This window comes from Mirounga angustirostris, unplaced genomic scaffold (genome assembly GCF_029215605.1).
Source record: "Mirounga angustirostris isolate CCGP_5_RB_7025 unplaced genomic scaffold, mMirAng1.0.hap1 SCAF_10, whole genome shotgun sequence".
Lineage (NCBI taxonomy): Eukaryota > Metazoa > Chordata > Mammalia > Carnivora > Phocidae > Mirounga > Mirounga angustirostris.
Window position 1 is genome coordinate 126354846 of NW_026991718.1, and position 553366 is coordinate 126908211.

Consider the following 553366-nt stretch of genomic DNA (forward strand, 5'->3'; position numbering starts at 1 on the left):
AGATGTACGTTCTAGGTTCAGATTGCAATTAATAGGTTTTTCACCTCCAAGAATGTCTACTCCAGCCACATGAGACGACATAGGATTGTCCAGCTCTCTAGAGGATGTTGTCAAGCAATCCTACTCCCCTCTCATGACAATAAAATTTCAAAAGGTCCCTCGGGTTGGTACTGGCTTCACTGAGAAGCACTGACTGGGAGGCGCATAAGCCAAGCTCTTAATGGGAACAAAAAGGAATCCAGAGTGGTGGGAGAGTCCCGAGGAGGAAGAAGGGAAAAGAGAGATGAGGGCAGAGAAGTCAGGCATAGTGAGATACTTAGAGTCAATTCCAAGGGCAACTGAGAGGAACTGTGGGTTTTTCAGCAGGGTAGTGACATGACCTGACCTCAGTGTGGAGGATGACACAAAACACATCATTCTGTGGATTATACTGCATTTTTTGAGAGTTTCACACATCCATTCATTCACTCATTCATTCAACACATAAGGATTGAGAGGTGTCTCAGTGGGATGCATTGCTGTGTAACAAACAACCCCCAAATATAGTGGGTTAACCTAGCAATAATGTGTTGCTTTCTGCTATTCTGTGGGTTGGCTGCACACTTCTGCTGCCTCACAAGGGTTATTCAAGGTGCTGTAATCAGCTGGTGAGTTGGCTGGGGGCTGGGCTCAGCTGGGAGCTCTGGGACGACTGGAATGACTGGGCCTCTTTTTCCATGTGCTCCTTCTTCAGTATGCTCCTGAGCATCTGAGGCCTCTTGATGCACAGGCTCACTTTCACCACATTCCATTAGTCAAGGCAAGTCACAAAACTAGTCCAAGGGGGTGGAGAAACAAACTTCAGTTCCTGATGAGAAGAGCTGCAAAATTGCATTATAGCAATGGAATTTATGGCCATGAAACCTTCTACCTGGCTCTGGACCAGGCCCTGGGGAGACTGCTGCCCCTTTGTGGCCTATATCCTAGTCTGACAGCATGTAAGTCAATAAGTGCAAAAGGCCAGAAAGTGTTGTAAAAAACATCAAATAGAGAGAGGGGGGCTCCTGTACACCAGGCGGTCAGGAAGGGCCTCCTGAGATGTTTGAGCTGAGACCAGAGCATTTGAGCATGCTGCCTGGGGAATTTCTGGGGTTTTCAAGAAAGACACTGTCCTTGCAGGAGCCCTGCTCAGCACCACGGCTCCCGGGGGGGGGGGGGGGGGGGGGGGGGGCGGAGGGAATGATGCAGGCTCCCTGGGGCGGTTGCAGGCCGTGTGAAAGGAAGGGCTCCAGGGGGCATCACCAATGGTATTGGGACAGCATGGCGGTGGGATAGAAGGCAAGGGGCCCTCGGGCCAGACTTCTGTCTTCTCAGGCTCTCTTGTAGGCTGTGTGACACTGGTGATCTCCGGTTCTTCCTGTCAGACACCCCAAACACCCTGCCCCGTGCACAGCACCGAGGAGAACCACAGATTTATGAACGTGGACGGACACACTCCAAAGGGAGGTGCAGGGAGGTGCAGGGAGGTGCAGGGAGGCGGCACGAGACACACAGTTCCCTGAACTGGACGGCCGGGCGTGGGCTCTACTGCAGCCACGGGAAGGTGGGGCGGAAGGCGTGTGCCTCGCCAACAGGCAATGCGAAGTCCTGTGTTTGGAGAGCGTCCATGAATACCCTTCTCTCTCTGCCTTCCCTTCACCTCCCCTTTCCCTCCACCCCTTCCTTTCCTTTCCTTTCTCCTTCTCTCTCCGTGTTTTCCGGCCGTTCTGTCACACCTCCCTCCCACACCACTTCCTCTTCCATTTCATTCTTCCCTTCTCCCAACTCCTCCTCCTCCCTGTATCTTCTCTCCTTCTCCTCTTTTCCCCACTTCTCCTCTCCTGAACTCTCCTCTTCCTACCTCCTCTCTCCTCTCACCCCTTCACCTCCAATCGCTCCCTTCCCCACCTGTTCTCCCTCTCCCCTTTCTCCGGTCCTGCCCGTCCCCTCCTGCCTTCATCCACCTCCACTCGCCTCCCCCACCTTCTTTTTCCCTACCTTGCGCTTTCGCCCCGCCCCTCCTTGCCATCGGGCCCCGCCCCAGCTCCGGGCCCCGCCCCCAGCTCCGGGCCCCGCCCCGCCGGAGGTCACGGGGTCGACGGACGCGCGGCGGCCGTAGCGGCCCCGCCAGTCACGTGGTCACGTGACGCGCTCCAACATGGCGGCGCCGTGGGGCCGCGGCGTCGCTTCCTGACGGGGCGGCGGGGACGGACGCGGCCGGTGCTGGCCGGGACGCCGGGCCCGCAGCCTCTCTCGCCCGCTTGCTCGCGCCGCCCGCCCGCGGGGCTGCCAGCCCCCGCCGGGCCGGGGCCATGCAGGAGAGCCAGACCAAGAGCATGTTCGTGTCCCGGGCCCTGGAGAAGATCCTGGCCGACAAGGAGGTGAAGCGGCCCCAGCACTCCCAGCTGCGCAGGGCCTGCCAGGTGGCGCTCGGTGGGTGAGCCGCTCCGGCCCGGCCCCGCGCCGGCCTCCCCACGCCGGCCGTTATCCCGCCGGCCTCCTGGCCTCCACCTCCCCCGACCTCGAATCCCACCTTCCCGGCCCCCTCATGATACCCCGGGGAAACTGATGCCCTGGGAGCTCGGCACTGGCCCAAGGTCACCTAGCAAGTTAGTGACAAGCTGGTGCTAGCTCTCCAGCCTCCCAGCCCAGGGCTCTTGCCACGACTCCTTGCCGTCCTGTTTCCTGGTTCCTCCCCTCACCAGCCTCAGAAGCAGTAGCCCTTGCCCCAAGTTTTTTCTTTACTTGGTTCTTCTAGTTAGGGTTCCCCACGTGAGCAGAACAGGTGGGAAGAGCTGCTCAACTGGTTTAGGGAAATCCCTGAGGCTTGCTTTCGAAGTCCCGGATTGGAGAATGTTTTCCTTTAATTTGGGGCTCTCCCATAATTCCGTCATATCCTACACTTCCTAGGTAGGTGCAAGAGATCTGCTTATTGCGGGCAGTTCACTAAAGTAGAGGGTGTATGGAGGCAAAGAGACTCGTCTGTTTTATTCACTGCTGGACCCCCTGCACTCGCAGGAGTGCCTGGCACATAGTAGGTGTTGACTGAATGGACCCACAGATTATGGAAAGAGGGAGAGAACTCTAACTCATAGCTAGTTAAACCCTTGGTAGTTGATTACAACATCAACATGTTGTCTTTTACTTTTAAGCATTGAAATATTTATCAAATGCCCACTGTCTGCTAGGCGCTGTTGATGGGCACTGAGGGTACGGTGGGGAATAAGGCAGACAAGGTATTTGCCCTTGTGGCACTTGTACTCTAAAAGGAGGAGCAAAAAAATATATAAGAAAATTATGAGACATTTTTGAATACTGATAAATACTTCTGTGAAAGTAAAACAGCAAGATGTGATAAAGAGGGCCTGAGGACTGCTTTTGATAGGTTGTCAAGAAAGTAATCCTTTCTGAGGTGACATTTGAGCTGAGTCCTGAAAGGCAAGAAGTATCCACCAAGTGGAGTTTCAGGAGAAGAGAGTTCTGGGCAGTTACATTTGCCCACGGCTAGCTTCAAGCTAATTCACCACCCTGATGCCTTTGGTTTGGAATCTGTAAAAAGACCTGTTTTTTCCTAACAAATTGACTGAGTCAATAGAAAATGTGATTTTTCTGTCAAAGAGTTTGAAGTTGCCATCACTTTTCTCGCTACAATTGGTATAAGGTATAGTGCTGGCATTCTTTTCTTGGGGCCTAGGGATGAGCTTGTGAACTCTGCACTGCTGGGGAAGAGGGTCCATGGCTTTCATCCGATTCTCAGAAGGGTCTGAGGCTCCCTCAAGGGTCAAGAACTATTGATGGAGAGGTTGTTGTTGCTTAGATAATCTGGAAACAGATGTTAGTCCTGTGAAATCCAGGATCAATTGGAGGAATTTACTGAGATTTAGATTTGTAAAGCTTTTCTATTCAGAAAACCAAGGCTAACTGTTGGATACTGTTTTATCAGGAATGCAGGATAAGCACTACAAAGCAGTTTGTTAGGCAAAAGCCCAATACTTAGAACTCTATTTTGAAACCTGCCTGGATTCTGTCCTCTCAGTATTACTTTAAGAGTATTGTTGCAGAAATTTAAAAATAGTAATCTGGCAGAAAAGTTTTCATTCCTCCTTGTCAGAAGACTTGACATAAAATTTTCATCAAACTATGTATCACATTGTTGAAACCTACTTAAAAATTACTTTATGGGTCATAAAGGGTCAAAACATTGAGAGCTTGTTAGATATTTTTTGCATCATATCTTTGTTCAGAAGTTCAGATTTTTCCAACGCAAATTGTAGAATGCATGTTCAATGTTTTAGTAGTGAATTGTAAGAAATAGCTGATATATTGGGCGCCTGGGTGGCTCAGTTGGTTAAGCGGCTGCCTTCGGCTCAGGTCATGATCCCAGGGTTCTGGGATAGAGCCCTGCGTCAGGCTCCCTGCTCAGCGGGGAGTCTGCTTCTCCCTCTCCCTCTGACACCGCCCCCATGCTCTCACTGTCTCTCAAATAAATAAATAAAATCTTTAAAAAAAAAAAAAAAAGAGAGCTGATATAAGAAGTAATTTAGCCATAGGTTAAATGAGTAGCCAGAGGTCATGGTGGCTCATCATTGTCATCAAATTGGGTAATATTATAAGGGAACCTATGCACAGTGTTAGTTAAACTGGCCATCTTTTTTAAGAGAGTAATTGTGTCATTGCTTTTAAATAGAAATGGCTGCTTTTATTTATAAGCAATAGAAAACCTATAGCAAAGTACACAGTGATAGTTCATTCTGCATCTCTTGTGCCCAGAATAGCTGAAACAAGCCTATGTATAAGCTTGTGTATAAGAAGTGTTGCAATGTGGCTGGCATTTTAGAGATTACCACGTGTAGATTATCATGAATTTTGATAAGAGGAACCATAAATGACCACTCAAGGTTGAAATGCTTAGATGATAGAGAGCACTTACAGGAAACAGCTGTGATATGATTCTGTCGTCAGTTATAATATTGGGGGAAGGGGTCAGGGATACAGGGACTGCATAGTACAGAGATTAGGAGTGTGTTCTCTGGACTCAAGATTGCCTGGGTCCAAATTGCTTGCCTTCCGCTTCTTATCTTTGTGATCTTGGAGAGGTATTAATACCTTCCTCATTGAGTTATAAAGGTGAAATTAGTTGACATTTCTAAAGAACTTGGCATGTACTAGGTGCTCTGTAAAGGCTTGCTATGGTATTTTATTATTAGTTTAAGCTGTGACAAACCACAGAAACTGAGCTCTCTAATTTGATGTTCTTAACCTGCATTGGTTCCTCGGTCAGGAAGGACTTATTGCTCTGTTTGGTTTGTAGATGCAATAAATAAGAATGTAATTACACAACAGGAGGCTATGTTTATTGGAGCATTAACTTGCTTAAGCTCAACGAAGACAGGGCTTGTCCCTTGTAAAAGCAGTGATGACTGGGATGGACAGGTTTAGAGTAATCTCAGTGGTTTATCTGCACTAAATGCCAAATGCACAGATATGGACTGCCCAATCAGGAGATTGTGTCCTTCCAACCTTTATCTGGAGATATCAGAATAGCCTGTAAGAGGATTCATCACCCAAGGATGTTGTTGCTCTTTACCTTAACGAAGCTTTGATGTATATTAATAATCTTGAGCCTTTCGGCCCTCCATTGGGGCACATACATACATTCTTAAACATCCCTTTCATAACTGTCTTCAGGGCCATTTTCTCTCATGATCCCTCTTTAAATGATAGTACTGTTCTTAAATTCTATGGAGTTTGGAGACTTGACAAGATAATCTGAAGGTTTTTAAATTGAGTATGGAAAAATTTGTCTGGAAATCTGGAAAATGTTAATAACTGAATTGTTCTAATGGTACTCTTCATGTATATATGATAAGAGATTTGATATCTTACTTAATAACAATCTGCACGGAGTGCTAAGCAAGGGCTGAGTGCTCTAATTAGTAGGCATCATTCTTAGTCATTATCAAGAAAATATAAAAATAGTAAACATTTGTTTTCATATGAAATAGAGTGATTTTTTAAAAAAAACAGATTTTCTTAGAGCAGTTTTAGGTTCACAGCAAAGTTGCACAGAAGGTACAGAGAATTCCCATGTACCCCCTGCCCCCACACATGCACAGCCTGTCCCATTCGGTATCCCTCATCAGAGTGGAACACTTATTATCATGATGAAGCTACACTGACACATCATTTATCAACCAATTGAGTCACTTTTTAAAATCACATGTTATGTAATAAGTATTGCTATCTACCATGTACTAAGCTTTCCTATGTTCTAGGCACAATGCCATGTGCTTTACATGCAGTTTAGTTCTTACTATTATTATCCTCATTGAGGCCCAGAGAAGTTGGCCAGCGTAACTCAACCAGTAAGCCATGGATCCAGTAGGGAAAACTGGCAGTCTGACTCCAGAGCCAGATCTTAACCATTTACTCTAGTGCTGTACTGCTTCTCCATACGAAAGTTAGTGTATATAAAATACTCGATGGAGTCTTTAAACAATTGCACTGCATGAAAGTTTTGAAGTTTCATGAAGTAAAGCATTTGGTAAGTAGAGAGACCATATTTTCTGTAGTTGAATTTTGCGGTGTATTTGAAAGCCTCTAGTCAAGAAGATGACAGTTTTTTTTTCTGCAGCTTTTTGCTGCATATGCCTTTGTTTTACTTTACCTTAGGGACTAATGGGGAGAAAGAAATGAGGGTAAAGAGCTTATGTCCCATAAGCTTCATTTGAGTTATGAAGTGCTCTGATTTATGACATCTCTCTTCACCAGCAGTAAACTGCCTTTGATTAATTCTGGAGTTGTGATGTGGAATTGGTGTCTGTTTTTAGGTACCACAGGCAAAGGGAGACCAAGGCTCAGAGAGCATCTTGCCCACATCTGCACAGCCAGGTGGGAAAGAACTATAACACATGCTCTGTCCTGACATAGAGATCATAAAATCCAGGGGCGCCTGGGTGGCTGAGTCGTTAAGCATCTGCCTTTGGCTCAGGTTATGATCCACGGGGTCCTGGGATCGAGCCCCGCTTTGGGCTCCCTGCTCGGCAGGAAGCCTCCTTCTCCCTCTCCCACTCCCTCTGCTTGTGTTCCCTCTCGTCCCTCTGTCGGATAAATAAATAAAATCTTAAAAAAAAAAAAAATCATAAAATCCAGTTTTAGATTTGCCAATCTTGTATATGGGATTTAGAGGCATGGGGGTCATTGGTGATGTTAGCTTGAGCTCTTGTCGTGGCACAGTGAAGGTGCAAACCAGCATGGAATGGTTGAAACCTGTGTGAGAGGTGAGGAAAGAGACAGTGAGCACAGATAGTTGTTTCCCAGAGGTTGGCCGAGGTGTGAAGGGGAGGCAGGAGATGTGGATCCTGGGAGGTTTTTTTCCTTCTTTTTCTTTTAAAGTAGAAAAAAACTTGAACTAGTTTAAATGTCATTGGGAAGGAGCCAATTAAGAGAGTACATTCATAAATCTTAGTTATATATTAATATGCAAAAAAATTTAACATTTACACGTCCATATGATAAACAGTAAATCGCTTTGTCTTCCATATGAGGTTGGTTTTTTCCTAATGTGTTCAAAGTAACTATTCTCACCATTAGGAAGAACCTAAGTACAAAATTTGAAAAATAGTAAAAAATCCCTAAATTGTCATAGCAAATAAAGTAAGGCCTTCTGTTGAAATACAGAATAAAGCCTTTAATTTTAGTAAATTCTGGTGTTTTGATTAGACATTTTGTTTACATGTGCTGCATATTAATGTTTTGAGAAATACCAGGACTCAGGACCTTGACAGATTACTTTTTGTTGAAAAGCTTTATGACGATTCTTCAGGAGGGGGTCATCTGCCTAGAAGCAGCATCTAAAAGTTGGATTTTGATTATTGAAAAGTATTTATTTATTAGTTTGGCAGAAAATTCACTGAGCGCTGAGTTGGAAACTTTGCTTCTTGATTAGTCGTGTGATCCTGGGCTGACAATTTAGCTTCTTTGAGCCTCGGTTTCCTGAAATGATAAAAGGTGGTAATACCTATGTCCCAGGATTATGGTGAAGGATAAGTGAACCAATGCAAGCATGTCACAGACACCTGGCGCCTGACAGCTGACCTGCTAAAATTCAAAGGCACTGGCGTTACCATATTTAAAGGAGAAGGAACTGAATGCTTGCTCTTCTCTGCCTCCCGTATTAGTTGGTTTATGGACATTCTTGCAAGTCTCTGACATTTCGACGCCAGTGAAGCAAGCGGTTGGTTGGATGAATTTAGAGCTCGTCCTGTGCTTGTAAGTCTCAGGGGAGACTCTGTAAGCGGTGCTGGGGAAAACAGTAAGACTATTCTTTATGGAAAAGAGCAGACTTGTGAAAACGTGTACTTAATCAGCAAGTACATGGAGTCTCCTATATAAATAGCTTAGAACTGTACTTAGTTCTCACCAATTTCACCAGGCTTCGGGAGCCTGCCAGGAAAATACTTGACTGTCTTTCCAGCAAGGTTATCTTAGAAAACCTTGACTCATTCCTGGAGTCCTCCTTTAAGAAGCTTCTTTCAGTTTACTGTTTTGGTTGTAAATAAGTCTTTTAGCTTTTTTATTAGGTACTTTATTAAGTTTTATAGATTTGTGGGGAGAATGGCCTTCTTGTGCTATTAAATTTCTTAAATTTTTCCTTGGTCCCAGGGAGTGGTCAGTGCATATTTGTTATTTATATGTTCCTTTTGTCTGTTGACTAAACAAGGGTGGGGTGACATTCATTGAGAAGATATTTATTTGGGTGTCACATTTGGTGTCATGATGTAAGGGAAACAAACAAGGACCCTGTTCTAATGGAGTTTGCAATTAATGGGGAAGAAGTGCATTATTCAAATGATCACATCCTTTGGATCATACTAACAATCTAAAAAGTCCTGTGAAGGAGAGAAACCTGGTCCTGCAGGGGAGTGAACAAAGGGGTGAGGGAAAATTTCCCTGAGGAAGTCTTGAGATCTGAATGATAAATAAGAAATAGATTGGGGTGAGAGGCATTTTAGCAGCATGTGGGAACAGCATGTACGAAGGCCCTGTGGCAGGGAAGAGTATAACTGTTAAGGAAACTAAAATGTCAATTGACAGTTATCTCAAAATAGAAAAAAATGATTAAAAAAAAAAAACGACAAGAGAACCTGAAAGAGGCCACTGTGTGGTCGGAGCATGGTAAATGAGAGGGGAGAGTGTTTGAGAACAAGGTGGGAGGGGTAAACCAGGGCCCACCCCAAGGTTGTCATGGTGAGGAGTTTGATTTTCAGACCAAAAGCAGCGAGACAGCACTGAAGAGTTCCAAACAAGGGAGAAGGCGACAGGATGGCCAGGTTTGTATTTTGGAACAATCACTTGGGCCATTGTGTTCAGAACATTTCAGAGAAAGACCAGAGGGATGGCCCAGGGGCAATGAGGAGGCAGTTACCATATTCCAGGTGAGAGATGTTGGTGTCTGGACTTCAGTGGTGATGACAGAAGCCGGACAAAGAGAATGTATTCCTTACTTGCTCAGAAGGTGAAGCTGACAAAACCTGTTGATGGGTGGGATAAGAACATTGGATAAAGAAGAAGACTGGTACTCACCCAGCTGGATGGATGGTGGTGCCATTCTGTAAGGTGGGAGTGTGGGAAGACCATTTGGGGAGAGGTAGGGGGCAGGAGGTTGATCTGAGTTGGGACTTGATGTGCTGAGGCTCCCCTGCCTTTGAGCATCCAGTCGGACAAGTGGAGTCGTCAGTGGATGGAGGTACAACCTGCTGTTCATGAGGCAGGCCTGGGCTGGAAATCGTGATTTGGGAGTCAGGAGAGCCTCAGTGGCAACTGAGGATGAGGTGGCTTAGGGAGAGAGTGGACAGAGGAGAGGCAGAGGAGGTCTGCCTGGGCTGGAGGAACCCCTGCCTGCCTGTCTGGGCGGGAGGTGGAGTCTGCAAGGGCAGTAGGGAGGACTTGGGGCAAGAAACCGAGGACCTGTGAGAATGCGTGCCTGTGGTGGCAGAAGTAGGGACCATCTCAAGGTCAGAGAGGCCAGTAAGGTCAAATGCTGCAGGGAGGTCAAGTTAGATGGAGAGTAGCAAAATGTCCATCCGATTGAGAGACATGGGGGTCATTGGTGACCTTAACTTGAGCTGTTTTGGGGGTGTGGTGAAGGTGAAAACCAGACCAGAGTGGGCTAAGGCCTGCGTGGGAGGTGAAGAAATAGGCAGTGAGCATGGACAGCTCTTTGCCAAAGTTTGGCTCTAGTGTAAAGGGAAGGAGGAGGAGATGGGGATCACAGAAGGTTTTTTGTCTTACCTTTTCTTTCTTTAAAGGTTGAAACTTGGGAAGGGAGCCAAGTGAGTGAGAGGTTAAATAATGCAGGAAAGAGAAAGGACAGCTTATTCATTCAACAAATATTGAGTGCCTGCTCTCCGCCTAGGAATTCCTAGGTGCTGGAAATTCAGCAATGAACAGAACAGACAGAAGTCTCTGCTGTCATAGTTTATATTCCCTTGGGGAAGACAGATAACAAATGAACTGATAAATAATATGTCAAGGGCAGTAAATACTGTGAAGAGAGATTGGAAAAATAAACCAGAGGAAAGTGAAAAAGTAAAGCAGGTGAGGAGATACAGAATTACAAGGGTGGGGGGGGCGGGGCGCCTGGGTGGCTCAGTTGGTTAAGCGACTGCCTTTGGCTCAGGTCATGATCGCAGAGTCCTGGGATCGAGTCCCACATCGGGCTCCCGGCTCAGCGGGGAGCCTGCTTCTCCCTCTGACCCTATCCCCTCTCATGCTGTTTCTCTCTCTCTCTCTCTCTCTCTCTCTCAAATAAATAAATAATAATAAAAAAAAGAATTACAAGGGGGGGAGGCAGAGATGGCAGTTTTGGGTGGTGAGGGAAGGTGACATTTGAACAGTGCACTGAAGGAAGGGAGGGAGGGCATTCCAGGCAGCAGGAATAGCAATTGCAAAGTCCCTGAAACTGGAACATGCAACAAGCAGGCTGGGGGGCAGGGTGGTAGAAGGTGAGATCAGAGGGATGGCCCAGGGCCAGATCTTACAGAGGCTTGGAGGCCAGGGTCAAGGTTTTGGATTTTATTCAGTGTGAGATGGGAAGCCAGTGGAAAGTTTTGAGCAAAGGAGCAGATGTAATCTGATTTATATTATAAGGGTTATGGATAATCTGTTTTGAGCAGATGTAATCTCATTTACATTTGAAGGGAGTCCTTCTGGCTGCTGTGTGAAGAAAGATATGGGGTGGGAGGAAGGATGAGAGCTGGAGCATCGTGGATGGTGGTGCTGGTGGCCCAGCATGGTGAAAAGTGATCAGATTCTAGATGGAACGGAGAGCATGAAATTCCCAAGAGGCAGATAGGGATGGGAGACTACAGAGGTGGAGGGATTGGACCCTGTCTTCTGGCAGGAGAGAGTGGAGGCTGAGTCCAGAAGTGGGTCAGTTTGTAGGTTCTCTAATGGTAAGTTGCCGAAGTCTTCTTGTGGCAGTTTCTAATCTCTAAATGAGAGAAGAGATGCCAGGAGCATGGGTTGTGAGTAAAGAGGAGGGGTGCTGGGTGCCTGGGTGGCTTGGTTGGTTGGGCGACTGCCTTCGGCTCAGGTCATGATCCTGGAGTCCCTGGATCAAGTCCCACATCGGGCTCCCTGCTCGGCGGGGAGCCTGCTTCTCCCTCTGACCCTCCCCCCTCTCATGTGCTCTCTCTCTCTCATTCTCTCTGTCTCAAATAAATAAATAAGATCTTAAAAAAAAAAAAAGAGGAGGGGTGCTGGTTAGGAGGGGAGGTGGGGTATTTGAGGAGAGCAGAGAAACATGCAGTCGTCTGGACAATAGAGGAGTGGGCTCACCTGGCGAGATTTAGGGTTCCATTTGTGGTTGGTGATTATGGCTCTGTAGCCCTACCAATTTGCCCTGTTGTCAGAGGTCTGGTTGTTAGGTGGAGACAGGTCAAAAGGAGATGGTAGTGTAATCCAAGTTTGGAATTCTGCCAGAAATTAAAGACTGAAGGTCAGAGAGAGTCATGGCTATTGATTGCCTATCATTCTGATAATAGTCCTGCTAATGGGACCCATCCTGGAAACTGAAGAATGGGGAGAGCTGACATGTTGGACTCATCAAGATCTGACAGGCCAAAGAAGGGCCCTTCTGAGAGCAGTTGAGTAGGACATCTGGAAGGAAAGGAGATTGAGGGGATGAAACAGGAAGGAGCTGGAAGTGCCACACTTCTACATAGGGACAAGATTCCAAGTGTGACCAGCCACGGAGCCTGGCTTGGAGCAGGGCGGGGGGAGGCGGGGAGGAGGTCCTCGGAGGGGAAGTTGAAGGAATTGAGGGCAGCCTTGGTTTGTATAGGGGGCAGGTGTGTGGCAGGTCACATGTGGGGGGGAGAGTTGAGGGTTTGCAGGGACGTTGGGGGACTTTGGGCCAATTGACCAGTGATGGCATATTGAGGTTGGTGAAAGTGGCTGTTGGACTCAGCTTGGGAGTAGAGCAGCGGTCAATGCCAAAGTCACTGATGAATGGGGGAATCTGACCCTTGGGGTTCATAGATAGCAGCGATGCCCAGAAAGGACTTCCTAGGAAGATAGTGCTGCTTTTCAACTGAAGCCGCCTCACCTCAGGTCTCCCAGCTTTCCAGCCTGCTCCTTTATGACTGCTAATTGCCCAAGTGGCTGTTGGGAAAGCAATGCCTATTAAAATGTGAAGCAATAAACCAGAGCAGGCATGCCCTTCCATATGCTCCTCTTCCTTCACCCATCTTCCTCCTCTGTCTCATCGTTGAGGGGTTCTGGAGTATCGCTCTGGAGCAGACAGCCTGAGTTATGAATCCTGACTACCCAGTAGCACCTGGTGGCTGTGATGGTGGGCACGTGGCTTCACATGTGTGCCAGATTCCTCAGCTGTGTAACAGTTATGGGAGAAGAGTGCTCTGGCCTTCCTGGGTTGTGGTGAGGACTGAATGGGCACCTACCCTTCGTTTTCTTTTTCCCCTTGGCTCTGCTTGGTTCCACCCATGGCACTAGAGATTTTGCACTATTGCTGGCTCTTGTTTTAAGAAAAGAGCAAGAGGGGCGCCTGGGTGGCTCAGTTGGTTAAGCGACTGCCTTCGGCTCAGGTCATGATCCTGGAGTCCCGGGATTGAGTCCTGCATTGGGCTCCCTGCTCGGCGGGGAGTCTGCTTCTCCCTCCGACCCTCCTCCCTCTCCTGCTCTCTGTCTCTCATTCTCTCTCTCTCAAAAAATAAATAAATAAAATCTTAAGAAAATAATAATAATTAATAAATAAATAAATAAATAAGAAAAGAGCAAGAGAACTGTCACTTGTTGGCCACCTGCTGTAGGTCAGACCCTGCCTTAGCCATTGGTGAGTTAGCACCGGTGACATTCCAAAACAGATAATTTTGGAGCTCAGAGGCCAGCACAGACTCTAGTGAAGGCCTAATTGCTTCAGGTACATTGAACATCTAAACTCTAACAAAGTAACCATGGTTGGAAGGAAACGTTACTTTCTTTCAAGTTTGAACAGCAGTGCCCCTTTGGAGGGGCACAGAGTGCCATGATCTTTTTTTTTTTTTTAAAGATTTTATTTATTTGAGAGAGAGAATGAGATAGCGCATGAGAGGGGGGAGGGTCAGAGGGAGAAGCAGACTCCCTGCTGAGCAGAAAGCCCGATCCGGGACTCGATCCCGGGACTCCAGGATCACGACCCGAGCCAAAGGCAGTCGCTCAACCAACTGAGCCACCCAGGCGCCCCAGAGTGGCATGATCTTAAGCACTGAGCAGAGCCTTGATATTCTGGATATAGATTTCTGCAAGCTTGGCTCCCAGCCTCCTGGGCCATTCCCACAGCCTGGGGGCCTCTACTAGAGGAAGCCACAGCTACTTCCATAGTGGATTCTTGTCCCTAAAGGGAAGGAACCATGCCACAGAGCTCTCTTTAACAGACCCTGTGTGTCACAGCCCTTATGGTCTGTGAGCAAAATACTTGATATTAATCATCTGGGTGTTTCTCACCCATTTTCTTATTTGTGTAGTAAGAGGACATTGGAAGGTTGGCTTGAAGGTTAGAAATTGCCACCTCTAGTGAGTCTAGTTGTTCAGTTTTCACTTCCTAGCTCAGTCTAGAAGGAGTTCTCCAAGCAAAGGAAATTTGTAATTACCAGAACTGTGTTGCTGGGGTAACTAATGCCATATCCAAACCACTGGTTCTCAACAGATTGTAAAAAGGCTGCCCTTTTGGAGATTATCTAAATACATGGCATTCGGTGCAGACTTATTTCAGTGGCCTGCTTTGATAATATGTTGAGCCTGCGGAGCGTAGCATGCAAGAATACATCTGACTGAGGGGCTGGGGGAGAATTCTCTCCATGTCTAGGTGGAGTGTTCTGTTGTTTCAAGGGCACAGAAGCTGTTCTCCTGGAAATAAGATTATCTCTTTGAGGTTGTGATTTGTGAATAATGACACCTTATTTCTGTAAACTTCACTGGGTAGTTGTTATAACCTCCATGGTAAAAATTTTTATTCATAAAAATTATATATGCCTTAGCACAACAATATGAGTGTAGTCAATATACTGAGCTGTACATTTTAAAATGGTTAAGATGGTAAATTTTTAGGTGTGTTTACCACAATTAAAAAAAATTGTAAAAATATATATGCTTATCATAGAAAATGTGAAAAAAAAGAAAAAATAGTCATTCTACTAACACAGCTTTTTGTTCTATTTGTTGCCAGTCTTCTATACGTATTTTTAGACAGTTGAAATATTATTACATGACCATAATATTGTGGTAGCTGTCATTAACATACATTTTGCAGAATGGGGAAATAGCTAGAACATTGGACTATGGGGCCAAAATGCCTAGATTCAAATTCTGGTTCCCCAGTTCCTGATACGTCACAGGAGGCAAGTTACCTAACCTTTCTGTGCCGTGGCTTCTCATCTAAATCAGTGATTCTCAACTGGGGCAGTTTTGCCCCAGGGGACACTCGGCAATGTCTGGAGACATTTTTGGTTCTCCAGAGTGCAGGAGGTTGCTCCTAGCATCCAGTTGGTAGAAGCCAGGGATGTTGCTAAACATTCTACAGTGCACAGGACAGCCCCATGGATTACCTGTTCCCCGGTGTCACATTGTCAGTAGTGTCTTGGTTGAGAAGTCCTGCTCTAAATAAGATGGAGATAAATACCACCTACCTCATAGGATTGTTTTGAGGATTAAGTAAATGAAAGTATGTGAAGTACTTAGAGCATTGCCTAGCACAAAATAACCTCCATGTCTGTGTTAGCTATTATTGTTATTATAGTCACTTTTAATAATTTCATGTCAGCATTTCGTTCTTTAAAAGCTCATAAACATTCTTTTTAATATTTTCCAAATATCTTTTAGTAAAGTTTCCTTTTATATAAATATTGCATGCTCCTAACATGGCTTTCTTTCTTCCCCACCAGATGAAATTAAAACAGAGATAGAAAAGCAGAGGTAAGCTCTTCTCTTTGCTGGAATACAGTATTAAGGGAGAGGTAGTAGCCATGGGAACCCCCTCCTGTGCGTGTTTTCTCGTATTCCTTAGCTCCCAGGTGGCACACACTCTCCTAGCAGTGTCGGACACATGGCAGGACTCCGTATGTGTTTGAACAGATGCTAGGTTAACAGGTTACCAACTCAATAACTGCACATTTGCAGGAAAGGGTAGAGTAGATCAAGTTAATGCTGCTGTACCTTTTCTTGACAGATGAGGCAAAGCCCTTGGCCTGTATGTCGTGCTTCCTTGGGCAGGAGGACAGCTTGCCCCAGAAGTGGCTGCTCCTCGTCTTCATAGTTAAAAAGCCAGTTGGTCACATTTCAGAACATGGCTGATGCCAGGACGCTGTCAACATAGCTCCCTAATCAGAGAACTTCCCTTCTGCCTGTGGCACTTTGGTCTTTTGTCCTAATGCATGTGTTTCCGTTTTTAATTGTCTCGCCCTGCAGATGCAGTTTGCAGGCACTTCGAATTAAATGATTGCAAGTGGGATGGGAAGTTAGAGTGATGCGTAGGAAAAGCAAACTTTCTGTGTTTTCACCTCCCCTCTCTGGCCCTCTCCTGCTTTTTCTCTAGGCTTGGCGCTGCCGCACCACCAAAGGCAAACTTCATTGAAGCTGACAAGTATTTCCTTCCGTTTGAGCTAGCTTGCCAGTCCAAGTCCCCCCGGGTGGTCAGCACATCCCTCGACTGCTTGCAGGTACCACGCTGAAACTTGCTGGGGTAAAGAGGGTTTCCTCCAAGCCATCGCTGGTCCTTTTAGGGGAACTGTGCTTCCAGGGTGATGGAGGAAGGAGCAATCCAGCATGTTCTTGGAGGGAGGGAAGGGTAAGGGGTCTGACCTCCTTAGCCAGAACAAGAATGTGTTTGCCTGGAAATACTTTGTTGTACTCCCTTAACGTATGTTTTTCTAAGTGAAACCTTTAGGATTAGTTGGAAATGTGGGTACACGTGGGCACATGCAGTATTTTTATGCCACCTCTTTCTTGATGGCATTAAAATTCAGAATATCAAGTAGAGAAATAGATATCACTATTCATCATTTGTGGTAATATTCTATAAAGACACTGTGAATGTGGAATAAGCAAATCCTGAATCATTGTTCCCATAAGAAATACAGGATAAGGTGCCTGTGAGCCTCTGGTGTAAACACGTTCATCAACTGGTCAATACATAAAGCAATATGTAACTTTGTTCTTTGTGTTTTTCTGTTTAAAGACGCCTTATTTAATATATCTTATTGATTCATTAACATTGCACTCATGGTCACAGCACTGTAACACATGCCTGAACAAAGCTCACCTAACAAGTAATTTCTCCGTAAGGCACATCATTGCCTTCTTGCTCTACTAGCAACAGTAGACAGCACTTCAGCACGGTGCTTAGGGACCATTTTAAATGGCAAAAACAACAAAATGGACAAAAAAAAGCAAAAAATGTGGCATGAAATAGGCCACAGAAAAGATAATGCTTACAGTGTAAGAGCTGAAATGAGAAGACAGAGCGTCTCCTTGTTTGACCTCAGCTGAGAACGTATGCATCAAGTGATTTGATTTTTTTCACTGCTCTGCGTGTGTCCACACATGACTGCAAAAGTGCCACAAGTATTGATTTGGGGCTTACAGATAAATTGTAGTTGAGTTGGGTACATTTGCAAATATAGGATCTGGGAATGATAAGGATTGACTATATGAGAGCCACAGTGACCTTGTTATAAATCACCTTTGATTGATGAGGAAACAGGAATAAAGAAGTTAAGATAACTTGTCCAGTAATATGCAAGTATGAAAGACAGAAACAGGGCTACAATATGGGTCTCTTAAATTCCTGGTCCAGCATTCTTGGTTTTTTTTTTTTTTTTTTTAAGATCTACTCCTGAGGTTTCTGGTTACCTCACTTTTATCCTTAACCCCAGCAGGCAACCTGCACATCAATGGAAAAAGCTTGATAAATTAAAAAATTATATTCAGAGGTCCACAATTTATCAGTACTTTCTAGAACAGGCATAGTGAATAGGTTTTATATTATGATTGCTCAGAAGCTGTGTTGAAAAGCTATCTGAAGCTTCATCTGGATTTCTTGAGAAAGTACAGTGATCAGTTGGTGATGTCTGCTGAGGCACGGGCTGCCAAGTGGCAGTGGGCATGCCACGTTTTTGGCATCTCCAGTCTAATATTTACTCTATTAATCTCGCTTCTTTGATATATCTGTACTTGAAAGTTGATGACAGTTTCTTCGCAGAAGCAGTTCTTCCAAATGAAAAGCTATTTTCTCATTCAATATAATTCTGTACAGATTGTCCTATGTGAAACATATAATGAGCCAAGAATTCTTAAATGGCAGGCCCAAGTCCTCCTTCCATCCTAAAATATTTGTTGCTGTGAAATTTTCTGAGGAAATTTGGCATAAGTTAATTTTAGTTGTTTTCTTCTCATGTTACGGTCTAGTTCTGAAGCTGGTGCTGATAGTTAACATTACCGATGTACTAAGAACAGTGGCTATTGAGTACTTGGCCTGTGCTGGGCCCTGTGCTCAGTGCTCTGTCTGCAGCATTGTGTTTAATCTTCCCAGCAACACTCTGGTTACTTAACTCTCATCCTCATTTTGGAATTGAGGAAATGGAGGTTGAGAGAATAAAGTGACCAGCCCTGCAGAGCTCCCCCTGCCCAGGAAGTGGTGGAATGGGGTATCTAGACCTCTCCCCACCCCGTCTGAATTCTTAACCAGGGGTCGTTAAACTAAAATTGTAAGCCAGATCTGGCCTGCCACCTGCTTTTATAAATAAAGTTTTATTGGAACATAGCTGTCTTAATCTAGTCAGGCTCATACAACAGAATACCACAGACTGGGTGGCTTAAGCAAGAGATATTTATTTCCCTCAGTTCTGGAGGCTGGGGAGGGCAAGATCAGGGTGCCAGCTGATTCAGTTCCTGGTAAGAGCCCTCTTCCTGGTTTGTAGATGGCTGAGTTGTCAGCTGTGTCCTCACATGGCAGAGAGAGCACACTAGATCGCTGGTCTCTTCTTCTAGGGCACTGATCCCATCATGAGGACCCCACCTTCATGATCTTATCTAAACCTAATCACCTCCCAAAGGCCCTACCTCCTAATACCATCTCACTGGGAGTAGGGCTTCAACATAGGAACAGGGGGACACAAACATTTAGTCCATAGCAACAGCTATGCCCAACAGCTGTGCCCATTGTTTCTGATCTCTAGCTGCTTTCCCACTACTACAGCTGAGTTGATGGAACAGAGACCATAAAGCCTAAAAATTTGGTTCTTTACAGAAAAAGGATGCTGCTGACCACCACTCTTAACTGTTACCCTGTGGTTCTGGCCCTTTGATTAAAAATAATGCAGTTTGTATTTTATGTTCTATATTTTCCTGGAAATAATCTGTTTCTGGAACTCTGGAACGGAAACATTGACATCCTGCTCTGCTTCAGCCCACTGTCCTGACTTGAACTATAAATGTAAAAGTGTCTTCAGGCCTACGACATATGGTTAGCTCTTTTTTTTTTTAAGACTGGAAGTTCTCTGTGATTTAGTAGGTATACTCGAATTTCTTTGGTCATTTTACAAAATGCAAGCTGTGTCGTCCTTTTTACGACATTAGAAAGTGACCCAGTGCTCCCTGGAATACTGAATGAAAAATTTCATTCACTCTTCGGGGTTGTCCTTGCAAAGCCTGCTAGACTGGCTTTTCCCAGCGTGGGAGATGACTTCCGTCTTGGAAATGGAAGGCCAGTGTCTAAGGGCAAAGGTTGGTTTGAGCAGAATTGAAGCCAGCTGCAGACATACCCACATTCTGCCCTGGGCATTTAAAGGCATCCTTCTCTGAGCTTAGAGAGGTGATGGGATGGCAAAGGTGCTTATGGGTTTGGTTTGTCCTGAGCACAGTTAGCTTAGAGTTCCCTCTGTCCACTGACAGAAATCTAGAGAGTTCTGCTGCTGCTGCTCACTTCTACCAAAAGGTAATTTATTCCTTTATTTTATTCCTTATTCCTTCCCTTTATTCCTTCCCTTCAGCACCTGGTCTGCTGCACACTTCCCCTCCCTGCCAGGGGAGGGGCATTAGGCTCAGTCTTGCCTTACTCAGTGCGTGATTTCCAAGGTTCCCTGGGCATATGTCAGCAACCAGATTTTTTTTTTTTTTAAATATCCTTCTAATATATTCCTATTTCTTTAATGGCAAGATTATGCACATGTACTACTGTTACTCCATTACACATATTATAAAACATACACAAATAGAACTTTCAAAAAGATAAAAAAAAAATAGGAATAGAGTTGTAATATTTTCTTTCTATGTCCCAGTGAGGGCTGTAGGAAACCACTGGTCTCAGCTGTCCTTCGTTCATACCACAAGCATTATGTTTTAGTTCTCATTTCTAGAAAACTTCGGATTTTTAAAGCACATTTTAACATCCATTCGTAATTATAAAAGTTGTACATGACTACATTCTCTGTTAAAATTTTTTTTTTTTTTTAGAACTTTACAGATAAGGCTGAAGTCCCTTAGACCACTAGCCCCAACCCTGTACAGGTCGTGTACTTTTTTCCTTTCTTGTTCATTTTTTTTCTTGCCTATGGGTGGTAGATTTTTATTTTATGAATTTGACAAGTTTCCCTAATTTATTTGCATCTTTAGAATGTTAGTTGGATATGTGGAGTTTCTCATTTTAATAATGTTTCAGGTTGAACCACATGAAATTGTCATTCTCATGGAGTGAAAAACAGGTTTCAGGAACTTCATATGACCCAACTTAATAAAACTTTTTGTCCGTAAATAAGGAAAATAAGTCAAGGCTAGAAAGCACAGACTTGGGTCACAGATAGCTTAGCATTTATATACTGGCTTAACATGTCACTAAGACACCTGGAACAGGTTCTTTAACCTTTCCAGAGTCCGGGATCCTCAGACATAGAAAAACAATAGTGTCATTTGCCTTTGTAGGTGATGATGAGGACCAGATATGATGAGGACTCAGTGTTTTTCAAACACAAGTCAATCCTGTTTCACCCTCACAATTTCTTCCATATCTGCACTCTTCTTTATCGTTATGTATTTAATACTTTTCTTTAAAATAATTTTTAAAAAGTTTTTATTATTGAAGTATTGTTGACATATAATGTTATGTAAGTTTTAGGTATTCTCCAGCTTGCTTTTTACTTTCCACAGTGTTTTTAAGATCTAGCTATGTGGCTATGTGCATCCTTTTGACTGATGTATGATATTTTATGCCATCATTTATCTCTTCTCCTATAGAGGGGCATTGACAAATAGAGTAACAGTGAACATCCCTGTGCAGGCAGCCTCCTTGGACACAAGGGTCAATGAGTCAGCTGCCCAAAGGCCTCCCTCCTCTGCCCTCTTCCCATCTCATTGCATCAACAAGAAATAAAGCAGGAATTTCTACCCTCCATCTGTGTCACCCTCCCAGAGTCCAAGCCACCAGCATCTCCCTCCTGGACAGCTGCGGTAGCCTCCTCACTGGTCCCCTGCTTCTACTCCTGTGGCCCTCCAGCCTGTTCGCCATGCAGGAACTGGAGGGAGCCTTTAGAAATGTACCACATCATGTTAATCCAGTAACTTTCCACCCCACTCATTGTGCAAAGCACTTTCCTTAAGTGAGGTTGCCAAGCTCACTCATGCTGCTGGACCTCTGCTATGTTTCCGGGCTTTTTTCTGTGCATTTACAAAAATACACACATAGTCACATAGTTTTTATTTTCCAAAAATGAGATAATGCTATGCATTATCACTGCAACTTGTTCTTTTTAAGATGTCTACAAATCAGACAGGGCCCTGGAGATCCTAGCCAGGACTTTTGGCTTTGGTCTGCCCCTGCCCTGGAGAATATAAACTCCAGGGGAAGAAGGACCGTCTTACTCCCTGTTGTGCCTCCAGTGCCCAGGACAATATCTGGCCCAAGGAGGGGTAAGAGGGCAAAACTAGAAATCCCCAAGGATGCAGGAACTCTGCTTTCTTCTGGCCCTGTGTCACTGCACAGACACGGGAGTGAAGCCATACTTTAAAACCCTGTTCAACTTGGGGCGCCTGGGTGGCTCAGTCAGTTAAGCGTCTGCCTTTGGCTCAGGTCATGATCCCAGGGTCCTGGGATCGAGCCCCGCGTCGGGCTCCCTGCTCCATGGGAAGCCTGCTTCTCCCTCTCCCACTCCCCCTGCTTGTGTTCCCTCTCTCGCTGTGTCTCTCTGTCAAATAAATAAATCTTTAAAAAATAATAATAAATTAAATAAATAAAACCCTGTTCAACTTGAAGGGGAATGTGCTCTCTCAGGAGCCTGTAGAGGAGAGAGGATCCTTCCAATCCTTTTCCATATTTGAATTCAGCAGTGGTTCACCTCCATCCTTGCTTTGTTGCATCATTGCTGGGTTCTATGGGGCCTACTTCTCAGCATTCACATTTTAAGAGTTCAGAACCATCCCACTCATAATCTGGTGCTCCAGATGGGCTTAGGCATCCATTAGGGGTAAGGCATAAGCAATGTCAAAAACCAAAGTTCACTTACCAGGCAGCCAGTGCTGCCCACTTCGGAAGCCTGCGTGTCTAGCAGCAGGGAGGGGTTTGAGGTAAAGGGCATCTTGAGCTGTTTTTCAGAAACACATTTCAGCGCCGCCCCCACCCTCTGCACCTTCCCCACTCCTGCTCCCACCCCCTGCCCCTGTCTGGTGACTTCTGTGGTTGGACTTGATCAGCAGAGGGTGTGCAGGCCTCTCCTACTCATTCAGTCACACGATCTGGCAGGATCATGTTCTACTCTCAGCCACTCTCTCTTCACCCGTTTTGTTCAGCTTACCGGATGGCAGTGCTTCCACGGCTAATGATGGGGGAAAAGCTGTTGAGAAATGGAGTCGGGCCTCTGCAAAGTGGCAGGTTTTCCTAGCACAGTGGTGGCGGCACAGTAGATAACCTCAGGTCCTTGTGTCACTCTGTGCATGTAGAGGCAAGGAAATGACAAATTAGGAACCAAAAAGGACAGCATTTTAAGAAGTCTTTTAAGTCAGTGGAAGCAGAGTATGCCTTAGAATTCACATATCCTAGAGGGAGGGGTTGTGTCAGATGAGTGATTCTTTTATCTGGTCAACCTTCAAAATAACCTGGACAGCTTGGAGAAAAACACTGGTTACCAGGTTCTCCCCCAGAAGTTCTGATTCACTAGGTCTGCGTTGAGGACTGGGAATCTGCATTTGTAATGGGCCCCCTCAGGTGATTCTGAGTCTCAGCCAGGCTTGGAAATCATCCTGCCCCTGGCCTTTGCCTTCCTTTCCAGCTTTCAGATTCTCTGCAGTGAAATCCAGGTCCTAAGTGAGGGGGCACAGGCCTCTCAAAGGCAGCCCGTGTCCAAGCCAGTCAGTAGCCTGACCGAGAGGCCGTGGTCCAGGCAGCCCCCCACTTCTTCGGCCACTGGGTTGACACACGTTAGGTAATGTAGGTGTGGACTTGAGTTCCCCCTCCAGCCAAACACATTATCGGTTGTTTCTTATGTATCTTGCCTTTTAAAAAGAAAAACATATATATGGTTTTTAACAGCTCGTGAAATAATTCACATGCATACAAGTCACCCATTGAAAGTGTGCAATTCAGTGATTTTTGTACATTGGCAGAGCTGTGCAACCATCCCCACAATCTAATTGTAGACCATCTTTATCTGGGTTCATCAGCAGTCATTCCCCGTTTCCCTCTAACGGCCCCCCCCCCCCCCCCGCCCCCAGCTCTGGGCAACCCCTGACTCCATTGTGTGTAGCTTTTGGTCCATCAGCTTTTCACACTAGTGGTTGTGTACCGGCGACCGTTCTACACCTCGCCTATTCCCTTGGACAGCTTTCACCATCCTGGGGCTTTTCTGCCATGGGAGACAGGGTGAACACTGCACCCATAGGGCGGCTGTGCCTGCCATGCCCCAGGGGAGCAGAGGGATCTGTGGGAGCCGGAAGTTAAGGTCAAGCTTACTGCCTGTCTTTTGCCGCCGTGGGCAGCCTCAGCCCTGGCCAGGCAGAAACTTGTCATCTCTGTTCTTTCTGTGTTTAGAAACTCATCGCATATGGGCACATCACCGGCAACGCCCCCGACAGCGGAGCCCCGGGGAAGCGGCTCATCGACCGCATTGTTGAAACCATTTGCAACTGTTTTCAGGGCCCTCAGACGGATGAAGGAGTTCAGTTACAAATAATTAAGGTAGTTCTGTTTGTTTGCCTGGTCTGGATTTTTAAATAAGCAAGCTAGTCTCCCCTGGGAATTTGGATTTCTAATTCGCCATGTGTTAGTTGTCTCAGGTGGTGCTGAGCTGGAACAGAAGAGTGTAAGCATCGCTTAGATCTTCTGTTAAGTGTCAGAATTTATTAGCACAGACTCAGACAGGAAAAGTGGAACCAGGTGTGTTTTCAAAGTAAACAGTTCCACTAATAACAGTGTAAATTGCTTGTCAGTTGACTCAGCTTGAAATCCTCTGGCCTTCCTCCTTGAAATTCTGGATTTCCAGTCTGCCATTTCTCAGTGGGTCCCGGATAATCTTACACCAATCTGCCCCTGTCCTGTTGTCCTGCCCCGCCCTCCACCTCCCATTCCATTGCCCTTTCCCTGTTCCATTTCTGCTGCCAGAAGTGGTTTGGCGTGTGGTAGTACCGTCTGCTTGTCGAGAGGACAGGATCAGGATGGGTGTAGCCAGCGTTCCAGATCATAAGTCCTGACTGTGTTAGCTTTGTGCGGATGACTCCATGTTAGCTGCTCCTGAAGCTCTCTTGAAAACCCTCCAGGGAACTGGAACACTGACTGCCTATCAAAACCTGTGTACTTTGTGACTAATATAGGTGAGATCGAGTTGGAGCGGTTTCCCTCCTGAGAGAACTGCCTGTGTTTTGGCTTTTAAAAAAGTATACTGATAGCCCTCTTCACCACAACTTAATTACAGCAAATAATTTGGATTTTATAGAGTTAATAATTATCTTTAAGCTCAGAGCAGTAGGGAGTTTTGGTTTGCAGAGCCATCTTCTTAAAATTGACAAAACCAAACCAAAACAAAGCCAAACCCTGTAGAAGAGTTTGGCTGTGGGAGGATGGGAGGCAGGTGGATGTTTGTGAAGGTGAAGGTTGTGGATTTTTGTTTTAGGCTCTTCTGACGGCGGTGACATCCCCACACATTGAAATTCATGAGGGCACTATCCTGCAGACAGTCAGGACATGTTACAATATCTATTTGGCCAGCAAAAATCTCATCAATCAAACCACTGCCAAGGCTACCCTCACTCAGATGCTGAACGTCATTTTCACGCGCATGGAAAACCAAGTGGTGAGTGGTGACAGTCATCAGCTGCTGGGGGCGCGGCACATCCGATGTGTGAACGGTTTCATTTTAAAGTGCATCCCTTCTTCCTCTGAATTCTGTTTTTGTTCTTGCTTTAAAAAGCAGAGAGAGAGTCTAGCTTGGGTTTTGGAATCAGCATTTGGAATTTGCTTTGAGTTTGTCAAGAGAATTTATCTCCTTTTTAAAATGTTATTCTTCTGTTTAAAATGTTATCCTTCAGGCTGGTGTATTTTCTGGTCCTTCTCAAAATGCTGGGACCAGGTTTTTTTGTGTGTTTCTTTTTTAAGGTTTTATTATTTTTAAGTTATCTCTACACCCAACATGGGACTTGAACCCACAACCCTGACATCAAGATTCACAGGCTCCACCGACTGAGCTAGCCAAGCACCCCAGTGCTGGGAGCATTTAGATTAAATCCCTTTTTTGTTGCCTTATAGTTGCAGGAGGCCAGAGAATTGGAAAGACCAATCCCGTCAAAACCCCAGTCCCCTGTGATCCAAGCTGCAACAGTGTCCCCAAAGTTCAGTCATTTGAAGCAGAGCCAGGCACAGAGCAAACCAACGACTCCTGAAAAGACAGATTTAACCAACGGTGAACATGCCAGGAGTGGTTCCGGAAAAATGAGCTCAGAGAATGGAGATGCACCCAGAGAAAGAGGCCCATCGCTGTCAGGTACACCCTGGGCACTGTTCCTTTCCCGCCGTGCGAGGGACCCATCTATGGCTGAGGGGCAGTTGAAGGGGTCTGGTAACATCTGCAGGAAACCTCTGATAGCAGCTTGTATTTCTGGGCCTTCCCCTTCCCTGTTGCTCATCTCTTGAGGAGCACAGCCACCGAAGCGTGATGTCTGTTGTCCGGTGTCAGCTGTGTGGTTTTCTCTCAGTAGTCCCTGGAATGCAGCAAGCTACTGCTTCTTGATGTCAGCTTCAGTGCAGTGGCTTCAGTTTGGGGGTTTATCGCTCAGTAGTTAATTGTTTGGATAGTTAGTCACTCAGTGTCTGTCTTCTCTTCCCTGAGGAGGACAAGGGGACCCCCTCTGTCACGTATACACGGGATCTCTGCACCTTGCTCAGAGCCTGGCAGCTAGTGGCTACTCAGAGACATCTCTGGAAGGAGCAAAGAAGGTGGGAGGGTGGGCGGACATACAGATAGACAGACAGACAGCTTTGTTTTCTTCTCCGGTGATGCAGTACATTACATGTTTTTACTTGATTTTTTAAATGAAAGAGACATCCTACACCTGATTATAGTCTTAAATTAACATTAGGTAAGAAATGGTGGATTGGGTTATCGTAAGATTATTTCAGAATGTTTGCATGTTTCCCTGGGCAGGTTGTATGAATCAGTTCTCAAATTCATATTTTTTTCAGGAGTGTACCTTCCCAAGTGATTTTTGTGCAGTTCTTCACTCTAGCTGCTTGGTCTGTATGAAATACCTGACCCCTCTTTATACTTCATCTCATCTCTTCTGTCCCCCCCCTTTTTTTTTTTTTAAAGATTTTATTTATTTGATAGAAAGAGACACAGCGAGAGAGGGAACACAAGCAGGGGGAGTGGGAGAGGGAGAAGCAGGCTTCCCGCCGAGCAGGGAGCCCGATGCGGGGCTCGATCCCAGGACCCTGGGATCATGACCTGAGCCGAAGGCAGACGCTTAACGACTGAGCCACCCAGGCGCCCCGTCCCCTTATTGACAACAGTTGGCGTTGGTAGTATGTTCTGTGAGAGGACACGTGTGTGAGCAGCTTTTGTTCTTCTATTATTTATCAGCGTGCGTGGCATACACAGGAACAGACCAAGTGCTGTTGCTGGAAGGTTTTTCTGTATCCGTTTACTCAAGGAAAGGACAAAAGAGAAAGTTGCCACCAAGAATGGTACGGGTCTCCGGGTGAGCACAGAGTTGCTGTCTCAGTCCTGCGGTCCTGTGTCTCAGGGGAGGTGCTCAGAAACTCCTGGCCCACCCTCTAGATCTTTCGCCATCTTTGCTTTCCTAAACTCTCAGGGCCAGGTTTTTACTGTAACCCTTAATCAGGCCGTGGTCAGTCAATAAATATTAATATTTAAACACTTGGTATGTAGTAAGCATAACTGTACAGATAAAAACGCAGATCTCTATAGCTGCATCAGAGTGTTTCCCCTACAGCCCATTTCCTACGTGGCAGCCAAAGTGATCTCTTAAAAGCATGAATTAGATCACAGCCCCCCTCTGCTTAAACCCCTTTTGTAATTTCCCGTGGGATCCCATTCAGAGTGAAATCTGTGCCCGCCCTGCCCCACAGCTTCCGAGGCAGTGTGTGACCTGGCCCCTGCCCGCCTCTCCATCCCCTCTTACACCTCTTTCCCCCGTATTGACTGCACAGTGTGCCTTGGGAGTGCCATGCTTGCTGTTGGTGCCTTTGCACTTCCTGTCCCCCCAATTTATCTTCAGGTCTCTCAGTTCATACTGATCACCCTCTCTGCAGCTCCCACATTTCTGCCCTATCAGCCTCTTTTATTTTTTTCATAGCGCTTATCACTACCTGAGATCACTGAAGAGTTTATGTTTACTTATTACCAGGCTGAGATCTGGACCACTCTGTTCACCACTATATCCCCAACACTGGCATGGTGCCCAGCATTCATGGCAGACACTCAGTAAATACATTTTTTTTGAATGAATGGGGGAAAAAAAGCTTGACTTCTAAAAGATGGTTTTGCAAAAACACAGTAACTTAAAATTCTGCTGTAAAACAAAGAGTGATTTGCACTTAGTATATTGCTGTGGGTTTTGTTGCCAGTACTTGGTGCCCCCCACCCCCTGCCGCACGGCTTCTCCCAGGAATATGGGAATCAGACTGCCTATAACAATCAAATAGCAAACCCGCAAATAGTGGGTTGGAACGGAAGTGTGCTGTTACCCTTAAAAAGAGTGAGTGGCTTCAGGTTCTCAAGATGTGGCTCTAAAGAAAGGACGGTTCTTCAGAAGAAGGGATTGAGCAGCCTTGGAAGCCAAGGAGAAAGGATAACCCAAGAGACAGGTGGCGGAGATGTCCACGCAGGGAGACGGTGCCCTGGGCTGGAATCCAGGCTGTCGAGACCCACTGAGAGGCCTGGGCTCCAGTGCCTCTGTGACGGAGGGGACACACCCTGCCCTTCTGTGGGGTCCGTCCTGTAGTCATCACGTCCTGAAGCCACCCCTCACTGGCCAGTCACTGTGCCGGGCACCGTGCTCGCTAACTGGGCACTCGACATACATTTTCCTATTTATTTACTTTTATTTTTATTTTTTTAAGAGGTATTCATCTATTTTAGAGACAGTGCAAGAGTGGGAGGGGCAGAGGGAGAGAGTCCCAAGCAGACTCTGCGCTGAGTACAGAACCCTAGATGGGGTTTGATCCCAGGACCCTGAGGTCATGACCTCAGCCAAAATCAAGAGGCAGACACTTAACCGACTGCACCACCCAGGCACCCCTACGTTTTCCTATTTAATTTACTGAGAACCCTCCCCACGGCCTTCCTGGGATCATTTGCCTCCCAGTGAAATTTGCGTAGATGGAGACGGTTCACCAACAGACTTGAGCATCTCTTTTCCCTTTACTAGTTTTTCATCCTAAGTTGATAAATCAACAGTCAGTTCATAAGTCTTATCAAGCCTGTCCAAGACATGGATTAAATTGCTCTGTGTAAACTTACAAAATAGATTTTTGAGCCTGAAACATTCTAGCTTATATGAGTTTGGGGGCACAGCCAGCAGTCTTCCCTAGAGGACCCCACCCCATTTGTCCATTCACACTCCTCCTCATTGCCTGGCTATTCTTGTCAGTTTTTTAAAAAAAACAGCTTTATTGAGATAAAATTTGTGTACCATAAATTCAGCTTTTTTAAAATGTACAATTCAATTATTTTTAGTACATTCACAGAGTTGTGCAGTCATCACCATAGTCAATTTTAGAACATTTTAATTACACCCAAAAGAAATCCTGTGCCCAGAAACTGTCACTTCCATTTTCTTTTTTTTTTTTAAGATCATTTTTAAGATTTTGACTCCCAACATGCATGAGACATTAGCGTTTTTACATTCATATAGATAATGAGTATTGTAGGTACACAAATACCTGTGTGTTTAAGGATTTCTTAGCTCATTTTTTCTTCTTGGATCTCATTCTTTAAGAGAAAAAAAACGCAATTCTTAAGTATTCTAAAATAGAGCAAAGTCATCCTCCTTCAGCCAATATGGAGATTCTTTCTTTTTTTATTCTTTTTTTTTTTTTTTAAGATTTTATTTATCTATTTGACAGAGAGAGACACAGCGAGAGAGGGAACACAAGCAGGGGGAGTGGGAGAGGGAGAAGCAGGCCTCCCGCAGAGCAGGGAGCCCGATGCGGGGCTCGATCCCAGGACCCTGGGATCATGACCTGAGCCGAAGGCAGACGCTTAACGACTGAGCCACTCAGGTGCCCCCAATATGGAGATTCTGATTGGACAGCCTGGTTTCAGATCATGACTCTACGGTGTAGTAGCTCTGTGACCTTGAGTGAAATCTTTAACCCCTCTGAGCCTCAGAGTCCTCATCTGTAAAATGAGGCCACAGCTAGTACTTATCCTACAGGTTTGTAAGAATTACATGAGAGCAGTGTCTGGCACTTGGACCTGTGTGTTTGCTTTTGTGTTACTAGCTTTCAAATAAGTTTCCGCTTAAAAAAATGAGTTAAAGAGAAAGAGCGAATAGTTAAGATGGTAATCAGATGTGAAGGTGGTGGGAACAGTGCGAACAGTGCATAGAATAAAGGGAGCCTGTTTTCCATGTTAGCAATCCAAGATCCTCTGCTTTAGGAATTTCAGTATTTTTTATGGACAAAACAAAAATTGTCTCAGACAACACTTCATAAAAATAACAAAATGTACCCCCAGGACTCCCTCCTTTCTGACACAGCCTGCCTTGCTGGACGGCTCCAGCTCAGGGTTTTACGACCTCTGTGTTAGCTGCTTGTTGGACATTTACTTTGCAACAGTAGGTTGCCTAAGTGTTTCTTCCGTCGAGGAACCGTTTTGGCGTGTGGCTGGAATGTGACAGCAAACAGCTCTGTTCCCTGATTTTTTTTCCCTTTAGTACTCTTGCATATTACCAAGTGCTTGGACATTGGACACAACCAAACCCAGTTTCTAGGAAACAGGCATGCCACATTTTATTGTCACCGTGTGTTCACATTTGTTCCCCCCAGTTCCACATCTGCCTCCTCCTGCTGTTTTTTCCCTAGTTCTGTAGTGTGCAGCATAACACAGTTATTATCCCAGCTAGAATGTAAGCACTGTGAGGATAAGGATCTTTGTTTTAAACAGTGATGTAGGGACGCCTGGGTGGCTCAGTCAGTTAAGCGTCTGCCTTCAGCTCAGGTCATGATCCCAGGGTCCTGGGATCGAGTCCCGCATCGGGCTCCCTGCTCCGCGGGGAGCCTGCTTCTCCCTCTGCCTCTGCCTCTCTCTCTCTCTAGCTCTCATGAATAAATAAATAAAATCTTTAAAAAAAAAAAAAAAAAAACAGTGGTGTAGTCCACATGCCTGGAACAGTGCCAAACATGCAGGCACTCAATTTGTTGATGGAATGAATGAGTGAATGCATCTTACTCCATCTACCCCATCCCCCATGGTCCCCGCTTCACTGGACAGAAAACAGGGTTGTGGGAGGGTGTGTCTCAGATTCCTTAAATTTTTTCCCCATTATTCTTAGCATGTAACTTGCATCCTCCAGGTTACCTCATGGTTCCAGATGCTATCATGTCCTTCTGCAGGAAGGAGGGAGAGGTTGGGACTCACGGACTCCCAGCTGAGTCATGCCCCTTCCTAAGGAGCCTTCCCGGAAGCCCATGTAATCCCCAGTAATTTATGCTTTACCCCTCATTGGCTAGAACTTGGTCACCTGGCCACCCTTTTTGCTGGGATGGCCAGGAAATACAGGAACAGCCCCTTCCCAAACAAAATTAGAGCTCTGTAAGGACTCAGGGTATGAGTCAGTAATTGGCAATACCCACCACAGGGGTGGTTCTCCTGCTGGCTAGGAAGGGAATGGCAGCAGGGGTTTCTTTTATCTGAACATATGCAAGGTGACCCTCTTATTTTGCTTAGGGACAGAGTTTGTGACATAGCCAATCAGTAATGGCCAGGTGGTGACTGCTGGACATCCTAGGGAATCAGCATATTCTGAACCTTGCAAGGATTTGGTTTGGTTTGGTTTTCTAACATTTTGACAGCATGCTTGAAACTTAAATATAGCAGACTTCTTAGTGGTTATTATATCATTCAGGAAGACCTCTTCTGAGACCTACCCCAGGCTGACATGTCAACAAGGGAAGCAGGGCAGGGGTACTGTGGGGAGTCATGCTTCATCTGGGCCTCTTTAGGGGCTCTTCAGCCGCAGCTCCCTCTTCTTTTGGAATTAGGGCTTCCTCACTCTCCCACCCCTTCCTGGCCTGAGAATATTTTGATTTTGCACAGGTGCTATTATGGATCCAGCCTGTCAAGGAACATGAGTTAAACACTGTTACTCCTCCAAAAAATGATGGTCCTGGTGCTGTTGAAATGCGAAAACTCCAGAGAGGGAAAAGGAAGATCCCTGGAGAAATGGACATTTTTTTTTCTCTTTAGAATGAAAAATAGTGATGGCTTTAAATAACTGAAACTGCCTTCTGTGTGGTTAGTGGGCAATTTCTTGTCTGGTTTTTTGTTATTTTTTTTGACAGAGTGAGTGGGGGGTGTGGTGGGCAGAGGGAGAGAGAGAATCTCAAGCAGACTTCATGTCCAGCGTGGAGTCCAACGTGGGGCTCAGTCTCACGACCTGAGCCGAAATCAAGAGATGCTTAACTGACTGAACCACCCAGGTGCCCCTAGTTGGGAAACTTCAATATGGACTTAGTCTCCAGAGCCAGGCAAGTGGCAGAAATGAGAAGGCCTTGGGGTGCCTGGGTGGCTAAGTTGGATAAGGGGCCAACTCTTGATTTCGGCTCAGCTCATGACCTCGGAGTCCTGGGATCAAGCCCTACGTCAGGCTCTGCGCTCGTTGGGGAGTTTGCTTCTCTCTCTCTCCTCTCCCTCTGGCCCTCCCCACCCCCCCACTCATGCATGTGCTCTATCTCTCTCTCTAAAATAAATCTTTTAAAAAGGCATGTGATGTGATGAGCACTGGGTGTTATATGCAACTAACGAATCATTGAACATTATGTCAAAAACTAATGATGTACTATATGTTGGCTAATTGAATTTAACTTAAAAAAAAAAAGACATAAGAGGGCCTCTCTCATGAGGGCATCATGAATGTCTTAGCACAATCATACTCTACGGGCCAAAGAAAAATTAACACTTGAGTCCTCACTCTTCAAGCACCATTTTAAATGCTCTCTGGGTATTATTTTATTGAATTCTCACAAAGCCCCATGACGTAAGTGCTGTTGAAATCATCCTTGTTCACTACGGAGGGAACTGAGGCTTGGAGAGGTGACGTGACGTAAGTCCCCACATTGAGAAGTGGCAGAGCAGGGACCTGAACCAGACACACTGGCTCCGGAGCCTTCACTCTTCCTCACTGTGTTGAAGTCACTTCCACAAGGGAGTATTTTCTCTCTGATGTCTTTCAGACACCCAACCCTGTCAGTGTCCTATTTTCCCCACTCTTGACAGACCTTTGTCGCTTTTGTGCTCACTGTAATGACACCTGTCCTCAGTGGCAAGGACCGAGGCACCAGGACATCTGTAGAGTTCACGCCCTGGCTAAAGGGGGCAGCTGCTCCTGGTTCCAGCCACTGTGGCCTGGTGTAGCCGGATAATCTTTTTCTTGATAGAAACTAGATCTGAATTTTTATGACACATCTCCCAATTTTTTAAGTGTTCGCAGCTAATTCAAATTAAAAAAAAAACCAGTCTATAAGCACAACCAGTGAAACAATCAACAGAGTTTAAATGCATCCCGTGGAATGGGAGAAAATATTTGCAAACCATATATTTGATAAGGGGTAAGTATCCAAAATATACAAGTAACTTCTACAAATCAGTAGGAAAAAACAAATAACCCATTAAAAAATGGACAAAGGACCTGAATAGACAATTCTCAAAAGAAGACATACAAATGGCCAACAAATACTTAAAAAGGTTTCACTAATCATCAGGGGAATGCAAATCAAAACCACAATGAGATATCCCCTCACCCCTGTCAAAATGACTGTTATCGGAAAGATGAAAGACAAGCGCTAGGGAGCATGTGGAGAGAAGGGAGCCCTTGTGCCCTGTTCCAGGAATGTAAATTGGTACAGCCGATAGGGAAATCAGTATGGAGGTTCCTCAGAAAATTAAAAATAGAACTACTTTATGATCGAGTAGTCTTATTTCTAAGAGAATGTAATCAGGATCTTGACGAGATCGTCTGCACTCCCCTGTTCAGCATTATTCACAGTGGCTAAGATGTGGAAATAATGTGAATGTCAAAAGATGAATGGATAACGCACACACTGAAATATTATTCGGCCTTAAAAAAAAAAAAAAGAAGGAAATCCTGCCATTTGTAACAACATGGATGGACCTGGAGGGCCTTATGCTAAGTGAAAGAAGCCAGTCCTAAAAGGACAAATACTGCATGATTCCATGTATATGAGGTGTCTAGAGGAGTCAGATTTGTTGACACAATGTAGAAGGGTGGTTAGAGAAATGGGGAGATACCGGTCGGGGGTACAGAGTGTGGAGTTCTAGGGATGCAATGTGTAGCAGTGTGACCGTACTTAACAGTCCTGTGCTGTATGCTTGAAATTTGCCAAGTGTAGATCTTACGTGTTCTCACCACACGCAAGAAAGGAAGATAAACGGTAACCGTGTAAGGTGACAGAGTGTTAATTAGCTTGATTGCAGTGACCGTTTCACAGTGTATACATACATCAAATCATCGAGTTGTGCCCAAGTATATACAAGTCTTAATTGTCGATTATACCTCAGTAAAACTGGGGGGGGGGGGGGTGGAAGCAGTGCACAGGCTAAAGAGCGCCTACCTGCAGATCAGGTATACTCGGCAGCCTCCACCTCCAACCTCTGATCCATCTCCCGCAGCTCACCCTATGACACGCATTCAGCATGCTGGTATTTCTCAGGGGTTGGAATGTACGGTAGAGACTAGCCGGTGTCGTCATCATTGTATTAAATTGTGGCATTGGAGAATGTTGGACCTGGAAAGGAACTTGGAAATACCTTGTCACATGTAGATGAGATGGGTTTAGGCGGCTCGTTGGTAAACGGTGTTTAATAGTTACACATTGATTTTAACATACATTCGGAAAATTGGCGCATGAAGCCTGCGGTCTTGGGAATGTTCTTGCCTGAGGTGAGGCCGCGTGAAGAGCACTGGTAACTGTGCATGTGTGACGTACTGATACTCATGATGGTGAGAACGGCAAACGTGACAAAGGTGGCCTGAGAGCACCTGAAGTGTGCTCACACACCCATCTAGTCTAAACCACGTTGTTCAGACAAAGACATGGGTGCAAGGAGATTGTAACCGTGGCCGCCGGCTTTCCTAACTTCCGTTCGAGTTCTTTTTCGCCCTCTAAGAAAAGCATGCAACATCCACGTTTTCCACAGAGATTGACTTACCCATCTAAATAGTTATTGTGGTTTTACTTGTCAGTCGTACTTCAGAAGCTTGGGGGGCAAATAAATAGTTTGGGTGGGTCAGCTGCTCAGTGGAAATGAAAATACTTTGTACTGCTCTCCAGGACCTTGTGGATTAAACACAGAACTCATAAAAATAGGGGCTTGATTGAAAGGCCTCATTTGGGAAGAATTTGAAGGCTTATTTTGGTTCTGTTTAATGTGGTGGCCTTTTTGGTCAATGTGATGTTTGAGAAATCACGCATGTTTACTCCTTAAAGTCTAGTCCAGGACTGTTGACTCGTTCTCCCGAAACAACTGGTGCCGAAGCTCTTCCACTTAAGCAGTTAACAGTTGACAGAACAATTCGATTTAAAATGCAGTAAATCCTCAGCTACCGCATTAGAAGTGTCATGCTGAGCTCTGGGTTGTTCTGAGTGTGGAGGAAGCGAAGCAGCAGGAGGTGTGTCACTTCCCAAGGCTCTGGGGTGCCTGAGGTGAAGGCACAAGAGAAAGCCTCATCTTTTGTTCTGCTGAGAAGCGTAGCTGAGTAAAATCCAGCTCCTGCCTCCACCTCGGGGGTGGTGGAGAGGGCTTTAGGAAGGAAGAGGGATCCACAGAGGGAAACTCAAAGTCCTAGCAGATGCTGCCTCAGAGTTTCCAGATTGCACAGGACTCGTTTTCTTTTGGCATTATCAGATTTGGCTTTGGAGAGGACTTGTTTGCCCTGTTTGCCTCCTGGATGTGACCTCCTTCTCCCCCTTCCTTTGCTTTCCTGGGAAATACCCACATGTTCGTGTTTGTGTCTTTGGGTGTGTGTAGGGACTGATGACGGAGCCCAGGAGGTGGTGAAGGAGATCTTAGAAGATGTGGTCACATGTGCTGTTAAAGGTAAGACCTCCTCGCTGCTCTAAAAAAGTCCTTGGCCAGATAATTTTAGTGGTGGAGTGCCCACCCCCAGTGAAGTCATGGAAACTGAGTCTGCTTGTATCTGCCCGTCTTTCATGTGGAATTCAGAAATATCCAAAAAAGATATTTCTAAATATCTAAAAAAGAAGTATCTTTTTAGTGATTAATTTTATTCTCATTGGGGCTGGGTTCAAGCACAGTCTGACGATGCTACAATGGGGTGCTCCACGTGGAAGACAGAGGCAACTCCCAGATAGATCCAGCTTTTTGCAGGAGTGGCCGTGTGTCCTGAGGTGGTGCCTGGTGCTGCTGCGTGTCGGTGGCCAGCCACTGATGGGTCACGGCGACAGTCCTCACGTTAGCGGGTTCAGAGGCGCAGGGAAGATTGGCTCGTTTTGTTAGACTTCATTCATAGTTCCCTCTGTTTTATGGTGTCGTTTCAGTGGAATTAAACTTGTAGAGCTCAGAATGACCATTGGAGAGAGTTTTTTCTTTGTTTTTGCCCCAAATCTTAGGTAAACGGCTGTGTGTTGTACACTTGACTCCAGTGTCAGTAAACCATTAATGGGTCAAGAAATCATTAATTTAGCAGGGGGTTACAATCAGCATTTCTTTTTTTTTTAAGATTTTATTTATTTATTTATTTGAGAGAGAGAGAGAGAGAGCACAAGCAAGGGTAGGGGCAGAGGGAGAAGGAGAAGCAAACTCCCTGCTGAGCAGGGAGCCCAATGTGAGTATTCGATCCCAGGACCCTGGGATCATGACCTGAGCCAAAGGCAGACACTTAACCAACTGAGCCACCAAGGCGCCCCAGGGGTCATGATTTTTAAAATGTTTATTTTTTTTTTTAAAGATTTTATTTATTTATTTGACAGAGAGAGACAGCGCGAGAGAGAACACAAGCAGGGGGAGTGGGAGAGGGAGAAGCAGGCTTCCCGCGGAGCAGGGATCCTGATGCGGGGCTCGATCCCAGGACCCTGGGATCATGACCCGAGCCGAAGGCAGACGCTTAACGACTGAGCCACCCAGGCACCCCTTAAAATGTATTTCTTAGGATGGGTCACAAAGAAGTTTTTGACCCGCTGACCCACTGTGAAGTTGATTTAGGTTACTGCCAATCTGTATTCATAGATTTCATTATTTATTTAATGTGGAATTAAATAAAATTACTTAATAAAATGTAGAAATATACGTTCTGGTAGCAATGTCTTTAAAATAGAATAATTTTAATTCTTTGTCTTTCCCTTTTTTATGTGGCTGCCAGGAAGCTCAGGTCTACTTTGTTTTTTTTCCCGTGTGACTGAGGTCTTCTGTCGTAACTGCCAACTCTTTTCATTTACATGGCTCTTCTCTAACCCCTATATTAGTGGAGCTTTTTAAAAATTGGTGCTTTTCATGTTTAGCTGCTTCTAGCCTTTTCCCGAAGTGGACAGGGGTGAGCAGGGCTGCTGTATTGCTCAGTTCTAGAGGCACCACTGACATGGACTGCAGTATGAATGAAACCTCTGGGGATTGGGGCTGTGGATAATAGACACATGAAAAGCCTGAGCACCACTTTGGTCAAGCCTTTTTCAATATTATGTCAGTCTCCTAGGGTGGTGGCAAAGGGCGAGCGGGAAAAAGCATGAGCTAGAAGATGATGTGAATAACTTCTCCCTGGTGTCAGACCTTTTGGGATGAGTACTAATTTCATGATGATTTTTGCACTCGTGTTTTAAGAAGCAGCACAAAAGCACGGCCTGACAGAACCCGAGCAGGTCCTGGGTGAACTGGAGTGCCAGGAATGTGCTGTTCCTCCAGCAGCTGACGAAAACTCACAGACCAATGGGATAGCAGACGACAGGCAGTCCTTGTCGTCGGCGGATAATCTGGTATGTTGGTCATCCTCCTCCTATACAGACCCGTTTGGATTTTTACTTTCATAGAAGATGCAGAATGAAATCTCTAGCAGAAGAAGTGAGTGAAAACTAGCAGACCCTATTCAGTTAGTCACACAGTCCTGGCCTTATGTGCTTTGTATTAGTAGGTTCCATTCTTGGAATGTGCTACTGTTGGTTGTATATAGCATTGTTATTAAACCTTATTTATTCAGGCTTTTAAAAACTTCGGTTTCCTGGCCTTTCTTTTCTCTCAATCTACATTCATTATAGAAGAATAAGAAAATACAGAGAAGGAAAAATAGGGAAATAAAACTCATCCATAATCCCCTAATCTAGAGATAACCCTTGTTAACATTTTACTTATATCCTTCTAGATTTTTCTCTCCCTCTCATATTTTTTTCCACTTAAATGTAATCACATGACATACTGCTGCTTTGTAACCTGCTTTTGAAACTTAGTGTATATTACAAACATCCTTTCAGACCCATAGATCTGTCTGCCACATTATTTTTTTTTAAAATAGCTTTGTCGTTTTCTTGAAAATGCTGTATATAAACACTCAAAACAGGGAGAAATACGATGTTAACATCCCACCTGAACCCACTCTCTTCACCTTTTCACTGGTGTTTCTCAACCTTTTGCATTATCAGCGCCCATCCTCCCAGCCTTTTTATATATTTCTTTTTCTAACGCACCACCCCCTTTCATGAACTTTAAAGCCACTGATAAACCGGATATCTGTTTATAATTATACATGTACCTGTGCTTTATACATACAAAGAATAAGATTTTTCCCACCCCCTACCCCTCTGCCCCTCCACTAAGAACCAGTACCTGTCCCTGTCTTAGTCTGTTTGGGCTGCCATAACAGGATACCATAGATTGGGTGGCTTATAAACAATAGAAATGTATCCGTCACAGTTCTGGAGACGGGGGAGTCCAAGATCAAGGTATCGGCAGTTTTGGTGTCTGGTGAGGACCTGTTTCCTGATTCATAAATGGCTGTCTTCTTAAGGACATTAATACTGTTCACGAGGACTCCTCCCTCTTGGTGTAATCACCTCCCAAATGCCCCACTTCCAAATACCATCACTTTGGGGATTAGATGTCAACCTCTGAGTGGGGGTGGAGGGGGCACAGGCATTCAGTCTGTAGCAGTCCCCGTGGGATTATGTCATCCCTATTAAGAATGCACTTACAGGGATGTACTCAAATCTGCACGAAGGACTCTTGCCTTATATACTAGGCTGTGACTTCTTTGTTTACTCAACACCGTTTTATGGACATCTTTTTTTTTTTTTTTTAAAGATTTTCTTTATTTATTTGACAAAGAAAGAGGGAAAGCACAAGTAGGCAGAGAGGCAAGCAGAGGGTGAGGGAGAAGCAGGCTCCCCGCAGAGCAGGGAGCCCGATGCGGGGCTCGATCCCAGAACCCTGGGATCATGACCTGAGCGGAAGGCAGACGCTTAACGACTGAGCCACCCAGGCGCCCCTGGACATCTTTTCACATCAGTACCTACAGACCTAATTGTTTCAGTGGTCATGTAAAATTCTGTCCTGTGGATTGCCATAATCTATTTTACCAGTTCCCTGTTAGGTTTTTATGTTACTTCCAGTTTTTTATCACAGGAAATAGTTCTGTAATGAGCATCCTTATAGATAAATCTTGTGCACATCCTTAATTCTTTCTTTAGGATAAATTCCTACAAGTGATATTGCTGGGTCACGAGTTGGAAGCTTTAAGGCTTTTGTTCCTTAACATCACATTAGCCTGCTAGGAAGGTAATGCTTGAATCTCTGCCCACCTGTAGGCTATCAGTGCTCATTTCCCCATTCCCTCATTAAAACTGGGCAATAGCCTTCATTCCAAATTTTGCTGGTCTGTTGGGAGAAAGATCCCGCCTTAATAATTAGTAGTAAGACTATTTAGGTTAATCTGTCATTTGCATTTCTTGGTGAATTGCTTATTCATGTTTTTTTTTTGCCTGTTTTTCATTTGGGTGGAAGGTTTCCGTGTTTTTCCTCAATGAATTATAAGGACTTTTTGTATGTCGAGCATATTAGTCTTTGTCATGTTACAAATATTTTTTAATGTAGCTTATTTTTAGTTAAAGAAGTATATTTTAAAATGCCTTATCATTTTCCCCCATCTATCCTGCAGTAGTGTTCTTAGAAATACTGTTATCCAAGCTAATATAATTACTTATACATGTGACCCTTAAATAATGCGGGGGCTAGGGGCACTGACCGCTGCCCCCCCATGCAGCCGAAAATCTGCATTTAACTTTTCACTCCCCCAGAACTTAATAACTACTGATAGCCTACTGTTGACCAGAAGCCTTACTAATAGGATAAACAATTGATTAACACATATTTCATATATGCATTACATATTGTATTCTTCCAATAAAGTAGACTAGAGAAAAAAATCTTAAGAGAAAATACATTTACAGTACTGTATTTATTGAAAAAAATCCGCATATAAGTGGCCCCATGCGGTTCAAACCCGTGTTGTTCAAGGGTCAACTGTATTTGTCTTAGAGTTTTAACGGTTTAACGTTTGCTCATTTATCATTTTAAGCCACCCATACCCACTTTTTGAAGGACAAGGAACAAGGTTTTAGAATTGCTAAAATGACTCCCCCATAGCTCCTATTTTGGCATATTGTCCTCTCCCCCACATTCCTCACTTCCCCATTGAATAAATAACAGAATTTTAAATTTCCATGAGATAATTCCATTCCTTATTTTTGAAAACGAGTTCTTCTTTTGTTTTGACTCCTTGATTTTTCTCTTACTTGTTTCTAATCTCAGGAATCAGATGCACAGGCCCATCAAGTGGCCACTAGGTTCTCTCACATTCTGCAGAAGGACGCCTTCCTGGTGTTTCGCTCCCTTTGCAAGCTGTCCATGAAACCCCTTGCTGAAGGCCCCCCAGATCCAAAGTAAGTGGACATCAGTTCTTGGCCATGTATGACCCAGATGACCCAGGAGGGTGTTGGGGATTCCAGGAAACCCCAGTGCCCTGTCCCCTGGTTGGTGTGAATGCAGGAATTTACAGCTTTTCAGACTCCTGCTGTCTCTACAGCCCTTTCATAATGGATTGTCTCTGTGTCCACACCAAGATTTTGCCCAGTGTTGCTTTCCTTGGTTTATATGCAAAAAAGAGTTATTATGTTGAATGTGCACCCTCTTTTTTCTGACTAATGAATTTACTCTGATGCAGGGTGGGCAGAGGCAGGATGTGTACAAACCTTACTTCCCTGCCTTTGTGGGAAACCTCTGCTCCATGGGTACAGATTTAAGCCCCAGATGCATCCTAGAGAAGCCAAACCTTTCTTTGTAGTGAACCAGTTACTGCAGAGATGATAGCGCTTTGGACCTAGGGAGCTGCATTCACTCCTGGCTCGCTTGAAAGCACCTCCACAGCCATATGCATTACTGAACCTCAGCTGAAAAATGTGACTGTGGGAAAGTGCCTTACAGGATCAATGACATGAGATGATATCATTGCATCCTGAGTGGGGGACCCTGCACTTTATGCGTTTGATTGTCACTGTTATTGTTAGTCGCTAACAATAATCCTCGACTCTTCTGTTGAGATATGATGACCGTTAAGGACTTGATTCAGGAAAGTTTTCTTCTTTCTGGCCCTGTGGGTGAGGGTGGAGAGCATGAGGCAGGTGGATAAAGAGCACTGTTTCCATTTCTCCGTAAAGACAGAGCAGGACACAGGGTTTAGTCTCACAGGTATGATGTAAAGTAACTGTTGTTGCAGAACCAGCATTCTGGAGTCAGTTTATACTTACTTTGCTCCTGCTAAATATCCTATTTTATGGCAAGGAGAAGAAAAGGATAGTAGGAGTTGGCAATTCTTGTCCTCATGGGCCTGCAGGTCCCAGGAGGACCCACCTGATGCCATCTGCCCTCACGCTCTGGGCATCTAGGTGCCGGTGCCAACTCTTAACTCGTTGGCTCTCAGAAAATTCTGCTTGCTGCTAGAGGAGCGAGTCCTTCTCAAGAAACCTGCTCTTTAAAATTGAATCTTTTAGCATTGTCACCATCTTTCCCTTCCTGTGCCAGATCCCACGAGCTGCGTTCCAAGGTGGTTTCCCTGCAGCTGCTCCTGTCTGTGCTGCAGAACGCCGGCCAGGTCTTCAGGACTCACGAGATGTTCATCAACGCAATCAAGCAGTATCTCTGTGTGGCGTTGTCCAAAAATGGCGTCTCCTCAGTGCCTGATGTCTTTGAGCTCTCTCTTGCCATTTTTCTTACTCTTCTTTCAAACTTCAAAATGCACTTGAAAATGCAAATAGAGGTATGGCCTCCAAAATGATTTTTTGGGTTTTGTTTGTTTCTTTTTTTGTATAATGGTTATACACGAAGAGTTGACTCCCGGTGACATAGTCACCAGGAACTAGACTTACACAGTCTACTTGCTGGCACCCCAACGAAGAACTTTTTGAATAAGTGAGAGAATACCTTTTCCTAAAAGTTTCTGCCCCCAAATCTTGCATGCTTTTCTAACCAAAAGTGTAAGTCGAGTGGCCCATGTGCTGGATTCAGTCCCCTGAACATCTTTGTTTAGCCTATAAATTGTTTGAAATGACCTGAACTAGTTGGCAAATTGAGAAGTCATTTTCATTTCATTTTACATAAAAATCCAGATTTCTGGTTTCTCTCAGAATTGTAACGCTAGTCCTCATCTTTGCCTGACAGCTCTTGGTGGTTGCTGAGGAGCAGCTGCTCCACCGGTGGGGGCTCCGTCCTCCGGGTCGCTGTGGTCCTGCCCCGCTAGCTGTTCCCACGGGAGGCCAGGGTTCCGCCACGCCTCAGCAGTGCGTGTGCGTGCACACGCTGCTCTTTTACTTCTCCCCAGGCTACCTCACTCGGAGCTGCCTGTTCCCTAAAGCCTTTGGGGGTTTTGAGCCCTAATTTAAATGGTATTAATTGGTGTCCCCCTTTGTCTTCATGTCATGTAGGTCTTTTTCAAAGAGATTTTCCTGAACATTTTAGAAACATCAACAAGTTCTTTTGAGCACAGGTGGATGGTCATTCAGACTCTGACAAGGATCTGTGCAGGTATTTTCACTCTGAGGGTGCTCATCCATTGACTTACCCAGAAATGCTTTTCCAGAATCCAGATTGAGACCTTTACCTCCTGCTGTTAGAGTGTTAATGCAGTGCTGGGAAACCTCACCTTAAAGGCTAATGCTAACCTAACGTCTAGTCCCTCTCCACTTCTTTAGAGGATGACCAGCTCAATTTGGTTTGTCCCGCACTTTGTGGTCTTCGCACAGAAAGTCCCACATCCTGGGAAGCCCCCTAATCCTGCAAAACCAGGATACAGGGTCACTCCACCTACAAACTGAACGCTTTGTTAGTCACAGGGTCCAAGATACTGATGCTGCCAACCCTTGATTGGATGCGAAGGTCAATTCAGATTTACTTTTTCACAGTACGATTATGTGGCTGTCAACCAAGCCTCCGACTTGTCTGTCATCAAACATAATTCCATAAGTCACACAACCTTAAGAGGTGGATCGGGCAGTTTATATCTCTTTCTTATGATGAAAATGAGCTTTGGAGAGGTGGAGTGAGGGGCTCAAGATTCCGGTTAGTGCCGAGGCAGGTGTCAGAAGAGGGCCTCCTGACTTCTAGTACATCTGACACACATTTCCTGAGGGATTCGTGGCTACCTGAGTCAGTGATTCAGTGGGAAGCATTTTTGAAAAAGGAATCTCATTTAATGAGAAAATGTAACTGCTTTGTCTGTTGGATCAGAATTTCTAATATCTCTGTGTTATTTTCCAAGACGCCCAGTGTGTTGTAGATATTTATGTCAACTACGACTGTGATTTAAATGCTGCTAACATTTTTGAGCGCCTCGTGAATGATTTATCCAAAATCGCTCAGGGAAGAAGTGGACACGAGCTGGGGATGACACCTTTGCAGGTAAAAACGCTGAAAACACCCATTTATATTTTTTTTAAAGATTTTTTATTCATTTCAGAGAGTGGGAGCATGAGCAGGGAGGAGAGTCAGAAGGAAAGGAAGGAGCAGACTCCCTGCTGAGCATGGAAGCCTGACACAGGGCTCCATCCCAGGAACCTGGGATCATGACCTGAGCAGAAGGCAGCCACTTAACCGACTGAGCCACCCAGGTGCCCCCCATTTATATTTAAAGTGCATTTGTTTCAGGGTGTCTGGGTGGCTCAGTCGGTTAGGCGTCTGACTCTTGATCTCAGCTCAGGAATTGATCTTAGGGTAGTGAGTTCAACCAGCGTGGATTTTATTTTTAAGGATCCATTTTTATTTGGGAAAAAAAAAAAAAGGTGCATTCATCTCCATGAACCTTTATTGAGTGCCACCATGTGCCAGACCAGCGCTGTCCTTGGTGCTAGGATTCAGCAGTGAACAAAGCACAGTGCACAACTGCTGTGGTCACGACATTTACAAGCAGACAATGGAGAAGCAAGCTGCAGAGAAGAATAAAGCAGGGATAAAGGGGTCCTAGAAATGGAGGTGCTGTCATTTTTAATGGGGTCACAAAGGTAGTCTCTCTGAGAAGGTGACATTTGAGCCAAGATCTGTAGGAAGTCAGTTCACTTACAGTCACCTTTCCAAAGCTTATATGAAAACAGGATCCTAGGCTCCAGTAAGGCAAAGGAAGTTGTCTCTTATCCAATTGCCTCATTAGAGTGCCCACACAGAGGATCTTAAGGTAAGGTCTCTGAAGGAACTGGTCAGAAGGTTTGTGAGCTGCCTGGAATTATGTGTAGAATTTTGGTGTATGGGCATTTTCCCTAGAAGGTCTGTAGGTGTCATTAGATTCACAGAGAGATCTGTGCCACCTTAGATGCTGTTTTGAGTAGAAAATATTTGCATTTCTTCAGGTTATCTGCGATTCACATTCAATTTTTTAAGAAATGCTACTTTTTTAAAAATTAGTATTTTTATTCATTTGTAGAGCAGGCCTTAAGATGGTATGCATTTGTGAGTGTTTGAAGAGTAAGAATGTGTCCAGAATCACTCATTTGTTTCATCATGTAAAATTCTTTTCTCTTTTTTTTTAGGGAGCGGGGGTCACTGGTTAAGACCCTGTTGATTTTTAATTTTTATTTATTTTAAGCAATTTTTTCCCTAAGATTTTATGTATTTATTTGAGAGAGAAAGAATGCACGGGTGCATGTGCGTGAGGGGAGGGAGGGAGGGAGAGAGAATCCCAAGCAGACTCTGTACTGAGTGCCAAGCCTGATGTGGGGCTTGATCTCATGACCCTGAGATCATTGACCTGAGCTGAAACCAAGCATCAGACATTTAACCAGCTAAGCCACCCAGGCGCCACAACCCTGTTGGTTTATTAAAAAGGAAAGTGTCTTAAGTGTTTTTCGAATTACACAAGCAATGAATAACTTCCTTTTAAAAATCCAGATAACACTTGGGGCACCTGGCTGACTCAGTAGGTAGAACATGCAACTCTTGGTCTTGGGGTCATGAATTCAAGCTCCATGTTGAGCATAGAGTTTACTTAAAAAAAAAAAAAAATCCAGCTAACACTGTTCCTTTTAGGAAGGCACACATCTCCTGTTTTTCTACTAGGGTGTTTGTAATAAACAGCTTTAGAGATTTTCAGGGTTTTTGCAGTGAGCCCTTAATACTTTTGCCACCTGTTAACTTTTCCTTGGGTTCTGTGCTTAACAGCACCGAAGGTCAGTGATTATCTCGTATTCTCAGAGAATTCCATAGAGTCCTGTAGATGTCTGCACCCAGTGTATCTGTTAAGTCTCTGTGCCATGTCCCTTCTGTCCTTTAGGAGCTCAGTCTGAGGAAGAAAGGTTTGGAGTGCCTCGTGTCCATTCTCAAGTGTATGGTGGAATGGAGCAAAGACCTGTATGTGAATCCCAACCACCAGACCAGCCTCGGTGAGAGGGCTTGCTTGCCATAGCACCACCTCCATTCACAACATGACTGTTGGGAAAGTCGTCTTTGTGTCACTGTCTTAGAATTAGCAAAACACTTTAGTTTGCTGACTGCCTTAAAGCTTCTGCTTTTTAATCCATCTGGATTTGGAGGGAACAGTGTGAGTTGTGCTCTTGCATCATTTTTCCAAATGGAGAGACAGTTATTCTGATTTTTTGAGTAGTCTCTCCTTCCCTCACCACCTTGAAGCACCACCTTTAGGATATACCAGATTTCCCTGTGGAAGTCCGTTTCTGAATTTTCTGTTCCATTCTGCGGATTTGTCTGTTCTTGCATCATTACCACACTTTTCAGATGCCTTGAATTCTTTAGTGAGTTTGATAACTGTTAGGGCAGGTCTTCTTATTCATTGTTCTTCAAGTGTCTTCAGTTTTGGCACTTCTGTTCTTTCATGTGAATTTTAGAACTAGCTCATCAAGTTGACAAAAAAGTAAATTTTTAAGTGAAGTACCTGAGTGATATCAAGGTTTCATGCTTACAACTCTTACGGTATAAACTTTATTGTTACAGGTCTGGAAAAGGGAACCACAGAGTCAGACCTGAGCTCAGGTATGTCTGTATCCCATCTGTTGATTGAGTTTCCTTTGCTTTATGTCATCGCAGGTCAGGAGAGGCCCACAGATCAGGATCTAGGGGATGGGAAAGGCCTTGACATGGCAAGACGGAGCAGTGTGACGTCCATGGAGTCCACGGTGTCTTCGGGGACCCAGATGGCTGTCCAGGATGATCCAGAGCAGTTTGAGGTCATCAAGCAACAAAAGGACATTATCGAACATGGCATCGAGCTGTGAGTATGGCTGCTACTCCAGCCAAATCTCTTGGGGCCTCTGACAAAGCCATGTCTTCCCCGGGAACCTGGGACTGACTCCCCTAGGGGAATGCCTATTACAAAAGGCCAGTGCTGATGCTCACAGCCAAGCCTGACTGAGCCAGAGTGAGTGAGTGAGAGAGTGGGAGAGGGAGAGGGAGAGGCAGATTGAGATTGAAATTTAATAGCTTTGTGTAGTTGATGCCTGGTCTTTTTATTTTTATTTCACCTAATGCAAAAAATTAAACCAATTTAGAACATAAAAGTATGAAGCAAGAATGTTTAATCACTCATAAAATTATCATCTAAAGGAAATCAGCATTGGTAACTTTTTTCCAACTATATCTTATGAACAGTTCCAACATACAGAAGAATTAAGCTTGTCGTATTAGCATTATTTAGGTATATTTTTTTCTGAACCATTTGAAAGTAATTTGCACCCATCATAATACCTCAGCCGTGTATCTTTGGAAAATGACATCCTCTCATAAGTGCATCATCATTATTACAAGCATTGGTAAATCTTAAGGTGTTTCTTTCCAGTCTCTCACACATAAAAATACGTAAACTCAGTCTCATATTCTGTCCCAACTTTTGAATGATTAGTTAACTTAGTAAATTTGGTTTGTTTTAAAAGCTGATGTTATAATACTTACGAAGTGTTGATCTCGTTTCCACTCTCCCCAGCCCTCTATCGCCCCCAGTCTATTCTCCCCAAAGCAGCTAATCTTTTAAAAACTTAAAACAGGTCTTATCAGTCCCCCACCTAAATCATTCCACATTTCCCTCTCCTCATCACAGCCTGGTCCCACCTCCAACCCCCCACCCCCACTGACCTCATTTGCCAGTATCCGATCACACCGTGTGCTTTAGTCCCTTGAACACCTTGAGCTCTTCTCACCATTGTGCCCTCTGCTGGGAATACTCCTGGGTCTTTTTCCTCTCTCAGGCTTGGCGAAACCTCTCCTCCTCAAGGAGGCCTTCTGTAGCCTCCTGTCTGCAGGCTGCTCCTGCTCGCACCTGATCCATGTCCTTCCTGCGCAGCCCTTGCCCCAGCACAGAGCATTCTCCAGTGCGGGGCCTGGTAAATAGCACATTGAATTTATCCATAGTGAAGTATGCCTACCTTTAACAGGAAATACACACAGTACTTAAGCACTGTTAAAGGAAATCCCAATGTGGACAGTCTAGGGCTGTTATATTGGCTCTCATGGACAGCAAAGATCCAGGCTCTTTTAGTCTTTCTCCTTTACCATCCTTTTTTTTTTTTTTTAGCGGGGGGGTGGTGCAGAGGAAGAGAGAGAATTTTAAGCAGGCTCCACACCCAACACAGAGCCCAACATGTGTCTCGATCTCACAACCCTGAGATTGTGACCTGAGCCGAAATCAAGAGTCAGATGCTTAACCAGTTGAGCCACCCAGGTGCCCCTCTGCTTCACCATCCTTAACACAATTTCCACCTTCAGTGTTGCCTCATGGTTTAAGGTGACTGCTAGAGCACCAGCCATCATACATATACTAGGGAATAAAGGGGAAACTGCAAAAAGAATATACCTCCCAGCCAAGCCAGCTTTGTTTAAGGATCCTTCCTGGAAGTACCCACACCATTTCTGCTCATATATCACAGGCCAGAACTTTATCACGTGGCCATACTTTAAGGGAGGCAGGAAAATGTAATTTTTATTCCAGGTGGTTGTGTGCCTGGCTAAACATCTAGGGCTCTGTTAGTGTTGGAGAAGAGGAGAACAGATGTTGGGTGACAGCCATTGGACCCTGCTATAGCTAGGTCAGAAATTAAAGGTGAAATTCAGAGAAGCCACCAGGACACACAGGACCTTCCTGAGCTGATAGGCGATGACTTGTTCATGCCTCAAATGCCAGCTTTTTCTCTCCTCCAGATTTTGAAATAAGTAACCCATGTCCTCTCTCTTTTTGAAACAGTTTCAACAAGAAACCCAAGAGAGGCATCCAGTTTCTCCAGGAGCAGGGCATGTTGGGAACATCAGTTGAAGACATTGCCCAATTCCTGCACCAGGAGGAGCGCCTTGATTCTGTAAGATTGGGGGTTCGCTTGCGTGTAGGTTTTATCAGGTGCTTCTGAGACCCCGCCTAGCTTTAACCTAGAGCGTGGCTGACCCTCAGCGCAGTGGCTATTGTCCACTCCCTTGTTTATAGCTGTCCTACTTACTCCTTTGGCCAGTGTTGGCAAAAAGCTCCCAAGAGGGGGTTGTGTACTTGGTGGAACAGTGTCAGAACTAGAAGTGTCCTTTGACTGCTAGAAACTTCTTTGGTTACATACTGATGAGCAGGTTACAAAAATGGCTACATAACTAATAAAACCTGCCTAAGTGCATGATATCATCTTAGCAGTCAAAGGACACTGTCTGCAGCCCACCTCCCTCCTGAGTGTGTCCCATCATTCTTTCATCTTTAAGTCTCTTGTGCCTCCTCCTGTTCTGCCTGAGACAGGATAGACTGAGCCTGGAATGGGTGGGTGGGTGGGCAGGCTTGGAGTCGCCCAGCTTTTCTAGCAGGCCAGCCTGTTCTGGGTGTTGAGAGCAGGGTGTTCTGCCTCCCCACCCTGTCTGAAGGGTGTTTTACTGTGGGTTCACATATGACAATTTCTAGATGTGAGTGGATGTGTATGTTTCAGACCCAGGTAGGTGATTTTCTGGGAGACAGCACAAGGTTCAACAAGGAAGTGATGTATGCCTACGTGGACCAACTTGACTTCTGCGAAAAGGAATTTGTCTCAGCCCTACGGACATTTCTAGAAGGTTTCCGTCTACCTGGGGAAGCCCAGAAGATTGATCGACTAATGGAGAAATTTGCTGCAAGATACATAGAGTGCAACCAGGGGTAAGCGCTGTGTTGAAGTCCCTTCCATGTCATCTTTTTGTCTTGCCTCAGAGCACTGATCTTAGTTTGGTTGGGAGTTGAGTTTAATCTTTCTAAATCTGCGCCAAACAACTAACGTTTCTGTTACGATGTGCCAGACACTGCTGAGGGATTATTTCAGGTAAGACCTCACAGCTTCTGTTTGTGTCCCCTTTCTGCACACAGGGAGAGTGAGGACCAGAGAGGCTAAGTAACTTGCCCACATTTACACAGGTAGAGCCCACGCTATCTTGATAAGAGTAATTTTGAGTTGAGAAGGGGCTTAGGCACCTCTTTCCTAATTAAGAACAGCTCCCTGATCTAACATATGGGGTAGATCTCAAGGATTTGGGTTTTTCTTTGGTTACATACTGATGAGCAGGTTACAAAAATGGCTACATAACTAATAAAACCTGCCTAAGTGCATGATTTCATCTTAGGTCCTCTTTTGGTGGGTAGTTCATGTTTTTGTAGGAAGTGGAAATTAAAGAGAGCTAACCTTTATTAAACATCTCCTGAGGCACCTGGATGGCACAGTAGGTTGAGTGTCTGACTCTTGGTTTCAGCTCAGGTTTTGATCTCAGGGTCATGAGATCGACCCCCGTGTCAGGCTCTATACTCAGTGGGAAGTCTGCTTAAGACTCTTTCTCCTGAGGCGCCTGGGTGGCTCAGGTGGTTAAGCATCTACCTTCAGCTCAGGTCGTGATCCCAGGGCCCTGGGATCAAGCCCCATGTCGGGCTCCCAGCTCCGTGGGGAGTCTGCTTCTCCCTCTCCCTCTGCCTCTCCCCTTGTTTGTGTTCTGTCTCTCTCTCAAATAAATAAAACCTTAAAAAAAAAAAAAGACTCTTTCTCCCTCTGGCCCTCCTCCCCTATGTGTACACACGCACATGCTATCTCTCTGTCTCTCTAAAATAAACCTTTTATTTTTTATTTTTTTATTTTTTTTAAGATTTTTTATTTATTTATGTGACAGAGAGAGACACAGCGAGAGAGGGAACACAAGCAGGGGGAGTGGGAGAGGGAGAAGCAGGCCCCCCGCAGAGCAGGGAGCCCGATGCGGGACTCGATCCCAGGACCCCGGGATCATGACCTGAGCCGAAGGCAGTCGCTTAACCGACTGAGCCACCCAGGCGCCCTAAAATAAACCTTTTAAAGACAAGACAAAACCCCAAAAACACATCTCCTATATGTCAGCCATACCATGGGTTTTACATGCATTTCATTTAATTAATGGCAAGCCTGGGAGTAGTGTCTCCATTTTTTAGAGAGGAAACTGAGGCTCTGGGAGAGTGAGTAACCTGTCCAGAGTTAATCAGCTGGTAAGTAGCAGAGCAGGATTGAATACGGATTGTCTAACTCAAAAGCTCACACTCTTTCCCCTGGGCGTGAAGTGAAGAATGTCTGAATATACTATGAACATGATGTAGAAATTGTTCAGTAGAGACATTTTAATAACAGTTTGCCTCTCAGGTCAATTTGGTTTTCATATTAATTGGTTCTAATCCTCCAGGCACACAACGAGCTATTCCCATTAGATGCATGGTCAACAGAGGCAGCATCTGGTCATTTTAACCCAGTGAACACAGAATTTGCCGTGAAGGCAGAGGAGATATTACTTACTTCGAACATATCTCCTGTGTGGACCTGGGGACCTTGGTCTGTTTCTCTTAATGGCTAAACATGTTAGATTGTTTCATGGTAGAATGCAGACCTTTTGGGGCACCGGGGTGGCTCAGTTGTTAAGTGTCTGCCTTCAGCTCAGGCCCTGATCGCAGGGTCCTGGGGTCAAGCCCCGAATCGGGCTCCCTGCTCAGCGGGAAGGCTGCTTCCCCCCTCTCCCACTCCCCCTGCTTGTGTTCCCTCTCTCACTGTGTCTCTTTCTGTTAAATAAATAAATAAATAAATAAATAAATAAATAAATAAATAAATAAATAAATAAATAAAATCTTAAAAAAAAAAAGCAGACCTTTTGTTATGTTCTTCAGAGTTTCTCCCTTTCCTTTTGGGGATGATTTGGACAGACCAGTTTTTGTAGCTTCAGCCTCACATACTTTGAGACTGTGTATCCACACATTTTTGTCTTTTCTTGGCTAAGGCAAAAAAAGCCAGACGTAAGCATATTATGTAGAACAATATAAATTTTTTTTTTCAAATTTCTGCTGTTTAGTATTACAGTGTGTAATGTAAGCTGTAAATAATTAATAATTGAACAGCAGTTTTCTCTTTTTTTTTAAGATTTTTTTAAGTAAAATGCTCCCAGCATGGGGCTTGAACCTACAAACACAAGATGAAGAGTCGCACGCTCTACTGACTGAGCCAGCCAGGCACCTCTGAACAACAGTTTTCTTCCTCTTTCTCCCCAGTGCCCAGCACAAAGTAGATGCTCTCAGGAACAGGACCAGGGTGAGGTAGGTGAAGCACAAGGGTGCAGACTGTAAGGGGTCCTCACTCTCATGGTCGGAGTGAGGGTCTCTGTGCATTTTGTGCTCTGGGTGCCTCACTTGCCACACCCTCATCCAGGGTTCTGGCTGTACCTTGAGAATCTTTAAAACTTGAGTTAAAACTGCTTTATTCAAAGAAACCTAAAACGTGACACAATTTCTTAAATTAGCTTTTTCTACACTTAAGGTCATTAGTTATTATTCGATGGTGATAAAAACATGAACACTCGGGCGCCTGGGTGGCTCAGTTGGTTAAGCGACTGCCTTCGGCTCAGGTCATGATCCTGGAGTCCCGGGATCAAGTCCCGCATTGGGCTCCCTGCTCGGCGGGGAGTCTGCTTCTCCCTCTGACCCTCCTCCCTCTCATGCTCTCTGTATCTCATTCTCTCTGTCTCAAATAAATAAATAAAATCTTTAAAAAAAAAAAACAAAAAAACAAAAAAGCTGTGAACACTCTTGACTACTTTGGCATCATCATGTGGAACAGTTGGCCTGTTTTCAGTGCAGCGTGTCTCCATTAGCCTCTTCTCTGTGCATGTTCTTATATCTGGAACCTTCTTTTCCAGGCAAACCCTGTTTGCTAGTGCTGATACTGCATATGTCCTAGCATACTCCATTATCATGCTAACCACAGACTTGCACAGCCCTCAGGTAATATATTTTAATGATTTATATATTATAGTAGCTAAAGAAGGAGTTTTATTTGGGCCATTGGATGTTTTCTAAATGGCTTTTAATTTTTTTTAATTTCAGGTAAAAAATAAAATGACAAAAGAACAATACATTAAAATGAATCGGGGTATCAACGATAGTAAAGATCTCCCAGAAGAATATCTGTCAAGCATCTATGAAGAAATAGAAGGCAAGAAAATTGCCATGAAAGAAACAAAAGAGCATACGATCGCGACCAAATCTACTAAGCAGAGTAAGGTCTAATGACAGATTATTTCTGTTAATCCTAATTTTCAAGTTTATCAGATTGCATGATTAAGTTCCCTGATAATTTCGTGTATCTAGGTATCTGAATAGTAAGTGTGTTTGTTTATTTTTTTAAAGATTTTATTTATTTTTGACAGACAGCGAGAGAGGGAATACAGCAGGGGGAGTGGGAGAGGGAGAAACAGGCTCCCTGCTGAGCAGGGAGCCCGACACAGGGCTCGATCCCAGGACCCTGGGATCATGACCTGAGCCCAAGGCAGGCGCTTAACGACTAAGCCACCCAGGCGCCCCAGTAAATGTGTTTAAATCAGTTAGGGTGATTATGCTGATTCTCTCATAACCATCTTCTTGCTAGACTTGGGATTAGTTACAAGAAGGAATTTAAAATGAGTAATCTGAGAGCTAAATTATCCCACACAGTGTTCCTTAAAACTGCTTTAATGCCACTGGTGATGGTGCCAACCTTGATGAGAATTGTGTGAGGGAAGGCCCGTGACACTCTCGGCTTCAGCAGAGCGTAGAGATTGAGTGCACAGGCTGCAGAGCCACACTGGCCAGGGTCAAGTCCCACCTCCACTGCTTATTGGCTGTGTGTCCCTGGGCAAGGTGCTGAGCCTGTCTGTGCCTCATTTCCCCCTTCAGTAAAATGGTAATATTTGGAATACACTCACAGAGGTGCTCAGGAGGATTTGTGACTTAATCGTTGTAAATCTTTTAAAACCGTGCCTAGCCCACAGCGAGCGCTCAGTGGGTGTCAGCGGCTGCTATTAGACTCTCATTTCTTTGTAGGCGTAGCTAGTGAAAAACAGAGACGGCTGCTGTACAACCTGGAGATGGAGCAAATGGCTAGAACAGCCAAAGCTCTGATGGAGGCTGTGAGCCATGCCAAGGCCCCGTTCACCAGCGCCACTCACTTGGACCATGTCCGGCCAATGTTCAAAGTGAGTATCCTGAGAAGCTAGAACCTGGCTCGGCCTGATTCTGCAGGTGACCAGCTAGAAGCTAACCAGTGCCTCTGTAATGGTGAAGAGGTGGAGGAGAGGAAAGGTCAGGTCTGGGTGCTTCTGTCTGAACAGTTACTCAAGTGGTTCTTCCCAGAAGCCCTTTGATGATGCAGGGGATGTGCCAGTGCCAGCCATAAGCGTGGGCTCCACAGTCAGAATGGCTAGTTGGAATCCTGCCTTTGCCACTTTGTAGCTCTGTGACCTTGGTCAGCTTACTCAGCCTCTCTCTGTGTTCATCGTCGGTAAAATGGGGACAAACACAGGGATGCTGTTGGGGCTGCTGGGGGACTGAATGAATGAAGAATTATTCAGGCAAAAGAGGTCGTTTTATTTTGACCTCTCACCTCTGTGGCCTCAGGGTTAGTTTACCAGATGAAATTAGTTGGAAATAAAAGTATCCTGAAGTCTCTCTGTTTCTAAAATGTCTAGAAAAGGTACATGCCTTATAGACATGCACATAATTTTTCTCTAAGGTGTTTTTATAGTAGCTGTCAATATCCTGTTAGTTGAGCACTTCTAGATTTTTGTGAACCTTTATTTCCAGGGAATTCACAGGAAAATTGGAGGAAAAGTAAAGTCTAAATATTTTTTTTTTTAATTTTATTTATTTCAGAGAGAGAGAGCACAAGAGGGGGTAGGGTCAGAGGGAGAAGCAGGCTCTCTACTGAGCAGGGAGCCCGATGCGGGACTTGATCCCAGGACTCCGGGATCATGACCTGAGCCCAAGGCAGTCGCTTAACCAGCTGAGCCACCCAGGCGCCCAAGTCTAAATAATTTGAATTAGGAACCTTTCAAGAAATTAAGTTTACAGAGTATGAGTTGTGTGTAGATTTTATTTTGTGTGCCAGCCTCTGATTGGCCCTGCCTGCCTGCACTCTGCAGAGAAGGGTTCTCGTGCCCTGAATAGACTTGGCAAGGAGTAGGCTCTCCAGTTGATGAGTGATGTCTGCCACCAGCGCAGGTCGATCTGGTGATGGCACTCTAGCCACTATTTATCTTTCTTCCTTCCTTTTGAGCTGTACATTTAGTACGGAGCATATCTATAGTGACACCTTTGACCACAGTTGAGGAGGAATCATTTAATATTGTGAATGGAGTAGATTGAAATCAGAATAGCAGTGAACTTGGCATCCTGGCTGTGCTCATAACTAACAGCGTGGCCTCTAAGTGCTCTTTCCATGCTGAAACTCTAGACATGATGGAAACCTCGCTTCCTTTCAGCTGGTGTGGACGCCGCTGTTGGCAGCCTACAGCATCGGACTGCAGAACTGTGACGATACGGAGGTGGCCTCCCTGTGTCTGGAGGGCATCCGATGTGCAATCCGGATTGCCTGTATCTTTGGAATGCAGGTGGGTGGAAGTTAGCAGGGCTCCAGAGATGGTGGTGGGCTGTGTTCTTTCAGATTTGGCAAAATTTAGAAACTATCAGACATTTCCAATTAGCCAAAAAAGTCTCAGCAAACTACCTACTCATGCCTGCTGAGAGGAAGCCCACAGATTTGTGCTGACAACAGCCTCATTAGGGAGAAAATTGGAGATTTGGATTGTAACCTTCTTTAGCGAGTAGGTGGGGTCTAAGCTACTTGATTGGGTTTGACAAAACAGACTTCCTATCCACCTGCCTAATTAGCTGCCCTAGTGCTAAAATATTACTTTTCCTTTTTTTTTTTTTTTTAAGATTTTATTTATTTATTTGACAGAGAGAGACACAGTGAGAGAGGGAACACAAGCAGGGGGAGTGGGAGAGGGAGAAGCAGGCTCCCCTCAGAGCAGGGAGCCCGATGCGGGACTCGATCCCAGGACCCTGGGATCATGACCTGAGCTGAAGGCAGTCGCTCAACCAACTGAGCCACCCAGGCGCCCTACTTTTCCTTTTAAGATCAGTTTTTATCATAATGTCCTTCATTTCCAAGTCTTCTCTGGGGGAAACAGATAGTATACTGCAAAATGAATATGTCTATAAGCCTTTGAATCTTGAAAAATTAAAGCAACTACACAAAATACAATTCTCAAACTCTTAGGAAATTAGGAGGCTGTCGGTCCCATGCATCACTTCCTAAGTAAGAATTTGCACCCGTTTATTTTGAAAAACTCAAATCTTCTATTCCCATGTATTTTACAGTTAGACATTTTCTTCTGTACCAAGACCACAGGCTTTGACACCAGACAGTCTGGGTTGCAGATCCTTTCTCTAGCCACGTGACATTGGCCCAGCTAACTCCTCTCTAAGACATGCTTGGTCTCCTCGGTAGAGTTGAGAAAATAGCCTACCTTGCAAGATTGTTGCAGAAACTGGAGTGTATGTGGCAATCTTAGCATTCAACAGATTCCTCTCCTGCTCCCTCCAGAGGGAAGGGAACGTGGAATTTAAGTTTGAGGTCAGCTGCGAAGGAGAGAGCCGGCTCTCGGCCACATGGCACACAGGGATGTTCAGTAGCAGGAGGACGTCAGCACGGAATAACTGGCGTGTTGATGTGCGTGAAGCCCGTTAGATGGTGTTTGTACAGAAGGTATCAGGAGCCCAGTGCACACACAGGCCTGTGGATGTGCCAGCGGGCACGCTAAGGGTGGAATCTCAGCACGCTTTCTTGCTTGGACTTCCGTTGCAGTTGGAGCGAGATGCCTATGTTCAGGCTCTTGCTCGCTTCTCCCTGCTGACGGCCAGCTCCAGCATCACCGAAATGAAGCAGAAAAACATCGACACCATAAAGACGCTCATAACAGTGGCACACACCGATGGCAACTACCTTGGGAACTCCTGGCACGAGGTGCGTTTCCTTTGAAAGCCTGGCAAATGCCTTTTCTTAGTTAGATGGACTCCCAGCATTTTTCTGATTCAGTGTCCGTCTTCTATCTTTGGTCAATTCCAGTTCTGGAACTAGAGTCAAGCCTCGCTTTAACTCTGGGTTTTCCTTTATCCACATATCCTCACGTCTCTGAAAGTCAGCTTCTGGGGCTGTGGTGGGTGCATTAAGATGCTCCATGTCACGGGGCAGCCCCCTCCCCAGCAGCTCCTGTTTGCACGTGAGCGCACTGCCCCAAGCCCTTGGGCTCCTCCTGGGAGCTCATAACGTCCCTGTGTAGATTTAGAAAAAGCTGGGGGCCTGATCTCTCTCCTAATCGTATCTGAAAAGGATAAAGAAAATTGTTAACATCCTGAGTAATAGAATTATGCAGGCGATTTATTTTCTGCTTTTTTCCCTTAAATTACATTACCTGATTTCTCTGGTGTCTGCACATATTGCTTCTTGCTTTAGGGAGAAAACTGAAAGAGTAGAGGTGAGTGTGCAGAGTGACGGGGACCGTGGGCACCTAGAGGGGACATGGCTGCCTCCTCCCCCGCGGGGTCGGTTCCTAAGGGGGAAGGCCCAGAGCTGGACTGCTGGGGTCCGGTGTGGGTTTGCAGCTCTGCCTGCGTGTGTGGCATGCAGGTCCCTTAGTCCCCGGGCCGTACCTTCGTGGGGTTGCCATGAGGTGAAGGGAGGTCATTTGCAGGGCTCAGAACTGCCTTTGGCAGGTAGTGAGGGCTCAGGAGATGTTAGCCCACCTCTTCCCACTCATCTTGGCAGGTACCTTTGTCCCCTTTCACCCAGCCTTTCCTTTCTCCACCGCAACCCTGGAGTTTTCCATATTAGAAAAGATGAAGTTGTACGGGGTGGGGGTAGGGAGGGCTGGTTGGTTGGGTTTTGGTTTTTGTTTTTGTTCTTTAAGTTATCTCTGTGCCCAGGGTGGGGCTCAAACTCAGGACCCCAAGATCAAGAGTCACATGCTCCACCAACTAAGCCAGCCAGGAGCCATTTTGTTGTTGTTTTTCTTTGTTTTGTTTTTAAGAAGTAATTTCCTGTTTTCTGAGGAGTCACAACACGTAGTGAATCAATAAATAGCTGCTTTCTCTCATAGAACTTTTTTTAATCTGGGAGGCATGATCTCGATGGGGTTCCTGCTGGTTGCCAAGTATATAGCAGCACCTAGAAATGTTAAAATGAATTACCACCTATTTGATGGTCAGAAACCTTGAGAAACCAGGCTGGAGCCAAGAAGTCCTGGCCGCAAGTTGTTGACATACTTGAGACGCTGGCCATCCTCAGCTTCTGGAAAAGGAAGGGAGTTAATAACAGTTTACTGGTAATAATTTAGTGGTATCATTGTATGTGGAGTAATCAGGGCATGGCTCTTTCCAGTAGAAGTAAATACCTTTCGCAGTCAACAGGACGTTTATAAGTAACAATACCAAGCAGTGCTCAGTGCTATAGTGGACTCCCATACTCTGAGATTGGATCGTAACATCAACACAAAAGGCAAAACTCAGCTTTAGTCAGAAGTTCCCATGAAAATCCCTTAGGAAGGGCTTACCTGGAGATCTCCATGCTGTCCCTCGATAAGTTTCTGGCGACCAGTTTTTCCTCCAGTAGAAGTTGAGACCCATTTCTGTTTCTTCAGATAAGCTCCGGTCGAGAAAAGGTTTGTGTGCAGGTATATCTTCTCCACCCCAGAACCACCCCATGGGGCCGGAAGCTACAGTCTTTTTTCCGACTGCACACCCATTCTAGGGCATGTTCTCCATTCAGTTAACCAAACAAAAATCACCAGCTATTTTAAGTGCTGGGGATTCAGCAGTGAACAAGACAGTGTTGATGCCCTGTTGGTACTTAAGGCAGAGAACAAGAGAATATATGGCATAATGCCAAAAAGTGGTGAGGGCTAAGGGGGAAAGTAGTGTGACCAGGAGATGGTGGTAGAGGCGGTGTGCATGCAGTCTCAGGGCAGTCAAGAGAGGTCTCTGAGGGACACGTGTCTGAGCTGGGAATCTAAGCTGGGAGTGAACCGTGGGGAAGAGCATAAGGAACATGTTCTAGGCATAAAGAACAGCAAATACAAAGGCTTTGGGGGTAGGACGAGACATGTCAAGTTAACGGAGCAGCAGGGAGGCTAGCATTTTGTGTCTGAGAGGTAGAATAGAAAGGAGGTGAGGGGGGCTAAGTCAGATCAGATGGCACACTTAATGGGTAGCACAGTGGGTGGGATTCCCTGCCTGCACCAGTCAAACAGCCTTTCTCTCTTTCTGGAGCATTTATCACATTTGCATAATTAAACATCTATATCGCATAACTCCATTGTACCAGCTTTTCTTTTAGTCATTTTCTCTTTTACTTTTTAACAGTTTGGAAAAAAACAATAGTGGAGTCTGTCTTCCAGGCCTGCAGTCAGTGGGTTGCCTCGCGAGGACTAGGAAAACCATCCTGAGACCCTGGGATTTCATTCTCACCTGACGAAGAGCTGTGTGTTTCAAAGAGCTCTCGAATGACTAAGATTGCAGTGACCTTTTCAGGCCAGAAACGGGAACTCATTTCTTCACGCCTTCTTTTCATTAGATCTTGAAATGCATCAGCCAGCTGGAGCTCGCTCAGCTGATAGGAACCGGTGTGAAAACCCGCTACCTGTCTGGATCTGGGCGTGAAAGAGAAGGGAGCCTGAAGGGCCACACGTTGGTGGGAGAAGAGTTCATGGGCCTTGGCCTTGGTAAGACACCAGGCCCCACGGCTGGCCGTCATGGAGTCACAAGTTAACCGGAATGAAACGCTTCTTGTCTCAGCAGGACTGTCCCGTAAACCAGCTCTTCCTTGTGTGCCAGCTGACAGTATGTTTATTAATGGAAGTGGAAGTGCTGCTTTGGCTCTCTTAACTGATTAAACTGTTGAGTAAATGCCTATTTTATCAAATTCAGCAGGGTGCATTACTTTTCTTTCTATGCCTAGAAGTGTATTGGGGGTAGAAGCCATTTGCTTTAGAAGGGCTACAGCTTTAGTACCTAGTATTAGAGGAATGGGTATGTGTATCTCTAGATTTTGAAAAGTACATTACGTCTCTTCCATGTTCATTCTCCTGAAAGTAGAACGATTTCTCATTGAATCGAGAGGCTCCCGTCGGTGATCTAACAGGAAATAAGGCAAACAAAAGTGCCGGACCACATTCTAAGCACTCAGTTTATACATTTTAATTTGTCTAGGGCAGGCTCCTAGGTCCCACGTGCACTGATTGGAATAGGACAGGTTCACGGTTAAAACCACAGACTGTATGAAAGGGGGAAGCTGTAATAGCACCTGCTTCTTAGGGCGCATGCAGGGACGGCTGGAGTGAAGTCCTGGAAAGCACACCACACATTGAGCAGGTATAAGCTGTCCCGTCTTCCAGGAGCTCTAAGTTAGTGCTGCTTAATTTTGTATTTGTTGTCCTAAATGTAGGCATTCAATACTATGAAAATGTGAAAGACTGAAGAAAGGGAGGTGGTTGGTACAAGCAAGGGAGCTTGTATTTTAAGAATAAGAATGTATTTTAAATGCCAAATGCCAAAACCTACATTTAATTTTATTGTCATCAGTTGAGGGTGTTTTTGTTTTGTTTTGCCTGCAAACCATTCTCTTATGTCTCTTGTCTCTGCATATTGATGCCACAGAATACTTTGTTCTAAATACTTGACTGTTTTTGAAGCAATGTTGATTTTGCACATTGTGTTTCAGGTAATTTGGTGAGTGGTGGAGTGGATAAGAGACAGATGGCCAGCTTCCAGGAATCGGTTGGTGAGACCAGCTCGCAGAGTGTGGTTGTAGCTGTAGACAGGTAATGATTTTGTTCTCCAGCGAAGCTGGACTATCCAGTAGCGTGGCACATCCTCTGTGTAGTTAGTGGATTCTTAATCTGTTTGACTCTTGTAAGTGTTGTGAGCTCTAGATCATTCAAACTAGGAAGTAGCACACGTGATCCACAGCTACTAATAACCTTCATGTTCATTTGTATTTGTGACCTTTTTAAAAACAAGCGTTTTTGCGTGTGCTGATATTTTAGATTACCTTGTTCCCTTAACGGAAATTTCTAATTAAAAAAATTCCAAGAAGGGTTTAAGATGTAAAGCCTATCTACGAGTGAGAGGTGGCCACATTGATAGTTTGCATTTCATTTTCCTTAGAACCTTTCCATGATACCTGTTTACTTGAAACTAAACATCCACGAGAAATCTAGGTATTCTTATTCAAAGACATTCATTAGATAGCAGTATTTAAAATATGAATTTTCTAAAATGAATCAACTCCTGAAAAGTACCCTTGAATAATCATGTACACTGCTGTTCATGTGGTTAATGACGGATTCCACAGTATTAAATATAGACAGTGTTGAGGTGGTAGGAGTATAGAATTTGGGGCATAATTTGTATTGTTCTCAGAACAATCCTCTTAGTATTTTAAAATCTTTATTAGTGTATTTTGATTACCTTGTTCCTGTTGCTTCCCTGCTTCTCTCCAACAGAGATACTGTCTGTAACATACTTTTGATGGGTTTTCCTCACATTTTTCAGTTAGGTTTAGGCTAAAAGTACAAAATGTTTATTCTTCCATTAATCACAATTCTTGCTTTTCTGTTTCTCTGCATTAGCCAGATCATGGACAGTAGCAGTCTTGCCCGGCATCATTTTGTGTGCCATTACATTTTTTTAAATTGAGATATAATTCACATAGCACAAGACTTATTCTTTTAAAATGTACAATTTAGGAGGAGCCTGGGTCGCTCAGTTAAGTGTCCAACTCTTGATTTCAGCTCAGGTCATGATCTCAGGTTGAAATCAAAGGAAAGATAATAACTCAAAAGGAGCTGAAGAAGTAAAGAGCACTGGTGAAGATGCCTGGGGAAATAATTCATTTGTAATTCATTTAATCTATCTGATTTGAGGATGGCGAAAGTAATCGTCATCAATCTGTGTTGATGGGCAGGTATGTGTAAACAAAAAACTTACATAGCAACAGCACAAAGGAGAGGGCAGAGAATGGAGCAATATAGGAGCCAGGATGTTTCATACTACTAAAATTAAGTAGACATTAATTCAAAGTCAAATGTTAAAAGTTAAGATGTTATTAATCATTCCCAAGTCAATCAGTAAGAAAAACACTGAAAAAATACAGTAAAAGAAACAAGGAAAGTAGAATGATACACTAGAAAATTTCTTAACACATAAGAAGGCAGTGATAATGAAGGAATGGGGAACAAAAACGACACAACAGATATTTATAAAAAGAGAAAAAGAGCAGATCTAAATTCTACCCATCAACAATTAAATTATAATTAAATGTAAATAGATAAAACACTTTAATCCAAAGGAAGAGATTGGTGGAATGGACTAAAATAAACACGGTCCAACCATCTGCTTTCCAAAGGAACTCACTTTATTTTTTTTTATTATTTTTTTTTAAGTAAGCTATAATGCCCAGTGTGGGGCTTGAACTCATAACTCTGAGATCAAGAGTCACATGCTCTACCAACTGAGCCAGCCAGGCGCCCTCACTTTAGATTCACTTTAGATTCAAAGACACAAACAGGTTGAAAGTAAAAGAATAAAAAAGACATAGCATATCAAAAGGTAGCCAAAAGAGAACTGGGGTGGCTGCACCAATGTAAGACAAGAGATTGAAAAATCATTAGTAGAGACAAAGAACATTTTATAATATAAAAGGTTTAATCTGTCAAGAAAACATACAAACATATATGCATCTAACAACAAAGCCCCAAAGTCACACGGCAGAACAAATAAAACTGAAAGGGAGAAATGGACAATACAGCAATGCCCAGAATCAGCAAATCTATAAAGACAGAATGAAGATTAGCGGCTATAGGGGTTGGCAGGGGAGGAAATGGGGAGTGACTGATAGTAAGTACAGGCTGATGAAAATGCTATGAAATTCGATAATGGAATAGCTTCTCGGCCTTTTGGCTAAGACCAAGTGTGAAATTTGATAGTGGTGATGACCACATGAGTCTGAATATACTAAAACCCACTGAATTGTATACATATATTTTAAAGATTTATTTATTGAGAGAGAGAGAGAGCCCCCACAAGAGAGCACACGTGCGTGAACAGAGGGAGGGGCAGAAGGAGAGGTAGAGGGAAAGAATCTCAAGCAGACTCCCTGCAGAGCGTGATCTCATGACCACTATCTCTGCTCATTTAGCTTTAGTGATCAGCTAAGAATTAGACAAAGAGGGGCACCTGGGTGGCTCAGTCAGTTAAGCATCCGACTCTTGATTTTGGCTCAGGTCATGATCTCAGGGTCCTGGATCAAGTCCTGCATTGGGCTCCCTGCTCAGCAGAGAGTCTGCTTCTCCCTCTCCCTTGCTCTTCTCTGTCTCGCTCTTCTCTCTTTCACTCTTCTCTCTATCAAGTAAATAAATAAAATCTTTAAAAAAAAAAAAAAAGGGCGCCTGGGTGGCTCAGTCGTTAAGCGTCTGCCTTCGGCTCAGGTCATGATCCCAGGGTCCTGGGATCAAGCCCCGCATCGGGCTCCCTGCTCAGCGGAAAGCCTGCTCCTCCCTCTCCCACTCCCCCTGCTTCCCTCTCTCATTGTGTCTCTCTCTGTCAAATAAATAAAATCTTTAAAAAAAATAAAAATAAAGCCTTCTGTGCATGTCTCATTCCCAGCTTTTCCTTTTAAGTTTTTGGCGGGGTCCTTGTTTACCCCGGTTGTGACTGCCACCTCAGCTAGTTACTACAATTTGCTTTTGACAAAAGCCCCAGGGAAAAGACTATTTGCACCAAACGAGGTCTGAGTCAAAGACAGATCCTGGAAAGGGGGGTTTCCAGGGTACTGCCAGGCAGGTCACATAATGTCACTTCTTTGAGACTGGTGTTTTGGGGGAAATTCCAGGATAGTTGTGTTCTCTCCTGTGGAACTAAGTTGCTGGTTTCGCAGTTACCGTGACTTCAGAGCTGTTGGCTTTCAACATTCCTGAGGAATTGAGAAGACAGTAATAGAAATAGGCCAGCCTAAAACACCATAATAGTCTCTATTTATACCAAAGTTGAGCCATTTTTCTTGAATAAACATTTTACCAGCCTTTGGTAATTTCCAGAGTTCAGTCCTCAAAGAGTTGGTTTGGGTAACTTTTTTCTGCTAGTTTTTTTTGTTTGTCTTATGGAGCAGCAGCTTTTTGGAGGTCCTCACTCTCCCACTCCCAGTGTTGTGACATCACATGCTGTTACATTTTACTCTCCCTTCCTCCTTTTGATGTGTCACTTTTTCTTTCTACCATTATAGGTATCTGTGCTCTGGGTTCACTGACCAGTTTTGTACCTCTGATGCCTCAGTCATTTATTTTAGTGGAGGTGCCAGACCTGAAATGCTTCCTTTTTGCCTTTTCTTCAGTGTTTGAAATTGAAACACAGTTTCCGAATCTAACTTTTATTTTATTGTGTCTGGAATTATCTCCCTAGAATTTTTACTGGATCTACTAGACTGGATGGAAATGCCATAGGTATGTATTTGTCACTCACGTGTGACAACTACAGAATCCTCATGTTGTGGCTGTCTGGCCATTACTAATGAAGCCTCGCATGTGTTGTTGGGTCTGGCCTGTAGTTGACTTTGTCCGCTGGCTGTGCGCCGTGTCCATGGACGAGCTGGCTTCCCCACACCACCCCCGCATGTTCAGCTTACAGAAGATTGTGGAGATATCATACTACAACATGAATCGGATCCGGTTGCAGTGGTCGCGAATATGGCATGTGATTGGAGATCACTTCAATAAGGTAACTCTTCAAATTCAAAAACCACTCCATCGGTGTCCAGAAAAAGGCAGGCAACTATACTCAAGGAGGAAGTGAGAGAGAGTTTAGGTAGCTATACAGCTTTCCCTGTTATCCAAAAGTAGAACGTTGCTATGAAACCTTTCATAAGCCGAGATGGTGTAAAGCAGAGAGGCAGTTACCATTAATTTATATGAAAAAATTGTTGAGCATTCCCACACCCCAAAAATAACCTTTCTTAGGCTTTTCTGATGCTTTAGGACACATCTTGCTAACAATGCACAGAACCGAGATAAAGCCCAAATGCTCACTGACACAGTTCAGAGCGCTGGTGGCTTAATGCTGAGATGCTGAGTGGAGTTCGCGGGGAACGGACTTGGCAGCACCCCTCCTGCTGCCGGCCGCGTGCTGCCTCTGTAACAGCTCGCTGCAAAACAAATGCTGAATGTCATTTTCACTTCTCACGTTACTTTTGTAAAAGCAAAAATCCTCTTTGGATTTTTTTTTTGGTTAGTGAAAATAGATACTAAGGTAGGTCTTTCATAAAAGCAAAGTGGTACCTGGGGCACCTGGATGGCACAGTCAGTTAGGCGTCCGACTCTTGATTTCAGCTCAGGTCATGATCTCAGGGTGGTGAGATTGAGCCCCTGCATCAGGCTGTGTGCTCAGTGTGGAATCTGCTTGGGACTCTCTCTCTCCCTTTTCCTCTGCCCCTCTTCCTCCCCCCTCAAGCAAATGAATAAATCTTAAAAAAAAAAAAACAACAACAACAAAGCGGTGCAGTGTGACATTGCATGAAGCAGAGGATACTCATAATTCATTTTACCTGTGGAGCATATTTAGGTATTGCTAGAACTCGTGGAGTATGAAATTAAAATCTTAGTGGTATTGGGGCGCCTGGGTGGCTCAGTCGTTAAGCGTCTGCCTTCGGCTCAGGTCATGATCCCAGGGTCCTGGGATCGAGCCCCGCATCGGGCTCCCTGCTCGGTGGGAAGCCTGCTTATCTCTCTCCCACTCCCCCTGCTTGTGTTCCCTCTCTCACTGTGTCTCTCTCTCTGTTAAATAAATAAAATCTTAAAAAAAAAAAAATCTTAGTGGTATTAAAAATACTTTAACATCCCATATCCAGGATCTAGGCTAACACCACAAAATCATGTAGTCACTGGACAAGCATTGATGTTTGAACACATAGCAAAATCCTCTAGTGTCTTCTGAATGACCAAAGATTAAGTTATGTTCTATATAGTTGCACTGTTAATGTCACTGCTTCTTATATTCTGGCTTTTGTTGCCACCACTCTTCTGAAACCTTTGTTGAGAAAACTAACATTCATTCATTCATTCATTCATTTTAAAGATTTGCTTACTTATTTGAGAGAGAGAGAGCATGCATCCATGCAAGCTAGGGGAAAGGCAGAGAGAGAGAGAATCTCAAGCAGACTCCCCACTGAGCATGGAGCCTGACATGGGGCTCCATCCCACAACCCTGAGATCATGACCTGTCCGAAATCAAGAGTTGGTGCTTAACCAACTAAGCCACCCAGGCATCCCTAAAAAACTAACATTTATTTTTACATCAAACACAGGCTAAAGATTTGTGTGTTCTAAAACTGACAACTACTGAGAGAAAACCAGACTACCCTTGTTCCTCTCCGCTAGAGGTTTTATCACGTACATATAGGCACATGCACACATAAAGACTTTTAAAAGTCAGAATGTATATGTATTGTGTGTGTGTTTATGCATCTGTGATTCCATTAACTTCTTAAAAGAAAAGTGATAGCTTAATAGCACTATTTCCTACCAAAACATACTCCATGATTTCAAAGCAATTTTCTCACTCCTGGAGATGAAGAGTTGTAATACAGATGCTTAAAAGTACTGTGAGTAAAAAACAGTTTATCCAAAAGAGAATTGCACTCTCTCCATTGAATGGAAGAAACTTATAAAAAGAAGCAGGTGACCTTTCATCTGAATCCTCAGGGAGGACACAGCCACGAGAGCCTGCACATGACCCTGAGCAACTGTTTGTCGAGTGAATGGTAGCACTGTCACCTAGAGTAATCAACCAGCTCAGCAACCATCTTTCTCACTGTTCTGAATAAATAACTTCCTAGTGGACCAGTTGACTGAATTGGTGTGAAATTGCTGGAGAAAGGGAATGCGAACCATTACCATTACTGTACCTTAGGTTGTATTCTCATTCAAGCCTGTGACCATTAAGCTGGAGCAGACATTGCTCACTTGTTCCGTGAAATCTTTCCACTAGCAGCCGTGGAATCCTTTTTTCTCTCAGAAGTAATAATCCAAAAGTGTTTTGGTAGCCTTTCCCAGCTTTTTGGAGTCTGGATTTCATGTTCAGTGGGACTTCTTCAGGAGAGAACATCAGTTTGTACAAGTTACTTTTCCCACCTGCAATTCTGTTGTCAAGACTCTTTAGGTGCCAGTCCTTGGTTATCTGTGGGTCACTTACGGGCAGCTCAGGATGTAGGCTGACAGATAGTAATGAGACATTTCATGGTTATCACCTTCATTACCAGTGTCTGTTCCATCTCATCAGAGCCACTAAGCACAAAGTTGTGGAAAACTCAGTTGCTCCCTCTGGGAGTCTTCATTCTTTCTACCACCTCAGGAAGATGTTCTGCTTGTCTATAGTTTACCTACTTTTAGAGACTGGAGTTATGGGTATATATTTGGTTGGCTGGACATATTTCTTTTTAACTGCCAAATGTTACTCCGTGTAATAAGAATCTCGTAGGTTTGAAGAAGCGAATGGCTGAGTACAGCTGTAACTTAGCTCTTGGCATTCTAGCAGAGCCTTGGGAACAGTCCCATGTTTCTCTTCTAAATTAGGACACGTGTGCGTCCTGGGGTGTGCAGAGCTGCACGATAAGCATGGAGTGTATTCCTGCTACAGGATTTCCTGAATCCTGATGTTTAGGAGAGGAATACTCTTTTTATTAGTATTTAATTTAATGAACATGACATAAACATCTTAAAAAAAATGACCGTTAAAGCCGCTTTTGACCATCACCACTCCCCTATTGAACCCTGCCCAAAACTAATTATTACCAGTTTGGTATATACCCTGACATTTTTCTATGCACGTGTATATGTATATACTCACAGAAATACAGATAATACTGTCTTGGTTTCTTTTGCTTTTTTGAAAAAAAACATAATTGGTATTGCACATATCATTTTGTAACTTGCTTCCTCCACTTAGCAAGGAATCTTAAATATTTAACTATGTTATTAGTATGTATGAGTTTATTCTTTTTTAGATTGTGGTAAAATACACATAAAATTTTTCATTTTAACCGTTTATAAGTGTATAGTTTATTAGTGTTAAGTACACTCACATTTTGTGCAACAGATCTGAGGAGCTCTTTTTTCAGAAATCTTGTAAAATGGAAACTCCAAACCCGCGAAATACTAGCTTCCCATTCCTTCCTCTGCCCTGCCCCTTCCCCCAGTCCAGGGTAACCACCATTCTGCTTTCTGTCTCTATGAATTTGACTACTCTCGCTACCTCATATAACTGGAATCATGCAGCATTTGTCCTTTTGTGACTGGTTTCTTTCACTTGGCATGATGTCCTCAAGGTTCATCCATGTTGTAGCATGTGATAGAATTTTCTTCTTCTTTTTTTTTTTTTTTTAAAGGCTGGACGTATTTCTTTTTAACTGCCAAATGTTACTCCGTGTCTGTGAACATACCCTTATGTAACTATTTCCTGTTGATGTTTCCAATTTTTCTTTATTTGAAGTGATATTGCAACATTACTTCTGTTAAAAATAAAACCTTTTCAGGTCAGACCACATGCCAGTGAAATTTCTTGCTTGGAGCAGGCTACTGCAAGATGCCCCAGATCCTTGGCAGGGGTTCTGGTGGGAAACATTCCCTTGCTTTGCTTGAGGGACTCTTCTTGAGGGAAAAGTCTGAGAAGCGCCAACCAAATACATACCCATAACTCCAGTCTCTAAAAGTAGGTAAACTATAGACAAGTACAATTTTAAGGAAATTGAAAAGCCTTAATATTTGTGCTGAATTTTTTGAGGCCAACAATACTCGTTTATAATCAGGCAACAGATATAGGCAAGTATGAAAAGGATTTACAGAGGGGCACCTGGGTGGCTCAGTCGTTGGGCGTCTGCCTTCAGCTCGGGTCATGGTCCCAGGGTCCTGGGATCGAGTCCCACATCGGGCTCCCTGCTTGGCGGAGCCTGCTTCTCCCTCTCCCACTCCCCCTGCTTGTGTTCCTGCTCTCGCTATCTCTCTGTCAAATAAATAAATAAAATCTTTAAAGGAAAAAAAAAAAAGGCTTTACAGAGACTTTAATGTCTTTTGACCTGTCCTATATACTTGGATAAAATTAATTAGCACATGGGGAATTGTTTAGCGGGTATAGAGTTTCAGCTCTGCTGGGGTTCTGGAGATGTGGTGCACAACAGTGTGGATGTCCTGAGCACCACTGAACTAGGTGCTTCAAAATGGTTAAGATGATAACTCTCGTGTCTCACGTGTATTTGCCAGTCTTTAAAAAAGTAAAGCGCACATTTGAAAGCATTTTTAATTAAATGTGCGCACTGATCTTTCATCATTAACCTTAAAACAGAATTGTCCAGGTCATAGCCAAGAAACACCATTTTCTTTTCTCCTTAGGTGTGTTTTTTCAGAGCATTTGTTCGGAAGGCAGGCCGTCCATTCTTGATGTTCAGAAGCCCACACCCACAATCGTTGTACTGTGCCTATCTCACCTCACCTCCCATTTCTGCTCAGGTTGGCTGTAACCCCAATGAAGACGTGGCGATCTTTGCTGTTGACTCCTTAAGGCAGCTCTCTATGAAGTTTCTCGAGAAGGGAGAATTAGCCAACTTTCGTTTCCAGAAAGATTTTCTGAGGCCCTTTGAGCATATCATGAAGAAAAACAGGTATGTGCCTTGTCAAATTCCCCATTGGAGGCCTAAAAAGACCTCCTAACGCTAATCACACAATATTTTCTTCCTTTGTTGATGGAAACAGGTAAAATGAACAGACTGATTCACATGTATTGTTTCTAAGTACGTCACTGAGATCTGCGTGTGACCTTTCCCAGAAGGACAGATGACACCACCGCAACTAGTAGAAATGTGCCATGCATTCTTACTGGGGTGGGTGCTGACGTTGTTCAGAGAAAGAGCCACTGCTGAGGCATCCTAAAACAAGGTCAAGAGGGGCATTTGGGTGGCTCAGTCATTAGGCGTCTGCCTTCGGCTCGGGTCATGATCCCAGGGTCCTAGAATCGAGCCCCTCATCGAGCTCCCTGCTCAGCAGGGAATCTGCTTCTCCCTCTCCCTCTGCCCCTGCTGATGCTTACGCGCACGCACTCTCTCTCTCTCTCTCTGTGAAATACATAAGTAAAATCTAAAAAAAAAAAAAAAATCCTTGTTTATATTCCAGTGAGATAGATAAGTAAATAAATTTTTAAATCAAGGTAAGGGGATAAGACTAGAAGCACTCCTTTATACAGGGCAGTCAGCTGAGATGCATTTGGTAAGTTGACCCTTAAAGTGAGGAATGAGCCAGGAGTGGCTGTATGTGGTTTTGGGAAGAGTGTTGTGAGCAGAGGGAAGAGCAAGAACAAAACCCTGTGGCAGAGTGTCCTTGGCATAACGAGGAGGAGCAAGGAGGCCAGGGTAGCCGGGCAGAGTGAAAAAAGCAGAAAGTCCTGGAGGATGAAGCCCTAGTGGTGGCAGAGAGCCTGGGGCATGGAGGAACTGTCAGCCTTTGTCAGCACTTTGGCTTGTTCTCTGTGAAAGACAGAAGCCGTTGGAGGCTTTTGAGCAGAGAAGTGAAATAGTCGGACATATGTTAAGGGATCATCCTGCGTTTATCCGTGAAAAATGAAAAGCCACTGTCATTGTTCAGATTTGGACCAAGGGGATGAGGCACCATGAGATTGGATTCTGCATACATTTTGAATGGGAAGCCTACAGCTTGTGCTGATGAATTAGCTATGGGGCATAAAAGGAAGAAATGTCAAGGATGACTTTCCGGTGTCTGTCCCGACCACTAAAATGAGTCCATGAGATCTGCTTAGAGTGTTGTTTGTTTGTTTGTTTTTTAAAGAAAATGAAAGCTGGGGCGCCTGGGTGGCTCAGTCGGTTAAGCATCTGCCTTCGGCTCAGGTCATGATCCCAGGGTTCTGGGATCCAGCCCCACATTGGGCTCCTTGCTCAGTGGGAAGCCTGCTCCTCCGTCTCCTACTCTCCCTGCTTGTGTTCCCTTTCTCACTGTGTCTCTCTCTGTCAAATAAATAAATCTTTAAAAAAAAAGAAAGCTTACGAATTCAAAGGCCATAGCCAATGTGGGTCCTTTAGGGTAACAAAAAGGGCAGCAGAAAAGTCTCCCTGATATGTCTGTCTCTTTTCTCTTCATCACCTTACTGCTCATTTTAAGAGAAAATAAAGCCCATTCCAGAATCTGGCATCACCCCTGATTTTTATTTTACTTTATTATTTTTTTTAGAGAGAGAGAGAGAGAGCAGGGGGCAGGGGGAAGAGAGAGCATCCTAAGCAGGCTTCACGCTCAGCAAGGAGCCCGACGGGGGGGTTGATCTCATGACCCTGAGATCATGACCTGAGCTGAAATCAAGCGTCCAGTGCTCCACCGACTGAGCCACCCGGGTGCACTTCCCCTGATTTTAGCGTATGCGCAGAAATACCCTCCTACCTTTGGGGACACTGTTGTGAGTGCTGAGGCAATGGAGGCCTGATGTGGCAGCCAGCCTAGTTGGCTGGTGACACTGATGGCCAGAGTCCCAGGCCCCCCCCCCGCCCATCCCGTGGCTGCTCAGCCAGCATTTGAAAAGGAACAGAGTGAGTTTAGAATCACACATTGCAGCCACTCTCAGACACTGTTGATGGAACTGTAACTTGCTATAACATTTTCAGAAGCATTTGGGCAATGTGCAAGAACCTTAACATTTCTCTGCCTTTTGACTCAGTAATTCTACACTTCTGTAACTCTTCTAAGGAATTAATTTGAAATACAAAACGTTGTAAATCACACAAAATAATTTTTAAAAAACCAGATCCCACCTAAATATAAAAGAGTGTTAAGTCAATGTTGGTACAGCCACAACATGGAATACTCTGCAGCTGTTAAAGATGTTCACAATGTTTATGACACGGGAAATGCTTGACAGTTTAGTCAAAAACGTCGGGTTATGGAATTGGACAGCATAATAAGGACAGTTTTATCAATCTCTCCATGTGAAATATCATACTGTCATATAAAGGAATTTTTTGTTTCATTATGTTTTTCTCTACATTTTCCAAAATGTTTACTGTCCTCACATTACTTTTAATAATCAGGCAAAAAGCATTTTTTTTTAAGATTGTATTTATTTATTTGACAGAGAGACACAGCGAGAGAGAGAACACAAGCAGGGGGAGTGAGAGAGGGAGAAGCAGGCTTCCCGCGGAGCAGAGAACCCAATGCCGGGCTCAATCCCAGGACCCTGGGATCATGACCTGAGCCGAAGGCAGACGCCTAACGACTGAGCCACCCAGGCGCCCCTGGGCAAAAAGCATCTTTTTTTTTTTTTTTTTTTAAGTAAACTTTTTTTTTAAGATTTTATTTATTTGAGAGAAAGCAAGAGTGAGAGAGCACAAGCAGGGGAAGCGGCAGAGGGAGAGGGAGAAGCAGGCTCCCCAGTGAACAGGGAGCCCACTGTGAGGCTCCATCCCAGGATCATGACCTGAGCCGAAGACAGACGCTTAACTGACAGAGCCACCCAGGGGCCCCTTATAATAATATACTTTTTATACAGGGCATGAATTCATGACCCTGAGATCAAGAGTTGGATGCTTAACTGACTGAGCTATCCAAACACCCCGAAACGCATCGCTTTTTTTTTTTTTTTAAGATTTTGAGAGAGAGGGAGAGCGTGTGAGCAGGGAGGGGAACATAGGGAGAGGGACAAACAGACTCCATGCTAAGCATAGAGCCTGACACAGGGCTCAATCTCACGACCCTGAGATCAAGAGTCGGACGCTTAACTGAGCCAACAGGCATCCCCCCCGAAAAACATTTTAAAAAGTACATGTAGGGGCGCCTGGGTAGCTCCGTCAGTTAAGCCTCTGCCTTCGGCTCAGGCTCCCTGCTCAGTGGGGAGTCTGCTTCTCCCTCTGCCTGCCGTTTCCCCTGCTTGTTCTCTCTCCTCTCCCCCCCCCCATCAGATAAATACATAAAATCTTTTAAAAAATAAAGAAATAAAAAGTACATGTAGGAGCGCCTGGGTGGCTCAGTCATTAGTCTGCCTTCAGCTCAGGTCATGATCCCAGGGTCCTGGGATCGAGCCCCACATCAGGCTTCCTGCTCGTCGGGAGGCCTGCTTCTCCCTCTCCCAAACCCCCTGCTTGTTTCTGCTCTCTCTGTCTCTCTCTGTCAAATAAATAAAATCTTTAAAAAAAAAAAAAAATATGTGTAGAGGGGCGCCTGGGTAGCTCAGTCAGTTGAGCATCCGGCTCTTGATATCAGCTCAGGTCATGATCTCGGGATCATGAGATTGAGCCCACCATTGGGCTCCACGCTTAATGTGGAGTCTGCTTGAGAGTCTCTCCCTCTGCCTCTGTCCCCACCCTGCTCATGCTCTTTCTCTCTCTCTCTCTCAAATAAATCTTTAAAAAGTACGTATAATTCTTCCCAATGAGCTACTTTTCTTCCCCATGAGGGGGAGGGAGGCAGTCATGAATTCAGTTGTATTATATATTAAAGTCACATAGGTATGTAGTCAGTCCTTTGTTATCTGTGAGTGACATATTTGCTTTGTGGACTCTTAGCTAAGTTTTAACTCTGTTTTGACTTTCTCCTTGCCTTCTCTAAATGACCTCTTATCAGTTAGTATGGATCCCACAGATGAACATGAATGTTACCGTAAGCCAGATGAAATTTGCAAGTCAAGTCTGCAATCCCAAAGCCACTCTAATGGCTTTCAAAGCTAGTGGTGTGGAAGTGATAGGTTGTGTAGCCTTGCTTCTTGTTGTTTGTATGATAATGGAGCTCACCCCATAACTGCACATGTCTTAATAGGTTGCAAGACATACATGCTAACCTTTTGCAGATACCGAGGTAACACCATGTTGAACCTTGCAGCTGCTTCAGAAAATGGGCCATTTTTTCTTTCTTCAGGTTTTGTTTTGTAATAATTAAATTTAAAATTGTGCATCTTAAATTACATATGTATATTCCCATCCATGTATATGTGTTTACCATACACATATATTCCTGCCTAAAAATCTAAGAGGATATGCACCAAGAATTTAGAAATGGTCATCTCGGCCTGGGAGAATTATGAGTATTATTAATGTGAAGGTTTTCATCCAGAAAAACTGACCAACAATGCCTTAAACCAAAAGGCTGTGTATTGTTACATAACAAGTCAGAGGCAGGCAGACCCAACTTTGGTTCCATAGCCCAAATTGTCATTGAGGACCCAACTTCTTTCTTTTTTGCTATTTTTTTTAAAGATTTTACTTATTTATTTGAGAGAGAGCGCAGGGGAGGAAGGGGTAGAGGGAGAGGGAGAAGCAGACTCCCTGCTGAGTAGGGAGCCCGATGCGGGACTCGATCCCAGCACCTTGGAATCATGACCTGAGCCGAAGGCAGATGCTTAACCGACTGAGCCACCCAGGTGCCCAAGGACCCTGCTTCTTTCTGTCCCTTTGTCCATCCACAGGATCACTTTTTATCTTTGAGCCTATTGTTTTGTGATGCTGAACAGAGGTTCTAGCTCAAGGCATCATGCTGTGTTCAGAATGGGGATACCAGGAAAGGGGCAGAGCCTACCATATGTATTTTTTATAAGACAAAACCAAAACTAGTAGAAACCCCTCCCCTTCCCATTCCCACAGATTTTTCTCTTATGTATAATTAGAACTGGTCATGTAGCTCCCCTGGCTGAAAGGGAGGCTGGGGTATTAAGGGCCTGGCACATGAGACAAAATTGTCATGTTGTCTTGTCCTGTTTATGACTGGCTCCCTGTGGTCAGGCATAATGCTGCCTGCATGAAATCGAAGTTCTGTTATCAAGGAGGTGGGAGGACAGCTGCTGGGAAAGCATCTGACTATCTGCCACAGTGATTGTCTTAATGTTTTTTCTTTTTGTTGTATCTAGTTTTATTTTATTTTTTTTAAATGAATGTGGATTACTGTGTGCTTTTTAAAAATGCAGGTTTTGGGAGGTGCCTGGGTGGCTCAGTCAGTGAAACATCCCACCCTTGATCTCAGCTCAGGTCTTGACCTCAAGGTCGTGACTTCAAGCCCCGTGTTGGGCTCCAAAAATAAAAAATAAAAACGCGGTCTTTTTAATGCACTGCTTCTAAGTGATGCCGTGTTCATTTTTCTTCCCACCATTCAAAGTACAGATGACATGGCTGCCCCATTCTTTCCTTAGGTCTCCAACCATCCGGGACATGGTGATCCGCTGCATCGCGCAGATGGTGAACTCCCAGGCAGCCAACATCCGCTCGGGCTGGAAGAACATCTTTGCAGTGTTCCACCAGGCAGCCTCGGATCATGATGGGAACATTGTGGAGCTGGCCTTCCAGACCACGGGCCACATCGTCAGTAAGTGGCTCTAATGTCCCACCTGCAAGTCTAAAAGGGTGACCACTTTTTCCTGCCTGTTTTACTCTTGTGAAAACACTCCTGGATTGGACATTGGCCTATGAATCATAGGATCTCCCATACCAGGGTTACACCAGTCTACTTTGTCTTGATTGCCACCAATCCCTTCAAAGGACCAGATGCCACTATGCCCTACTGATGTGGATAAATTACTCCCAATAACAGATGGAGCTGAAGTCCCAGTTTGCCTGATACGTGCAGAACGTTCAGTCCCAATAGGGACTGGAACTTTTCTGTCCTGAGAGACATTGCTGGGCTTTTCTGACCCTAAAGGTACTGATGATGGGGCAGGCGAAGGTGCACGAACTCCAGAGGATACTGACTGTGCAGGAGAATCATTTGATGCTGATGAACATGGAGTCAACAAACTAAGTGGGGAAAAATGTTGTCTGTTAAAGTTAGCAGCTGTGGGTGCTCCTCCAAGGGGTGCCCCAGGTCCATACATTTGACCTCCTGAAAGGTTTGAGGCAAAGTTTCTCAAATGTGTAGAAGAAGGTGTTACAGAACCATATGGCGAGTCCATATTGACAATACCTGAGGGACTTGGAGCGGGTCTCTGTAATGGTCTAAAACCTGGAGCTTTAGAAGTATCAGACTGATGTAAAGGATCTGAATTTGGCAAATATGAGGATTTTCCTGATAGCATAGATTCTGGTGTTGACTGAGATGAAACAACAGATCCTCCCCAGAAGGCATGAGCAGAAGTAGGGCTGTTTTCAAACAATGTGCTAAAGGGCCCAAATGGTAAGGGGGCACTGAAATTGGGAGCTGGATGTGCTGAATTTTGACAAGCACTTTGTGTACTTAAGGTTGAAGGTAGCTGGACAGAAGAGGGAACACTGTGAGGTCTTTTCATGTGACTGCAACAGATCATTTTGCACTGGAGCTGGATTCTTGTGAGGGGCAGTTGTGCCGGGAGAGGGTGGTCTAATAGCAGGGGTTTCCATTTTAGGAGCAGGCTGGGAGCATCCCATTTGTGTCTGAGGCATAGGGCAAGTCCCTGGGGCAGTAGAAGGCACCGCCACTGGAGCAGAACTTGTTGCTGCTAAAGGAGGGACGGTCGTTCTAACTTCCGGGGGAGGAACCTGAGACTGCTGAAGAGGTGGTCTTGGCTCCTGAGAAACACATCCCGGAGGTTGTTGCTGAGCAGAATGAACTGATGAACTCCCAGAAGAACTGCTGCTGTTTGAAAGTCTACTGTTTGTTGTTTCTACTACTGGTGGACTACCTGCTTCCTGTTCAGAGGAAATGCCCCTTTATTTGGAGATGCTGTTCCACAATCCAAAGGGCTGTCTTAGGACAGGAACGGCCGGGGAATTCAAGGAGTGTGCTCAGGATCACCGAACCAGGGCTAGAGCTTTGCCCAGTGCTCAGCTTCTATCAGGCAGACCACTGAGGGCCAGCTTCACACAGAGATCATTGTCCTCTCCATTTCCTCAAGCTCCATCCTAAAATAGTTTAAGTTGAAACGGACACCTTGGCATCCTGGTGAAACTTGGTTTTCTCATGGCTTGTCCTCTCTCACTTCCTTAGGGACACTTGTCAGGTAGGGCCTCTTCAGAGAGTCCTTCCCTGACCCCCAGCCTAAGCAACCCCTACTGCCTTCTGTCCCCTCACCCAGCACTCACCCAACCTGAGATTATTTTATATTTTATATTGGTTTAGGCGATTATTGTCTGTTTTGCCCATTGGAGCACGAGTATCGCGAGGCAGGAAATTTAATTGGTCACCTCTGTCCCCAGGGCCCACAACTGTGCTTTGCACATAGTTGGCACTCAGTAAATGATGAATGAATGAGTGAGTGAATGAATATTGGAACTCAGGAACCAGTTTAGCCCAGGCAGTGCCCAATTGATTCATTCCTGAATAATTTAATAAGAAATGCTATCTTCTAGAGATAGTGACATGCTTTTCTTAGATTTTCGCAGAAGTAGTCCCTTCAGGGTGGGGGGTGTTCGATCCCCATTTTTAAATCTCCTGGTCTTATAAAAAACATGGCTTTGTTTCCGCAGCAACTATTTTCCAGCACCATTTCCCTGCAGCCATCGATTCCTTTCAGGACGCTGTGAAGTGCTTGTCAGAGTTTGCCTGCAATGCCGCCTTCCCCGACACGAGCATGGAGGCGATCCGACTCATCCGCTTCTGTGGGAAATATGTCTCCGAGAGGCCTCGGGTACATCATTTCCTCTCCTCCCGCTTGGGCACTGAGGAGAAAAGGAATCGCAAAGAGCGTTCCAGCTACGCTTTTAGAAATGCATGTTTGCCCTAAATGCTGCCCATTGCTGGGGTTCTACCCCTTCTCTCCTTTTGTATGTATGAAATTACTTCTTTTACTCCTACTGAACTTTTACCGGGTATTCTAATTGTTTTTGTAGGAGATGGGTATTTAGCTTTGAATTTTGGCGAAGTTGAAGAAGCTAGACCTTTCTATTTGAAAGAAAACAAACCTCCCTCTTAAGGAAATGACATTTTACCATAGTGACATGGCTGAGAAGTCACATTTTTAAAAATCACCTTTTGTTTTCTCCCAGAAATGTTTGGGGTTTTTCTGTCATGTCTCACCTTTCCAAAGAGGCCCGCTTGGTTTAAAGGACAGTCTCATACTGAAATTGGGTAGAAATAAGCACGTCTAAACTGTGACGGCCGATACAGATCTCTCCTTCAGATCTTTTCTGTGTATTGACTTATTTAGTTTCCACATTAGACCTATGAGATTGGCAATTATGTCCCCATTGTACGGGGGAGTTGACGGAGGTGCAGAGAGAAATGGCCTAGTGTTGGGTAACCAGAGCTGATAAAGAAATTTCATTACAGCGGATAGTACCACGCTTCAAGAGTAGTTACAGATCAAAGGGCTCGAAATCCCAGAGGCAGGGCAGGGAGTGGGGTTTCACATCCAGACTGGAAAGACTTCCAGCTCCTAGCTGCGTGACCTTGAACAGCTGACTTCACGTCCTAGTGCCTAAGTTAACTCAGCAGTGGTCTGCCCACTCAGCTTATTCTAAAACCCACAAAGGTCCGTAGGCATAACTGCTCGCATGCACTTGGGAGAAGCTTGTGTTTGCCTCCTGGAGATTCCCTATCCTGCCCTTGCTGAATGGATGTTGTTAGGAGGGGGAAATGTGTGGGGCCTTAACCTTCGTGTAGTTCCCTTTTAGTTTCTTCCTTTGCTTGCATAGTCTGTATCTGAGAGGTGACTCTCCTGGCAGGTGCTACAAGAATACACAAGCGACGACATGAATGTTGCTCCTGGCGACAGGGTCTGGGTCCGAGGCTGGTTCCCCATCCTGTTTGAGCTCTCCTGCATCATTAACAGATGCAAGCTAGATGTTCGGACAAGGTAACCATGTCCCGGGACGGTGCCCCTTCCGTCACAGAATGAGCCTCGGTCACCTGCTCACCTGACCCCATGCTCTCCCACTCTCCTCTGCTGTTCTTTCCTCCTCACCCCCATCCCCTTCTGCGCCTGTCTTTGTTCCTGCAGAGGACTCACAGTCATGTTCGAGATCATGAAGAGCTATGGCCACACCTTTGAAAAGCACTGGTGGCAGGACCTGTTCAGAATCGTGTTCAGGATTTTTGACAATATGAAACTCCCTGAGCAGCAGTCAGAGGTAGGTGATGACTAACACGGTGCCCTGGATATGGCCGGGGAGGCCTCTCTGCTTTCGTCTCCTGTAGGGTTATGTCATCATCCCCACACAACTCTGACATTTTGAGCCCCTGGAGGTGTGTTTTAAAATGGAAACCCCGGGACAGGGTGCCTGGGTGGCTTAGTCGTTAAGCATCTGCCTTCGGCTCAGGCAGGTCATGATCCCGGGGTCCTGGGATTGAGCCCTGCATCGGACTCCCTGCTCTGCGGGAAGCCTGCTTCTCCCTCTCCTGCTCCCCCTGCTTGTGTTCCCTCTCTCGCTGTGTCTCTCTCTCTCTGTCAAATAAATAAATAAAATCCTTAAAAAAAAAAAAAAAGGAAACCCCGGGGCACCTGGGTGGCTCAGTCGGTTAAGCCTCTGCCTTTGGCTCAGGTCATGATCCCAGGGTTCTAGGATCGGGCCCCGCGTCCCTCTCCCACTCCCCCTGCTTGTGCTCGCTCTCTCTCAAATAAATAAAATCTCTAAAAAAAATTTTTTTAATGGAAACCCCCTTCCAAGCACTCTTATACCAGAATCAACTAGTGCTAAGAAACTGTCCCCATTTGGGGAAGGGCGAGAGGAAATAAGTCACCATGGCCCACCCGCTTTGCCCTCGGGCATTGTACCTGCCAGTTCAACAGGGCACCTGCTCCTCTCAGTTACTTGGTTTATACCAGCTTCTCAGCAGTCAGTAAAAAAATGGAATGTCTCTGGTCCCTAAAAAAAAAACTCATTAAAAGCATTTTTACGGGCACCTGGCTGGCTCAGTTGGTAGAGTGTGTGACTCTTGATGTCGGGGTTGTGAGTTCGAGCTCCATGTTGGGTGTAGAGATTACTTAAAAGTAAAATCTTTAAAAAAAAGTTTTGGGGTGCCTGGATGGCTCAGTTCTTTAAGCATCCGATTCTTGGTTTTGGCCCTGCATCGGGCTCTGCATTCATCAAAGAATCTGCTTGGGATTCTTTCCCCTCTCTCTCCCTCCCCCTTTGCTCCTCCCTGCCCTATGAGCACTGTCTCTCTCAAATAAATAAATAAAATCATAAAAATTTTTAATGAAGTTACAGTTGGAGATGACATTGGCAAATATTAGGCCTTTTTTTTTTCTTAAGGAAGTTTGATGCCTCTGGTTATCTTTGTTATTTCTTCCCTAGGGATAGAGGGAAAGGGAGAGGATATTCTTTATCAAGATTTTTAGAGAGAGTCACTTTTTTACCTACTTTTAGGAATACCATTATCTACCCCCCCGGTATAAAAGCAGTGTAAGTTTAATATGGAATGTTAAGAATATACAGAAAACTCATAATTTTACCATTCAGAAATTAGAGTTAATGTTTTGGCAAATTTCCCTCCGTCTTCTGCCTGGTTAAAATATGGTTGAAGTCACAGTCTTAGATTCAGTCTGCTAATTGTATTTTAAAGTAACTTAAAATTTTCTTCATTATAAAACAAATCAGAGGGGCACCTGGGTGGCTCAGTCAGTTGAGCATCTGACTTTGATTTCGGCTCAGGTCACGATCTCAGGGTCATGAGATGGAGCTGTGAGTCAGACTCCGTGCTCAGCACAGAGTCTGCTTGGGATTCTCTCTCCCTCTCTCTCTCAAAAATAAATAAATAAATCTTTAAAAGAGAAAATCAGAAGACAGAAAAACAAAACATTTGAAAGCCACAGCTTCCACAGGCAACCACTATTAACCCCTTCACATACTGCTTGTGTGTTTTCTTTTTACAAAAATGAAATACCAGGGTCACATGGCTGGCTCAGTCCATAGAGCGTGGGACTCTTTTTGTCATATAGAGGCACTTAATTTAGTTGCCGCCTTGCTGGGTATTTGTATCTGTGTTTTCAGTGTGTAAGTGCCAGTGTGGTGTAAACCTCCTTATTCATAGACCTTCACCCTCAGATCTGTGATTCTTTCCTTAGGGTCCATTCCTGCCAGCCGTGTTCCTGCGTCTGTGGGTGTGAGCATTGAAAAGGCTCTTGACACATACTGCCAGATTTCACACCAGAACAGTTTTGCCCATGATGCAGGAGAGTGCCATCTCCCCACAAGGAGAGTGGCCTCTCAGCATTATCATTTTGTTTTTCCAGAAATCCGAGTGGATGACAACAACTTGCAATCACGCACTCTATGCCATTTGTGATGTGTTCACCCAGTTTTATGAAGCTCTGAATGAAGTGCTTCTGTCTGATGTGTTTGCACAGCTGCAGTGGTGTGTAAAACAAGGTACTCGCTATGCCTCTGGGTGTCATTCTTCTTGACTTAGTTTTTACTGAGAGATTAATTTTTCAATATGTAAAAGCAAGAATGTAATGCGAAGGAGTATGATATATAATTGGTGAAAATGTGTATTTTTACTTAGAGTATCAAAACAATCTCCTCAGGGCGCGTGGGTGGCTCAGTCCTTAAGTCTCTGCCTTTGGCTCAGGTCATGATCCCAGGGTCCTGGGATCAAGCCCCACATTGGGCTCCCTGCTCCACGGGAAGCCTGCTTCTCCCTCTCCCCCTCCCCCTGCTTGTGTTCCCTCTCCCGCTGTGTCTGTCAAATAAACAAAATCTTAAAAAAAAAAAAAAAAACTCCTCAAGCCAGTTTATAAGGCATTTCTTAAAGAAAGGGATGTAATTATTACTATATTTTTAAAGATTTGCCTTTGTATATTATGCTGTTTTTTTCTACTTCTGTCTATATTTGAAGTTTTCTGTAATGTTTTTAAAATGGGGTCAGTATTAACAGCTTCATCAGTGAACATTGTTCATTTGAGTACTTATGTGTAGAGGTAGTGCGTGCTAGGAAAAATGCCCATGTAGCACATTTGACCTGGATTCCATAGATAGTTTTGGCTTAAGACAAAGCTTCAATGTGTTTTTTCAAAAAGTGACTCTGTTTTAGGGCGCCTGGGTGGCTCAGTTGGTTAAGCGACTGCCTTCAGCTCAGGTCATGATCCCAGGGTTCTGGGATCGAGTCCCGCATCGGGCTCCCTGCTCTGCGGGGAGCCTGCTTCTCCCTCCCCCACTCCCCCTGCTTGTGTTCCCTCTCTCGCTGTGTCTCTCTCTGTCAAATAAATAAATAAAATCTTTAAAAAAAAAAAAAGTGACTCTGTTTTAAAATAAATGGTAAAACAGTCAATACTGGTATGGCAGTGTTCAGGGGAGAAACACTGGTCTAATATTTCCATCCTTTACTAATACATCATATAAGAAGTCAGTTAATTAAGTAGCAAACTGACCTCCTTCCATCCCTAGCAATAAAGCTGTGATAAATAATTTTACCTCTTTATAGCCTACTTAAACAATAAAAGTTTTAATACTGGCTGTATCGTTGCTTCCTTCAATAAGAGCCTGCAGAGCCCCCCATCGTGTCGTCTCCACCTTGCAATATGAAGCATCAGTGCCCTGATGGGAATCAAAACAGCAGTGGAAGTTTCATGATATATGTTGCTTTATTTTGCAGACAATGAGCAGTTGGCTCGGTCAGGTACCAATTGCTTAGAAAACTTAGTAATATCCAACGGGGAGAAATTCAGTCCCGACGTCTGGGATGAGACATGCAGTTGTATGCTGGATATCTTCAAAACAACCATCCCACACGTGTGAGTGTGAATGTGCTTATTGCTGTTTATTTCTGTGCTCAGTAGACATATTAAGACTCCAGTTTGCCTTTCACATGGATCATTTTCCTTCTCTTGTATTCCCTTCAGTTTGCTGACTTGGAGACCTGTAGGAATGGAGGAAGATTCGTCAGAAAAACATTTGGTAGGGTTTTTTGTTGATGTCTTTTCTTTGATCTCGTATTATAGTAAAAAATTAAGGAACCCAAACAGTTTGTGCTTTTCTGATGAGAAATGAATAAAAAAGGTTATAAGATTTAAAAACTAGGGGCGCCTGGCTGGCTTAGTCGGTGGAGCATTCAGCTCTTGATCTCAGGGTCATGAGTTCAAGCCCCACGTTGGGTGTAAAGATGTCTTAAAAAAAAAAAAAAAAAGAGGGCGCCTGGGTGGCTCAGTTGGTTGGGCGACTGCCTTCGGCTCAGGTCATGATCCTGGAGTCCCTGGATTGAGTCCCATATCGGGCTCCCTGCTCGGCAGGGAGTCTGCTTCTCCCTCTGCCCCTCCCCCCTCTCATGTGCTCTCTCTCATTCTCTCTCTCTCAAATAAATAAATAAAATCTTAAAAAAAAAAAAAAGAGGGCACCTGGGTGGCTCCGATGGTTAATGCTCAGGTCATGATCCCAGGGTCCTGGGATCGAGTCCCGCATCGGACTCCCTCCTCAGCGGGGAGCCTGCTTCTCCCTCTCCCACTCCCCCTGCTCGTGCTTTCTCTGTTTGTCAAATAAATAAATAAGATCTTGAAAAAGAAAAAAAAAGATTTAAATCTATACATGTTCATTAACATCTTTTTTAGAAAGCACAAAAAATAAGTCACCTCACCCAATAAAAACCATAGTTTACATTTCTAGTTCTTTCTTTGTGTAACGGCACATATCTAACCCACATATGTTTGAAATTCAGGAGCACTTGGCACATAATGTTTTACCTAACAACATGTGAGCATTTTTCAAGATTCTTAAATATTCTCTGAGAGCAGATTTTTTAGTGGCTGTACATTATTGTAATCTATTTAACAAATTCTCCCTTGCTGGACTCTCAGTTCTGGTGTTCTGCTGATAGAAATAATGCCTTGGTATAATTATCCTTATTTATTATCCTCTTAAATAACGAGTGCTTTCCTCTACACCAGTAAGATAGTGGTTCTTATTTTCTGTGTGAGGCCACACAGAGAAGTTCTGATTCAAGTCTCACTTTTAAAACCTTGGTGTACAGGGGCTTTGTATTAACGTCTATTCCCAAATAACCATAAGGCCATTAGATTTTTTTTTTTTTGAAGATTTTATTTATTTCACAGAGAGAGACAGCAAGAGAGGGAATACAAGCAGGGGGAGTGGGAGAGGGAGAAGTAGGCTTCCTGCCAAGCAGGGAGCCCAATGTGGGGCTCGATCCCAGGACCCTGGGATCATGACCCGAGCCGAAGGCAGACGCTTAACGACTGAGCCACCCAGGCGCCCCAAGGCCATTAGATTTTTTTTTTTTTTTTTTTTTTTTGAGACCAGGGAGGCTTGTGCTTTAATGACAGCTGGGGTAAAGGGGAACAAAAATAGTAATTCTGGGGGACACAGGGAGCAGGCGGCCAGGCCCAGCCTGGCCCAGCCCAGGCCAGCTGGGCCAAAGATGCTGGCTTTTTGTCCAGGGGGCTGGTGTGTGTAGGAGGTGGCTGGAGACTGAGGTCTCTTGGAGACAAGGGATGACAGAGGGCTCAGAAGTCCATGGAACTGTGGGCCAGGTAGTCCTTGCGGCCGATGTTGCTAACCTGCTTGGTCTGCATAGCCTCGAGTTTGGGGCAGTCAGTGATTCGATGGCCCAAGCCCCCACAGAATGCACAGCCACGCTCTCCTCCAATGTCCAGCATGGACTCATCCCCACAGTGCAGCACTTGTAGCACAGGGGGCACCTTCTGCTTAGCCTCCAGCAGCAGGGCTTTCAGGTCCATCAGCACCGACTCGTCACAGGCCTTGTTGATGAAAGTGGTGGCGATGCCTGTGTTTCCTGAGCGCCCGGTACGGCCGATACAGTGCACGTAGTTCTCGATCTCCTCAGGCATGTCATAATTTATGACATGCTGGATGGCAGGGAAGTCCAGGCCCTTGGAGGCTACGTCTGTGGCCACCAGGACGTCCTTCTTGCCCTCCCGGAATGCCTCGATGGCCTTGGTCCGTTCCTCCTGGTCTTTGCCCCCATGGATGGCCACCGCCTCGACCCCCTTGAGCAGCAGGTACTCGTGGATGGCATCCACATCTGCCTTCTTCTCCGCAAAGATGAGCACGGGTGGGGGTGTTTTCTGTAGGCACTCAAGCAGGTATACCATCTTGGCCTCCTCCTTGACATATTCCACCTCCTGGATGACATCCAGGCTGGTGGCCCCAGCGCGGCCCACGTTGATCGTGACCGGCTTTACCAGGGCACTCTTGGCAAAGTTCTGAATCTTCTTAGGCATGGTGGCACTGAAAAGTAGGGTCTGCCGCTGGCCCTTGAAGTAGGAGAAGATGGTGCGGATGTCGCCCTCGAAACCCATGTCAATCATGCGGTCAGCCTCGTCCAGAGCCAGGTAGCGGCAGATGTCTAGGCTGACCATCTTCTTCTGCAGCAAATCCATGAGGTGCCCAGGGGTGGCCACCCCAAGGCCATTAGATTTTAAAAGGCATTTGGGGGCGCCTGGCTGACTCAGAGGAGCATGCAACTCTTTCCTTTTTTTTTTTTAAGATTTTGTTTATTTGACAGAGAGAAAGCAGAAGCAAGGAGGAGCAGCAGAGGGAGAGGGAGAAGCAGGCTCCCCGCTGAGCAGGGAGCCCGATGTGGGACTCAATCCCAGGACCCTGGGATCATGACCTGAGCCAAAGGCAGACACTTAACCAACTGAGCCACCCAGGCACCCCGGAGAATGCAACTCTTAAGCTCAGGGTTGTGAGTTCAAGCCCCACATTGGGTGTGGAGCCAACTTAAAAAAAAAAAAAGGCATTTGGTATATAGCAACTTAAAAAATGAAGCACCTTATTTAAACATTTTTTTGTTTGTTAATTGCCTTCTGTCAACATTTTAAAAAGCTAGCTATCACACTAGAATTTTTGAGCTTGTCCTCATTAATTTGCTACACTTATGTTCTCTGGTTGTTTGGTTGTTTTTTTTTCAAGGAGGCTCCACTCCACGCTGGGCTTGGAGTTCAGACCCTGAGTTGGGGTTTGAACTCATGACCCTGAGATCAACTGAGATCAAGAGTCGATGCTCAACTGGCTGAGCCACCCAGGCGCCCCATGTCACATTCATTGTTAAATCATAATATATAAAGAAATACCTTCTAAGTAGGAATAAGAAAATGTGAAATTTTAATGGGAGGGAGAAAATACGTGACCTTAGTAATCTCTCCTATGTAGCCTCATTAAGCAGGCAGTATAATTTTACTTCAAGCTAAGCAAAGCGCTTAAATTCAGGTTGGCCCCCAGTGTCAAAACAGGTGCATATCTGCCCAGGTACTGAATTGTGGATAAAGAAAGTGAACATTGTATTTCTCTGGGTTGCTTGTAGGATGTGGATCTGGACCGCCAGTCTCTAAGCAGCATAGATAAAAACGCCTCTGAGAGAGGCCAGAGCCAACTCTCTAACCCAACCGATGACAGCTGGAAAGGTAGACCATATGCAAGTAAGGCCGCTTTTTTTAGTTGTTTTCATTTATTTATTTTAAATAGGTAACACGCTTACGTATTCAAACATTCAGAAGGTACAAAAGGTGAACATGATAAGCCTTTCTTCCACCCCGTGCCTCAGTCTGCCAGTCCCTTCTTTGTGGCAGCTTGTGTCACCAGTTTCTTGTGTGCATTTCCGACTGTTATCCGTATGCAAGAAAGAGCATAATATCCATAAACACATGTGCGTGTGTGCGCATGAATTCCCCGTCCTTTTTATACAAATTACAGAATACTATGTGTATTCTTTTTTCACTTAGTGTATTTTTGAGACCATTCAAAATCAGTACCTAAAAAGCTTTCACATTCTTTTATACTATTTATTATATGTCATCCCAGGATATAGATGTACTATTATTTGCTTAATTGGGTTCCTACTAATGGACGTTTATATTATTCCCCATCTTTTTCTGTTACAAACAGTACTACATTGAATGACCTAATAATGTGTGTCATTCACGAGTTTATCTATATAATAAATTCCTAGCAGTAGGACTGCTGGGTGAAGTGCACTTGCCATTTTGACAGATAATTACAGATTCCTGTTTACATGATCCTCAGGAACACATAGGTGATACTTCCTATCTTTGGAGTAGTTTTAATTTGCAGTTTTCTAATTATGAGTGAAACTGAGAAGTTTTTCATGTGTTTAAGAACCTTTCTATTTTTTCATCATCTCTTCAAATCGTTCCTCATTTTATATTGGCTGTTAGTCTTTTTATTGGTTTGGAGGAGCTTTTCATGTGTTAGAGATCCCTTTTCTCTTTTATCAGTTGGTCAGCGTTACTTGTGGTCATGTTTTACTGTCACTTTAAAAACCAGGTTTAACAGTCACTATGAGGCAGGCAGTGCACTGTGTGTTTCATGTGTGTGATCTCGTGTAATCATCCCTCTAGTCCTTTGAGGAGGTACTGTTTACATTTGCGTGTCCTGGGACCGAGACGGATAACGTGACTTGCCACTGTGCAGTAGAGTTGGGATTCAGACACACTTTCAGCTGACTGAGAGACTGGAACATTCCTGGTTTTGTGGTCTGGTCTCTTTCCAGCTGTGGCCCTGTTGTTTTTCTTCAGACACGCCAGGCTTTTGGTGTCGACACTGCCGTGTATTAGACACAGCCACGTGTGGCCACCAACTATCTTTGAAGGCACAAAACATAACCACCCTTGGAATCCATTAAAAAGGCACCATGTTGGACACTCACACGCCGTTCCTCAGTATCTGCAGCATAACCAGGGTCTCTCAGGGGCCAGTGAGCAAGGTCTGCTGCCTCATCAGCTCCAGATAAAGGTTTGGCTTGGGTGGGAGTGTACACGTACGGTTCTTTAAATAGAGCCACTCTTGGTGCAGCAAGAGGTTTGTGCTCTGAGAGGGGCCTGGAGCTTGAGACCCCTGCCCTTCCTCCTGGGAGCATGCTCCCACTTGCCCAGAGCAGCCCGCCCTGTGGGCATCAGCTCAGTGAGTGGGCAGTAGGCACATTCGCACACCACTTGGACCGTTTCTTCCCTTGTCATTTGTGGTCCAAGGTGACGTCACTAAATTGGCATAAATTAAATGTACATGTGCTGCAACTCCACCATATTCTTTAATTAAAACATTCTACATGGAGAATTTATATAAATTCACACACACACACAAAATTTCACAGTCACTTTCCAAAACTTGAAGATGATCCATCCTCCTTGTTTGCCATCACTAAACACTCATCTAATGATTTCAACATTCTGATTCTATAACAATAGGTTGAAAAAGGAATCTCTACTTTCGTTATAGTCAAATCAGTCACCAGTGAAGTGCCCAATGCGGGCTGCCGCCCCTGCGCCCAGGGAGTGAGAAGACAAAGATGGAGGGAAGAGATATTAGCCAGAGTCTAGTCAGTAGGCAGAAATCACACCAATAATTTGAACAGAGAAGATTCTTGAGGGAACCAGAAGCAGATACACCTCCAGAGCAGACAGAAAGCGATTGGGAACTAAGAACGGAAAAGAGCCCCATCCCCTCAAGACTGACAGCCAACCACTTTGGAGAGTCTGGCTGCTGCAGGAACCTGGGCCTGGAGTGCTTAGGGCACAGTCCGGAGCTGTCTGTAGGAGTCCCTGCAGGTGGCAGAGAAGCTTGTTGGGAGATAGGGTCCCTGCATAGCTGACTCCTCCCCTCAGGTCTTTGCTCAGGTATCACATTTGCAGAGAGCCCTTTCCTGACCCGCTTGTTTGAACTTGCAACCCCAGCCCGACACCATCTCTACCTCATCCCTATTCTTACCTTTGTCATCGTCATTTGACATATTGTACCTTAGACTTAAATATCCTGTTTATTGTCTGTCTCTGCCGTGGGGTTTTTGTCCAGCTTATTCGCTCTTCTGCCACAGCATCAAGAACCGTGCCTGAAACATAGTAGGAGCTCTGGGAATACTTAATTCAACACTGGCTGGATCATTATTAGGGTTAATCTTTATCATCTAATATAGATCAGAAACTGTTTGCCAGCCTCCTCATCAAGTGTGTGGTCCAGTTGGAATTGATACAGACCATCGACAACATCGTGTTCTACCCTGCAACAAGCAAAAAGGAAGATGCAGAACACATGGTTGCTGCCCAGGTAATAAGACCAGCTTCGAGAAGGACGTCCTTTTGTGCGGGGACGTTGCTCAGATACAGTGCTGTGCTGGAGCCAGCTTGAAGTGGCACGCAGCTCCCCAGCCCTCCCTCCAGTCATGGCATATTGGTGGCTTGAGAAATTGACTGTGATATTTATACCACGGAAATCAGCAAACACTAAAAATCAGGGCTTTTTTTTCTTTTTTCTTTTCTTTAAATTTCCCAGAAAGCCAATTTACCAGCATCCTACTGTTGGCATGCCAGCCCCACCTTGGGTGCTTTGGAAAAAGAGTGTTATTAATCAGGGGGATTATCCCTCATAATTGGTGTACAATTTAACCATAAATAACAGAAAACTATATGGATAAAGATACCAGTTTTTCCTTTAAAGTTTACTTTGTACGTACAGCCTTTTGTATAATATGTTATTCTTGGAGACGGAGGATTGAGTATCCAAAAGTTGGACAGTAACATTACACCATAGGTTGTAAATGTAAGTGCTTCAGGGGCCAGCAGATCCTGTGAATGAGTGTTCAGATTTTTGTATATTCACAAGAGTTGTGCAAACCTCACCCCTGTTTAATTCCAGAATATTTTTATCATTGCCAAAGTGAATGCCCTCATAATTAGCAGTCACTCCCCCTTCCCTCTTCAGCCCAGCCCTTGACAACCACTAATCTACTTTCCGTCTCTATGGATTTGCCTAATCTGGATATTTCATATTTAATAGAATCATATAATATGTGAGCTTTTGTGTCTGGCTTCTTTCACTTAGCATAATGTTTTCCAAGTTCATCCACATTGTAGCCTGTATATGTAGCATGTAAGATCCATGTTGTTACATACGTGTGGATGTGTGTTCATATATAAAGTAATATTCCATTGTAAGGCTGTACCACTATTTTGTTCATCCAGTCATCCATTGACAGACATTTAGGTTGTTCCCATTGTCTGGCTATGGTAAATAACACTGCTGTGAACATTTGTATACAAGTTTTTATGTGGACATGTTTTTAATTCTCTGGAACACGTACATAGGAGTGGAATTGCTGGGTCATATGTTAACTCTGTGCCTTCCTTTTTGAGGAATTGCCAGACTGTCTTCTAGAACAGCTAGCCTATTTTACCTTCCCAGCAACAATGGATGAAGTCTCTAGTTTCTCCACATCTTCATCAATAGTTGTTATTGTCTTTTTTTTCTTTTTTTTTTTTTTAATTGTCACAGTCATCCCAGTGGGTGAGAAGTGGTATCTCACTGTAGTGTTGGTTTCTGTTTCCCTAGTGATGTTGAGCATCTTCTGTATTTATTGGCTATTTGTGTATCTTTGGAGAGATGCTATTCAAATCCTTTGCTCATTTTTAAATTGGATATTTTAACTTTCTAACATTGAATCGTAAGAGTTTTTATATATTCTGGATACTAGTTCCTTATCAGATACATGATTTACAACTATTTTCTTCTATTCTGTGTATTGTCTTTCCAGTTTCTTGATGGTGGCCTGTGAAGCACAAAAGCTTTTAGTTTTAATGAAGTCTGAGTTACTATTTTTAGGAGTTTCATAATTTTAGCTTTTACGTGTAGGTCTGTGATCCATTTTTTAGTTCATTTTGTGTTCATTTTGCTTAGTTCATTTACCTTTATTGTTTTGCCCGTGGATATCCAGTTGTCCCAGCACCATTTATTGTAGAGGCTGTTTTTACCCCAGTGAATTGTTCTGGCACCCATGTTGGAAATCACTTGACCCTAAATATAAGGATTTATCTCTGGGCTCTCAGTTCTGTTCCACTGACCTATATGTCCATCTTTATGCCAGTACCACAGTGTCTTGAATGAAATTGGAAGTATGAGTCTTCTAACTTTGTGCTGCTTTTATCAACATTGTTTTGACTATTCTCTGTTACTTGTGCTTCCATGTGAATTTTAGGACCAACTTGTCAATTTCTGCAAAGTAGTAATCTGGGATTTTGATAAGGATTGCACTGGATCTATAGATCAATTTGGGGAATATTGCAAACTCTACTTTTTTTTGTGATCTCTGGTTTAAAAGAAGGATAGTTCCATTCCTAGAAGGCTCAACAAATAGAAAATCCCTAAGTATGTCTTCCATTTTAGGCAACATGTTCAATAAAAATTTCTAGCATTTTATACCTATTTTTATATTTTTTTCCCTTCACATTTGAAAACACAGTTGTTGAGCTTAACTATGTTCATTCATCACCTGGTGAAGCTAAAGATGCCACTCAGGCTTCACTTGGCAGTTTCTGTCTTTCATAGTATGTTGTGAGACTCACACCTTCTATCACATACAATACAGTTTGACTTTCTCGTTTTCTAATTTCGTTATAAAATATAAAGAGAGGACAGTGCAGTCCTGTAGTGAAATAACTGGAGAAGCACATGCTCATGTTCATGCAACGAAGGCAGTCCTGACAAAACAGAAAAATGGGCCCGCAAAGCCTGATGTCAGGCAGGAGCTGGGCATAATTCTTCCCCTGGCCGGTGAGCAGAGTCTAACGGAGAAATGTTCAGAGTGGTGAGGAATGAAGTGTGTGATTCTCAGACAGAGGATGACTTCTGGCAAGTGAGGACTGCCTCGATGTCCAGAACCAGCCCATCCTCACGTAGCTCTCCCACCCTCCCCTCTCTAGCAAGACACGCTGGATGCAGATATCCACATAGAGACGGAGGATCAGGGCATGTACAAGTGCATGTCTTCCCAGCACCTGTTCAAGCTGCTGGACTGCTTGCAGGAGTCCCACTCATTCTCAAAGGCCTTCAACTCCAATTACGAGCAACGGACTGTCCTGTGGAGAGCAGGTAAGGCTACACAGCAGCTAGGACAGGCAGCCGCACTGGTCACCATCCTAAAATATTAAAGCCTTTGGGAAACTCCTGATATTTTACACTTAGCTGGAATAACTCGCCAGATATTTTCATGCTTGAGGGGAAAAGAAGGACATGCTGGATACATTCCATCCCAGTACCAGGAATATTGCCTGGCACATGGGAGATTTTCAGGAAGTATTTGATGGAAAAATGAATTGATAGATAGAGCCCTGAACTGATCTAGCAAACCAAGACATTTTACATTACGTTACAATTGTGTAGTTGGGGCGCCTGGGTGGCTTAGTTGGGTAGCATCTGCCTTCGGCTCAGGTCATGATCCCAGCATCCTGGGACCCAGCCCTGCATCGGGCTCCCTGCTCAGGCGGAAGCCTGCTTCTCCCTCTCCCACTCCCCCTGCTTGTGTTCCCTCTCATGTTGTCTCTCTCTCTCTCTGTTAAATAATAAAATATTTTAAATAAATAAAATTGTGTAGTTAAATATGATATAAAAATTGTGGTAGTCCTGGAGAAACAGAAAGCATTCATACATTTGCTGAGGCTTTTAGGGGTTCTCTCTCTTTACCACCTCCAAAAATACATACATAAACCCTGGAGGTAAGTGATATATGCAAGGTGACAGTGGGAGTCTCATTTTGTGAACTTTGCACAAAAGTGATACTTTATATAATTTTTGTATTGTTACCATTGCTGGGTAACCATTAATTTTCTTCCCAAATGCTATTTTAATCCACAGTTTCATAATGTCATTTTTCTTTATGGCTTTAACATGTCTAGATGTTTGTTTGTTGTTTTTTTTTTTTTTAAGATTTTATTTATTTATTTGACAGAGAGAGAGACCGTGAGAGAGGGAACACAAGCAGGGGGAGTGGGAGAGGGAGAAGCAGGCTTCCCGCGGAGCAGGGAGCCCGATGCGGAACTCGATCCCAGGACCCTGGGATCATGACCTGAGCCGAAGGCAGACGCTTAACTGACTGAGCCACCCGGGCACCCCATGTCTAGATGTTTTATGCCTTTGCCTGTGATAAGGTTTTGCTTGTGAGAGTGGTTTACACATCTCTGTGGCTGATTAGTACTGCTTTGTTTAAGAAAATGTGATTAAGAGTAATGTTATATGTCAATTATACTTCACTTGAAAAAAAGAATGTGAAATATTTCTTTCAGTGTTCCCTAAAGTAACTAGATTAGGTTCCTGCATGATTTCTCAGCATTATCCTAGAAGTGTGCGTTGTTTACATGACTGTCTAATCTCTAGGTTTTAAGGGCAAATCTAAACCTAATCTTCTAAAACAAGAAACCAGCAGCCTGGCCTGTTGTTTGAGGATCCTGTTTCGGATGTATGTCGACGAGAACCGCAGAGATTCCTGGGAGGAAATACAGCAGCGACTTTTAACGTAAGAAGATTGGTTTCTTTTTTTTTTTTTTTAAGATTTTTTATTTATTCATTTGACAGAGATAGACACAGGGAAAGAGGGAACACAAGCAGGGGGAGTGGGAGAGGGAGAAGCAGGCCTCCCGCAGAGCGAGGAGCGCGATGCGGGGCTCGATCCCAGGACTCTGAGATCATGACCTGAGCCGAAGGCAGATGCTTAACGACTGAGCCACCCAGGCGCCCCAGAAGATTGGTTTCTGATTAAATGTCTTATCCATAAAACACAAAATGCATCACAGTAATACTGTGAATTGAAACGAATAAGAGAAAAATACCTATGTGCTGACACTCTCACAAGCTGCTTTCCTTTTTGCTTCTTCCTTCTATTTGCTGACACTTGTATTTCACTTTTCTTAATGCCCTGAATAGGGCAGGACCTCATTTCTTTCAGAAGTTTCTTAAGGCACAGAAACACGGACAGTAAAAAGTCCTGAGAGCTCAGAATCAGCAGGCCTGGAGTGAAGTCCCTTTAGGGTGATGTCGGCTCTAACCTCCAACCCTCTCTCCTTCCCAAGAGGAATGTATTGGAATCATGTGGATTACCAGGGTGTCCTGACTTGGATTATGCAGAAATGCAGCAATGGGGAGACAGTGGGATGGCATGGAGAGAGCCTCAGACAGAAAAGTGATCTTCGCCACCCAGCTCCCTGTGAGCAAGATGCTATGCCTAAGCTCTTTTCACTCTTTCAAGACTTAAAACCATTAACATGCAGTGTTGACAGCCATGTGATAAGACATTCACTCTCCTGCACTGCTAGTAGGAGTGTACAGGGAGGGGATTTTTCCGGAAAGCAGGTGGCATTAAAATCAGGAGCCTTAAAATGTTCAGTTTCTCTCTTTTGACACAGTAATCCCACTGGTATGGAATCTACTTAAGAAAATGTCTTAAGGGGCACCTGGGTGGCTCAGTTGGTGGAGGATGCAGCTCTCCATCTCAGGGTCGTGAGTTTCAGTCCCTGCGTTTCAGCCCCACGTTGAGGGTGGAGATTACTTTAAAAGAAGAAAAAGTAGCAATCCTATGTGACAGGAGAAGAGAGAGAAAGGCAGTGTGTAGTCAACTCTGGATGATCGGCTCTGTGTTCATTGTGTGGCAAACGCTGACTGGGCCCAAAGCTGTGAGCAGGCCCTGGGCTAAGCAAACATTCAACACGCTGGTTTCATTTAAACTTCACAGCAACGCCCTGGGTTTGGTACAATTATTTATCCCTGTTTTACAGTCGAGGAAACTGAGACTTAGTGATTTGCTCCAGATGGCATAGTACTTATTTACTTGTTGCAAGAACAAAGAGTTCTTCACTGCAGTAGAATGAGAGAGGTTAATGTGTTTGACGTGTCTCCCCCTCTCTTGATTTGTCTAGCGTGTGCAGTGAAGCCCTTGCCTATTTCATCACAGTGAATTCTGAGAGCCATCGGGAGGCCTGGACAAGTCTTCTGTTGTTACTTCTAACAAAAACCCTCAAAATAAACGATGAAAAGGTAAAACCAGGAAACTCTAATGTCCCCACTAGGACCTAGGTTTGGGTTCCTTTTTACTCCATTTAAAGTAACGATTTCCTCATTTCTTCCAAGGATGGTTACATAACTAGCACCATTCTAGATTCATTAGAGGACAGTTCATTCATTACAGACAAGGATGCCGTAGCATACTAGGGCGCTCTCTCTCTCTCTCTCTCTCTCTCTCTAAGAACCCCGGTTGAGAAAGGCTGATGTTGAAACCACGCACGTAGTAGTTAAACTGCTGCAGGGGTTTTGAGGCAGCTGTGTTGGAGAAGAGGGTCCAGATAGTGAAACCCTGGTTCAGAAGGGGAATCTGCTTTGCTAAAATGAACGTTGACTTTGGTAGCAAAGCCGTCCCCAAGGAATTTGTGTTTGGAGTTAAACATAACTAAAAGACATTCTAATTTGCAAATTTTTCCTACCAACTTTTTAAACAGCAAGTAAAAGCACCAATATTGCAAGAAGTTCCAGGGTGAGATGAACTCTTTTGAGAAACTAGTGCCAGAAAAAGTAGCTCCCTGTCTAATTTGATCTCTCCCCTTCTCTCCCACCTCAAGTTTAAAGCACACGCTTCTATGTACTACCCCTACTTGTGTGAGATTATGCAGTTTGACCTGATTCCTGAGCTCCGAGCAGTTCTGCGCAAGTTCTTCCTGCGGATAGGTGTTGTCTATAAGATATGGATTCCAGAAGAGCCATCACAGGTACCAGGGACACTGTCCCCAGCATGGTAGCCCTGGCCCCTGTGGGCCCCTGCTGCAGCTCTGCAGAACGTTCACCACGCCACCTCTGCCTGGCACATCTCGTCGAGGATCAGATCATAGAAACAGGGAGTCGGCATCTGGGAGCTCAGAATGGCCTGGAGGAAGCTGGCCTCGACGAGGGTCCCACAGTCCCTGGCTGAGACGTTGTGCTGTTTCATTAAAGTGTTGCATACCCAGTTAACACAGTAGGTGGGGAGTCTGTTTCATCTCTGTCATTCTGTCTTCCTGACTAAACTGTCAAGCCTGTCGCCACACATGCGCCATTTCCTAGCAGAGTCCCATGATTGGCTGTATGCGTTCTGTCGGAGGAAGTTGCTTTCCTTGCAAATACTGAGCATAGCTGTAGAGGTTCGTGATTATTAGAGAGTATGTTAATAAAATTTCTTGTAACGGCTAAATGCCGCCTAAAATATGCTGGACTTTTTGTTGTCGTTTGAGTGTGTTGGAGAATTTTGAGTGTTTTTGTGAGTCAGCTGTAGTTAGATTAGTTTGGAGAAAGTTAGTGGGGAAAAGCATTGTTTTTGTTTTGTTTTGTTAATGTCTGAGTGATTTTTAAAGTACTTTATGAAAAGCTACTATTGAAGATTTCATTGAAAGCAGAGTTTAGTAATAAGTTAGAATTAAGAGCTTGCAAGGTTAAAAAATAAAAAAAGGTAGTGCTTCCTGGCTCTCCCTGTTTTAGTAACCTGGGGAGAAAAAGTCTATAGGAAAAAGTAAAAAATGTAATGAAGACGGTTAGCCTTCCTTGGAAAGTAAGTATTTGTGGATGGGTATGAAAATTTCCAGAATACGTTGTCCATCTCACACCCTCTGAAATCTAATATATGAAGTAGTAACAAAAATGAAGTAATTTAACAGAGTTAATTTATATTTGAGTAAACCTTTTATTTTTACCTCAGAATAGTGAGTTTAGTGTCCCTGCTTTGCACAGTCTCCGTTCAAGGGCCCTCCAGAGAGGGATGGCGGCTGTGCGGGAGGGAGAAGGGCTGACTGCGAAACTCCTCAGCCACACGTCACGAGTCCTTGATCCAGAGTCGGCCTGTGCTGTGGTGGGGCCAGCACAGCTGAACTGTGACCGTGGCGGGAGATGGCCTGTGCCCAGGTGCTGCCATGAACTCGAGCCTCAGAGCTGCATTCTTTGGAAGGGTTGGATTCTGGGGGCCCTTATTGTGTTAATAAAGGTGCCGTAGTCTTAACTGCAATTAGAACTGAATCCTGATGCAGCGGCTTATGTAAAGGATTGCAACAAACAGGGCCTGACGCCTGCAAGCAGTCTGTTTGGAAGCTTGATTTATTCTGAGTCGGTGAGAGAGAGAACACGAACACACGCTTCACTCCGCCCCCTCACTCAGGGCTCCCCGAGAGCCGCCCTCAGCAGTAAAACCAGTGTTACACGGAGTCATTAACACATTCAGACTTCTGCCTATGCCCTTCAGTCCTGGAAATTGGGTTGCATGGGTGTCAACTCTGGTGCCTTAGAAGTTAGCAAGTTGGGAACCTATCTAAAATCGGGTATTTTTTCTTTATAGAGAAGGATTTCTGGTGCTTTTGTTTCCTAAGAAACCAATTTCTTAAATTTGTTTGTTTTTAACAGCTTTGAGGAATGTTTGGTTTGGGCCAGCGGTACTCTATTTTTTGTTCTTTCCCCCAAAGTATTTTAATTTCTCTACCAAAGAAAAAAAGAGCCGGTTTAGGTTTTTATGTTACTTACATACATATTAGAGAAGAGGAGCTATATAATTTAGGAGGAAGGGACCACGGGCGAGTTATTTTATTGTGAATGGAAAACGTCAGCACCTTTGACTTACCTTGTCCTGGAACGCATTCCGTCTTTGTGCTGCAGCCGAGACTCCTTCCCTGGGACGGTGGTCGGCCACAGCCTCAACAAGTCCGTGCTCTCCATCCACATTTGTCCTGATGGCACGCGCAGGAATGTGCCGCGTGTCCCCGACTGGAGACTTTTCCTTTCCTTCTGAGGCTCTCCTGTGCCGTTGTCTTCAACGGTGACCCCGCCGCCTCTTGCAGAGCGGGAAGTGTGTGCGCGCCTTTTGTTCCGTGCCCAAACGTTCAGCTTTGCCTTTTGCTTTGTTTTGTTTTGTTTTTAACTTTGTCTTCTAAAAGGTTGGATTTTCTGAACGAGGCATTTGAATCGTACCGGCATGGACCTTTTAAAAACCGGGATGTCAAACCATTTGGGGTAAATTTTTCTTGCCGGTGGGGCCCGTGACATACAGAGGAATTCCTTACCTCTACTAATAAGCCATTCAGCCTAAATTCTACTTTGTGAATAAATCTATTCTATCTCATGGTAAACGTGGCTCGTGCCACTCAAAAACTAGTGGGAAGAGTATGTGTGACTGCAGCCCCGGGCCAGGACGCCATTCACGAACAAAGTGAGAGAAGATGGAGCATTTCCAAGGCCTTATTTCTTTGTCAGGATGCTTTAAGTGTGATTATATGTGCTGGGTCTCTAGAGAAGTTTTTGTTTCAACACTGCTACTTTGAGCAATTTTGTTTTTCTGCACTGTCCTTGAGGGAAATCACCAGCTCTGGCATCTTAACAACAAACGGTGGATGGGAAATCTGTTTCTAATATGCATCTTTAGAGTCAAATACACCTTTTTCCTGTTACTCCTCATGTACAACCAAAGAACTACATTATGGAAATTGTATCATAATATCTGGAAACACAGCATTTTCCTCTGACAGGTGACTTTTGTACAAAATGAAAAAAAAAAAAAAAAAGCTAGACCTTTTTGTTGTTCTTTTGCGATTACAGCTCTCCATTTCGTAGTCTTTATAGTTATTGAAGGAACCTGCTGATAGAGGCAAGTGCGACCGTCCTATTCAAATGTTTGTTGTTACGATGCAAATGGATATTGGTTGAGACAGAAGCTAGATCCTTACTACTGCATTCTCTGAATTCTGTTTTAACATTTGTGTTAAAGCAGACATAGCTTGAACTCATGTGAAATCGTGGAGTTTTGCTATCAGCAGCTTTGCAGTCGGAGAAACAAAGAAACCAAAGCTGAATATTTAAAAGAATGAATCTATCTGGAAATCCTTGCTCTCAAAAGAAGACACTCATCAGGTGTAGTTTTTCTCAGTGTTCTAATTTTTTAAAAATTTTATCTTCATATTTGCATCAAATATTTCTTTATGTGCACAATGTATGTTTTACCTCCTTAAAATGCCTAAAAGTTAGTTTAGCTACCTTTGTTTAATCTATACACGATGATTAAGTGCATTTAATATTGGTAATTTAATGAAAAGCATTCCTTGCCCAATGGATGTATACATTTTTGAAAGAATAAGCCGAATTATATAATATGAAATGCTATGTAAAGTTTTCTATGTAAAAATATTATGTATAATACTGTTAAAATCCCATGCTTTAATCAGGTGGTAAAAATCAATAATAAAGTTTTAAAAAGTAAAGCTGTCTTTAATATAGTAATTTATATGTATATATATCAAGCTATAGTTTTGGGTACATTTGTTCTTATGGCAGCTACAAGCTTGTAGCTCTCAATTGGTAGTAAAATTTGGCCTCAATAGTTAAAAATAATTTCTAGGGGCGCGTGGGTGGCTCAGTTGTTGGGCATCTGCCTTCGGCTCAGGTCATGATCCCAGGGTCCTGGGATCGAGCCCCGCATCGGGCTCCCTGCTCGGCGGGAAGCCTGCTTCTCCCTCTCCCCCTCCCCCTGCTTGTGTTCCCTCTCTTGCTGTCTCTCTCTCTCTGTCAAATAAATAAATAAAATCTTAAAAAAAAATAAATAATTTCTAATGGGAGAATATTAATTGTGGGTTTTAATAATTTAAATAAGGTTCCCTTCTTCCCCCTCCCTCCCAATGAAAGGGGGGAGAAAATCCAGTCACGAGAAGATTCTTATTTATCTCTTGAACTCACTTTAACTCATTAATTAGTTTGACCAGTGGGTGAGTTCCCAAAAGAAGACAACAGTCTCCTCTTGCTGGTGTTGAGGTCAGGTTTGCAAAGGAAGACTCATAGGTAGCCAACTTGGACACTGAGTGGAAGGCAATTCTAAGGTTCACAAAGGGTGCCAACCTAGGAAGACGTGGCTTGGCTTTACTGCCTCTGAATTCAGAATCCATTCTTTCTGAAATATCCTAAAATTGTAAATCACCATTGTATTTAAAATACTCCCCTGCTGAAATTTACTCATACTCTTTCATCTTTATTAATTTATTGGAATAAAATGGTGACTCTCTGTGGTCCCACATATCAGGTGCTTCCAGTGAAGAACAAAAGGAGTGCCTGGGTTTTATCTAGCGCAGTGTTTTTCAACCTGCTGCCAACCAGGAGTTTTCCGTCCTGTCCCCAGGGGGCACTTGGGACACTTGGCAATGTCTGAAGACATTTTGGGTTGTCATGGCAGGAGGGGGGTGGGTAGGATGCTGCTAAACAGCCCCCACCAGAGTTACCCAGCCTCAAGGTCTAATTGGTGCTGAGGTTGAAAAACCCTGAACTAAATTGACTCTGAGTCTAACAAGGCTTCTTTAGTGTGGTGTTGTAGGACCCAAGAGTCTGTCTGTGGCAGATACTGTCAGCCTTCTTTGGCCTTCCTGTCTAAAAAAAAAGGTCACTTCTGCTTACCCATTTTAGAAAGGAGGGCATGCTGAGGTTGAGGAAGGACCAACTTCATGTTATTTATTTAAAGTGCCATTAAGCATTTGCAAGGTAATTTCATCATGATGTTGCATCTGTACCCTCCCTGCCCACAGACTGGAACACATTTTAGGCAAAAGTACATTTTCTTTTTCAAAGGACCAGAGTAGTTCCCTGGAATTTTTGCAAAGCTGTGTAACATGCCTGTGCTCCAGTTCAAGAAACCTGCTAAACTGTCCTTGAGTTAGTCATTTGTGTCACATTAGGAGTGGCCAGCTTAATTAATGTAATGATGTACCTGCAGCAAAAGAAGAAGGGGTGAGGGCTCCCCAAGGATTCTGGCAGAAATGACTTTAGTCTAATTTTTACACATGTCTGTTTCCAGACACAAGCCAACCTTATCTGGTGCTCAACTGAAGATTGAGCCTTTGCAGATAATTTTTATATAAGTCAGTTTTCATCTTTCCCAGAGACTCCCCATCTTTGCATAAAGCTTCTATAGTTTCTTCTTCACTGACCTAATTTAGATTTGTTTAAAGAATGTATCTTGATTTATGTTCAGGAAGCACCATGTGTTCTCGTAAACTTCTTAGTTTGAGTGACTTTGAGCTTAAATAATGGCGTATTGATTTTTTTGTCCAGAGTGCTATGGGTTTCTGAGAAGCAAGCAAAAACCAAGCACCATTCTATAGGAGAGGACAGTGGACAGATCACAGAAGCTGGAATGAAGAACGCTTTGTACAGAAGGATTTGTGCTAACTTTCTGCCCCTTTTGGGGCATCAGCAATAAGCAGGCTATTAATGTCACTTTTTAAAGAACTAACATTTACTGATAGTTTACCACACTGCAGACGCCTTACTTTGCATACAGGAAATCCTTTAAACTTCACAGCAACTGTATGAAATAGATAGCATTAGACCTCCATTTTTTTAAGTGTATTTATTTATTTATTCACTTTAATAATCTCTACACCCACCATGGGGCTCCAACCTATGACCCCAAGATCAAGTCGCATGCTCCACCGACTGAGCTACTCAGGCGCCCCAAGTGTCCGACTCTTGATTTCAGCTCAAGTTGTGATCTCCGGGTCATGAGATCAAACCCCACATCGGGCTCCACACTCAGCCATTGAGTCTGCTTGGGATTCTCTCTCCCTCTCCCTTTACCCCTCCCTTTTGTGCTCTCTCTCTCTCTCTCTAAAATAAATAAATATGGGCACCTGCGTGGCTCAGTCGGTTAATGGTCTGCCTTTGGCTCAGGTTATGATCTCAAGGTCCTGGGATTGAGCCCCACATCGGGCTCCCTGCTCAGCGGGGAGTCTGCTTCTCCCTCTCCCTCTGCCCCTCCCCGTGCTCCTGCTCTCTCTCTCTCTCTCTCTCAAATAGATTAATAAAATCTTTTAAAAAACCAAAATAAATCGTTAAAATAAATACATAAATAAAAGTTATATGTCAAAATAGTAAGTGTTTGAAAACATTCCATCCTCCTTCCTTGACAAATAAAACCTTTTGCAATATCTGGAAGTCAAACTGCATTCTCAGGCTCCTCAGAGTTCCAGGCCAGAACACAGCAGCATGGGAAGAAATCAGTCCTTGTCCTGCCCCCTTTCTCTCCTCACCCCAAGCCTCAACCTGTACCACAAGGCTTTGAATGTGTGCGCGTGGATATGCAGCTCTGTCCAAACCCCCTGCAAACACATCTGTCCCCAAGTCACACTGCCTGTGTAGGGGTGCTCACAGCTGCTGAGTATCTGCTCTCAGGAGCGACCCAGCCAAGGGATTTCTACAGACCCTGGAAGAGGGCTTGGGGCTTGTTGGTGAGGAATTCCAGGGTCTTATGCAAACCAGAACGAGGTCCGAAAGGAGGTGATAAGGGTTTGGGGTGAGCACGCCCACTGGGCGTATGGACCCCTCACCTGTGGGCAGCTGGAGCGGGACCAGAGCCACACCCTCTAAAGCATAAGGGCCAAGGCAAGTGTCCAAAGGCCTGTCCAGGTCTACAGCAGTACCACGTAGGAAAATGCAGGACTGGGGACAATGGGACGACATCAAAAATACACTGCCTCCCCGCCTCGAGATGGAGATAAGAGCTAACAGTGTTGGACAGTTACTATTTTTCAGATGCTCTTCCATGGGCCTCATCTTTCCTGGCTCTGTCATCTGCCCAGACCCACTGAGAGGCAAATTACTATTACCATCACTCCTGTAGAGATCAGACAGCTCAATTTTAAGTAACTTGCCCGGTGTCATAGAGATGGCGTGAAGGTCTTAACCTGGGTAGTCATGCTCCTTTTTTATTTTTTTAAGATTGTATTTATTTATTTGACGCACAGCACAAGCATGGGGAGTGTCAGAGGGAGAGGGAGAAGCAGGCTTCCCGCTAAGCAGGGAGCCCAATGCGGGGCTTGATCCCAGGACCCTGGGATCATGACCTGAGCTGAAAGCAGACACACCCAGGCGCCCCCATGCTCTGAACTAGTATGATACAACAGGATCAAAGCAGAGTGACGGTAAAGATCTGGTAAAAGATATGTCAATTCTATCTCAATAAAGCAGGGGGGTTAAAAAGATATGCCAGGAAATTGTTAACCAAAAGAAAGCAGGTCTAACAATATTGATTCAGACAAATAGAATTGGAAGAGGAGAGCTCTGAAAGGACCAAAGAGGAATATTTCACATCGTCAGATGGTAGACAGACTTCCTCGGGAAGAAATGGCATGAACCTAATCTACCTAATAGCTTCAAAACATACAACAAAAGACAACTGAGTACACTTGAACAATGACAAAGCCAGAATCATGGTGGGAGACCAACATGCCTCTCAGAGAACATCTAGTAAAGCACAATTAAAAGTAAGGACATAGAGAACATAATATGTTACCTACAGTGAATGTCCTAATTAGCGAAAGACCAAATCCTCTCATGTTTGTCCCGTGTGAATTTTTCACCATGGGCACATTAGCAGTTGTAGCAAATCTGGGAGTGTGTGGACGGGATGGGCTGGTGGGGGTGGGGTGGACGGGTGGGTAGAGATTCCCAAGGGAGCCTTCAGGTATCACCCATGGAGACTGGAGAAGGAGGCCACACCGACCTTTCTGTGACCCTCACCTGTGTGCTGCTTCTTTCAGCTGCAAAGGGCGAGGGGAGTCGGCACCACTAGAGCTGTGTCCACAGACATGATAACCTTGGCACACTCAGGGCTTCCTGCAGAACCTGGTAGAGATGCTAGACCTACAAGTGTATGCCAGCCAGCCTCCTTCATGATTAGCTCTCAGAGATGGAAAACTGTTAAATCATCAGGGTTGTTCTCACCGGGATTGGAGGAAAAGCTTCGTCTAGGAAAGCAGATTAGTATGATCTTAGTATGATCAAGATTACTTGTGCTATTGCTGCAATGGTAAAAATACATCTTTTCCACCAGTGTCCTTAATAACTTACACCTTTCTCAATGGACTTTATTTATATAGGGAATTTCATTCATCATTCAATACTTATTGAGCAGGTACTGTGTGCTCGGTGCTGGGGGGACAGCTGTAAGTAAGATAAATAAGGTCCTTGTTCTAATAGAGTCCTTAAGCTGCTGGTGGGGAGAGGAATTAACAAAGACAATTGCAAAGAATGATAAATGCTATGAAGAAAACTGATATATTGAGGCTAAGCTTGCCAGATAAAATACAGGACACCTGAGTCAATGCGAATTTCAGATAAACAATGTATGATCTTTTAGAAGTATGTCCCATGCAATATTTATATTAAAAAGTCATGCATTGTTTTTCTGAGGTTCATATTGAACTGGGTGTCCTGTATTTTACTTGCTAAATCTGGCAAACCTGGGTCCGGGGTGGTTCAGTTGGTTAAGCGTCTGCCTTCGGCTCAAGTCATGATCCCAGAGTCCTGGGATCAAGTCCTGCATCGGGCTCTCTGCTCAGTGCGGGGAGTCTACTTTTCCCTTTACCCCTCCCCCCTGCCCATGATCTCTCTCTCTCTCATTCTCCCTCTGTCAAATAAATAAATAAAATCTTAAAAAAAAATAAGTGGCAAACCTAAATGTCGAGTTATCAGGTGTGAAGAGTGGGCAATTTCAGACAGGTTGGAAGGCCTCTCTGAGGAGGTGACATTTGAGTGGGAAGTTGGAGGTACAGAGGGAGCCAGTTATTCGGGGGTCTAGAAGAGCATTCAGGCAGAGGGAAGGGCAAGTACAAACACTGAGGTGGGAATAAGCTTGGAGCTTGGAAGAACAGAAAGGAAGGCAAGGTGGCTAAGTTGAGTGAGGGTGGAGAGGAGGAAGGAAGAAGGTGATGAGGTCAGACAGGTTGACAGGGGCCAGAACTTGCAGGGTTTGTGGACTGTGATAAGAGATGTTGAATAATTTTACAAAATAGTTACATCCATGACCCTTTCACTCAAACAGAGCAATTTTTGCATTTTATCTCAGGAATTGCTTTTACATGTTCATAGCCAGGGTGCTGTCAAAGATAAAGTCAGACATTGTTAAAGCAGTAAAAACAGATTTTATTCAGAAACTACTCACAGTGGGGGAAAGAGTTGATTCTGACTGTGCAGAGGTGATTGGGCATTTTATTTTTTAAGATTTTATTTATTCATTTTGAGAGAGAGAGCATGTGAGCGGCAAAGGGAAAGGGAATCTCAAGCAGACTCCCCACTGAGCATGGAGCCAGGCATGACCCTGAGATCATGATCTAAACTGAAACCAAGAGTCAGAGGCTTAACTGACTGAGCCACCCAGGCACCCCTGATTGGGCATTTTATTTTTTTATTTATTTTTAAAAAGATTTTATTTATTTATTTGTCAGAGAGAGAGAGTGTGCGCTCACACAAGCAGGGGGAGCCACAGACAGAGGCAGAGGGAGAGAAGCGAGAGAGGAACACAAGCAGGGGGAGTGGGAGAGGGAGAAGCAGGCTCCTGGCTGAGCAGGGAGCCAGATGTGGGACCTGATTCCAGGACCCTGGGATCATGACACGAGCTGAAGTCTGCCGCTTAACTGACTGAACCACCCAGGCGTCCCTGATTTGGCATTTTAAAGGTGAATGTGGGAGTTGGAGAGTGAGGGCCCAGGTGAAAACTTAAAGCGTTGGTCGGTGTAAATGTCATCAGGCTCACTATGTCTGCTAGCTAGCAATTATCAGGGTTAGGCTCCCATCTGCGCACAGAGACCGAGAAACAGGCCTCACCTTCTTGATGATTATATTTCAAAGGAATGGCTTTCAGGTCATTGAGAAAGACACTCCTGAACTGCAGGAGATACATATACATCTCAGAGGGACAGAAGAAAGATTCACAGTTGTAAGTCCTTTTTAGTAAATGCTTTAAGGAAGGGAGGTTGGGGCCTATACCCAGGTGTTGGCTAGAACAAACAGTAAATTCTCCTGGCAGCATTGAACTTTCTCAAGCATTGAACTTTCTCAAGCATGTGTGTGTGTGTGTGTGTGTGTGTGTTGGGGTGGGGGACACTGGGGTCATCCTAGGGTCATGGCCTTATGCTGCTGCTAGAAGCCATGTTCAAATTTGGTCATCTCTTACTGCAGAGGTTTGAACAGAGTCATTATATGCTGAGAGTTCTGCAGGTCTCAGTGCCTATATAATTCTGTGTTCTTATATTTGTTTCCTCCAGTGATAACCAAATATATGCCTTTTAGTCCCCAGAGTAGCAAGCTAGCAATTGCAAGGGATGCGCTCTGAAACAGCTGAGCCTCAGCCTGCTGGTGGCTGAAACTGAGAGCTGGGATTTCCCTAAGTCCTCACTGCTTCCTGTCCATTGTCACACTCTATGGATCATAAGATCCTACAGGCTCCACCTCTATAGTGTATCCTGAAGCTGTCCACTTGTCTCCATATGCGCTGCTACTCACCTGAGTTCCGAGCCATCACGTCTCTCTCCTGGATGCCTCCAGGCTGCCTGCTTCAAGTTCTTCGCCCCCACCCCCATACAGTCCATCTCCACACAGCAACTGGTGGGCCTTTTAAAGTGTAGATTTGGTAGCCTTCCCCTAATGGATGCACGTGAGAGTGAGACCTAGTCTAAACAGGGCTTATGACGCCCATATCATCTGGCCCCTGCTGGCCTAACTTCATCTCCTGCCTCTCGGCACTTCATTAAGCCCCAGCCCAGCTCACTCCTGCCTCAGAGCCCAGGCTGTTGGCATCCCCTCCTCCTGGAATGCTCTCCTTGTTGAAATTGAGGTCAAGTGTCACTTGTTCAGAGGTCTTCTCTGACCAATCAATGACCTTCCAAGTCACTGCCGGTCATATCACCCTGTTTTATGTTTTCTCGTCGTAGCGCTTATCAAGATCTGAAATGATTCCGTGTATTCCGCCTCTTCCTCTAAAACCTGCGCTCTGCGAGGGGCGGAAAGTTCTCGGTCTGAGAGGCTATGGACATGACTTTGAGCAGTTCGTTCAACAGTGACAGAAGAACTACTACGTGCCTCACTGCTGCCCTGCATCAGACTACGTCGCACTCCGGCGGCCACTCGCTGAACCCCCTGTCCGTTCTCAGGAAAATGGGGATTGTGGTGCCCCAAGCCGCGGTCTGAGCCAAAGGGCATTGTCGCTTGTGACGTCAGCGCAAACACAGAGCCGGTCGCGATTGGCCATCCGAGCTTGGGTGGGGCCTGAGCGCTCCTGGTCCCGCCCCTCGCCTCTTCCCGGCTCACGCATGCGCCCGGGCCGCAGCCTCGCCGCCGCGCCATTTTGCCGGGGTTTGAATGTGAGGCGGAGCGGCAGCAGGGGTGGGTAGTGCCGGCTACAGTTCGCGGCTGAGATTCCCTTCTCCGTTCCCGTATCCCCAAGAGGTGAGGCGCGGGGCGTGCAGGGCCTGGCAGGGTGGTCTCTTGGGACCCCGCTGGGGGAGGGATGCGACGTTTCTGACACTTCGAGCGCTGGGAAGCAAAGAACGCGCCTCTGGGCGAGAGCGGAATTTGAGCCCGTGCTTCGGGCGGCGCCCTCGGGCGAGGTCTTTGCCTGCACGGACGGGTCGCGCCTCACCTCGCGGCGTGCCGGGCCTCAGGCCCAAGCCCAGCCGCCCCGGGGCCTGTGAGGGGCGAGGGCCCCCGAGGCGCGGCCTAACGCGAGCCGCCCGAGCGCCCGCCCCTTCCCCCCCAGCGCCGCGCGGATTGGCCGCGCCGCCGCCGGGCCGCTCGGGAAGGCCACCTCTCATTGGTCGCGCCCGCGCGTCCGTCCTCGTCGCGCCGGGCCACCCGCAACGTGAGCGGAGTGCAGTGGCGAGGCCTGTCCGGCGGGGCGGCGGGACTGCGGGGCCGGAGCCGGCTGCCGCCCAGACGGCCTCTTCCCCGGGACTCACGCTCTGATTGGAAGGGGGACCTTTAACCTCCCTGTGCTTCAGTCTCCCCGACTGTAAATGGGCATCGTGATCTCACTTCGCTGAGTTGTTTGAGGATTACATTCTAGTCCATGCACCTGCCCAGGAATGTAGGGTCTCGCTCTTGGGGGAGACGCGAGAGTGTGGTAGTTCGGAGCATGAGCTTTGGATTAGAAGGCCTGGGTTCGCTCCAGAGTCGGCCTCCCTGGGAGTGCAGGTTAGGCCTCGTCCCTTCATCCCTCGGAGTCTCCCCCTTTCCTTATCCGCAAAGTGGGGTTGAAAACAATCTGCCTCGCAAAGTGGCTGTGAGGATCCACGGAGTTATTACCGTGGTTTACAAAGTCCTACCCGAAGTGACCATTGTCTGCCTCTTCCACCCGTCTCTTCTCCTTAGCCACTGTAGCCATACTGCTGACTTTGTTTTCTTTAATGTTCCAAGTTCGTGCCCACCATAGAGCGTTTGGACGTGCCTTTCGTTTGCTTGGAAATTATCAACATCAGAACTTTGCAAGGCTGGCTCCCTGTCCTTTAAGTTTCATGTCCCTTACAGCTTTGACCAACTTCTCTGAGGACTTATTTCTTTCAACTTTCTACTTAATAGCATTTACTATTAACTAGAATTAGAGTTGTTCATTGTCTTTCTCAGCTGCTGGGTTGTAAACTTCAAGAGCAAGGACCTTGCCTGTCTTGTTTACTGCTATATTCTGGTGATGAGTGCTTACCACGTGGTAGATGCCCAAGTGTTATTCATTGGAGGCATGGGGGGGGTGCTTTTTACTACTCTTGGATCCCACCTGTGTTCTTTTTTTTTTTTTTAAGATTTTATTTATTTATTTGGCAGAGAGAGACACAGTAAGAGAGGGAACACAAGCAGGGGGAGTGGGAGAGGGAGAAGCAGGCTTCCCGCGGAGCAGGGAGCCCCATGCGGGACTCCATCCCAGGACCCTGGGATCATGACCTGAGCCGAAGGCAGACCCGTAACCACTGAGCCACCCAGGCGCCCCACCTGTGTTCTTTTCTCTTCTCCTGAGCCCCCTCCCCATAGTTGAATTTTTAACCTGTGTGTGTGTCTCCACTTTCTGCACAATTCCTGGGACTCTTGATTGACCTTATCCCTCCAAGACACTTTGACTTCTTTCTATCAGTGCAAGGGAGTTTTCTCTTCTCATCTGGTTACTTTGATTTCTGCTACTTGGGGGCTGGGACAGAAGGTTTCCTATAGAGGATCGGATGTGTTTGAGAGCAGTGCTCTAGCTTTGGAATTAATTTGCTCCTTCATTTAATAACTATAGAGCATCCACTTAATATCTGGGAATACAGTGAAGAAATAAAAATGGACAAGGTCCTTTCCCTTGGGGAGCTTATATGCTAATGGGAGAAAGAAACAGTAATACAAATAAATGAATTAGATAATTTCAGATAGTGACAAGTGACAGAGCCAATGTGACAGATGAAGGCTTCTCTGGGGGCACCTGAGTGGCTCAGTCTGTTAAGGGTCCAACTTGATTTCAGCTCAGGTCATGATCTCAAGGTTGTGAGATGGAGTCCCATATTGGGCTCTGTGCTAGATGTAGAGTTTGGTTAGGATTCTCTCTCTGTCCCTCCCTCTCTCTCCCTCCCCCTCTCAAAAAAAAAAAAAAAAGGCTTCTCTGGAGAGGTGACTTTTGAGCTGAGATCAGCCATGGAAGTTTGGGGGGACAGAGCATTCCAGGCAGAGGGAATAGAAAGTAAGTACAAAGACTTGAGGACAGGAATGGACTTAGAGTATTGGAATATTGGAGGAAAATCCAGCTTGCTACAGTAGTGTATGAAGAAAGGAGAGGTATCCAGGGGCCAGATCGTATAGGGCTTTGTAGATAATGTACAGTTTGGATTTGATATTAAGTGGTCTATTCCTGTGATTAGAAAGCAGGGAGGGGGGCGTCGAGGTGTTGGGGTATGTTCTTGATACGTGTGTGCCAGATAGTTTTCATTCATTGGATCTCTTTCCCTTTCCCCAGATGTAAGGACTCAGGAATGGTTCTCTAATGTGGAGGAAATATCTAAGGAAAAGGCACAGATCTTGGATCAGCTTATGTCACAGATGTCTGTCAGATGGCCTTGGAAAGCAAAGTTTTTATTCCAAAAGTCTTCATCCATAACTGAGGGCCTGTGGGAAGAGGCTAGACTTAGGTCCAGCCATTCATTCAACAAGAAGAACTTGGAATTTAGATAAGTCTCTCATCACTGATTTACTGTGGTACATGTGTTTTCTTTTTTAACTGAATTGGTAGGGATTTCCAAAGATCTGTGGAAAAAGTAATGTATCTCATATAAAAGCAAAATAATGAATTTCACATTTCCAATTTTAATCATTATTTTAAAATCAATAACACTTTCTACATTTACATTTTGCTAATATTTTAGAGTCCTGGTACTTTCACATGTGGCCAAATTAGATAGCTTAATTAGACCTTGATCTTGCCGATATATTGTGAATACCTGTGGAGTATTCTCTAAAGTTACCTGATTTGTCATGCTTTCCCAAATCAGGGCTAAGCTTACAATTTTTTTTAAAGATTTTATTTATTTATTGGAGTGAGAGCACCACACACACGAGTAGGGGGAGGGGGCAGAGGGAGCGGGAGAAGCAGACTCCCTGCTGACCAGGGAGACTGAAGCAGGGCTGGATCCCAGGACCCTGAGATCATGACCTGAACCATAGGCAGACACTTAACTGACTGGTCCACCCACACGCCCCTACCATTTGGTTTTTTAGACATTATCACTAAGGAGATACAAAAAGGGTTTGTTGACAGATATTTAGTTCCTTAATTAGTAGTAAACTCAAGGATCTGTGTAGTATTTTGACTTTCAGGGATTGTTTCATGCATATTTACATATCCCCGTGAGCCCCCATTTTTTTTTTTTTTTTTAACTTACAAATAGTCCTGCTTAGTACCGGAACTTTGTCATTTTAGTGTCATGCTGTCATGTGGTCCTAGAATCAGTTGTCTCCACCTTTTCCTGTAGTCACAGTCAGTTGACCAGAACAAATGTGTAGAATGATGGAAAGTTGTTTTTTTTTTTAAGATTTTATTTATTTATTTGAGAGAGAGAATGAGAGAGAGAGAGAGAGAGCACATGAGAGGGAGGAGGGTTAGAGGGAGAAGCAGACTCCCCACTGAGCAGGGAGCCCGATGCGGGACTCGATCCTGGGACTCCAGGATCATGACCTGAGCTGAAGGCAGTCGCTCAACCAGCTGAGCCACCCAGGCGCCCTGATGGAAAGTTTTTGATGGAAAAAATCAATCAAGGGAGTGCAGCTTTTGAAAATAGTACAAGAAATATATAGTAGGTACCTATCACTATTGTAAAGCTCTAGGGAGATTGAAGTGATCAAAGCCCTTACAAGAAAGCAAAGTAGTATGCCTTATAAAATTTGGAAATTTGGAACTTGGAAAAATAGAGTAAAGGAGTAGAGAGTGACTGAAGGGGGTGCTCTTTTAGATAGGATGGTCCAGGAAGGCATCTCTGAAAAGAGATAACCTTGGAAAGAGACCTGAATGAAGTGGGCAGTGCCAGGCAGCTCTCCAGAGGCAGAGCTGTTCAGGCAGGTGGAACAATAAATGCAAAGCCCTGAAACAAAAGTATAAGCACTGGCATATATGAACAGTAATATAGGACAAATTTCAAATTCACTTCTTTCTTGAAAAACTTTTGAATGAACAGAAATTAATTATGGTGGGTAAGTTATCATTTGTTTATCTTACAGATGTAAGAGTTCCCATGTTAAGTTGGGGCTCCTCATAACTGATCCTCAAAGAATAGTTTCTAATACACACTGGGAATTCCTGTTTTCGCTAGTTGACTGACATATTGACTCATCCTTTAGTTCATTCAACAAATGCTTACTGTGTATCTCCTGTGTGCCAGGCAGTGGTAAAGTCCTGGGCTTACAGAGACAAGACATACAAAGTCCCTGCCATAAGGAGCTTACAGTAAGGATAACAAATATATAACAGATAATTCAGATTGATGGTTACTGCTATTAATAGTGTAATGGGAACAAGGTAGATGATAATGGTGGAAGGCCCTTTTGAGGAGTTGACAGCGGGCTGACAGCTAAATGATACCCAATATCAAATTAGAAGGAAGAGCATTATTACAGCATGGAGAACTGTCTTGGCTGGTTCACGCAACAGAGGGAAGGCTTTTGTGGCTTGAACTTAGAGCCAAAAAGAAGCCAAAAGAAGGTAAATGAAGTTGACAGGTTACAGATTGCATGGGACTCTACCATGGTAAAGAGTAGAATTTTTTTTTTTTTAAGATTTATTTATTTTAAAGAGAGAGAAAGAGTATGCACACTAGAGAGAGTGCACACCTTTGGGGGGAGGGGTAGAGGGAGAAAATCTCAAGCAACTCAAGCAAACTCCCCGCTTTGGAGCCCGACTTGGGGCTCGATCTTATGACCTGTGAGATCGTGACCTGAGCCCGTATCACAAGTCAGTCATTTAACCAACTGAGCCGCCCCAAGGGTTTGGATTTTTAATATAGATAATTATGAGGAATATAAGAGATTTTAGCTGAGACATGTATAGTGCTTTAAGAACATAATGAAGAATGTTAGTTGGGTGCCTGGGTGGCTCAGTCCGTTGAGCCGTTGGTTCTTGATTTCTGCTTGACATGATCTCAGGGTCCTGGGATCAAGCCCTGTGTGGGGCTCCGAGCTCAGTGAGGAATCTGCTTAAGGATTCTTTCTGTTCCTGGGGCGCCTGGGTGGCTCAGTTGGTTAAGCGACTGCCTTCGGCTCAGGTCATGATCCTGGAGTCCCAGGATCGAGTCCCACATCGGGCTCCCTGCTCGGCAGGGAGCCTGCTTCTCCCTCTGACCCTCCCCCCTCTCATGCTCTCTCTCTCTCAAATAAATAAATAAAATCTTTTTTTAAAAAAAAAAGGATTCTTTCTGTTCCTTTCCCTCTGCCCCCTCCCCTGCTCACAAGCGTGCACGCTCTCTTTCTGTCCCTAAAATAAATAAATCTTAAAAAAAAAAAAAAAGTGAAATGCAGAATTACTGAGGAGTGTATTAAATTCAACAGAATAGGGGCTCCTGCATGGCTCAGTCAGTTAAGCGTCGGACTCTTGATCTTGGTTGGCTCAGGTGTTGATCTCAGGGTCATGAGAGCCTGCTTAAAAAATCAGTAAATAAAGGATATTATTAAAAAAAAAAAATCTCAAAATAGATCCAATTAATCTCTGTAATCCTCCCAATACACACAGTTTCTAACATGCTGCCTTGAATAAATGTCAAAAGGTAGAACAAATTTGTGTGGCAAAGAAAGACAAGGGTTTTTTGGTTTTGGGGGGTTTTTTTTTTAGCTTACATACACTGATGTAGATGATTTTGCTTGGCAACAGCAAACTTTCATGATTTCATAACAGATTGAGCATTTCAACACAAAGAATGGGAAAGGAATTGATTAAATCACTACTTTCCAAAGTTTTTTTGTTTTGCTTTGTTTTTTAATATTCATTTGGGGGAGAGAGTGAGCAAGAGAGAAAGAGCGCAGGAGCAGGGGCAGAGGGAGAGGGAGAAGCAGACTCCCCTGCTGAGCAGGGAGCCTGACACAGGGCTTGATCCCAGGCTGGGATCATGACCTGCACCAAAGGCAGACACTTAGCTGACTAAGCCACCCAAGCACCCCTTTCCGAAGTTTTATATAATAAAGTAGTTCTGTGGCCAAGTAATGGGGGGGGGGGGACTCTGGATTAAATAACATTAAACTGATAATTTACTGTTTGAGTTCATGAAACCTTTAAGGGAATATAATGTGTAGCATTTTCCAAACTTTTTTTTTTTTTTTTTTTTTTAGATTTTATATTTAAGGGCTGGCTGGCTGGCTCAGTCAGAGGAGCATGCGACTCTTGATCTTAGGGTTGAGTTTGAGACCCACGCTGGGTGTGGAGATTGCTTAAAAATAAAATTTTTAAAAATCTTAAAAAAAATTTTTTGTTGTTAAGAAATCTTTATATCCACCTCAAAACCACAAGATCAAGAGTCGCCTGCCAGCCAGGCACCCCTGCATTTTCCAAAGTTTTGATATAAAACCCAGAAATGGTAGCCTCTCAATAAATTGTGTGTATGTTTGAGTGGTACTTGATATTCATGCCATAGAGTGGTTTGCACTGGGTCAAAGGAAGTGAATGGATAGGTGGAGGAATCTCCTAAATAAGAATATTGGCTTCCCTTATGATAAAAACATCTTCCAGTTAAAGGAAAAGACTAGTAAGGAGAATACAGATAGTTTCGAACAAATCATTCTCCTTAAAAGTTTGTAGTTCCTGGCTGTGGAGGGATATGCTGCACAAGCATAGTATTAGCTATAGCCCTTATCTATAGCGTTAGCTAACCCCCGCCAAGATGCCCTTTCTATTGCTATCCCCAATGTTTCCACTCTAATTCAGTCCCCTGTCATTATTATTTCCCCCTGAGAGATAGCCTTGGTTAGTAGGAAGAGAGTAGACTTTATAGAGTCAGACTGATCTGTTGAATCTAATTTTTATTAACTATGTGACTTGGGGCAAGTTAGTTAATCTGAGTCTCCTTGTATATAAAATGGTTATTATATGAAATGATATAAATCATACAAAACATCTGTCATTGTGCCCTTCCCCCATTTAAAAAAAAAAAAGTGTCCTAACACATCTTCACTTGTTCTTCTCAACTCCATTCTGGAAACATTGCCAGCCCACAGTTCATCTACTCCACTTTCATTAAGTTTTGACTCATTTCAAAAAACCTTTGGTGACTTCCTATTGTACATTAAATCATGAAACTCTTCAGCTGAATATTGAGGAACCTATATGATCTGATCTTAGCCTCCAATTCCTTTATTCTCCAAAGGAGCTATGTACTCTTCCTGTCTGTTAACTTTGCTCACACTAGTTCTTGTATGAGATGGGTCTTCATTCTACTTTGCCTTTCTGGTTCTATGTATCTTTCCTCTTTTTTATTTTTAGTATTTTATTCATTCATTTTGAGAGTGAGCAAGAAAGAGTGAGGGAAGTGGGAGGGGGACGGGAAGAGGGAGAAGCAGACTCCTTGCTGAGCAGGGAGCCCAACGTGGGGCTCCATCCCAGGACTCCAGGATCATGACCTGAGCTGATGTCAGATGCTTAACTGACTGAGCCAGCCAGGTACCCTTCTGTGTATCTTTCAAGTTTAGCTAAAGACAGCCTCTTGGACATCTTGGCCCACGTGCAAATGTAGGCCAAGTGACCCGCTTATTAACTTCCTAGCTGTTAAGTTACTGTCTGTGATTCATTTGGCACCTCTACTGCAGAGGACAAATGTGTTTCAGGGTTTCTTTTTGGATGCAACATTCCTGAGGGGTGTGGGGTAGCACTCTGCAATCAAACACATTAGTATTTCTTAAATAAAACAAATTTATATACTAAGTGAGATACTTTATTTATAGCCTCAGGCAGTTTGGGCCAGGTTTTGCTGCCGATGAGTTTGTTACAAACTTTAAAAAAACAACAACAAACCTGTCAGGGGCACCTGGGTGGCTCAGTCGACTCTTGATCTCAGCTCAGGGTTGTGAGTTCAAGCCCAGCATTGGGCTCCATGCTGAGCATGGAGACTGCTTAAAAAAAAACACAACAACTTTCAGTTTTAGACTTTTGGATTTCAGAACTGCAGGAAAGGGATTATGGGTCTGTAGTTGGCATCGCAGTTGAAGTGTCTTGTCTTCCAGCTAATATGTAAGCTCCTTTGAGAGCCTGAATTTAATTACCTTTGACAGAATAATTTTAAAAATACAATAAAAGGGGCACCTTGGTGGCTCAGTTGGTTGTGTCTGCCTTCAGCTCAGGTCATGGTTCCAGGGTCCTGGGATCGAGCCCTGCATCCAGGCTCCCTGCTCAGCGGGGAGTCTGCTTCTCCCTCTGCCTCTCCCCTCCGGCTTGTGCTCGCTCTCTCACTCTCAAATAAATAAAATCTTAAAAAAAAAAAAATTTTAATAACTTTCTGATTGCAAGTGTGATACATACAGTAGTTGTGGGATATTAGGAGAATCTAGAAGAATATGAAAAGAACAAAAATGTCCATTGTTCATCACATGGACATTACTGCTGTTTACATTTTGAAGTGTATTTTTAGTTTTTCTATATAGTGTGGTATGTGTAAATTTTTTTAAAGATTTTATTTTTTAAGTAACTTCTGTACCCAATGTGGGGCTCGAACTTAAAACTCCCAAGATCAAGAGTTGCATGCTGTACCAACTGAACCAGCCTGGTGCCCCTAAATATTTTTCACATAATTTGAATTGTGGTGTATTTGAGCTTTTTCCACTTAGCTTTATTACATTTTACAAAAATTATTACATGCTTAATTTTTTTTCTTCTTTGTCATAGAAGCCCCAGATTAAGTTTGGTGCATGGTTGCCCTGAGAAGGCTGTATTTCCCTGGGTTCCCTGGGAGCTAGTGCAGTTTTAGGGGCGCCTGGGTGGCTCGGTTCGGTTAAGCCCCTGACTCTTTTTTTTTTTTTTTTTAAGATTTTATTTATTTATTTGACAGAGAGATAGAGAACACAAGTAGGCAGAGAAGCAGGCAGAGGGAGAGGGAGAAGCAGGCTCCCCGCAGAGCAGGGAGCCCGATGTGGGACTCAATCCCAGGACCCTGGGATCATGAACCGAAGGCAGCCACTTAACCGACTGAGCCACTCAGGCGCCCCAAGCCCCTGACTCTTGATTTTGGTTCAGGTCATGATCTCAGGGTCATGAGATCAAGCCCTGTTTCAGCTTGTGCTGGGCGTGGTGCATGCTTAAGATTCTCTCTCTCTCTCTCCCCACCCTCTCTTTCTCTGAAAAAAGAAGTGCAGTTTTTAAAAAATAGCTTTATTGAACTATAACTTACTGTGAATTCATTTTAAGTGTACTTTTTGGTGAGTGTCATTAATTTTACACAGTTGTGCATCCATCACCATACTCATATCACGGTTTTAGACCATTTTTATTGTCCCCAGAAAGTTCTGTTGTTTTGCATTTAATTTTATCTACTCACCAAGAACTCGGAGATCACAACGTCCTATTTTATAGAGTTCTCAAGATTTTTTGTTTATGGGGAATGATGTGTGCGTGCACTCTTGTAATTTATACATATGTGCTATTTCTTCTGTGTTTCTTAGCTTTATGTTGTCACTTATGTTTAGCTTTTAATTTGTAATATATTAGATGTGAATTTTTTTGGTCAATGGCAGTGTATTCTGTGATTTATGTTTGGTGTTGTTTAAGCTTTGAATATTTAATAAAGTAGTTGCTTTATTGAGATATAAAGATACAATTGACATATTACCATTAGGTTTGGGTGTACAACATAATAATTGTATATATTGTGAAATGATCACAGTAAGTCTAGTTAATATCCATCACTACACATAATTACAGATTTTTTTTTTGGTCATCAGAACTTTTTTTTTTAAAAGTAGGCTCCAGGGCGCCTGGGTGGCTCAGTTGGTTAAGCGACTGCCTTCGGCTCAGGTCATGATCCTGGAGTCCCTGGATCGAGTCCCGCATCGGGCTCCCTGCTCAGTGAGGAGCCTGCTTCTCCCTCTAACCCTCCCCACCTCATGTACTCTCTCTCTCTCTCATTCTCCCTCTCTCAAATAATAAATAAATCTTTAAAAAAATAAAAATAAAAAAAATAAAAGTAGGCTCCACACCCAACATGGGGCTTGAACTCATGACCCTGAGATCAAGAGTTGCGTGTTCTGACTGAGCCAGCCAGGTGTCCCTTATATTACTAACTGTAGTCACTATGCTGTACATTATATCCTCATGGCTTACTTACTTTATAACTAGAATTTTGTATCTTTTGACCCCTTTCACCCATTTCGTGCACCTCTAACCCCCCACCAATTGGTTCTCTGTATCTATGAGTTCTGGTGTGGGGGGTTTTTTTTGTTTTTTTTTAAGATTTTATTTATTTATTTGAGAGAGAGAGAGAGTGAGCACGAGAGGGGGGAGCGGGAGAGGGAGAAGCAGACTCCCCGCCGAGCAGGGAGCCCGATGCGGGACTCGATCCCGGGACTCCAAGATCATGACCTGAGCTGAAGGCAGTCGCCCAACCAACTGAGCCACCCAGGCACCCCGGGTTTTTTTTGTTTTAATTTTATTTTTTAAGATTTTATTTATTTATTTCACAGAGAGAGAGAGTACAAGAAGGGGGAGTGGCAGGAAGAGGGACATGGGGCTCGATCCCAGGACGCCGGAATCATGACCCGAGCTGAAGGCAGATGCTTAACCAGCTGAGCCACCCAGGCACCCCTTGTTTTAATTTTAAATTCTACATATAAATGAGACCATATGGTATTTGTCTCTCTCTAACTTAGTTCACTTAGCATAATGCCCTGAAGGTCCCTCCAGGGCATTTGGCTGGCTCAGTCAGTAGAGCATGTGACTCTTGATCTGGGGGGTTGTGAGTTAAAAGTCCATATTGGGCATGGAGCCTACTTTTAAAAAAGTCCATCCATTTTGTCACAAGTGGCAGGATTTCCCTTTCTTATGGCCGAATAATATTCCATTATATACACATATCCGGTTTCTTTTATCCATTTATCCATTGGTGAACATTTATAAAGGTTATTTCCATGTCTGGGCTGTTGTAAATAATGATGCGGTGTACATATGGGTACAGATATCTTTTTGAGTTTGTGCTTTCATTTCCTTTGGATAAATACCAGAAATGGAATTTCTTTCTAATTGAGAGCGAACCGAGAGAGCATGAGTAGAGCTGCAGAGGGAGAGAGCGAAGCAGGCACCCCACTGAGCAGGGAGCCTGATGTGGGGCTCGATCCCAGGACCCTGGGATCATGACCCGTGCCGAAGGCAGATGCTTAACTGACTGAGCCACCCAGGCGCCCCAAGATTTTTTTTTTTTTTTTAGATTTTATTTATTTATTTTGACAGAGACGCAGCTAGAGAGGGAACACAAGCAGGGGGAGTGGGACAGGGAGAAGCAGGCTCCCCACAGAGCAGGGAGCCCGACGTGGGGCTCGATCCCAGGACCCCGGAATCATGACCCGAGCTGAAGGCAGACGCTTAACAACTGAGCCACCCCGGCGCCCCCAAGATTTTATATATTTATTTGAGAGGGAGAGAGTGTGCATGCAGCGACAGGAGTGGGGGGTGGGAGGGCAGAGGTGGAGGGAGAGGAACAAGCACACTCCCAGCTGAGCACAGAGCTGGAGGCGGGGCTGGATCCCATGACCCTGAGATCAGGACCCAGACTTGAGTCAAAACCAAGAGTCCGACACTCAACCACCTGAGCCACCCAGGTACCCCCAGAAGTGGAATTTCTGGATGATATGGTAGTTCTGTTTTTAATTTTTTGAGGAACCTCCACACAGTTTTCCATAGTGACTGCACCAATTTACATTCCCACCGTCAGTGCACAAGCTTTCCCTTTGCTGCACATCCTTGCCAACGCTTGTTATTTCTTATCTTTTTGATGACAACCATTCTAACAGGAATGAGGTGAAGTCTCATTGTGGTTTTGGTTTGCATTTCCCTGATGGTTAGTGATGTTGAGAACCTTTGCATGTACCTGTAGGCCATCTGTATGTCTCAGAAAAATGTTCAAATCCTCTGCCCATTTTTAAGTTTTATTTATATATATAAAAAATATATTTATATAATTTTTATTTTTTTGCTTTTTGAGTTGTGTGGGGTTTTTTAATTTTTAATTTTTAATTTATTTTTTTAAAGATTTTATTTATTTGAGAGAGAGAATGAGATAGAGCATGAGATGGAGGGTCAGAGGGAGAAGCAGACTCCCTGCGGAGCAGGGAGCCTGATGCAGGACTTGATCCTGGGACTCCAGGATCATGACCTAAGCTGAAGGCAGTCGCTTAACCAACTGAGCCACCCAGGCACCCCGAGTTGTGTGGGTTTTTAGTATATTTTGGATATTAACCTCTTATCAGATATATAATTTGCAAATAATAGCCTCCATTGGTAGGCCACATTTTTCATTTTGTTGATGGTCTCCTTTGCTGTGCAGAAGCTTTTTTTTTAAGGTTTGATTTATTTATTTGAGAGAGAGAGAGCACAAGCAGGGGGAGTGGCAGAGGGAGAGGGAGAAACAGGCTCCCTGCTGAGCACGACCCTGGCATCATGACCTGAGCCGAAGGCAAGACGCTTAACCAACTGAACCACCCAGGCGCTCCTGTGCAGAAGCTTTTTAGTGTGATGTAGTCCCACTTGCTTATCTTACTTGCTTATCGAAAGTTGCTTTTTAATCATAATCACAGCTGTCATCTTCTGAATCCCAGAATTCTCTCCCCAGGTGCAAATTTTCAGGTCTGGTTTGTTGCCAATCCTTGTGATTGCATGTTGTACACAAAGAAATTTATTCTAGTTTCTTTAATCTCAGAACTCTTTATGGGATCCTTATTTACTGCTTAAAATTGTAATTTCTCATGGTGGACCGTAACAAAAAAAAGTTCCTAGTGAGTCTTTTTTTAAACCCCTCGTTTGCCCTTTTTTTTTTAGCATTAAATCTGATAAACTTTGGGGGCACCTGGGTGGCTCAGTCAGTTAAGCAGCTGCCTTCGGCTCAGGTCATGATCCCAGGGTCCTGGGATCGAGCCCCGCGTCAGGCTCCCTGCTCAGTGGGGTGCCTGCTTCTCCTTCTCTCTCTGCCTACTTGTGCTCTCTATCTCTCTGTCAAATAAATAAATAAAATCTTTTTTTTTTTTTTAATTTTTATTTATTTATTTGAGAGAGAGAGAGTGAGAGACAGAGAGCATGAGAGGGGGGAGGGTCAGAGGGAGAAGCAGACTCCCCGCCGAGCAGGGAGCCTGATGCGGGACTCGATCCTGGGACTCCAGGATCATGACCTGAGCCGAAGACAGTCGCTTAACCAACTGAGCCACCCAGGCGCCCAATAAATAAAATCTTTAAAAAAAAAAATCTGATAAACTTTGTGGTGACTTTGATCAGTTCTTCACCTTTGTTTTTCTGTGCCTCTTTTTGGCTTTTTGGTATGTTTTTTCTTCATCTCAAAATTAGCTCACCATTGACTCAGAAAAGTCCATCTTTTGGAACCTTGCCTCAGCTGAGTCAGGCTTATAGCCCATACCTTAAAACATAACAAATGGATGACTTTCAGAGAGGGGAAAACCCATAGTATAAAAGTATTCTTTTATGTAAATCATTGTATCCCAATGTGACCAATTTACCAAAGCTCATTTTTTGTTTTAGGTTCTCTGGCAATGGAGCTCAGTGATGCAAATTTGCAAACACTAACAGAATACTTAAAGAAAACTCTTGATCCTGATCCTGCCATCAGACGTCCAGGTAAAGAGAATGTTTTGTGGTTTGATTTATTCTTTAAGGACAGGTGATGAAAACCTTTGCATAATCTATCTGTATTTGTAAATTGAAAAAAAAAAAAAAGATTTAACACTTGGTTCTGGGGCATAGTTTTTCATTCTCTACCTGTAAAGTGTTGGCTGCTTACAGCTGCTGTAACATATGGTGGGGTGTTTTTGGTTTGGTTTTGTTTTTTGAGTAAAGAAGCTTTTATTTGGCATCTTCTGGGATTAAAAAGTACTAGTATGTTTAGAATGCTTTGTCCAGTCACCTTTCTGAAAATCCCTACACCTGCCTGTTTTAGAAATATAATAAATAGGGCACAGAGATGAGAGTTAATTGCTTAAAAAGTGATTAAATGATTTAAACTAGGAAATGAGATGCAGTGTCTTAATCCCCATGTTGAGTTTGATTTAATTAATACATTTTAAGACCTAGGGTTCCTCCCTCCTGTATTTGACCAGTTTCTGTTAGAAACTTTAGTGGTAGCTTAGAATTGTAAACTCAGATGCCCACAGGACTCATATGTGAAGGTAAAAATGAGGGAGGCAGGTGAAGTGAGGATTGGTAATTTCATGTGATTTATATGCCTTGGTTAAGGGCCTGTAGAACAAGCTAACTGGGGGATTCAAACCACTTTTGCAAGATCAGATTTCCAGCTTTGTTGGAAAAATAAAAGACATTTCTGTGAAGTGTCCCCATTTTTAAATGATAATTTGAAATACCATGAAACCAAGCAAACCCTCCTTCTGAGGGCCGGATGTGTCTTGTGGGTGGGTAGCCAGTTGATGATTCTTGATGTGAGCCATATTAACTAGGTATCAACCTGCTGTTTCGGAACTTACTAATGTGCATGCTCAGAAAGAGGATTTGGAACGCCTCCACAAAGACACAAGTGTGTGTGTGTTGCAGTTATATATAATAAATAGAATTGTAAACATGTTAATGCATCCATTCTATTCTAGAATAGTGTTTGTGATTTCTGAGAGGGAGAATTGTGGCTTTTCCCATTAGTGCTTAAAAAGGTAACGTGTTCTTGGAGGAAGGGAAATTAATGGCTCTAATCGTCTTAGACTTTCCCAGAAAGCCTCTGCAAACCTTGTCTATTAAAAATTATTTTTAATAATTTTGTCTTTGTAAGGCAAGGGTGTTACTGTTTTATGAATTCAGGACAGAGTGTAGGAATAAATTGATGAATGAGTTATGAACATAGCATTTCTCAGGGATTGCTACTAGACCAACTTAATGTTTCTAGAAAATGATCTGGAGGTTGAAATGTGTAGTACAGATACCACTATGCTCCCTTGGTTTTTGTGATGAGACTGGTCCAGATGAACTGGAAGACATTTTTGAGGCTACTTGAGTGTGTAGAAACATGTCTGTGTGAATATTCTGTGAGCAAGTTGAAGGAAATGAACACAGACAGAAATCGACTTAAACTCATGAGATTTCTTTAAGGATATTGATTACAGTTTAAGAAAGAGACCTGGCGATCTATATGGGCTTTCCCCCAGATCATGGATCTGGTGTGTTGCCCTGTGTGCAGTGCTAACCACTGAGAAGAAACAACCAAAGCCTTCCAGACTCCTACAAAACCATAGTGTGTCCCCTCCTGAAAAACATTTTTCAGTTTAGCCCTCCTCGTCTTTTAAGAAAGATATGATGGACACAAAGCAGGGAAGATTTGAGGATGGGTATCAAACTCTTGGGACTCAGTTCAGAAAGGAGAGAGGTATTAAATCATAATATTGTAGAAAATAATAGATGCTAATGGCAGATCTTTTCAGTGAAGTTTATGAAGACCTGCTATAAACCTTCACTTGTGTGATCAGTAAACTTTGGAGAGTTCCTTTTTTTTTTTTTTTTAAGATTTTATCTAGGGACGCCTGAGTGGCTCAGTTAAGCATCTGCCTTCTGCTCAGGTCATGATCCCAGGGTCCTGGGATCGAGTTCTGCATCAGGCTCCTTGCTCAGCAGGGAGCCTGCTTCTCCCTCTGCCTGCAGCTCCCCCTGCTTGTGCTCTCTGTCTCTGACAAATGAATAAGGTCTTAAAAATATATATATATTTTATTTATTTTACGAGAGAGCGAGCACGCAAGCACAAAGGGAGAGGGAGAAGCAGACTCCTGATGAGCAGGGAGCCCGATGCGGGGCTTTATTTTAGAAGGAGCCATGTGCATAGGGGCTGGGTGGAGGGGCAGAGAATCTCAAGTAGACTCCCCACTGAGTGCAGAGCCTGGCACAGGGCTCTATCTAATGACCCTGAGATCATGACCTGAGCCAAAATCAAGAGTCAGACGCTTAACTGACTGAGCTACCCAGGCACCCCTAAACCTAGGAGACTTCTTTTTTTTTTTTTTTTTTTTAAGATTTTATTTATTTATTTGACAGAGAGAGAGATAGCGACAGCAGGAACACAAGCAGGGGGAGTGGGAGAGGGAGAGCAGGCTTCCCGCTGAGCAGGGAGCCTGATGCGGGGCTCGATCCCAGGACCCTGGGATCATGACCTGAGCCGAAGGCAGACGCTTAACGACTGAGCCACCCAGGTGCCCCAACCTAGGAGACTTCTTATCCCTAAGTGTGGTAGGAGTTGAAAATATGTGGGTAAAATCTTCGAATAATTTTTTGCTCATACTGGAAATGTTTAGTTCAAGAAGAAAACTGAGGGCTAGTGTGACAGAATAAGGACTGGATTGGACTAAAACTTTCTCAGTGATGAAATCTTCTAGCTGTGTCATCTTAGACAAGTTACCTAACTCAGGGGCCTTGTATTTATTTATTCATTAATTAATTCATTTATTTATTTAAAGATTTTATTTATTTCACAGAGAGAGCACAAGCAGGGGAGCTGCAGAGGGAGAGGGAGAAGCAGGCTCCCCACTGAGTAGGGGAGCCCGATGTGGGGCTCGATCCCAGTACCCTGGGATCACACCCTGAGCTGGAGGCAGACGCTTAATCGACTGAGCCACCGAGGCGCCCCGATTTTTTGATGCTTTTAATTAGAGATCTACATAGATATAAAATGGAAAGACTTGGTTATAATGTCAAGTCTTCTAACATGGAAATTCTTTTACAGCTGAGAAGTTTCTTGAATCTGTAGAAGGAAATCAGAACTACCCACTCTTGCTTTTAACATTGCTGGAAAAGTCCCAGGATAATGTTATCAAAGTTTGTGCCTCAGTAACATTCAAGAACTATATTAAAAGAAACTGGAGAATTGTAAGTATTTTGTGAACACATGGTCTAATAACCTGTATGTTTATAAGATTTATATGTAATGCTCCAAAGATTCAGACACAGATTAAAGATAAAATTAAATAGAACCCTCTTCAACAAAATACTAGCAGATCAAACCTAAAAAGGTGTAAAAAGAATTACACACCATGACCAAGTGGGATTTATCCCAAGGATGCAAGGCGGGTTCAGCATTCAAAAATCAGTTAATCTAATCCTGTTAATAAACTGACAAAAGGAAAATCACATGATAATATCAGTAGCTACAGAAAAGGCATTTAACAAGATCCTGCGCCCATCTGTGATAAAACTGTCAGTAAACTAGGAATAAAAGAGAACTTTCTTAACTTGGTAAAGACTATATACAAACAACCTACTCACTTAATGGTGAGAAACTTGGAGCTTTTCCACTAAGATCAGGTACAAAGCAAAGATGTCCCCTCTTCTCACTTCTTCTCAACATTGTACTGGAAGTCCTTGCTGATGGAATAAGAAGAGAAGTAAAAGGTATTACTGAATGGGAAGGAAGACCTAAAACTATCTTTATTCACAGATGACATGAGTGTCTATATAGGAATTCTGAAAGACTTGGCAAAAATTAAATAGGATGCTTTCCCAAAGTTCCATTGTTTCATGTGAGTTCATATAGATTACTTGAACTTCCTAACCCAGGTTGCTAGAGTGTGAGACTTGGCTTTTGCCTCCATTATGGTTGAATTTAAACGTTAGTGCATTGTCAACTGAAGAGACATTGTGTGGGAAGACACATAACCTTACTGAATAATTGAAGCAATTTCTCCCGTGGATGGGAAAAAAATTAAATACAGTAGAGAAACCACATTAAATATGTTAAAAATTTGTAGAATGCAAAATAATTTAGATTTGGGGTTTTTGATAAGGGATATAGAAATATATGCTAATTTTAAGGCATTGTAGTACAAGTTTTTTAATTTAAATTTTTTTTAAAAGATTTCATTTATTTGAGTGAGAGAGAGAGCACAAGCAGGGGAGTGGCAGGCAGAGCTGAGCCCCCGATGAGGGGCTCGATTCCAGGACCCTGGGACCATGACCTGAGCCAAAGGCAGCCACTTGACTGAGACACCCAGGCGCCCCTGTACTGCAAGTTTAATGAGTGGTATAAAATTAGAAATTAAGAAATTAAGGTATTTTCCCTACCTTAGGACAGTGGTTCTTAATGGGGGGTGATTTTGCCCAACAGAGATCTGTGGAGCCGTTTTGGTTGTCACAGGTAGGGGCAGGGAGAGTTACTGCCATCTAGTGATAGAAACCAGGGATGCTGCTAACTATCCTACAGTGTACAAATCCATTCTCATAGCAAAGATTTGGGCCCAGAATGCCAGTAATGCTAAGGTTGAGGAAACCTTGGCTTAGGATAAAGAAAAAAATGAGAATTGTTTTGAAGTGATAGCAGTAATGAAATTTAGAAAGTATTAGGGTTGACAAAAATGGTCAGTTTTTCTAAAATGTCAACTTTAAATCTGGCTAGATATTTATTTAGAATTCTTTTTTCTTCATTTCGTGAAAGAGTTTAAGAAGTAGTAAATACTGTTTTTAAGCTTATGTAGTCAAGTATTAACTTCATGTAGTGAAGAAGCAGCTGGAAAATCAGAATGTTTAAACATCCATCCCTCTACTTGCAGACATGCTAGCCCTCTTCCTTTCTCTTGATTTGTAAAACTAGTGAGACTTGCAGAACCTCTTTGAGTGATTTGTCCTGGATGTATTTAAATTGATAATGGTCAAGAAGTTTTCATTGAAAAGACTTCTAACCTAAGGTGAGAGTCAGATCGACGCTTTTGAAGATGAATGTGGGCTAGGCAGTGTAGATCATAAAGATTTTCACCACATGTTCTGATAAGTTTATGTTTAGAACTGAGATTCTTAATTGGCATCAGGGAATGTATATTTTTCTGCAGAAGAGTTTATGCTTTCATCAAATTATTAAAGGAATCTGTGACCCATTCATGTAGAGGGAAGGCCCTGACTTTATGGTTTTCTTAGAAAACCAGAAAAAAAAGAAATGGTTCTATTTTCTCTATAAACCCATAAGGTCATAGATATGGACTTTATGTTACTTGCTATTGATGTTTTGCTTTTAGGTTGAAGATGAACCAAACAAAATTTGTGAAGCTGACCGAGTAGCCATTAAAGCCAACATAGTGCACTTGATGCTTAGCAGCCCAGAGCAAATTCAGAAGCAGGTAATGTAAGGCCCAACTGTTTAAGGAGGAGCCTTGTTTGTGGAACTGTCATCTAATTAATCTTTTTCCTCCCCCCAGTTAAGTGATGCTATTAGCATTATTGGCAGAGAAGATTTCCCTCAGAAATGGCCTGACTTGTTGACAGAAATGGTGAATCGATTTCAGAGTGGAGATTTCCATGTTATTAATGGAGTCCTTCGTACAGCACATTCTTTATTTAAGAGGTATTGATAAATTCATACTTCTTGTTTTAAAGATTTTATTTTTTTTAAGATTTTATTTATGTAGAGCGTGAGTGTTGGGGGAGGGGCAGAAGGAGAGGGAGAGAGAATCTCAAAGCAGCTCTCTGCTGAGCTGGGAGCCTGATATGGGACTCGATCTCACGATCCTGATATCATGACCTGAGCCAAAATCAGGAGTTGGATGCTTAACTGACTGAGCCATCCAGGTGCTCCTTAAAGATTTTATTTTTAAGATTGTACACCCAACCTGGGGCTCAACTCTTGACCCCAAGATCTAAACGGCAAATGTTCCACTGACTGAGACTGCCAGGTGCCCTCATAAATTCATGTTTTTAAAATACTTTTTCCAAATGCTTTTGCTTATATAAACAGTTGTATTTTTATGACTCTTGTCATTCCTTTGAATTTGGTAATCTTAGAATAAGATTTATTTCATCTAGCTCTGTTACTGTGAAATAGGTCTTAATAAACTGTGCTTGATTCCTTTAAAAAGAAAACCAAGAAATCCATTTGAATTTCAGAGAGCTGTCTACCCGTGGGTTTTTCTCTGATCTGTCCTTGAAGACCTAAAGTTAGTACACAGAAACTTGTAAATTACTTTACCTATTTTACCTTAATTTTTTTAGATATCGCCATGAATTTAAGTCAAATGAGTTATGGACTGAAATTAAACTTGTTCTGGATGCCTTTGCTTTGCCTTTGACTAATCTATTTAAGGTAATGGAATAACATCTTGGTGATACTTTAAAATTACTTAATATTTTAAATTGCTTAATTATTTGTATAAATTTTGTTTAAGAGAATGCTTTGAAAGTCTATTTGATAGGTAATATTTAGAGCAACATTGCTTTTGAAAAATTCCAAACCTACACAGAAATAGAGAAGACAATCTAATGAACCCTCATGTATCTATTACACAAGTTTAACGGTATTACTTTTTTTTTCCTTCCCTTCCCCTCATTTTGTAGGAATGTTTAAAAGCAAATCCCAGGTATCATATTATTTTATTACTCAAGTATTTGAGTATATGTCTCTAAAGGACCAGCTCCCCATTTTGATTTGACTATGTGGTTTAATTTATATATATAATTATAGATTAAATATTTGTACATCCTCTTGTGCATAGGCTGTTTTCTTAAACACGTTTATCTCTGTGAGACTCCTATAAGATTGAAAGAGATAATTTTTTTTTTTAGTCTTTTTTTTTTTTTAAAGTAATCCCTATACCCACCATGGGGTTCGAACTTATAACCCTGAGATCAAGAGTCATAAGCTCCACTGACTGAGCCAGCCAGATTCCCCCCCCCCCAATTTTTTGCATGCTCTTCCCACTGAGTTAGTCAGGGGCCCCGAAAGAGATATATTCTTAACCTCTTTTTTCAGATAAGAAGGTTCAATATCACACAGCTAATAAAGGAGCCAAGCCTCAAGCCTGGTTGTGCTAACTCTGGAAAAGCTGCTCATTTCCTTTTTTCAAAAAGGAAAGTTTTGTGATTTTCACAACTTTCTAAGATGTAGTGTGCACAGGATTTTTCATCATTAGGATGTCTTACTGATGGTACATTTTTATATAAAAAAATAAAATTGGACAAAATATAATCAATATTTTCTACCTATTGGGTTGGTAAAGATTCTTATTTCTTTTTACTGGTGTTAAAAGTGTTAGCCAGAGTGCAATGAAATGAACTCTTGTGTCCTGTCCACTGGATTATAAATGATACTGTCTGGAGTTTGGCATTTCATTCAGAAAATTTTAATATTCATATTTCTTTACTCCAGAATATAGGGAGTACCATTTGTTGAGTGTCTTTTACATAGTGTACAAAGGTACTGGATATTTCATGTATATTTCTTCATTCTCATATTCTCCGTCTGAGGCAGGCATTATTTTCAGATTATACATGAGGAGATTGGGGCTCAGTAAAATAACTTACTTGCTCCAAGTAATGCTCATTATGAACAGCAGAGTCTGGATTATATCCAGGTCAATCTGGCTTGCAAAACCTGTGCTCATAGCAGACTAATCTGCTTTGGTAATACATTTCTAGACTCTCATGGTGTGAAAATTAGAGGTGTGCATAGTTTTATAGATAAGCCTGTTTATTGCAGTTAGAATAACAAATAATTGGAAGCAGTTCAGATGCCAGGGGTATCATTTAATGAGAGCATATAAAGACAGTTTTGTAATATATTTATATGCACAAAGGAGAGTGGAAGGATCTGGTCCAAATATTAAACATTGGACTTCTAGTAGTGCTGTTATGGACAATTTAAAAATATATACTGTTGTAACATATTTTTCAGAATCTCTTCAATGACTGTATACTATTTAAAAGCCAAATTTCAGAGAGGATATAAGTAGTCTCAGTCTGTTTCACTAAAGTTTACACTAAAACCATGTCCCTAAATTCCTTCCTAAGGCCACTATTGAACTCTGCAGTACCCATGCAAATGATGCTTCTGCCCTAAGGATTCTTTTTTCTTCCCTGATCCTTATCTCAAAATTGTTCTACAGTTTAAACTTTCAGGTAAGTTTTGTTATATTTCTTGCTTTTGATTCTTTGATGTCAAATATACACGTTTTCAATTAATAAAGACTTCTTTGCCAGCATTGATTTTTCTGAAAGAAATTAGTTTTTTTCTGACTCTCCTCCCATTCTTTGCCTACAAGTAGTGTTCTATTTTATAGTCCTTCCTAGAGATATTTCTAGGACATTTCATGGGGAAAGGTATCATTTTCTTATAGTCTAGTAACTTAGAGGACCCTACTTCCTAAATCACTGTTTTGGACAGTCACCTTGTATACTGTATTATTGAAGACACGGGGAGATCATATTCTCAGACCTTTCTCTTTTATTCATTTAAGTGGATATTAACACTGGAGGAACAGTGTTTTGGTTAGAGGTCTATGACTAGCTTACACAAAAAGGCTTTTATTGGAAAAATGGGAGACAGAACACTAAAAAACCAGGTTTTGGAAGGTATAAGAACCAGTGGCATTTCAGAAGAAACATAGCTATAGACTTCTAGTAGAAAATGCCTGGTCACTGTCTTGCTACTGAGATAGTGGCCTCCATTCTTTTTGTTCTTGAATCATTACTTTAAGATTCAGTGTTCCAGGAATGAGAAGAGGGGTCTTAATGGTGCAGATTACTATACTGAGATGCAAGAGGAACAGTCTGGCCTTTTCATTGCTCATAGCCAGGGCCATGTACCTGGACTTCCTCCTCATAAAATGATTGCACTCAGAGTGGTAGGAAGAGCATTCTCCAAAAGGAATAGGCAGAATAGGAGATGAACAGCCCAAAATGGTATATCTACATCAGTACTCATCTGGACACCGGTTTGAGAAAGTTTTACTTAAAGGATATCACTGTTTTTGCTTACATCTTCTTTTGAATTCTATTTCCTAGAAATCAGGTAGGATGAGGCTCTTAATAACTTGTTAGGCATAGTCTGGAAGACCAAAGAAAGAGCCATAATCTTTATCCTTGGGGTGGCTTATCCCTCATTAAGAAGGCAGTACTGTGGCACAGGAAATCCGTAGCTATATAAGACAAAAAGTCTGAATTGGTGGTCATCTTACAATAAAAGCGATAGTTGAGAAAGGAAAAGGAAGATAGTGGTAAGCACTCGAGTTTCATACAGTCTTAGCTGGACCTTGAAAGAATAAGTGAGTTTAGATTGGGACAGGAAATAGGTGGCATCATTTGTAGTTGAAAGTGTATAAACCAAAGAGACAGTGGTTTACTCAGGTGCCAGGCCTGGCTGGGATAAAGAATTCTTGGTCTAAATAGTTAATGGTTGGCTCAGGCTGAGGAGTGTGAACTTGAGGCTGTAGGCATGTGGGAAATGTTTAGCATGGGGGCAAAGCTTACTAGAATAACATTGCTTTTAATCAAAAATCTCAATTCAGTGTTTATTCTTTAGGACCTCCCTGAATTTTTTGAAGATAATATGGAAACTTGGATGAATAATTTTCATACCCTCTTGACATTAGATAATAAGCTTCTACAAACTGATGTAAGTATTTAAAAATGGTTCACAGGTATCCCTGTTTTAACTGAAGAATTGTTTGAAATATAATATTAGATTTTGATTAGATCTCAGTTTTTAAAAATGTAAAATAAAAGGTACTCTCTGAAAACCTTGGAATATAGTTAGACTTCAGAAAATGAAATCGTTATTTGAGAGCATTTATTTTATTTATTTCTATATTTTTAAAGATTTTATTTATTTGTCAGAGAGACGGTGAGCACAAGCGGGTGGAGCGGCAGGCAGAGGGAGAAGCAGGCTCCCTTCTGAGCAGGGAGCTTGATGTGTGGGACTCGATCCCAGGACCCTTGGGATCATGACCTGAGCCGAAGGCAGAGCCTTAACCGACTGAGCCACCCAGGCGCCCCGAGAGCATTTATTTTATTTATTTAAAAGATTTTATTTATCTTTTTGACATAGAGCACAAGCAGGGGGAGCAGGAGAGGGAGAGGGAGAAGCAGGCTCCCCGCCAAGCAGGGAGCCCGATGTGGGAATCATGATCCGAGCCAAAGGCAGATACTCAACCAACGGAGCCACGCAGGCGCTCCTGTTTATTTATTTTTAAGTAAACTCTGTGCCCAGCATGGGGCTCAAACTCAGGACCCAGAGATCGAGAGTTGCATGTTCTACTGAACATTTAAATTTTGGTTCCTAAAAATTTTTTTACTCTTCCACTGTTAGTAGGTAGAATCCAAGAATATAAGTAATATTTGATTATGTGGGATGTTCTGTGTTTGGTTGTTATTTTTTTAATTATTTTTTATTTAGGGGTGCCTGGGTGGCTCAGTCATTAGGCACCTGCCTTTGGCTTGGGTCGTGATCTCAGGGTCCTGGGATCGAGCCCTGCATCGGGCTTCCTGCTCAGCGGGAGGCCTGCTTCTCCCTCTCCCACTCCCCTCCTTGTGTTCCCCTCTTGCTGTCTCTCTCTCTGTCAAATAAATAAAATCTTAAAAAAAATTATTTTTTAAGTTCAGTTTATGTTTGGTTATTTTTAGCACACAGAATTAGCCTTATTGTGGCTTGGCATAGGTAGATTCACAATTTATAGAGAAGGCTATTTTTTTTTTTAAGATTTTATTTATTTGACAGAGACACTGCGAGAAAGGGAACACAAGCAGGGGGAGTGAGAGAGGGAAAGCAGGCTTCCCGCAGAGCAGGGAGCCCAATGTGAGGCTCGATCCCAGGACCCTGGGATCATGACCTGAGCTCAAGGCAGATGCTTAACGACTGAGCCACCCAGGTGCCCCTAGAGGATGCTTTTTCTTTACAAGATTGAAAGTAAAGCCTCAAGAGTATTCACACCGTGAACATTTTATGAAATAGAAAGCTATCATTGAAAATATTAAGAAAACTTAAACCTTTGTACCAGTAGCCTCTTTTTAAAAAGTCAGTACAGCCTGGGAACGTGGGGACATTATGAAGGTTTGTAATGTGTTAAAGTTTCTGGTCTGGGTTTTGTAATATGTACTTTTCATCATAGCACTTCGTGTTATCATTTACTTGTTTATTAATAGACTTACAATCTATATTCTATAGATATATACAATCTATATTCTATATTAATAGATTTACAGTCTATATTCTTTTTTCCAAGAAACAAAAAACTTAAAAAGCAAAATATTAAGAATGCTTCCGTTTCAGATAAAATTAGACCAGGTGGTTCAAATCAGTTTTGGGGAGTAGGATGCAGAGAGAGAATTGTTTCTGTGGGTGTGCAGCAAATTTTGTCTGGGATTTACCAACTAAAAAGCAACAAAAAAGATTCGGCCCCCATGAAATAATTCTTTCAGTCCAGTAGGAAAAAAACGATGCCCTTAGAAAACGAAGCTTGTCTTCACACTTCTGTCTAAAGGAAGTTTTTCACCTAGGATTCTTACAGGGAGCTGTTTGCCCATTTAACCAGGTACTACCTTATGTCCTCTCACTGTGTAATATCCCTTACATTTATGCCTTGAGGAACCACCTGTTCTCTCTTCTAACTTTGAGTTCTTTGGCACATAGTACAGCTCAAAAGGTGTTTATGGATTGCCATCACAGTAGAGATCATTATATAAATGACTGTCATGGTTTAGATTGGGGTTGGCAAACTTTTCCTGTAAAGGTTTAGGTGGTAAATATTTTTGGCTTTGTGGGCTGTACAGTCTCTGTTCCAGCTACTCAGCTCTGCAGTTGTAGTTGAATGAAAGCAGTCATAGGCAGTACTATAAATTGTGTAAACATAAAGAAGGAATGAGCATGGCTGTGTTTCCATAAGACTTTACTTACAAAAATAGGCAGCAGGCCTGCAGACCACAAGTTTGACCCTTAAATTAGATTGCTGTTTAATATTTTATAGCCAGAATATTGTTGGTGAGAATCCTATAGCATTATTATTATTTTTATTTTTTAATGATTTTATTTATTTGAGAGATAGAGTGATCAAGAGAGATAGCACACGAGCAGGGGCAGAGGGAGAAGGAGAAGCAGGCTCATCGTGGAGCAGGGAGTCCGATGCGGGGCTCAATCCCAGGACCCTGGATCATTACCTGAGCCAAAGGCAGACACTTAATTGACTAAGCCACCTAGGTGCCCCATCCCATAGCATTATTTTATCTTAATGTGTTTGAAATGAGAACCTTATGGGAGGAGATAGCAAGACAGTATAGCTGACCATGTTACAAAGGGAAATGTGATATGGCCTTTTATCATTCAGGTTTCTCTATATTATTTTCAATTGAATATGTAAATATTTTGCAATTCAGCAACCAGAAGAAAAGTCTCTATTTAATTTGAAAACTTTGAGAGCTACGCTTCATGATTAATAAATGATAAGTATTTCATTTGTTATTTATTTGAAAGACTAAATGAATACATTGACAATGGCATAGTTGTAGATTACAACCCTAGGTTTTATTTTTAGTTGACGGAATTACAGCTACTCTGTATTAATGGTAACTTTAAAGTTTTATGTTTGAGTTTTCTGTTTTTTCTTATGTGAGGATGAAGAGGAAGCAGGCTTATTGGAGCTCTTAAAATCCCAGATTTGTGACAATGCTGCACTCTATGCACAGAAGTATGATGAAGAATTTCAACGGTACCTGCCTCGTTTTGTCACAGCCATCTGGAATTTACTAGTTACAACAGGTCAAGAGGTTAAATATGACTTGGTAAGGTGATGGTGGAGACAAATAATTAAGACATTGCCTCCCTACCTCCCCCAATTAATAAATGATTCAGTTCTGCTCTTTAAAATATGCCTATTAAAAAAAAATACGTATTTTTGTGTTTTATTCCAGTTAGTAAGTAACGCCATTCAGTTTCTGGCTTCAGTTTGTGAGCGGCCTCACTATAAGAATCTGTTTGAGGACCAGAGCACGCTGACGAGTATCTGTGAGAAGGTTATTGTGCCTAACATGGAATTTAGAGGTAATTATAGCGAAGTTTGAAGCCTTTTCAGGAGATTAAAGCTTGCTTTTTTTAAAGCATGTATTAGTATAAATTTATTATTAAGTCTGCTCCCTGTTGCTTTTTATAATAAATGCAGTCTAATTTTTTTTATTGCTAATTAAAACTTCCTGTAGGTCACTTGCTCCCTATTTTCTAAACCAAGACAGAAGGAGAAAAAAGTGATAAAAAAGACATTTGTGAGTGTTGCTGGGATGAGCTTTGTTTTCTACTGTAGAGCATTTTTCACAGAAATACTGAATAAGGCTACAGATATTCCTGTTACATTGAGAAGAAAGTAAACCATCCAGGATCTCAGTTTAGGAAAGAATTTGGTATTGTTTGATTTAGTGTTTCACTGGGGCAAATAACTATTGTTCAGTTGAGTGTAGAAGTGATTGATAACCTTTAAATGCAGAGCTAAAGCCCACTCAGTTTCTGATTAAGGTTAAGAGAGCCCTAAGACACTATATTTGTATACAAACTGTCTTTCCTTCTTACAGCTGGGAAGAACAGGCAGTAAATGTGGAAGGAATTGTGTTTTATGTCAAAACAATCATTAGATCAGTGGTTCTCAAATTATCAGCAACTAAAAGCGGAATTAAGGACAGTACAATGTGAGGTTTTATTTCCTTTTGTGTTTTCATAAAACTATAAAGGACAGATCTTTATTTTGGTATTGCCTCTCCTACTTTGTCTGGTTTGAAATGACTTTTATGAAATGGTGATTATAGTTGTTAGGCCCCCTTTTTTTTTTTAAGATTTTATTTATTTATTTGACAGAGACATAGCGAGAGAGGGAACACAAGCAGGGGGAGTGGGAGAGGGAGAAGCAGGCTTCCCACGGAGCAGGGAGCCCAGTGTGGGGCTCAATCCCAGGACCCTGGGATCATGACCTGAGCCGAAGGAAGACGTTTAACGACTGAGCCATCGAGGTGCCCCAGGCTCTTTGTTTTTTTAATGTCCTTGTCTAGCAGAATAAAAGTTGACATCTCTAGGTTGGGCCTCAATATTCAACTTTTTGAAGTTGGTGATTGGTAAAGTCCAATTCTGGGGACACGGTCACATTAGAACAAGTGAGCTGTGAATTACCTGTTACCCAATTGTTTAGGGTGGCATTTGCTGCTCTTAAGTAATGATAAAGAATATATGAAGTAGGGGCACCTGGGTGGCTCATTCGTGAAGCGTCTGCCTTCGGCTCAGGTCATGACCCCGGGTTCCTGGGATCGAGCCCTGCATCGGGCTTCCTGCTCTGCGGGGAGCCTGCTTCTCCCTCTCCCTCTGCCCCTGCTTGTGCTTTCTCTCTCTCGCTTGTGCTCTCATATAAACTTCTTTTTAAAAATGTGTGTGTGTGTGTATATGTATATACATACATATATATATATGAAGTTTTTTTGGGAAGGAACATTCTGCTGGAAAACATGGCAGTTCTACATAGTCTTCTGTGTACTTGGCTGTGAAAGTACAATGACTTTTGTCATGTCTTTTGAGGGGTTATTTGAAGTGCCATCTCTCTTTGTAGCCGCTGATGAAGAAGCCTTTGAAGACAATTCTGAGGAGTACATAAGAAGAGATTTGGAAGGATCTGGTATGTATTTTGGTTTTGAACTTAGTCTGATAGCAAGGCTCTTTTAAAGTTGCTCTTTCTGGTCACTGGGGAGGAGTGGGAGTCAGGGTAAGTATGCTGTCTTAACCAAGCCTTTCCTCCTCTAACTTTATACACCTTAAAGAGGACTCTTGTCTGAGCTTGGGTGTAGAGTCCAACATTGAATCATCTGCCTTCTCTTTTTTATATGCTTATTAGTGTGTAACTACTACTGTATCCTTTTTAGTTCCCATTTTGTGTTTCTTGTGAACAAAAGAATGTTCTTTTTCTTCTTTTTTTTTAGTGTTCTTTTTCATTGTTGATGTTGCTAAGAGCGATCAGATGACAATTTGTTGCCTTATAATCTTGGTCACTTGGTTTGTGGTTGTTTCTTTTATGACATATTTCCCTTTGATTTTATAGATATTGATACTAGACGCAGAGCCGCTTGTGATCTAGTACGAGGATTGTGCAAGTTTTTTGAGGGACCTGTGACAGGAATCTTTTCTGGTTATGTTAATTCCATGCTGCAAGAATATGCAAAAAACCCATCTGTCAACTGGAAACACAAAGATGCAGCCATTTACCTAGTGACATCTTTGGCATCAAAAGCCCAAACACAGAAGGTGAATCTTTTCAATATAGTTTTGTTTTTAAAATAGACTTGGTGTGGTAATCACAGAAATCAGAAAGAAGTAATACATTTCTAATGATCAGCCTACTTTGCTAGATAACCTGTTAGTTCTGATTCGAATTCATATAGTCTCCCAAGATGACTTTACATTGATATATTAAGCACTTTATTTTCTTATGGATAGAAAACTGATAGATACCACACTTGTTTCCCTTAGCTGAGACTTGGTGTATATAATGTGCTTAATTTAAATTTAGCTGTTCCTTAAATTAGGGAGATTTCTTTATTGTCTATTAAAATAGTCTTGGTTTTTTATATTTAAGCAGTTTGTGATTTGAAGTGTTCATCTCCATTTGTAACCTGTTTGTTATTTTAGAGGGGGGTGAGGGGCAAATGGAGAAGGGGAGAGAGACTCTTAAGCAGGCTTCAGGCATCACAACCTTGAGATAATGACCCAAGCTGAAATCAAGAGTCAGACGCTCAACCACCTGAGCCAACGAGGCGCCCCATAACCTGTTTTTTAAAAGTTGCCTAAATTTCCTATGTGATAGATTGTATCAGATGTATACAGGTATTTCATGTCATTTACCCTGTTAAAAATTGTTTTTCAGCATGGAATTACACAAGCAAATGAACTTGTAAACCTGACTGAGTTCTTTGTGAATCACATTCTCCCTGATTTAAAATCAGCTAATGGTGAGTTTGTGAAAAATTTTTTATGCCACTTACTTTTTACTTGAGTGGTTTTTTTTGTTTTTGTTTTTTAAGTATCTAGTATCTCTGCATCCAACGTGTGGCTAAAACTCAAGACCCTGAACATCAGGATTCACATCCTCTACTGATTGAGCCAGCCAGGCACCCCTGCATTGTTATTTTATACTACAAAATAAGTAACATGGCAAAAGTCATAAGGTCATAATCGGGGCTCTACAGCACCGTGATACTCAAAAAATTGGCTCCTGTCCTTGTGGCAGTTATTCCTTTTTTTTTTTTTTTTTTAAGGATTTTATTTATCTGAGAGAGAGAAATGGGCAGGGGGACGAGCAGAGGGAAAAGCAGACTCTCCGCTGAGCAGGGAGAGGGGGGCTCAATCCCAGGACCCTGAGATCATGACCTGAGCTGAAGGCAGATGCTTAACCCAATAAGTCACCCAGGCGTCTCTGCAGTTACTTCTTTTATTGAATAAAATCTCAAATGGTTTCCCCAGATTTTGCACTGTTGAAATTAACTTTCTTTAAAGAAGATGTTGCTTGTATAGAAGGAAAATAGGAACAACTAAGATGAAATTGTAGCTCAGCTTTGTTAGGCTGGTGCATACTCTAGGAATTATACTTCAGTTTTCTTTCCCTTCTCATTTAAAAAATGTAATCTTAAAAATTGAAGTAAATTTAAAGTACTTCAAACTGATAATTAAGGATAACTTCTTATGTTTTTTTTTTTTTTAAAGATTTTATTTATTTGAGAGAGAGAATGAGATAGAGAGAGAGAGCATGAGACAGGGGAGGGTCAGAGGGAGAAGCAGACTCCCTGCTGAGCAGGGAGCCCGATGCGGGACTCCATCCTGGGACTCCAGGATCATGACCTGAGCCGAAGGCAGTCGCTTAACCAACTGAGCCACCCAGGCACCCTTTTTTTTTTTTTTTTTTTAAGATTTTATTTATTTGAGAGAGAGAGAATGAGAGAGAGCACATGAGAGGGGGGAGGGTCAGAGGGCAAAGCAGACTCCCTGCCGAGCAGGGAGCCCGGTGCGGGACTCGATCCCGGGACTCCAGGATCACGACCCGAGCCGAAGGCAGTCGCCCAACCAACTGAGCCACCCAGGCGCCCGGATAACTTCCTATGTATGAAAGTATATACATTATATATTCCCTTTCTAAAAACTTTTTGTATGGCAGGCACCTGGGTGGCTCACTCAGTTAAGTGTCTGACTCTTGATCTCAGCTCAGGTCTTGATCTGAGGGTCATGAGCTCAAGTCCCATGTTGGACTCCATGCAGGGCATGGGGCCTACTTTTTAAAAAAATAAAAAAGCTTTTTGTAAGGAAATTTTAAATATACTAAGAGGGAGAATATTGTAATGGACATCCACGTGTACTGTCATCTGGCTTTAAGAATTTTAAGTAATTGATCAGTATTCTTTTTTCACTAATTTATTTTCCCACCATTAGAGCAGTTTAAAGGAAATCCCAGCCAGTGCTTGCTTTGACAGCACATATATTAAAGCAAATCCCAGCCTGAGAGACATGTTTTTGATTCAGAATAGCTTCACTTCTAGCTAAAAGATGATATATGGTTATTAGCTTGTGGTCTAAATCATTTTTATTCAATTAATGTAAGTAGTAAGTGCATGTCCATTTGTAATGAAACTTACAAAAGGAAAAAAAATTAATCATAATCTTACCAGAACGAATAGCTACATAGTAGATCTTTATATAATTAAATAAGCTTCAATTATTTGACATTATGGTTACCAAAACTGTTTCAAAAATCTGATAATGTTGCCAATCTGGGCGTAATAGTCCTGAGCACTTAAATAACTATGGTTTTATTTTTTTAATAGTGAATGAATTTCCTGTCCTTAAAGCTGATGGTATCAAATACATTATGATTTTTAGGAATCAAGTAAGTAGCTTTTGATTTATGTGTTATATGCCATTTAATCTCTTAAGTTTTATTGTATACCAGCCTCTCTTCCCTTCTATGCAGTCCTTCTTGACATCCACATCTAACAGAATGATAACTTCTTAAGAACTTAGGATTCCAGACCATGCTTAATTTTCTTTGTCTCAAAAATAATCATTATACAGTGATTTTCATAAAAAATTGGGATCCGAACAAGGTACACACATTGCTTATGGTTGATTATGTGTCTTGTCTTTCTTTTAAGATTTTATTTATTTATTAGAAAGTGTGCACAAGCAGGGGGGAGGGGCAGAAGGAGAAGCAGACTCACTGAGCAGGGAGCCCAACATAGGGCTTGATCCCAGGACCCTAAGATCATGACCTGAGCCAAAGGCAGATGCTTAACGTACTGAGCCACCCAGGCACCCCTGTGTCTTGTTTCTTATTTGATGACAGAGGTCTCCTCCCCTTTCATATGCCTGTTATTTGTTGGAGAAACCTGTCATTTATCTTACAGAAGTTTTTCACATTGTACTTTTAGCTGTTTGCATTCTCGTGTGTTTATGGTTTTATTACATACTTGTTTCCACAAAAGTTTTATAGTATTCCATAGGTTTAAAATTTTATTTATATAGGGGCGCCTGGGTGGTTCAGTCATTAGGGTGTCTGCCTTCGGCTCAGGTCATGATCCCAGGGTCCTGGGATCAAGTCCCACATCAGGCTCCCTGCTCAGCGGAAGCCTGCCTTTCCTTCTCCCACTCCCCCTGCTTGTGTTCCCTCTCTCGCTGTCTCTCTCTCTCTCAAATAAATAAAAAATCTTAAAAAAAAAAAATTTTTTTTATTTAATATAAATGGTATGCTATAGGTTCGTTCTACACATGTTGTCTTTTTTTACTGTGCTTGATATTGTTTTTGAGACGTACTCATTTTAGTAGATGTAGTTCATTTTTTAATAGTTGTGTGGTATCCCCATCATAAGACTATCCAGTTTATAATTTCTTGATTTATAATTTTTATGTCTTTGGCACATATTTACAAGGGTTACATGCAACCTTGTGAAGCTGCTCTGCTTTATTTTTTAAAAGATTGATTTATTTTTTTTAAATTTTTTTTATTTTTTAAAGATTTTATTTATTTATTTGAGAGAGAGAATGAGAGAGAGCAAGCACATGAGAGGGGGGAGGGTCAGAGGGAGAAGCAGACTCCCTGCCGAGCAGGGAGCCCGATGCGGGACTCGATCCCGGGACTCCAGGATCATGACCTGAGCCGAAGGCAGTCGCTCAACCAACTGAGCCACCCAGGCGCCCTAAAAGATTGATTTATTTATTTGAGAGAGAGATTGAGCACACATGTGTGTGTGGGGGGGGGCACAGAGGGAAGGAGAGAGAGTGTCAAACAGACTCTGCCAAACGCGGAGCCCAATGCGGGGCTCAGTGTCATGACCCCAAGACCACCACCTGTCTCAAAATCAAGAGTCAGATACTCAGCCAACTGCACCACCCAGGCTCCCTGAAGCTGCTCTATTTTAAAGAGTAATGGATGGGAATTCTAAATTTTTAGATGTTTCTTTCTTTTTTCTTTCTTTCTTCCTTTCCTTTCCTTCCTTTTCCTTCCTTCCTTCCCTTCCTTCCCTTTCCTTTCCTTCCCTTTCCTTCCTTCCTTCCTTCCTTCTTTCCTTCCTTCCTTCTCCTTCCCTCTCCTTCCTTCCTTCTCCTTCCCTTTCCTTCCTTCCTTCCCTTTCCTTACTCCCCTTCCCCTTCCATAGGCTCCACACCCAGCATGGAGCCCAACACAGGGCTTTGAACTCACAACCCTGAGATTAAGACCTGACCTGAGATCGAGTCGGACGTTCAACTGGCTGAGCCACCCAGGCGCCCCTAGAATTTTCTAATGAAGATTAGTATTCTTATTTTTGCACCACCCCTTTTTTTAGAAGAGAAAATGAGGCACAGACAGCTTAAATGACTTTTCCAAGAAATACCTGCTAGTGAAAAGTGTAGTTCTTAATATTAATGAAATCTTAGTTTGCTTGTCCATTATAGTACTATTTCATGATGTGTGTTTTTATCTGCAAGATTTTCCTCTAACCATAGTTTAATGCTCAGAGAAAGAGAATTGTGAATGTGAATTGAGCCATTACATGGAGGTAGAAGTTTGATTTCTCATCCGTATCGTCTCCCATTGTAACAGCTGAAAAAAACACACTTTCCATAATCAGCAAGCCCTTCTAAGGTTGCATCATTGACTTAAAGCATGCATATTATTGTGTTTTTCAGGTACCAAAAGAACATCTTTTAGTCTCTATTCCTCTCTTGATTAATCACCTTCAAGCTGAAAGTATTGTTGTTCATACTTATGCAGCACATGCTCTTGAGAGGCTGTTTACCATGAGAGGGCCGAACAACACCACTCTGTAAGTATTTGATTCTAAACAATTTCTATTTTTTCAGCTTAGGGTGGGGAACTGTTCTGTGCTGCTCAAAGTTCTCTTTGACTATATTCATAATGTCATTAGTTTGAAAAATAAATGTGTACTTTTCCCTCATTTAATAATTCTGTCTCAGTCCAAAAAGATGAGGTCGTATGCTAAAAATAGATACATTATGACAAAAAGTTAAATAGGAAATTGGAGCAAAGGAAAATAATGGGGTGAGATTCTAAAAAGAAATGTGTGTCCAAGGATCCTGTTCAGGAGTTAAGGAAACTCCTGCAATTTGTGTGCTGTCTCCTTGCAACCAAGGCATAGAGGGCAACTTGGTAAGTTAAAATTTTCAGTGTCCTTGAGATTAAAATTAAACAGTTACTTAGAAGGCAACTCAGAAATGGGCCTTCATTAAGGGGGTGTTCTTGCAACATCATGCAACAAAGTTGTTTTTACGTGGCCATTTTTGCATTATTACCCCATGTGGAGATAGGACACAACTGAGTGAAAATAATTCCCTAGGATCCCAGACAGTAGTTCTTCTGACCTGAGCCAAGGAGACAATGTAGAGGAATGGACGGTCTGCGTGTCTTTCAGGCCATTCTTCAGCAGTGTTATTTCTTGAAACTGAGCTTTGGGTAAGAGATGGAAAACAGTTCTAGGTTCTTTTCTTCTTTAAGAACTTGAAGTGCAGATATTCTTAGAGCCAATTAAGGGTTGAAAGGACATCCTTTGAGGTGAGTCAAACCAGTACCTGTCTTCAGGCCCAGAACTCAATGCAGAATTTATGCACCTGCTCCAGGAAAAGCAAATGACTGAGACCCCGAGTCGGAGCTCTATTCTCGGTGAGGATGGATATGACCCAAGGGTGACCTGAACAGCTTTAGATGTCCGGTTTGCCTGGATTTTGGTTTGTGTTTGATCCCAGATGTTCCTTTTTAGGAATTTTACATGAACACATGTAAACAGTTACTTTCCTAAGCTGTCTGTTGATTGTCAGTGGTGGGAGATGGCTAGCTTTTATGCCAAGAAGTGTGATTTAGTGGTTGCCCAAGGGTATTCCAGAGTGATCAGCTCAAGAGTTGGCAGTGACTGAAAGCTGTTTTTTCATCTATAGCTTTACAGCCGCAGAAATCGCACCGTTTGTTGAGATTCTGCTAACAAACCTTTTCAAAGCTCTCACACTTCCTGGCTCTTCAGAAAATGAATATATTATGAAAGGTAGGCCGTTTCCCTGGTGTATAGACTATAAGAACCCCATCTCCGATTACAGGGGCGAATGCTCTGAGTTGTACTTTAGGTTACGTAGTCTATGAACCAGATATTGTGGGCTAAGCATTAGGTAGGTTTAGATTATTTTTAAATGGAAAACCTTTTGTTTACTGTTAATGGTATTTTCAGAAAAAAATTTACCCTAGTTTGGTATAGAGCTCCTCTTGTTAAAGTAGCAAACTCCCTTTTTCTTTACCTAGATTGATTTTGTTGAGGGCAGAGATCAGACGAGACTTTTGTTGATGGCTTGCTAGATGCTAGGCTAGGTCTTGGCGTGAAGCCCGGGTGCACTTGCTGGGCTGCACACGCATCCTGCCTCCGCAGAGCTACTGCCAAGAACACAGGCAGCTGTCAGCCCCTGCCCACTGCCACAGGAGAGCGTCATGGTGACCGCTCTGACTTAGTCACTGTTGCATTCCAGCAGCCTAGCTGCGTCTGACTCCTAGGAAATGCTTTTCAAACAAACTGTCCCTGATGGCGGGTCAGGCCCCCTGGGGTATGTTGTGTATCTGTGTGTACATGTGTTTATATGTGTATCTAGGTATGTATTTGTGTTTTCAGCACCGTACTTCTCCCAGTGGTGATGCGTGACTGCTGTTGTTGAATGTCTGTCTCTGTGAGGTTAACTGGCGTGTAGTCTCATTACTGTGTTCCTAGGGTGTGCGAGAGCACCCGGATGCATACCTTCTCAGTAGTACTGTTGGATGAGTGAGTCAGCAGACTCTGCCAGCCCAGAGGTGGGGCACTGACCCATCCTCAAACCCCTTGACCCCCCCAGCTCAGGGATGGTTTTCTCTAGGGAGTGAGGGATACGCAGTGGTTAGCTAGCTGGAAGGTGAGTCTGGCTGAGGGAGAAGAAACATGGCCAAGTTTAGGGGGCAACAGAGGATAACTTTCTATCCTCTGTGCCTGATACATAGTAGCTGCTGTGCTTGGTAAACATCTATTCTACTTGTGCAGAAACAATTATGTACATTTTTAGCTTAATAATGTCTCTCTCATGCCAGATGTTTTTAGGCATCTATTAATGAGCAGTATTCTTGTAGTGTGGACCCTCCGTAGCTTTATGTGTATTTTTAGATTTTTCTTGGGCTCCTAATCTCTCTTTTGGAGGGAGATGGACAGATGGTCTTCTCTCAGTTTTTGGTAGGCTGTGATGTGTCCATTAGGCTAGGGCTAAACATTACCTGCCATTGATTTTCTAAGTGAAGAGACTGGAAACTGTACTCTCTTCCAGCTACTGCCCCCCTTCCCCTGTCATTCTACCACTTCTTCCTGCTCAGTGTTTGCCTTTTTAGTCATTTATTATTTCTTACTGTCCCTTTTTCCTTTTAAGCCTTAGGCTTTCTGAAAGTACCTAAATTTTGTTGTCAGTCCTTGGCATAATTTTGAAAGGAAAGGACATTTAGATTGTTTATAGAGAGCTATCTGGGGGTTGCTTAAGGGTCTTAAAATTTTGTTGGTGAGTCTGTGGACTTTTTTTTTTTTCTTCGTAATCACTCTTTCTGAATTTTAACTATTCTTGCTCTTTTTATATTTTACAGCTATCATGAGAAGTTTTTCCCTCCTACAAGAAGCCATAATCCCCTACATCCCCACCCTCATCACTCAGCTTACACAGAAGCTTTTAGCTGTTAGTAAGGTAACAAGACCAGTTTTAAGAGTACAGTTGCTTTTTAACTTATGCTTCAAACTGTTTGAGCCTCAGAACTCTCTGGCAGTGGGTCAGGCTTAGGAAAAGTTCTCTGGATTCTTCCTGACCAACAGTTAAGTACCTTTTAAAAGTGTGGGGAGATATTAGATTGGAGACATTACAGCACTTGCCTTTATAAGTGTAGGTCCAGAAACTTTAAAATGTTTCATTTGAATTATTCTCATTTAAAAAGTAACATGTTTCATTGACTACAATTGAAAAAGTACAGAAGTAATTGATCTGAAATGATCTTAGATGCAGGAAAGCAGGCTCTGTACCAAGTGGACAAAAAAAAGGCTACTCAGACTTTTATAAAATGATGTAGTCCCTTGTGTCTGGTCTCCTTTACTCTTATTTCCCCCAAGTAAGGTCCATTCCTTTGATCAAAAATTTTACAGATATTTTGATTTCATATTTATTAATACTAAGATTTAGAAAATAAAAGTCAGCTTAAGGCTGCCAAAATTCTTGTTGAGATGCCTGTTCCTAATTACTCTGTGGAAAAGAAATAAATGTATAGAACTATTACAGGGACTTTGGAGAACAGTGATCATTTTCCCATTGAGTTCTGGTAAGGGTGTTGGACTGCTTTGGGCCTTGGGGGATTTAGAGAGAAGAGACCTTGGGTCTTCCACTGTCCCCCGCCCCAAACTTCTAAGTTCATCAACTTCATATGGTAGCCTTCCAAGAAGGACTTCGTTTGATGGAAAATAGGGTTATGTTGCTTTGAAAATTGAAAACCACTGATAGAAAGGAGTGCCACTCTGGAGGTACAGACATTGAGACCCATAGAGGTTAAGGCTTGCCTAAGGTCCCACACAAGGCTAAAGGCACAGCCTGGTCATACATGTCCCTGCTCGTTTCTTCCAGCACTGCTTACAGGGTTGGCTCTGGGGGAGCACGTGGCTTTCAGACAAGTTCCTTATAGCACTGGGAACACTGAAGCTCGTGGAGTCCTCTGCCTGTGACTTATTTTTCATAGTGGACTTTTGTCCATTAAAAGAAAAGAAAATAGAAATAGGCATTAGTATTGTTTTATTTTCTGAATTTTAAAGTCCATATAAAACTTTAACATATATGTAGGCAAGTGTAATTGAGGTTTTTTTTTTTTAGTACTGATTTTTTTTAAAAGATGGCCTCTCAGTGTGTTTTAGAAGGGATTGGTGTGTGTGTTTTATTTTAGATATTTAATACAGTCACTTGGATTATTGGAGAGTGGTGGTAAGCTTTCTGTTTTTAATTTCAGAATCCAAGCAAACCTCACTTTAATCACTACATGTTTGAAGCGATATGTTTGTCCATAAGAATAACTTGTAAAGCTAACCCTGCTGCTGTTGTAAATTTTGAGGAGGCTTTGTTTCTGGTGTTTACTGAAATTTTACAAAATGATGTACAAGGTAAGTTAAAAGAAGTTATTTTCTTTCTTACTGAATAAAACTATTAAAGTGGCTATTAAAATGGAGCCTGCCTGTGAGGTATGTGCCTTTTTGTGGGAGCCATTAGTTATGAAGCTGACAGCTCTGTTTTTACTTTTATCAACAGAATTTATTCCATACGTCTTTCAAGTGATGTCTTTGCTTCTGGAAACACACAAAAATGATATCCCGTCTTCTTACATGGCCTTATTTCCTCATCTCCTTCAGCCAGTGCTTTGGGAAAGAACAGGAAATATCCCTGCTCTGGTGAGGCTTCTCCAAGCGTTCTTGGAACGCGGTTCAAACACGATAGCAAGTGCTGCGGCTGACAAAATTGTGAGTGGGATTTATTTTGATGTCATTGTCATTTTATAAGGTAGCGGAGAGAACTGAGGATAGTGGAGTTTTAAAAATTCTTAAGTAAAATAAATGTAACAAAGTAGTTATTAGAAAATATTAATGTATATTTTACTACAATTAGGTATCCTTTAATTATCTCCATGGTAGGAGATAAAAAAATAGAGCCAAATAGGTTAATTTCAGGAACTTAACTTTAAGGCTTATTGTGATGGGATATTTTCTGACTATACTTCAGAAGTAGGAACAAAAGTGAAAACGCTAATTATTATAGCATGCACCCTTTTCCAAAACATCACCTGCTTAAAGTGTAACTTTCAGAACAGTTAATCCTTGCCTCTTTAACGGAGTATTATTTGATCTAATTTGTTGTAGCCTGGGTTATTAGGTGTCTTCCAGAAGCTAATTGCATCCAAAGCCAATGACCACCAAGGTTTTTATCTTCTAAACAGTATAATAGAGCACATGCCTCCGTGAGTATGAGTATAACCCTCACTGTATAGATTACTCAAGGACTGTTGGGTACTCAGAAGATGCTGACTTGATGCATTGTTGGTTTTATTCACTTCTTTAGTGAGTCCGTTGATCAGTACAGGAAGCAAATCTTCATTCTACTATTCCAAAGACTTCAGAATTCCAAAACAACAAAGTTTATCAAGAGTAAGTAAAATTGGGGCACCTAAGTGGTTCAGTCGGTTGAGTGTCTGCCTTTGGCTAGGGTCATGATCCCAGGGTTCTGGGATCGAGCCCCACATTGGGCTCCCTGTTTGGTGGGGAGCCTGCTTCTCCCTCTCTCTCTGCCTCTCCCCCTGTCTTATGCTCTCTCTCTCTCTCTTTCTGTCAAATAAATAAAATATGAAAAAAAAAAAAAAGTAAAATCATTTGGCTCTTCTTACAGAAATAAGGAAGGAAAGTAGCTAAAACCCTTAGCCTTTATGGTTACACATAAACGTTTTATCAGTTTTAAGCTTTTTCTATAAAATATTTTAAGATGTTTGTATTCTCCAAATAGTAAGTCACTTTCAAATATATTGTGTTCCAAAGGTTAGTGTCTTAAGTTTAGATATCAAAACATTTTTTGTCTATACTGTATGTTAATTGTATAATAAAGGGAATATTGATCCCAAAGTTACCCATTGATTTTAATGATTATGACTATTTCACGTGGCAGACTTGTGCTGAATCACTTGTTTAGTGCACTGAGGCCTCTGTATTGATATTCTGTATCTCCTTTCAACAGGCTTCTTAGTCTTTATTAATTTGTATTGCATAAAATATGGGGCGCTGGCACTGCAAGAAATATTTGATGGCATACAACCAAAGTAAGTTTGTTTTTATTACTTACTGTATTTTGTTATTTAAAGCAAAAAAAATTGACTACTTTTAGCACAAACCAGTATTTCTATTTTATAGATGGTTTTATAGTTCTTGGTGGAGCTATATATCTTTGTGGTTTTCAAAATATTCTTAGGACTGTTGAGTTGCAAAGAAGAAAATCCCTGCAAACATTTTTCTAACTCCCCCCCGCTGCCTTCTACACAGCCAGTGTTCTGTGTGATTCTGGATGGTTGGGGTTGTCTCCAGGAGCCTGCCTTTGTTAAGGCCAGGAGTGTGATTTTTCAGATGAAAGTCTTTGCTTTTCACTTAGTGTACATACAAAGAATGTAGTTAGATGGTATTTCCCATTTCATAGGGAAAGGAAGGATAGAAATGATAGAGAAGAATTTGAAGAAAAAACTCAAGTGAGATCCCTGTGTTGGTATTATATCAAAAAAATTCCAGACTGACTGAGATGAAAAAAATGAATTAGCCTGAAAAAGTAGTACCAGAATATATGCTTTTCAGCTGTAGAGATTTGTGAGGAAATCAGTTTCATGAACTGCTAGTGGGTAAACCGGTGTGATCTTTCTATAAAGCAAAAAATAATACCTAGAATATTAAAATGTCCAGTATCTTTGATATCCACTATTTCCACTTCAGGTAATTTTAGTGAAGTAGAAACTGAGGATTTTACATCGTTTGGTATTGCTCTTAGGATGTTTGCAACAACATATTAGATTGGTGGCTAAATAATTTTTATAATATAGTCATTAACATTTATATCCTTATAGATACGTAAACATAGGAAGTTGGTAAGTTTATAATCCAGTAATGTTAAAACTCGTTATTACTGGATAGTGGGGTGGTGATGGGTAATTCTTTTTCTTCTTTCTCTTATCTAATTTCTAATTTTTCAAAGATTTGAGTAAATAAAAAAAATTGTGCCAGAAAAGCGGTTGTGAAGATTCCACATGAGCACAGACTAGTATTTCACAGAAGTTGTTAGGAGCACTTGGCCACAGGGCCGAAGTTTGAGGTTTCATTTTTGCTTTGTCATCTCTAGGTCTCTGCCATTCAGTTGGCCAAAAATAGTAGCTCTGTATTTTGGATTTTATCATGTCCCTAAGGAGTCAGTGTAAGTAACATCTAATAAGCATTTCACAGTTTAATTATAGTGATAGTCTAATGTTTTATTTTAATAGAATGTTTGGAATGGTTTTGGAAAAAATCATTATTCCTGAAATTCAGAAAGTATCTGGAAATGTAGAGAAAAAGATTTGTGCGGTTGGCATAACGAAATTACTAACAGAATGTCCCCCAATGATGGACACAGAGTATACCAAGCTATGGTAAGTAGTACTCCAAACTTTTTGGGAATTACAGCTTCCTTCCCTTATGACTGCAAAATTAAACAAGCTTATTGTCCTGAGGGCTGAGAATTGGGTTCTGATGTCAGGTTCTCCACTAGCAACCATCAGATCCAAGACAGGACATGTGGGTCCTTCTGGATCTAGAAAGATGTTTCCTGATTCTTAACTTTATCAGAGGGGGTTCCTGTGCCCCCTCTGAGAATCTGGTGAACATTGCTGGTCTACAGGATCTCTAGGAATGTTCATGACAGACACTCAGCTAAGTTGGCTTAAATCTTTAAGTGGAGAAATTGAATAGGCTAAAAGAGGATCTTATGTGCTTGTGCTCCATGACTGGTATTCCTGGCTTTTCTTGACCTCTTGCTCTCAGGAACCTTGCCTCATTTTGGGTTCACTCAGGCACCGTCTTCAGAAAAGGATCTGATGATTCAAGGCCTATTTCTTCTAACTAACTTCTGGCAGCAGTGAATCTCTGGTTTGGCTTCAGTCACATGGCCTTCTTGGCCAGTGGGTCACACAGCCAGCTGGACAGCTCTGGGGATGGAGTAGTTTCCAAAAGGGAAATTGGCGTGCTGTGGCCGAAAAGAAGTTAAGAGTGGTTTTGGAGGATACATGTAGGAACTGATGTCCATCCCATTTCAAAGGTCCCTTGCAGCTCTTGAGACTGTGCCTCTATGATTTGTGTCTCTGAGGAATTGCTGCTTTTTGTTTAGATCTTCAGAAGTATTCACTTTATCTTTTGTCTGCTTGCTTGCTTCAAATCCAGGACTCCTTTATTACAGTCTCTGATTGGCCTTTTTGAGTTACCTGAAGATGATACCATTCCTGATGAAGAACATTTTATTGACATAGAAGATACACCAGGGTATCAGACCGCCTTCTCACAGTTGGCATTTGCTGGGAAAAAAGAGCATGATCCTGTAGGTCAGATGGTGAACAATCCCAAAATTCACCTGGCACAGTCACTTCACAAGCTGTCTACCGCCTGTCCAGGAAGGGTAAGTGTGTTGTCCAGGAACTCTGATGAACAGACCCCTTTCTGGGAAGGCAAGAAGGTAGGAGTTATGCTGGTGCCTATAGTTAGGCCTTAATTTTCTTTCGTTAAAATGATGTGCTAGAAGTAGATTTTAAGCAAATGACTTTTGGAATAAGGACAAAGCAGGGGATAAAACCCCCTCACACCTCCTCCACACACTTTTTAAGTTTTATTTATTTATTTAAGTAATCTCTACACCTGACATGAGGCTTGTACTCACAACTCCCAAGATCTAGAGTCGCTGGCTCCTACTGAGCCAGCCAGGCACTCTAAAACCCTTTGAATAGAAATGTATTTATTTCCCAGATTGAAATCACTCTTCTATTAAAATGTAGGCATTTTTTTTTTAACTGCAGCATACTCAAATATTGGATCATGGAGTAAACATAATGGCTGTAGAGTTGCATTATCTAGCACCTGTTACAGAGTCTTCTAGATGATTGGAGAAAATGTGTATTTTTCAATGTTTCATTATGGAAAACTTCAAACACATAGAAACAGCATAATGAACCTTCACATACAGACCCTTCAAAAAGTACCAGTGTTCTGCCATTCTTGTTGCATGTGTTTCTCCTTGGGCATGATGTCATTTCACCTATATGTACTTAATTATGCATTGCTAACCAATAAGGACTTTTTTTTTTAATCCCCACAATGCCACTACCACACTGAACAGCAGTAATTCCTTATGGATCTGCTTTTTAGACCTATCCAGTTCTGAAGGTGTAAAGCAGTTGAGGTCCATGAGAATCTCTGCAAGAGTCACTGGTGATGGACTGCCCTTCCCAAGACACAGCAGTTCTGGAGAAGATGGGGCTTGTGTTGGTTTAGTAGGATCTCCAGGAACCAGCATGTTTCCCATCTCTTGTAGGTTCCCTCGATGGTGAGCACCAGCCTTAATGCGGAAGCGCTCCAGTATCTCCAGGGCTACCTTCAGGCGGCCAGTGTGACACTGCTTTGACCTGCGTTTTCCAGATTGGCTAAGCCAAGGATGGTTTCTGAGGAAATCACATAGACGTCTGAGCACAGCTGCATTAAAGCAAGTTTTCCTTTTGAACTTGTCACAAATTCCATCTTGTAAAGAATATTAAATGTTGCTTTAAGCTGAATCTTGAGCAAATTAGGTGGTTTGTGTGATCATAAATAGAAGTGGGTGACTTTCCAGTTTGCAGCTTCCAGGGACAGGTATTAGTTCAGTATATGATCATGAGTTGAGCATTTGCACTGTTGGGATAACTTTAAAATTCTGATGGACACTGAGCGTGGAGACTTTTTTCTGTTACTAAATTGTTTTGTTTTGAGGCATTGCAATTTGTGTTTCTCTCCTTTGTATTTTTGTCTGTTTCCGTAAGCTTTTATTGGAAATGTGAGTAAGTAAAGAATCACTGGTGTAACTTGCCAAGAAATGCACATTTCATAGTTTTAAATCTAAGAAGTTTTTTTTTTAAAGCCCTCAAATATGTATCTAAGAACATCTTAAAGACAGGTTTTTGGTGCTAATACTATTATAATGAGTTTCTTTAAATAACTGAAATTCAAACTCAGTCTTTCCTTACCAGGGAAAAGGGAACATTAATAAAGGTTTGGGGCTTATCTATTAGAACTTTTTTGGACCCATTTCTAGATGGCAGCATGAACTCTGGGCAGATGGTTCCCTCTGTGGATCGGGGAAGAGATGCCCTAGCTGGCTTCACGAGGCTGTTGCGTAGGTTAGACTGCATAGACGTTTGCCCTTTTTGAGAGTGTCTGTCTTATCTGCAGATTGGTGGTTACTTGGAACTTTTCAAAGTACAGCCTGAGGTCTAGGATGAGCCATGAGAGTGGGTATACACTAGCAAACAAGGCTGCCTGGGCAGGTTCTGGAACAGTTGGGTTTTTGGGGAGTAATCAGACTAGCTCAATTGAGAGGCATAGTTTACTTCTGCTGGAATTGTCCGTTCAGTGCAGATTAAATTGAAATCTCATTCTGCACACATCAGTGATCTCTTTTAAACTTCAGGCACCTGACTTGAATGTTTTTTCTTCACATGCTGTTTTTGTAGCGTTGCGTGAGAAACCCTCCAGCTTAATCAGTCTAAGTGTTGTATCAATCATTTTTTTTTTGTCTTGACATAGTAATGGAAGCATTAAATCATATATCACTATTTAAGTGGTCACTGGCAAGATATTGAGATATTATTGGGATCTACTTTTGAAGTATAATTTAATACAGGTAAAAAATCTGTAGTGGAAAACAGTCGGTGGTGATGATTTTTGTTTGCTGCTTCTTACATAAGCTCCGAGAGCACCTGTTTGGCAACGATCGGGTAGAGCTCTTGGTGAACAGTTAAGTAAATAACACAGCACATTCTGTTGCAGAGAACCCTTGCTTCAGCATCTTAGCCTCGGAGGACTGAGCACGTTGTGAATTTTTTCCTCCTCAAAACCACCAGAAGATGGTTTGTCTTTGTAAATGTGCCTTTTAAAATAGTTTCTGAACAGAAAGACTGGTACCTTTCCTATCCTTTACTCTGGCACAAGTCATTAATTCTGCTAATGTTTAAAAATGCTTTAAATGGAGGTTTCTCATTCCATCATCTTAGACAGTTTACCTAGCTTTTAAAGATTTTAACAGCTGGTATGTAGTGAGTTTCTGACAGGTCTTAGTGACTTTCTCAGTGTGGTGATGCCAATTCTTTGTGGATGTAAAGAGTTGGATTCATACTTTGAGATTGGGCCAACCTGGGTTTGAATTACTCTGCGTGTGACATGTATGACCTTGAGCAAATGACTCAGCCTCTCCACTTTGATGTCTTCTGAAAAATGAGAAAAATCACCTTCAGGATGGTTGTAAGATGTAAAAAAGACATACTTTAAGCAGAGAGCATATGCAGAGTTAAGTACTAATAAGTAAAAGCAGCTATTTGATTGTTTAGGATGGGCTTGGGGGCAAGCGCAGGGTGGGGGGTTGCCTTGGAGGAAGGGTTTGTTACTGAACAGGGCAGAATGCCGCCCTATCTTAGCAGTGGTGGTGTAGTTCTGGGGGGGTGGGAAGGGGAAGACTTTTCAGAAGAGTCCCAGCCCAGGGGGTAGTTTTAGACACAGGGGAGAAAGGTATCTAACCTGCGAAGTTCCTCATGAGAGCCTCCTGCTGCTTCCACAGATTCTGTTTGAGCACATCTCCCCTTGTAACAGCTTGATTTTTAAAAGTAACATTTCTGATATAAATGTATTTTCTTTGTTGGAAACTTGGTAAACACAGAAACCTACCTTCAAATATTTTGGCTTTTCCCCCTAAACAGAGTTGAGATCATTTATGATTTGATATGCTTTTTAAACATTTAACAATAATTATAACCACTGTTGGAAATGATAAACTCTTGAAGTGAACATTCTTTATACAGGAGTCCCTCTCTTTCCTGACGGTGGGATTACTGAGCACTTGTCCCGAGGAAAGCTTCGTGCCAGTTGCTGTAGCCCGGCCCTCCCCACACGAGTGCCGTAGCCAGTCTGGGTTTAATTCAACTTTACCCACGTGTGGTAACGGAGCGATGGCCTTCCGGTTTTCAGCTCCTGGGGCCTTTAGTTCTTCGTCTCCTCAACTGGCAGATCACCCTCCCTGCTATGAGAAGTAAAAAACTAGGTCGCACTTCTTAGATCTTCCTCGGTGGTTCTCTTCAACTTTGGCCACGGTTTCTTGGCTCCTCAGTATCTGTGATAAGGTAACTCCGATGTCACAGGAGAGGGCGCTCCGTCCTGTGCAGTAGTCCCTTATCCGCTGGGCTTTATCTGTAGGTGTCTTTTAAAGGGGGGAAAGTGAGAATCCGTACTTGAGTACTGTTTGGCTCGGATGTGTGACTGCAAGACTTGCCCCTGGGCCATCCTGGGGTATGCTGAGGGGCTGCTCTTTTGTAGGGCAAAGGAGCTTCATGGACCCGTTGAAAATAACTTGAGGTCATTTCTAGTGGATTCTCCAAAAGACCTAAGCGGCTCCGGTTACAGCTACAGGGACACACGGGCCCAGGGGGGTTGCTGCGTGATAGGTGGTAAAGGCTGTTTCTGAAATGCTCACATGTGGCTGGAGAAGGCAGTCATAAACTAATGAAGTCATTTACCTATTTCTGGGTTTTCTCCCTTCTCGATTAGACAATGTGAGAGAAAAATGTGGCAACAGGGAAGCACTGTCCACGTGAAGAAAGAGCCACAATAGGCAGGTCAGTTTTGCAAAAAGGAGACCATTTAATGGGGAAGCGGGAAACATTAGGAGAAAAGCAGCATATTTATCTTGCACCGGAAAAAGGTCCATCTCCTCACGAGAAGTTAGGGTCACCCCTTCTGAGTCTAGAGGGGATGTGATGACTGCTCCCAGGTAGCTGGGTTTCTGCAGCAAACATCAGCTGAGAACACCTCCTGATCTGTCTCCCAGGCGAGTCCACAGGGCAAAGGGAGGTGGAGCCCAGCATCCACCAGGTCCTGCCCCTCACAGAGCAGGCTGTGTCTCAGGAAGGCCGGCAGCCCCACTGGTGAGATCCCAAGTGGAGGGAGAGCCGCCTCGGTCAGGACTACAGATTTCAGGCTAGAAGGAGGGAGGAAGTTGCTACTCTGGTGCCCGCTGAGCATCCTGGTCAGAGGCTGCAAGACCCTCCCGAGGAGCGGCAGGTGGGGGCGACAGACTCGAGCCGACCGCCACAGGTGGTGCGTTCCAAACCCCCAGGCACGGGAACACCTCACCCTTGGCTCTGACCCTCCGCGCGAAACTCCCTTCAGTCCCAAGGCCAGACTGGCTCTGAACACGGACAGCAGTCTCCAGGGGAGACGTGTGTCTGCAGCAGCAGGGCCGGACGTGCCCTCTGTTTAATTCAAAGGCAGCATCTCTCACCATGATCCACAGCATTTGGGATGCCATCAAGAGGAACGGCTATCATTTAGAGCTCTGTGTTCTGTATTAGAAAAACCCCACTAGCAATGCTGACTGCGAAGCACAGTGGTTCTCAAATTACCACGGCATCACCTAGGAAATTAGAACTATGAGAAATACGCGTTGAGTCCCATACCTACTACACCACAAGCTCTGGAATGGGACCAGCAACCTTTTAACAGCCCTCCACCACGCGAGAGGATGCTCAGTGCTTAAGTCGGTGGGCAGGGACTAGGATAAAGTGAGGTAAAAGTGAATCGATCGAAGAGACACACGGACCTGGTAAAGCTGTGCGCCCTGCTGGGGAGCAGTGCTCTCGAGCTTCGTGGCCTCAGAACTAATGGATGCGCAATTGACAGCTCTGGTTTCGCACAAAGGGGGACAAAGTCAGGGCCCACTAGGGGCCACGGGCCTCAGTGGCCCTCTTCCAAAACTCAGCCACTCCCTACAGTTCCAGCATAGACACAAATTCTTGTTCTCGTGGAATCTGTCACTACAGATTCTCTTGGGAGACTTGCGGTGGCCTGGGGCCTGCATCCCAGTGGGAAGACGTGAGAGCTAGACAGGACAGAACAAGCAAGATTAGGACTGGACACCTCCGGCATGGAATCGGGCAGAGTCCTCTCCATCAGCCCTGAGTGGTGGGCCCAGAGGGCGGACCAGGAGCAGCCTGCTTCCGTGTCCGGCAGTAAGAACACCAGGAGGTAGGTACGAAGCGCTTCCAACACCAGGTGCCCCGAGGAGCTACTGACACGCATTGTCTTGGCGGTGAGAGAGAAGGGAGTTTCTAATTTACAGATAAACTGAGGCACAGAGAGGTGAAATCATTTGAGGTCTCAGCAAAGCGGTGACAGGTCAGGACTGATGCCCTGGCTGGTAGCTGCGCTTGTTACGAGCTCCCACGGCCGTCTAGTTGGGCGCACCGCCTTGCCCTCTGAGGAGGCCCCCAACCGGCTCCTCTGCCAAGTGTAAACATTCGTCCACCTACATCACAGCCCCTCCGTCCTTCAGGAGGTGATCTCTTCACAGCACAGAAGCCTCGTCCACATGGGTGTCTACCCTCTACCATACTGCTCCCTCAGGCAGGCGTTACCTGGCCGAGGCGAGCAATGACAAAGGTTGGCACACCATCTCAGAAAGGGTTGGGGCTTTCAGGGAACAGACTGTTGCCAACAAACCCTCTAGACCCTAACTCGCCAAACTCCGCCAAAAACCGGCGTGTCCCCCTCCCCTAGGGTAGGGGAGGTCTGCACCGCTCTGGTTTCCTTATCACCCTCCAACCACGTTTACACTGCTCTTGACCTTGAGTCCAAGGAGCCACCAGACAGGAGGGTCCTATTAGGGCCCAGAGAAGTTTCAGGCATGACCTCCCAAACCGGGGAGCACAGGCTCAGCTTACAGGACACTGTGGCCACAAATCTCCAGTGGATATTGGCACAGAACAACAAAGGCCCAAGGAGCTTCCAAGCCCTAGAAAATCTCTGGCCGTTTCTTAGGGAGGCCTTTTTGGCAGCCAGAGGAAATACGTGATTAAAAAGGCAGATACCACGGGCGCCTGGGGGGCTCAGTTGGTTAAGCGACTGCCTTCGGCTCAGGTCATGATCCTGGAGTCCGGGATCAAGTCCCGCGTCGGGCTCCCTGCTCGGCAGGGAGTCTGCTTCTCCCTCTCCCGCTCCCCCCTCTTGTGCTCTAATAAATAAAATCTTTCAAAAAAAAAAAAAAAAAAGGCAGATACCACAGAAGAACACAGTCTGAATAATGACAGGATTTGCATAGGTCCTCATTCCAGAACGGGACCACCTGCTCACTAATCTGTCCACGCTCAGCAATGTCAGAGGTCAGAGGGAGACTCACTGCTGCTCCTGCCACAGCCTAAGTGGGGACATCCGTGATGAGCTGAGGCTCAGCGGAGCCCACGGGCTTCTGTGCGGCACGTTCTGGCCTAGCTGGTCCTGCCTGCTCCTGGGCCCTGCTCAGCTTTGTGACGGCACCATGCACATGCGCTGCACATCTGATCGGGAGAAGCTGCATGTGTGGTGGGGCGCCCGGGGGGCTCAGTCGTTAAGCGTCTCCCTTCGGCTCAGGTCATGATTCCAGGGTCCTGGGATCGAGTCCCACGTCGGACTCCCTGCTCGGCGGGAAGCCTGCTTCTCCCTCTCCCACTCCCCCTGCTCTGTTCCCTCTCTCACTGTGTCTCTCTCTGTCAAATAAATAAAATCTTTAAAAAAAACCCAAAGGTTTTAATGAATACCTTTGGGAACACTATGAAGGAGATAATTTTTTATTTGAAAGATTTTTAAGTAATCTCTACACCCAACCTGGGGGCTTGAGCTCAACCCCAAGATCAACAGCCACAAGCCACACCAACTGAGCCAGCCAGCCCCAAAGGAAATATTTTTTAAAAATTAAACGGGGGGTGGGGCACACTTGGGTGGCCCAGTTAAGTGGCCGACTCGACTTCAGCTCAGGTCATGAGATCAAGCTCTACGCTCAGCAGGGAGTCTGCTTGAAGATTCTCCCTCTGCCCCTACATGGATGCACATGTGCTCACTCTAAAATAAATCTTAAAAAAAAAAAAAAAAAAGTAAACTTGGGCTATTAAGCAAAGTAGTACAAATCTCCTAAATTGTAGATAATTTTGCTAATAAAATATGGATGCCATTTAAATTACAAAGAAGTCTAATTAGAATCAGGTGCTTTCACATTTACAGTTTCACATATTCCATATATACACCCTCTGTATCCATTAAACACAGCACTGCAAGTATATAGAGGGACAAGAAGTTCCAAGAAAACAGTTGTGCTGCTTTCATGAATCGAAACCCCCTTGCCCCCAGCTGAGTTAGCCATCGCCTCTCAGAAGAACCCACATTTCTTTTAAAAACCTATTGAGGAAAACCGGCTAACTTCCTGCCAATCCAGCAATGTTCAAGTGCTTAAAAAATCCATTTATGGATTTGGAAATTTCAAGTAAATTTGTCTTTCATGGGCACACAGACATCCTTAAGCCAGAGATGGTAGTGATGGAAGTTTCCAATGTTAAACTACATGCAAGCAAACAAAAGCTGTGCATCCCTGTCCTGGCGTTTGCATCCCAGGGTCCTGTTGTCCCGAGCTCACAGCAGCGCCCTCTACAGCAGGCGGCGGCACGCTGCTTCTCCGGAAGACACGTGCCCTTTCCACAGGCCGCACCAGTAGCCGGCTCCCCCTCTAAGGGGACTTGGGATCCAGGCCAAGGCGGCTGTCACTAGGCATTCACCCTGCAAAGCTACGCACGTCAGCCCAGTGAGCGGGGGAAGGAAACCCAGTGTCCGAAGGGACACTTTTTTCTAAGAACTGTAGGTTACATTCCTATGGCTCAAGAAGGCCTTTCAAAACCAACAAAACCACCAGCTCTGGGGAAATCTTTACTCCTTAAAATCTCCCTTTGGTAAGAGGCATTTTACAAAGTCAAGACAAAATGTCCGCACACGCACTGTGGGTGAGAGACCCAGGCCTGCCTGTCCCAAGGACCACAAGAGCCTCTCCCCTCTGAGGATCGACACTCCACAAATCCTAAGACCCACAGTCTTCTCGTGGCTGACCCAAAGCCCCTTTGGTTATTTCAGACCTGCCTCGGGCGCCTTCCTGTCTCCTTTTCTGCCTGCACTGCAGAACCCAGGACCGCATGAATTGTCCCCAGGGTGGAGCACCTTGTCTTGGCTCTAAGGTTCTTGTAACTGAGCGAGCATACCAGCATGAAACGCGGTGCAGATTCCCTTCCCAGGCAGCTCTGTTCAAGCCTGTTGAGACCTAGGCGGGGGGGGGGACGGGGGGGGGCGCGAGGCAGGGGGCACGGCGTACTGCAGGGAACCCTTGCAGCAGGGGACGGCAGCAGGCCTTCCCAGAGGCCAGACTGGTGTGAGAGTTTACAGTCTCTGAACATTCAAGGACCTCTTTCCAAAAGAGCCAAAGATGCATCGCCCTTGAAAACCAGCCTTTCCAAGAAACCTGGAAATCCATACACCCTCCTTGAGATCAAGGGGAAACGTGCCCTCTCTGGAGTTCTGGCATTCAGAGCCGAACAGCCAACTAGAAGTTGTGATGTACTTCAAACACGGCACCCACCTCTCCCATCGCCCTTTTGCAGCGTGGAGGTCGCCGGCGGGCACGCTTGGGAAGGCAGGGGGCAGCGTGCTGGGCAGAGGCAGCTCGCCTCCCGGAGGCCCGTGAGAACGCCGGGCAGAAGTGGCAGGTGGCAAGTGGGGAGGAGGCGGCTGGCGAGGCCGGGAGATTGCCTACAATCTCAGTATTGGGGAAGGTACTGCAAACAGAGGAGGGCTGTGCAGAACCCCAGGGTGCTGGTAGCAGTATAAACACAGGGCTTCCAGATACACACACTGACCAGACGAATGTGTGTACACATGGACACGCACACACGCACGCCTACACATCTGTTTACACGCCAGCTGCTCAGAAGGCCTAGAAAAATAGCAGTGGGTGCTCTGAATGCCCAGACCTTGGTGGTTTCTTTTTGTCTCTTTGGCTTTTCTCTTTAATCTTTTATGCCTGGCGTGAGGCTCAAACTCACAGCTCCCAGATCGAGTGTCACATGCTCTATGGACTGAGCCCAGCCAGGCGCCTGCCCCCCCAACACCCTGGTTTTTAGATGCTCTCGTCACTAAAGGGAACCAGAATAAATGGCTGACTCCAGGACTGGGGAAGGGAAAGTGTTTTTCCTTTCACTGCTTTTCTCCCTGCAATGTTGATGAACGCCCTTCTGTTGCTGAGCACTTTTCCATAACCTTCTGGCCACTTTGTCATTCTGACAGTCCAACCCACAGGCCGGTTCATGAATGTGAACCGTCTTCCAAGAATACAAGCCACAAAGCCACCAGCCCACTCCTCAGCCAGGCCTGGACGCAGTGCCTCACCTTGACGACTCCGAGTGTGAGAGCGCCCGCTGGAAGTGAGGAGACTCGAGGTGTTAGAAGTCTCTCTCCTCTTCGGGCTCATTCTTTGGGTGACAGTGTCCGGTCCAGAGGAGAGGCACCTCCCCTCGCTTGGGTGCCCACACGCCGTACTTCCACACCCTCACTCACCTCTTCCCTCACTTCTTTAGTTACTGCTCAGAAGGACCAAAAATTCATTAGTATCTGTTTATTGATCAATGGTTTGATATAAAGTTATTTCAGATCTTCAGAATTTTGCCCGAACAGAAGTCACAAGCATTACAAAGAGTTTTTTTTTTTCTTTCTTAAAAAAAAGGGTAGGAGGCCGGTTGGGAGGGGACCAACCTAGCAGTAGTGGCATTTGAGAATAAATTAACAAAAAAAAATTTAGTATTACCATTTATTGGTGACAAACACTAAGTTTTACTTACATTCCATGGGGAGAAAAAATTCCAGCGTAAACAATGGATCGAAGCGGTACTTAACTCGCAAGGCTACGGTGCTTTTCATCGGGACCATATGCAGGACCTTAAACTGCACACGCTTCTGTGCCCAGTAACACAACATCAAAAGCAACACGGTTTCAGAGATAAACACGGGTCATTCTTTTCAGCCCTACATGGAGATGTAATCAACAGTACAAAGCACTCAAGGAAATCCCCCTGCGGGTCTGTGTGTACTACGTGGAGACCATATCCTGTAGTGTAGTGAAAGCTACGTGTCTTCAAGAGCCAGGTGTATGTACACACAATTTTTTTTTAATAATCTTTAAAACAAAGATCCAAGTTCATTTGTTTAAGTCCTGTTGCATTAACAAAAGTAAAATAGAAAAAGAACCAAATGATCATTGAAGTTTAAAATTCCTAAACTGTCCAGTTTATACAACCGTGGGAGACTTCATCAAGGACTCTGAGAAGCCCAGGACCGTTTCAGCTAAACCGGAGGCCACACAGTTTGCGTCACCGAAATGGTCCTGGGTTAGTCCAGTAAAGTCAAGACGTATAACCACATACACATGGATATGATCTTTGCTGATTAGATTACTGAAGTCAGTCTCAGACAAGTTTCTAAACTGTGCTATGTAACTAGATACAATTGAGAAACTCTCAGATGAAAATGTATATAGTGTCATTTCAGTCAAAAGAAAATAATAAAACTAAGAATATGTAATCTCTTTCGGGAGAGAAAGCAGTGGTGAGGAGAGAGTGGGCGCCACGGAGGCGGGGGCCGGAGCACGCGAGAATGGTTAGCTGGCGCTGAGGAGGAAGCATGTGATTTTCTCTGGTGCTTTCGGCCCTGGGGCTGGTGTACGGCCCCGCTCCCCGGCGTGGGTGTCCAGGGTGTGTCCCAAGGGCTTGAGTGAGCCACTGAGAAAGGGTCGTGCTCTGTTCCCGGTTTCCTTCACACAGCCCCAACACAAGCACCGAGGGGTCCGGGGCCACAGCAGCTGCCTGTATGTGGGGACAGAACAGCACCCGCGAGCGCAGCCACGGCCGCCTCCTTGTGTTCCCATCTTCGTCACCACTGCCGCCTCTGGTTCTTTACCCAGCACGTCGCTCGGCCCACTGGAGGTATCAGGACTTCCAAATTCTCAAAGCAGTTTCAGTATTTTCAGTATACGCGTCGGGGTTTCACAACGGTTCGTGGCCAGAAAAGGTTCAGCACCTCCCACACCTTCAAGGAAGAAAAGAAAGGAGAGTGATGCCAGTTTTGAAATGTAAGAAAATTTAACCCATGTTGAAGACGAGAAGAAATCGGCAGACACTGAAGCCCAAAAGCACAGGACCGCTTATGACCACTGGGTTCCGGTTTTCTCAGGATGCACCATCAAGTGAAAAAGGTGAGGAGAAGGAGGGTGTAGTGTGTGATCTCCGGGAGAAAAGGAAGAATGCAAGGAAGACAGGACTGTATTTGCATAAAGAAACACACAGGAAAGATACGTAAGAAACTACTAACCATTGTGATCTGTGGGTGGGGGCAGGGAGAGTGACGTGGGTGAGGGCTGCGTGGGGGGCAAGACTGACCACCCGGCATCTCTGGAGATCACTGTGGGGTCTGAACCCTGTGTATGTATTACCTATTCTCATTTTTTTTAAGAAAGTCGAGCTCTGCTCACAACCTGGAAACCTTCCAGGGAAAGGGACAGAAAGTGATAGAGGGGATGTCTTACTATTGAGTTGAGCAGGCGGTTTGAATTTAATGCAAATGAGGAACAGAACTGCCTTTCCGAGTAAATCAGCTCACTCACACAGACATTGGTCCATTTCCTGTTCTTGGCATCTCTGTACTCGGTTGGTCCAACTCAGAGAGCAGCTTTAAGATGTTCAGTGCAGCCTGGCAGGGACAAAAAGAAGAGTCAGAGCATGACCGCCACCCGGGGCCACAGCAAGACGCTGTTTGAACAGGTAGGCGAGGGACAAAACAGGGAGTCCCACTAAACCTCACATTCCCTTAATATTTGGACTTTCGGTTTGAAATACAAATTACAAAATAAATTATCCATGTTTACCTCATTGAATCACAACCTCTGCTAATTTTCTTTTAATATTTTTAACTTTATGGTAACTAGACTACACATTTTGTATCTTGCTTTAGAACAGAAACCTGTCCTGTTCCCTTGTTAGAATACGTTAATTTGATGTTTGCATTATATTCCATCAGGCGGATATACCACAGTTTACCTAGATTAATCAGTTCTTTTTCTCAGTTTTGTACTTCTCGTTAACAGTAGTTGCACCTGAACGGAGACCAAAATAAGGGGCTTTCTACAGCTGCCCGAACCTGGGCGTGTGGTCTGTGTTCTGGGAGGAAAGGAATGGACACAAGCGCGTGGAGGGGGTCCAGGACCCAAGTCCACCCCCCAGGCCAGCACAGGGACGGGAAGGAGAGTCTAAGGCTGATGAATTCTGATAAACAGTGAACAATCAATAAACTGAGGAAGAAATCTTCAAAAATACGAAGTCTATAAAAGTACCCAAGTCTCCGGGAGAACCCTTCTCCTGTCTGCCCAAGGCCAGCAATAGGCAGGGGCCAGGAGCCCTGGGGAACGTACCATGTCATGGCAGGACTCCACATCCTTTCCAATACCATGGCTGATCAGAGGTGGCTGAGAGGAGCAATTGATAAGAGATACAAACTCGTTCTTGTTGTTTTTGGGGAAGTCTTTGTATTCAACCTGAGGGGAAAAGAAAACCGAGGCGAGTAGGGCAGCAGCGAATACGCAAGGAGCCCAGCAAATGGAGAAGACACATCTTTCTCCTGCTGTCAACCAGACACGACTCCTGCTCAGTGAGCAGACTGTCCGGGGCGGCTGCAGCTGGGGGTACCCAAAAACCCTGGTCGGGGAGAAAGGGGGGGTACCAAACACCTGGTCTGAAAGAAGCCATGTCCTTTTCTGCTAGGCTGAAAAGGGCCAGCACACTGAATCCATTCTTGCTAGAACTATCACTAAGATGACAAGCTTTGTTACTACGGTTAGCTTGGATTTTGTAAAAGCTTATTTATTAGCAAAGGACAAGGTGATTCTGTTACCATACAGGCTTGTCCCATACTTTCCCGAACTCCCTCCACCCGCCTCCGGACCATCAGGTACCACGTGCCCTCCACCCTTCCTCCACATAAAGACCTGGATTTAATAAACGAGGTGCAAGGCTCATTTTCTGAGAGAAACCCAAAAAAGTTGAGTGCACTGAGGTCTAGACCACACAGCTCCACCCTAACAGTTACCTGGAATCCCTGGACTCTGGAAAGATAGTCCAGCTGCTCAGAGGGTCTTGTAAGAGGTCCATGGGGTACGTGGCCTGAAGAGATGTTATTCTTTAAAATGGTCTCGGCTGTGGGCGAGGTGCCCCCATACAACAACTCACGGGCTATCATGGCAGTTACCGTGGCCTTGGCCGGATTCGGAGCTGCCCTGGTGAAATCTTTGGTGTGGTGTCCTTGACTGACTCCTACGGCCTGGGCAACCTCGGGCACCATGGGAAGAATCCCCGCGGGCAGCTGCTGATGACTAAGATAAGGCATCCTAAACTCATCCTCTTTATTGCCTAGGGAGGGACACGCAGACAGATCAACACGAGGCCACGTGCGCCGCTAGGAAAGACCTTTGCCACCCCGCCGGCCCGCCCTCGACGCACACGACAGCTCGGGGAGGCCGCAGAGCTCCACACTGCTCGTCGTTCCAGGGGCCACGCCAAGCCCAGACTCACATTCAGATCAAGACAGTATTAACATCACACTTACTAGTCCCATTTTCATCCCCAGAGCCAGGTTCAAAAAAGGTTACTTTTCTTCCATCCCCTGGTTTTTTTATTGGTGTCTTAAAAAAGAAAAAAAAAAAAAAAAAACGCCATGAGTGGAAATCAAACTGTCGCAAGATTAGTTCTTACTCTCTGAAACTATACCAGCTCCAACCAGCGTTCATCTGTGGTTTGTAACCTTTTGAAATATGAAGAGGTAATCAGCAGAGAAGCCCTACCCCCACGCCGAATGGCCCAGCAGCCTCCTGCGTTCCCCCCAAACCGCGCCTGCCCCCGAGCCACTCCCGCCCCCATGGCCTGTCCTCTACCAGAGGAGGCTAAGAATCCTCCTGAGCCGGGGGCTCAGCTCTGCTCAGCACTCACAGGACGACAGGAGGACATTTAACCAGAGGGAGCCAGAGATGCTAGATGCTTTCCCCAAGGCGGGGAAAAGCAGCTTTTAGATGAAAGCTAAACAAAGACTTTTCTGGAACTAATATCCAATTCAAAGAAAAGGTGACATTTCCAAAGATAACAAAGGGGGAATGCTATGAGAGAAAACTTTTGTCATAGCTCCTTTCTGAGAAGGGAAATCTTCTATCAGATTTTGGAATGAAAAACGCCAAAACCAAGTGTCCAGGCTCTGTGCCGATTCTCCGAGGAGTGTCCGCGGCCACGGCCGAGGCCACGGCCCGCTGCCGGCACGGCTGGCACAGGGAGGGGTCCCGTCCCGGGACCTCTCAGTGGAAACAAGCTTGGTCGAGAACCCGCTTGAGGGTACTGCTTTACCAATCTTGGCAGAAGATTTTGTATCTAGTGTTCAATTCATAAAGAAAAAAAGAATCCCGAATCCAAACTACGAATTTCCTTCCATAAATCCCAGTGTGTCGGTGTCCCAGAAAACCCAAAGCCTGCTTCCCAACTAGCAGAAGCCTGAGGCCGCGGGCCTTCCACGCGGGCCCCACCGCGAGCACGAGGGTAGCCGCAGACAGGGTCATCTGCTGCCCCGTCGCCCATCCTCCTCCAAGTGGAAAGGGGCGAGCTGCCCTCCAGCCAAGTGTCCCCGACCACAGAGATACAGAAACAAGAACGACTTAACCCAGAGCCACGCTCGGAGCCATGGACATGCAACTCCCCTTCTGACCACATTATAATGCTCCAAACGGATAGGACGCCGCTCAGCAGGGCTGTTTTCCTGCCAGGAGGATGAAGCCTTGCCCTGAAGCCTGGCCCTGGAGGTTGCCAGAGTCCCCTAGGATGAGGCGAGGAGGTCATCTTGCCATTAGAGAGCAAGGACACAGAGCCCCGAGCAGTCACCTTCTCCTCTGATTTGAGGGCTGGTTTGGTGGGCTGAGCCTGTGGGACTTTGAAACCAAGGATCTCCAACATGTTCTCAGCTGCGTTGCGTTTGGCCACCTTCTTGTTGGTGCCTGTTCCTTCTGCGGTATGGTTTCCCACCTTCACCTGCATGAGGATGAAGTCAGGACTCAGAGCAGTGCTTACACCTTCAGAGTAAGACTGGCGAGGCAGTGGCGTGTGGGCAAAAGAACCCAACAGCGACCACAAGCCTCCCAGGGGCGCCCGTGGCGGCCGCCGGTCAATGTGAGATCACAGAAGCTTACGGGCCCTTTAACGTAAGGAGTTCTAAAAACGCACTTCCTGACGTGACTCCCTCTGACACTCATCTGTGCTGCTGAGGGTCTGCGACCCGGGGCACGTGTGTGGAGCCCAGCCCGGGACCGCCTGCACGGCCGCGGGCAGAGCGTTCCCCCCACGGAACCCTGCAGGCACTACGCAGCACCCCGCCTCCGGTGGTTCTGTCGTCTCCTCTAGACTTATGAGATGGAGGAAAGGTTAATGACGGAGGCAGGCACGCAAACTACGCTTACAAGCCTGTCGAGTCTGCAGCCAGGGCCCTATAACTGCACAAAAAACGGGAACATCCACCCAGTCGTTGAAAATGATCTGGTTCAACAAAGTCACTCACTGTTCACAAATGAAGTTCCAACGTGTCTTTACTTTCATCTTCTGTATGTGAACAAAAACGTCAACCGATTCTCATGCTAGAACTATGCTCCTCTATCAACAGCACGGGCGGCCTGCTTTTCTAACACCATCTAACACTGTCACGGCCCTTACGTGACAGAGAACACGGAAAGTAGAGAGTATTACGTGTTTTCTGTATTATTTGTCAACTGCGCCCTGGCCCAGTGGGCCCCGCTCCCCGCCGTCGGACGTTCGCACTACTAAGACCATGTTGCTTGTAATTTGATGCCTTAAATCGTGTCCTCGCGTGCGCATCGCACGTGCTGCTGAGTCAGCGGACAGGAGCTCATCCTCTCTGGGACATCTGTACTACACAGACATGTAGTTTATACATGCGTAACACATCTATAAACACCCCCCTTCCCACCAGCCCGCCCCCCAGGAGAGCTGAGTGTTCACAGGTTCCAGCAAGTAACCACGGCTTACAACCCCTTCCGAGCTGGTCCTGATCACAGACCAGACCAAAAAGCCCCATGTCCCAGAACTGAGAGTCAAGGAAACCTTCCCTGGCCTGTGAAGAGGGCTCTGGGGTTGAATCCTGGCCTTGCCATCTACCAGCTTTGATTTTGGCCAAATTACTGATCCTCTTGGTATGCTGCCATCTTCCTTGCCGCCTGGAAGGACCGTGACTTTACTCGCCTTCTGACTGGGGAGGGAGAGCACGCCGAGAACACTTCCCAAGTCATGAGCGAACTGCTACACGAGAGCAAAGTACTGGGTTTTTCACCAGAAAACACCATTAAATTCAAATCACAAAGTAGACCGCCCATATGAGTAACCGTTTCACAAATACAAGAAAACACTCTGCACTAATCCAAAGTGCAATCCCAATCTAAGGAGGACCAACCCTAGACTCCAGATTCTACAGATTGGGAGGAACAGGAACAGATCCTTTGATAGAACTTGGAAAATTTACCTTCTGAAAAGAACAATACAAGCCTTCAAGGAGATGTACTGAAGAGAAATGGTCACCCGCAATCCCCCTGCCCTAGCACCCATGACCTGGAGCAGGTGTCCGAGCTCCTACCTGCTGACTCAGCAGCACGTGCGGTGTGCATGCAAGGACACGTTTTAAGGCATTTACTACAAGCAATGTGGTCTTACTATTGCTAACGTCTGATGGCGGGGAGCGGGGCCCACTGGGCCAGGGCACTGGACCTGGCCCCCTCAGGAAAGCACCCAGCCCCTGGACCCCTCCAGCCGCGTGGGGCGTTGGTCACAGAAGGGCTGCCACAACCCACGCCGACCCACCTGCATCACAAACTCTCTGCGGCGCGGGAGGCCTCGCTCTGTGAGGAGCATGTACTCTGGCTCCTTCTCCTTTTTCGCCTGCTGGATCTGGGCCAGTCTGCTGATCGGGTTCATCCCCTGGCCGCAGTCTGTGCTGCTCTGTAGCTGACGACAACGGATGTAGACACCATGTGCCATGTTAGCCACAGAGAGGACCTCGCCAATTCAGGGGTCAGGACACAACGCAACATTCCTTTATGTTTGATCTAAGTGCCCAGAATTAATCAGATCTTTTTTAAACCTTCTTAAAATTAAAAGATGCTTAGGGATTTTCTAGGATTGCTCTGAGGTGACTTTTTAAAAGGCTCCTGGCAAACCAACATCAGTATCCCACTATGGGTAGGCAAGCAACCCTGAAAAGTCTGCTTTTTAACAATAAATTTCAACTTGACAATGAAGAGAGAAAAAAATACAGAACACTACTCCTAAAATTCCCCCCAAAAGTCTGTTATAAGATGGGTCCCCAGCTTTCTTAACAAGGACTCAAAATCCAGAAACTATTTAAAAAACACACACACACGAAACACAAAACCTCAGGCTGACACCACGTGGAAAGAACCTAAGAATCCCAGTTTCCTCCCAATGGCCATCTTTAGCGCCACGGAACCCTCAGCCACTGCTCGTGTGGGGTGGTTTCTGGGATCTCCTGAGAGAAAAGGGGAGCTGCAACAGTCTATAGCGTGTGCTCACCCCTGGGCACGGGGTCTTGGCAAAGCGTGAAACTATAGCTGGCTCTTGAACAACAAGGGTTTGAACTGTGCAGGTCCACCTAGAAGTGGATTTTTTTTTTTATAACTATAATAGAGTACAGTAAGTGTATTTTCTCTTCCTTAAGATTTCCTTAATAACGTTTGCTTTCCTCCAGATTACTTTACTGTGCGAATATAGCATTTAATACATACACACGTATACAACATATGACATATAAAACATATTAACTGACTGTTTATCTTATTGGTAAAGCTTCTGGTCAACAGTAGGCCATTAGTGGTTAAGTGTCTGGGGAGTCAGAAGTTAAACCCAGGCTTTCCACTGTGGGGTGGGGGCCCGTGCTGTTCAAAGGTCAAAACTGTATACTGACAATCAGAACAGACCCTAGTATTCCTAAACATGCCCTAAACAGAAGGGCTGGACTCTTGTCCGTTCTCTGGGTGGGGAAGCAAGGGGCTAGTATAATTTTTGACAGGTCCATTGACATGGCTTAAAAAACCCCAAAGAATAGGAGGTGTTTGGTGAAACGCCTCACTGCCCCCAGACGCCTTTGCTCCCACAAATCTGCTTCACGCTCGCACCAGTTCAGCGGTGAGCGAGGTGGAGGAAGGACACTTTGTCGCCATTCGCTCTGCAGAAGGGCACTGCAGACGCACACGGTTCCTGTGATCACCCCTCACCCGCGACGTGTGCGCACAGCTGCCAGCGCCTCGGCATCCACGTCTTTGCCGAGGGGGCTCCTGGGAGGAACCACCCAAGGTGGCCCGTCAGTGCCTATCCTGTCACTAGGGTCAGCAACCTAGTGAACTTTTTAGTAAGTGAACCTTTAATAGTGAATCCTCCCCCGTCATCTACAGGCAATGGAAATACCCTCTTCGATCGAGAAGGTTCTTACCCTGACTATGGATTTTGTTTTCTTTTTGATTCTGGGCTTCACTCGCTCGACCGTAGGCAGGGGTGGTAGCTTCTTTAGCTCCTCGAGGACAGCGATAGCAGCGTTTTTCTTTGAAATCTTCTTGCTCTTCCCTTCACCTTCCCCAACAAACTCCCCAACTGACACCTTGGTCACAAAGCTCTTCATATGGGGGGGGCCGCTCTCCCGGGCAACCTGTTTCAGAGGGAAAGACTGAGTGAAAGCGTGACAGACACTTCCTGCCAGTGGTAGGACACACTGCTCAGCACACGACCTCCCAGGAACCACAGGGAAGGGCGAGTTACGGACAAGACCTGATCAATGCAGGCAGCGTAAATGTCAGCAAAAGAAAACAGTGAAAATCCTGAATACTTTTCTTCCCTTCCTTATTTCTCAGACTTGCTAATGTTCTTGGGTCTGGTTGGTCCCCCATACAGTTAGTACGGAGTAAAGAGGAAAACAAGTTCTGCTCCCACCCTCCGAGCAGAACGGCTCCCGTCTTCCCAGGGTCAGAGACTGTCCTGAGTTCAGGGGATCCACTGCAAATGGCAGAAAGGAAGCTGTCCCAGCGAAGTCCAGAAATAATTGCAACACAAAGAGTTCAAGTTTAATATTTGCTCTGAGCCTCCAGCCAAGTCTGAGCTTATTAAATCCTGATTGCTATGCAGCTTTAAAAAAGAATGAGAAATTTCAAAGCACTGACCGTGATTTCCAATACACACTAAGTAAAAAAAACCAAACTGCCAAGAGTTTATACAGTACCCTAACTTTTGTGTAAAAAAAAAAAAATTTATATATACCCACACATATACACAAATATATAAACAGACACACACGTGTGTGTTTATATGCTTATTTTTGCAAAAAGAAACACAGGATGGATAAAGCAGAAACAGAGAATTAGTTCCCTACAGCATGTGGGAGGGACTGTGTAGAGAAGGGACAGGATGATGCTTCTGAGTGTATCTTTTTGTATAGTTTTGACTTTTAGAAGCATTTAGTGTTTTACATATTAAAAATATAAAAATAAGTCAACAAAGATGGGAGAAAAACACTAAAATTGAGTGTGGACAGAAACTTAAGTAGGGTTCTTATTGGATCACATAGAAGGAAAATAAAAATTGAACGAGCTAACTTAGGTTAGCTAAGACACTCTTGAAAAGAACTAAGGACTCACACTAGCAGATTTCAAGACTTCGATAAAGTTATAGCAACGATGCCCTCACAGCATTGTTTAAAGGCAAACAATGAGATCAATAAATCAGAACAGAATGCAGAAACAGACCTGCACACATTTGGTCTTGTGATTTCTGGCAAACACACCAAAGTACATCAAAAAAAAAAAAAAAATTTTTTTTTTTTTTTTTGCACCGTATCATTATTTTTAATGTCCAGCATTTACAATACGAGGGCCAGAGCTTTCTCCCCAACTCAAGTTTATAAATTCTCAATTGGCTTGTGAGGCCAGTAGGGATACTTCTTCTTGTCTAATTTGGTTTCTGGGAAGACTTCATTCAGGTCCTCCCTCAATGGTCATCTGATCAAATGGAATTACGTTCCTCATCTTCTCCAGCTCTTTTTCATATTCCTCAATCCTGGCCTTTGAGAGAGACAAAAACTCGGCACAACTTTTCACATCATCTTTTTCTTCAGCATCCACCTGAACAGTATATTTATCCTCTGGCACGGGAACCTTCAGGGCATTAAACTTCTTCTCAAAGTCATCTACCAAACCAGCCTTCGCCACATTGGCCTTGTAGTAAGCCCAGTCGATAGCAGGTGGTTTCTCAGGGAGACTAGCCAACCTGGAGGTAAGTGTCTCATTCCAGGATTTCGGGGAGTTAGCAATGGCCTTCTGGTTTTGGGGTATGATCTCCCCCAAAGCTACCCAGTCAATGGTTTTTAGAGCAAGTTTTCATGCAGCCATCTTGAGATCATTCACCGACCCCAGCGGCCCAGAGTCCACAGCAGCAAGGACAAAATACTTTTTTTTTTTTTTTTTTAATCAAAAGTCTTAAAGGGGGGGAAAAAAAAAGCACTACATATCCACGTGGAAGAAAAGCTGAACCACACAGTCTCAAACTCCACCACAAACAACAGGTACCTGGAGCCAGAACACAGACCTAAATGTGAAAGCTAAAACTGTAACACTCTCAGAAGAAAACATAGGAGTGGGGCGCCTGGGTGACTACAGTTGGTTGGGCCACTGCCTTCAGCTCAGGTCATGATCCTGGAGTCCTGGGATTGAGTCCCACATCGGGCTCCCTGCTCAGCGGGGAGCCTGCTTCTCCCTCAGACCCTCTTCCCCTCTTCTGCTCTCTCTCTCAAATAAATAAAATCTTAAAAAAAAAAGTTCTGAAGAGACACTAATTTGGAATCATTTAAAAAAAAGAAGAAGAAGAAGAAAACACATGTTCAAGGCACCGTTTTCCTTTCAGTGCCTCTGTCCTTCACTGTTGACCCCCCAGGAACCCCATTCCTGTGTCACCTGAGGTGTCCGTGTTGGCTGTGTTTGCATTTCTACGTTGGTAGTTTGTGGCTTGTTTATGTGTGGGGAGTTTTTTAAAACAAATTTTTATAAAAAGAATAGAATTTAATGGTAATAATAACTTAAAACAAAAATGGAAGCTACTGGTTATTCTCTTAACTTTTCACAAGATTAAATACAGATTTTCCTTTTAAAAAAAAAGAAGAAAACATAGGAGAAAAGGCCTGGAGCATGCAGTTGGCAAACAGCTCTTAAAAACACGAAGTACCAGCCATAAAGAAAACAAATTCGGAGCTCCTCGAAATTAAAATAACTGTTCTCATCAAAAGACAACAATTAGAAAATACAGGGAGTCCACAAAACGGGGGAGAACATTTGCAATATATGTATCTGAGGGTTTATATCCAGAATACTGAAAGAACCTCTGTAAGTCAACTACCCAATTAATGAAAGACTTGAACAGGTACTTTACGAAACAAGATCTCTAAATGGCCAATAAGCATATGAAAAATGGTTATCATTTGTCATCAAGGAAATGCAAATCGAAACCACAATGGAATACTGAAATATACACAACACCCCAAAATGGCTAAAATTAAAACAACTGACAGCATCAAGTGTTGACAAGGATGTGGAACAACTGGTCAGAGTATAAACTAGTACAATCACCTTGGGAAGGAGCTTGGCAACTTGTTTTACAGATTTTATTTATTTGAGAGAGAGCACGAGCACGCACGAGCAGTGGGGAGGGGCAGAGAGAGGAGCAGACTCCCCGCTGAGCAGGGAGCCTGAAGCGGGACAGTGCAGGACTCGATCCCAGGACCCCGGGATCATGGCCCAAGCCGAAGGCAGATGCTAACCAACTGAGCCACCCAGGCGCCCCCAACTTGACAATTTTTATTAAACACTTACCCTTGACTTGGCAATTCTGGGTGCATGTGTACACAAGAAGCCTTAGCAGCTTTATTCATAAAAGTTCCCAACGTGGAAACCACTCACAATGTCCATCAAGAGGACAATGGATAAAGCACAGCTTTACATTCATACAGGGAAATACTGCACGGCAATTAGCTCCTGCCATACATGGATGAGACTCAAAAACACTCTGTTGAGGATTAGAGACTTGACACCGAACAATCCATACTGTATCATTCTATTTATATGAGGTCTAAGAACAAAGAAAATGAAGCCATAGTATAGGTTTCAGAAAACAGCTTCTGGGTGGGTGTTAACTTGAAAGGGGCCCAGGGACTGCTGGAGGTTATGGGAATGCTCTAGATCTGGATCTGGGTGGTGAACCACAGGCTCGAAACGGGCTGTGCCCTGAAGACATGCCCATTTTCTACACAGGAAGCACACCTCGACAGATGGTCAGCAGGAGGTCTAAGTATGGAATTAGGAATGGAGGGAAAGAGCCTTGTGATGCTAGATGAAAATGAGAGGTATAAACTGGTAATTCTGAAAATAGAGGTATTTTCTAGCGATGCCTGCCTACAAGGCCTAGAAGCAGTGACCCTCCCTCCAGCAGCAACAAGCATGCCTGGTGCCCCATCCTCATCTCCACGTGCCGCTCTCCGTGAGGGGGAATGGGGCTCCTGCAGGACCAGCTAAGGCCATGTCTGTTAGAATTTCCATTTCTACTGGTGCCAAAACTTGAGCAGGGAAAGTTCAAAGTAAGGGTAAGGCTAAAACATTTAAGTTCACTCAAAATCTGAACAGGGGAGGTGAGAAGCAAGTGAGCAGGGATAATGAGGCACACAAGCAGAAGAGGAAAAAAACCCACCTCACAGCATATATAAAAACTGTAACTCAAAATGAATCATAAAGCTTCAAGAAGAGAAGAGAAGAAGAATAACCTTACATGAGACAAAGGTGTCTTAGGTTACATACAACAACCATGAAACATAAAAGAAAAATTAGGCAAATTCTACCTCACTAAAATCTCTCTGTTCTTTCAAAGATACCATTTAAAAAATGAAAAGACAAGCCACATGCTGGGAGAAAATATTTAGAAAATACGTATCTGATAAAAGGATTGTATTCAGAATATATAAATAACCCTCAAAACTCAGTAATAAAACAACTCTGTAACAAAACCGACAGACGTGAACAGATGCTCCCCGAAAGAAGATGCCCAGATGGCAAAGCAGCACAGCAGAGATGCTGGGCTTGGGGTGGGGGGGCTGCCATGCCTGGGTGGCTCAGCTGGTTAAGCCTCCAACTGGTGATTTCAGCTCAGGTCATGATCTCAGGGTCTGCTTCTCCCTCTGCACCCCGCCCCCCACCTGTGCTTTCTCTCTTTCACACTCGCTCTCAAATAAATAAAATCTTTTTTTTTTTTTAAGATTTTATTTATTCATTTGACAGAGAGAGACAGTGAGAGAGGGAACACAAGCAGGGGGAGTGGAAGAGGGAGAAGCAGGCTTCCTGCTGAGCAGGGAGCTCGATGCCGGGCTTGATCCCAGGACCCTGGTATTATGACCTGAGCCGAAGGCAGACGCTTATTAGCGACTAAGCCACCCAGGCGCCCCTAAATAAATAAAATCAAAAAAAAAAAAAAAAAAAAAAAAAAAGGCAGGAACTACTGCTCTGTGCAACATGGACAACTCAACACCTGCATTACATTAAGTTAAAGAAGCCAGACTAAAGGCAATAAACTCTGTAATTCCATTTATATAATGTTCTGAAAAGAGAAAAACTGTAAGGGCGGAAATTGGATCAGTGGTTGCCTGAGGCTGAGGACGGAGGAAAAGAACTGGCTGCAAAGGGCCTCAGGGCAACTTTACGGGGTGAAAGAGGTTTTAGGTCTTGACTGCAGGGGTGGTTCCACCACTGTATACATTCATCAAAACACATCAATAAATCTAAATAGAATGGATTTTACTGTATGTAAATTACCTCAAAAAAAAAAACTACCCTCCCTTCCAAAAACATCCCCACAGGGGAATATCAAAGGACACAGCAACCAGCTGAATGGCAATTTGAATATCAAAATGAATGACAATAATGTTGAACCATGTTGTTTTTTTTTTCTTTTTCCTTTTTTTAAATGTAAGCTCTACACCTAATATGGGGCTTGAACTCATGACTCCAAGATCAAGAGTCGCACTCCTCCACCTCCGCCAACTAAGCCAGCCAGGCGCCCCCAATGAATGACAATAATGAAATAACACTTTGAATAAAAAAAGCAGCTGTGGACCTATGCTAATAAAAATTAACGTACAGAGGTGGGGTATTTCCTGTGGAATGTTAGCTCAGAAAGGCAGAAAATCCACCATAGCAGTGACTGTTACTGGGAAGAATTATCAATGACTATGACAATCAATGGGGAAATCTCTGAGGGCATAGCCTTCAAACATCTCCTCGCAGGATACGGATTAATTGCAAAGAGAAAGAAAGTCTCCTTAAGGTGAAGCTCTGGTGTAAGCCAATGAAAGGAACGTCACTGACACGGGGGAAATGCCCTCATGTGATGCTCGGAAGAACCCACACCACATCTGTGGTGCCCTGAGGGAAAAAATGCATTATCTGAAACTAATCATGAGGGAACAATCAGACCAAACTGAGGGCCATTCTACAAAGTACCTTTTAAAAATGTCAAAAGAGGCTGCGAACTGTTACAGACAAAAGGAGAGCCCAGGGATGCCTCTACCAGATGCAGGGTGTGATCCTGCGCTGCCACGGGAACAAGAAAATACGTGCCATCAAGGACGGAAGGGACAGACGGCAAAATGTGAATATAGGACATACGTTACATAAGAATTAGTGACGCTCAATTTCCTGTATTTGATCATTAGATTGTGCTTATTTAAGATAATGTCTTGTCCTTAAAAGCTACATGTTGAAATTTAGGAATCCTGATACCTGCCACTTACTCAAATGACCCAGCAAGGGTAAGAAGAGATAGAAAATAGTATGTGCATTCACAGAGAGAAAAAGCAAATGTAAAATGTTAATCACTAGTAAATCTCAGTGAAGGAGAAATTCACTGTCCTATTCTTCCAACTCTTCCACAGGTTTGAAATTTTTCAAAATAAAATATTCAAACAATGGCTAGGATAACCAAAGGGGCCCCAAAACAGCAGTGCTGTGCTCCCCAGGTGAGAACCAGCGGCCCCCCCGGAGAGCGGCCTTCACTGCCCCCCAAAGGAAGAGGTTGGCAGGGAGGGCCCCTCACACACCACCTCCCACCCTGACAGCCTGGTTTCCGAACACTCAGCCCCACCCGGACTCTTGGCCTCTCAGAGTTGACTCAATCATCTACTCACATCACCAGCCAACCAATCTAAATGTGGAGTTCCACCTACAATGGATTTAGTGCAAGGTCATGTAGAGGTCACAACTGCCTCCCGGTGACTTTATCAATCAGCACCATTTTTTTACTAAAACTATGTATTTTATCAAAAGTCAAGCTATATACATTTTTTCTGGAGAACCGTAGGAAAGGCTCCTGCCTTCTTCTATTAAACACTTCTAACCCAGATTTCTATGTGACAGATTTTACTATAAAAAACTCAGTAAAAAAAAAAACAAAACTGTTCCATTTATTTACTCAACAAACATTTCCTGAGCATCCAGTATGTGCCAGGTAATCTTCCAGGTGCAAGAGACAGAACTGTGGGGGAAAAAAATGAAAGCCCTTGCTCAAGCTAATAATGGAAGTAATATGACCCTCTGATCGATGAGCTATTTAACATAAGCACTCACATTAACAAATTCACCACCATCACCAACGAACAAACTGGAATGTCTTAAATGATTACCCTAAAGATATTCACCCACCAGAGGGCGCTCCCAAAACTTCCTTCAGGTGATCAGACCATTTCCTGCTGTGTTACATAGTCCTGAACACAAGCTTGAGACCCAAATCCGAAATCTAAACAAAGCGGAAGTGGAACAGAAGCAATCTGGTCTCCAAATCCCACAGAGCAAAAAAAAATGGCATTCCTTCACTAAGGTTCCAGAAAGCTGACTCTCAGGCAGGGCAACAAACTAGTAGGAACAGGTGGCAAGCTTCACAGGGATCCAAGGCCCTGGTGCCAGCAGTCACCTCTGTAATCCTGAGGTGACCCGGGAAGCCAGGCACCTCCCACTCCCACAATCTTGGCACCCCTCTAATCTCTAAAAATCTCATGCCCTACCAATCCCTCAGCACGAGGAGAAAAGGAGGACTTCTTCCCTTCCTGCAACAGGTATCTAGGAAGACCTCTTGGTTTTCGGAGTGAAGCTCCCACCTAGTTCCCACCCATCAACTAGCTCTGTCATTCTGCGTATCTCCTGTCTCATTGCCTCCCTCCCCAATGCCAACAGAGGGAGAAGGGCCAGAAGGGACAGAGAGCCAGGTAAGACACAGTCCTCGTCTGTCCAGGGCTCTGCCCTCTGAGAGGAAGGGACAGTGTAAACCTGGTCCTGCTGGCCAGGGTGGGACAGGGATGGGTGTGGGGTGATGCAGGGTGGCCCCATGATGCAAGTGTGACCTCCCATCCCACCTGTGCCCCATGGCAGGCAGGGAAGCACTGTGAGCTAAAGGCCAGAAGTCAGCAGCATGCAGCAGGCGGGTTAAGGACTGAACTCAGGAGCCAGTTTAGGGCGCTAGCACATTAATAAGAGAAGGTATATATTTTATAAAGGTCAGGCATGAAGTTTGGGGGTCACTTGTAACTGCAAAAATGCTACAAATTACAGTATTTTACAGCATAATAAACTTCAGGGGGATTTTTTAACCAACTGAGCCACCCAGGTGCCCCACAGGGGGACTTTTTAAAAAAAGAAACAGGCCAAAAGAAATTTATGGACCACTTAAAATTGTTTTAAGCAAATGCCCCACCTCAAATTACATTTGCCTAAGTAACGAAGTAGAAGCGTACAGCATTTTGGAAGACTAAATATATAGTCTTTAGAACTCTGAAAGACCTGGGGCGCCTGGGGGGCACAGTCGGTTAGGCGTCCAACTTTTTTCTTTTTTCAAGATTTTTTATTTATTTCTTTGAGACAGAGTTGAGAGAGAAAAAGAGCGCGAGTGGGAGGTGGAGAAGCAGACTGCCCGCTGAGCATGGAGACCAATGTGGGGCTCGATCCCAGGATCCCAGGATCATGACCTGAGCCAAAGGCAGATGCTTAACTGACTGAGCCACCCAGGCGCCCCTAGGCATCCAACTCTTGATTTCAGCTAAGGTCATGACCTCGGGGTCATGCGATCGGACTCCACAAGATTCTCTCCCTGTCTCCTTCTCCCTCTGTCCCTCCCCACCCTCCCCGTGCTCTCTCTCAAAAAAACAAAGAAAGACCTCTGAAAGACCAAAGAATTGATAAAGAAACGTGCATTGTATAGTAAAACACAATCTTGCATAACCAAGTGCGGAAACCAAAAGGATTTGCAAAGAATTTGTCGTGTGTCAGACCATTACAGAAAACTTACTAACCTCCACCACCTGCCTCATCTGTTTGGACTCACTGGGTCCTTGAAGGAAACATGTCCTAAATGTACCTTACTTTCCATATTGAACTAACAGCCCATTAGTTATGGTTTTTAAGACCATAAAGTCTCCAACAACAAATGAAGTTATCAGAGAGGTGATCTACAGGGCAAATGCTGGACAAGGACAAAACTGATGTCCTTTTAACTCCGATGTATGATTCCTAGGGACTGTTAAGGAGATTAATGTTTTGGGAGTAACAGAGTCTTTTGAGAGTCTTATGAAAACAATGGAACCTCTCTCTAGAAAACACAATCTTCAAAATCATTCTGGGAGGCTCGCAGACCATCCATGGACTGTCTGGAGGGGCATGGCAGCCCCTAAATTAGCAACCCCGAAGAAGAGAATCAATATTGCTTTGCTAAGGGGCGCCTGCGTGGCTCAGTCGGTTAAGCGCCTGCCTTCAGCTCAGGTCATGATCCCAGGGTCCTGGGATCGAGCTCCGCATCGGTCTCCCTGCTCAGCAGAGAGCCTGCTTCTCCCTCTCCCTCTCCCTGCCTCTCTGCCCACTTGTGCTCTCTATCTCTCTGTCAAATAAATAAATAAAATCTTAAAAATATATATATATATTGCTTTGTTAAGTATAAAGTCTGAGTATTAAACCTGAAGGTTCACAGGTTTGTGATGATAATTCCAATGTTATTTAGGGAAAAAATCATCCCAATGGTGAATGCCAACAGTATTTTACAGTGCAGTCCTACTTGTAAAGCAAGCTTACCTCAAAATTCACAGGCAAGTTCCGTTTAAGTGCAATCTCAAACACTTGACTGATTTCCGATTTATTGAGATTTTCTTCTTCTGATTCTCTTCCATTCACCTAAAGAAAGAATAATTGTTTAGTAGTTAACTCTTATTAAAAACTGTCAACATCCCAGCTGTGATAAACCTTAAGCACTGAACCTTGGCTTCATGGAGTGAGCACTACCCCAGGGAGCAAGGCCACCTGTGTGCCATGTGGCAGTGAATTTAAAGGTTAAAAAAAAAAAAAAGTATTATTTCACACTTGGGTCAGCTTGTACCTTATAAATCCACCACAAACAACCCCACACCTAACAGACTCAGGGGTATGAATCAGCCTCAACATGGCGCAACCACACGCCCACAGCTGCTCAGGAAGAGTGACAGACTCCCAAAGCCTTCCCTGAGGACCGGCGAGCCACATTCTGGAAAAAGTCAGAATACAGACAGCTCTGTGTGGGACATGGCAAGTTCAAATAGAAGTCTCTCCATCTAAGTATGCAGGTTTCTCATTTGGACAAAAGTCCCTGGAAACCCACTTTTTAAAAAATGGATGCAATGGAACAAATTATGAAATTGTGTACAAAATCTTTTCCTCACTGCTGCTGGCCAAAATTCAAGTGCAAACTAATCAAGTCCACTCAACAAAGGCTGAGACTCCATCTTTATAACAAGGTTCATTTACAGTCCTCCAGCCAGGGCTGGGATTAGGGAGGGCAGAGATCTCAGTGCGAGCTGATAACCGACTCTATCCACGCAGTGATAATGAGAATCCAGATAAGCTCAGTAATAGCAATGCCCCCCTCCTCCCTGCAAATTGTGGCAAGAGAGCTGCATTTTTCTTCTTATTTCTTATTATTGTGACTCTTTTATCAAAGAATTTGTAAAAATCCTATTTCTAAGACTAGAACTTTCTGACAAGAACCCATGGCTAAAACTATCCAGGATTTTATCAGTTGTGCATTTCTATACGTTCATCAGATAGATCTTACACCTCCGTGTATCAGTATTTCACATTATAATGGAAAAAAAATAAAACTCTTAAGTTAAAAATATTAATACCATCAAGAATATAATCCTATACCAGTAAATTCATCCCAGACACTCTCTACTTCTCTCTCCTGTCATGATGGCGGCCTTCTCCTTCTAGTCGGGTTTCACTTCACTCTCTGCCTGGTCAGAACTATTTGCATAGCATTTCTGGTGGCTTTATTAACTTAAAGATACTTTTATTCTTGTTTAAATCCTAAACGGAAAGAGGGCCTGACTTTTTATGAGTGAATCTTTAAAGCCAGAAATCTTCAAGCAAGACGCCTTAGAGCTCCGTGGAGGTTTGGTTTGAAATTTATTTTTTAAACAAGTTTTAAACTTAAACAAACAACCACCCTGCATTTTAGTATGTTCAACAAATGGTGCTTAGAAAAACAGATTTCCACATGCAAACAAAAACACAACAAAAAACCACCTATACCATATACAAAAATTACCTCAAAATGGATCAAAGACCTAAACATAAGGGCTAAAATCATAAAACTCTTAGAATATCAGGAAAAAGCTTCATGATGCTGGATGTGCCGGAGACGGAAAACAGAGGCAACAAAAGAAAAAGCCGATAAACTGGACTGCATCAAAATTAAACACTTTTGTGCATCAAAAGACGCTCTCAAGAAAGTAAAGACGACCCACAGATAGGAGAAAGCACATGCAGATCATAGATCTGATGAAGAATTAATATCCAGAATGTATAAACAACTCAACAACAAACAACCCAATTTAAAAATGGGAAAGGGACTTGAATAGACATTTTCTTAAGAAGGTAGAAATGAGTACATGAAGAAGGCTAACGAGTACATGAGCTCAGTATCACTCATCATTAGGGAAATGCAAGTCAAAATCACAATGAGACACCACTTTGCACCCCTTAAGAATGGCCAATGAAAACAGCAAGTGTTAGCAAGCACATGGAGCAGTGGGAATCACAGAGCATTCCTGGTGGGAATATAAAATGGCCCAACCTCTGTGCAAAACAGTGTGGTGGTTCCTCAAAAAGTTAAACATAGATTTACAGGATGATCCAGCAATTACACTAGCAGATATGTACTCGAAAGAACTTAAAAGAACTCAAACAGATACCTAGACACCTATGTTTACAGCAGCATTATTCACAGTAGCCAAGAAGTGAAAACAACCCAAACATCCAACAACAGATGAATGAATACACAAAATGTGGAACGGTCACACAATGGAGTATTACTCAGCCTTAAAAAGAAAGGAAATGCTGACACATGCTACAACATGGATGGACTTTGAAAACATGATAAATGAAATAAGCCTGACAAAAGATGAATATCCACTTATATTAGGTATCTAGAATGGGCAAATACATAGAGACAGAAGTAAGATGTTCCCTGGGGTGGGCGGGGCGGGGGGGAATGGAGGGGAAGTTATTGTTTAATGTGCAGAGTTTCAATGTGAGATAAAAAAGTTCCAGAAATGGGTAGTAGTGACAGTTGCGCAACACTGAGAATATATTCAATGCTGCAGAACTGTGCACTTCAAAAATGGTTATAATGGTAACCTTTATGTTATGTTTATTTTATCTTTAAAAAGCAACTTAAAAAAGTATGTTTCGTACCAAATATTAACACACTAGAGATTGTCAACACATTAACTTATGCTAAGAGGTTAACTCATTTTTGTGCACAATTAAGGTTTATGACAGCTGTTTATTTGATGGATATCCACAGGTTTTTTTTTAAGCAGATGAGTTAAAACAAAGGCTCCACTCGGATGCTAAGTAACTGTTAATGCAACCAGAACAAAATTTAGAAATAAACTGGGTGCTGAGGCTAAAATAAGACTTCAGCCACCACGCATGTACTCCAATTTTCAAACCTGTTGTTCACTTTACCAGCCCAATTAGTTTTAACTTTTAATTATGACCTATTTCAAACATTCAGAAAAGCACAGATTAATAATGTAACAGGCAATTGTGCTAGATTTAACAAATGTCCCAACATTAAGAACTACTGACATTAAATTTTAATTTTTTTAAGGAAAACAACGAAGCTCTCCTCACTCTCCTTTCCCGGCAGCCTTAATCATGATTTTAAAATGGGAATGTATCTTTCTCACAGCCATGTTTTTTTAGTGGACGAAAACAATATATGATATATTCTGTGTTTTGAAAATTCACATAAATAATTTTCACTGATTTACCTTCAAAAATACTCTAAAATTCAAACTTACAAGTTTATACTAATCTAATGCTACTTTCCTATTTTATATATTGAGCTTCCACATAAGTCTGATGGAAAACAACAATCTACTGCAAAAAGCTAAACTGTAAGCCAGTGTTTCTTAACCACAGCAGCATCAGGATCACTTGGGAGCTCTGCAAGGACAGATGCTATCTAGATTCCTACTCCAGATGAGGGAACTTAAATTTTTTTCAGGTAGGGCTTAAAGATCCATTTTATTTATAGTACTTTTTTTTATTTTTAAAGACTCCAGCTGATTTTACAAGCAGAGTGGAGAGTCATTGCTCTAAGCCATTGTTTCTCAAGGGATTTCAATAGGGACAAAGCAGCCAGTAAAATAAAAATGCAAAACAGGAAACAAAGATATACATTTACTTGGAAGTGAGATTATGTTGCTCTTTTACATAATTTTGATATTATCTGGAGTGAACAAAATGTTGCAATGGGAAAGCAGCAAAATGAGTCAAAAACAAATCCACAAATACCATTCCCAGTAAAATGGGGAAAGTGTAGTGGAGCCTTAGTCTTACCTTCATGAAGTGGGAATTACTGTTAACATCAATTCCATAGTGTATGGTTCAGCAATAAAATCTAGGCAACATTAAGAAAAGAAATAAACACTCTGAACCATGCTTAACCCTCAGTATGCCAGAAAAAAATAGTCATCTCACCGTTTACTATCTGGCTCCAAGAGACTCTTTATTTTTCTCTATTTAGTCATTTTACAAATAACATACAGAATAAAAGGACAGTAAGAATCTTTTCCTTAGAGATTTTAACAAGAAATTAAAACAGCAGGGCACCTGGGTGGCTCAGCTGGTTAGGCGTCTGACTCTTGAGTTTGGCTCAGGTCATGATCTCAGGGTCAAGGGACAGAGGCCCACATGGGGCACCTCACTGGGCGGGCAGTCTGCTTGAGATCCTCTCTCTCCCTCTGCCCCCACCCCCCCACCCCGCTTGCTCACTCTAAAATAAATAAATAAATAAATCTAAAAAAAAAAAAAAGAAAAATTAAAATAGCAAATCCAAGTTTTTATTCCAGGTTTGTAGTCTGGAAAGCATTTATGTACCCCAAATGGGCACGGTCCTTCAAATGCAGCTAACTGCTCATCTGCTAGCACGTCTGAACCAGGAGCACAGCCCACCTGTAGCAATGCCATTTTTCAAATCCATCCCCAGTGGGTTCTAGCTTATCATAACCTCTGATTCTTCTGGTAGTGGTATCATCAGAACACACTACTTGTGAAACTGACTCATAACTGTATCAAAGACAGAACAGCCATCTTCTTTGCTCCCTAACTACAAAATGCTTTCATTTTTAGATCTGTAAACCCCGAAGGATCTAATGTTTTTTCATTGTCTTATCATCTATATTCTCCTAATGACCTTTGTACACACACCTTTTGCATTTGTCCACTTATTTTGTGGACCATAAGTGGTGAGAAGTAAATTCTGGTGGCCAAACATGATAAAAATTAGAAGAATGCTGTCACACATACTGTTTAAAAAATCAAAACAGGATGTTCCAGATTCTTGTCACAAAATAATGTGTGACGATGTCCTTCCTGTTGAATGGTCAGAAAAGAATACACATTTGCTTTTCATACACCATAGAAATACACTGTTCACTTGCTGATTCTTGAGTTTGGGAGAGCTTATCTAAGATACTGTCTGAAGACTCAGTCTGAGATTCGCTTAAACTCTCAATCCCACCATCACCACTGCAGTCTAGGGCCCTGCTGTCCCTCTGCTTTCATCTTCCCGCTTGTTTAATAACGGGAAGGTCTTCCTCTGTCAACTTTCTTCTTTTTGCCATTAGAGGCAAAGAAAAATTCTAACTTCCCACCTGAGTTCAAGGAAAGCTAAGTGCACAGGAAAAAGATGGCGTCTCCAGTCTTCTGCATCTTCTTGGAAGGACGCGCTGCATCGGACAGTGCAGCAGGCACAGCAAAGGATGGTGGGACGAGGAGTTATTTCACTACTGAGCAGCCACCCCGGGATGGCATCATAATTCCATGTCCTCTTATCTGAGTCTTGCTCAGCATGTTTAGGAATGGATTACAAAGAGTGCTGAAATGATATGTCGGATGACAAAGAGCAGAAGGTCTCAAGACAAAGGAAAATTTAGATTCCCTAAGGAGGAGATTTACAAAAGGGTCCAAACGACCTATGTGATCAGTGTAAGACAGAGTGAGTTTTATTCTATTTAAAAAAGTAAGTATGTTTTCTCTTTGTTCTTTGTAAGATCTCCAGAAAAGAATACAAGTCATGCAGTATCACTCCTTACAGAGCTTGAAAAAGCAGCTCAAAAATGAAAATTGGGTCTAACGGACCCTGACAGAATAATGAAAATCAAGGTCTCCAATTTTAGTTTAAGCCCTGGCCCAAGAGAAGATAAGACTCAAGACCAGAAGAGCTGCATGTATTTATTTTTACACTAGTATTAAAAAAACCCTTCAGACAGTACAATTTTTTTAAAAAGTCTGTCTCCTACCACTACCACAAAGCGAAAACTACTTTTAAAGCTTGATACAGCCTTCAAGACAGAAACTACGTGCAACCAAACATATACATATGCATACATACATACACACAGTTGGCACTTTTATTTACTTAAACACAAACAGGATCACACTAGCTACAAAACTACAGCTCTGGTTCTTGATCGCCCCCCACCCCTTCCATGATGCAGCTCCTTTCATGCCTATGTGTACAGATCTACCACACCCTGGGCCTCCCTCCGACAAATGTAGCTGTTTAACCACTTCCCTACCAGTGGACATTCAGCTAGCTCTTGTTTTGTCTGTTACAAATACTGTAGCTATTAGCCATCTTGCTCCTGGCAGCTCAGACACTGAGTAAGTCATTTTTTATTACCACAAACATTAGATTTAAAAACCAAAACAAAAAACCAACGGCACATTCCCAACGCAGGACCCTTACACAAGCTGCTCCCGCACTTCTGCTTCTGTCTGGTCTCGGCTTCAACGCCACTTCCCCAGAAGGGACTTCTCTAAATGCATCACCCTCACTTCCCTCTAAAGGAGACAGCTGGGTACCTGGCTGGTGCAGTCGGTTAAGTGTCCGACTCCTGGTCTCAGCTCAGGTCGTGATCTCAGGTTCGTAGGATTGAGCCCCACACGTTGGGCTCCACACTAAGCAGGGAGTCTGCTTGAAATGCTCTCTCCCTCTTGCTCTGTCCCTCCTGTTAGTGCTCTCTCTCTCAAATAATTAATAAATAAATAAATAAGACATCTGATGCTCTCATAATGCTTGCTACTTCCCACACTAGCACTCACTGCACTCTGATGATTCTAACGTTAACATCTGTCAGCTGCTCGATGAAACCCCACCAGGGAAGGGAAAGGGCTGTGGTTTTTCCTCAGGGCCTAGCACGATGCCTATCGTCAAGGGACCAGACTATATCTGCCTTGTAGGCAGAAATTGCTGTCTTTATTGGCCATGTTCTAAAGAAGATGAATTGATCCACCACACAATCACATGCCCTACAAATCGTCAAAAGCAAAATGAACAGTTTGTTTAAAATTATAATCTCCAATCCTGGCAGGCCAGGGGCAAACACGCTGCTCACACCCTGTTGGCAGAGGTCTAAAATGGTACCATCTTTCTAGTGGGGAACCTGGCCATATACACTTGCCATGCAGGTCCATGGCTCATAAAAAGGCATAGACATGAGCAAAGATTTAACTACAACAATGTTCTTCACTACGTATTTTCTAAAAGGAAACACAGTAAACAACCCAAATAACTAAGGCTCTGTTGAAAAAATAAACTGCTATGTTCACGCAGTGAAACACTTTATAGCTATTAAAAACTGCTTAGATGCCAGTTGAATTTGAGTCCTCCAAGGAATTATAAGTAAATGGCATGACAATGTATTCATGATAAGCGGTTCAGTGAAAAAAAAGTGGTTACCATATGATATCACCCCACTTCTGTTAAACAGACGGGTGCATGTATTTACTTATGTATGCACGGACATCCACCAAAACGTTTTTTAAATTTTTATAGTTCACATGCATTAACTCTAAGTAAAAAAAGGTAAACATACCTTCTAAAAATGTCCCTCCTGGGGCACCTGGGGCTCCAACTCTTGATTTCAGCTCAGGTCATGATCTCAGGGTCCTGAGACTGAGCCCCGAGTTGGGCTCCGCATTAGGTGTGGAGACTGCTTAGGATTTTCTCTCTCTCCCTTTCCCTCTGCCCCTCCCCACTCACTTGTGCACTCTCTCTCTTAAAATTAATTAAAAAATAAAAATGTCTCTCTCTTTGCATCCTACTACCCACCTACCCAGGAGGCCTGGTAAATCAAAGGGCAGCTCACTGAGGCGGGAGGCTAAGTGTTTCATTTATTATCTCAAAGAAAGTCTGATTCGACTCAATGATTCTTATTTCTGCAGCACTGGTTAAGCCAGTCTCAGCCATTTCTGAAGGGTACGGTCTCTGTTTCAAACCATACAGAACTAGAACAAGGGCACAAGGAGATTTAACGTTACTCTCAGCAAAGCTCTGTGCAGATGGCAGATGAGTGCGTGAAACTGAGCTCAGGAGAGCGAGTCCACTCCAGCCTCTGCCCTCAGGCTGGAACTGACCACACTGCTCCAGGGCCATGGAGACACCAATGGGCACCTGCCCTTTTCAACAATATGGGGAGCACTTCCAAGCAGGATTCAAAGTGGAGCAGCTGCCTGAGGGGGAAGCACTGATAATACTTAGGACCAGGGGTTCCCAAACCCTGATCGAGCTTTAGAGTTACTCCAAGAGCACATTTAAAAAGAAAAAAAAAAAAAAAAAAGGCAAAAGACAGACTCCTATTAGAATCGTGTGGGTTGGACCAAGGAATTTTTTTTTTAAACTTCTCAAGTGGTTCTGAAGCAGACAGCCCACATACCAGTGTTCAGGGATCATTTAACAACTGCTGGCTACAAAAAACTGAGAAATAACTACCCCATCTGACTCCAATTACATTAGCACCAAACTGAAGTAAAGAAATGCAAAGCCTCCAAAATGACTCAGATTACACTACCGACTGCCTCTAACAAAACTCACCAGTAAGAAGCTCATCCCTTTAACTTCATGAAATCCCTCTCTTCTAAATTACAGTCCCTTCTTTTATTTGGTCCTCATTGGACCCTGGAAACACATCATCTCTGTTTTAAAATGTGTGATTACACTGGAAAATGGAAACACACCATAACGAAAAATAGTCACTGACTCCCTAAGACCTATGTTCCTATTTAGTCGCAAGGAGTTAAAAACCTATTCCTACCAAGAGATTTTTAAAACGTGGCCCGCAAATTCTTTGACACTCTTCTCATCCAGAAGTGGGGTTAACGCTGTCAATGTACTAAAAGCAACTGAACTGTACACCTAAAACAGTTAAAACTGTGAATTTATGTTGTGTGAATTTTACCTATTAATAAAAAGGAAGGTTCTATATTTTCTCCCTTTGAATCTGGGCTCTGTGCCTGCTTGACCTGTAGAATATAGCAGAAGCAATGCTGTGGGGATTCCTGGGCCTAGCCCTTAAGAAACTGGAAGCTGCTTCCTTTCCTGTCTTCTAGGATACTCACTCTTGGAAGCCAGCACCATACCATGAGGATGGGGAAGCAGTCTCTGCATAGGATAACTAAGAGGGACGGAGGTGCTCAGGCCAGAGCCCCTGCCGAGCTCTCAGCCAACAGCCAGCACCAACTTCCAGCCATGTGAGGGAGCAGCCATCTTGAAAATGGATCCTCTGGCTCCTGCGGAACCACCTTAGCCAAAGCTATGTGGAGAAGAGACCAGCTCCCATGCCAAGCCCTGCCTAAACTGCAGATATGTGAGCAAAATAAATGCCTAGAGGTGGTTAAGCCACTAGGTTTTGTAATGGTTTGTTATGCAGCAATAGGTAACCGGCACTTCAACATAATAGAGTAGCTGGTCAAAAAATGGCTTTAGAAAATTCTCTAAGCTGGTACCATAAATTGCAGTAGATTCTAACAAGCATAATCTTTTGCACCGAAGAATTCATCAATACATGTACTTCACAATTCAGCTGAGTCACAATCTACCATGTTCACTCAAAACTATACCACAGAGGAAAAAAGAAGGCATCTTTCTTACTAAAACATTTTTTAAGGGGGTGAGGGGGAAGGCCAGAAAACTACAGAGCAGCACAGAATCGTGTAAGCTACCAAATAACAAACATTATGGACAGCTCTCATCTCAGAAAAAGACCCCAAGAGGACGCCTCTCCGCACCCACCTGCTCGCCTGGCCGCCTCCCCTCCGGCCTCTCGGGTGGGGGCTCACTCTGCAGGGTCCTCAAAGCTTTCGCAGCAGCGTCGTGTTTCGCAGCCTGCCTCGTCTTGCCTTTCCCATTAAACTGCTGTCCTCCCACAGAAAGCTCAACTTGATAAAGTAAAGGTGGTACTGGAAATGGGTAAAAGTACCTGAAAGTAAAAAGGGGGTTAGCAGAGTTACAGTCTCAGATCAGTTAGGTCACCTGTATGTTCTCTGGCAAATTCTGGGTCTTTCCTTCATCATGGGACCTAAACCACATCAGGGCTTCCTTGCCATTAAGGACTCCTCATCAATATACAGAGATTTCGTAGGCTTACGCTGGATTAGAATTGGCACACAGGATGAGCAAATACTGTTTAGGAAGCAACCTTATGTTTCACAGAATGGACTAGCTTACAGATTACATGAGTTCAATTTATAATGCTAACCCGAATTTACAAAATCTAAAATGAATTAGGCTTTGGCTGAGGTAGTCGACTTAACTTGCTCTACTTTCTCAGATCTGAGAGTCACACTTGCCTGTCTCCAGAAAAGGCTGGGAATTTTTTAACAAAAGTTTTTTTTTGTTTTGTTTGTTTTTTCTTTTTTAGAAAGGCCCCTCATTTCTGGAAACCCAACAAGCCTGGGAGAGCCTGGCTTCTTACATTTCAGAGCCTGTATTTTTCAAATGGCTTTGCCTCCATCCAAGTCAGGCAGGGAAAGGAAAACTTCCATTCTGATCAGTCTATCCACTCATGTCTCAGGACTGCCAACAAGAGGTTTTTAATACATGATGTTTTCGGGTTTCAATTAGTATTTTACTGCACCTGTACTCCAAGGCTATTACACAGCACGTAAGTTCAAAGTCAAAAAGTACCCAATAAGCAGTAATTAGCAAATCTAGGGGTGCCTGGGTGGCTCAGTCAGTTAAGCGTCTGCCTTTGGCTCAGGTCATAGTCTCAGGGTCCTGGGATCGAGTCCTGTGTCAGGCTCCCTGCTCAGCGGGGAGTCTGCTTCTCCTCCCTCTGCCCCTCCCCCAGCTTGTGCTCGATCTCTCTCTCTCTCAAATAAATAAAATCTTAAAAAAAAAAAAAAGGAAAAAAATCTATGGATGCTGAGAATCTTTTTTTTTTTTTTTAAGATTTTTTAATTTAGTTATTTGACAGAGAAAGACACAGTGAGAGAGGGAACACAAGCAGTGGGAGCCAGAGAGGGAGAAGCAGGCTTCCCGCTGAGCAGGGAGCCCGATGCGGGGCTCGATCCCAGGAGCCTGGGATCATGACCTGAGCTGAAGGCAGAAGCTTAACCACTGAGCCACCCAGGCGCCCCTGGATGCTGAGAATTTTGATGTTGTGGGAATCATGCTCAAATTAACAAAGCAGTTAAAAAGGTGATCTTTGGGGTGCCTGGGTGGCTCAGTTGGTTAAGCGACTGCCTTCGGCTCAGGTCATGATCCTGGAGTCCCAGGATCGAGTCCCGCATCGGGCTCCCTGCTCGGCAGGGAGTCTGCTTCTCCCTCTGACCCTCCCCCCTCTCATGTGCTCTCTCTCTCTCTCTCAAATAAATAAAATCTTTAAAAAAAAAAAAAAAAAAGGTGATCTTTAACCAAATTTTCTTGGGGCATAGCCACACTGCTAGCTAGTGAGGAATATGCTCAGGCCCTTGCTAGCGACAAGAGTTTTGTTTTTAAAGATTTTATTTATTCATTTGAGAGACAGACAGACAGAGACAGAGAGAGCACAAGCAGGGGGGAGGGAGAGGGAGAAGCAGACTCCCTGCTGAGCTGGGAGCCGGACGTGGGGCTCGATCCCAGGACCTGGGAATCATGACCTGAGCTGAAGGCAGACGCTTAACGACTGAGCCACCCAGGCGCCCCTAGCGACAAGAGTTAAAGAAGCATTAAGACATACTTCCAAAAGTACCAGCACAATTAAGACTGACTTCAACATTTGGCAAGCCTAAATATGACCAAATCATTATGTGCCCCACAATCTACAGATTTTATTCTTCCATGTCAAAAATGAGATATATTTTCACCTGTATTTAAAACAAACAGACACATACCTTGGGGGATAAGCACCTCCTCTCATGTTGTAGTTATAGGTGGACTGCATCCGAGAGTAAGGGTCGACAGGCTTATACATTGGTTTTTTTCCAAGTTTCATGCACAGTGCATTTAGTTCTACAGTAGGGGTTATGCTTTCTGCAACACATAATCAACACAGAGAACTGGTTGTTTTCTGACATGAGAATGACGGTCACTAAAATCAGAAAGAATAGCATGCTTTCTACTAATTGGATTCATAATGCATTTCATGAAAGGATATAAGTACTACATTGCTAGGCGTCAGGTCAGGAAATCCAAGAATCTGCTGTGATTTCTAGATATTAATACACAGTCAACAGCACAAAATACACCATAAGAGCTATTACAGGGGCAACAACTAGCATAAGATGTTATCAGTGAAAGCCACACATTCCAGTTATTAGAAATCAGTTCCAATACACATCAAATTCCATGATTAAAAAAATCCCTGTGACTGTCCAAATCCTTTTACTGTTTGGGAATCCTTAGCCAGTATAACTCTGGCTGTACTGACTTGCTGGGCTATTGGCTTACACTTAGAAGTGTGTTGATGCATGCTATTTCACAGAATGATGCACTTACTAAGTACTAAGTGGATGTAAAGCACTGTGCTAAGGGATACAATTCTTGCCCCAGAGGATTCAAATAACACAAACACTCTCAAAGAACTACTATACAACAGGATGTGTGCTATAAGGAAAGGTGTGGAATCACTGAGGAGGAGGCAAGTAAATTGTATCTGGAGAAGTCAGATGAGGGCGGCAAAATATTCAGATATTTCCAATCTCAATATTTACATTGGGATTTGACCTGTGAGAATACTTGTTAGGAAAATTAGTTCTGTTTCCATATAAACAACAGCAAGTATAAGTTATCTCAGAATTATCAACTATAGAAAATACACACTGTTCATTTTCCAATTTTTTCCCCTCAGTTCATCCAGTTCATAAACTGTTAAAAACATGTAATGTAAAAGGAAAATCAGGCTGGAAAGAGCAGTGTCAATGCACAATCACATCTGAAAACAACACCTGCACATCAAACACAGAACAACACTAGCAATGGCAAAGGTCAACTTAAAGGCACACGAAAATCCACTTAAAAAGGCCTCTTTAGGCATTTTATGTACGTAGAGGAAAATAAAAAATGCCTTGATTCTGTACTGTAACTGGTTCAACTAAATTTAGTGCATGAATCAAATCTATAAGAATATCTTTGGGTTTGCAAAATCAGAGGGTCACAGAAGTAACCAGCTTCTCTCTTCCTAACATGAGAATTTTATTTTTTTATATGATTCATACAGTTGCATTTTAACATAAACTGAATCATCTTCAGAGCAGTTCTGACCCAGAAAATCTACCTGCAGTAGAGAATGAATCTGAAACAACACAGAGAAATTAAAAGCAACAAGAAAGGTGTAGCCGAGATCCCTCAGATTTCTTCCTGTGTACAAAGGGACTGGGATGGCTTCGTGTGTGATGACAGGTAACGTGGCTACAACGGAGCCACTCCCACCCACCGTGGCAGGTCAGTGGTTCCCAAGCTTTTACCAGATGCTCTTCTCTATCAGTCTTCTCCCTTCTCCGTGGGTCCCTCGTTTGAAGAGATATTGTCTACTAATAGTATTTAAGTGATAAATATTTATTTTCTCATTCTGTTTAAGGATCAGGAGACATGAAACTGACAATCAGCGTTTCTGATCAATGTGTTATAACTGGTATTTCCACACTGGGTTGAAGTGATCCCAGCTAAGGCCTACATTCTTGGCAATCTGTGCCACCTTATCGAGGAACAAAAGGTATTTTCTCTAAGCTTTTCGGAAACCTTGGACATTGTCTGGTGACACCCCCCCACCTCTCAGGACCTTCTCTGCAGATCCTCAGGAATCACGGGACCAGAGACTGGGAACCAATGCTTCAGATTTACAGTATGGTTAAGGATTCTGAAAAGGTAAGTGTTTGCCACTGGTAGTGTAGAAACTGTGCTTTCAAAATCAACAAGTTAGTTAAGAAAGAATTCATATACATACTGAACGGGTACCTCTAAACCCACTTTTGAAAGGAACCTGTCTTGGCCCACGCATAATACCTGGATTCCTTCCTTCGCTACGAAAAGGGCGGACTATGGGTTTAGGAAATTTTGTTCCTTCCAAAGCTTTGGCAGCAGCTGTGTGCTGGGCTTTTTTAATACTAGTTCCTTCAGCTTCCCAGTGCTGATCTCCAAGTGTTAGCTGTACTGTAAACACCTACAAATGAAAATTGTGAGCTCTCAATTCATGATACCTGATGTTGACTATAGTATGTCACGTTGGACCTTGAACATTTTTTATGGCCATGGTTTAAAAGGCCTGATTATTATCTTGGCAATTTATCCCTTCACCCCCATTTTTTGTTGTTTCTATAAACACCAAAAGATACATATATCATTGACTAGCATTGAACAGCATTCTGTGACAAAACTATGCTTTGAAAAATGGGGGTAAGCATAGAGATTAAGAAAAGTTTTCCTGCATATATTAAATATTAGACGTTGATTTTTTGGAAGTCATCCAAATAGAAACTGTCTTCCAATTACTTCTCATGGAAGAAATATAGCAAACTTGATTTAGACACATAGTATCTCATATAAATTAAGACGTTCGTTTTGATGTTCTCATGCGTTTGTGGTCTCTTGTCTGAAAACACAATCCCAGGAGGACAAACACTTGAATAAATTTGGGAATGTCAGCCAGGCTCTAAAACGCTGCCTTCGACTTTGCTAAGATTACTCTATGATTCAGACACTCCCTCCACCTTCAGAAGAAAATCTGATCCACAGTAAGCAAAGATCAAGAAACGTTTCTGAACTCAAGGAGGCATCCAAAACAGCTAATTTTGTCCTCAACAAATGCTGACAATGGCAAACCTCTTTATTCCTTCTTAAGTATAAAGGTAACCCAAATACACACTCCATTCTTAAAATTAGGTTATGTTAATCCTATCAGAACTGAATTAATACTCTGTCAAAAACTATGACCCATCATGCCACAGTGATTCTCTAACTTTGGTGCTCATCCAGGAAACTTGGTAAAATACACAGGCCCATGGATTTTGACTGAGGAGCAAGAGGGGAGACCGGAGCAAGTGTATCTTTAATAAGCTCCCCTAGTGATTCTGACGCACTATGAAGTTTGAGACTCACTACTTTGGAATTTAGCAAAACCAACGGGAGCTTTTATTTTTCTGCTTTTCTTTATCACAGGCTATCACTCTGTTTCATCTACAAATAATGTACAGGAGAAATGCTGATGTGAATGCATCTACATCATCTGAAAATGTCCAGACCACAGAAATTTGGTGCCTAGAGGGACGGGTGTGCCTTGCCTTCACAGATGATTTTTCTTGTAGGTCTTAACTTCAGGATTCCCTCAGTACACAGCTTCCACTAAAGGGGAAAAATTAAGAAATCCTCACCCCACTGGAACCATTAGGGGGTCCCCTGAATTAATGCTGCAGTTCACAAGGGTACTCATTCAGCACCAACAGCACGGACTCAAAACAGTGGCTGGCCTGAGCAGCCAAACAGCAGGAGCCTACAGTGCTGTGCAATCCCCAACCTCCAGGGCATTTCATGATCCTTTCACAGAAAGACGCTGAAGGGGAAAAGCTAAAAAGCAAAGAGTTAATTTTATCAACAGTCTCGCCTTTCTCCAGCACTTCCCCCATCTGCGCTGTTGTGGCTCTGCTGCCTCCCACGTGGAGGGCTGGTAGCGAGGTCAGAATCTAGGTTTTCACAGAATTCAAACCATACCACACCACCGACTTTTTAAAGAGTCTAACAGTCACTTAGGAGGGAATAACTTTTCCTCTTTGAATAACTTGAAGGTTAAAAAAAAGGGGGGCAGTTACAGATTGAACACACAGCCAAATGACCTACAGTACCACTGAAGTTTAAGTGAAAAAGTACGTGTTTCAAAAAATACCAAAAACAGTTAATAAAGGGAATCCCAAAGTTAAGGTCTGCAAAAAAAATCCCGCAGAAGAAACAGAACAGTTATAGAAAATCACTAATTGCCTTCCAAAAGTAAAGAAACACTTCAAATACGATCATGCTTTAGAATAAAACTAGCTTCACATGAGTAGAAATTTCTGTGTTTCTCAAATGCCTAATAATAATAGCTACCATTTCTGCAGCATTTAATAATCGCCAGGCATTGTGCTCCACACTTTAACATACAGTCTCTCATTTAATTCTCACAGTAGGCCTATATGGGTAGGTCTTATCCCCATTTTACAGAGGAGACTGAGATTCAAAAACAGCAGTAGCTTGCCCAAGGTCACACAGCTAGAAGCAGCTGAGATTTAAACCCACATCTGTCTCACACCAAAGGCGACTCACCTAACCACACTATGGTGCCTATTTAGGACTGTGGTCGATGTTGTTTTTAGTCAAACGAAAAGGGAAACTTGGTAGGTATATCATTCAAGGCTTGAGGTCTGCATGTCAAGAAAAGTGACGCATAAAGAGACCAATAACTCATCCTTAATAATATTATCTTTACTGCAAAGCTAGGATCAGAAATAGGAGACCCGATTCCTTCTCTCTGACACCATACCCTCTCTCACACTGCAGCTGCAAAGATAAAGCCAGATATGCACACATTTAAGTTCCAAGATTTACGTTAGCACAGATATCAAACGAGCTTCAAAGACTGAATTCCTGAGTAACAAATAGTAAAAATTTAAATTACAGTCAGTCTTCCATTCTCTAAGATATGGGGAAAGACAAGGATAAGTGAAATCAGAGACAATCCAAAGGACTCACTCTGAGACTAATTTCTACCCCTCATCTTCAAACCTTTTACCTGGATTGCTGACAAGTGGCAAAACGGATTTCCTGTTCCCTCCTCTCCCTGCCCAGTCTAGGGTTCGTGCAAACAAGCAGGAAAGGAGCCCGAGGCAGGCTGTAGCCAGGAGGCCCAGAGCCTGGAAAACTCGCAGGAAGTCATTCACAGGTGCTTGGGAATTGTCTCTACTCAGAGTCCTAAACACAACCACACACTAATTGGAACTTTAAAAGCCATATATCCCAAAAAGAAGCATGTCTTTTCTTTGACCCATCCTGCAAGGACGAAGAGAAATGACTTGCCAAAAATCTGTACTTTGGCATCTCTTGAGGACAGCCTCAGTGGTTGGGAAGTACGTGTTCTGAGCCACAGCACCACTTAGAGCAGCATAAAGACAGCAAACATTCCTGGTGGGGTAGAAATGCACAAGCAGTATGGGCAATATTTACCTTACAGTGAGCTGGACCTTGCTCACGCAAAAGCTTATACTCAGGCTGAATCTTGTTGAAACGGGCTAACTCATTCACAAGACACATTGGGGTTTTCTCTTTGGGGTGTGCCATGCTAGAAGGAACTGAAAAATAACGTCAGAGCAATGAAGTCAACCAGCAGTATACAGGACTGCTGCTCTCCCGGGGACGCGAGAGAAGAGGGAAAACGGAAGGTCTAAGGAGTCAGAGCAGCGGGGCCGCACAGCCGCAAACCACGCGGGGGCGCCCGCCTGAAGGCACGGCTGGGGTCCGCTCTGAGCCGGCCGGAGCCGGGGAACCTGGGAGAGCGGGTCTTCCGAAGAGAGCGAACCGAGGTCAGGGGCATAACCAAACCATGGCAGCAAGCAAGATGTGAAATCAGATGAAGCACTGTTGTTACAGCCAACCGCGGGAGTAACACGGAGGTCTGGTGAGCACAGACACACTGGTTACCACAACGGCCGTCAGCTGGACCCTGTCGGTTATTGCACAAAACTCAACGTGCCAATGCCATTTCTCAAACAACGACTGTCGTGTTCCACACGGCTAACTTCTCGTTCCTGGGGCATCCCCTAGTCTTATCTCCAGAGGCTGCCACCCTCAGACCTTATCTACTTCTGAGAATTATACAAGTAAAATAAAATGGCCTTGGCGGGCAGGAGTTTTACAAAGTCAGTAGGATGTGGATATAAGAACGCATTAGAAGAAAAAGCAGTAAATCCCAGAGGACTGAAACAGTCTGTGACATTTCCTCTGAAGATGGTCTCCAATGACAAATGTGGGGAAAACTGAATCTGTTGGGTATTATGACAAGTCAAGATAGCTCTCCAGTGAGCCAGTCCAAGGAAGCCTAGAGGTAGGGTGACAGATGCCGTGCAGCGGAGAGGGGGATGAGCCAACACTCTAAGAACAGATTTATAAAGGAAATGAGAAATGAAGGAGGAAATGCAAGGGAAATTGTCAGGTACAAGGGGTTGAAAGAATCTGTTAGAAGGTGACTCTGCTATGGAGACACCCATGTTGGCACCCCATTTAATTGGTTTTGCCACTATGGGGAAGGGTTGGGAAGTAGAATATTATTTTCAGGATTGTTTATTTTTCAGCTGTTTCAAGTCTTTTCTCATCAATGAGCACATTTATTTGGAACTTTTTTTTTTTTTTTTTTAAGTAATCTCTACACCCAATGTGGGGCTCGAACTTACAACCCAGAGATCAAGGGTCGCATGGTCTTCAGACTGAGCCAGCCACATGCCCCATCAACGAGTACATTTAGTTCATCTTTATTTTCCTAACAGTCAGATTTAAATGCTTCTGAACTTATTCCTCTTCAAAAATCTCTGCTTCTTTGTTCAATTTCTAATTGGTCCTCACTGTGATTTCTGAACTACCTCTGGAATCTCAATTTAAACTGACTTGTTTAAAATAAAAATTAAATGCCAACGCACTCTCCTGCTTTCCGGTAAATCTGGCTGCTCCCTTGCTTGGGATATAATCTTACAGACATCTAAAACAAGGGCTTACACATACAAGAATTCTTTGTCAGTTCTGGGAAATAATTTTAAAAGGAGAATTTTCCCATACAACAATACAAATCCAAAGTGGTATTTACTGTTCAATCCTTTCTGCTGGCCGCCACTTTATAATAAGCTAGGTTTTATAGTTTAGTTTTCAATTCCCTTTCTTACACTTTGAAATGGTCTGTCAACTCAGGCCTCCGACAACCCAGTATACAACCGAGTGTTTTACATCTGGAATAAAGAAGCATGGGTGTTAATACTGTCTTCTGGGACGCCTGGGTGGCTCAGTCGTTAAGCATCTGCCTTCGGCTCAGGTCATGATCCCAGGGTCCTGGGATCAAGCCCCGCATCGGGCTCCCTGCTTTTAGCAGGAAGCCTGCTTCTCCTTCTCCCACTCCCCCTGCTTGTGTTCCTGCTTTCACTCTCTCTCTGTCAAATAAATAAATAAAATCTTTAAAAAAAAAAAACAAAACTTTCTTCTGCTTCTTGAAGGTAATGTGAGAGCTCCCTACATCTGCAATCTACTTATCAGATCAAAAAACAGGCTAAGAAAACATTTGAAAAAGAAGACACTTGGATTCATACGCTTACCTGCAGCTGCACTGGTGGGTGTAAGAGATGCAGAGGGTAAAGCAGAGTTTTGAATAGGTCTACCTGCATTTTCAGAGGGCAGAGAGCTAGTAGTAGAAGGAATACTCATCAAAGGCTGGGAGAGAAGAGACTGGTTCTTGTTCAGTATTTGGCTCCCTGAGAGAGCAGCAGATGGGTTCTGAACTTGCACTTGAACTTGAGACATGGTCACTTTCAACAAAAGTGAACAACTGCAGGTAAACAGCTTTCAGTGCAGGTTAATTCAGTGCTATGAAGTCTAAAGTTCTACCTAAAAGTTGTAAGGGAAAGAAAATAAAAAGGTAAATTATAGAGGAGATATGTAATTGCCAATATTCAGTCAAAATCGGTGTCACCTACTCAAGAATGAAAATAGTCCCACTGAGCCTGTAGCTCCACCGATATATCAGAAGTGGGTTTCCCCTCGGTCGCAGTGAGGTTCCTGGCCTTATGACTTTCTGACACTGCTTTTAAATGACTTGCAATACCCGTCTGCTCTGCATGTTTATTTTATAAAGAGCATCAGTAGGGCTTAATGATATTCCTTGTTGAATATTAAGAATTACAAACTACAGCCTATATTCAAAATGGCCAATTAAAAAAAATAGGGAGAGGCCTTCCATACTATATGGATACAGTAAAGATTTCTGGCCTCAAAATTATCAGAAGCTGAAAGCACACTGGGTTCCTAAGACCATTAATGGGTGAATGTCAACACTGCTTCCACCGAAGGTGCTCAGACTGGCACCCTTATAGTTTTCCTTTAGGCTGACTGAAGAAACACAGGAATTTCTCACTTTTGCTGTTTCTTTTCCTTATGATGGTAAAAGATCTTTTTCCTATGAGGTTTGTTGAGATGGTCTCATTTAGTTACAGACCCCAAACAAAACTTGCATCTACATCAATATACAGGATCCTCAGAAATTATTTGAATAGTAAAGAACATTCTATAGTGTTTGTACGATTAAAAGCAAAAGTGGAGAAGATGAAGAAGAGAGGAACAGATTTCAGATTGGTAATTTCACTGGTGTGGCTGGGGAGTGGAACCCGGGGAGCAGAGGAGACTATTTACCTCATCTTCTAAGTTCCAAAGACATTACTTCTAAATACATTTAAATTTTCTTCATAAGTCAAAAATAAGGACAGTTCTGCTTATGTTCAGTCATCCTTCAAAAAGCTGAAAATGTTTAACCAAGTCAAAAGTACTCCCAAAATAACCAAGAGCAACAAAGAGTAGAAAAAGCCAACCAAAACAGAAACCAGCAACAAATCAGAAGTTCTATTAGAGTAATTGTTACTTAATTTTTTAAAAAGTCTCAGAGTAATTTTTAATTAAAGCTGGACCTTTAAAAAGAGATGAATGACCAGAGCAATTAAGTTACTTGAGAAGTTCTGGCACATTCTCTCTTGCTGAGAGCAAAAAGAACTGCAAAACTAAAAACAACAACCCAAACACCTCAGCTCAAACATGACTTTGGATACAGAAACATCCCCTTATTCACCAAAATCCCCCATACTGCAGTTGTTCCTTGTTTTCTTTTGGAGTCGGAACAAAGGAACAGAGGAGATTCACTAAGACTAGGTAACTGTCCTGGTAGACAAGTTGCCAACAACAAGAAACAACTCCAGAACCATTCAGAAATCAGCTAGGACAGGGACGCCTGGGTGGCTCAGTCGGTTGAGCGTCTGCCTTCGGCTCAGGTCATGATCCCAGGGTCCTGGGATCGAGTCCCGCATCGGGCTCCCTGCTCTGCGGGGAGCCTGCTTCTCCCTCTGCCTCTCTGTCTCTCATGAATAAATAAAATCTTAAAAAAAAAGAAATCAGCTAGGACCTTGTTTCATTGTTTTGATTTCCTTCAGCTGAGAAATAGAAATATTTCTCTCTCAGTGCCCCTCAACCCCCCTGCACTCCCTTCTCCCCTCTCTTTCTAAACTCTGTCTTGAGGGCATTTTTCTACCAAAACAAAACAAAACAAAACAAAAAACTCACCTATAGTGTACTCACAACTTCACACCACCAACCACTAGTCACAGGTCAAAAACTATGCCAAAAACCAAGTGTCTAGACTCCAGAGCCTACGTGCACCCCAGAGGCAGCAACCCAATCCTGCCCTCGGTTGCTCTGAGGGTATGAGACTGAATGAATGAACTAAATTTAGAAAGGGTGGGGCCCAGAGATCTATTCTGGCCCCTGCTGAGCAGAGCAGGCCCACAGCCAGCAGGTCCGGTCACAGACTTAAATACAGATTTTCTACAAGCTGAAAAAGGGAACAAATGGCCTTTAATTAAGACTGCCCCCAAAATGTTACCTTGAGTTCACCTGGAGCTGTGTCTCTGTAACTGGGAAACAAGTAGTTCAAAATTGCAAATAAAAATTTCCTAAAACCCGAATACGGCTGTACTCATCTACAAATTTCTTTTTTCTTTTTTTTTTTTTTTAAGATTTTATTTATTTATTTGACAGAGAAAGACACAGCGAGAGAGGGAACACAAACGGGGAGTGGGAGAGGGAGAAGCAGACTCCCCGCCGAGCAGGGAGCCGATGCGGGACTCGATCCCGGGACTCCAGGATCGTGACCTGAGCCGAAGGCAGTCGCTTAACCAACTGAGCCACCCAGGCGCCCCATCTACAAATTTCTAATGTCCACCGTGACCAATACCAAACAGCACCCATTAGCCCATGAACGCTCCTATGTGTCTCTAAGCCTGAAAAGAGAATTAAATGCAGTGGTTCTAAAGAGGGGACAAGTCAGTTCTCCGGAGTGGTCTGGATCCATTATTTGGCTGTCGCCCACTGGAGGATGGGAGGAGTTACTGGTATCTAATGCACAGAGGAGCCAAGGATGTTGTTTCGAGTACACATATACTAACCCACAAAATCTCACTAATAAGTAGCTTATATTCTTAAGAAAATCCCCTTTTTATCTCAAAAGGCTCTAAGAAATTGAGGCTAATATCTTACCCAAATAGACGCTCCTTTCCCAAAGAGAAGCCAGGCAGCTAACATAGTTATAAATGGGGTAAAATATATTATTTACCCACATAACTTGAACAAAAAATAAAGCTTTTCACTACTGCTATTTATAGAGTGCACAGCAGCATTCAGGGGAATCAGGGAATTCTGGAGATACCACTTCTGTACAGATTTAGCACCTGTTGCTCAACAGTACTACCCTGTCCTGAAGATGAAATCCTTCCATGAGATCGTGTCTTTTCTTTTGAGCCTATCTTTAAGGGTTACTTGCTGCCAGATAAGTTAGGGACTCCAAAGAGATTAAAATGATTTGTCAGTCTTCTTATAAACGAATAATATTTTACACACAGTAAAATTAGGTGGAAAACTGAAAACACAAAGACTTCAGCTTTCCTCAGCACTGAAAGCACCTTTAACTGTTAAGCCTGGGTCGTGCTATTTCCCTGTCTCCCGCCTCCAGCACAGACGAGAAGCCTCTGATTTCTCTTATCTCAAGAGCTTTAGACACCAACTCAGGAAAACATGTTCACATCTTATTCTCAAATCCTTATATTTACGTAGCACATACAAGCACTAAAACACAAAGAGAGGTGATAGGATAGAGTTACGAATACCTTTTTTTTTTTAAAGACTCCTAATTCCAAGTCCCAAATTTGGCTTGAGGACACAAAAATCTTCTCATAAAAACAGTCTCACCTTGGATGGCAGCTTCCATTTCACAAGTGTCACATACTTTTTAATGGGTTGTGGGAAGGGGAATGTGGGCACAGGAATTCTACAAAATTCTACAATTAAGGTATTTTCCATGCCCAGCATGGAGCCCAATGTGGGGCTCAAACTCATGACCATGAGATCAAGACCTGAGATGAGATCGAGTCAGACACTTAACCACCCAGCGCCCCTAAGCATTTTTAAAAATTATACATAATGTGTTAAAAATTGATCAGGTACAGAGGTGTCTGGGTGGCTCGGTCGAATGAGTGTCCAACTCTTGATTTCAGCTCAGGTCGTGATCTCAGGGTCGTGAGATCAAACCCCAGATGAGCTCCGTGCTGGGTGTGGAGCCTGCTTGGGATACTCTCTCTTCCTCTCCCCCTTCTCGCGCGCGCTCACTGTCTCTCTCTCTCTCCAGAAAAGAAAAAAAAAGTGAGGAGACACAAATGCAAATTCCTCACTCAGCAGTGATCTACCAAGACTAGGCCATACTGAGTGTACCATCTGAGTGATTTGTTTAATACACAAAAAGGCAGATTCTTCTAGAAATAGTTTACAGAACTATCTGCAAGAGTGCTTAGTCTTATATTCACTTTCAACTAACAGATTGTTAAATCATTGTAATATGAAACAACTACTTCAGCAATTATGGAAAAACATTTTAATATCCAATTTGTAACTAGATTAATATATGACTTATAATGAAGGTATACTTTTGTGTTCAACACATCATTCCCCTTTGCAGTAAGTGATGTTTCCAAACAAGATATGTTAGAAAGAAAAAGAAAAAAAGAAAAAAAGGAGAAAAGAAATCACCACAATTCTGAACAAGCTTAGATAACCACGAACATTTTACCCAAAATCTCTCCCTTCACCATCCTTTTCTTGGGGTTGCGCTACTGTCCAATGAACGCCTAGCGAGGGCAGTACTGCTAACGCCTGAACAAAGTCCTCCATCAAATCTTACGTAGTGTGGGTACACAGACACAAGAGCACTCCAGTTCCTTGCCAGGATAAAGCATCAGCTGTATGAACAGCAATTTCAGGGTAGTATATTCATTCCACATTCAACAAAAACTTATCAAGCATCTACTACATGTGAAACCTTATACGGCATATTGTACATTCTCAAGTGCTAGAAAAAATCTATTTGTTAAACTTTTCCTCAAAGACATAAAAAGAGATCTTTAAGCAACCAACTGTAAATCTATTAGTTCTCTAGGTTTTGAGAGGCTCCACTCTCAGAGAAACTTTGTCAACAACAATAAAAAAGCTAAGAAATAAACCATTTTCCTACAATAGCCTTGAAATACACCTAAAATGCCCACACCATTCCTTTACATTCAACAGTTATTTCTAAGATCCTTTCTGGACACATCTTTCTGGTTGCAATGTGGTTTTATGTTTTCTACAAATAAACTCACCCCACCCCCACAACCACCACCACACCTTCCTACCTTCACCCCCTACCAGCACCCACCATCGTGGCTCTGATCCCCAGAACAGCACTTCATTGACTCCAAACATTATCTAAACACTCGTAGGTAGGGCAGCCGCAAATACAGAAACATGGCAATCACTATACTCCTACATAACCATTTCCAAATAACAACGGCGATGTCAAGCAAATAATATCCAATAGCAGGCCCAAATATCAAATTACCCAATAAAAGGTTCTTTAAAAGAAATATGACCAAACTACTTAAGACAGAGGGAAAAACAAAACAAAAAGACCACTATGTACTTGATGCTCAAAAGAAAGACAGGACAAGTAGCCCTGAGGAGGCATAATCACTTGTAAGACAATAAAATCAGCCAAAAATAATGCCTGGAAACAACCCAGGCTATGCAAGATCTTTGCATCCAAGTGACTGAATGTGGCCCCTGTCTCACACTTGGCTCAGTGCCAAGTGGGCAATGGAGGATTTTCTTTCCACACAAATGTAACCACTGGGTGGTCCATTTAAAGAAACACTTCTTAAAAGAGAATTCATTATTAATTGTTCATCCTGGAAAGACCATCATACCAAACTGTACACTTAAGTGAAAAAAACTTTACCTCTGCAGCCTAACGAGCTGCAAACCTTACTTTCTTTTCTAGCTTTGCAACCTTATCAAGCTTCCCTCTTCTATTCCCTAGGAACAACTCTTAAAAATAAAGTCAAACACATATTATTTTTTGCAAACATGGAAGTGTTTTTAAAATCTAGACTTACAAGAACATGGAGAAATGTCTTAAACCAACCAAAATGAGTGACTATTCATGATTTGCTGGAGATTTTTCAGAGTAGCACTGTGTAACCTATTCTTAAGTAAGAAGGGGCTTAGTTCAACATAACAGTTAACTGGCTTTTCCTTTCAGAAAAGGGAAATTGTACTCTGTAACTATGTGCCATCTACCTAGAAACACGACTGCATTTACCATCATCTTCATGCAAAACAGACTAGAGCCAAGACCCAGTTTCTAAGAAACCAGCCTTGCTGCTAAGTAGCAACCAACAATGTTAAATCAGATCAAACTTCTGAGTTGTGGCTTTCAGTTCCACTCCCAAATAAGACAGCAATTATCCATCCAATTCTTGGCAATCCACTGCCCGATGCCTCAGTTTCCCCAGAACACCCTGTAACAGGATATTCGGCAAAGCCTCAGCTTCAGCAATCGGAGGGCGAAAATAATGAAGAAATCCTGAGGCATGGTATGGTAACAGTTTAGTCCTTGGAAAAGAAAAGCATTAAATAAACCCAGTGTAAATCCATTCATTGAGCCTGGTACAACTTCTCTGATTTCTTTATGCTTCAATTTCCTTATTCCCAAAGAAAGCTGGGTTTGACTTGCCCACTAATCACTACCTCAGTGATGTTATGATGCTGTGCTTTCAGCTCTCAGAGGGAAACTGCTAAAATACAAGGCAGCACTGACAGATGCAGTGCATTTTGCAGTGCCTTGATATAAAACTGTAAAATCCTCAACTCTTAAAAAACTTTTGGTCTAGATGATCACAAGCAGCCAGCAGTAAATGGAACTTGATTCATAACCCTATCTCATGACAGAAAACAATGTTGGATTATTTCCACAAGTTTGAAAATCAAGTTTTACATAAACAGTCTGAGAAATCAAAGGCAATCTACAAAACCTGCTATGAGCAAGATACTTACCAACCGAGTTATGTCTAATGACAACTTCAGTGGCCAATTTTCACGTCTCGACATTTAAAGTACACGGCAGTGCTGGCTAAAGGGTTTTACATTCTTGCCAACAATCTTCCCTGCATTTACTTTCTAATTAAATCTCAAGAGTAAAAAGAAATTCAGACTGCATACAATTTCTTCTTTTTCTCTAACATTACAGACAGAAGTAAAAGTCATTTTCCACACAAGCCACTCAAGAATTCAAAAATATCACAGTTTATGAACAGGCCTGAAATTAGAGAGCCAAATTATGTGTACCTTAAAAAGAGGTGCTCCGGGAATAATGCTGTTTTGGTTCAGTTCTGAGAGGTTATGTGATTAGGAAACTCCTAGAAAATAAGAAACAATAATAATTTACTAGAGTAGACCATTTCTGACAATGGAGATATATGTTGCTCGAGTTTTGGGGAAACCTAAGATTTACAAGGAGGAAAGTTTCTGAAAACATACTGTCATGGCCTGAAGCAACACACTGTAGAATCCACAAAAGCCCCAACTGCCTGGGAGCTGGGCAGAGTGCTTTGTGGAGACAGGACCCTGAGAGAGAGAGGAGTACTTCGAAACTACTTTTAAAGAAAGAAACTGGGCATCATATACTGTCTGATCACACAAGTGTGGTTTTTAAACTTACGGGGTTTTTCCCCCTTTTAGCTACCGGCTAAATATTTTATTTATAAATGTCCTTACCATATGCTTGGTCATGCAAATACAACTGCATGGGAAAATTTACAAAAACACAAGTTGCACATAAACATTCTTATATTAAATTGCAAAATACAAAAAGCACATTACCTCTAGTAAATCCAAACCATAATCATTCTTTAGAACTGGATTTCAGGCGACATAAGAGTTTAATTCTCAAACTCTCAGATCTGATTTATCTAGAGGTATCTTCCTTTTTAAAGGGTAGTACAGGTGATCCTTGAACAACGCGAGGGTTAGGGGTGCCGATCCCCCCACCCCACACAGTCGAAAATCCACGTGTAACTTTTCACTCCCCAAAGACTTCATCACTTATAGCCTAGCTGGTAACCGGAAGCCTCACCGATAACATAAACAGTTGATTAACACATATTTTATGTTACATGTATTATATACTGTATTCTTCCAATAAAGCTAGAGAAAAGAAAATATTAATAGTCATAAAGAGAAAATACATATATAATACTGTACTGCATTTATAAAAGAAATCCGCATATAAATGGACACATGCAGTTCAAACCTGCATTGTTCACAGGTCAACTGTAGTCAGTAACAAAGACGATTCCTTACCTTGAGATGCCTTTTGCATTTTTACAACATAATTTCACTCATTTCAATTTCTCACTGCTACTGTGACTTAACAGAAGATAAAAGTAGCTGTTCACTGTCCAAACAATTTCAGAAATAAAACAATAAAGTCTAATTTGTTTTACGGTATTTTAAACAACTCAAGTCCTTTTCGTAAATAGTATGTTATACTACTAACAAACTTTCCAATCTAGAGGCCTGTTGCTCCATAATCTCACAAGACTAGCATGAATGGAAACTGGAAAGGCCTCTGAGCAGCCCAAAGACATTTCTAAGACTGCCTAGGAGAGCTCATGCCTTCTACTCCGGGGGGGCTTCCCTCAATTCAAGTCCATCTGTGCTCAACAATTACGGTAGTTTTGGGTATCTATGTTTTTTTAGCCCAACCCAGAAATGTAAAAAATTAGAATAAAAAAAAATACATAAAAAAATAAATAAATAAAATGGAAAAAAGGAGCTGCTAGAGTCAGACAATGACAACAGTAAGAAACAACCACAACAACTCTACAGCAAAGGAAAAAGGAGGAGGGGGGAGAAATACAGCAGCTTGTAACCATCTGGATTTTAGACATTTTCACACAAAACAAGGATAGCTGACACTCATATACACATTCACACTCCCGTGACCAAACGCAGCTTTTGAAATCCCCCAACTATTTTCAAATGATAATCCAAAACCCTCATGATTATTACTAGTCTAGCTATATAGCACTTACTTTCTCCAAGCAGTGGCAGAGAAGACAGACTGGGGGTTAAGCCCAACTCCCTTACCTTCCCACTCAAGAAAACATACTAGAATGCAAAAGAATGAATTACATTCATTGCTTTATTCACTCAACAAAAAATTATTGAACACCTAATACTTGCAGGCAGTATTTTAGACACTGGGGAGAAGGCAGTGCATAAATAAGATACAGTCCCTGTCCTTGTGGAATTGTACAAGAATAACCTTGAACCTAACACAAATTTAGTAAATAATTCACAGTGGCATTTTAACTCACAGTAACAAATCATTTATAATACACATCACCTCATAACTAAAGAAGACAAGTAGAACAAAAAGACCCCTTGGCTGCAAAATGCTGATTTAGGATAAGGGCAAACCAGCTAGCACAGGGGTCTGTTTGGTTATGGTGGAGGAAAGTCTTGGCTGGAGATCTGAGTTTGGGTCCAACTCTGGTGCTGAGCTGAATAGTAAATGCTTCATTTGATATGTTAAGAGGCTTCAACCTTTTACTATATTAAATGGGGTCACTACCACCAATTTCATAGGATTAATAAAGTAACTGTACTGCTTGAATGGATTAGCTGGTAATACAGGTGAAATGCTTGTAAAGTGTGATATTCCATACCAAAGTTAGTTGTTAAACATCACTTTCTTAGGGTATACTGGAACTGATTTTATAAAATGACATAAGTCATATATGAAACACACTATTTAAGAAAGAAAAAACAGCAAAATTAGAAAGAACTTTATTAAAAAAAATTACTTTATTCTTTTTTTATGTTTGGTGCTTAAATAGGTAAATTCTGTTAACAGGGAAATCAGTACCCAGCAGTAGTCATACTCTAAATGTTCCAGACTGTAAAGGTTCACTATACTACAAACAAAAAGGGAATTTATTTACCTAACTCTATTTGACTGTCATCTAGGTGAAGGGTCATAGAGCTTCAATGAGCAGGTTGGTTAAATTGTGCAACAAAGAACATAAGCCTCCAGGAATAATCAGACTTATCATTACATATAAATTATCTTCTTTCTGACAGAGGAAAGGACTGCCTAGCATTTTGTACAAAATCACAATGGCATCAGCAGACAATGGCCCTGTTTGTATCAGGGTGGAATCTGCAAGAGTAGAAAATTCATGCCTCAGTTAATTTTAATCTATAGAAAGCATGGACTTCAAAAAGCAAAACTGTGAGAGAATCAGACAAGATCTAGTTAGATCAAAAAGCTCGTGCCTGAGGGGAGCCAATATAGACAATTTAAGAAGCAGCATGTGTTCACTTCATCCCCAGAAAAGACACATTTCCGACACCTTTTCATGATTAATGAGACACACGTACGTCATTACAGACTACATGGTCACCTAGGCTGAGGTTAAAACACAGAACGGAAACTCACACACCGTCTCATGAAAACCCCAAATCCAATGGGCAGGTTTAATTTCACTGATCTAGCCTCTTAAAACTAGCCATTAAGAGAGGACTACTGCCTGGGTGGAGAACCAAAGAGGCTTCCTATTCAGGAGATCACCGATTCAAAGAAAGTAAAAAAGGAACTGTTCAGGAGGCAGTTTAATACCAAACAGAAAGTTACATGAAATATTTCCAATACCATCAGCAAGGAAACAGATGTTAGACATGGCTGGGAGGCAAAGAGGACAACAACCAGAGAGCCCTATAAAGTTACTAACTAAACTTAACTTTAGTCTACTAAACTAACTAAACTTAACTTTAGTTTACTAAAGTTTACTTAAGTTTAGTTAAGTTTAAACTTGAGTTTAAGATTTAAGTTTAAGATTAAACTTACTAACTAAACTTAACTTTATTAAACTAACTAAACTTAACTTTAGTTTACTAAAGTTTACTTAAGTTTAGTTAAGTTTAAACTTAAACTAAATAAGTTTAGTTAATGCATATCCAATAAAGTAGAATATTATAATTCTAAAGAAACTAATTTTCTTAGCAACAACCTTGTCTATAGTTCATAAATCATTTTTAATTAACTTCATGAAGGATTATAGCAATAACTTAGGGGACAGCCTCCTACAACACACAGGTTAATGAAATATCCTCCTCCCGATTTACTTCTAAGTAGTTCCCGCCCCCCACAAACCTTTGAATCAACCTACAAGTTTTAATGTGGCTGTAGCAATCTATCACAACAAACAAAAGTACACGGTAAGTCTATTTCAAGGGAATGATGAATCGAGTTCATTTTAAAAACTGAGTATTACTGAAACAGACTTTTTTCAAATTGGTCTGAAGTTCTAGTGACCAAAAAATCATTCTAGCTATGGTGACACACAGAAAAAATCACCCTAAACAAAAAGCACCCGAGCATAATTAGAGATGAAGTTGGTTCAATGGAAAGAGCTCAGAACCCCACTCCAGTTACCTGGCCTCCCAGACAGGCCTCAGTATCCACAGCCACTATGAACAGACATCTGCAAAGACGTTTTCCAGTATCAGAAATACAAAATAAAGTGTCTACTTCAACTCTTAGCACCAAGGAAGAGCTCGCTGAACAGCAGCTTTTACATCATTAGATAAATTCAATCTGACCCTTCAGATTCCTTTCCTGCATCAAGTAACCCTCACCCTGTAATCCTAACCTACCTAGCACATGGTTAAGAGCTCAATAAATAGTAGCAAGTATTATCATCCAGCAAATTTACTAATCCTGTCCTCAGCTACATAAACATCTATAAATATAAACTTATAGCTACACATCACTTGTAAAAAACATTTTAAATGGGAACAGAGAACATGCTGACTAAAATCAACCCACTCACTGGGCAACCAGTTCTAAAGCTACATCAAATATAGAGATAATCTAATGAACAATCCTTTCCATTTAGGCAAAGACCCCAGGGCACTTAAATTTTTTTTTAAGATTTTGTAGTCTGGTAGACTAACAAAAATCTTCTAGAACAATTATGACCTCTGTATCATATAATAAAATAGCCTGGTTTGCTTCATTACTGTTATAAACTCACAAAGTCATCACACTTCTCCCCCAAATTAGATTCCAGATTAAACAAAAGCAGATGGGCTACAAATTTAATATTGAGAAGACTAATTTTTAATCGAAAGCAAATACTTTCTTGGACAGATTTTCCTACTTTTGCTTTCAGTAAATATACTCTGAAGGAGCCCCCTGAATATACTCCTTTAACAAATAAAGGAACATGTATAATTCCAGAAAATATAAAATTAAGTTTGCAGAGAATTTGTTTCTACCTCCTCTTATCTGGTGACATAAATCACTTTTATATCAACCTTATTCACTACTTTGGGAATGTACATATTAAAAAAAAATTAAGTTCTTTGTAGTAATTTCCTCATTTTACCATTTTTTAAATAATAAATAATTTTCTTTGGTAAGGTTTTCTAGTTCAGAGCATTAAACTGTCACAAAACAGATCTCCAAGCCATCCATCTAGGAGTATTTGTTAAGATCAACATAGCTATATATTTGTAATCCTATTATCTCCTTAGCAGGTGAGAACAAAGGATTTGGCCAACATTATTCAAGCTTTGTAATACTTGATTTACACATAAGCACACCTTATCGCAAAAATTCATTAAACATTTCTTCAAAAAAGCAAACAGTTCTGGAGTCAAAGCAAAATTGGAAACAAACAAATCAACAAAGCCCTTGGCTTTTAAAGGTCTAGAAACACCTTAGAGAGCTGCCTCACTTAAAATTCACTGTGGTGGGCGCCTGGGTGGCTCAGTTGGTTAAAATTCACTGTGGTGGCTACGTATGCTCAAGTGTTTAGTGTGCTGATGCTGCAATTTATTTTGAAATGTACGGAAAAATAAAATGGACTAATGAATTCAAAGAGACAGACAAATGGAACAGACCTGATAAAACAAGTAGAGCCAAATGTCAATGGCAGAGAGCAGGTGGTAGATACAGAGGCATATAGTAAATTTCTTTAAACTTGGTTATATGTTTGAAAATTTTCGTAATAAAATGTCAGGGAAAAATAAGGATAGCAAATAACATGTCTTCTCATTCAATCTCTAACTCATAATTTTTTTTTTTTTAAAGATTTTATTTATTTATTTGACAGAGACACAGCAAGAGCAGGAACACGAGCAGGGGGAGTGGGAGAGGGAGAAGCAGGCTTCCTGCTGAGCAGGGAGCCCGATGCGGGGCTCGATCCCAGGACCCTGGGATCACGACCTGAGCCGAAGGCAGACGCTTAACGACTGAGCCACCCAGGCGCCCTCTAACTCATAAATTACACTTTCTGGAACGGGATAAATGCTAAATCTTGATTTTAATGAGGTTTTATTTAAGGAAAAGCTCATATAGAAAATTATACTAGAGGGTGCCTGGGTGGCTCAGTTGGTTAGGCGGCTGCCTTCGGCTCAGGTCATGATCCTGGAGTCCCGGGATCGAGTCCCGCATCGGGCTCCCTGCTCGGCAGGGAGTCTGCTTCTCCCTCTGACCCTCCCCCCTCTCATGTGCTCTCTCTCATTCTCTCTCTCTCAAATAAATAAATAAAATCTTTAAAAAAAAAAAAAAAGAAAATTATACTAGAAGCATGTTAGCTACAAAGGTCTCTGTCACCAAAAGTTTACAATTTAAAACAACCTGTTTAGGTTTAGTGTGAAGCAAAAGGTCTAGTGTGAAACAAAATTTGTCATAAAATTCTCTCAACATTTCTGAAAGCTCTCATTTAAAAGGGGGAAGAATTTACATTTCCCCAACCTGAGCAATTCTGTGCCACTAAATATGACAGTGAGTAAGACGATCCAGTGTGGAGGCTCATAAAAACAAGGTCCCTGGAATTGACTTACTGACATCCAACTAAACGATGCTTTTTTCACGAAAGTTTCATTTTTATGCTGGTGAATTTCACTTTCACTCCATCCAGTAAAAGGGCAAGAGAGAAAGTTGCCCTGCAAGCTGAGAGAGCCACTCTGTGCCTCCTTTATTAAATATCTTCATTGTCTTACTGAGGGGAGACTGGATGAAGCAGCACAGTACAGGCCAACGTTTAACGATTACACTCAGAATAATTTAATGGATAAGACTTCAGAAATGAGGGGGGAAAGTTCTATGAGTCATACTCCTTTCTAAACTTAAAATAATCTGTATATACATGGGTTTTCTGGCTGAATCTTAAAAGAGAGCAATTTAGTCTGAACAAACTGTATTTATGGTAACAATTCCAAATACTTAAAAAAGTTTGACTTTAAGCCTCCTGGGAAGCACTAAGCATTTTTTAAAATAAAGCACATTTTGTGCCCTTTCTTAGATACCAGATTTTTTTTTCTAATTTTAAGAGGTATGCACAGCCCTCTCCATCTCCCAGACTGTAGTAAAACATAACATACGTTTTCACTACACCTGATCAAGCGCAAAGTAAACCTACATAATTGAAATTACAATTATCTAAAAGTAAATTACAATTGTCGAAAAGCTGTGAACAGCCCATGACCAGAAATTTAAAAATTAAGTAACAATGACAAATGTAATATTCCTGTCAACTTCAATTCTAGGAGAAATCGCTTTTCAGACAAGGAAGAAAAACATGAGCATCTAGGCTCTGAAATTCATTCATACTTACTAAAAATAATTCTACAACAAAGTTTTGAAATCAAATATCCTTTGCTTAATTCTTAACCTAATGTGACAGCAGCATATTTACACACCTACTGTAAAGAAACTTTGAAAGTTTCATTATGAATTATTAACTGTAGTTTAATTTTGACACAAAGTTATTCTCCATTGTAAGTGGTTTAACAAGTAGGTCTCCACCAAAACAGGCTTAGGGATATCTGTATTTCTGATTCCTTTTCAATTATAACCACTAACAGCTCAAGAACTGTTGCTTTTGTACACAAAAAAGCAAGGCAATATTTTGGACATGACTGAATGGAATAAGCACTGAACCAAGAGCTAATTTGGCCACTCATTTTTTTTCCTGCTGTATAGTAATCATGTGTAAACAGAGATGAGAAGACCAATAAACAAAATGAGAACTATGATTCCACTAAAAGTAAATTCCGTGACAGATTAACAGTCTGAGATGATCTTGTAAAATTATATGATGTTTAGGATTTGTTTCAAAATAACCCAGTTTGGGGGAGGAGGTACTTCATGAAACAAGATGACCTTGGCTACAAGTTAATTATTGTCAAAGCTAAGTGACCAATACATGGGGGTTCTCTACAGTTATCCAATTTTTCATGTTTTCCATAATAAAGAGTTTTTTAAAAAGGTTATCGACGGCAATATTAAAACATCATTTCCCCAACACTACAATTTTCGATGTGGCAGAAGACATGCGTGTTGTACAGCTATTTCTTAGGTGTTTTGAAGAGTCATCCAACCAAAGATTTTAAACTAGAAATGACGGTAAGGCTCTGTCAGAAAATTACAGAAAAATGTCAACAGGCCACTTTATATCACATGTAATCAAGAGACAGGTGTAATTCAAAACAGCTTTAAATTCAGTAAAGACATTTATTACCTAAAACAACTCTACAATATAGGAGGATCATTCAGGTGAGCAAACACACACGCACTACTTGTTTGTAAATTTGAACCTCTATGAGTTGCATTTCCTTAAGGAAAAGTACACATATACAACTAGGTAAAGAATTAAAAGAAACTCAGTATCTTTAAATAAAGTTGCTGTTTTAAAAATCCCACCTGTCACCAGGAGGACCGAAACTGCTCCCCCTACAATCCAACTGTATTTTTAGTTTTTACTTCAACAAAGAGCAATGTAATTTATATTTGGTAAGCACACCGATTCCTGAAAGATCAAGATCAATCAAAAACCCGGATTAACTCTCTTTCCCCCACCCTCTAAACAATTAAAGCTACAAGCAGAAGGGAAGAGTGACCTTAAAAACGTCCCCACAGCCAGAGAACAGAAGCAGAACAGACTGAAGCACACATCTTCGCCGGAACAGGAGAAAACTTCCACATAAGCAATACTGCAACACGGAGGTGGGGCAAGGGCTTAAAAGGAAAGTCGGCCAACAGGGACGGAGGGAATAAAAGCAAAGCTGCAGTGAAAAAAAGTTAGAAGTTAGAAATGTAGCGCAAGAAAGGACAGACATATTTTTTGCCAGCTTCCTACACCGCCCCCTCCAGAGCCTGACACAGAGCAAGTGCTCCAGAAAGGTTTGCTGAACTCAAGGAAAGCTTCTGCCAGCAACTTTCCCAGAAATGAAATGACAACAAGAAGCCGGATGATGGCAGAAAAAAAAAAGACAGGTTGCCCATACCGAGGGAGCTGGTGAAAATCTTGTAGCTGGCTCAGCGGAGGAGATGGAAGTAACAGCATCTTTTACAGTCTGCCTACTTACAGAGTGTCCCAATTAAACGTACGCCCCTTTCAGATGTTAACAACCCAAAACAAAAGCCCGGGCGCTGGCGGTGGGCACGCTAAATATTTCTGCTTCAAAGAAAACCCAAACGGGTAGGTAGGTCAACTTGTATCCCACTTTACCCATTAAATTATACCTTAATATCACGCTAATAAATTATGCAGACGGTTTATTGGGACACGCTGTGGGTCTGGCACTCTGATAAGCGCTTCACACGCCCCATTTCACGGAACCTTAACAGCCTGAAGAGGCAGGAACCGCATTAGCCCCTATTTCCAACCAAGACACAAAGAGTTTAAGTGACTTGCTTAAGGGAGTAGCGCTGGGGTTTGTACCCGTGCTGGACACCTGGGCTGTGCTCGTAACCACTACGCTCCAGATCCAGCTGCGGAGATTTAGACGCTCCGGATCTCAGGGACTTGAAGCGGGGACCCCCTCCCCATCCCCCGCCCCAGGAATAACTTCGGCATCCCCACGCACGAGGAGGAATTAGGAAAGGCGGCGTGGCACCTGTTTCTTGCCCCAGCAAGGGGTGGACGAGCTGGAGCGCCTGGGGTCCAGGCCGCGGGGCGCCCCGAGGCGGGGGGCGCGGGAGGACCCGCCTCCTCCGGGAAGGCCCCGCGGGCGGGACAGAGGCCCGGGGAAGAAGGCCAGGCGCGCGGGCCCGCCGAGGCCTAGGCCCCACCCGCCGCCCCCCTCCCCGCGGCCGCGGCGCCCGCGCGGGCCCCGCCAGGCCCGGCCCGGCCCGGCCCGGCCCGGCCGCCTCACCTGGCTGCTGCCCCGAGCTCGTCCCCCGGCCGGCAGTCCTGGGCGGCGGCGGTGGCGCCGGGGAAAGCGAGGAGGGGAAGGAAGAAGGGAGAGGAGGAAGGGAACGGCGGAGGGAAGAGGCGGAGTGGCCGCGGAGGAGGCGGGCGCCGCCGGGCCGGGGGGAGGGGGTCAGAGGAAGGGGGAGCCAAGCCAGACGCGGCGGCCGCCGGCGCAAACGCTGAAGAGCCGCTCCGGCGCCCGCAGCCCCGCAGGAAGTGACGGGGGAGGGGCCTGCGCCCGCCCCCGGCCCCCGCCCGCCTCCATGCCCGGCCCCACCCCCACCCGCGGTCCGAACCACAAGTCCCGGCGGGCGCTGCGACGGCGCCTGCTCTCGCAAGGCACTCCGGGAGCCTGGTGGGCTGGAGCCTGGTCGGGCCGGGTCGCGGCGGCCCACCCGGGTCCCCGGGGCCTGCTGGGAGTTGTAGTTCTGCTGGGAGTTGAGGGCTGCCCGGGGACCCGCAACGAGGCTGGGCCGACCTTCTTAACTCCGCCCCCCTCCCGTCGTTCTTCCCGTTTTCCTCTCTGTCCTTCCTTTTCCGCCTCCGTTCCTTCTTTCGCTCCTTCCTTTAGTTTCTCCTTCCGTAAATGTTTATTAAACGTCTGCTGTGTGCAAAGTACTGCTCCAAGAGTTGAGAATATAGAAGTGAACAGAGAGGCAAAAATCCCTGCCCTCAGAGAGCTTACGTTCTAGTGGGGGAAGCACATAATAAATAAAACCAGTTATTTTTATAGTCAGAGGGCGAGAAGTGCCAGATTGCTCTTTCTTTCACCCAGCTCTGGATAAACTAAAGGGGTCTTAGGGGGGTTGGGGTTAATGGTGGGGAATTTCGGACTTCCAGAATCACACTCAGCAAAGAATAATGTGCGCATTGTGAGAGGTCCAGGAAACAGTGAGTGAGGGGAAGAGCTGCAGATGCCCAGGCGTCCTCTTTCCTGCTCACTCTGGGACTACTTCCCCACTATTTAAAAATGGTTTATTTTCTCTCTGCCTATCTTTCTCGGTATCTTTCAATCTAGCTATTGCTCAATCTTTCTTGCCAAGGCAATGCAGTTTAATCTGCATAAGTTCATGATATGAGGTCCTGTGGCTGAAGGGGCCTCTCCAAACATGGCTTTGGGACCTTGCCCCTGGCCCAGAGGACACTTTTCTCTGGACCAGGCCCCCTTACTCTGCTTCTTGTAAAATGCAATGAGATTGAATTTCGGTACATCAAGAACAGTCAAAGGACTTTCACTGTCCAGTTAGTGCCAGTCCAAGACAGTGGTAAGCAACAGTCAGATATTGTCCAGCCCTCTGCTAAAGGAGAATTGTCTTCTCTTTCTAACTTCTAAGCAGTCGACCCCATAGCTCACTGGGTAAAGGAGCGGACACAGAGGGGTTTCTCTAAACTCAAAGCTGAGGTCCCCACACAATTTCTTCAGAGGTGTAAAGGTAGAAGGGGATGTTCTGACCCATTTTACTATCACCTGTGGGGACCCAAGTGACGGGCAGATGACTTCCAGTCTCCACTTATTTCCCTCCTTCCATATATTGAAGGGGCGATCCCTCTATTTTTTTTTTTCCCTAATCCCAATTTTGGATTTTATTCCACAATTTGGATCCTGATACAGCTGGGCCTCAGTTTCCCCCTTAGTTAAAGAAGAACAATTTCCTATCTTACCCAGTGGACATGAGAATCAGTAGAGCTTGATACCCTGTCTCATATTCCCCATCTGAAGAGTGATAGGACTCTCTTTAGAGTTGTGAAGTTCTAAGCGTGCTGCTGTGAGCAGCCTAAGCTGCGATCTGCTCTTGCTAGTGACCGATCATGTGTCATTCCAGGGGTCACATGTTCTTAGGGTACTGCCTCCCCCTTCCTCCCCTCACCCCTAGCAATCACTGATCTTTTTACCAACTCCATATTTTGCCTTTTTCAGAAATGTCATATAGTTGGAATCATGCAGTCTGTAGCCTTTTCAGATTGGCTTCTTCCTGTTAGGAATATGCAAAGTTCCCTCCATGTTTTTTCATGGCTTGATACCTCTTTTTCCATTTTTTAATAGATACATAGATAACATGAAGTATAATTTTTTTTTAGATAAAAATCAACTTCTCACAGGGTTTTTATTGATTTGCATGTTCCCATTCCTTATTATAAATGTATATAATTTACATTCTAGGAAGGAACACAGAATTTAGTGTAATTTACTTAATGGTTACAGTTTCTTATTTCCACCTTCATCTCTAAGAAAAATAAATAATTCCTTTATTATTGGCAAGAGTCAAGAAGTCTGCAGGCACTTAATGGTTACAGTTTCTTATTTCCACCTTCATCTCTAAGAAAAATAAATAATTCCTTTATTATTGGCAAGAGTCAAGAAGTCTGCAGGCCCTTAGAAGAGAATTTAACTCACAATACAAAGAGAGAAAACAAATCTAAGTGACCCACTCCTGAACCCAGTCAGCCCCACAGCTAACCTCTGCCTCAGTTAAATACAATTCCTTGATTACACAAAGCGAGTTCAGAGTCATTCTCAAAAAACAAGGAGTGCTGAGAACAGCCCTGTGGTCAGGTGGCTGGGGACCACCTGAACCTGAAGGGGTCATATGTATTGTCTGACCAATCTGTAGCCCTGTGCTTGATCTGTGCTGACCCGAGGGAAAAACAAAAACACCCCCCCCCCCGCAAAAAAAAACCCTAAGGAGTATTAAATCTTCAGCTTGTTGTTGTTTTTCTTCCTTTTTCTTTCATCTGTGTTTCTAGTTTTAATTAGTTGCTATCATTCTAACACTTACGTAATAACCTGGGTTTGGGGGCACCTGGGTGGCTCAGTTGGTTAAGCGTCTACCTTCGGCTCAGGTCATGATCTCAGGGTTATGGGATCCAGGCCCACTGCGGGCTCCCTGCTCAATGGGGAGTCTGCTTCTCCCTCTGCCCCTCCCCCCCACCCCCACCCCCCGTCTGTGTGAATGTGCGCATGCGCATTCTCTCTCAAATAAATAAAATCTTTAAAAAATAATAGTAATAATCATCTGGGTTAGTATCAGCTCTTTAAAAATGAGGCAGATTTGGCTGCACAGAGCCTGCAGAGTGACAGCTACACCCTATAGGTGGGCACATACTTTTCATGTCACTGCAGTCCCCACCCTACCCATGTCTCTCTGTTTATGTTATTTTCCTGTTCTTGTTGACATTTAAGTTTACCACGCCTGGCCTACTATGTAACTGCATGCTTTTCTGTGGAGCTGAAGACTTGTCAGGAAGACAGACCCTGGTCAGAGAATCTCCAAATGCAATGGTGATGAGTACAGGAAAGAAAGGTACATGGTATTATGAGGGCACTATGAACCCAGGTTTCAAGGTTTAGGGACAGTGCTTCAGCAAAGATCTGAAGAATATGTACAGGGTAACTAGGCAAAAGGGGTGCAGAAAGGGTTCCAAGTAGGAGGAAAAAATGTACAAAACCACATGGCCCAGATGCTAGTTACTATTGCTACAAAACAAATCACTTCCAAATGGAGTGGCTTAAAAGAACAGTAATCATATTATCATCTCTCATAGATCCATGGGTCAGGAATTCGGAAAGAGTTTGGCTAGACTCTTCTAACTTGGGTTTCTAATGTAGAACTGGACCACTGGGTGATAGAACACCTGGGGGCTGGCCGGGCCTTTCCCTCTTCATGGAGCCTCAGAGACTGTCCACGGGGCCTCTGCATGAGCTACTATGGGCTTCCTCACAGCATGGCGACCTCAGGGCTGTCAGACTGTTTACACGGTGGCTGAAGGCTTCAAGAGTGAATGTCCCGGAGAGCAAGGCAGAGTTGCATTTGCCTTATGTGACCTAGCCTCGGACATCATATAGAGTCACGTCTGCTGTAGTGTCCTGGCTACAAATGAGACGTAAGCCTGTCCAGATCCAAAGGGAGGGGGATTAGACTCCACCTCCTGTTGGGAAGTGCAAATGGCAGGTCTGGAGCTCAGAGGAGAGTCAGAACTGGAAATGTAATGTGTGAGTGGGTAGCATTTGAGAGTTAATTGAAGCCTCAGGTGTGGATGTTAGTGGATGTTAACACCTGATGAATGACCTCTGCTACACTCTCATGGCCCCTTAGCAGAACATTGCACCCTTATAATTATTTGATTTTCTGCTGAGTTCGCTCTGTTTGGCTAGGACTATGTGATCAACTTCCATGAGAGCAGGGACTCAGGCTGTCTTGATCATCATGGTGTCCCTGGCCCCTAAGACAGTGCCTGTACACATACATTTCCATCAGCTACTGAAGAACCACAGCCTCTCATTTGTGCTAGAGTCCCTAAAAAAACAAGGAACACCTGTAAGTTTGATTGGTGTATGTCAAAATCACTCATAGTATATGTTGCAAGGGCAAACACAGTTGAGAACTACTTGCTAGTCCAGTAATTCTCAGGATTATTTGAGGTAGACTGCTCCTCTGGGGCTATTTCAGCATCTTAGAGGGAGAGCATTTTATCTTAGAAGATGAAATGACATCATTACATCTTGACATCGTGACATCATGATGACATCTTGACATCTTTTTGTCAAAAAAAGACATCATTTACAAATCAGTAAAAAAAAAGAAAATTCCTAGGAATAAATTTTACAATAACGATGCACAATCTATACGAAGAGAAGATTTAAATTCTACAGAAGGATGCAGAAAAAGACTTGAATAGAAATATAAGCTATGTTCTTGACTAGCAAGACTCTGCATCATTAAGATATCAGAGATATTGAGATCCTTTTTTTAAGATTTTATTTATTTATTTGACAGATAGAGAGACAGAGGGCGCTAGCACAAGTAGGGGGAGCTACAGAGGAAGAGGGAAAAGTAGGCTCCCCGTTGAGCAGGGAGCCTGACCTGGGGCTCAGTCACAGGACCCTGGGATCATGACCTGAGCTGAAGGCAGACGCTTAACTGACTGAGCCACCCAGGTGCCCCTATGGAGATCCTAATTAAAAAAAAAAAAGCAAGACTTTATTTTGGAACTAGATGAGCCAAGTCTTCTTGTGGAAAAACTAACAAGAAAACATTTCTGAAAGTGCCTGCCCAAGTAATAAACATATTATCATGTCGTACTAGTTAAAACTGTTACCTGGGCTCCTGGCTGGCTCACTCAGTAGAGCATGCGACTCTTGATCTCTGGGTCATGAATGTAAGCCCGACAATGAGTGTAGAGTTTACCTTAAAACAAAACAAAACAAAAACAAAAACAAAACCTGTTAGATATTAGTGTCTAATTAGTTCAACAAATCAGCAGAAGAGAAATTCCCAAATAGACACAAATACAGGTAGGCATTTATTATTCAATAAAGGTGGTATTTCAAATTGGTGAAGATAAGAGATTTCATGCAATAAATGATTTGGGACAACTACAAAACACCTGTGGGGAAAAAAGAGTTAAATCCATCCTTCATATCTTACACCTGGAAAAATGCCAAATGGATCAAGGATTTAAATGGAAAGAGGGAAACCATAAAAGTACCAAAAGAGTTTCTGGGAGAAGTGGAGAAGACCCTTTTGATTATAACACAAAATTCAGAAGACTTAAAGGAAAAGATTGTTATATTTGATTTCATGAAAATAAAATATAATCATGGGAAGTAAAGAAGCAAATGACAAACTGGAAAAAAATTGCATCTGAAGCACAGAAAGGCAAGCTTTATTTTATTTTTAAAGTTTATTTTATTTACTTAAGTAATTTCTACACTCAACGCGGGGCTCAAACTCATGACCCTGAGATCAAGAGTCACAGGCTCCTCTGATGGAGCCAGCCATGCGCCCCAGAAAGACAAATTTTATAACATGTAAAGAATTATAACATGTCCTATGAATTACAAAAAGATTAAAACCCAATAGAAAAATGGGTAAAAGATAGCAACAGACAGTTCATGGGAAAGGAAAAACAAGCTGTTCTTAGAAATAACACCATGAGGGGCGCCTGGGTGGCTCAGTCATTAAGCGTCTGCCTTCAGCTCAGGTCATGGTCCCAGGGTCCTGGGATCGAGCCCCACATTAGGCTCCCTGCTCCTCGAGAAGCCTGCTTCTCCCTCTCCCGCTCCCCCTGCTTGTGTTCCCTCTCTCGCTGTGTCTCTCTCTATCAAATAAATAAATAAAATCTTAAAAAAGAAAGAAAGAACACCATGAGGGGTGCCTGGGTGGCTCAGTCAGTTAAGCACTGACCCTTGGTTTTCAGCTCATGTCACGGTTGTGAGATGAAGCCCCTCATCGGACTCTTTGCTGGGCATGGAGCCTGCTTAAGATTCTCTCTCTCCTTCTCCCTCTGCCCCCTGCAACTCTCTCCCTCTCTTAAACGAAGGAAGAAAGGAAGGAAGGAGGGAGGGAGGGAGGGAAGGAAGGAAGGAAGGATGAACACCATGAATTCAAGGATATTAATGGAAATACAGTTTGTAATAGCAAAAGTTTGGAAATAACATCAATGTCCATCGACCTAAGACTGGCTAAATAAATTACGACAAATTCTTACAATGGAATAATAATCAATGGTTAAAAAAAAAAAAAAGAACGAGGAGAGAGACTGCAAAGGGAATGAGAAACAAGCTACAGACTTGGATAAAGTATTTGCAAATCACATATCTGATAAAGGATTTGTATCCAGAATACAAAGAACCCTAAAGACTCAACAATAAGAAAACAAAAAACCCAAGGGAGGGGCACTTGGGTGGCTCAGCCGTTAAGCGTCTGCCTTCGGCTCAGGTCATGATCCCAGGGTCCTGGGATCGAGCCCCGCGTCGGGCTCCCTGCTCTGCGGGAAGCCTGCTTCTCTGTTCCGCGCTCCCCCTGCTTGTGTTCCCTCTCTCACCGTGTCTCTCTCTGTCAAATAAATAAAATCTTAAAAAAACAACAACAAAAAAACCCAAGGGAAAAATGGGCAAAAGAATTGAATAGACACTTCACGAAAGAAGTTACAGAGATATGTGGGTGTCAAATAAACATGTGAAAAGATGTCATTAGGGAAATGCAAATAAAACACACATACATACACTCACAAAGAGATATCATTACACACCTTTTAGAATAGCCAAAAAATAATAAAAATAAACCAACAACACCAAATAGACGAATGAAGAGCAACAGGAATGCTTATTCATTGCGGATAGAAATGCAAAACAGTACACCACTTGGGAAGGTACTTGGCAAGTTCTTTTAAAGTTAAACATGCACTTGCCATTCAACCCAGCAACTTATGTTCACATGAAGCCCTTGCACTAATGTTTATAGTAGCTTTCTTCTTAACAGCCAAACCTGGAAACAACCAAGATGTCTTTCAATAGGCGAATAGGTAAACAGTGGTCCATCCATGCAGTGGGACCCTCCTCAGCAACGAGCATAGATATGTTCATGAAACAACATAGATGAATCTTAATTGCATCATTATGGGTGAAAAAAAATGAAACCCAAAAGGCTACAAATTGTTTGCTTCCATTTTTATGACATTCTGAAAAAGGCAAGATTATAGGGACAGAAAACAAATCAGTGGTTGTGAGGGGTTGGGGTGGGGGAGGTAGCTGACTAAAATCCTACATCTAGTGTTTAGGTATTTAGGTGATTGAACTGTTCTTTATGTTACCGATGTCGTGGACACATGACTGCATTTTCCCAAGCCCTTACAGAGTAAACCTTACTGTATGCAAATGTTTAAAAATCAGTAAAGATGTCCAAGGTTCCCAAGATGGAATTAGAGACCGTGACAAATGAATCTCACTGGCGGGGATGGGAAAAAAAAGAGCTGACCCTAATTAACTTTGGAAAAGTGCTTTGACTGGAAATTGTAAAGCTAAAGGCAAAAGAACTGCACATAAACACTGTCCTCTAGTTGATAAGTGTTTCTCACAGGAATGAGAAATATAAAGCACTGTGAACTGAATGAAAATGAAATTACAACATACCAAAAACTTGGGGATGCAGTTAAGGCAATCTTTAGAGGGAAATTTGTAGTATTAAAATGTTTGTATTGGAAAAGCAAAAAAAAAAAAAAAAGTCTCAAATCAGTAGTAATCTAAGTCTCTTCCTTAAACTAGAAAAAGAAATTAAATCCTAAGCAAGCAGAATTACAGAAACAATAAAGATATGAGCAGATATCAATAAAATAGAAAGCAGTAATAATAGAGAAAATCTATGAAAACAGAAGCTCATTCTTCCGAAGGAAAAAAAAAATCAACCTCTATCCAGACTCATCAAGAAAAAAAAGTCAGAAGATTTGTGGCAGGTACAGAAAACATGTGTTTGTTAATGAACAGACCACCTCTGGATTCCAGGGGTCTGAAATGAAGCATAAAAATGTGATAACAGTATTTGCCTTTGAAGAGAAGGATTGAGTAGCCGGGGATAAGGTGGGGAAAAGACTTTTTTGCTGAAATACCTTTCAGTTTTCTTTTGAATGTGCATAATACATAATCACCTATTCAAAAATAGGGGTACCTTCCTGGCTGGCTTAGTCAGTACGGCATGCTACTCTTGATCTCAGAGTTGTAAGTTTGAGCCCCACATTGGGCCTAGAGATTACTTAAAAATACAAAATCTTTTTTTTAAAAAGTAACAAAAATAAAGTGCTTTTTATTTCAAAGAAAACATCTTCACTTGAGGAATGGTAGTTTTTATTTATTGTTTTATTAAGTCTTTAATTTATTTAAATAATCTCTGCACCCAATGTGGAGCTCAAACTCACAACCCCGAGATCAAGAGTCACATGCTGGGCGCCTGGGTGGCTCAGCTGGCTAGGCGACTGCTTCGGCTCAGGTCATAATCCCAGGGTCCTGGGATTGAGCCCCACATTGGGCTTCCTGCTCAGCAGGGGAGTCTGCTTCTTCCCCTCCCCATGCTCATGCTCTCTCACTCACTCTCTCTCTTTCAAATAAGTAAGTAAAATCTTAAAAAAAAAAAAGAGTCATATGATCTTCCAACTGAGCCAGCCGGGTGCCCTGAGTGCTGCTGGTTTTTAAAAAGCATATTCATTCATTCATGCATTCATTCATTCATTTAATATGTGGTGTTTATTATTTCCACGAATTTTTATACTTATATTGCAAATGAAGTCTTCCTAAAGCAATATTGCTTTTTATTTCATTTCTTTAAGGTTTTATTTATTCATCTGAGTCTTTAGGGTTCTTTGTATTCTGGATACAAATCCTTTATCAGATATGTGATTTGCAAATACTTTATCCAAGCATGAGCAGAGGGGAGAGGCAGAGGGAGAGGGAGAAGCAGACTCCCCACTGAGCAGGGAGCCCGATGCGGGGCTCGATCCCAGGACCTGGAGATGATGATCCGAGCCAAAGGTAGACGCTTAACCATCTGAGCCGCCCAGGTGACCCTTAAAATTTTATATAAATGGTATCATACTATTTAAATTCTTCTGTGCCTTACTTTTTGCCCCTCAACGTGACATTTTTGGGTGGTGCATCTCTATTTACATATGTAGCTTTAGTTTGTTCATTTTCACTTCTGTACACCATCACATGGGTGTAGCCCCTTGTACTTACCCAGTCTTCTGTTGACGGACATTTAGGTTGGTGGTATGTCTTGCTGTTGTAGGCACCGCCACTATCAGCATTCTTGGCGTATCTCCTCATGCAACTTGTAGATTTTACATTTCCTATATTCGTAATTGACTGTTTCCCAAAATACCCATTGATGTACCCTTTTCTAAGAGCTATCTTACCTATTGATTTTTTTATATGTATCTATGAACTATAGATATAATTTATGATAACTTTATTCTAATGCTCACAGACCTCAGGAAAATGGGGAGTAACAGTCATTCAATTTATTTATTCAATACATACTTAGATATCTACTAAGCATTAATTATGTGCCACGCACTGAGAATACTGAGATGAACAAAACAGACAGGCCCCTCCCTGCCTTCATGGAGGTTACATAAAGAACATATCTCTGCCTGGTCTTTTTCTCTTACCGACTGTCCTAAAAAATCTTGATAGGATTTTGTACAGGGATGCTATGGGCTCCAGGGTGAAATGAGAAGTAGTGATCATGAGTTAGTTCTAGGTCAACAAGGTAGCTCCTATTGGCTCAGCTGACATGGTTATCTCTCAAATTTAATACCAGGTAAGTCAGTTGGAAAAACAAAATCCTCATGATGTAAGTTTAAATTGATCCTATAGGAGAATCCATTGCTTATCTCAAGGTTATTTGGAAATAGGAGGGTATGTTTTCATATCCTACTGGAGGCAGAAGGCTACAGGGAGTCATTTCCCCTGGAATTAGAAAGCTTTTCGGTCATACAAAATAGCTTTTGGCTTCATGCAAATTATTTCTCAATAAGAGCAAAAGTGCTCTTATTATACTCAAGTATTATCTGCTCTCTAGATAATGTCTATGTTTTATTATGTAGTTTTAAAAATTAAGTTTCTTGGGGCACCTGGGTGGTACAGTCAGTCAAGCGTCCGACTCTTGGTTTTGGCACAAGTCATGATCTCAGGGTCATGGGATTGAGCCCCATGGCAGGGCTCCATGCTCAGTGGGGAGCCTGCTTGAGATTCTCTGTCCCCTCTTCCTCTGCCCCTCCCCCTGCTCTCTCTCACTTTCTCTCTCTCTCTAAAGTAAATAAATAAACCTTTTTAAAAAATTAAGTTTCTTAAAGTAATATGCACCCATAGTTTAAAAGAGACAAATAGTTTTAAGAAGCTTATCATGAAAAACAACACCCCCATCTACTCACTTTCAACTCTTTTCTTCAGGTATCTTCCTTTATATTTCTCTTTTTTTTTAAGATTTTATTTATCCATTTGAGAGAGAGAGAGAGGGAGAGCACAGAGGGAGAGTGAGAAGGAGAAACAGACTCCCCACTGAGCAGAGAGCCCAAAGTGGGGCTTGATCCTGGGACCCTGAGACCATGATGCGAGCCGAAGGCAGATGCTTAATTGACTGAGACACCCAGCCGCCCCTATATTTCTTTTTTTTTAATAGTTTATTTATTATTTTTTAGTAATCTCTACACCCAACATGGGGCTTGTACTCACAACCCCAAGATCAAGAGTCGTATGTTCTTCTAAGCCAGCCAGGCACTCCTCTTCCTTCATATTCTAAAGGACATGCCTATACTGATATTTCTTGATTCTTCCATTTAGATCTGTTGACTGTCTACCACGGAAGATGAGAATTAGTTCTCTTAGTCCTGTTCCCACCCACTCCAACACAGTAATTTCCCCTTCTCAGTTGTTCCAATATCTATCATAATTATTGATGCAATCAATATTTAATATTTACATTATTAAGCCTATATAAGTAGTATTCACCACTAAGCCATGTAAAGTATGATTACATTTCATTTCTTCTGTAACTTCCCCCCCCCAAAGTTACAAGTTGCCTTGATGTTTCATTTTCTTTTGTCACAAGATGTAGATAGGGAACTATTTCAGTCTCACTTTCAGCTGATGCTTCCCCATTCCAAAGTAAGTCTGCCTAGGCGGGACTTGTAAAAGAGGCGACTAAAAGCTGGTTATACCAGCTTTATTCATAATTGCCAAAACCTGGAAGCAACCAAGATATCCTTTAGTAGGTGAATGGATAAATAAACTGTACTACATCCAGGCAATGAAATATTATTCAGCACTAAAAAGAAATGAGCTATCAAGCCATGAGAACACATGGAGGAAACTAAAATGCACATTACTAAGTGAAAAAAGCCAATCTGAAGAGGCTACATACTGTGTGATTCCAGCTGTATGACATTCTAGAAAAAGCAAAACTATGGAGACAATTAAAGATCAGTGGCCCCCGGGGGTTTAGGTGGAGGGATGAATAAGCAGAGCACAGAGGACTCTTAGGGCAATGAAACTCTACATGATACTATAATGGTGGATAGATGTCATTATACCTTTGTCCAAATTCACAGAATGTACAACAGCAAAAGTGAGCCCTAATGTAGACTACGGACTTTGGGTGATAATGATGTGTCCATGTAGGTTCATGGGCTGTGACAAATGTACCCACTGGTGGAGGATGTTGATAGTGGAGTAGGCAGTGCATGTGTGGGGGTAGGGAGTATATGAGAATTCTCTGTACTTCTACTCTATTCTAATTTTGCTGTGAACCTAAAACTGCCCGAAAAATGAAGTCTATGAAATTAAAAAAATAAAAACTGGTTTTGTTACTTTTGGTCCCTACCCATTCAAGAGCATGAAAGGACTGTTGAAATTTCTCAAGATCAAAGAAAATGTTTGGAGAGCATTAATGAGCTGTGAGTACACTTCCGCCAGTTTGTGGGAATGAGAAAAGGAAGGCACTTCAGTAAGACCTCCTGATGAACTTGATGTGTCTCCTGAAGCTCAGGTGACATGGTAGGTGATGCCTGAGTCACACCTACCATGTGTGGCTGGCTAGCTCCTCTGATGGGGCAGAAAGAAACAGAGGTGCTGTTTCAGGTGCTGGACAGTATCCTGAGGACTAGACTGAGCCGTGCTGGGGAAACACCAGCTTGGATCTGGTCTAAGAGGTTTTTCCCGAGGAGTGAGGTGACCCCAGTCAAAAGAGGTTGCATGTCTGGGGGCTGAGGCCAGAATTATAAGTGGTCATAAAATCAAGGGGTCTTCTGTATCCAAATGGCCAACAGACACATGAAAAAGTACTCAACATCACTTGGCATCGGGGAAATACAAATCAAAACCTCAATGAGATACCACCTCACACCAGTCAGAATGGCTAAAATTAACAAGTCAGGAAACGACAGATGTTAGCGAGGATGCGGAGAAAGGGGAACCCTCCTACACTGTTGGTGGGAATGCAAGCTGGTGCAGCCACTCTGGAAAACAGCACGGAGGTTCCTCAAAAAGTTGAAAATAGAGCTACCCTATGACCCAGCAATTGCACTACTGGGTATTTACCCCAAAGATACAAATGTAGTGATCCGAAGGGGCACGTGCATCCCAATGTTTACACAATGTCCACAATAGCCAAACAATGGAAAGAACCTAGATGTCCATCAACAGATGAATGGATAGAGAAGATGTGGTATATATATACAATGGAATATTATGCAGCCATCAAAAAATTGAAATCTCGCCATTTGCAACGACGTGGATGGAACTAGAGGGTATTACGCTAAGCGAAATAAATCAATCAGAGAAGGACAATTATCATATGATCTCACTGATATGAGGAATTTGAGAAACAAGACAGAGGATCATAGGGGAAGTGAGGGGAAAATGAAACAATACGAAACCAGAGAGGGAGACAAACCCTAAGAGACTCTTAATCTCAGGAAACAAACTGAGGGTTGCTGGAGTGGAGGGGGGTGGGAGGGATGGAGTGGCTGGGTGATGGACACTGGGGAGGGTATGTGCTGTGGTGAGCACTGTGAATTGTGTAAGACTGATGAATCACAGACCTGTACCCCTGAAACAAATAATACATTATATGTTAATAAAAAAGGGCGCCTGGGTGGCTCAGTTGGTTAAGCGACTGCCTTCGGCTCAGGTCATGATCCTGGAGTCCCGGGATCGAGTCCCACATTGGGCTCCCTGCTCAGCGAGTGGTCTGCTTCTCCCTCTGACCCTCTTCCCTCTCGTGCTCTCTGTCTCTCATTCTCTCTCTCTCAAATAAATATCTTTAAAAAAAAAATAAAATAAAAATACATGTTAATAAAAAAAATAAAAGTAAAAAAAAAATCAAGGGGTTCTGGTTGAGCAAGGCCCCACCCATAAAGCAGATCAGAGCTCAGGGATCGGGGATGGAGGAGTGTCCTGGAAAAATCACACAAGTCAAAAGCACCCTGGAAGAGGAAGAGTCCATTGTGAACCTCTGCCACGGTCAGAGAATGCCATACTGCGTCTTCTCTCCTGTCTACACAGGCCTCTTCTATCCAGGAGGAACCAGAGACAGTCTCCTGGTGGAGAAGGATGCTGGAAGGCCCTGCGGGGAAGTAAAGAAGCCCACTGGGCCTCCCTTTCTACCTCAGGTGGCCAGTCTAAAGCAGGTTTATGTGGCAGAGGGAGAGATTATTTTATCTTAAATAAATTTGGGAGTTTTGACTCTTATTAGAGTGAATCAAATGAAATTGCCAATATTCAACCATTTTTGACTCCCACAAATGGCAACTTCATATGGTTCAGCTTAATGCATGAGCGTGGACTTTTGAATTACTGAACCGAGGTTGTCTGGAGGTTTTAAATGACCAAGAGAATTTTATTACCTGAGAGTGACTAAAAAATCCATGAGACTTGCCCTACACTTCACTCAAGGGTATGGGGGAAGAACAATTTGAATATGCAAAGAATAAACTTTGCATCCAAGAATAAACTTCTTTCTTCCTACACCCCAGAGTTCCCATCTGTTCAACAAATTGGCTACACTTAGTTTTCTGTGTATTTATCACCAATCCATCCACAAAATCTCTGACAGAAACTGAAATTTCCTCTCAAGAGATTCAAACATATCAGGTAATCTATCACCTTATTTTCAATTTTTTTTTTTTTTTTTTTTTTTTTTTTGGAGACGTTCCCCCACCTTGCAGTTCTCTGTTCTTCTGCTTTGGTTGGGACTGATTCCTCTCCAGGCCTGCTGGGCAGCTGCTGCGGCGGCACCTTCTCTTGCCTCTTTCCTGGGCTGGATCTCCTGTTTCTTGGATTCCGTGAGTTCCTTTTTCATGGTTTTCTCCTTCATGCTCCACTCACTTTCTTTCTGAGAAAGTGGCCTAGAAGAGAAATTTTCGAGATCTTGCATATCTGGAAATGTCTTTATTCTATCTTCATGCTTCATGGATAATTTGGCTGGGTACAGAATTCTAGGTTAGAAATCATTGTCTTTTAGAACACCAAGTTTTTCTTATACCAGGGGAAAAATCTGTTTCTTAGTACTTTACACTTAGATGGGAAACCAACTTTTTTTATTACTCCCTCACTTCCTCTGTCTGTCTCTCCTCCTCTTCTTTTTTTTTTTTTTTAAGTTTATTTATTTAAGTAATCTCTACACCTATTGTGGACTCATGACCCCAAAGTCAAGAGTCAAATGCTCTTTCAAATGAGCCAGACAGGTGCTCCCACCTTCTTCTTCATCTTTTCTTTCTTCTTGATGGTGGTGGAGAAAAATTCTTTATCACTGGGTTTTCAAACTCCACAACTGTCAAGAAGCACAAAACTGTTTTCCTAACACAGGCTTGTCTTTCCATAGCAGAAAAGAAATTTGGCACTTACACTTTGTGCTGTGTTTGAAATACTCTATATAGTGAGAACACATGTAATCAGTTAAAAAATTTGCTGAATCTTGATAAATGATTTTTCTATCATTCTTAATACTAAAACTCTTCTGCTTAATTTTTTCTTTTTCTTTTTTAATTTTTCTTTATTTATTTTTTTAAAGATTTTATTTATTTATTTGACAGAGAGAGACAGTGAGAGAGGGAACACAAGCAGGCAGAGTAGGAGAGGGAGAAGCAGGCTCCCCGCTGAGCAGAGAGCCCAATGCGGGGCTCGATCCCAGGACCCCGGGATCATGACCTGAGCCGAAGGCAGACGCTTAACGACTGAGCCACCCAGGCGCCCCAATTTTTTCTTTTTATTAAAATTGAGATGAAATTCACATAAAATTAACCACTTTACACTGAACACTTCAGTGACATTTAGTACTTTCACAGTGTTGAGCTACCACCACCTCTATATAGTAGTTCCAAAACATTTTCATCATTCCAAAAGAAAACTTTGTATTCATTAAGTAGTTGCTCCCCATTCCCCCCTCTCTCCCAAAACTTTGGCTGCCATCAGTCTGCTTTCTGTTTCTATGGATTTACCTATTCTGGATATTTCATATAAATGGAATCATACAATAAGTGACCTTTGATGTTTGACTTCATCCACTTAACATAATTTTTTCAAGGCTCACCCATATTGTAACATGTATTAGTACTTCATTCCTTCTTATAGCCAAATAATATTCCATTGTATGGCTATATCAAAATCTGTTTATCCACTTATCTATTTATGGATGTTTGGGTTGTTTTCATCTTTGGTTATTGTGAACAATGCTGCTATGAACATTCACGTACAAGAATTTGTTTTTAAATTCTCTCAAAAAACTATTTTCAGTTCTTTTGGGTATATATTTAGGGGTTGAATTGCTGAGTCACATGGTTACTCTGTGTTTACCTCTTTTAGGAATTGCTAAGCGATCTTCCACAGCTGAACCATTTTACATTCCCACGGTGATGTACAAGTATTCTCATTTCTCCACATCTTTGCCAATGATTGTTATTTTCCTTTTTTAAAATTACAGCTATCCTAGTGAGTGTAAAGTGGTATCTCATGATTTTGATTTGCATTTCCCTAATAACTAATGATATCAAGCATCTTTTCATGTACTTTTTGGTCATTTGTATATCTTCTTTGGAGAAATGTCTATTCAAGTCCTTTCCTCACTTTACAATTGGGTTGTCTTTTAGTTTTGAATTCTAAGAGTTCTTTGTGTTTTCTGGATACTCCCCTTAACTTCTGAGGCTACCTGAATTTTCACTGTTGTAAAAATCTGGTAATATGAGTGTTACACAATGTGGGAGAGACCATTTATTGTCTAATGATATCCACTTTCCAATTTTTTCATTGCAATAGAACCCCAACTTTATTTTTAGGCTAATTATGTGCCCACAAAAAAAGACTTTTTCTAGTCCCCCCTGTTTCTAGGCATGACCACATTGTTAATTTGAAGATGTCTATTAGACATCTAAGTGGGGATATTGGCCAGACATCTGGAAATTCAAGAATAGAGTTCAGGAGGGAGGTCATTCAGTCATGACCCTGTTGTTTCCTCCCCACTGCCTTTATCCACCACATTTGAGCACCTGGCTCACACGTTCTCCTCCAACTCAACATTCATACAAACAGCTAACCCAAGATCTTGGTCATTCAGTTGTAGGACCTTCTCATTTCTAGTGACCTTCTCCTCCATCCTACTCCAGCCATCCCTCCTTATGACCATATACTAGGTCTTGACATTAAAAATAAACCTATCCAAAACATCATTCTACATTCTGGCCACAACCCTTCCAACCTCTGTATTTCATGACTCACTGAGACTATTCTAGCTAATCAGGCCTCTAATCTATTTACCCATCTAGTTTCTCCCCTTCCATCAGCCTTCTCCATCTTTCATGCCTTTCTATATTCAGCGAAACGTTATGGTCCATCATTTCAAGAACACTCTTTCCAATACCATAAACGCTGATGACCATTTGTTTTTTGATTGTACTTGTCAATCAAAATTCCAGCTATCTGCTTTGTCAGTGTCTATATTGAAAAACTCACTCATCTTCCCAAAACAAAAATAACCCACCTACATCTGAACCGATCTTCTTCCTGTTGCCACAGGAGTGGTTGGTGTCTATCCTATTGAAACTAACCCTTATCTCCTCCTCTCCTTCATATAAAACTTACACTACCAATGATTCATTTTCTCTTCTGGATATCTAAGCATTAGCTCTCAACTAGATTCTCCCAATCTTTATTTAAAAATTCTTAAGTCAGGGCACCTGAGTGGCTCAGTCTATTAAGTGTCTGCCTTTGGCTCGGTTCATGATCCCAGGGTCCTGGGATCGAGTCCAGCATCAGGATCCCTACATTGGGATCCCAGGGAGTCTGCTTCTCCCTCTGCCACTCCCCCGCTCATGCTCTCTCTTTCTCACAAAAATAAATAAATAAAATCTTTAAAAATAAATAAAAATTAAACATTTTTAAGTCTTTCTTATCTAAAAAGCAAAACCAAAACAAACAAATCTCTTAGTCTCATTGCATCTCCAGCCCCATCACATTTTCTTCCTTCCCTTCTCACAGCCAAACTTACGAAAGATTTGCCAATACTTTATTAAAACACGTTGCTAAATCCCATAAGCATGTTCAGATCTCTTGTTGCTGGATCTTTCACTAGCATTTGACATGGCGCATCACTCCCTTCTAGAAATGTTTTCCTTCTTGGGCATCTGGACACTACTCTCTTCTAGTTTCCATCCTGTTTCTCTAATCACTCCTTTTCTTTTTACGGTCTCAAAATGAGATAGAAAGTGTTTTACAAATCTGAGCACTGTAATTAGTGTAGATAATTAACATTTTCTTATATGTTAATCATATAAAGAGGAATGCATATGGAACAAAGTTAGAAGGCAGACTTAAAAAGGAAAGTGATGGTTTAATTGAAATAGTATGACATAGGTGTTATCTTTTGTCTTAAATTTTCCTTAGAGTCTAACAGTGTTCTGTACTATATATTTTCATTTAGGTATAATTAACATGCATTAGTAGTGTTTTAACAATACATATAAATCCAGTGTATTTTTTAGGGAAAAAAATCAATTTATAATACCTGTTTTGAGAATCTAAGTGTTGGAGATAGTATGGTCAAGCTGGTGTAGCCACAGGAAGAAATGAGAATGAGGCTCTTCTTCTTCAAGGAAGCAATTTATTGTACTCACAGGTCTTAGAGGGGGGATAACCATGTGCCATGCAGAGCCACAGAGGAAGCACCAAGTATTGATGTCACCTGGTGGCAGAAGAGAGTGGGGAGGGGAATGCCCGGATTTAGGACTAGCTAGTTTGAATAATGTCAGTGGGCTCTGGGCTATAGGGGTGCTCTCTAGTTGCCTGGTACCTGGCTCTGGGATGATTTCAGGCAGGGGAAACACAGGCTTGGCGGGTTCCAGTTAGAGGACCTTGGAGCTATAAACTAGGGATTCGTTGCCTTGCATATGGAAGATGTGCTCCCAGCTGAGCCCTCTGCTATCTGTCTCTAAGAACAGAGTAGCCCTGGGGGGAGCAGGCTCTCCCCTACTGAAAGCTTTTTAAGATACCAAAACATTATAAAATATAGAAAAATTTTTTTAAAAATGATTAATGCAACATCTTCCAGGGAACTGCATTACTCTTTCAGATATTGACCCAATATTTTCATGTCAAATATGAGAAGGATAATGCTTAGATACAAGGCAGGCAGATAGTGCATGAAAGCAAGCATGTCACCTCACAGCTGCAGCTGCTGCATGCCTAGATCAAAGACCATGGACAGTATTACTTAGATTACCTGTCCTTTATATTTAAAAGAATAGCATTACCCTTGGGGCGCCTGGGTGGCTCAGTTCATTAAGCGACTGCCTTCGGCTCAGGTCTTGATCCTGGAGTCCCGGGATCGAGTCCCGCATCGGGCTCCCTGCTCGGCAGGGAGCCTGCTTCTCCCTCTGACCCTCCCCCCTCTCATGTGCTCTCTCTCTCTCTCATTCTCTCTCTCTCTCTCAAATAAATAAATAAATAAAATCTTTAAAAAAAAAAAAAAAGAATGGCATTACCCAAAGCAAATGAAGTATACCAGTGAGGCAAAAGCTTTTGCAGGGTGTGGGCATAAACTGCTTCTCAGAGGGACCAGCCGGCTTGACAAGTTTTTGTGTATGAACCTCAGGAGAATGCAAAAGGAAGTAATTGCTAGTGGGATGGGAGAAGGAACATCCCTTGGGTTTCACCAGCATTTAGGAGAAAAGGGGGAGAATCGTGCTGAGTTAAAGTTGTGAAAAAGGGCTGTCATGGTAAGGAGCTCAGGTTTTGGTTTCAAATGGACTTGGATTCAAATCCTGCATTGGCCACTCATTGGCTTCTTTGGAAAGTCAGTTAATGATAATAAATAACATTTATGAAGCACCAAAGATGTGTGGGGCACTGTTGCAAGTGTTTTATATGTAGTAATTAATTTAACCCCCACAATTTTATGCAGTAGGTACTATAATTTCCTCCATTTTATGGATGCATAAACTGAGGCACAGAGTGGTTGAGTCAGTTGCACAAGATCAACACATATTTATTAAGCGAAGGAGTTGTTTCCAATAGAGCAAGCCATATACCTCATGTCCTTCTAGTCAATACTTTTTCCTGCTTGAGTTAAGCAGTACTGGTTTCTGAGCTCTAAGTGAAACAATACACGACAAGGTTTTTTATGCATGTTGTCACATGTGCATAAAATATTTCTGTGTCAAATAAGGGGTAGATATCATTCATATTAAATAAATATAAGGGAGATTGTGAGGTGAAGAAAAGATAGGTAAGTAAGAAAGTATGAAACCTCACTGGAAATTGGTATATGAATTTTTTTTTTTTTAAGATTTTATTTTTAAGTAATCTCTACATTAGCATGGGGTTTGAACTCACAACTCGGAGATCAAGAGTCACACACTCTACCGACTGAGCGAGCCAGGCACCCTTGGAATATGAATTTTTTTTAAAAGATTTTATTTATTTATTTGACAGAGAGAGACAGCAAGAGGGAACACAAGCAGGGGGAGTGGGAGAGGGAGAAGCAGACTCCCGGCTGAGCAAGGAGCCCGATGCGGGACTTGATCCCAGGACCCTGAGATCATGACCTGAGCCGAAAGCAGACACTTAATGACTGAGCCACCCAGGTGCCCCAGGATATGAATTTTTTAAAACAATCTCAAACAAAAGTTATAAATATGGTTCTGACAAGTTTTTTTTTTTCTCCTGAACCATTTGAGAATAAATGCTGACTTGTTACTTCATCACCTTCAAATACTTTAGTGTGTATTTCCTACAATAAGGGATTTCTTCATAATACAACCATCCAAATAAGAATATTAATATGATAGAATACTACTGTCCACTCCTCAGACAACCTGTCAAGTTTTGCCAATTTGTCCAATAATGTCCTTTGCAGTGAAAAGATCTTTGCATTTAGGGGCGCCTGGCTGGCTCAGTCAGTGGGGCATGGGACTCTTGATCTCAGGGTCATGAGTTTGAGCCCCACATTGGATGTGGAGCCTACTTGAAAAAAAAAAAAGATCTTTGCATTTAGATTGCTCTGTCTCTTTAGTCTCTCTCACTCTGGAACAGTTCTTCAGTCTTGCCTCAACTTTCTTGTACTTGACACTTTTGAAGGTTGCACGCCAATTATTTTGTGGCATGTTCTTCCATTTGGGTTTAACTAAGGTTTCTTCACAATTAGATTCAGGTTATGCACCTTTGGCAGGAAAATCAAACACCAACGATGCTGTGTTCTCCTTCCATCCAATCAGGTGGCACATGATTGTGATTTGTCCCATTGCTAATCGTGTTCACTTTGGTCATTTGATTAAGGTGGCATCTGCCAGTCTCCCCATCTGTATAGTTACTCTTTGTTCCTTTTACTTATTAGGTATTTTTGTAAAAAGGTACTCTGAAACTAGGTAATATCTCATTCCCCATCAGACTTTCAATTTCTTTATTTTTCTCTTTTACTTAATCGGTTATAATTTGTTACTCTATCTTTGAGATGCAATTCACATACCATAAAATTCACTCCTTTAAAAAAATTCACCCTTTTGGGGCGCCTGGGTGGCTCAGTTGGTTAAGCGACTGCCTTCAGCTCAGGTCATGATCTTGGAGTCCCTGGATCGAGTCCCGCATCAGGCTCCCTGCTTGTCAGGAAGTCTGCTTCTCCCTCTGACCCTCCCCCCTCTCATGTGCTTTCTCTCTCTCTCATTCTCTCTCTCTCAAATAAATAAATAAAATCTTTAAAAAAAAAAAATTCACCCTTTTAAAGTGTACAATTCAGCAGTTTTTAGTATACCCCTAAGGTTGTACAACCATCACCCCTATCTAATTCCAGAACCGTTTTACCATCCCCAAAACAAACCCATCAGCATTCCACTCTTTCCTCTCGCCAGCCACTGGCAACCACTAATCTGCTTTCTATCTCTATGTATTTGCCTATTCTGGACCTCTTATACAAACAGAATCATAAAATATGTGGCCAGCTTCTTCCAGGTCCCTCCATATTATAGCATGTGTCAGTACTTCATTTGTTTTTACTGGCGACTATTATTCCAGGATATGAAACATATATATGTATATTTATATATATATATATATATATACCACATTTTGTTTATTCATTTATCAGGTGATAGACATTTGGGTTGTTTCTATTTTGGGCTATCATTTCTTTTTTTTTTTTTTTTTAAGATTTTATTTATTTATTCACGAGAGACAGAGACAGAGAGAGAGAGAAGCAGAGGGAGAAACAGGCTCCCAAGGAGCAGGGAGCCCGATGTGGGACTCGATCCCAGGACCCCGGAATCATGACCCGAGCCGAAGGCAGACGCTTAACCATCTGAGCCACCCAGGCGCCCTCTATTTTGGGCTATCATGAATAATGCTGCTATGAACATTCATGTATAAGTTTTTGTGTGGATATATGTTTTTAATTCTCTTGGGCATATACCTAGAAGTGGAATTGTTGGGTCATCTGATAACTTTTTTTTTTTTTTAATATTTTATTTACTTATTTGAGAGAGAGAGAGTGAGAGTGAGCGAGCATGAGCGGGGGTAGGGACAGAGGGAAAGGGACAAGCAGACTCCCCACTGAGCAAGGGAGCCCAATGCGTGTCTCGAGGTGGGGCTGGATCCCAGGACCCTGGGATCATGACCTGAGCCGAAGGCAGACGCTTAACCAACTGAGCCACCCAGGCGCCCCTGATAACTATGTTTTTTAACTTTTCTGAGGAACTGCCAAACTGTTTCTAAAGTGACTGCACCATTTTACATTCCCACCAATGGCATATGAAGGTTTCAATTTCTCCACACTCTTGCCAACAGTTGTTATTGTCTCTCTCTTTTTTTTTTTTAATTACAGTTGACCCTTGAACAACTGAAGGGTTAGAGGCACTGACCCCTCCATGCAGTCAATAATCTGCATATAGCTTTTGACTCCCCCAAAACTTAACTACTTATAGACTACTGTTGACTGGAAGCTTTACTGATAACATAGTCAATTAACACATATTCTGTAGATTATATGTATTATATATTGCATTCTTTTTTTTTTTAAGATTTTATTTATTTGAGAGAGAGAGAATGAGAGACAGAGAGCATGAGAGGGAGAAGGGTCAGAGGGAGAAGCAGACTCCCCGCCAAGCAGGGAGCCCGATGCGGGACTCGATCCTGGGACTCCAGGATCATGACCTGAGCCGAAGGCAGTCGCTTAACCAACTGAGCCACCCAGGCGCCCTTATATACTGCATTCTTACAATAAAGTAAGCTAGAGAAAAGAAAATGTTATTAAGAAAATCATAAGAAAGAGAAAATAGGGGTGCCTGGCTGGCTCAGTTGGTAAAGCATGTGACTCTTGATCTTGGGATCATGAGTTCAAGCCCCATGTTGGGCGTAGAGCTTACATAAAAAAGGAAAGGAAAGGAAAGGAAAGGAAAGGAAAGGAAAGGAAGGAAGGAAGGAAGGAAGGAAGGAAGGAAGGAAGGAAGGAAGGAAAGAAAGAAAGAAAGAAAGAAAGGAAGAAAGAAAGAAAGAAAGAAAGAAAGAAAGAAAGAAAGGAAAGAGAAAGAAAAGAAAGAAAGAAAGAAAAAAAAATACATTTACCATACTCTACTGTATTTGTGGGAAAAAAATCCACGTGGGGCACCTGGGTGGCTCAATCAATTAAACGTCTGCCTTCGGCTCAGGTCATGATCCCAGGGTCCTGGGATCAAGCCTACCATAGGGCTCCCTGCTCAGAGGGGAGCCTGCTTCTCCCTCTCCCTCTGCAACCCCCGCCCCCGCTCATGCTCTCTCTCTCTCTCTCTCTCTCTCACATTATATCTCAAACAAATAATCTTTAAAATTAAAAAGAAAAAAAATCAATGTATAAGTGGAGTCACGCAGTTCAAACCTGTGTTGTTCAAGGGTCAACCATAGAGCCATCTTGGTGGGTGTTAAGTGTTCCTCACGGTTTTAATTTACATTTTCTTAATGATTACTGATGTTGAGTATCTCTTTTCCCAGATCATCTCTAACAGGCTTTCTGATCTTTCCAGTCTCAGAGTAAACATCATCCCCTCATAGAGGCCTTTCCTAAGTCTTTCTACACAACATTCACTGCACTGGCTATTAGCATCCTTCTGTAAATGTTTCTAGTTCTTTCCCCTTTCTGCATGTTAGGTAAGACTGTGCTTTCCTGCCCCCTTGACACTGGGTGTGACTGTATGACTTAACTTGACCAATAAAAGATGAGCAGAAATGACATGTGTCATTTCTGGGCAAACGATCTAATAAGCTGTTCACTTGTTGCCATATCCCCTTCCCACTGCTTCAGTGAGTAATTACAGTAAGCCGACTTCCCAATCTGATGATCCTAATGTTGTTTTGATGAGTTTGGCAGTTCCTCAAAAATATAAACATAGAGTTAACATATGACCCAACAATTCCACTCGTACTACCCAAGAAAATTAAAATATGTCTGCCTGAAAATTTGTTCATGTATGTTCACAATAACATTATTCATAACAGCCAAAAAAAAAAAAAGGAAATAACCCAAATGCCCACCAACTGATGAACAAAATGCGGCACATCCACACAATGGAATATGACTTAGCCATTTATAAAAGAATGGAGTACTGTACATGCTACAACATGCTAAGAGAAAGGAATTAGTCATGTATTATAAAATTCCATTTATGTGAATATTCTGGAGTAGGCAAATCCACAGAGACAAAAAGTAGATTAGTGGTTGCCTAGGACTGGAGTATGTGTGAAGATTGGGGATGATAGCTAAAGAGTATGGCATTTCTCTTGGGCTTTTATCTGATGAAAATGTTCTAAAATTGATTTTGGTGATGTTGCTTTACATGGGTGAAAAATGTGGTATATGAATTATATCTCAATAAAGCTGTTTAAAAAATTGGGGTATTGATCTACTCATAAGGCTATTGTGAGAATTAAATATGTTAATGTGTGTAAATCATAGAATAATCTTAATAACGTTTATATTGTTTTATTTCCTTGAGACATCTATGCCTTTCAATAAATCTTTCTTTTTAAAAATATTTATTTATTTAAGATTTTATTTATTTATTTGAGAGAGAGAGAGCATGAATGGAGGGGAAGGGCAGAGGGAGAGAGAGAAGCAGACAGAAAGCCCAACGCTGAGCAGGGAGCCCAATGTGGGGCTCAATCCCAGGATCCTGGGATCATGACCTGAGCCGAAGGCAGAGGCTTAACTGACTGAGCCACTCAGACACCCCTTTATTTTATTTTATTTTATTTTATTTTATTTTATTTTATTTTATTTTATTTTATTTTATTTTTGAGAGAGAGAGTGAGAAATAGAGCAAGTAAGCAGGAAGAGGAGCAGGGGGAGAGAGAGAGAGAGAGAATCCCAAGCAGGCTCCGGGCTCAGCACAGAGCTGGACATGGGGCTCGATCCCACAACCCTGAGATCCTGACTAGAGCTGAAATCAAGAGTTGAACACCCAACCCACTGAGTTACCCAGGCTTTCAATAAATCTTTCTATAATCTAACTTCAACAGGTATTTGTTTCTTGCAATAAAATGATTTCTAAGACCACCGCCAAAAGCAGAACTACACTATGACTATAACTTGCTTTAAAAAAGATGAAGAAATCAAGGGGTAGAAACAAAAATGAGACAGGTATAGGGTCAATACAATGGCTCTGTATACATGCATACATCTTATTTGAATTCACACAAGGAAGGGACAATGGAACAATTAGGAGTAGATGCAGTTAACATGTGACAACAAAACCAAACCAAACAACAGGGCTTAAACAACACAAGATAATTTGGCTTCATTCATAAATGTAGCTAGGTCAGTAGTTCAAGACCTATATGACCTTTATGTTTCAAGCTCACTGATGCACCATCCTCATCTTCCAGGTCCAAGACAGCCGCTAGAGGGGCAGCCATTTTGCCCAAGTTCCTTCCCACTTTGGAACCTTTGCTCTTGTTCTTTCTTCCTAGAAATCTCACTTAGTTGCTCTTCAGTTCTCAGCTTTGGAACATGGTCACCTCTCCAGAGCCGACTTCCCTGACCACATGCCCCAGTACCTCTTATCAACCTGCAGTCTTTCCTTCATCTGACTTATCACCTGTCTGTACTGGTTCCACAACTCCCTAAAGTGTGACCTTGGGCAAATTCCTTTATCAACCTGTGCCTCATTTTCTTTACCTGTAAAATGGGGATATAACAGCACCCACAGGAAGGTTAACACTTCAAATTCATGAGAATGGTTACCTCTGGGGAGGGAGAAGGGAAGGAGATGGCAATATCCCTGTGTCTGTCTTTGTTCCAGAACATATGAAAATATTATGTTAGTAAACTGATCTTGAGTTGGTGCCACTATTTAGTAGTAGAATATTGCTCAACATTAATTATTAACATCCACCTTGACTCTCTGAGAATAAAAATCAGTTGGAAACTCTACTTTGAATTGGGCGGATTCTCAGTTCTCAGCTAAAGTTCTGGGGTTGATGTCAGACCCCCAAAGAGGAAAAGAAGTCTTCTTTCCAATCTGATCTTCAAAGACTCTGATTTGGAGAGGAGATAAGAACCTGGGTGGGGATGGTGAGGAGGAGAATGGGAATGAAAGTCAAGATGGATTTTACACAAGTGTAGCAAATCTCCAAAGCTCTCGACATCTTTGACCGCCAAGGATCTCATAGGACTTGCTCATTCTTGGGCAAGTTTGTCAAGGTTTCCACATCTACTCAGATCTTATCAACTGCAAATCATTTAGGGGAATTAAGATGTGAAGACAGCCTGGATTTGACACCATCTAATAAATATTTAGTGAAGCTGCAGCCCATGCGGCAGCATTCACAGTGCAGGGAGATGCCCGGCACCCATGGAATGTGGCCGGGTGATACCAGGACTAAGGCAAGAACATATACGTCAGTGCCAAACATGCCCTGTGCCATGACAAGTCCAAACAGATCCTTGTGGCATTCTGGGGAGGACAAGATCTTATCTGTAGGTGGAGAGAACCATGATCGGGTTGCTAAAGGGAGCTGCATTTCCAGGGAAGTTTTATTTCCTTGGGAACATTGCGTAAGCCCTCCTGAGAGCAGAGGTATTTCTTTAAAAATTGCCTTAGCTCTGGTACATCATTTTACCACTTATTTTATTCATATTGTGTTTTCCCCTTCAGATTGGAAAGAGTGGCAATGCCTATTTCCCTTCTGATTATAAATATATGGTTAGTTTTTTTTAAATCAAGTAGTAGGGAAAACTATAAAGTAACTAAAAATCATCTGTATTTTCACCTTCCAGATATAATTGTGGATAGCATTTTAGTGTATGTGCCTCTTGACTGTGACAGAAATTTCCTGTTGCTCTCAATAGCCATTATCCACTTTTTCCTTAGCAGTAAAACTCTACATTTTTAGTTGGGCATATGGCTGCTCAGAATAAAATCTATATTTGCCTGCCTCTTTGTAGGTAGGAGTGCCCACAGACTAAGTCCTGGCCAATGAGATGGAAGCAAAAGTCATCTATATGGCCTCCTGGAAGTGTGATTAAGGGGAGAATATGAGTTCTCCTTACCCTCCCCCTTCCTTCATGCTTGCTGGAATGAGCCCTGATGGCTGGAACTTCAGCAGCCATTTTGACCAGTGTAGTGGAAGCCACATAATGGTGATGTGGAGCAAAAGGATGAAAGGAGTTTGGTCATTCTACCTGCTCTTTTATCAAAAGAGAAATCAACTTTGAATTCCTTTGATTGTCTACATTCACCAAGTTTGGCAGTAAATCTAATGTCAACTTTTGGGGGGGGTTCTTTCCCATCTATTGGAATCATACAAACAAAACAAAATAATAACAACCCAGATTCCCATAATACAAGAAAATTGGGAAAGGCCCTTTAGCTTTCTGCTCAGTGATTACTGCTGATTTGCTCAGAGACTGAGTCCAAAACCATGCCCCATCTGAGTTAGATGGCTCTACTCTTAGCAACCACTTCCTTTGCTCCAAGCCTGTCCATGCATTGACCCTTATCAAGAGACCTGCTGCGCCCCAGGGTGTGACAGAAGTGAGAGGTGTAGGTCTTGACTATTCAGAAACTCAACATCTTCTGTCCTTCCAGCCTTGCTGCAATGAATATCTGTTACCCTTTATGGCTGCTCAACATTCTTGGACTCCTTCCCCTACCAGTGTTTGGGAATATCCCATTTCATCAATTCATGCCTCTCTAAGATTGAGACTAGATAATCACTTTTGCAGAGGCTCTGCAGCTGGAGTACAGGCTCGTGACCCAGCCTCTGTCAATCAGAAGCATTAGTGCTGGTCTTCCACAAGAAGCCGGGAGCCAGAGCTGGAATCCACCCTCACCAGCATGGCAGCAGAAACTCTCAGCTTCAGAGGCAACAGTGGCCCCTGGTCTTGTGGTCAGGGGATAAATCACAATATCTGGAAGTAGCAGTGGTACCAATTCAACCAACGGAGATTGTGGAGTGATTTGGCCACTGTTTCTGGACTTAGCCTTCAGGTCTGGAGATTATCTATCTCATCCATTTAGAGATATCTGTAGATATATACACACATAGACAGAGACAGAGGGAGGGTGGGAAAGGGACAGGGAGAGTGAGAGAGAGATTTATGATAAGGAATTGGCTCACACGATTATGGAGCTAGCAAATCCAAAATCTAGAGAGCCAACGTCCCAGTTTGAGTCTGAAGGCTGGGAATTGCTGTAAAATCAGGAAGAGTGGACGTTCCAGTTCAACGAAGCCTGTCAGACTGGAAGAATACTTTCTTACTCAGTGAAGAGTCAGTCTTCTGTTCTATTCAGGCCTTCAACTGCTTGGATGAGGCTTCCTCGCGTTATGGAGGTCAATTTGCTTTACTCAGTCTATTGATTTAAATGTTAATCTCTGGGGCACCTGCGTGGTTCAGTCAGCTAAGTGGCTGCCTTCAGCTCAGGTCATGATTCCGGGGTCCTGGGATTGAGCCCCTCATTGGGCTCCTTGCTCGGTGGGGAGTCTGCTTCTCTCTCTCTCTCCCCCTCCCCCTGCTCATGCTTGCACACGCGCTCTCTCTCTGAAATAAATAAAATCTTAAAAAAAAAACAAATGTTAATCTCTCTCTTTTTTTAAAAGATTTTATTTATTTATTTGAGAGAGAGTAAGAGAGAGTGAGCTCTCTCTCCAGTCTCAGGTAGGCCTTCAGATGACTGTAGCCCCTGCTGACATTGTGACCACAACTTCATGGGAGGCCCTGAGCCACAACCCTGTAGCTACAGCGCTTCTGAAATCCTCACCCGTACAAACTGCAAGGTTCCGGATGTTTGTTTTAAGCCACTGACTTTTGGGGGTTATTTGTTACTTAGAAATAAGTAGCTAATTCACCTGGTTTATAGTTCTTTTTTTTTTAATTGAGATATAATTGACATATAACATTATATTAGTTTCATGTGTGTGACATAAGGATTTTATATTTGTATACATTGTGAAATGAGCAACACCTTAAGTCTAGTTAACATCCATCACTACACATAGTTATAAATTTTTTTTCCTTGAGAACATTTAAGGTTTATTTTCTTAGGAACTTTCAAATATACAAATACGATATTATTTACTATAGTAGCCATGCTTATATTACATCTCCATGACTTATTTATTTTATAACTTCGCGCATTTCATCCACCCCCTACCCCCCCCCCCCCCCACACCTCTAGCAACCACCCATTTGTTCACTGTATCTATGAGTTTGGTTTTTTGGAGGGGAGAGTTTGGTTTGGTTTTGGTTTTTTTTGCAGATTTCACAAATAAGTGAGATCATACAATATTTGTCTTTCTCTGACATTTCACTTAGCATAATGCCCTCAAGGTCTATCCATGTTGTTGCAAATGGCGAGATTTCCTTCTTTTTTTATGGCTGAATAATATTCCACTGTGTATATATACACCACATTTTCTTTATCCATTTATTTATTTATTTATTTTTTAAGATTTTATTTATTTATTTGTGAGAGAGAATGAGAGACAGAGAGCACGAGAGGGAGGAGGGTCAGAGGGAGAAGCAGACTCCCCGCTGAGCAGGGAGCCTGATGCGGGACTCGATCCCGGGACTCCAGGATCATGACCTGAGCCGAAGGCAGTCGCTTAACCAACTGAGCCACCCAGGCGCCCCGATTTCTTTATCCATTTATACATCAGTGGATACTTAGATTGCTTCCGTGTCTTGGCTATTGTTAACAATGCTGCTATGAATATGAACAGACATCTCTTCAAGTTAGTACTTTTGCTTCCTTTGGATAAATACCCAGAAGTGGGATTGCTGGATTATATGGTAGCTCTCCTTTTAATTCTTTGAGAAACGTCCATACTGTTTTCCACAGTGGCTGCACCAATTTACATTCCCACCAATAGTGCACAAGGGTTCCCTTTTCTCCACATCCTCCCCAACACTCATTATTTCTTGTCTGGGTGGCTCAGTCAGTTAAGTGTCTGCCTTTGGCTCAGGTCATGATCCCAGGGTCCTGGGATCAAGCCCCACGTCGGGCTCCCTGCTCAGCGGGGAGCCTGCTTCTCCCTCTCCCTCTGCCTGCCACTCGCCCTGCTTGTGCTCTCTCTCTCTGTGTCAAATAAATAAATACTATCTTTAAAAAAAAATGGTATCTTCCTCATATGACAGAGGCCTCAGTTTCTTACTGGCTGTTGCCAGGAGGCCTCATTCCTCATTACATAGGCCTTTGCATAGGCTGCTAGAATGTCCTCAACACACTCAGTGGCACAACACACTTCTCCCAGAGCATGTGATTCAAGGAAGTACTAAGTGTAGCCGCTAAGTTTTTTATGAACTCCAACACTGTCCCCACATTCTATTGTTTAGAAGCAAGTCACTAAGTACAGCCTACACTCAAGTGGGGAATTCAGCTCTACCTCTTGAAGGAAGGAAATCAAAGATTTTGTGAACATACTTGAAAAGTAAACATACCAGCGGTTAACACCATAAAAGGCAAAAAGGGACACTGAGTAGTAAGTGCAGGGAGCAGGCATGAGTTGGGAGGACATCTGGAAGAGGCTGGAAACACCAAAACTAAGGAGTTGAGAGAAGGGGGCCAATACAACAGAGAGGCACTAACCTGCTGGTGTCTCTGAACCCAGAGGAAGTTCTCGTGGGGCCGGGACTCCAACTGTGGTGGAGGAGGCAGCACCACTCAGCTGTTGCTGGTGCTCTGAACAGGTAGAGTGAAGCTGGTGCTGTATTAAAAAAGAATGATAAAAACCTGCAAACTAGAACCAGCTGGAAACTGGAATGAACAGTCATTTCCAGGAAGAAGAATTGCTGTTGGAGTGACACTCGCAGGAATGTTCAGCAAACAAGGAGCAGGTCCCTTCTACCTTCTCCAGCCCCCCAATCTCACCCACGTGCCCCCAACTGGAGGATCCTAATAGGGAGGCAGAATCCACATACAGGTTTCCTGCTCTTCCAAAGTAGAGCATTTCTACTGTAAGTGGAAATGTCTTAACATGAAGGAGCAATTACTGTTAAATTTATATGGAAACTTTTTTGAGTGTTCCAGACCCCCCAAAAAATAACCCTTTAGGTTCTTCTGATACCTTATGACACATCATGGCAACGGATGCACAAAATAAACTGAGATAAAGTACAGATACTCACAGACACATTTCAAAGCTCTGGCAGCTGGATGCTGAGATGCTGAGTGGAGTCATGGGGAAGGAGCTTGGTGGCACCACTCTTGCTGCTGGGCTGCGCTGGCTCTGTAACCGCTGGCTGCAAAACAAACGTTGAGAGCTATTTTTGCTTTTTGCCTTTTTTTTTTTTTCCCAAAAGCAAACATCCTCTTCTGATTTCTTTCTGTTAGTGCAGAAATGCTCTAACAGGTAACTGATGCAGGTCTTTCATAAAAGCGAAGTGGTGTAATGTAAACTTTCAAAAATTATGGGATACCTGTCTTCATTTATGAAATAATGATTTATACTCATTTAATAATAACTGACATTATCCAGTGCTCACCGTGTGCCAAGCGCTGTTTTAAATATGTAATCTAAAACTCTAAGAGGTCGGTGTTACTCTGTTGCCATTTTACAGGTGAGAAAATGGATACACAGGGAAGGTAATTCGCCGAAGTCACACCTAGTAAGAGGTGGAGCCGGGGATTTGAACCTAGAGAGCTACTTCCACAAGCTGTGAGCTCAAACACTCTGCTAACCTGCCCTGATACCAAATATCATCCTGCCAGGCTAGGTAGAATAAAATGGTGAGCAAAAAACATACCTCGTCTTGGTCCTCATGGAGCTGATGATTTAGTGGGAAAGACCACTTACCAACTCACAACAAATGAAAGTAAAATTAAAACTGTGTCTGGCGCTCCAAAGAATTGCACTGATCATGATAGACTTCTATTTAAAAAAAAAAAAGAAAAAGATGGAATTTGACCTACGTAAGGGTTGGGAGTGGGAATGGGGCCAGACAAAGGAGGGGCTTATAGGCCCAGAAGGAGGAGGTTTGTCTTTATCCTAAAAAACAATGGAAGTAAAAAAAAATAATAATAATAATTAAAACCGAAAATAAAAAAACAGTGGAAGTCACTCAAGACTTTTCACCGAGGCAGGGAGGATGGGAATGGTGAACCAGACTGGCCCCAGGGAAGCTGGTTATGAGGCTGCTCTCCAGGTGAGATATGGTGATGGGGGAGATGGGGAGAATTAGAGGGAGCTGTGAGATGGAGGTAATACTGAGAGGATATGAAGAATGGGAGGTTGGGTGGGGGGTAGTAAAGGAGGGGGAGAAATCAAGTACGCATGGTTCCTTGAATGGAATTGTCATCCACTGAATTGGGGAATGGGGGAAGGTCTGACTGGACCAACATCTAGGCAGTAGAATAAGACAGATCTTGGACACTGATAGGATATCAGTTTCTAAAGGAGATGGAGGACCGTATTTTCAAAGACATAACTTGATCTAGCTGCACTATCGAAAATATTTGCCACTAGCCACGGGGGGCTATTTAACTTAAATAAAACAAAAAATGGAAAAATCAATCCACACGTGGCTAGTGGTTACCCTACTGGACAGGACAGATACAAGACATTTTAATTGCTGCAGAAAGTTCCAATGGACAGCACTGCTCTAACAATTGGCATTATTTGATGTTTTATAGTAAACAAAGTCTGTTCCTGTCCATCTTTGCCTTTAATCCAGTGTGATGTTCTTGTCTTGGTTTTCTAAGAGTTCGAGGAAATGCTCTAAACACTGACATCTACCGTGTGTTGTGCTGAGCTCGAATGACAGTTTGACTCAAAATATGGACTGAGCCTGGGTGGCTCAGTCGTTAAGCGTCTGCCTTCGGCTCGGGTCATGACCTCAGGGTCCTGGGATCGAGCCCCGCATCGGGCTCCCTGCTCGGCAGGAAGCCTGCTTCTCCCTCTCCCACTCCCCCTGCTTGTGTTCCCTCTCTCGCTGTGTCTCTCTCTCTCTCAAATAAATAAATAACATCTTAAAAAAAAAAAATTGCGGGCGCCTGGGTGGCTCAGTTGGTTAAGCGACTGCCTTCGGCTCAGGTCATGATCCCAGAGTCCTGGGACTGAGTCCCGCATCGGGCTCCCTGCTCGGCGGGGAGCCTGCTTCTCCCTCTGACCCTCCTCCCTCTCATGCTCTCTGTCTCTCATTCTCTCTCTCAAATAAATAAATAAAATCTTTAAAAAAAAAAAAAATTGCGTCTAAAATATGGACTGTACCTGGTGCCCGTTTGTAAAGTGTTTATTACCTGTTCAGGACAATAAAGTACAGAAATTGAGAATAAGATTTTAGAAAGTTTTCTAGCAAACTGGCATTGCTATAATATTTCACTGTATTTCACATAAGTACCAGTCTGCAGTGGATTGGAAATTTTATTTATTTTAAATTTATTTTAATTTATTTTTAAAAGATTTTTTAAGTAATCTCTACAACCAAGGTGGGGCTCAAACTCACAATCCTGAGATCAAGAGTCACATGCTCTACCAACTGAGCCAGCTGGAAATTTTATTTATTTTAAATTTATTTAAATTTATTTTAAAAAGATTTTTAAGTAATCTCTACAACCAAGGTGGGGCTCAAACTCACAATCCTGAGATCAAGAGTCACATGCTCTACCAACTGAGCCAGCTGGAAATTTTATTTATTTTAAATTTATTTTAATTTATTTTTAAAAGATTTTTAAGTAATCTCTACAACCAAGGTGGGACTCAAACTCACAATCCTGAGATCAAGAGTCACATGCTCTACCAACTGAGCCAGGCAGGTACCCCTGGATTGGAAATTTAAAATGTTGGTCCTTCATTATAAATAGTGAAATTCCAGCACTGCTCTATGGCCCAAGAGTTGGACATGCTTCCTGCCCTGCAGAGCTCAGGTAATGATGTCAGCCAGAGCTGACATAAGGTCTATTTGAATTGAGCAAACATGGGCATACAGACCTGATATACATCTGAAAACGATTCAAAAACATGTAAAGACATTCATTCACTTGTTTATTCACCTGGCATTCACTGGGTGCCCGCTATGTGCCAAGCACTATACTAAGCACTTGGGATACAGCAGTGAACAAGTTAGACAAAGCCCTCACCCTTCTGGAGCTCATATCTAGTAAGACAGACTCTACACAAGTTCACTAAATTAACTAATAAAATTATCTCAAAGAGTGCTAAGTGCTAGGAGGGAAGTAAGAGGGATGGGATAGGGAGTGACTGCAAGATGGGTGCTGCTCGTTTATGCGGTGGTCAGAGGATGGGTATGAGCCAGTCACACACTGACTGAAGGGAACAGCATTCTGCGTAGCGGGAACAGTCAGCATAACGGTCCTTAGGTGGGAACGAGATTGGCTTGTGTGGGTAATAGGAAGGCCAATGTGGCTGGAGTAGAGGAAACAAGGGGAGAGTAGTAGTAGAAGTTGATGGGGTAGGAAAGAGCTAGATCATGTTGCTCAGAAGGAGTTGGGATTTTATTCTAAGCGTACCGTAGTGTTCAAGCAGGGGATTGAGGCAATAGGATTTGGGTTTGTGAAAGATCTCTCTATTGTGTGGAGAATGGACTGAAGAGAGGCAAGAGGAGACCCTAGAAGACCAATCTGTTGCTGCAGATATCCAGTTGAGAGAAGATGGTGACTTGAATGAGGTGGTGGGAGCAGAAGTGAAGAGAAGTGGACAGAAGATGAATCAGATCAAGTCTCTCCTGTCTATTGCCTGGAACAAGGAATTTCACTTGGGATGATTGGATGAACTTCAGGGGTCAACTAGGCCCCTGTGAATGTATAAAAAAACTTTGTGTCTACGTGCTTATGAGAGGTAGACCTTCCATTAGGATCCATAGGGAAAGAAATAACACTCAAAGTGATAGATATTCTTCATTCACAAGATTCAGTGTCTGAGGCTAGGGTATGAAACTCACCACGATCAGAACCACCATTAAAAGACACCTGAAGCTACAATAAAAAATAAATAAAATTTAAAAAAGGAGGAAAACAGCAAGTGTTGCCAAGGATGTGGAGAAACTGGAAGCCTTATGCATTACTAGTGGGGATGTAAAATGGTGTAGCCACTGTGGAACATAATTTGGTGGTTCCTCAAAAAGCTAAACATTAGAATTTTCATTTTACCCAGCAATTTCACTCTTAGGAATATACCCAAAAGAACTGAAAACAGAGACTCAAATATATCCTTGTAGGTCACTGTTCATTGCAGCAGTATTCACAATAGTCAAAAGGTGGGAGCAACCCAAGTGCCCCTCAGCTGACGGACGGATACACCAAATGTGGTATGTACATTCAACCAGCACATCATTCATCCTCAGTGAGGTTCTGACACAGGCTACATACAGCATGGATGAACCTTGAAAATACTGCTAAGGGAAATAAGCCAGACACGAAAGGATAAATATTGTAAAAGTTCAACTTATATGAAATATCTAAGATAGGCAAATTCATAGGGACAGAAAGTAGATGAGAGGTTATCAGGACTGGGGAGAGGCGAATGGGGACCTGTTGCTTAATGGTTATAGAGTTCATTTGTGCTCATGAAAAAAATTCTGGAAACACACAGTAGTGATGGTTGCACAACATCGTGAATGTAATTAATGCCACTGAACTGTACACTTGAAAATGGTACAAATCACAGGCACACAGGAGCAAATAGCTACCAAGGATGGGTAATCTGGGAAAACTACACATTTGAGGAGATGTTTAAGGGAAAGTTGCCTAGAGGAGGTGATCATAAGCGCAGTTACGAGCCAAGATTTCCACACTCAGAAAGGAGAGGAAAAGCTTCTGGTAAGCTCTGGGACCTACTTTCTAGACTCTGGAGCCACTGCCTGGGTTGTAATCTTGGCTGGGTGGCCTTGGGAACCTTTCAGTGTCTCCATCTCCCCGTACGTAAAACGCCCACAGTAATGGTAGCTTCTGCTAGGGTTGCTATGGTGATTAAATTAGTTAATGCATATAAAAGTAATCAGTTCTCCGGGCGCAGTAACTGCTATATAAGTGTTAGCTAGTCTTAGTTTTGTTTAACTTCTTTTCTTTTTTATGGAAAAGATCTAAGAAGAAAATAAAAAGCACATAATTCTACCCAGTAGCAATCCCTGCTAACCGTTTATTGCCATTTCTTCCACAACTTTCTGTCCGCAAATGCACAGACACAGAGCTCCGCCAGCGCACCTCCTCCGCACGGCGCACGCCGCACGCCGCGGCCAGCGACCAAGACAAAGGAATTCACCGAAGCCCAGCCGGCCGCGGACTCCGTCACCCGAAACCACCTCCCAGATTGCCGCGTGCGCACTCCGCGCTCAGGGGAGGAGCGTCGCAGGGCCTTCCCCCAAACGGAAGTGATGTCAGCACATGCGCAGTGACGACGAGGAGGCCGTCGGAAAGTAAGGGCCGGCCTGTGTGCGAGCTGGTTTCCGGAAGTGGTGCTGTGGCAGCATGCTCGAGGAGCTGGGTTTAATCGGGACCATAGGCGAAGATGACGAGGTGCCAGGGGATCCTGAGTCTGACTCCGGAGACGAGGAAGAGGAGGTATGAGCCGATCGGGGTTGGGGACGCGGCGGCGTGCAGATTTCCGTGATTGCTTCCCTTCTCCGTGATTCCTCGGGCCCCTGCCCCTAGCTCCTCAGCATCCTCCTGCCAGGCCGGCAAGTGTCCCTGGAAGGGGACCCCAAGATCTTCCTCAGTTTGGTCGCCACTCGCTTTTCCTCACCTCTGCGCCTGTGCCGGTAACGCGCCGTGTCGTCTTGGCGAACTTAGTACCCATTCACTGGTGTTGAATCCGGGCTCTATGTAATAGATCATAGAGATCCAGGGGCCAAGCCAGTCGTGGTTCCTCATCAGGGGTTCGTTCATTAAGCCAGTATTCATTGACGTGGAGGCCATGGAACACCCGGGTGGAGGTGTCTGTAGGCTATACCTAGTGTTCAGCGTTCGGGACACAGCAGTGAACAAGATGGGCAAGGACACCACTCTTCTGAAGCTTATGCTGGGTGGGAGGGTTACAGGCATTAAGCAGTGTGGCAGTTAAAAGAGGAACAGTGTCATGAAAAAGGGGCTCACCCTACAAAGATCCAGCCCAGGTGTTTGCCCCACTGTGGCCTCATCTGCCTACAGACACCTCCACCTGGGTGTCCCATGGCCTCCACGAATTCAGCTTTACCAAAGCTGAACTCGGGTCTCCCTCACCTTCCCAACCTGCTCCATCTCAAGCCAGAAACCTAAGCATCATCCTTGACAGCTGCTTCCTTCTCACTCCCCTCCAGTTTCGTTCAGGCTAGCTCAGCTCTTTTAACTTCTCCCCCTTTTCCTAGCTCACCCTAGACCAGGCCACTGCCACCTTGTGCCTGGAGACCCAGCATCCTAAGGTACCTGGTCTCCAGCCTTTCTCTTGCCCGCCGCCCCCCCCCCCCCCCCCCCGCCCCATTCACTACTTAGCAGCAGCTAGAATGATCTTTTCATTTCTTGAATGGAAAACTATTATTAAAAAGGACTGGAGCAAATATGGCAAATGATAATGACGAAGTTAAAATATGAAGTTCTGTACAGCTAGAAATGATATGTAATCATTATTAATAATGAACTTTAGGGTGAGAGTTCTTTTTTTTTTTTAAGATTTTATTTATTTATTTGAGAGAGAATGAGATAGAGAGAGAGCATGAGAGGGGGGAGGGTCAGAGGGAGAAGCAGACTCCCTGCTGAGCAGGGAGCCCGATGCGGGACTCGATCCCAGGACCCTGGGATCATGACCTGAGCCGAAGGCAGTCGCTTAACCAACTGAGCCACCCAGGCGCCCTAGGGTGAGAGTTCTTACGAGTTCTTACGAGATTGTTTAACTCAGTGAGGAAAAAAGGTCAGTTTCTAGTTCTCAGAAGCCATAAATCAGTCAGTCTTCCTTTCCAGTTTTTAGATGTTTGGGTTTTTGTGTTTCTTTTTTTTTTTTTTTTTAAGATTTTTTATTTATTTGACAGAGAGAGACACAGCAAGAGAGGGAACACAAGCAGGGGGAATGGGAGAGGGAGAAGCAGGCTTCCCGCCGAGCAGGGAGCCCGATGTGGGGCTCGATCCCAGGACCCCGGGATCATGACCTGAGCCGAAGGCAGACGCTTAACGACTGAGCCACCCAGGCGCTCCCAATGATTGGTTTCTAACTTAATTGAATTGCTGCAAGAGAAGAAAGTCTGTATGATATTGATTCTTTGAAAGTTTTTGAAGATTTGCTTAAAGGCCTCTTGTGTGATCAGTTTTTGCACCTATTCCATGTTTGTTCAGAATGTGCACTCTCTAGCGGTTGATGCAGCGTTGTCTATAATGTTCACAGGAGCGAAGCTTGTTGATTGTGCTCTTCAGATTTTCTGCACTTATTTTTTGTCTGCTTAATCTGTCAGTTACTGAGAGAGCCACGTTAAGATCTCCCATGACAATTGTAGATTCCTGTTCTGTGTTGTTTCAGCCCTGTAATCATCCTGCTTCTCCCTCTTTTCAGGGGCCCATCGTGCTGGGCAGAAAGCAGAAAGCCTTGCAGAAGAACCGGAGCACTGATTTCAACCCTGACTTCGTTTTCACTGAGAAGGAGGGGGCATACGATGGCAGCTGGGCCATGGCCGATGTCATGAGCCAGCTCAAGAAGAAGGTGAGAACGGACAGTGATTGGCAGTTCCAGGCCGTGGGCTATTGAGGTTGGACAGTAGGTTTTGGGGTCTAACCTCACTGCCTTTTGCCATCTGCTTACATTCAGCAAATGCTGGAACTCTTGGAAATATGTAGTGTAGTTTTGATGGGGTGGGGAGAAGAGTCACAAAAACCCCCAGTCTTGATTAAAACCAAAGTGTAAAATGTTGCAACATAGATTTATTACAGACTAATTACAAACACATGAATTGATCTACAGATGATATTTTAAAGTATCAGAAATATCTTTTTTTCTTTTTTTAAAGATTTTTATTTATTTATTTGAGAGAGAGAGAATGAGAGAGAGCACACGAGAGGGGGGAGGGGCAGAGGGAGAAGCAGACTCCCTGCCGAGCAGGGAGCCTGATGCGGGACTCGATCCTGGGACTCCAGGATCATGACCTGAGCCGAAGGCAGTCGCCCAACCAACTGAGCCACCCAGGCGCCCAAAGTATCAGAAATATCTTATTTCCTTCATTAGAAGATGTCCATGACGGCTTTTCCTGGAGGGGGGCATGATGAACTCAGATTAACTTCTGTATATATATTAAGGGAGACCATTCCTGATATTATACACACTAAAATGTGAAAACGTTTCAGAGGAAATCTGGTAATACTGGTCTACTGGTTTAGGAATACCAAATATTACATATAAATTGCTTGACTTAGAAAAGAAGTGGGCATAGCTATGTTAAAATGGTCTCTTTTTGTAGGTGTTCTCTCCTTGTTTTGAATACTAGAGAGAAACCTTTGTTACATTAGTTTGTAACAAAGAACAATCTAGCATGCACCCTTGGTAGTAGTGTTTTGATCTGCCCCACAGACGCTGTCATTCTGTCACTTGCCAGGTGATCTCACTGTTTAGGGTCCCTGGTTCCCACATAGCATAGCCAAAGCTGCCACAGATGTCACCGTCATCTGCTTATTTGTCAAGATCCCATGTTTTCCTTTGAATCCGGTGAGCGAGCTAGAAGGTGCATCAGCGACATTTTCCATTCCATGGGCCTCAAAGAGAAATGCTGCAGAAATAGCACAGAGCTATTTACACCAGACTCTCTTGGTGTTCTGATTAAAATCAACTAGCATTGCCTTTTCATGGTTACCTGGACAGGATTTCTTTGTGATTTTTTTTTTTTTTTCCTTTTCAGTACTTTTTCAGAGAATGCCAGAGAAATTTTCCTTTTTCAAAATAATTATGAAATGTTTGTTTCCCTGTTCCATGTTTTGATGAAAGTTCACTCCAGGTTCACTTAACAAATTTTACATTTGTTCCCAGGTCCGGGTATATAGGCCCCATGTAATTAAAGACTTGGTCTTATAAAGCTTGCAGTCCAGCAGGGTAAAAGATAAGTAAACAAATAATTATAAATACAAAAACAAATAGTTAATTGTAGTCGTGGCAAATGCCGTGGCAGTTCAGGGTGCTTTGAGCATAGGTAAAGGAGGCCTGCCATTACTTACCCTTTCTAAAAGTTTCAGCAGAATTTGCTTTGATTTCAGCCTTTAATTGCTAGGCTAAATTCTGTCTGATTGGCATGGGGAAGGATTTTTCTAAGTAGCATTCAGCTATAAATGTGACATCTCTTGGTAATTCTGTTCTTCTTAATAGTAAACACCTTCCAAAATGTGGATGTTCTTCTTGGTTCCAGGTAAAGATTTTTCACACTTGACTATTTATTTGTTTTGTTGTTGTTGTGAATAATCTGCAGATTGATTAATCTATCCAAGGACAGACGAGCCTCTTGTGTATTAACATTGGAGACCCAACCCTCAGAGAAACCTTGCTTTGTCTCTTTCCCATATATATGCTTCTTATTCATCTTATTTTTATCTGCAGAGGGCAGCCACTACATTAGATGAGAAGATTGAGAAAGTTCGCAAGAAAAGGAAAGCAGAGGTGAGAAAGCAAAGCAGGTACTTCTCTGTGGAAAGCCCTGAGCTTTGCCCTCCACACGACCCCACCATTTTTCTTTAAGCCTGAATTGGAGTGCGGGGGTGCAGACAGGCTTCTCTGTGTGTCTGTTGTTAATAATCACTGAGAGTCCACAGAGCGTTCTGCCCAGGCTGGAGAGCATGGTATTGCTCTTCAGAGGTTCTAGATTTCTTGAAGTTTGTAGTTGCCTTGCTTTACTATAATATTTTTTCCAGGATAAAGAAGCTAAGTCTGGGAAGTCAGAGAAGGAGAAAGAAGCAAAGGAGGGCTCTGAACCAGAGGAGCAGGAAGACCCTGAAGGGAAAGATGAGGAAGGCCCAGAAGATGAAGACTCAGAGACCGATTACTCGTCAGCTGATGAGAACATCCTCACCAAAGCAGGTGGGCGTTACAGAGACGCTGTCGGAAACGGGGACAGGAAATTGGAACGAGTCCACCTTTCCTTTGTAGGACTTCCTGTGTTCTTCTACAGTCACATTTAAGATCTCCATATTGAACTCCTAGCTTCTCTTTTTTCCTTGGGGTTTTGTTAGGGTTGTTGTACTTTGCTGGCAGACCATACCCTTTCCCTCCTCCCCAGCCCCACACAGCTGCTGGCACCTCTAAGACTCAGACTTATTTGGGGTTATAGGTCCCCCACATCCCACCTCAGATGGGCCCAGCCGCGTGGTGGGTCCTTCGTAAATATTTCTTGCAGAAAGGAGTGCTCGAGCATGATAATAGAGTGCAGTGGTTGAGAGCCTGGCCTCTGGAACTTGCCGAGCTTGCTGCACGTGTCCTCACTGTCAAATGAAGCTAATGAGAGTAGCCCCCTCAGGCTGTTGTGTGGATTCAGTGAGGTAGCTACAGAAAGCACTTAGGACAGCGGCTAGCAGATTATAAATGCTCAGTAAGTACGAGCCCTGATGGTCAGCTCTATTTTTCTCCACAGATACACTCAAAGTAAAGGAGCGGAAGAAGAAGAAAGGACAAGTGAGCATGAGCATGGAAAAGAGCATGCAGCTTATTTTTGCAACCTGACAGGACTTTAAGGCCAGTTAGTTTCCTTGGGCCCATTTTGCTGAATTCTCATTCTGTCTTTTGATTTCCTGGTGTAGGAAACAGGAGGATTTTTTGAAGATGCATCTCAGTATGATGAAAACCTCTCATTCCAGGACATGAACCTTTCCCGCCCTCTTCTGAAGGTAGTTGCTTCCTTTGGCAACCATGGAATTATTGCAATCACCCCTTAACTAGGCTCCCTGCCCTAAACTGGGCTCTTTGCCTCCCTAAATTCTGTTGTCCACACAGCTGTCAGAGAACCCTCTTAAAAAGTTCCATCTTGGCCTATTAATCCTTGCCCTTTCTGGTCTCCTCTGGTGATGTCTCCTAGCACTCATTCTGCTCTGGCCACCTTGGCCTCCTCCTTGGCCCTCAAACAGGTTAGGCGTTTTCTTCCTCAGGGCCTTTGCACTTACTGTTCCCTCTGCCTGGAAAGTTTTTCCAGTAATCTGGTTGGGGTGCTCCTCACCTCTTTCAGGGTTCTACTCAGTATCTTCTGCTCAGTGAGACTTTCCCTGACCCTACTATAAATCGTACTCGTTCCCAGCCCCCTTGAATGCTGTGGTTTTCTCCATATGGCATGTGATGATTTTTGGTCTTTTTCCCTACCAAACTGTAAGATTGCCAAGGGCAGGGTCTTTATTTCTTTGGTTTACTGCTGTATCTCAGTGCCTAGAACAGATCTCCCACGTAGTTGGCACTCGAATGTTTGTAGAATGAATGACTGGGAGGGACTGAAGGAGTCACCACCTGTGTGGAAACCTGCCTTGTTTGTTTCATGCTGAGACTCCTCCTCCCCATCCTGTATGACCCCATCTTTTCTCTTCAGGCCATTACAGCCATGGGCTTCAAGCAGCCCACCCCAATCCAGAAGGCATGCATACCTGTGGGTCTGTTGGGGAAGGATATCTGTGCCTGTGCAGCCACTGGGACAGGTATAAAGGATAGTGACTTGGGGGGTGGGGAGAGGAGGAGGCAGGAGGAGGATGTTCAACGTACAGCATGGGTCTAGGTTGATTTACACAAGGGCCACTTTGCTAAATATGCAAATACAAATTGTAATGCAATAACACTATATATTCTTGCTTATTAATTTCCCTTAAATCTCAACATATATTTTCCCATTTCTTTAAGTACTCTTCACTTTTTTTTTTTTTAAAGATTTTATTCATTTATTTGACAGAGAGAGATACAGTGAGAGAGGGAACACAAGCAAGGGGAGTGGGAGAGGGAGAAGCAGGCTTCCCGCGGAGCAGGGAGCCCGATGCGGGGCTCGATCCCAGGACCCTGGGATCATGACCTGAGCTGAAGGCAGACGCTTAATGACAGAGCCACCCAGGTGCCCTAAGTACTCTTCACTTTTTAAAAATGGTTGTATAGTATTCTGTTATATAGCTGTTTCTGCTTTATAATTAACTGCACTAATATATAATGTGCTGAACATTTTTTACTCCTATGACTGGGGATTATGTATAAATAAAGGTGACCTTCATGAGACCCCCTGAAATCTATAACCTGTAACTATTCCTATTAGGGTGTCTCTGATCATGATCTCTTGTTGCTGCCATAATAAGAGTAAAGATTTTTTTTTTAATTTAAGAGGGGCCGGGGGAGAGGGAAAGGGAGAGAGTGAATCCTCAAGCAGACTCCCTGCTGAGAGCGGAGCCCAGTGCAAGGCTTTATCCCATGACCCTGAGATCATGACCTGATCTGAAATCAAGATTCAGACGCCCAACCAACTGAGCCATCCAGGTGCTGCAATAGGAGTAAAGATTTTATGAAACAGACTTTCATCATGGTGTTCTGTATCAGTAAATTATAGAGTAGAAGTAGTCACATGACAGAATATTATGCAACCATTTGAAAGTAAAGAGTATTTAAAGAAACAGGAAATATGGTTTTTTTGTTTTTGTTTTTAAGTGATCTCTACGCCCAGCATGGGGCTCAAACTCATAACCCCAAGATCAAGAGCTGCATGCTCTACCAACTGAGCCAGCCAGGTGTCCCTGTTATGCTTTTTTTGAAAGGGATTACTGAACAGAATATATAGTGTTACTGCATTAAATTTTTAATTTTTATATTTCTGTCCATTAAGAAAAATGTTGGTAATCTAGATACCATTAGGTTAATGTTTATCTCTGGTTGGCTGAACTGTGGGTGATTTTTATTATTTTCATATTTTTTTTGTACTTCTCAGATTTTTTACGTTGGCCCTGTGAAAAAAAGCTTTATGAAAAAAAAGTTGCTTCATTTCCCCTTGAGCATATATGTAGGTCTTCTGGGCTCAGGTGAAAACCTGAACCTTGAAGGGACTGAAGCTCCTCTCACTGGTTCCTGCTGCCTTCTCCAGGTAAAACTGCTGCTTTCGCCTTGCCTGTCTTGGAGCGTCTGATCTACAAACCCCGCCAGGCTCCTGTCACGCGCGTGCTCGTGCTGGTTCCCACCCGAGAACTGGGCATCCAGGTGCACTCCGTCACCAAGCAGCTGGCTCAGTTCTGCAACATCACCACCTGCCTGGCCGTGGGTGAGTGTCTGGCGGCCCCTGAGAGACTGTGAAGTGGTGGAGGGTGGGTGTGCCCCACCATCTGAGGATGACAAGTATCAGGAAAGCCTTCCTGTGATTAAACCCACTTGAAAAACCAGATGAGGTGTTTTCAGAGTAGAGAGCTTGGGGGGAAGGGAGAGGGTTTCACTGAGATTTAACGAGCCTTAAAAAATGAAACTTCAAAATTCAGGGCAAAAAAATTTTCTTGGGACTGAACAAATTTAGGATGTAATTTTTGCTTTGTATGAATAGAGAATCAAATATTTGGGGCAGAATTTTTCTGTTGATATTCTATGGTACTGTTCTCCAACCTTCATGTAATCCTCTCTGTGCAGTGGGAAGGCAAAGGGGATGGAGAAATTGTTTGCTTTGACAGCTGCTTCTGTCAGTCCTTGGGTGTTTGAATCCTTCGGTTCTGAAGTGCCCTCATGTCATCATCTTTTTTCACACTTAGCATAGTTGTAATGAAATAATCTGTCTCTCCCAATGTCTTGTAAAATCCACACAGGCGGGGCCTTTGTCAGTCTTGTTCTCTGCTGTTTCCCTGGCATCTGGCATGGGACGTGGCAGGTGGCAGGGCCCAGTCCAGACTGTTGAACAACTGACTGACTTGGCCACTTGGCGGGGCTCTTCTCTGCAGGAGGCTTGGATGTGAAGTCTCAGGAAGCAGCTCTGAGGGCAGCGCCCGACATCCTCATCGCCACCCCAGGCCGGCTCATCGATCATCTCCACAACTGCCCTTCCTTCCACCTGAGCAGTATTGAGGTGCTCATCCTGGATGAGGCTGACAGGTACACCTGAAATGGTGGGGCCCCAAGTGCTCCAGGGTCCTGGGGGCCACACCCCAGAAGAGAACCTGCTTCTGCATTAGTCTTCATGGATCTTGCCATGGCCATGTGTGCGATGACAGTTCAGCTGCTCACATCTGGACATCTGTTCATCATTAGTCTGGATTATCCTGCCTTTTTTCTCTCTCTGTGATGTAATGGTTAAGAGGGAGGGTAAATCAAATTCTGGCTCTGCCATTTCCTAACTGAGATTTGGAAATATTATTTAGATTCTTTGTTTGTTTAAGCTTTTTAAAATTTTTAAGTAATCCCTATACTCAACATGGGACTCGAGCTCATAACCCTGACATCAAGAGTAGCATGCTCCACCAGCTGAGCCAGGCAGGCACCCCTTTTACTTAGATTCTAAAGCAAATCTCTTCTTGTTTGTGAGGGATAAGAATTACACCCCCTTTCATGGTGTGGAGGATTCCACGAGGAATACAGTAGAGTGGCAGTGCACGGTGAGGACTCAACAAACAGCCTCTATTACTGTGGTAGGGGACTCCCTGCCTCCCTCTTCTCTCATACGGGTCCCATCTGTTGCCCTCTTTCCTTCATGACCGAACAGAACGAACCTCAGTGAACTGGACTCATGATCAGAGTGGGGGCAGGGGAAGGAGGCCACAAGCCCAAAGCCCATTCAGATTTACTCTCCAATTGAAGCATCTCCAAACTAAAGAGGTCCTGAGCTGAGCTTCGGACCCCATATGCCCCTCCCTCCCTTTCCCATCTCCGGCCATGGCAGCTCTGTCCTCCCAGTGGTTCAGGCCAGAATTGTTTGCATCGCTCGTGTCCTCATCTCCCACCCACAAAGCATCCATTGGGAAGTCCTATCAGCACAGCCCCACGTAGGGGCTTCTGCGCTTTCTGTCCCCTCAGCTTGGAATGACCTGTACCTTCCTCAGGTTTCTGCTCCAGTTGTCACTTATCCGAAGGGCCTTTGCTGGCCACTGTCTACAACAGTTCCTGCTTTCCACTCTCTGAGGTGCTATGCCTCTCCAACCTCCTACATTGTCACCTGAATGCCTGTGTGGTGGTTGTGACCCTTCTCTCCTCTGGAACATATTTATGAGGGGCTGGCTTTGTGCTGCTTGCTGCTCTGTGCCCAGGGTTGCGTCTAGTATGCAGCACATGCTCAGTAAGTGTTCGTTGAATAACTGATTGATTTCCCCAGAGCAAATGAACCATTCTTGAGTCATGAGGGAGGTAAAGGAGATCTTTCTGAGCAAAGGGAATGTGATCTGATTGAGGTTTTAAAGGGGAAGGGAACTGTCTTCTTAAAAAATGTTAAAGTCTCGGGCGCCTGGGTGGCTCAGTCGTTAAGCGTCTGCCTTCGGCTCAGGTCATGATCCCGGGGTCCTGGGATCGAGTCCCACATCGGGCTCCCTGCTCCGCGGGAGGCCTGCGTCTCCCTCTCCCACCCCCCCTGCTTGTGTTCCTGCTCTCACTATCTCTCTCTCTGTCAAATAAATAAATAAAAATCTTTAAAAAAAAAAAATGTTAACGTCTCAGAAGACCAAGAAAGGCTGTGGATGTTTCCTATTAAGGAGATCAAGGACCATGACAAGTAAATGCGGTACGTGATGCTCACCTGGAGCCTGAACTGGGGAAGAAATACTGTGAAGGACTGAGTCAGCTGAACAAATTGGAGTCAGAGTAATCCTCTGACTAATATTACCTACAAAGACAAAAAGGTTTCTTTACAGTGAATAGAACTGGTCAATACCACCTCAGTCATGTGATCAAACTCACGTCAGTGGTACTGGAACAAACGGACAGTCTGTGTCTCCTGATGGAGAGGGAAGTACAAAGCCGCACCCCTGCACGTTCTCGCCTCCATGAGTTACTGAATCCAGTCACTGGGAAATGAGCAAAGACAATGTAAAAAGCTTGAGGAGACTTCTGTAGATTAAGGGAGACTGAAGAAACATGACAACCAATGCAACATAGGAACTTCAGTTTCCTGGATTAAAAAAATAAAAAGATAGCTATAAAATGACATTTTGGGGACAATTAGGGATATTTGAACTTGGACTGTACTTCAGGTATTATTCAAACACTTAAATGTTTGGGGTGTGATAATGACATGATGGTTATATAGGAGAAGGTCTTTTCTTAGGCAATGTGTGCTGGGATGGTTAGGGGTAAGGTGTTGTGATGTCTGCCACTTACTCATGTATAGTTCAGAAAAAAGAAAAAAGATAAAGCAAATGTGGCCCAATGCTAGTTCTTGATGAATCTTGGTGAAAGGGTAAACTAACAATATTAATACATAAGTAAATAAACAAGCCTGAAATGTAACCAGTTACAACATCAGAACATCAGCTTGTCTGATGTTTTCTGTCCATCATTGTGACAGATGTGAGCTCAGTCCATTTCTCTTGATTCCTTCTCCCTGCTCGTCAGGATGCTGGACGAGTACTTCGAGGAACAGATGAAGGAAATCATCCGGATGTGTTCCCACCATCGCCAGACCATGCTCTTCTCAGCCACCATGACAGACGAGGTGGGCCACAGGAATTCTGCTTGGTGGGGTGAATGCAGAGGACCCAGGCTGGGCTGCAGGGGGTGGCCTGGGGCAAGCATGGCTTGCCTCCGCCCCCATCCCCACCCCCTACCCCCCACCTCCTGGCAGATGAGTGAGCATCCCTGTGTTTGTGCTGGGCAGGTAAAAGATCTGGCTTCTGTTTCCTTGAAGAATCCTGTCCGAATATTTGTAAACAGCAACACGGATGTGGCCCCCTTCCTGCGGCAGGAGTTCATCCGGATCCGGCCGAATCGGGAAGGGGACCGGGAAGCCATCGTGGCAGGTGAAAGCCCAGGGAGGGACTGGGCAGGGGGGTGCTGGACTCCCTTGGCCCTGTGGGTGGCACACTCAAGCGGCTGGGTGTTGCCTGGCACTTCTTCTGACGGGTTCCCCTGACCTGTTGCGTGGTACTGCCATTAATGTGCTCTGCCACTTTGGCCTTGGGTCCTTCCCCCTTTCTTCTGTCACCTCACCTCCCTCCCACAGTCCAGTCCTCCTTAGGTACTGCTGAACGCCCAGCCACTTCCCCCAAAACTGCCCCTCTGGCCCTTGGTTTAACCTGCTGCCTCTCTTGCCTGAATTGTTGCAGTGGCCTTGGACTAGGCTCCTACTCCCACTCTTGTCCCTTGGTGACCATTCTCCACACTGCAGATCATTTAAAATGATCATTTACAAGCGAACATCACTCATGTTATCTCCCTATTTACAACGGTCGGGTGTCTCCCATTGCTTTCAGTCCACAGTCCACACTCCCTAGGGAGTCCTGTACAGCCCTCTGGGACCTGGCCCCTGCCTACCTGGAGTCCTCAGCCTGGGTGCCCAGCCATACTCTCCTGCTTCCGTTCTCTCAAACACACCAAGCTTGTCCTGCCTTGCCTATTTCTTCACGTTTGCTCCTTCCTTCCTCTGCCTGGAATCTTTCCTCAAATCTTGTGAACAAGCCTGCCCTGTCATTTAGCCTAACATCACCTCTTTAGAGAGGCCAGCCCTAAAACTGCCTCTCCATCTTCCCTTCCCTCTCTCACAGCATTTGTCACCCTTGGGAATTGGGAATTGGCTTCTCTGTGTCCTGGACTGGGAGCCTCACAAGGCAGGGACCTTGCCTGTCTCCCCCAGTGCCAGCCACATCAGCTCCTTCACAGGTGTGGAGGGAGTCTATCGGAGGTGGCTTCCAGCTCAATCTTCTCTCCCCACCAGCTCTGCTGACAAGAACCTTCACTGACCATGTGATGCTGTTCACCCAGACCAAGAAGCAGGCCCACCGCATGCACATCCTTCTGGGGCTCCTGGGGCTGCAGGTGGGCGAGCTCCACGGCAACCTATCACAGACGCAGCGGCTGGAGGCGCTCCGGTAAAGTTCAGGGGGCTGAGGCTCCCTCCCATCCTTTAGAGAGGGCTCTCCTCATTGAGAGAGAGAGAATACCACCCAGAGGTTATGTTAGAGCGATTGCAGGGGATACAGACGGCACAGTCCCCCAGTGTAAAGATTTTAGTCCAGCTGCTGTAAGGTTAGGTCTTAGATACATTGAGAATTCCTCATAGTCTCGCAGAAGCTGACACTGATGCCCTAGGGCTTGAGTGTTGGAGCTGCTGAGAGGGGCCATGGCAGGAAATTCTGGCTTGGGAAGACAGCACATGTCCTGTTCTCTATAGCTTTTCCAGAGCAGTGGGCATACCTGGGTCTGTTAGAACGAGATTTGAAATCAAAGCCACCCACCATTTCCTGAGCATGTACTTTGCCACGTCCTGTGTTTTCCATGTGTTTTTGTTTAATTCTTGTAGAATGAAGTCATGCTTATAGGCCAGGAGGGACCCTTTAGAATTCTTCACCTGTCTGCATTTATCATAGGCAGCTGCAGGGTATTTTTTTTTTAAAAAGGCTGCTTTGAGCGGAGACATTTGCATTTGCTACTTCCTACAGTCTAGCTCTGTGGTTCCTGAACTTCCATATTTGTAGGAGTTGGGGCTTAAGGTGGTATAAACCAAACTATGTTTGTTCTATGTTACAGGATGTTTAAGGTGTCATGTGAGTATCAGATGGTCTGACGTTTAGGATCTCATTTAGATTATCACTGTGACAATCTGTACTCTGCTGCTTGAATCCAAAAGGATTTGTGTTCTCTCTGCTGGCTCAGCCTCCTGTGGAGCATTTTTGGGGTTGAGTATCCAGGTGAACATCTGTTTGTGGCTATTTCTAGGCGCTTTAAGGATGAACAGATCGACATCCTTGTGGCCACAGATGTGGCAGCCCGTGGACTTGACATCGAGGGGGTTAAAACGGTGAGCAGCCTCTGTCTTCCTTGAACTTTGCTGGGAGTCTTTTTGCCTCCTTGTGTTCTGTCTCTCTCCAACTGGTCTGACTTTGACCTTCCAGGTAATTAACTTCACAATGCCCAACACCATCAAGCATTACGTCCACCGGGTGGGGCGAACAGCGCGGGCTGGCAGGGCTGGGCGCTCGGTGTCTCTGGTGGGAGAAGAGGAGCGGAAGATGCTGAAGGAGATCGTAAAAGCCGCCAAGGCCCCCGTGAAGGCCCGGATACTTCCCCAAGGTGAGCAGGCACCACTGTAGCAGCTCAGGGCGGTTGGGGTGGGCAGGGTGGGTCCTGGATCAGACTCTGTGGGACAGAGCCAAGAGCAGAGGGTAATAGGTGAGAGTAGTCAGGAGCTGGATTTGAACTCCAGGCCTGCCACTTCCTTGCTGAGTGACCCTGGGCCGGTCTCCCCTTGCCCCTCTGTGTCTCTCTTTCTGTGAAAGGAAATGATGACAGACTTACACTTCGAGTGCCCCACTCATAGGTTATTTTCCAACCTTTGGGAAGAGAAGGCTTCTTCTTGGGGCAAAAGCCCTATTAATCACCACCCCCCTTCCTTTTGGTGGGGGAAAGAGGTCAGCACTTACTTGTTTTTAGATGTCTTTCGTTCATTTCTTTCTCATCTGCAGGGTCACATTCTTTGTTTTTTAAATTTATAAAAATAACATATATATATTCATTATTAGAAATTAGTAAATAAAAGCCAAAATGTAATTGCTTGTGGAAGAGCTCACCACTGTTAGCATTTAGGCACATATCCTTTGAGACCTTTATTCCATTTATACATGTCTTTTTTCTTTCATTTTTTTCATTTTCACTTAACTCATTCTATCAGCTAGCAATTATTGAGTACTACCAAGTGCCGGGTGCTGTTTATTCTATCCTAGGTATTAGGGATATAGCAGGAAACAAAACATCTGATACTCTGGTAGGAAGAAGACAATAAATAATAAGAGTAGATGTGATCCAGAATGTCAGGAGGAGAGATGCTGCTTTCGAAAGCTGTTTAGGAAAGGCCTCTGGACAGATGGCATTTGAGCTGAGTCCTAGATAAGAATGAGGTAACCATGAGCAGTCTGCAGACAGTGTGCCACGCAGAGAAAACCAGGGCAAAGCCTCTGAGGCAGGAGCGGACGCGGTGTGCGAGTCCGTGAAGGAAGAGCCAGAGAGGGCCCAGGGCACGGTGAGCAAGGGTGGAGATAGAAGCTCCGAGAGGTAGGCAGGGGCCACATGTAGGAGTTTGAAATTTATTCCAAGCGCAGCAGGCTCTTTGGGGGTGGGGTGAGGAGGGGGTGTGTTGTGAAGTGGAGAAGTCACCCATAAAAAACCCCAATTTTCTGTTGTCACTAAATACACATCTCTATTATTTTCATCAGTTACACAGTATTTATCCTTGTTTAAAAATTTTTGTCGTTCTCTTCCCTTGAGATGTCATCCTCAAATTCCGGGACAAGATTGAGAAGATGGAGAAGGACGTGTATGCAGTTCTGCAGCTAGAGGCCGAGGAGAAGGAGCTGCAGCATTCAGAAGCTCAGGTAGGGCTGCACCGAGACTGGGGCGGGGGGGGGGGCCTGCAGGGCGGGGCGGGAAGCGGGCCACGGCGGTCCCTGCCAGTCCTGCCCTGCCATACCCGGTGTCGGCCAGCCAGGTGCTGTCCTGCAGCTGCCGTGTGACATCTTAACAGTTGGTGCTGTCGTGGCAGCCACCCTTGTGCTGTCTCCACAGATCAACACAGCAAAGCGGCTCCTGGAGAAGGGGAAGGAGGCACCGAACCACGAGCCTGAGAGAAGCTGGTTCCAGACCAAGGAAGAGAGGAAGAAGGAAAAAAGTACGTTGGAGAGGTCCCTCAGAAAGCTGGGTCTGAGTTCTCCTGGAACTCAGCACAGCCACTGCTAGGCCTGTTCCCAGAAGAACTGAGAACAGGGACTCAGAGGCACACCGTATGCCGGTGTCCAGTGGCCAAGGGGTAGAAGCGACCTGTGTGTGTCAGCAGATGGACAGTCACAGGAGATGTGGTGGGCACGTCCCATAGAGGATGGTTTAGCCATAATGAAGTGGATACACACTGCAAGGGTGAACCTAAGTGAAATGATCCAGATGCAAAAGGACAAATAGATATGATCCTCCTTATATGAGGTAAATCCATAGATGCAGAAAGTAGAACAGAGATTACTAGGGGTTGTGGGGAGGGCGTTATGAACGGTTACAGAGCTTCTGTTTGGGGATGATGAAAAAGTTACAGAAACAGGTCACGGTGATGGTTGTGCAATCCTGTGCACATGATTAATGCCACCGAGTTGTGCACTTAAGAATGGGTAAGGGGTGCCTGGGTGGTGCAGTCAGGTTAAGTGTCCAACTTTCAGTTTCAGCTCAGATCGTGAGATCGAGCCCCGCATCGGGCTCTGCAGTCAGCACGGAGTCTACTTAAGACTGTCTCTCCCTCTCCCTCTGCCCTTCTCCCTGCTCTCTCTCTCTCAAATAAATAAACATTAAAAAAAAAATAAATGGGTAAAATGGCAAATCTTATGTTGTACCTGTTTTGCCACAATTAAAAAAAAAAAGTAGGTCAGGAATATTTATTTATAAGTATTCCCTGCCCTCCCCACCCCCCTTTTTATCACACAAATTCACATTTTTCTACACCTTGTTTTTTCCAGTTAATTTTATAGCTTAGATTTTATACAGGCACATACATAGCTGCCTTTTTTTTTTTTTTAATGGCTGCATAGTCTTCCATCATGTGGATAGATTATAATTTATTTAATTAATCCCCTGTTGAGGGACATTGAAGTTGTTTGTAATCTTTTGCTATTCCAGCCATGTAGTGAATTAACTGTACAAATGCCCTTTCACAATTAAGCACGTGCATTTGATTTGCAGGATAAATCCCCGAAAGTGAAATTGTAGGCTAGAGGATATGTGCATTTATTATTTTGTTAGGGATTGCAAAATTACCCTCCAAAGAGGTTGTACCAGCAATTTTTTTTTTTTAAAGATTTTATTTATTTATTTGACAGAGAGAGACAAAGCGAGAGAGGGAACACAAGCAGGGGGAGTGGGAGAGGGAGAAGCAGGTCTCCCACGGAGCAGGGAGCCCGATGCGGGACTCGATCCCAGGACCCTGGGATCATGACCTGAGCTGAAGGCAGACGCTTAACGACTGAGCCACCCAGGCGCCCTGTACCAGCAATTTAAGAAATACTGCCTATATCTGATGGGACAAAAAGGGTGCATGCATGTTAAATTTCTGTGTTAAACATAGTTATAACTATATGGCGGGAGGGTCTGGGAGTATAAGTGAACCAAATCATCTTTCACAACACGATGTAGATAACGAATGTCTCAAGTGGATTAATGGAGAAATAGTGGAACAAGCATGTTAGTGAGATGGAGAGGTAACCACCAGCAGAGGATGTGAGTTGCTGCTTCTCATTTTGAACTCTTATGTACCAATTTAAAATATGTGTACTTCTTTTAAAAAAAGATGTTAAACAGTACCTGAAATCTCGTACTCTCTCCTCATTCTAGTTGCCAAGGCTCTGCAGGAGTTTGACTTGGCCTTAAGGGGAAAGAAGAAGAGGAAAAAGTTTATGAAGGATGCCAAGAAAAAGGGGGAGATGACAGTAAGTGGTTGGGTCCCTGCCCAGTGGCATGGGTCAGCACTTCTGGTCTGTTCCGTACTCACATCATCCTTTCTAGGCAGAGGAAAGGTCCCAGTTTGAAATCCTGAAGGCACAGATGTTTGCTGAGCGCCTGGCCAAGAGGAACCGCAGAGCCAAGAGGGCCCGAGCAATGCCTGAGGAGGAGCCAGCAAGAGGCCCTGGTAGGCAGATGGGGAGCCCATAGGAGCTCGTAGGAAGGTTCTCCCTGAAACTTGTGCTTCTGGTCAGGGAGAAAATTGGAGGGTTAATAAGAGCCCATATTTTTTGAGTAATGTGTGTACCAGTATGTACAGCTATTTTTGGGTTCCCAAGTGGTGAAGTGACCCCATGGTTAGTGGGGAGAGCTAGGATCTGAACCCAGACCTTTCTGACTCGAGCCTAAGTCCTTACAAACTGCTCCTTGGAGGAGCAGGTCAGGGTAAAAAGAAGTGAAGTCAGTCTTCAGCCCATTTCACATTTCAGTGGTTCTTTTCACTTTGGGACTCTGCAATCATCCTTTGGAGTGGTTCATCACACCTGCCACTTCTGAATTCCTCATCCCTTCTCTGCTGGGATCCGATGTCTTGTTGCCATGTCAGTAAATCATCTGGCCAGAACATCCACTGAACTTGGAACCATTACCCTGAACTTAAGGATACGATTTAGAAGCTTGAGCCAAAGAGGACATATCTAACCCATGCTTTCTGTGCACAGCCAAGAAACAAAAGCAGGTGAAGAAATCTGTATTTGATGAAGAGCTTACCAACACAAGCAAGAAGGCCCTGAAACAGTATCGAGCTGGGTAGGGTTTTAAGTCATCATGGGGCTCTTTGTATTTTGATCAAAGCTATATACCTTCTTCCTCCTTCTGTACTCCCCAATTCCCATATACTTGTAGCTTTATAATATATAATTTTAAGGGTTCCTGTCTGACACCCCCCCCCCTGCCCCCCATCCCCAGCTAAGCCCATCTCTGGATCCCAGGGTGAGAACAGGAGGAAAGTGTTAAGGCCCTCCTGCCTTGGAGGTGAAAATTTCTGGTTCAGAAATAGACCTTTCTCTCAGGAGAGCTAGAAAGGCAAAGGATCATGGTTTGCTCTTAGGAATGTGTTACCCCCCACCCCCACCCCCAGATCAGTATCCCTTGGGCTGGGGTTGGGTTGGGGGTAGACGGAACTTCCAGTCTTTTTTTAAAGCTGGGCCCTGACTTCCACAATCCCACATTATCAGGTGGAAAGACCAGGCTTAGAACCTCAGGCCCTGAAAACGGTGCGTCAGTGACGCTGCTGCTTCATGTGGGAGCTGGGTGGGGGCGGCAATGAGACATTGTCTGTCTGTCGGGCTTCATTTCAGTGTCTCATCTTCTCACTCGCAGCCCCTCCTTTGAAGAAAGAAAACAGTTGGGCTTGCCCCACCAGAGACGAGGAGGAAACTTTAAGTCTAAATCCAGGTAATGTTTGCCCTTTTGGAGGGCCAGAGGTTGTGCCTGTTGGGGATTGGACCTTTCATGGGAAAGCTCCTCCTTCCTCTTCCTGGCTTTGGGAGTTGGGTCTTTACTCTGCGGATTTTCTTCATAGGTACAAGAGGAGGAAGTAGCCATGTTGGCCTGAAGTTCATGGGGCAGCCCTTAGATCCCTTCCTTGTGGGAAGTCATCCTGGCTTGGTCTCTTCTCTCTCCATTTGTGAAAAAAAATTTTTTAAATGTCAAGTCTGTATCATTTGTACATTAAAAAAAGAATGTGGGGCGCCTGGGTGGCTCAGTTGGTTAAGCGACTGCCTTCGGCTCAGGTCATGATCCTGGAGTCCCAGGATCGAGTCCCGCATCAGGCTCCCTGCTCGGCAGGGAGTCTGCTTCTCCCTCTGACCCTCCTCCCTCTCATGCTCTCTGTCTCTCATTCTCTCTCTCAAATAAATAAATAAAATCTTTAAAAAAAAAATTAAAAAAAAAAAAAAGGAAAAAAAGAATGTAAGGTCGGGGGGGTGTTGGTCTGCGGAGTTACTTCCTAAGCATCCCTGTGAGTCAGCCAAGGCTCTTCTTGTTGATTAACTTTCAAATAAAGAAGATACCAAATGGGGGGGTGCCTGGCTGGCTCAGAGAAGTGTACGACTCTTGATCTTGGGGTTGTGAGTTTGAGCCCCGTGTAGGGTGTAGAAAAAAACAACAACAAATAGAAGTATATTTTGGGAGGGAGAATAAACCAATCTGAATTGTATATTTTATTCTTCTGTTCATCCCTCAATAGCATAGTCTACCCCATCTACTTCCAATGCATCTTGATGCTTGTAGAGGAGCTGGATGTGGAGGAAGTTCTTCCTAGAAGTTCTCTTGATGTCTGTCTGTCCTAGAACTAAGAGCTGTCATCCACTGAGCATCAGCCATGTACCAGACATTCTGTGTACTGAGTGCTGTCTCATTAAATTCATTACACTCTGTGGGAGAGGTAGTCATCCCCCTTTTGCACATAAAGAAACAGAGTGTTCAGAAAAAATGGAGTAATTTTCCAAAGTTACACTGGGAGTTCAGGTTTTTGAAACCAGGGTCTACCTGAACCCATACTGACTGTGCTATGGAAGTGCTACTGGAGAGATGGAAGCTCAAAGGGGACACAAGGAATCCCAGATAAATTTGCTCCTTGTTGCAAAAAACAGCTTTTACCCTGTAGAGTGTGGTTCTCATCCTTTCTGAATCATAGGTTCCTTTGACAACTAGATGAAGGATCGGAGATATCTCTTGAGAAAATTGTTATGGTTGTAGTCTGTCCTATATAATTTCAAGTACATACACACCACCCCCACCAGCTCAAAAATCGTAATAGTTACCCAGTAGCACATATCCTTGACATTAAAAGAATGTGTTCAAAGGTATTCATTTAGGCTGCACCTAACAGTCATCAACAGAAGGCTCCATTTCAGTAAATAACAGCATACCTGGCATGATGGGAGTATGCTGACTCTTTGTGTGTATGTCCTTACAGAAATCAAATTCTAATCTAATCTAAACCAAATCTCCAAGCTAAGGTTGTTAGGTTAAAAAAGCCAAGTGCAGAACTGGGTACTTTTTTTTTTAAGGGGTTATACATTGCATGTGCATAGCTTACCTCCGGGAGGATTCAGGAAACGGTTAACAGAGTTGTCTCTAGGGAAGGAAACTTCCAAGTTAAACCTTTTTATACAAAAACATTCTTTTTACCTTGAGTAAAAATGACTCACCAGCTAAATAAAAACCCTGTACCACAGAAACAGGACTGGCCTCCTTGTAGGCAGTGCCTCCATTCGCATCCTCACTGTCTCAAGCCGCCCGAGCTGCTTCTAACAGTTGACGACAAATGTGGACCACTGAAATTTCTCAATCATCGTTTTTATTAATTGGCTTTATAGGTTAAAGTGCATAGTAAAGACAAAAAAGGATATGCATACATAGGAAAAGGACATTTTTCTCACCAACATTAGAAAGACCTGAGATGCCTAAGTGTCTGTTCTAGGAACACTGAACTGAGGGAAAATGTATGCAGGCAGCAGGCCTGGGGGCTGGCTTCTGGCATGGGTCTGGGGCCTGCAGAAGCTGCTGGCATGCTAACCCTGCCCAGGAAAAGCTATAATAGTGTTGGAACAAAGGGTCACACTTTGGATAGGTGCTGCTGGTACCAAATGTAAGTTTAGTTCCATTCAGGGCCCTGGGTAACCAGCACTGCTACTGAACTACTCCTCCTGCAGACAAAGAAACCTCCACCATCCCAAAGTGCCGGTCATAGGAGAGGGTATTGGGGAATCACTCCTTAGGTTAGCCTGGGCCTGCTGCATAAGCCCCCCAGCTGTGGGTAGTCACACCTTTCCCACTCTCAGTGAATATGTAACTGGGTCAGGGTTAGTCACTGAAGTCTTTGTCTTATCACATGCCTCCGTCTCCAGGAGCGAGGGTGCCCAAGGAGGAGGGTGGGAGGGATTTTTGTGCTCCTTGAAAGGATAAGCAGTTCATAAACAACTCCTCTGGACCTCTGTTTATTAAAATTAAAGTTAGTCTACAAGTTAGGGCCTGGCAATTAGCATTCAGTCTGCTTCACTGAGTTCATACACTGTGCCCCTGGAGCACCGCAGAAAAAACATCTGACTGAGTCAGGACCCGGAGATACCGGTAGGTACCCCAAGGTGGAAGCCCCAAACGTGCTCCAGGGAGCCTGTCCACTAACTTGCAGGAGAAAAAAAGAGAAGAAATCTGTTAACTTTGCTCTCAGTTCTGGAGGTAAAGTGCTTATTCTAGCGCAGGGGAAATCTAGAAACAAATGTGGGCAACCCCTAAAAGTGGATCCTTAAGTAGGTGCTAAGACTAAAGGACAATAATAAAAAACAAACTTCGGTTCCTTCAAGAGGGAGCCGACCCTAGCCGGGAGGCGGCCAGGCACAAGGCAGCGGTGTGCCATCTTCCTACAGCATCCTCTGGATCTCCTCAAAGTTCATCAGGTTGTTGGCTGTGTCAGACCAGGCAGCATGCTGGGCTCCATCCATCTCGGGAGCAAGCTGATTGCTCCTTTCCAGAGTATGATTTATGCCCCCAATCACCTCCTTACAGTCAGGACATGTGCCCCTCTGCATGGCTCCCCCACAATCGCTAATCACGTAGATGTGGCCATTGGGGCACTTGAACCAGTGGCCACGAGGAAAACCCATAGCATTGACTATCTGCACTCGTTCTTCCTCTGAGATGCCCAGGCCAGAGCAGGGAAGGGTATTTTTCAGAGCTTCCATCTTTTTCTGCACAAGCTGTTCATCCTCCTGGGTGAACTTACATGTTTTCTCAAGGATCTTCCGGACACTGTAGACCTCTTCTGCTGTGCTACCTTTCATCTTCCCCTCTGCTATCTTGCAGCGGGACAGGAGGTTCACCAGGTACGTGAGCCTCTGGATTTCACTTTGGAGGTCATCCAGCTCCTGGCTGGTAAAGCTCAAACGCTTCTTGGCTAGCCACTCATGGACCTGTTCTAGTCGAATCCCCACTTTCTCTCGCTCTGAGACCTTCACCTTTTTCAGAGAATCCCACAGGCCCGCCAAGTGGCCATAGAAGCTGATGTAATTCTCAACAAGGCCCAGGTCCTTCACGGACAGATTTTTCTGGTCTAACTTCTCCTTCAACATCACAAAGTCTTCAGGAAGCTGCTGATGGAGGAGGCTCTTGCTCTCTAGCAGGGCCTTAAGTTGTTCCTGGCTGGCTGCAATCTCCCCTGCGGAGCCCTGAATCTTTTCCTTGACGATTTCAATCTCTTCCAGTCGCTGTTTGATGCTGGTTCCGTAGCGGAGGTTTTTACGGATGGGCACCTGGCAGATAGGGCACACCTTCAACCTGATGGCAACTTCGTCATCCTTCTGCTCATCCATGTAGCGGTCCAGGGCTTGCACCTCAAAGATGTGGCTGCAGTCCTCTAGCTGCACAAAGCGGGCGTCGGGCTCATCCTCAAAGCCAAAGAAGATCTGGGTGACTTCCTCCTGGTGGCAGACACGGCACTTCTTGGGGCATGGCTCCCCACACAGACCAATGCAGGGGTGGCCACAAGCCAGCAGCTTGGTACAAGGCACGTAGCACGGGGGCCGGTTGCAGGGCTCAGAGCAGAGTCTGGTGCACTGGTAATGCTGGCAGCGCCAGACACAGGGCTCCACGCAGGGGCTGCACAGCTCCCCGCACTTCCTCTTGCACTGGCTGTGGACACAGCGGTTCTGGCAGGTCCGCTGGCAGGGCGGGCACTCGCCGAGGCACGGCTCCTGGCACTTGTGTGAGCAGATGAGCAGGCGCTTGCAGGGCTGCTGACAGCGCTCGTGGAAGCGCCCTTCGAAGCAGCTGTGGCAGGAGCCGGGACAAGGATGCCCGCAGTCCAAGACGGCGCCACACTTGGTGGTGCACTTGACTGGCAGGTCATACGTGAGGTCTTGCACGTTACCACACTTCACCCGCTGGCTGTGCCCACACTTGAGTTTCACGGTGACCATTTCCGAACATAAACGCACACAGTCCTCACCGCAGGGGTGGCTGCACCTGTGCCCACATTTCAGAACCTTGGGGCAAGGCTCTTGGCAGCAAAAATCTGACTCAGGCATGGAACAAGGAACCATTTGTTCGTGGCCGCACCGAAGAATGATTTTGCGCACCTTCACCTGACAAGGCTGACACTCCTGGAAGCAAACCAGAGGGCACCGGTGCCCGTCCTGGCACATGACCTTCTGGCACGGCTTCATGCACTGGAACTCCTTGTGTGAGCAATCATAGGGGTGACAGGCACGGGTGCAGACGTGCCCACAGCCGAGCCGGAACTCACAGGGTAGGCTGCAGCCTCCTTCGGGCACTTTTTGGAAATCAGAAGCTTTGGATACTAAAGTGTGGGTATCGGGATGGTTCTGGCAGCATAGCCGGAGCGTGCGGCCTATTTGATTGTTCTCTCGAAGAGTATGGATGATCTTGCTCCACAAGGGCACCTTGGCCAGCATCTGCATGTTTCCAATGCAGTACATCCCCTTCTTGGCACGGGACAAGGCCACACAGATGCGGTTGGATATCTGGAGAAAACCCACCTTGCCTTCCTCGTTGCTCCGCACTAATGAGAGGAGGATGATGTCATTTTCTTCTCCTTGGTATTTGTCAACCACATGGACCTTGACGCCAGCAAATGTCTTGGCTGGCATGAGTTTGCGCAGGCAGAAGAGCTGCCCGGTGTAGGTGGTGAGGATGGTGATCTGGGAGGGCAGGTACTCCTGACACAGGAAGTACTTGCACAGTTCCACCACGAAGCGAGCCTCATGCTGGTTCTGGTGGCTTTTGCCTTCTTGGATATCCTGTTCAGGAAAGTTGTGTTCCACAAAGAAAAGGTTGGAAGAGACCCCCTAGAAAGGAAAAGAAGTGATATGTTAGGAGGTTCACTCATGCAATTTCTTCTGTCTTCACGTGTATTGGCCACTGGCCCTATTCCAGGGAGAGACCTTGCAAGGCTTTTTATATACTTTGTACCAAAATCTTTAATTTTGGAGTCAATCACCATGTACTTTCTTTTGGGACCATGGCAAGTAGGGAAATGGATAAAGAATTAGTCTATTTCAGTTTTCAATATATTTGTTTGATATAAATATTTAAAACAGCCATCCACAATCCAACTATTATAGTCCAGGAAATAGGCAGCAGCTATGATGATGAAGATGTTGAGGGACCAGCTAACTTACAAGCACTCCACCGTGCTGACTGCTTTACACACATTATTTCCCTCAAAACAATAATGTAATGAGGCAGCACCCATTATTCTCAATGTACAGAAGACCCTGACACTCAGAAATGGTATATAACTTGCTGAAAAGTTACAAAGCTACTAAGTGGCAGAGCTGGGATTCAAAACCCACGTCTCTATCTCTCAACTTCTATATTATTTCTCCCCTTAATAACCAGCTTTTAAAAAAGCTGGCTCTAGGGGTGCCTGAGTGGCTCAGTCGGTTAAGTGTCTGCCTTGGCTCAGGTCATAATCCCAGGGTCCTGGGATCGAGTCCTGCATTAGGCTCCCTACTCAGCAGAGAGCCTGCTTCTCCCTCTCCCTCTGCCCCTCCCCCCCTGCTCGTGCTCATGCTCTCTCTCAAATAAAATCTTAAAAAAAAAAAAAAAAAAAAAGCTGGCTTTAGTCCCTTCTGAAAACCCTTTTCCATCCTAAGGAAATACAGCCTTCTAGGCTGTTGAGAGCATCACAGAAAGATCAGGTAGGGCAGACTCACCTTTATCTTCTCATATTTGAGAACAGAGGGATGATTCTCCAGATCCTGGTAAATGTAGGGGGTCAAAAGCCGGGCAATTTCAGGGCGCATGCGGTGCTGAAACAAGATATATATGTCATTAGAAACATGGGCAGAGAATAAGTTTTCTAAAGACTAGGTTGCTGGTGGAAAATCTTGAGGTAACCTGAAAAGAATAGGGAGAAAAGAACAGAATGTAAACAGCTCCTGTGTCCAAAACGAACTCAACAAAGGCTGATCTTGTGGTATTTTGTAACAGAAAAGAAGTCTGACAGTCACTGCATTACTAAACCAGTTTTATTTTTATGAGACTTTCTTACTGGCAGTTGGTAGGTTCCCAGGAGACTTCTCCTGGACATTTGGGAGGTAATAATAAAAGTTCAGCTTCTCACCTGGTAATTCAGACGGACAAAGGGAATGTTTACTTTCACCAGCCGTTCAAAGAGGGATACCTCAAGGTTGAAATTCTTGGCTAAATCATACACGTTGGCACTGGGGCGCAGCTGAGAAAAGAAACAAGTCTGAGGACTCTGTATTGACATATCTTACCCATCCACCCACCCACCCACCCACTCATCAAAATGTTTTTTTAAGTGCCTTATGTGTGCTATTCTAAGTACTGACAGGCTAAGGATAAAGAGCCCCAAGGGCCATGAAGGTAAGAAATACGGGTGATGTGACAGAGTGCTCAGGGGAGGAGTTCGTTTAAATAGGCCTCTCTAAAGAGTGACATCTGAGTTGATGTCAGCATGGAGAAGTTGCTTATCATTTGAAAAGCAAACCATGAGAGGGAGCAGGAGGAGGGCAGGCATGGGAACACAGTGGGCAAATGAGATGGTGACAGAAGTCAGAGAAGCAGGCTGCACCTGAGAATATTTGCCTCTGTAGGCCACTTTAAGAAGCCTGATTTTTATATTAAGTCAATGGAAAATCACTGGAGGGTCTTAAGTTGTAGAGTGACATGATCTGATTTCCTTTTTTTTTTTTTAATATTCACGGCTCCTTTATAAAGAATGGATTAGAGGAATGCAAAAATGGAAGTAGGGGAACAGGAAGCATACTGTTTGAATAGTCCACTTAAAAAGCCAGTGTAGATTATAAAAGTAGCAGAGGGAAGAGATAAAATGAATGACACTACCTCTGAAATATACCCCAAATCTAAGAGCACTTGCTCTTAGATTGAATGTGGAAGGTGAGGGAAAGAATCACAGAAAGCCACTAAGCTTGAGGACTGGTGAGTGCACCCCTCAGTCCTCTGTCTTCCATCTTCTAGGGGCTCCTGCCCTACCTGCTGGTGGTCCCCAATCAGAATGAGGTGCTGGCAAGCTTTGCTCAGTGTGGCAATGGTGTGGGCCTCGAGGACTTCAGCAGCCTCTTCCACAATGACAATCCGAGGCTCCACCTTCTGTAGAATCTGACGGTATTTGGCAGCACCTGGAGTCAAGAGAGAAGAGCCTCCCTGAGCTCAGGCACTGGACCCTGTGACAACTGAGCCCTCACATTCACCAGGGCTGTGCTGACCACTGAATGAGAGAACAAGTGCTGCTGGGTGGTCTCCAGAGCATCACCCATGTTGGTCATTGCTGGGGTTCCGAATGCAGCAGGAATAAGTGGGTACATTTCACCATCAGTTCCCTAAACACAGCTTGCTTTCAGTAGCTTCTCATGGCCTTTTCCCTCTAACCTACTAAAGAAGCTCCTCTTTACCTGTCTTAGTCTGAGAGGAGCTTGGCACCAGGAGTGAACAGCTGGATCAGGTGGAGTTCCCCATGCTTTCCTACCTGTGGTTGTCATTCCTACAACCTGGGCATCTTTCAGGATGTGCAGGTCTTCCTGGAGCCTCAACTCAGCCATTCTCTCTGCCGATGTGCGGTACTGGCGCTCGTAGTTGAGGATCTTTCGGCGGGTGTCAGCCTGGTACATCTGTAGCCACAGCCTGGGGAATGTGAAGAACCAGAAAGGGGAAGATGTGTGCTCTTTGAGAAGGTGGAGGAACCCTCTTTGGTGTGTATAAAGTGGAACCTAGACCCTTGAGGAGCTTACAGACCAGAGAGAGAGAGGAGGAAGAGACCCAGGTTTACTGGGACCCAAGAGTCCAACTTGCCCAACAAAAAGATGTGCAGAGACGTGTACATAGGTGGCCAGGAGCTAAGGAGGGGAGTAGGATAAAGAACAGATGTTAAATATTAAGAAGAGGGCGCCTGGGTGGCTCAGTTGGTTAAGCGACTGCCTTCGGCTCAGGTCATGATCCTGGAGTCTCGGGATCGAGTCCCACATCGGGCTCCTTGCTCAGCAGGGAGCCTGCTTCTCCTCTGACCCTCTCCCCTCTCATGTGCTCTCTCTCATTCTCTCTGTCTCAAATAAATAAATAAAATCTTAAAAAAAAAAAAAAAATTAAGAAGAGAGTAAGGGACTTCAAAAGCTTCAAGAATTTCTCACAAATTCTCCCTGCCCCATCCCTGCCTGAGTCCCCTCCCCTAATTCTCCAGAGTCTTGGTTTACAAGTAAAACAAATCGTATCACTATACTACTCTGCTATAAAACATTCCAACGGCTTTTCAGTACACTTTGAAAAGTGGCTTTTGATAATCCAGGCTCCTCATCTTTGCTCCATGAGGCCTTGCGGTCAGGCCCCTGCCCACCTCTCTCACCTCGCTTTCCATTTCTCTGAGACACAGCCATGCTGGCTGCCTTCTTTCCATTTCTCAAACGGCCATACTCCTTCCCAGGTCAAGCCTTTATGCATGTGGTCCCCATAATTTCATCTGCTCCCCATTCCCTGCTGGTCTTGCTAACGTCTACTAATCCTTCAGCTCTTGCCTCCAATGTCACTTTCCTGGATACCTCAGACCAGCTCAGATCCTGTGTTAATATTCTTAGCACTCCTTGCTCCTTTCTTTCTTAGTGTTTATATCCACTTGTAACTTTTTATTTGTGCAATTAACTAATTTGTCTCCCTGGATAGACTTTAAGCTCTGTAAGGCTAGAGCCGAGTGTCTTTTTTATCCCATGGCTGCACGCCTAGCACCCAGCTCAGGGGGGTTTTCAACCAATCGTCAGTTAACACTGTTGAAGGTCGGGGTGGAGCGACAGGGGGGTTATGTTCCAGGAACAGAAAAAGAACCCCTTGGGGAAATTACATGAACTGGTTGGGGGGCAGGGGTGGGGAGTGGGCATAATACCTATATAGCTGCCATCGAGAATTCAGGTCCAGCTGCCAAACATCCTGGATTTCACTGGCCTCGGCCTCAGTCATGGTGTTCAGTTTGCGAAGTTCAACCTTCACTTTCTTCTTCATTTTCTTTTTCTGGCTGCGCTGGGTCTGTGGACATCAATACCAGCCAGGGTTACCATCTGAGCAGAGGTGGGCCCAGTTCTAAGACCAAGGTGGGGGCCAGAGCACATTAAATATGGGAGCCGCCACCTCAGAACTTCTCTGACTGTCTCACACTCTCCCAACACATACCCCACTGCAGAGTGGCTAAATGAGGGCTCTGGCTAAATGAGGGCTCTGGAGTCAGTCTGCCTGGGTTCAAAGCCTCATCTACCTCTTATTAAATTGTGGGACCTAGGGGCGCCTGGGTGGCTCAGTTGGTTAAGCGACTGCCTTCGGCTCAGGTCATGATCCTGGAGTCCCGGGATCGAGTCCCGCATCGGGCTCCCTGCTCGGCAGGGAGTCTGCTTCTCCCTCTGGCCCTCCCCCCTCTCATGTGCTCTCTCTCACTCTCTCTCTCAAATAAATAAATCAAATCTTTAAAAAAAAAAAAAAAAATTGTGGGACCTAGAGTAAGTTACTCAACCTCTATGTACCTCAGCATCCCCTTCTATAAAATGAGAATAGTAACGGTACATCTTCACAGGGCTGCTGAACTGACTGAAGGAATAAATATATGGAAAGCACTTGGAATACTGCTGATGCTAGTTATCACTGAACGTCTTTTAACCACACTATTTCTCATTCCTAAAACACATGTCACCAAAGTAGTAGACACTGAGTCTTGTTGAATGTCGTACAGGGCCTGCTAAGATGGTCTTAACGCCATCATAGTACCTTCAACAAGTGGGTGAAAGGCACCATTTAGGGGAAAGTACTCTACCCTGGCTCTGTACTAAGTCTGAGGCCATGAGCCTTTAGAAGGATTGGCATGAAAGATGGATGTCACAGTATTATGTACCTGCCCCCCACCTCAAAACCAAACAAATCAACTCCTCCTAAGGCCATGTGGCAGAGAGATGCCCAATCCATAACTCAACATGCTGGGATCAGACTCCATCCATCACCTACAGTGATGGTGAACTGAACTAGAAGATCAGGTTCAAAGCTAGGAGCCCAATGAAAATTGCACCTAGTCAAAGTTGCCTTTGAAAGTCCCTTAAATCATCAATGGAGGTCAGAAAATGTTATTTTGAGTATCTGGTCCTCTACTGTCAAAGCAATGCATGGTAAATTCTGAGGATCTATTGACTCTACCAAAGGAAGGACCAGAGGGAAAGTCTGGGTGTTCACACACCATTCTGGCTTTAAGAAAAACATCAAATTCCAGGGTGAATGAAGGATGAGTATTCCATCCAGACTGTGCAGTTTGCTTCATTCTGCTTTACTTGAATTCTCTAAACTCTTAATGTATTGTTCATAGGCTTATTTGTACTTGAGAAGATAATATCCACGAAAGCACCAAGCACTGAGGTCGTAAGTGTTTGATCTGACCCACATGTGAAGCATTTTTCCAAAAGTTCAAGAGAAGCATTTGGTTACCTGCTTCCTGTTTTTCTAAGTTGGAATTTCTTGCCAAGGCCCCTCTGAAAGAACATAATTTCTATACTCTCGGGAACTGGACCCATCTTATACTATGGTTAAGTTGTAAATTGGGCAAATTAAGTTAACTGTGAGGACAAGGTGAATACACTGCTGTAATAGAAGTAGGTGAAAACAAGGGGCTGCAGTTCTAATCACAACAGATGTTCTCAGGCCTGTTTCAGAAGAGTTTAACTCCCACCCAACTAGCAGTAATAACTGAACTCCCATTTCCCATTCTGTTAGGGCTTCCAGAGGACACGAGCAGGTGAATTTACCTCCCACTCTCCTGCGGTCTGCTCCTGCCCAGCTGTTGTCCCAGGGCCATAGTTGTCTAGCCTCATGGCCAGAAGCACTTTAGCCAACTCGTGGACTGCCCCACTCTCTTCCTTCTTCCGCCGCCGGGGCCTCACCACCTCTTCCTCCTCAATCACCCGGTCTGCTTGAATTAGGTCAGCCTCCTCTGCAATCTCAATCAGCGAACCCTCCTCTTCTCCTTCTTCTTCCTCCTCTTCCCCTTCTGCCTGGGCTAGGAGGAAAGCAGGCAGGACAGTGGTGAAACTCTTGAAGCCAAACAATAGCAGAGGGCACTTACAAGAGCTCAGATGCATGAAGACATTCTCAAGGGGTTTAAGTGGTTACCTCTAGCAGGCGAAACTGGGGGAAATGAGGGTTAGGGGAGGGAGACTTAAGATACTTTTTCATTATATTTTTAAATACCATATAAATGTATTCCTTTTTTTTTAGATTTTATTTACTTGAAAGAGAGCGAGCAAGAGAGAAGGAGCAGGGGGAGGGGCAGGAGAGGGAGAAGCAGACTCCCTGCTGAGCAGGGAGCTGGACATGGGGCTTGATCCCAGGACTCTGGGATCATGACCTGAGCTGAAGGCAGATGCTTAACCAACTGAGCCACCCAGGCACCCCTAAAGGTATTCCTTTTTAAGAAAGATTTTACTTATGTCAAATACACAAAAGAGATATGCAACATAAATGGGCAATTTAAAAGATAATAAAAGTTCGTAAAATGAACATCCAGGTACCTCACACCCAATTTAAGGAGAAAATCATCCATTTCTTGAAGACCCTTAGGGGCCCGTCTAACCTGAATTTTACTGCTCATACCTTGCCCCCCACCATTCTTTTAAAATAACTTTACCATATATATAATAAATACACACCTCTAAACAACACATCATCTAGTTTTGGCTTTTTTTTTCCTACTTTTTTGAACTCTATACCAAAGGAATAATATTGTGTATATTTTCCTACAGCTTGCTTTTTCCATTCAGCCTGTTTTTGAGATTCATACATTGCCATATATACAGTGACTCATTCCTTTTCAGTGTTGTACAGTACTTCATGATCTGAATGGACAGTAATTGATCCATCTGTTGTACAAATGTTGATGAACATTTGAGTTCTTTCTATTTTTTTCTATTATTATACAGTGGTTGTGCAAATTAATATCCCCCTTAGCAGAGTTCCTACTACTCCATGTTCTGATTTATCAGTGTGGGGTTATAGCAAACTTTAAAATTTTTGCCAATCCGGTGCATAACAGCATCTCATTGTGGTTTTAGCTCCTCTCATTTCTAATGAGCACTCTTTGTATGTTTACTGACCATTAGAATTTCCTATTTTGTGATGTGCTTGTAAAATGTCTTTTATCTATTTTCCTATCAAGCTATTACTTGTCTCTCTCTGATTATCGCTCTTTATACATTCTAGGTATTACTTTTGAGTTTTACTCTCTGGTCTTTACCATATTCCACCTTAAGATGTGATTCTAGGTAGACATGCATTCTTACCTGTATTTCCAGGTCCTGCTGGAGCAACACTTTGGGTGAAAGAGCTGACACCCAGACCCAGCCACTCCAGCATCATGGAATGCTTCCAGCCCTGGAAGCAAATCCATTCGCTATCCTGAGGAAGGAATAATTATCCGTCACGAGAATTCTATGACAACCACTGTAAAAGGAAAGGCTTCTGTGAAGGATCAAAAGTGGTTCCCTTAAAATTTAGAGGCTGTAAGTTGGCAACCCTTGGGCAACTAGATCATTAAATATGACTTGCATAGAATTTTAAAAATAAAAATTTCCTCTCTTGATAAAATCGGGATCTATGGCAGCAATGAGCCTGCATTCAAGAATGGCAACAAATGTCTGGAAGTGGGTTGCCACCACTTCTTTTCCAGTCTGCCAAGCCCTCTCTACTTTCCAATGTCTCATATCTAGTCTGTTAGTCATTTATGGATCCTGACTGACCCCTTCAGGCTTCTGGGTATGTAACCCTAGAAGTCAACAACTCATTGATAAGAGAGCTACCATTTCACTGGGTTCCTGACCAACCACTTTACAGAAATCATGTCAGTTAGTCCTTAGAATATCCTTTGAAGGCAGGCGTTATTATTACCCCTGTTTGACTGCTGAGAGACCTGAGGATCACACTGGCTAAGTCATCTGTATGACTTAGGTCTGCTGACTTCAAGGCTCTCTAGATGTGCTAGGTTGCCTTGTTATAATTTTGTTTGTTTTATTTAACACTCATTTATAGCGCACTAATTAAACTAAGTGGTTTACAAATATTAACTTGCTTATCCAAATAATAATCCCATAAGAATTACATTGATCTAAGAAACCGCCATTTTTGCAAGTCAAATTTACAAATACTGGCAATTTCATATGATTCAACTTAATGTTATTATCATCCCCACTCTATAAAAGAGGAAGCGGGCACAGAAATTTAAGTAACCTTCCTAGAACAAAACCAAAATTCATATCCAGCAAGCTGGCTCCAGAGTCTTGTCTTGCTCTTGACTAGTATACTCAGCCACTTCTCCTCATGAAAAGGTACTTCTCACATTATGGCAGCATCAGAATTATCAAAACAGCTTATGTTTTGGATTGCTGCTTCTGCTGGAGACTCGCTCCAAGTACTGAGGCAAGAGAGATGCTTAGAGCCCTCAGGATGACCCCTACCTGTACTGGTCCATTCATCAGGCTTTTCCAGTGCTGGGGGGAGATGTATTTCTCCAGGTGCTGTTCCCGTAATACACCGCGCATGGTGCACTCCAGGGTCTGGGCCCCTTCATGCAGTTCTTGCTCTGACTCTTTCATTTGTGTCACAATCTGCCAAGAACAGAAGGAAAGAAATGATGAGGAAGCACCATCATCCCCTGAATTCAGTTCCTGCCATGAGAGAAAACAAAGCTAAGACAGGAACAGCAAGAAGAGAGAATAAATAGACCAGTCAACAAACCAACTTCCAACCACATTATTGTGGTCTCAAAACCAAAGGATTACTATCCAAAATGTCTAAAAGACTCCTACCAACCAGTAAGAAAAGGAAACAGCTAATACAACAGAAAAACAGGCCAAGGACACTGCTGCAGACACTTCTCTCTTTCTTGGTAATAGGAACTCAGAGTTTTGTTTGGGTACACTGCTGCCCAGCTAGAAGATGGGCTGTAAGCTAGGGCTGCTGGTGGTTTGGGGAAGTGGCTTTAAAAGGTCCTGGCAGGGGCTGGGAGGGGTGGTGTGCCCTTTCTGCCCTTTCTCCATCTTGATTATGAGGGCAAAGGTCACACCATGGGACCAGCAGAGTGGACTGTTGGAAGGAACCTCGGTCCTTCACCACTCTGTAGAGTGCCTCCCTATTGTCCCTGGACCGCATACCCAGAGAGACACTGCTCTCTAGCAAATTTCCACCTTGAACTATCTCGGATAGCCCCAGCCGGAACTCACACTCATGTAGGCCCTCCGGAGGTGCATGGGGAGGCTACGGCGGAACTCCCGCTTGTTCCTCAGCTCTCTCAGGGTGAACTGCTTCAGGATTTCACTGTTGCTCCTTCCACCTACCCGCACAATGCTGGTCTTCTGACACTTGTAGATGCCTGTGGAGCAAGGTGGAGCACAGCAGAGGTGAGACAAGCTATGCTGGATTCTCTTAGGAGAGAGCTCTATGTGTTTGGGATATTGTCACAGCTGCTCCCTTAGGGAACAAGCTGATGCTTACAGGAATCTACCCCAGAGATGAAAGACCTGCAGAGCCGTTGTGTGGTGCTTAAGAACATAGGCTTTAGAATCAGACAACTGGGGACCCAAATCTTGATTTCACCACTATTGCTATGTAAACTACGGCAAGTTACTTAACTTGAGCTCCAGTTCTTCATCTGTGATTTGAAGACAGAAATACTTTCCTTACAGGGCTATGGTCTGGATAAATGAGAGAGCATCTGTATAGCTCCCAGGCAGGTCCTGGCACAAGGCAAGCACTTAGTAAATGTTCTCTGTTATTCACTCTACAGGTATTTGCTGATTGGTCATTGTGTGCCAGGCATGTGCTAGGTTCTTAAGATATAGCTTAAGACTCAGTTCCTAATTTGTTCTCATGTCTCGAAGTCTGGCAGAGAAGATACACATTAAACAGTTTATCATAATAGCAATGAGTACGGTAAAGACTATAAGCTCATGATGCTCTAAGTATGTAACAGGGGACCTTACCTAGTTTAGGTGGGTAGTGATCTAATTCTTGAGGGTCTAGTATTTAAACTGAGATCCCAAGAATAAAAAAGATTTAATCTAGATTAAAGGAAGATATAGAATGGAAAATATTATAAGGAAAATGAAAAACATATACTTACTCATTCATTAATGCAATTAGTATTTTTTTCAGTACCTAGTATGTGCCAGAATCTATGAATATAGCAAAAAACGGGACTATCCCTCACAGTTTTTAGAGTCTAGGGTAAAAACACATACAATAAATTGTTACATACGTATTAAGTTTCTGAAGAAAAAATACAAAAGGAGACTTAACCTTGTCTGGGGGCAATTGGGAGTCTACTTGAAGAGAGATTTAAGGTGACACCTGAAGAATGAATTGGAGCCAACCAGGCTAGATGAGGTCAAGATGGAGAGAGAGGGAGAGAGAAAAATGTGCCTTCTAGGGAGGGGAAAACAGTATGGTCCAAGGGAGAAGCTGGAAGAACTGAAGACAATTGGTGTTGCTGGAGTTAGGGAGAACAAGGGAAGAGGTAGGAGATAATGCTCAGAATTAGGCTGGAGCAGACCACACACGGCCTTGCAGGTCATAGAAAGGACTATGGACTTAGTTCAAAGACATTAAAAAGCTACTGAAGTTGCTGATAGTTCAATTATAAATGTCTTGATGGAGAACAATTTGGCCTAGACTTACCTTCCAGAAACTGGTCCAAAGCATGATTAGTGTAGCATACAACCAAGATGGGGAATTTCTGGACGCTAATTTGCCAGACAGGCTCGTTGGTTAGAAGCGCCTGAACAATTTTTAGACCCACGTAGGTTTTGCCTAGAAAACAAGGAAACAGGAGAGTTAAAAAAAAAATTAAAGACTTCCTAGAAGGAGTAATTAATTATTTACAGCACATTATTATTTTATTTTATTTTTAAAGATTTCATTTATTTATTTGACGGAGAGATACATAGCGAAGAGCAGGAACACAAGCAGGGGGAGTGGGAGCGGGAGAAGCAGGCTTCCCACTGAGCAGGGCAGGACCCTGGGATCATGCCCTGAGCCGAAGGCAGACACTTAATATTGAGCCACCCAGGAGCCCCAGCAAATTATTATTTTAAAAAATTTAAACTGAGATTGTTTAAAATCCAAGAAGCACAAATGGGTATATAACGAAAAGCCCCCATGCTCTTCTGGCCCCAGCCACCCAGTTCCTCTCTTGGAAGCAACCAATATTACCAGTTTTTTGTGTCACTTTCCAGAGTTAGTCATACTTTGCAAATGCAAACAAGTAAAAACACAGTCTTTCTCTAGCCTTCCCTTTTTTTTTAAATGGAAATAGTTGCAGACTATTTTCACTATTCTACATCTTGCTTTTTTCACTTAATGTACCTTGGAGATAGTTCTCTATCAGCACATAAAAAGAATCCCCCCTCCCCTGTCTCTTTTTTCACAGCTGTAAGATGTTTTTTCACAACTGTAAGGTATTTTTTAGCCAGTACCCTCATGCAATAAATTATTTAGAAATGCTTTCTATATATCACAATAGACTTGCCTTTGTGATAGGAGGGGAAAACTCAAAGAAATCAATATTGAAGTTAAAGTTACAGACTCATTCGTAAATGGCCAATAATTAATTAAGTCTACAAACAGCTAAATTCTTACTCTGTGTCAGGCTGAGAAGGTAGCTACTGTCCTGGTAAAATTCAGAGTAAGTGAGGAAGCAACAGAAGAAAATCAAAGATTTCAGTATAGCAAGATAAATAACTATTTCCTTCCTTTTTTTCCTTCAAATAATAAGTACTGAGTGCCTAATACATGTCAGGCACTGTGTTAGGTGCAAGAAATAGGACAGTCAGCAAAACAGCCACGGTTCTTATCTTCCTGGAACGTACAGACTTGCAGAAGAAAAAGATATCAATCACACAAACAAATGTAAAATCATAAAGGTGGGAAATGAGAAATACACGGTACCCCCCCAAAAAATAATTGGGATTTTGGCGTAGTCGATGAAGTTAGAAGAGACTTCCCTGGGGAAGTGAAAACGGAGTTAAGAGTGGGCAAGAAGGAATAGGGATGGGGCTGCCATCTTCCAGGTAAGTAAAGACTGAGGCTTGGCTTCAGCAGTAGAGATGAGATAAGGAGGCAGACCGGGGAGAAGTTTCAGAGGTTAACATCGATTGGAACTTGATGATGGTTTGGTTAGGGTGGGAAGCAGAAAAGGAAAACTAGGTATCTGGTTACAGGACTGGATGGATAAGGATACCTCAAGAGGAAAGAAAATCTCTATAATTCAATAGTTACTCTATCTCCTCCTCCTACTTCCTTCCCCTTAGAACGGGTACTTTTTGGGATTTCTACCTCAAAAATGACTCCCTTTATTACTTCCCCCTCATATTCACAGCTATGCTCTTTCCTAATAACCATTTAGGTATGTGACTTAAGCAAGCCTGAAATTATTACTATACTTGGAACGAAAGTATACTTGGAACTAAAGTCCTACTTCAAGTGATTAACATTAAGGGAAATTATCTGTAACATGTAGATTTTGAGACAAAACGGCTCCTACAAATCAATAAGAAGCCATTTGAAAGGAAGCCAATCCACAGAAGTAGTAATATAAACAGCTAATAAACTCAAGAAAGGATATTTAATCTCATTCTTCATTAAACAAATACATATTAACCACTGTGATATACATTTCCAGGGGGCAATTTGGCAAGATCTATTAAAATTACAAATTTACATATTCTTTGATCAAGTTAGGAATTTCTCTTCTGCATTTATTTTGTTTGCATATGAAATGACTCACAAATAAGACTATTCATTGAAATGTTATTTATATTAATAAATCTTTCCACATGGGACTGGTTAGATTATTCCATTGCATGGAATATTATGCAGTCATAAACAAGAGCTACTACTTATGTACCAATATGAAAAGATCACCAAGATATTTTATAAGTGGACAAAGCAACATGCACAAGAGTGTTTCTAGCACAGTGGGTTAAAAAAAAGTAAGGGGTGGGGTGCCGAGGAGCTGGCTCAGTCAGTGAAGCATGTGACTCTTGGTCTCAGATTATGGGTTCGAGCCCCACATTGGATGTGGAGATTACTTAAAAATAAAATCTTTAAGGGGCGCCTGGGTGGCACAGTTGGTTAAGCATCCAACTCTTGGTTTCAGCTCAGGTCATGCTCTCAGGGTCATCAGATTGAGCCCTGAATTGGGTTCTGTGCTCAGCGTGGAGTCTACTTAAGTTTTTCTTTCCCTTGTCCTCTACCCATCCCCCCTGTTCTCTCTCTCTCCCAATCTCCCCAAAATAAATAAATAAATCTTAAAAAAAAAAAAAAGAAAATCTTTAAAAAACAAAGAAAAGAAAATAGTAAAGGGTGTAAATATATTCAATTCATGCATTTGCTTGAATATTCACAGAATATCTCTGGAAGGATAAAATAAGAAAATAACATTGTTTGCTTTAGGGAAGGGAACAGAGTGGAATAGTAAGAGGAAGGAGACTTTTTAAAAACTTTGAACCTTTTTTTTTTTTTTAAAGATTTTATTTATTTATTTGACAGAGAGAGACACAGCGAGAGAGGGAACACAAGCAGGGGGAGTGGGAGAGGGAGAAGCAGGCTTCCCGCGGAGCAGGGAGCCCGATGCGGGGCTTGATCCCAGGACCCTGTGATCATGACCCGAGCCGAAGGCAGACGCTTAACGACTGAGCCACCCAGGCGCCCTGAACCATTTTTTATTAAACTAAAAACAGGGGCATCTGGGTGACTCAGTCAGTTGAGCAGCTGATTCTTGATTTTGGCTCAGGTCATGATCTCGGGGTCCTAGAATTGGGGCCCCACGTTAGGCTCCGCACTTGGCGGGGAGTCTGCTTAAGGATTCTCTCTCTCCCTCTCTCCCCCCCAACCTACGTGCTCTCTCTCTCTCTAAATAAATAAATCTTAAAACAAACCAAAAACGTAAAAACTAATGGGTCAAAATTTTTAACCTTGCAGATCAGCAAAAAAGACGGGTAACAAGACTGGAAAAGATGTAAGGAAATGGGAACACTAGTTCATTCTTGGTGGAAGTATAAACTGGTAATCCTCTTTTTTTTTTTATTTCATTTATTTGAGAGAGAGAGAGCATACAAGCAGGGGGGAGGGGCAGAGGGAGACGCAGACCCCATGCTGAGCAGGGAGCCCGACACGGGACTCGATCCCAGGACTGTGCGATCATGACCTAAGCCAAAGGCAGATGCTTAACCAACTGAGCCACCCTGGCACCCCTCTTTTTTTTTTTAAGCCTTCAAAGTATCTCTTTAATTATGCATATTTTCCCATTATGTAAGTGTTTCTTACCAGAAAGAACCTTCCACTGGTGCCTGGGTGGCTCGGTCAGTTAAGCATCTCTCGGTTTAGTTCAGATCATGATCTCAGGTTCCTGAGATCGAGCCTCACATCAGACTCTGAGCCAAGAGAAGTATGGTGTGGTAGATAGGAGAGCCAGGACAAAATAAGCCAGACTGCCTGAGTTCAAGTCCTAGGTCTGTCACTTACCATCTGTATGAATGTCAACATATTATTCAACCTCTCTTTGCCTTAGTTTTTCATCTGTAAAATGGAATTGTTTCTACTTCAGAGTTGTTTAAGATGTAATGAGTTGATATACATGGAAAGCATATAAAACACTACTTGGCACATAGTGCTGTTATTATGTATTTGATACTATTTAACATAAAATCAGGGGCACCTGGGTGGCTCAGTCAGTTGGGTGTCCGACTCTTGATTTTGGCTTGTGTTCTGATCTCAGGGTTGTGGGATCGAGCTCTGAGTCAGGCTCTGTGCTTGGCATGGAGTTTCCTTGTCCCTCTCCCTCTGCTCCTCTGCTCCCCCTGCTTGTTCTTGCTTTCTCAAATAAATAAAATTTCTTTAAAAACTAAGAAGTAAATATAAAACCAAATAAAAATTAATATAGCCTTTGACGAAGCAAAGGTCATGCAACTTCCTAAGTCTGACCCCATAGCAGTCTTCTCTAACCTTGAGATTTTGATTACTATGCATACGAATGGATGCCCACTGGAAAATCACCAGGAACAGCTACTTTATAGATAAGTCTAATGCCCATTTTAGGAGAATGTCTCTAATCAAGATACTCTAGAAACCTACAGTCAAGCCTCCCTTGCCTATCTCATAGGGCAGATGTCATGTGGTCTGAAAAATTCTCTTACCTGTTCCAGGAGGACCTTGAATAATAGCCAGTTCCCTTGTGAGAGCAAACTGCAAGGCTTCCATTTGAGAGTCATCCAGCTTCAAGGCTTCTTTTGAGGGCCACTGGCTGGGGTCTAAGACATTCACTCTGGCATGTCTCAAGCCCTCAGCATTGCTCAGAGATTCTCCAGTGGCCGAGGGATTCTTTATTAAGGGAGTGAAATCATATCTACCCCCCATTAGCAAGTACCATGGCTCCTTCACGTAAGAGTCACATTCCACAATGTTCCTCTGGAAGGGGACGTCTTCCTCCTGGACCTCCTGGAGTCCTTCCAGGACATGCCTATAGGCCTCAAAGTATGCAGTTGTCTCCACCATGAGGAAAGAGTCAGATGGCTGGACCTCTGCTAGCAACTGTTGGCTCTGCTCATTGAAGGAGAGCTGAACAATTCCTCGGCAGAGATCTTCCTGCTCCCGGTTAGACACAGTGGCAAAAAGAAATGTTTCAAAGTTGTCCTTGGACATGCACACCAAAGATCCATAGAGCAATCGCTTGGAATTCTGCCAGCGAACAAACTTGAGTGGTTTTGTGTCAAACTGCACCTTGTAGACAATGCCTGATGATGAACACACGGGGGTGATAATCCTGGTATCAAAGTAGATTCGGATGTCATCAAACTTTCTCTTCCTCAGGCCTTGGTCTTCAAAGCTTTGGAGAAGTTCCAAAATGCCTTCTCGCAGGGGTCTAACAAAATCTTCTCTCAAGAGTCGGAAGTGGGTATCCAGATAGATAGCAGTGCTTTCATATTTTCCAGTAATGATGTTGGGACGAAGGAATGGCCTCTCATCCAAGTGCACTTCATTGTAAGTAGGGTAAATGGGCATGGTCCTGTAGCTCTCAACATGGTCTTCTGCCTCAGGCTGCACTAATGTGTAGGTGTCCACCCTTAAAGTGCCCTCTCGCCTCTTTTCCTGCAGATGTTCAATGATGGTCTGCACCTTTTCCAGGTTCTTCTCTGTCTCCTCTTCTATGTCAACCCCAGAGGCTCTCAAAGCATTCAGAGAAGCTGGCAGGAGGGAAATGAGCATGGAAGTTTCCTGTACAGAGCTGGCGGGGAAGACACTTACAAGATCCTGGAGGAGGGAGATGATGTTGCTTATGTGTTCTGGATACTGGTTTCGAATATCAGGGATGGGCTCAGTGATCATCCCTACCACGTAAGTCGGGAGGCAGACTTTGAGGAATTTGGAGTTCTTCAGCATGCCCAGGACATGGAGAACGCTCTGGCGGTCCATTTTAGAACTGCAAGCCTTCCGAAGAACCTGGCAGATGAGCTCAAGGAAGTTGGATTTCATAACAGAATGAGACAGGAGCTCTTTCAGCCCTACACTTGTAGCAAGAGTGATGACCACCTCAGAAGGGTCTTTCTGCAGAAGATTTTCTAGGAATTTGTAGCCCAGTTTCTTCACCTGCTGTGGCTGTTCTGAAGGCTTCTGGTGGGGGGTCCGCCACTGCTGGAAGTTTTCATCAGACCATGATGGTCTGTGATTCCTTCCCTCCTGGTTGCCATTTCTCCGCCTAGCATCATTTTCCTGACCACGTCTTTGGCCTCTAGGTTCATCACTGGTGTGCCCCTCATGGCTTCTCCTTCCCTGATGTGGGTTCCTGCCCATAGCTCCAAACCTTTCTTCTCTCTGCCGTACAGGAACAGCGTGGTTGGTGGCCCTAGGATGCCTTCCGGGCTGGTTGGCTCCTCCTCTGAGAGCACTGGCTGGTGGGTTATTGGCCTGATTTCTAGCTCTTGGTGGTAATTCTCCATCTACAGGCCCTAAACACAATGGAAATATTGGGTAAGCACAAAAATGAAGGTGTAAGGAAATCTAATAGAACAACAATGGAAAGACTCTCATTTTCAAAAACAACTAAGGAACTCAGATTTTCTTTGCAGAGAAAGTTTCCTAAAAAGCCATGTAATAAATGTAAAATAGATTACTATGGTTGCTGTATATATTATGAAAACATTGTTTTTTCAGAGGGTGCAAAAGGGAAAAAGAACATCTGCTGGGGCACCTGGCTGGCTAGCACGCAACTCTTGATCTTGGGGTCCTGAGTTCAAGCCTCATGCTGGATGTAGAGATTACTTAAATAAATAAAACTTAAAAAAACAAGAATAAACATTTTTTGAATGCCTAATACATACTAGAGAATAAATACTTGCAGTATCTCATTTAGTCCTCATAAGCTGGGATTGTTTCAGAGGGTCAAAAAGATTAGCTCATTGCTTCTAGTTTTTTGCCAATACCAAATGATTGCCAAAACATGAGTTCCACAGCCAAACAGATCTGGTTCAAATCTCATCCTTGATACTTCCTCACTGTATAACCTTGGCCAAGTCGCATAATTTCTCTAAGCCTAAGTATCTATGTGGGTGTAAATATTAAATATTTATAAGATGCTTAGTAGAGTACCTGACACATAAAAAGTTCTCATTACTAGCAGCACTAATACTACTTTTCTATTGGGAACACCCTATTGACTTCTAGAGTCACTGGTTCTACCACTAAACAATTACGTCACAGGCGACAGAGGCATCAAGTGGCATAAAGTTACAAGAGAAATGCTTCTTGACATTTGTCCAGCATCAGATGGCAAAGGGGATGGTGGGGCTTCCTTTACCAAGATGTTTTTGAGCTAATTAATACGTTGAAAAGGAAACTGAAAAATGAAACTGAACTTCTGTTTTAGGAAACTCAAAAATGAAACTTAAGTTTTTCTCCCTTCTGAAGCACAAGTTCATCCACATAGTATTATCTACTATCAACCCTCAGACCAGAAGTTGTTGGGGGAGGGAGGAGATACACCCAGTCCACACATGAAAGTTAACATCATCCTGTGGATAAAGTTGAACTTGTTTTCCTTAATCTGCCACACATTTCTTTTTTAGGATTTTATTTATTTGACAGAGAGACACACAGTGAGAGGGAACATAAGTAGGAGAGGGAGAAGCAGGCTTCCCGCCGAGCAGAGAGCCCAATGCGGGGCTCAATCCCAGGATGCTGGGACCATGACCCGAGCTGAAGGCAGACACCCAACAACTGAGCCACCCAGGTGCCCCTTGCCACACATTTAAGTAACTTGGCCAATGTACCCAAGCCCAGTTTTTTTTTGTTTTTTTCTTTTTAAAGATTTATTTATTTATTTGAGAGAGCGAGAATGAGAGAGAGTACATGAGAGGGGGGAGGGTCAGAGGGAGAAGCAGGCTCCTCGCTGAGCAGGGAGCCCAATGCGGGACTCGATCCCGGGACTCCAGGATCATGACCTGAGCCGAAGGCAGTTGCTTAACTAACTGAGCCACCCAGGCGCCCCCAAGCCCAGTTTTTTTCACTTTCCTCTCCTATAAAATTGACAGAGCTGACCCAACTTAGCAGAATTACTTGGGAGATTTAAAAACAGCAAAATAAGATTGTATACAATGATGTGAAGGTAAAAATGTTATGAACACACATCATAGTCAAGATGATCGTACCATTTCATGACATCAGATGCTAAATCCATTTTTGTACATTTTTTGTTTTGCACTTTGTAGAGGAAATTTTATCGTGACAACATAAAGGAACATTTGATAAAACATAAATACTGTATTACTGAAATCTACATTTTTAAGTGTTACTTTCTTATTCACTTTTCAAACTCTCAAAGTATCAGAAGTCCTCCTTCTAATAAAACTTGATGTTTTAAAGAATGAAAAACTGTCTTGTTTCTCCCATATTCTTCCAACATTCATGCAGCTCAAAAAATAAAATTCAAGTTCTTTCTCATCTGTTCCACAGCTAAACTCAGATGACATATTGCAAACTTAGGGAAAACCAAGAATCCATTTGGTTTTGTTTTAGAAAGTTCTAAGCAAACAATCATCATAGCAATAGTGATGCTTTCGGAACTGCTTTGGTGACTAGGGTTCTAGACACGTTATCACATACACATCCACTAGCCATGTATGAATGTTAAGAATATTAGACATGGCTAGTCTGATAAAGATGTGTAAAACAACACATGTAACTTTGAAGACTTAATACCAAAAATAGGGTAAATATCTCATTAAAATTTCTTTATACTGATAACACCTTAACATAATATTTAAATATTTGGGGGAACAGGTAAAAATACGGAAATTATTAAAGTACTATGATAATAAAATATATGCATTCAAGGGGCACCCGGGTGGCTCAGATGGTTAAACGTCTGCCTTCAGCTCAGGTCATGATCCCAGGGTCCTGGGATCAAGCCCTGCATCGGGCTCTCTGCTCCGCGGGAAGCCTGCTTCTCCCCCTCCCACTCCCCCTGCTTGTGTTCCCTCTCTCGCTGTGTCTCTCTCTGTCAAATAAATAAATAAAATCTTAAATATATATATATATATGCATTCAATTATTACAATAAAATGACATCACCTGGATATACTTATTTAAATAGGTGTTAAATTTTATTAAATTAGTAATAAATTTCAAAAACGGATTTCACCTGTTTCTTTTTGCTTTTTTAATGATGCTACTAGAAAATTAAAGATTACATTTTTGACTTGATTATGTTTCTATTGGGGGGTGTTGCTCTAAACCAGAGTTATTTCCAATTCAGACACCTTATCACTACCTTTGTTAAAGTGAACTGTACCCATTCATCAGCTCTCTTAGGGAAAAGAGAAGGCTATTTATTTTTCAGAGTCATTCATGCTATGGCTAAGGAATAAGTCATTCTTTACTTGACAGATGCTGTCAATCTTAGATGGGCCTGCTTATTCATACAGAACTCAATTTCCTTCCCATTAGGCAGAAAATCTTGCTCACCTCTGTGGTTAGTATAGGGATTCCTTGGCCAGGCCTCCAAGCAAGGTCTTCTGTCCTCCATGTCTGAGTTACCCGAATTCCTTCACGTTCACGTTACTTTCAGTTATCTGGAAATCTGCACAGATTGAGAGAGATCAGGGTCCTTGAAATACAGCATCTAGCAGAAAAAAATCCAAAATAGCATCAAGCCAATCCTTCTGCCTCTACATCTTAATGATCTGTTAACTAAGAGTTAAACACAGATTTAATCATGGGCACGAGTGTTCAACTCTGTGAATGCCCAAATATGACATAAAATGTTAAGTTCACAATTTAGATGATTTCAAATTTCCCCTTCTCTTTATCCTTGCACTTCACTGGGGTAGAAGGAATTATCAATTCCCATTCAAAACTACTATTTGGTTTATGCCTTTAGTCAAGTTACTTAATCAGTTGCTAGGATTCATTTTCCTCTCCCATAAAGCAGACAAATATTGTTTCCAGGACAGAAAGTAGTACATTTCTGTTAATCCAAAAACGATGTATTCACCATCCCACCCAGCATTTCTATTATACAGTATTCTATAGCTCACAGTATTCTATAGTTTGTAAATAATTAGTGAGCAGTTATCCCTTATCCTATTCTTTGGAATGCAGCCAAACTGATTAAGCCCTCTATTCTACTGAATCAAGAGAAGGAAATTACATGTTTCAATAACCAGAGGCTTAGCCTCTACAGGATGCTGTTTCCCCAGGATCAGCTAGAAATCTGTAGTTCTTTCCTTCTCCTCTTTCTTCTACCTTGAAGGTTTTTGACAGTGATCCTATAAGAGGAAGAGGAAGCCCCTTTAAGGGAACTTCTTAATACAACTCACACACATCATATGACCTGGGGCTAGGGAAAGAGTGGGTGACTCAGAGTCCTCAGCAAAGGGATTTCTGATACTGTCCCTCTCACTGAGTTTTAAAATATTCATAGTTGGAAACTGTGAATAGATTTGGCATTATATGAGGAGTAGCTTTTATCCTCATCAGAAAAAGGAGTCCTTTTCCTTCCTGCTGGGAATATTGTGGGTGCATCTCTTTCCTCATCATATCAAACCTAGCTCTCAAGTGCAGATTCAGTATTTTGGTTTTGGGTTTTTTTTTTCCTTAATTAAAAAAAAAATTCTGAGAAGAAAATGCCTTCTTTCTCTTGTTGAAAAATACTAAAATAGAAACTCAAATTTTCTGGGATGAAAGAAATGGGAAAAAACAAAAAAGAGAGCAAAGGGAGGACCAAAGAGAACAGGAAATGCCATGGAAAAAAGGCAGACTAAAGTGGGTCTCTTTGGGAGTCAAGGCCTAAAAGGGCAGGAAGAAGAAAATCAGTGATGGCCAAGCTGGTAGAGGGGTCAAATCAGAGGAGAATGGTAATTACCACAGTGAGGGGAATGGAAGAGACTGAAACGCGCAGCCAGAGGTGGGTATCAGGGGAATTCTCCAGGGTCCCTAGAGGGTAGTAGAAGGAAGAATGCAGGAATCACTGGCACCCAGGAGCCCAGGGGGTCCTGATGGAAGTATTAGGGAGTCGAGGGGGAGTCAGGGCCGTGCGGTAGCATGAAGAAGGTGCCATGGCTAGGCTGGGCCGGAATGGCAGGGGAGGTAGGGGGGCCTTCAGAAGAAGAGGGTCGGGCTGAGCTCAGTTGGGGGGGGGACTATAAGTAGGGATGGGGCGTGCAGGTGCTGAGGGTGCTTCCTAAAGCTGGGGGTGAAGAAGGCGATGGCAGGTAAGGACAGACGAAGATGAAGGGGGCGGCTGGGGCAGAAAGCGAGGGCAGAGATGGAGGTGGGGAGCAGAACTATCTGAGGGGATCAGAGGCAGAGGTGGCGATGGGGGCGCCGAAAGGGCAATGGGGCTCCGAGGGGGGCACCTGGGACTCTGAGATGGATGATGGGGAGACGGGGCGCCGAAGGGGTGGCGGGGTACTGAGGAGGCGGCGGGGATGCTAAGGCGAGTACCGGGCGCCGGGAGAAGCGGCGGCAGAGGCAGTGGCGGGCGGCGCGGGCGCCGGGGGTCGCTGCGGGCAGAAGCAGGTGCGGGGCCGGGGCGGGGGTCACTCACCCGGCTCCGGCGCGTCTTCTCGCAGCCGCAGCCTTCGCACTGGTGCTCGGGCCCAGGAAGGTCCGCGGCCCCGCCCGGCGCCGCGCACTTTCGGTTTCCTTTCCCCGCAGACACTGGGCGGGGCGAGGGGCCGGGCGGGCGGCCGGGAGGAGGAGGAGAACTGGGATGGGGGGAGGAGGAGAACTGGGGTGGGGGGAGGAGGAGGGGACCTCGGGGCTGCGAGCGAGGGGGCCGGGCCCTGTGGCACTGCCGGCGCCCCCGCCCTCAGGCTGGGCCGGGCGGGCGGCCGGGAGGAGGAGGAGAACTGGGATGGGGGGAGGAGGAGAGCTGGGGTGGGGGGAGGAGGAGGGGACCTCGGGGCTGCGAGCGAGGGGGCCGGGCCCTGTGGCACTGCCGGCGCCCCCGCCCTCAGGCTGGGCCGGGCGGGCGGCCGGGAGGAGGAGGAGAACTGGGATGGGGGGAGGAGGAGAGCTGGGGTGGGGGGAGGAGGAGGGGACCTCGGGGCTGCGAGCGAGGGGGCCGGGCCCTGTGGCACTGCCGGCGCCCCCGCCCTCAGGCTGGGCCGGGGCTGGCGGACCGGCGGGCGTCGCTTCAGCTCCCCGCGGCGGCGGGACCGGCGGGCTCGGGCGGGCGCGGCTGAGGGGAGGGGACTGCGGGGGGAGGGTTAACAGTGCCCACGGCCGTCTTAAACCTCAGCCCGCCCCGGAGGAGGGGGAACCCGGCGAGAGGCTTAGTGCGTGCGAAGCGCGACATGGCGGCGAGGCCGACGAGCCCGACGAGCCCGGGGGGACCCGCGTGTACGGCGAAGGGGGCGGGGCTAGAGCGGCCTTGACAACCATTAGATCGCCGCGGGCCGGGCGGCTCGGAGACTACATTTCCCAGAGGGCACCGCGTGCCGCGGGACGGAAGGGGAAGCGCCCCGGGCTCAGTGCGCAGGCGCAAGAGCTTCCCCTGGTTATATAAGAGAGGTCTGGAGGGCTCTTCGTCCTTTTGCGTTTTCGGCGCTCTTCTTCTCTTCTGTACCTGGTTAGTGCTTCGTCCGGTGCTGTGCGGGCCCGGGAATCCGGGTTTGCTGTTGTGAGTGGTGAGTGGAAATACTGCTGTTTTCCCTTCGAGATCTCAGTTCCTCCTTTTTCCTCTGCCGTGGCTTCCTCTGCTCTGACCCTAAATACGCCTTAAGGCGTCGCGGAGACCAATTAAAACTGGAAAGATCCGCGCCTTTGTGCGGACCTGAGTCCTTGGCTGGTGTAAATGATGACTTCTCTTTTTTCCCCATCAGATCGACAATGCTGATGTCTTTGAACACTTGCCAGTTAGTTCTGATACACCGGCCTCAAGAGGCACGGCCATGTTCTGATCCCAACCGTGAGAAGATGGCGATTGATGCCCTTTCTTTGTTGGTTTGCAGGTCAGTTCGATCAGAGGGTACAGAATGGATCTCCGAAGAGGGGGTCGCTGCTGGGCCTCCAGGAGAACCCCCTGTAGACTTGTCCAGCCTTCCGTCTCCTGATCTCTGGCGTAAGCATTTGTATTCTGGCCTATTGTAGGAAACGCGTGCTCTGGGAACCTCTTCGTGTGCTAGGCAAACTTGGGGGGGGGGAAATGAAGATTTAACCGTAGCCAATTTTACTTATAAGTGCGCTGAACACTCGTTTTATCACAGTTCTAAAAATATGTATGTGTTAGACTTCGGTGAAGAAACAGGTTTAGGAAAAGTAATTCCCCAAAGTGGAAAAATCTCTTAAAAGTGAATAGATGTTAATTCTTGAATGTCTCTTGAATGCTTCTGAAAGTACATTTTTGGATCCCATTTCTTCGCATATGAGGTGTTTTTTTGTTAAGTCGTTTTCTTGAGCATACTTAAATTTCCAAGTGGAGGCTGGCAGCACAGGTGGGTGGTTGAAAGAATTTACTAGAGGCAGAACAAGAGGAGATGTTTGTTGGATACACCGCAAGGGAGCTGCAAGCAGGAAAGCAAAAACTGCCAGGAGGGCAGTGGTGGGGGGCTATAGTGAACAGAGAAGGTGAGGAGGTATGGGAACAAATGGAGTTTTCCTTTTTTGGTACCTGTGCCCAGTTTTAAGTAGCCCATTGGTCCTCTAGGGCTTACAGATATTTTGAGGTGGTCGCCTAAAGGGCTTGTGTTCAGCCGGATGGTCACTATGGGCCCTGTTAACCTTATCCAGGTTTCCATTGCTCAAACCTTTTTCCTGAAAGTGGCCTCTACAAGTGAGGACATTATTTTGATTTTATTTTTTTAAGTACTCTCTACACCCAATGTGGGGCTCAAACTCACAACCTAGAGAACAAGAGTCACATGCTCTACCGACCCAGCCATCCAGGCACCTCACGTGAGAATTTTTTTCTAAGGGAAAGCTAAGTTTGTGTTTTTGGTTGACCTAGCCACTCAGAACTAATTCTCAACTGTGTAGCATTTTAATTTGCTTGAGTCCTTAAGGGCAGGACTTACTGGGGGACAGATTTGTCGTACAACATGCTGTGCCAGTGTTCCTGTAAGTCAGGTTTTTAGTGATGGCATTTTGCATTAAAATGTAACATCCTGACACTTGGTCAAAACCCTGTGGTCACTTCTAACCTCCGCCAGAGCCAACCAGTTTCCCACAACTCTTGAGAGCCACATTGGCCTCTCAAATACAAGCTCAGAAGGCAGAGGTGTTTATTTTAGCTGTTATTGCCAACAACAGGATACAGATCTCAAATATTTGGTTGCAGGTACAGAAGCAGACCAACCAAATCTTACTCCTTGTTAGGGCTTTTTCTAAGAATGAGAGCTTCCTACTGGCATATATGATGACTGAACTTTTTTCCCCAACAGATCGACCATGTTGATCTAACTTTTTTAAGCCAGTTTTTGTCTGATATGCCAGTTTGAGCGCTCCGTTGTCCCCCGCTCCCTTGGGCATCTAGCTGATGGGAGCTCATGTTTGTTTTTTCATCTCAGAGTTGCTGTGGGCAGAAAGCGGACTTCGAGTGGACCAGGAATGAGATGTTGGTAAGTGATATCCACATGGCTGAATAGACAGAAGATCTGGAAAATGGGAGAGATAATAACTCCTTTTTTTAAGTTAATTTAAGTAATCCCTACATCCAGCATGGGGCTCGAACTCTTACCCCAATATCAAGAGTCGCATGCTCTTCTGAGCCAGCCAGGCATCCCTACTTTTATTTTAAATATGGGACTGTCTGTCCTCCTTGTGTTCTGCTCTAACTCAAATTTGGCCATTGCAATTGATGACATAACTTTTTTCCCCATCAGATCGACCATGTTGATCTAACTGAACTATTAGCCAGTGTTTTGTCTGATGCATCGGCCCCACCCTGTTTCTGCTTAACCACTAACAAACTACCTTTTGTATGGGTTTTTTTTAAGTGGTGTTTGTTTTCTTCCCCCAGGAATCAGGTCACTTATCTTGGTTTTACCTGCTAACTTCCTGCAGGATGGGAGCCCTGTGAGCCACAGGGCAGTAAATAGATGCAGCCTGATGTGCTTGGTTCAGTCTGTCCTGCAACAGGTGAGGTTTCTGCAAATGGCATTATCTAAGTGTCAGCCCCCTTGTAAAGTGAATAAATATGCCCCCATAGAGGTGTTGAGTTTGCCCACTGGGGAGTAACCTGGGAACCCACTTCCCAAGTGGTAGAGTAGGACTGTTGACCTATTGGTACTACTGGGTCCTGGAGGTCTCGCACGTAGCTTTTTACATCAGAATTAAATACGGATTGCAATCTTTTTTTCTTTTTAAGGAATTTGTCAACTATGGAGCTGGAATACAAGGGTTCTTGGAAAAGATTGCCTCTGTGCTTTCCTGAGAAAGGGTGGTAGTTTGGTTGAATCAGTCTCGCAAGGGTTTTGTGTAACCTGAGAACTGTCTAGAGGCCTGTGCCCATTTTGAAGAATCTAGGATTATGGTTAAATTTAGTAAGACTTTTAACTTGTATCCTTATCTGGAGAGAGAAAATAAAATTATTTAAATGCAAATGCTCGTTTGGTTAATGGAGATAAGCATTGAACCGTGGGTACAATCAAGTCTACAAGGGTCAAACTCCAGGGCCAGAGAGCAAATGGAGGGCAGATCACATACTTGTACATTCTGCAGGCATTTCTAAACGGTTGTATACACGAAAGCACAGGTTCTGTGATTTGTGAGATTAGTGAATACAATTAGGGCTATACTTGATTTACATGTTTTTAATGTTTAAACATGGAAAATTCTAGACTGGTCTAATGATACATGGCCAAAACTGGTTTCATCCAACAGTTCACATTCTCCCCTGCCCCAATTTTAATATATGTTGTCTTAAGATTGTCTAACCTAAGAAAGATGGGACTTCACACTGGGCCATTTATATTGTGCCTTCTAAGCTAGCTCTTGGTATTGACTCTGTATGGGATCCCCCTCCCCTTGAGTGTGTTGGACCTAGTGATTCAAATAAATAGGAGACCACAAAAGAGGGCAGGTCACTGGACATTAGACTCCTCGTTTGTTTTCTTGCTAGTTCCCTTCATACCTGTTTTATTCCTTAGCTTGTGCACTTTGATGAAACAAGCTGTCAGTGGGAAGTCCATGTAGCAAGGTGGACTCCAGCTAACCATGTGCTTGGAACTGGACCCTGCCAAGGACTGCGCGTGGAAGCAGATCCTTCCCCAGTCAAATCTCTGGAATCCCTGCTGACACCTTCATGTGTTCAGGAGATCTTGAAACAGGACCCATTTGAGCTGTCCCTGGGTTACTGACCTACAGAAAACAAGATTAAATGTTTTTCAAGTCACTGAGTTTTGGGGGTAATTTACCCAGCAATAAATCCAGAGCTCCATAATCAAAAGCTCTATAGTGGTCTTGACAGGAATACCATTAACTGCATCAGTCCACTGACCTTGCTAAATCTGTCAGGGCATTCAAAACGAAGTATGATCCCTAGCCTACATTTCCAGACTTCCGTTGTGTCCCCCTTCATGCATTCAATTTAAACTTCAAAAACTAGGGGCGCCTGAATGGCTCAGTCGGTTAAGCATCTGCCTTTGGCTCAGGTTATAATCTCAGGGTCCTGAGATTGGGCCCCACATGGGGCTCCCTGCTCAGCGGGGAGTCAGCTTCTCTCTGTCCCTCTGCCCCTCCTCCCTGGTCATGCTCTCTCTCAAATAATCTTTAAAAAAAAAACAACAACTTGAGAAACTGAACTTAGACCTTCCCCACCAAGGCTGCCTCCCCACAGTCATTTCTATCCCAGGTATTGACACCTTCGGTCTAGTTGCTCAGGCAGAAAATCTTGGGAATTATCCTTCACGTTTTGCTCTCCTTCCACGTGTGAATTGTTAGCAAATTCTATTGGTTCTGCCTTCAAAATACATCTGAAATTTGCCCCTCCATTGCTACCACTTTGCTGATTAAAACCATCATCCAAGCTTTGATTACTGGTCTTGCTACTACCACTCCCCTCTATGATCTATTATGCAGCTAGAGTGATGTCGAAAACCAGAGATCATGCCACTGTCCTCAAAACCCTCCAGCATGTCCCCACCTCACTTGGAGTAAAAGCCAGAGTCTGGCCTACCCTATTTCCTTTTCCTTAATCTCTGACCTATCCCTCTTCTATCCCTCTTTCTTTCAGTCTCTTTCAGCCACCAAACTGTTCCACCATCACTTGAGGGTCACTCCTACCTCAGAATCTTTGCACATGCTGTTTCCTCTGCCTGGAGTGACCAACCCTAGACTCCAGATCTTTGCATGTTTCCCTCCCTTTTCTCAATCAGGTGTGTTTATTCAAATGTCATCTTCTCTGGGAACCTATCTAAAATAATCTTACCTTTCTGTTCCTTTACCTTGTTTTTTTTTTTCATATTACTTATCACTGCCTAAGCGATACATAGACATATACACACACACACACGCGTTGTGTATATATATATATATATAGTATATTTATTGTTGGTGCCCCCTCATTCCCCACCCCCATTAAACCAGGACTTCACGTACATAGCAACTTTCCCTTCTTTGTCTATGGCCCCTCCAACAGCAAGTGGCACAGTGCCTGGCATGTGGTGGGCCACTCAGTATTTGCTAAATGAAAGAATGAATCACACACTTGACTTGTGGCTCGACTGTGCTAAGGCACTTGACATGCACACTTCGTTACTCATCACAACAGCCCAGTGAGGAAAGAACGTGATTCTTATCCCAATTGCACAGATGAGGGAGTGAGGCTCAGGGAAGTATGGTTCCCCAGCTCTATGTGAGACAACTGAGTCACAAACCCTGACCTGTTTGACTCCAAAGCCCCTCCTTTTCCCTTCCCAATGTATTGCCTTCTGCTAGAACAAGGAGTATTTTCTATTCTCTGCATCCTCTGCAGTTTCCAGAGCTATTCCTTGCGTACAGTAGGTGCTCAATAAGGCAAAAATGACCAAATGATTCCTTGAACTATCACAAACTGGCCGCATGAAGACACAATCCATTCCATAAATATTTATTGAGTACCACCGGGTGCCAGACTCGGTTCTAGGTGCTGAGAATACAATAGTGGGGAAAAAATTACTGCCAATGTGGAAGATTAACCTGCCAGTGGAGGAAGGAACAATAAAACAATAATAGTATGTTATTTAATCGTTAATACAATGGAGAAAACTCAGTGTAGTGGGGGAAAGGAATAGAATTGGAAATGTAAAGGTGAGCAGTTGAGTACAGAGCTGAAATAGATCAAGGAGTGAGTGGTGTATCAGAGGGATAGTATATTCCCAGGCCCGTGCAAAGGCCTTGAGGCAAAAACATGCCTGCTGGATGCTGTGTTTAGAGTAGAAAGGAGGCCAGTGTGGCTTTGAGTGGAAAATTGGAAGGTCTGGCCATAGTGGACTCATTTTCCTGCCTGGTAATAATGACTGTGGCTGAGTAACATCCATCCCTTTTGGCAGGTCATGTGCTTTCCAGGTCCCACAGTGGTCTACTTCCCTCTTTTACGTACCTGCCCCTGCATTAATAATCAGAGTAACGATGGCTAGCATTTATTGAGCCCTTACTATGTGTTAATGGCAGTTTTTTATATGTAACGAAACATTGTTCCAACAACCCTGTGAGGTAGGTTGTATTATTCATCTCATTTGACAACTGAAGCTACAGTCTCAGAGAGGTAAAACAACTTGGCTAAGGTCAGCTAAGGTCAGCAGAGCTGGGAAGCGTGGCAGAGCCAGGACTCGAACCCTGTCAGCCTGGCTCTTGAGTTTGTAACCTTTGGCTTAATTGCAGCCCATCACTTATAGGCCGTCTAAGACATAGGAAGGACTCAATTTCTGGCTCTTAAACGTTTAAACGAAAAGTTCACGTGCTTTTTTTAAAAAGATTTTATTTATTTATTTGAGAGAGAGAGAGCATGAGAGGGGGGAGGGTCAGAGGGAGAAGCAGACTCCCTGGTGAGCAGGGAGCCCGATGCGGGACTCGATCCCGGGACTCCAGGATCATGACCTGAGCTGAAGGCAGTCGCTTAACCAACTGAGCCACCCAGGCGCCCCAGTTCACATGCTTTTGCTGGACTTCCTTGTCAGTGAGATACTTCTGACAGAAGTGGCTCCAGATGCCTGCCAGCCAGGGGCCAAATAAGCCCCTGGGAGAGCTCCCATCCACCTTGCTTCTTGGCTTTTCTGTCGTTGCTTCCGTGAGCACCAGGGCCCATGATAGGTCTTGGATGCCCAAACTCTGCATCCTGTCTCCCTAACTTCAGTCCCACCAAACATTTGACGCTTCAGTCTCAGTTTACTTCTTTGTCCTCCTAGCTGAGGGATCTGGCAAATAACTTCACGTCTACATGCCTCAGTTTCCTTATCTGTGAAATGGGGTTCATAACAATATCTACTTCAGAGAATTGTAAGGTTCAGTAAACTCATGTCTGCAAAGCGTTTAGCCCAAGGCCTAGCAAATAGTAGGGACACAATGCATATCCTGTGAATAAACAAATCTTCCTGTCATATTGATTTGGGAGGAGGTCTGTGTTGGGGAACTATAAGAAGAATAAATGTGTTCATTGAGTGCTTACCATGTGTAATACTCTGTTATTTATTATCTCTTTTAATCTATACCCCAACACTGCTTGTTTTCATCCCATTTTTAAAATTATTTATTTTAAAGATTTTATTTATTCGACAGAGAGAGAAAGAGGGAGAGCAAGAGAGCACAAGCAGGGGGACCTGCAGAGGGAAAGGGAGAAGCAGACTCCTTGCTGAGCAGGGAGCTCGATGCGGAGCTCAATCCCAGGACCCTGGGATCATGACCTGAGCTGAAGGCAGACACTTAACCAACTGAGCCACACAAGTGCCCCCTTACTGTCCCATTTTAAAGACAGGCAACTGAGACTCGGAGGCTTAGCAACTTACTTGAGGTCACACACCTTGGAAGTGACAGCTGGGATTTGAACTTCATCCTGGGCCCCTAATTTCTATGCTCTACTGTCTTGCAAGAGCTTTTGCTTCAGACCCTCACCAACTGCATGAATGGAATCACAAGCATTTCTGGGAAGCTGTGGAGAAAGATAAGGGATCCACAGATCATCTTCTAGAATTTGAGCTAGGAGGTGGTATTGTCTCCCCTGTACTTCACTCTTTGTTGGCTGGGAACAGAGCAATTTTATAAATGGTTCTGAGTCTGGGATTAGTCCTGGCTCCTGGCATTCAGCCAGCTCTTAGCTCCAGATCTCCCAACTATAAAATGGGTATAACATTACCTTCCTCTTGGGAATCTGTGAGAATCAAATGAGATATGTCGAAATGCTTAGTATAGCACTTGGCAGAGGTTAAGTGTTCAATTAGTTATAACCATCTTCACCAGGGCAAAAAGGGATGAACTAGTGATGCAGACAACAATTTGGATGAATCCCAAGACACATGCCAAGTGAGGGAAACCAGTCTCAAACGGTTACATACTGTGTGGCCCTATTTCTTTGACATTCTTGAAAAGGCAAAACTATAGTGATGGGGAACAGATGATCAGTGGTTGCCAGAGTTAGAGGGCAGGGGGTGGGAATATAAAGGAATAACATAAGGAAGTTGTGGGGTATCCTTATTGCGGTGATGGTTACATGAATTTATATGTATGTTAAAGTCGTGAAACTGAAATGAAAGTCAATCTTATTGTATGATAATATAAAAAATACTAACAACAAACATGGGCTCTGGAATTGGATTTCCTGGGTTTTAATCCTAGCTCTACCCTTTATTTTATTTATTTATTTTTATTTTTATTTTTTAAAGATTTTATTTATCTGACAGAGAGAGAGACAGCGAGAGAGGGAACACAAGCAGGGGGAGTGGGAGAGGGAGAAGCAGGCTTCCCGCTGAGCAGGGAGCCCGACGCGGGGCTCGATCCCAGGACCCTGGGACCATGACCCGAGCCGAAGACAGACGCCTAACAACTGAGCCACCCAGGCACCCCTACCCTTTATTAACCATGCAACTTTTTAAGCAAGTGATTCACATCTCTTTCTGCTCCAGAAACCAATATTGCACTGTATGTTAACTAAAATTTAAATTAAAAAAACAATGATTCACATCTCTGAGCCTCTGGTTCATCTGAAAAATCGGGACATTAATGGGATCCACCCTTTGGGGATATCTTGAGGAGTAAAGGAACACTTATAACTCTGCTTGGAACATGGAAAGAGCATCTCAAATGCTGATTTTTTAGTTTCTTTTAATCTTTTCCTTTTTCCTCCTAGATTTTGCCTGCCTCAGTCCTCTTGTGGCACAATTGCCAGGGAAGATGGAGCTTAGGGTCCCAAATAGGACTTGCAGCTCCAGCCTGTGTCAGCAGGGGGCCCTGGGGGCACACATTTCTCCAACTGGTGGGAGCATAGCCTCCACCCTTGGGCTGGGAAGGGAGGAGATGGCTTGGTGGCGGCGTAGCAGGTGGGTGAGCTTTTCAGCACTTCTGGGGTGACTGCAGCAGCAAAGCCTGAGAAAGGGTAAGTTCCCCAGGCCCGAAATGTGTGCTTCCACTAGACCCATGCAACAAACCAACCAGAAACAAATTTGCCCATGATCCCTTCAATCTAACACGTTAGTGATTGGATTTTCACTTTCCCACATTCCCTTATGTCCCCATGTTATCATAGTAGGGTGCCTACTACCACTATGGTTGGAACTTCCCATTTTTAAAGGAAGCCAGAAATCCTTAAACTGTTAGCAACAGATTCCAATTTTATAAACTGAAGACTTAGAAAATGCACACGTGTGGGCTTCAGATAGCCTGGAGGCTGCCAGTTTGAGACCTCTACAATTTTTTTTTTTTTTTTTGTCAGAGAGAGAGACAGAGCACAAGCATGGGGAGAGGCAGGCTCCCCCCACCGAGCAGGGAGCCCAACGCGGGACTTGATCCCAGGACCCCGGGATCAGGACCTAAGCCAAAGGCAGACGCTTAGCCGACTGAGCCACCCAGGCGTCCCAAGACCCCTGCAATTTGAGCTGTATCTTTTTTAGCACCTGTCTTACCATTCCTGAGCCAAATAAAACACATGATATCCAGTTCTATGTGAATCTCAGATAAATCACAAATAATTTTTTAGCATAAGTACATCCCTTGCAATATTCAGGACACAGTTAAAATTATTTGTTGTTTATCTGAAATTCACATTTAACTGGGTGTTGTGTATTTCTGTTTGCTAAATCTGGAAACCTCATTCCTGGGAGCATCTGGCTTCAGACAATGTCATCTGCTCTTCAAGAGGAAGCCTTGATGGACTTTGTACGTTCTGAGTAACTTCCATGGTCTCTGTCAACTTGGATTTTTTTCCTCCAAGATTATCTGGAGGGAAATTGCATTTTATGGGTTTTCCCAACAGTTTCTGAACTGGCTTCAATTCCCAGGGGTGGAATTGGCAGGCCCTGTGACCCACCCATTGGGCAGGTCCCCTGTTCAATTCCTTCCAAGGTTCATTAATTGCAGGTTTATTTAGAAGGCGACTGTCTTTTTTTTTTTTTTTAAATGTTAGTCATGGCAGAAACAGACCATCTTGGGCTTATTTATATCTGCAGCTTTTTTTTTTTTTTAAAGATTTTATTTATTTGAGAGAGAGAATGAGATAGATCATGAGGGTCAGAGGGAGAAGCAGACTCCCTGCCGAGCAGGGAGCCCGATGCAGGACTCGATCCCGGGACTCCAGGATCATGACCCGAGCCGAAGGCAGTCGCTTAACCAACTGAGCCACCCAGGCGCCCATATCTGCAGCTTTTTTAAAAAGAGAGAAAAGGAGAAATCTGGATCCTCTCACTTGGCAGGCTCATTTAAACAAATGGTCCTTTTGCTAAAACAGACTCATGCTGCAGGGCCACACAGTTTGCAGGTGGGAAGGCTTGGGTGGGGGGAGTCCTAGAAGGTGAGAGCTTTTTTCTTTCTTTTTTCTCTCTCCAGTGTTCAAGTGGCAATAGGGGCAGTCTGGAAATCTGACGTCACTTTGGCTCTGCCCAGGTTGACCTGGTGTTTTTACGGCCGGAGCGGCTATCTGTGGAGTGTGGTGGCATTCATCATAGTGCCACGTGCTAGGCTGCTGCCAGCGTTTCGCTGTCCCACCATTCGGTCAAGCCCAAGCAGACCTCTCTCTAAGCCCCATTTCTCCCTACTCGAGTTGTCCTTGTCATGATCATCATCCGTAATTGCCATTTATTGAAATGTTCTACCAGGCTCCACACTAGGTACTTGACATGTTATGATTTACTCCTTACCTCCATTCTACAAGGGAGGTAATGTTATTATTCTGACTTTACAGATGAGGAAACTGAGTAAATGGCCCTCCTCACCCTCATCTACCTTGCTCAGTGCTCCTGGAGCATGGACAGCTTGAGCCCCGTCCTGGGGGCTTCAGCAGCAGTTTGGGAGGGGGAATGGTAATTGAGGCTGAGCTAGCCATTCCTCTGGCTTCAAGCTCCTCCACCTGAGCCTCCTTCCGGGCTATGGTAGCTCCTTCTTCCCTGGCACCTTCAAGTGTAGGGGGTGCCCCATTCTATTTCCAGCACCAGCGTTCCTTGCCAACCCTTGTGGTTTCCTTATGTTCTGTGCATAAGCTTATGGCATTCTCTGATTATAGTCTGCTGGAATTGTTCTATTTCCGGTAGGCTAGGACTGGTACAGAGGCAGAGCTGGGATTTGAACCCAGGGACTCCAAAATAACCTCTTTGCAAGTGGCCTCCCAGAGCTGCGCTCAGATTGCTCCTGCCAGGCACAGTGTCTGCCTTCTGACACAGACCATGATCTGCTCTCATTTCTAGCATTTTCCCACAACAGCTGCAGGAAATGTTAAATGTATTTTCTCTGCCTGCCAGTATAATGACCCTATTAACAACACACACACACACACACACACTGATGCTCATTTTACATGACTTGTTCTTAGGAACAAGCTCCCTGTGAATACTTGCACCCCCACCCCAAGTGCTTAATTAGAATCATTTCAGGGCAAGTCATTGAGCTGAGCCAAAGAGGCAATAAGAAGGATAATTATCCCTCAGTCTCTGCCCTAAAATAGTTCATAGCCAAGTCACCAACTCCCTGATTAATTTTTCAGGCTAGAATATCATGGGGGATGAGACCAAGCTTATCTACATGTGGTTTCCAAACTCTATCCTCACATTTGGAAATAGGGACATATATACATTATGTATGTATGTGTATATATATATGAAATTAAAAACATATATATCAATCATCACCCAGAAAGCAAATAATCCAATTAAAAAATGGGCAGAAGACATGAACAGATATCTCTCCAAAGAAGACATCCAGATGGCCAACAGACACACGTAAAGATGCTCAATATCGTTCATCATCAGGGAAATGCAAATCAAAACTACGAGATATCACTTGATACCTGTCAGAATGGCTAAAATCAACAACATAAGAAACAACAGGTGTTGGCCAGGATGTGGAGAAAGGACAACCCTCGTGCACTGTTGGTAGGAATGCAAACTGGAACAGCCACTGTGGAAAACAGTATGGCGTTTCCTCAAAAAGTTAAAAATGGAACTACCCTATGATTCAGTAATCACACTACTGGGTATTTACCCCCCAAATACAAAAAACACTAAATTCAAAGGGATACATGCTCCCCTGTGTTTTATTGCAGCATTATTTACAATACCCAAATTACAGAAGCAGCCCAAGTGTCCATTGATAGATGAATGGATAAGGAAGATATGGTATATATACACAATGGAATATTACTCAGCCATAAAAAAGAATGAAATCTTGCCATTTCTGAAAACACAGGTGGAGCTAGAGAGTATAATGCTAAGCGAAATCAGTCAGAGAAAGACAGATACCATATGATTTCATTCATATGTGGAATTTAAGAAACAAAACAAATGAGCAAAGGAAAAAAAGAAACCAAGAAAGACTCAACTATAGTGAACAAACCGATGGTTCCCAAAGGGGAGGTGGGTAGGGGGATGGGTGAAATAGGTAATGGGGATTAAAGAATATACTTATTACGATGAGCACTAAGTATTGTATAGAATTGTTGAATCAGGGGCTCCGGGCTGAGTCAGTCATTAGAGCATGTAACTCTTGATTTCAGGGTTGTAGGTTCAAGCCCCACACTAGGTATAGAGATTACTCAAAAATAACAACAATAATAATAATTTAGGGCATCTGGCTGGCTCAGTCAGTAGAGTTTGTAACTCTTGATCTCACGGTTGTGAGTTCAAGCCCCGTGTTGGGCGTGGAGCCTACTTAAAGAATTGTTGAATCACTATATTGTACACATGAATCTAATATAACACTGTATGTTAACTATACTGGAATTTAAAAACTTAATAAAAATGTATATTAAAATTCTGACAGGATATATACTCAAATATATTCTTATTAAAAATAGCTTGGGGCGCCTGGGTGGCTCAGTCCTTAAGCGTCTGCCTTCGGTTCAGGTCATGATCCCAGGGTCCTGGGATCGAGCCCCACATCAGGCTTCCTGCTCAGCAGGGAGCCTGCTTTTCCCTCTCCCTCTGCCTGCCTCTCTGCCTACTTGTTCTCTCTCTCTATCTCTCTGTCAAATAAATAAATTAAATCTTTAAAAAAAATAACTTTTTATTATGGAGAATGAACTATGATAACATGCAACAACCTAGATTGATCTCAAGGACCTTATGTTTATTGACAAAAGCCAATTTCAAAAGGTTGCATATGTATGATCGTTTATATTACATTCTTGAAATGACCAAACTATAGAGGTAGAGAACAGATTAGTGGTTGTCTGGGTATAGTGACTGGGAAAAGGAGTGTAATCCTAAGTGGTTACCACAAGGGAATTCCTTTGTATCTTGTTTGTGGTGGTTACATGAATATATGAATCTATTTACTATGGAATAAAAATGCATAGAATTATATGTGTGTGTGTGCACACACAAATGTGTAAAAGACATGGTGACAACAGAATGAGGTCTGTAGTCTAGTTAAATATATTGTACCAAAGTCTATTCCCTGGTTTTTCTATTGTACTACGGTTATATAGGATGGCACTCTTGGGGGAAGTTAGATGAAGTATACATGATATCCCATTTACTAATTTGCTGCTTCCTGTGAGTCTATAATTATTTCAAAATAAAAAGTTAAAAAAAAAAAAACAACCTTTCATTATTACCAAAGCAGAATAAGTACATTGTAGAAAGTCAGAAACATGGAACAAAAATAAAAGAGACCCGATTACATAACTCAGAAACTCCACTGCCAAACCTTATTGTATATCTTTCTAGATCTTTTATATGTTTATATATACTATATGTATTCGGGGGGGGCTAATTTTTATTCTATATTTTAAAAGATTTTATTTATTTATTTGTCAGAGAGACACACACAAGCAGGGTGAGTGGCAGGCAAAGGGAGAAGTAGGCTCTCTGCTGAGCAAGGAGCTGGGTGTGGGACTCCATCCCAGGACTCTGGGATCATGACCCGAGCCGAAGGCAGATGCTCAACCGACTGAGCCACCCAGGCGTCCCGGGGTTATTTTTTAAAAAGATAATATTTTAGAGCAGTTTTAGGTTTACAACAAAATTGAAGGAAAATGCAGAGATATCCCATATGCCCTCTAACCCCTCTCATGCACAGCCACTCCATTATCACCTTCACTCAACAGAATGGTACATTTTTGTTTTTTATCAAGGATGAACCTACATTGACACATCAGAATCACCCAAAGTCTATAGTTCATCTTAGAATTCTCTCTTGTTGCTAAACTCTCTATGGGTTTGTACAAAAATATAATGACATACAGTTGACCCTTGAACAACATGGGTTTGAACTGTGTGAGTCCTCTTATACATGAATTTTTTACAGTATGATACTTTAAATGTATTTTCTCTTCCTTATGATTTTCTTTTTTATTTTCTTTTTATTTTTTTAAATATTTTATTTATTTATTTGACAGAGAGAGACACAGTGAGAGAGGGAACACAAGCAGGGGGAGTGGGAGAGGGAGAAGCAGGCTTCCCGCGGAGCGGGGAGCCCGATGCGGGGCTCTATCCCAGGACCCTGGGATCATGACCTGAGCCAAAAGACGCTTAATGACTGAGCCACCCAGCTTACCCCATGATTTTCTTTTTTAAAAAAATTATTTTTAAGTGATCTCTCTACCCAACATGGCGCTCGAACTTACAACCCTGAGATCAAAAGTAGCATGCACCTCTGACTGAGCCAGCCAGAGCCCCACCCCCTTATGATTGTCTATTTAATAACATTTTTTCACTAGCTTACTTTATTGTAAAAATCCAGTATAAAATACATATAACAATGATGTGTCAATCAACTCTTTTATTGGTAAGTCTTCTGGTTAACAGGCTATTAGTAGTTAAGTTTTGGGGGAGTCAAAAGTTATACACAGGTTTACGACTGTGCAGGGGATCAGTGCCCCTAAGCCCTGCATTGTTCAAGGGTCGATTTATATCCATCATTATTGTTTCATACAGAGTATTTTCACTAAAAATCCTCTGTGCTCTGCCTATTCATCCCTCTTCTCACCCTGTCCCTGGCAATCACTGATCTTTTCTTTTTTTAAAGATTTTATTTATTTATTTGTCAGAGAGAGAGGGAGAGAGGGAGAGAGAGAAAGCATGTGCAAGGGGAGCGGCAGACAGAGGGAGAGGGAGAAGCAGGCTTCCCGATGAGCAAGGGGCTAGATGCAGAACTCGATCCCAGGACCCTCGGATCATGACCTGAGCTGAAGGTTAACCAATTGAGCCACTCAGACGTCCCAGGCACTGATCTTTATATTGTGTCCATGTTTTTACCTTTTCCAGAATGTGATATAATTAGAATCATAAAGTATGTTACATACGTATAGTTAGTATCATACAGTAACCTTTTCAGATGGGCTTCTTTGGCTTAGTAATATACATTTAAAGTTCCTCCATGTCTTTTCATGACTTGATAGCTCATTTCTTTTTAGCAGTGAAAAATATTCCAGTTGGGTCTACTGCAGTTTATCCATTCATCAACTGAAAGACATCTTGGTTGCTCTCAAATTTTGTGCAGTTTTTTGTGCAGACATAAGTTTTCAACTCCTGGGTCCTTGCGGGCAGAGCCTGTCTCCCACAAGAGAGGCAGATGAAGCCAGACACTCGCCTCCCCAGCCTCACCAGCAGCTAAGGCACGTGACCTAGTTCTGACCAATGAGACACAAAGGAAACGTGGCCAGAGGATGCAGTGCCCTGGCATCCTCTCAGATGATTATTAACAATAACATGATTTCACGCAGCGATCAGTTGGGGGAGGTGACCCACAGAAAGGTGCAGAAACTCCAAAAGTCTATGTGCTGCTCTATTATAGTTAGAGCAGTGCTTCTCAGACCTTAATGTGGGCATCTTCTTAAAATGCAGATTCTGGATCAGCAGGTCTGTGGTGGGGCCTGAGATTCTGCATTTCTTTCTTTCTTTCTTTCTTTCTTTCTTTCTTTCTTTCTTTCTTTCTTTCTTTCTTTCTTTCTTTCTTTCTTTCCTTTCTTTCTTTCTTTCTTTCTTTCTTTCTTCCTTTTCTTTCTTTCTTTCTTTCTTTCTTTCTTTCTTTCTTTCTTTCTTTCTTTCTTTCTTTCTTTCTTTCGTCTCTCTCCCTTCCTTCCTTCCTTTCAGATTTATTCATTTATTAGAGAGAGAAGAGGAGCAGAAGGAGAGGGACAAGCAGACTCCATGTTGAGCACGGAGCCCCACACTGGGCTCGATCTCACGACCCTAAGATGATGACCTGAGCCAAAATCAAGAGTCAGCTGCTTAACCAACTAAGCCGCCCAGACACCCGAGATTCTGCATTTGTTGAGATGAAGTTAATTTGTATATCAGGACCCCCCACAAAAATGGAGGCTGCCCTCTTGGTCCAGCCCAGGTCCAAGTCTAACCCTAAGTCAGTCTGCACTTACAGGAAACACCTGTCAAGGAAATGTAACACACACCGGCCATAGTCCTCCAACTCCACTTTGGCTAGCTTACCATACCCTGCAAATAGGACCTCCTAGCCCATCTGTCATTTCCAGTTGCCTTTGCCTCTTTTAAGCTCTATAATACTCTTGCCCCAAATCCCTCGGAACCAGTGCTCCACTGCTTGTCTTGTTTCCCCTTGAATAAAGGACATCAGGCTTGTTACTAAATTGTTTTAGTTTATCATTTGACACTAGCAAGCTCCCAGGGGATGCCAGTGCTGCTGGTTCTTGGACCACAATTTGAATAGCAGGGTATTCCATGCTTTTGAACACAAACAGGAGAAAACCCAATTATATGTGAGTTAAACCCAAAGGAAAGACATTCCCGAGAAGGTAGTTTAGGGTTGGTTGATCCAGCAGTTGAGCAACCTTTTCAAGGACTCAGGCTCTCTCCCGCTTTCCTCTCTGCTACTCTGAGTGTTTTGTGTTTAGTTCTCAGGCTTGTTGCCTCAGCGTCATGAGACAGCTCCAGGGGCCATGCCCAGACACGACTGGGCTTTCAAAGGAAGAGGACAGCATCCCCTCCCATGCATCTTTCTATCAGTGAGAAAATCTATCCTAGGAGCCTCCTACCCCCATGCCAGGGCTGCTGATTTGCACAAGCCAAAGGTACCATTTTAATAGATTACCTTAGCCATCCGGGAAGCGCGAGGAAGTCTTCTCCTCATGCGCATTGACCAGAAGTGCATCACGTGTCCAAGCCTAATCCTCCATTGGCAAGGGGAGAATTCCTATGATTGGCTTAGACCTGCAGTTCTCAAAGGAAGGTACCTGGAGAAGTAGCATCAGTATCACCTGGGAAACTGGTTAGACATGCAAATCCTTGGCTCCACCCCAGACCTACTGAATTAGCAAGTGTAGGGGTGAGGCGCAGCAATGTTTTCCCTGGGCCTCTAGGTGATTCTGATGGACATGGGTCAGCCCTGGCTGCACGTTCAAGTCATCTGGGGGGGCTTAAAAATTTCTGCTTGATAGAAATCAGGAGAATGGTTCCCTCTGGAGGTGGGCTGGGGTATAGACTTGGAAGTAGTGTGAGCAACTAACTTGTCCTGGTCCCCACCCCCCCACCCCAACTTTAGGTTTTAGTGCTGAGAGTCCCATGTCCTGAAAAAAAAACCCTCAGTCCTGAACAAATGGGGACGGTTCTTTACCCTACCTTGAAGGGACAATATGGAACTTTTTGGGGTGCTTTTGGAAATGTTCTATGCCATTAGCTGAGTGGTGGCTTCATGTGTAAAAAATGTTAAGCTATTCTTTTAAAGTTAGTGCATTTTAATAATTGTATGTTATACTGTAAAAAAAAAAATACAGATGTCCAGGTCGTATTCCAGATCAATTGAATCAAAATCTCGGCAAAAGATCCCAGGTATCGGGCGCCTGGGTGGCTCAGTTGGTTGGGCGACTGCCTTCGGCTCAGGTCGTGATCCTGGAGTCCTGGGATCGAGTCCCACATCAGGCTCCCTGCTCAGCGGGGAATCTGCTTCTCCCTCTGACCCTTCCCACTCTCATGCTCTCTCTATCTCATTCTCTCTCTCTCAAATAAATAAATCTTAAAAAAAAAAAAAAAAAGATCCCAGGTATCAGAGTTATGAAAAAAACTCTTCAGGTGCTTCTAATGTCCAGCCAGGGTTGCGAACTAATGTGTTCAAATCACCAGAGATTTTGTGAAAAGGAAGATTCTGGCTCAGTAAATCTGGGATGGGCCCTGAGACACTACATTTCCAACAAGCTCCCAGGTGATGCTGATGTTGGACCATGCTCTGGGTAGTGAGGGCCAAGTTGAATCAAAATTTACCTTTTCAGGGCACCTGGCTGGCTCAGAAGAGCGAGTGACTCTTGATCTCAGGGTCGTGAGTTCGAGCCCCTCATTGGGTATAGTGATTACTAAAAATAAACAAAAACTTAAAAAAAAATTAACCTTCTTGATTTGGGGGCAGAGAAGGGGAGCATTTTCCTGCAACATCTTGGTGCTGGTTATGGAGGAGGAAAGAAAGTTGGTGGGCGAGACAGACTAGCTGTGGGGTGGGGAGCCCTTACGGTGTTAAAGGAACAATTGTTTAGGGTGAAGTTAGGAAGAATAGAAGGGCACACATGGGCAACCACACAAACTAAGCTCAGACAGCTGTTCCCACCCCCCCTGACATGCCAAGAGGTCCATGTTTGCCTGAGTTCTGGACCTAGCCAAGTCAAGGCTGAGAACCCCAGCCTGGGCTCAGCTTGCTTGTCCTAAAGTCACCCAGGAATTTATCCCTCCCAAGCCAAGTGTGGCAGCCAGAGGTGCCCTGTCCTATGCCCCACAAATGCCGCGGAGCCTGATACAGGGCTGCCAGTTGGTTTAATTATCCAGATGGGAAGTTGGCAGGGGGAGCCCAGTCTTGGGTAGAGATTAATGACTCCATTATCTTCCCGGGCAATCATCCTGTCCAGGGCCCAGTCCAGAATATAGATATAAGGTGTAAATAAAGTCCCTGTTCTGAGGAGCGCATTTTTCATTGTCTCTGGTTAGGAATTGGCCCCTAGAAACCACTGGTTCAAATCCAGGAGGTGACTTTGTTTGGCAGCACGACTTGGTCCATTTGGGGGCAAGTGACAGGCCTCCTGAGCCCTGGGCTGAGGCTTGGGTCAAAAGGTGTATTTTCTTCTTTTTCTTAAACTCAGAAGTAATACATGCTTGTTGTAAACAAAACCAGAAAGCTTCATGGAATGTAACAAGTGATGGTTCCTGCCCCCCCCCTTCCCAGTCCCTGAAAGTAACTATAGTTAAATTGGTTGATATTCTCACAAACATGTCTTTTGTTGTTGGTTTTTCTTTTGAGTCAATTTTTTTCTCAACTTGCTTGAGATATAATTGAAATACACTATATGGCACATATTTAAAGTATATAATTTGATTAGTTTTGACCTATGAATACACCCATGAGATCTTCACCACAATTAAGATAGTGGACATATCCATCATCCTTCATGTCTATCATCTACCCTTGTGCCTTTCTGCAGTCCCTACTCTCTCCCTCCCCTACCACTGACCTTCTTCTGTCACTAGAAATTAGTTCGTATTTTCTAGAATGTATGTAAATGGAATCATACAGTGCATGACTATTTTTGGGGAGTGGGGACTGGTTTCTTTTATTCAGCATAATGATTTTGAGATCCATCCATTTGTTCCTTTTTACTGCTGAGTAGTATGGATGTACCACAATTTGTTTCTCCATTTGTCTGTTGATGGACTTTTTAGATTGTTTCCAGGTTGTAGCGATTGCAAATAAAGCTACTCTGAACATTTGTGGACAAGTTTTGGTGTGGACAAAGGTTTTCGATTCTCTTGCGTAAATGCCTAGGAGTGGAATGGCTGGGTGGTATCATATATCATACAGCAGGTGCATGTTTAACTTCTCAGGAAATTACCAAACTGTTTTCTAAAGTGGTTTACCGAATTTTACATTCCCCCAGCAGTGTATGAGAGTTCCTTGTGCTCCATATCCGGGCCAACACCTGCTAGGACCAGTCTTTCTCATTTTAGACATTCTCATGGACGGGTAGTGGTATCTCATTGTGATTGTAACTCGCCTTTGCCTAATGACTGATGATATTGAGTATCTTTTTACGTGCATTTATTGGCTAGTCCCCTATGGTGACTAGTTAAGTGCCTGGGAGCAGGGGGTGGAAGGTGGCTTTAGAGCTGCTAACATTGACTTCCCTGTGAGACACCCAAGCAGAGATGTCCGCGGGCAGCTGGGGACCGGAGTCTCGACTTCAGAGGAGAGGTCGAGGCTAGAGATGTTAATTCGGAAGTTGTCAGCTTTGTAAGTAAGTATTTAGAGCCATGAGACGGGATGAGATCACTAAAGGAAGAGCATAGATAGAGAAGTGGCCCAGGTCTGAGTTTACTCTGAAGCCAGAAGATGAGGAAGAACCAATCACAGACTAAGAGAAGAAAGTGCCCAATGGCAGGCGACATCGCAGGGACTGGCCTCGGACGCTGGCCCATCAAGAACCACACCCTCTGCAAGTCACTCTCGTGTGGCCCCGCCCACTTCCGTTCCTGGCCGGTTCTGTGCAACCAATAGGACGCTGCAGAAGTGACGTGCATCACCTCCGAGGCTTCCGTCCTAAGAAGCCCTGCAGCTGACCCCTTCCCTTTGGAGCAATGCTCTGGGATAAGCCAGTTGCCATTGAAGAAGTTTGACCAGGGGCGCCTGGGTGGCTCAGTCGTTAAGCGTCTGCCTTCGGCTCAGGTCATGATCCCAGGGTTCTGGGATCGAGCCCCGCATCGGACTCCCTGCTCTGTGGGAAGCCTGCTTCTCCTCCTCCCCTTCCCCCTGCTTGTGTTCCCTCTCTCACTCTGTCTCTCTGTCAAATAAGTAAATAAAATCTTAAAATAAAATAGACTTTATTAATGGGGCGACTGGGTGGCTCAGTCGGTTAAGTGACCAACTCTTGGTTTTGGCTCAGGTCATGATCTCAGGGTTGTGAGATGGAGCCCTGCATCTGCATTGGGCTCCACACTCAGCAGGGAGTCTGCTTCTCTCCCTCTCTCTCTCCTTCTGCCCTTCCCCTCGCTTGCGCTCTTTCTCTCTCAAAGAAATAAAATAGCCTTTATTTGTTAGAGCAGTTTTAGATTCACAGTAGAATTGAACAGAAAGCAGAGAGTTCCCATATAGTCCCTGCTCACCCCCCCAAACTCAGCATCCCCTACTATCAACATCTCCCACCAAAGTGGTACATTTGTTACAATCATGAACCTACATGGACACATCATTATCACCTAAAGTCAGTAGTTTGTATTATGGTTCACTCTTGGTGTTAACAGTACATTCTATGGGTTTTGACAGTGATTAATGGCATGTGTCCACTGTTAGAGTATCATACAGAATAGTTTTACTGCTCTAAAGATCCTTCATCCCTCCTTTTCCCCAACACTGGCAACCTCTGATATTTTTACTGTCTCCATGGTTGTGACTTTTCCAAAATATCATATAGTTGGAACCATACAGTATGTAGCCTTTTCAGATTGGCTTCCTTTACTTAGTAACACGGCTTTAAGTTTCCTCCATGTCTTTTCATGGCCTGATAGCTCATTTCTTTTTAGTGCTGAATAACATTCCATTGTCTGGATCTACCACAGCTTATTTAACCCTTCACCTACTGAAGGACATCTTGGTTGCTTCCAGTTTGGGCAATTATGAATAAAGCTGCTATAAACATCCATGTGAAAGTTTCTGAATGGACACACACTTTCAATTCATTCGGATAAATAACTCATTTGGGTAAATACCAGGGAGCACAATTACTGGATCATGTGCTAAGACTATACTTAATTTTGTAGGAAACTGCTAACCTGCCTTCCAAAGTGGCTGTGCCATTTGCATTCCCACCAGCAATGTATGAGAGTTCCTGTGGCTCCACATCCTTGTCAGCATTTAGTGTTGTCAGTTTTTTGAATTTTAGTCATCCTGATACATGCATAATGGTATCTCATTGTTGTTTTAATCTGCAATTTCCTAATGCAATTTCCAATTTCCTCACATAATGTGAGCCTCTTTTCATATGCTTATTTGCAATCCAAATATCTTCTTCTGTGGGGGTGTCTGTTTCGATCTTTTGCCCATTTTTATTCTTTTTCCCCCCAGTTTATTTATTTTAAGTAATCTCTACAACCAACTTGGGGCTCGAACTCATGACCCTGAGATTAAGAGTCGCATGTTCTACAGAATGAGCTGGCCAGATGCCCCTTGTCCATTGTTTTTTTATTCCTGGTGTTGAGTTTTAAGAATTCTTTGTCAATTTCAGATAATACTTCTTTATCAGATGTGTCCTTTGCAATTTTCTTCTCTTAGTCTGTGGCTTGTCTTATCATCATCTTGAGTGATACAGTTTTTTAAAAAGCAAATAAACTACTTTAAGTTTTAAAAGTGAGTCTATTCAAAGAAAAATATTCAGGAAATAATGATCAAGGTGTTAGGGATATAGCAAAAAATGAAGGCATATCCAAGGGACATGTTTGGACAATACTGATGATGCACCTAGAGCCTGGTACACATCTTGGCTCCCAGGCTCCTTTCCTGGCAATTATTCTGGCTATTACTATGTTAATAATATTGGCAGCTTTTGTTGGTATTATTGCTATTATAATTATGGTTAGTGGCTATTCCTGTTATTATAACAACATGCAGTCCTATTGTGATCTATTATAGTACACTGCTTTGATGAATCTCTGTATTTCCTCTGTCTCCCTGGAACCTGGGGGCAGTGGGGCACCCTGCAAAGTTGTTGCAGTCATTATTACTGTCGTCTTGGTTCCGCTAGCTGTGCAAAGTTTGGATAGGACGAAAGGGGGGCGGTGGATAGCAGCTCCGTGACAGGTAGGAGGTGGGTCTGGGGAGGGGTCCGGCCGGTAGCCTCCGCCCCAGCACTGGGCAGGCCAGGTAGGGTCGGTCCCCGTCGGCGTCCGACCTGCGTGGCCCGCGGGCCCCCGCGCTGCTTCTGCGACCAGGCGTGTGGCGCGGTGCGGGACTGTTGCCCAGGTGCGCCCCCGGCGCAGGAGGAGGGGAGCGCTGGGCTGGGGGGGACCGGGAGTCTGGGGGCGCGGCGGAGGAAGGAAGGAAACCGCCCACCGAGGGGTTCTGGGCCTGCAGGGGCGCGCGAGCAAGGGGGGGCGGGTCTCGTGCGCGCAGGACACGAGGGAGAAGAGTGGGCTGTGGAGGTGCGGGCAGACAAAGATGCGTGGGTCGTGGACAGCGGCGCGCGAGTCTCGGGGTGCAGAATGGAGAAGGACGCGTGGAGAGTTGAGGGCTGTTTGGGAGGAGGGGGCACGAGGACTGCTCTCAGGTCTAAGAGGGCGGCACGGGGATGGGGGGCTCGAGGAAGAAGGGCGCTTGCTAAGCATGGGTGCGGGGTGCAGGGCACTGAACGGAAATGGGCGCGTGGGGGCACAGAGGGGTGTGAGAGAGGAGGGGGCGCACCCTGTAAGGAGGGCGCCTGGGGCACGAAGGGAGTATGAGGGAGGAGGGGGCGCAGGCGGTCAGAGGGGCTGGGGAAGCTTCGAGGGGTGGGAGGGAGGAGAGGGGCTTGGCTTGGCCAGATTTAGCAAATAAAAATACAGGATGCCCAGTTAGACTCAAATTTCAGTAAGTAATATTTTTTAGTCTAAATATATCCTAAATATTGCATGGGCCATACTTATGTTAAAAATTGGTTGCTTGGGGTGCAGCAGTCAGTTAACTCAGTCAGTTAAGTGTTTGCCTTTGGTTCAGGTCATGATCCTGGAATCCCCGGTTGGAGCCTGGCCTCGGGCTCCCTGCTCAGCCAGGCGTCTGCTTCTCTCTCTCCCTCTGCCCATCACCCAGCTTGAGTTCTCGCTCTCTCTCTTTCACTCTCTCACTCTCAAATAAATAAATAAAATCTTTAAAAATTTTCTTTAAAAAAATTGATTGCTTTTCTGAAATTCGAATCTATCTGGACGTCCTGTATTTTACCTGAGCCAGCCAGGTGCCCAAGGGGCTGCTTTTGAGTCTGTGAGTGGAAGGACTCTACCCTTTTTATATTCCAGAAGTAAATTTTTCACGTCCCCTGGGGACAAAAATCTAAATCGTGGAACCCTGTAAAGTGGATGTGATCCAACTTTCCTTTGTCAGGGAGAAAAATGAATGAACTCTTCTACCTGAGGCATCAGTGGGGCTTCCTTCAGGAATTTACATTTAAAAGAGGACAATTTTTAAAAATTCAAAACTGAAGGGACTTAATATTTATTGATCACCTACCTACCTACTCTGTGCCCATGGACTGCACTGGGTGTCCCATCAAATCTGACTACTTTCTTCCAGCACGCTGGGGCTCAGCAGGGGAGAAAAGCATAGCTCAGAGGAGAGGGTTTTGGCCAGCCAAGGTGATCCAGCAGGTTTTGGATCTGGATCTGATCCTATGTCTTCTAGCTCCTAGTGCTAGCTTCCCATGAGTTTGAATGGCTAATGGTGGATATTCAGGCAACACGGAGAGGGAAAAATAATTTGGGGTATGGTGTAATCCTAAATCACAGCAAATGAGGCTCCTCTAGATTAAATTTGCTGAAGGATTGTTTTGGACCAGCTTTTGTCCTCGTCTGCTTCCTGTGCAGAGAGCGCGTGCAGCCCTGGGGTCATTCAGAGTTTGGGTCTGACATCCCTGGTATCCCTGTGCCCATAGGAGCTCCCCTGCCACCGCCCAGGAATGGGGGCCCCAGGAAGAGGACCGGGAAGAGGGATCAGTGCCACTTTCCCACAGTCTGACCCACATCCACAGAATCACACGATGTTATCAGCTCTCCAGCGTTTTCCTTTGCATAAAGAGCTTGGGCTCAGGGGCCCAGGAGCCTCAAAACTTTGCCTTCCTCTTTGTTTTGCTCCTTTGGGAAGGCAGCAAAAAGACAGGAGGTCTAGGATCTGCCCTTGTGTCTGGGCCTGGGCGGAGTCAAGGGTTTGTGAATGGACCAGAGAGAGGTTCACTTCCCACCCCCCCACCCCCTGGGGAGCAGGGCAGGAGGGGTCATGGGGACCAGTCAGGAGGCACGAGATGGGGAGGAGAGAAGAGTGTATGTGTTTTCCTTCTCCTTCTTCTTCCTCTTCTTCTTCCTCCTCCTCCTCCTTCTTCTCCTTCTCTCCCCCCTTCCTCCTTCTTCTTCTTTTTAAAGATTTTATTTATTTATTTGAGAGAGAGGTGGGAGGAGCAGAGGGAGAGGGACAAGCAGTCTCCGCGCTGAGCATGGTGCCCAATGCGGGGCTGGATCCCACGATCCCAAGATCATGACCTGAGCTGAAGTCAAGGGTTGGATGCTTAACTGACTGAGCCACCCAGGCACCCTGAGTGTATGTTTATTCATGAGACATTTAGGAGTTAAAATTTACTGACTTCAGGGCTCCTGGGTGGCTCGGTCAGTTGGGCCTCTGCCTTTGGCTCAGGTCATGATCCCAGTGTCCTGGGATCGAGTCTTGCATCGGGGAACCTGCTTCTCCCTCTCCTCCCCACTCATGCTCTCTCTCGCTATCTTTGTCACTATCTCTGTCTCTCTCAAATAAATAAAATCTTAAAATAAATAAAATAAATAAAATTTACTGACTTCAGTAATTGATTATGGCAGGCAGAGATGTTGAGGATGACTAAGACCCCCCTAACATTTACTGAGTAAATACCAAGTGCTAGGGAGGTACTGTTGTAAGTGCTTTAAATAAATCGTCTCCTTTAAGACTCATAACTGTCTTACAGAATAGATGGTATTATTGAGTCCATTTTACAGTGAAGAACAGAGGCACAGAGAGGTAGTGCCCTGCTCTGAGTTGCACAGCTATTAAGCAGCAGATCTGGGATTGGGACCCCAGCAGTCTGGCTCCAGACCACAGTATTTTATGTGTGTTGGCCGTACACGTGAGAGAGGAGCCCATGACATTTCCCACATCCAGTTCAGTGCAATGGGTGGCCACCTGCTGTGTGCCCAGCCCAGCTAGAAGCAGTTGGGGCTAGAAAGATGGAGCTCTGCTTCCCCTCCAGCTTACAGTCTATTTTTGGGAGACAGGGTGGCTATGAAAGAAATAAAGAATTTCAGTCAGAGCAAGAGGAGACTTAGCAATGATTGGTGAGGATGGGGTGAAGGCAGGGAGAGTGGGGCTGAAGCTATTAGTAAGGCCTTGAAGGATAGCTTCAAGTTTTCCACATTCTTTACCAAATGTGTTCATGTATTTTATACTCTTTAATTCTCCCTTCAACCCTGTAAGGATCAATGTCCTCATTTATGCACTTGTGTCTTCATTGTACTAATCAAATCTCTTAGGGTTGTGGTACAGTTCACATTGATGTAAATGAACAAGGGGGTTTATTGGCTCAGGTAACTGAAAAACAGTCAATGGATTTTGACTTCAGGCATAGCTGGATCCAAGGACTCCAAGGATGTCATCAGGATTCTATCTCTTGCCACTTTTCAGCTCTGCTTGTGTTAGCTTCATTTTCAGGCATACCGTCACCAAGTGGTGGCAAAGATAGTACCCAGTAGCTCCAAACTGGTATACCTAGTGAAATGAGAGCATTCTTCTCCCAGTTGTTCCAGCCAAAACCCAAGAGATGGTTCTGTTAAGCCCCATCGGGTCACATGCTCATCCCTGATCCAATCAATCACTGAGCTAGGGAGAAGGAATGTGCAGTTGGCTGTGTCTGGGTCACATATCCATCCTAGGAACGAGAGAGTGAAGTCAGCCCTATTCAGACCTTGTGGACCGAGAGTGGGGAGGGTTGGTTCTTCAAAAGAAAACTTGAGATGGTTTTACCAGAAGTTGAGGGTAGGGAGGTTGGGAGGGTAGAAATGACAGCTGGCTAAAACTGAGCTGTGGGAGACAGTGCATTTCAGGAGACCCAAAGTGAAAGCGTGCTGAGATATTAAATGGGAGAAGGAGGGAGGGAGGGACTGCAGATGTGCTGTAGGAACGCTTAAGACTTTTAGCTACTAGGCTTGGGGATCTCTCTGATCCACTATCAAAAAAGACCTTTTGTGAACCAGCTCAATAGGAGACAGGAAATACCAAAGGATTTCAGGCAACAGGCTAGAGTTAGAACTGCATTCCAGAAAAGTCTTTTGGGGGGGCAGTGAGAAAGATGGACAGTCAGGGGGCTGGGCAGTGAGGTTCAGAGAAGAAGGTGGAGTTTGGAACATCCAGAAAGGCATTTCCTCAGGAGTTGGGGCTGTCAGAGTAGGGGCAGGGGGTCCAAGGGGACTGTGGGAAGTTCAGTGTGGCTCCAGCAGGCTCAGATGGCACGATGTTATCCGGATCTGCAGGGCTGGGTGAGCAACCTTAAACCACCCCCACCCCTCTTTTTAAGCTACACTGATGAGCTAGAATTTCTCCTTTACTCAGAAGAGTGGGATGGCTTTTGTTTTGAGAAACACTGCCATCTTGTGGTGTCTTTTTGCAATGTCAACCTGTAGTCCTATTTCTTCTGTTGCTTAGGCAAGATTTGCTCTGCTCATTTGTTATTCACTGAGTCCCTGTGTGCCAGGAACCGTGCTTGGCGTGGGATTCAGCAGGGAACAAGGACCTGGCTTCCGGTGGAGCTGACGTTCTACTGGAGGAGGCTGATGAAATACAAATAATCACATGAGTGTACTAAGGTCATGACCCTAGGCCTAGAGGAAGTGTGATGACATTGCCCTGGGAGTGTCATGTGTGCATGCTCCTTGGTGACTTTACAGATGCCAGCAACAGGGAAAGAATATTTGTAAGGTGGCGTCTGCCTAATTTTCTGCAAAATCTCTCACCTGCTTGGCAGGCCCGGCGGGGCAGGGCAGGGGATCATGGTGGGACTTTGGTGCTTTCCCTGGAACCTGGGTCCAGCTGCCAAGCCAGTGCCTGAATGTGATCTGCAGTCTCCCTGCCAGGTTGTCCAGCCATCCTGCGAGCACTTCCAGTGACACGGGGCTCATTTCTTCTAGCAGCTCCTTCTACTGTAGATGATCCTCTCTTGTCTGGACAACTGCATTAGTGCTTTTGCTGGTCCCCCTGTTTCTGTTCTCACCCCTCTCCAGCAGCCAGAGACATCCTGTTCAAACCTGAAATGGGATCACGTCGTCTCTCCTCTGCTCAGAAACTGGCAATGGCTCTTCATGTTTAGAATAAAATCCAAATTCCTTCCAGTAGTCATCAGAGCTCTGGAAGCTATCACTGCTCCTCTCTCTCTGACACCACCTCCTACCACGTTCCTTCTGCATGTTCTGCTCTTGCCACACTGTATTTCTCACTGTCCCTTCGGCATCTAACCTTGACCCTGACTCAGGGCCTTTGCACTGACGGTTCCCTCTGCCTGGAACACTTTCCTCCCAGATGCTTACCCAGCCTGCTCCCTCACCTCCTCAGATGTCCTTTGTCATGGGGGCCATCTGTGGCTCCTCCATCTAAAAGTGTCTAATCACCCCACCACTGCTCCTCTTATTCTGCTTTGTTGTCAGAGCATCAATCACTGCAATGAAATAATACACTGTTTATTGTCTGTTTCCCCCACAGAGCGTCAGCTGTTCGAGGGCAGGGCTTTTTCTGCTTTGCTCCTCTGTGTAGCGCACAGTAGGCCCTAAACAGTTGTTGAATAAATGCATCAAGACCCCCCCTGTTGTATTGAGCATTTACAATCTGCTCAGCGCTTCTCATTTGTCATCGCACCAATCCTGTGAGATTGCAGTTTGAATCCAAGTTTGTCTGACACCAACACCTTGCCTCGACTCTGATATTCCACACCCTTAAGCCCCACTTGCCTCCCCTGTGAGATGGATTTGACAATAGTGCAAATACATTTGGGGCCAGGGTCCTGGCAAACGACAGATGATATGCCCAGAACAGTTGAATGGAAGAGAATTTGATGAGGGCTCTATTCACAAAGGTGAGGGCCAGGGTGCGGGAGGAAATGGTCTCCTGGAGCCTGGTGAGAGCAGGAGCCATGGCTGAAGCTCCCCCACCCAGGAGCAAGGCTGAGGCGGGGGTGGGGGGCTGCTGGGGGTACACAATAAACACCTCCCTGCTGGTGCGCCCCCTCCCCCATTGCCTGAACTCAACTGGCAACCACAGGGCCAGGGAGCCTCTGTGATGCACAGGTTTCCTGAGGGCACAGGACAGAGAAGGATCCAGGAGAGCACAATGTCCCAAGATTGTCGTGAGGATCACGTGAGGTCAGTATGTGACTTGCTTGGTCCAGCACCAGTGACATAGTGATGTCATTATTATGCGGGTGACGAAAGTAATCAATGATTGCGAGGTTGTCATACTTTATCCCCCGCTTCCTCCCGCCTTCCTTCCTTCCTTCTTCTGAGCATTTCAACTCTGCTAAGAGTTGAGATCTATGCAAGGAACATGTGGCTTCCTGAGGTGTCAGAAGCAACGCTGTCTGTGTTTGTAACACAATAACCTCATTCCATCAGTTCAAGGATGCACACTTTTTTTCTTCTTCACATTTTCTGTTGCTGAACTGGGGCATGTCTCATAGCTGACGAGTGCTTTTCAGGAGGACAGACTTCCTCTTTCTTGTTCACCACTGTGTTTCTAGCACCCAGGACAGTGCCTGGCTCACAGCTCCCTTGGTAAATAATTTGTGGAGCGAGTGAATGAATTCAGATGCTGGCACATCTGTAGAAATTCTCTTCCTGGTGAAGTCCTCAGCTCCTGCGTTTTGGCTTGATGGCCTTCTCTGTCTGGCTTGGTCCAGTCCTGATCTGGGACTATGGACTTGGATGAAGATGCTGATGGTCCCGGGGGCTCCATCATCAGAAAATACCTCCCCACTAGGCCCCCAGCTGTGGTAGGCACGTGAGCATCTCAAGGACATTGACACCCAGCGCCTTCCTTCTAGTGTGATGAGCTATTTCAGACATACTCCAATGTGAGAATAATATAATAGACCCTCATGAAAAGCTAAGAAGCAAACCTTGATGAACGTCCCTGGTACTTCTGTGTTTCCCTCCCTCACCCCAGTAGTCCTCCTTCCTTCTCTCAGAGGTAACTACTCTGCTGAATTTGGTATTTACAATTCCCATGCATAGGTATGCATGTGTTTACATACATAAATATATACAGTTGATGTGCATATATATATATACATATATATATAGAGAGAGACCGTTCTCATGATTCACAGTAGTTATGTTCCATGAAATCACAGCAAACACTGAATTAATGAATACCAAACCATTGCTCCTAGGGGAAATAAGTACACACAGATCTCACATACACTATAATCTTAAATCCTAAAACAACCCATTTTGGTAGATTCTATTTTCTTTGTTTTACAAAAGTGAAAAGCAAAGTTCAGATGTGCGAAGTGGCTGGCCCAAAGCCGCCACACTACCAGGGGCCAGAGTTGAGATTCAGACCTTGAACTTGAACTTGGCTGCGGAGCTGAAGCTCCTGGTGCCTCACATCGCGGCCTGCAGCCTCCGTCCAAGGGGGCAGGTTGGGCCTGTTCGACCTCAGCTGAAAACGTGCACTTAGGGTGACTTAAAATTTTTGCTGCTCTGTACATGTCTGTGAATAACTGCCAAAGCACCTCAAGTATTGATTTTGGGGGTTACAAATAAGTTTTTAGCAAAAGGTGAATGGGCAAATGCAGAATCTGTGAATAATGAGGATCGGCCATTTATATTCTCCTATCTATGAGACCTGTATGAATTCTTTTTTTTTTTAAGGTTTTATTTATTTAATTGATAGAGACACATCGAAAGAGGGGACACAAGCAGGGGGAGTGGGAGAGGAAGAAGCGGCTTTCCACCGAGCAGGGAGCCCGATGCGGGGCTCGATCCCAGGACCCTGGGATCATGACCTGAGCCGAAGGCAGACGCTTAACCATCTGAGCCACCCAGGTGCCCCGAATACTGTTCTTATTCCTGTTTGACAAAGGAAGAAACTGAGGCACGGAGAGGTGAAATCGGGTGCTGTTAAGAGCTTAGGAAATGTTTTTTGGAGGGAGTGATGGAAACAACCCAAATGATTCCCAGCAGAATCATGGGTAAATAAAACATGGAATTTGAAGTTTACTTAGATGTGTAAACAGTTGTCATAGAGCAAGGACTCTTGTCAAGCAAGGCATGGACTCAGGTTTGCAAGAGTTCTAGCGCTCATGTGGTATTTCGGGGGGTCTGGCTTGTGAGGAAGGCCTGGCAGCTGGCCCGCCAAATTCCATGGAAGTGACCTTGGAGACACCCACCCCCCCGCCTTCCCTTCCAGGGGTCTCTTGTGTTGTGGCAGAGTGGAATGGCTGGAGTTGCTCTGTCAAGCCCTGCCAGATCTCCTATCGCATCCGCCTGAGGCATGTCCTGCAGGAGCCAAGGAACAGGGGTGCTCCCTCCCCCCGCTGGAAGAGCGGGCTGGCTGTGTGGGTTACCGCGGCCACCAGAGAGTGGAGTGCCAACAGTCTTTAAGTGAGTTGGAGTGGCCCCTAGGGGTGGGGCAGCTGTCCATGGGAACTCCCTGGCTGGACTTGAGAGCCTTCCACGAGTATGAGGTCCGAGTTTAGGGTAGGATTTTATCTTCCTTTACCTTGATTTGCCCTCCTCACCTTATGAATGAGGTAAGAAACTCTGACTTCCTGTGGGCATCTCCTATCTTTTTTCTACTCATCTTCTAGTGTGAATCAGTCAGGACTTGGTTTGTATGCAGGTGGTAGGAAACCCATGTTAAACTGACCTGAGCAAGACTGTGTGGTTCATGTAAATACAATTCTAGGGGCTGCATTCAGGCATGGCTGGATCCAGGGACTCAAGCAATGGTCCCAGGAATCTCTCTCCATCTCTCAGCTCTGTTTTCCTCTACCTGGACTCATTCTCAGTCAGCCTTTCCCCCTGTAATGGTCTTTGATAGCATCTGTCTTGCCTCCAACTAGCCCAGCAGCCGAAAAAAAAAAAAAAAGGTACTTTCCCATAGTTTTAGCCAATATTCTAGGATGAAGTCTCATTGACTTGACCTGGGTCATGTATCCACTGCTAAACCAATCAGTAAGGCTAGAGCGATGGATTATTCTGATTGGCCAACCCAAGATGTGTGCTCCCTTTGCAGCTGGGGGTGTGGTCAACCCCACCTGAATGGGGATAGGGAGAGGTGTTTTCCAAAGGATAACTGGGGAGAATGGATGCAAGGCAGGCAGAACTGTAGATGTGGGCTACATCGTACACCCAACGGAGGGCTTTTATAGAACACTACAGAAATAGATGATGCCCATTATACAAAAGAAATCGACTAAGACATTGGAAGTTGTTTTTCTGACGTGGTAGAAGAGCAGGCAACAGGGCTAAATGGTCCCCTTCCAATGTCTTCCCAAACTACAGCCTGGTAGGAGGGGAGGTCGTTCTACAACAAGTCTTACCATGGTGTCACCCTCCTGCTTTCAATTTCCAGTAGCTACCCAGTGCCCTCAGGGCGAAACGCAAGCTCCTCATCAGGTCTCTAAGCTCAGTGCTCTGGCTTTTGTCTCCTGCGGCCTCATCTCCTTCCTCCCTCTGCCTAAGTTTTAAAGGATCGTTCTGACTGCTGTGGGGGCAGCTGACTGAAAAGGGTCAGAGGGCAGCAGGGAGCCCAGGGATGACGTGGCTGCAGGGGTGCCGGCGAGGGAGGATGGTGGCTAGACTAGGGTGATGGAAGAGGGAATGGTGGAAATCCTTCTCCCTTTCCCTTGCCACCCACATCTGACCTTGCCTGGCTCATTTCCTGCGTAGATGTCAGTTTTCCGGGAAGACCTTTCTGACTGCCCCTACTAGGTGCCAGGCACTTTGCCACATCGCTTGGCTCTGTGAGGCCAGTGTTACTATTCTCATTTTACAGAAGGGGAAACCAAGCCTCAGGGAGGCACAAAACTTGCCCAAGAGGCATGTCTCATTGTAAATCACCTTATTTAGCTCTCACCATAACTCTACGAATATGTACTAATATTATCCCCATTTTGCTGTTGAGGAGGCTGAGGCTCAGAAAGGTGTAGTGACTTGACCAGGATCACTCAGCTGTAAGAAGGAGAGCTGGAACCTGGGCTTCTCTGGACTCTCCTCACTGTAGGCTGCACCAAAAGAAGCACTATGCATGCTGGAAGAGAGGAGGGAAGGGAAATTGTGTATTAAGTGTGTTATGGCAAAGACCAAACCCAGTCTCTCTGGCAGCAGCAGGGAGAGGGGCCTGGGATCCCTGCTGTGGCCCTTGTCTAGGTCACAAGCATTAATTCAATACCGAATCTTTGATTCAGCTCCATCACTCAGGGAATGGGGAGAAGTAGGGATGTCCTTTGGCTTCTTTATTTTCCTGAGGAATCTCTACCCCCTTTGGACTGACTCCTTATTCTCCTCCTCTTTGTTCTCTGTCTGTTCCAGGAAGGAAGAGACTTGGAAGTGGGCCCAACAAAATACTTTTATTAATTCATTCATCCATACATCTGTCCACCTTTTGGTCCATCTATTTCTTATATCGGTTCATCTATCCATCCACCTGTCATCTCTCCATCCCTCCTTCTTTCCATTCATCAGCTCTTCTACCAATCATCTCTCTCTCTCTGCTTTTTGCCATCCTCCCATTTCCCCATCTACTTATCCATCTTTCTTTCTTTCTTTCATCCATTCACTCAGCTATGAACTTTTATCTACCTTTTTTACTCACTTATTCGTGCATGAAAATCATTCATTTGAGGGGCATCTGGATGGCTCAGTCGGTTGAGCATTTGACTTTTGATTTCAGTTCAGGTCATGATCTCTGGTCATAAGATCGAGCCCCAAGTTGGGTTCTGCACTCAGCAGGAAGTCTGCTTGAGGATTCTGTCCCTCTCCCTCTGTCCCTCCCCTGCCCACGCGCACGTGCTCTTTCTCCCTCTCAAATAAATAAATAATAAATAAACAAATAAATAAAATCTTTAAAAAATTAAATCATTCACTTGAAAAACTTTCATTGAGACCCACTATGCAACCCACTGTGCTAGGCCCTGAGTGGCAGAGATGGATCTGACCCTGCCTCCAGCATCACATAAAGGGTTCTCTTGGGGACCACCTACCCGGGTGCAAGATCCCACAGTCTCCTTTGGGCTGCCATGTAAAGAGCTCGAACATCAGCAGGACCTAACCCTGTTTCTTGTGTTGCCATAGTCTGGGGGGATGCTGGCCACCTAATTTTGTTTTCTCCTTGGTCCACAGCCCCTGCTCTGATAACCACAGGCAGCTACGGGAAGGAGCGGAAAAAGCGAGGTGTCCCCAAGGAGCAGGAGACAGTAGGGTAAGTTAATGCAAATGAACCCAAAGTCAAGCTGAATTTGTGAACGTTTTCCCTTGGATTAAACTGCCATCCTTTCTCTCTCTCTCTTGCTTTAATAGCATCAGTATCTCCCCATTTCTTGTCCTGTTACCTTTGTAAGCTCATAAACAGGGATTTCGAAGTCCTTAATAACTGGTCTCCATTCAACTTCATTCATTCATCCATTCATTCATTCACTCATTCCTTCACTCAATGTTTACTGGATGCCCATTATATGACAGGTACTGGGCTAGGCCTTGGGGGCCACAGCAAAGAACAAGAAAAGATAGAAATACTTGTAGGCTGTTCATAGGGTGAGGGCGAGAATTCTCCAAATAAACCACCAAAAGGTGGAGCGAGAGTGTCCTGGGAAGACAAGCGTTCCAATTTCCACGGGCTTCTGGTGAGGGACAGATCCCCCAGAGGTTCTGGGGCAGCTCCGAGAGGAAGGGGCTGAGCGCAGCTCTGGAAGGGGCTGAGCGCAGCTCTGGCTTGTCTTGGCGAACCGTCTACTCCTCAGGCCTCCCAGAGGCTGCAGCCACCAGGGGGCAGCAGCCCCACACCGAGTCGCCCCGGAGTCCTTGACCGGCGGCGGCAGGATGGGGGCGGGGGTGGCGTTGACTGCTCATTGCAGAAGGAGTTGGGTAGAAGTAAGATTGTAACTGGCTCTTATTTCAGAGCCTCCGGAACGTGGAGCTGCCCTTTTAAGTACTTCTCACGACACATCTTTTCTATAAAATCGGATCTGTTCTAAAATGCCGCGGCGCGCTTCGGAGTGTCACTTTGGGCTTTTTTGGGTTTGGGTGGTTCCATTTTAGGCACCACCACTTAGTAGCTGTGTGACTCTAGGCAACTTCTCTCTCTGATGCTTAGTTTCCTAATCTGTAAAGTGGGGCAACACCTACCTCTCCGGGGTTCTGTATTAAATGGTTCATTCAGCGCATTTTTATGGGGCGGGATGCTATTCTAGGAGCTGGACACAACCGTGACCAGAACAAACAGGAGTTCCTGTCCTTCTGGGGCTGGCATGAGACTGGGACCCAGACAGAGAAATAAACCACACAGCCTTTTGGACGGGACGCTTAGACGGGGCCTGACGCATGGAAGTCCTCATGATGTTAAAGAGTTGAGCCGAGTCTCTTGTCGTGTGTGACCTGTTGGTGAAGAGTGGGCTGCCAAAAGGTTCCTATTCTCCGGCAGAAATTGTACCAAGCTGGGCCTACAGAAGGCTAGGTACCCAGTAGGTGCTCCGTAAGTGCTCACAGGTGCTTGGAGTGGCGTCTCCCTGTGTGGCTGCAGGTACTGGGGCCCGTTCCACAGAGCTGGCGGCACATGAGGGCGCCCCACGCCCAGTGGACGAGGTATCCGACCCAGGGCCACACGGTTTGTGTGAAGTGTGAGTGGCCTGCCCCGGACCCCAGGAACCAGCGCTGCTGTGGGGCTGGAGGGTAAGCAGTAGAACTCGGGCCTGGGGAACTGTGACTGTAGAGCCTGGGGCTTCTCTGTTGCCCGAGAGACGAAGATGCTGTAGGAGTGAGACGTTGATTCCTGGCTGGGGTGGGGCCCGCTCTGAACTCCAATTTCTTCAACTGAAAATGCAGCTAATAAGAGGGCCTAAGGGGGAAGGTTAAGCAAAATTGTGCAAATTGAAGAGATCTCATAGTCGTTGGCACCCAGAAAGCACTCATGGAAAAGGGAGCTGGTATTATTACTGAATCCTGCCAAGTCCCTTAAAAGCCTGCTTCGGTAAACCTCACTTTATAGGTGGGAAAACCAAGGCTCAGAGAGGCAGTGTGACTTAGTCAAGATCACACAGCAGGATTTGACCCAGATTTGGCTTATATCAGCTTCTTAGACTGCCTCTCAAGGGCAGGTGTCTCAGAAAATACTTAATATACTAATTATCATAGTAGCTAACATTTATTGAGTGCTTACTATGTGTTAAGCATTATTCTAAGCTCCTTTTTTAAATTTTTAAAAAGATTTTATTTATTTATTTGACAGGGAGAGACAGCCAGAGAGAGAACACAAGCAGGGTAAGTGGGAGAGGGAGAAGCAGGCTTCCCGCTGAGCAAGGAGCCCGATGCCGGGCTCGATCCCAGGACCCTGGGATCATGACCTGAGCTGAAGGCAGACGCTTAACTGACTGATTCACCCAGGTGCGCCCTAAGCTCCTTTTAAAAAATTCCTTCATTCGAGGGGCGCCTGGGTGGCTCAGTCGTTAAGCCTGAGGGGGGTGCCCTCATGAGCCTTCAGCTCAGGTCATGATCCCAGGGTCCTGGGATCGAGCCCCACATCGGGCTCCCTGCTCAGCGGGAAGCCTGCTTCTCTCTCTCCCACTTACCCTGCTTGTGTTCTCTCTGTGGCTGTCTCTCCCTGTCAAATAAATAAATAAAATCTTTAAAAAAAAATTCATTCATTCGATAAATATTTGTTGAGCACTTACTATTGAGCACGTGCCAGGCAATGTTTTGGGCGCTGGGGAGACACAACGAACAAAGCAGATGTGGTCCCTGCTCTTATGGAAACAACATTCTGCTGTGTGGAGACAGACATTAGGCAAGTAAATCTGTAATTTGTCAGATGCAAGATAAGTGTTAGGGAAGAAAGCAAAATCTGGGGGGGTGAGTTTTGTTATTTTTCAAGGAAAGTGGCACTAAGGAGGTGACATTGGAACAGGAATTTGAAGGAAATGAGGGAGGTGGCCATATGGATAACTGGGGGAAGAACATTCCAGGCAGAAGGAACAGCAAGTGCAAATGCCCTGAGGTGAGAGTGTGCCACCATTTTGACCGGAGTGAAAAAGGGGGAGTGTGGAAAGAAGTGGAGTGGCATCATTAACACACATGATGCCATTGAAACATTCCGAGAACTCATCGGGGACACTTTGAGGATCCTCTTTCCAGGTGGGGAGGTGGAGATGCAAAGAGGTGCCCAGGGTCACACACCCAGCAAGTGGCAGAAACAGGATTTGAACCTGCATTGATCAGATCCCCGAGCCAAGCTCTAGAGACTAGACTGTTTCCCACTGACAGTGCTTTCCTAGGGCAGGGGTTATTATCCGAGAGCTCTCTTCTGGGGTCTGTCCAGGGATTTATTCTCACATTTGCAAGGTTATTAATTTCCTTCCTTTTAAAAGTGAGCAGCCCTGCTCACTGCAAACCTAGAGCAGGGAATGCCAATGCCAGATGGAGTGCTTGGGACAGATGTATCTGAACAAGAGGCATTGGGCCTGCACAGATCTGGGTTCAAAGCCCACCTTTGGCCCTTTCTAGCTGTGTGGCTCTGGGCGAGCCTCTCAGACTGTTGGAAGGATCTGGAGCCCTTTGCACAGCACCTGGCCCCTCGTGGATGCTTAGTAGTGGAAGCTGCTATCGTTACATCTAACCTATAACATGGGTATAATAATAAGTACTTCGTGAAAATGAGGTGTAATGGATGTGAGGACCCTGGCACGGAGTAGATATGCAATAAATAGATGGCAGTCAATATTATTACACTCTAGGGAGGCCCTCTCTGCACACCCCCTCCAGCTTCTCTCCCACTTACCTGTCTCAGACCCCAAATTTTCCCATTACAGATTTGTTCTTCGGCTTAGATGCTCACCAGTTAGAGCCTCAGCTTATGTCCATCCATTTTTGGATAAGCCTTTCTAGCCCTAAAACTGATGAATCTCCGATTTCTCTTTTGGATGCAAATAGTCCAGAATAAGGAGCAGGGCACTTTGGTGAGGCTGACATGGGGGTCACGGGAACCCCTGCCCCAGGGATGGTCGGCCTGGAAGGCAGAGCCACGGCTGTGCCAGAGAGAGGCATCTCTTCCCGCCCCCACCCCGCCTGGGGCCAGGCTCACAGAACAGGTGATGGAAGGTCTGCCTGGGGCATGAGCTCACCAGGCAGGACTGGGCAGGAGGGGGATCAAAGCGAGGATGGAGACAAGCTGTCAGCCGGATTCTTTCCGTGGGCGGCTGGGGAGGGCGGGCATGCAAAGGGCACGGGCCTGGGGAGGGATTAGCCTTTCAGTTGGGGATTTCAGGAGGGTTTATTTAGCCTGAGAAGTGTCTGTGAGTTTGGGACAAGCACAAGGGACACCTGCTATAGTCATGCATCTACTGTGTGCTGGTGCCAAGCAGGTGCTTTATATGTGAGAACTCATTCAGACCTCATAAGCCCTTTTGAGACAAGGGGCATTCACGCCATTTTATGTAATGAGGATGACAAAAATAATGGTAACTTTAAATACTATCATTTGTGAAGTGCCGAGCACTGTGCTTAGACGGGTAGAACAGTGCCTGGCCTGTAATAGGCACTCAATCAGTGTTTGCTATTATTGTTAGTTATTATGTTGCATTTTTTATTATGTTGCATTTTTTTAAAGATTTGAATTATATCTACAGAGAATTGGCTAAAACATCTATGAACAGGTTAACAAATGTTTGGAGAAGAGACACCCCGAGATAGTCACCACCCAGGCAAGGAACAGGACCTGGGAAGCATCCCCTCCCCCCGGGGCCCCCACACCCTTCCTAACTGCAACGCTTCCCTTCCCCATAAACGAAGCCACCATCCTGACTTTTATGGTAATCCATTCTCGAGTTGTCTTTATAGCTTTACTCACCTCAGAGCCGATCTCTAAACACTAGTTAAATTTTGTTTTGTTTTGTTTTGTTTTCAAACTTTACATAAATGAAATGATGCAGGATGTGCCTTTCGGCATCCAGCTTCTTTTGCTCCATGAGCAAAGGAATGTTCCTTGTAGCATTCGATCGTTTGTTCCTGTTGCCGAAATGGTTCGCTGTTACGTCCTGATCGTTTTCATTTTCTCGGCACAGAGCAGCTCATAGAGCCCTCCGAATACTTCAGAGAAGTGAAGAACATGGATATCTCTGTTTTCCACTGAAGAAATGGAGGCTCCTAGGAGCTGGGTCACGTACATCCTTGATTCTAGAGTCTGTGTTCTTAATCAGGTCCACTGTGTTGCCTTCCAGCAGGAGGAGAAGGGGGGACGCAGGGAATAAGCAAATTGCCCAGTTTGCCCAGCAAGGATGTGACAGTGTCACCTCACCAGATATTAAGAGCTGGGTCTGGATTGCCCTCTGTGGCCTCTGGGGTCCGGCTCCACAGCCAGCTCAGGGCCAACTTCTCTACCAGGCTGCAGTGCCCACACACTTTTAGGGGCCATGAAAATGATTTAATTTTAACTTCTTTTAAAATCAGAAGAAAAAAGATTGGTAACCATAATAATGATAATGAAGATCTAATTATAAATCCAGCTTGGATTATATTCGTCTTTGTACAATACAGCCATAAACTGTGAATTTAAAACCTTCTTTTGCAAGGTGGAAGGGGCGCACAGAGGCAAACATCCCGGGAGCCCAGGAGAGTCCTAATGCCCCTGAGCCAGCCCCGTGTCTTGCAGGAACCAGCTGTTGCAGTGGCACGCGGCTGGCCCACCCCGGTTGCCGAGGGACCTGGGAGAGGTTCAGGCAGCTCCGGGACTGTTCCTGCCCTGAGGTCCACAGCCTCGTCTTCATCTAGCACCTGCCCGTGATCCCCTACCTGTCCAGATCCCCTTTCCAAAGGCTCCCTGGCTGGCAGGGAAACCCCGGGGGCTTGGGATCCCATAGGATGAGGGAGTGGGGAGAAGTATGCAAATGTGAGCCTGGAGGAACAAGCCTTGTCCTTATGCTGACACTGAAAATAGCTTTATGCTTCCCCTCAGGGCCAGCTGAGTCATAGCCTTCCTGACATCTCCTGCTAGTTCAGGGCCTCCCAAAGTTCATGTCCTAAACATACTCGTGTGGCTTTTACCCTAGTCTCCCTACCCGCAGACTCCCCCCGCCTTTTTTTTCTTTGTTTACTCTCCACCCCTACTTTTTTTTTTTAAGATTTTATTTTTAAGCAATCTCTACATCCAACATGGGGCTTGAACTCACAACCCGGAGATCAAGGGCCACATGTTCCTCTGACTGAGTCAGCCAGGCGCCCCCACCTCTACCTTTTTTTACTTACATAAATTTACTTTAAAAGGAAGCTTACACTTAAATACATGTGTTTATTTTATTTATTTATTTATTTTAAAGATTTTATTTATTTGACAGAGGGAGACACAACGGGAGAGGGAACACAAGCAGGGGGAGCGGGAGAAGGAGAAGCAGGCTTCCCGCAGAGCAGGGAGCCCGACGTGGGGCTCAATCCCAGGACCCTGAGGTCATGACCCGAGCCGAAGGCAGATGCTTAACGACTGAGCCATCGAGGCGCCCAAATACATGTGTTTAAAGAGGAAATGTTTTATCACAACTAGAAATAAAAATAAATAATAGTAGCCAACTTTTATTAAATAATTACCATGTGCCAAACACTGTCCCGACCCTTTATACACATTGACTCATTGGATCCTGACTTAGGTGCAATTATTATCCCCATTTTACATGTGAGGATATTGAGGCACAGAGAGGATAAGCCACTTGTCCAAGGTCACACAGTTAGTGACAGAGTGGAGGATTTGAACCCAAGAGCAACGTCTCCTGTTAAGATTCCCTGCATGAGTAATACATCAGCTGCATGAGGGCAGGGTTTTTTTTTTCTTGTTCCCTGCTGTGACCCCCATGTTTAAAACATGCAATAATGCTCAGTACATATTTGTTGAATAAATAAATGAATGAATGAATAGGTGAATGATCGGTTGCCATACTTTGAAGGCAATCAGAAAAATAAATATAATGGAAACCAAACAAGTCTGGGTAGATCTTTCCTGCCCAAGAACTGAGCATGAAGCCTGCTCTCATCTCCTTCAAACAAGAAATTAGCATGTATCTGAGAGATGGTAAGGCAGCACTTGAGTCTAATGGAGACTTGTTCTTTGACAAATTTCAAGGGACTTGAAAGAGGACTGATTTTCTCCATTTGGGAATTGACTGTTATTAATATATCTTTAAACACCTTCATTGAGATAAAATTCACACACCATACCAATCCCTCATTTAAAGTGTGCCATTCGGCCCTTTTCAGTATATTCATAAGGACTGTATAAACATCTAATGGTCTAATTTTAGAACATTTTTTTGTCCCCTCCCTAAAACGAATCCCGTACCAGGCGCAGGTACTCCTCACTCATCAGACCCCTCCAGCCCAAAGCAACCACTAATCTACTTTTTCTTTCTATGAATTTGCCTATTCTGGACATTTCATATGAATAGAATCGTACAAACGGTCTTTTGTGTCTGGTTTCTTTCACGTAGCATCATGTTTTCAAGGCTCATCCATTTTGGGGCACGAATCCGTACTAGAACCAATTATTTAACGCCCCACCCTGGATTCCTGTAAAATCATCTCGACGATGGTCCCACTTTGGAAAGCACCCCTGCAATGGATAGTGAATTTGCGTGAGTTACGGCTTGCCCCTCTTGCTTGCTCCCTGCTCGGAGTGGTCTGGTCCAGCTTTCCCTGCCTTAGAGCCCAGCAGCTCCAAGGATGGAGTTGGGGGAGGCGCGTAGCTTTCAGCTGACCTTGGGGCTGGGCAGGAACTGGCCTACATGTTGCTGCTACTCAGCCCTCCTTCCTAAATCAGGACTCTGGGCCCTCCTGGGAATCTCTGTCTGTTCCCCCTATCTGGGAGTGTGAATGAGTCACCGGGCAAGTGTTTGAGCAACACCTGCGTTTGCCGGTCTGGGGCCTGCAGGAGCTGGGGCAGCGGAGGGCAGAGAGGTGCAGACCGGCCAGGAGGCGAGGGAGGATACGGCTTGACTCACAACCAGGCCGGGCTCCCCAGAAGCAGGCTTTCCCTGCCTCTGCCCCTACACTCGTTTTGCCTGCAGGAGGCTGGTTTTTTGTTGCCTTTTTTTTTTTTTTTTTGCGGAAATCCTTTTGTGTGTTTAGCTGCTGTCTTCCCAGGCCAGCTGTAGGTGCCTGAATTGCCCAAGCTCTGAAGTATATACTTTTTGGAGCTTCTCCTAGCTACCGTTTTTGCAGCCCGCGAAGAGCGATGCTTGTTTTAATCCACTCAAAGGCGCTTGTAAGTTAAGTCATCTTTTCCCCATTTTCAGAAGAGGAAACTGAGGCTCAGGAGAGTCCGGTTACAAGGCCTCATCAGAACAAGTCTCATGATTAGGAAATACTGGAGCTGGGATTCAAACTGGACTCAGAGCCTGTGCTCTTGACTGAGCAGGAAGGCAGAAGCTGTGGTGGTGGGCAGCTTGCTTACGGGTACCCAGAAGGCAGAGCCATCTCTCGGGGGTCGTAAAATGGGACATTTACCTACATCTCCCTCTGGAGAGTGTTGCTGGAGCTTGGGCAGAGTTGGGGAATCTGCTAGGGAGGGAGAAATATCTCCATCCAGCCAATACTTAAAAAAGATCAGAAATGTGTTGAGGACAGAGGTGGGGGGAGGGGTCAAGCGGTACGGTGTTCCTGGAATCTTGCCCCCAACTCAGGACCTCAAGTCAAGGGCCTTTGGGGGATGAGTGACCAAGCGCATCTCAACCAACTTTAACAAAAAAAGGAAAATTATTGGCTCATGCAATTAAAATATCCAGAATAGGTCTGCCTTCAGGTTTGGCTGGATCTATGGTTTTAAAGGTTGAAGCTCTCGGATCATTTTCTTTTGGCCCTTCTCCTCTGTGTTGGCTTGATTCTTAGGCATCCCTCTTGTGGTGGCATAGATGGCTGCCGGGAGCTCTAGACTTTCTTCCTCCCAGTTCAGCATCCCCAAGAGGAGAAGCACTTCTCATTTCCAATGGCTTTATTCTTAGCTAAAGTCCTGGGGGGGCTGCTTATTTGCCTGGCTCATCTCACCTGCTCATCCCTGAACCAATCAGGCAGTGGTGAGTGGACTGCTCTGGGTCTGTGCCGGGGGCACATCCCTGGAGTGAGGGGAGGGGGTCAGTCCTTCCTGAACTATTTAGACCAAGAATGGGGAAGGGATGGATGGTTCCCCCAAAAGAAATGCAAGGTGCTAGTGTATCAAGAGCAGCAGGAATGGGAGCTGGGCAGGTCCCATGACAACAGACGTCGTCCTCATGGGAAGTAGAGGGGCCGCTATCCGGCTATCTGGCTTTGCCACCAACGTGCTGTGTGACCCTTTCTCCTTCCGGAGCCCCAATTTCCCCATCTGTATGGTGATTATCTTCACGGATTCATGCAGCTCTGAACTTCTGAGGCCCATAGGCTTCATTTAGCCAACGGCCCTGCATCCCAGCTTAACAGGTGCAAGCTGTGACTTAGGAATGCGTGGCCTTCACAAACCCTGAGACTGAACTTGGGACAGGACACCCAGCCTCCTGTTCCTGCCCGTCCTGGCAGGGTACAGCCCGTGATGGTGGGAGGGAAGGGCTCCAAGGAGGTTTCTTTTCACATCTCCAGTGTTCTCCATCTATAATTGGCTCCGAATGAAATGATCTCATCCCTGAACACTGAGGAAGAAGGGTGGTGGTTTGGGGGGGGGAGCAGTTCGCTGGCAGCATCTGACATAATTTGTGACTAACCCGTTTCCCTCCGGAAAGAGAGATGGTCCGCTCGCTTGAAGAAGCAGTAAAAGTTTGAGAAAAATGTCTTGGTGATCCACTGAGGAGCCTCCAGCTTTTGGGGGGCTTTTGAGAGGCCCAAGGCATCTCTCCATTCCGTCTAAGCCACGTATCTTCTGACCTTTGCTCACAAGTCAACCTGACCCCCTGTCATGTGAGCCACTGGCCGGGGAGGAGGTGAGCGTGGCCACTCCATCAAGCGATCTCTCTTGTATGGATTCTTGATGGGGTTTTGTGGCCAGCTGACACTCATTTACATGCCCATACATTAATTTTGAAAGATGGGCTCCTAATCAACTCTGAAAAAGCTTGTCACAGCACCATCTGTTTGGCGTTTGTCACTATTGCATTACATAAGAGGAAAGACATTTTTAAAGAATGCGGCTGCATTTAGTAATTGGATCGCCGGAGAGGAGCCAAGCCGGGGCGGATGGCACCGTGATTCAGAAATGCCACAGGCCCTTCTCCAGGGTGGGGCGGACTCCCCAGATTCCACTGGGTGTCATCAGAGCCCCGAGTGCAGCCCAGCTCAGGGGACAGGCCCGACTGAGATGGCTTCCTTTCTTCTTGTCTTTCTGTTTCTCTCCTGTTCTTCCCTTCCTCCCGTTTGTTCTCACTCACATGCTATCTCAGATCAGTTCCACCACATATTAGCAATAACCAAATGACTTCACTTCCCTGAGCCCCGATTTCCTCATCTGGAAAATGGGAATGATGAGAGAGTGCAGCTGTGCAGTTTAAGTGCATTAATACGTCCCAGTTCACACCTTGGGCCTACCCCCTTAGAGTCATAAACATCATTTTGAGGGAAGGGTCTTTTGTTCGTTCAATAGGCCAAAGCACCCTGGCTCCGGGCCTTTGCACATGCTGCTTTTTCTTTCTGGAATACTCTTTTCCTGTATCTTTGCACGGTTGTCTTCTTATTCTGGCCCAACTCCGATGTCACCTCCTCAGAGAGGCCTTCCCCAACCACCTTAAGTAAAGTATTCCCTGCCCTGGTCCCTCCAGTCATACACATTCATCTCTATTATTTTCTTCTCAGAACTTGCCATCTGTCTCCCTGAGGACCTGGTCTGTCTTGGTTGCTGCAGTATCCCCAGCACCTAGACCATTGCCTGGCACATGGTAGGAGCTCCATAATTATTTGTTGAATGAATGACCAAACTCATTAACTCTTCATGACCATCCTTTAAGGCAGGGACAGGAGGGAAGTGACTGCTCAGGATCACATAGCCAGCAAAGGGAGGGAAGGGGAGGTGGGGACCTAGGGGCCCTGCTTCCAAGCTTCCTGTGGCCCTCAGGTGGAAACAGGATAGACATGTGGACCTCTGGGCCCACGCCGCCACCCTGAAGGGTTCAAACGAGGAGTAAGCTCAGGGAGCAGCCTCTGAGAGTGGTAAGAGTGAGCCAGCTAGGCAGCGAGGAGGCAAGACTGTTTACAGGAGCTGGGGCCATCTCCATGACAACTGGTCAGCCTACAGCTTCCTGCTTCACTAGGGAGGAGGTTTACACTTGGCTGGGATGCAGTGAGGACAATGGGAACGGGGACTGGCAGAGGAGTGGGGGACCCTAAACCCCCAGTATGGGGGAAGGAGGTCTCGTTTCTGAGAGTTGCCTAAAGGCTGGAAGAGCCTGATGATACTACATAAGTTTGTGTATGTGTGTGCGTGTGTGTGTGTGTGTGTGTGTGTGTGTGTGTGTAGGGGAGAGACTGGGCTGTGTGCAAGCCAAGGTGCCTGCATTTGAAACCTTCTGCACTGTGACATTTTCTGCAAGTGAATTAACCTCTTGGTGTCTCAACTCCATCCAGTGTAAAGTGAACATAGACAGTAGTGGCTTATGGGGTCATCGGGATGATTAAATGAGAGAAGGGGTGCCTGGCTGGCTCAGTGAGAAGAGCATGTGACTCTTGATCTCGGGGTCATGAGTTTGAGCCCATGTTGGATGTAGAGATGACTTAAATTAAAAAAAAATTTTTTTTAAATGAGAGAATATTCTTAGAATATACCTGGCATCATTACTTAGTTCTGGAAAGCAACTTCCATGTGACTTCAGGTTGCCTTCCTCCTGTGGTTGTGGGGGATTTGGTCTCAGTCATTCTCAGGGATCTCCACTTCCTTGGCTTTTTTTCGTTCATTTAACAAATATTTATTGAGCATCCAGTAGGGTGCCAGGCAATGTTCTAGAGGCTGGGAACACAGCAGGGAACAAAGCAGGCAAAAATCTCTGCTTGTGCAAAGCTGACATTCTAGCAGGGTAGATAGACATCAAGTATGATAAAAAGGAAACATAGTATGTTAGATGGTTTTAGGTGTTAAGGAGAAAAATAAAGCAAGGTTGGGGGATGTGGACTGTCAAGTGGGGGTTGCAATTTCAGACAGTGGTAGGACGTGAGGGGTATCATAGCCTCACTGAGAAAGTGACTTCTGGGCACAAGCTGAAGGAGGCAAAAGAGGGAGCTACATGGTTCACTGGGGCAAGAGCATCTTAGGCTTGGGGAATAGCCAGTGCAAAGGCCCTGAGGCAGGAAAGTGAGCATGTATGAGACCGTATTGTGTCATTGTATCTCTTGGCAGGTCTGCATGTGTGGTGTTATGTGGCACCCATTTAGTGTATATGGTTGGTTATGGATGGAGATATTTGTACATGTTTGTTCATACATGGGACTGCTGAGTTCAGCCACAGGCTGTGCCTGCGTAATTCAGGGGATGCCATCCATGTGGATTACAATGGACTGGGGCATCCTGGAGGTGTGCCGTGCAGTGGCCCTGTGCATATTTATAAGTAAATGTTATAAAAACATGTCTGTGAAAATGTCTATATGTGCATGAGTCTGGACGTTTGGATATAAGTAATATGTAAATGTGTGTATATGGATATATCTTTATCTAAAATGCTAATACCTTGTTTATCATGGATTTTTGTTTTAATATTGATTTTTAAAAGTAAGATTTATCTTAATTGAGAGGGAAATCATAAGAGACGCTGAACTCTAGGAAACAAACAGGAGGTGGGTGGGGGGAAGAGATAATTGGGTGATGGGCATTGAGGAGGGCATTGAGGGGCGCCTGGGTGGCTCAGTCGGTTAAGGGTCTGCCTTCAGCTCAGGTCATGATATCAGGGTCCTGGGATCGAGCCCCACATTGGTTCCCTGCTCAGCGGGGAGTCTGCTTCTCCCTCTGCCTCTGCTCCTTCCCCTGCTCATTCTCTTTCTCTCTCAAATAAATAAATAAAATCTTAAAAAAAAAAAAAAGGAGGGCACTTGATGTAATGAGCACTGGGTGTTATATGCAACTGATGAATCACTAAATTCTACCTCTGAAACTAATAAAAAATATGATTTATCTTGATTACTGAGTGTTTTGTTGCCTTCCCCCCTCCCATTTTATGGCACAGTGAGTGCCTTACTCTCCTCATTCCTGGTCCTGGCCTTTCTCTGCTCCAGGGATGGAAAATGAATGTACAGGAGGCCTGGCTAAGGCAAGGGAAGGCTTTTCTTCCAGTTTCTTCTAGCGTCTGTGCTCATCAGTACATAACCAGAATCCAAACCCAGTTCAAGCACCTCTTGTTCCTTGGAGATAAGATCTGCTGAGTGCTGACTGCTTGCGAGGGACTTGCATACATTACTTTGTTTTATCCTTACAACCATCCTCTGGTGGAGATATTTGTTCATTTGATGGAATGTATCTTTATTTAGGGCCTACTATGCGCCAGGAGTACCATCTGGCATTCTTGCTGGTCTAGCATCTATTCCTTGTCTTTCTGGTAATGGCATCCCCAGTTTTCCTTCAGGGTACCTGGCCTGTCCCCCTCACGGTCCGGGTGGTTCAACCTGGGCTTTCTGTACCTTTCTCACTAGCTCAGGGGTGAATATGTGACTCGGGTGGCCCAATCAGCATAGTCCATCCCTCTGACTATAGAGATTGATTATGGGATGTGCACATGACCCACATTGTTCAAGAGTGAATTCTGGCTCTTTTGCTGCCTTTTTGGGATAAAAGAGCTCTCTTTTCACCAAAATGTTTAGCTGTAAGAAAGATATAACCCTGGAGCTCCTGGTGAGGATCCACTACATGGAGAGAGAGAAAAAACTGAGTCCTTATGACATTTTTAGAGCCCCTAGATCCAGCCATACCTGAAGCCATTACCCTAAGACTTTCTACTTCTAAGAGTTTACTTTTTAAAAATTTTTAATTAAGCCAGTTTGAGAAGGCATCTGAAATCCTGTGCTTCGCATCTTTATATATTATCTCCTTTAATTCAGAGATGAACCCTGAAGAAAAGGGGCTATGATTATAAAGAAACAGCCTCAGGGAGATAAGTTGCTTGTCCAGGGTCACACAGCAGTTCGGTAGGTGGAGCTTGGGCTTGAACCCAGGTCTTTCTGACTCCTGAGTCTTTCTTCCATTCCACACTGTCTGAGCTCTGGACAAGAGGGTCTGTGGGAGTAATAGACAAAAGGCCTGAGTCCCAAATTAGCTACCGTTTTGCTCTGTGGCTTTGATCAAGTCATTTCTCCAATATGAGCCTATCTCCCCATCTGTAAAATGGGGAAAATAGTAGTGCCCATCCCATTAGGTTGTCGTGAGGGTTAAATGTGATAACCAGTGTGAGTAAAGTGTTTAGAAAAGGGCTGGGCACGAAGCAGTGAACATGAGCTATTATTACTCTGGCTCGTTTTTTGAGGGAAGGAAGTGGGTCTGGGGGCTTCACCCCTTGCCCGCAGCCAACACGTGCCCTGCCTCCCGGCTGGTCACACACTCCTAGCAGCCCCAGGTGGTGTCTTCACCCATCTCCTGCCAGATGCGCAGACCTGGCTCACTTAGCCAAGAAGTAGGCACTTAAGGAGCCACTTCCCCAGTTTCTCTTTTAATTTTCGTTACATAAATTTCACATTTCCTGGAATAGAGATCTTGAACGGCTCGACTCATTTGGAAATCGAGTCTGCAAAGGACCTCATTTATATTAATGGGACCTCAAGTCTAGCTTGCAGGGAGGCTGAGACAAGGATAGATGGTAGGGACTCCCAGGCTGAGCAGCTCCAGGCTGAACCCAGACGCTGCCTTGGATAAGCAGATGCCTATAGATTTAGGCTGGGACCACTCTTATTACGTGGGAGGCTCCTGGATGCAAGGATTGTGTTGCTGCCTGGCTTAACCACCCCCCAGTGGCTGCCCACTGCTCAAAGTAACCATGCTTGACAAGGTGCTGTGTAATGGGTGACCTCTTCCACCTCCTTCCTACCTCTCCCTCTTCTCGTATATCCCTCTCCAGCCAAACCTCCTGAGAGTATTCCTGCTTCAGGGCCTTTGCACTATCTGTGCTCTCTGCCTAAAACGCTGTTTTCCCAGCTCTTGTGTGGTTGGCTCTTTCCTTTCAATCAGATCTTGTCTTAAAATCACCACCTCTGGGAGGCCTTCCCTGACTGACCATCCCTCTGGAGTAACTGTCTATGCCTTGGTGCCAGGTGAGACCCAGGCTCCCCAGACCCAAGAGGGGCTGAGCTGACCTTCTCTCCTGCTTAGCATGTCCTTGGAAATTAGGTTGGTTTAAGAAAATAAAGCAATGTGATATTTCAATGAGAAACTATTAGGAGTAGCTGTCTCTGGAAAGGGAAACTGGGTGGTGACCAGATGGGGTGAGAGAGAGATTTTCCTTGGATATCCTTTCATACCTTTCCAGTTGACACCATGTGAGATTATTACCTAGTAAATAAGTAATCATTAAACGAACAAAAAGAAGGGCATGTATTATTTTCACATCTCTCTGTGGATTAAGCTTTATATAGTATATTCATTTTCTTTATTCACCTCAACAACCTGGGGAGTGGTTATTGCACCCCTGCTTGACACTTCAGAAAACCGAGCCCTCGAGGGGGGCAGGGCCTTGCCTGGGGTCACGTGGTGAATTAGGGCCAGAACTGAGACCCCAGCCCAGGCTTCCTGACCTTTGGCTCGGGCAGTCTCTGCCCCACCAGGGGTCTTTTCCTTCCCCAGTGGAAGCCACGTTGAGGTGTGGATTGGGGGGTGTCAATACTATAGAGTGGTTATACATCGATGCCTGTCATGGGATCTGGGTTCAAATCCAGGGTCTGCCACTTGCCTGTTGTGTGACCTTGGGTAAATCCACTAAACCTCTGGGGCCTCCGTTCTGCAGTGGCCAGCCTGCAAGATGGCCTCCAATGATTCTCATGTCCTCGTATTCGCTCCTTCGGGTCATCCCCTTGCACAGTGAATAGGGCTGACCTGTGTGGCCTAGAGGATATTGCAAAAGTGCAGTGTGCGTGACCTCCAAGTCTGGATAATAAAAACACATTGTGATGGTGGAGTATTATTCAGCCTTAAAAAGGAAGGGAATTCTGACATAGGCGAAAACATGGATGAACCTTGGGGACATGATGGTGAGTGAAATCAGTCAGCCACACAAAAAACCCAAATGCTGTATGATTCTACTTATGGGAGGTACCTAGAGGAGTCAAACTCATAGAGACAGAAAGTACAATGGTGGTTGTCAGGGGCTGGAGGAGGGAGAGTGGGGAGTTATTATCTAATGGGTTTAGCGTTTTAGTTTTGCAAGATGAAAAAGTTCCAGGGATGGATGGTGGTGATGGTTGCACAACAGTTTGAGTATAATTAATGCCACTGAACTGTGCACTTAAAAATGGCTGGGAGGGCGCCCGGCTGGCTCAGTTGGAGGAGCATGCGGCTCTTGATTTCAGGGGCATGAGTTCGAGCCCCATGTTGGGTGTAGAGATCAATTAAAAATAAAATCTTTAAAAAAATGGCTAGGGATGGTAAAATTCATGTGATGTGTATTTTGTCACAATAAAACAATGGGGGGGGCACATTGTAGTTCTGTTTTTCTGTTGGATTGTTCACTCTGGGGAAGCCCTCAGTGGTATGTGAGGACATTCAAGGAACCCTATGGACAAATTCAGGTGGTGGAGAACTGAGGCTTCCTGCCAACAGCTATGCATCAACCTGCCGACTTATGTGAGGGCGCCATCTTGGAAGTCAGCCCTCCGGCCCGGTCATGCCTTCAGATGAAGGTCGTCCGGCCGACATCTTCAGTGCAACCTCATCAGAGAGTCCATTCCAGAGCCATGCAGCTAAGCCACTCCCAAATTCCTGAGCCACAGAAACTGTGTGAGATAATAAATATTTATTGTTGTTTTGAGACACTAAGCATTGGGATAATTTGTTACTTAGCAATAGATAACTGACATATTTCCTCATCTGTAAAATAAAGATGATGATCATTTCACGGGGTTGTTGGTGATGATAATTTTATGATGATACCCATGATGATAATTTCATAGGTTGTATTTCATAGGGTTGTTGTTGAGAATTAATTAGCAAATCACATAAAGGGCTTGGAACAGGGCCTGCCATGCAGTAAATGCTCGGTAAATGTTAACTAGCATGATTTCATGTTCTCTGTGATTTCTGGCATTGGTAGGAGCTCAGCTAGACAACAGATCTCCATTAAGCAATGGATGTAGGCTGCAGGTTGCAGTGGCAGTAAAAATTATAGTGACAGTGAGGGCTACCATTATTGAGTGCTCACTGTATGCCAAGCTTTGGGCTAAGCAATTTACGTCTTTTCCTCCAGGCCCTCCAGCAGCCTCTTGAAGTGGAGGCTATTATTTTCCTGTCTTACAGACTAGAAAACCAAGGTCCAGAGAGGGAAAAGGACTGGCCCTAGGTCACACAGCAAAGCAGTGCTGTAGCCAGAACTTGAACTTAGGTGCTTCAGACCCCAAGTGTTCTCTTCGGCACCACTAGACTGAGCTGCAGTTTGACGAACCCCCTCAAAGCCCATCTTTCCTCTCCAGCCAGTTCCTGCTTATTAACACAGGGGGGAAATTGCCAACACATCTGACAAGTGGGTCCTTTGTTCCTGCATCTCCCTTCTGCAAGTGTCAGACTCCCTTCCGCTCGGGAGACCAGAGAGTAGGTTCCCTTAGAAATTTTGCTTTTTCTGATTGCAGTGTCGTCTCCCAAACTTATGCCCAGATCCAGGATTGGGAGTAAGAACACACACATCCAGGAGAAGCACAAAATGACCTGCCCAGCCTTCATCCCCTGTAGTGTCTCCTCTCGGGCAGTTTATTTAGCCCTGAACCTTTGCAGCCTGGCACCCTCAGACACGCCTCCAGCTGGCTCCTCACAAAAGCTCTCCTAATATTTGCTTTGGGGACATGTGGCCATCAGGAGGGACATGTCCCCAGACGGGCAATGAGCTCAGGACACGGGCATCGCCACACCTGTTCCTCTCCCCGAGGAGGGGGGAAACAGTTGGGCAACTCCTGACAACACAGCCTTTTTGGAGCCTGTGTGTGTACTTGTGTGTGGGCAGGAGGGCAGATGGGGCCTGGAGGGAGGGACAAGGATGTTTGCACTTGCAGTGTGGCAGTGGCTGTGATGGGCCTGCTTTCTCCCATGTCCTTGCTTCTCGGCTATTTCTGAATTGCAGGAAGAAGTACATTTTGCTTCATGACCTGTAACACATACAATTGAAATGGAAATTGCATGAATCTGTACTCACATTATGAGCAATGCATTCTATTCCATTCTATTCTTTTTTTTTTAATTTTTTTTTTTTTAGATTTTATTTATTTGAGAGAGACAGAGATAGTGAGATAGAGAGCACAAGTGGGGAGGAGAGGGAGAAGCAGGCTCCCCACAGAGCAGGGAGCCCGATGTGGGACTCGATCCCAGGACCCTGGGATCATGACCTGAGCCGAAGGCAGACGCTTAACCGACTAAGCCACCCAGGCGCCCTCTATTCTATTCTATTCTATATTTCTATTTCTATTCCAGCCAAATTGTTCTTTCATTTAAAAAGTACTAGTCATGACCCGTGAAATAAATTGAGAAGTTCCGTAATGCAGGTTTGTAATCTGGGTCTGTAAACTTGCATGAGACAGAACTCCCTCTCTTTATTTTCACTGACCTCCAGCTGACCTGTAACACTTCCTTCAGTTGTGCACACAGGCAACAAATCATTGTAGTATTCGCAGTACTTGTCATGAATACTAGTCATAGATTATTTTGTATTCTATTATAGTTGTTGCAGATACCTTAAAACAGCATTTAATGCTCTTCCGTCCCTCAACGTTTTGGTCATTACTAGACCCATTGTGAGCTCTTATTGTTTGTTAATAAAGAAGCACATGTATTACATCACATAGTTAAAATATTTTGATAATTGCATTTCAATAGAATAGGTTTCTTTTGTAAACCTATGTATCTTATTTCATGCACTTAAAATTATTTTTCAGAGAAGGTGTCCATGGGGTGCATCGACTGCCTGGGGGCCCAGGGCACACCAATTTTAAGAACTCCTGCACAAGTGGGTCCCAGCTCACAGTTTATGAAATGCTGTAAACTTCAGGGGAGCAGTGCCCTAGGGTCTCTAACCCTTGTGTGCCCCATGATCCAGCACTGAAACCACACCAGTGGTCAACGTTTATTTACCATTTACCTGTGCCTGCCTCTATACAAGGTGCTTTATATGGATCATTTGGTTTAATCTTTATGCCAGCCTTGTGAATTGGGTGCTATTTTTTTGCCCCATCTCTCTCTCTCTTTACCCAATTTCATTTTTCTTCTTCGCACCAGTGTGTCAGACGTTTTAATCTGTTAATTGGCAGCCTTCCTCTGGAGGACGTGTTACTCTTTTCACATTTCTTGTAATACAGGTCAACTGGCAACAAATTCCTTCAATTTTTGTCTGAGAAAGTCATTATTTCTCTGGCACTTTTGTGTGGTAATTTTGCAGGGTATAGAATTCTAGGTTTGTGGGGTTTTTTCCGCCCCCCCTCAATACTTGCAATCTTTCATTCCACTCTCTTCCTGCTTGCATGGTTTCTGAGAAGTCAGATGTAATTCTTATCTTTGGTCCTTTATAGGTGAGGTGTTTTTTCCTCTGGATTCTTTCAGGATTTTTTTCTTATCTTTGATTTTTCTCTAGTTTGAAAATGTCATGCCTGGTGGAGTTATTTTGGGGAAATTTATGTTTCTTGGTGCTTCTTGGATCTGTGATTTGGTCTGACATTACATTTTGGAAATTCTCAGTCATTATCATTTCAAATATTTCTTCTGTTCCTTTCTTTCTTCTCTTTCTGGTAGTCCCCTTATGCAGATGTCACACCTTTTATAGTTGTCCCACAGTCCTTGGATCTTCTGTTTCTTTCAGTCTTTGTTCTCTTTGCTTTTAAGTTTTTGAATTTATGCTCTACTGGAGGGAGGAATTTATGATCTATTGGAGGGAGGTAAACAATAAAATATAGTGTGTCAGAGATGGTGTGATGGAGAACAATAAGTGGGAGGGGACAGATTGTGAGAGGTATGTGTGTGTGGGCAGGGGAAGTTGCCATTATAACCAGGATTATCAGATAAACGGGATGCTGAGAAGATGACACCTGAAGGTGGTGAGGGAATGAGCCATGTAGCTAGCCTGGAAAAGATGTTCCAGGCATAGGGGACAGCCAGTGCAAAGGCCCTGGGATGGAAGTGTGCTTGGTGTATTGGAAAATAGAATGGTGGCCAGCGTGTCTGAAGGGGAGTGAGGGAAGGGGAGAGTAATAAGACAGGAGATCCAAGAAGATTGAGGGGTCAGGGAAGGGGGCTGGAAAGGGGCAGAATCATCAGGTGAGTCCACTTTGGGCATGTTTGAGGAACAGTGAGGAGGCCAGCGACAATGGAGCCAAACATCCTCAGGGGAGAGCGGGGCGGGCGGGGGGTGGGGTGGGGTGGGGTGGGGAGTGAAATCAAAGAGACAGGTGGGGCCAGGGGGTGTATGGCCTTGCAGACAGCACCAAGGACTTTGGATTTTATTTAAAATGTGCTGAGAAGCCTCTGGAACGTTTTGACAGCGAAGTGACATGATCAGACTGACAGTTTGACCGGGTCCCTCCGGCCACTGCACTGAGAAGAGCTTGAACGCGATCGAGGGTGGAAGCGGGGAGCGTGGTCTGGAGGCCGGTGCAATCATGAGGCGGTAACAACGATGCCGTGGCCCTGAGCTGCGGAGGCTCAGGGGCGAGCAGCACAGACTCCAGATCTATTTTGGAGGCAGAGCCACAGGCACCGCTGACAGGCCATTCATTTCAGCACTGTTTGTTATCACAAAAGTTTGGAAGCAACCTTAATGCTCAGCTGTAGGAGACTAGCAATTACTGTATACAATAGGACAGAACACAGGCTCCTGAGAGAACGAGGAAGCTCTTCATGCATTAATACAGAAATACAGAATGATTTTCAAGATCGATGAAATGACAAAAGCAATCTGCAGAGCCGTGTTTACGGTATGTTACTATTTGTATGGGTAAAATTAAAAAAACAAAAACAAAGCAAAACAGACAGACACACACATGGTCCTTGGATATTCTGTTCCGGGTTTTTTTGGGTTTTTAGTCTTTATTCCCTTTGCTTTCCAGGTCTTGAATTTATGTTCTCTTGGAGGCAGGAATTTACGTTCTATTGAAGGGAGGTCAACAATAAACAAAATACATAAATAAAATAGAGTGTGTCAGAGGTGGTGGTGGTATGGAGAACAATGAAGCAGAGAAGGGGGACGGATCTCCAGAGTTGTGAGTGCGACTCTCATAGGCACCATGAGACATTTTGATGAGAGAGAGGTAGTGAGGCCAAGAATGCCCAGGTACAGCTGACATGACAGCCAAATAACCAGAATTTGGGCTTTGGTCCGTGAACACAGCACGGGGGGGCATTACCACTGCTTGCATATCGGGGTAACAAGCCCATTACATTTTCAGACCCTCTCTCTTTCAGGTGGAGAAAAAGCTAGTGCTGCCCCTCCAGGTCCCCGATTCAGCCTCTCCCGCAGATCTTCACATCCCCATCTCCCTTGTGCCCTCCAGAAAATAATACAAACTCCACCAAGCTCGTTTTCTCCATACCTTTTTATTGAACTGTGCATACTTCATTAAAGGACCATTTGCTTAGAAATTCTTGAACGTTTGGACATATTTTACAAGACAGGACAGCAGCTGGAGGTCACAATTTCATCTCATCACATGCATAAAAAGACAGGTATTTTGTCGTTTGGTTTTTGTGTGTATGTGGTGTGTGTGTGTGTGTGTGTGTGCATACACACACACAATGCTCATTTTCACTTTTACAGGAAGGACTAGAGACATCAACTGACCAGAGATGAACAGGACCCACAAATGCGACCCCGAGAAAAGGTGGCTAAGGACATTGGTCATTTATGGCTAATGTGATTGGCTTGGCCCCCAACATGGGTGGGGTGATCAGAATGGCTTTGCTGGCAGAAAAGCCTCAGCCTCACACCATGGTTCCTGGGAGAGACAGAGGGTCTTAGAGCTAATGGAATTGGGGCAACATGCTACCTTGGGGGACACTGGGGCTCAGAAAAAAGGAAGACCATTGGCTCTCAAAGTTGGAGGGAAGGTTGGCCCTCTTTTCCAGCTGGACTCCTATGGCTCAGGGAACGCAATCCAGTTTCCAGATGTCAGCTCCCAAATTCCTGCCCCCAGCAAATCCCTTCTCTGTGAGCTAAACTAGAACATGAGGCTGAAAATGCAGAATAGGAGAGTAGGAAGGAGCCTGGGGCTCCCTGTGGGGCCCCTGGAAGTGTTGCTCTGAGAAGACTGAGGCCCTTAGGGCAGACAATTGTCAAATTTGGACATGATCTTGGCCCCCAGCTGAGTCAAAGCCCAAATGGCATTGGTGGGGCTTACAGGCTTTAATGGGAGGGGTCCCCCATTTCTCCTTCCTTCCCAGTTAGCAATACCTCAAGCCAGGTAAGAACCGATGAACTCCTGTATTCACTCACTCACAAGTCAATCATTTACACATTCACTCACTCAAAAGAACACAGGTTGGTTGCCCAATATGTGCCATGGGCATACACTGGGGGATAACCCCGAGTTCCTGGCACATAAAATGATGTTGCCAGCCCTTGGCCTTGGACTGAAGCCTGGATAGGTCTGGAGAGCAAACAGCGCAGCTGCCCCCAGCCCAGCAGCTGCTGATCTTCCTCTTCCCCACGCATTAGGCACATGGAGCTTCAATGTCAAGCCTATCTAAGGGAGAGCCCAAAACCCTAGTGAAGACCAGGGGGCCACAAGCCAAAGCCATGGAGAAGCCTGAATCTCTTGGGCATCTTCTCCTGTGCTTCCCTCCTTGTTTTCCAAACCTGGATTAGCTCAGGGAGGCAAGAAGTGTGGGATGATCCATGCAGGACCCTTGAGAGCATCTCAATGAGACAGAATTGGGAGTTTCCTTCATTTTCCGGAATATGTCATGCCATGGTAGCCACTAACTTGAGATATTTCTGCAGGACAGAGCCTCAAAGGGGGGATCTTGGGAACTGGATTTTTGTTTCACTGTGTTTTTGGGGAAAGTAGCTGCTCAGTCTATCCATGCAATCCTATCGTTCTGCCTCACTTCATAATAAAACCACCTACAACTGCCTGGACTTGGGGTCGCCCTGAGGATGAAGCCCCACCTCCTCCAAACCCACTATACACAATTAGGGGGAGGGGGATTTTAAATCCTCTTGTGTCAAATGCTCTCCTTGGAGGATGCAGTATCCAGACCCACTCGGGAAGGGGCTATGGATGTGGGAGACTGGGCAGCCGAAGCCTTGTTTGGCTGCAAAATTGGATTCCAGCTGCCTCTCTCTTTTGGTCCTTCTGGACTTACTTCACTGGGTGGGGCTTTTCCAATGTCTTGAATGGGATTTTTCTGTTTTATTTGCCAGAAGGAAAAAAAAAAGCCCTTTTGGAATGGTGCCATTTGCTATTGCCTGGGCAGTTTGATGGCTGGCTAGTAGATAAAAGATAATTGCATCTCTTGTACAGAAAGCCTCAGGCCTAGGAGGGCACAGGGTCTGGGCAGAAGAACTGAAGCACCATGAGATGACCAGCCAGAGCTGGGACTGTTCCTTGGCTGGTCTGGGGAGGGTAGCATAAGCCTCATCCCACCCAGTGTGGTGCCTGTGAGGGCACTGGGGATGGGTTAGATGAGAGATTGGCAGGGTCATTAAAATTGCCCAAGATAGGAAGCAGAGGGGAAGCAGGGTATCCTGCTGCCACTTCCCTCCCTGGCACCCCCGCGGAAAACTCCGAATCCTAGAATTTGAGTTCCTGCTCACTGTCCTCCCTGCTTTTGCCTCAATGCCTTGAGCCTGCGCCCAGATGTCCAAACCACATACACACCTCCCTGGGGGAGGGGGCGGATTTCCCTGGTTGTTCAGTCCAGTGGCCCTGCAGTGTGAGGGTCCCTCTGCAACATCCATTTTGTGCATCATCTAGCTTCTTTTTAAGCAGCTCATTCCCCCAACCAGGTACCGAATTCCATGGTGAGGCAGCCCCGCCCATGAGAATCACTTCTTTAATTTGAGCTGAAATTGACCACTTTGTTTCTCTCAGGCAAGAGAGGCTTTCACCACTGCAGGCATGTGGTTTCTTCTTCAGGAGAACGGCCCCTTTCCCCATCCTGGCCAGCCTTCCCTTTCCCCATCCTGGCCAGCCTTTAGAAGATCTTTTCAGGATCTTTGCAGAGAGGAATGGAGAATTAGAACTGGAGGGGAAAGAAAGACGAGGGACCGCTGGATTCACCAGAGCCCCTTCCGAATCCACTTCTTTAAGTTGGCATTTGGGGATGTTCAGGAGAAATTCCAGGTTAAGACAAAAGCAGGGGCAGTGGATAGAAACCCAAACTTCCCAGTCTCTCTCTAGATGAAACCAGCCACAGAATAGAGTTATTTGCTTGTCTGGGCATCAAACCTGGCAAACTACTGGGAGACAATTTTGTTTTGTTCTTGTGCAAAGTGTTTAAAAAATCTCGTCTGTTTTATTTGGCTCTTGTTCAAACCAGATTACCGGGAATTTTGGGGGTGGGAAAACTGATGAGGGGCATAGTCCAGAATAATACATTCGTCCTTGGATTGGTTTCCTCTTGGGGTTTATCGAAGGGATGGTTCACTGCCATGGGGGTCCGGATTCAGCTCAAAACTCTGATCTGGGCAGAGGCCAGAGTCCTGAAGCTGGTAGTGAGGCAGGTGGGGTATGAACACCTAGAAATGAAGGCCAATCTGAGATCATCTGGCCTTTCTTCATCTTCCTGCATGAGTTGAAGAGTGGAGAATCACTTTCTGCTGAAGATCCTGCTTCATGAGATGTCCTCTGCCCACCTGAGGCTGAAAGCTGCCTGGTGGAATTAAGCAGGACAGTCCAGAAATTCCCCAGGGCCTGGATAGGTGGTAGCTGGATAAACATTGCCCTCGCCACAAGTCTCTGGTGCTATGGAGCCAGGCAGCTGGGAAGGGAGGGGGAGATGCAATGGCACATTCTAGGGGACACATCTTCTCAGGGTTTGGCTGCAAGCTTGTCTACTGTGGTTTTTGTGTGTGTGTGTGTGAGGATCCTGCAAGTGGGGATTAAAATGAGGAACAGGTAAGAAGTTGATGAGATCCGAGGCCCAGCATGTTCTCTGAGATTCGCAAGAACCTGAAAATGCTCTGGCCTTCGGATCCAATTGATGTTACAGGGGAGTGGGTCGCTGGACATGGCAACAGGCCAGCCAAGAGGGTGCTTGGGTGCGTTCTGGACCTCAACAGGAGGTTTGCTTGCGTGAGATTTGCCCTCCCAAGATCTCCGGGGATGAGAAAATTCAGTCTCTTCAAAATGCCAGTGGGGTGGGGGAGGAGGAGCTGAACCAGCCCACATGCCATTCGGATTCTGAGGGCCATCCGTAGCCCTGCTTCTCCTGGTCTCACTCTTGCCCCCGTGCCCTGGAATCTTAAGAACAATAAATAGGAGAAACACACAGAATGAGGAAAGTAACGGTGTCCACAGACTCTAGGTCAAGTGTCAGGAAATGCCTGCATGAGGAAGTCAGAGCCCGAAGTCTTTCCCCACCCCCCCGAAAGTCAGGTCCAAAAGGAAGAAAGAGAACCCGACGGGCAATGGGAGGAAATGAAAAAGACCAGAAAATATCAGCTATGATAATGACCAACCATAAAACTCCTAAGATGTTATTCTATATTACAAAAGAAGCAATGAGACTGAATGGCCCTATTACAAATTTGCTAACCACACACATACACCTATATCCTTTTTATCTGAACAGAAAAATAGACTACTCTGAGATATGTGGATATCCTACGATGTAGCCCTGCATCGGATACTTCTAGAGCCAGAAATGTGGCAACAGAAAATGCAGAGGTAATTTTTATTTTGGGGGGCATAGCCAGGCTGGTTTGGGTCCCCCTGGCTGAGTGAAAGCATTTGCATGCTGTCATATAAGCGGTGAGAAACCGGAAGCCGGGGAAACTTGGGCTCAGGGCTGGAGGCTCTCCCCTGTCCCTCGGGGGCCGCAGAGCTGACCCCTTCTTTCCTCCTGCCCCTGGAAAAGGATCTCCCAAAGACTCCCTCTCCCAAAGGATCATGCCCTAGAGTCGTATCACTTCAATCTCATTGGATTCAAAAACCTAACTGGAGGCTGAAGCCTGGGGTCATGTTACTTGGGGCTAGTTGGCAGAGAAATAAGGAAAGGGAGGTGAGACAGAGAGAGAGAGAGAGAGAGAGACCTGGTTCTAGTGAACCCTTGTCCATGGTGAAGTTTCAATTTCCCCTTGTCCGTGGACTAGACACTCCAGCCGTGAGCAAGACAGAAATGTACAATAGTTACAAACATCAATACATCACAGTTTTAAAGAAGAGAATTCTGTTGTTGTTGTTGCTTTTCTCCTCAGAAGAGTGGGTCTTATTAGGAGAAAGGGCAGGGGTGAAGCTACAGTCACCAAGACGTGGTAGAGGAGAGCTGGTAATCAGTTTGGCAAAGTCTGTTTTCACCAGCACTACTCGGGGGCAAGCCGGGTGAGTTGAAAGGAAAGGCCTCCTCAGAATTTTGCTGTTCCCCAGTCTTCGTCCTTCTCGATCCCCAGTGCTTTTAGAGAAAGGGACTTCATGGAGACAAATGTTCTGTCTTCTTTTTTTCTTTCCCCATTGAGTGTGCTTAAGATAAAATTCCTAAAGAAGGCACTGAGAAATCTACTGCACCGAAGTCCTGTTGTTTTTCTTTACCCAAAGATTAAAAAAAAAAAAAAAAAAAAGTGAAAAAGCCGACTCCTCCAGAGCTCGCCCACCTCTCTCCACAGGTCGCAGACTACCCCGATCACACGGGGACCTGGTCCCTAGCCCTTACTGATAATGGTGGAAGTTGGAAGCCAAGGTCCGCTGGGTTCTTGACGAGTTTCACCAAATTCACCAAAGGGACCAGGCATTCACCCGCTCCAGCCCCTAGTTTGGTTTCTTTGGGTTGACTTGTTTTTTTTTTTTTTTTTTCCCATTTTCATTGGTTCAGGAATGGGTGGGACGTGGATCACCGAGTTAAAGTGGTATTTGCCTCCAAACCATGCTTTCCTGTCCTCTATGAGGATCTGTCAAGGTCAGCTTCTCAGTGGAGACTCTTAGGTAGATTTCCCAGTGCATATACACAGGTATAGTAGGAGTATACACATATTAAACATCGGGGAATGTTCATTTTTGGCAGGTGGGGCCTGGGAAAACTTACAATACTCTATTTTGAGTTGGGCACAGGATAAAAGCTATATTCCCACAATACATACACAAGTAAAAGAAAAAAAAAACAAAACAAAATGCAATACTTTCTAAGCATAGTATATGCTGAGTTTCAATTATTCTGTTTCTATAAGAACTCTATAGGACTCTGGCTAGTAAGCCTGAAAAGGTAGGTTCTTAATGATACTTCTGAATTCGTCCTTCAAAAGTGACTCAATAAAATGCTACTTTAAGGTCAGACAAACTACATGGGGAAGGGAGGGCCAGGTCCTGTGGGACCACACAAGGCAGAAAGGGCCTTTGGTTACAAGGAGAGTTGCACCAATTGGTTATTAGTTTAAAAGAAAGAAAGAAGTCATATCCAATCTGTACACTTCTCATCTGCTTCAACCAACAAATGAAATGCCTTGATTTGAAGAAGGGGTGGTAAGTTCCTTCTCGCTATATATGGCTATATTTAAACATGTTCACTTTCCTGATATGTAAAATAGACTCTATTGTTATTAATTTTTACAGATAGCATCAGCTCTAAAAATATCTGAATCGGAAATCACAACTATTTACTTTTATCAAAAAGCATTTGTTTTCCCTGAATTTTCACGTTTGTGCTGACGGCCGACGGAAATGGTGATAAACACAAGGAAGAGACACGTGCGCTGACATGGCCCAGGGACGACTGTCCGGTGGCCGCTCCTCAGGAGGCCCCCAGCCCGCACCGTGTGCCCCGAAAAGGGCTCGGGCCTGCTGCTGCCTCCTCTCTCTGGCATGCCGCCAGCACAGGACGACCGCACACCTTCCCGGGCCCTTTGCCGTTGCTGCCAGGGTGCTCTGAAGATACCTCGGAGTGCCAGGATACTTCGGCATTGTCTTGTTGGGCAACATGGCAAAGAACAGGACTGCACCTTCTTGGAGGGATCCACAGTCCTCGGAGACGCTGAGAAGCGGTATGAACCAGGTATGGGCTCAGCAGAGAAGAGGTGCTTGTAAGGGCGGTGGAATGACTCCGTGTCATCATACCTGTGACAGGTGGTTCAACCCCATGCCACTGTTCGGAGGGCAGGCGGAACGGCTCCGTGATATTTGTGAACTGACGCATGGATTCATGCCATTATACCAACAGGCAGACCAGTAACACCTTGTATGAAGGACAGGCGAACCACGCCGTGTTGGTTCCATCAGGAAGACGGATGCCTGTCACTGGATTGTGGGTTGGCAGACCTACACTACTGGACGTGGGGCATCACCCATCAGTGTCGTATTAAGAGAACGACATCGGTCCATTGTACTAAAGACAGGCGGATCAACGACATGTCATCTTTACTGACAGATGGGCCAACAGCATGGCATCATGCTAACCAGTGGCTCAACCCAATGTTTCTGAACCGAGGAACGGCCAACAACTCCATCCTGTTGGACCCAACTCATGCAGGCCAACGCCAGGTTGTCAAACTAGAACAGGAAGACCAACACCAAGAAATACACCAGAACCGTTCACAATGCACACAAATACTTATTGCTTTTGTCTGTACTGGCTGCATTGATGGCTGCAGGAAGGAGAGCTGAGTTTTGGTACAGACAGTGACACTGAAAACACACCAACAGCTGGTTGACAAGAAAGAGAACAGAGTAAACGCCCAATGCCCACCGTCTACTGTATTCTTCTGAGATGTGCATGCTTCTGGTACACGTGACTCTGTGAGAGGCCCCGCTCAAGAGCTCAAGTACCCTTCCTTGCAAGGGACCTAATGGGAAGCGTCAGAGGGGCAGGGAAGGAGCCCACAGACCTTGACATGGCAGACAGCAATACCAGCACAATATCCCCCACCGTGGCCGGACACAGGCACGGACCAACAACCCAACTATAGTCCCGAAAAGTGGCCCACGGGAAATAGTGCTTGTTTTAAAGTGCAAGATGTTGACACTGTCCCTGGTAGAACCTATTTTTGAAAAACATAAAGTGCTTTTTATTTTAACTTTTTTTTTAAAACTTGAATACCACAGGAAACAAAAAAGAATTTCTATTATAGTAGATGCTTTCCCTGCTGCAGCAGGAAGTATTCAAAAGTCTGAATCGGGCATTTCAATTGGGGATTTCTTTTTTCCTTTCATTTTTGCAGGTAAAAAAAAAAAATCAGATTTTATTCTGTTCTTCAGTAACATACAGTCTCTTTGAATAAGCTATTTCTTTTGCATATTTGACACTTGCATATCTTTTGAGTCTACACTGGTGATGTACAGAAAGTGTTTTCCTTCTAACAACCCTAAAGCAACGCTCACAGTTCATACCGTTGGCTGAGTGCCTGCCGTCTGAACCCTTCCCAGATTGCCAGGGGGCAATTAGAATCAAGTACAAGTGGTGCAACTCACCCTGATGATATCTCAAAATAAAATCTCAGGTACTATGGAACACTGAAGTCAATGAAGACATTTGAGTAAGGGTTTTGCGCTGGGATCGCGGCTGATGGTGCGGAAATTTCCCCATGACACGAGTATCCTCTGTAGCTTTCTAACAGTGGGATCCATCCAGGAGGTGATGGACAGGAGTTCCTACAGGTGGCCAGGTAACACCCAAAACCAAATTGGTCAACCCAGCCACTTGTTCCGGCATCCTTCTCCAGCTGAAGCCTGGAGGGATCGAGATGCTGCCCCCCCCACCACTGAGGCTGTGATGGAGAGCCGTGACAGACGAGTGGGGAGGAGGTGGCCTTGGTTAGGTCCAGCATGTGGTAGTGGTGGCTGTGAGTTCTGCCCATGTCATCTCCCAAAGAGGGCAGTGGACTTGGTACAAGGAGACGCCACATCCTGTGGCTTGGCCGACTTCATTCGGTCATACCTATCATGGCTCTCAAGGCCCTAGGGAGCCTCCCCTGGAGTTTCGCTTCTGTCTGGGGGCTTTGCAGAGCCTTTCTGAGTTCGTGCGGAAAAGCTCTGCGGCAGGGAAGCTGAACGGCACACCTCTCGGGTCTTGCCACAAGTCTCTGTTGCAGGTGGGGTAGCTCAGATGCTCTGATCCCGTGTGCTTCCATGGGCTCCTCCTCCCGGCAACACGCGGACGTCGGGGGAGATGTGGTTCTCGAGTTTGCACTTTTCCTGGCCACTGGGGCCTTTTCCAGTCAATGCTTCTGTGGAGTAAATACAGTTCTGCCTTAAGAACTTAGGGGAGGTGGGTAAGGGGGAGCTTTCAAAGTGGTTCTTCTCTGATCTTGTCCCAACGCTGAACTTGGGACTGGTGCTCACGTGGACGCTCTTGGGAGGGCTGGAATCTACACTGTAGAGCACCTGCCCCTCATCATCTGTGTCCGCATCAATGTACTGGTGGACACCTGCTTCGAAGTTGAATGCTATTGCTGTGTGTTTCTCAGGTGATCGGGGGGGCGTCCTAGCACTTGCTGTGGTGTAGATGGAGGACTCTGGACTCAGTACAGGCCTGTCCAAGAGTGTGGCACACTCCAGTCCAGCGACAGCAGCTGCAGCGCCCCCCCGGTTCCTAAGAGGGTCATGGTACAACCCCAGAACGGGGACTAGTGGACTGGGATCCCCCTCCATGAAGTTGACTTTAAGTGCTCGGAGCTTCAGGGGGTTGTTTGTCTTCAGAGAACTCTTGGGGCTCTCAATGAAGAAGGTAGAGCGATGGCTAGCATCAGGGGTGGGGTTGGCCTCCACAAATCTACCACCACTGGCACCCAGAGCTCCCCGCCAGCCCATCTCTGGGGCCATGCTGCCCCCAGTCTTGCTGGGAAGTGATGCCAAAGGGCTGTGGGAGAATCTGGTGGCTTCAGGGAAGTCTGTGGCACAGCTAATGAAGCTATCAATGCTTGACATGCTTCGCATGTCAATGACCCCTTCTGTACGCGTGGGCAGAGGGGCTACAGGGCTGGGGATACTCTCCATTTCAAGTTCTTCCTTTGGTTTGCTCTGTGTTGTTGACTCCTTGGTATTGAGGATGGGTTGAGATTGGGTCTTGGCCATCTTATTGTACATGTCTTCCAACTGCTGGACGTTCAGGTGCTGAGGACTAGAAGATGATCTGGCCTTCTCAGGGGATCCCTGCTCCTTGGTTTCAAAGGACTTACTTGAGCTAGTTTCAGACAGTGTCCTCTTTGTCCATTTCCATTTGTTGGGAGACAAGTGATTATCTTGCACTTTGTCCTTCTTACCCATATTGTCTCCATTTTTCTCAACCACGATGTCCATCATCTCGATGCTCCGGGCAAAAGCATCTTTCATGTTCATGGATACGATGCTGCCATTCCTCTTGGCTCTTTCCAGAGCCTCTCTCCGCTTGATTGCTTTCTCCTGCCTCTTCTGCTCCTTGTAGAACTCAGAGAAGTTATTGACAATGATGGGGATGGGAAGGGCAATCACCAGGACCCCTGCAATGCAGCAGAGCCCCCCAACAATCTTCCCCAGGAGAGTCTTGGGGTAGATGTCTCCATACCCAACGGTCGTCATGGTGATGGTGGCCCACCAGAAAGAGGCTGGGATGCTTTTGAACTTGGTGTCATCCTCATCCTTCTCAGCAAAGAAGACAAGGCTGGAGAAGATCATGATGCCCATGGCAAGGAAGAGGATGAGCAAGCCCAGCTCATTGTAGCTCCTCCGCAGGGTGAAGCCCAAGGACTGGAGGCCAGTGGAGTGGCGTGCAAGCTTAAGGATGCGGAGGATACGCATGATGCGGAAGATCTGGACCACACGACGGACGTTCTGGAACTGCAGCACACTCTTGTTGGATTCGGTGAGGAAGATGGTGACATAGTATGGCAAGATGGCCAACAAGTCAATGGCATTGAGCGGGCCCTTGAAGAACTTCCACTTCTTGGGTGAGGAGAGGAACCGCAGCAGGTACTCCATGGTGAACCATGCAATGCACACGGCCTCCACATGGGCCAGCTGGGGGTTGTCTGTGGTCTGGCCGAACTCGTCAAGGCTCTGCAGCTCGGGCAGCGTGTTGAGTGACAGGGCAATGGTGGAGAGGACGATGAACATGATGGAAATTATGGCAAGGATCTGCAAGGAGAAGAGAGTGGGATTTAGTTACCAACCACCAACAGGATGATCATCCTAACACCGTGCGTCCGCAGAATGCTCCTCAACATTCAAGAGCATTTTCACATCTCAACAGCCACTCAATGCCTGGATGTTTGAGCTAAAAAAAATCATTTATTTGAATCCATTTGTTGTACAGATGTACAAACCAAAGCCCAGAGACTGCAATGATTTAAAGCTAATTATTCCAGCCTCAGGGTGGCGGGGTGGGGTGGGGGGAGTCACTAGTGAGGACACAGGAGATCTGAAAGAGGGTGTAGGGGCGGCAATTTAGAGCTTGGGCTCTGGTGTCAGGCTGTTTTGGGTTCGAATTCCAGCTCTGCTGCTTCCTTACCTTGAGCCAGTTGTTTACTCTAAGCCTCATTTTCCTCATCTGCAAAATGGGATGGTAAATAAATGTCTACCTCAGAGAGCTGCTGCAAGGGGTAAATGCATTAATGCGTGCAAGGCATTTAGGAGAGCTTCCAGCTGTGCACACAGAGGGTCTGGTGAACGCTAGCTGTCCTCACAGGGGAAGTCTCTCAGCCCACACCACCCCATCGGCCTAGCCTGCCCAGCCTCCGAGTGGGCCAGCTGGTCTTTGCTTCCTGCCCCGTCCCGGAACGGCCTGCTATATCCCGTTGGCCAGTGCCCTTGCTGCCCGGGTGAGTTTGAGAGGCTTCCGTTTTCTGTAATGAATCCCCACTCACCACACAGGGTTGTCAAGCCTACATTTTTACTCCGACCCCTCTCTTTGGGCCTTTCCTGCCACAGGTTCCCGAATGTCACACTTCTCTGGCCACATGTTTCCAACGAATCCTGTGTCTTTTAAACAAAAGCTTTTGAGTTTTAATTCTTGGTGTGCACTCATTGAAAAAGTAAAATTCTGTAATCGCTTTATAAAAAGAAATATCCAGTACATACAAAAGTAGATCAAATTTATGTATATTTACAAACCCTAATCAAGCGAACGCCTGTGAACCCACAACCCAGGTGAAGAAACAGTATGAGATAGTAATGCTGATATTTCCTGCGTGTCCTTCTCCACCCCGGGGGTAACCACAATTTCTTCTCATCCCTTTTCTTTTCTGGAGAGTTTTTAATACTGAGATATATGTCCCTAACAAATTGCTATTTTGTCTCGCTCAGGACTGACATCCTATTGTACGTGTTCTTTTGCTGCTTGTACTACTCTTCCCTCAGTAGTAAAACAACAACACACTGCTCACCTTCTCCATTTTAGCCTTGTCCTAAGAAACGACATTTGCAAAGATGCTGGTTTTGTGTGCTAGGGAAAGATGTGTTAAATCTTCATTAAAATAAATACGTGCTTATTCCGGCGGCATACTTTGGGAACTCCTGCACCGAGTTAGGAGTGTGGGCTCTAGAGGTAGAATCCAGCTCTGCCATTTACTGGCTGGATGGCCTTGGCATTGAAACTTCCCTTGCCTCAGTTTCCTTACTTGCGAAATAGGGATATTCCAGTCATTCATAACTGGGGATGATTTTGAACCCCCAGGGGTCAAAATTTGACAAATGCCACAGAAATTTTTGGTTGTCACGACTTGGGGGGAGGGATGCTCCTGGCAGCCAGTGGGTGGAGGCCAGGGATGCTGTTGGATCCTACCGTGCACAGGACAGGCCTGCGATGAAGAATGATCTGTCTCAAAATGTCTATAGTACCAAGGTTGAGAAACCCTGGGGTGTACCAGGAGCTAGCCCCTCATAAATCATAGCGTGGGGGATGAGGAGATTATGCAGGTAGGGTTACCAGCACAGGGCTAGACACAAGGTGGGTCTGATTTTCTGGGGCAGGCAGCCAGGGCCTTGGGCAGAGCTCTGCAGGTTGCTTCTCTAGGTAGGCACTGATCTCCGGCTAGGAGGAAGCCTGCAGGAGAAGGAGCAGATTCCTGGGGAGCCTGTTCCTTTAAGAGCTGGGAGATCCCATTTCCCCCAGAGCCTGGCAAGGGAAGCCTGCTCCAGTTTCTAACCCCTAGACAACTCCAGGGAAGGCCCACACAATTGATATTCATGAATTATGTACCCGGAATATTATGTATGTATTATGTACAGTCCTTAGGGTTTGTTATTCTAAGGTAGGCACCACCTTTGTACCTGAGAATGAGAATGTGCCCTGCCCTCCCCACCTCCCAGCCCCAGTATGCCTAGAAAAGAAGAAAAGGGGGCAGAGTCCTCCCTGGCTCCTGAGGGAGGGCAGTCTGCTGCTCAGCATTGTCTTGGGAGGGTCAGAGCACCTCAGGCCTCCTTCCGTGCACGCAGGCACCCCTCTGCACTCCGTCCTGGCCCTGCCCACAAGATTGTTTTCTTTCCTAGACCCGCTGAAGCCTTTAGAGTCAGGGCGATTCTTCCTGGCTGGGGAACTTCCAAGTGGGAGTTAAACCCCCTGTGCTTCAGTTTCCTTATCTTTAAGATTTGGGGTGGGGTGGGTGGAGGTGTCCAATGCAAGGCTGCAATGAGAGTTCAATGAATTCATAAGGCCCTCAGATCAGCTTTTATTGCTGTTATTACTCTGCAGCCTTATACTTATTTATGAGCTGGTTTGGGATCTGGGTTGGAGTCCTGACACTATTATCCCCGGCTGTGTGGCTTTGGACAAATCATTTCCCCTCTCTGAGTCTCCATTTCTCCATTTTTTATCTCTAGAATGGAGATGGAAGTAATTGAGCACTTGCCACATAACAGCTACTTAATATATGTTACGTTATTAAATTATGATCCAGGTAATTTATCATCACGCCCACTCCCAGCCCCTGGACTGGTTGCTGAGGTCTGTGGGCCCCAGTGCCTGCTAAGGCAGCAGATATCCCACAAACAGCCTGAAACCCAAATGAACAGTTTTGACCTGGTCTCTGGGATGGACCCCAGGGGTGGACCAGCCAGCACCTGGAGTCCTCCCAGAACCTTGTTCAAACCCCTGTCTGGGCCTCTGCATTTCCAGCTTTGCCTTCCTGGGATCTGAGCCCAATCAGGTTTGGGCAGGACTCCAGGAACCCGGGGAGCAAAGGCAAAAGCCAGGACAAGGGACTAGGAGGCAGTCTTCAAATTCCCTCCCTGTAGGGAGATTCTGGATCCTGGAACCCACCTGTCTGCACCAAATGGGGGCAGAAGCTTTGGTCCTCTGGGTGAAGAGAGCAGCAGGTGGGAGTCCCCAGGGTGGGATCCAGGGGTGCTGGAGCCAGGCCCTCCTCCTAATTGTCGGCTCTGGTGGTTGATCACGGGGATGCCCACCTTTGGCTCCAGCAGCTATAAATACAAACTGTTTATCATTTCCTCCACACACTCCCCTGCTCTTCCAGGAATGTGAACGAGGCACAGAGTATCTGTGCATAAAAGGGCACAGGCAGAAAAGGGAAGGGTCTCATTCATGGGTACATAGCCCATTGGGGTCATACCCGTATAGGGACGCCAGAAGCTCTAGCAAGCTGAGAGATGTTTAGGGCTTGGAAACTGCCCTTTTTTTTTTTTTTTTTAAACAAGTCATAAATCATTTTTTAAATTTATTTTATTTATTTATTTTTAAAAGATTATTTATTTATTTATTTGACAGAGAGAGACACAGCGAAAGCAGGAACACAAGCAGGGGGAGTGGGAGAGGGAGAAGCAGGCTTCCCACGGAGCAGGGAGCCCGATGTGGGGCTTGATCCCAGGACTCTGGGATCATGACCTGAGCCGAAGGCAGACACTTAACGACTGAGCCACCCAGGCGCCCAATCATTTTTTAAATTTAAATTTTAATTCCAGTAGAGTTAACCTACAGTATTATATTAGTTTCAGTGTACAGTATAGTAATTCAACAATTCTTTTTTTTTTTTTAAGTTTTTTTAATTTATTCATTTGAGAGAGAATGAGATAGAGAGAGAGCATGAGACGGGGGAGGGTCAGGGGGAGAAGCAGACTCCCTGCCAAGCAGGGAGCCCGATGCGGGACTCGATCCCAGGACTCCAGGATCATGACCTGAGCCGAAGGCAGTCGCTTAACCAACTGAGCCACCCAGGCACCCCAGTAATTCAACAATTCTTTACATTACTCGGGGCTTGTTGTGATAAATGTACTTTTATTTGGAAATTGCTCTTCATGCACAAGCATGTTCATAGCAGCTTTATCCACAAATAAAAAAGTGGAATCAACCCAAATGTCCATCAGCTGATGACCAGATAAACGGGTATATCCATAGAATGGAATATTACTTATCCATAAAAAGGGGTGGAGGACAGACACACGCTACAACGTGGATGAACCTTGAAAACATGATGCGAAGTGAAAGAAGCCAGACACAAAAGGCCACATACTGTAGTATTCCATTTACATAAAGTGTCCAGATAAGGCAAACCTTTAGAGATCAAAAGCAGATTAGTGGCTGCCAGGGTGGAAATATGGATTAACAGTTGTTAATGGTTATGAGGGATCTCTTTGGGGTGATAAAAGTGTTCTAAAACTGATTTAGGGTGATGGTGGCACAACCTGGCAAATTTACTAAAAACTCAGTGAGCTGCGCACCAGAAATGGGTGAATTAGATGGTAATAAGTCTTAATACAGTAATAAAATTTTTGCTTTCCATGAAGAGTATCCCATTGCTTTTAATCCTCACAACCGTACTGAAAGGTCATAGGAGAGAAGCAAAAATCCAAGCAAGCCACAGATAGCCCTTCTGTGAACCCTGCAATAGTTCCAGAAGCTCTCGGATAAAGGTCTAATTCTTTGCATTTTGTTGACATGTTTTTATTTTATTTTATTTTTTTATTTTTATTTTACTTTATTTTTTTTTTAAGATTTTACTATTTATCTGACAGAGAGACACAGTGAGAGAGGGAACACAAGCAGGGAGAGTGGGAGAGGGAGAAGCAGGCTCCCGGCCGAGCAAGGAGCCCGATGCGGGGCTCGATCCCAGGACCCTGGGATCATGACCTGAGCCGAAGGCAGACGCTTAACGACTGAGCCACCCAGGCGCCCCTTATTTTATTTTTTTTAAAGATTTTATTTATTTGAGAGAGAGAGAAACACAGTGAGAGAGGGAATACAAGCAGGGGGAGTGGGAGAGGGAGAAGCAGGCCTCCCGCGGAGCAGAGAGCCCGATGCGGGGCTCGATCCCAGGACCCTGAGATCATGACCTGAGCCGAAGGCAGACACTTAAGGACTGAGCCACCCAGGCGCCCCTTGGCACGTTTTCTTACCAAATGCTGTGCTAGTTGCTGGGGATATGCAGCATGGATAAGAAAGACCATTTCTGTGGTTGCAAGGAACTGGACGAGAGAGACGTGGACGAAATAACACAGAAACCCATAAAAGAGCAAGATGATGCCAGAGAGTGCTAAGTGCTACATGTTACTGAGAAAAACAAACCAGGGAGATCGGTAGGGTAGCAAGGGGTGAGGGGTGTCCACATGAGGTTGGGTAGTCAGGGCAGACCTATTTCAGGAGATGCCCTGGTTGTTGGGACTTGAGGATGAGGAGTATGTTGTTCAAAGATCTGAGCATTCCAGGCAGAAGGCATAGCATGTGCAAAGGCCCTGAGGTGGGAATGAGTTTGGCTTAATCAAGCAACAGAAAGCAGCTCAGTGTAAGTGGGGCTGAGTATAGGGATAGTTGGAGGGGATGAGGTTGGAGCGGCAGGAAGAACTCATCAAGAATGATAGAGAGATTTGGATTTTTATATTAAGACTACCTTTCTTCTCTCTCTCCAGACTATTTCCTGAATTTCCCACTGCATATTCCATACTGAATCCTCGTAAAAACACTTATAGTTCCCAAGCCGCACTGCCATGGTTGCTCACATCCCAAGATCCTCACCATGCTGTTCCCTCTGCCTTCAGCACCCTTCCTCCTCCACTTCTCTTGGCTGATTCCTATCAGCTCCCAACTCAGGGGCCATTGCTCCAGTGAGCCTGCTCTGACCCCCAGCTCTGGGTCAGGTGTGTCCATCCTCTGGATTCCCACAGCCCCTAAGATTCTCCCATGAGAGCACTGATCTCGCTGAGCTGGAATTTTCTCCTCTGTGTCCTGCAAAGGAATGTCAGCTCATGAGGACCCAGGCTGAGTCTGTCTTGGACTGCTGTGTCTGTAGGTCCTGAAACAGTGCCTGGCACAGAGTAGGTGCTCCCTAAATGGATGATAAATGAATGAACAAGCAAATGAATGGAAGGGAGGCTCAGAGAATGAAGTGAGTTATCCAGGTCCACACAACTTGGAAGAGGTAGATCTGGGACTTGATCTCGGGTCTGTGGGTGTCCAGAAGACATGTTCAAGGACGTAAGAGGAGGCAGCTTCCGGACCCGGCAACCCTCTTGCTCCTTTTATGGTCCTTCCGCTTCCCTGGCTTTAAAGGGAGATTATAGCTGGAGAGTTTTAATTAGAAGGGTCACTGGCGTAGATCCGATTAAGGGGATTGGGAGCAGACTGATGGTCTGCACCCCTCTCCCCACTGGAGGTGGGGGGCCACCAGTGGGGAATTGGTGAGAAATTGGAGTCAGGAACCTGCAGGTGGCGCTCCTGGGCACAAAGGGACAGGAATCCAGGGCTAAATGTGCACAAAGGGACAGGAATCCAGGGATAAATGTGCTTGGACAACAAAGGATGAAGGCAGAGGCCTTGGGGTGAGCCAGCAAGAGTGGCCTTCACCAACAGAGGGCAACCGAGTCACAAAGGTGGAAAGGAGGTGCCGTGGCATTGCTGGGGGTATCCTAGGCATTATAAATCAGAAGACTTGAGGCTGAGAAACTTATTTTTACTTAATTGGCCCACGTTTCAAAATGGGAAGATTTCACATAAAAATCCAGATTTTCACATTCCCTTGGAAAATCAGATGATGTCTACACTCAACCTGCATTCCCGAGGGCAACCATTGCCTGGAGCTACAGGTCCCTCGCTCCTTCCGTTATCTGTCAGGTTGCTGTAGGCGTTGGGTTTGCAATGCGGGACCCACTGACGTAATACTGAAGACTGCAACCGCTTACTGACTTGCTACTGTATATGAAGAACTTTCCAGATGAGATCTGCATCTAATTGCACAAGCCAGAAACCTACGGGTCATCCTTGTCCCCATATCCAACCCATCACCAAGTCTTGCCAATTCTGGCTCACAAACATCTTTTGGTCTTTTCCATTCCTTCTCTACCTGCAAGCTACCACCCTTGCCCCAAGCCACCATCACCTCCCACTGGGCCACCACAAACAGGCTTTCCAGCTTCCCCTACAATGAGATGAGGCCATGTGGGCCATGTGACTAGGTCTGGCCAATGAAATGTGAGCAGAAATGATGCTTGCCTGTTGTTTCCTTTTTCTTGCTGGCTGGTAGGCAGATGTGATGGGCAGAGCTGCTTGGATCTGAGATGAAAGTTAATCGCAGCCCCTAGCCTGGCCCTTTAGTGAAAAAGTTTGCCAACTCCTGGTCTACCTTATAACATCTGTCTTATTTAAGCCACTGGATTTTGGAGTCTTGTTGTTACAATCACTTAGTCTATACTCTCCTGAACTCTCCAGCACCATCCTGTACCAGGCTCCCCTTTGCTCTTTCACTTCAGGTGAATTAGTCTTCCTTTGGTCCCTCACAGTTCTCATGATCCTTCTTGCCACAGGGCCTTTGCCCATGCTGTTCTTGCTGCCTGGAATGCTTTTTCCTTCACTCTGCCTGGTCAGTTTCTCCTCATCCTTCTTAGCTCAGCTGAGGCATCACCTCCTCAGGGAAGCCATCCCTGACCCTGATTTGATCAGGTCAAATCCGTAATTGCAGGCTTTCAGAATGCATGTCTTTCTCTTCAGAATGCTAAGTCGCAATTTTACAATAATGTCCACCTCTGTAGAATGTAATCAACTTGAGGACAGAGATTTGTGTCTAATTTTCTCAATCTTGAGTCCTCAGAGCATACAGTAGGTGCTCAACACGTATTTATGGAATGAAGAATCTCATTTCATCCTGAAAACCACCTGCAGGTTGTGTTGTACCCCTGGCCCTCATTTTATAATTGGGGAAACTGAGGCTTAGAAAGACAATAACCAAAGTGACAACAAGGGAAGCGGCCAAGGCATGGGTTTGATCCATGTTTACTAGGCACTGAAGCCCTTCTCTGTTTTAACACTTGAGCACCTGTTTTTATCCCAGAATCCTGGGGTCTGAATTATGTTGTTTTTTAAAAATTTTTATTTATTTATTTGACAGAGAGAGAGACAACAAGAGAGGGAACACAAGCAGGGGGAGTGGGAGAGGGAAAAGCAGGCTCCCTGCTGAGCAGGGAGCCCAATGGGGGCTTGATCCCAGGACTCTGGGATCGTGACCTGAGCCGGAGGCAGATGCTTAATGGCTAAGCCACCCAGGTGCCCCAAATTTTGGATTTTTGAGGGGTGAAACAGAAAGGAACACATTAGATAATTGAATTATGGTTTTTAACGTATGTCCTCACTTGAACCATCTCCCCCAGGTGACCTGACTCTTCCCTACACAATCTGGGCTGGGCATCCTTCTCCTAACAGGTGAATTAAGTTCCCATGAGCCTTGTCAAAGCAGGGATTCTGGGAGCTGGTGAGATTACAACCTCCTGCCCATCTGAGGACAATGCTTCTGGTGGTGGGGGTGGTGGTGGTGATAATGGAGACTTGACTCTGGTCCCTGCAGAGGGAGGAGGGGATAGTGAGAAACTTGATTGGAGCAGGGTTCTTCCTGCCTGAGTGATCGTCAATTCCCTACATTTGCTGAGGGCGTGCGGAGCTGAGGAAGGGACTGTTGGTCTCAACAGTGATGAATGGTGTCGGTCCATCCCTGCTGCAGGGAGCAGTGGATTGAATAAAAAACAAGGAGCACAGGAAATGTTAGGTAAGGACAGTGTCCACGGGTTCTGCTGAGCCACAAATCTGTCCCCTTGCCCCTGAATCTGCAGGGATGGGGAGTGTGGAGGGTAGTCTTTGAGAGCCTGGCCAGGGCAGCTGGGGGTGCTAAAGGAAGCTAAATATGTTGGTCTGGATGTTGGGATTGGACACCACCCTGGCTAACATCAGAATGATGGCTCTGTGATTCTCGATAACAGCCAGATTTGCTGGTTAATGTCCAAGATACATTTAGAAGGAGACATTTGGGGGGCTTAACAACAGATCTTTTTCATATAGCATTTTAGTCTCACTAGAGATTCACGTTGAGGTGAATGCATGGGTAGTCAGGAGACCTACTTTCCAATTCTGGCTGGGCATCTTTAGGCCAGTGTCTTCACATCTCTTGTCTTTCTCATGGAACGGCCACTGAGAATCTGCTGGGTCTCCAGCATAGTTCCTTTCCAAGCCGTGACTCAGGGAACCGGTGGCTCTATCGTCTCAATATGTGACTTCCATTCTTGCCAAGGCAGGGGCAGGAATAGCGTGAAGAAGTCACGCTTGCCTGTGCCCAGAAGTGATATGCGTCATTGCTTCCCCTGACAGCGAGGTCTGAGATCTACAGCCTGCCTCCCCATGGGGATGCAGTTAGTGCTCTGAAACCTGTAAAATGCTCACGAAGCCTAAGGAGATGGTCTCCAACGCAGATGTGTGCACCGTATGATGTACTGGGGGAGGAGCAGAAAGAAGTGACTGGCATTTGATGGGTAAGTCCTAGAGACCTGCCATCCAACACTGTGCCCAGAGTCCCAATACCATATAATACACTCAAAGTGTGAAGAGGGTAGAGGGCACCTAGGTGGCTCAGTCAGTTAAGCATCTGCCTTCAGCTCAAGTCATGATCTCAGGGTCCTGGGATCGAGCCCCACATCGGGCTCCCTGCTTGGCGGGGAGCCTGCTTCTCCCTCTCCCCGCTGCTCATTCTCTCTCTCCCGCGTGCTCTCGCTCTCTCTCAAATAAATAAATAAAATCTTTTTAAAAAATGTGAAGAAGGTAGATATGTTAAGTAGTCTCACCATAACAAAAATAAAAATAACTGTGATCGATGTAATAAAAAATAATGGCATTGGGGGCAGATTTTTAAAAAGAGAAATTACCGGCATTTCTACTTTTATTTTTTATTTTTTTTTAAAGATTTTATTTATTTATTCATGAGAGATAGAGAGAGAGAGGCAGAGGGAGAAGCAGGCTCCCCGCTGAGCAGGGAGCCCGATGCGGGACTCGATCCCAGGACCCTGGGATCATGACCTGAGCCGAAGGCAGATGCTCAACTGACTGAGCCACCCAGGCATCCCAGGCATTTCTACTTTTAAATGAAAAGAAAAGAAGCAATCCCGTTTTACCGACACTGAGCCCATGAATCAATACTGGCGTCCTGCTCGCTGGGTATCTCAGACAGCCATGGGGGAAACAGAAGTGCCCTGAAGGAGGAGGGGGCACCCCAACTCAGTGGGTTGGCAAAGAAACCCTCACATCTTTGACCGCAGCCCTGCAGTGTATGTATGCCTGGTGTGGAAGAGATTTCTAGCACTCACTCCTCTCTGGTTCTCGTCTTCTTCCTGGGCACACTGGAGGCCTCTATTTCCTCTGTGCAGAACTGTGTGACTCGCTGTGCACCGGGATGATGCAGATAGCTTCTGGGCTGAGGGTGAGTGGGTGTGAGCTCCCTCTCCTCAGCAACAATGGAGGTCTCGTGTTGAGAGGACAGTGGATCCTGAGTCACCACGACTTGGAAGAGGGCCGTGCTGCACTCTTACTGGGTCCTTAGGGGGAATCACACAGGTGAGAAACAAAACTTTGACGTGTAGAGTCACGAGATTGTGGTTTCCTCACTACTCCTCACTACTGTTTACTCACCTCTGTAATCTAGTGTATCCTGACTAATTCATCTAGTTGAGTTGGAGTGTAGATTCTATTCTCTGGTTTTAAGCAAACTAGTCCTCGCAGACAAAGACAAATGGTTTACAAAGATCCTGGTAAAGAAACAACAGCTTGGAGGTAGCTTTAGTAATGTCAGCCCAGGTAAGCATCAAGATAACAGCTAAACGGATACTTCCGGCGTGAGCCTATCAGTGGTGACGACGCGAGGTTAAAAGCAACGATGAGCTCATCAGATCTGACAAAAAGTTAACTAAAAGGGTCAAAGTCATCAGGAAGACTCTATAATATGAATTTTCATCCTGTCTTTTACAGTGAACCCTGTCTTCATTCATCATCAAACACAGGAAGAAGCATGACAAATGAATAGAAAAATGAATTAATAAACTAGGTCCAGTGGAAGAGAGGCACTAGAATGTATTGGTTAGGAACCTAGGCCTGCATTTTATTATTTTTTTTAAAGATTTTATTTATTTATTTGTCAGAGACAGAGACAGCGAGAGAGGAAACAGAAGCAGGGGAGTGGGAGAGGGAGAAGTAGGCTTCCCGCTGAGCAGGGAGCCTGATGCGGGGCTTGATCCTAGGACCCTGGGATCATGACCTGAGCCGAAGGCAGACGCTTAATGACTGAGCCACCCAGGTGCCCCAATTATTTTATTATTTTAAAAAATATTTTATTTATTAGGGTGCCTGTGTGGCTCAGTTGGTTAAGCATCTGCCTTTGGCTCAGGTCATGATCTCAGGGTCCTGGGATCGAGCCCCACATTAGGGCAGGCGGGTGGGGGGAGAGAATGATTTCAGGACTCTGAGATCATGACCTGAGTCAAAATCAAGAGTTGGATGCTTAACCGACTGAGCCACCCAGGCGCCCCATAGACCTGCAACAGCTTCCTGATTTTCCAGCTGTGAGCCCTTGGAAAAGTTACTTAACCTCTCTGAGCCTCAATTTCTTCACCTGTGCAATGGGGATCACCACAGTTCCTACTTCATTAAGGATTCCATGCGATCATGCATGTGGTGCCCAGCATACAGTCGGGGCCCAGGGAATGTTTGCTGCTCATTTGTTTTCAACTGGAAGGAAGATGTGAGCATCATATAAGACCATTCTAATGTGGGGTCTGTTATAATGAGCTATTATTATTATTCATTGGCGGGGGACTGAAGAAAAGAGCAGTCAGTGAGACCTGGGTTCAAATCCTGCCCCTGGACAATCAATGTTCCCTGTGTGCCCCTTAGCACAGCTGTGTAAGTTCACACAAGGAACTTTGCTTCTCTGAACCTCAGTTTCTTCATCTGTAAAAAGGGAATAATAATACCTACATGGTCAGGTTTTTATAAGGATTAACCTCATTCATTCGTCCATCTGTCCATCTGTCCATCCAACCATCCATCCATCCATCCATCCATCCATCCATCCATCCATCCATCCACGTGTTCAATGATGCACCAGGCGCCATCTTAGGCTCGGGGTACAGCAGTGAACAAACCAGGCAGAAATCCCAGTTTGTGTGGAGCTGACCATCTTGTAGAGGGAAGGGGTACGCAGTGAACAATAACAGGGCAATAGGATAATTCTGGGTGATGGTAATTGCTTCGAAAAAATTAAGTCGGTTGTAGGAAAGGGGAATGACTAGGAGATGTGTTCACCTGTGGTGGTCAGGCAGGGCCTCTCGGTGGAGGTGACCTTTGAGCTGAGACCTGAATAATAAGGAAGAGCTGGCCCTGTGACCATCAGTGGGAAAAGCATTCCAGGCAGAGGGAACAGCAAGCACAAAGGACCTGAGGTGGGAACATGTGGGGCCAGCATGGTTGAAGCAGGGCAACTGAAGGGAAGAGTAAGAGGGAATGAAGCAGGAGAGGGAACGGGACGGAAGTTCAAGGCTCTTCAAGCCACACATGCGAAGTGCAGAACACGCTACGGTTCTTAGGAATACTCTTAGCAGCAGTCTTCCTCTGACTCCCTTCTTCATGCCCCGCTAAGGGCCTGCTTTGGAAAATGAGGGCGATCATTCTTGTGTCTCAGAAGAGTCCCTCGGATAGTCAGCCAGAATCCCCCAACCCACTGGTTTCCTCTCAGTGATTTTCCAACCCCATAAGCCACGCTGCTTCTCAGCAGCAAATTCCCACTTGCCCCAGCTGTCCTGGGAGTCAAGCCCAGACTCTCCTCCCACGGTCCCTGTGCCTGCTACAATGTCCTGAATGGAGTCCCCCATATTACCATCTATGACAAGTGTCATTAGACACTTTTTCTTCAACACCTTTCTTGTCTGGTCCCTCAGGAGCCTCTCGTCTTCCTGTTATAAAAAGGGAGTCAGCAGAGCCCTCAGCACCTCTCACTGGCTGTTCCTCGGGCCTGGAGAATCCTTTTCCCACTCCCTCTTGCACACACAGTGGGCTTTCTCACTTCTCTCAGGACTTGGCAGAAATGGCACCTTGGAGAAGCCTTTTCAACTTCTCCCAGATGGAAGCACATGCCCTTCTCTAAGGGGAACTAGGTCTTGTACTCCCCTTCTTGAAGCTCTCCAGTGGCTTCCTACGGCACTCAAAACAAGGTCCAAACTCTTACAGGGCTTACAAGGCCTTGCCTGATCTGGTCCCCATGTCGGCCTCTTAGATCTCCTCTCCTCTGCTCTTTCCCACTCTCTTCCAGCCACACTGGCCATCTATATGCTCCTCAACATGCCAAGAGCATTCCTGCCTCAGGACATTTGCACTTGCTGTTTTCTCTACCTGTGATGCTCTCCCTCCAAATTTCTCTGTGACTGGCTTCTTCATACCCCTCATATTCCCTCCTTAAAGGGGCTGTCCCTGACAACCTGATTCAAATAAATACCTCCTGGGGTGCCTGGTTGGCTCAGTTGGTGGAGCATTTGACTCTTGATCTTGGGGTTATAAGTTCAAGCCCCATGATGGGTGTAGAGATTACTTAAAAATAAGTAAATCTTATGAAAACCCCACAAAACTCCTCCCCAGTTACTCATTCTTCCCCCACTGTTTTACCTCCTTGGTGACTTGCCACAGTCTGCAGTCATCTTGTTTATTTATTTATTCACTCATTCATTTTCTGCTTCCCCACCTACCCAGATCAGCACTGTGAGGGCGGGGACTGTGTCTGTCTTGCAAAGCTGAGCCCCATTCCCCAGCACAGAGTTTGGTATGGTGTTGGCACTCCACAAATTCTGGTACATTAAATGAAAAGTGAATGGGTAGATGGTTGGACAATTTGCTGGTTGGTTGGATGGATGGGTTGAGAAGCCATGGACCCAATTGGACCACCCAAAATGCAATGCTCATTGAGTCCTCGCCCTGTGTCGGGCACTACGGGGAAATACAAGCTTGAATTAGCAGCTGAACATCTATTAACGATGACATAATAATAACAGCCAAAATGTATTGATTACTTAAGGCCAGGCACTGTGTCAACTGCTCTGCCTGCCTAGTCTCATTTACTCCTTATATCAACCTGAAGAGGTAGATGCTCTCAAATCCTGGTTTACAGTCGGGAAAACCAAGGCTCACAAAAGTGAGGCTTCATGGAGGAGGAGTCATTTGGGCTGGGCCTTGAAGGATGGACTCCTGCAGGAGGAGGTGTTCAGGCAGAGGTAAGCACAGGTACAAGGGCTTGAAGTGGGGAATGACAGCCAGCCACATGTGGCTGGGGCAGTTGGGCACAGATAGGTTTAGTAGTGTGGACATGACTCATACTGGCCAATCAAGTTTCATCTTGGGCTTCTTTTTTTCTGGAATTATTGGGGAAGAAGTGTTCTTTTTCATCAGGGGGCGCTGAGTTATTACGATGTCAACCTGGAGAGGTCAGAGAGTCATCTTTGGACCTTTGGGAAGAATCTTACAAAGAATATAGCCATTGCTGAGGGAGTCTATGCTAAGAGACATAGGCAGGTTGCTGATGCCACTAGTTAAGCACCTGGATACAGCCATTCCCGAAGCCAGTATCCCTGGACTTTCCATTAACGTGAACTGACCAATACCCTTTTTTAATTAGGCCAATTTGGGTTGGGTTCCTGCCCCTTGCAAATAAAAAATGACCTGGCCAACAAAGTTCTCACCTTCATTTAGCAGGTGAGATAACAGATTCATAGAGGTAAAGTGACTTGCCCAGGATCACACAGCCAGGAAGCAGCTGAATCACACTGAGATATCACATAGAAGGTACCTGGCATCTAACAGGTCCTCAACAAATACTGGTTTTTTTCCCCCTCCACTGACCAAGAAATGGTGGAGCAAAGGACTAAAAGAGATATACCACGTGGAACCCCCCGAGCTCTAAGCTGCTGGGCAGATTCTGGATTCCTTTTGGTATCTTCTAAACTGCACTGGGGTCTGGCAGAAGCAGGACCCAAGGCTCAGTAGTTGGCAAGTAAAGTGAACCAGCTGTCAGGATGTCTTCATTTGAACAAAACTCCTGAGGTTCCCGTTCCCTCCAAAAAATGCCCTCTGAGGGTCCTGGCTATCACCCAGTGTTTCCAGGGAAGGACCCGAAGTCTTAGCACTTACTTATTTACTTACTTACTGATTTAAAATACAGGTGACCTTCCTTCCTTTTATTTCTTAATTGACCTAGCACTTCTTGGCGATTTACGCTTAGTAGGCGCTTGCACAGCTAAGAGATTTGGTACTGCCAAAGATTCTGTGGTCATTTGAACTTTTCAAAGCTCCTTCACACTGGAGCTGAACGGAGAGTAAGGAGTTAGCCTGCCAACTCTGACGTTGGACTTGCAATTGGGTTGCAATTCTGGCTCTTGCCAGCTTGGTGACCTCTGGTACATTTCATAACCTCTCTGAGCCTTGGTTTCCCCTTGTGGAAGATAGGGCAGATTTAGAAGAAGAAACAAGACAAACCAGGTAGATGCTCTTAGTACAGACGTTGGAACCTCTTTAGTTTTGGGGCCGTGCAAAGGAGTTCTACGTAGAGGCTGGGCCCTGGCATGGGTCATTAAGTCAGTTCTCTGAGCCTCAGTTTTCTCATTTGTAAAATGGGCGCAGCAATGGAAATCATGGGTGGAAAATGCATACCACCCTCAGTGCCAGTGAAGGGTGAGTGGCCCAACAAGTGTAAATTGAGGCCGCTCTGCTAGCTGGAGAGCTCCAGCTACCTGTGAGCAGGTCGCTTTGGTCCACGCACTGAATTATTTGCCAACATTTATTTCCTCTATGAATCCAGATTTCCAGCTTCTCAAAAAAAAAGAAAGAAAGAAAGAAAGCAAAGAAAAGAAAAGAAAAAATCTGAGGTTCTGGCTACTCTGGACATGTCCTCCTCTGTGGCAACCGGGCTGGATCTGAGTGCCAGCTAGTCCAGGCCTGTGTTTTTAAAATCTTCCACACGGCCTGCATGAGTTGTTTATGAGGCCTGCTTGGCCTCCGCCGGGATCTTGGTTTGCGAGCCGAGGAATAAATCATTGCAAGTGTGGCCGGTGATGAGGGTAAGGCTTCAGCACGGTCAGGGAAGCAGTCATGGCTTCCTCGGAATGCTGGGCCTGCAGCTGGGTCCACGGAGTGCTCTGACTCAGGGAGGTGTGGATGGGATCCCTGTCCGCTCTAGCCCCTCACCCATCGGTCCTGTGGCCTGATTGTCCTGGTCTGCGGGGAAGCCGCATTGTTGCTTCCTTCGAGTCCCTGGCTGCATTTTCTCCCCTGTCCCCCCTGCTTCCAGACTTCTTGAAGCTCCTTCACATTCTCCACCACCTGCTCTCCCAATAAAACAAAATGATCGGAGAACAAACAGTAGGGTGCCTCAGGAGGGCCTCTCTGAGGAGATGACATTCGTGTGGGGATCTGAAGGATGCACAGGAGCCAGGCATGGCAAGATCTGAGGACAGGGTGTTCCAGGAAGAGGTAGCAGCAAGTGCAAAGGCCCTGAGGCAGAGAAGAGATTGACATATAAGAAAAAGAGAAACGAGAACAGTGTACTAGAGCTTGGGAGGAAGGCAATGGGTGTCAGAGATGAGATCGAGGAAAGAAGTGAGGAAGGACTTAAAGACCCGATGAGACACTTTTATTCTGAGAACGACGGGAGCCACAGAGGGCTTCTTAGCAGGCCAGTGACATGGCCTAATGTGGGTTTAAAGAGCTTCTAGCTGTGTTTGGTAACAGCCTGTAGCTGGATTGGAATAGATGCAGGAATCTAAGTGAGGAGGACAGGCAGGTGTCCAGGTGAGGGATGGTGGCTGCTGAGAATAGAGAAGACAGATTCAAGGTATATTTTGGAGGTGAAATAACCAATTTGCTGATGGCTCGAATGTGTGAGGTGAGGTAAAGAAAAGTCAAGGAAGAGTCGCAGGTGTTGTCCTGAGCAATCAGGAGGATGATAGTGGCATTTCCTGAGATAAGAGGATAGGGTGGAGCATCCTGGAGAGGCCGGAGGAGCACCTGGGGTCAGATCATGACAGGTTGTGAACGCAGGCTGAGGGATCTAGATAAGACCCTGTAGGTAATGGGGAGCTACGGAAGGCTTTTGAAAAATAGCAGACCATTCATTCAGTCATTTAACAAACATTTATGGAGATAGGTGGTCCACGTTCTGCTCTCTTCCAGACTGCAACACTCCCCCAACCAGCACAAGCCACCTTCCTGGAACCTGGGTGTGGATCAAGGGATCTCACCTGCTGATCCCTGGGTTCCTTTCCCCTTCTCTTCCATCCCCTGATTAAGGAGCTGAAGTGCATTTTAAAGATCTTTAATTACTGACTGCCTGTCTCCCATCTAAAAGCTCCACCAAAGTAGGGGCTGTCTTCATTACTTCTGTATCCCCAGTGCTCGACCTGTGCCCGGCACAAAGTTGGTGCTTGATTAACTATTTACTGAGGAACTGAATTAAGAAGAAAAAGCCTCAGTCCGCCATCTTTAAGGATAAACTGAGATACTATAAAGTGCCAGGCTCAGGGCCTGGTATACAGTAGGCATTCAATAAATGGTAATGAAAATGCGCAGAAAATACAGTCACACTGTCTGCAGTCCTGGCCCAGTTTCTGGTGGGTCTGGATGTTTCTCCAGGCCAAGAAGGGCCTGAGGGGTGGGAGGGAGAGGAGACCTGTGACCCACACTCCTGGGCCCCTGTCTTGGGCCTGGACAGGATAGGCGTGGTATCTGTACTAATCCGGCTAAGCAGCCGGATGTGTAAAGATGTGTAATCCAAGGCCTCAGCATCCTGTCCTGCCGGCTTTAGCCTGACCTTGGCTGGGGATGACGCAAGTCAAGGTGGATACCCCGGCCTCCCAAGGCTCTCCAGAGTTGAGACCCTTTACACAGCCAGGGACAGAGACCAAAGGGAGCCCTTCTTGGAGGGCAGAAGGTGGCAGGTTCATCCAGGCCTCCCCCACCTTCCATCTCTGCCAATCTGGGAAGCTGTATCTCTGCAACCCTCTCCTATTCCTGCATCTCTGTCCTACAGTCCTCCCTGTTGGCGGAAATGCTGTACAAAGACACTGCTTCATGGAAGAAAAGAGGAGTCCATTCATTCATTCAGCAAACATTTATGGAGGCCAAACCATGTGCCAGGCCCTGTTCTAGATTCTCAGGACACAGCAGTGACCGAAGTGGATCTCGTCTTCAGGAAACTGACATCTGGGTGTGTGGGGAGGGGAGCAGATATTAAAGGAGGAAACATGAATTAGCAAGGTCACTTTAGGCACTACAAAGACAGGCTCCTGTGATAGAGAGTGACTGGGTGTAGGAGGGCATCATTAGCTATGGTGGTCAGGGAGGGCTTCTTTGAGGAGGTGACATCTGAGCTGAGACCTGAAGGAGAAGGATCCAGCTGTATGAAGATCCAGGAGAGGAACACCCAGGCAGAGGGAAGAGATTTTAATCCTCACAAATCCTATGATTTGGCATTATTACCTCCACTTATTGAGCACTTACTATGTGCCAGGCTCTGTTCTCAAAACACGCAATGCATTGTTTGACATTAAAAAAATGCATGATTGGCACCCGATTTTACAGCCAAGGAAACTGACCCACAGGGAAGTTAAGTGCTTTGTCCATGGCCTCACAGATAGCAAGTAGCAGAGCTGGGATTTGAACCCAGCTCTGCTCCATCCTCCAGCTTATACAGGTTATTCCCTATCCTCAGAGCACAGGGAGCAGAAAACCTAACTGTTGAGCACCTACCAAGCACCAGGATGTTTGACTTCTATCACCTTTACCTGCCCCTACCTCTGAAGGCCACCCACTGGTCCCCTGCCACGTACATCTCCTTCCTCTCTGTCACCACCCAGTCTACCTCCGGCTCCCAGAGTGGCCACGTGACCCACGCTGATCCCACCCACGTGGTCCAACCCTCCTAGCCATGGTGATTGGCTGAGGGATGGGCATGTGACCATGATGGGTCAATGAGAGCGAATCTTGGGACTCTGGCTGACCGGCTAGGGAGGCGCAGTTCTTTCTTTGAGGGGGGACTGTTTGGCTCGGAGATTGGAAGCTCAGAAAACCAGAGAGCTTGCCTGAGAGTGAAGCTCGCCCAAGGGCAGGCAGAGACAAAAGATGGGGAGAGACTGAGCTGCAATGGCAAGTCCTGAAGATATGGCCCGAGGGCTTGGGTATCTGGGGCCAGAAACCAGAGCTACTTCTGGACTGTCCAGTTGCTTGAGCCAATCAGCTCTTCCTCTTTTCTAGCTGAAGCCAATTTGAATTGGATTTCTGTCGCTTGCAACTGAAATTAGAACATTTCCCCCCTCCTGGAATGTCCTCCCTTGTCTTCTCCCGTGTCACCAGTAGTAGTAGTCTTCCTGCCACCAGGAAATAACCAGCACCGCCGTCACCAAAGCACTTCCATTAACGTCACACTCTCCACCTGCAAACCTCTCCCCAGCAGGAGCAAGAAAACTGAAGTTTGCAAAGAAGATGGAATCTGCCTCCAGCCGTAGGCAAAGCTGCTCAGGCTTTCCTTCATTCACTCCCTCACCCGCTCTTTCATTTATCACAGAAACGTCACTGATGGCCTTCCGCCGGGAGATGGGCTCACGGACCTGGTTCCTGCCCTCATTGAGCTGCCAGGCAGGTGGGCTCTAGGCCATTCCAAGGAGCCTCCCTCCCAGACCCCACAGGAAGCCTTGCCAGGACCATTCTCTCCTCCTTGGGGTTCTGAGGCTACGATGGAGGAGCCCAGTTTGTGGGCAGAAAGGAAGGACTGCTGTGATTTTTTACCTCTCACCTGAGCTACTGTGGGCAATGGCTAGCCTCTGAATCTTCCTTGCAGACATGTGTGGGGTTGGGTAGGGATTCTCTACCGACTTCACTTCTCTGTCTCTGCACAGTGCCTTGCATGGGGCTGGGCACACAGTAGGCACTCGGTAAATGCTTATTCATGGACTGTTTCTCAGGGGCAGAACCAGGCCTCCTTCCTTCCATCCATCCACGCATCCCTCCACCTGCCCATCCTTTCTTCCCCTTTCCCGCTCTCCTCTCCCTCCCTTCATTCTGACCTCCTTCTACTATTTCTCCATCTTTGCTTCATCCACCTTCCATCTACTTAGCCAGCATCCAACACCCTTTAGTCTTCTACCATCCATTCACCCTTTTCCCTCTCCCTTCCTTTCCTATGTTTGTCTTTTAAATAATCCATTACTTGAATCAATTCTTTATTCATCTCGCAAGCGCGTCAGGCCCTGCATCAGCTGCCCCAGGTAAAGTGACCAGCCCTCGACCCCTTCCTCAGAGAGAGGATACTTGAACCAGACCATCCCTAAAGTCTGTCTCCTGAGCTCTTTGAGGGGCCCCAGCTCTCATCCTGGCACACGAAGCTCTTCAGCTTTTTTAATCCTCTTGCCTGTGTTTGGAATCTTCCCTAGAGTTCCAGCCTGAAGACCAGGCAGAGGCTATAAACACAACCGCTTTCTTTGGCCGTTCTGGGAGCCGTTCTTAACCCCTGCCTTTGGAGAACACAGCCCCGGGCAGGGCCAAATTGCCGCACAACTCTGCATACAAACAGTACGGGACTGCTTAAGCGCCCATTGTGTACTGGCATCAAGGAGAGTGTACTGAAGAAGACAACCTTCGAAATTCCTGAGCCTAAGGGCCCCTTCCCGGCTCAACCTTTCCCTTTTCTTTCACCCGGTCTAGGGTTGGAGGCTCAGAGAGGGGCTGACCGAGCAGGCAGGTCTGTGGCAGAACCAGGCCTGGAGTAGGGGGCTCCTGACTGTCCCTCACCTGACTGCCTCCCAGCCCCTGCCCATTCTCCTTGGGCACTGAGGGAGGATTCCAGCCTCCAGGTTTTTGTTCCCGCTTTGCTTCTTCCCAGGCTCCTTTCCTAGAACGTTAACATTTTTCTAGCTCTTAGCAATTTGCGAGGAGCTGGCGAGACTGAATAAACAAACAAAAACCCTGATTCTCTCAGCCTCTTTCTGAGGCACTCTGAATTCCTACAGGACTTCTCTTCTATGACAACCCAGCCCCAATCCCATGCTTCCTCTTAAAAAACCTTCCTTCCGGTTTCCTGAGTGGTGCTCTTCCCTCTCGCCCTGGCAGGGCCCCGGGGGGGTTGAAACGCAGCCATCCAGAGGGGGCCAGGCAGGAAGTACAAACAGCGAAGTCGGCTGGATGTCAAATACCAGGAGGGGGTGAGGGGTGCTCGGGCCACCCCTCACCAGCTCCGGGAGGGGACGGAGATGGCACCAAGGTGGCCTGATTTTCCAGCTTCTCAAGAGAAACAAAGAAAGCCGAGTTTTTCCTCATGAAATCTTCCAATTTGTTAATGCTGGCAGCTAATTGAAATACGTAAATGCAGTTCAGTTCAAACAGTACACATTAACTGGCTAGATCTGCTCCTTTCCCCTTGGCAAGTCATCCGTGAGCTGCTTCCTCCTCCCCCCAAATTGCCACCAGAGCCACTGCGCCAAGAAGAGCTCATCGCTTGGAATACAAACGACGTAATCACCACAGTCGCAGCTACCACAAACTGGAAGTCCAAACACTTCAATCACCCCCATGAGATACTGTTCCTGTCTCCTTACAAATGAAGAAAACAAGAGGCTCAGAGGGGTTAAGGAACTTGCCCAAGGTCACACAGCTAAGTGATGACTTGGATTTGAGCCCCAGTCCCGTGTGACTCCAAGACGGTGACCCAGCCCAGGGGTGGTGGCACTGCCCGCCCCCCCCCCCGCCCCCGGGAGGTATTTTGGAAACATGAGGGTGGGCAGGCATTTCTGGCTGTCACAGTGAGGGGATGGGGGTGCTGCTTGTCAGTGGGTGGGAGCCAGGGATGGGAGACGCCCGTGGTGCCCAAACAGCCCTGCGTCCTGAGGTCTCGTCCCCATCCTCTCCCCATGCCAACAGTGCCCCCAGCTTTCTCTCTTCCCTGACCATGGCTGCCATTATTGAGCGCCAGCTATATGCCAGTAGCCCAATGAAGTAGGTATTATTAGTATCCCAGCTTAAAAGACAGAAAAACTGCCGTTTGGAGGTGGGGTGATTGGACAGAGGTTCCATGGAGTGGCAGCAGGGCCGAGAGGAAGATGACGAAATTGAAGGGAGTCACCAAGACTCAGTAATCAAGGTGAGTCACCTTTCCATGCACTGTTTTGGAAAATCGAACCTGATGCAAAAAAGTTCATGATGAACAAAATATCTAAATCTTGCATAAAGGCAGGCTCTGCCATGTTGAGCTATCCTGGAGTCTGAGAGAAAAGCACAAATCAATCAAGCTGACCCTGGGTTTCTGTGCCCAAAGTGAGTGCCTCGCCCTAGTCCAGATTCTGAGCCACGGAGGCAGGGTGTGAACCCAAGGCCAAGGCCGTAGGTACTAACGGTACCCCAGGGGGCCTCTCTGTCACCAGCCTCAGTAAGACTGGGAGTGGGGCAGCCAGTCTTCCACCCTCAACTAGCCAGGCCTTGATTGCAACTGGTTAAATTATAGGCCCCTGAAAGCCATGATTTGTAAAGCAGAAGACAGACAGGCCTTTAATTAGAGCCAGGCGGGTGGGTGGCTGGTTAATACTAAGTTCCGTAATAAGTGCTGTATTTTTGAATTTGTTGGCTTGATCACACACATTCTGGAGGCCTCTCTGGAAACCTGTTCATAGAAAATAGGGTAAACAGCTATTTCCACCCTGAGAGACGAAAAATGACTGTGCGGCAGGGTGACTGTCGTGAGGGTGGGCGCTGGGGGCAGCAGCTCGCAGGGGACAAACCCCAGCCCTGGGGTGACCTGCCTTGCCTCGGGGCCTTGGACAGGCCCTCTTGGAGCTTCTGCAGCCTCAGGAGGGGAAGACCATCCTTCAGGTGGGAAGAGGATGAGAAATAACGCCCAGTAGGGGCCCATGGCTCCGGGGCTTGGCCCCAAGGATAATCACTTAGGAGGAATACTCGCCATTTACTCTTGAAAATCCCTTTCCGTTGTGAGGACCCCAAACCTGGAAGTTCAAAAGGCCAGAAGTAATGAGCTTTATTTCAGATGTGGCTTCCTGAGGCAGGATGTGACTGATGTGGGGGGCAGTTGGGGAAAGGGGAAAGAGTACATGAAGAATTTCTCTCTTCCTTCTCAAATGAGACAAACCCAGTTCTAGCTGAAAGTCTGGCATGTAGAAAAGCTCATGATGGTTCCAGTTCTAAGAAACAATCGGCAGGGGTTCCGGACCCTGCGAGCTCCCTATTTCTGGCTAGAAGCACAGGTGGGAGCTGGGGAATGTGCACAGAGTTAGTCTGGCAGGGCCGAGAATTCTAGTGGATCCAGCGAGGGGCTGCGGACTTCCCTGGGAGGAGTAGCAAGGCTGGTGCGGACTGGTCAGGAGATCACGCGTGCTGGTTTTGCCTCCTTCACTTCCAAGGGTAATTACCAAGGATGTGCACAAATTGGATAAAAAGACAAGCCACTGGCAGTGTGCAAAAACTCGAATGCAGTGTAAATAAACAAACCATTAGGTTGAGAAAGGACAGAACCACAGATAACAAACAGGGCCCTCTCCTCAGAGACTGGCTATTAGGAGGAGCTTGGATCCAGCTATTCGCAAGGATGTCCCAAGGATGGGAGAGGCCGCCTAGGGCACTGAGTGGGTGGAGGCCGGCCCTCCAGGCCCCAAGACACAGCAACGCCGCTTATAATTTTCCTGAACCTAGACTCTGACTCCATTTTACATATAAACACTCCAACTATCTTCTGCCAAGGTTTTCATACACGCTGAATTTTCCAGAAATGCAACCAGTGGATAAAGCAGGGGAAGGACTGTACTGTCTTCGTTCAGAACTTTACCAAGAATTAGTCACCACACCAGAAAAATCACGTGGGGGATGGCAAGGCCAGTTGTGGTGTTTGGGTTGCCAACACCCCTGTGGCTCTCTATTTTTGTCACGGTCACACTCACAGGGCTTCTATGTACAGCGAAGGCGCCTGACACTTCCGTGGTGTTTTCTGGTATCTTTGTCGTGATCAGGCATTTGTATATTGAAATGCATACTGGTTTAATATAAATTACTTCCCTCATAATTCTCCTTTCTATTAAAGGCAATGTGCCCCCTGGAGAAAGTTCCGGTTGTCATCCTGGGCGTGGAGTAGGGTGGGGGTGGATGATGGTTGCTGGCATCTAGTGGGTAGAGGTCGGGGAGGCTGCTGAGCATCCTACAAAGCACAGGACAGCCCCACAGCAAAGAATTTTCCTGACCCAAACATCAACAGTACTGAGGTTGAGATGTCCTGCCTTAAAATCTTAAGTTCTTCTTCTGGGCGTTCCATAGAATCACTGGAAGGTTCCATAGGATCACTGTCTTTCCACTTGGCGCTTAATTGTCAGCCTTTTCTTTTTCTTTCTTTTTTTTAAGATTTTATTTATTTATTTGACAGAGAGAGAGACAGCGAGAGCAGGAACACAAGCAGGGGGAGTGGGAGAGGGAGAAGCAGGCTTCCCGTGGAGCAGGGAGCCCGATGAGGGGCTCAATCCCAGGGCCCTGGGATCATGACCTGAGCCAAAGGCAGATGCTTAACGACTGAGCCACCCAGGCGCTCCAATTGTCAGCTTTTTCTAGTGTTGTCTGGAACTGTTCTCCACTGTTCTGTCACCATGCTTGCTCCCCACTAGGCCTGGGCTCCCTGCGAGCCCCTAGTTGGCCAGCTCACACTTTGACTTCTCTGGTTCAAACCTCAGAGCACCCTGGACATGGGTGCCTGGCTGGTAAGACCCCCCTAAACACGGGCAGACAGAAACACACAGAGTGTCACCAGCCTGACCAAAGTCACACAGAGAAGGAAGTGCTGGGGCTGGGATTTGAACTCAGGCACCCTAACCACCAGCCCATTCTCTGTTCTGAGAAGTGACCTCCTTTGGGGTTCAGGTTTTCTATGACCTCTCTGCTTACCACTTTCCATGCCTTTCTGGTTAGAAATGAGCCCTCAAGTTACAGTGGAAACAGAAAGAGAAGCTGTCTTTGAATCCTCTCCCTTGGTGATGGGCTGAGGCTCTGAGCTAGATCTTGGAAGGACTTCCTGATGGTGGCAGGTTACCTACGGTGGGATGGGGGAGTGGGATAGGGGCGTGAGATGGACGGTGGGGCCCAAGGTAGCAGCAAAACATGGGGGCTGAGAAAACAGGCTCTGGGTCCAAACTGGGCTCTAGTTTCTGGCCTCCACCCCAGACCTTGGGCAAATTCCTTCACCTTCCCGAATCTCAGTCTCTCCATCTAGGACATGGGGCGGTGATACTTCCTCATTCAGTTGTGAGGATTTGATGAGAATATTCATGTGGAAGGCTGGCTCAGGGCTTGTTCAATGATGGGAGCTAGATGGCCATTAGCTCCAGGGTCTGTGGAGGCAGGGAGAGAATTCTAGAAGGCGATAGTGTGTCCTTGTCTCCAGAGGGTAGAGGAAGGAAAAGGAGAACAATTGCTTTGTTTTCTCCTTTAAGAATTCTCTCCAACACACCACTCTGCCCACTTTCATGCCACAGTTATCACTCCAGACCCTTAACCAGTATCCCCTGGGGCACTGAGTGCTTAACCAAGAGGAGAGTCCAGAAGTTTGGCTCAGCCCTTCTCTGGCTTGGGCATGTTTCCCATTTTATGTCCATTCGGTCACCATATACTGAATACTTTCCATGTGCCAGGCATTGTGCTAGGCTCTGGGGGCAGAGCACGGAATGAGGCAGGAAGTCATTGTCCTAAGGAAGAGGAAGACTGAACACACACACACACACACACACACAGCAGAGAGGGAGTTAATGGGTGATGGGGAAAAAGTGTCTGTGGGAGGGAGGCAGCTGGTCGAGAAAGGGCCCCCTGAGGGGTCCTGCTAAGCTGTGGTCTGAGGATGAGCATAGCAAGATGGAGGAACAGCAAGTGCAAAGGCCCTGACCCAGGAACAAGGTGTGTTTGAGGGCCAGAAAGAAGGCCAGTGTGGAAGAAACAAGGGAAAGAGGACTCAGAGATGATGAGAGAGAGGCAGGCAGGAGCCAGATAATGTAGGGCTTTGGAGGCCAGAGTGGGAAACTTCCAATTTATTCTAAGAACCCAGAGAAAGAGGAGGCTCTGGGCCCTGAGTGGAAGAGCTGCCTTATCTCTTGGGAGCGCCAGGGCTCTTGGGGAAACCTGTCACACCCCGCCCTGGAAATATGGCTGATTTGTGTGTAGTCTGCCCCAGGGTACGACCCCTCACTGCACATACTGGCCTCATTCCTGCCTCCCCACCTTTGTTCTGGCAGGTGCCCCTGCCTGGAATGCCCTTTCCTTCCCCCTCACTGGTGCAATTCCTCAGCACAGCCTTCCTGAGGAGGCCCTCCCTGACAGCTGTAGTCCATAGGGACCTCTTCTTCCCCTGACCACCCCTCTGACATTGAAATCCCTTGGAGGATTTTGCTAGCAATGTAGATTCCTGGTCCTCCCCTGGGAGACTGATTCAGGAGGTTGTGCTGGGTCCCAGGAATCTGCATTTTAAACAGACTCTTCAGCGTGATCCCATTACGAGGCCTCGGAGAGACCCAGCTGCTGGCATTTTCCCAGAGCCACCTCAGGCAGCAGGGTGGGAAGTATGTGTATGGAGTTAGTGGAACCCAAAGACTGTGGGTTCAGATCTCAGCTCTGCCTCTTACCCAGCTGGGTGACCTTGGATGAATGCCATCAGCTCTTGGAACCTCAGTGTCCTCATCTGTAAAATGGGGATAGTCATTTCTAACTTGAAGTGCTGTGAAGGAGATGACAAATAAGATGCCTCTCACCCAGAGGGTGGCCCACGGGCTTAATGAGCACAGTGTGGTCCCCACCCCGCAGCTGCTTCCCAAGGACCTGAATAAGAGCTACCACACGCTGAGGCTTGTTGTGTTCCCAGCAACGTTCTCTAGCCCAGGGGTCAGCGTGCTCTTCCCGTAAAGGGCCAGACGATGACTATTTCAGACTGTGGGCCATGTGTCTATCACAACCACGTGCACCAGAGCACGGAGCAGAGACAAACAGGAGCAAACTCGGCTGTGTTCTGGGAAACCTTTACGGACACTGAAATTGTAATTTCATGTCATTTTCGCTTGTTATGAAGCGGTATTCTTTTTTTTTTTTTTTTAAAGATCTTATTTATTTATTTTAACAGAGAGAGACACAGCGAGAGAGGGAACACAAGCAGGGGGAGTGGGAGAGGGAGAAGCAGGCTTCCCGCGGAGCAGGGAGCCCGATGCGGGGCTCGATCCCAGGACCCTGGGATCATGACCAGAGCTGAAGGCAGACGCTTGACGACTGAGCCACCCAGGCGCCCCGAAGCGGTATTCTTCTTTAGATAGTTTTCAGTGCCTTGGGAATGTAAAAGCCGTTTTTCGCTTGCAGGCCAGACACACACAGGCAGTGGGCTAGATGTGGCCCGTGAGACCTGGTTTGCTGAGCCCTGCTCTAGATGCTTTGCAGGTATTCACTCCTGGGACCCTCATGAGACAACCTTCGTTTCGGATGGGGGAACAGAGGCTCAGAAAGACTGAGATCCGTGTGCGAGGTCCCCTGGGTCTGTGTTGTGAGAGACGGCCGGAAGGCCTGAAGTCGGGCAGGGCTGGATGCAGAGCCCATGATGTTCTCCACTGTGTTCCCCTGCCTTGCTGAGGTCACACGAGCCTCAGATGCAGACACCCCATTTCAAGAACTAGTGATCTCTCCTTATTGAGAATGAACTTTGATATCATTTCAGCCGCTGCTATTTGAGTGTCTATCACAATAGCCAAATCTGTATCCTCCGTGATTCTGAGAATGCCTGGGGGGCATTCTAAGTGGGGTGGCCAATAACGGCCTTTCTGAGAGGAGACATTTGAGCTGAGACCTGACTGTGAGAAGGAGCTGATTATGAGAAGAGCCTGAGGCAGAGAGCCCCAGGCAGAGACCAGTAAGTGCAAAGGCCCTGGGGTGGGAGGACCCCCTCCCCCAGGGCTACCATAGGTTCCAATGCACATCCCACCAATAGGCTGTGTTATGATCATCCATGAGGTTCTTACTCCTGTGGAAGGTGGCTTGATTTCTCTGAGCCGTAGTGTTCTCATCTAAGAAATGGGATAAACAGTACTCTCTTCATAGGACTTTTGTGAGGACTGATTGAGTTAATGCATATAAAGTTCTTAGGATGGTGTCTGGTGCATAATGGGTGCTCAATAAACAGTGGATCCCTTCCCTGTCTTCTCTGAAAAGAGACGGAGTCCTAACAGCATGCTTCCCAAGGTCCGAGAGAAGCCTCACTGGTGACTTAATGTAGAATAACAGCTTTCTCAGATGGACATTATCTCTCATACCACTTTTATCGCTTTTTCTACTCCATCCATCCATCCAACCATCCATCCATTCATCCATCTACTTATCCACCATCTATCATTCATTTGTCCACCCATCCACATATCCATCCACCCACCCATCCACATATCCATCCACCCACCCATCCATCCATCCATCCACCCACCCATCCTTCCATCCATCCAGGAAGCATTTATGGAGAGCCTGTGCCGGATTCTGGAGATGCAGAGACTAAACTCAGTCTATGCCCTTGAGGAGCCGAAAGGCCCTTAGGCAGGATAAGTACCTAAGTTGCCTTACAGAACATGACAGAAAGTGTAGAGTTTGAACCCCACTCTGCCACTTCTCTCAAATGGCTTCGAGATAGTGATTTCATCTCCCTCAACCTTAACTCTTATCAGTAAAACAGAGGTGATAATCTCTACCTCCAAAGATTAGGTGAGGTCAGCAAGTTAAATTACTTTTTACAGGGTGCCTGGGTGGCTCAGTTGGTTAAGCGACTGCCTTCGGCTCAGGTCATGATCCTGGAGTCCCAGGATCGAGTCCCTCATCGGGCTCCCTGCTCGGCAGGGAGCCCGCTTCTCCCTCTGACCCTCCCCCCTCTCATGTGCTCTCTGTCTCTCTCATTCTCTCTGTCTCAAATAAATAAATAAAATCTTTAAAAAAAAATTACTTTTTACAGAGCTTGGCACATAGTGGGCATTCAAAATATGGTTCCCATTATTCTATTGGAAACCAGGGAAGGTTGTTTTTTTTTTTAAGATTTTTATTTATGTATTTGACAGAGAGAGAGAGAGAGACAGTGAGAGAGGGAACACAAGCAGGGGGAGTGGGAGAAGGAGAAGCAGGCTTCCGGCAGAGCAGGGAGCCTGATGCGGGGCTCGATCCCAGGAACCTGGGACCATGACCTGAGCCGAAGGCAGAAGCTTAACGACTGAGCCACCAAGGCGTCCCCAGGGAAGGTTTCTTGGAGGCTTCTAGGCATAAAAGGATGGAAAGAATTTGGATACGTGAGAGTGACACAGGGGAATCCCAGGCAGAGGGCACAGCAAAAGAGCAAACGTAAAGAGGCAGAGAAATTCAGGGTTCATAGAGGGGCCAGTGGAAGAAGAATGTTCTGGTTTCCCTCCTTCAGTGTCCTTGGGGGCAGCAGGGTCCCCAGAACTGAGAAGGACAAGGCCTGAGGTAGGATAGGCTCTGAGGGGTGAGGACCTGTAGTCTAGGTGACCCAGATAGCCACGGCAGACAAAACTGGGTCATGGGAATTCATCTCTGCCACAAGGCAGGCTCCCCTCCACCCACCGTCTAGGCTGGTGGGGCCTGGCTGGGTGGGAAGAGATTTGTTTGGACACTTGGATGTCCCATGGGCTTGTCAAACTTAACAAGGTCAAGTGGAAGGGCACCCGGCTGGCACAGTGGGAGAAGTATGTGACTCTTGATCTCAGGGTCATGAGTTCGAGCCCCACGTTGGGTGTGGAGCCTACTTAGAAAAAACAAAAGAGAACCAGAAAACAAGGTCAAGTGGAGTTCTTGATCTCCTACCACCCGCTCCTTACTGGGTTTTTCCTGTTTGGGCACATGGCAGCTCCCTCCTCCCAGATCCTCAGGCCACAAACCCGAGTGCCCTCCCCGACTGCTCCCTGTCCATCAGCAAGTCCTGTGGGCTCCACCTTCAAAACCGATCTGGAGTCTGATCACTTCTCCTCACCTCACCAACACCAACTCCAGGTCACAGACATACCCCGAAAGGACTGTTGCGCTGGCCTCCTCACTGGTGTCCCTGCACCCTCCCCCACCATCTGTTCTCAGAATGATCTTTGTAAAACGTACATCGATTCCATCACCATCCTGCTCAGAGCTCCTGGTGGCATCCCACTGCACCTGGAATAAAAGTCCAGGAGCCTCACCATGACCTCAAGGCCCTACCTGAGCTGGGCCTGACCACCTCTCCCACCTCATCTTGACCCCATCACTCACACTGTTTCAGCCACACTGGCCCCCTTGTGCTCCTCTGACACCCCAAACTCGCTCCAGCCTCAGGCCCTTTGCACTTGCAGTCCTCATTGGCTGGACTGCTCCTCCCCTGGATCTCTGCAGGGCTCATTCCTTCTCATCCTTCACGTATCAGCTTGGATGTCACCTCCACAGAGAGGCCTTCCTGACCACCTTGGTGAAGTAGCCCCCTCACATGCTATCCCAAGACCGTCTTTCCCAGCTTTCAAAGCACTTAGTCATTTCCTTCTTGACTTGTTAATTGTCTCGTACACTAGAATGTAGTTTCCATGACGGGGCAGGGACTGTGTCTCTCTTGATCCCCTATGTATCCCCAGCTCTCTGGTATAGAGTAGGTGCCGAATAAATGTCTGTTGGATGAATAAATACATAAGACCTTCCCCGGTGGGGAAGTTGAGGAGACTTCTCAGAATGAGAATCATAGATTCATGGGAACATTTGTGAGACATCGGAGTGGTGAGCCTCCTAGTCACAGCCAGCATGCCCATTGTACAGATGTGGAATCTGAAGCCCAGTGAGGGGAGAGGACTAGCCCCCAGGCACACAGCCCTGTTGGTGACAGAACACACCAGGCCTCCTGCCTCTCAGCTCTCAGCTAAGGGCTTGGTCTCGGTCATGGCCTCGTAGAATCCTCTGGATAGTCCCTGCCGTCTGCGGACCCTGCACCAGCTGCCCCATCTTCCCCTGCCCCATATAGGGAACTCTTCCAGACTTGTTGGCTTCTGGAAAGCCCAGCAGGAAGCCGAAAAACCACAGCCTTTTTCCCTCTAGGGTTTCCCTCAGTAACTGTAGAGGCAAGATCACTGGGCGAGGGGTCTGTGCTACCTCTGGGGTTCAGCCAAGGGTGGCCCAGCCCCAGAGGCATCTCCCCACCAGCCTCTGTCCTGAGTCCTGCTTCCAGGAGGGCGGGTGGTCCTCAGGCCAGGTCAGGCCAAGGTTCGCAGCTCAGCGTGGTGGAGTGGCCTTGGGACAGCCTCTTCTTTTTCTGAGCCTCAGTCTCCCCACGTATAAAAGGGACAAAACCACCAACAGTGCAGTGAAATAAACAGAAAATCTTTCCTTGCTTCTGCAAGAAAATATCAGCAACCACAGTTTGAGCACCTACTGTATGAACATCTCTACATACTTTAATTGCAGATTTCAAGCCTTCCAGAAGAGGAGCCAGGTTAAGAGAGACGTTCACAAAAGAACCCAGAGAGTACCCCTCCCTGACATAAACACTCCGTGCAACGTAGATTCTTACTATGATAACGCACTTGGGTATTTTTTGTTCTTGTTTTTTCAATGGTGGTTGTGACTCACTAAATTGCTTTTTTGACCCTTGGTTTGAAAAGCACTGTGTTAACCCACTTAAACCTCACAAAACCCTATTAGAGAAGGACTATTAATACCCCCATTTTCTAGATTAGGAAAGGGCTTCAGAGAGTGGCAGCTGGCCCGAGTAAGTGACAGGTCTTATTTGCTAAGCCAGACCCCAAACCAGGGATAGGGCCCTGCAAACCTTCCTGCCAACCTGGGCAACTTCCCTTCCTAGGCCCCAGCCAACTCCTCTCTTGGTTTCTGTAAGCAAGATGTCAGGTTAGTAGAACAGATCCCAGGGATGAATTAAAATAATGAGCGGTGCCACAGGAAGGGTGCCAGGGCCAGTGAGAGGGGGGAGAGGTGGGGAGGGAGGGGGAGAAGGAGAGAGAGAAGAGAAAAAGAAGGGAGGGGGAGAGAGAGAAAGAAGGAGAGGGGGAGGGAAAAAGGGAGGAAGAAGGGGAGGGAGAGAGAGAGTCTGTCTGACCTGAGAAAGGCAATGATATTTTGATTGGCTCAGTTCCCACCCGGGGCCTCCTCTAACCCCGCCTGCCAGAGAATCCCAAGTGTCTTTCTGCAGATCTGATCCTGTCACTTCTCTGCTTTAGAGATCTCTATGGCTCCCCAGTGCCTTCAGGATAAATCCAGACTCCTGACTGTGGCTCTACAGCCCTGCAGAATCTGGCTCCTCTCTTCTCCCCCACCTTCCTGGCCCCCCACCCAACCTGTGTTCTGTCTCCCTCTCTCGACCTAGGCTGTTCCAAGGGGCCATGCATGGGCCATGCTCTCTCCCTATCCCTCTTGCCCACGATAACTCCAGCTCCTTCTTCAAGGTCTCTTTAAAAATTACTTGGGGGCACAGGACTGAACTGAACCCGGCTGGCAACACCCCCTTCCTGAGCTAACAGGTGGGAGGGGAGACTGACAACCCTCAGTGAATAAAAGGACAGAGGATTTTTTTTTTTAAGATTTTATTTTTTTATGGGCGCCTGGGTGGCTCAGTCTTAAGTTAAGTGTCCACCTTTGGCTCAGATCATGATCCCAGGGTCCTGGGATCGAGTCCTGCATTGGGCTCTAAACAGTAAGGACATGGGTGGGGTGGGTAGGTGCTCGAGGGCTAAGACGGGAAGGTAACTTCATATTTAGTGGCCTGAGAAGGTGATCTTTGAGCTGAGACTGACAGGGGCTTAACCACCAAAAGATGGAGCAAAGAGCGTTCTAGGGTGGCTAGAGCAGTGGGATATGCTCAGCTCCATTCCAGCCCCCCGTAAGTTCTCATCCTTCCTAAAGTGTGCGCGGCCCAGGCCAGCGTGGGCAGTGGGTTGGGCCAGAGCCAAGTCTACTAAGGCCTCTTCTGTGCTGCCACAGAGGCTGTGGCTCTTTCCTTTCTGTGGGTGACCTTGGGGAAAGGTCTAAGGGGCCCCCAGTCTCTCCAGTAACCAGAGGTCAGGAGAGGGCCATGCCTATCTCCTGGAACGTGATGTCTTTTCCGTTGTCATAGATGTGGCTGCATTTACTGACTCCCCCCTCACCATGGCCCACTAGTGTGCCCCCCGCCCCATGGCCTCTTTAACTTCATCTCCTAGGGAGATGCTACTCCCTCATCTCATGCTACTCATCCCCTCACATGCTCCACTCCAGCCACAATGGCTTTCCTGCTGTTCTCCTACTGTATTGAGCTCATTTCTGCCCCAGGGCCTTTGCACGGCAGTCCCCTCTGCCTGGGATGTTCTTCCCCCATTTTGTGATGCTATCCTTAATCAAACCTCAGCTTCCTGGAAGGGATTGGGAGTGTGGAAAAGAGGGGCCATTCCTCTCAGACCTCACAATCCCTAAGGGTCTTAAACAAGAGTTTTCATGATATGGACATAAGGTTGCTCACTGCACCACTGTTTACTAGATTAGAAAGTTTGGAAACAACCTCAGTGTCCACCAACAGGGGGAACAGTTAAATCAACAGTGGGCCATCCACACAAAGACATATGAAGCAGCTGTGAAAGAGAACAAGGTGGCTCAATATGCAAAAATAGGGCATAATTCCCAAGATCTGTGGTTAGCAAACAAAGCAAGATGAGAACATTATGTATAGCCAGTTCCCTTTTCAATAAAACAAGGAAAAAAGACTATACACATAGAGGGATTTGGATTTGCTTATATATGGATAAATTATTTCTGGAAGGGGTCAGAAGAAATCGGGAACAGTGGCTGCCTCTGGATGGGAGGACTGGGAACAGGGGCAGGAGAAGGACTTTTCACTGTGTGCTCTTTTGAACTCTGTGCCTTTTATACTCGGAAAATATATCACCTATTCAAAAAACTGACATCCCAATATTTTTAGGATTTTGACCTTATCTCTAAATGGGTTACCCAAACAAACAGGGACACGGTGACGGGGATGAAGTTCATCACACCACACCACCCTGGCATCCTCCCACTGGCTCGCTTTGAGAGAACACCATGAATCTCAAATATAAATATATGTATAAAGGGCACCCGGATGGCTCAGTCGGTGAAGCATCTGCGTTCAGCTCAGGTCATGATCCCGGAATCTCGGGATCAAGCCCCATGTCAGGCTCCCTGCTCGGCGGGGAGTCTACTTCTCCCTCTTCCTCTGCCCCTCCCCCCTGCTCCTTCTCTCTGTCTCTTGCTCACTCTCTCCTTCTCAAATAAATAAATAAAATCTTAAATATATATATATAGATAGATAGATAAATAATACAAATCCCGTGGTAATCTTGTGCGCCTCACACTTATATTCCATTGTAATGGTGGGTCAAAAGCATGAATTTGTTCAATTTAATATTTTAAGTGTACCATAATTTTAGGGATGTCTTCTTTTTTGGTTTTGTTTGTTTGTTTTTAAGATTTTATTTATTTATTTGACAGATATAGAGAGAGCACAAGTAGGCAGAGAGGCAGGCAGAGGGAGAGGGAGAAGCAGGCTCTCCACCGAGCAGGGAGCCCGATGTGGGGCTCGATCTCAGGACCCTGGGATCATGACCTGAGCCGAAGGCAGACGCTTAACCAACTGAGCCACCCAGGTGCCCCTGGTTTTGTTTGTTTTTAAACAAATTAATATTCCAGGAGCCTCAAAAAATAGCAGCGTCCCAGGCTTCTCTTGGTCTGAGGGGATCCTGTCCCAGTTCTCTTCAGGGAGAGAGCAGAGAGGCTCAGAGGAGAGGAAGAGCAAATCCACAGTTCCACATTTAGCTGCTCCTAGGGGACCGTGATGACTTCACCAGGGTGCAGAGGCAGGGCCAGGCCTGCCACTGGGAATGTGGGTCCTGCTGAATGTGGGCAAAGGGAATTCCCAGCTTCTAAGGCTGGTCTTGCTACAGACTGGGGGGACTGCGTGTTGGTTTTTTAGCTGCCTCTTCTGGAAACAGCCCCTCACAGTATGGAGCCAGAAGCTCTACCAGTTCTGTCCAAATCCGAGTCCCAGACCTTTGAGCCACTACATCAAAGTGAGAGATGCTGATTAGCCGTGGCCGTGGCCTGACCTGAACCAAGGTCAAAGTTTCCCAGTGGAAATGATCAAATGGCCCTACTAATCATGTAGAAGACCTTGACCCGATATGAATGTCACCCTCTGCTGCCTTCAAAGCTCATGTCCAACCTTCATCTCACTTGATTCTCACTACTATTCTAGGAGGCTACAGGGTTGGCTTCATATTTCCCATTTTCCAGACAGGAAAGCTGAGATCCACAGTGGGAAAGGGACTTGGCTAAGGTCACATGGCGGGGGAATGTCACAAACGGTAGGGTTTTCCAGTCCAGGGCTCTCTCGGAGACACTACCTGGAGGAAACCAGGGCAGGCCTCACTTGGGGTCTTGGTCCCAGGGCACCGAGAGGCCCCTTCTTGCCAGGTGGGCAGAGACCAGATGTCTAGCCAGCTGTCCTGCTTAGCCTGGTGACAGGGGAAGCGTGAGAGCCACCAGCAACAGGGAATCACAGAATATCTCTAGGCTCGGCGAGACCCGTCAGATCTGCCTCCAAGCATTATCTGACACACACATGCCCACCTCTCCGCTCAGATAGCCTGCAGGCCAGGCCGCCACCCTTTCGTTCCGGAGGAACACAATCACCTCCGCACAATAAAACACACTCCATTTTCCACATTCCTCCAGAGGGGTCTTCTAGAACCCAAGCCACATCATTTAACTCTTTTTTTGTTCAAAACACCCCCATGTTTCCCAGTGTACTCAGAACCAAAGCCGTAGCCCTAACAATGGCCATGAGGCCCTGTATGGCCTGGCCCCTCACCTCTTTGGCCTACCTCTCTCCACTCCTCCTTTGCCTCACTCCGTTCCAGCCACACTGGCCTTCTTGCTGCTCTTGAAACATACTAGGCGCTCTCCTGCCTCAGGTCCTTTGCACTTGCTATTCTCCTATGCCTCTCTCTTTTCTTCACCTTTCAGGTCTCTGCTCAAGTGTCACATTCCCAAAACAGCTTTCCTTGACCCCTCTATTTCAAATGGCACCTGCCCCGATTAATACCTATACCCCTACTTCTAACATATTACGTCTTTGGGTAGATATTATGTATTTAATCTTATTGTTTATTGTTCTTCCCTCCCTTCTAGAACACAAGCTTCATGAACTGTGGGGTCTTGGTCCTCTTCTCGACAGTTATATCCTCAGTGCCTAGCAAGGGGCTGGTGTACAGTAGATACTAAATAAAGATTTGTTGGAAGAACAAACGTGTGGATTCCAGGTCTCCAGATGAACTCCACAGGGCTCTGACTGGGGCAACAGGTTCTGAAATGCCTAATGGATCTTTCTCTCCAAGAAATGCAAACCCAGCTCTCCACTGGGGTCGGGTGGTTTACCTGCTGGCCACATGTCCGAATCCGTGCAGCAGTTCCGGTCACTGTGTTTTTGTGACCGGAGGCAAAACACACTCTGCTTCCTCAAGACAGTCCAACAAACACAATGAGAACTTTCTGGAGCTCAAGGTAAAATTTGTAGAGCGAAATCCATCTCCAAATGCGTGGTTTACAAGGAAGCAAAGGGGAACTAGGGATTATGTCTTTGTAAATAGCAGATGAGATCTTATGTAAAGTTGGCTTCCCTTGGGGTGGCTCCCATTTCCAAAAAACTCATTATTATGCAGAAAATAATCATTCATGATGGTAGTTACCATTAACTAAGCAGCTATTATGGGATGAGGCACTGTGGACTGCATTAGGTACATTGTCTACTCAAACCTCAAGACATCCTTGAATTCGATCCCTGCCGGCAAGAAAAGGAAACCAAGGCTCAGAGAAGTGAAATGCCTTGCTTGATGTCCCACAGCCACTAAAAGGAGAAGTCGGCACTCAAACCCTGGTCTTCTCTCCCCAAATCCAAGACAAGATCCTCAAAGGACCCTGGTGCAGGCAATCCGCTGCTAAGACAGCCCATGCAGATAAGCACAGGCCTGCTGACCAGAGCCTGAAAAAATAAGAACTCTAGGTCATCCAAACGGCAAAGCCAGCCAGTCCTGCAGCACTCTGAGTTCGGGCTGGGGTTACGACTCACTGTTGGTGTGTTCCTGGAAGATATCCAGACTGCTCTGGCCATTTTCTCCTACAAGCTTTGGTGAAAGGCAAGGGAAATTGCGTTTGGAAAGCCTTCTCTGGATTCCATTAAAGCAGGGGCTTAGGGGCCTACAGCAACCACCTGTGCACTGTCCCAACCCCCGTGTGGGTCTTCCCTGTTCTGAGAAGACACTGTGACCCAAGGCTGGGCAAGAAATCCTGGATTTCCAAGTACATGGCTCCTTGGGGGTGGGGAGCATGGACACTGGCCTGGGGGCATAGAACCGGCAGGGTAGGGTCTTGCTTCAGGCTTGGCCTGTGAGGCAAGATAAAATTTGGCCCAAACCAACTTTGGCCAATATGAAATGGTAAGGAATGTCTTGTTCTGGGATGGGCCCTTATGGTTTAATAGTCCTGGGCAGCATTTTCCTCCAAAACCTCTCGACCTACTGATAAAACTTCCCAGCCACGTGGGTCTTAAAACACATTGCTCACCACTCCTCCATCAAGAGGCAAGCTTTATGCCCCTTCCTCTTGAATTTGGGCTCTGTAATTGCTTGTTCAGTAGACTATGGCAGAAACAACGTGGTGCCAATTTCAGGGCCCAAACTTTGAGAATCTGGCATCTCTTACTTCCTGTATCTTGGGATGACCACGCTTGGAACCCAGTTGCCATGCTGAGGAAGCTCAAGCTACCCCACGGAGAGGAACAGACCACCAGGAATGACACTATGTCATGCAGGCAAGCCCCAGTTGAGCTACCCCAGCGGACATCCTGTGTGGAGCAGAAATGAACTACCCCCCCCCCCCCCGGCCTTGCACATGCTGCGTAAATAAAATGATTTTGTTTCAAGCCACTACATTTTGGAGGTGGCTTATTACACAGTAATAGGTAACCTTCCCAAACTGGAAGGAATTCCTGGGTCTTACAGGAACCCCAGATCCAGATGTAGGATTTTAATAACAGAAGGGCCTGTCATTTGAAGAAAGGCTAATAAATCAGGCTGCAAAACTTCATCTGCTGACCGCCTGCCCCCCCCCACCCAATGTCTCCCCAATCTCATAACTGGAATAGTTAAGAATAGTCTTGGGCTCTTCCCTATTTGAGATAGAATCCTCCATCAACCAAACACACCTCTAGATCCTCTGTGATCAGGGGTGAAGGGGACAAAGGTGGAGACTAGATGATTTCCCTTAATTCAGGATTTTAGATATTTTTCATGGAATTATCTGGTAGCTATCATCCTATTTGGAATATCCAAGGAAACAAGGCCACTGTATAGGAAAGCACCAGAAACCTTTCCTTCTGCTCTTTTAATGATTGTGTGGGGCTGCCATGGAGATGAAACTGGGAAGAGGTGGAGGAAGGCAGCCTATAAAATCTCTGTGAATGCCTCTTTTTCTAGGGCTTGGCCTGGCTCCATGGAAGTGGGTTTGTCATGTGATTCAAAAAGTCTCTAAAACTCTGTCTGCCAAACTGTCCCTCTCTCTGATTTTCAGTTAGCTAGAACTCCCAAGAGGCCCATGACAACAGGACAATGCCCAAGAAACACAAATAGAGGGTTCTGAGCGACTGACAGTCATTGCCCTCTCCCTAACTGACAGTGCCCTGAAAGCCTTCATCAACATTATCTTGGAGAATTCTTTCAGGAACCTAGTGAAGGTGACTGGATGCAAACCGTGGTCTGTCTGGACAATACTACTCCACAATAAGAAGCAGTAAACTACGATACACTCTACAGCACGGCTGAACCTGCAGAACATGATGCTGAGTGAAAGAAGCCGGACACAAAGGGCCACATACCATAGGACCCCATTTCTATGAGAAGTCCAGAAGAGGCAAATCCACAGAGACAGAACATAGATTGGAGGTGCTGGGGAGCGGGAATGGGGAGTGAATGGATATAGGCATAAGGTTTCTTTTGGAGATGTTCTGAAATTGGATTATAGTGATGGCTGCACGACTCTGTAAATTTACTAAAAAATATTGAATTACACACTTAAAATGAATGGGTTTTATGGTATAAAAATTATTCCCCAATAAAGCCGTTTTATTTATTTTTTTAAAGATTTAATTTATTTATTTGACAGAGAGAGACACAGCGAGAGCAGGAACACAAGCAGGGGGAGTGGGAGAGGGAGAAGAAGGCTTCCCGCGGAGCAGGGAGCCCAATGCGGGGCTCGATCCCAGGACCCTGGGATCATGACCTGAGCCGAAGGCAGACGCTTAACGACTGAGCCACCCAGGCGCCCCATTGAAGTCTGCATGTCTTCTGAGCAAGAGACATGGAGAGCTTTGTTCTGGATGATCTTCTCAAGACTGTCGTATAGCAAACAGCCTTAGAAGAGAACAACTGTATCTCCCTTTGCAGCAGAGGGCAGAGTTGTTTCCTGACCAGTGTAATAAAGAATATCTCTCTCCAGGGCAAAGGCTGGGCAGGTTTGCCAGGAGCCCCTTTATAAGACTGGGGGTTTCCTAAGCTTGAGGATCCCTAGTTGTGGCAAATCCAGGTGGTGAGGCATCTATATGAGCTGTTTTGCAGTGTCCCCATGAAACTTAGGAGCAGAGAGAACCCATGTGAACATGAACTCATGCCACCTGCTATGCTGTGAGTAATAAAGCCCTTTGTCTCTGACCCAAGAGTCTCGTGTTTTCTGCCAGCTCCCATGAAACAGGCAGGCTCACCCATTAGCTTGTAAGCAAAATAAAATCTCAGACCCTCTGCATTTCTTGACAGTGGGCACTCACATCACCCCCATTTTACAGATGAGGACTTTGAGTCCCAGAGAACAGAATGTTCTTGTTCAAGGTCACATGGCTAGCAAGTGACAGAGCTGGGATCGAAACCCAGACAGATTGGGAAAGGCAGGAGACCCGAGGAGGGGGATTGGTGAAGGCATCAGCTGAGAGTGATGAGAGCGGAAAGCTCCAAAGATACACAGAAGGTCGTACCTCTCAGCCTCCCAACCCCACACCCCCCCAGATGCTGCCTGTCCCCACATCCGGCTGCTGGGGCTGAGCAGCCAATTTGGGACGGCCGTGATATATTTAACGGTGAGTCACGCTCTCCCCCAGCAATCAGAATGGCAGGCTTGGAGGATGCAGGGAGCATCTCTGGGAATCCATGCCCGAGGGTCGCCATGGCAACCCCACCCGACTCGCTTGCCGGCAGCTGGGATGCCAGCGCCTGAATCGAGGCAGAAAATAGTCTCATGGCCGAGTGTGGCCAAGGACAGTGGCAGGCTTGCCACACGCCATCACCAGCGGGTTCACTGGGGGTTGCTGCGGGGGTCGTGAGGACTTGGTGATAAGGAAGTCTCGTGGGCATGTTGGTGAGCTCAGAGTCCGCCCATGGAGGCCTGATATCTCTGGCTTGCTGGGATGAGGGTACTTGACTTGAGGGTTATTTTGGTGAGTGCCAGCTTTTCTTGCCTTGGTTCCTCTTGGTTTGTCTGTCTCTCTCATACATACCCACTTTCACAAAGACCCCTCTCCATCTGAGGCTTCTAACCAAGCACCATTACAACAGCTGAAGACTGAAGGCAGCTTGGGATGTTAACCACAGATCTATCTTCCAGGATAATTCTGAAGACTTCAGAACATGACCAATCAGCCACTCCCACACCCCCACAGCAAATATGAATATGCCAGTGAAAACAGTTTGTAATTCATTCATTCATTCATTCATTCACTCACTCACTCATTCGTTCATCAATTTGTCCTCTCAGTTGTTCATTCTGAATTAAATTCAGGGTCCTCTGGGCCCTATGGAAGAGCTGAACTTGGTTATCTCTTTAGCCTCATCTCCTTCCGCTCTCCCCTCTCTTACTCCACTCTAGCTCACTAGCCTTCTGCTGTACCTTGAACATATCAGGCACTTCCTGCCCCAGGGCTTTTGCACTTGTTCTATCTGCCGGGACAATTCTGCCCCCAGGTAGCCACAGCCTGACTGCCTCACTCCCTTTAGGTCTCTACACACGTCTCAGAGAGTTATCATCAAGACCGGCCTAGGAGAAAGCCCCTAATCCAGCCCCAGGGATATGGCCAAATATATACACCTATATATACACAGATCGTGACTTAGTTTCTTCCATTGGTAACAAGGAGAGGGAAATTGAAAACTAGTGACTTATAAATTGAATATGGCCCACAGATATGTTTTGTTTTGTCTAAATAGTGTTTTTGAAAAAACTGAATTAGTTGCTAACATTTATAAAATTTGGGAGATTGCACTTTAAAATGCCACTTTTCCACTTCTCTTGAAAAACTGGAAGATCAAGCTCCACATTCGTGCCTATGTTAACAGTGACCGGATGGGGCTGAGTAGTGGTCACCTGTTTCGACCAGGCCTGAGCGTTCCGGCCTTTCACAGGCCCTATGTGGCCCTCTGCATTCATTTATGTGGCCACATACAGCCTCCAGGAGTCTGTGCTTATAATCCGGGCCTCGAATCTGAGGTCTTTCAGGTCTTTGGTTTGGGATGGAAGGAGTAGAGCGTAGCGACAGGTTTGCTTCAATCAGAACTGAGTTTCTGGACTCATCCAGGCATTCTAGGTGAAGGCACTGGAGAAACAAGAGCCCAGAGGTGTGAAAATGTCGGCGAGGTGAAGGACTGCCAGTATGTAGTCTGGCGTGGGAAGAAGCCAGCAAAGTCCTTTGGGACCAGAACCTGAAGGGCCCTTAATATCTTGATAAATCACTTCAACTTCTGAGGGTAACGGGGAGCTACAGAAGATTTTGGAGCAAGGGAAGAGACATGATCACAGTTAGCAGTGAGGTGGGGATGGGCGAGTGAGAATCAGCCTTGATATCAAGTCTGGCTCAAGGTTCTCTCAGGACCTAACCCCAGGGTGGAGTGCGTAAGGGGTGAGAGTGCTGCTATCTCCCACCAGCACCCTCGGCTCCCAGCTCTCTCCTGCCTGTCTTATAATAACAGTGTTTTCAATACGGACGTTCTGGGTCCCCTGTGGCGGATCTCTCAGTCATCCTTCCAGAGAGAAAACAAAAAGCACTGTTTTTCCACGTCTATTTTAGGCTGCTGCCTACATCTTTGTTCTTCGTGAGGAACACACACTCCTGGGGGGCCCCTTTCTCAGCTGTGGCCTGGCAGCCAGGTCTGGACCACCAGGCTGGGTTCTGTTATAGGAAAGGACCAGCAGATGTGATGGAATCATGCCAATGAGGCCGGTTGCTGCACGGGGATGATTGTGTCATTGAGGCCCAGAGACGTGGAGGTGAGGGGGAAGGTAGCTCATTCCCGTCCACGTGCTCATCCTGGACAGATTATCTTTGACTATTCTGAGCATCTAGGGAGAGCCCACCCTCATTGTCCCCCAAAGATGCTGCCTGGAGTTTGGAAATCTACATTGTATGGTACGTTCATGCCCATGTTCCTGAGCGGAGAAGCAGAGACTCGACCGTACCTGGATGGATCAGGCTGACTCATTTTACAGAGGGTAAACTGAGGCCTGAAAAAGCAGCATGGTTTGCTTAAGACTCTAGAGCCATTGGCCACAAGCTGCGACTGAAAAGACCAGAAGGTAAAATCTCGCAGGGCATGTACTTTGTCTGCCTTGGTCACACCTCCATGCCCGTCACATAACATAATGTTTGGCAAATAGTAGGCCCTCGATACATAACATGTTGGATGAATAAACAACATCTCTGCAGCTCTTTTCAGCTTTTACAAATAATCCTCACATACATTCCCTGATTTTGACTGTCATGACATATCCATGTCATGCCAGGAATGGCATTTGTCCTCATTTTGCAGGTGAGGTTCAGAGAGGTTTAATTGCCTACCTGAGATCACACAGCCTGGAAGTGGCAAGGGCGGGATCTGCATCCACAACATCTTACTGTGGGCTGGGCATCACTTAGAATCTTCGGGTAGAGAAAGAGACCTTGGAAACCGCAGCTAGGTGGTAAAAGCCTGAGCCCCAAGGACAGCTCTGGCCTGAATTCTACTATATAATCTTGGGGGGGTGGGGGGGAAGACTAAGAGAGCAGTTTCTCAAAATGTTAAACAGAGTTGCCCTCTGACCCAGCAATTCCACTCCTGGGCATGTACCCAAGATAGCCACACAAAATCGTATGTCCACAGAAAAACTTGTAAATGACTGTTCCTAAGAGCATTATTCATTATCGCTGAAAAGTGGGGCAATCCAAATGTCCATCCAGGGATGAAGAATAGATGAATTGTGGTCTGCCCATATTATGGAATAGGATCCTGCCATGAAAAGGGATAAAGCGCTGACACACACTACAACATGGAGGAACCTCGATAACACGATGCTGAGGCAAAGCAGCCAGACACAAAAGGCCACACAATGCGCGATTCCATTGATATGAAATGTCCAGAAAAAGCCAATCTATAGAGACAGAAAGTAAATCAGTGGTTGCCAGGGGCTGAGGCAAAGTGGGAATGGGGAATGACAGCTAATGGGTACGGGGTTTCTTTTTGGGGTGATAAAAATGCTCTAAAATTAGATTGTGGTGATGGCTGGGCAACCCTGTGACTCCATTAAAAACTATTGAATTATACATTTTAAACAGGGGAATTTTATGCCATGTGAATTATATCCCAACCAAACCAGTTTTTAAAGAGACCAAGAGATGCATTTCCATGACAACAGAGTTTTAGAAGGGGGAACACACAAATGAGCAAACGTCCCCAGCATGGGCAGTCCCGTGCGGTCGTCCTGCATTTCTCGGGAAGGATTCCAACCCCAAGCCCCAAGGATTCACCTGAGGGCTTGCTCCTAGAGGAATGAGAATCTGCAGGGCACCTCTTCCAGGCAACCCTCCCAGATATTCCAACCAGGGACGAGAAAAGGAACCCAGTATGATGACTGGGCATTACTCCATGTCCAGGTGCTCTGTTTGTGATATTTCATGGAAGCCATGCAACAGCCTTGCTGTGTGCAAGGGACATCATCACCCCCATTAACCAGGCAAAGAAACGGAGGCTCAGAAAGAGGAAGTGACTTGCCCAAGGTCCCCCTTGCTGTGACCTTCACTGTCCTGGTGGAGGCTTCAGCCAGGGCATCCCTATCTGCTGCTGATAGAGTGATTCTCCACATTTCATCAGATTTCATTTGAACAAAGCCAAACATCTTTCTTAGGGACCCACCTGCCAGGGATTCTAGGCTAGACTGGGGCTGTTTTTCTGGACTCCATCCTGCTAATGCCTGGTGTATTGCTATGCACCATGGACTCTGTAACCACTTCTCAAATAACCCTGATGTTGGGGTTCAAGGAAGACAAGGTTTCTGCCTTGTGAAGCATTTGCATAATGTAATTTCACAGACTTTCTCTCCTCGGCACTAAATGAAATGAAAGGCTCTCCCTTCTTCTGAAGCTTTAGGGTCAGCCCTGGAGTTTATGGGTTGGAAAGAATTTCCCACCAACGTGCACAGGCAGACCTGCAAAGACACACCCTTTTGTGTCTCCATCTGTCTGTCCATCTGTCCATCCGTCCATCCATCCATCCATCCTCTCCCCATTTATTTCATAACCTCATTAATGCAACAACTATTTATTGAAGGCCTACTATGTGCCAGGCAGTGGGTTAGTAGCTGGGTACAGTGGAAGAACAGGTAAAACAAACTCCTTGTCCTCATGGAGCTCACAGTCTAGTAGAGGAAGACAGGCCTTAGGAGACACATAAAATGTTGACATATACTGGGATGAATGTCACCAAAGAAAAGTTCAGAATAATAAGGGGGACCTAATTTCTTTTGAGGAATAGGAGAGGATTCTATGAGGAAGTTGATAATGTGGGATAAGTATGACTTATGATGTATCAGTGAGGGATGCTCTTGGTTTAAGAAGTAGAAAATGCTTACTAAAAGAGGTTCAAACAAGCAGGGGATTTATTATCCCACATAACAAAAGGTCCCGAAATAGGGTTACCCCATCATCAAGTAGCTCAACAATACCATCAAGGGTCCAAGTTCTCTACCATCTTCTCTACCATCCTCAGAGAATTGGTTCCATTCCTAGGCTGGTTCACCTCATGGACTCAAGGTGGCTGCCATTGCTCTAGCCATCACATGAAGACATGACCAGACCCAAGAGCAGGAAAAAAAAAATCCTCTCATTCTATCATTTCCTGAGATAGAGGAAAACTTTCCCAGAAACTTCCTGGCAGACTTGGTGGGTAGTATCAGATATCCATGCATAAACCATCACTGATAAAAGGGATGGGGCCACCATGATTGTCTCAAACAAGCATTCTTACCCAGGGGTGATTTTTCCCTCCAGGGGACACCAGGGAACACATTTTTAGTTGTAATAATTGTGAATCGTGTGTGTGTGTGCATGGGGTGGGGGTGGTGCTATTGGCATCTACTAGATAGAGGCCATGGATGCTGCTAAATGTCTTACAATGCACAAGACAGCTCCCACAACACAGAATGACCCAGACATTAACAGTGCCAAGGTTGAGAAACCCTGCCTTAGACCAATCAGAATCAAATCCTGAGTCATGGGGGCGCCAGGTGGAAACTGGTGCAGGAATTGGTTGGGAAAGGCTTCCTTAGAGGGTATAATAGCTCAGCTGAGTCTAGAAAGATGGACATTGGTTAAAGCAATCCAGGGAATGAGTCAAGCCTACCATCTGGCCATGTGGATGAGCAGAAATGCAGACGACCTCCTCCATCTTGCCTGCCTCTTCCAGTGGGATGTAAGCCCACATGGCAGGGACCTCGCCTGTCCCTCCCACTTCTTTATCCCCATCCCAGTTCAGTATCTGCCACAGTAGTTGTTCAACACTCTGATGTTAAAGAATAAGTGAATGGGATGGAGGACACTCACTCTTGACAGTGAAACCCCAACTCGGGAAATTCCCAGGTATCACACAGGTGGACACATTCAGGAATAAGCATGGGGGGGGGCAGTCAGTCAGCACCAGCAAGACTCCATCATTATACAGATGGGGAGACCAAGGCACAGAGAAGGGGAGATCATAGTCCAAGGTCACTCAGCAAGTTGGGGGCAGATGCAGGCCAGAATCCCTGTGCTCCTTTCCTAAACCTGGATCAACACCAACTGGTAGATCTGGGAATGATCATTTGGAGACACATGATTTGGCTGATCAGTTATAGTTGCTAAATCTGAGTCTATTTTGGGTCCCACCTCCTTACAAAGCTGTCTTTCTGGATTGCCTTCCCTCGTGACCCCAAAAGGATGCTGAGTGGGCCGCCATTTTGTCAGTGACATGCCCTGCTCAGATTGCAAAATGGCAGCCAAAAGGGCCGCCCATGAACATGTTTTATTTGGCCCACTCAGTTCTTAAAAAAAATGTATTATTTGCCTTCTTTGCCAACAATAAAAATAATTGGGATAATGTGCTTATTATCCAAATTTCCCAAGTCTCTTAGGTAATCAGAAGGCTTGGTGACACTGTACCCATTTTTCTGCATGGCAGCCATTCACCAGAGCTGGCTGGCGACTGTCCCTTCGGTAGGGATACCAGTGCTCCATTCCACCCCAGGGCCCTCACATACAGGCCTGCCTAGCCCCAAAGGCATTCTGAGACTGCAACCCAGCCCCAGTCGATGGGGCATGAGGTGAGTGGGCAGGGCCACGCAGGGACCCCAGGCAGGGCACCCTCCCCCGTCTCTCAGAAGGAAGCCCTTGGCGGCCATGGCAACACATTGCCATTTGTAAACAGATCTTCCATCTCAAATGCAGAGATGACAAGTACATCTCCTTTCTCAGCTCAGGCAACATCAGCTCCCGGCACCCCCAAAACCTAAGGCAAGAAGGGGGAGGAGTGTGATCTGCCTTCTCCAATCTGGCCCCCAAAGGCAGATGCCCCAAACACCCCCATGTGTTCAACCAAACCAGAGATGGGGCGTTGGGGGTGGGGGGTTGGTTTAGATCCCATCTTATGTAAAAAGACCAGAAAATGTTTGATTAGAGACAGAGGAAGGCGTGGGTGTCTGAGCGGGGCTCTGATTCTGGGCAAATGTACACATTCCCCAGCGCCCGCCCTCCCCTTCACTTCCTCTGGGCAAAAGCAGACTCTCCCTGCAGCTTACGCAGCCAGCTTCCCCTCAGCCATGACCCAGCCCTTTGTCGGAGTCCCCAGCACATCCGCGTGTTTCTAGGCTGCTTACACAATCCGGAGGAAATAAAGCAATGAAATGAGAATCAGCCAGAAATAAGGAAATGCCCCACGCAATATTTCCCTTTGAAACTGAGAGGCTAAAACCCAGAACAGAGCAGAAATTGGAAGCCTCATTGAGAAAAGACACACAGAGAGGAGTGCCAATTAGCACCCAGGTCCCCTTCTGGGATTGTCAACCATAAATATTAATGGCCATAATCATCTGGTGTTAGTCATAATGCCTTGTAAATTAAGGTCGCTTTACTAGGGGTAAATAGCTGCATTAACGGCAGCAAAAGGTAACAGTGCCCATCATTTTTCATTACAGGCCTGATGGCTTTGATATGTGATACAGTCCCTTGCCTTCCTCCTCTGCCTTCTTCCTCCCTCCCTGCCTCTCCCCGTCAGGCACAGGAGACACTGAGCCTAGAACTCACAGATACCTGGGGTCCCCTCCCCAATGTTTTCATATCTTTTATAATTAGAAGGGGGGGGAATGAACTTTTATTTTATTTATTTTATTTTTTTAAAGATTTTATTTATTTATTTGACAGAGAGAGAGAGATAGCGAGAGCAGGAACACAAGCAGGGGGAGTGGGAGAGGGAGAAGCAGGCCTCCCGCCGAGCAGGGAGCCCGATGTGGGGCTCGATCCCAGGACCCTGGGATCATGACCTGAGCCGAAGGCAGATGCTTAACGACTGAGCCACCCAGGGGCCCGGGAATGAACTTTTAGACTGCAGAAAATGTTTTAATAGGTAGTATGATTATATTTGTCTTTATGCCAATGCAGCTATAAAATATAAGTTTAAATATTTTTTATGGAGAAAAACAAAAGTGCCCCAGGGCCCAGGAAACTCATCCCATCGTCCTGCTTTCTGCTGCCCCCTCCTCTCCTGTGCCTCCAATCCCTTCTCTCTTTCTCTATCTCCTCCCCTTCCGCCCCTAACCGTGGCACCTTAAGCAATCAGCCCTGCTTTATGGAGTCTCAGTTTCATCCTGCTCAAAAAAGGCAAACAATAATAATTAATAATAGTGACATTTAAGTGAAATAACATCAGTGGAAGCTTTTGACACAAAGTGGTAAACAGGGGTGTTACTTCCTTTCCTTTCCAGGAGTTTCTGGGCTCCTGGGAGTCAGAAGCATGATTTATCTGAAAATCTCAGGGGAGACAGAGTAACACGACCTCCTCAGCTCCCCCTGCCAAATGCACCATCAGGGCCGCCCCCCCTCCCTACTTGCTGGGCTTTCCCATTCCTCTAAAGGATAAACGCTTTTCTTGACCTGAGAAAACTCACGAGGCACTTGACGAGGCTAGCTAGATCAAATAATGTCCCTAAATTCCATCAGAAAGAAAGGATCCATTAGGGCTGGCTCCGGCCAGAGAGGGGGGCTGCCCAGCTTCTGTCAGCCAGGACTGGATACACTGTTGGCAGAACCCTGTACAAAATGAAAATGCGGGGCTCCGTGTTCAGCAATTATTGAGTTTCAAGACAGTGACAGCAGAGTATTAAACAAAGCGTGGGGCCCTTCTGAGCAGGGAGCCCAGTGCTACTGCAGGAGTCCGACGTCCTTGGCCAAGGCTGACAGTGGGTGTGATAGTTGGGGGGCAGGGAACTGCCCTGATGCGCGACCTTCTGGTCTACCGCAGTCCCTGGCACATAGCAGGTGCCCATCAGGCCCACCCACTCATGGTTCGCTCGCTCATTGCTCTAGTGTCTGGTCTGCAATGTCAGAGGACCCCTGGCCCTCCCAGTGGACATCTGGGCCAGGCTGGCCACCCGGTGGGTGGGCTGGCTCCCTCCCCAGGGTCTGTGCCCTGGACCCTTTCCCTGTTCCCTCCTCCAACTTCCCCCGGACACAGTGACCCCTGCCTCCAAGTTATGCTGACCATCAGCTCCCCCATCCCTGCCAACTGCAAACATCACAGGCCAAAAGTAAAAATAAAATGGAATCATAACAGTCAAAATAATAAAATCCCCAAATTTCTCAAGTACCTGCTAGGTGCTGGTCTAAGCACTTGATATATCCTCGCTTATTTTAATGCTCACGCCAACCTTCTGAGGTGGGTCCCGGGATTATCTCCTCGGGCAGAGGAGGAGACTGAGGCACAGAGAGGTAAAATCACTTGCTTAAGGCCACATAGCCAGGAAGTGGCAGAAGAGGCAGAGTGGGGCTTCAGTGAAGGCTGATGTTGGACCAGAGCAGGGAAGGGAAAGGTGGGTCCTATTGCCTCTTCCCAGCCTCTAGGCAGGAGGCCCACAGACCCCTAGGATGTCTTCTCCTGGGAATGGAGTAGAGAGCGTGGGTGACAGAATAGAAGAGTATGGCCCCGGTAGAGTGCTGGGCTGAGTCCTGAGGCTTGTGTTAGAACCTGAGTTCTGCCACTATTCGACCTGGAAGGTCACGCACCCTGATCTGTGCCTCCTCCAACTTTGCTGACTTCACCTCCTACACCCTCCCTTCACTCACTCCAGGCCAGCACACTGGACTCCCTAGTGTTCCTAGAATCTACCAAAGGCATTTCCACCTCAGGGCCTTTGCACTTGCTGCTTCTATTTCCAGAGCACCCTCATGTAGCTATTTACGTGGCTACTTATTTTTCTGGTTTAAATTCAAGGACCACAAAGCATGTGTGTGTTGCGGGAGCATGATGTGTCTTTCCTGTAACAGGCCTTCCCTGACTGCCTCACCTGGTAAGATCTGGAAAGTGCTTCGAACCGCGCCCGACCCTCAGTAAACACCGCAAAAGTGACCAGCACTCTTACTACCATCTAAACTGGCAGCCCCTCCACGTGTCACTTGGATCCCGTTCCCTTTGTTTTTCTTCACTGCACTCACCCCTTCCTGAAATTATCTTGCATGTTTGTCTACTTGGTGCTGCCTGTCTCTCCCACTAGAGGGTGAGCTCCATTGGGCTGGCCCTTTGTCTCAGTCACTTTGGACCCCAGAGTTAGCACAGGGCTCAGCTGGTGTGCAGGGGGCCCGGAGATCACCTCTCTGAGCCTTGCTTTCCTCATCTGGACAAAGGAGGTACGGCAGCCCCCGCAAAAGCTGGGGAGCAGAAGGAAGGAGGGGAGACCCTCCCAGAGTTCTGTGATGCTGGTGAGGGAACCGCAGTGATGTCACAGTTCCTAGAGCTGAGCCCTGAAACGTGGGCCACAGCTGCCGGTCAGTGGCCCAGACCCGCCCAGGGTGTCAGGCTTGGCGCCCACTAGGGCTCTTCCCACCCAGCTGGCCACCAGCCAACTGAGTCAGCATGGAGGGCTGGCCTGGCCTGACCTAGGAGGCTGCCCGGCCCTGGACAACAGCCTGAGGGTCACCCAGAGGGTAGCTGACCCCTGTATGGAGCCCTCACCTCACAGCACGTCATTGGATTCACAGGGAAATGCAAATCCAAAGCACCAGGAACTTCACACCCAGTAGGATGGCTAGCGTAAAAAACCAGACAACAGCAAGTGTTGGCCAGGATGCAGAACTCCAAGATGGTGCAGCCACTTTGGAAGAGTCTGTCAGTCCCTCAAAAGGTCAGACACAGAGTTACCATATGATCCAGCAATTCCACTCCTAGGTTGATACCCAAGAGAAATAAAAGCCTATGTCTACATAAAAACTGGATACAAGTGTTCATGGCAACATTATAATAACCCAAAGTGGAAACAACCCAAATATCCATCAAGTGATGAAGGAGAATCAAGAAGTATGCTATCCCGGGTGCCTGGGTGGCTCAGTCGGTTAAGTGACTGCCTTTGGCTCAGGTCATGGTCCTGGAGTCCCGGGATCGAGTCCCATGTCCGGCTCCCTGCTCAGCGGGAAGCCTGCCTCTTCCTCTGACCTTCCCCCCTTCTCATGCTCTCTCTCTCTCTCTCTCAAATAAATAAATAAATAAATAAATAAAATCTTAAAAAAAAAAAAAAAAGAAGTGTGCTATCCCTACAGTGGAAAATTATTCAGCCATAAAAAAGAAGCAAAGTACTGCTACATGATGAACCCTGAAAACGTTATGCTAAGTGGAAGAAGCCAGATGCAAAAGGCTGCATATTATATGACTCATTTGTATGAAATGTCCAGAAGAGGTAAGTCCAAGAGACAGAAAAAATGTTAGTGGTTGCCTAGAACAGGGATATCTGCTGGTGGGGAAATGTGGAGTGATTACTAATGGAGATGGGGTTCCTTTTTGGGGGTGATAAAAATGTTCCAAATTGATTATGGTGATGGCTGCACACTCTGTATGTACTAAAAAGCATGGAATTGTACACTTTATTTTTTTTTAAAGATTTTATTTATTTGACAGAGAGAGACACAGCGAGAGAGGGAACACAAGCAGGGGGAGTGGGAGAGGGAGAAGCAGGCTTCCCGCGGAGCAGGGAGCCCGACGTGGGGCTCGATCCCAAGACCCTGGGATCATGACTTGAGCCGAAGGCAGACGCTTAATGACTGAGCCACCCAGATGCCCCTATTTTATTTTTTAAAAAGATTTTATTTATTCATTTGAGACACAGAGATACAGAGAGAGAGAGAGAGAGAGAGAAAGATAGAGAGTAGGAGCAGTGGGGAGAGGCAGAGGAAGAGGGAGAAGCAGACTTCCCGCTGAGCAGAGAGCCCGATGCGGGGCTCGATCCCAGGACCCTAGGATCATGACCCGAGCCGAAGGCAGATGCTCAACGACTGAGCCACCCAGGCACCCAAACTGTACATTTTAAATGGGTGATTATACATCCCCCCCCGTAATATCTCAACAAAGCTGCTGTATGTATGTATAGGTAGAGAGAATACGTTTGTAAAGTGTCTTTTATGAGCCAAGTGAGCCAAACAAAAAAAAAGTCTCTACCTTGTCAGGAAGTTAACAAGGAGGAGACAAGAGAACATATAAAAGTGTAATTTGACTCATGATGATAAGAAAAATAAAGCAGGAAGGGAATAGTGTAGTGGATGGGGATGGAGCTGCTTTAGATGGCAGAGGAGAGGTACTATGGCCCAGGAAGGCCACTCTGAGGAGGTGACATTTGAACAGAGATCTGAATAAAGAGATAGAGGGAGCCACAGATGCTTAGTGGAATAGCACCAGGAGAAGCAGCAAGTGCAAAGGCCCTGAGGTAAGAGCAATAGGCCAGTGGGGCTGGAGCATAAGGAGCCAGAGGGAGGGTGGTAAGAGATGAGGTCAGGGAATTGGCAGGGGCTGGATCATAGAAGGCCTGGTAGGCTGTGGTAGGAACTGTTACTCTATTCTGAGCGAGGTGGGAGCCACGGGAGGGTTTTAAGCAGAAGAGGGACATGTTCTCACTACAGTCTTCACGAGATCCCTCTGGCTGCAAATGGAGAATGGACTTCAGGGAGAACGTGGGCAGGATGGAAGATGGGAGACCAGGAAGGAGGATACCACAACAGACCAGGTGAGAGATGATGGGGCCTCAGCCCAGGGGGTGGAGGTGGAGATGGAAGTGTGGAGAAGTGTTCAGCAGACAATCCCATCTGCGGTCTCGCCCCATCCACCCCACAGCCCTGACATTTGCAGGGATACTGATTGCCATGTAACAAAAACTAGCTGTCAGCTGGGAGCGGGCCTTCCTCGAACAGTATGAACTCCTCACATTCTCCAAGGTCAATCCTGCATCCACCTGCCCAGAACTCTGAAAAATCCCATAGCCTTGTAGACTCTGGATCCTTGCTGCTTCGATCCCCTGAGTCCAAGTGTCCTGACCCCATCTGGGCCCTGGTTCAGCCCCCGCTATCAGTTTCCATGAGAAACCCCACCCCACCCAACTCATCATCATTCTGGCAGACTTAACGACTCAGTTTCTACATCTAGAAGATGGGGATAATAATAGTAGTTGCTTCCAATGACTGTTGCCAGGGTTAAATGAATTAATGTATGTAAAAGCACTTAGAACAGCGCCTGGCGCTCCATACACATTACCTGTTACTATTATTGTGTGGCTGTATTCTAGTCAGTGGTGAGGGGTATTTGGTGGGTCCCTAGGGGAGGGGTGTCATGTTGGAAAGGACACCCACCCAGAGCTAACTCTCTTCCCTCACCCTTCTCCCACCAACAAATTCCCCTCGTTGTCTCCTGTAGCACAATCCCACCCCCTTTCTGGGAAGCCCAGACCCCAGCCCTCTACCCCCTACAGGGGCTCACGCATTTCAAGAGGTCTTGAGAAGCCGTCTTCCCAACTGCACTGGGCTCCTGGGAGGAATTCTCCTGCCAGCCGCTAAAAGAATATATTATCTGTATCTTGTCCAAGGAGGTGGAAGCACAGAAAGAGGGAGAAATATGCCCAAAGTCACAAAACTTAGCTGCGACAGAGCTGGGAATGTAATCTACATCTGATGCGAAGTGATTAAAGATGGAAAGCTGGTTTTATTACGTGCTTATTACTACGTGCCAGGCATTTTGTATGCATTGCCTTTTTAAAAATTGTATTTTTAACCCCAACTGGTGTTTTGAAAAGGTAATACATGCATACAGTTTGAAATCAGAAAGGTACAAAGGGATATACAGTTACAAGGGGGATCATTCTTCTGTCCCCATCCATTGTCATTCAGCTTCCCTCCCCCTCCCCCAGGTGATTACCATTCCCACTTTCTGATGGCTCCTCCCAGTGATGGACTGTGAGTGGCAGTCCCTGCTTGCCTACCCAATATCCATTCCCCACCTAGGAGAACCCTAATTTTGTTCAGGTGCCAATGTGTCCAGATAAAAATACTCATGTTCCTAGACTCCCTTGCAACTAGGAGCAGCCACGGGACCCAGTTCTGTACAGTAAAATGTAGGTGGAAGTCCCTAAGCAAGGCATCCTTTTCCACACCCTCCCACCCCCACAAGACAAGGCAACTGGAAGAGAAGATTTTTGTCTTTTTATTTTCCTTTTGCCCTTCCTTTTTCCTCCTGCCTGGAATGTGGACTTGATGCCTGGTGACAGAGCAGCCATCTTGAGAGCAGGAGGATCAAAGCCACATGCTCAGAATGGGGGAGTGGGAAGGAGGTGGATGCCCGAGTCCTTGAGCAGTTGTGCCAGCACCGGTCCTCCCAGCTCTGGACTTGTGTTTGTTCAGGCCATCACTTGTTGAATTTTCTGTCCCTTGCAGCTGCATGCCTTCCTAACTGATGTGCTGTGCATACAGAAGTATTTATATTTATCTGTATTCTTTCTTCCCCACAATCATGGTAGCATACACTATGCCCACCCTTCGGGATCTTACTTCTTCACTTAATGATGTATGTTGGAGGTTGTTACAAATCAGTACACACAGAGCTGCCCAAGCTTTTTAATTCATGTGTCAGAACTTTGTACACATGCCCCAGAGAGCCTTCAACCAGTCCCCTCTTGGGCTACATTGGATTGTTCTCAAATTTGCAAAGATTATCCAACCTATTTCATTCCCCACATGTAAGGATATATCTAAGGGAGTAGAACTGCTGAATGACAGAGGTTTGACCGACTTGCTTTCTACCAGCAACGTGCTAGTCTACCTAACACACTGTCTCTAATCCCTTCAACAACAAAATATGATAATGCTCAGGGAATTGTACGTGGCCTTCCCAAGGGCATTGAGGGTAATGGTCAAACTGGGATACAAACCAGGGTCTGTCTGATATCGAAGCTGCGCTTAGAAATACTTCTATGACATTGCTTTCTATGTAGGGTGGATTCCAGGGCCTCTCAGCAAAGAGGGAAGAGTGAATATGACCGGGTACTGGTCTGTGCCTGAGAGGGGCCTTTAGAGTGGAGCTGTGGAGAAACCCACGTGTGTCCAAGGCTGGCTTCTAGCTCACATCTGCCACTGCCTTGCTGTGTGAGCAAGTCCTGCCTGCTTGCTGGGCTTCAGTTTCCCCATCTGTAAAATGGACAGCTTGGAGCTGTTGATCTCTAGGACCCTTTAGCGCTCAGCTCCTGGAAAATTGCCATGTCTGAGGGTCTCCTGGGAGCTGCTTTTCAGCCCCTAAAATGGAAACAGTCTTCTGAGCCATTTTTCCTCCATTCCTGACCAATCAGAGGTCAACCACATCCAGGGGGTTCTATTTCTATCTGTGGACTATGGTCACAATCCCTGGGGGAGGCCACACTGAGGGAACAGCCCAGTTGCCCTGCTTTCTCTGTGGATCACATCTTCCTCCAGCTCTCTGACACCCAGATTCTCAGGGCAATGATCCCAATTATGGTTTCATATATTGAGAGCTTACATTGGTCAGGCCCTTGACAAAGTGCTTTACAAATACAATATAGACAAATCTGGAAGAGAGGGACTATTCTTATCCCCAATATACAGAGAAGGCAAGAGAGGTTAAACAATTTGGCTAAGCTCACTCAGGCACTAAGTGGCAGGCCAGGGACTGGACCCTGGAAAGTCTGGTGCCCTTCACACAGGATTTCTCTACCACGGCACTGTAGACATTTGGGGCTGGATCATTCTTCGTTGTGGGGGGTTGTCTTGTGCACTGTAGGATGTTTAGCAACGTTCCTGCCGTCCACCCACTAGATGCCAGTAATACCCATTCCCCTGATGTGACAACCAAAAATGTCCCAGACATTGCCAAGTCTCCCAAATTGCCCTTGGCTGAGAACGGCTGCCTAACCACAGCTCTGGAGGAATGGATTCTGGGTGCATCTGGGGACTGCTAGCCTCCTGAGCCCAGCTTTGGCTCCTGGGAGGCACTGCCAAAGGCTGAGAGAACTTTGCAGGGGGAGCCATGCCTGTCACGTGATGGAAGCGTCACCGGGCAGCCTTCTCTGAGGTGAATGATGGGCAAACTCAGCGAGGGGCACTGGTGGGCAGCAGAGAAAAGGTGCAGGTCGTAGGGTGGGTTTGGAGGTCAGCTGTGTGCCCTGGACAAGTGTCTTACCCTCTCTGAGATGCAGTCTTCTCAGCCAAAATCAGAGATAACTGCTTGCAGAATGGAGGCGTGAGGGGCGCCTGGGTGGCTCAGTCGGTTAAGCGGCTGCCTTCGGCTCGGGTCATGATCCCAGGGTCCTGGGATCGAGCCCCACATCGGGCTCCCTGCTCAGCGGGGAGTCTGCTTCTCCCTCTCCCTCTGCCTGCCTCCCTGCCTACTTGTTCTCTCTCTCTCTGTGTCAAATAAATAAATAAATTAATTAATTAATTAATTAAAAAGAATGGAGGCCTGAAGCTGAAGTAAAGTGTCATCATCACGGGTGAGGAAAAATGAAAACCAGAAACTGCTTCAAAGCAGGGTCTCGTTAAATAAATTATGGTACAGCCACAGCATGGAAGATTATGTCGCTATTAAAACAAATGAGCTTAATGTGTTTTTGCTGATGTGGAAAGATCTCTAAGATTTATTAACTTATTTATAGTTACAAAGCAAGGTACAGAGCAGTAATATGACATAATCCCACTGGTATTAGAAAAAAAAATTGAACTTTCAACATATCCTTATCGAAAGCCTACTACTTGCCAGACACTGTTCTAAGCAGTGGGAGGACAGCATGGACAAAACAGACTCAAATCCCTATTTCCGGGGACCTGGTGGAGTGTGCATACGAACATACAAACACGTGAAGATTTTATAAGGCTACACAAGGAAGGCTCCGCTTTTGAACCTGGAGAGGTGGGGGTGAGAATTCTGGCTTTCCATGGCAGACCCTTCAGTAGTGTTTAATTAAATCAGTCTTCACTATCTGGATGTATCCCTTTTAATTCTCAGTTTTTAAAAGACTGAACCAAAAAATTCGAGGGAAGGCCAAGTGCAGTGCCTGGTCCATTGTAAATGGTTGCTTTTAGTATGATCACATATTCAGGAACTGTTTCCTGAGCACCTACTATGTGCAGGTACTGTGCTGGGTGCTGAGGACACAGCGGTAAAGCAAGAAAGATAAGAAACCGCCCTCGGAGAGCAGACACCCTCGTTGGCGGGGGTGGGGTGGGGTGGGGTGGGGGGGAAGACAGCTGTTAGAGAAGTAACTACAAGTGCATTACTGTTACAATGGAGGGGACTCTGGAGGCATCCGAACCTATCAGAGTGGTGGCCTACAGATCTGGGGAGCTGGAGCCTGGGCTCTCGCCCTCTCTCACTGACGTGACTTCTACCCTGGACTATTCACAGAGTGTGGCCCCTGCGGGGTTCTGGAGCTAATAAGAACAGCTAAAACTGATTGAGAACTTACAACCAACCAGGCACTCTGTAGGGACTTTACATGTGTTAGCTTATTTAATCCTTACGACAACCCTATGAAGTAAATACTACTTTTGTCCCCATTCTACGGAGAAGAACTCGAAGGCACAGAAGGGATGAGTAACTTGCTCAGGGTCACACAGCTAGTAAGTGGCAGACCAGAACTGAGATCCAGATAGTCTGTTTCAGACCCCACACTGTAACTACTTCCTTTCATGACTTTCTTCTCCTTTTCCTCCTCTTCCCTGCTCATCAGGAGCAGTCCTCGGCCCCAACACCTTCCCCCAGACATGAGGGATGGCCTTCTGCTCCCACCTCCAGCAGAACATGCAAGGACTGGAGAACAACCCTCTGCACCCTCACCTGTCCTTGGGGCTCGCGAGGCATCTCAGCTATGCCCTCAGAGCCTGGGGGGAAGAGGGATAAGGATGGGCAGGAACCACCAGGAGCATACCGGCCCCTCTGCCCTCCTGTCCTTTAGGGTTAAGGACCTCAGTTGACTCTTACAGCCAAGGATCCAGACTGAATATAATCCCAGCCCCTGAATGAGCCCTGACCTGTGTCTTTATTCTGACTGAACCCTGACTCTGGTCACAGATTCCCTCATGACCCTGGTCACAACAGAGCACTGACTTTGGTCACAGTCTGAGCTCTGGACCAGATCACAGACCTGATCCTAGGCTGAGCCCTGATCCTGGTCACACACTGAGTTTTACTTTGATCTCAGATACACAGCCATCTCCAAATGCTACTATCCACTGTCCAGGGGTCTGGAGAACTCTCAGAATGCCCTCTTTCCTCCAGAGCTTGGACCAGTCATCCCTTCCATCTGTGCAAGGAATGTCAGGCCTGCTGTCTCCAAGGGCCAATCTGGGGGAACGCAGGGAGCCCTAAGAAAGACAAGGACACAAATTTAGGCAGAGCTAAATTCTTGGGAGGTCCCTTCCTGTCCAGAGGCTCTCAAACTCTTCCTATTTCTCCCTGCCCATCTTCTTCTCCCATGTTCATGCAAATATTTATCCCCAAATAAAATTCATCAGCAGAGTTCTGTCTTTAAGGAAGGGAGGTCAGATAGCAGCCCGCCCAGCAGCTGGGCAGAATTCTGTCACCAGGAGGAAGTGCCCCCAGCAGGGAAGGACTGTGCCTTCTCCCTCCCAGCAAAGCATTACTCACTCTGCCCTGGCTCAGCTTCATTCTGAGGGGCTGTGGAGTTCCTGACTCTGGAACGATGCTGACCCAGGGAGCCTGTCCTCCCAGTGTGGCTGTCTGCCCCCGATCCTGGGAATCAGTCCCAATGTCTAAACAACAAGAGTGTCAAGATTTGTAATGGGCCCCCCCGCCCCAAGGTGCTTCCAAGGTTGGCAGGGCTTGACACGTCAGGAGAATGTCCTTGTGGCCTCCTCGAGGATTGAAATTGCCTCCTTAAGACCCCGGGGGCGGGGGAGGGTTCCCTGAAAATGGGGCTGGGGAATGGGGTGAGAAACACACATTCATCATGCCTTCCTTACTCATAGAGTGCAAACATTTGAAATCAAGGACACTGAGCAGATGCTAAGTTTTCTGGCTAGTTCCCCTCCCATCTCTGGAAAAGACTTTAGTTCCTCTGGTTTGAGAGCGGAGGGTTGGGGAGCCATAGAGGGAAGGAGAGAAGCGTGGGGGTGTCCTAGATGTGCATCATCCAAACCCTACCACTACCTACAGCCCATGAATTGCATCCTCCTTGGACAGTCAGGAGTCAAATACCCAGTGAGCCAGTCAGGGGGACAAAGAGGTGGAAAAACAGCTGGTCAGCCTGTCAGCCATCTTGTCAGTCGGCTACAGAGAGAGGCGATGGGCAGTCAGTCATCCACTTGATCAGACACATGGTCAGTCAGACAGACGAGGAGATGGGCAGACTCCTGTCATCATCCTTAGATACAACAGACCCCTAGCAGACAGACAGTCAGACAATCAGGCTTTCAGTCATCCTGTCAGTCAGACATGGAAAGGGCTAGCAGGCAGTCAGTCAGACCAGGACATGGAGAAACAGACTGAGTCATTCATCTAAGTACAGACAGACTGTCAGCCAGTCAGACAGACAGAGACAAGGCAGATCATCTGTCAGTCATTCAGTCACTGGGTCTGACACCCAAGCAGACAGACAGATGGTCAATCAGACATTCAGAAAGGCACTTGAACAAGGAAATGGACAGAGAGGCAATTTGTTGTGCATCTCATTAGTTAGATACAACAGCCAGTCAGACAGACAGACAGATGGTCTGTCAGGCACCCACGTGGTCAGAGCGCCGGCGACGCAGGCAGACGGGGAGCTAGTCAGTTTTGCATCCATTCGGTCAGACGTGAAGACAGACAGACAAACAGCCAATCACCCATTCAGTCAGATGCATGGCAGTCAGCCAGACACCTATGTGGACAGAAAGACACAGCCAGACAGCCGTTCGTCCAGTCAACCAAACACCCAGGCAGAAGGACAGACAGATGGTGATCTAGACATGTGATCCGTGTGTTAGTCGGACAGATCATCAGGCAGGCAGGCAGGCAGCTGCCTAGCCAGTCATTTGGACACTCTGTCAGTCAGTGGTGTGGGGACAAATCCGTCAGGCAGACCCACCCTGCCCCCCGGCCAGTAACCCAGCTGGTCATTACAGTGACATCCAGGCTGAGCAGAGCGGTCACTGGACCCGTGAGGGATGCTGCGAAACAGGACAGGTGGTCCTGAGCTCACCAATAACTGCAGTCAGAACATGCCTCTCAAGACCCTGACACAGCCCTGTAGGCAGTCGGGGAAAGCTTCCTAGAAGAGGAGGGAAGAGGACCAGGCTCAGCGGCCAAGAACAAAGCATTCTGGGTGGGCTAGCTGCCCATCCCCCAGGCGGGACTTGAGGCAGTTTTCCCGTTTGTGTCCTCCTTTCCTTAACCCAAGTGTTCTTTGAGCTATGGAGATGGGGTCCACACCCATTCCCCCACCTCTTCATCCGCACTAGCTGTGCCCCTCCCCGGAGCCACCCCTTGGCCCTCCGAAGCATACTGAACACACTGCCCCAGAGGCTGACTGTTTTTCTAGGCCGCAGGGCTAGAGAAGGGGCGGCAGTATGCATGTCGGGGTCTGCTGGGGGGCATGTGTGGAGTCCTTGGTCGGGCCCCCTCCCTCCTTCTTGCTCCGCCAAGTTCTCCCTTCCTCCCTCCTCCCCTGGAGCTGGGGGTTGGGAGGCCCTCCCGGGCCACTTCCCATTTTGGGAATTGGGCTGAGAACTATGCAAGGAGACTGAAATAATTCCTTTTTCGAGCCTGGCCGGGGCCCTCGCAGCCCAAACACTGGCACAAAACCAATGCGGGCGGGGGGGGGGTGGCTCTCTAGGGGGGGTGAGGGGAGGGGGCGGGGCTGAGCCCTGGGGCCCAGGGAGACAAAGACCTGGGTGTCTGCAGAAAAACTTCCTCACCCAGCCCCAGGGCTGGTTACCAGGAACCTGGAAAACTTAGAAGCTCCCAGTGGGGAGCTGCCAGGCCAGAAAAAGGGGGGGGGGGTATGTGGGGGGATGGGGAGCAGGAGACAGAGCAGAAAAGGAGTCACACAGTCCCCACTGGCAAAGACAATTTGAAAAACAGACCATTTCTAGCAGCCAAGACGGGATCTCTGGTATCTTCTGAGAACATGCCACCCTCCTAGGGGCAGACGGGGCATCTGCAAGATGGGGCCAACCCACTGACCCTCTTTCTCAAGTAAGAGATGGTTGCAGGGAAGCACTTAGCACACAGCAGATGCCCACTAAACGCAAGTGGCCCCAGCAGAATTCAAACACAGCTAGCTTCACACCCCTGCAGCACTGCCTCCTAGCCTGTAACCTGAGCCATCTCCGCCCGCTTGGTCTCCACGTCTCCTGTCTAAAACGGAAGCAATGCCAGAAGCCTCTCCAAGGTGGCTACGGGATTAAATGACATGAAGGTGTAGAAAATCTAGCACATGGTAGGTGTGCAAGGCATTTTAGTCTTTCCTCCTTCCTTTCCCTTCTCAAAGTGGTATTATTATTTCAGTGGGGATTTACAGCAACTCGGCCAAAGGCAGACCGCAGTCTACATTTTCTGGGTGACACCCATGTGGAGCCAGCCTCTTCTGAGCCTCAGTTTCCCCCTGGCGTTAAATGACAGTGAAGGACAAGAAGAGACGTCCCTGAGAGCTCTTTCATCACTGTCATCACCAGACACGTCACGTCTGGTAAGCTTAATTTCCAGCATGCATTTTCCCCTCCCAGGGTCTCTCGGGTCGGCTGGGGATCCAGCTGGTCTTGAGGAAGCCGACTCCCCTCTGCCAGGGATAAGCCGATCAGCGCATTCCTTTCCAGAATAAGCCAATCAGGGCATTGCATCTCCAGGATATGCACATTGCGCCCTCCAGCCATAGCGATCGGTCTGAGTGGAGCACGTGCCTTAAACTCGTCCAATCGGATTGGCTTCTGAGACTTCACAGGAATGCTGGGAGTTCTCTTTTCTTCTGGATGACACGGTGTGCAAATGTGATTCCTGGACGTGACTTTGGGGCTCCCAGGAACGCAACCGGCCCAAGAACAAAACGGACAGAGAAGGGCATAGCAGAGTGGATCGTAGACATTGGGAAGACATCCTGACCCCCTGCACCACCTGGATCAAACCTCACTGGGCCTTTTCAGTTACTCCATCCAATAAATGTCTTTTATTGTCTATGTCGGTTTGATTGGACTTACTGTTTCTTGCACCCAAAGTCACCCCTGCAGACATATTTCCTTTATCAAAGTGGTTTGGTTTTTTGTTGTTGTTGTTGTTTTTGTTTTTTGTTTTTATTTTGGCCAATTTTAACCTTCATCACTGCCTTTCTAAATAGATGTCCATTGTTCTCCCCATCTGAGAAATGAGGAAGCTAAGGCTCAGAGAAGTGAAGTGACTTGCCCCAAATATGAACCTGGAAATGTCTTATGCTCCTTTCATGACCTCCCATTTCTCATCCAACCCTGAGCAAGTGAGAGGGAGAAAGACAGTAACAACCACCACCAAACTCCAATAATGATTGGTTCCAAGGAAGACAAATCTCCGAATGTCAAGCCTGGAAGACGCTTAGGGATCACCCAGTTGAACTGTCCTCAACCCTCCCATTTCAGAGATGGGGAGACTGAGGGAGGCAGCCTGAGAGCCAGGGCCTGCGAGGGCAGAGGGGTCATCTGCTGTTTCAGGCCTGTCTGGTGGCTTCCTTCTGGTAAAAATTCCTCACAGGTTTTTGGGAAATCGTGCCTCCACTCTGGAGCCACCTGGCTTACGGGAGGCTGACCCACCAGGCCTGGCCAATCAGAACTGTGCATTCCCCTGGCAATGACGATTGGCGCAGTTTGGGCACTGACTCAATTAAGCCAATCAGAGTGAGCGCTGGGGGTGGGACCAAAGAGATGCTCCCAGTCCTAACCAAACTCGGTTTTCAGCACAGAGAACGGGCCCCAGGTTCAGAGCCTGTGGCAGGCTGCAACAGCCACTTACAGTTTAATGATCTAGTTCATTTTCATGTTATTCATTTTTAAACTTGTCTTCCATTTGGGTTGACCAACTCAACCTGGTTTGCTAGGACCATCCTGATTTTAAAACGGAAAAGTTCCATGCCCAGGGAACAGCCTCAGTCCCAGGCAAATGGGGATAGGGACAGTTGGTCCCTACTTCACTTTATGGGTATCAGATACTAGCTTTCCATTAATGGCAGGTTCCTTTTATAATAAACTTATGTAAATATAAAAATTGAGCCAGTTAAGGGAAAAATACTAACAAAATCGTGTACCTTTAGTGAAAAGGAAATGGCAGAAAATCATGAAAGCTGCCTGTGAGTGTGAGTCCTCGTCGGGAGATACACAATGCCTGCAAAGTTGGAAACCCATGCTCAATCCCTGGGTTACTGGCCTACTGGCTGTTTAATCCGGATAACTTGCTCACCCTCTCTGAGCCTTCAGGTCCTCTTTAGAAGCAGGAATGGTGTGGGCAGGCAGGCTCTGTTAACTCGCTTAGCATGTGGGCTCCTCCCTGAGCAAAACCTGCCGCCAAGAGCAGCTCACAAATCCTTGGGGAGGCCCGTCATCTCCCTACTGTGCTTGGCTGATGGGGCCATATCTGCAAATTAGCCACCATTCAGCCCTTTAGAGATGCTAATTGCCCGGGGCCCAGGAGTCCCCACTCCTTCCTGGCACAGGCGGCTGGCTGTCAATCCCCTGCCATTATTGTCTGCTAACAGTGCTTGATTTGTCGACACAGACCAGGGTGCGGGCTTGCCATTCGCATCCAGCTACAGCAAAGCGCACAGAGCGTGGCTACCGATGTGTGTGCGTGAAGCACACACGTGCCAGCAAGCATCTATTCCTGTGGACAGATCTGTGGACACACGCGCACCCTCACGCGTGCCTGCCTAGGCCCCCGAGTGTGGAAGTGAATCAGTGTCTCTGTGTGCTCTGGGAGCCACTCATAAGCCTGCACAGAAAGAGCTCCAGACAGGTAGACACAGGACCACGCACATGTGTGTGCAGACAGGCACGCTACAGGGGGTTGCTGCCAGGATTAAATGACAGACGCCTGGTGGTGCCGAGAACAGTGCCGGGCATGTGGTTAGTTAGCACTCCATAAATGAAATCTCTTACTGATCATTTTTTCCCTGATACTCTCTTTGTTGAGGTATGATTTACACACAATAAAATATACAAGTTTTCTGCATTCAGTGCAATGCCTTTTGATAAATGGATACACCCCAATTAAAGTATAGAGCATTTCCACCACCCAGAAAGCTCCCTCAAGCCCCCTTCTGGTCAATATCCCCAAAGGCAGCCACTGTTCTGATTTCTTGCACCATAGTTTAGTTTTGCCTACTCTTGGGGCCCACATAAATGGAATCGTACTGGATGTTCTTCTTGATGATAACTGTTCTGTCGGCTCAGGTGTGGGCCAACAAGCATGCACAGACACGTACACCTGCACGTGTATGCATGGGAGCTCACGGATGCACCCATGCACACACGCAGTATTTCAAAGCTGTAAAGCTCTTGGCCTCAGTTGGCAGCTCAGCTTGGCCTCGCTAGGTCCAAGTGGCTAAGGGAGGTGAAGGAGCTCCGGGCACTGGGTCCAGATCCTGGGGAGGCTCCTTCAGCATCTCCATCAGCTCCTTCTTGCTGGATGACCTCAGGCAAGTACTTAAAAATCTCAGTTTTCTCCTTCGTAAAATGAGATGATTGACACGCACCTCGTAATAACTCCCCTGGATTGACTGCTTACTATGTGCCAGGCAGTGTTTTAAGGACTGTACCCGTCCTAACCCAAGTCCATCCTTCCAGCAACCTGAGAATCTAGATACAATTATGACCTCTCTCTTATCAGACAGCAGCTTGTCTGAGGTCACACGGCGGAGGAAATGGCAGAGTTAGATTTGAACCTGGTCTGGCTCCAGAGCCTCCGCTCACCACCATTACAGTACCGCTCCTCATGGAGAGACTGTAAGGGCATTGTCTTTGTCCATATACCTGCCACAGGGTAGGTGCTTAATAAATGTTTGATGTGGTTACTACCAAGAACATTTGCATCCCCCATCTCAGTAATGCCTCAGAACAACCCCATTTTGCAGATGAGAAAACAGAGGCTCAAATAAGTCTGTTGCAAAAATCCCAGTTCTTCTAACTCTGAATCCCACATTCTTTCTATTCTCCCCACTTGGGATGTTCTATCCCATGAGGGAGGGACTTTGCCTGTTTTGCTTATTGCTATTTTCCCAGCACCGAGAAGAGTGCCTGGCATCTACTCAGTACTCCATATATGTTCTTCCAATGAATGGGTACAGCAGGGAGCCCAATGCCCTCCGTTACAGTGTGAGGATCCCAGACCTGGAGACGGGTGTCACTTGTCCAAGGTCACACCGTGCCTTAGCACCACTGACTCTATCATATTCTCCCTGCCTGGCTCACCCTCTCTACTTCCTGACTTGAGCAGCCCAAAAGATTTGGGAGCCCCTGAGGCACTCTCAAAGGCCACGTTAATGGGGAGCTGGTTGGGAGCCTCTCCCAACTTCATTACACTGGCCAAGGTCAGCAGGGAAGGCTGCCAGGCTAAACCTCAGAAAATGCCGGCCAAAGGGATACAAAGCCCCGGCTTCCCAGAGCTTCTACACTGGAGAAGGGGAGCATTCCTGGCAGAGGGGGTGGGGAGGGAGGGCCAGGCCAGCCTGTAAAAGCCCTCTGCAAACAAATGCGTGGTCTGCAGCCCACTCTGACCATCATCCCCACCAAGTCAGCAGAAGAAGCAAAACTCTTGAGCCCAGCAGGATGCTGTGGTGTGGCCTAGGGTCTATGCCTGTGGGTACCGTGGTCCATGAGAGCCCATCCTGAAGATGCAGGGGAGATGGGGAAAAGGTGGGACTGCTGGGGAGGGGACAGGCTGACCTAGACGGAGGGTCACTCTCAGTTGTCAATCTCTAGCATTTGTCTGTGGATAGACGCTTTAAACACGCTGATCACTTCCTCTCAGGGCTTAGGTGGGTGTCTCCTGAAGCAGAGTCTGAGGGGAGGATTGTTAGGTAGAGGTGCTTCAACGGAGTGCCTTGAGGAGACAGCGAGAGTGAGGGAAGGGGGCCTGGCAGGGCAGGAGCTGTGCTGGATGGTGGTCTCAGCAGGCAGCTAGCCTCAGCCTGATCCCACGGGGAGCTCAGGAGTGTGAATGGCACCCGGAGTTGGTCTGGCCTTCGAGTAAGAAGGCCAAGCTTCTGCCCCCCTGACTCGGTGAGTCGTGGGCTACAGGCTGCGTGCAGGGAGGGGGAAGGTTGTAGTTTGCAATCCCCCAGGCAGTCAGGGGGGCTGTGGGATATGCTAGCCAGAAAAGGGGATGTGGGTAAGGCCCCTTTATTGCATGAACTCATCAGGACCTACACCTCCCCCACGTAGGGCCAACCCTCAGAAGAAAGAAGAAAAGGCACAGAGGGGAGACTGTTTCTACCGCCCTCCAGGGCAGGCCACTGCATCCAGTGTTTGAAAAACAAAAAAATCAGCCCACCCCGCCCCCCAAAAATGGCACTTCGCACATCAGGGCTGACAGGGCCTTCTCTCACGTCTGCAGGACGCTGGGGTCTGCGAGGCGCCATAGGTAGTGCCGGGGAACAGCAGTCTCTGGGTCCTCCGAGCGGATATGCCCACTGGCCTGACCCAGGACAAGACGGGCCGGCTCCAGCAGCAGACGGTACAGATGAAGTTACAAGGTGAAGAAAGACAAAGCAGCCTGGCTGGGCCTCAGGGGAGGCCCCGGGACAGGCCCTGGGAGGGTGGTGGTGAGATCTGACCCTGTGGGGAGGTGATATGGAGGAGTAGGAGCAGGGGGCGGAGGGTCCTTGGGAAGGTGAGGGCCTGGCCCCCACCCCCACGGCAAAAGGCACCAGACCCTTCGGTCCTGAGCGGGGCCCCTCCTCACCTTCACCTCTGCCAAACTAAACCCTCCTCCTCTGGGCATAGCACTCTATAGCGAGCAAAACACCTGTTATGAGCTCAGTATGTTGAGGTGGGCAAGCCAAGGGCTCCATTCTACACATGGGGAAACTAAGGCTTGGAGAGGTCCACAGTGACCCCTTCATTAAGCATCTACTGTGTACCAGGCACGAAGTCAGGTGCTTGTAGTACACAGACCAGAACCCCTGCTCCCATGGAGCATATACTCAAGTGGGCCAGGAGTGCGGAAAGCAAGAAGGTAACAATTACTACGGAGAAACAATAATAATAAAAGCAGGCAAGGGAGAAAGATGGCCACTGGTGGAAGTTGCCATGTAAAAATGGACAGTGAGAAACAGGAGAACACCAGCTTTGGAGTTTGGCAGGTTCAGGATTCGAATCCCAGCCCTGGCTGAGTCTTGGGCCCATGACTTGGCCTCCCTGAGCCTGTTCCTCACCTGCAAAAAGGAGGCCGCTGTGCAGAGGCCGAGGCTCGTAGGGGTGCATCTCTGGCTAAGGGGCTCGGACCCTAAGGCACAGGCAAGATGCTTTTAAAGTGTGCTTTGAGGGCTGCCTGCATCAGCATCGACTGAGATCCTTGTTAGAATGTAGATCCTGAGCTGCCACGAGAGACCTTGATTCTGTGGTCTGGGGGACAGACCTGGGAATCTGAATTCTGCTAGGGCTTGGGAACCCCCAACCAAAGGCTTGGATGTGGGGTTAGCCTGTGGCTGCCTCCCTGGTGAAAACTCACAGGTGCCCAAAGGGGAAATGCCCTTAAGGATCACAGGGCTCAGCAGTATGCTCCCATTATGTGGATGAGGAACCTGAAGACCAGAGAAGCTGAATGACTTGCTCAAGGCCACACAGCTGATGAGCAGCAGAGCTGGGTCTGGGATGGTTGACAGATGGATGGAGAGAGGTAGCAGCCGGTTCAGGTAACAAGGAGTGGGTGCCAGATAGCGGGGGTGGCATCAGGAGGAGAGCCAAATTTTGTCCCAAGAATCTAATCCTTCTGGACTGGGAGAAGGACACGTGCTTCCTTCCCATTCGAGAGTGTTAAATGACCCTCCCTGGACTCCTGCTCCGTTCATTCCTTGCAGAAACAGGATCCTACTCTCTGGCACACCCTGACCAACCCAGGGCACCCCAGTCTCCCAGGGAGCCCCTTCCTGCAGCCCAGTGGACCCCGGGCACACCAGTGTGGGACACACACCACCAGTACTAGACGCATTGAAATCCGGATTTCTCAACCTCCCTGCACAGTAGAATCACCCTGGGAGCTTTGAAAAGTACCAGTCCCTGGGAGCCACGCCTCGAGATTCTGATTTAATTGGTCTGGGGTGACTTGGCATTGGGGCTTCCAAAGATCCTCAGATGATTCCCACGTATAGCTGTATGGGGATAAGACGTCAAATCACATTGATTCAGCGTGACGAGTGCCTTTCCAGTTCTCCTTCTGACCTTCGGACTCCCTAAAGGGGAAAGTGTAGTTCGAAGCTAACAGGATTTCAACGCTTCTCTAACACGTGTACATCTTCCCTTTTGACCCAAAGAGAGCAGGTGTCAGGGTCCAGCGTCTGGCTAGAATTTCGCAACACGATTTATGGTGAATGGTACCGTTTGTTCAGAATATCCAATTTCCAACTTAAAACAACTTATTTTACTTAAATCAGTGAATTAATTTAAAGAAGAATATTAAGCAAATCCTATTTTAGGTATTTCTCCTGGACCCAGTGGTGGTCTATCACCCAAGGAAGTCCCCTCACTTACGTTCTCCTCCGGCTACAGGAATCATTTCTGAAATGAGCACATCGCTAAAGTGTGTCCAGTCAGAGCCAATTCTGGAGCTTTTGCTGGAACAGCCAGGAAAAAGATCTCTCTTTCTGCTGGCCTTGGTGCTCATAGGATGGACTTTGGAGAAGATGTCAGTTCAGAGAAGGGAGTGACCTTCCAAGGCCTCGAGCACTAGCGGTACAACTGAGATCCAAACCGTGTTCACTTGCCCCCAAATGTAGTACAGCTTCCAAATAAACCCCCATTTCTGGCAAATTCACCGGGATCCCTCAGAACTTCCGTTTCCTGGGTTTAGAGTCTCTATATACAGCATGTGCTTAAGGAAAATTCAATAGCACCCTTTAGAACCTAAGTAGGTACCTTTAAAAAGCTCTTAAAAGACACTGTAATGATCATTTACACATCTGGAGCACCAGAGATCTGGCTATTTGTGAAGATATTTGGTGCCCTTGTTCCTTTCAGTTTGGGACAATAAGAAACTTCTGGTTGGAGTCTCAGCTAGACATTTCAGACTATCTCACCCACTCCCCACTGAAAGGAGTGTGATGTCTGCTTTCTGCCTGCTGTGATAACCTCTGAATTCACCCATCTATCCATCCATCCATCCATTCACCTGCCCCCCCACCCACATATTCAACACAATTTTACAGAACGCTTACAAGGAGGGAAGCACAATGCCAGGAGCAGGAGAGACAGACGAACACAGCAGACAAATCCTGCCATCAGAGAGCTCACAGTCCACTCCGAGTGGGGGAGGGCAGGTAGAAATCAGATAACTGCTTACATGGATGTGAAATTACAATGGGAACAGGGGACATCCAAGAGAGTCTGCACATAGAACTCTGAAAACCATAACTGGGGATTTGACCTATTCAGAAATCAGAGAAGTCTTCCTGGAGATTCCGGAGCTTCAGGATGAGCAGGCAATAAGTGGGTGAAGAAGAGAGGAAAAGCATTCCAGGCAGAGGGAACAGCATGTGCAAAGGCCCTGAGGCAGGAAGGAATTTAGTAAGTATGCAATCAGTATGGCTGCGCACAGGAAGCTAGGAGATGAAGTCAGAGAGGTAGGGGGTCCTGCCCGCATGGAGCCTTTCAGGCCCCTGGGAGGACATGTGCCTCCTCTCCTCACCCCATTCTCCAGCAAATCAAATGGAAAACTCCCACCTTTCCCTCCTCTCTCCTTTACATCATAAAGATGGGAAAAAAACATGGGGCGCCTGGGTGGCTCAGTTGGTTAAGTGACTGCCTTCGGCTCAGGTCATGATCCTGGAGTCCCTGGATCGAGTCCCGCATCGGGCTCCCTGCTCAGCAGGGAGTCTGCTTCTCCCTCTGACCCTCCCCCCTCTCATGTGCTCTCTCTCTCTCTCATTCTGTCTCAAATAAATTAAAAAAAAAAAATCTTAAAAAAAAAAAAAAAGATGGGAAAAAAACAAAACACTGCCCTTATGATTTCTGGAACTTGAGGAATACAACAAAGCATCCACACAACAAGGAGAGTTTGGGTTACTTAGGCGAAAAGGGAGAAGAGCAAAAAGAAAGACAAGAAGCCTGGGAGTTAAATGAGGAAGTGAGGAAAGGAGGGGGTGTGCACTGGTGCAGGGACTGGGCTCAAACCTGCCTGCCGCCTTTTAGCTGCCTCCTTGCATGTGTCACTCAACCTCCCGGGCTCAGTTTCCTCATCTGTAAAATGGGAATAATAACAGTACCTTCCTCAGAGGGTGCAGTGAGGGCTGAATGAGTTAATAATGTCTGTCTGTAAAGAGTGATGTATGAGTGGTATGTGGGTGTTACATGGGTGTTGTCAGAGAGAGAGAGAGACTGGGTTGCACCTCTAAACTCCTCTGAGTCCCCAGGGAGGCCCTGCTCTCAGCCTGGACAGCTGGAGGGTGGGAAGTAACTGAAGGGACCAAGAACCCATGGTGATGGGCTATATGGGACAGGCTTTGGAAGGCAGCTAAGAAATCTGCTTGGGAGACAAACTCCTCCCTTGAGTGAGAACATCTCACATATGGGAGGAGGGCCAGGTTCTATAGTTTTCTGAGTAAAAAGGAATGGGCTCTGGCCACCTCCCTCATAAGAAACCTCCAGTTCTGATTATCTCCCAGTGTTGAATTTGGAATCCAAAAGCACTGACCAAGGGGGTCTAATGACAAATTCTTTTTTTTTTTTTAAAGATTTTATTTATTTATTTGACAGAGAGGGACACAGCGAGAGAGGGAACACAAGCAAGGGGAGTGGGAGAGGGGAGAAGGAGGCTTCCCGCTGAGCAGGGAGCCTGATGTGGGGCTCGATCCCAGGACCCTGGGACCATGACCTGAGCCAAAGGCAGACACCTAACGACTGAGCCACCCAGGCGCCCCTCTAACGACAAATTCTTAGAAGAAATGCCAGGGCCCATCATGAGGGAAATGACATCAAGTTTAGGAAGTTAAGAGAAAGATGCTTACATAGAGTCATTGAAGATGAATTAAGGAGGCCAAGGGGGCCAGGGTGGGGGGTGCAAGATTGTTCTAGTTGGCACAGCATGTGCAAAGGTCCTGAGGTAAGACCCTGAATGGAGCCTGAGGATCTGAGAAAGGAGATAGGGAGTCATATGATATGTGTAATATGAAGGTGGGTAGTAGTTCTTATAGGCCTTTAGTGACCAGATAAGGGATTTGGAAATTATCCTAAGAGCAATAAGAAGTTATGGAGGAGTTAATGCCCCTCCCTACTGCCACTGTCCCTCACCCCCATCCAAAAACTCTGTACAGATAGAGTGGATAAGACCGGAGGCAGGCTCTGAGTGAAATGATATGAGGCCCGAAAAACTCTCTAAGACCATATGTGAAGGGGCAAATTCATTCGTTTATTCATTCACTCAATAAATTTTATTTCATAACTACTATTCTAGGCACAGATTTTTTTTAAAGATTTTATTTATTTATTTGACAGAGAGAGAGAGAGCCCAAGCACGGGGAGCGACACGCAGAGGGAGAGGGAGAAGCAGGCTCCCTGCAGAGCAGGGAGCCCCATGTGGACTCGAACCCAGGACCCCAGGATCATGACTGAACCGGAGGCAGCCGCTTAACCGACTGAGCCACCCAGGCGCCCTAGGCTCAGATTTAACCACTGAGAAAACGAGCAAAACCTGACCAAGTCCCTCTCTGATGGAGCTTATGGTGTGGTGAGATGAACCAGATAAACATATAATATACCAGGTGGTGAAAAGGGCTATGAACAAAATAAGGAAGGTAAAGGAATGGAGTGTGAAGGTGGGGGACGGGGAGCGTGAAGGTGGGGGGAGGGGAGCTATAGTCACTTCCCCGGGGATGAGACCTAGCGGCTGGTCCCTGCCAGCCACCTTAGCGCTGAGTGCCCACCACGTGCACACGCACATGGTAAGTAGAGCTGAAAGGTGATCTTGCAGAGCCCCCGCCTCCCACCATCGATGAAGCTGCCCCCCCCCAGCCGACGTTAACAGTGCATTCGTGGTGCCCGGAGTGACCAGCGCGCTATTCCGCTTCCCCACACTACTCCGCTGCCAGCCACACATCTCCCGGGGCCGGGAAGCCACAAGCCCTTGGCATCTTTTCGGACCCTGGCCTGACCCCGTCTGCCTTTCTTTGGAGCACAAGGAGGTGAGATCTGGGGTTGGCAGGGCTGCTTCCTGGGGCCAGCAAGAAAAGGTAAATTAAATGGGGTTGACAACAGGCCAAGGGTCCTTGGCAGGGGAGTCATTGTTCAGCTGCCTTCCTGAGGATGTGACTCCTGCGAGCACCTCCTGAGTGGATGGGCGCCAGAAACAGTAAGAGAAAGAGGCATAAATAACAGAATCCCACTGGCTAAATGGAGGTTTGGGGACCTTCTGTGGTTTGCCTTTCTTCAGGAACTGCTGCCAGGGGGTAGACGATGAAGCATTAATGACACACATAAGGGATGAGACCCCAAAAATAAAAGCATTAATGACACACATAAGGGATGAGACCCCAAAAATAAGGAGTCAGGGACAAGAGTTCCGACACCAAACACCGAGGTTCTGAATGTGCCCGCCAGAATTCCAGTCGTGAACACCACTGAAGTGTCCTGACCTTGACCCTCAAAACTCAGACTCTGAACATGACTTCCGGCCTGGAACATCAGCGTTCCGACCTTGCCCGCTAGAGTTTCGATCATGAGCATCAGTACTCTAGCCCTGTACTCCTTGGGTCCAGTTACAGATCTGAGGATTCTGACAGTGGATGGCAGCCTTCTAACCTTGAACCCCAGAACTGTGACCCTGAATGCCAGTGTCCCAACAACGAACATCACTGCTGTGATCTTGAGCAGCGTAATTCCAACCTTGAACCAGCCTCAGAATTCCCGTCCTGGGCCCCCAATCTCTGCCAAAAATTCCTGAACCCTCATGCTTCCCAGCCTGAATTTGTAGAGCTGATACTACTTTGCGAGGATCTAAAGTTTAATTCTACACAACAGGCTCTGGCATAGGCCCACAGCCCCTAGAAATAAGCCAGATGCTCCGATGGGGAGGAGAGGAAGGTGAAAATAAAAATAACACCAGCTTATATTTTTTGTGTATCAGACACTTCGCTGAGCACTTTACATGCTTCTTCTCATCCAGTCCTCTGGACAACCCTTGGGAACTTGCTATTCCCATTTTACCGATGAGAAACCTGAGACTCAGAACCAGTCCGGTTTGCTGACTCAAGATGCACTGCTTTTTACAGCGTTACAGCAGCTTTTTCTTCCTGCTCTAGTTGGAGGTTGGGTAGGGGGACGTTGGTTCCTGTTAACTAATTAGTTAAGGATTTCCCTGACTTGTGTTGGCACCCGCTGGGGGTGCCTTGGGTTTTGAAGCCAAGTCCCAGCTGGGGAGGACAGTCATTCATTCAACCCACACCTGCCACCCTGTCTTGTGCTTGCTGTCAGAGTGGTGAGAAGGGAGGGGAGGACCAGCTGCTTCTGTCACCCAAGCCCTACCCTCATCTCCCTCTCCTAGATGGGAGAGCCTCACAGACCAGAAATGACCCTTCTTCCCATTTCTAGCCATCAGAAGGCTCTGTGCCTCAGAGTCAAAAAGTGGAGCCCTGAGGGCTGAAAGTGGTCCACATGACTGTTCTGTTTGGCCCACTCAAATGTGTTTAATTTTTTAAAAAATTATTTGCCAATATTAATAACTTGGGATATCTCACATGAAAAAATTAAAATCTCTGGGGGCACCTGGGGGGCTCAGGCAGTTCACAGTCTGACTCTTGATCTCGGCTCAGGTCATGATCTCAGGGTCCTGAGATTGAACCGTGTGTCGGGCTCCGTGGTCAGCGGGGAGTCTGCTTCTCTCCCTCTCTCTCTCCCTCGGCCCTTCCCCCCACTTGCACACGTGCGCACTCTCTCAAATAAATAAATAATTCTTAAAAAAAAAAAAAAAAAGAAAGAAAATCGCTGGCTGGGCCCAGAACCCAGCCTAGAGCTGAATAGCAGCTGCATCTTTTGATGGACGTGTGTGCTCCAGTCCCCACCGCTCCCTACTGCCTCCTGGACACCAAGGCTGAGTGTCCATGGTCTTGCTCATTGACGTATCCCAATTCTTCCAGCCAACGGCTTTGCTTGTTAACACTACCTCCCTGGCCCCTGTGGCCATCTGAGTTCAAGGTCCCCGAAGAGACCCTTTTTCCTTGACAGATTCTCTGGGACTGAGGGACCTTCTACTCCTCACTCCCAGGACTTCTGAGTCTTCCTTCCTAGTAGGCAGGGCTGGCTTCGTGGGGGTGCAGCCTACATGGTCCCACAGGGTCCTGTGATTCGAAGGGCCCCAAGCTTGGTTGCCGGCTCTACTTTCACGGTCTTGAAATTCTTATGAATTTTTGAACGAGGGGGACTGCATTTTTGTTCGGCACTACATCCCGTCAAAGTCTATAGCCAGCCCCGCCATGGCGTCGCTCAGTAATTAGGGGCATCAAGCACGCACACACCCACCAACGGATCTCTCCAGTCTGTCTGGAAAATGACCTCTTTAGATTGGTCTCTTCTCCCAGTCTTGAGGCCAGCAAGGGTCTGAAATGTTTAGGTAGGGGTGGGGGGCTTGGGGGCAGCAACCTGGAAGGACAGGGAGTGGGACTAGGGGACTTGCCTTGGGTCGCGTTTGCATAGCGCTTTATGTAAGAGAAAGCTGCCTACCTTCCAGCCTCTCCTTGGCACAGTCATTGTATGAAGAATTCGAGCAGGCAAGGTGTTGTAGTTGGAGGCCAGATCATGGCAAGGTTTGGGGTAGACTATCTTTCCTTTCTCCCTCTTGAGAAAAGGAGGGGAAAAGGAAAACCAACAACTCGAACAAAGCACTTGCACTTGGCCGGGCAACATGCTGGCCACTCTGGCGCACCGGTCTTTCCTGCTTGCCAGAGCCAGCACACCCATTTTTCAGCCGGGGAAGCTGAGGCCAGAGAGCTGAAGGGTCTGTCTGCCCAGGTTCTCATAGCTCATATATGTGGCTGTGTTGGGATTATGAACCCAAGTCTCCAGAGTTCCAAACCAGAGTTCTTTCCACTTATCCTACCAGCCGTGACATAGGAGACAAGGGAAAGCTTTGGTAAGAGGAGGGGAAGGACGCCTGCCCCAGGTGGGCCTAACCTCAAAATAAACCAGAGAGACATTCCATCACGGAAAGAGTGTAAATGCTACCACATCCAAATTGGTCATTCAAGGTCAGGGAGGGCCTTTCTGAACAGGTGACATATGAGCCAAGATCTGAAGGATGAGAAGAGGCAGCTGGCTTTGCAAGATCTGAAGCCAGAGCCCAGAGAGGTTAAGGAATCTGCTCAAGGTCACACAGCTAGCTTGTGCCTTCATTCCCTCCCTCTGGCCCTCCAACAAACCCTTCTAACGAAGTCCCTCCTCTGTATCCGGCCCTGGAGCGATGTTAGGATATAACTACTCCCAGAAATGCTATTGTAACTCAGAGCAGCCTTGAAGAATAGGTAAATAAATGAACGTGGCAGGCGTTCCAATAGAACTTCATGAACGAATCGAGCAGCCCACCCACCCTGCCTTAGATCACAGAAACAAAGAAGATACAGTCCTAGACTTTGAGAACTTCCTGCTTTACTTGGGGAGATAAAACAAGTTCAGCAGAATATAGAATCCAATAGGGAGCATGTTAAAGGACACAAGAGAGAAAGACAGAACTCATGGAAGAAAGGTCATTTCTGCAATTTGGGAAGGAGAGAAGTCAAGTTCAGGTTCTCAGAAAGGGCCACCTGGACCGGGAGGACCTCTCTGACCACACCCTGTTGTTTTCTACCAAAACATCTTGCTTCTCTCCTTCACAGCATACAGATTACACTGTGTGATTATTGCCATTTACATTTTTATTTGGTTAATGCCCGTCTCCCTCCAGGAGCCTAGAAGCTCCATGATGGCTGTGGATTATTTTTATAGCTTACATTTATTCCCCCCGCTCTTGGTAGCAGTACCTCAGTCTCTCCCTGGGGTGCCACCTGTTTTACTTCCATCTCTTGGGCTCTTCCCAGTTCCAGTCACTAAGATGTGATCCAGACCTGTTGAAGTGATTGGCTTAGGGATGGGCCAATGAAAATTAGTCCCAGGGTTTTGCTGGCTCTATTTGAAAAGAAACTTGCTTTCCCCACAGGATAGAAGCCTGGAGTTGCTGGAGATTATCTTTCCAGCCATGTTGGTAGAGCCTGCTGAAAGGCCAGAACTTAGAGATATTAGACACCAAGTACTGATGACATATCAGCCCCTGGATCCAGCCCTGCCTGAAGCCATCCCTAACCCAGGACTTTTCAGTTACATTTTCTGCTTCGGTCTGTTTGAGCTGTATATTTGTTACCTGCAACCAAAAGAATCCTTACTAATAGATACACAAGTGCTTCTCAAGCACCCAGCACAGTGCATAGAATACAGTAATAAGCAATGGATATTTGTCGCACAAACAACAGTTGGCATTGAAGCAGGAGCTCAAAACATGCACATACACCCACATGAAGTTATAAGATCCAGAGGAGCACAGAATGGAAGCCAACTTTGAAACCAAAAGGATTGTCCCAGGAAGAGGAGAGGATGATGAATGAAATTGTGGTCACTATTTCAAGGAATAATAAATGATGTGTAAACATATCCATGGCATAGGAGATAAAGGAAAATCGATCCCGTCAAAGAGAGTGGGGATTCCAGGCACAATGAACAAATGGAAGGCAGGTTCAATATCATCATCTTAGCTCTACCTTCATTTTGCTTCCCACACACCCCTGGCAGGGCAATTGTGGGCTGCCTCATTGGCACACTTGGGTCCACAGGGACTCTAAGAGGCAGAGCTGACCAAGGTCAAGGGCCTCAAAGATCACACAGGCCTTGAAAGACTCAAGGATGGGCCCTGGGCAGCAATTAGTGAAATATGATGGTCTATTTTTAGAAGCCGTTTGATTCCAGGTCCATTACCTGGTGGATGTGAGTGATGGTGTGGAATTGTCGAATGTAACATTATTCTCTCAGACAGCATCCGCTTGGCAGGCCACATTGGGCAATTATGGTGGAGACTGGTCTTGCTGCAGAGCAAAAATGGAACAGTCAGGGCATGAGGAAAACACCTCAAGTGTCTAATTTCATTGTGTCTCCTTGTTGTGAATGGAAGGCCAGAGGTCACTTCTTCCTGGCCCAGGAAGTGTGGGCATAGGAGTGGGCAGGTAGAGACAAGGATGGTGGGAGAAAATGGGAGGGGATACACCTGGGAGACCCTTGCTTTGTAGGGGAGATCACTCCGATCAATCAACACACAGTCATGCAAGTTTGCTCACTCATTCACTCAATAAACGTTTACTAACACTTAAGCAAAAATAATAACAATAGTTAACTTGTCCTGAACACTCGCTGAGTGCCCGGGGACTGCTCTGAGTGCCTCGTATAGAACCGTCACCCTAGCTGTTGTGAGACTCCCCAAATTATGGATCAGGAAGTCAAAGCCCAGAGAAGTTAAGTCATCCCATCAAGGACACACAGCTTGAATCATCCCTGAGCTGGGATCTGAATCCAGGCAGTCAGGTTGCAAAGCCTGCTTTTTAAAGCATCCCTGTCTCTCTGTGGGCCAGGCCTGGCATCCACAGAACATCCCATAAGCCACTCTTCACAGTGTTTTGTGTGAGGAAGGTATGAACATCAGGCTTATTGGAGCACAGAGGAGGGAGCAGTCAGGGCTGCCTGAAGAGGATGTGGGTGGTGAAGGGAGGAAAGAGAGACTGCAGGCAGACAAGAGGAAGAAGGAGGTGCAAGGCAGAACAATCAGTCTGGGCAAAGGTGTAGAGCAGGACTAGGGAAGGACGGTGTAGTCCGGGAATGCCAGAGGTGGGTGTGGAATGAGTAGAGGGGTCAGGGAGAAGGTATGGAAGGAAGTGAAGGTGGAGAGGTTGGCTGGAGCCTTGAAGGTCAACTAAGGAGTTTGGACTTTATCCTGGGAGCAGTGAGAACCTTAGAAGGGTTTCTGGAAGGGGATGATGTGAGCAGATTATACTTGAGAAAGATGGCTCTGGTTCTCTGCAGAGGAAGGCTCGATGCAGGGAGGCCTGTGTGGAGGCTCAGTAGAAAGGCCACGGTCCAACAGCGACAGACAAGTTCAGCCCTCTGATCTTATCTCCCCAACTCCCCTGCTGGCTCACTCTGCTCCGGCCACACTGGTCACCTGGCTGTTCCTTGACTGATCCAGACATGCTCCTGCCCCAGGGCCTTAGCACACACTGTCTTCTCCATCAGGGAGGATTCTGAGCAGGGGAGTGAGCAGATCTGACTCATAAAAGTCCCTCTGGTTGCGTGTGGGGGACAGACTGTGGGGGTAGTGTGAAGATGGAAGCACAGACAGGAAGAGGCTCCTGCAGTGGTTCAGATGGGAGAGGATGGGGGCCTGAGTCAGGGATGCAGCAGTGGGGCGGTGAGAAGTGGCCACATTCCAGACAGGTGTCACCCATGCTTGTGTTTCACTGTCTTTCACTTGCATTCCACAAAACTTTCATGAGTGGAAGAGGAATGGTGGAGCCATGCTGGGTGTTTCAGGGACTGTCCCTTATCTCTGTCAACAATTACCCAGACAACACCTCCCTATGTCCCCAGCACTGTGCACAGAGCTCTATGCCTGTTAGGACCTCTGACCCTCCCTACCCCAGGGCTCTCCCCAAGAGTCAAAGTCATCCAGAGCAGCAAATGGTGCTGGGAAAACTGGGTGCCCACATGCGAAATGATAAAGTTGGTCCCTTCCCTCACACCACACACAAAAATTAGCACAAAATGTTTCAAAGACCTTAATGGAAGACCTAAAAGTATAAAACTCTTAGAAGAAAAGATAGGAGGAGAGCTTCATGACATTGGATTAGGCAATGACTTCTTGAATATGACACCAAAACACAGGCAATCAAAGAAAAAAGAGACAAATAGGTCTTCATCAAAATTTAAAACTTAGGTGCATCAAAGACACAATCACCCAAGTGATAAGGCAACCTACAGAATGGGGAAAAATATGTGCAGATCATAGATCTGGTAAGGGGTTAATATCCAGAATATATAAAGAACTCTACAACTCAACAACAGAAAGACAAACAACTTGATTAGAAAACAGGGAAATTACTTGAATAGACATTTCTCTAACGAATATGTACAAATGGCCAGCAAGCACATGAAAAGATGCTCGACATCACTTGTCATTAGTGAAATGCAAATCAAGACCACAATGAGACACCACGTCACACCCAGAAGAATGGCTCTTATCCAAAGAACAGAAAATACCAAGTGTTGATGAGGATGTGGAGAAATTGGAACTTTGTGCCCTGTTGGTGGGAATGCAAAATGGTGCAGCTGCTGGGGAAAATAGTATGGCAGTTCCTCAGAAAAGCAAAAAAAGAATTACCATGTGATCCAGCAATTCCACTACCAGATATATACCCAAAAGAATGCGAAGAAGGTCTGGAGGAGATATCTGTACACCCAGGTTCATAGCAACGCTATTCACAGCGGTCAAAATATGGAAGCAAGCCCAACATCCATGGATGGATGAATGGCTGAACAGAGTGTGGTAAACACGTACAACAGAGTATTATTCAGCCTTAAAAAGGAAGGAAATCCTGCCATAGGCTATTACATGGATGAACCTTGAGGACATTACGCTAAGTGAAATAAACCAGTCACAAAAAGACAAATACTATATGATTCCATTTATATGAGGCACCTAGAGCAGTCAAATTCTTAGAGACAGAAAGCGGAATCATGGTTGCCAGGGGCTGAGGGGTGAGGAAAGGAATGCTATTGCTTAACAGATACAGAGTTTCAGTTTTGCAAGATGAACAATTTCTGGAGACCGGTTGCACAACAATGTGCATATGCTTAACATTCAATGATACACTTAAAAACAGTTAAGATGGTGAATTTTATGTTTTATGTATTTTGCCAGAAATAAAACAAGAACTCATCTGGGGGTTGTGTTCCAATTGTGGGGCTCAGGCATGAGTGTTTTTCAAAGCTCAAGGGATGTGAAGGTGCAGCCGGAGTTGAATAGCCCTGCTCTGTGAGGTATGCCCTATTTATCATGGCTACTTCCCAGTCTTAACGGAGGTGAGGTGCCCCATGCGCTTGCACCACCAGGAAGTGATGGAGGTGGGATTTGAACCCAGGCCCTTAGGAATATGTCTTCTGTGGTGACATTACGTCTTATTTGTTATTTATGTCACCGGAGAAACATTTTAAGGAGAACTGTGCACTGGACATTAACATGTGAATTTTGGCTGGTCATGCTCAGCTTTACCAGAGGCACCGAAACCAAGAATCTCTCTCTCCCTCGGGGAGGAAGTTGGGCCTTATCTTTTAAACTACCTATTAAAATAATGCCTAATGCTAATCCTGTGTCTCTAGTAGTCCCATCCAGTAGCCTTTGAGGGCAGGGTCCTGATGGATCAGGCGCCAGGAACACTCCCAAGTCAGGTGGGAGACGCCGAACCCATCTCTCCCCTCAAAGCATGTTCCCCAGGGTGAGAAGGGCAAGGTGGGGATGGCTCCTGGAGCTTTCTTCTCACTTCCTGAAGGCTCTTCACACAGCCCAGAGGCCAGACCATGGGCTCAAAGTCAGGGAGCCCTCCCATTCCCTGTGTGACTGTGGGCCAGCCACTTCACCTCTCTGGGCCTCCGTTTCCATGGCTACGAGTAGAGATAATTGTCCCGCCCTCACAGGGTGGCCTGGGCATCAGATCCGTAAAGGTCCTTGCGTCTGCACCACTCCATAAGCACTGGATGGTAGCTACTGCCACTGTCAGTTCTTATTTTATCCAGGAGACAGAGGTGAGGCTGACTGAGCCCACCAGCCCTGGATTCTCTTCTTTTAGGAGGATCTCTGGTATGGGTTTTGTTGTAAGATGCTTTTGTAGCCCACAAGACAATCAGGACACTGAAGACGTGACATTTCCCACAGATCTGTGGTTCCTTCCACCAGAACCAGACCCCAAGACAAGATCCAAGTACAAGTAGCTTATGTGGGAAGTCATCCCAGAAAACACTGGTAGGGGAGAGGGGCCATGAGATAGGGAAGGGAAAGAAGCCAAACAGCGTTTATAATCAAGCAAGGAAATACTGTGGGCACCAGGAACTCTGGGGCACCTCTGAGTTACCCCCCCCCAATCCAGGGGTGAGGGAGCCGGGGTGTTTATACAGCTTCCCCCATCAGTCAGCAGTGGAGGGCTGCTCTGGGTGGGGCATTAGGTCCCTGTCGTTCCTGGACTCACTGGCCAGAGGAAGCCTCTAAGGCAAAGGACTGCAGGTGTTGGGCAGCTGGGAGTTGGGCTGGTGGCACAGAAATGGTAAGAGCTAAAAGGATCTGGGTGGGACATGGCCTCTCCTCTCTCGGGGCTGAGTCCCCGTTCTGCCCCAACTGCCCCTGCGATGGTGAGTGAGTTATACAACCTCACCTTATAATAAGCATGTCTCATTTTAGAAGACGATGACTTTTTTTTGAAAAGGAGTTTATTTATCTGGCAGGATCATCAGGAGGATTAAATGAGATGACGATTAAAAACAAAACCAAAAACAAAACCCCTAAAAGTTACTGAAGGCTTTCTATGTGCCAGACCCTTTGCATACATTAACTCATTTAATTTGGTAGCAATTCCATGAGACAGGCTTTGTTACTGCCCTCAACTGATGCATGAAGGAACTGGGGCACGGAGAGGTACAGCAGTCTATCCCAAATCACATGGTTAGTGAGTAAAGGAACCAGACTTTGAACTTGGGCCATCCAGCTCTAAAATCAGGGCTCCCATCCATGCTACTATCAAGTCAAGGACGTACACAAAGTGCTGGGTATGGAGTTGGTGTTTACTGCTAGCTTGTTCTCTTTCAGTTAATGAAGCTTTGGCCAAACTGCTCATTTGGCCAACACTTTTCCTCCCTAAGCATTTTCACATTTTCACATTTTGCAGTCTTTCAAAACCCCCGAGAGACCAGCTGCCAAGGTATGATCCTGGTCAAGCATCCTAATGGAATGGAACGATCTTTGAGCCTCGATGAGGGTACCAATGAGGTCAGAAAGGCCTGGAAATGGTCCCTGACCTGTACCGACTTGCAGTGTGACCCAGGCAAGTTGCTGGAGCATCCTCTGTGTTTCCTTATATCTAATGGGGATCCTGGATTTCTGATGCCCGGTTTCAGCACCTTACATCCACCATCATACTTAATCCCTTGGGCAGCCGTGTGAGGCGGGGGGTGGGGGGTGGGGGTGTTTATTTTCATCCTCATCTACAGATTCGGAAATGGAAGCTAGGGGAGGTGAAGCGATTTGCCCAAAGTACAGAGCTAGGAAATGGCAGGGCTGGGATTCCAACCCAGGACGGTGTGACCCCATAGCCAGGATTCCAGATCTCTGCAATATTGTCTCCAAGGAATAAACACAAACATCTAGGATGACCGACCTGGGGCTGGCAAGAGCCTCGGCCACAGATGACTCATAGCGCTGAAAAGGCCCTATAGATTCCAAATTGGTTTCCCTCATTTTTTCGGTTCTCCCCCACACACACACCCCCCGCCCTCATTTTTTCTTGATGACAATACACGAATCCCCCTGGCTCAGGTTAAGGAAGCAGAAGGATCATCACATTAGAGGCATGAAATCCCAAAGGGGCGGGCAGTGATCGGGCAATCCACAACACTGGGACAGGAGATGTTGCCATCCAGGGGTGTAGCTAGCAGAGAGGAATCCCCTGATGATGCTAATAATCGCTGTTGTCATTTATCAAATGCTGACCATGTGCCAGGCACTTTATGCAGATTATCTCCTTGTGGCCCTCTCAGGTGGGCTCCATTTTAATTCCCCTTTTCTAGATGAGGACACTAAGACTCAGAGAAGGGAAGGAACTCCCCCAAGGTCATATTCCTGGTAAGCCATGGACCTGAGAACTGAACCACATCTTCTAGACCCTGGAGATGATTCTTTTTTTTTTTAAGATTTTATTTTTTAAGTCATCTCGATACCCAACATGGGGCTTGAACTCACGACCCTGAGATCAAGAGTCACACACTCTACTGACTGAGCCAGGCAGGCTCCCTACCCCCACCCAGAGTTGATTCTTAATCAGATCTGTGGTGGGCAAAATACTGACCACTATCTTTAAATAAAGACCACTCCCACTTTTGAATATAATAATATGTAATTATTATGATTATTCACATTTATAAAGTACTTTCCACTTGCAAATTATATTCACATCTGAAATCTCACTGAGTCATCAAAACCGCCCCAAGAGGTGGGCATTGCTCTAACTGCCATTTGGCCAATGAGCTCACTAAAGTGCAGACAGCTTGAATGATCTGCCCAAGATTCCAGGATTAAGAAACACAGGCTGGGAACCAGACCAGCCTGGGTTCAGGCCCTAGCTCTGCCATTTTCATTCCTGCCACAAATATTTATTGAGCATTTAATTGTGGGAGTTCCAGCAAGTGGTTTCACCTCTCAGAGCCTCAATTTTCTCTTCGTGAAAGAGTCTTAATACCACTCATCGAAGCCATTCCTTCCTGCATCTGAAAATGCTGGACACTTGCCTTCCCCGGCTTCCCTGCTGTGAGAGCATGAGCATGTGACCTGATTCTGGCCAATGGGATTTGAAAAGAAGTCTGAGGGGACTCCTGGGAAAGGTTTGCCTCTCAGGGAAAAAGGTGGCACACGGGATGAAATGTCCCTCTTCACTGGTTGGACCTCATGGGTCTACATTAGCCGTCTTGTGACGTGAGGCTGAATCAAGCCTGAGGGCCAAGCCACCTGCAGGAGCTGGAGGAGCAGAAAGATGGAACGATTCTAGAATCCTGATGGTATCATGGAGCCATTAGCCCAAAACCAGCTACCTTGGAATTTTCTGTTACGTGAGATGATGCATCTTCCTCCTTGTAGAGGCCACTTTTAGTTTTCTATTCTGTTACTTGCAGTCCAAATTGGCAGATTACCTGATAGGATTGTTGAAGGGATTTCAATGAGATAGGGGATATAAAGTACCACTAACTAGCGCCTGGCACAATCAACAGTAGCCAATCAGACTGAGATACATGCCCTGAGACTATTCCAGGGAAGGCAGACCCTCCTGGCCTGGCGAATTATTTCCCTCTCTCTCCTGCTAAGAAAAGCCTGGAGATTTTTCCAAGAAAGCAGGAACCCAGTGGTGGCCCAGGACCACAATCCTGCTGCTTGGACGGGGCTGACCCCAGCTTCCAAGCAAGAATCATCACACTGCCTTTTGCCTAATGGACTTTGATTTTCACTCCCCTGACGGTGAAGGCTAGAGCCTGTACTTTGGTTTGTCTCCGTGTTGCCAGAACATCCCATCAATTATTAACAGCGTCAGCTCGGTCTCCCAGTACTGCTATCAGAAGGAAAGAGTTTGTTGCAACTCAGCCCACCCAGTCATAGAGAAAGGACTCTGCTCCTATTTATAGCAACGAGCCCCACCTACTCCCATGTGCTAGGCACCGCGCTAAATCTTCACAAACATGATTTCATGATGACCCTGCAAGAAGGGCCTTGCATCTCCATCTTATAGGTGGAAGGCGAAGGCTTGCAGAGGTGAAGAACCCGCCTGAGGCCAGAAACTGGGGAGGTGGTGGGACTGGGCCTGGGACCCTGGTCTGTCCTTGCTCTAAACATAGGAGATATGCTTGTTCCTGCAACTCACGACCACGGAGAAATGATCTTCCCTTTGACCATCTCATTCTGTGGCCTCTGAGAAATTTCCATAGGCTTTGCTGCTCTGATAAGCAAGGCATCTAACCTGGGGGGTGGATGGGGTGGGGTGGGCAAAGTACACATGACTGAAGGAGGCCAGGAAGCTGGGCTGCAGGCAGGCAGTGAGGAACAAGAGACAGAGCCCCAAAACCCGAGACACACTGACTGACTGCTTGATTCATTCATTCAGTCCACATGTAGTTATTTGGAGCTCCTCTGGGCCAGCCACCTTGACGGGTGCTGGGAACAGAGCTGTGACTGTAACTCATGGAGCTCGCACTCTGGAGGGTGAGAAAGAAAAGGAAGCAAATAAAATTTCAGGTGGTGCTCAAAGCCTAGGCAGGAAAGACACTGAGTGTGGTTGCAGAGAGTAAGGGGAAGGAGAACGTTTTAGACAGGGGTCGGGAAAGTCTCTCGGAGGGGTTATTTGAGCAGGGACTTGCTCAAATGAGGAATGAGGAGAAGCAGCTGGAATGGGACACGGGGGGGCAGAGCATTCCAGGTGGCAGGAATAGCAAGTGTAAAAGTCCTGGGGCAGGCTTTAGCCTGCCCTGGGTAGGGAACAGCAAGGAAGCCAGTGGACTGGAGCCCAGTGAACCAGAGGAGAGTTGAATAGATGAACTCAGAGAGAGGACATGGGGACCGATTCGGTAGGGTCTGATATGCCATGGTGGAAGGTTTGGATTTTATTCTGAGTGTGGTGGGAAACCTCTGGAGGATTTTAAGCAGATGAATAATGTGATCCAGTCTCTAATTTGAAAAGCTCCCTCTGGCTGCTGTGTGGGCAATGGATTTGCAGGGGGCAAAAGTGGAAGCAGGGAGACTGGGGAGAAGTCTGTGGCACTTAATCACTATGGAAAGAACAACATCTTCAAAATCACACTGGGTTTGAATTTCTGGCTACTCTTGTTTGCCTGCTGTGTGACCTTAGGCAAGTTACTCAACCACTCTGAACCTCCCTATTTGTGAAAGGCGGGATAATAACAGAGAGCTGGTATGAGGACTAGTTGTGTTGTTACATTTCATACACAGTGAATGTTTGATCAATGGTCAGGATTTCTATACTGAGGGACCAATGATCATGCTTGCCTGTGAGCCTCCCCATTTCAGCTCTGGCTGCAGAATGTCCTAGACCGTCCATTTGCCAGGAATGTGAACTGACAGCCTGAGCCTGGGATCACGGAGAGGTCATGAAGCTTGTCCCTGTGAGCGGATTAACCCGAGGGCAAGATGAGGCTGTTTATTCCCAAACAGCGCCTTTTGCAAGCCTGAGCTCCCTCCACTGTCTTGCTGCCAGACGCCAACCCAAACACAGCCCTTTGCCGGCTTCTTCCCTGGGAGGGTGACTCGACCCTCCTTGGCCCCTCATTCTCATGTCTTAGGGACAGGACAGGGACAGGGAAGAGTCATGTTTGGGCCTAACCAGGGTGTGTGTAGGAAGAACCCGTGTCAGGCCTGGAAATAGCAAAATAAGTCTGCTGATCCTAAGCCGGTTAAGGGTGAGTGACTGTCTTAAGAAGGAAGGTTTCTGGACACGAAACCTAGGGCAGGATTATGGTCAGAGGCAGCCCACAGAAGAGAAAACCAGGCCTAGAAATCTCTGCATGCTCTTTGGGGTTGCCAGGGAAGAGAGAAAACGTTCAGGCCTCCCTCCACCTTCCTCCCAGCCACCCCCCCCCACATCTACTCTCAGAGGCCTCTCCCCAAGCCACCAGATCTGGGGAAAGGACCCCACAGTGTCCCCTTCAGACCCAGCCTTGCAGGTGGACCTTCAGTGAAGGGCCAACTAAGCCAGGGGGATCCCACAAGGAGAGGCCAGGCGGGGCACAAGGCAGCCCGAGCACATACATGATGCTTCCTCCTGCCTTTTTCCTTTTGCCGCAAACACATTTACCTACCTGCCCCCCCCCCCCCACTGGCCCCACTCTTTGAGAGTGTTCTGCATGTCTTTCCCAGCGTGGTAGTCCTGGATTTCGACATCAACACTTCTTATTTCTGGCTCCCCCTGGGCCTCACACAACCTCTTCTAGAGCGCTGAACACACTGTGTTGTCATTTACTCCCGACACCCAGCACGTTGGCCACCTGAAGACAGGCCCCATCTCTCCAAGGCATTCCTGGAACCCAGCCCAACACAAAGAAGCAGCTCAGCAGCACTGACCCCCTTCCCTGGCCTGGCCCCCCACCCCGAGTCTGTCTCAGGCCAGCATACCCTCTGCCTTCACCCAGCAGCACACTGGTCCACTTGGTGTGATCTAAGCCTTTCCGCCTCCTTCTGATTCATTTTTCACATTGCCTCATTTTTTTATCTTATTTCAAAATTCACATCCTCTTCCGACAGCCAAAGCATCTTTACAAGCTGCACCAAATCATTCTTGGAATAAACTCACCAAATAAATAAAGAACAAACCAGGGGTGACCCCTTGCCCACAAGCATCCACAGGCAGCTGCGTGCGTCATGCATGCACACACCTACCCCTCAGAGTCCCTGTGCCTCATTTTTCTTACTTATGTTAAAACTGCCTGACAGTATCTCAATGTCCTCCAAGCACATCTGTAAGCTGCTTTCATTCCTTCCTTGGGGCAAAGTGGGGTTATAAATACAGGGATAAGTATTAGAATAGCAGGTGACCCCCTCCCCCCTTCCGCCTGGGTCTAGGACTCCACGAGGGAGCATTATGTATATAGACCAAACTCAACTCCATCCCAGCAAGGCTTTATCGTCCCTCTGTGCCTTCTTATTTACAGTGTCCACCCTCTTGCTGTGGGAGTTTACATCTCCGCAAATCCTCTTCTCCAAGAGAGTCGAGGTATAAAGTATTGAATGATCAAGGGATGAGGTAACCAATGCAAACAGTAACAGTCGAAAGGTGTTGGTGCTCACGTCTGAGGTCTGGGCCACAGCCCCTCCCCCTTCCTGGTCTTCTTTGGGAAAGAAGCCAGAGACTCCCCCAGCGGTGGTCCTCCAGCTGGGGACCCAGGCAGAGCCCCCAGTGTAACTGCCCGCAGATCCCAGACTCACCTTGGCAGCCACGGAAGAATTGGGCTTCTCCAGGAGGTCCCAGAGCTTTTTCCTCTTCTCTGCGCAGCACGTGTTATCGAACTCCTCCCCCTCTCGCTCCCGCAGGGTCTCAGCCTCCCGCTTGAGCTCCTCGTTCATCTGCTCCTTCTTCTGGTGGTAACGGGCTTGGCAGCAGGACTCCAGGTAGATTTCGTCGATGCCCCAGTAGTCAAGCTCTTGGCTGAAGCTCAGCGCGCACATCTCCTCCATCATGTGCAGCCGCCCAGTGCGGTAGAAGTTGAGGATGGAGGTGAAGGCGCCTGGATGGCGGTCGAAGAAGTACTCGTTGTCGTCGAGGCTGTAGTCGTCGCACACCTCGAGCAGCGAGTCGTGCGTGTTGCAGTCGCGTAGCTTGCCCAGCCGCGTGCGGGGCAGGCGGTCCAGGGTGCGCCAGAGAACCTCGTGTGCCAGACCCCCGACGTTGAGGCGGACGCGCCTCGAGCACGCCTTGCTACGTACGATCTCCATGGGCTCGGGCGGCAGCGAGCTGGTGGAGCGGGAGCCATGCTTCGTCATGCCCGCCGGCATCGCTGGTCCGGCCGCCCCCGCCCCCCCTGCCCCCCCAGGCCGCTGTCACTGGACGGCAAGGCCGGCCGCTGCGGGGGAGGGGGGCAGGGAGCGCTGTGGGCTGCTGGGGGTGCAGGGGACCGCGCGGGCGCGCGTCACGGCCGGCTTCTCACCTCCATCCCGACCGCTGAAAGACAGGAAGCGGACGCGGGTCAGCAAACAGGGAGCTGGGAGCGGCCCCTCCCACCTCCCCACCGGGGCCCCAACCGGCCTTGACCTTCCTGGTGCTTAAGCGGCTCAGGACTGGGGGGCGGGGGGCGGGGGTGGCTGAACGGCTTGGCGCTGTCCCTCCCGCCAGTGCTGAAGTCCGCCCCATCCCATGGGTGGAGGGAGGAGCGACTCTTCGGGGCGGGAAGAGGGCCCCCAAGAGGCGCTTCGGGGATCCGGGAGGCCCCACCCCGGGTTTCTGCCGCCCAGGCCAGACCCAGCCGCCCGGGGCGCTGTCCTCCCCTTCGAGTGCTGAAACTCGCTTCTTTCTGGGTCTCCCCGTCGAGTCCCGAACCAGCCCCACAATGGGCAAAAGGGGCGCTGCATGAAAAACTTTTTTTTTTTTTTCAGATTTCTCATCTTTTCCTTCCCCCTGCTCCGAAATAATTAGAATTTGAGCTCTAGGGGGTGGCAGTGGGTTGGCTTTTTCTAAACCTTAAAAGACTTGGGGACAATTCTGGGGGGATTTCAGCTGACCACCTGTCGGAGGTCATAACTGACGGGGTGGTCAAAGACAGCCTCGCTGTTCCGGAGCGACCCCTCTCCCTAAAGCACGGGAGCATCTCTTGAGGTCGCTCCGGTAACTAAGTGAGCCCTGAAAGACGCAAAGCCAAGATCTGTGCGGAGTCCTACCCCTCCCCCTGTGACCCCTACCCCACCGCAGGAGGGGCGCGCAGAGTCCTGCGGATCCACCTGCTCCATCCTTCCTTCTCTCCTTCCCCGCCCCCCCCCTCCCCGACCTCGCTCCTCTCCTGCGATGGCTTTTTATAACTCCGGGTTCTGCGCCTTTCCCGGGGCTTGGAAGGGAAGGGGTGGGGAAGGTGGGAGGCGGGGAAAGGAGCTGAATTTTCTGGCCTTTTCAAAACGTGCCCTCCTCCCGCCGCGCGCTGGTGATTTCGGGGGCTGCCCTGAGCCCCCCAGCATGTGATCCTGACGCCCTCTCCCCTCGCGCGTCCCCAGGCCCCAACCCTTGCCCGAAGAACCCCCCCATAACACCCCCCCGGCCTGAAGCCGCGGAGCCCGGGTAGACCAACAGGCCGAACCGCGGCAGGCGAGCCCCCTTCCTCTGTCCCCCTGTGTCCCCGCCGCTGGCCGCGCGCCTCAACACTCACCCCCAGGGCGGCCGCTTCCCGGGGCCAGCGAACGCGCATCGCCCCGGCCGCCCGGGCGCCCCCGCCCGCGGGCAGCGGCGAACCCGGGGCCGGGCCGGGCCCGGCCTACGCCGGCCGGGCAGGCGACGCGCTAGGCTGCAGGCGCCGAGGAGCCGGGGCTCCCTCTCCGCGGCTGGGGGCGCGGGCGAGCGCTGGGGGCGCGGGTGGCAGGTCCGCGATCGGGCGGCGCCTCCTGCTCCACCTCCTCCGGCTCCGGCTCCGGCTCCGGCTCCGGCGGCGGCGGCGGCGGCGGCTGCTGCTGCTGCTTGAGCGAGATCAACAAGTCGGGGCTGAGCTTAGGCTCTGCGCTGGCTGCGATTCTGTCCCGCACTTCGGAGCGCCCGGAGTCGGGCACCGAGGCGGGACGGCGCCACCTGCGGGTCGGAAGCGTGCGCGCCGCTTAACTCCTGCCTGCCCGGCCCAGCCTCCAGGTGAGGCTGGGGGCGGGCTAGGGCTTTGCGCGAAGATGCACCTGGCGGCCCGGCCCTTCCCACCTGGGCTCCCTTTCCTGGCTGCCTCGCAATCCTGCCTTCTTTTGTCAGGTGAAGAACGTGGGGGTGAGCGCCTACTCTGTGTGAGGCACTAGGATAAGCGGCTGAGAAACAGCTGTGAATCAAACACAAACGTTCGACCCTTGGAGAGCTGGCTGGAGACAGACAAAAAACAAGAAAGTAAAAAAAATATGTCAGACGGTGATAAGCGCTGGGGGCGATAAGAAAGTAGAGGAGAGGGATAGAGGCAGGGGTGGGGTGGGGGCAGATTGCAATTTTAAATAGCCCTTGCTTTCATGAGCTTCCATGCTAGATTCTAAAACCTAATTCTAGGATGGAATTCTGGATTCTAGTGGAGGAAGGTAGACAATGAAGTAGATCAACAGACAAATATGCAATGTGGCAGCTGGTGGCAACAGCAAAGATGAAAAATAAAGTAGGGTGAGGGCAAGAGAGAGTGAGGGGTCAGCTGGTTTATAGAGCCTGGCGATTCATTATTCATTCATTCATGTTACCTTGGGCAGCTGGTTATTGAGAGCTTACTGGGTGCCTGGCCCTGTGCCAGGCTGGGCAAAGGAACCATCCTTCCCTGGAGCTCCTGTCCAGTGGAGGAGACAGAATCCATCAAATAATCTCCAGAAATGAATATAGAACCAAAGGAATTACCTGAAGAATTGAGCAAGGCTTACCTAAGGATGCCATAGTTAGACCTCATGTTTACTCATTTATTCTTCCAAATACATATTTACTGCATGACAAATAAATAGGAAGAGGGATACACAGTAAGCCCCCTGCTTTGGAAGAGAAAGCTGTGACTAAGCCACAGGGCCCCTTTCCCTCTCTGGCCCTTTTCTTCATTTATAAAATGAAGAGATTCATTTCCATAGTGTTGCACATATTATACTATATAGTATAATATATAATATTATATATACTATATAGTATAATATAATGAATAGTATAACATTATATATATATATATATATATATATATATATATATATATATATATATATATATATATATATATATATATGTTTAAAGTAGGCTCCACAGCCAGCATGGAGCCCAACACATGGCTTGAATTCATGACCCTGAGATCAAGACCTGAGATAAAATCAAGAGTTGGACCCTTAACAGACTGAGCCACCCAGATGCCCCAATATCACTATATTTTTAAAATCTGTTTACTTTCATCACCTCCATCATCATGGTCCTTGTCCAAGATGTCATCCTCTTGTGGGTAGAAGCCAGGGATTCTCCTAAACATCCTCCAGTGCACAGGATGGGCACTCACGATAAATAATTCTCCAGGTCTGAATGTCAATAGTGCCAAGGTTGAAAAACCCTAGATTAATTTAATAGAAGGCAAAGGTATTTGCTGGTCTGGAAATGCTATTCTCTCAACCACTAATTGGTGAGCACCTACTATATGCCAACACTACTCTAGACACTGGAGATACAGTGAGAAGAAGAAAACAAGCAATCCCTATGCTCTTGGACTTATATTCTAGTGAGGAATACAGTTAATAAACAAGTTAAATAAATAAATCTGATCACTTGGATTGTGATAAATGCTATGAAGAAAAGTAAACAAGAGGAAGTGGTAAAGCATGTCTGAGAGGCACCAGCAACTTTAGATAGGGGTGTCAGGCAGGAAGTCTTCCAGGAAGAGATGATATATCTAAGCTCAGAACCTGAGGGCAGGGAGAAGACAACCATGTGAAATTCTGAGGAAGGGGTTACAGGCAGGGGAGCCAATAAAAGCAAAGGCCGTAAGGTGGAAATGACCTTGGGAAGGAAGGTTTAGAGAGGTAGACAGGACTAGGCCATACAGAGCCTTGTTGGAATTTTATCCTCAAGGTTAAGGAATGAGTTTGAGTTTTTTCTGATCCTGATGGGAAGCCATGATAGCATTTAAGCAGAGAAGTCCCATGTGCTGATATATTTTTAGAAGTGATTCTTCCAGCTGCTGTGTGCATTATGAAGTATTGGGGGACAAAGATGGCAGCAGGAAGACCCCTCATGAGGCATCTGCAATTGTCCGGGCCAGTGGTGAGGGGCTGGGACTGGAATGATGGTAGTGGAGATGGTTGGGCAATTTCACAGCCACAAGGCTCTGGAAGGAGATTGATTCTTCCCCAAGCCCAAGGCTAGTGCTAGATACCCCATGTCATTCAGATTCTTCCCTCTGGGTGGCCCAAGTCCTGCAAAGTTTGGTTCCAGATTTAGATAAAGAACATCTAGATACACCTGGATCTTGGAAGTGCAGACAGTGGGAATAGCTCTGTCTCTGTTTCCCCACGTTCTGCGCAGCACACAGTTCAGAATTTTTCCTTTCTGAATGAAAAGACTGTAACTATTTGAAAACATCAGACCTTCATTTCCTAGAATTTTCTGCCATCATAAGAGGAGAGACTGCCTAGAAATAAAGCCAATTCAGGGGAAAGTAGAGCCCAGAGGTTGAGATACTGAGTCCTGACAATGTCGTTAGAGTTTCTGGATCCAGTCATGCCTGAAGGCATTGCCCCTGGATTTTCCAGCTCTGTGAGCTAGTAAATACTCCCTTTTTACCTAAACCAGACTGAGTTGTGATATTTTCCTTTATGTCCCAAAGAGTCCAACTGATAACAATTCTTTCTCCACAAACCAAAAGTTTCCCATCTCCTTATAATGTACTTATAAGAAACAGGGGGAAAGAAAATGAACTTACAGGAAACAGGGCAAAAAGAATAATAAAATTCAGAATGTTTTACAGAAAAGGGACCCCCCTCACCCCGGAAAGAGTTCAAGTATAACCATGTCATTTTGCAGATGGGAAAAATTAAAAGCTCATCAAGGGGAACAGCATCCTAAAGGTCAACCAGAGAGTAGGCAGCTGAGTGCCCGCACCAGGTTACAAACTATATCTGCTCAGGCCCTCTCGGCAGACTTCCTGCTGAGAGGTGTTGAGATTTTTACCTGAGGCTGAGTGATATCAAGTCAGCCCAATTCACCCCTGTAGATACAAGTGAATCCCTTGTATCCACTCAGTTTTTTTTTCCTTCTTAAACCCCATAATATGGGGCACCTGGATGGCTCAGTCATTAAGTGTCTCAGGTCATGATCCCAGGGTCCTGGGATCGAGCCCCTCATCAGGCTCCCTGCTCAGCCGGAAACCTGCTTCTCCTTCTCCCACTCCCCCTGCTTGTGTTCCCTCTCTTACTATGTCTCTCTCTGTCAAATAAATAAAAAAATAAAAAAAAAACCCATAATAACAGCCATCACTCTCTATAATCCCACTGAGTGGCCTCAGGTTTCTTGGCACTTCTGGGCACTGAATAAGATTAATGAGTCCCCTCCCCCTCTCCCCCACAGACCCCTGGGAAGGAATAATTGCTTTATGAGGGTAGTTATGGGGGCACCCAAAAGCTCAAGGGAAATCATTGACATCTCCGAGTGGATGTCAGTCAGGACAACTGCTCTTTGCTGTGGCCTTGCCCAAAGTTCCAGCAGCCCCAGGGGATTTTCCATCAGCTTGGACTCCAGTCTTCTTGCCTGTTTTCTTTCGTCACACCCAATAATAATAATCATAATCATGAGTAAAAATGGGGCTAATGATAGAATCTACCCCCCAGAGTTGCAGGAGAGACTAACGAGATAATGCATACGAGGTGCTTAGCACCCATGCCTAACTCTAGTAAGTACACGTTAATATAACAGCAGCAGCAACAACCATAATAGTAGCAGCTAACATTGAGCAGTTACTATATACCAGGCACTGTACTAAATGCTTTGCATGTATCTGACCTCATTTAAGATTCTTTCTGGCTCTCTCGCCCTTGGGCTGAATATTCTAATATAAAGACCTATTAGCTGTTGGATGATCCTTGAGTGACCAGATGTCTGATTCTAGTGTCCATCCCATTCTATGCTAGCCTGATTGATTTTATCAAGCCCTGGGTTTCCTGGCCCAGGTTCCTGGTAAAGGGTGAGCCTTGTTTTCTTACCAACCCAAATATTTACCCATTCTTCTTCCATCTTTTGCCCGCCACCTACCCATCAACCCAGCCATCTATTCAACCATCCATATACTATCCAACCATATAGCTACCAAGTTATCCAACTGTACATCCAACCAGTCATCTGTCCACTTATCTATCAATCCATGTACTCACACATCTTCCTTTCCAGTTACATATTCTATCCACCACTTATCTTTCCACCCATTCATACACCCACCAACCATTTATCCATCCATCTACCTAGTCATTTACCCATTCACTTACCCACTCACCCATATACCCAATTACTTACCCACCTACTCACTCAACCACTTATCCATCCACCTATCCATGCATCTACTTACCTACTCATTCATCCCCCCCCCACACGGTCATCCAGCTCAAATATTCATGCATCTGTCCACCACTTACCTACCCCCTCATCTGTCCATCCATCCATCCATCCTCCATCCACCCACCCACCCACTCACTTGGCCATCCCCACTCATCTACTACCTACCATTTTATGGTGTTTATTACATGTGACGCTCTGTGGTAAGCCCCGGCTCCCTCCCTGGGAGGAAATATGGGTGCCCCCAGAAGGTCCCACAGAAGGAGATAGGTAAACGGGCACATAGTCCCTCAAACCCCTTTGTAGCCTGGACTTTGCCAAAGTCATTGACTCCCAGGGTCTGCGGCCAAAAAATGATGAAATACAGGGCATGGATGGATTGAGGCATGGGCTTCCAGCAAAGCAATTAAAGGTAAAGTAATATCTCTTCCCTGCAGATGGTCTGGGAACTCCAAGATGTGATGGAAAAGGAGCAAGTCAGCAAAAGGAGGAAATCAAAGCTACAGAGATCAAGAGCAAATGAACTGATTCTTATAAGATAACATTTCATTGACATCCAGCTCCCCTGCCCTTTGGGAACAGATATCTTTTCTACCTTCTCTCCACTGCCCTTGTCCACCTCTTCCCAGTCTCATCTGCCTCCTCTCTGATCTTCATCCCCTAGTTTTATCCTTCCTCTAACCCAACCTCCCCACAGCTACCAGGGTAGGCCTTTAAAAAGCAGAAGTCTGGCCATGTCACTCTCCTGCTGATAAACCTTCATAACTCCTCACCATCCAGGATAAAAGACAAACTCTCCCAAGATGAGGAAAAGACCACTTGTTTACTTAGTGCGTATTTCCTGAGCACCTACTATGTATCGAGCTTATGTTGCATGCTGGGAATGCAGGAATGGTGAAGTTAACCTGCCCTCCAGTAGCTCACATTTAAATGGGAGGCATAAACAGAGACATTTAAAAATAATCTAATATTGATAATTGCTGAGCAGGAAATAAGAAAAGTATGAATGTCAGAACAATGGGAAGGAGGGAGCAGTGATGCTGCAGGTGAATGGTAAATCAGAGTAATAAGCAAGCCATAAAAGAGCAGGGGGAAGGGCATTCCAAGCTAAAGGTAGAAGGGAGAGCAGGTTCAAAGGCCCTGGGGCAGGAGGGTTGAAGGAGATGCAAGATGGTGGATGTGGCCAGAGTAGAGTGAGTGAGGAGGGCAAGAGTGGTCCAAGAAGGAGTAGGAGAGAAAAACAGAGAAGGAGAAAAATCATGTAGGTGAGGGCTCTGGGGAGATGTTTGGATTTTATGTCAAGAGCCTTGGAGAGTCTTAAGCAGGGAGTAGCTGATTTGATTTTTACCTTCAGGATATAAAAGACTGTTTTAAAGGTTTCTGAGATCTTGGTTTCTGCAGTGGCCTCAGAGTCTCCAAACTGAGGACAATACCTGACAAGACGCCTCCCTCAAGGGAGAGTGCTGGCCCCTCTGACACAGGGCGATCCTCGGTGGGTTTTGCAGCCCTTGCTCGTCATCCCCCTCCACGGAGATGGGGAGACAACTGATGGCATTTTGGGTTTGGGGAGACAGTTGCCAGAATTCTGAGTATTTCCTTCTTTCTCACAAAGAGAGGGTGCTTCTCTTCCCCCACACACTTAGACACAGAAAGTTGTGTCTGACTCTTGCCTTCTCTGCTTTTCCAGCTTCCTCACTTACCGCTACATCCCCACATTTCAGGCAAACACTTTCCAACCTCTGGCCCAGTGATAGCCACTTCCCAAACATGGCCCTCCATGGACCTGCCTCTGGGTTGGCACGCCTTGCCCCATTCCAATCCACCTCGACTCTGGGCTTGGCCTTGTGACTCATCTTTGCCAGCAGAATATGGCAGAAGTGATGCCATGTCCAGACCAAAGCCTTAAAGAAGGTCTGACAGCATCCACTTTTGTGCTCTCGAGAGCTCTGAGCCACAGAGTGAGAAGCCCTGAAATTACACAGGAGAGAGGGGCTCAGCCATTCTAATGTCTCAGCTGAGCACAGCTTGTCTGTTGTTCCTGCCAACGCACTATCTTAGATGTTGCTGCCCAACCTGACATCTGCCTGCAGCTATGTGGGAGACCCCAAGTGAGACCTGCAGAAGAACCATCCAACTAAGCCCCAGGCGACCCACAAAACCATGATAAATAATAAAACAATTTCATTCTATTTAAATTTATTTTGGGGGATAATCTCTACACCCAATGTGGGGGCCCGAACTCAAACCCTGAGATCAAGTTGGGCTTTTCCAACTGAGCCAGCCAGGCGCCCCAAAACAATTTCATTTCATTTTTTATTGATTTGAGAGAGACAGAGCAAAACAGAGACAGAGAGAGCAAACATGAGCAGGGAGGAGGGGCAAAGGAAGAGGGAGAAGCAGACTTCCCGCTGAGCAGGAACCCTGACATGGGGCTCCATCCCAGGACCCTGAGATCATGATCTGAGCTGAAGGCATTTGACTGACTGAGCCAGCCAGGTGCCCCAAGCAATTTCATTTTAAATCACTACATTTGGGAGTTATTTGTTACACAGCCACAGATAACTGATACCGGGCCTTTGTTCATTCTGTTTCTATTGCCTTAGAATGCTTCCCCAGCTCCAACCATCAGTTTTCCCACACAGTGGACCCTTATTCACCTTCCAAAATCCAGATCCAGTGTCACTTTCCCTGCCTCCTCAACCATCTGGAGTAGTTTCTCTTTCCTCTGGGAAACTTCATTATGAGGCTGAGGCTATGCATTCTTGGTCTCCTCCACTGGTTGTGAATGGCAATATTAACTCACTTAATGCTCACAAAGCCTGATGTCATCATTCTCCATTATCCTTCTTTTACAGGTGAAGAAGCTGGGACACAGAGAGAGGCCCCAAATCACCATGGTATTAGGTGGCTCCACAGAGATTCAAACCTAGGCAGAGCCTGTGGTCCTAACCACTCTAGTATGTGGTCTCTGAGTAGAGCCTGAACAGTAATGACATTGAGTATTCCAATTAACACAAAATCCAGAGGTAGGTGATGCTAGGGTCTATCACAGCAGCAACCAGAGGCCTCAGGATTCTTGGATTTCTCGGAGATCCTCTTATCTTCATGATCACAGAATGGCTGCCAGAGCCATGTTCTCTCATGACAGCTCTAAGAGAGGGAGGAAGGAGGAACTTCCTCCACACTTCTGAAGCTCCCCACAGACTTCCCTGATCATCTCATTGGCCCGTACTGGATCACATGACAACTACTAGCCCAGTCACTAGAGGGGCCTGATAACCTATATTTGGTTCAACCCGTTTGTTTTTCGTTTTTTTTTTTTAAATGCATAATTTTTAAAAGAAATTTTAGTTAGTGAACATACAGTACAATATTGGTTTCTGGAGTAGAATTCAGTGATTCATCACTTACCTACAACAAACCTCAAGTCTTGATTTGGAGGTTGGGCCCATTTTCTCTGAGCACATGGCTGCCTAATATGTGAAAGAAACCAGGGTTCTTGGGGCACCTGGGTGGCTCAGTTGGTTGGGCGACTGCCTTCGGCTCAGGTCATGATCCTGGAGTCCCAGGATCAAGTCCCGCGTCGGGCTCCCTGCTCGGCAGGGCGTCTGCTTCTCCCTCTGACCTCCCCTCTCTCATGCTCTCTCTCTCTCAAATAAATAAATAAAATCTTGAAAAAAAAAAAAAGAAACCAGGGTTCTTTTAGCAGGGACACTGGGAGTTTGGCCCTTGGCCAAGGAATCAGTATTTCTCCCACAGTGGTCAGCCCTCAGAGCCCCTGAAATAAAGTCACACAGAGACTCTGTTCATCATAAGGATCCAGATGCCCCCAGGCCACTTTCTCGGGTTTGCCTAATGTGGGTACACTTGCCTTGTCTCTCCCCGGACACTCAGGCCACTCTGAGGTCCTAGAGGAGGTCCCAGGGCAAGAGGACAGCATGCCACCAACTCTCCCCACTTTGCACCCTCTTTCCCACACACACAGATGCTGGAGCGACCAGAGGGGCTGGTGGTGGTGGAGCTGTTGGGTGAAAGGGAAAGAAGTGTCTGCTGTGTTGAATGTAAACATCTTATATGTAAAATGTTGCTGTCTTACTTGAGAGATCCATCACAGCCAAGTTCAATCCCACCAGACCTGCCTCCATGCCTCCATGCCCCCTTGTAGATGAGGAACATGATGCGAGGGACATTTGCCTTGGGAAATTATTTTTCGCTCTAAGATTGGAGAGAAAAAAACAATTTTCTTTTTTATCTTCCCCAAATCTAATTCATTTCACCTCTTCTTTTTTATATTAAAACAAATGAAGGGACGCCTGGGTGGCTCAGTTGGTTGAGTGTCTGCCTTCGGCTCAGGTCATGATCCCGGGGTTCTGGGATGGAGCCCCAAGCATGCCGCAGGTCACACCAGCCCCCACGCTCCCTGCTCAGTGGGGAGTCTGCTTTTCCCTCAGCCCCTCCCTCTGCTCGTGCACTCTCTCTCAAATAAATAAAATCTTTAAAAAAAAAAACAAACAAAAACCAAATGCATATGTTGTGGTGAAGGATAGAGAACATCCAGTGAATTTTTAAGAGATTTTTTTCTGCTTGTCTTACTTTGTGAGCCTCCTCCCCAAGGTCCTCTGTGGGCATCCTGGCCCTCTTTTGCTGACAGGATTGTTGATAGAAAGATCCTCAACATGGTCTCAGGAGGCAGAGAGGCCTGCACTCAACTCTTGTGGTTACTAATTAGCCACGTGATCTTGGGCAAGCCACTTACCTCTCTGACCATCAGTTTCTCCATCTGTAAAAATGGACAATAATATACAGAGGGATGCTGGCGGTACGACTGGATTCTAAAGGCCCTGTCCCAAAGTCGGCACACAGTAGGTCGTCTGTGCCTCTCTTCCCAGAAACCACCCTTGCCATTCCGGACATGGCCGACTCTCAACCTAAATCACACTCAGAGGCAGTTCCATAAACAAGGATGGTTTAATACATTTCAGCACATTTCCGCTCAACAAGATTATATGAAAATAGAATTCTTTATTAAAACAGCAAGGCATAATAATCATTGCTACTCCCCAAACACTGTGTTTACTAACACACACATACACACACACCAAGATCAAGGACTTTAGCAAGACACTTCAACTCCTAGAGCCTGTTTCTCTAATCCGGAGGATGGGCAGGTGGGCCGTCCCCAGCTCACTGTGGGCGGGGCCGGCCAGGCAGGAGCTCCGACTTGCGCTGAGCAGCTTACTCCTCCTCCTGCCCCAGACGGTCAAGGAGAAAGTCTCGAAAGTCTCAAGGTGGTGCTGCCCTGGCTCTAACCGCCCCTGCATTGCTTGCTTGTCTCATTTTGTAACAGAGCCGAGACAGAGCTCAGGCTCTGAGCCTTGGCGACAGGGGCCCGGAGGCCCTCCCCCAGCAAATGTATTTTTCACAGCCACTTTCTATTTTTGGCAGCGAGTGATACATGTTGTCCCTTAATGGCAGCAGTGGAATAAAGTTCCCCTTTTAAGCAAATTTAAAGTTTAAAGAATGAGTCTGTTTTAAAAGAAAATACCTGGTAAACAACAATACAAAATAGAGCACAAACAAAATAACAATAATGCTGACAGAGAGGAAACACTTCATTAGGTCGACCTAAGAGCATTTCTGACATGTGTCCTGCAATTTTGTGGTTCTAAAGCAAAGTATGAAGAAATACAACGATATCCGGTACCTTCTTAACTAACCTGCAGCAAGGAGCTAACACACTCATCTTTCCCTCTTTACTCTATACCTTATATTGATTTTTTTTTTTTTAAGAAGAAAAGGGTGGGTGGGGGAAAGGAAAAAAGAAAGATTAAAACAAGGGAGGGTTTAAGGCATTGTCCCCCCAAGCTCTTCTTCAAGATCTCTGGTACCAGCTGGGGCTGCCTGGTGGGAGAACCATCTCTTCCTAATGTCTGTGGTTCCATGGAGGCGCCACCTTTTAGAGGAATTGGCCTTTTAGGGAACATGGGTGAGAACCTAGTCCCAGTGACAGGGCAGCCCTGATTTGGAGGGGGGCAAAGTCATAAGGGCTTTTCCCCCCACACACCGGGGTACAGCCCTGCTCGACGAGATCTTCCTGCATCTATTTCTGCCAGCCTTCTTCCTTCCCTTCCAAGGCAGGAGGAGGCAGCTACGGTTGCCATGGAAACAGGCTCCATCCTCCCACAGAAGGCTGCCAACCCTGATTTCCCGCAGAGTTAAGAAGCAGGCGGCAGCGGGGGTCACCCAGGCGTGAAGATGGGTTTCCCTGGGGATACCCTGCCTCCTGCCAATCACAGTGTCTGTCTGGGAATCCTGGGGGTGCCTGGAGGCTGGGGGCCAGGGAAGCCCCCAAGCCCTGGTGCTGCTCTGAGCAGAGACTGGCCCCTGGAATGTTCAGAGATCTCAGGTCCTCTCCTCCCTCCAGCTAAAGCTACAGGGACCGAGCTATGCGTGCATATGCATGTCTGCGTCTCGTGAGACGCAGCCAGCCATGGGTGCCTCTGGCTTTGTCAGCTCTCCAACGTGAAACAGAACTGGCCCTCCACCCCCCGCCCCTCCCTTGAGCCCAAGGAACGCAGAGCTGCCCATCTACCATGTGCTACTGGGATAATAATTCTGCCAGATCCTACCAAGTCACGTCACCTCTCTGAGCCCATTTCCTCATCTCTAAAGAAGGCATAACCGTCCTCTCTTCACAGATGCTGTGAGAAGCAGAAATACTGGATCCACTGTGCCCGTCACAGGCATTTAGAGGGTCCTCAATAAACAGGGACTAATGTTAGTAATAGTACTTAACAGAATAAAGGTTTCCGCAGTTTTTCTCTTTGACCTGTTTTTTTCTAAAGCTGACACAAAGGCAAGTTTTCATCCTTGATCTTTGTTCGAAGGATGGTGCATCCAGGATAGGGTGCACCACTGGTCCAAGGACCAATTAGTAGGTTCCTACCACCTCCTACAAGATCACTTCTAAGAGTTAGAACAGGGCTTTCAAACTGGAATGCCTTCAAGGGCCAGGAGGGACTGTGAATGGAGAAGCAGAAAGAAAAATTTCCACCAAGTGGAAACCCTAGTGAGCCAGAATGCACATCCCTGGGTAAGGAAGTGGGCAGCTGCTCAGCTCTGGCCAACAGTTGCCCTTGGGAATATGGGCCCAGTGTGGCCAGAGCTTCCAAATTTTCAAGAGAAGCTGGACATTTTAAATGAACTCTCCCACAGATGACACGGTAACAACTAATGTATTTTTTCATAAGCATAGGCCAAAAAAACAGGTCGGCCAATGGATCATATACCACAGCTGGAGCTTCCAAGCTAGAATGTAGAAAACCAACACCTCTTTTTTTGGCTTGACCATTCCAAGGAGCCCTGGCTGGTTCCTTCCATTGGGACCATCCTGTTGGACTGTCTTTCTTATTCCCTACTTGAGTCTCGACACTGGGAAAGCTCTCCCATCTGGAGCCCATATGTCTACAACAAAGAACTCTACTCCTTAGAGCCCAGTCTTTGGAGGGGGCTCATGATCTGTACCTTGAACGCATCAGCCTTTGGGAAAACCTTCCTGAATTTTCTCAAACATCAGTGTGAATGGAGAGATGAGGGAAGTGTCTAGTGAATATGGCACCTAGGGAGGAGAGATTCTAAGGGACTCCTTTGGTGTTGGCTAGTTTAATAATTTGGGGACACAGCTGATTTTAATAGATACACTGCGTGGTCCTGATTGGCTCTTTTATGGCCAGCATCTGGTTTGACTGGCTAAGGCCTGGACCACAGCACTGGCAAGGACTTGGCCCCTCGGGGAGGTGGGGCACAGCAGAGCTTTAAGGACTCCTGCTTCTGCCCTGCCTGCCCCAGCTTTTGTGGATATCATGGGGGTGGGGGGAGCGGGGAGAGCAAGGTGAGCTAGGAGCAGAGACTCATTTTGGAACTCAACCATAGTCGCAGACAATTCACAGAGCTTTGTGTCCTTTTCCATCCCCCTCCTGTCAGCTTGCCTTCGGTCCCCTCCCCAGACACAGCCTTCTAGGAAAAAAAAAATCAGCAAAGTAGTCATGCTGGCCCCGTTGGGCGGTCAAAGCTCCTGCACCCAGGACAAACAGACACAGGAAGTTGGGTGATGGGGGGCAGGGTGGGTGGAGGCACGTGTGCGGAGCCCCATCTGCTCCCGGAGCTCATGGCCGGACACGGTAACGGACGGGCACGTCGTGTTCCGGCTGCATCAGCCCGAAGCCGTACCTGCTGAGGTCAAACTCGGGGATCTCCACGTCTGGGTTGATCAGCTCCAGGTCAAAGTGCCCCAGCACAAGGAACACGAATCTGCAGAGAGATGGTGTTGAACGTGTGCGGCACTGGAAGACTAGGGGGGCTTCTCTGGAATAAGGCAGGAAGGCAATGGCTTCCTCCCCAGTCACCCCAGGCCTCGCTTCGGGGAAAGTGGGAGAAGGAGAGGGCAAGAGCACAGCTTAAGTCCACAAGCTCCTCCCCGTCCGCCAGCCCCTGTGGCTCGGAGGCCCACCCACCAGTTCTGCCGTGGGGCTGGACAGAAGTGACAAGGGCCGACTCCACACCAAAGGCTGCCTGGTCAGCATGAGGCCCTCGGCGTGCTTTCTGCCCGATGGCTGTGTGTACCTCGTGCCAGGGTGCCGGAGCGGGGAGATGGGTCGCTGAGTCTGTGTGTGGAAGGCAGGGGTCCTCCCACACCCACAACCCACTTTGTGAGTTGTCACAGGCCAGAGATTTGGGGGTCGTTTGTTACAGCAGCATCAGTGACCCTTTCCGACTCCCCCAGACCAGAGCCCTCCCCACCCCCTGCACCCCACCCAACTCCTGGGACCCTTACTGTCTGCTCCGGTCAGGGCCGCTGCGAAGCCAGTGGCTGTCTCTGAGACTGGGAAAAGGCGCCCCTGCCTCAAGGCGGGAAGGCGAGGACGGAGCAAAGTCCACGCTCTTGACAGCGGAGCTGGGCAAACACAGCTCTGCCTCTTGACCCTCATCAGGTTTCTTTCCCCACTCTGGGCCTCAGTTTCCCGACCTGGTCAAAGAGGTAGGATGGGTCCATCCCAGCTCTGAAGCTCTAGGATGCTAGAGAGTGAGTTTATACAGGACAGGGCGGGGAGTTCTGTACCCACACCTCGATGTGGATCCTGGCACCTCCCCTCACCCAGGTGCGTGATCATGGTGGCAAATGATCTGACCTCTAGGGTCAGTAATGGACTGACCCCTACCGGGCAGGGTTGCATGACAGTGAGCGGAGATCAAATAACGAGAAATTGATGAATGTGTTGAAACGCCAGGTGCCAGGCGCTGTGCTAAGCATTTAGTATCCGAGATCTCTTTTTATCTGTCCAAAAACGTTATGAGGTAATACCCGCAGTGAGTTCTGCTGCAACACTTTTGAACACGTGAGTCTGTTCCAACGTGACTGATGTATTGGGGCACCAAGGAAGCCTCAGGCAGATTTCCCATTTGCTCACGTGTTTTGTGTGCGAGAAGCACAAGGAGAATGCTAAGCCGCACCCAGCTGGACCCACTAAGTGGGAAGCCACAAACCCACGCACGTGCGCACCTAAACTCCAGCCACCAGCGAGCTCGGCTCACGGGGTGGCTCGTGCGCCCCCAGGGGACCCTCCTTCCACACTTCACAGCACAGCTGCAACCCACCACCGCCCACTTCCACAAACAAACTTCAGGTGGTTTTCAAAGTGAAGAGCCATATTTACGGCAGCACCTAAGTACTTCTCAGCCACGAAACACGTGTAAGCCTGTACGACCATCTCTGCCCCTGGGTTCTTATCTTGCATGTGTCCCTTCGGAGGTTTTTGGTCTGTCAGGCCCCAGCCCCATTTCCCCCACAATCCCTGTGGATTTTATCATGTGGTTTCACATGGCCGTGATTTTTAGGAATGTCACCTGAAGCATTCAGGCAGAACTGGCTATATTAGGAGCTCCATTTCACTGCTGAGAAAGCGGAGACCAATAGATTAATGTAATGTGCCCATTCACTTAGCACAACGCCTGCATATTAGTAATCACTAATTATTAGTAATTACAGTAATAACTAGCACTTACTAGATATTTACAATGAGCCAGGCAGTGGCTTAAGTACTTTGCAAGCCTCAATTCCTTTGTTCTGACACCCCTGGGATACAGTATGATCAGTAACCCCAACTGGACAGTTGAGGACCCAGGCACAGCAGGTGACCCAGCTTACAATTACACGGGGGCAGGACAGAAGGACAGGGCGGATGTCATAACCCTGGCCGGATCTGTTTGTGGTCCGGGGCCAAGGCTCTCAGGATCCAGGGAAGAGAATTTATAAAGCACTCGAGTGCACAGCCATTAAAATAACCAAGAGGGAACAATGACGTTTGGCCAGTTCCTGCCGAGGGGTTCTGAACGTGCCCGGCAGCTGCAGACAGAGAGCAACGGCCAGCGGCACCGAATGTCCCGTGTTTAGTATCTGGACACCAGGTTTGGAGGGAAGAGCTCACTGCCAGGTCTGATTATTTCAGAAGAGACCAGAAATCTGGCTTTTTTAAATGTGAGATCTTCGGATTCTTAAAAGTTAGCACACATTTTTAAACACACAAATAAACAGACCTGTGGGCAGGAGCCTCTGCCCATTTTCCTGGCTGAGAACCCCTGGTCTCCAGAGAGGAGGCGTGTGCCAACGGGCTGGAGCAGGTGCCTCCCCCACCAGCACCCCCCCGCCCCCACACTCACTGTTTGATGCCATTAACGGCGTAAGCCTTCCCCATGCACTGGTTGTGTCCAGCTCCCCATGGCAGGCTGCAACTTTTCAGTCGTTTCCCGTCCTTGTAAAAGTCTTTCTTCTCTGACCCATCAGAGTTCAGGAATCGGTTATATTTAAATACCTGAAACGGGAAGGGGTTCCATTCTCTGACTCCACGCCCAGAGCACGCATGCCCGAAGAAAACTGTGTCAGGATGTTCCTTGAAGTCTTGTTTATAAGAGGGAAAAACTGAAAACAGTGTAAAGGCCAATCGATAGGGGATTGGTTAAAAAATTATGACAGCCATTTAGAAGGTTGAGCTTGCTCTTCGTGCGCTCACACAGAATTTTTTAGACTGGCTGTTGAGTGAAAAATGCAAGTTTTGGAATAGCATGTGTTGTGTGATCCTGTCCACACACCTATATTTTCATGTGTGTGAGTCTGTCGTGTATCTGTAAAGGCATAAAACTAACTTAAAGGATACCCTCCAAACCATTGTTAGGGAAGTCTGTGGAACTGGAGAGTAATAGGAATAAAGGAAGATTTTTACTTTTAAACATATGTGTCTGTATATTTCTACTATATAAGTATATATTAGTTAGGCAGTTTAAAATTTAAAAATTAAAATGATTTTTAGAGGTGGCCGGCTGGCTCTGTCAGTTCAGCATGCAACTCTTGATCTCGGGGTCATGAGTTCAAGCCCCATGTAGGGTATAGAGATTACTTTAAAACTTTATTTTAAAAAAAGAGGATGCCAATTTCCTTTGGTTACATTGTAGAATGGTAAGGGGGATTGTATCTGAGCACAGGGCTTGGGCATAGAGAAGGTGAATGAAAGATGGGTGGAAAGATAGGTGAATGGACCAGTGGTTAGAGAGATGGAAGGGTGAGTTGATGGATGGGTGGGTGGGTGGATGGATGGATGGATGGGTGGTGGGTGGGTGGGTGGACAGATGGACAGATGGGGTGGATGGATGGATGGATGGGTGGGTGGATGGATGGATGGGTGGGTGGATGGATGGATGGGTGGGATGGATGGGTGAATGGATAGGTAGGTGGGTGGAGGGGTGGATGGATGGGTGGGATGGATGGGTGAGTGGATGGATGAATATACAGCATAGGTCCTGGCAGAGGGTAAGCACCCAAATCTGTTAGAAACTGTGAAAGTTTGACCCATCTCAAAGTCCAGGGAGAGAGAAAAGTGTTGAGAAGCTGACATTGTAACATTCCAATAAAAGGAAAATTACTCAGCTATCGCTTACAAAGCACTCCATGTGTGCCAGGCACTGTGAAGGCCTTTCTTACATAGTCTCATTTAATCTTCCTGACAACCCTGTGAGGCAGGTGCTATTATGAGGTCCATTTCACTGGTGAGAAAACAGACAGGTGAAGGAATCTGGGCATGGTCACACAGAAAACAAAGAGCAGAAGTGGGCTGCCACTCAGATTTGGCTAGTCCCAAAGCCACTGATTTTTTCCCCCATGGTCCCTAGTATGTAATTTACCTCTGGGTCTGTGTAGATTTCCGGGTCTTTCTGGGGACTCAGGAAGGGAAAGAGGAGGAGGCGGTCTCCACGTCTCAGGCTGAATTCCCGCCCGTCTGCCATGGGCAGGGCCAGGTCCACCACAACCTCCCGGGTAATGAAGGGCGCAGCGGTGAGCCTGAGGCTCTCACTCAGCACGCTATCTGCACAGGCAGGTACCAGGAAGGGTCAGCAGCTGTCCCCTCACACACTAAAATGCCAGCCCCAACTCTCATTTTATAGAGGAAGGTGAGCAGGCTCAGAGAGGGTATGTAACTTGCCCACCATCACACAGTGAGGCGACAAAAGGCCAAGTGATGAGATACGATTACTATGGTCCTCAGACCTTGGATGTGAGGGTTTGAGTCTGACTCTAGAAGCTGTGAGGGACTACAGGAGCCAGGGAGATATCAGAAGAGACTACGGGGGAGCAGGGCCATCGATACTGGTTGTTTCTGTCTGCCCAGCTAACATTTCCCATCTGGAAATAGTTCCCTGGTTTTCTTCTGGGGATCACCCCTCTCCCACTCTCAGAGGTTGGGCTGTTTGTTGACTTCACTCCCAATTCCATGGGCTCTGTGTGATTGGCCAATCCAAGCATCCCAACCTTTTGAACCCCATAATTGGTTCAAGGTGGACATATAACTCAAAGAAAACCAATAAGACACATTCCTGGGACTTTGGGTAGGAATGTTGCAGAGAAGCGCACCCTCCCTGGGCTGACAGCATATCAGCCTGGACCTGCTGGTGGCCATCCTGTGGGCCTGGAACTGGAGCCAACCCAGCAGAGCAGGGCTGAGAGAGCGAGTACTGAGTCCTGATGATGTTGTTAAAGCACCTGGGTCCACCTGTGCCTGAGGCTAGATATCCTCTGAACTTTCTAGTTAATGCCCTCAAAAAAAGTCATTTTTCTGCGTCAGCCAGTTTAAGTGAGGTTTTCTGCCGATGGCAACCGCAAATCTACTGAGTCCACGAGTCCTGGGCAGCTGAGACAGGGGCATAGAGATGCCAGGTCTAAGAAGATAGGAGGTCTAGGGAGACCCTAGGTCAGAGGATGCCAAAGGACCCTGGACTTGTGGAAGCCCATGCTGGGAAGGACTTAGGGTGCCCACGATGACTCAGTCTTTGGGGCTAATTTGGAGAGTCTGCCTCTCTCACCGAGCACAGGCATGCTGTCCAAAACCTTCTGGGGGATGGTGGTCATCTGCGAAATGGGCTGCTCCGCTCTGGAGAGGAGCTGCTCGAGCTCTCCACGGACAGCCGCCAGGGCCTCGGGATTCTTGAGGAGGAAGAGCAGAAGCCAGAAGGCAGCAGGACCCATATTCCCCTGCAATGAGAAGGAGCCCCTGTTATACCACCAAGAAGGCAGGCCTGGGGCGAGAGCTGATCGGTCTGTGCCACGGACACAGCCCGGGCCAAGGCACAGAGGTTCCCACGGCTGCCAAACATCTAGGCATGACTCATGTTTATCTTCAGCTCAGGCCATGGCCCAAATGTGCTCTGGGGCTTTGGTGTAGCCCAATGCCTATTTCAGGGCTATTCTTGGCATCCCCGACCTTGAGCAAACTCATTGATCTGAGCTCGCACAGGTAATCTTCATAGCGAATCGGCAAAGAAGGTCAGAAGTAGGAACAAGGCGTATCAGTTAAGATTATGGTTAACATCTGAGGGTAACTGCATCCTTAGCCCCAATTCTCCACCCTTCCCTGTACCCACGCCCCTCACCGTGGACTTGGCACTCCCTCCCATCTCAGAGGCAGAGGGTACTTCCCCAGCCCCATGAATCTCTTAAGAGACCTTGCGTGTTTCCACCTGCCCGGCTGGCTTGCTGGTCCCACGAGGAGGACGCGAGACACACAGGGCAGAGCTGGCTGTCCAGCTGAGCCCAGTCTAGCGCAGCTGACTCCCAGCAGACCCGCAGACCCATGAGGTAAATAAATGCCCCTCAGTGTGTACCACTGCGTTTTTGTGGTTGGCTGGTCTACAGCAATAGCAAACTGATGGGACATCTGGACATCTACTTCCAAATAACTGAGTACTGTGTATGTATGAAACAAAGAAGCCACAACCAATGGGGACTGGGAGAGCTCATAATTTCTTGAACAAAAATTACATAAAAATCCCCAATAGTTCAGTAATTAGGAAAATGGATAAAATTTCTTGCTCCCAGACTTCAGCCTTAGCTGAACTGTTTTAATATTCAGGTATTTAGCATGTGGCTAAACCGTGTGTGGGGTTCCCTGAAATGAGCTCCAGGCATGGGTGGAATACCAACTCACCTCGACTGCGGGGGAAGAGTTTTGTCCACCAGCCAGTCTTGATGATGTTAAGAGTCATTACATATCATATTTCCCCAGTAACTCTATTACAGACATAATCGCACACAGACAAAAGGACATTTGCACAAGGATACTGATCGCAGGGCTGACGTAACAACAAAAGATTGGAAGCAATCTCAATGTCTATCAATAGATCAATGAGATACAGGATGATCCCTCCTCAGGATGATGATACAGGAAGTCGTTAAAAGGCAGTGACTGTGCAGCCGTGTGTGTGCTGACGGGACTATAGCCAAGATGCAGGAAGCACGACGTGGAACAGGGGTTCACTGTGCTCCCACTTACATGTACTTTTCAAGAGGGATCATATGAAGAAGCACAGACCAGCTCTTGAAGGAGCCTCTGGGACAGAAGCTGGAAGGACAGGGGGTGGGTACTGATTTGCACTGCGTATGTCTTTTTAAACTGTTTGACTTTTTTTAATGGACACAGTACTTTTTTTTTTTTAAGGTTTATTTATTTTTAGAGAGAGAGAGTGGGGAGGGGCAGAGGCCGAGGTACAGAGAGAATCCTCAAGCAATCTCCGCATTGAGCACAGATCCCGACACAGGGCTCGATCTCACGACCCTGAGATCATGACCTGAGCCGAAATCAAGAGTCAGACGCTTCACCGACTGAGCCACCCAAGTGCCGCTGGAGGCAGTATTTTTAAGCAAAACAAAAATGAGTATCTTTATGGTGATCTGCAATGACCAGGAGAAAAGCTCATGACACCATATTAGGTAAAATTAAAACGTGGATTTTAAAAACTGCACGATCTTCATCACAGAAGAAAACATTCGGAAAAAGGTAGTAAACAAGTGCACCAGAGCATTGATGATGGTGACACAAATTTTGGTTTTTTTCTTTAGCTACTGAGAGCTCGGCACCAAGGAGGTGCCAAGCTTCCTCTCTCAATCCTCCCTTCAAGCAGGCACTGTTATCATCCTTTTCACTGAAAAGGAAAACTAAGCACTCCCTAGCCTCTGCTCATGGCCCAGCACCTAGCACGGGCTCAATGGCATTTGTCAAATAAACATCTATGTCCCAAGGCAGCCCGGGAGGTGGGCTGGCAGAACTCTGGATTGGACCAGGCAGAGCTGGGTTCAAATCCCAACTCCCCTCTTTCTGTGATTCTGGATAAGTCACTTCTCACTCCCGGTCTTGGAACCTCCCTCTCGAGGGGCGCCTGGGTGGTGCAGTTGGTTAAGCATCCAATTCCTGATTTTGGCTCGGGTCATGACCTCAGGGTTGTGAGATCGAGCCCCACCTCAGGCTCTGTGCTCAGTGTGGAGTCTGCTTAAGACTCTCTCCCTCTCCCTCTGTCCCTCCCCCTACTCTCTCTCTCTCTAAAATAAATAAATCTTAAAAAAAAAAAAAAAAGAACCTCCCTCTTGGTAAAATGGGGATAACATGCTCACTCCTGGGGTTCCACAATGGTCCCCTGAGACTAAGACTGGATACAAGCGACCTCCACGTGTTGGCACAGAGTAGGTGCTCAGAAGTGGTTTCCCTCCCAGCACTCTTCCTCTCCCTCCCCCACCCTGTTCGAGAACAAGAGGGAACTTGGACACTGTTGAGATTTCCTCCAGCACCTCAGCTCCAGCAGAGACAAGCAAGGTCACTTGCTGTCCATCACTTAAATAGCCAGGGGAGTGTAGTGATAAATAATTCAGCCTTGCGTTAACTCAGTGCAAGGGCCATTTTATCTCAACCAGACAGTCTGATGGGGGCCACCACTGATTAATTACAAAGTGGGCAGGGAACTCGAGGCTGCTCAGTGATCTCTGCTTTCAGGAAAAAGCTGTGGCAAGTTAGGGAAGTGGCAAAGACTGCCTTCCACCCAACCACCCAGACGTGTGAGTGTGCATGTGTGTATGTGATCACACCACTACAAGAGATCTTGAATTCGGGCGCCTGGGTGGCTTAGTCGTTAAGCGTCTGCCTTCAGCTCAGGTCATGATCCCTGGGTCCTGGGATCGAGCCCTGCATCGGGCTCCCTGCTCCGCAGGAAGCCTGCTTCTCCCTCTCCCACTCCCCCTGCTTGTGTTCCTGCTCTCGCTATCTCTCTCTCTGTCAAATAAATAAATAAAATCTTAAAAAAAAAAGAGAGAGATCTTCAATTCACTATCCTGGAAGTTGAGCCTCCCATAGGGCCTTGCCTCAGTTTACCCAGGAGGACATGTCCCATCTAGCCTCATTCTCTACCCTTGCAGCCAAAGTCCATTCCCCCAGGAGCACCTGTCCTCTGCTCTACTTTTTCTGTGAATGGCGGCAGCTGGCCTCCAGGGGCGCTCAAGGTGTGCGGGATGCAGGTCCCGGAGACTCCTGTGCGCCACCTTGTGGCCACCTCACCACACAGTCGTAGGAGTGGGGGACACCTGCAGCCCTGCCTGCCCCGCATTCCCTCCCTTGCCTGTGGGTAACAGCCCCATTTTCCTCGAAGAACTACCTCCACTTCACTCTGATCATCTGGGGCTGACCCACCCCCCCCTAGACCGCAGGTGTGGCCACGTGACCCAGGCTGGGCCACTCTGAGTGATGCCCTCAGAGGGGACGCGTGACCCCGGCTGGGCCAGTGAGCACCACACTTGGGATCTCTGTGAGAATCCCAGGGAAGGAGAAGCCCTCCTCCGCAGGGACTGCCCAACAGCCGGGAGCCGCTGGTGGCCTTCACTGCCACCATCTGGGGAAGCCCATCTGGGGCTGGAGCCTCCGCAGAAGAAAGCAGAGCTGAAGGATGGGAGATCATAGATGATCTTTCTTTTCACTTTTTATGATTAAAAAAAAATTTTTTTTAGGGTCAACATGGTCACCCACTGCCTAAAGGCTCAGAGCTGGGAGGGGAGCCTGGACTGCTGCGGGCCTGCCGGGCAGGCCTTCATGAACTCCTCTCTCTGCCCACCTGGTGCCCTCAGAGCCAGCCTCTTCCCTGGCCTGGACCTTGGATCTCAGCCCACCAGGTGGCCCTCTAGGGCCCTGGATGCTGGAGCCTCTGCTGACCCCTCCATTATCACTCCTGACTTCACTCCGACCAGACACTAGCAATCACAGCTACACCATTTGCCACCTTGTGGAACTCTTTCTGCAGCTGGCCTCTGAGTGGCCTCCCTCCCGGTTCCCCTCCCAGCCCCCTGGCCACTCCTCCTCAGTCTCCTGGGCAGGCTCCTCCCCATCTTCCTGACCCCCACAGCTGCAGAGGCCCAGGGCTTGGTCCCTTCTCCAACCACCCAGGCCCCCACTGTCTCCAGTCCGGTGGCTGCCAACTCCCAAATGCACATCTCCCCCCTGGGCCTTAACCCTGAACTCCAGATTCTTCTTTTTTTTTTTTTTTTTTTTTTTTTTAAGATTTTATTTATTTATTTGACACACAGAGAGAAAGCACAAGTAGGCAGAGAGGCAGGCAGAGAGAGAGAGGCAGAAGCAGGCTCTCCACTGAGCAGGGAGCCCGATGCGGGACTCGATCCCGGGACTCCAGGATCATGACCTGAGCCGAAGGCAGTCGCTTAACCAACTGAGCCACCCAGGCGCCCTCCAGATTCTTCTTTACTCCAGCTATACCCCCCCACCTCCCACCCAGTTGTCCGTTTCAAACTCAGCACACCCAAAACCAACCCTCTGATTTTCTCCCCCCAGACTTGCCCCTTCCACCATCTTGCGCATCTGTTAACAACATCTTCATCCTTCCTGTTGCTTAGACCAAAACCTGGAGGCATCCTCATTGGAGCCCTCTCTCAATGTCCCGTCCAACAGCAAATTCTGTTGGTTAAACCTGGAAATCAGTCCAGAACGCACGCACTCACCCTCTGGGCCTCTGCGCCTACCCTGGTCCAGCACCATCCTCTCTTGCCTGGACCCTGCAGTGGCCTCATCTCTAGTCTCCCTGCCTCCACTTCTCTCACTACAGCCGATTCTCAGCAGTGTAGCCAGAATGATCTCCCTAAAGCAGATGGCAGGCCATGTTGTTCCTCTGCTCAGAGCCCTCAAAGAATTCCTTTCTTAGAGTAAAAGTCAAAGTTCTCCCCAAAGCCCACAGGGCCCTGCATGGTCTGGCACCTGCTATCTCTCTCATCATCCTCATCCCCGCACCTCAGGGCCTTTGCACTTGCTGTGTCCCCTGCTCAGATACCCTCATCCTATGTATCTATATGGCTCCCCCACTCCCTCCCTTCCTTTGAGTTTCTGCTCAGATACCATCTTCTTGGTGAGGTTTTCCTTGGCCACCCTATATAAAGCAGCCCCTCCTCATTCCCCTCTGCTATTCCCTCCCCTGCTTTATCCTCTCTCTGCAGAACTTGACTATATTTTAATATGCTTACTTGTTTATCAATTGCTCTCTCCCAGAATATCAGCTCCATAAGAGGAGGGATCTTTGGTCTGCTCACTGCTCTATCTCCAGCTTCTAGAATGATGCCCAGCACACAGTGGGCCCTCACTAAATATCTGTTGAACATGTCTCCTGAGCTCTAGTTGTCTCCAAGCAGGTTACAGGCTTTGCATCATTCCTTCCTCTCTTCCTCACCAAAGCGCCTTGAGGAAGGGACTGCCATTTTCGTTTTACAACCAGGCAGGTTGATCACAGGGCCTGCGCCCGAAACCACTGGGCTACTCAGCATCTTGGCCCTATTCTCAAGACTTGAGCTCTCGAAGTGTCTTCCCACTTGCCTGAATTCTGCATGCTGCCAACGACTCAGAGTCAGAGGATGTCCTGTCCCCAAGTCCTGCTCAGTTCTCCTGGCCCCGCCAAAGGCTGTTCCCCAGGCTTTCTGCCACTCAAGCCCCCAAGCCAGCGTCCAGTTCTGCTGACAGAGGTCATTCAGCAAGGGATTCTGGGGGCAGTTTGGAATGCCAAGTCTCTGCCCATCAATATGTTATTAGGCACTAATGGGGCCCCAACTGTTGATTAAACCCAACCCTTGCCCCTTGTCAGCCTTTGCCTGCAAGGACAGTTAATGGCTCTGAGAGAAAACTAAAAATAAGCTGCAAGTCAATGGGAAGGGAATTACCCAGAAACATCAGTCTGTGCAGCAGTCCCAGCTGAGGAGGGGCCAACAGAAGGAGCGGGACTCTGGGGTCCAGGAGAGGAGAGGAACCAGGTCTCAAGAGGCAGCATCCTGAGCCCCACTTTCTCTCTCCTCAGTATCTGGTCCATTACCACATCCATTGGCACTGTCTTCTCTGTTTCCAGAATCCATCCACTTCCTCATCACCTCCATGGCCACCACCTGGTCCTACCACCACCGTCTCCTTATTGGTGTCCCTGCTTCTGCCTTTTCTCCTCAGATCCTGTCCCTCCTCTGCTTAGAACACTCCCAGGGCTCCCACCTCACCCAGAGAAAAATCCCAAGTCCTTACTTACTGGGACACACAGGCCCTCTTCCCTCACTCCCAGCACCGCCCCCTCTCTACTCTGCTTCAGCCACATTCGACTCCTTGCTGTTGCTCAAACACTGGGTATGATACAACCTCAGGGCCTTTGCACTTGCAGTTTTCCCCACTTGGAAAGTTCTATTCCCACATCCCTCCCAAGCTCCCAACTTCAGCTCTTTCTTATCAACCAAACATCTCCTCAGAGAGGCCTCCCCGACCCCCTGGGCTACAGGAGACCCCCAGGATCTCTCTATTCATGACTCCATTTTACATCCTGCATATCCACATCTAATATCACCCTATACATGTGTTTCTTTGATTGTCTGCCCCACCCCCACAGCCAGCGAAAACACAAGCAACAAAAGCAGGTCTTTGAGGCCTATGGGAAGTACTCAAAGGAACTTTTAAATAATTCTTCAAAATGACTGTTCTGCATACTCCAAAAATGTCAAGGTCATGAAAAACAATGAAAGGCAAGACACTGTTCCATATTAAAGAAAACTCAAAAGACAGAATGACTAAATGCACCATGTGATCCTGGATTGGCTGTCGGACCAAGATGAGCCATAAAGGACATTACTGGGACAACTGGCCAAACTGGAATAGAGACTGCCTATTAACTAATGATCCTGTATCTGGGTTAACTGTCCTGAATGTGATCATTGTACTGTGTCACGTAAGGGAAAATTCTTGCTCCCAGGAATGTATGCCCAAGTAAATGAGGGGTAAAGAGCCATGATGTCTGCAATTTATTTGCAAATGGTTCAGTAAAATAATCACAGTAGGACAGAGGGAGGAGGAGAAGGCAAGAGGGAGAGAGAGAAAGCACATACGATAAAATGTTCAAAATTGGGAAATCAAGGTGAAGTGTATGCAAGTGTCTATTAAGCTATTCACACAGCTTTTCTCTCAGTTTGCCATTCTTCCAAATTCAAAAAACAACTGAATATTGAATGAACGATCCTGTTCGTGCTAACGGCCTGACAGTCTGGAAAGCCAGGGAACTGACCACTGGGTCTGTGTCCGTGCCCACACTCGTGCGGACAAACACTCGCAAACGCACACCCCCACGCACACGCGTGCGGGCATGTGCCCGACAGCACCCATAGGCGCTCACGTGCACAGCCGCACCTGCGTGCCCCCCCACCCCCGCACGGCCACGCCCACCTGTGTGGCCCAGAGCTGCAACACCATGGCCCGGGCCTGCATGGCCTCCGCCGTGCCTGTCTCCTCCAGGTGCAGCAGGTAACTCTCCAGCCAGCGGCTCCGGTGGGCCCGGGTAGCCAGCCGGGCCGGGGACAGCAGCTTCCACAGGCGACCTTTGGCTTGGCACGCGCGGTCCTTATCCCCTATGGGGCCAGAGCACAGAGGGTGGGGGTTATAGATCCCCCCCGCCCCAGCCCGGGGCCACCCAGCCGATGTCCCTTGAGGCCAAGGGTCTGCTGGTGGGTGTTACTCCTTGGGGGGGTGGGGGCTGGAGAAAGAGGCTCCAGGGAGGGCCTTTGAATGCTGACCTGTTATTCCCCGTCCTCCCTGCCGCCAGGGGACAGGAGTAAAGGGCCTCTTCGGTTTTATTCGTATCTGTGTGTCCAGCACCTGGCCCACCGTTGGTGCCCCGTCAGTACGCCTTAAGCGAATGGTGCTTCTTACGCGGCAGGGGAAGGAACACAAAACACAGAGCGGCATTCTCCCTTCCCAGGGTCCGATCCCAAAGCAACACCAGCCCGCGCGCCCTGGGGGACATCTACGAGCAGACTCAGCACAGCGGCATTCAGGAGACACTGGGAAATAACCTAACTGCCATCAAGTGGGGACGGATGGGCCTGGGGTCTCATACTCCACTACCTCCGGGGAAGGCAGGGAAGGTACATGAGGGAGGAGGGCCAGGAAGGGGCCATGGGGAACAGGAGGGGTGGGGTGGCCTCTTCTCAGCCCCATGGGCCTGACAGACAAACTTGGCCCAGCACAGCCGGGAGCCTGAGTTTTCAGAAGACGATGAAAATCCAGATGTTCATATGGACTCTCCCCGTTTTTTTTTTTTTTAAAGATTTTATTTATTTATTTGAGAGAGAGAGAATGAAAGACAGAGAGCATGAGAGGGAGGAGGGTCAGAGGGAGAAGCAGACTCCCCGCTGAGCAGGGAGCCTGACGCAGGACTCGATCCCAGGACTCCAGGATCATGACCTGAGCCGAAGGCAGTCGCTTAACCAACTGAGCCACTCAGGCGCCCCCTCCCCCTGTTTTTTAAGGTTAGCATCTGAGCAAGAACTGTGCATCACTGTGCAGGCCGCAAAAGCATCTCTGAAGGTCAGCTGTGGCCCTCAGATTGCCAGCTGATATCACCATGAAATAAACACCGGCAGGTCATGCTCTGGAGCACCGCGCCGCGGTGGAAACCGGGGACAGATCCAGATGGGCCCACAAGGGCAGACCGTTGAGGGTGTGAAGCCAGGTGCTTATTATTTATATGGTGTGTTAATGCTACAAGATGGTGCTGTATTTACAAACGTATGTGCAAATAAAAGATTTGGTTCTTGGGCGCCTGGGTGGCTCAGTTGGTTAAGCGACTGCCTTCGGCTCAGGTCATGATCCTGGAGTCCCGGGATCGAGTCCCACATCAGGCTCCCTGCTCAGCAGGGAGTCTGCTTCTCCCTCTGACCCTCCCCCCCTCTTATGTGCTCTCTCTCTCTCTCTCAAATAAATAAATTTAAAAAAAAATCTTAAAAAAAAAAAAAAAAAAGATTTGGTTCTTCCGAAATCACCCCTTGAAAAAGCGGATGTTGCTTTGGATTGTTACAAGGTTCCCAAGCACTAGAAACTTTGTTATTGCCTGTTTGGAACCACAAAGCAGTGTTTCAGGAAGACCCATCCCTCCAATGGTCCTAAACTGGGCTGCATCTTACAGGGCATTTGAAAGGGTGGAAATGTAGGCTAGGCTTATATTAAAATACACATATATTTTAAGCATCTTAATTACATTTTCAAATGATATGCTCTGTATGCTCTTCTTCAACCTCTAGACCCTTTGAGGTGATATCCTTCTCAATTTAAAGCAATGGGCCCAACTCTTCATCAACTACATTATCTTCCTGTGTTTCTTAATTTTGGGGGCACTGGAGAATCACCCAGGAGCTTTGAAATCTCTGGATGCCCAGGTCCCACCACAGAACAATCTTGCCTGAATCTCGGGGGGTGGGACCTGGGCAAGCGGAAAGTTTCAGCAGGTGACTGGAGGGTATAGGAATTGTTGAAGTGCCCCCGGTCGATGCTCATTCTGGATGCTTATAAGAATTATCTGATGAAATGGCTAAAGGAAACAGAGAAATTGAACACGGATTGGGAAATGACTGGCATTCTTTGAGGTCTGACAGCAGAGCTATAAACCTTGAATATCACTGTCAACACAACTTTTCAGGATGACTTTAAAAAGCAATGCAGTATGAAAAGACAACCAGCAGAATGAGGGAAAATATTTGCAAATCATGCATCTGACAAGGGTCTAGTATCCAAAATATATAAAGAACTCCAACGATTCAACAACAACAAAAATCCACCCCACCTCTCAACTCCTCAGTTTTCACACTTGTAAACTGGGATAACGAATTCCCATGCAAAGGGTTATGCAGGAATTGAATATGTTAACCTATAAAGCAGAGAGAGCAATGCCAGGCATAGACAGGCCTAGTAAACAGTAGCTATATTATTAAATAAAGCTACTGAATGTTAGCAAATTGTTAGTCCCTGGAGAATATATTCACGTACTCTTTCTATAATTAGGAAATAATTTGTGAAATAAAGAACACAGAGTTCGCAGCCAGGGAGACCCAGGTAGAAATCCTAGCTCTGTTCCTTCTTAGAAAGATGATCTTGGGGGCGCCTGGGTGGCTCAGTTGTTAAGCAGCTGCCTTCGGCTCAAGTCATGATCCCAGAGTCCTGGGATTGAGCCCCGCATCGGGCTCCCTGCTCAGCGGGAAGCCTGCTTCTCCCTCTCCCACTCCTCCTGCTTGTGTTCCTGCTCTTGCTGTCTCTGTCTCTGTCAAATAAATAAATAAAATCTTAAAAAAAAGAAAGAAAGATGATCTTGTGCAAATAATTTGGATCTCTGAGCCTCAGTTTCCCCATCTATAAAATGGAGGCAACCTAGTTCATGGGATCATGAGTGCTGTGATTCAGAACTGCTAGGCACTAGTTTCAAATCCCAGACCTCCCATGCTGTGTGGCCTTGGCTGAGGCCCTGTCTACCTCTGGGCCTCAGTCTCCCCATCTGTAAAACGAGGGGCTCAGACTACAGTAGCTCTCAGGTTTTTCCTCGGAAGCCCATCTGTTCCCTAGGAACCTGGGGGCACAGTCCAGAGAGGGACATATCTTTAAAGTCTTACGTTTTCCCTTTGAGATGTATTAGACTTTTGCATTAGACTCTGTGCCTTTAAAATAAGAGTGCCTTTCCCCCAAAAAAATATTCAAAGAAAAGAGGCCCCTCCCAAATAATCCAGTAAAATGAACATTCCAGCATATTTAGCTTGGGGCTCTATTTAACTGCCCCCAATTCCCTCCTGCATGAGAAGCACCAGACTCAGTGATCTAAGGGTCCCCCAAATGGTCAATTTTCTTTTAAAATATGTTTGTATTTTTAATAGTGCAGGGGGGAATAATGCATGCACCTGGTATAAAAAAAAAAGAAGAAAAAGAAAGCAAGCTGCTCTAAGAGTTCAAATGGGCATCATCATCTCATCTCAGCCTCCTGAGAAGTAAAAATCTATACATGTTCCCACATTCTTACAAAACAGGGATGTTAACAAAACTTATTTTGGTGCTCTTTTCACTATATATGTCATTATGCTGTATGCCTCAAACTTGTACAGTGTCATGTGTCAATCATAGCTCAGTAAAATGGGAAAAAAATTAAAATAAAAAACCTCACAATATACCCACTCTTCTACACGTTTTTCATAATAGATTTCATCCTATAACAGTATATCCCGTTCTGCTTTAAGTTGCACAGTTTTCCTCTATGTGAATGCATAATTTACTCCATCAGTCCCTGCTGGGGAACATTTAGGCTGTTTGCTGCATTTGCTATTATGAGCAATGGGGCAATGAATATCTTTGTGCACCTCTAGACATGAGCTAGGATAATTCCTAGTAGTGGAAGTTCAGGATCAAAGGAATGAGCCTTTCTGTTTTGATTGGTTCTGCCAAATCACGCTTCCAAAGAGGCCGCACTCTTCACAAGCCCAACAAGGTCTGGGGAGCTTTGTCCACCAGCCTCGAGCCCAAAGATGAGAAACCTTCCCCGACATTGCCACCTGCTGCCCGCACTGGAAAATGCAGCCTTCCTATCCAGGGCCCAGAGTTGCTCCCTGAATGACCCAGGGTCCCTGGTAGCCTCCGTATGGAGGAAAGAGCAATGGAGAAACCACTCTTTCCTGGAGAAGCAACTGGTGCTGGGATGTGTCAGCTGCCTTGTCAGGTGTTTTACACACAGGATTTTGCAATCAGACCAAGTTTTCATTTTGCTGGCTCTGCGACCTCCCAGCTGTGTTCCTGACAAATGACTTCGCCTCTCTGAGCCTCAGTTTCCCTACTTGCAAAATGGGTATAATAATGCCAACCTGTTAGCCTTGATGGCAGGATTCAATGATACAAGGAGTTGTTTCTAAAAGGATGCCAAGAGGCAACTCACAGAGAGGAAAAGCAAAGGGCTGGTGAAACACGAAAAGCTGTTTCATCACAGTGGTCAGGGAAAGGCCCATAAAGCCAGATGCCCTTTTTTTGCCCATCAGATTGGTGAGGCTTTAAAGGCTGATAACTGCTTGTTGACAAGGTTGTGGGGAAATGCAAGTTAAAACAACAAGTTACCCGCCCCTGCCCATCAGATTGGCAAACAAATAGAAAGACTGATAACATCTGGTGGGGAATGAGCAGACTCCCTCCCTTCGGGCAGGCCTATGAATTGCTCCATGGCTTTGGAAATGATGTGGCAGCAGGGAACCAGAATTTTAATGTGTATGCCCTTCGAGGTGGCAAACCCACTTCCAGGAAACTGTCAGAGAGGAATAAAATCACCAGATGGTAGAGAAGATACAAGTACAATGAAACACTATACTAACCATACACACACAAACAAGAAAACAATTATAAATATCCACTGGAGGGGGAAGGCTGCCTAAATACTGGCAAGCAAGAGCTGCAAAGATGTCTCCATTCTTCTGCATGTTGATTTTATATCCTTCTACTTCGTTAGAGTCTTTTTTGTTTGAGTTAGTTTTACCATGGATTTCCTGGGGTTTTCCCAGCATAGCGTCAGATCTTCTGCAAACAGGGAGAGTTTTACCTCTTCTTTACCCATTCTTATAACCAGTAGTTGATTTCTCTTATCTAATTGCATTGGCTGACACCACTAGAAGATGTTTGTATTGACAGGGAAGAATACACAGCTATAGTGGTAGGTTAAAAAAAAAAATTGAATCGCAGACAATAGATATAATCCCTTTCTGAAATACACAGTGACACTCTGAATATGTATATTTGTCTCTATCTGTAAAATACTCTATTCCTATAAAACAGTGTGAAGGGATATATACCAGCATGTTAACATTGGTTTCCACAGGAAGCTGGGCTTGGGAAAGTATTATTACTCTTACTGTCTACGTCTTTGAATTGTTAGCCACAAGAATGTTTCTTTCTTTCTTTTTTTTTTTTAATTTTATTTATTTGAGAGAGACAGAGAGAGCATGAGTGGGGTAGGGGGAGAGGGACAAGCAGACTCCCCACTGAACCCAACACGGGGCTCCATCCCAGGACCTGAGCTGAAGTCAGATGCTTAACTGACTCAGTCACCCAGGTGCCCCGAGAATGTTTTTCTTAATTTAAACAATCTAATGTGTTAAAGTTTGGTTTTTAAAAATTACATAAAGGAAATGGGGTCATGAGCTGTTGAGAGCACTGAATGAGATCACGCTTAACCTGGTATCTGGCTCATAGAAAGTGCTCAACACAAAAGTGTTTTTTCTTATTACCTCAGCCATTCCTAACAGTCACCCTTTAGGAAGACCCTATTGTTCTCCCCATTTTATAGATGAGATCACTGAGGCACAGGGACAATATATAGGATACAGTAAACCATCTCGAGCCATCTGAGCTGAGAGTCTGTCTCAATCACTCCCTTCAACTGCCCCCCAGAGAAAGGACCTGGGGCAAAAAGAAGTTAAGTAACTTGCCCAAAGTCATCAGTGCTGAAGCCTGCCAGTAGGGATCTGAATCCAGGTTTTGCCACAAGTGTCTGAGTCCAAGACGCACATTATTTCTCAAACTTCCTGTAGCACTTGTCATACATGCAGTTTCCTGGCCTCCCTGGAGACTTGGATTCAGCTGGACGGGGATGGAGCCTGGGGACTTGTATCATTAACAAGGGCCCCAGGGGATTCTTCTCACTAGGTAGCTGGAGACACAGTGGCCAGAAGACAGTGCAGCCCAGTGGTTCCCATGGCCCCATGTACTGAATCCTGCCAGAACCTCTTTACCAATACTGAGTCCCCTCTGGAGCCACAAAAATAAATGGGGTGGATTTTCACAAACCCAAGTGGAAATACTCGAGATGTGGGGTTCCATAAGAACATGCTAAGTGGCGGAACAATTCCTTCAACATGCAAGATCAATGTCCTAAGAGTGGAAGGCTCAAAACTAAGAGAAATGAAGGCACGTGTGCCACAAAGGACATGGACAAGGACAGCCTAATTCACAACAGCCCCAAACTGGGAAAGACCCAGACATCCATCAACCAGGGGACGGACAAACATCATGGTACCTCACTCTAACAAAATGCTATGCTACAACAAAAACAGACTACTGATACATACGGCAACCAGGCCGAAGTTGACAGACAAGAAGTTGAGTGACAGAAGCCAGACACAGAAGGGCACACACTGTCTGATCCTATTTATGGGAAGCTCAAGAAAGGTAAAATTAATCTGAGGTGAAAGGAACCCATACGGTGGCTCCCTCTGTGGGGTGGATATTGAGTGGGAAAGGACATGAAGCATTTAGATTTACCTCTCAGCTGTGCATTTAGGACCTGTGTGCTCTCCTCTATGAAAATTATGCCTCAGGAAAAAAAAGTATTAAAAACCTTTAAAAATAGAATAAATAAACCCCACAATGAGGTCTCCAGGCCCTACTGCAGATGTGCTGTATCTACCAGGAACCCCAGCTCTGGCTCGAGCCCTACCCCCCACCACTGTGTTCTTGCATATGCCCAGTGACAGGGATCTCACTGCTTCCCAGGGTGAGAGACTGTCCTTCCTCCTAGGTTGTCTGTGATCCTTCAGCTGGTGTGTGGGCTCCCCCTGAGTCCCTCTGTCTGCCACACCACCCACCATGGCCCCCCACAGTCCTTACCCACTGACAGGGAGCCACGTGCCAGTTTGGGGAGCAGCAGGTCGAGCTGGCGGAAGGTGTGGAAGACATCAGCTGAGTGGGCGCGGTCCTGGGCCTGGCTCTCCTGGGTACGTGGCAGAGCTTCGACTCCATACAAAGTCAGGTAGCCAGCTCTGCAGGTGGCAAACAGTGGGTCAGGGGGTCCTCCTTGGACACACCTGGTGAAACCCTCCCACAGTGGCCTACAAGCTTTTCTTCATGCATGCAGCTAATGAGCACCTGCTTTTCCCACTTTATGCCGGACTGTTTTGGGCTAGGGAGTCAGCAGTGGAGAAAATAAAGCCCTCAAGCCCTCAGGGAGTGGCCCCTCTCATGCGGGACACAGACAGCAGGTAGTAGAGGAATGGGAACAAGGGACCTATCAGCCGATGCTCAGAATATGGGGAGGGGCTCAGAGTACAAAGAGCACAGGGTGGGGGCGGGTTCAGGGCAACATCCTGAGCCAGGAAGGAGATGCAGGGTTGAAGAGCAGTGAGGAGGCTGATGAGGCCATTACAGAGTGACTGAGGGGACAGCAGGGCAAGACAGAGGCACCAGTCAGGAAAAGAGGCTACTGCCCCTGGAGAGGGAGTCAGGGCAGGCTCCCTGAAGGAGGCAGGGTCTGAGGTGAGCAGGGAGAAGGGGAGAGAGAAGAGGTGTGGGCCAAGGGCACATCCTGGGCCAAGGCTCAGAGCCGAGGGGGCAAGCATGGTCTGGTCAGAGAGCTGCCAGGTGTCACTGGTCTAGGCACTGGAGCTGGAATATGAGGGAACAGGACGGAGCACAGCCAGGGGGTTGGCAAGGCCAGGGACACAGGGCAGGGCAGGGCAGGGGCCTGGGTGGCCGTGGGGAGAAGCTTGGGCTGGACCTGAAGGGTGCTGGGGGTCTGAGCAGGAAGGACAGGGCGTGGCGGGGCATGGACAAAGGATGAGACACAGGAGGAAGCATGAACCCTCGTGCACACGCACACACACACTGCCCACAGGAATGCTCTTAAAGAAAATGTTTTCACCACCAGCCATTTGTAACTGCTCCAAGAGCCCAGCCCCACTGGCCTCGGTCCTGGGAGAAAAACCACAGGTTTTCACTTTTTCCATGTGGTGGGAGGGGCTGGACCTCTGCAGAGAGGCCACGGGAGCCCTGACCTGTCCCCCATCAGCTTCTCCTCGTCCCTGGATCTCCCAGGAGAGGGACTTTCCCAAGGAGAGGGTGGAAGCTGGAATGAGGGAGGGTGGGGGCCAAGAGAGGCCTGTCTAGTTCCACTCTGTCCCTCATCTGTGCAGTGCAGGCTCCAGCAGATCTTCAATCAATGTTCGATGGAGGGATAGGCGGAGGGATTGGAGGGTGTGTGGATAGATGGGTGCATGGGTGGGTGGGTGGGTGGATGGATGGATGGATGGAGGGACGGGAGAGAGGGAGGGTGGGTGGATGGATGATTAGAATTTGATCCTGAGAACACTGATCTTGGGAGAAACTACAGGGTCATCATGATTTCGAGCTCGGTCACCCAGACTACTACTATGCCCCCTTTCCCCTGCATCCCTTACCCTCATCTGGCCTGGCTTCCATGCCCCACAGAGACGGAGAGCTCACGACCTGCCCATCCCACTGCATAAGGCAGCAACTCTTCCCTCCAAACAGCGGACCCTCCCAGGGCCATACCTGAGCCTCTGCATCGTCCTTGTCCCCCTGCCCCTCCAGTCACATGAGGCCCTGGGGCCCTGTTCTCCATACCAGTGCCCCCAGTTTCCTTACGGCAGAGTTGTAAAGGTGCAACTCACAAACTGGATTCAGTCCACCAACGTGTTTGGTTTGGTGAAGAGAGTTTTCCTATGAACAAACTGAACAACTGGGAAAACCACACAAAATCTGGATGCCCCCTCATCTCATCTTGAAAAAGGAATCTCCCCCCTGCCCCCCGAGCCTGCAGTCCCACCTGGTAACCCTGGGCAGCCAGGGAGTCACAGCTGCCCCCCTTATCCAGGAACAAGCTGGGTCAGCCAGCCCTGTGGTCGCTGGTCCCATTTGCATCAGTGTTTTCCTTAAGGCAGAGAACCATTTCCCTGTGTGTGTGTGTGTATATATATATATTTCTATGAAAAATAAGCAATGAAAAATAAACCATATAAAACCCAAGAAGGCCATGAGGTTTCCCACTGTGGAAGTGAGGGTCCTTTCCGTGGCACCTGCACATCAAAGTGACACAGGACAGGGCGGAAGACAGAATAAATCATGGTGCGTAAACACACATGACCTGTAGGTGGTGCTAGGAGCCAGGAAGAAAAATAAGCTGGCATGGAGCTGGGTAAAGAGAGGGGGCTGTCCTATTAACTGGGGTGTCAGGAGAGCCTCTCTGAGGAGGTTATCACTTGACAGGTGAATGAAGTGAGGCAAGACCCATGCAGACATGCAGGGAACAGCATTCTCAGGCAAGGGAACAGAAAGTGCAAAGGCCTTGGGGCAGGAATGTGCTGGGCTGGGGCTGATGAGGCAGGATCCTGTAGCCAGGGTTAGAACTTTGATGGGACTGTGAGTGAGGCAGGAGTGCCGTAGGACGGGTTGGAAGGTGTAAGTGGTGGCATCTCATGGTTCGGGGACACACGAGCCTGCACCTCCTGTCATCCAACTCACTCATTCCCTTCCTATCTCAGGGGCTGCAGATGGCACTAAAAAGGCCAAGTCCACCAGGCCAGGAAACAGAAGCTCCATCCCAGGCCTCAGATCCTGAAGACACAGGGATCCATTTACACGTGACCCTCCCCACCCCCACATACACACGTGGCTGTTACCAAGGGCGTAAACGGACCCGGCTGCCACCACATCATCCCCACTCCCTCCCAATGCCACAGCCTCCTCCCTGACTTCTTTTTCTCACACAAGGACATAGGGTGACAGGAGCCAGGGGACATGGGAGATGCCCTGCTATGAACTTGCTGTGTGGTTTTAGCTGCTTCTCTCTGGACCTCAGTCTCCCCGATCCCACAATGACGGGGTGGAGTGGACCAGCATCACCCAGATGAATTACAGCCCTGATGGTGTTTGCACCACTCCAGGGTGACAGGAGAAAAATGCGGACCACTTACACAGCAAAGGTGTGCTTGAAAGTGCAGGCTCTGCAGGGCCACCTGGGTGGCTCAGTGGCTGGGTGACTGACTCTTGATTTCATCTCGTCATGATCTCGGGGTCGTGGGATCGAGCCTCATGTCGGGCTCCACGCTGAGCGTGGAGTTGGCTTGAGATTCTTTCTCTCCCTCTGACTTTCCCCCCGCTTGCTCACGCTCCCTGTCTCTCAAATCGATCAATAAATCTTTTTTTTTTAAGATTTTATTTATTTATTTATTTGACAGAGAGAGACACGGCGAGAGAGGGAACACAAGCAGGGAGAGTGGGAGAGGGAGAAGCAGGCTTCCCGCTGAGCAGGGAGCCCAATGTGGGGCTCGATCCCAGGACCCAGGGATCATGACCTGAGCTGAAGACAGACGCTTAACGACTGAGCCACCCAGGCCCCCCTAAATAAAATCTTTATTAAAAAAAAAAAAGTGTAGGCTCTACAGGCAGCCCCGCCATGACCCCAAATGATGCGACTCTGGGCAAATGCCTTAGGCTCTCCGGGCCTCAGTTTCTTCATCTGTCAAATGGGGTTTGTAAAGTTCCAGTCTCGTGGAGCTGTTGCGAGGGTGAGAAGTGTTAACGCACATTAAGCCTACATGTGAGCACATATGTAGGTGTCATAAATGTACCTGTGTGCCCATCTGTGTCAGCGAATGCCTGTCCTTTATTCTGAAACTCTGTCTCTAGCTTTTGTGAAGCAGTTGAAATGGCCTTTGGTTTCTGAAATGCTGGCCAGTTAACGGCACCACCAGAGATCCGCGGCTGTCCTTCTTGCTCTTTCCCATCCCACTGTGCCCATGCTGCCCACCCCGCCCCATCAAATCCTCAGCATGTCCTGCCAACTCCGCCCCCAGAGCTACCCCTTTGTTGCCATCTCCCGGTCACCTCCGGGTCCAGGCTCCTGTTCTCTCACCTGGGCTACGTCAACAGCCTCCTAACAAGCCCCCCGCCAAGGTTAGTCTCTGTCCGCAGCCAAAGACAGCTTTAAACCCCAAGCCCAATCCTGTCACGCCTCTGCCCAAACCCCCAGTGTCACTCATCTTACTTAGAATAAATTCCAAAGCCTTTCCCGGCCTTGAGGCTCTGTGAGACCCGGTTTCCGAAAGCCAAGTGCTCTGACCTCATCTTAACCCCACCGCCTCGGCTCGCTAGGCTCAGCCACAGTGGTCCTCTGGTCACGCGTCCTCCTACCTCCGCCACTCTGCCCCTGCAGGCTCCTATGTCTACAGTCTCGGCATGGGGGACATCTGTAGCCAGCCCCCAAGTCTGAGGCCAGACCCTTGGGGAAGCCCTCCTTTTCAGTCTGGTTAGAAGAGCCCCGTAGGCACTGTTGCCCCATCTGCTGATCTCTGCTGCCATATTTGCCACTCTCAGACATATCCATCTTTATTTATTGGCTTATGATCGGTCTCTCCGACTCGTGTTAGCTCTGTGAGTTTCGGGTCATTGTCTTTCCCCTGCTGTGTGCCCGGTGCTTGGAATCGTGTCTGCCGCTGCCGAAGGAAGGGACACTGGGTGGCGCAGTTTGTAATCTAAGTTTACAAGATCTGATAAAAAGTTCAAGTCCTGGGTTGGTCTCCCAAACATTGTGCTTTCCTGGTCTGTGAAGTCCAAGGCTTGGAAGCCACAGGACAAGACGGTCTCTAAAACCTCGTTCTGCTACCCCATCTCTGGACACCTGGCAAGGCCCACCTCCCTGATCCATGCCTCCTTTACAACTCAGCCTGAGCCAGGCGAACACCTGGGTCCCAGATACAACAGGTCATTTGTAGTCTTTGCTTTGCGTGTCCCAAACTGTTGCCCCACCCACAAAGTCTTCGTGGTTCCCGTGGCCACTGTTAGCGGCTGACCCAGGTCTGGAGAGCTGGGCGCCACCCCTGAGAGGGGGAGCCACCCTGGCTCACCTGAGCAGGCAGCTGTAGGAGAAATCGAGGAGACCCATCTCACGCCAGCCACCGGCCTCTTCTGTGGTGTCGCCCAGCAGGACGGTGCGGAGGTTGGTATACATGGCGTCCGTGAGTGCCTGGAGGTCCCTGTGGAGGGTCCTAGGGCAGGGAACAAAGTAAGGGTACAGCCTCCAAAGGGAAACACATGCACACAGGCGCCCGCCATCCCTAAACCTCCCAGGGCTCCGGTTCCCCGTTGCCAATGGGGGCCTGCGGACAACTGGCCTAAACTCGGTAATATTATTATCGTTACTACCATCATCAGTGACAACGGCAGTTGCTCTTTATTGTGCCAAGCACCATGATCTCATTTCATCCTTTGACAACTCTAGGGATCACAGTTACAATATGCCACCCATTTTAGCGGCAGAGAAACTCAGGGACAGGGAAGAACGTGACTTTCCCAAGGTCACACAGCCAGTAAGCGATGCAGCTGGGATTGAAACCCTGGTCCGCCCAACCCCAGAGTCTGAACCCCCAACCGTGACAGTCTGTCCCTCCTCGGGACACGCAAGCTCGGATAAGGAACCCACACACTTCTGGAAGAGAGAGAACTAGCAAGCCAACTCTTTGTCCTTGAGACCCAAAGTTAGGGACACCTGTTTGGATAAAGCATCCCCCGACCAAGGACCGCTAAGACGTGACCCTGAGTGAAGGCGACATGAGGAATGAGGTCGTCTGGGCTGGCGACCTGGTGTCACTGCGTGTGCCTAGGAGTCTGGCAGTGCGTGCGGCTGAAGCGGAAGTCCCTCCATACCGAGCCTCCACAATACAGAGTCGACGCTGAGCCATGACTGAGCATGTGACTGGAAGCCCACAAAGGTGGGATCTTGCATCTGAGGTGAAGGCCACTTTGGAGCACGTGCAGGGATCTAGACCAGGAAAGGCCCCGCGGCAGCAAGCACACGGTGTCCCCGCGCCACAGCGGAACCAACGTCCAACAGCGACACCTCGCGGCAGCCCCGAGAACAGTGCTAGCCTGCCGACCCAGCTCTCTGGCCCCACCTGCTGTTTGGAAACAGGATGGACCCCTGTAGAGGGAGAAAACCACCCGGTTCTAGGATAACTCAAGAGGGGAAAGCCTCCAGAAGGGTTCCACGAACTCCCAGGAAATATAAGCTCTTGGATGTTCAAGTTGAAACGTTGTTGGGGAAACAAACAGACATGACCCACGTGAGATAATGGGTAAGTAAAAGGGCTTATCGCAGGGCCTGGCACATTGTAAGTGCTCAATAAATGGGACCTGGTGTAGCGATTGACCCTGATCCAGCGGTTCCCCAGACCCCACTCCAAGCACTAGTCCTCGATGGAGACAGCAGCCCTTAACAGATGTGGGAGCCATGCCCAGAAGACCACATACTGGCTGATGGGAAATTCCCAGGAACTCTTAGGGCAGACACTGGAGGAAAGTGGAGTCCTCCCTGGGTATGGGGGGCAGAATGCAGTGACCTGGGGATTCTTATTGCTAATGGGACCTGATGGTCCCCCTAGAATGCCAGGACCCAGGACACTCGGGCTCAGAAATATTCCTAGAGGTGACCCCACAAAGCCAAGGTCAGATTGGGCGTTGTCTCTCATTGATGTTCACCTCATACTCTGGCCTTTCCTCAGCTTTAGCAGCCCTGCAAAACCCAGTCTTCTAATAGTTTTTTTTTTTTAAGATTTTATTTATTTGCGAGAGAGAGAATGAGAGACAGCATGAGAGGGAGGAGGGTCAGAGGGAGAAGCAGACTCCCCGCTGAGCAGGGAGCCCGATGCGGGACTCGATCCCGGGACTCCGGGATCATGACCTGAGCCGAAGGCAGTCGCTTAACCAACTGAGCCACCCAGGCGCCCAAAACCCAGTCTTCTAGATGCTTTTCCTAGCCCCGGGAGGTTACCCTTCCTGGAGACGGACCACTAAGAATTACCATCAGACTGCATGAACTCCAGGAGCAGACCCAGAGTCTTATTTCCTCAGTACATCAGCTGGAGGAGACTAGGCTGTGGAGTTTGCAGACCTGGGTTCAAATCTCAGGGGTGCCATCTACTAATGGTGGACCGTGGGTAACTCACTCCACTTCCCTGAGTCTGTTTCCTCAACTGTAAAATAGGGATAAAAGTACCTACACTTTTGAGGCAACAGCACAGATAGCAAAGTATTTCTATCAAATCCCCGGCATATGGTAGGTGTCTTGAAATAGTGACTGGCATCATTCTGCACCCCCGGCATCTAGACGGTGACTAGCGTATAGTAGGTCCTCAGATATTTACAGACGTAATGATTGCAGAATAAATGTGCTCACATATCCTCTTGTTGATATAATTCCTCCTTATGTTTCAGGACCTGCTAACTTCCTTGCTGTGTGACCTAGGGCAAGTCACTGCTCTTCTCTGGGTCCCAGTATCCTCAGCCATAAAGCAGAGCTGTGAGTAGCTTACCCTCCAGCATCACTGGGAAAACTAATGAGATCACAGAATATGGACTCAAAAATATTAACCCCCCCACCCACTTCCTTTCCTTTTACAGATGAGGAAACAGAGGCTCAGAGAGGGCAAGGGACTTGCCCAAAGTCACACAGCTAGGAAGTGGTAGGGCTGGGATTTGAATCCAGGTCTGGCTGACCCAAGCCCCAGTCTCCTCCTACTGAAATCAGACCTGCCTCCTAAAAGGAATAAAGGTGAGAGGAACCTTTCTTCAGCCCAATTCTTTTGGCCCCTCCCTGGCCACCCTCAGGCACCGTCTCCAGCCACTCACAGTTTCATCTTGGCCTTTTCATCACTGGGGCTGTAATGTGGGAGCTGCACATCAAAAATCCTCTCCATGAGGAAGACAGCATAGGCGTGGAAGTCCAGCTTGGTGCGAGGCTCCCACACCACCGCGTCATAGGAGTGCGGGTCCAGGAGCACGGTGACATACCTGCCGCCCACCAGCACCTGCGGGAAGTCAGCAGGGATGGAGTGAGGAGAGCTGCTACAAATGACAGCTCTCGGGGGTCGGGGGCCCACCCTGTGCCAGACACTTCACAGACAATGTTCTCTCAGCCACCCATCATGATGACCCTACGAGGGAGGGACCGTTTATGGCCGCAAACGGAGGCTTAGAGAAGGCACGTAATGTGCCCGAGATCACGCAGCGGAGACGCGGCAGAGTGAGGACTGGCGTTTGCTTTTCTGCGCCGAAGGCTGTGCTCTCAACCACCTCCCATTATTATCTTGATCACTGCCTTCTCGCCGGCATCCAGGAGAGAGTCTGCCCACAGAAGGCAGCAGGTGCATGTTGTGTGCATCACGGGTGGGCGGACGGACGGACGGACGGATGGATGGACGGACACTGTTGGGTTAATGCTAGCAGCTGTACCAGCAATACCTGCTTCTGAGGGAGCCTGAGCTCTGAATGTAACCTGCTGCCCAAGAAGGAAGGAAACAGCAGTGGAGAGCTGTAAGCCTGCAATTAGTAAAGGAAAGGGCATCTTCCCTCAAATGTCTGTTGGGGGGGGTCACACAATCCTAACCACGCACTGCCTTGGCCCCAAAGTGTGATCTGGGAGTCACATTAATCAAACTCTCTTATAAAATACAGGCCATTAGGGCATGATCTCAGGGTCGTGAGATCGAGCCCCACATCGGGCTCCGTGCTGATTCCCTCTCTCCCTCTCCCTCTATCCCACCCCTACCTTCTAAAATAAATAAATCTTTAAAATACAGGCCAATATCCAAGAAAAAAATGCTACTGAACAGACTGTTAGATGGGTGGGTAAACAGAAGGATATCATCAGTGAATGTATGTTGGATGGAAAGATGAATGGACGAGTAGCTAAAGGTTAGTTGGAAACTAAAAGTATGGATGAATATTGGGTACATGATGGCAGGATGCTCAGTGGGTACTGGGTAAAAGGATTGAAGGATGAATGTTGCATGGGCGGAACTTGAAAGGACACATGGAAGGCGGATGGATGTGGTGGTTGTTTGGATGTTGAAGGGATGGATGGATGGATGGAGATATAAATAGATGCATATAGAGTGGACAGATATTGGATACTGAATGGATAGGTAACTGGATGTTAGGTGCATAGTGGCAGAAGGATGGAAAGATGGGTAGATAAATGGAAATTGGTAGAAACTGAACATATGGGAGTTCAGTCAGTTAACTGCCCGACTCTTGATCTCAGCTCAGGTCTTGATCTCACAGTCGTGAGTTCAAGCCCCGCACCGGTCTCCACACGGGTAGGGAGGCTAATTTAAAAAAAAGATATTGAATATATGGGTAAAAACTGGATAGATGTTAAGTACATGAATGGAAGGATGCTGGATAAATATGAGTAGACAAAGGGTTGGATGATGGATAAATGGATGGATGGACAGATGTTGGATAGATATATGGAATGATGGATGAGTGGATAGAATTTTGATGAAAATGGAATGTATGAATGTGTGTTCAGTGGATATTAGGATGGAAGGATGCTGCTTATATATTGAGTAGACAGGCAGAAGGATAAATGTTGGATGGATGGATGTTGGGTAGATGGAAGTTGAATGGATGGATAGAGGTTGGTTGGATGGACATACAAGAACTGGACAGACATTGAATGACTTGATGTTGGGAAGATGCTAAAGGGATAATGAAGGGATGGATGTTGATTAAGTGCTGGCTGTACAGCTGGATGGAAAAATGGATAGAAAGTTGGTTGGGCCACTGGATGGGTGGGTTAGTATATAAACTAAAAGAAGGATGTAGAAGGAATCTGTGAACACCAGGTATGACCGGCCCAGCTGCTCATCCCCTTCCCTCCCTAGAGGCACAGGACACACTTACAGTAAAGATATCACCATGCTTCTTCTTCATCCTAGTGAGGAAGCTGGCCGCATCTTTTCCAAACTCCAAGGCATGGCCCAACCAGGGGATACTGCCCAAGTCCAGGGGAGGCTCGCCAGGTCGCCTAGAGAAGCCACAGTACTCATCACCATTTGATTAAGCAGGGAAGAAGACAAAAAGTGTAGGGCATAGGGTGTAATTTTTAAGTAGAGAGGATAGAGCAGGCTTCCCCGAGATATTTGAGAAAGACCTGAAGGTGGTGAGGGAAGGAGCCACATAGATATCTGGAAGAAGAGCCTTCCAGGCAGAAGGAACAGCGCAAAGGCCCTGAGGCTGCATCATGCCTGGTGTGTTCCTAGAACAGTAAGGAGGCCAGTGTGGCTGGATTGGAGGGAGCAAGGAGAAACAGCAGAAGCTGAGGCCAGACTGGTAATGGATGCCAGACCATGCAGGGCCTTGGAGGCAGCTGTGAGGACGTTAGCCTCTCCCCTGAGTAAGGTGGGAGCCAGGGGAGAGTTTCGAGTAGCACAGGGACATGATTTGACTTAGGTTTTTTTTTTTTTACAGGATCCTTTTGGCTGCTGAGTAGAAGATGGATTACAGGAGGCCAAGAGCAGAAGCTGGTGTTGGTACATGTTAGGGAGTCCTTGTGGGTGGGAGAGCTTTCTAGAACTCAGTAGTACAAGGAAGGAAGCAGCAGTGGAGTTCTCCGCACTCGCTCACCAAATATTAACTAGGAAGCAGGCACTGCTCTGTGTGCTGGAGATACAGCAGTGAACAGGAGAGGCGAGGTGCCTGACTTCACAGGGCTTCCATACTCATAGGGGGAGGCAGACAAAACCCCCCAAAAAGCAAAATCATTTCAGGGAGTGGGAAGTGTGATAAAGAAGATAAAGGAGCTGTAAAAGACAAATAACCCAGGGGTCCCTGGGTGGCTCAGTCAGTTAAGCATCCCACTCTTGATTTTGGCTCACGTTGTGATCTCAGGGCCATAGATCTCAGGGTCACGAGATTGAACCCCACTTCAGGCTCCATGCTGGGTGTGGAGCCTGCTTGGGATTCTCTCTCTCCCTTTCCCTCTGCCCCTCCCCCTGCTCACTCTCGCTCTCTCTTAAAAAAAAAGAAAAAAGACAACCCAATTTTAAAATACACAAAGGATTTGAATGGACAGTCCCCTAAAGAAGAGGTACAAATGGCCATCAACATCCTGAGGCACTGGGGAAACGCAAATCAAAACCACAGGGTGGTACCACTTCACACCAAGATGGCTATCATCTAAAAAAAAAACCAAAAAACAAACCCAGGAAAGTAACCGCTGGCAAGGATGTGGAGAAACAGAAATCCTCCTGTATTTCTGGTGGGAAAGTAAAATGGTGCAGCTGTTTTGGAAACTAGCCTGGCAGTTCCTTGAAAGGTTAAACAGAGTTACTTTACGACCCAGCAATACAGCCCAAAGAGCTGAAAACATAAGCTCATGTACAAACCTGTACACTATTGTTCATGGTGGCATCATTCATAGTGGCCAAAAGATGGAGCCAACCAAGTGTCCATCGACTGACGAATGGACAGACCAAATACTGTATGCCCAAGGCATGGACCGTTCTTCAGCCACAAAGAGGAATGAAGTAATGATTCACGCTACAGTGCGGATAACCTCAGAACCATGTTAAGTAAAAGGAGCCAGACACCGAAGGTCACATATTGTGTGATCTATTTCTTTGGAATGTCCAGAAAAGGCACCTCCATAGAGATGGAAAGTAGATTAGTGGTTGCCAGAGGCTGAGGGGAGGGGAGAACGCAGAGTGAGTGCTAACGGGGATGGAATTTCTTTGGGGGATGACAGAAAATATCCTGAAGTTAAGCAGTGGTGATGGTGGCACAAACCTGTGACTATTCTAAAACCCACTGAGCTGGATACTTTAAAAGGGGGAATGTTAGAGTATGCAAACTATAGGTCAGTAAAGAAAAAAGAAGGGTGACGGGACAGAGTGAGGGGGGCTGGTTTAGAGAAGGAGTCCATGAAGGCCTCCCCACGGAGGCGCCACGTGAGCAAAAACCAGCAGGATGAGAAGGGAGTGCAATGGAAGAGGGGGGAGAAGAGGATTTCAGGCAGTGGGAACAGCAAGTGCAGAGGCCCTGGGGCAGGAGCATGCCTTCGAGGCTTTCAAGACAGCAGGAGCCAGCATAGCCGGAGTGGAGAGTGTGGGGGTGAGAGGCAGGACATGACCCGTGGCCAGGGTCAGGCTTCCACACGGGGTGCCAGGGGGAGCCCCTGGAGGGTTGGAAGTGGGAGCTGGGAAGTGATGTAGTTGTGCTTTTGAAAAGCCCCAACACAGAGACCACCGTGATCATCCAGGGGAGCAACAATGGAAGCGGAGGCAACGTCAGCATCCGACCCCCCGGCTTCCAGGACAGGGGGCTTTCCCCCCCTAAGACACCTTTGGCGGTATGGGCAGGACTAGAGCTTCCTTTCCTTGCTCTTTGTCCAGGTTGCTGCCAGAACTCCCCAATGAGCCAGGTGTTATTTCTGGCAGCTTTCATCGTTCCCCAGAAAAGTCCCAAGGAGGCTCAGACAAAGGCAGGAAGCTGGGAGCCCAGGCGTCTGACTGCTGATGTGGTCGCGCTGGCTCCTGGAGGCTGGGTCCTGGATCCAGCTCGGGCCCAGGCCACATTCCAGGGTGACTCAGCCGTCAGCCAGCGGGGATGAAGGAGGCTCTATTTTGGGGTCTGCGGTCTCAAGCCTCACCCGCTGACACTCTCACTGTTTTGAGGCACTGCCAGGCCCGGGGGAGGAGGAGGGGAGGGCTGGACCCTCTCATCCCCAGCTCCTGCCCACAACAGCCTGCCCTTCCTGTTTCAGATTCCAGGACACCTTTTCTGATCCCCGCCCCCCCAGAGTTTTAATTCCCATCACATGGGTTCCTCCCCAAACTGCCCACGCCTCACTCACAGACTCCATTGCCACCTTCACCACCTGTCCCGTCTCTCTCCCACTCAACGCGCTGCAAATCGGGGGAGGGAGTTAAGGATGGGTATCACCCCCCCTTTTTGTCCTGAAATAGCACACCTACAGGGGATGGAAGTTCCATGAATGTAGGCACCTGTTGTTGACCCCGACACTTACAACAGTGCCTGGCACGAGTAGGTGTTTAATAAATACATGTCAGACGAATGATTCATGTATACAGTTGGTGCTCAAGGAGCAGCACCTGCCCCCCAGAGTTGCTGAGGGGGTTAAGGGACTCTGGATTGCCCAGGGCAGAGGCTGCATCATTTAGCTGTGCTATCTTGGTGGACTGCCTCTCTATCCAGTAGTTTCACCTCAATTCAGAGCCTTGGGCTCTGGGAGGATTTCATGGGGGGACAACAGGGAGGCTTGTTTCAGCAACCTGAGCTTCCATTTAAAGTGCTAGACCCATCCTTTCCCAGGGCCCACCCACAAGCTGTCTGCCATTAACACTCTCTGGCTTCCCACCCCCTGCCCCTCGCCTCCCACTGTGTAGAGAAAGCATGTGGCCATTTTGCTCTGGTTTTTGTTTTCCTGTTTTTGTAACCGACACCAAAGGTTCAGAGAATTCTCAACATAATGAAGAACAGTCAGAGCAAGGACAGTAGATAGAACAGATGCACATCAGGGAGGCAACAAGGAGCGGTGGGGACTGTGGCCAGGCTGAGAGAAGGCTCTTCTACTGAGTCCCCCACAGGTGCTGCTCCATTGTCCCATCTTTCACGAGAAGCTGGAAGTGTGGAGTTTTATGGGTGGAACCCCCCGCCCCCAATTTTCTCCTCTTGCACCGTGTGGCACACAGCAGCCCTTCATTTGTGCTGAATCCGGCCGTGGACCACCATTTGGCAGTGCATGTTGGAATGAGATAGATCTAATTGTGCCTGGAAATTTTGTATCCCTCAAGGGCCCAGATCAGTCCTTGGGCCACCAGGAACCTTCACCTGATGCCACGGTGGCCTCTGGTGCCCTGGAACAGGGGCCTCCCACCTGGAGACCTCTTCCAAATGCTCCTAGAGTAGCAGACACACAAGCCCAAAAAAGGAAGAGAGATGTCCTCCGCCCACATCACAGGAGACCAGCTCCATGAGCCATCTCAGGGTACAGATGGAGAAACCAAGGCCCAAAAGGAAAGCAGGAAGAATGTTTCTGACACCCACATGTAGGTCATGAGCCCCAATGGGCACAGAAATCAGACTCCTAATTCACAACCCAAGGCCTCCTGATTTTGGCTCACAACCTCTCCCAGAAGACAGTCACAGTTACCGAGCTGGGTTTAAAAATCCTTGCTGTAACTGCAGAAATTTGGACTGGAGACTAGATGATATTAAGAATTTTTAGGGTGCCTGAGTGGCTCAGTCGTTAAGCGTCTGCCTTTGGCTCAGGTCATGATCCCAGGGATCATGCCCCGCATCGGGCTCCCTACTCAGCGGGAAGCCTGCTTCTCCCTCTCCCACTCCCCCTGCTTGTGTTCCCTCTCTCGCTGGGTCTCTGTCAAATAAATAAATAAAATCTTTAAAAAAAAAAAAAAGGAATTTTATATTCTCAGGCAAAATAATAGAACCGTGGTTGTTTTTGACACGCATTCTGAAATATTTCCTGCAGAGATATTGTAACATCTGTAATTTTTTGTAAAAATGCTGTCAAATCAAAAGGGGATCCATACATGGGGGTTCTTACACTATTCTTATTTTTCTGCGTAGTTGAAATTTTTCATAATTACAAATTTTAACTTAAAAAAAGCTAGAGGTAAAGACAGCTGCCAATTGACTCAAGTAGTTTTCTTTTCTTTTTGCTTTTTACTGAGAAAAGCATGAATTTTGGAACCGGCTAGATGCGGAATATAATTTCTGTGTGGCCCTGAGGAGGTCACCTAGCCCTTGTAGGTCTCAGCTGTAAAACGGAGTGATGAACAGTACCTCGAGGGTCAGTGAGCAGAAGGGAAGGTGTGGGGCCTTCCTTGTTTGACTCAGATTGGCTCACTGTCTACACAGCATCAGCATCCTCCACCTCTTTTCCAACACTTGATTATTTGTCCTTCCTTAGGAACTTTGTGGTTACAGCCACATCTTACTATCTTAACATCATGTGGTTCTAAGACTTTCGAGTGTTCAGATTACAAATAAACTGTGTGGGAAGCAAGGAAATTCGTTTTTCCTGGGAATTAAAAATTCTTACAGCCCAGATTTGTAATCCAGGCAGACCCTGCACAAGTTGCTTAGCCTCTCTGAGCCTCAGTTTCCTCCTCCGTAAAATGGAAGGAACAAGAGTGGCCCCTGCTGAGTTGGGAGGAGGAAATGAGATTGGTGCCTAAATTGGGGTCCCCGTGGGATCTCCCCAGGGCCCACCCAGCTGCCCCTGAGCTGTCAGTGACCCCTATACCCACACTTCTCCCCAGTACCCACTTGCTGACCCTCCTAAGCCACCAGGTATAAAAATCAACAACCCACCCTCAAAGATAAATTCGCTCTCCTGGCTATAGCAAGAATTTGCCATATGTTTAACTGGCATTTTTTTTCCAACCCCGCAATTCCACTCTCTCCTATTCCCATCATCATCCCCATTTTAAAGAATGGGAAACTAAGGCAGAGAGAGGTTGCTCAGGTTGTTCTTATTCCTAGAGGCTGAGAATTTCCATATGCTGAGCATCCAGGGACCCTGCCTCCCAGAATCCATGTAGTTCATGGCTGCCCAGTCTACCCCAGAGTGGGTAGCAGCGGGTCTCATAGGAAGACCATAGCACTTTGTCCCAAACAGCAAAACCGCTGGAGACAACCTAAGAGTCCATCAACTGGGACAGGAATAAAAAGGAAAAAACAAAACCTTCCATTTATTCATACTACGGAATACTACACAGACGATCAAAAGAATGAATCAGATCCCCATATAGCAACACGGACGGATATCAAAACTAAAATCTGGAGTGAAAAAAGCAAATGCACAGTCTGAAAACATTTCCAGACTGAGTTTCCAAAAAGCCTGACCACATCCGAAGAATAATTCATTTCTCATAGAAAAACTTATGTGTGGCCTTTTTCTTTGTCTCATTTTTTTTTCAGGCAAATGAATGAATACATAGTTTTAAATCTAACCTGAAAAGGTGTCCAGAGGTTGAAGACAAATATCATGAGCTTATTGTTTGGAAAATTAACATATATTGTTTAAAAATAAAAAGTTCCCAGAAACGTTCTGGAATTTTTAGACACTCTCCTTTCATGCCCTGTATTATCTACAGCCTCATGGAGGAGGTATGATAACTAAAGGCAGTGTGGTACCCTGAATTGGATCCTGGAGGACATGATAGAAAAACTGACGAAGTTCAAATTAAGTCTGGAGTTTGGTTGATCTTAACAGACCAGTGTTGGTTTTAAGTTTTGACGAACCTACCACAATAGTGTAAAGTGTTAACAACGGCAGAAACTGGACGAGGGGTATTTGGGAACTCTTTGTACAACCTCTGCAACTTTTCCGTAAATATAAAACCAGTCTAAAATAAAAAGCGTACTTTTAAAAAAACCTGGAAATTTCCCCGCCAGGCTTGCTCTCAGGCAGCCCTATGAGGGAGCCTTGATCAACAAAAGAAGTTTGGAATTGCAGGAAGGGAAGGGAAGGGCTTCAGTCTTATCTGTAACAGCACAAATATTTAAGTCAAACGTACTGAGCTATTCCATGTGCGATTCAAATTAATATTTTAAATGTTTTATAAAAAGAAGGACCTACTGCCATGTCCCTGATTTGAGATACATGAGATTTACATCTCCTAAATAGCAGAGCAGGACAACCTTTGGGACGAGGAAGCTGAGACGTTTGGCCTCGGTTCTGCCCTGCCAGGCTGTGGGGTCTCAGGGGAGGGGAGACCCCTTTCTGGATCCGAGCCTACCGAACCCCTCGTCGACGAAGGGGGATCCCCTGGAAAGTGGTTCCAGAGCGGATAAGAGAGCATCCTTCAGGGCCTCTGCCTTCCCAGCCTCAACTCGTGCATCTGTGCAATGGGGCGAAGAGCGAGGTTCCCTCCCCCCCCGCCCCCCAAGAGCCGGCAGAGGCTGGGGACTGGCTCGAGGGGTGCTGGATCCAGGCGGAGGCTGAAGAGAAGGAGGCGGCTTCTCGCACCCGCACCCACGCCCCACCCGGAGACCCCGGGCTCTCTCCCCAGAGGGCCCTTCGCAGGTGCCGGCCGAGCGCCGTGCGCCGGGAGCCATAGGCCGGGTCCCCCACGCCGTCGCCCCACTTCCCTCGTCTCGTCCTCACTTGGAGCCTCCCGCCGCGGCGGCCCGGCCGGGCGCCCTCCGCGAGGTGGGGCCGCGGAACTGGCCCCGGAGCCCTTCGCCCCGACGGCCGGCGCGGCTCGGGACCCCCGCGGGCGGCGCTCGCGCGGGCGGCGCGGCGGGCGGCCGGGGACTCACCGCGTGCGCCGACGGCTCAGCAGCAGCAGCACCAGCAGCGCGCCCAGCAGCCCGAGCAGCAGGGCCCAGGACATGGCCGGGGGCGCGCGGGCGACGCTGCGGCGGCGGCTGGCTCCGGGGCGCCCAGGTGCCTCTCGGCCCGGCGGCCCTCCCTCCCCGCAGGCCGGCCGCTGTGGGGGGGGGCTGGCCCGCCGACGGCGCCGGGGCCCCGGGGAGGGGCGGGGCGGGGCGCCCTCAGGGAGCCCCTCCCCCAGCTCGGCGGCGCGGAAAATGCAGGCTGGAGCGGAGGGGTGGACGAGGTGGGACGGGAGGGGTGACGCTGGGAAGGGGCGGGGGGTCCCGAGAGGGAGGGGGTATTTGGAGGAGGGGAGGGGGAAGAGGAGGAGGAGACGGACTATGGAGAAACCCAGGGGTGATGGGGATAGGGAAGGGGGGACGCGGACGGGAGGGTGATGTGGGGACACGGTGGGTGGGGGGATGTGGTGGGGGGGTGGGGGAGGCCCACATTCTACCTACAGTCTCCTCATGTCCCCCACCCCCCGCCCCGGACCTGGAGTTCTCTAATCCTGTTTGGGCTAGGTGGGGTTGGCTGGATTGCACAGCACCGTGTAGTCCCTTCAGTCACTACAGTGAATGGGGCTGCCAGAGCAGCTCCAGCTTAGCTCTGAGTCCCCGGGTCCTCCACTGCTGTTAGAGACTGAGTGCAAAGCACCCAGACCCGTACTGGAGCACGGTAGGGACTCAGAATGTGGTGGCCATCGCCAAGATTACCTGATGCCTAGGGTGGGTACCAGCCTCCAGGTCTTGTGACTGTGCAAGAGACCGCCCCTGGGTGCTCGGAGGAACCCAGGCTCGCCACTGACTCCTCCACCCATTCACACCCTCTCTGAGGCCAGTTCCTTGTCTGGGAACAGACAGGTCAAAGTCGTTGTGAGAAATTAATGAGAGCTCGTCAGTGAAAAGAGGTTGCAAACTACTGTGCTTGGCACAGGTGAGTGTTGTGAGTCAGTGAGTGGAGGTCTGATTCTACTCCCGTGTCGGTTTCTTACTGCTTGGGTGCCTTTTTTTTTTTTTTAAGATTTATTTATTAATTCGAGGGTAGGGGGTGGGCAGAGGGAGAGAGAGAATCCCAGGCAGACTCCCTGTTGAATGTGATCTCTTGACGCAGGGTTTGATCTCACCACGGATGAGATCATGACTCATGAGTTCACGGCCAGAGATGCAACCAAGAGCCAGAGGTTTAATGGAGGCTTATCGGACTGAGCCCCCCCAGGCACTCCTGCTGGGTGCCTTTAGGCAGGTTTCCTTTCGGTCTTCAGTAGCCCTGTGGAGGAGCTGTTAGTCCTCCCTGGTCTCCTGGCTTCAGCCCCCTCCCTCCAAAAACGGATCCTGGTAGATCCAAGTCAGATCCTGTAACTGAATCCTGCTCAGAACTCTCCGTGGCTCCACCTCACTCAGAGCACAGCTCCAAGTCCTTACAAGGTCCTGTAAGGACCAGCATGATCTGCCCCCTCCCACTTTTATCTCCCTAACCTCATGGCCCCCCACTCTCTGCCTCCCCAACTCTGCTCCGGCCACACTCATCTCTTGTCCTTCCCCAAATGTGCCAAACTCACTTCTACCTCAGGGCCTTTGCACTTGATATTCTCTCTGTCTAGAACGATCGCTCAGAGACTTGCACAGCTGGCTCTTTCCATCACATCCCTCATCCTTCAGTCTCTGTTCAACCGTCAGCTCCTCCAAGAAACCCTCCCTGACCACCTGGTCTAAAGTGGTCATGCCATCATTCTCTATTGCTTTAACCTGTTTGGGGTGTTGTTGTTTTTTTTAAAGATTTTATTTATTTATTTGAGAGAGAGAGAATGAGAGACAGCATGAGAGGGAGGAGGGTCAGAGGGAGAAGCAGACTCCCTGCCGAGCAGGGAGCCCGATGCGGGACTCGATCCCGGGACTCCAGGATCATGACCTGAGCCGAAGGCAGTCACTTAACCAACTGAGCCACCCAGGCGCCCCTGTTTGGGTTTTTCTTGACAGTACTTAACATTCCTGCTGTGATGTTAAAGATTCATTTATTTGCCTGTTTAATGTTCGCTGTCAGTGCAGCTGGATGACCCTCATGTGTCCTTTGGATTCAGAACACCAAGAGGCAAAAGGAGTTTCCTGAACCTCTTGTTTATTTATCCAGCTTATCCGCCTACAAAGCCAGCAATCCCAAAAAGGCCACAGAACAGGCCTGTAGGGTTTTCTCCAAATTTGGGGAGCACGATGGGGCGGCCTTCTGGCAGTAGGGTTCACAGCCCAGCTTGGCCAACGCTAAGCTGTGTGACTGAGCAGTCTGTTCCATCTCCCTGAGCCACGGTGCCTCGTCAGTGGCGAAGAGCAAGGTTACCCCCCCCCCCAAGAGTGGGGTTGAGTAAATGACCTAATCCAAGGGACACGCCTTGGATGCTGGAAACACAGGCCAGCGTTAGTGAAAGTGAACTGCTGTCAGCACTATTCCAGTTCAGCCTCTCACCATATATGTGATCAGGGCTAGGACTCAGTTTTGTCATCTGAAAAATGGGAAGAATCGTTCCTTCCTCACAGGTCTATTGTGAGGACTGGATTAAATGATGAGAGAATGAAATCATCCAGCATGGGACCTGGTATACAGTAGGTGCTCAATAAATGTTAGCTCTTCCACTGCACATCCCAGTGTTTACAACGAGTGTAAACCAGCAGCTCCCCAATCCAAATCACTCCCAAATAGCATGTCTCTCCTCCTGCTCATTCTAGGGACAACCGCCCCCCCCACAAGGAAGGAGACCAGTTGCTCCCACATCAAGAAGAGATGTGTTGGGGCCTCTACCCTCGTTAATGGAACTGATTTTGTTCAGGAATGGAGCACATGTTTAGGAAGGTGGCCCCGCCTTCTGCCCATTGGTCTGAGCCAACCAGGGATATCCCTCTTTGCTAGGGATTGGTCCCGGAGAGGCCATGTGGGTGCCTTCTGGACCTCTGCTGGGGGTTTCTGGGAGATTTTTTTTCCTCCCTATTTGCCTCCTCTTCTCTGGGGGCCATTGTGTGAGGATGTGATGGTAGGGTGTCATGAGGGGAGGCCAGAAAAATTGCGGAGCCCCAAACCCGAGCTAAGGAATAACCATCCCAGGAACCCCGTCTCCAGGCTTTTGTTTAAGAATTAATCAAATGTCGGGTGCCTGGGTGGCTCAGTTGGTTAAGCGACTGCCTTCGGCTCAGGTCATGATCCTGGAATCCCAGGATCGAGTCCCGCATCGGGCTCCCCGCTCGGCAGGGAGTCTGCTTCTCCCTCTGACCCTCCCCCCTCTCCTGCTCGCTCTCTCTCATTCTCTCTCTCAAATAAATAAATAAAATCTTTAAAAAAAAAAAGAATTAATCAAATGTCTGTGTTGCCGAAGACACAATGAGTCAGATTTTCTCTTACGTGCAGCCAAAAACATTTCTAGCTAAGACAACCTTCCGGTCATGGCTATAGTGAGGACCCCGCGAGGTGAATGCATCCAAAGCGCTTCTCACAGTACCCGCCCACGTGAGCTTTCAAAAGTGTCACTTCATCTTATTATTCTCACTTGTATTACAGATCAGGCTTGCTAACTTGATTAAGCTAATAGGGTATCCTTTTCATAGGGGGCCTAACTCTCCAGCTATGGCATCTTGCAGAACAGCCAGGCTCAGGCAAGAAGCAGAGATTCCAAACTCCCCTGACCCATGAGGCCTGACAGGGCCCTGCTGAGGGCTGGTATGACCTCAAGACTGAAGATGAGGGAAAAGTTCCTCAAGGGCCACCCCTCCAGCCTGTGGCAGAAGGGCTGGGACAAACAAGGCTTGAGAGCTAAGTTCAAATCTCATCATGGCCACTCGCTTGCCACAGGACCTTAAGCAAATCACTTCATCTCGCTGAGCCTCAACTACTTCATCTGTATAATGGGCACGTTGCTGGTAGTGGTGATGGCAGGGAGTCACCCAGCACGGTTCCAATCCTGGCATCCAAATCTTCATCTGGGAAGTGAAGCCCACGTGTCAGGTGGAGTCTCAGGAAATTCCTTCTTCCTTCCAGCTCTCCCAGGGGCTCTCACCCAGTGACAAGCATCTACACATTCCCCTGTAGGAGTCTTGTTGCATCCAGATGTCCACTGTCTAGTAGAGACAAGACATATGGGCAACTCTCTGATCCTGCCCAACCTCCGCTCTCTTATCTGGCTGCAATAGGGTCATGAGGACAATGTCAAGACCCAAGTCCAGAAAATGGGGGACTCTGCTGGGAAAGGACAGTTTTCCTCCCACACTCCTGCTTTTTTCCAGGGACCAGATCCTGTTCATATCTGCATCCCAAAGACCACAAACACATTACGTTTAGAAAGGAAAATATTATGTGTGTTGCCTTTTTTTTTTTTAAAAGATTCATTTATTTGAGAGAGAGAGAGAGCATGAGAGGGGAGAGGGTCAGAGGGAGAAGCAGACTCCCTGCTGAGCAGAGAGCCCGATGCGGGACTCGATCCTGGGAATCCAGGATCATGACCTGAGCCGAAAGCAGTCACTTAACCAACTGAGCCACCCAGGCGCCCCTGTGTGTTGCCTTCTTCAAAGCTAAAATCTAGTCTCATCAGAGAAGGCCAGTTTTAAATATTTTTGTAGTTATGGCTCTAACTTTAGTTGGTAAGTTAGGCCATTCAAAATACTTTTTCATATTAACTTGTCTAATCCCCCACAAGACCCTGTAAATAATGTTCGTATTCCCAGTTTGCAAATGGTGAAAGCAAGGCCCGGAGAGACTCAGTAAGATACCCAAGGTCACACAGCACTTCTTTTGCTAGGCTATAGCATGGGGATTTGATGCCTTCTTAGGACAGGCTAATTTCCCCATGTGGTGTGAACACACGCTGGGCTTTGCTACCTCCACAACTTCATTCATGCTGTTTACCTGCCTGGAAGCCCTCTCTCTTTCTTTTAGTTTATCCAAATCTGTTATGGGAAGGGGTGATAGTCCAGGTCCTCTGAGACAGCCAATATGGGATGAAATATCCAAGAGATTTATTGGGGGAAAATGCCGGGTGGGGGAGGGGTAGCGAGGAGGGAGCTAGAGGAGGCCGGGAGGGAGGGAGGAAGGAAGATTCGGTGGTTGTAGACTGCAATGCCATTCTAAGAAAGTTCCGTAAGGCACACACTCACATGTCACCCCTAGTTGCCCGGAAATGTTCAGGAATAGTCTTCTACACATATAAGGTGACCTGACTCACCCTAGTTTGTCCAGACTTTCCCGGTTTTCATTCTGAAAGCACCACATCCCAGGAAATCCCTCAGTCCTGGACAACCAGGAAGGTGGATCACACCATCAACACACATCTGTAGTAGGTAAGTGGGTGAGACCGGCGGAGATTGGTTCAGAGCTGTGGCAGCCATCTTGGACCCTGAGGAGAGTCGTGGCAAAGCCCCACAGCTAAGTAACCACCCTGGAACTGTCCTGTGGTAGATTAGACCATGGTGTCCAGTTCTTACACTTTCCCTGTATTGGAATTAGACATTCACAGCCTTTACCATATGCCTGCAGTGCCTCCCACTGTGGGCAGAGAATATCTCCCTGACCAGTGATGCTGGACTCAGGCGTGTGACATGGTCTTACCAGTGGGAGGTGGAGAAGTGATGGGGCGTGCCAGTTCTGAGTACAGATTTTGAGAGGAATTGTATATTTCCATTGACCTTGGTTTCTGCCATTAGTCATGACACACGGAGAAACCTGAACTCAACCTGAAGCCTGAAGCAGAGATTTCTCAGCAGACCTATGAGTAAGAAAAAAATGAAGATTTGTTATTCTAAATCATGAACATTCTGAGGTTTTTGTTACCAGCAAAAACTGACTAATGCATGCCTTATCTCTGAACTTTCCTGTGCCATTTTGGCTAGATGTCATTTATATGAGTTATGTACAGTTTAGGCTGCTTTTTATGCTTGAAATCTTGGTTCTCTCATCTGTACAAGGGGATAATGACAGGGCCTCCTTCCCAGGGTGGATGGAAGGATTCAAGAAGATCGTGTGTCTAGCACATACAGTAAGCGCTTAATAAAAGGGACATAGCGTAATTCTTTCGGCACACACTTGCCGAGTATTTCTTTGCCAGCACTGTGTAAGCCTCTTTATCGAGAATTTTAGAGGAAGTAGGAAAGAAGGCAAACCTTCCGTATTTGGTCATTTTCGTACAGGAGTAGAAAAAACATGTCTGGAGCGGAGGCAGAGGAGGGCTGGAGGAAATGACCTGTTTTCTGACATCTAGGCCTTGCTGCTGATTGTCTCTATGATGGGGGCACATCCCTGGGTTAGGAGATTGGAGGTTCTCTAATGAACAAGGTTTTCAGCTGCCATGAAGCTATCCTCCACCATCCTCCCCCAGGAGAGCCAGGATTATGCAGGGAATGTAGTTGGCAAAGAGCCCAGAGGCTGGGGGCAGCTATCCGGACACAAGCAGGCTGAGCTGGGCAGCCTTCTGTGCAGCTTTCTCAGGCCCCTTCCCAGGCTGGGATATGATGTTCAAGAGGGGTCTCATCCTGCTCTCTGCACTATCTGCCAGAGGGGAAGGGTGCTGGAGGAGAGGGGCTACAGCAAGCCTCCCCTCCTTTGATTTCCCCTGGATGGGGGTACAGGCAGCCCCATGGCTCCCAATCAGCTGCCTTGGCACTTCGGAGTGGAAAAACTGATACCACCAGAACTCAATCTCCTCCACTCCACGCTGTCCTGCCTGAGCACGAGTCTGATGGGGAGGACAAGGAGAGAAGAGACCCATGTGGATCCAATCTGCAGACAGGCTGCCACCCTGCCACCCTGCGGCACACTGAGAGCCTCCCAGAACCTCTGCTTTCTCATGGGGAAACATGGGGACAGCAATCATCGCTGTTTGGTTATGTCTCAGAGTAGCTGAAGAGGACCCAGCGAGATAATCGGGGTAGGAAAAGTGGCCGCATATGGCAACATTTTCCCCTTCTCCTTCTTGAACTTATACCAAAGCATCAAGGAGAGTTAAAAAAAAAAAAAAAAAAGCCTCACAAACTCCATTTTTAGCAAAACCAGGAGAAGGATATAATCCATAAACTTCATAGTGTATGTGAAGTTTTCCAAAAGCAGCTTTAAAATAGGGCAGAAGCCACGCACAGTGTAGTGAATGGGCTCAGGGGTGCAAATCTCAGAAAGGAAGAGCAAAAATACTTTGTAGGGATGAGCACTTGCCCCGAGGTAGAAAGCTATCCTCCTTACTTATAAAAATGAGTGTAGGACCCGGGGTGAGTCGTGTTGTCAGTAGAAGCCCTCTTGGATCTGGTCTGGTTCAGAAAAACAGAGTAGAACAGAGAATTACAGAGAGAAGACATTTGCAGGAAGTGGTCTGTCTCTCTGGTGGTAGAGGGGAGAACCGTTCAGTTAGGAAGCCCAGCAACTATCCTTCTTCCCCACGCCCACTGGAACAATCAGCAAATAGGGGACCCAGGAAAAGCAAGCCCTTCCAATATTAAAAAATAAATGCAGAAGCCTCAATACAAAGATATTGTAATAAACTCTGCAGAAAAGAGCATTAAACTCTACCAACAGATGGAAAAGGTTAACACGGAGAGGATGAAAATTGCATCCAAATAATTTTGGCATGAATAAAAACTGACTAAGCAGGGGCCTGGGTGGCTCAGTCGGTTATTTAAGCGTCTGCCATCAGCTCAGGTCATGATCCCAGGGTCCTGGGATCGAGCCCTGCGTCGGGCTCCCTGCTCAGCGGGAAGCCTGCTTCTCCCTCTCCCTCTGCCTGCCGCTCTCCCTGCTTGTGCTCTCTCTCTCTCTCACTATCTCTCTGTGTGTCAAATAAATAAATAAAATCTTTAAAAAAAAAAACTGACTGAGCAATTACCTCTATGAAGGAAAACAATAAAGCAGAAATAATTGAAGAACTCAGAAAGAAGATGGTCCACAGAAGAAGGTAATGATGATGAGCCGGCAGAGCTCAGGAAAGAATTAGAAGGGAAAAAAAATCACAGAAAGTAAGACCAACTTGGAAGAAACATGAGGAACAGACCTTGTGGAAAATAGAGTGAGGAACACAGATGACAGAAACAAGGAAAGAGGGAGAGAAAATGACATGGGAGAAAGCGGTAGAAATAAATGATAGGAAAAGGAGACAATATAGCGGAGAGCCAACATGTGCATGATTGGAACATACAAAGAAGAAATATAAAATAATTGAACAGAACAGACACTTATGGATATAATTCAAGAAAACTTCAAATGAAAGAAGGCTTGAATCTACACAATAGGAGTTCACATTCTGTGCCAGGGAAAATGATCCAGAGTGGCCGACATGAAGCCATGTGCCAGTAATTATTATACATTAAAGATAAAGAACCCTTTGGACAACTGGGCAAAAAAATGAACAGTGTCATTTGCAATATCTGGGAGTTGGAGCATACAATTCAAAACTGATCTATCAAGGGACTGAACGGTAAGTATAAAAGTAAATGATAGGGGCACCTGAGTGGCTCAGTTGGTGAACCATCTGCCTTCGGCTCAGGTCATGATCCCAGGGTCCTGGGATTGAGTCCTGTATCAGGCTCCCTGCTCAGCGGGGAGTCTGCTTCTCCCTCTTCCTCTGCTGCTCCCCCCGCTTATGCCCGCCCTCTCCCTCTCTCTCTTTAAAAAAAAAAAAAAAAGTAAATGATAAAAATTCTTGACTAAAATCAGGGAATGGAGGGAAAAAGAGGAAGGAAGGAGAAAATGCAATTTTATAAAAGGGAACTAATAGATGCTGTCTAAAGAAATAAGGGACTATGGATATCATATGTTATATTCACAAAGGAGCCATAGAAATAGACTCCAAACTTCACTAAATGTTGGAAGAAGTACCTGTAAAAAACAAAACAAATTTTGAAGAAGCAGACTTCACAGTGAAAGACTTTTAACTCCCTCCCCACAAAACTCCCAAAATGACAGAATTAAGGGGCACCCGGCTGGCTCAGTCAGTGGAGCATGTGACTCTGGATCTCCAGGATGTGAATTCAAACCCCATGCTGGGCATAGAGATTACTTAAAAATGAGATAAATAAAATAAAACGTTTTATGAAAAGGAATTACAGAAGAAAACAAACTGAAGGAAAGCAAAAGTTATTAATATGGATACAGCAGCAATCAATTTTTATCACGTTAAAGAGGTAAATATCTATTTCTGTTTTAATGAGTAGCCGTGTAAAACAGAGCGGAGAAAAGAAGACTAATAAATAAATTCCCAAAGCTGGTTCTTTTGATGATGGCAGAGAGAGGGCATCAACAGTGAAACAGATAAACCACTAGTTAACACAATCCAGAAAAACGGAGACAGTGCAAATGAGTATAAGAAACGATAAGGAGAGAATTAGCCACAGAAAATTAGAAAATTAAAAGGATCACAAGGGTCTACTTTGTTCACCTCTCTGTAATGAAAATTGAAAATCTGGATGAAAAGAAGAATTCTCCCGGAAAATATAATTTACCATATTTGGCTTCAGAAGAGAAGAAAAAACAGGCTGATTCTCACAGAAATGCTGCTCTCAGGAACACAGAGACCACATGAAGATCTCGTTAAAACTGAGATGCTGGTTCTGGGGTTTTGCCCAAGACCCTCAATTCTGTAAAGCATCTCCCAGATGCTGTTGCTATGTCTGGATGAGGGTAAAGGTCGTGGGAGAAATAGAGAAGGCTGTTGAAGTTCTGCACCCCCATCACCAAAAAAACCCCTAAGGTAGCCTCACAGGGAAATCCTCTGAAACTTTTAAAGAGTAAACCATTCTAAGGTGTTTAATTTGTTTCAGAGCATAGGAAAAGAAAAAAACTTTGAAACTATTTTTACAAAGCAAGTGTGAGGTTGATACTGAAGTCTTGGCTGGCACAAAGAAAGTAACAGCTTTCACTTATAACTGTCCATGCACAAATTCTCAATAACATGTTAGCAAACAGAACTGGAAGTACAATAAAAGAATAACACATCACGTGACACCTGGCTGGTTTAGTGAGTAGAACATGCACTCTTGATCTCAAGGTTGTGAGTTCAAGCCCCATGTGGGGCGCAGAGATTACTTAAAAATAAAATCTAGGGGGAAAAAAGAATAACACATCATAACAAAGTGGGTTTTATTCTAGGAATGCAAAGCTAGTTCAATATTGGAAAATCTGTTCATGTAATTTTTTTAAAGATTTACTTATTTATGAGAGAAAGAGAGAGAGAGAGAGAGCGCTCATGGGCTGGAGAGGGGCAGAGGGAAAGGGAGAGAGAAAATTCTCAAGCAGAGCGGGACACGGGGCTGGGTCCCAGGACCCTGAGTTCATGACCTGAGCCAAAATCAAGTCGGCCACTTAACCAACTGAACCACCCAAGCGCTCCTGTTAATGTAATTTATGGTACCTTCATCCAAACATAGCAACATAAATTACATAATAATGTAAATTATGGTATTCTCTGAGGAGAATAGCCATGATTCTTTTTTTTTTTTTCTTCAGATTTTATTTATTCATTTGACAGAGAGAGCGAGCGAGAGCAGGAACACAAGCAGGGGGAGTGGGAGAGGGAGAAGCAGGCTTCCCGAGGAGCAGGGAGCCAGGGCTCGATCCCAGGACTCCAGGATCATGACCTGAGCCGAAGGCAGACACCCAATGACTGAACCACCCAGGGGCCCCAGAATAGCCATGATTCTTTTTAGGCACTAAAAAGGTATTTGAGAAAGTTCAACATCCATTTTTGATGAAAACACACACACATGCATTCAATAAATAAGAATCCATAGATACTCAGTAAAGTAGAAATAGGTATTTGCCTCTTTAACATGATAAAATATATCTGAGTACATCATGCTTTTGGAGAAAACCTAGGGGCGAGTCCACTAAAGGACCAGGACAAAAATGTCCATTTTCACTGCTCTAATTTAACATAGAACTGGATATTTAAGATAGCCCTGGTCAGTGCCAAATTAGATGGCAAAGAAAGGGGTTATAGAGACATGAAAACTGAACAGAAGAAGATAAAATTGCCAGTATTGTGCATATGAAATGATCCTGTCTGTAGGAAACCTGGGATAATGCACTAAGATGTCAGTTATGCATGCATCAATCAATAACTTCCCTATATTCAAACGATCATCAAGTGGAAGATCTATTGAAAGAAAATTTCCCACTTACAGTAACAAAACCAAGATTGAATACCTAGGAGTAAATGCAACAAAAGATACGCAAGACCTACACGAAGAAAACTTGAAATCACTACTGAAGGGCACACAAAAAAACCTTGAACAAATGTATTAATTACCCGTTTCAAATACTTGAACAAAGGTACACCATGATTTTGGATGGCAAGTTTCGTCATTAAAGCAGTATCTGTTTTCCTTAAATTATAAGTTCAATGTTATCACAGTAAAATACCAACAGCTTTTTAACCAGATGAGCTAATTTAAAATTAATCATACAAAAAATTAAACAAGCAAAAATATCCAAGAGATCTCTGGAAGAGGAGGGCAATGCGGGGAGAAGAGCTCTATCTGTTATTAAACCATATTATAAAGTCTTAATAAATTAAAACATTGTGGTACTGGTGCATATTAACAGATTGATGGAACAAAAACAGAAATAGATCAAAATCCACTCAGGAATGTAGTACATGACAAAGTTAATGTGGCAGGTTGTGTTTTCTAAAAACAGCCACAGTGGTATTTCTGGTCCCACAAACTCTTCCAGACCTTGCCCCTCTCTTGAACCTGGGCAGGCCTCCGTGACCACCTTAATTAGAGTGCAAGTGATGCTCTTTAGCTTAGGAGGCTAGGTCATAAAGATAATGCAGCCTCTGCCCGGCTTTCTCCCTCTCTATGAAGATGCTTTGCCCTTAGACCCAAGCCACCAGGTTGTGAGGAAGCCCGGGGCACCTGGAGAGGCCTGTGTGGAGACATATCAAGGTCCCCAAATCTCAATCCCAGCTGAACTCTTAGCCAACAACCAGCACCAACTTGCCAGCCATGTTAGTGAGGCATTTTGAAAGTGGATCCTTCAGCCCTTGGTGGACCCAGCCCAGCTGATGTTAGATAGAACACAGTCTTCCCTACTGACCCCTACTCAAATTGATGATCCATTAATGAAATTATTTTTTCAGCCACTTTGGAGGTAATTTTTCTGCAGCCATAGGTAACCAGAACAGTTAACGTCTCAAATCAGTGGTGAGTTAGGAAGTCTTCGGGTGGCTATTCAGCCATGCCTGTGGTCCACAGCTCCAAATTCTGATGCCCAGGCCATTGCGTAGCCAGGATGTCTATGGTTCTGCTTCCACAGAGGTGCTGTAAGTGTAAAAGCTTGTGCTCCAGAGCCAGGCTGAGTGGACTCAAAGCCTGGCACCTCCACTTAAAAGCTGTGTGGCCCCAGGCAAAGTCTTAACCTCTCTGTGCTTCAGTTCCCCATGTATCAAATGGGCATGGTCACAGAACCTACATCACAGGGTGGTTGGGAGGATGAAAGAGTTAGTATCTAGAAGTTTTGGAAACATTAGATAAATACCACCTGGTAAGCATACTTATCACAGCCTTCCAACCTTCCTCCATTAATAATAATGAAAAAAAAAACACAGAAGAGGAATAGAGATCGATCTATAGCTGTGTCCTTCACTTTGGTGAATGAAGATGTCTCCTTCTTTGGCGATCAGAAGGATTTCTGAGCTGGTGGGATATTGCAGCCATGTGTTTTATTCTCCTGAAGAGAAACTGTCTGAGCATGAAACCAGTGCATAGGGAAACACAGCCAAGAGATGGGGAAAAACTGATTTCTTTAGGCATAATCTGAACCTCTGGATCCAGCCATGCCTGAAGCTAGGACGCTCCTGACTACAGGAACCATTAAATTCTCTTTTTTTGCTTATGCTGGTTTGGGTTGGGTTTCTGTCACTAGCAATCACAAAAAGTTCTCCACTCTGAGGCCTGAATATACTAGCACATGAAAGTATCTGTTCCATATTTGGTGCTCAAACCAGGGGGTTGTAAGTAGCCCAAGGTCACACAGCAAGAAAGGGGTAAAACCAGGAATCTCATTCTGATTCCTAGGCCCAAGTGAATAAGATCTACATGCAAGTGCCTCGACAATTCCTCATGTTTTGGTGGCACTTTACAGTTTACTCCAGTGCATATGATGTGGCCGTCACACCAACTGTAGAAACAACAGCCGTCACCCTGGCATCAGGCAGAGTTCCTGGGTGCCAAGCAGCAGAAGCCAACCCTGGCTAATGTAAGCAAAAAAGGAGAAAGGAGGGTTATAGAAGCAGAAGTTGACCAGCTGGGACTTGGAAAGGACAGTAACAGGTCAGCTCCAGGGACACAGGAGGCAGGAGCCAGGGTTGTGGGGAATAGGAGCCAAAGGGCCAGGTCTTCCGGGCACCAACTGTCCCCATCTTAGCATTAATTTCCCCTGAGTGGCTCTTCTCCCAAGAAAGAAGAAGAGTTCTTCTGATTGGCTGAGTTTGGGTCATGTGACCACCCAACTGACCTTGATGGACAGCCAAATAAGGTGGGAAGAGTAGATCCCCCAAGGAGGACCAAACGCTGGGGTGGGAAGGTGAGATGTTGGGCAGGAAGGCCACCAAGCCCTGGGATGGTGGGGTCTGGGCTCTGACCAGAGACCCTTTGCTTTCGTTCCCCTGCGGGGCTCCAGGCTGTCAGGGGAACAAGGGGGTATTGTGCTCCTGGCAGGGATGAATGGCTGGCTCCTGGGGATGTGCCTGACCCAGACGAGGCATCCTGGGCACAGGAAACCACCTCAGACTGAGCTGTATTCAGAGGGCTAGGCCTCCTCCGCTTTCTCCTCCTGCAGTGAACAGACCCCCCTTCAGATCCAGCCTTGCCCCTCAGCTCCAGCCCTATGTTTTTTAAGAGAAGCCGAGGATATTGGGGGGGGGGGGGGCGGGGAGGCTTATTTTTTCAAGATGCAAAATACTTCATGGATCAAACAAAATCTGTGCACATTGGAGGCAGCCTAAGGATGGCCCACATGTAAGCTCTGGAATGCTCCTTTGTGCTCACAAAGATTAAGGCCCCACTATTAGGGCTTACACTGTTAGGGATGCACTAGGTTGCAAATTTCCTTACTTTGAATTTGGATATGCAAAGAAACCTAGCCTTTTATACCCTCCTTAGAGGTCATCTAGTGCAGTGATTAGGAGTGAGGGCTATTATGGAGCCAGAGGACCCGGGTTCAAATCCCGGCTCTGCCACTCACTGTGTGACCTCAGGCGATTCACTTAACCTCTCTGGGCCTCAGTTTCCTTTGGAGGACACATGTAACCAGAGCCTGGCATAGAGTAAGTACCACAAAATGTTCTGCTTGGTTCCCTAGCCTGATCTTGTCATGAGCCTTCATGTGGTAAGAAATACAAAATCTTAAGCCAGGACAATAATTTAAACTGTTTGTCCAGGTAAGACCAGTTTCACTTGGCTATTTCAAGGACGAGTGTGGTTGTTTAGTTTTCTTTCCTCCCCTGCTTCTCTCCACAAGGCATCTGCCTGCACCCTGCCTTAGTCACTGGGAAGCAGAGCTCCAGGAAGAAAAGCCGAGGTTCCTGAGTGCTTACATTTAGTGAGGATCCCCTCTGCACTAAGCAGGCCAGGTGCATGAGGTCCTCAAATCCTCATAACACCACCTCCCCCCCCCACCCCCGCCCCCAGCAGGAGGACTCAAGACTCCTTTAAATAGTGTTGGGAGCTTGCAAGTAATGGAGGTGGCAGGAGACTCCAGAATGTTGGACTCCAAAGCCTGGTTTTCTTCTGCTCCCATCAACTGTGTTCCCGTTCCAAGTGATGGGACAAGATTCAGAAGCTCCTATGCCCCTGGTGGCCCATGTCACTTGATCCCTAAAGGAAAAACTCTCTACCTTACTGACAAAGTGTTCGGTATGAGAACCATTTGTCTATGTATAATAGTCGACAATGCTTTTGGTTGTAGGGGATAGAAACTCAACTCACACTGGCTTAAGCAAAATAATAGTAATAATAATAATAATAATGATAATAATAATAATTTCTTGGCCCAAGCAGGGAAAGTCCAGGGGTGGAATCCTGGCTTCAGGGATCTGGGGAAAAACAGCTTCAGGTACAGCAGGATCCAAGAGCTCCAAGGACATTGTCAGAATTCATTCCTCTCCATCTCTCAGCTCAGCTTTTCTCTGTGCTGGCTTCCCCCTCAGGCGGCCCCTCCCTGTCTTGTGTCAAGGTGGCTGCAGGCAGGATGTCGGGCTGCTAGGGAATCCTAGCTGGCAGCCCGGCATCCTGCCAGCTCACAAACCCCAGTAGAAGGAGAGCCTTTCTGTCAGCAGTCTTAGCGAAAGTTCGGGGGTAACTCAGCCCAGCCTTATTAGATGCAAATCCCTGTAGCCAGATGGGATGCTCAGGTTGGCCAGGCCTGGCTCTCCGGCCCACTTCCTGAGCTGGAGGCGGGGACTGGGGGAGTTTCACCGTCTTGATGCCCTGATTAGTGGCCTCCCTGGGCAAGCCCTTTGCAATGTGACTTAACTCCACACGCTCTGAATCTGGGCTGACCATGAGACTAGCTCTGGCCAGTGGAACAGAAAGAAGGTGCTTCTAGAATGTTGAAGGTTGCCAAGGTTTAAACATTGGTTGGGCCATTTACTAGCTGTATTCATTTCCTATGGTTGCTGTAAGAAATTATCACAAACTTGGTGGCTCATGACAACAGAAGCTGACTCTGGCTCAGTTCTGGAGGGCAGATGGTCAACATCAACTTCACTGGGTGGAAACCAACGTGCTCCCTCCAGAGGCTCTAGAGGAGATCATCACTCACCCCTTCTGGCCTCTGACGGCTGCTGACATCCCCTTGCCTGTTGACACGTTACCACAGTCTCTGCCTCTGCCTCCCCATCACCTTCTCCTCTGCTGTGTGTCTGTCTACTCTCCCCCCGGTGATGACACGTGGGGTGGCACTGAGAGCCCAGCTGGATAATCCAGGTTCATCCCATCCCCGAATCCTTAATTTAGTCACATCTGCAAAGACTTTACCATATCCAGTAATGTTCACGGGTGCCAATCTGTGACAATCTCCTCTCCACCCCGCTCCCTCAGTGATTCTCATGCTGACGGTCTATGTACTACACTTGGGAAGGGATTATGACCTGATATCATGGAGGTCCACCATTTAGCCCACTACACTAGCTGTGTGACCACGGGCAAGTGTCTTAACCTCACTGTGCCTCAGTTTCCTTACTGTCAAATGACAGCCACTACCTCAGTGGGCTCTGATGAGGGTTAAATCAAGTCATCACATAAAGCACTTGAAAGGGTGACCAGCACACGATAAGAGCTTTATATGTGTTAGCTACTAATCCACTTGAGAATCTTTGGCCATGGCTAAAATTCCCACAAGGACAGTTCCCTTCTCTGTCCTGTTCACCACTGTCTTCCCAGCACCTGCCACAGAGATTTGCACATGGTAGATACTCAGAAAATATTTAATGCATGCATGCCGCTGGCTGGCTGGCTGTGAGGCTTTAGGGAAGTTGGTTTCCCTCTGTGGGTCTCAGATTGCTCCTTCCACCATGAAGCGCTGCTGGTGGGGAAAGTACGTTTCTCTGTCTGGAAGGGCGCGTCCCTGTTAGGGGCGGAGGCCTCCAGGATCAGAGGCTGGCCACAGTTGCTTCTTCTCTGAGTCACCAGATTTCTCAACGTAAGGCTATGTGTCTAAATATTATGAGCAAGTAGGTTGAAGATAAGGTGGGGAAACACTGATTCGGCCAAAGCGGCTTCAGCCAAGGCTCTGGGGCTGGACTTCCCAGTAACATGATTTCCTGCTTAGCACCTGCCAGAAAAACAGGCTGCCCACCCACAACCAAGTGGGGCAGCCCAGATGCCCACTTTGGTGGTTAGAACATGCTCTGGCCGACTGTTCCCACAGCCAATAGCTAGTCAAATCCTCGTGACTTAAGTGGAGAAGCAAAGGTCCCCCAAAAGTGAAGCCATGTCCAAAGTTATACTGTGTAACTGCTACTGGGTGAGGCTAAGCCCCAGAAGTCCTCACTCCCAGCCCAGCACCTGCAGGAAGCACCCGGGCAAAGGGAGAGAGAAGGTGGCAGGCAGGGCTGCAACATGTGCAGATGCCCAGGGGCGAGAGGCATGACACAAATGCAAAAACTCAGCTGAATGAGAAAAAGAGGGCCCAGGCTTTTAGACTCAATTCTGAGGCAACACGGAATCATTGATGGTTTTAGGAAAAGGAATAATAGAATCTGAGAGTCTCTTCCCAAGTGTAGTGCATAGACCGTCAGCATGAGAATCACCGAGGGAGCGGGGTGGAGAGGAGATTGTCACAGTGCAGATCCCTGGGTCCACACTAGGGGTTTCTCTATTTCAACAGACCAGCCCCCTCCCTGCAGTGACTCTGGAGCTCCCCCTCGGTGCTTTAGTGAGTACAGAGATGCTGGGTACCATTCCAGTGAAAAGAGCAAGACTCAGCCAAACTTGGTTTCAAATCCCAGCTCTGTCATTTACTTATTGTGTGACCCTGGCCCGGTTACTACGCTGAGCCTCAGTCTGCCCTCCTTTAAAATGGAGACAATCATCGTATTGGCCTCCCAGTTGTTCTAAGAATTAAGGAACATAATACACATAAAGCGCTCAGTGATTAGATCGAGAACATTTTTAGCGCTCAGAACACGCTGGTTTTTAGGGACTCACAGTGGTGGGGGTGTGGAGGAGGTGACAGAGTGGGGGCAGGCGTGGAGGCCCACAGCGCAGTGAGGAGGCAGCTGTGGGAGTCCGGAGGAGAGGCCTGTGGCTGGGATGTGGAAATGGGCGCAGACAGGTGCCCTCTGCACTGCGAAAGGTGCCCCCAGGCATGGTGCTAGGAGATGGTCTGAGGCTGGAGAGAGAAGGATGAGGTCAACAGAGAGGATAATAACATTAACTACGTTCACAGCCATGCATTGGACATTTAGCATGCGCCGGACCCTGTCTCAGCAGCTTGGTGAACTTGATCCTCATAGCGACCCGACGATGTGGGGATCACCTTATCCAAGGGTTTATCAACCTCAACACTATCGACATTTGTACTGGATAATTCTTTGTTGCAAGCGGCTGTGCTGTGCCCTGCAGGGTAGTTAGCAACATCCCTGACCTCAGCCCACTAGAGGCCAATAGCTACCCCCACCCCCCAACCCCCACCACCCTGCCAAGTTGTGACAACCAAAACTGTCTCCAGACTTTGCCCAATGTTTCCCAGCAGGCAACATCACCCCCAGTTAAGAAGCACTGGCTTTATCCTCATTTTATTTTATATTTTAAAAAGCTTTTATTTATTTACTTGAGGGAGAGTGAGTTTGAGAGAGAGCATAGAGGGAGAGGAAGAAGAAGACTCCCCACTGAGCAAGGAGCCCAACGTGGGGCTTAATCCGAGGACCCTGAGATCATGACCTGAGCCGAAAGCAGACACTTAACCGACTGAGCCACCCAGTCGCCCCCTTTATCTTCATTTTACAAGGAAGAAATGAGAGGCTCAAAAAAACCAAAGTACCTTACTCACCATCACCCTGCTAGGAAGCGGCAGATTTCAAACTCAGGTCTGGCTCAGAGCCCTGAATGTTAACTTCAGCTGTGAACGAGGTCAGATCTTTCAATGGCAGGCCCAGATTGTCTGTATGAGGAGCTGGGGGCCAGCGGTTGAACTGCCTTGACCTAGATTGCATGTTCATTAGTGTGACTTTGGGAGGGGTGATGGACATTGTTGGGGAGCCAGACTCAAGTGCCCCCCCCACCAGCTTCCTCTAGGGGCCTCCAGTTGCCTTGGATGGTGGGGCTGAGGGAGATGCGCGTGGAGGGCAGGCAGGCAGGAGCAAGATGAGGCTGTGGGGTCAGCCGTGCTGGAACCCCGCTGCCAGGAACCTCCCCAAAACACTCTCCAAGATCTTCAGGCTAAATATTTATGCTGTGAACTCTGTTTTCCTTCCTGCGTGGACAGATGGAGGCTCACAGATGGGTCCAGGCATGTGGGGAGACAGAATGCAGAGAAACGGGAAAGGTCGAGGCTGGGGGCCAGAGGTCAGAGGTCAGGAGAGAGTCGTTGGAGGCTGGGAATAAACATCTGTCCCCTCAGCTTGACATCTAGAGCCTTCCAGGGCCGGGCCCAGTGCCAACACAGTCACCTCCCTCAGGGAGGAGTGGAATTTGAATGTGTTTTTGTTTTCTTAAGAGATGTGGACTAAAATGATATGTTTCTTTTGCCCAGTCTTAATCTTTTTAAGCATGGGAGCCAGAGGTGAGGGGACAATTAAGTCAAAAAGTCTTGCCCAGAGAAGAAACCACTCTTCTGGACCCAAAAATACTTTGTTTACACAGATGGCCGCTAGAAAAGGCCTGACTCTGAGCCCTTAAAGAAGATGGATTTACGAGGAGGGGCCTCCAGGCGAGCCGAGCATCAGAGCGAGGCCCTGGCAGCCCTGTGGCTTTGCTCCCATCCGAAAGGACAGGCCCCGACAGGTTCTTCTCCCCGCGATGGACGACAAGGCCGTCATGCTGTCACTTTTACTGCCGACAGTGGCTCAAGTGTCAAAGGGTCACCTCTGACCTCTAGGCTGGGATGACCCCCAGGGCCTGCAGATCTCGGGGGGAGGATTGCACGCAGTGTGACCTGTTTCGGTAGGAAATGCCCCCATGAGGATCCACAGGCCTCTTAGCTATCCCCGGAATGGCGAACGACACCACCAGTGTGCGTGCGTGTGCGTGTGTGTGTGCGTGTGTGCGTGCACGCACATAAGCACGCCTGCCCCGTGGTGGCCTTCTCTTTCCTTCTTTGTTCTTCCACCACCGTGAAAGCGTCTGGAGGTGTCTGAGGGATGTGAAAACAGAGAAGAGCAGCACTTCCATCCACCCTTCCCTCTTGGAGGGTAATAATGTCTCTCTGGATGTTTCTAGACTGAGGCCAGTTCTTCATCTTCAACGTGCATCCAAAACACCTGGGTGTCTTGTGAAAAAGCAAATTCCGACTCTGTAGATCTGGGGTGGGGCCCGAGGTTCCGCTTTTCCAAGACACTTCGGGGTCTAGGGATCACACTGGGGGCAGCCAGGCCTTAGCACGAAGCCATTGCGGGAGGCGGCCCTCGTTGCTGTTGGCCCAGCCCGCCTTGCACGCCTTGCACGCCCCCGCCTTAGACCTTTGCACCTGCTGTCTCTGCCACCCGGCATGCCCTTCCCTCTGCTAAGCCTCTCCGTGAGCTCCTTGACTTCTCAGGCAGGGTATCTTCTCCGGCCAGTGATTGCTCCACGTTCAGCCTGAGGGAATGTCTGAGCCAGAAGGGCCTTGGGGATAATCTTGTTCATCTCCCTTCAGAGTTCCCAGGGCTTTTGTGGCAAGAGCTAAAATCCCTGCTCAGTCTGGCTGAAGCAATTTTTTTTTTTTTTTTTTTTTTAAGATTTCATTTATTTGCGAGAGAGACAATGAGAGACAGAGAGCATGAGAGGGAGGAGGGTCAGAGGGAGAAGCAGACTCCCCGCCAAGCAGGGAGCCCGATGCGGGACTCGATCCCGGGACTCCAGGATCATGACCTGAGCCGAAGGCAGTCGCTTAACCAACTGAGCCACCCAGGTGCCCCTGGCTGAAGCAATATTAATCATAATAAATTAATAGCTTGTGTAAATGAACACCCCCAAATATTTATTGAAGCAACGTTTGTGATAATCAAAAATTGCAAGCAATCCACATGCCAATATGGAGGAACATGGCCAGGAAAACTGTTGCTGCCTCCCACCCTGGAATGTTCTGTTGGTGTGAAAAAGTTTGGGGAGGTTTGCCTGTGCTAGCCTGAAGAATCTCCAGCATTTATGACCAAGAGAGAAAAGCAAGCTCAGAATGATATACACAATATGATACCATTCCTTTAAAACACCCCCAAAAGATCTTTGTATTTTCTTTTTTTTATTAAGATTTTATTTACTTATTTGACAGAGAGAGACACAGCGAGAGAGGTAACACAAGCAGGGGGAGTGGGAGAGGGAGAAGCAGGCTTCCCGCCGAGCAGGGAACCTGATGAGGGACTCGATCCCAGGACCCTGGAATCATGACCTGAGCTGAAGGCAGACACTTAACGACTGAGCCACCCAGGTGCCTCAGATCTTTGTACTTCCAACAAGCATATCTTTGCGTGGCTGCGTAGACTAAGGCAGGGTCCCTCAACCTCAGCACTGTTGATGTTTGGAGCAGGATCAGTCTCTGCTATGGGCATTGTTCTGTGCTTTGTAGAATGCTGGGGCACCTGGGTGGCTCAGTCGGTGAAGTGTCTACTGATTTCGGCTCAGGTCATGATCTCAGGGTTGTGAGGTTGAGCCCCACGTCGGGCTCCGCGCTCAGTGGGGAGTCTGCATGAGATTCTCTCTCCCTCTCCCTCTCCCTCTGCCCCTCCCCATGCTCTCTCTCTCTCAAATAAATAAATAAATCTTAAAAAAAAAAAAAAAAAGAAAGAATGTTTGGCAGCATCATCCCTGGCCTCCATCCATGAGATGATGGTGGCACTTCTCTCCTGGTTGCAACAACAAAAATGTCACCAGACGTTGCCAACTGTGCCCTGGGAACAAAATCACCCTGTTTTAGAACCAGTGGAATAAGATCTGGAAGGGACCATCGCAAAGAGAGAAGAACAGTTACCCCTGGGACCGAGGTAGGGACCGGGATGGGGCCGGAGCATGTTCATTCATTCACCTATTCCGTACATACTTGTTAAGCACCTACTATGTGCCAGACAGTGTGCGAGGCATGAGGGATTGCTGCAGGGAAGAAAACAAAAACCCTTGCCTTTGTGGGTATGACATTCTTGTAGGAGAGGCAGACAAGAAACAAATGAGTAAGACGTTAATACGAAAGATGGTGCTAATTGCTTGGGAGACAAACAGCGAAGGGGCAGGAGAGGGCTCAGGCCAAGGTGGGGACGTCACAGTCTCAGGGATAATGTATGAATTTCTTAGAAGAGGGATTCCCATGTCTTGACTGGTTTTAAAGCCTGGGTGGGCCTGGTTCCCTGCAACAGCCTTCAGGGGGTTGGACTCTGGTGCCTGGGCCCCAGCCCTTCCTTCCGTCCCCAGATCCTCCCAGCTTCAGACAAACTCGATAGATACCCTCAGCTGTATACATATGACAGCTGGTAGGCCAGCCGTATGCATGGAGCCCTCATGGTGGCATAAAAATAATACTAATGGCTCTTGGAGCCTTGGCTGTCTGGTCCCTGTTACCCCTCTGATTTCACCTCCCACTTTCCCCACTGACTCACTAGGATCCAGCCATGCTAACTTTCCTTCCGCTCCTTGAATATTCAAGCTCGGCCCTGCCTCCGGGCCTTTGCGTTTGCTGTTCCTATTGCCTAGAACACCTTCCCCGTGATCTCCCCATGACCGGCTGGTTCTTGTTAACCAGGTCTTGACTCCGATATGACCTTTGCAGAGAAGCCTTCTCCGACCACCCCAGCCAGAGGAGGTCCCTTCTCCAAATCTCTGCACACACCCCTCTTCCCAGGCATGTTGCCTTCACTGGACTTGTTCCCTGATGACATGATTCTGTTTGATTATTCGCTGGATTGCTATTGTTGGTGTTTCCCACTAGAATGTCTGCCCCATAAGAAAACAATCTTATCTCTTGATAAGGTACCCGAACAAGTACCTGGCACATAGTAGGTGTTTAATAAATGCTCACTGAACGTATGAGTGACTGAATGAATGAACGAACGAATAAGAGTCATCACAAGTATGACGACTGCCTGTCAGATGCTAAGTAAACCTTTCTCCATTAACTCTGTGTTCTTTCTGTTGCTGTTTTGTTGTTTTGCTCTGTGTACTCTCTGTACTATATTGTTTAGCATTTTTCTTTAGATCAATTTCTTTATTTAAGGAAACTTAGATAAAGGAATCTTTTTTTGTGTTTTTCTTTTTAAAAAAGATTTATTTATTAATTTGAGAGAGAGCAGGTGAGCAGGGGGAGGGGAAGAGAGGGAGAATCTCAAGCAGACCCTCCGCTGAGCATGGAGCCTGACGTGGGGCTTGATCTCACGACCCTGAGATCATGACCTGAGCCGAAATCAAGAGTCAGACGCTTAACTGACTGCGCCGTCCAAGCACCCCGTATAGAGGAATCTTTTTTTTTTTTTTTTTTAAGATTTGATTTATTTGACAGAGAGAGCACAAGCAGAGGGAGAGAGAAGGAGAAGCAGGCTCCCCGCTGAGCAAGGAGTCCGATGCGGGACTCGATCCCAGGACCCTGAGATCATGACCTGAGCCAAAATCAAGAGTCAGACGCTTAACTGACTGCGCGGCCCAAGCACCCCTGTATAGAGGAATCTTGGCAATAACACCATGTAGGGAGAATCACCATATACTTTCTATAAATAGCAGGAAAACGACACAAGGAAGTTCCATGGAGACACAATCACATTACCTGATGTGGGACACTGATGCTCCTGCAGGTGTTAAGCCTGGGGCTCTTCTGTTTTGTTAGAAAGGAGATTGGCCAACATCAGAGAGGCGCTGGAGACACGGTGGCTGCAATCTGCGACGTCCTCCCGGCCACAGTCAGTAGGATTAAAGGAGAACTGAAATCAGATTAACGCTCTCACCATCACATAGAGCCAAGTCCAGAGTGGGCCTGAAGTCAGCCCAGGGACCACTGTGGTGCCACCTGAACGTCAGGACATGCCATGTTATCGTGCGTAAGCTAGCAGGTGGTAAAGCCAGGGTTCGAACCACTCAAGTCACACCCCAAGTTCTTTCCCTATTCTACAGAATACATGGCCTCTGCTCTAAAGTGGGCTATTTGATTTCTGACCCCTGAGTCAGGCAGGTCCCCGCTCCCCTGGGGTAGGACTAAAAAGGGCTGCCAAGAATAACTGCGAGGTGGTAAGAACATAGGATCTGGAGGTGCCCAGCCTTGCTGTGAACCTGGTTCTTTCCCTACCAGCTGCGGGGCCAAGAGCTAGACCACTTCCGCTCCACAAGCCTCAGCTTTCCCACCTTACATGCAAGCATGATGACTTCCCCCCCCGACTCACTAGGATCCAGCCATGCTAACTTTCCTTCCACTCCTTGAATATTCAAGCTCAGCCCTGCCTCTGGGCCTTGGCACTTGCAGTTCCTATTGCCTAGATTGCCTTCCCCTCCATAAGCCTCGGTTTTCCCACCCTACATGGAAGCATTATCAGTACATGCCTTCTAGGCTTCTTGGGAGCAGGATGGTCAGTTCTAGACTCATGCCCAGTTTGTCAGCGAAACAGGGGCACAGATGGGGTTGCCACAATCGTGTTTTGTAGATGTGATTAACATCTACAGTCATGGACTATATGTAGGGGAGATTATCCCGGATCATCCGGGTGGGCCTGATCTAATCAGTTGAAAGGCCTTAAGAACAGAATGAGGTTTCCTTAAGAAAGAAGAAATCCCACCTGTGGACAGGAGTCTCTGTATCTGCTCCTGCCTGAATCTCTAGGCTGCCCTTCCTAATGGCCTGCACAAATTTGGACTTGCCTAACCAGACTCCCACCACATACGTCAAGTCCTTACAATAGATCTCCCTCTCTCTCTGTCTCTCTCTCTACCCCACCCCCCCACCGCCTCTCTCCTGGATCTTCTTTGGCGGAACTTTGACTGATTCAGGAAGGATAAATAAGAGAACACTTAGAAGGTCTAGCACATAGTAAATGCTCACGAAATACTAGCGCGATTATGGTTGCTCACTCTGGCCCTCTTCCCTCATCTAAAGAGCAGATCTCCTTGAGGCCATTCTGAGACCATGGATGTGGCTGAGAAGACACTGACCTGGGAGTCAGAGGACATGCACTCGGGCTTGGTGCCTCCCCTATCCCTTCCTATGACCTCCTCTGAGCCTCAACATCCTCCACCTGAAGAATGACAACAAGCTTACCTCCCACAGGCTTGCTGTGGTTCGATGCCACCCTGACCATATACCACCCGGGATGCCAGAGATACTTGAGTAAGCCTCGTGGGCCTCCACACGTATTCATGTGCTCCGCGTGTCACAGAAACAAACGCGTTGTGCTAGGCATTGTGGGGGATTATAACCCACATGGAAGCCAGGGCATCACATGGCCCATCTCTGAACATAGACACACGCAGATGTCTCTGAGCGAAGACACACCCTCTCCCTAGAGATACTTACACTGGAGGAGGCCAGCAGGGAGGGAGGTGGAGCCAGCTGGGTGACTCGGAGGTTTGGATCATGGCCGAGTAATTTTCCTTCAAGATCAATGTTCTCAGGATTAAGTTCTAACCCCCCACCCAGGCAGCCAACCATCCACCTGTGCATTCATCAGACATTCATCGAGGGCCTACTGCGTACCCGCAAGGTGCAGATGAGGGACAGAAGAGGGACTAGACAGGCCTCTCTTGGCCCCAACTGTCCCTCATTCCTCCTTCCACCTTCTCCTTCCGGGGAAAATCCTTCTCCTGGGACATCCACAGACTAGGACATTCAGAGCCTAGGAGGAGCTCAAGGGGAGTCTCTGCAGAGATCCAGGCCCCTCCCACCATGTGGAAGAATTGAAAACCTGCAGTTTCCCTCCAGGGACTGAGGCCAGGCCGCCTGTGGCTGGGGCTGGACCCCTGGAGCATTCACAAACGGCTGGTGGTGAACACATTTCCCCTGAGAGCTTTCTAGTAGGAGTGGGGAGACTTGGGGGGCGTAGATGGGAGTCAGGCAGGAGCATTTGTGTCACTAGATTGGTGTGGGGGGGAGATAGAGGCTGACAGACACACAGATGGAGGTGGAGAGACAGAGATGGTCAGAGAGAGAAAGACTCAAAAGGACAGACAGACATAGAAACAGAGGTGGAGGGGGACAGAGGAGGGGAGAGGAAGGAGAGGTGAGCTTCCATGGATTGTGAGGTGGGTGCACTGGATCCTGACCCTCCTGGTCTCAGGCCTCCTAGGACCCCCACGGCCCTCAGGACAACCACGACCTCCCCTTACCCCAGCTTGTGCCTTGGCCCCTCCAGACTCCCCCCTCCGACTCCGGCAGCTCGCTGACCAGGCCCCCATCTTTCACTGACCTCCAGGACTTTGCCCAGGCTGTGCCCTCTGCTTGGACCCCTCCTCCTCTCCCTGCTGCTCCTCTTCCTCCCCCAGGAAGCCCACCTTCAATCCCTCTCCAGGTGCAGGTCCCCACCACCACACCACCGGTTCCCACAGCCCCTGGGCTTTCTTCCCCCATCCCAACACTGGCTTCTCTGTGTGGGGATTGTCTGTGTCCCTGTTTATCTCCCCACCTGACCAGCAGCTCCAGGGGATGGGCTCCGTGTCCATCCTGTCCCCTGCTGTGCCTCAGGGTCAGGCACACCACGGAGGTGTTGGGCCTATGGTCAATATTCAATAAATTTTGGCCAATTGTCAATTGGTCAGTCCACTGTGGCTCTGTGACCCTGGTGAACCAGGTCCCCTGGCTGAACCCTCCTCCCCCCATCTGTAAATGGGCATTATAAGGCTTAGCTCTTAGGTCCTACACCTGTTAACACTTGCGAACTAGCTTTTGTTTTTTGTGTTTTTTTAAGATTTTATTTATTTATTTATTTATTTGAGAGAGAGAAAGCACAAGCCGGAGGGAGAGGCAGAGGGAGAGGGAGAAGCAGGCTCCCCACCGAGCAGGGAGCCCGATGCGGGGCTCGATCCCAGGACCCCGGAATCATGACCTGAGCCGAAGGCAGACGCTTAACTGACTGAGGCACCCAGGTGCCCCACGGACTAGCTTTTGGATGAATGAATGAACTCAGAGCCGGAGGGGCCATGGGAGTCCAGGGCTGGGAACTCAATCACCCTGACATTGCAGGATAAGAGTCAGAAATGGCCAAGTGGGCCGGGTGGGGACTGTGGTCGCCACTACTCAGCTCCAATCACTAGCTGCCAGACCTCGTGATTTCTCAAGAGCAACCTTACAAATACAGCTTTACGAGAAGTTTCCCAACTTTTAAGTGGTGGCAACTAACGTAAAATATTTAAGCACATCTGTGAGCAGGATGTAACTGCAGGCTGTGGGTTTGAGACTCTCAATAATCCAACCACTGTGGCACAGATGTGGAGATTGAGGCCCAGGGAGGGGGAGCCATCCGCCCCAGGGCTCGGAGTACAGGAACTGGAGGGAAAATAGCCATCTTTCTCCCCAGGCCTCAGCCCAGCTGCCCGAGCTCAGGGCACAGGCCGGCCTGCTTGGCCACAATCCCAAGGAAGGCAGCGCAGCCTTCTGCACCGAGGCTTGGCAGTTCCGGGACGAGAGGGAGGTTATAATATCTCTGCCCACCCCACCTAGACCAGACTGTATCAGGCACTGAGATCCAGAGAATAATGCTAAGCAACAAGCTGGCCTAAGAAGCAAGGGGGGGGGGGGGGCGGGCACATTCCTTCCTCACTTCAGCACCCTGCACAGAGCTGGGAAAGGGATGGATCTTGGTTCAATTCCTGCTTGGAGAAGCATGCTCTGCTTCTGAGACTGGGACCCCCGGCCCAGCACCACCTTTACAGATCTTGTGGAGGGGCTCCTGTATGCCAGGCCCCTCTCACCCGAGCTCATTTGACCCCCACAACCTTCCTGACCTCCCTCTCTCCATCTCCCCCACCTCTGCCCCAGTCACAGTGGCTGTCCAGATACGCCCCCACCTCAGGGCCTTTGCACTTGCTGTTCTGTTCGCCTGGTACACTTTCCACCATTATCCATGTGGCACATGTCTTCACCTCCTTCAGGCCTCTGTTAAATGCGACCTTCTCAGTGAGGCCTTTCCAGCCTGTTCACCCTGCTTAAAATCATAAACCAAGCCAATATCCCCATCCCCCATCTGGCTTTATTTTCCCCATAGCACTTCTCACCACCTCACCTATTATATGTTACACTTGTTTATTTGTATATTAGTTTCTTGTTGTGCTGTAACAAATCCCCACAACTTGGTAGCTTTTACAGCAATGCAACCTTACCTCATAGTTGTGGAGATCAGAAGCTCAAGCTGGGTCTCATTAGGTGAAACTCCAGGGGCAGGGCTGAGTTTCTTCTGGAGATTCAAAGACAGAATCTGTTTCTTTTCCTTGTCAGCTGCTACAGGCCACCTGCCTTTCTTGGCTCCATCCTCCATCCTCAAGACCAGCAGTGGTGAGTCTGGTCTCTCTTGTGCTTCGTCCCTCTGGCTCTCACCCTCCCTGGCTGCCTCCCTCTTGCACTTAGAAGGACTCTTGTGATTCCACTGGGCCCACTGGATAGTCCAGGATCATCTTTCCAGCTCAAGGTCCGTTGATTAGCCTCCTTGATTCCCCCTTGCCATGTAACCTAGCGTATTCGAAGGTTCTAGGGATTAGGATGTGGATATTGTGGGGTGGGGGTTCCCATTATTCTGCCTATCACACCCACACCCACACACACAATCAGCTCCAGGAATGCACAGATTATTGTCCATCAGGTCTACTTCTAAGCCCAGTGCCTGGTGCTGAGTGGGTGCTCAATAAATATTTGGCTGGATGGGTGGATGGATTATACTGTGGTGGCCAAAAGAAAGGGAGGCACAAGGTGATTCGGACACCCCAAATCACCCCTATCTGACGCACATGGAGACCTTGACTCAGAAAGACCCAACATGCCAAAGGCTGGGGAGCTATGACTTAGCCCCTGGCCTCGCTACACCAGGCAGAGCGTGCCCACGCCATCAGGCCATGCCCATAGAGAGAGGGTGGACGTGGGTGGTTTCACTCCCTTATCACTTAGCTCTGCCCATTCCAGGAAGGAACTGGGCTTCTTGTCCTCTGACAGGCCATGGGCTGTGTGTGAGAGCCCCAGGGAGAAGGCCTGAGGTCTGGACAGCTCAGAGAGGGGAGAGTCCTGGCCTTGAGCCCACCCTCCAAGGGCCCCCACAACCCTCAAGCACTCTCCTGCCAAGGCCATTCCAGGCCACACATGTAGGCAGCTGCCAGGGCCCAACCTGCCCAAGTGGGGGCCATGGCAGCAGGTTGGGTGGGGTGGGGGCCGCAGGACCCAGCATTAGTCATGTAGCAGCTGGGGCGCTCTCCCTCCCAGCCCTGCGTGTCTTTCCAACTTCAGAGGAGACAGGCTCAGGCCCAGGTTTGCTCATGACTGAAAAATGTTCTGCCCCAAAGGACGTGAACAAATGGCCTGCTGAAAAGGCAGCAGAAATAAATGGCTTTCCAGCATGGTGAGAGATGCTCAGCCACATACGGCAACATGCAGACATTGTGGAAACAGAATGTTGAGGGAAAGAAGTAAGAAACAGAAGGAGAGGGGCTCCTGGGTGGCTCAGTTGGTTAAGCGACTGCCTTTGGCTCAGGTCATGATCCCAGGGTCCTGGGATCGAGTCTCACATCGGGCTCCCGGCTCGGCGGTGAGCCTGCTTCTCCCTCTGACCCTATCCCCTCTCATGCTGTTTCTCTCTCTCTCTCTCTCTCAAATAAATAAATAAATAGAATCTTTAAAAAAAAAAAAAAGAAAAGAAACAGAAGGAGAAACTGTAAATTAAAAACTCTCATGCATAAAATACTACTACTTGTGGGGCGCCTGGCTGGTTCAATCCGTTAAGGGTCCAACTCTTAGTTTCGGCTCGGGTCATGATCTCAGGGTCGTGAGATCAAGCCCCAAGTTGGGCTCTGTGCTCAGCGTGGAGTCTACTTGAGATTCTCTCTCTCCCTCTGCCCCTCCTCCTGCTTGTGCTCTCTCTCTCTCTCTCAAATAAATTTTTAAAAAAAATACTACTACTTGTTTTACAAAAACACATATACACCTAGGGACATACGTCATAGGCCTGGGCATCAAGGATGAAGAGAAAAATTAAATTACATTAAATTAAAAAACAGTGGCGCACAGACCAATGATGGCAGGTTTGAATCAACAACCAAAAGGTGCTCTGTTTCACTCTCAATTTAAAAACCGAAGTTTATGGGGCACCTGGGTGGCTCAGTCAGTTGAATGTCTACCTTCGGCTCAGGTCATGCATGATCCCAGGATCCTGGGATCGAGGCCCGTGTTGGGTTCCCTGCTCAGCAGGGAGTCTGCTTCTCCCTCTCCCACTCCCCCTGCTTGTGCTCTCTCTCTCCGCCAAATAACGAAATCTTTAAAAAATAAAAATAAAAACTGAAGTTTAGACAGAGATACCTGCTTTCACCTACAGAGTAACAAAAAAATCCAGAAGTTCATAAAACACAGTGCCGCCAAGCTTCTAGGGAAACAGGCGCCCTCACACATTGTTGGTGGGACAATAAATTGGTACAACCTCTCCAAAGTGCAATTTGATCTTATGGATCTAAAGGTAAAACGCACAAATCTGTCATAAGATCTGATTGCGGAGATTTTTCGCACAGATCTACTCACATGCATGCGTGATGGCATTAAGGAGAAAGACAGTGACTCTCCCATTGCGTGGAAACAGAAAAAAGCTGGAAATAACTTAATGGTCCCACAGCAAGGGAATGACTAAGTGGAACTCGGGCCAGCCCCACGGTGGAATACTACGCAGCTGTGAAAAGGGACGATGGCAGCACACACGTGCTAAATGAAGATCAGCAAGACGTGTCAAGTGAGAGCAAGCAAGATGTGAGACACTGAGTGTGCCCTGCTTCTGTTTGTGTAACTAAAGAGCATCTGTGGTCACGTGTATTGGCATTCACACACCTTCTCTGCGAGAGCCCACAAGACACCAGGCACAGGGTTGCTGTGGGAAAGGGGACCCGCAGAGCCGGGGGCCAGGGCGGAGGGAAGACTCCATCCTCACTGCATACCTTTTTGTGCCATCTGAATTTTTTTTACCACTTACATGTCTTGCCAAGGTTTTGAGCAGAATTTAAAAAAATAGAAAAGCGAACTCATTTCTCCCCCAAATTTCATGAAATGCAAATGACAGGAAACCAATGGTCTCTCACTCCTCCCCTGAGACCACTTCTATCAACAGCTTTCCAGGTTTCATAAGTGATCTGAAATGCTGGCATGCAGTGTCTGTGCTGTTTGAACTTGAAGGACAGGCTGCATGACCTAAAATTGAGCATATAACCTTTCTCTGGTTAAGTCAGAAGGAGCAGGAAGGTTGTTGTAGGGAAGGTGAGCGGAAACGGTGAGCCGGGACGGTGGCCTGGACAAAGAAGGGGCGGGTTTCGGGAGACAAGTGTCAGGGACAGGAAGGTGGAGGCAGAAGGGAAGGGGCGCCACAGTGTCCAAGTCCACTCTGGGTGTGTGTTTCTGTCCCGGTGAGGACGGGGCTGAGTGCAGGGGACCTGGACAGGCGCCCAGACAGGGGAGACTGGAGTCCGGATCAGAAACTCCGTGATGGGGGCTCTGGGGGCTCCAGAAAGGGGTACAAGAGTCTGGAACCCTCAAGGTCAGAGCAAGATTAATGGGTAACGTACTCACTTGCTCCAGACTGTCTGCCGTGAAGCCTGGAGGGAGACGGTGTTGACAGCAACATCACCAATAACCGTAATAATAACAGTGGCCCACACTTGGTAGTGCTAACTAGAAGCCAAGTGCTTTAACCCCCACAACCACTCCCTAGATAGGTGCTGCATCCCCATTTCACAGATGAGAACACGATGGCACAGAGAGGTAAAGCAACTTGCCTAAGGTCACACATTTAGGTGACGTGGACACCACTCAGGGCACACCGCCGAGTAAAAGGGAGGTCCCGTCACCCCAGAGTCCCAAATCCAAACTTCCTCACTCCCTCTCCCTCTCCTGACCACCGCAGCCCCAGCCTCGGCTGCCCTGCTTCTGCGCTCACCCCCCCACCCCACCCCCACACAGTCCCTTCTCAACCCAGCAACCAGAGAGATGGTTCTGAAGTTCACGGCGCATCGTCCCTTGGCCTGGTGTCTGGCAGGGCCAGGGATTCAGGTGAGGCAAGGTTCAGGGCACATAATGTCAGGAAACCCTCACTCTCGGGTGAGACCCTGAGCCCACCTGGCCCTGACGGCGACGGCCCCTATAGTTCTCACGCGAGGCTTCTCACAGGCCCTAGGTCTGCTGTGGCTCCCCATGGCCTTCTAGAAATGTCCAAAGTCCTGAGCAGGTCTTGGAATTCCTGATCCAAACCTGCTGGCCTTCCATCTCCACTCCCCTGACCCAACTCTCCACTGGCCCAGCCCGCTGTGCCCTGAATCTCCCATATTCTTCCCACCTCTGGGCCTTTGCTCAGGCTGTGCCCCCACCACTCCTCCTTTCCCCTGACAAAATACTGTTCAGTGACCAAGTGTTCCTCACTTGCTGCCTCCCCCTTGAAGGCCCACTGGCTTCCCCAGCCAGAATTTAATCTCTTCCTCCCCTTTGATTCCGAACCTCTCAGATACATGGATCCCCCATGGCCCCCATGGGGTCTGTTCCCTGGGGTCCTTCCAGAGCATGAGTCCCATATCCGTCTGCACTCTCTCGCTGCCTCCCTGGGCCCTGCACAGGGTCTCAGGCTTAGTCACCACAGCGGGGGCAGATCCACATTTGACTTTCTCTCCCAGCAGAAGGGGCTCCTGAGGCAAAGTCTTCGATTCAGGCAGGGGATGGAGGTCAGGACAAAATCGGGAGAGGTTTCTGTGTCCCTGCAGTGGGTGTCAGGCCATTTACGGCCCCCACCCCCCCCATCTCAGCCCTCTCCCCTCCATCACTTACACCCCCCCCCCGGTCCCCTCTCAGCCCTCTGCCCTCCATCACTTGGCCCTGGGCTCTTTCTGTACCCTTCTCACTGACAGAAGCATCAGGAAGGAAGGAGCGGGCTTCCAAGGTTGTGCTGGGAAAACCCGCACCTTCGGTTGCTGGCACCCCTCCCCCAGGCTCCCTGAGGAGCTGTGCTGTGCTGGGCGGGGGATGGGGTAGGGAGGAGGTGGGGGGTGGCTATCGTACCTCCACCTGCATTCACTGGGCACTCACCAGTGCGGAACATAGCCCAGTGTCCCACAGCTGGCCTGTGCTGTCTCTTGACCCAGGCATGAGGCCAGCAGCTCTCATAAACTAATGCAGGCTCTTCCCAGTCATCCAAAAAAGTGCCAGGAAAGAAGCTCATTGGCTGGGCTTGGGTCATTTTCCATGTGTCGCCAATTGCTATGGCTACAGGATACTGAGTTCTGATTGGCCAAGCCTGGGTCACCTGCCCATCCCTGGACCAAGGGCTGGGCACCACCCATCAACCTGGATTCCCCTTGCCTAGTTATAAATTAAAATTCAAAGCAAATGAAGGCAGGCCTGAGGCCATACAGTGTCAAGGGACACTTTTTCCAATCTAGAGCTCAACTTCTTACATAAGAGTTGGATTTTTTTTCCCCCCCAATTCCCCTTTCACTGAGACTGAGGCTCTTCAAGGTTCCCTATTCAGGATTCTTGGTTCTAATTCCTAAAGCTCAGTCTCCACTCCCAGCAGGGGCTATGAAAATAAAGCCCCCAAGTAATGATTAATTACAAAGGGAAATAGTAAATTACAGGAAAACTTTTGCTCAGCTTAGCCAAGAGATCAATGTGAACATCACCAATAAATGATAGTAATAATCGTCAATAATGGTTAATAATAATCAGTATCCTGTGCCTCCTGGTAAGTTGTACCCAGAAGGTTACCACATCCCTTCTGTGGCTCCTAACAAAAGTACGTGATCTGGAGGGACATTCTACAAACTGACCTGCACTCCTCAAAGAATATCAAGATCAAGAATGGAATCTCTCAGATTCAGAGAGACTGGAGAGACATGATGGCCACATTAGATCCTGGACTGAGAAAAAAAATTGCTATGAATGACTTTACTGGGACAATTGGCAAAACATTTAGATCGTATCTGTGTTAAAGCTGCAGAATTTGATAGCTATGTGGTTGCACAAGAGAATGTCATGAGTCTTAGGAAATGCACACTAACATATTTAGGAGTAAAGGAGCATCACATCTGCAGCGTATTCCCAAATGATTCAGGGGGAAAATGATACCTCCAGAAGGAGAGAGAGAAGGAATGATTGAACAAATGCAGCAAAATTCATCATCCTATTCTTGCAACTTTTACTTATTTCAGAATTAAAAGTCTCTTCAAAAGTTCCTAGGATCCCTTCCATGGCATTAGCTCAGGCTGCAATTTTCTGCTCTTCTTTGCTTGAACACCTGCAGACTTCCCTTAAAGTCTGTGTCGTCCATTTACAAGGCTACTTGCCATGTTTTACCCAGAATCCCTCAGTGTCCTGGCAGGAGGGTTTCCCAGTTCTCTGTCCTGTCCCAAAGCCCAGCCCCTGGGCTCCCTGAGGGCAGGAATGAGTCTCTCTCATGCTGCTGCAGCCCCCCCCAACCCGGGGGGGCCAAGACTCCCAGGCTCTGCAAATATTGTTGAATGAATAAACAAGCCACGGGGGTTATAGGCTGGGTTCAAATCGTAGCTCTGTGCTCACCCATAGGAAAGCCTCTTTACTCAGCAGAGCCTCCCCTTCTCCATCTGCATGGATGATATTTCTGGTGGTTTTTTTAAAATCTTTTTTCTTTTTTAAAATAAAACCCAGGTACAGAAAACCATGTGGCACAAAGAAATACCTTAATAACTCTGGTTAAAAAAAAAAACAACACAAAAAAACAAAAACCACACACACTTTCTTATGACCACCTCCAGGTGCCAAACTCAGGCAGCTCCTCTCCAGCAGCCCCAGCAGGAGCCCCGTCCCCCAGCTCCCCCCCCACCAGCATACCCACTACCCTGATTTCCAGGGTCATCACTTCTGTTTCTTTCTCGTCTTATCACCTCCACGGGTGTCCCTAGAGAGGATACTTCGTCTTGCCCATTTTTTAAAAAATTCCATTTCTTTTGTCTCTTTCCCTTTCTGTTTCCTGCTCCATCTGTTTCTCTTCCTTGCAGTCTGTCTACTGCAGATCCTGTGCCCTCTGACCTGCAGACTCCCCCCACCCCGCCCCGCCCCGGGGTTGCAGGGGGGCGGCAGAGGGGGGTTCCATGTGCTCTAGCTTTGGCCTTTCCTGCAAAATGGCAGCTGCATCCAGAGGCCTGAGCCAGGTATTTGCAAGAGATGAGGATGCGTGGGGAGCGCCTGGCTTGGGTGGGCAGCCCCCAAACACAGGAGCCAAGACTATTTGGGGTGCCCACATGGCCTGACCGCGGTTCAGCCAGGGGAGGCATCGAGTCTCAAGAGCCCCCAGCTCAGTCCTGCCCACCTCGCCTTGGCAGGCCCATCCCTGTGGGAGCTGGTGGCCGGACGCTGAGTCTCTGCAGCTCAGGCTCTGGAGAGGCCTGGCTGAGCACCAGCTGTATACCCTGCCCCAGGGGGCTCTGCCAGGGAGAAGCAGAAGGTGAGAGGGACGGTCAGGGCTCTGTTGCCAGGATCCCCCCCTCCAACCCGAACCTAGGCACGGACACGCGGGATCTGTGGATGCAGGGTCTACAAGCACCAGAAGGAGCTGAGAAGCATCTGGCCAGGGGTGGAGTGGCCTGCTCCAGCTGCTGGGAGACTCGAGGACTCTGGATTGTTCCAGGTAATACAGGGCATCAGGTCACGGAGAGGCAGTTTTCCCTACAGGGATTCTCTCGCAGCTGCTCTGAGCATCTCAAGGGGAAAAGCTCCCTTGCTCCTGACATGTCCCTCACCACCTGGCTAGCTCTCTCTCGTGTCCGTTTCAAGCCCCAACAGGGCTCTGCTTCTGGGCCGGGCCCGCAAGAGGATCTGGCAAGCATGTAATGACATTGTTCAGCTCTTACTGTATTTATTTCCACCATTATCTTTGATTGATGATAAAGACATAGGTTTTCCATTTCTGCTATGATATATAATTTCCTTTGTGCAGAAACAGATTCAGCTAAAAAAAAAAAAAAGGGGGTGGATGGGGAGTCCATTTAAAATCTACATTAGGGAAGGCGGAGCACAGTTAGCCCAAAACTCAGAGCCGACTAGAGATTGGGAGGCTCCCGTGCTGTGGTTAAGAGGGCAGACTCCAGAGCCTGAGGGCCTGGGCTTAAATCCTGGTCATCTGGACAAGCTGCTCCCACCTCTCCGAGCCTCAGCTTCCCCATCTGTAAAAAGGGGGATGCTGCTAACCCTTTGAGGTTCCCGCAGGAGGGAGAGGGCCATTTCCCCGGACCCCCCTGGCTCCCTGTGCATCCTGGGTCTGACCCCAGGGATCTGCCCCTGCCCCTCAGTCTCAGAGAACTGAGCCCCACGATCCCTCTGCCTCATCTTGCCTTCTCCCATCTTTTTATGCCATTTTTACAGACTCGATTATTGGGGTTCCTCGAATCACCCCAGGGCTTTTGTACGCACTGTCCTCTTAGCCTGGAATGTCCTACCACTTCCGCATGGGAAATTCCTGTTCCTCCCTGAAAAATCCAGTGGGCTCCCTCCCCTCCCCCTGAAGCATCCCCAGAGGCTCCCCCCTCTCTGACATTTCCTGATTCCCTGACATGGAGCGTCCACGAATGTTTTAAACAAATGATTAAGCTCTGCTACACTCCACCCTCGTGGGTACAACTGTCTGCCTCCCTCCCTTTCGTCGGCGTGCGGACCCACTCAGCCCCTCCTCAGAGGGGACCATGCAAATGACACATATCCAACCAGAGGCTGGAGATCTGCCTCCGTACACCCGACACGCAATGTGGAAGAGCATTGCCTCTGGCTAGTGACCTCACCAGCCCAGCCTCAGTTGGCCCCTCTGAATAATGGGGGCAATAACAGTACCCGCCTCATTCTGGTTGTCCTGAAGACTAAATGGGTTAATCTATGCAGGAAGCCCTAACCACAGCCCCTTGAAGAGCATAAGCTCTCGACGCAGAGCAGGAGAAAGGCATCTCCGGCTAGGACAGAGCCTCGAGACCAGGGCCTGGGCTAGCGAGAGGCAAGTGAAGTGCCCAGGGTGCAAAGGTTAAGGAGGCCCTCACTCCGGGGTCAGTGCTGGTCGGGGGAGCCACAGTCGTCCCTGGTCGCCGCTCGCCCCCTGCTGGCCGCTCTGCAGAATGACAGCCCTTCCTTCCGCTCCCATGGGTCTCTGACCCTCAAGCCCGGAGCTGGCCCGAAGGAGGGCACTCACCAGCTTGGAGGGACAGGTCCTGCCTCTGTCCTGTGGGAGCCTCGGTTTCTTCACCCGTAAACTAGGAGAGCCTGCCTCACAGTGCATGGCAAACAGAAGGCTCGCCTCAAACATTTATGTCCTTCCCTCCCACAACACCAGTATTTTTAAAAAAATTTTTTGTTATGTTATTGTTTACATTACATCATTAGTTCTAGATGTAGTGTTCCATGATTCATTGTTTGTGCATAACACCCAGTGCTCCATGCAGAACGTGCCCTCCTCAATACCCACCACCAGGCTAACCCATCCTCCCACCCCCCTCCCCTCTAGAACCCTCAGTTTGTTTTTCAGAGTCCATCATCTCTCATGGTTCGTCTCCCCCTCTCATTTCCCCCCCTTCATTCTTCCCCTCCTGCTACCTTCTTCTTCTTCTTCTTTTTTTTCTTAACATATATTGCATTATTTGTTTCAGAGGTACAGATCTGAGATTCAACAGTCTTGCACAATTCACAGCGCTTACCATAGCACATACCCTCCCCAGTGTCCATCACCCAGTCACCCCATCCCTCCCCCCCACCCCCCACTCCAGCAACCCTCAGTTTGTTTCCTGAGATTAAGAATTCCTCATATCAGTGAGGTCATATGATACATGTCTTTCTCTTTTTGACTTATTTCGCTCAGCATAATACCCTCCAGTTCCATCCACGTCCCACAACACCAGTATTTAATGAGCACCTACTGTGTGCCGTGGAGTAAAGAACATGACTGAGACAGAAGTCTTCCCCTCCGGGGGTTTAGGGCATGGAAGGAAGGAGGAAGAAGTCCGGGAATGGTGACTGAAGTAAGGCAGGGTCCCTGTTGAACACACACTCGGTGCCCACACGGTTCCAAACACTTGTGGATTAATGCTCTCAGAAGACAATGAGGTGGGGACTCTTTTTATTCCTGTTAGGGAGCTGAGGCCCAGAGGGGTTAACTAGCCTGTCCAAGGTGGCACAGCGGTGGAAGCAAGACTAGAACCCACAAAGTTCTGTACGAGGCTGGGGTGGAGGGTACGAGGATCCATCCACCCATCCATTCAGGACATGTTTGTTGAGCACCTACTGTTCCCAGGGCCAGTGCTGGATGCTAGGGAGAGCGCAGAGACCCCACAGACGCGCGCCTGCCCCCAGGGAGCTGTTCGCTGGGGAAGAGATTGGCAGGGAGGGAGATAAATAAGTAAAACCTGTCATTGGCGATTCCTGCTGTACATAAAAAACAGCAGAGGGGAAGGAGGCAGGCTGGGGTGTGTTTCGATTTTAAATAGTGGGGCGGGACCTTGTGGGCTATTTGAGACTTTGGCTTTCACTGTGAATGAGGTGGGAGTCATGGGGGGTTCTGAGCAGGGGGGGACACCGGGATGACAGGCGTGGGGACGAGGATGGAGCTGCCTTTGAGTGGGCAAAGGTGGAGGGTTCGGTTTCAGACGTGTCCATTCGACCTGTTAGTGTGCATGTGGTCTGGGTTAATCCGAATAAAACACCTCGCATGGACCTGGCAGGCACACGGGGAGCCATGGGCGAGCTGGGATCGCCGCTACCGCTGCGGCGGGTATTATTACTACCGGAACCCTGGACGGATCGCTTCTACGTCTTGGCTCCTCCCCGGGCTGCTGCCTTGTCCCGTGCGGCCACCAGGTGGCGCCAGCGCACAGCGGGCGGGCCCGTCCCTCCCAACTAGCCCCGTTTGGAGGGGATCCCTATGTGGGGGGGCCGTCCTGTGCTCTGTAGGTCCTATAGCAGCATCTCTGGCCTCCACTCACTCGAGTTCAGCGGCGACCGCCCTCCTCCCCAGGGTGACAACCTAAACCACCTTCAGACATTGCCAATTATCCCCTGGAAGGAGAATTGCTCCGAGGCAGTCAGGGCCCCTGCCTTGGTCCCTTCTCCACTGGGTTCATTCACTGCTTGCCCTATGTGTGCTGGACTCAGAGCCCAGAGGACCTCCCGCTAGCAGAGATCACGCCCAGACAGAGCTGGCCTCCAGGGGCGGGTTAAGCATTCCAGGCAGTGGAAGACCAAGGGTCAAGTTCATCCCTCGCCCCCTCCATGGGGGAGAGGAGCCCTGGGTTCAACCCAGGTTTTGCCAGTTATTAGCTGTGTGACTTAGGGCAAGTCACAGTAGCTCTCTGAGTTTCCCCATAGGTAGAATGAAGTAGGAGTCCATTTTGGAGCCGAGCCCCATGCTGGGGTCTGGGATCCAGCCGCAGGAAGGCCACCATCCCCCGGCAGGAGCTCACAGGCTTGGACGAGGTGTGGCGTCTGCAGGGTGCATGCTGCATGTGCCCACACACTCCCCGACACTCCCGGATGCTTCTCTGCTTACATTTTCTCCACTCCATCACCTAACATACTAATTATTATACTCACTTCTCTGGTTTATCATCAAGCTTCCATGTCAAGCATGTGAGCTCCCTGAGGGCAGAGGTTTTTGAAGTGGTTCACTGCTGTATCTCCGGGCCTAGGACTATGCCTGGCACACAGTAGGGGCTCCATTTGGTTGGACGAATAAATTCCCTTCTTCCATTTTTGCCCCACCTAGTCCATTCTCAACAAGGCAGCTTAGGGGAGCCGGCGGAAACCCACCTCAGGTCATGTCCCTTGAACTCTTCTCAGAGGGAAAGGCAATGTTCTCCCTATGGCCCGCACAGCCCTGCATGACCTACCCCGCCCCCCCGACCAATCTCATCTCCCGCCATCCTCCTTTCAGTCACTCTGCACCAGACACGCTGACCTCCTTGCTGCACCTCACACACATCAGCATACTCCTGCCTCAGGACCTTTGCACTTGCTGTTCCCTCTGTCTGGAACTCTCCTTCCCCCAGATATTGGCATGGCTCCTTCCTTTCCTCCAGGTCTCTGCTCAAATGTCACTGCCTCAGAGGGGCCCCCTGCCCAGACTCTTTCTATCCATCATCAGATTATTTTTACAAAACGTATCATTAGCAGAAAGGATTTTATTGGACTGATAACTTCTTTATTGTTAGTCTCTCCCCCCGCCACACACACACACACAAAAGACAAACCCCTTCCCTCTTAGAGCTCATATTATAATGATCTTGATGGTCAGGAGGGGCCTGTTTGAAATGGTGACATTTGAGTTGTGACTTGAAGGACGAGAAGGGACTGGTCATGGGCGAAACTGAGCGAAGGTCTTTTCTGACAGAGAGAATAGCAAGTGCAAAGGCCCAGGGGCTGCTCAATCCTGACTGTCTAGGCAGGCCCTGTTCATTTGGGTGGTGGTTTCCCAGGCCATGCCCAGCTGCTGGCTGAGAGCCCTGAAATCATCAGGAAGCTGTAGAGTGTAGCTGGGGGCTGGGCCAGACCTGGCCACACAAAGGCCCATTGATAGCCAGGCAGGAACGGCCCGAGGTGGCCCAAGCAGTGGCTCCCTCTTGTCAGCTCCCAGGAAGCTCCCGCTGGAACAATTGAAAGCCCGGAGCTCTCGGTAGACTCCTGTTTGCCAGGGTAGGGGAGAAAGATGCAGGCACGCAAGGCACGCAGGGCAGGGGTGGGAGGGCTCTGAGGTCCCACAGCCTTGTTCTAAATCCAGCCCCGCCCCTGGCTAGCTGAGTTGACCTTGGCCACATCACCTCACTGTCTGAGCTTCTGCTCACCCCTAAAACAGGGTGAAAAAAAGGACCAACACTACAAGGATGGCAGAGGCCATATACGAGAGCAGCGGGAACCAGACGTGACCTGGCACGTGCCTGCTAGCAGGTGGCCAGCCATGGTGTCGGTCATGGGGGTCAGCCGCGGGGGCCAGCTGCGGTGGCAGTTGTCGGGGAGGCTCTAGCAGGACTAAGCATGAAGACCAGCAGGGGAACATGGCTTGGGTTTCTGGTTCAGACAAACCTGGGTTTGGCTCAGGTTTCCTGCTTTCTGGCTGGAGGCAGGTGGGACTCTCCCCAGGCCATGCCTCAGTTTCCCCAACTGTAAGGCAGGGATAACAAGAGCCTTACAGGGGGAGATGACTGTGAAAGAGCCAGCATGGCTGACAGGCCGAGGGCTCAGTCTGATGACCGAGAACAGAGAAGGCGTCAAGCCACACTGGAGCCGGGAGGGGAAGGAGGATGTGAGCAGGGCCTCGAGGCAGGTGGGCGACCCCTGCACGTTCGTAAGCTGGACCACAGGTTAGGGTAGTTGAGCACATCTCAGGCTGGGGGGGCAGCAAGAGCAGAGACCCTGGGAATGGAAAACCACACAACAACGACCTGGCCCCGGGCGTCTTGAGAGATCCTGCTAGAAAAGCTGGCTGGCCCCAGACTGGGGACAGCAGACCTGGAATGTGGACTTGGGCCTGGGGCGACGGGGGGGCTTGCAAGGCTTGGGAACTGAGGGCCACGCCATCGTGCTCTTGAGTGTTGGCACAGCGAGGACACCGCACCCCACGGCTTTGTCCCCAGCCCCCAGCTCGGGGCCTGCCACACGGCTGGTGCTCCAGGAGATGGTTTTGACTGAATCCGTGAATGAATGGGGGCGAAAGCTGGGCCTTCCCTGGCCCTTTTCCGCCCATACAGCGCCGGGGGCCTTAGAAAAAGCAACGACTCGTACAGCCTTGTTTACTGTGCATCTACTACAGTCCTAGTATTGGCACAAGCCAGGAACGAAGCAGATCTAGTCCCAGCAGGTGAGGCACAGGGAAACCAACAAATAGCATTCTTTCGGGTAGTGTTCAGGGCTAGGGAGGAAGCGGGATGGGAGTGTGAGGGAGCGAGGAGGGGGACCGCCGGAGGAATAGCTGAGGGAAGGGCATACCGGGCAGAGGGACTGGCACAGGCCAAGGTCCTGAGGTGGGAATGGGCTCAGTGAGATGGAGGGGCAGTTAGGAGGCCCAGGAGGCCAGGGCAGAGAGAACCAGGGGAGAGGCGCCCAGGCCCTGCAAGGCCTGTGGGGTGAGGAGTCAGGAGGGCACGTCTGGAAGGTTTTGAGAATGGCTTGATCTTATCTGCATCTTAAATCCTCCTTTCAAAGGGCTTAATCATTGTTATCCCCATTTTACAGATGAGAAAGCTGAGGCTCCAGAGTTTTAATGATTTACCTTAGGCGCCACGGCTACTAAGAGGCAGAGCGGGGGTCCAACCCCAGCCTGTCTGTCTCTGGGGTCTGCAGGGCTGGAAGGGGTTGAAAGCTGCCTGCTGGACCCAACACAGTTCTCCCGAGTCATTAGACTGGGCCCAGAGCTCACCTCTAGCAGCCAGGAAGTGCCCTGGGGAAGTGTCCCTCACCATGCCCCCAGGGGCAGCCCCAGGGTGCATCCACACCCTTTCACTCTCTGGGCAGTTCCGGTCATCAGCACCAAGGCTGAAAGCTTTGTGGGAGACTGAGTCCAAGCTGCCACCCGATCTGCCCTCCTGCTTTTGCTATGTGGCCTTGCATCAGCGCCCCACCCTCTCTGGGCCTGCTACGCCCCTTCCTTTGTCCTAAGAGTCCCGGCCCCCTGCTGCTACAGGTACCAGGCTGAGGGCAGAAGGGCAGGCAGATAAAGGCAGCCCAGATGTCTGGGGGTGCAGCAGGGCTCAGGCCCCACCCAGATAACAGGACCCACGAGGAGGGACACTCCTGTGCCAGAACCTGGCCACCCTGTCCCTCCCATCCCTCCCACATCAGGTTTCTGGGGGGCGGTGTCCACACTGCCTGACCCACTTCTCACGCTGCCCCCTCCTCAGTGCCCTCCAACCAGGTTTCCACCCTCTGTGCCACCAAATGGCTCTTGATGTCACAATTCCTGCTGCCAAGTCCGATTGTGGCACCCTGCGCTCATGGTTGCCTCTCAGCAACGTTCTTGCTGAGCTCTGTCTTTGGGGACACTGCCGCCACCGCCCCCCAGCCCCGCTGGTCCCCGTCCTGGGTGACCTCCCTCTTCCCGCTGCTTTAAAGAAACGTGTGTGTGTGATGAATGATCTCGGATGCCCTTCAGCATCCTGATCTCCCTCCTGGGCTCTGCGCTTGAAACATCCTAAAAAGACATCTTGATTTCCCCAAACACATATCCCCCTCCAAGCCCACCCAGAACCTCCAGTCTTCACTTTTCTTTTACTTCCGTCCAACTCCACTGCCACCATCCTGGTCCAAGCCACGTTTGCTCCCAACGGCAGCCAAAACAGGTCACTCCCCCGCTGAAGCTTTGCGTGGTCTCTGGCTGCTCTCCCCCAAACTCCAAAGTTCTCCCCATGGCCTACAAGACCCTACATTGGCCTCCTCCCCTCCCTTTCAGCCAGACTGGCTTCTGTTCACTTTCTCCAGCAAGCTAAATTCTTTCCTGCCCCAGGGCCTTTGCACTTTGCCCGTCCTCATCCTGTAACCCTCTTCCCTGTTCTCTTCATAACTGCCTTGTTTCTTTTAAACGTCATCTGAATCATTACCTCCCTAGAGCTCTCCTCCCTGACCATCCAGCAACCGAAGGAGCCTGACCCTGTCCCTGGTCACTCTCGACGCCATCACCCTGTTCATCTCCTTCATAGTTGTTAGCACGTCTGGAACCCACTTACTTACTTTTGTATTATCTCTCTACCCCTCCTCCCCAGAATGTTGGTTCCATGAAGGCAGGGATTTAGGTCTGTCTTGTTCGCCGCCAGAGATGGAAACCAGGAATGCAGCAGTGTCTGGCACATAGTAGATGCTCAATAAATATCTGTTGGCCGCAAGGATGGCTGCATGGACAGGTGGCTAGGCAACCAGATAAATGAACTTAAACTATACCTGTCATCGTACCACTCTCCCGCTCAAGAACCTTCCTTGGCTCCCCACTGCCTATAGAATAGACAACAAACTCTTTGTGCCTTCAAAGCTTTCTGAACTGGTCCCAAATAGGATGGTGACTGCACCCCCGGCAGATAAACAAATCATTCATGCTAAACCATTAGGAAGGGGGCCAGTTAGCCATCTGGCTCCCCATCCCGGCCAGGAGCCATTTGAGAGCAGGGTCTCAGTCATCTTCATCCCTGTGTCTCAGCATGCAGCCCCTGGTCAGCAACATCAGAGAGGTTTGACAAATAAATACAAGAATTAGTGAGTGGCTGAGTGAGCGAGTGAAAGTAGCCCACTGTGACCCGAGCAGCCAGCAAGTAGGAAGGCTCCGAAGCAGACGCTTCAGACCCAGACAGCGGACCTTTTCAAATTTAGAAGATGGGAGTAGTTTTGCTGTTCAGGTGACTCTTCCTGGTCAGGGTTTCAAAGTGTATAAAGCTGGAAAGTGTGGTGACACGGAAACTTTGAAGCCTGCCAGAAATGAGGTTGGCAGTGTGTCTCGGGAGGGGGCGATTTGAATAACGACCCGATCCTCCAATTAGAAGAGCCCTGTGGCGACAGGTTAGTAAAAACACACTCCTATGCAATTTGAGCGAAAGCCACTAAGACCCACAGCATCGGGAGCGAAGGTTCTTGGGGCTTCTAGAAGCTCTTGCCGGCCCACTTCTGGTCTTTGCATCCCTCTGAGCCTTTCAAACTGGACTCTCTTGTTCCACAGGTGGGATGGGGGCCTCGCGGCGATGGAAGCGAGGTGGCCGTGCTGCAGTGGGTGGGGCCCTCCCTGAGTCACCCGCTCCGGAGAACGGACCTGCCCCCACAGAGTGACACAGCCTATTTTATGGCTCTTCGGATCAGTCCCTATCTTTGGCTGGGGTCACTGGAAAGCAGACTCAGTGATGGGTGTGCACGCAGGCCATTTGTCGGGGCCTCACCGGCGAGGGAGTGAGGACAGCGACACGGGGCCCAGGGAGACACTGGGCTGCTCTGAAGCGGGAACGGCTCCTCTGCCCCCGTCAGGGCAAGGGGACGGGGTCTTTGGACCAGGCATTGGTTGCGGGCGCCCCTGAGGAGGGGGCGTGGCCACAGGCTGAGCGAGTCCTGGAGAGGGCTGACTTGGTCCTCCACGGGGAGCTGGGTGGCATTCCAGTGTCCACTGTGGTCCGCTTCTCTGCACCTTCACCACCTGGAGCCAACAACCACCTGCCACCTGGGTGGCTGTCGTAAGCTCCCCACTGGTGTCTCAGCTCCCGCTCTTGACCCTCCACCAACACCAAGTCCATCACCAGGGATCTAAAGCCAGAGGAGCTCTCCCAGTGCATACATCAGACCGCTTCACCCTGGGACTTAAAGTCCTCCAGTGGCCCCTGGGGATATTCAGAGCAAAATCCCAATTCTTCGCCACAGTCTGCATGAACCCCGCCTCTGCCTGTGACCCCTCTCTCCATCCTCCATGGTGTGCCAACCCACAGCCTTCTCTTTTTCTGAAGGCAGTGTTCCACCTCAGGGCCTTTGCACGTTCCCTCTGCCTAACACTCCTTCCTTCAGATCTCCCATGTCTGATTCTCTATCCTTTACTTCTCATCTGAAATGTCCCCTCCCTGCAGCCCTGAGCCACCATCAGGAGAAGGAGCACCCCTCAGGCCTGCTATGAGCCTCCTGCTGTGTGGCAGATGCTCCCTCCAAACCTGGCACCCATAATACTACAGTAGGGCGGGGCTGAGCTGTCCCCCTAATGCCCGTGACTGCGGAGTCATGATTCATACTTACCATCTCCTGCGAATTCGCTGTGAGGACAAATTGCTAAGGGTAATTTATGCCACGTATGCAATGAATTCTGCTTGTTGCTGGGAGAAAACTTGCCGGGGAGCGTATGAGCCATGCAGCTCCCTTCCGAGCACAGCCCTCCACCCTTCTCTGTCACCCCCAAAAGCAGATCTTTCTGCTCTGCCACCTCGCCCAGGCCCCTCCTTGCCTCACTACTGCTTGCCAGGGCGCGCACCACAGAAGCGGTGTGATTTATTTCCAGAACGATGGTGGGTGGCTTAGCGAAGTAGCCAAATAGGAAAGAGGTCCCTGCTTTGTGGGGAGCTTGGGGGTAAGGAGTAGGGGAAGTTGTGGAGTAAATCTCTTAATTCTAGAAAGAGCAGGGATGTGGGTAGATGCTCTATGGCCAGATCCCACGCCTACAACCAGAGCTTAGCAGCCTGGGGAAGTCACTTCCCTTCTCTGGACTCCATTTCCTTAGCTGTCAGATAAAGAGCCATTAGATGAAACCAGGGGTGGCCCATAGTTTTGTAAGAAGGACAAATTGAAAAGCCTAGGAGTCTGGGTAGGAACACCCCCCCACACACACACACACATACACACACATCCGGTCTCTCTCCATCTGTCTTTCATTCGACAAATATCTTAACACCATCTCCTGCCACAGGTGGCTGTGGATGGTGGAGAGCTGAGAGTCTTTGCCTTCAGAAGTTTACAGTGTTGGGGGGAAGACAGCTCATAAACCAGGGAACAACCAAACGAACAAGGAGATTCACCTAGTGATGCGCTATGAAGAAAAAATCACACGGGACTGGGACCGCTGGCTGCTTCCGACAGGGTGTTCAGGGAAGACATCTACCATCTGAAATCAAAGAAGTGTCCCCAGCACAGGGAGAAGGGAAAATCCCCCGAGGCTAATGTCCCCAATGTCAGCTTTAAATGCACTCCAATTATTTACTTACCACCCTGCATGCAAAGTACCAAGGCTCAAAGACAAAATTTAACCTTCTGTACATGAAACGAATTGGTGAGGCAAGAGGCTGGCAAACATTTCCTTGTGTCACGGGCCAGAGAGTGAACAGTTTCCATTTGGGGGCCACACGTAGCCTGTCATGACTACTCAGCTCTGCTGTGGTCCACACGTCAACAAATGGGCATAGCTGTGTTTCAGTGAAATTTTATTTACAAAGACCGGCAGCTGGCTGGCCATCGCTCGCTAAGCCCGGAGTTAGGCTAAACAATAAGAGAACTATGAATGGAGAAGGAGGGATCACAGGACAAGGAAGGAGTCCAGGAAAAATGAAACCAACAATGTGTACTGGTTGGTTCATCGCCATGTAACACATAATAGCAGTGACATGGAAGGAAATCAAACTGCTCAACAAGGGAAGAATAGACAATCGAGGCTCTGTCAATGCAAAGGAAAAGGGAGTGACAGTGAAGAGTGACAGATGACACAGAAACACGGAAGAGCCGGGCTGACGAGTGCAGGAAGGACACGCCCCAGGAAGGACGTGCGGATTACAACAATGAACTGTGTTTTCTTTGATCCTTGTCATGGCTGCAAGACAGAGCTCCTGGTGATGGAGGGCAATGCGGGACATGACGTTTCTGTGTCCGTCATTCTGCCAGAGCAGATGACCAAAACCAGCACACAGGCAAACCAGATTTTTAAAGAATTTACAAATTAATTCAGCAGATATATTTAATAAGGGCCTACTATGTTAGGGGGTACCAAGACTTCAAGTGGAGATCATGGAAGTTCCTACCAGATGAGGTTAATGAGTAGAATTTTTTTTTTAAAGATTTTATTTATTTATTTGATAGAGCACAAGCAGGGGGAGCAGCAGAGGGAGAGGGAGAAGAAGCAGGCTCCCCGCTGAGCAGGGAGCCTGATGCAGGACTTGATCCCAGGACCCTGGGATCATGACCTGAGTTGAAGGCAGATGCTTAACCAGCCAGCCAGACGCCCCTAGAATTTTTTTTTTAAAGATCTCGCATGGGCGAGAGTGGGGGAGGGGCAGAGAATCTCAAGTAGTGAGCACGGGCCCGACCTGGGGCTCAGGCTCGTGACCTTGAGATCATGACCTGAGCCAAAATCAAGAGCCAGACCCTCAACCGACCAAGCCACCGAGGCGCCCCTCATACGTAGAATTTTATCATTTTTAAGATTGTGGTAAAAATATGCATTACATACAAGTTAAATCTTAACCATTCTTACACGTCCAGCTCCGTATTGCTGGATATATTCACAGTTTTGCAACCAATCTCCAGAACGTCTTCATCTTGCAAAAATGGAATTGTACTATCGTTGACCACCAGCACTCCACACCCCCTCCCTTCTGAGACTCAAGTTGACCTAGTTACATCCGGGCCCTCAGATTTGCACACAGCTGTGCTCACTGTGGGGCCTATGATGTGACAGTAGAAAACTGAGAACAGCTTCCAGGTCCATCAGGAGGGAAGGAGCTACACAAAGGCCACCCGTCCATACAGGGGTTACCCCGTGCGGCCGTTCAGAGGAAGAAGGCAGTTTTCGTTCAACAGAGATTCCTAAGAACCTACTCCGTGCTGGGGCCCGTTCTTGGCACCAGTCTCTACCTTCCTGGGGACGACATTTTAGTGGGGGTGACAGCCCATGAACAACGAACCAATAAAAATAACAGGATTCAGAGTAAGAAATCTTGTGGAACAAAATAAAGGAGACCATTTTAGCGTGGTTCTCCCACAATGCCTCTCTGAGGAGGGGACGCTGAGCTTTCTTTGAGGAAGCCTTTCAATCAGAGAAGACATCTCTGCGAAATATTAGGATAAAAACCCACAAGTAATTACAAGACAACCTCTGTTGTTTTTTAAAGTAAACGTGTCTTTATTTTCCCATACGTGCCGGTAGGCAGACAGGCATCAATACCAGCCAAACTCCTACCATTCCAGGGGGAGGGATTTCAAACTTTTCCGGTGAGTCTGTACTCACTTTTATTAATCAAACTATTTATGAACTGTCTGTAAACAAAAGGCATTTAAAAGCACATATACAAAAAAAAAAAAAAAGTAGCGTAGGGGTTCAGAGCATTTACCTCGGGGTGAAAACGACGGGTGTTCAAACCCCAGCTGTGTGCTGGTTCTGGGGCCTCCAGCGAACAGTGGCTTCCGTTCCCCAGTCTAGAGCCGCGGCCACCACCGGGGGATTTTGCTCTCCCCAGGGTCATTTGGCCATGTCTGGTGACAGTTCTGGCCGTCACGACTTCGGGAGCTAGGGGTGCTGCTACCGGCCTGTAGAGGGAGGAGGCCAATGGTGCAAACGCCCCTCATTCCCGGTGCAGAGAATGACCCAGCCCCGAATGTTAAGAGCCCAAGGCTGAGCACCCTTGTTCTAGAAAGAGGGGCAGTGTCTCCCTCACAGGGCTGAAGACGAATTGGCAGAGCCGCTGGCAGAAAACAAACATCAACAAATGGGAACTACTAATTTTAGGGCTGTACTTCCCCCAAATT

At 46.3% G+C, this 553366-nt stretch overlaps 8 protein-coding genes, 2 long non-coding RNA genes, 4 other non-coding genes and 1 pseudogene across 81 annotated transcripts; 8 read left to right on the forward strand and 7 right to left on the reverse strand.

Moving 5' to 3' along the window:
* Positions 1–1793: 1793 nt before the first annotated feature.
* Positions 1794–98039, forward strand: ARFGEF2 (ADP ribosylation factor guanine nucleotide exchange factor 2). Of its 2 annotated transcripts, none has more exons than XM_045885916.3 (39): positions 1794–2451; positions 15462–15492; positions 16112–16235; positions 23591–23737; positions 24669–24848; positions 25301–25535; positions 35283–35351; positions 37089–37240; positions 40065–40195; positions 41334–41568; positions 42233–42332; positions 43066–43205; positions 45067–45175; positions 45837–46020; positions 47983–48094; positions 48695–48900; positions 51927–52011; positions 52114–52285; positions 53089–53240; positions 54525–54653; positions 55913–56071; positions 58676–58823; positions 59822–59921; positions 63559–63599; positions 63704–63873; positions 68652–68803; positions 74311–74483; positions 76556–76716; positions 77753–77883; positions 78028–78157; positions 80263–80398; positions 81624–81762; positions 81871–81925; positions 85305–85419; positions 87930–88060; positions 90709–90877; positions 92159–92297; positions 93694–93811; positions 94390–98039. In XM_045885916.3, the coding sequence occupies exons 1-39, from the start codon at positions 2331–2333 to the stop codon at positions 94564–94566; spliced, it is 5358 nt and encodes a 1785-aa protein (XP_045741872.1). In that variant the 5' UTR covers positions 1794–2330; the 3' UTR covers positions 94567–98039. The 2 variants fall into 2 exon arrangements, with proteins under 2 accessions (XP_045741872.1, XP_045741873.1); XM_045885917.3 differs by having other exon boundaries at positions 37092–37240.
* LOC123850694 (probable ATP-dependent RNA helicase DDX41) lies at positions 83262–84394 on the reverse strand. Its single transcript, XM_045883928.3, has one exon. The coding sequence runs from the start codon at positions 84376–84378 to the stop codon at positions 83482–83484; it is 897 nt and encodes a 298-aa protein (XP_045739884.2). The 5' UTR covers positions 84379–84394; the 3' UTR covers positions 83262–83481.
* Positions 98040–105884: 7845 nt separating the features above from the next.
* On the forward strand, positions 105885–151588 carry CSE1L (chromosome segregation 1 like). 2 transcript variants are annotated; one of them, XM_045885919.3, is made up of 26 exons: positions 105899–106039; positions 108567–108805; positions 119808–119903; positions 122995–123137; positions 125273–125374; positions 125453–125598; positions 126243–126333; positions 128037–128144; positions 129547–129639; positions 132630–132797; positions 132927–133056; positions 134597–134662; positions 135083–135285; positions 135905–135989; positions 137853–137914; positions 140191–140327; positions 141454–141557; positions 143153–143250; positions 144548–144698; positions 144844–145052; positions 145449–145546; positions 145648–145733; positions 146314–146395; positions 147596–147742; positions 148530–148761; positions 149671–151588. In XM_045885919.3, exons 3-26 carry the CDS (start codon positions 119819–119821, stop codon positions 149758–149760), a joined length of 2916 nt encoding a protein of 971 aa, XP_045741875.1. In that variant the 5' UTR covers positions 105899–106039; positions 108567–108805; positions 119808–119818; the 3' UTR covers positions 149761–151588. The 2 variants fall into 2 exon arrangements, with proteins under 2 accessions (XP_045741874.1, XP_045741875.1); XM_045885918.3 differs by lacking the exon at positions 108567–108805 and having other exon boundaries at positions 105885–106039.
* A 7232-nt stretch (positions 151589–158820) lies between these two features.
* Positions 158821–250159, reverse strand: STAU1 (staufen double-stranded RNA binding protein 1). 11 transcript variants are annotated; one of them, XM_054510154.2, is made up of 20 exons: positions 250007–250159; positions 245043–245156; positions 244504–244621; positions 228126–228312; positions 218734–218822; positions 203714–203784; positions 196561–196849; positions 194432–194556; positions 191246–191402; positions 189136–189274; positions 187055–187241; positions 177508–177606; positions 167808–168038; positions 166163–166306; positions 164183–164329; positions 162870–162945; positions 162354–162673; positions 161680–161802; positions 160876–160961; positions 158821–160301 (listed from the first exon to the last, which is right to left on the reverse strand). In XM_054510154.2, the coding sequence occupies exons 7-20, from the start codon at positions 196763–196765 to the stop codon at positions 160286–160288; spliced, it is 2055 nt and encodes a 684-aa protein (XP_054366129.1). In that variant the 5' UTR covers positions 196766–196849; positions 203714–203784; positions 218734–218822; positions 228126–228312; positions 244504–244621; positions 245043–245156; positions 250007–250159; the 3' UTR covers positions 158821–160285. The 11 variants fall into 11 exon arrangements, with proteins under 11 accessions (XP_054366129.1, XP_045741891.1, XP_045741884.1 ...); XM_045885935.3 differs by lacking the exons at positions 191246–191402; positions 194432–194556; positions 196561–196849 and having other exon boundaries at positions 250007–250155; XM_045885928.3 differs by lacking the exons at positions 218734–218822; positions 228126–228312; positions 244504–244621; positions 245043–245156; positions 250007–250159 and adding an exon at positions 213599–213738 and having other exon boundaries at positions 166163–166300; positions 167808–168020.
* Positions 168696–170139, reverse strand: LOC123851873 (ATP synthase subunit d, mitochondrial-like; annotated as a pseudogene).
* On the forward strand, positions 201140–201317 carry LOC123852233 (U4atac minor spliceosomal RNA). The gene has a single exon (XR_006792839.1). It is a non-coding gene; the product is annotated as a U4atac minor spliceosomal RNA (small nuclear RNA).
* A 90-nt stretch (positions 250160–250249) lies between the features above and the next one.
* DDX27 (DEAD-box helicase 27) lies at positions 250250–272799 on the forward strand. Of its 3 annotated transcripts, none has more exons than XR_010405873.1 (21): positions 250250–250431; positions 252386–252532; positions 254408–254467; positions 254719–254884; positions 255435–255475; positions 255601–255687; positions 256374–256479; positions 257895–258068; positions 258730–258880; positions 261326–261425; positions 261588–261729; positions 262644–262797; positions 263645–263726; positions 263821–263998; positions 265190–265296; positions 265487–265589; positions 267092–267384; positions 267461–267584; positions 268117–268204; positions 268778–268852; positions 268980–269077. XR_010405873.1 is itself a non-coding variant. In XM_064573332.1 (21 exons), the coding sequence occupies exons 1-21, from the start codon at positions 250339–250341 to the stop codon at positions 272687–272689; spliced, it is 2298 nt and encodes a 765-aa protein (XP_064429402.1). In that variant the 5' UTR covers positions 250251–250338; the 3' UTR covers positions 272690–272799. The 3 variants fall into 3 exon arrangements, 2 of the variants coding, with proteins under 2 accessions (XP_064429402.1, XP_045741876.2); XM_064573332.1 differs by lacking the exon at positions 268980–269077 and adding an exon at positions 272665–272799 and having other exon boundaries at positions 250251–250431; positions 267290–267384; XM_045885920.3 differs by having other exon boundaries at positions 250252–250431; positions 267290–267384.
* Positions 270745–296726, reverse strand: ZNFX1 (zinc finger NFX1-type containing 1). Of its 4 annotated transcripts, none has more exons than XM_045885938.3 (14): positions 296568–296726; positions 294485–294599; positions 289663–291471; positions 285146–285277; positions 283693–283841; positions 282928–283077; positions 281758–281872; positions 280228–280478; positions 278337–278476; positions 276936–277090; positions 276443–276588; positions 275547–275657; positions 275137–275232; positions 270745–274266 (listed from the first exon to the last, which is right to left on the reverse strand). In XM_045885938.3, the coding sequence occupies exons 2-14, from the start codon at positions 294543–294545 to the stop codon at positions 271825–271827; spliced, it is 5757 nt and encodes a 1918-aa protein (XP_045741894.1). In that variant the 5' UTR covers positions 294546–294599; positions 296568–296726; the 3' UTR covers positions 270745–271824. The 4 variants fall into 4 exon arrangements, with proteins under 4 accessions (XP_045741894.1, XP_045741895.1, XP_064429401.1 ...); XM_045885939.3 differs by having other exon boundaries at positions 294485–294641; positions 296568–296725; XM_064573331.1 differs by lacking the exon at positions 296568–296726 and adding an exon at positions 296465–296483.
* A 284-nt stretch (positions 296727–297010) lies between these two features.
* LOC123851878 (uncharacterized) lies at positions 297011–425889 on the forward strand. 50 transcript variants are annotated; one of them, XR_010405884.1, is made up of 15 exons: positions 297011–297651; positions 297976–298085; positions 299530–299580; positions 299982–300100; positions 306282–307306; positions 328736–328929; positions 331672–331750; positions 339009–339152; positions 342331–342413; positions 353087–353347; positions 353439–353502; positions 357416–357510; positions 359386–373476; positions 374344–374551; positions 400232–403227. It is a non-coding gene; the product is annotated as an uncharacterized LOC123851878 (long non-coding RNA). The 50 variants fall into 50 exon arrangements; XR_010405877.1 differs by lacking the exons at positions 328736–328929; positions 339009–339152; positions 342331–342413 and adding exons at positions 425449–425629; positions 425757–425889 and having other exon boundaries at positions 400232–403038; XR_010405883.1 differs by lacking the exons at positions 339009–339152; positions 342331–342413 and adding an exon at positions 332739–333216.
* On the forward strand, positions 297809–297899 carry LOC123852224 (small nucleolar SNORD12/SNORD106). Its single transcript, XR_006792831.1, has one exon. It is a non-coding gene; the product is annotated as a small nucleolar SNORD12/SNORD106 (small nucleolar RNA).
* LOC123852226 (small nucleolar SNORD12/SNORD106) lies at positions 299366–299456 on the forward strand. The gene has a single exon (XR_006792833.1). It is a non-coding gene; the product is annotated as a small nucleolar SNORD12/SNORD106 (small nucleolar RNA).
* LOC123852227 (small nucleolar SNORD12/SNORD106) lies at positions 299807–299900 on the forward strand. Its single transcript, XR_006792834.1, has one exon. It is a non-coding gene; the product is annotated as a small nucleolar SNORD12/SNORD106 (small nucleolar RNA).
* KCNB1 (potassium voltage-gated channel subfamily B member 1) lies at positions 353200–453943 on the reverse strand. The gene is made up of 3 exons (XM_045885941.3): positions 453834–453943; positions 451909–452641; positions 353200–363876 (listed from the first exon to the last, which is right to left on the reverse strand). The coding sequence occupies exons 2-3, from the start codon at positions 452473–452475 to the stop codon at positions 361867–361869; spliced, it is 2577 nt and encodes an 858-aa protein (XP_045741897.1). The 5' UTR covers positions 452476–452641; positions 453834–453943; the 3' UTR covers positions 353200–361866.
* A 9704-nt stretch (positions 453944–463647) lies between these two features.
* PTGIS (prostaglandin I2 synthase) lies at positions 463648–510054 on the reverse strand. Of its 2 annotated transcripts, none has more exons than XM_054510157.2 (10): positions 509948–510054; positions 496903–497026; positions 494845–495023; positions 492066–492206; positions 487033–487184; positions 479803–479984; positions 472106–472274; positions 470930–471111; positions 469415–469566; positions 463648–467008 (listed from the first exon to the last, which is right to left on the reverse strand). In XM_054510157.2, exons 1-10 carry the CDS (start codon positions 510037–510039, stop codon positions 466864–466866), a joined length of 1518 nt encoding a protein of 505 aa, XP_054366132.1. In that variant the 5' UTR covers positions 510040–510054; the 3' UTR covers positions 463648–466863. The 2 variants fall into 2 exon arrangements, with proteins under 2 accessions (XP_054366132.1, XP_045741898.1); XM_045885942.3 differs by lacking the exon at positions 509948–510054 and adding an exon at positions 504310–504493.
* An 11786-nt stretch (positions 510055–521840) lies between these two features.
* On the reverse strand, positions 521841–532997 carry LOC135361814 (uncharacterized). The gene is made up of 3 exons (XR_010405920.1): positions 532294–532997; positions 527762–527915; positions 521841–522211 (listed from the first exon to the last, which is right to left on the reverse strand). It is a non-coding gene; the product is annotated as an uncharacterized LOC135361814 (long non-coding RNA).
* Between the last annotated feature and the right edge of the window lie 20369 nt (positions 532998–553366).

Bases quoted from the DNA above. Each gene is read 5' to 3' on its own strand.
- ARFGEF2 (XM_045885916.3), top strand. From the start codon at position 2,331: ATGCAGGAGAGCCAGACCAAGAGCATGTTCGTGTCCCGGGCCCTGGAG. The intron at 52,012-52,113 runs GTAATATATTTT...TTTTAATTTCAG, and splicing joins CAGACTTGCACAGCCCTCAG to GTAAAAAATAAAATGACAAA. The intron at 58,824-59,821 runs GTAAGACACCAG...ATTGTGTTTCAG, and splicing joins GTTCATGGGCCTTGGCCTTG to GTAATTTGGTGAGTGGTGGA.
- LOC123850694 (XM_045883928.3), bottom strand. From the start codon at position 84,378: ATGGATTTGCTGCAGAAGAAGATGGTCAGCCTAGACATCTGCCGCTAC.
- CSE1L (XM_045885918.3), top strand. From the start codon at position 119,819: ATGGAGCTCAGTGATGCAAATTTGCAAACACTAACAGAATACTTAAAG. The intron at 133,057-134,596 runs GTAATTATAGCG...CTCTCTTTGTAG, and splicing joins GCCTAACATGGAATTTAGAG to CCGCTGATGAAGAAGCCTTT. The intron at 145,053-145,448 runs GTGAGTGGGATT...AATTTGTTGTAG, and splicing joins GTGCTGCGGCTGACAAAATT to CCTGGGTTATTAGGTGTCTT.
- STAU1 (XM_054510154.2), bottom strand. From the start codon at position 196,765: ATGTCTCAAGTTCAAGTGCAAGTTCAGAACCCATCTGCTGCTCTCTCA. The intron at 194,557-196,560 runs GTAAGCGTATGA...GTTATTTTTCAG, and splicing joins ACCCACCAGTGCAGCTGCAG to TTCCTTCTAGCATGGCACAC. The intron at 161,803-162,353 runs GTAACTGTTAGG...TTTTCCCCTCAG, and splicing joins CCAGAGTCCAGGGATTCCAG to GTTGAATACAAAGACTTCCC.
- DDX27 (XM_064573332.1), top strand. From the start codon at position 250,339: ATGCTCGAGGAGCTGGGTTTAATCGGGACCATAGGCGAAGATGACGAG. The intron at 255,688-256,373 runs GTAGTTGCTTCC...TTTTCTCTTCAG, and splicing joins TTTCCCGCCCTCTTCTGAAG to GCCATTACAGCCATGGGCTT. The intron at 265,590-267,289 runs GTACGTTGGAGA...TCCTCATTCTAG, and splicing joins AGAGAGGAAGAAGGAAAAAA to TTGCCAAGGCTCTGCAGGAG.
- ZNFX1 (XM_045885938.3), bottom strand. From the start codon at position 294,545: ATGGAGGACAGAAGACCTTGCTTGGAGGCCTGGCCAAGGAATCCCTAT. The intron at 283,842-285,145 runs GTAAGTCTAGGC...CTTGCTCCACAG, and splicing joins TTTGGACCAGTTTCTGGAAG to GCATCTACAAGTGTCAGAAG. The intron at 275,658-276,442 runs GTAGGGCAGGAG...TTCTTTTCTCAG, and splicing joins TGATTGGGGACCACCAGCAG to CTGCGCCCCAGTGCCAACGT.
- KCNB1 (XM_045885941.3), bottom strand. From the start codon at position 452,475: ATGCCGGCGGGCATGACGAAGCATGGCTCCCGCTCCACCAGCTCGCTG. The intron at 363,877-451,908 runs GTGAGTCTGGGA...TTCTCCTTGCAG, and splicing joins ATTCTTCCGTGGCTGCCAAG to ATCCTTGCCATAATTTCCAT.
- PTGIS (XM_054510157.2), bottom strand. From the start codon at position 510,039: ATGGCAGAAACCAAGGTCAATGGAAATATACAATTCCTCTCAAAATCT. The intron at 487,185-492,065 runs GTGAGCCAGGGT...TGCCACCTGCAG, and splicing joins TCCTACAGCTGCCTGCTCAG to AGCTGGCTACCTGACTTTGT. The intron at 467,009-469,414 runs GTGAGTGTGGGG...ATCTCTCTGCAG, and splicing joins GCCGTTAATGGCATCAAACA to ATTCGTGTTCCTTGTGCTGG.